At 49.1% G+C, this 438,421-nt stretch overlaps 8 protein-coding genes and 8 long non-coding RNA genes across 17 annotated transcripts; 15 read left to right on the forward strand and 1 right to left on the reverse strand.

Annotated features, from left to right (window-relative positions):
• Window positions 1–91,530: 91,530 nt before the first annotated feature.
• LOC112544823 (uncharacterized) lies at window positions 91,531–286,945 on the reverse strand. 2 transcript variants are annotated; one of them, XM_075918070.1, is made up of 6 exons: window positions 286,811–286,945; window positions 250,975–251,094; window positions 212,933–213,142; window positions 203,175–203,309; window positions 98,691–98,831; window positions 91,531–92,574 (listed from the first exon to the last, which is right to left on the reverse strand). In XM_075918070.1, the coding sequence occupies exons 1-6, from the start codon at window positions 286,817–286,819 to the stop codon at window positions 92,509–92,511; spliced, it is 681 nt and encodes a 226-aa protein (XP_075774185.1). In that variant the 5' UTR covers window positions 286,820–286,945; the 3' UTR covers window positions 91,531–92,508. The 2 variants fall into 2 exon arrangements, with proteins under 2 accessions (XP_075774185.1, XP_075774186.1); XM_075918071.1 differs by lacking the exon at window positions 286,811–286,945 and adding an exon at window positions 286,468–286,562.
• On the forward strand, window positions 198,736–203,176 carry LOC112544824 (uncharacterized). Its single transcript, XR_003088151.2, has 4 exons — window positions 198,736–198,821; window positions 199,133–199,197; window positions 199,778–199,934; window positions 202,977–203,176. It is a non-coding gene; the product is annotated as an uncharacterized LOC112544824 (long non-coding RNA).
• Window positions 212,142–310,055, forward strand: LOC142825909 (uncharacterized). Its single transcript, XR_012900234.1, has 3 exons — window positions 212,142–212,219; window positions 298,621–298,721; window positions 308,014–310,055. It is a non-coding gene; the product is annotated as an uncharacterized LOC142825909 (long non-coding RNA).
• A 4,610-nt stretch (window positions 310,056–314,665) lies between these two features.
• LOC142825910 (uncharacterized) lies at window positions 314,666–338,928 on the forward strand. The gene is made up of 18 exons (XM_075918072.1): window positions 314,666–315,368; window positions 319,119–319,453; window positions 320,006–320,074; window positions 320,478–320,951; window positions 321,117–321,221; window positions 321,605–321,740; window positions 321,970–322,064; window positions 333,200–333,327; window positions 333,542–333,969; window positions 334,262–334,365; window positions 334,678–334,800; window positions 335,353–335,420; window positions 335,824–335,929; window positions 336,202–336,297; window positions 336,470–336,574; window positions 336,958–337,093; window positions 337,323–337,417; window positions 338,920–338,928. The coding sequence occupies exons 1-18, from the start codon at window positions 315,287–315,289 to the stop codon at window positions 338,926–338,928; spliced, it is 2,694 nt and encodes an 897-aa protein (XP_075774187.1). The 5' UTR covers window positions 314,666–315,286.
• A 9,793-nt stretch (window positions 338,929–348,721) lies between these two features.
• Window positions 348,722–351,645, forward strand: LOC142825914 (uncharacterized). The gene is made up of 5 exons (XM_075918076.1): window positions 348,722–349,321; window positions 349,613–349,716; window positions 350,029–350,151; window positions 350,704–350,771; window positions 351,178–351,645. Exons 1-5 carry the CDS (start codon window positions 348,895–348,897, stop codon window positions 351,641–351,643), a joined length of 1,188 nt encoding a protein of 395 aa, XP_075774191.1. The 5' UTR covers window positions 348,722–348,894; the 3' UTR covers window positions 351,644–351,645.
• A 144-nt stretch (window positions 351,646–351,789) lies between these two features.
• LOC142825904 (uncharacterized) lies at window positions 351,790–352,764 on the forward strand. Its single transcript, XR_012900229.1, has 3 exons — window positions 351,790–351,919; window positions 352,303–352,438; window positions 352,668–352,764. It is a non-coding gene; the product is annotated as an uncharacterized LOC142825904 (long non-coding RNA).
• Window positions 352,765–363,921: 11,157 nt separating this feature from the next.
• On the forward strand, window positions 363,922–366,985 carry LOC142825911 (uncharacterized). Its single transcript, XM_075918073.1, has 6 exons — window positions 363,922–364,025; window positions 364,240–364,667; window positions 364,959–365,062; window positions 365,375–365,497; window positions 366,051–366,118; window positions 366,520–366,985. Exons 2-6 carry the CDS (start codon window positions 364,241–364,243, stop codon window positions 366,983–366,985), a joined length of 1,188 nt encoding a protein of 395 aa, XP_075774188.1. The 5' UTR covers window positions 363,922–364,025; window position 364,240.
• A 114-nt stretch (window positions 366,986–367,099) lies between these two features.
• LOC142825905 (uncharacterized) lies at window positions 367,100–368,110 on the forward strand. Its single transcript, XR_012900230.1, has 3 exons — window positions 367,100–367,265; window positions 367,649–367,784; window positions 368,014–368,110. It is a non-coding gene; the product is annotated as an uncharacterized LOC142825905 (long non-coding RNA).
• Window positions 368,111–379,260: 11,150 nt separating this feature from the next.
• Window positions 379,261–382,335, forward strand: LOC142825915 (uncharacterized). Its single transcript, XM_075918077.1, has 6 exons — window positions 379,261–379,364; window positions 379,579–380,006; window positions 380,298–380,401; window positions 380,714–380,836; window positions 381,395–381,462; window positions 381,868–382,335. The coding sequence occupies exons 2-6, from the start codon at window positions 379,580–379,582 to the stop codon at window positions 382,331–382,333; spliced, it is 1,188 nt and encodes a 395-aa protein (XP_075774192.1). The 5' UTR covers window positions 379,261–379,364; window position 379,579; the 3' UTR covers window positions 382,334–382,335.
• A 144-nt stretch (window positions 382,336–382,479) lies between these two features.
• Window positions 382,480–383,454, forward strand: LOC142825906 (uncharacterized). Its single transcript, XR_012900231.1, has 3 exons — window positions 382,480–382,609; window positions 382,993–383,128; window positions 383,358–383,454. It is a non-coding gene; the product is annotated as an uncharacterized LOC142825906 (long non-coding RNA).
• Window positions 383,455–394,607: 11,153 nt separating this feature from the next.
• Window positions 394,608–397,671, forward strand: LOC142825912 (uncharacterized). Its single transcript, XM_075918074.1, has 6 exons — window positions 394,608–394,711; window positions 394,926–395,353; window positions 395,645–395,748; window positions 396,061–396,183; window positions 396,736–396,803; window positions 397,206–397,671. The coding sequence occupies exons 2-6, from the start codon at window positions 394,927–394,929 to the stop codon at window positions 397,669–397,671; spliced, it is 1,188 nt and encodes a 395-aa protein (XP_075774189.1). The 5' UTR covers window positions 394,608–394,711; window position 394,926.
• Window positions 397,672–397,817: 146 nt separating this feature from the next.
• On the forward strand, window positions 397,818–398,797 carry LOC142825908 (uncharacterized). Its single transcript, XR_012900233.1, has 3 exons — window positions 397,818–397,947; window positions 398,336–398,471; window positions 398,701–398,797. It is a non-coding gene; the product is annotated as an uncharacterized LOC142825908 (long non-coding RNA).
• An 11,151-nt stretch (window positions 398,798–409,948) lies between these two features.
• Window positions 409,949–413,017, forward strand: LOC142825913 (uncharacterized). Its single transcript, XM_075918075.1, has 6 exons — window positions 409,949–410,052; window positions 410,267–410,694; window positions 410,986–411,089; window positions 411,402–411,524; window positions 412,077–412,144; window positions 412,550–413,017. Exons 2-6 carry the CDS (start codon window positions 410,268–410,270, stop codon window positions 413,013–413,015), a joined length of 1,188 nt encoding a protein of 395 aa, XP_075774190.1. The 5' UTR covers window positions 409,949–410,052; window position 410,267; the 3' UTR covers window positions 413,016–413,017.
• Window positions 413,018–413,161: 144 nt separating this feature from the next.
• Window positions 413,162–414,117, forward strand: LOC142825903 (uncharacterized). The gene is made up of 3 exons (XR_012900228.1): window positions 413,162–413,291; window positions 413,670–413,805; window positions 414,035–414,117. It is a non-coding gene; the product is annotated as an uncharacterized LOC142825903 (long non-coding RNA).
• A 13,030-nt stretch (window positions 414,118–427,147) lies between these two features.
• Window positions 427,148–430,216, forward strand: LOC142825916 (uncharacterized). The gene is made up of 6 exons (XM_075918078.1): window positions 427,148–427,251; window positions 427,466–427,893; window positions 428,186–428,289; window positions 428,602–428,724; window positions 429,277–429,344; window positions 429,749–430,216. The coding sequence occupies exons 2-6, from the start codon at window positions 427,467–427,469 to the stop codon at window positions 430,212–430,214; spliced, it is 1,188 nt and encodes a 395-aa protein (XP_075774193.1). The 5' UTR covers window positions 427,148–427,251; window position 427,466; the 3' UTR covers window positions 430,215–430,216.
• Window positions 430,217–430,366: 150 nt separating this feature from the next.
• Window positions 430,367–431,341, forward strand: LOC142825907 (uncharacterized). Its single transcript, XR_012900232.1, has 3 exons — window positions 430,367–430,496; window positions 430,880–431,015; window positions 431,245–431,341. It is a non-coding gene; the product is annotated as an uncharacterized LOC142825907 (long non-coding RNA).
• The last annotated feature ends 7,080 nt before the right edge of the window (window positions 431,342–438,421 follow it).

The following is a 438,421-nucleotide window of genomic DNA, read 5'->3' on the forward strand; positions in this document are numbered from 1 at the left end:
AGAATCATGATCACAAGAGATAGTTAACAATCTCAATAAAGCTATCTTCAGAGCAATCAGGGATGTAAGTAAAATTCTGTTGATGTTCCATCTGAAATGCCAGTTTTAAGAAACTATTACACCAGAGTAATGTTTGTTTGTTTTCAAGAATTGTACTAATGCACAAGGATTATGTTGGACCAAGCAGATTTTTCTGTTATGCACTTTCAGTGATAGGATTCCCTGCCAGTGGGCAGCAAGAGCACTTGGAAAAAAATGATAAAACTAACAAAATAAATTAATTGCACAGTATATTTAACATGCAAGGGCCTGGTCCTGCTGTGGGTGAAGAACCATGAACTGGGGATCTGTGAATGGTACAAGGTCAATACTAATAAAAATGACTACAGGTTGAAACACTCTGGTCTGGGAGTTTTTGGTCTGGCAACATCCATCATCCAGTAGGATCATGGACATTGCCGGACAAGAGTGTCCCGGATTGCACAGTCCCAGTGACTGCTGGCTCGGAGACCATGGGCGCAAGCAGCAGAGCCTAACTGGCAGCCACTAGGGGCTGAGAGTGCAGCCCAGTAACTTCTGGGAACGAGGAGCACATCCCAACCAGCCCAACAGCCACTGGGGATCAGGAGCAGGTCAGTGGTCAGGAGGGGAGCTCCCAGGAGGGCCCTGACTTTCCTCAGTCTGGCAAACTCCCCTGTCCAGGACCAATCAGGTCCTGAGGTGCTGGACCAGTGAGGTACAGCCTGTATCACAAATCCTGAATATCAGCAAGATGCACTAGCCCTGGGATTTAGCCAAGAATAGAAATTCAGCTGCTGGTATTTTTAAAATAGGCAGTGAAGAAGTCACTGAAAAGAAAAAGGCCAAGATCTTCAAAAGTGATTCATGATTTTAGGGTGCTCAGTTTTAGGGTGCTGACACCTTAAAGAAGCCTAGTTTAGGATTAATTGACCCTCTGAAAAATAGGTGCGTTCAATGTTTCTCAAACTGGGCAATCAAAATGACCTTTGAAAATCTTGACCAGTGATCTCAATATTATTTGCTATTACCTTATTTGTTAGTTTGAGTTTGTGAAGAAAATACCTGGAAAGTTCTTCTTCCTTCCCTCCCCACCCATGAGCTAAAGAATTAGAGCTTCAAAAATTAATGTCAGTATGTCTGGTCATTTTTCATGTAAATTCACTGACTAAGAATTCCTTGCTGAATTTCTATCACAGTTAAACTCAAACCCACATGCAACAGAAACACTCTCTTCATTCAAATAACCAATTCAAAAAGAGAAACCTGAACTTCTGAGTTCAAGTCCTATGCTTCTAGAACCACATTTCTCTTTTAGGTTTTTCAATCTAGCTGCTAATGTGATTGCCGAAAAGAACCATTTGGGCATCTTATAATCAATCAGTTTTTGAAAGTTGGATTGACAGTATCTCTGCAGCACACACCTGAATTTCCATTTAGAGTCTTTGACAATTAATTAAGGAGGAAATCACAACCATTCTTTTTCTCTTGTCTTTATTTCACCACGAGGAAAACCAACAAAATATGTCAATCCAGCATATGCAGAAAAAAAATCATTCAGATGACCACCAAGAGGTTGACAAGAACAAGCATGGAAATCAAAGTGATTATAAGATTATCTACTGTAGCATTAAGGATTCTTCTTTTCTTTCAACAGAATAGTCAGAAGATTGGTGGATTCCAGTGTGACCTTGGAGTTCTCTTAACAGAATAGTTTACAAGATCGTCTCATGAGAATCTGACTAGCTGTGAATATAGTCATATAGGGCTACATTATTGCCAGCTCCTATTAACCTGGGTTAAATAAGCAATTTCAAAAACATCTACTCTTTATTCTGACTAACTAAATGAAACTATGTAAATCAGGTTCCATAAATATTTCTCAACAAGCTTGCCTTATTGTAATGCATAAGGAGGACAGAATAGCACACAGGAAAAATCAGTGGTTGTCATGGTAACTACATGGCCCAGCAGGTGAAAAAAAAAAATCAATCCTGTGGCACTCATAAGGACAGGATGAAATACAATGAATTCATATGCAATGTCAAGTTTAGCTTACAAGCTAAACAGGTTTTTTTCCACATTTTGATATTTTACAGAATATATTTAGAACAGCAAAATGTTAGAAAAAAGTGTGAACTTCAGTACCACATGAGTAATTAGTGAATTGTCCCTAGTGGGTACTTTACTGAACAGAGGCTGTCATTGAAATACTGCACAATAATCCAAACTTCTATATTAAGTTCACACCAAAAATACATTGCAACCAACCTTTCAAAAACAGAAAGATGATTTTTCACTTTAGACAGAAAAGAGAAAAGATATAGATGGACAAAGCCTGAATAATTTTCAGGTTTTACATGCAGAGAGTGAAGTTCTAAACAATTCAGCTAGCATCAAAGATTTTCATTTTTTCAGAACAAGTAAATCTGTACATGTTTAACTTCTGAATCTGACCTTCCAATAAGTGTTTAATCTTTCTTTAAAGAAAATACAACATGTAAAATTTGAAATTAAGCTGATAATTAACCAAACTAAAATATGATGAGCACCATATTTGAGATTTCTTTTCAAACCATTTGTACATTTTTCTGAGTCTGATAGACCTTCTTTAATTAAGATTAGCTAGAGACAAATGGTCTCCAAAATACTAAATATTAATTTATTGCTACCAATACAAACACAGCCTCTCTACCCCTTTGCCATTTAGTGCATGCATGAAATTAAATCATGCAGCTTGCTCTTTACTTAAATAGCTCTTAATGATAAAAAATTACCATGTCTAATATTTTATTAATCAAAGTCTTAAAAACATTGTAAATATTAAAAACGTAACTTCAGAATATGAAAATCTGTAAGGAATTTCTAATAAAAGTTATTTAAACAATAAAATAATCCTTAAATCCTGGAAGTTTAATTTTGCTTTCATTATCATTTGGCAAAATGCAATCATTTAAATCATGTACTATTGCTGATTGTGTGTTTGCATGTCTGCAGTGTAAAATGTACAAATATAAGTGTGCTTGCTATATATGGACTGATAAAAGGAACATGGGAATGATGTGGTATATACAAAAGTTTATTAATTTGGAAGGAAAACCTTACTCTTGAGTAGGGCTCTACTAATTTGACTATCATGAAAAATGTTTCATGAATCATGAAATCAGGTCTCCCCCTCCCCATCCCATTAAATCTGGTCTTTTGTGTGCTTTTATTTTATACTATACAGATTTAATGGGGAGGAGACCGGCACTTCTCATATTGGGGTTTCTGACCCAAATCGATGCTGCAAGGTGTGTAAGATTATTTTAAAGGGATTGCAGTACTGCCATCCTTGCTTCTGTGCCAACTTAAGAGCTAGATGTCCAGAGAGAGGCAGCACCACACCAGCAGCAGTACAGAAAGGTGGCAATACCATATCATGTCACCCTTACTTCTGCATTGCTGCCTTCGAGCTGGGCAGACAGACAGGGCAGTTGCTGATTGAGGGCCTAGCTGTGCAGATGGTAGTACAGAAATAAGGGTGGCAATACCATGCTATGTTTTCCTTACTTCTGCACTGCTGCTAATCGCAGCTGTGCCTTCAGAGCTGGTATCCTGGCCGGCAGCCACCACTCACCAGCTGCTCAGTTCTGAAAGCAGTGCAACTACACCTGACAATCCTCTACCCAATTTCTTTGAGTCAGGACCCCAATATTTATAGCATTGTGCAATTTAAACAGCTGCAATCATGAAATATACAATTTTTAAAATCCTATCACCACGAAATTGACCAAAATGGGCCATGAATTTAGTAAGTCTCTACTCACAAGTTATGGTAAAGCAGTGAGTGAGTTATACATTACCCCAAGGAAATGCCAACAAAGACTTCATATGACACATGCAATATATGTGATGTGATACATTTTACAGAAGACTTACTGATGTTTTATGTTTTTTAACATTGTATTAGCATCTTTTTATAATCTCCCACTTACCCTGAGTCCAACTGTACAGACAACAGAGAAAAAGAAAAATTATATTTAAATAAATGCTAGAAACCACTAAAAGTGACCTATAATAGCTTTTTCAAATACAATTTTATCCTTTCATTAGTTTGTACTATGATAGCAACTAGAAACTTCAGTCACGGACTAAAACCCCTTGGTGCTAAGCACTATACAAACAGAACAAAAAGATAGTCCCTGCCTAAGAGTTGATATTCTAAATATAAGGCACAGACAAATGGTGGACACATTTGGAAGTACAAGGAAACAATAAAGCAATTTTACAGGTTCAATATCTTTGAATATTCCTAGATAAGAAGAACTACCAGGGTAATTTTTGGGATGGGTGGTTGGGAGGATGAGGTGAAGAAGAACTACCAGGGTAATTTTTGGGGTGGGTGGGAGGATGAGGTGAAGGGATAGAGTTCCACATTTGAGGAAAAGAAGAAAATACGTATCTTGCTCTTTGGCTTTGTTATTTATGGTGTCTCTTCCAAGCTGCCCATGGGTTTGGAATGTCAAAAGTAACACTTTGTTGGAAGGATTAGTGGAAGAGTGAGACTGATAAATGCAATTTATCATATAGTTATCACCTCCACATATAAGTCATTCAGACATACACACATATGTAGGCTATATAAAAGTGTGAAACAGATTTGTTATTATATAACACTTTTCAGCTGTGAAGCTTTATGTGCCATCTATGAGGTATACAGGATATCTACTTTACAAAAGGAGAAATTGAGGCACACTGCTGTTATTGGATTTCCAGAAACAGAATTTTTTTTGGCATCTCAAATTACACCTCTGAAAACAAAGGGGAATGAGAAAAAATGAATGCTTTCAGAAACTTGGACTTACAACATATATCTAATATTGTGAATCAAGTTAATGACATTAGCAGAGCCAGAAATCAAACGGAGAGTCCTGACTTCTGCAAACAACATTTCAATTCACAAAATAATAACATTTTGAAGACTTTTCATCTTTAATTCTGCACTTTGATATCCATTCTAAGCCATCTGTGCTCTTTGAAGAAAACTTTCCATGTATTTGGAGAATAGCACAACACAAGAAACTGTTTAATTTTATCTCACAGAAAAGATAACAGGTATCTAAACAAGACGTTCAGGATATTCTTGGTGCATGTGGAAAATTTTATATAATTAAGTCTGCAAAGCAATCGTCTGCATACAATCTGCTTACAAATAAAAAGTAAAACATTATGGCCACAATCCTGCATGTTTGAGTCCATGTAGGGAACTAACTGTAGAGCACTGGAACAGTTTGTTCTAAATCCACAAGTTTTTTCCTCCTTTACCAATCCCTGGACACTAATCCCAATATATCCCTGTTTCCTATCAACAAGTTAAGAAGTCACTAGCTACTGTTTTGTATTATGAAGTTTCAGTCAAAATTGTCTCTTCGCTGTTTCCCTTACAATCCCAACTAGTTTCCAGATCTCTAACAAACATGTTACTTGGCTGCTTCAATTTATTGCACATTCGCTTCCACAAGACTAAATAGGTGTATTTTCCCCTCACTCATAAACTGCTAATTATTTCATTCGATCACACACATGCAGTAACAACAACATGTATTTTATTTCAACTTACTCAGAAAGCAGTGCTACAGAGATACTGTTGCATCCACCTGCCCTCCTCAGGCAACCAAGAGGAGTGAGTGTTTCATTCTGCTCACCAGTGCTGTATTGCAGCATGCCGATCAATTAAAATTAATCTTCCTTACAAGCTGGTGCTGACCTTCTTGTGACTGTCAGGAAACAGAACATCACACCCTTGGGGGTTGTGCAATAGGAGGTCCTTAGCATGTCCCCACAACTTCCTAGTCACTGTGCTGAGATGAAGCAAAAGCCCGTCATCAAAAAAAAAGTAATTCTGCAAAGCACCATTAACTTTATTCACACAAGGATGGCTGTCAGGCCATACACAACTTCTTGCTTCTCTGCAGGCCATCCAGTGAAGTCTTTAATGATCTGGAACTTGAGTAAATAGTTACATTTTTGTTTGTTCTTTAAAAGTTGCTTGTTAAGGACCATGAGGAAACTAAGCCCTAATTCAGACACTGTTGTCAGTGTTGGTGGTAACTTGATTGGTATTAACCCCTGAATGGACAGTGGTTTGCATTGATTGAGCTAATCAAAGTTTATCCCTTAGACGAAAATAACTATTTGTTCTTGTAAGCACTAATGTTACACCAATTGGAGAACTGGGGTTAATCCTAAGTGTGACCATGCACACATACAAACATGGGTCTTGGTGTAAATGCATGGAGCTGTGGTTGTGATCATAATTTAGTCCAGTATTTCTCACCCAATTCTTGACTTTGGATAAGGGGATTACCAACCTGACAAGGCTAATTGAGAAACAGAGTCTAGTTTGACCTCCTGCACAATGCATGCATAAGACTTTCACTCAGTAATTTCTGCACTAAGCTCATAACTTCGTTGTGCTAGAGAATTTTTTTTTAAATAGCCTGACTTTAAAAAACGTGATTGATGGAGAACCCACCAAGTTAGCCTTACATTCTCCCATACTGTTTTAAAATAGGGGTGGGAAAAAGCAGGCTGAATCTAGCCTGCCTTGGGCTTTGATCTGGCCCGTGAGAAAATTCCCGCCCCCTAATTCCAGGGGAGGAAAGGAGCTCAGCCCTGACCCTCCCCCCACCCCCTCTGCCACATGGCTGCACTAGCAGCATCTCTGGGGCCAGCCTGGCCATGGTAGCACCACCTTTGGGGCCAGCCCCAGGTCACAGTAGCAGTGCCTCCAGGGCTAGCCCCAGGCTTCAGCATCTCCAGGAGAGTGCCATGGGGCCACATGGCTGCGGTGCCTCCAGGGCCAGTCCCAAGGGATGGTGCCACAGTAGCAGCCTCAGCTCTGCTTCTCACCCCCCCTTCCTCCCGGCCATCCTTGCGGCCCCCGATCTCCTGCAGCTCTGCTTCCTGCCCCGCCTTACTCCCAGCCAGCCCCGCCCTCTCCCAGCCGGTGCTCCCTCCCCCGATATCCTGTGGCCAGCCCTATTCCGCCCAATACCCCCCCCATAACCAGTCCTGCTTCCCGTTAACCCTCCCCCATATCCCCCGGCCAGCCCCATCCCCCCCCCCGTTAGCTGTTTCCAGTCCCCCCCCTTCCCGACAAGCACTGGTCCCTTCTTGGCCAGTCCTTCCCCTCCCCCCTCGCCCCCATGAAGCGTGTCAGGGTTTTGGGTTTTTTTAAATGACTCCCTGGTAACCCCCACCAGGGATCCAGGTTCTTGGAGTCTTTTTTTTCTCCTCCTCTCAACAACTTTGGTCTCCCCCCTTTTTTTTTCTTCAAGAAAATTTTTTCCCGGTGTTTTGTGGGGGGGGGGGGGGGTTGGAGGGGGGTTCGGTATTTGTTTCAGCCATTTGACAACCCAGGTTGCCAGGTGTCCAGTACTGACCCAGACAATCCAGTATTTTTGCCTCCTGTCCAGTAAAAAAAATTCAGAAAATACCGGACACCTCAAATGTCCAATATTTTCTGATTTTTTTCCGGCCAGGAGGCAAAACTCCCGGGTGCTTCTCTGGTTCCGCAGGGGAGCTGTCTGGCCCGGAGCAGGAAGACAAGATGGCGGACGGCTGACGACAGCCTGTTAGTGACAAAAAGCCTCTAAAGCATTTTTAAAGGGGCCTTGCTGGGTTTTTAAAAAAATTTTTTTGCTCAACAACTTTGGCTTCCCCCCTTTTTTTCCTCCTCAGATTTTTTCCCTTGGTGTGTTTTTTTTGGGGGGGGAGAGGGGGGTTGTTCAGTATTTTTGGTTAAACCATCTGGCAACCCTAGTGAGCAGTGCTACTGCTAGGTAGGCAAGGAGGCGCCCACAGCAGCACTGAACTGAGTGGCCTGAGTCCCCTTTGCCTGGCACCATCGGGCGCATGCACAGGTGCATGGGTGCTTGGTTCACGCTCTGGGCCAGAGGAGACATGCACATAGTGGCCACCACTGGCCCCTGTGCCCTACTTCTCATCCTGAGTAGTCCTGCTGGCACTGGCTGCCTGAGTCCCAGCTCCAGCACAACTGTCCCGAGTAAGAATTGCACTACCAACTCCACCACAACTTGCTCCAGGGCATCTCTACTGTTCTTAGCACTCAGACTGCTGGGCCAGCAGGCTCAGGAGCAGCACCAGGTGCAGGGTGATGTACCCTGTGTCTCCAGCCACCCGCTGCCCCATCCTCTGCTGCACCCCAAGTGGCCGCGTCATGAGCTCAGCGCCAAACTGCCCTGGTGGAGCTCACCGCTACAGCCCAGCAAGCCCCAAGGCATCACAAAGGGGAGGCCCAGTAGCATCCGGAGCAGTTGCCAACCTGACCAATCAGGGGTGATGTAGCCAGGGCGGGGGCGCCTGCCTCTATACAGTGGCGATCGGAAACCTCATCACTGTGTGGCTCCCTCCCCTCTTTCCATCCTTCATGTCCTCAGCCCCTCTCCTGCCCCCTTACAGGCTCCCATTCCCCCTTCTCAAACTGACATCCCAAAGTACCCCCACTCTCTGCCCCTCCCTCCAACCTCCTTCTCTGCCTCTTTTCCTTTTCTTCTGCCCACAGACATACCCCTTTTTGGCTAACAGCATCCCAGCAACTCCACCTTTGTTGCCCCTTATCTCCAGGCAGATGCCCAGATCCTGCTCTCACAGCACCCCGAGCAGCCCTCGTTCTCAGTCCCACCCTCATATGTAGGGGCCAGGGTCTGCTTGAGTTATAAATTCAGACTAACTTCCTTTGATGTCACCACTCAAATTTTCATTCACCTCTCTTATGCACACTCACTGCATGACTATTTTGAACTCCTAGTAGCCTAGATTATCCCAGTGGGCTCTTTTCCTGCACAACCCAAATCAGGTTCTCAGTAGGGCATGGGTGCATTAAGCTGGGGGCACCTCTATGGTTCCATGTCACTCCATTGCACCCTCTGCACAGAACACGTCCCAGCCCTGTGGGGGAACCTTGCTTGCCAGCTCGAATGGCACATCTGCTGTAAGGATGTAAAGGACTAGTTGACTATCCAATAGGCAAATGCTTATCGGATAGTTGACAGGATAGTCGACAAGTCACTCCACACCCTGCTGCCTCTATTTGATAGAGGCAGCAAGCGATGGGAGAAGAGGAAGGTACTTAAAAGCAGCAACGCCACACAGAGCCCAAGGTTAGCTGCTCTGTGCAGCGCTGCCACTTTGAATGCCATGGAGAACCCGGTGTTACGCTCCTCTCAGCATTTCAAAGCAGCAGCATGGCATGGACCCTGGGTTCAACTGGGGACTCCCCAGCTGACCCTGGGCTCTGTGCTGACCCTGGGATCTATGTGGGGCTGATGCTTTGAAATGCCAGGTGGAGCCTGGGATCAGATGGGGACTCCGCAGTTAATCCCGGGTTCTGCGCAGAGCTGCTATTTTGAAATTCTGGGTGGAGCCCACCCTAGACTCTTCACAGCATTTCAAAGTGGCAGTGCCTCGTTGAGCCCGGGATCAGCTGGACTGAGCCCAGGCTCCAGACAGCTTGCAAGCTATGAAACGTACAAGAGTCCACAGCGGGGGCTCTTGTGCATTTCAAAGAGGAAGCACAGCATGAAGCTCGGGGTTAGCGGGTGACTCCCCACAGTCTCCAGGCTCCATTTGGTGTACTAGCTTTAAAATGTGCAAGAGTCACCAATGGGGGCTCATGTCCATTTCAAAGTGAAAGCATCCATGTGGAACCCAGAAGTGCTTATCAACTAGCTGAGTAGTCAAAATTTCATTGACTACTCGACTAGCAAATTAATCGCTACTTAACATCCTTAATCTGGAGTGCTGCCACCCTGCAAAGATGAGCAGTAACCAGATGTGGTGAGCAGGGAATTCTTTCCCTACCTGGCCACTTGCATGTAACCCAGCCCCTGCCCCTCACTAGCAAATTGGGTGCCCAGGAGCACCTGGAATGAAGGGGATTCATTTGGAGTTGGGCCCTGTTTGATGAGTGTGTTTGGTTTTCATTTATACATGAGGTTCACAAGCCTGCAGAGCACAGCGCTTCCTGACAGGTCACTTCTCTGTAGCCCTGAGCTAGCTGCCAGGAGAGGCTCTGAACTCTGCACAGGAACAAACTATTTTATAAGCCGGTGGGAGAGGAATGGCTTGAAGGGCATGAGCAGGCAGGATGGGCCAAATGCATTTGGATAGAGAGGCCTGTTCAGGGGTGTGATGGGGCAGGAACAGAAAGTGACTTGGGCCATGGAGAGTGCAGCTCCATTCAGTGCAAGACTAACAGGCTTTCTGGTCATGAAAGTGGCCAGTGAGAGGGGGACTAGAAAGTGTCATGAGCAGGGGGCATAGCCCCCTAGTAATTATTAAATCATAAAGTAACTTGCGTGATGGGATGTTTTAGGGGAGACTGAGCCTGTTCCCCTTAGCACACCAATTCTATCTGTCACAGACTGTCTGGTTCTCAGGGGACAGTAAAATTACACCACAAAACCCAACACAAAACACACCACACATTTAGGCCATGTTTACATTATGAAGAAGATCGACACTGCTGTGGTCAATCTTCCAGGGTTTAATTTAGAGGGTCTAGTGAAGACCTGTTAATTTGAATTACCCACCTTAGCGTAGGTAATCCTACTCCTCACAAGGAGTAAGGGAAGCCAATGGGAGCTCCTGTCCACCTCCGGCTGTGTGGATGGTGATTTAAGATGTGTCAACTTCAACTGCATAATTAACATAGCTGGAGTTGTATATCTTATGTCAACCTTCTCCTTTAGTGTAGACCAGGCCTTAGTGCCAGTATTAATAGAAAAGTATTGACTACACACGGAGATTGAACTACCTTTTTTCACTTCTCCATGGGGTCCTTCAGGGCTTTGCAGAAAGGCAGGATACTGGGTAGGAGCTTCCTTTGCTACCCTTCATATACTTGGTCTATTTAAATATAGGAGTCTATCTCCAGGTTTGTCAATCTAGCATCATTCACAAGGAATTTAACACCTCCTGCTGCCGTAGATTGACAGGGGGATATTAAATTCCCAGTCCTTATTCAAACTATTGCAATTACATTAACTAAAGATAACTAAAGATAGTAGTCCAATGTCTGTGAGTCTGTAACTCTGAAATGCTGGCTGTTCCCTCTGGGCGGCCCGTGCTGCATGGGAAGTGCGGGGCCCAAATGTCCACTTGAGCCGCTTGCTCCCCCGCGGCAGCCCGGCTAAGCAGCACAGAAGTCAGCCGAGCACCACAGTAGGAGGCAAAGGGGGGGATGGGGCGGTGACGTGCAGCATGACAGCAGCTCCAGACCCTGCCCCCTAGCCGTGAACGTTACCGCTCCACACCCCTTTGCCTCCCACCGTGGTGCTCAGCTGACTTCTGCGCTGCTCAGCCAGGCTGCTGCATAAGAGCAAGTGGCGCAAACGACCGTTTGGGCTCCATACCCCTCATGCAGCCCGGGGAGTGCGGCGCCCAAATGGCCATTTGGGCTCCGCGGTCCCCCGAGTGAGAGGCAGGAGGGAGAGGAGAAGAGAAAGAGAGAGACAGGGTATGTCTACACTACCCTCCTAGTTCGAGCTAGGAGGGTAATGTAGGCATACCGCACTTGCAAATGAAGCCCGGGATTTGAATTTCCCGGGCTTCATTTGCATAAGCCGGGCGCCGCCATTTTTAAATCCTGGCTCATTCGAACCCCGTGCCGCACGGTTACACGCGGCACGGACTAGGTAGCTCAGACTAGGCTTCCTAGTCCAAACTACCGTTACTCCTCATTCCACTAGGAAGCCTAGTCCGAACTACCTAGTTCGTGCCGCGTGTAGCCGCGCTACACGGGGTTCAAACGAGCCGGGATTTAAAAATGGCGGCGCCCGGCTTATGCAAATGAAGCCCGGGAAATTCAAATCCCGGGCTTCATTTGCAAGTGCGGTATGCCTACATTACCCTCCTAGTTCGAACTAGAAGGGTAGCGTAGACATACCCACAGAGAGAGAGAGGCAGGAGGCGGAAGAGAGCGGAGAGAGGGGGGGGAAGCAGTAGGAGGAAAAGAGAGAGAGAGAGGCGGAGCGAGAGACCGGAGGCTCAGAAGAGAAGACCGACGTGGAGGAGAGACCCGAAAATCCCATCTTATGATGGGCTAATTGGCTGGTTAACTAAAGATTTGGCCAGAATTTTTTTCTTTTTTTAATCCATTTTTAATTTAGCATTTTCTCCTTATTTTCTTAAATATCTACTGTGCCTCTCTGTAGATATAAATCTGTAGTTTGAATTGGCTGAAGACAAATCTCAGCTCAAGTGGAACTTTGGACAGAGCATTTGTCCCTCTGAAGGAAATTCTAGAATTTGATGGGTAGATGTACAGGATGGCTATTACTGGAATGTACTAGCGGCGAGGAGTCCTGTGGCACCTTATAGACTAACCGAAGTGTTGGAGCATAAGCTTTCGTGGGCAAAGACCCACTTCCTTCATGAAGCCCACTTCTAGTAGCACCTGCAGATCAGCTACTAGAAGTAGACTTCATCCTCCCTGATTGGATCCACCTCGTCATCTGCAGCCTGACTCTGGCCTGCATATTTATACCTGCCTCTGGAAATTTCCACTACATGCATCTGATGAAGTGGGTCTTTGCCCATGAAAGCTTATGCTCCAACACTTCAATTAGTCTATAAGGTGCCACAGGACTTCTCACCGCTTTTGCAGATTCAGACTAACACGGCTACCCCTCTGATACTGGAATGTACTACTTTCTTTTACCAAAATGAAGCTCTGAAAGTTTCTCATGCTGAATTAAAGATTAAAAGAAAATAGTTGAGAGAGACTGAGCTAATTCTGGATATAGGGAGACAAAACGTTACCTGACAAATTACTGTTGGCCCAATAAAGTCATTGGAGTTGCACCATTTAACTCAAATTGAGAATGTGGGCCAATAGTTCAACTTACATTACCAATATAATTAAGTAATTTTTCTGCAATAATATTATATATTTACTTTTCTTTGTATAAAAATATAATAGGTTTCCTATTAACAATGCGATTGCATAAATATAGATAGATAGATAGATAAGATAGATAAAGATTAGATGCATATATATGAATGGAAAGATTATTCTGGGAACTAGATGTAGCAGTTAACTACAGTAAAACTGTGAATACCTCTCCAACTAATACCTCCAGGTCATATGATGAAACCTCCAAAAATATGTCGAACCCTATGCCCACATGTACACTTTTGCAATATTATTAAACAATTTCCAATCCTATTGCTATTATTTAAGGAAAAGATGATGAAACAGGAGGAAAAAAGAAGAGTGTGTGTGTGTGTGTGTGTGTGTGTGTAAATGAAAACTGCCAAATACCAGTGGAACTGATTCAGTTCAATGAGAAATAATGGTAAGGCTGATATTTTAGCTAACAGATCTGCTAAAGGCCCAAGTTACATAACAGACTTAAATGTTTCCCTTTAAACATGCCTCTTTGAATCATGCACAAAAACAGAGTTTCTGGGAAGTAATTTACAGTACCACACCAATGGCTTGCTTTCTCTCTCTCCTCCCCCCCCCCCCCCCCCATTTTTCACTTCTAATTTGGGGTTTTGGGTATACAATTCAAAAGTCATATCTGAACTATAACCTTATGAGGTATACTTTATTTTAACTATACCATGCATGTGAAATGTATCTACCAGTACCTTCATGGACAAGTACACAATGAGAAGAGCATCTGTACAATATGATTTATGAAAATATACCATCAAACTCAAAAATGATTTTGTTTCTATCAGCCAAACAAAGCAGCCTTAGAAAGCCAACTCAAAGTTTAGTTCATAGATTTGTGTCACCATGCAAATGATAGGTATACTCAGCAAATCAGCCTTCCAGATCCTTGCTCTATGGTAAATCACGCAAACATTGTAGATTTGGATGAAATCTCTCCTGACACAAAAACTAGAGTTAAAATGTACAAAGTAATACTCAATTAACTGATAGTGCTACATAGCAGGAAGGCAAAAAGAAGGGTGTTTCCTAAACATTAAATAAAGGCTGAGAAGATTGTGGATTTTCTAGCATACATCAAAGTGAACTTGATTTCCCTGACCACTTTCTCCAACCAGTCTCTAATGAGAGTTGACACCTAACCGAGAAAACAAAATCTCCCCCTCCCTTTTGCAACAAATTAGAAGTATGACAAATCCCATGGCCCCTGCCACAATCAAAATATTGGTCAGCCTAAAAGCACATTTTACACATACAGTAGGAGTAGGACTCCAAACTTACCTAATGCAGAAGGTATGGCTCCAGAGTATAAAGTATTTCCAGGCCTTGTAACACAGAACCAGCTTTCACAATTGACATAAATGTTTTGACAAGAATGTACTTTTATAAGAGTGATTTCTTAGGACCTCATTGTAAATTATATTTGTGTGCATGAATACTGCTTTTCTGTGAGCTGTGGTTTCTAGGTGAACAACATTTTAAAATGGAAGATGCACAGCCCTGGCAAAGCAAATGTAAATATTTGAAATGTGCTGGGGTTATTGGAGGTGTTAAAGTAAAGGGAATATCAGTATGGCAAGTTTTCTATCCAATTTTGGTTTTCCAAATTAAGTCCTACACTTTGCAACTGACCCATGTAGAAGGCAGAATTGGAGCCTTAACCTTTGAATAGCAACAAATAAGGAACATGGGTTTATCTTGTTTAACTCGCAAAGAGGGATAGCTCAATAGTTTGAGCATTGGCCTCCTAAACCCAGGGTTGTGAGCTCAATCCTTGAGGGGGCCATTTAGGGATCTGGGGCAAATCTGTCAGGGATGGTACTTGGTCCTGCTGTGAGGGCAGTGGACTAGACTCAATGACCTCTGAAGGTCCCTTCCAGCTCTATGAGATGGTATATCTCCATATATTATTATAGGCAGCATGTTTCCCATGAAACAAAGCCAGTCCAGCTGACATAGGACTCTCCAAATTGTGGGTAAGCATTCTGAAAGCAGATAAAGCAATTTATTTCTGCAGAAGCTAGACGCAAAATGAAGAATTGCCCATAAAACTATATTTTCCTGATTTTCTTCAGGGCAATAAAAGGAATATACCAATGGATAGGCTTTATACCTTCCTGACAAAGTAGCAGTGACATAGACGACACAGCAGATATTTGAGGGGGGAGAAGCGGAGTAAGAAAGAAAAAAGCAATGTAATGTGCAGAATAATTTAAAGAAGCAAAAATAGGACTTCTATTAGAAAATGCCTATTTTCAGTTTATTTGTTGGGAACTAATTAAAATCATTGTTGTAATACAGATAATAGACAAGGTCCAATAGCCTGATCTTACAAGCATAGCAAGTTACATACTTCAAAAGTGTGCACATCAGCACTTACCTTCTCCATTTTTCCCTATCTTAGTGGTAGTCTACTGTGGTACTATTTTCTACATAATCTCAGCTCCTAGCAAACCAGTATAAAAGTACATTACATAGAAAATTTACAATAGGCCCTCTTTTTCCCCCCTCTTGCATTATATTGCTTTTTTATCCTCCAATTTGTGCTATATTTATAGGAGAAATTATTTTTTTATTTGAATAATTTCAGTTGCAGCTGCTGACTAATGTAGGGGATTTTTCTTCTTGGTTGTCTTTCACTAACTCAGACAGGAGCTGTAGTTATGGAACTGTCTGGAGGTGGTGGAAGAAGTGAAGAGAGAGAGTGAGTATTTAAGCTAAAAGCAATTTCCCATTCTCCATTTTCCTTGCTATTTAGGTTATTGATTAGTAGAGGATTTTAAAAAAACCCATTATGCCACTATCAATTTAATAACTTTTTTTTTCAGAGTACCATTTTACTTAAAATATATGGTGAAAGGTTAACAGTCAAAGTTTCCTTACTGCATGTTGGAAATGTTAAGAGTCAAATTTTGATTCTGTTCTTCTATACTTGAAATGTAAATGAATGCATAAGTTTCATAATTTTTAACATGTATATCAAATTGCAGTCAGGAGTGGTTTTTCATGTCAAACCTATATATGATTTACAACAGATCAAATTTCTACAGACTTTGAGAAGCCTTCTGCACACGGCTCTTTGATAAAGGGAACTTTGTTTGTGATTGTGAACTGTCAGTAGAAAGTGGTGCAATGGCATTAAAACAACCTGCATTCACACCTTCCTTCTGCAGACTCCCCACCCTAATTAGTTTCTTGCCTTTCTTCCTCTTAATATGTCCATCTTCCTCTTAATATGTCCATCCAACAAGTTTGAATTGCTTTTTAGCTGGGTTGCAGCACTGTAAATATAAACGTTTGTGCTTTCGGCCCTTGAAAATATGATGTGAACAGTGGGACTTATTAAAGAGACAATTACAGTTTGAACCTCTCTAGTCCAGCATCCTCAGGACCTGACCAGTGCAGAACCAGATAATCTTCCGGACCACAAGAGGTCAACATTGTCTAGCAGCATTACTAGCACTTCCACTGCTTACTGAGCTCTTAGAAGACATTAAGGAGTAAATTAGAGCTAAACAACAGCACAGAACACTGAAAACCAGGACTGGTGGCTGTAAACAAACTTGTCCATGCCCATGATAAATTTCCCATGGGGAAATTGACAAAGTTCAAGGTTACACAGAGTGCACTGGGCTGATAAGCCAGTAATTCCTAGCTCCCAGTCCTGTTCTCAAACCAATAATACTTTCTGTCTCTCTTTTAATAGATAGGCAGATTACTTTTCTGTATGGATAGTTTAAAAGAAGTCAAAATTAATGGGGTCAGGAGAGCTAGAAGGGCATCAAGAAAAGATTTTTTTCACATTGTCAATGTCTTTCATTAGCTTAAAATAGGTGTAGATGGAACGCTTTGTTGACACTTTGTAATGAAAATAATGTCTCTCTATTTTAGTTTACCTTGTAAGTAGAACTAAAGCCATTTTCTGACTGTTGTAAAGCACTTTGAGATCCTTGTTTGCAACAAATTAAGAGTCAATACATTACTATTATTTTTAATGCAGGAGGAAGTTATGAACATCACCTTCTGCTTTGTTTGGAATTTCTCAGTATGAAGTTGGGCGTGTTTTAAAGGCCACACTTCAGATCTTTTGAAGTGTGACTGGAGATTATCTGCTTAATCCATTCCCCTCACATAGGAATTTGATGTCATATAGCTATGGAAAACTTTGTCTGCTTAACAGACCTGTGCAGTCTCTGCAGAACACAAGCAATAAATCGAGGGGGAGGAAGAATAATCATTCTTTTATATTAAAGCCAAGAGAAGAGGGAAATTCTGAAGTAAGACTCTTGATGCTTTTGTAACCCATTGATTAATGGATGTTATCTTTCTCCCTCAGTTGTCAATGCATAGCAGATGGGAGCTCTTTAACACAAAGGACTTGTGCATTTAGATTGGGAGACCCCGCCCCCTCAAATCCTTACCAAGAGTGGTGGTTGCCATGAAAGTAGGGGGTCTGATGATAGTAAAACAGTTGTGGGCTTCAGATATTCATGGCAAGCTTCTTCTATCCACAAGGAAATGTATAAGCCGTTACATATGTCCCCAATCTGTGGAGGATACAAGTGCAATACAGAGCCTGACCTTAAAATTATGCATTCAAGCTCTGGAGATCCCCAAATTCAATCTCTGGGGTAGGCTATAATGACAGCCATCACATTCCCTTAAAGCACCATTATCAATTAAAAAAAGAAAATAAATTACATTTCTGTATTTTTTGTTTTGTAAAACCGAAGTAATGCTGCTTGCAAAAAATTCAACGCATCCACTTTCTATTTCAGAATGCAGTTCCACTAAACGTGAACTATTTTGAAAAAATCTTACTGGTTTGCCCAATTTTTATTTTAGAGAAAAACAATAAAAAATATCCCAACAATATCATGTTTTGACATTATCAGAACAATTTTTTAAAAATATTCTTTATTTCAATTTTTTGGCTTTTTTTTTTAAAAACCACAAAACCTTTTAAAAAGGCAAAATTGAAATAAAGCAATTTTGTCTAAACAAAACATTTCAAATCAACCCAAAATAATGTGCAGCATTATCTTTCACTAACAATTAGAATGCAAAATGTATTTCCATCCTCAATGTAGCTCTACTCCTAAGATTAGTGAAAGAGAATAGGGGTGAAAAAAATCTGATTTTTTTCCAGTTTACTGTATATATTTGACAGCACATTATATAAACTCAGGTTAATTAATTCTCCTATTTATATGGGGCTTACACACTGCAGTAAGGGATAGAATTTTTTTCCCCTACAATATTAGGAAAATATGAATCTAAAACCACAAAAAGTTGGGGTGGAAAAGTCCTCACAAGGTCTGTATAGGAACTGAAATTACCTTTACACCTTTATTTAAACTGACTAGACTTGAGAAGATAATCTCTCTCTTTAATCCATTCTGCCAAATAATTAAAACAAGCCAAACTGCAGAACAGGAAAATCTATTTTTTCTAAGGCCTCTGACGTATCTGGAATGAAGACTGCTCAAAAATTATGCTTTCCTGCAGTTAGGACATGGGAAAGTGCCCAGCTACAGCAGTACCAGGGCACAGCAAGTTCTTATGCCTCTGGCTAGACAGGGTGCATCAAGACAGCAGCACTATTTTGAGATACTTCTAGTATCCCAAAATAGCACTTTCTGCTTCTTGAAAGTGAACACAGGCGCACTATTCCAATGTGCCTGTAAACCTCATTCCACAAGGATTAAAGAACATTTCGGAATAGCACTCTCTTTCAAAATTTGGCACTTTAAATTTTGAAATAAGCTATTTTGAAGTTAACTTGAAATAAGATATACAATTTGCCCAAGCACCTGAGCGAGGGGTGCAGTGTAGATGCATCCTTTGATAAACTTAAATAATTCTTTGGATTTTTTTCCTTTCACCAATCTGTCTCAAATGATGCTATTTCAACCATTGTATTTTGCACATAAAAAGGAAAGAACTCAACTAGCCCAGATGCCAAATACAAAAATCTGGTAGGAAATCATTTAGGAAGTAATTGCTCTGCAGCACCGTGAAATATGCACTGAGCAGTGTTTCCTCTAGTCAAGTCTTCCTCTTAACCAACCACTCCAAGTTATTCAAGACTTAAGTTTTCAGCCTTCAAAAATGAAGCTGTATCATAGAATGGGATTTTAGTGGATGTTTGGGTATTTGTTTAATATTATAATAAAATCAAAAGAATACTTGCACTTCTATTACATTTTTCAGCTCAGATGATCAGGTTTATCCTTACAATTCCAATGGAAGGCACATATCATTAGGTCTGTTTTACAAACAGAGAGACTGAGGCTTAGATGCTGACAGCATTTTGGACATGAAACATCTGCTTGTAAGCACAGCAAAGTAGTCCTACTGAACTCACCTTGCTCCATTGGAAGAAGAAATCACTGAGTATGTCGGGTGATGCTTACCAGATAACAGTTGACTGGTAATGAGGGAGCAGACCCAACCTATGGGCCACAGCCTACATGGGCTGGGAGCTGGCAGCCATATATGGGGCAAGAAGTAGCAGCCCCATTCCAAAGCAGCAGCAGCTCCTGGAAGCTGCTCCAAGGAGGCTGGAAGCTAATAGCCCCATGCTGGAGTGGAAGCAGCTGGGCTAGAGCAGCCCCAGCCTGTGATAGGAGGACCTCTTCAGCCAACTCACCCCTGTTTAATCAGTTAACTGGTTAAACTTATTGTAGGATTTTACATACCTACTACAAACAGCACCCCATACTTATTGCCTTCACAAGAAAGTAAGGGAAACCTCCAGCTCTACAGTGAAATCCAGCTGCTACTGATCTATAGAGTGAAAACAGTATAGATCAAGCCTATAATTATCTAAACATAGTCAGGCTAAATTAGAAGCACTCGCACTGTTGTTCTGTTAATGAATTGTCCTTACATTATGTTTTGAGTTTCAGAGAATACAACATAATGATTATGCAGGTATGCCGCTATATACATGCAAATTGAAATCAGATGCATAGGTTTAGGGAGCATGTTATATTATCTTCGGAGGAATGACAAACATATAAAAAATTGATACCTGCTTTTTTATTTTTAGATGGTTTTAATTTAAATATATTCCCATAAAGCTATTACAATCCCATGCAAAGAGGGCAAGCATTTAGTTTTCTTACAGAATTGCACAATTATTCATGGCCAATATAAACAGGGAAATGACTAAAATGAGAAAAATCTATACAACAGATTAAAATAAAACCCACTATAAACAGTATATTGTTTCTCATTAGCTAGCTTAGCAGATGTTATGAATAAATGCCAGAAGATACATTCCACAAAAACAAAGAAAGGATTAGGCTTTCCCCTTCAACCTGCTTGTGGAATGTTGCTTTCTTCATTAACATCACAGAAAAAAAATGCAGAATTGATTCCATATCATTTGACAATTTGTTCACTCTCAATTATTCAAGTTATCTGAGTGAGGGAAAAAGATCTCTCAGTCCAAAATACACTTTAAACATCATGCCTCTAAAATGACTGGCAACTGATAACAGTCTTTACCACAGCACTTGCTACCTTTCTCAGCTTGAAGTGCATGATATCTGTAGAATATAAAAAAACAGTTCCTTTCCTTCCCCCTCTATTTTTATTAATATCATTATACAGTTGTAGAGTCGGAGATCAGCATATTCCAATAATCCAGGGCAATTTAATCATACTGTGCCTACCAGATGATTACTATGGAAACTGTTCACTTGCAAAAGTCACGTCAGGACTGATATATGTGGCAGTTTGCTTTGGGATATGAAAAGCCTATGAATCAAGACATACCTGAACTGTCTATTTGTGGTGAATACAGTTTTCATCTGATTTTTCTGTTTATGCTACTCTGCAGTTATTCCATATTGGTACCAGCAAAGTACCACTCAGATGGAATTGCCTGCACTTAGGGATTTCCAAGGTTTGGGATTTTCTAGGAAGTTCATACCCTTATCTGACTCCTAACTAGATGGTGGGGGAACCTGTGTGTAACTAGAATAATTAATACAGATACACCCAAATGAAAGTTGAATTCTGATCTGATTCAAAATCCAGACTTTCCAAGTCAAATTAATTGTGGAGGGAGAAAACTGGAGGAGGAAAGAAAATATTAATAAAGCATTAAATACTGCCCCAGTTTTGTGTTCACAGACACCAAATCCCGCCCCTGCTGGCTAACAGTTTACTTCTAATAGCATGGAAAAGAGGAAGTTACTCACCTTTGTGCAGTAACGACTGTTCTTTGAGATGTGTGTCCCCGTGGATGTTCCACTGTAGTGGTCGGGTCATCCCAGCAACATAGATTGGAGTTTTTGTGAGCAGTGGTCAGCCAGACCACACATGCACGGCATGCACCTTGTGCCATTCACACCTTGTGCGGTCCAGCTCCCACCAGTTCGAGTCTTCCCCAGTGTCTGAAACATACAACAAGAGACTCGAAAGCGGAGAGGAGGGCAGGTAGTGGAGCACCCATGGGGACACACATCTCGAAGAACCGTCGTTACTGCACCACGGTGAGTAACTTCCTCTTTTTCTTTGAGTAGTGTTCCCATGGGTGCTCTACTGCATGTGACTGTGTAGCAGTACTCGAATATAAGGAAGGCAGGTAAGGGAGTCACTTCTTATCCACAGCTGAAAGCACTGCAGCCACCACAGCGGTGTCAGTGGATAGTTTATGACAGATTGCATAATGCTTCATGAAAGTATTGTTAGTGGACCATGTCACTGCTCTACAAATATCTTTTAGAGGAACCCCACAAAGGAAAGGTGTAGCATGGCTCTTTAGTGTGTCCAGTAACAGTTTGTTGCATATAGCATAGCACTTTTTAATGCAGATAACAATAAGGTTTGAAACTCATTGCAATGAGATAGAACATAGCAAAGGTCAACCTGCTAGTGAGATTAGTGGATGAACTGTCTTGCGGAAGTTCCGAGTTCTTTCCAAAATAGAATGCAAGCGATCTTCTCATATCTAGTGAATGAAGGATGGTCTCATGAGTGCTCTCATGTGGCTTGCAATAGAAAGATAGGTATATGACTGGCTCATTTATATGGAATCTGAGCAGGCCTTCAGAAGGAAGGATGGATGTGGATGTAGTGTGACTTTATTACTGCTCAAGATGGTGTACAGTGGAACTGCCATTAAGGCTGCTATCTCTCCAACTCTGCAAGCAGAAGTACGACTAGCAGAAATGTAACTTTAAGCATCAGGATAAGAATCTGTGCCACTTTTGAAGATAAGTGGATTGAATGGACTGTTTTCTACTATGTAATAAAACATTTCTCACTTTCTCCAAACATTGGAGTTCGTGTTCTTGGAACCAATTATAAGCCAGGCTGTCAACTGTAGCATATGGGGTTGAGGGTGAATTTGTGTCCCATTGCGCTGGGTTAGGAGAGCGAGATATATGGGAAGAATCCCCTGCCCTTGAACTCTTCTGGCACCTTCTTTACTGCTCCGATAGCTAAGAGGTGAAGGACCTCCGTTCTGAGTAGACCCTCGTGAGAAGGGTCCCTGAAGAGGCACGGGGATGGTAGGGAAGTGGGAGGTAGTGTTAGGAAGGGTATGGTATAGCCTGATGACAATCCGGCTAGGACCCAGTGATCTGATGTGATGGCAGCCCAGTGGTGATAATAAGGTCTCAAGTGGTGGTGGAAGATTGGAATAGAGTGAGCATGGTGGCCGAACAAGGGAAGGCATTGGAAGCCCTCGACCTGGTAGTCAAACCTGTTTTTTGCCCATATGCTGGCTGGGGTTACAATTATTTGGTTGAAGTCTCTGCTTCGGTGGGTGCTATCTTGCTCTGGATTCATCAAATCCCTGCTGCTGGTATCTGGGATATGAAAAATCTCGGTGGGAGTTGGTATGGTACATAATATCTGCGTACAGTGGGGTGTACATACCCAAGGTACAAAGGATGGTTCTTGAATCTTTACTAGAGTGTAAGACCTTGTCTATCTTCCCTGAGAATAATTTCTCTTTATCAAAGGGGAGATCTTCGACTTTTCTCTGCAGTTCCTGAGGAACTATAACAGCTTGGAGCCAGGAGGCTCTTTTCTCATGACCAGGGAAGTTGCCGTGGCACGTGCTGCTGAGTCAGCAATATTCAAGGCTATCTGGAGAGAGGTTCTTGATGAAGTATAATCCTCTTGTGCAATTGCTTTCAATATCGGTCTTTTTGAATCCGGTAAATGCTCTATGAAAGAAGTGAGTTTAGTATAACTGTCAAAATCATGGTTGGAGAGTAATGCAGCATAATTAGTTATTCTGAGAAGTAGGGTTGACGAGGAGTATAGTTAATGCCCAAAGATGTCAAGACATTTGTTCTCCTTATCTGCAGAATTACTCTTATATTGTAGAAGTTTTGATCTCTGCTGAGTTGCATCCACCACTAAAGAATTTGATTGCGGGTGGGAAAAGAAGAAGTCTGCACCTTTGGATGAAACAAAGTACTTTTTACCTGCCTGTTTGTTAGTTGGGGTTATTGACACAGCCTCCATAATAGCCTCATCTATAGGGATGGCTATTTTTGCGCACTGACAGGGCTGAAGATTTTTAAGGAGATGATGTTGTTTCTTCTGAACCTCAGTGAGCTGTATTTCTTGGTGGGCAGCCACCCTCTTAAAAAGCTTCTGGAATTATCTGAGGTCTTCCAGTGGTGATTGGTCCCCAAGGATAACTACCTCATCCAGAGATGAGGAGATTTGGTCTGTTGGCAAGACGTCTGACTGTTGTTCCTCCACATTGGAGATCTGTCTGCCCTCAGGCTCCGAAAGTTGGTGCATTGGTTGGGGTATGGAAGATGACGTTATACGTTCTGGACCGTGCGGTAGAGGAGAAGGTGAGTATCCTCATGTGAGCGGGTGTTCCTGACAGCAGGCTGTATGGAACCCTTGCCTTTGATGGTAATATTGTGGTGACCAATGAGAGGCATACCCGTAAGAGTGTGAATGGCTTTGGTGTCGGTATTCCCATATGTCGGGAGAATGGTAACATGGTAAACCAACACTCAACCTACGATCAAGATGGCAGGTGTGAGGAGAAAGAGCTAGAGAATGGAGTGATCTAAAAGAGCCTCTTGAGGACGGGAGAGGTGATAAGGAGGTATATCTCTGATATGGTTGTTGTAGTGATGGAGCAGGTAAAAAAGTGAGTGGTTCGGGACTCGGATCCTGTCCTCTGTGGGATTTATGAGTTGCCTTTCTCAGTGCCGAGGCAGTGTCATTCTCTTTTAGCACCGAACGTTCCAACTCATATCTCACTATTGCTGCTGAATGCTCCAGTGTCAGTGTCTGTACCACATGCACCAGTGCCGGTGTCTGTATTATAACTGGTGCCACTGCCTGCACTATACCTGGTGCCAATGTTTGCATCGTAGTCAGTGCCTGTAGCATATAGGTCAGTGTCAATGGCTGCATCGATTGTCCCGGTGCTGATTGGGTTGTTGAAGAGGAAGAGGGTGCTGCCACCCACGGTGCCAAGATTGGCGGTGCCAATCATCTTGCATGTGCTGTAGCTACCGGTGCCACAAATCTTGAGTGCCAAGTTTTTAGCTCTGAGGCCATTTTAAGGCACGGTTTAATGGCACCAGATGTTCCCGGCTTCTCGCCAGTACTTGTTCTGCCTGTGGAGGCTGGTGATAAAAAGCGTGCTGATGAAGCCCTTTTATGAGCGGGAGCAGCTGTCGGAGAAGAAGCTCTCCATTTTTCTTTCCTCAGTGAGTCAGAATCTGAGGGCTGCAGGGCCTTATCAAACAAGAACATCCTGAGCCTTATTTCCCTATCATGCCATGTTCTCATTGTCAGTTTTGCACAATATGTGCACTTTTGAGGCACATGAGATTCACCCAGTCATTTAATACAGTCTGAGTGACCGATGGAGGCCGGTACATGCTTTCGGTATGTGACACACTTTTTAACTCCTGTGTATCCAGAATGGTTGAGGAGCTGGTCACCGCTGCCTTGATAGTGGACAAGCAGATTGTAGCCTACTCTTCTTTTAATTTATGTAGTGCTGTTAGATCTTCCCTTTTTTCAAAAATGTTTAACACAGAAATAATTTTTTTAATGAAGTAACTAAAGCTGTATTATGATTAACAACAAGAATCTAACTGAACTATTCACAGAAATTAATGTAAAACAAAATTTTCTTCTCTGACTAGAGTCATTGAGGAAAGAGATCTTGCTCCGTCTGCGACCTGGGGTGGCAAAGAAGGAACTTGCATGAGCCGGACCACATGAGAGATCAAAAGGCACAAACGGTGCAAGGTGCCTGCTGCTCATGACTACTGCTCATGAAAACTCCGATCTGTGACACCAGGACAACCTGACATCTATAGTGGAGCACCCATGGAGACACTACTTGAAAAAGAATACAGGCTTTCCAAAATGTTGCAGCATCATGCCAATGCATGAGAGCCCATAAAGTGAAAGTAACTGAAAACTGGCTAAAAACAAAAGTGAAACTGATTAGTCTTTTCTTCTGGAATTTGTTTTGAATTTCACCACACTGGGATGATCATAATTAACAGTAAAAATATGTCTGATTTTTAAAATCCCTTCTGTTTTAAAAAGTTAAAGTGATGTTAGTGTAAGAGCTAAGGAGATTATTCAAATGATAAGTAAAATATTTAGATGCTATTGGCATGCCTCTAAATTGCAAATGAAATCACAAGTTAACTAATTTTATTTTCCAAAAGTAAACAGAGATACAGAAAGTTACTTCTTTACTGGAAGCATCTCGTTCACACTATATCAGTCTGATAAAGCTGAGGAATCCAGCTACAAAACATTCATTCATGTGGCACATTCTCACTATTTCCTATTTTGAAGTAATAATCTTTGGTGCTAGTTTTTGTTTCTTCTGTTAAGTATCCAGTGATCTGTCACTAACACCTGTATGTGCTAACAGACTTTCACTTCGACATGCACTAGACCATTATTGAGGGAAAGAGGTAAGTATTTCGCTTAATCTACATAGTCCAAGAACAGCCATTTGTGTCTGTCAAAGGATACATGGATGTCTGAGCCAGTGTGCCAAGCATAAACTCAGGACCTTTGGCTGAAATCAAGCCTGCAACTGGCTGCTTTGGGATGGTCTGGAGGGTTTTTGGGGTGTTGGTAAGAACACACCAACTGGGAGAGATCAAAATCACATCACCTCAGGGGGACTTAATATGCAAGACCCAGCAGACACAATTGAACAGAAGGAGTCCTGGGTGAGTGGCAAGCAGTTAAAAAGCACACATAAGCAGGAGAACGAGGGATGCAAACAAAGTCCTTGTTGGTGACTTTCCACTATCCCTAAACCAGTCTATAAGCTGTGCACAAAGATGTACTTGATTGCTAGCCCAGACTAGAGCAAATTAGCAGTACTTCAAAAGGCTCAGCAACAATTTAGTCATGGCAGTGAACATCCAGTAAGGTTTATGAATACTTGAGACAGGTCAGCCAAGGAATCAAGGTTTTAAATCCAAATATTAAAATGGGATGTGGATTCCCCAGAAGCTGACCAACATACATCTCTTAGGGTCCGTCTACACTAGACCCCTAGTTTGAACTAGGGAGACTAATGAAAGCAACCAAAATTGCTAATGAAGCACGGGATTTAAATATCCCACGCTTGATTAGCATATTTCCAGCCGGTCGCCATTTTGGAAACTAACTAGCCCAAAGTAACTGCCCGCGTCTACACACGGCAGAGAAGCGGGATTCCAAGATAAACTCCTTAGTTCGAATTAATTGTCATTAGCAATTTTGGTCGCCCTCATTAGCCTCCCTAGTTCGAATTAGGGGGCTAGTGTAGATGTACCCTTAGAAAGATAAAGCAACCCCAGGAAATGTATTTTGTGTGTCTGCAATTCTCAGTTCCACTAACATGCCTCCTTCCAGGAAGAAACCCCAACACACATTTCCTTCATCCGGCCCTGCTTATTGTTTCTAAACATCCACAATTATTCCCTCTACAGCAGTGGTCATCAGCCAATAGATCGGGATCTACCGGGATCCTGGAGCCTCTGACAGGTGATCCTGACTGATTTGGCCAAGAGGCTATCAAGTGCTGGCACTTCAGCTGCCCCTCTCCCCATTGTCATGCTACTCCTGCCCTCTGCCTTGGAACTGCCCCCCTCCCCCCCCCCCGGTAGCCTCCTGCTTGCTATACAGGGTGTGGGAAGGAGAAGAGGGGGGTGCAGCTGTCAGGGTGTCCCTCCTCCCCGTACTTCTATACCTTGTCTCCACACAGAGAAAAGGGGATGGAGGGAGCTTGGCAAGGCAAATCTCTGTCACTCTCACACACTGTCCTTCCTTCTCATCTCCTGACCCAACAGGTACATGGGGGGTTGTTAGTATTTTTACTGCTTGCAAAGTGGGTTAGCTTTGGTTTTTGACTGGTCTGTGATTTCAGAACTTTCATTTCTCTCATGCTTAAATTTAATTCTTTGAATAATGAGTTCTAAAATGCTGAACCTGTCATGTCTGGAGAAATTATTCCTGTGGTTAATTGTGCTCTTGGAAGTGGCTGGCATGTTTTTGCAGCCCCTGAGAAAGTCAGAGCAGGGGGTCTCCACATGCTGTCCTTGCCAGTGGCCACCACTCCTGCAGCTCCCATTGATCAATTGCCTATAGGTGAGGGGCAGCTCATGGAGTCCTTGCTGTACATGTCAGCTGCTTTCAGGAGTGGTGCAGGGCCAGGGCAGGAGTAAGCTTACCTTAGCTCTACTGCTCCATACCTGGGGTGGCTGTCCAGCTGCTCCTAGAGTGGGTGGGACTTCAACCTACTACCCTGCACTCCCTGGGCAAATGTCCTAGCCCTTAGTCCACTCCAAAAGCCACTCCACCAGCCTTTCTTCGGAGAGTTCCTTATCCTGCCTTCCTAATACGGGAGCCAGGTACATCCTTGGAGCACCTGGTGTTGGCTGCCCAGCTGCTGCCTGGGTGGACCAAGGGGGGGCACAGGGACTCAGGCCCCCAACCCTGTGCTCCCCTGGCAAACTCCATATCCCCTAGTCCACTCAAGAACCCACCACACCTCCCTACCTTCAGAGGGTCCTTTATCCTGTGTCTGGTTGCTCCCGGGGTGGGGGTGGGAGCTTGAAGGTAGGGAAGTGGAAGGGGATCTCCAGTGAACTTGGGGATAGGCCATCTGCCTCTGGAGCACAGGATAGTGGAATCATTCCCACCCCCTTCCACCCACTCAGGCAATGGCTGAGCAACCAACACTGGCTGCCCCAAGGATGGACGTATTAGGAAAGCAGGGGTAGGGTGGGTTAGGGCATTCACCGGGGGAGCTCACAGTAGTGGGTTCAAGTCCTGCCCATCCTGAGAGTGGCTAGATAGCCAACACAGGTTGGACCAGGCTCCTGCATTAGTAAGGCAGGATAAGGAACCCTCTGAAGATAAGGGACTGGCGTGGGGGAGAGGGCATTTGCCACAGTCCTTGACCAAAGACCAGGGCCTGATTCACTACCCCAGCTCAATGAAAGTGAATAAGATCCAGGGGAGTGGAGTGAGCAGGGCAGGGCCTCAGAGAAGTGGGGGAAGGAAGCCAAGCAAGGGTATTTGGGTTTGTGGTAGATCTTACATTGCACTTAAATTGAAAAAGTGATCTTGTGCTTAAAAAGATTGAAGAACAGTATCCTATAGGAGTCCCACCATTTCAGTCAAGCCAGGCCCTTGCCACTTGCTCTATAAATCATGTACAGCAGACTGCAATCACACAAGGATACCACTGTCAATTTCTCCACTGTCCAGTCTGAAGACCAAAGCTTAGATTTTTTTACAGAGACCTGATGGCTATAGGAATTATCCCTTCTCCGGCTCCCTGCTCTTGTCTACTTCTCACTCAGTACTGCCTTCTGCTGGTTCCAGCTGCAGATATAGCACAGCTAGTGAGTTGTGAGGCTTTGCACAAGGAGAAGGTGGGACATAGCAGCCATTCAAGCCTGATGAACCTTGGTTTCTTCCACCAAGCTACTCCCACACCACTTTGTTTTATCATTTGCAATGTCTGGGAGAACAAAAGAGCTGTTATGTGAAGCTGCCAATGCTCAAGAGAAAAAGGTTTTAATACAAACTGCCTGACTAGAGAAGGAAGCATGCCCTTCCTTGTAAATACCAGTGAAGAAATCCTGCCAAGGGCTTCTAAATAAAGTCACCCAAGAGATCTCACTTATTTGCCATCCCTGCATTATCAATACTTTGTGGCTGTGTCTACATTGGCGGGATCTTCCGCCAAAGCGGCCACTTTTGCGTAAAAACATGCTGCCTGTTTACACTGGCGGGTAGTTCTTGTGCAAGTACACTGACGTTCTAATGTGTGAAATCAGTGCTTCTTGAGCAAGAACTATGATGCTCCCGCTCAGGATTAAGCCCTCATGCACAACTGTTCTTGCGCAAGAGGCCAGAGTAGACAGGCAACATGAATTTCTTGCGCAAGAAAGCCCGATGGCTAAAATGGCCATCGGAGCTTTTTTGCACAAGAGAGCGTTTACACTGGCACGGATGCTCTTGTGCAAAAGCACATCTCTTGTGCAAAGGCACATGCCAGTATAGATGCTCTCTTGCGCAAATACTTTAACACAAGAAGAGTATTAAATACTCTTTTCATTAAATGCATTAAATACTCTTTGCATTAAAGAATATTTGCGCATAATCATGCCAAAAGAGACATGCAGTAGCTCAACTAAAGGAAGTGAAAATAATTATGATGTAAGCAGGGGCTGAACTACTGCTTGTTATCAGCCAGCTAAAAGGAGAGAGCTGACCTGGGCATGGGTATACTCACTCCAATTGTTTAGCTCTGCAAGACAATTAACTGTTAACTGTTGATATGTAAATACAGCTCATGCCAGGAGGGTGAAGGAATCTGAGGTGTGGCTATGTCAATCCAATTCAGCCAGGGCTGATGGAAAAATCAATGTTGGAATGGAATGTGGTGTACTGTAAATAATTTGGGGCTGTTGTGGGGGTCACAAATCATGCCACCCCTAAATGTGGGAACTGTAAAACATGACACCAGTGCTTGCAGGAAAGACACCATCATTGTAAGATGTCTCCAAGGAACAAGTCTCCCCCCTTTCCAGAGTTGAGTGGACTGAGCTGGGGGGAAGAGCTAAAGGGCTTGAGTCAGCCTGCTTCACACCTGCCAGGTGTGAGCTGTAAGACTGGCCCAACTTGCCCCTTTCCCCCTTTGTTTTAAGGACATACCTAAAGCAGACTCCATGAGGAGTCTTTTTGCTAGTCCAGTGGAAACTGGAATATTTTGCCAGTCTACATGGTGAAATCACTAAGGCTGTGTCTACGTTGGCAAGATTTTGTGCAAAAAAGGCCGCTTTTGCACATTTCTTGCTGCCTGTCTACACTGACTGTGAGTATTTGCGCAAGAACACTGACGTTGTAATGTACAAAATGGCAGCATCTAAACTGGCATGATTTTCCACAAATGCTTTTAACGGAAAAGTTTTTCCGTTAAAAGCATTTGCGGAAAAGAGCATCTAGATTGGCATGTATGCTTTTCCGCAAAAGCACTTTTTGCGGAAAAGCATCCGTGCCAATCTAGATGCAGTTTTACGCAAGAAAGCCCCAAACGCCATTTTTGCCATCAGGGCTTTTTTGCGCAAAACAATACCGCATTGTCTACACTGGCCCTCTTGCGCAAAAGCATTTGTGCAAGAGGGCTTTTGCCTGAACGGGAGCAGCATAGTATTTCCGCAAGAACACTGACAATCTTACAGGAGATCGTCAGTGTTCTTGCGGAAATTCAAGCGGCCAGTGTAGACAGCTGGCAAATTTTTCCGCAAAAGCAGCTGCCACAGCCTATCAGTCTAGACGCAGCCAATCAGTGCTTCTTGTGCAAATACTCTGACGCTCTCGCTCAGGGATAAGTATTCTTGCGCAAGAGGCCAGTGTAGACAGCAGCGTTAATTTCTTGCACAAGAAAGCCCGATGGCTAAAATGACATGGATGCTTTTGCGCAAAAGCAAATCTTTTGCGCAAAGGCACATGCCAGTATAGACGCTCTCTTGCGGAAATACTTTTAATGGGAAAACTCTTCCGTTGAAAGTATTTGCACAAAATCATGCCTAAGGCTGTCTACCCTCGTGGCTTCTTGCGCAAGAACTTCTTGCACAAGGGTTCTTGTGCAAGGAGTCCTGCTCAAGAACACATCCACACTGCCATGCGTGAGATGTGCTTTTGCAGAAGAGCGCCCATGGCAGTGTGGATGCATGGCAGGAATACTTGCACAATAAAACTCTATAGCTAAATTAGCTTTCTTGCGCAAGAGAGCATCCACACTAGTGTTTCTTGCGCAAGAGCTACGCTCTTTTCTTACAAGTGGAAGCTGTCTTCGCAAGAGCTCTTGCACAAAAGAGCTTATACTTGTAAGAAAAGAGCGTAGCTCTTGTGCAAGAAGCTGTCTCTTACCATGCCATACTATACATCTGCTTGCGCAGGAGCAGGTGGGTAGTGTGGATGCACTGTGGATTATTGCACAAGAACTTGAGCAAGAGGCTGCAAGTGTAGACATAGACTAAGAGATGAAATCACTGGTTTGGCTGGGAGCCAGACCTGCTGCAGCCAGCGAAGTGGCTGGCAAGAATAACCAGCAGGCGGCCTGTAGGGGCAGTAGCAGCCAGCGGAGTGGCTGGTGGGAATGACTGGCAGGCAGCCAATAGGAATGGCGGCAGGTGACCAGCGGCATGGCATGGCCGGTAGGAGCGGCAGCAGGTGACCCGTGGAGCGGCCGATGGGAACGAGCGGCTGGTAGGAGCGGCAGCAGGTGAACTTTTGGACTCTGGGCAGCACTGACCAGGGACAGAGACTTTTGGGGTGTCGGACTTTGGAACTTTGGGTGATTCTTGGCGGTGGGGGGGGGGGGGGTAGGGAAGGGCCTCAGCTTGTGGTTTGGGCTATGAACTCTGTTTGTGGTATTTTCCCAAGTTAATGCCATATGATTTCTCTCTCTGTTTCATTAACTGTTTCTTTCCCACACTGAGAGGCTACATCTACATTGGCATGATCTTGCGCAAGAACTCTTTTGTGGAACTGAGAATGGGCAACAAGGAATGGATCATTTAACAATTGCCTGTTCTATTCATTCCCTCTGAAGTACCTGGCATTGGCTATGGTTGGAAGACGTTGGCCCTTAGACCTGATCCAGTATGGCCATTCTTAAGGCCTTATGAGCTTAAAAAGTGATGGTCACAGAAAAAAAGCTTACAGAACATTTCAGAAATTTTATGATATATTGGTTGACTTATTAAAACTGTTATATTAGAGATCAATTGGCCCAGGAGTTTGTAAGTGAGATGTGGAGCCTTTTAACTCTAGGTGGTTTGAAACCATCCATGCTGGGTAGTGACTACAACATCACTAAAATAAGATGGTAGTTTCATGGACAGTGTAAAATTACATCGATTGCCTCTGTCTTGCTCCTTTGTCCCAATACACACACACACACACACACACGAAATTGCTGGCAATTTCCACAGAGACCAAAGACTGGGCATGTAGACCCAAACTAACCTGGTCTCTTCTAGAGTCAGTCTCTACAGGTTACACCTGAGGCACATAGGTAGGACAGAAGAAGGACTCTTTCTGCTATTCTTTATGATACCTCTCTCTTGTAAAATTCCTGGCGCTCAGTCTAGCACTGTTGCCAAGTTTTATACTTCCTGAAAATATGGTGATGTCGTTTTCTGAAAAAATTCAAAGGTAAATACAATGGCCACACTATCAGGAATGAAAAAAATTTACCCTGTAAAAGGCATGAAGTGTAGGTGCAACTGACTTTTTTAGCATAGGGTATGTGGAATACAGCATGGCCAGGTAATATTGCCATCTAGTGGCTCTCTCAAAGGGAACATAAGTGCCTTATACAACCACCCGCATGTAAATGACATCAGCCTGTGCTTTTAGAATTGAAGGAATAGGGTTCTAGTTCTAGCATCCAAGGCAGAGCTATACTATGAGTTATAGTATCCAATGTTTACAGCACATGGTTTATGTATTGTAGGAATTTCCCTCTATTCACTCGCAGAAAGTAGATGGATGTTTAATAAGTGAAGCTCAGCTTCTCCCTTAAGCCATGAACTTCTAGAAATATCAACTGCCAACAGCATACAGACAGCAAGCTGATGGTCCTAATGGGACTGACAATGACATAAAATAAGAAGAGGCTGCATTTGTAATGACAGTATTGTCACTTGTCGCATATAAAATGGAATGAAATCTGTGACGTGTGAATGGGAAATAGCTGAAAATGTGTTAGACACTGATTATTGCTGACTATCATTCTGAAAGTGTGACTAAAGCTAGGGATACAGACAATACCATTGTGGAAAAAGCATTTTTTACTCAAGTCAACCAAAGTTTGAACTCTGACAGAGGGTGGACCCTATCCATCACTAAAAGGTAACAGTGATAGAAATGTAGCCATGTTAGTCAGGTGTAGCTGAAACAAAAAACAGGATTATGTAGCACTTTAAAGACTAACAAGATGGTTTATTAGGCGATGAGCTTCCGTGGGTCAGACCCACATCCTCAGATCAAATAGTGGAAGAAAATTGTCACAACCATATATACCAAAGGATACAATTAAAAAAAATGAACACATATGAAAAGGACAAATCAAATTTCAGAACAGAAGGAGGGTGGGGGGGACGTAAATGTCTGTGAGCTAATGATATTAGAGGTGATAATTGGGGAAGCTATCTTTGTAATGGGTAAGATAATTAAAGTCTTTGTTCAAACTTAGGCGTAAAGTGTCGAATTTAAGCATGAATAACAGTTCAGAGGATTCTCTTTCAAGTGTAGTCTTAAAAGGTCTTTGAAGCAGGATGCAGGTAATCAAGTCATTGAGACAATGTCCTTTCTGGTTGAAATAGCAAGAAACTGTTTTTTCTTTGTGATCCTGTCTAATATCTGTTTTGTGGGCATTGATCCTTTGGTGAAGTGTCTGAGACGTTTGTCCAATATACATAGCAGATGGACAATTTCGGCACATAATAGCATAAATTATATTTCTGGATGAGCTGGAATATGTGTACTTGATCTTATAACTCACTTGGTTAGGTCCAATAACGGTATCAGCAGAGTGAATATGTGGACAAAGCTGGCAACAGGGTTTGTTGCAAGGGAAGGTACCAGGGTTGGTATTAGTGTGGTATGTTCTGTAATTGTTGGTAAGAATCATCTTGTGGTTAGGTGGTTGTCTATAGGAGACTATGGGTCTGTCTCCCAGAACCTCTTAGGCTGTTTCTAGACTGGCGAGTTTTCCACAAAAGCAGGTGCTTTTTTATTTCTCCGGGTGGGTAGTTGAGCTTTATAAATGCTTGGTAGAGATCCTGAAGTTTCTGGTCTCTGTTAGTGGGATTAGAGCAGATGCGGTTGTATCGAAGGGCTTGGCTATAGATGATGGATCGCATGGTGTGTTCTGGATGGGAGCTGGAAGCATGTAGGTAACTGTATGAGTCAGTGGGTTTTCTGTAGAGAGTGGTGTCTAATTTTCCATTGGTGATTTGTACTGTGGTGATTTGTACTGTGATTTGTACTTTGTAGAATGGTCCAGGCTGAGATTGATGGGGGGAGGGGGAGGTTGTTAAAATTTCTGTGGAATGTCTCCAGTGTTTCTTGGCCATGCATCCAGATCATAAAGATGTCATTGATGTAGCGTAAGTAGAGAAGGGGTAAAAGGGGACGGGAGTTGAGGAAACGTTGTTCTAGGTCAGCCATAAAGATATTAGCATACTGTGGGGCCATGCGTGTACCCATGGCTGTGCCGCTGATCTGGAGGTATAAGTTATCATCAAACTGGAAATAATTGTGGGTGAGAACAAAGTTACATAGGTCTGCTATCAGATTGGCAGTGGTGTCCTCTGGGATAGTGTTTCTAATTGCTTGTAATCCGTCTTCATATGGGATGTTGGTGTATAGAGCTTCTACATCCATGGTGGCAAGGATGGTGTTATTGGGGAGGTTATCAATGTTTTGTAGTTTCCTTAGGAAGTCAGTAGTATCTCGGAGATAGCTGGGGGTGTTGGTTACGTAGGGTTTGAGAAGAGAGGTGACACAGAAACACCTTCTGACCCCCGACCAGGATTGTTCTATCTGCTTCCCAAAATCCATAAAGTTGGACACCCCGGACGTCCCATCATCTCAGGTATCGGCACGCTCACTACTGGTTTATCCAGCTATGTAGACTCTCTTCTCAACCAACACCCCCAGCTATCTCCGAGATACTACTGACTTCCTAAGGAAACTACAAAACATCGATAACCTTCCACTATTTGATCTGAGGATGTGGGTCTGACCCACGAAAGCTCATCATCTATTAGCTCATCACCTAATAAACCATCTTGTTAGTCTTTAAAGTGGTACATAGTCCTGTTTTTTGTAAAAGGTAACAGGTTTCTGCAGAGCCATACTGTAGGTATGGTGCACCTCAAGACATATGTCTTTCTCTGATCACTGCTAATAAAGGTGAAGAGATGCTAGATGGAGGAAAAACAAGGCATTTCTGATACAATAAGAGTACTCTGCATTTTGTGGCAGAAATGAGTGAAAGGAGGATTGAATGGGGAGACACAACTGAAAGGTGATCACAGATTATCAGTGCAAAGAAGGATAGATATGAAAAGACTGTGTGCACAATGACTTGACAACAGAGAGGGAGAGAAAGCAAGAGAGAAAATTAACATGCATGCATTATATTCTTCATCTCCAATTCAGAGGCCTCCCTCCATCATTCCCTCTCCCCCAGCCTCGCTCACTCACTCATTTTCACCAAACTGCAGCAAGGAGGTGAGGTGCAGTAAAGAGTGAGGGCTCTGGCTGCGGATGTGGGCTCACAGGAAGGGCCAAGGATGAGGAGTTAGAGTGCAGGAGGAAGCTCCAGGCTGAGGCCAAGGGGTTCAAAGTGGGAGGTGGCAAGCTCCAGGCTGGGGAATAAGTGCTGGGATGGGGGGAAGTGAGGGCTCCAGCTGAGGGGTATGGACTCTGGTGTGAGGCTGGAATGAAGGGTTTGGGGTACATAAGGGGATGCCAGGCTGTTGCTGAGGGGTTCCAAGTATGGGTGGGGTACAGGCTCTGAGATGGATTTTGATGAGGGAGTGGGCTCAGGGCTGAGGCAGAGGGTTTGGATGTAGGAGGAGGTTTGCAGTACAGGATCTGGGCAGTGCTTATCTTAGGCCTGGTTCCTCACCAATGGGAGCTGCAGGGCCAGTCGCCAGGATGGGGCAGCACACGTAGCCTTCCTAGCCATTTCTGAAATGGGGATATAAAATCCCATTTAATCAGTTAATCAATTAAATATTATGCTTAACCAGTTAATTGCTTAACCGGGGGCAGGCAGGCTACTCTGACCAGGCTGGGCCCACCATAGGTGGGAACTGCTCCAGTCAGACTGGAGAGCCCCTCTTGCATGGCGTAGATGACATGGCTAGGCTGAAGCACCCTCAACCCACAGAAAGGGGCTGATTTATCGGGGCTGGCATGCCCCCACCTGTGGTGCAGCAGGTCCAGTTGGGCTGCTGATTAATCGTAAGGGTGATGCTGACTAATTAACCATTCACATCTCTGCTCACCATGTCAGGACTGCCAGCCACTTCTGGGAGTCACACGGTGCCAGAGAAGACAGGGAGTCTGTCTTAGCCTCACCATGCCTCCAACCAGCAGTGCTGACTGGAGCTGCCAGGATTTGAGTGGAATGCCTTTTTGACTGGGCATTCCACTCAAATCCTGGATGCCTGGGAATCCTAAGTTAAGGGTGCCATATGAAGAGAAATTAAAAAGACTGGGACTTTTCATCTTAGAAAAGAGGAGACAAGGGGGGATATGATAGAGGTCTGTAATATCATGACTGGTGTGGAGAAAGTGAACAAGCAAAAATTATTTACTTGTTCCCATAATAACATAAGAACTAGGGGTCATCAAATGAAACTAATAAGTATCAGGTTTAAAACAAACAAAAGGAAATTTTTCTTCACTCAGTGCACAGTCAACCTGTGGAACTCCTTGTTATGAAAGCCATGACTTCAAAAAAGAACTAAATAAATTCATGGAGGTTACATCCATAAATGGCTGTTCACCAGGATGGTAGGAATGGTGTCCCTAGTCTTTGTGTGTCACAGGCTGGAAATGGATGACAGGAGAGAGGATCATTTGATGATTCCCTGTTCTGTTCACTCCCTCTGGGATATCTGGCATTGGTCACTGTTGGAAGGTAGGATACTGGGTTATATGGACCTTTGGTCTGACCCAGTTTTAGTAGGTTGAGGGTCGGTAACATAAAATCAGCAGGTCTGAATAAAGGCCTATAACAAAAACAGTAAGCCTGAAATCTAGGCTTTGGCTCAGTGAATCTGCAGGCAGGAAAGAGACTTGGCTAAAGAGAAATAGTATAAGCCAGCTCAAGTGTAAAGAACAGCAAAAGGTACAGTGCACAGGTAGAGCACATTCCAGAGGAGCTATAACAGAAAGCCTCAATAAGAACTGTTTTGATACCAACTGCCTCACCATAAGTAATGTACATACCAACCCACTTTCAGGACCAGTTCAAAGTTGACATCATGATAGATAGTAAGTTGACAGCATGAAGAATAGTAAGCAAGCCCCACTTCTGCTAAATAAAGGGTGGTAACCAGGTGACAGAGGGTGGCAACCTGATACATCAGTGATGTGTGACTTGTTTGTACATGTGTATAAAAGTGCACATCAAAGGGTGATTGCCAGCTGACTGTAGGTGGAAGGAGGTCTATGGCGCTTAATGGGTGTTAGACCATTGTCCTGGCTTACACCAGGTACACTGACAACTATTAGTGTATGCCGTTTTGAGCAATATTCTGTTCGGAATTTTCTGTTTTTTTTTTTTGTTTGTTTTTTTTTACACCAGACAGAGGCCGCAAATACCAGACTCTCTGAGCCAATACCAAACCTGGAAGCCCTATGCATGCAGCCAAAAGCTTATCTGAGTGAGGAGAGTGGCACCATGGGTTAGACCAGTTGGGAACCCACTTCGAGGTTTTTTATCCTAACTCTAAAATTACAGTAGCTCTACATGCAATTGTGCATGGTTAATGAGTTAGATAGGGGAGAAAATGCATGTATGCATGAAGCAAAAAGTTTATCATCATTGACGGAGTAGAGGACCTGTCAGGAACTCATCGGGGCAAACCCTGAAACCTGACTAACAACCCTGTCTCTTCGACACCCGGATGGCCATACGCATATTATTAATCTATGGAGTTGCTGGATTTTATTAAATTTAGCCTTTAATTAGCCTTCATTGCTATGAGGAGCAGAATCTAATGGACAGAGCATAAAAGGACCAAGAGTCATAAATAGGGTTAGGAACCATAAACTCATGAGTTCTAACCCACAATCTGACATTCTTTTGCTGTAACTCCTTTTCTATCATTGTAAGGCAGGTACTAAAATTTTTGTTGTATTCTTCCCAAGTATCACTATGGGAGTGTTAGTAATAATCAAGTGTAAAACGGGCAAACCTCCATTGCAAGATGGCATCTTCCACTGCAATATCAATACCAATTCTCAGCAAAGATGCTGGCACTTATTTTAAACAGATATGTTGAATATCTCAATCAGAGGACTGAGGTATCTGTCCTAAAACTAATAGTGAAATAGCATATTCCATTTCCTTTTTAATTTGGTACCAAAACAATGGCATTGAATGTCCTTGGGCAAGTAATTTCATATCTTATGTTTCTCTTCCCCTCTCCATCTGTCTTGCCTTATTTACACTGTGAGCTCTTTAATGCATCCGAGGATACTGAGGGAGTTGGCAAATGTTATTATAGAGCCTTCAGCCATTATCTTTGAAAACCCGTGGAGATCAGGAGAGGTCCCAGATGATTGGAAAAAGGCAAATGTAGTGCCCATCTTTAAAAAAGGGAAGAAGGACAATCCAGGGAACTACAGACCAGTCGGCTGTACCTCAGACCCCAGAAAAATCATGGTGGGGACCCTCAAGGAATCCATTTTGAAGCACTTGGAAGAGCAGCAAGTGATCAGGAATAGTCAACATGGATTCATCAAGGGCAAGTCTTGCCTAACCAACCTGATTAGCTGCTTTGGTGAGGTAACTGTCTCTGTGGACACGAGGAAGTCAATGGATGTGATATACCTTGACTTTAGCAAAGCTTTTGATACAGTCTCCCACAATATTCTTGTCAGCAAGTTAAGGAAGTGTGAATGGGATAAATGGACTGTAAGATGGATAGAAAGCTGGCTAGACTGTCAGGCCCAAACCACATCTTTATTAATAACATGGATGAGGGGCTGGATACCACAGCCCAGCAAGTTTGTGGATGACACAAAGCTAGGGAGAGAGGTAGATATATTGGAGAGCAGGGATAGGGTCCAGAGTGACCTAGACAAATTGGAGGATTGGGCCAAAAGAAATCTGATGAGGTTTGACAAGGACAAGTACAGAGTCCTGGACTTGAGACAGAAGAATCCTAAGCATTGCTACAGGCTGGGGTCCGAATGGCTAAGTAGCAGTTCAGCAGAAAAGGACCTGGGGATTACAGTGGACAGGAAGCTGGATATGAGTAAACAGTGTGCCCTTGTAGCCAAGAAGACTATTGGCATATTGGGGTGGATTAGGAGGAGCATTGCCAGCAGATCTAGAGAAGTGATTATTCCCCTTTATTTCACACTGCTGAGGCCACATCTGGAGTATTGTGTTCAGTTCTGGGCTCTCCACTACACGAAGGATGTGGTCGCATTAGAGAGAGTCCAGCGGAGGGCAACCAAAATGATAGGGGGATGGAGCACATAGCCCACAGATGGCCAGCCCGTTCCAGATGAAGAGACAGAACAGCAGTGAAGACAGCGTGAAGAGCCAGGGCAAAGTTGTTGAGAGAAAAAAAAAACACACTGTGCTGGGGGAAAATAGGTGCTGGAACATCCATCCCAGGGCACGGCTTTTTCCCCCCCAGGTTTTCGTGGCCCTGCCCTTTTTGTGCGGGGTGTGGTGGCTCAGATATTTTGCCCTGGCACTTCATGCTATCTCTACTGCTATTGTGGCTCACAAAAAAAGCACTGGAAAGGGGTGAGAGGTGTAAGTTCTGGGAGGGAATTCCAGTGCAGGAGGAAGTAGAGAAGAGGATGCTGGCTCAGGGAGGGGGCTCCAGGCTGGAGAGTGTTGGGGTCAGGTGGAGGCTGAGCAAGCTGCAGGCTTGTGGCTGTGAGGGTGCAGGAGTTGGGGCTGGAGTGCATGAGGGGCTCAGAGCAGGGAGGCAGGGAGTATGATGGGCTCAGGACACAGATTTGCAGTGTGTGGTTGGTGCAGGAGTGTTGTGGCAGAAGACTGGGGACGTGGGAATGCAGGAGTTTGGGGATGTGAGAGGCTTGGGCAGGGGGTTCCAGTGTATGATATGTTCAGCTTTGGTGTCGGGGGGTGGTGCAGGAGTGTTATGATGCTGGTGCCAGATGTGGGCTTGACCCCAATTGGGGGCTTGTTGTCCAGCATTCATTATAAATAAAATATTATGTCAAACACAAAAAGTTTCAGCTTTGACTTTATTTATGAGAGAGGCGGGGAACCTGTTTTGAGTCAGGGGTCATTGGCCTACAGAAAAATCAGTCGGAGCCACACAAGTGAGATGCAAAAAAAACAACCATTCCAAAAAACCCCAAGCCTCACTAATGTGGCCCCAACTGTGCTAGTGGGGGCAGGGGACAGGATGCCTGGGCAGGGTGCTGATGGGTGTTGGAGCAGGGTATTTGTGGGGGGGGGGTCTGGCCAGGAGGGGACAGAGACAGCTGGGGCCAGTACCTGGGAATCCTGGATCTTAGGAAGCACGCTAGCTGCTCTTCCCCAGAGCCAGGCACACCCCCGCAACACAATCCCCACCCTTTCCCCAGAGCCAGGCATACACACCCCTAACCCAATCTCCCTCCCCTTCCCCAGAGCCAGGCTCATCCCTTCAACCCAATTCCCCTCTCTTCCCCAGAGCCAGGCTCATCCCCCCAACCCAATTCCCTTCCTCTTCCCCAGAGTCATTTATACAGATTCACAAACATTGACACCTGTATCCCTCATGGATTAGTAGAGTCACAAAGTGCTGCTTTGTCCAAAAAAAGCTTTGTTTTCATGCCCTCTGTCATGCATCAGCACCCCAGATCAACTAGTGACTATTCTATGACATTTTCTCACCATGTGCGAGAGCTTCTGAAAACCACGAATGACCTCATCAGTTTTGTCTGAAAACAGCTGCTACAAAATTAGATTACATGTCATTGTTTTCTACAGCAATGGCAACTACTTTCTCTGTTCCATAAAGCAACTGCAATCCCTGTGTCTTTAGGAGGAATGCTATAGTGCAGAATCAACAGCTTCTCAGTCCTTTTAGAGAACAATGATCTTCCCTTCCTATGTTCCACACTCTTTAATCATCAATTAGGACAAGTTTAGAAAAGTGGGGATGCATGAAGGCTGTAAAAGGGTTTTCCTATTTTCAGATGATCATTACATAAATGTATAGTTGTGTCTACCATATGCAATAGGCAGCACAGTGAGGCACAGAATGGCTTCTCTTTTCAACTGGGAATCCTTCCAATGTGAACTAAACAGGAAAAAAAGATTTCTAAAAATAAACCAGTTTAATTTTGTGACAGTTTTTATTCCCACTGGTTTTCTTTTGCCATCCTTGCAATCTGTAAAGAAGGATAATTTCTCATCACAAATCCCGCATGTGTTCCAGCTGCTCTACCCGGGCAGTGATTTTTCATCCTGCTTTGGAGCCAGTAGAGGGATTTTCAGTGGAGGATACATTAATGTCTTTTAAATCAATCTCACAGGAACTTATAGTGCTGTGGTCTAAAGAAAAGACCCAGAAATAGGACAGTGTGGGAGAAAAATTGTAAGGGTAAATCATATAGTGGAAATACCCTGCTGCCTATTTCTTCTGCACAGACTCTACCACTAATAATTGAAAAATCAATACTCTCATTTCCTCCCATAGTGTCAACAGTAACATTAACATTCAGTCTGGTTACCCACTGTAATCACAACCAAACACAATTATCCATTTCAAGCAGAAACAGAACAGAAGCCCCAACAAAATGCAATTAAATTCCAGTGTTTCTACTTATGTGCTTCAGCAACCAAAACAGTCAGATACAAAACATTATTTTTTCATAATTGAAATCAAGCCTGTTTTTCATCACAACTCAAATAAGATCTGGAAAATCACTATCAGATCAGACAGCATTCCACATCTGCATCTAAAGCAAATGGTATTCATAGAATCGTGGAATACTAGAACTGGAAGGGATCATCCTCAAGAGATCATCAAATCCAGACCCCTGCCCTCACAGCAGGACCAAGGATGTGTACTGGTGGTACACATTATGTTTCCATTCTGTTTTATACTAGACGATTTACCCAGTGTTGTTTGGATCCTTAACTGAACTCATTTTTGGTTTTCTTCATGTAAATCACAGATCTGGGTTGGGGATGAGGGGTTCAATATGAAGGATGCCTCATGGAGACAGTACAGTCCTACTCCTTTGTCACTATAGCAGCGTGGGGACAGATGAGAAGCACCTGTTCATGGCTGCTGCAGATGAAGCGGGCACAGCCAGGGGATGGGTGCAGGTCTCCTGGCTGAGGGACAGATAGCTACACAAATAGACAAACTCTCTGAAATACGTAGTGCATAGCTGTCCCCTTCTTCAGCCCTATACCGGCTACTCCAATGGGGATAGAGCTGTTGTGGTCCCCATCTCTGTCCCTTTGCTGCTAGTCATTATACAGTATAACTCTCCTTGCTAGCAGACCTCTCCTTTTCTACTTTATGAAAAACAATCACTTTCTAGTCACATTCCATTGCCCTGGCACAACCCATTTTTTTTTCCTTGCTTAAAGTTATGATAAGAGGAAGATGCCTAACAAATTTGGTGGCCTAGCTCTTACCGATTAGGAGGAATTCTTGAACAAACAGATTCATAGACAGATGGACTGATAGACAGACATGAACAAATTTTCTCAAATATATAGTAGGTAAGTGCTTATCACTCTAGTATCTGATTACCTTTCTGTAGTGCATTAAGCCACATGATTAACACCTGTCGTGTTTATTCTTTCATCTCCTTCCCAGAAAAAAAATGTGCACTGGAGTGTCTTATTTTGATAGGGTGGGGGGTTATATTTATGGAGGAGGAGTTGTGAATGCTTAAGTTTGTGGGGGTTATTAACATAAATGTTGTTTTGTATAGAGATAAGGAGGGTGAGGCAGTATGTGTTATTATACCAACTTCTGTTGGTGAAAAACAAACTTTTGAGCTTACATAGAGCTTTTCTTCAGGTTCTGCTATGTAAGCATGAAAATTTGTCTCTTTCACCAACAAAAGCTGGCCCCATTGAAAATATTACTTCACCCACCTTGTGTGTCTAATATCCTGGGCCTAAAATGATTACAGCAATATGACAACACTTTGTATTTATTTGTGTTAGGGAAGACAAGGACTAGGAAATGCATATTGCACTTAGAATGGAAGATGTTGACGTCTGTGATGGTTCGTAGTTCATGGAAAAGTTGACTCTATAGTCTTGAGCTCATCTCCAAGAAAGCTGTTTCCCAAATATATATGACCTTCATCCCAATTGTAGGATCTTTACCTTTGCTAGACAAGCAAATCTGTCAACTACATTGTGTGAAAATGTCAACGATGGTCTTTACCTGAAATTGCCTGTTGTTCTTTTAGATATGCTGGCCCCAGGACATGGAACACCTTGAAGATAAGAACTGACACCTTAAACATGATTTGATAGTGTACGGTGTTAAGGAAAGAGGATGCAACTTTTTTTTTTTTTTTTTTTTTTTAACTACAGGTTGAACCTCTCTAGTCTGTCACTTTTGGAAGCTGATGAATGTCGAACTAGAAAATTTGTGGAACCACAGGACATCAGGATAGTATTACCAACACTTCCTCTGTATACTGAGCTCTTAGAAAACATTTAGGGGTAAATTAGAGCCATATAACAGCACAGGACACTGAGAGCCAGGATAGGTGGCTGTAAACAAACTTTATGGGGCCACAGAAAACTTGGCCAGACCCACGATATGTGGACATATGGCTAACTAAAATCATGCTGGACCATAAATGTTGCTGGATCAGAGAGTGCCAGACTAGAGAGGTTCAGTCTGTAATTAGTTTCCTAAGTTCTGATGTCTTCATGCCAGATATATTATGAGTCCTTATATCATATTGATGTATTTTATTATAGATCACACATATACTCCAGAAGCAGTATTGGCTTCTTTGTCATGTTTGTGTGACACTCAAGATATTGGTTTTGATTTGGAAACACATTCTGGTTTGGAGACCTAAGAGACTGAAGCTGTTTGTACCATGGCTCCCATTTTTACACATGGGTGGAAGGAAGGCACTTGAGTCTGAAACTGGATTTCTTCCTTAAGTTTTAGAGTCCAATTTTGCTGGCCTTCAGATACTGCCAGGTTAATTTCTTTATCAAGGTTTTTTTTTTTCTGTGTGTGTGTGTTTGTGTATGTATGTATGATGAGATAGAGTGTTAAAAAATTGATTATGGTTTTTGTGCCATATTTGTATTTTCAATTTTGTAGGTGTTTAGAGGAGAGGTAGTTACACTTTTGCATTGGCCAAACTGCATATTGACCAAGACATCATTTTATGAACTTCTGTTTCATCCCTTTGCAGCTATCTGGAATGGCATTAACTTGGTTCAAAAAACTTTGTTTACCTCTGAATTCAGGAAGCTTAACTATATGCTAATAATAATGCTCTTCTATTATGTCGACGATTGGTTTTATACAAAAGCTGACACATTACTAGTCAATCATCAATATCTCAAAGGATTTAGAATTAGAGTTACTAATCCTATGTTTCTTGTGACACAGAATCCAATTTTTAGCTAATGAAAGTGGGATGTAAACAACCTGCCACAAAGAGTAAATTACTGAATGAAATGCCAAAGAAGCTCATTACAGCTTGGACCTCCCTGGTCCGGCATCCTCGGGACTTGACTGGTCCTGGATCAGGGATTTTTTGAGACCAGGGGAGGTCATTTCAAACTGCCTGCTGCCCTCCCCTGCACTGGGATTCCAGGTTCCCCCACAGCCCAGCAGAGCCGTACGCCAGCTCCTAGCCCTTCTAAACCATGCGCCAGCTCCTGGCACACATACTCCAGCCCAGCTGAGCTGCACACCATCTCCCTGCCTCGCCTATCACAGCCCAGATGAGCTGTGTGTCAGCTCTCTGCTCTGTGTCTCTCAGCCCGGATGAGCTGTGCACCAGCTTCTGTCCCCACAGCCCAGCGGAGCCAGGCGCTGGCTCCCAAGCCCCCACCCACCTGCAGCATGCCAGGACTCTGTAAGCACGTCTAAACTACATTCCTCTGTCGAAAGAGGAATGTAAATGAAGCAAATCAAAAGGCAAATGAAGCGTAGATTTAAATATCCCTCACTTCATTTGCATATTCACATCTGAGTGCTTTTTCAAAAAATGTTTTTTCTAAAGTGAAAGAGTAGTCTAGACAGAGTTCTTTAGGGGAAAAAAAACCCTTTTTGAAAAGAACCCAGGCTCCTCATTTTTTCAGGAGTATGGATTCTTTTGAAAAAGGGATTTTTTTCGAAAGAACCCTATCTAGACTGTGCTTTCACTTTCAAAAAACCCTTTTTGGAAAAAGCGCTTAGATATGAATATACAAATGAAGAATGGGATATTTAAATCTGCACTTCATTTGCACTTTTGATTTGCTTCAATTACATTCCTCTTTTGACAGAGGAATGTAGTCTAGACATAGCGTTAGACCCTGCAACATCCATGGTCATGCTGGATCACGGATGTTGCCAGACCAGAGAATCATGGATTTTAAAGGTGCAACCTATGTTATTTATAGAAGAATATTAGACAGGGAAAATATATACCGTATATTCCGGCGTACAAGACAACCTCTGATGTTAAAAAACATCCCCCAAAAATCAGGGGTCATCTTGTAGGCCAGGTATACATCCCAGGCGCGCCTGGGATGCCCCGCCGCCGGCTTCCCCCGAGGCTTTGCAAAGCTGCACACCATCTCCCTGCCTCGCCTCTCACAGCCCAGATGAGCTGTGTGACCAGAGAATCATGGATTTTAAAGGTGCAACCTATGTTATTTATAGAAGAATATTAGACAGGGAAAATATATACCGTATATTCCGGCGTACAAGACGACCTCTGATGTTAAAAAACATCCCCCAAAAATCGGGGGTCGTCTTGTACGCCAGGTATACATCCCAGGCACGCCTGGGCTGCTCCGCTGCCGGCTTCCCCCGAGGCTTTGAAAGCCGTGGAGGGTCTCCGGCGGGGGGGCAGCCCAGGTGCGCCTGGGATGCCCCGCCGCCGGCTTCCCCCGAGGCTTTGCAAAGCTGCTGCGGCTTTGCTCCCGGTGCCTCTGGTCTGCTGGGGACTGTCTCCAGCAGACCAGGGACACCGGGAGCAAAGGAGGAGGAGGGGCGCTGGGGTATAAGATGAAACCCTATCTTTTAATTAAAAAATTAGGGGGTCGTCTTATACGCCCAGTCGCCCTATACGCCGGAAAATACGGTATATAAAAAAAGGCCTATGGTTGAACTATCAGATCTTTTGTCTAGGCCAGGGGTAGGGAACCTTTTTTGGGTCAGGGGCCGCTGACCCGCAGAAGAATCTGTCAGCGGCCACACAAGTAAGAAGCAAACAATAATAAAAAACCCTCACTGACATGGTACCCCAACTGAGAAGGAGAAAGACACTCCCCACATTCCCTTCGCACACCAGAGCCTAGGGGGGCCCCAACCTACTAGATTTTGTGTGCTCCAGTTCCATGCTGGAGCAGCAGTGGGGCTGGAGTGCCAGCACAGGCTTCCCAATGCAGGGGTAGGGTCCTGAGCCTTCAAGGCTGGATTCAGGCAACCTGGGGGCCTGAGGTTCCCCATCTCTGGTCTAGAATATCCACTAGTAAATAATCAAATACAAAAGTTTATCTTTAACAATAATAATGCTTTTTTCTGCCCTTTAGGCTTTCCTGCACCAATTTGCTTTTTGTGTATCTGATTTTCTTTGTTGCAGTTACTGCATCAATAGAATGTAGAAAATATCATTCTTTCTTCCCTTTAATGTAACAGCCTTATTTACAGTGTTTTAATAATGTTAGTTCAGCTAAGATACACTTTAGAGAATATCAAGTGAGCAATGTCTAGAAGATACTATTGGAGTCTGAAAGGAAATAAGCAGAGAGCAGAAGAGAAGTTCCAATAAAAGAAGAATATTAGAATTACCACATAAATCACCTTATTCAGCATAATACATTAATAACAAAAATACCTGAACTCTTGGTCTCTAAGAAAATTTGTTTTAAAGATAACATGCATAAAAAAGAAATTCACATAAATTTGTAAAATACAGTAAAACTCCAATTGTCCTGCATCCAGTGGTCCAGCACTCCTGATAGTCTGGCACCAACTGGAACCCAGAAGTGTTCCAGTCAGCTGGACAACTGGAGCTCCTGTGAGCCCCGTGCACACTCACCGGCAGGAAAAGGAAAGGGGAGGAGAGGGGAAGAGGATTATACCCCTGTGACGGGTCTGCCCGGACCTGCACTGTGGCCAGCCAGGGGGTGGGGCGAGGGACAAACCCTCCACCATTTTGCAGGGAGGCGGGGGAAAGCCCCACACAGCTGCCTGCTACAGGCCAGCTGGGGCTGCAAGCGGCGGCGGAGGAGAGGGGTAGAGGCGAGGGGTGGTGCTGGAGGACCAACCCGGCAAGCTTCCCCAAGTCTGCCGCTCATCAGTTTCAGCAGTGGCAGACTTGGGGAAGCAGTGGGGCAGAGCAGCTGAGTGGCACTGAGGGACGAACCCGGCAGCACCCCAGCTGCTCTGCCCCACCGCTTCCCCAAGTCTGCCGCTGCCGCTTGCAGCCCCAGCTGGCCTCCCTGCAAAATGGCAGAGTGTTTGCCCCTTGCTGTGTCGTTCCCCAACGATCCCCCACCCCGGCAGACCTGTCACAGCCCCCCCACCGGAGTACCTCCTGATACTCTGGAATATCCAATAATCCGGCACTCTCTGGGTTCCAAAGGTGCCGGATTATCGGAAGTCTATTGTAGTATTAAATGTCATAAGAGAATCTGTCAATCTTAAATGTGGCATATCAAAGTAAAAAAGTCTTAAAAGGATTTTGCTTTGGGGAGGGTAGATTATAGATTTGATTTTTCTTTCTCTCATAGGTTTCTTAAATTAGCAGGTCCAGAATGCACCCCAATTCCCTACCCAGAACTCCCTCCTGTACCCAACCTCCATCCAAGACTTTACACCTCCTCCATTAATATTACAGAAGAGTGTGACCTTTGACCACTTAACCCCCCATAAAAAATTATTGCTCACCCCTGAATTAAAGAAGGTCAGAGCAAGGACATTAAACAGCCTTCCAATGAAACTAGAGCAGAACAGGAATCTAATTTGGGAAGCCACTGTGATTAAAAAAAAATTATATATCCACAAGACCATTGTTATCCAGCACAAACTGAGGAATACATAAGGGAAGAGGCCCTAACTTTCAAAGGTGCTATAGAACTACAGCTCCCTGGCACTTTGTTTGGCAGCATAATGTTCAGCACCTCTAAAATCAAGCCCTACAAGGTCAGTGTACCCACAATACAGATAGTGGTGAAAAAGGTAATAATTCTATGTTGTAGCTGCAAAAATATGAGTACTTTCTTTTTATTTTGCCTCTGCTAATCATAAACTCAGTATAATTTTGACCAGCCAACCATGATCTGCAAAGAGAGCAACTTTACCAACTTCTCCTGGATGTTCCTTGTGGTAATTTCCCTTGATAGAATTGCCATTTGACTTCTTTGTGTATATTTTGCACAATCTGCAAGTATAGGTTGAACCTCTCTATTCCAGCACCCTCAGGACATGTCTGGTGCTGAATCACAGAATTTGCCAAACCACAAGCAAATATTGTCTAGCAGCATTACCAACACTTCCATTGTTTACTGGGCTCTTAGAAAACATTCAGGGCTTATTTGGAGCTAAATAACAGCAGAGAACACTTAGGCCGTGTCCAGACTCAGGGGTTTTTTCGGGAAAAGTAGCCTTTTCCTGAAAAAACTTCCCCTGCGTCCAGACTCAAGCCGCGTTCTTTCAAAATTATTTCGAAAGAACGCGGCTTTTCTTTCGATGGCGGTAAACCTCGTTTCACGAGGAAGAACGCCTTCCTTCGAAAGTTCCTCTTTCGAAGGAAGGCGTTCTTCAATGTAAAGAGGCCATCTTCGAAAGAAAGCATCCAGACTCGCTGGGTGCTCTCTTTCGAAAAAGCGGATTTCTCTTTCGAAAGATCCGCCTGCAGTCTAGACGCAATCTTTCGAAAGAGGCTCTTTCGAAAGATGCTTTCAAAAGAGCCTCTTTCGAAAGAAGCCTGCAGTCTAGACATAGCCCTAGAGCCAGGACTGGTGGCTGTAAACAAACTTTATGGAACCACAGGAAACTTGGCCACACACATGATAAGTGGACATCCAGCTAACTAAAATCATGCTGCACCATGGATGTTGTTGGACCAGTGTGCTGGACTAGAAAGGTACAATCTGTAACTAAATTCCACTAAATTTTTGCTAGTGCTCCTTACTATGCATTTAAGTACTTTGAACAGCATTTTTTAGCATCAAATTTCTCAGCTACATCTCAGTAACACATCCCTGTTTAATGTGGCAATATCAGAATTTTCAAATACAGGAACCACATTTTTAAAAAAACAGTTTCTCGACTAAGCACCCAGACACCAAAAATGTACACGTAACCTAGCTTAGATATCCAAGTTCAAAAGTTGGGCCCTAATTCTGCATCTCTTCAAACCACACAAGTAATGCAGCCATGCAACTATGGGAAATAAGTCTAGATTGTAACTATGCTACTTAGGAACAGAAGGGGCAATGAAAAGAGAGTGGTCCCCTTCTCTATGTTCAAAGTTCAGGGGCTAATCAAAAGTCCCATCTTTCTGCTTTAAGAGCCTGAAGCTGGGAGGGAGGGGACGGAGGAATAGTAGCTCTCCGCTGGACCCTCTCCAATGCGTCCACATCCTTTCTGTAGTGGGGGGGGGGGGGGGGGCCCAGAACTGGATGCAATACTCCAGATGTGGCTTCACTAGTGCCAAATGAAGGGGAATAATCACTTCTCTAGGTCTGCTGGAAATGCTCCTAATATACCCCAGTATGCCATTAGCCTTCTTGGTTACACTGTTGACTCAGATCCAGCTTCTCATCCACTATAATTCCCAGGTCCTTTTCTGCTGAACTGCTACTTAGTCAGTCGGTCTCCAGCCTGTAACCATGCTTGGAGTTCTTCCGTCCCAAGTGCAGGACCCTGCACTTGTCCTTGTTGAACCTCATCAGATTTCTTTTGGCCTAATCCTCTAATCTCTCTAGGTCACTCTAGACTGTATTCCTACCCTTCAATTTATCTACCTCTCCCCCTAGTTTAGTGTCATCCACAAACTTGCTGAGGGTGCAATCCATCCCTACATCCAGATCATTAATAAAGATGTTGAACAAAACTGATCCTAGAACTGATCTTTGGGGGACTCCACTTGAAACCAACTACCAACCAGACACTGAGCTGTTGATCACTATCCGTTGGGCCCAAGAAACTAGCCAGTTTTCTATCCACCTTACAATCCGTTTATCCAATCTATACTTCCTTAAGATGCTGGCAAGAATACTGTGGAGACCATATCAAATGCTTTGCTAAAATCACCGATTTCCCCATGTCCACAGAGCCAGTTACCTCACCAAAGCAGCTAATCAGGTTGGTCAGTCATGACTTGCCCTTGGTGAATTGATGTTGACTATTCCTGATCACCTTCCCTCTTTCAAGTGCTTCAAAATGGATTCCTTAAGGATCCCCACCGCGATTTTTCCAGGGTCTGAGGTAAGGCTGACTGGTCTGTAGTTCCCTGAATTGTCTTTCTTCCCTTTTTTAAAGATGGTCACTACATTTGCCTTTTTCCAATCATCTAGGATCTCTCCCGATCTCCACGAGTTTTCAAAGATAATGGTCAAAGGTGCTGCAATGACGTTTGCCAACTCCCTCAGTATCTTCAGATGCATTAAATCTAGACCCATGGATTTGTGTATATCTAGCTTTTCTAAATAGTTCTTAACCTGTTCTTTCTCCAACAAGGGCTGCCCATCTCCTTCCCATACTGTGTTGCTTAGTGCAGTAGTCTGGGAGCTGATCTTGTTCTTGAAGACAGACAGAGACAAAAAAAAGCACTGACTACTTCAGCTTTTCCCACGTCATCTGTCCCTGGATTACCTCCCTCATCCAGTAAGGGCCCCACACCCTCCCTGACCACCCTCTGGTTGTTAACATGCCTATAGAAACCTTTTTGTTACTGTTCACATTCCTTGCTAGCTGCAATTTCAATTGTGCTTTCGCCTTCCTTGATGCTCCCCTGCATTCTTGAGCAATATATTTATATTCCTCCCTAGTCATCTGTCCAAGTTTCCACTTCTTATAAGCTTACTTTTTGTGTTTAAGCGCACCAATGATTTCCCTGATATGCCAATATGGTCTCCTACCATATTTGCTTTTCTTACTTCCTTTTTAAAATACAGCCAGCTCTCCTGGACTCCTTTTCCCTTCATGTTAGCATCTCAGGAGATCCTGCCCATCAGTTCTCTGAGGTCAAAGCCTGCTTTTCTGAAGTCTAGGGTGTGTATTTTGCTACTCTTCTTTCTTTGGTCAAGTTCCTGAAATCTACCATCTCATGATCACTGCTTCCCAGACTGCCACCCACCTCTACTTCCCCTACTAGTTCCTCCCTGTTTGTGAGCAGCAGGTCAAGCTGTGCATGGCCCCTGGTCGATTCCTTCAGCACTTGTACCAGTAAGTTATCCCCAACATTCTCCAAAAACTTCCTGGATTGTCTCTGTACTGCTGCATTGGTCTCCCAACAGACGTCAGGGTGATTGAAGTCCCCCATGAGAACCAGGGCCTGTGATCTGGAAACTTCTCTTTGTTGTCTGAAGAAAGCCTCATGTAGCTCATCCACCTGATCTAGTGGTCTATAGCAGACACCAAGCACAACATTACCCGTGTTGCTTCCCCCTCTAAACTTAACCCATATACTCTCAACAGGCTTTTCTCCCTCTATATACTGGAGCTCTGAGCAATCATACTGCTTTCTTACATACAATGCAACTCCTCCTCCTTTTCTCCCCCACCTGTTCTTCCTGAACTGTTTATACCCTTCCATGTCAGTGCTCCAGTCCTGTGAGTCATCCCACCAAGTCTCTGTTTTTCCAATCAAATCATAGTATTTTGACTGGGCCACGGCTTCCAATTCTTCCTGTTTGTTTCCCAGGCTTCTTGCATTCATGTACAAACACCTTAGATAACCAGTTGATTGCCCTACCTTTTCCATTCAAATCAGGGGCCCTCCTTTGTTGCTCATTCCTCCTTGTGTTTCTTCCTGGATTTCCCCACTTACCTCAGAGCTTTGGTCACCGTCCCCCAATGAATCTCGTTTAAAGCCCTCCTCACTAGGTTTGCAAGCCTGCCTGCTCTTTCCTCTCTTGGTTAGGTGGATCCCATCTCTTCCTAGCAATCTTTGTGCCCCGAGTCCCATGGTTGAAGAAACCAAAGCCCTTTCTCTGACACCACCTGTTCAACCATGCATTTATTTCTATGATTCGACAATACTTACCTGGACCTTTTTCTTCAACAGGGAGGATGGTCAAGAACACCACTTGCACTTCAGATTCCTTGATCCTTCTTCCCAGTGCTACATAATCTGCAGTGACCTCCTCCAGGTCATTCTTGGCCATATTGTTAGTTCCCACATGGAGAAGCAGGAAGGGGTAGCGATCTGAAGGTTTGATTAGTTTTGAAAGAGTCTTGGTCACATCCTGAATTCAAGCTCCTGGTAAGCAGCACACTTCTTGAGATTCCAGGTCTGGACGGCAGATGGATGACTCCATCCCTCTTAGGAGGGAGTCCCCGACCACCACCACCACCACTACCACCTGCCTTCTTCTTTTGGGGGTGGTGGTTGTGGAACCCCCATCTCTAGGACTACACATCTCATGCCTTCCTGTAGATGGTGTCTCCTTCTGATTTCTTCCCTGAGAAATCCCTACCAAAGTATTCTCCACCATAATGCCTGTGCAGAGAGCCTGAAAGCAGTTACTCACCTCTAGTGGAATTGGGGATACATAAGTTGGCTTTCTTCTCCTGGAGGTTACGTTCTGCCAGTTTTCTTCCTTGTTCTGTACTGCCCTCACTGGCTCTTCAGCCCGCTGTGCCTGGAGGATTAAATGCTGCCTTCTATCGAGGAACTCTTTATCTTCTCTGATGGAACATAGGGTTGATACATAAGATTCTTAGTGTTTTCCCCACGTACAGTTTTCTAGAATACTAAGTGTTGTTCTATTTTTCCACATGCTGGATATTTTCCAGTCACACTTGAGTTGTCTTGTTCTTAGCATAATTTTATGGTAATGTGGTCCACATTTGTTTGTTGTTGTTTTTGTTACTTGGGAGGCTAAGATTTGCATTTTACAGACCACGATGCAGTCCTGTTTCAATGACATGATTTCTGGAGTGTGAAACATTGAGATATTTTGCGGTAGTTGAGTATATGCATGTCCCCTCTTGCCCGTCAGTCCCATTCACCTGGTGTGACAGAGGGATTCACTCACAAAACTATGTGCAAAGAAGCCAACACTAAAGTAAAAAATATTCTGATAAAGCAACAGAAAGTAAAAAAAACCCAAAATCTACAATAATTTTCTGTAACAGCAGTGTTTCGCAAAGGAGGTTTTTCCCTATTATCTGTAAACCTGATACACAGTTCAGAGGAGAAACTGCAGTGTACAGGAAAAAAACTACACCAAAAGTCATCTATTTGATTCAGTTAGGTATTGTATTCTATTCTCCCAAGTCATTATGTTCTGCTGCCAGCAACTGTTTCATCCTGGACATAAAAATAGACAGTCTTTACCAGCAGGCAGACATTCTGAGGGTAGGAAGTAAGGAGAAACCAGTTCTGATCAGATCTCTACCACTTGCATGTGTAAGGCTTAAACCTGAAAAAGACCTTTCTCTTTCTCTCACACTCTCTTTTTTAAAGCCTAAATTGTTTTGATATTACAAAATAATAACTATAATGCTAAATATATGCGACTGGCTTTGGAAGGACTCTAGGAAAAAAGCAGACTGAAATAGTTTGAAAAGGATGGTACCTATCTTACAATAACTCTGGTTCTTCAAGATGTGTCATCCATATGGATTCCACTGTTAGTGCACAAGCATCCTATACATGTAAGATCAGATTCTTTTTGGCCAGCAGCGCTCCCTGGACCAAGCCTGTGCCCTAGATGCTGTCAAGCTCTAGCCCAGCCAAAAGGCATAAAGAACAGCCTATCACAATCATACTCACTTCTTTCATCAATATAAAAATCCGGAGAAGGAGGTTTATTCAATAATAGAAGAGAAGGATGGATCATGAAATCCATATGAATGATACTTCTTGAAGACCTTACTTTCAGTAACTGTAGTTAAGTAACCCTTGTTTCTTCAAGTGATTGTCCACATGGATTCCATTCTCGGTGGTAACAAGCAGTTGCCTGTCTGCTGTGAGAAGGGTAATAAGTGTGCTACCTAGACAATGAGTGTAGGAACAGGCATCCGATCTGGAAGTCTTTACCACAGACCAGTGCCTTACGTATGTGTGGACCAAGCTCTAGGTGGCAGCCTTACAGATTTCCATAACAGGGACATTCTTCAAGCAAGCTGCAAAGTTGCCTGAACTGTAGTGGAATGAACGCTGACATGGCTATGTAGACCCAGCTGGTCTAGTTCATCATGTGTTTTTATACAGTGAGAGACCCACTTAGATAATCTTGGTGAAGACATTGCTTGGCCCCATAACTTTCTCTGCAAAGGCCACAATCCACACAGATATCTCAATGGTTTTGTCATGTTAATGTAAAATGACAATGCCCTTACTACATCACGTGTGTGAAATTTAGCTTCTCCCAAGATGAAATGAGGCTCAGGAAAGAATACCAAGATATAAATGAATTGGTTCACATGTAATTCTGGCAAAAACTTTGGGTAAGAATTTCAGGTAACTTCTGAGAAACACACACTCCTTATAAAATACTGTATTGGAGGACTTGGCATGAACAGCTGAATCTCCCTATCTTTGAAGCTGTTGTGAAGACTGCTAAAAAGGCAGTCTTTACAGGTAAGTGTTACTGAGAATAGAATGCTAAGGGTTCAAAAGAAAGACCCATCAACCCTGCAAACAGGGCTGCTGACAGGGGCCCCAGCGCCCACAATCTTAAAGGGCCCCAACTTCCCAACCACCACTGCTGTTACAGTGGCAGAGCGGCAGCCAGAATCCCAGGACTCTTTGCATTGCCACTGGGAGGCACCTTGCCCCTGGGCATGCGGTGGCTGTTAGCCCCGCTGCTTGCAGATATTATACTGAAGGCCCAAAGGAAAGGGGTCCCCCAATATGAAGGAGTCCTGAATAGGAGCTGATATATAGATATTGTTGCTGGAAATTCTCGATTGTTTCAGGGCTAGCCGATGTCCAATCTTTCTGACAAAGATGACAGCTGATGCTGAGATGCCTAAAGAGAAAATTTCTTCCATTTGGTTTTATAAATCAATATAGTTGAAGTTTTTCCACTTTGGAGAAGAATGCTCCAAACTTCAGCTGAACAGTTTCTTTCAGTGAAAGTCATCTCCCTGGCATCCAGGCTGTCAAATGTAACAAAGCTCGTTGTGAGTGCAGGATATTACTGTTGTTTTGTAAGATAATGTCAAGAAAAGCAGGTGAGGTGACCAGAGGCTGTGTGATGAGATTCATCAGATCTTATATGAGAACAGCCTGGCCCATGTTGGTCCTGTCATAAGAACCATGCTTGCAACTTGTCTGTTTCCTCTGATTCATGGAGATCAGTGTAAAGGTGCATATCAATCCTAGGGAATGAGACAAATACCTGTCTGGGAAGCTGGGTTCACACTCCTTCTCAATCAAAATGTCTAACACTTCTTGCTCTGAAGTGCCTGATCTGTTCACCAATATTGCCATTTAATGGAGTTCCTTGGAAAATTCCAACAAAAGTTATTGCTCCATAGCTGATAAAAGTGACAAAATTCCTTCTTGAAAGTCTATCTAGAAAGAGGCTAGTCCAGAGCTACATGAAGACACACAAGAGAGAAACACCTAACCCATGCATCAGATCAACTATATTTCCTTCTCAAGAGATCCAGTTTATTTTGTCCTGCAGAAGCCTAACTTTGTCTCATTATAATAGACATTAGGAATCTGAAAGAACAGAAAATATCATTAGTTTAAAGAATATAAAATTCAAACTTTTTACAGAGTTTTTTTTAAACTCTTGACCAAAATTTCAATACTGATAAGTTGTGAGGTGTGGTCAAAACTCAAGTAAAAGTGTCTAGGGCAAACATGGGATTCAAGTGCTGGTAAAAGATCAGTGGATGTTAGTCTAGTCTGACATCCTGCTCAGCTCCTCTGAATCAAATACCATTAGGAGACAGGCAGCAATATGAGAGAAAGAGCACACTGCAATCAAACTGCTGAGAATATATCTGGAGGACTCATTTGGAGAATGTGGCTTACTTCCAGGGTTCTCAGCCCAGACTCCTTCTATTTACACACCACTTCTGTGCCGCATAGGTGTAAAGAGACTCATCCACTTACTAGGACATCAGTGCTGCAAAAATAGTGCTGCAAAAATCAACACCTGAGGATTCAGTCTGGCAGATCTAGTAAGGACCCACTAAACTGACCTCTGATGGCAACCCCATTGACTCCAGTACTCCACCAGGTCACAGAGAGTAAGGGAAGTCAGCAGGAGAGTTTATTCTATCAACCTCCCACAGTGGAAATACTGTGGAAATTCAACTTAAGGTACATTGATTCCAGCTATGCTACTCATGTAGCTGGAGTTGCATATTTTAGTTTGACTTTCTCCCCTAGCATAGATCTGCCTTAGTATTCAAAGAAAGACTCACAAAAGCATTATGAAGAGTATAAAGTTAAAAATTTTCCTAGTGTCTCTTGGTTTTCTATAAAGGAGTAATCTGTCTTGGAAAGAATGTTAATAGGTAACATACAATACAGGGAAATAATTAAATATAATGCATAGTAAACTCCATGTTCTATTAATGTCTCTACAGGATAATAGTTTCTGTGTATTATCACAATCATACAATGGAAGATGATTTAAAATCCCCATGTGATACAAAAAAAGAGACGGGTTACAGTTATTGTGACACAAGAGAAGAATTTCTTAAATGATTTTGCTCATATGTTGGCAAATGTCATTGCAGAGCTTTTGGTCATTATCTTAGAAAATGCATGGAGGTTGGGTAGAGGTCCTGGATGACTGGAAAAATGCAAATATGGTGCCCATCTTTTAAAAAGGGAATACAGACAATCCAGGGAACCACAGACCAGGCAGCTTCACCTCAGTCCCTAGAAAATCATGGAGGGAATCCACAAGTACTCCATTTTAAGGCACTTGTAAGAGGGGAAGTGATCAAGAATAATCAACATGGATTCACCAAGGACAAGCCATGCCTGACCAACCTGATTAGCTTCTTTGATGAGGTAACTGGTTCTGTGGTCAAGGGGAAGTCAGTGGATATGATTTACCTTGACTTTAGCAAAGCTTTTGATATGGTCTCCCACAATATTCTAGCCAGCAAGTTAAGGAAGCATGGACTGGATAAATGAACTGTAAGATGGATTGAAAGCTGGCTACATTGTCAAGCCCAACGGGTGGTGATCAACGGCTCTATGTCTGGTTGGCCATCAGTTTCAAGTGGAGTGCCCCAAAGACAATTCTAGGGCTAGTTTTGTTCAACATCTTTATTAATGACCTAGATGAGGGGACCCTCAGAAAGTTTTCATATAACAGTAAGCTATAATATAGGGAGATATACAATCTCATCGAACTGGAAGGGACCTTGAGAGGTCATTAAGTTCAGTCCCCTGCCCTCACAGCAGGACCAAGTACTATCCCTGACAGATTTGCCCCAGATACTTAAATGGTCCCCTCACGGACTGAGCTCGCAACTCTGGGTTTAGCAGGCCAATGCAAAAACCACTGAGCTATACCTCGCCCTCATGTGGAGAGGTAGAAATGTTGGCAGGCAGGGATAGGGTACAGAATGACATAGACAAATTTGAGTATTGGGACAAAAAAAATCTGATGAGGTTTAGCAAGGAAAAGTACAGAGTCCTGCACTTTGAGTGGAAGAATCCCAAGCATTGTTACAGGCTGGGGAACCAACTGGCTAAGTAGCAGTTCAACAGAAAAAGACCTGAGGATTACAGTGGATGAGAAGCTGGATATGAGTCAACAGTGTGCCCTTGTAGTCAAAAAGGGTAATAGCATATTGGGGTGCATTAGGAGAAGCATTGCCTGTAGATCTAGAGAAGTGATTATTCCCCTTTATTCGGCACTGCTGAAGCCACATCTGGAGTATTGCGTCCAGTTCTGCCTCCACACCCACTATAGAAAGGATTGGAGAGGGTCCAGCAGAGGGCAACCAAAATGTTTCCATTTAAGTTCCTAATTACAAATGAGCTAAAAGATATAGTTTTGAAGTAATATATAGATACATGTTAAAATGTCAAAGGCATCTTAGTGATTAGAAGTGTAAATACCATTTTAAAAAAGCGATTAAGCATAGAGGAATATTTACTTTCAATGAGATTTGGGCTCCCAATCAGTGTTCCTTGTAATCTGTACATTTTTGAAGCTGGTCAGAAGAGATTCAGATCCCGCAGCTGATTAGCAGATTGCCCACAGTTAGGGTTTTTTTTTCTACTGGGGGTGCACATTGGCACATGCTTGGTGCACATAAAAAATTATTCTGTGCATGGATGGAAAAAATCCACACACATGGAAAAAATCCACTTTTGCTAATGGGAGTTAGGATATTCAATCAAGTAGGTGCTTTAAAATTTGTATCCACTCTTTTCCTCACACCATTAATAAACCTTTTGCTCCTGAGTTGCATTCATCTTACCCCCGCTGTCCTCTAAGGGCTCACTCTTACAATGTGTTGAGCACCTTCAACACCTTTTGAAGACAACGGTTGGTGATTTTGCTTAGCACGTAGCAGGACAGAGGTCTAAGGTCTTATTTCAGAAGAGTATGTAAGAAAGTGAACAATCCTTTTAACTTCAAGGGGACTACTCATACTTAGGAAGAAATTTAGTAGGACCCCCTACTAAAGACAATGGGGAATTTTGCCATTGACTTCAGTGGAGCCAAGATTCACACTTAGTCCTATGCAATATAAAAGTGACTTGCTGAACTAGGCCCATAGGCTAATACAGTATCCAAGGTAGATGATCCATTTGTCCAGCCCAGTACATCCATTATTAATTTTCCTATGTTCTATTGGAGGACACTTTTTTGGGAACCTATGGTTCTATAGATCATATGTGATCTGCTCCTAGTATGCTTCTCAAAATCTTGTTATCCTGTGGTGACTGGAATCTCACTCCAGCACTGTTTAGAACGTATTCATTGAAAGTGTTGTCATAATCAGTGTTTATTATAGCCAGATTGTTATGATTCTGTAACCCAAATGTTAGAACATATTATAGGTCCTCAATTTGATCCTGATTGGCAGACAATATGAGTTTGTTACACCCCCACGTAGGCACATTGTCTCTTTTGTTCATTCTTTTACCTCTGGAGGTCCCCACGTTGGCACTTAATGTGCCAGTCAGGACAGCAGCTATCACCATTGCGTTCAGTCTGTGCTTGGAATATTCAATAAAATGTGAGAATTTTATGAATTGAGAAATGCTCTCTCCATACAGGACCCAGACACTACCAACTCAAATGAAGCCTAGCATTCAGATTTTTAAATAGAGGCTTTATATCACATCTAAGAATTAAAACAAATACTCTCATAAATTAAAAGAAATCCAAAGGAACCAGTTATTTCAAATACAATTATTTCCCTCCAGAATTGTTACTCCAAATAAAACAGAAATTACATCTGCAAAGGGAAAAGACCTATAAACAAATCTCAAATTAACTTAATTGATTTTCCATTGTCCAAAAATAGAAAAGCACAAGAATAAACAAGTATACTCTAAAAATCAACAAAAATATTAATAAATTTGTATTGTGCTAATGTCTAAGAGTTGTTCATGAATCAGGACTCCATCATATTAGGTGATGAACAAACAGAGCAAAAAGTGTTATTATTGTTTTAATATACTAATTCTAATAACTTATATGAGAAATAAATCTGATTTTTTGAATTTTGTTTTAATAATCTAATCTGGTTTTAGTAACATAGGAAAAGGCATTTATTTACAAGGTTTGTTTCTATATTATTATTATTCTAATTATTATATTAAAGAAGTCACACTATTCCTTTTACCTATCACTTTTACCTATCCACCACATCAGTGGAAGACTATGATTTTAGAAATTTCCAATTCAGTCTCTCATGAGGTATGACTTTTAGAACAGCTGCTGCTTTGTAACTTTATCTGGCCCCAAAAATGTTATCCTATAATTAGGTTGGGCTCCTAACTGACATGTGGAAATGGAATTACCTGCAGATCCTCTAGGCTTGCAGAAAGCTTTATTTAGAATAACCTTCTTAAGTGCCAAAAGGCAGACTGGGAAGCAACTATTATTCAGGCAACCAGTCTATAAAAATTACATGACTTTTAACACACTTTTTAAATTGCCTTTAATTATTAACATTACAATTCCTCTCAAAATGACAAAGTGCTTTGGCTGGAAATATACTTAAATTTTTAATAACATTGGAGACAGCAAGAAGCAAATTTCAGACTGTGTTTTTTTAACCACATACAATAATCCTAGAGTTGGCAAAATTTATTTTTTAAATAGTTTTAATTGATAACATTAACATTTATTTGTAAGCATTTTTAGATTTAGAAATTATGCATTTTAAGCATTTTTCAGTATTTGTCAATTTACCTTTTCACAGTTGTATGAGGGGAGGGGAGAGTCCAGACAATTATGAAATAACAGGAATCACTGAGATTCAAAAAGTTAAAAGCATTATTAAGGTTAAAACAGAAACAGGCAAAAATGACATGGGAAGATATACAAAGCAAATATCCTTAAAATCACATTAATTCTCAATCAACACTTTTCTTATTTTGCATGTCTGCAGATGGAAATAGTATGTGCAGTGAAATCCAAGTTTATTGACATTTACTGGTAAAAAATGCACTAAAGATCATCTGATATGATATCTCTTATGGTTCAGCTGTGACCTGTACCTATGATTCCTCTGTCAGTGGGCACTTCTTTCAAGTTTCTTCCTTCAATTCCCGAAAGTGGAGCCCCGCAATTTACCCTACTTCATTTATCAAAGTTATTTACTTTAGAAGGCCTTGTTGGGTTTGGGTTCATCTATTGAATTGTCTGGGAGCTTGTGAGAGAGGCACAAGAACTAGGGATTTGGGGGTGCTGCAACACACCCAGGTTTTTAGGTGGTGCTCCACTGCTGGCCCTGCACCCAGGGCTCTGGATACTGGCCCTGTACCAGGGGTCCCAGCTACTGGGCCTGCTCCTGACTCCACACTCATTTCCATCTGTGGCCTCAGCCTCAATCGCCTTTCTGTCTGGGCCATGCTAACAGCCCTGTTGTGTGGGGTGCATCAGCAGAAGTAAGGGGCAGACTTTCAGCATCCCTTGCTTGTGACCAGTATATATCTACAGGAACTCTGAACAGCTTTCTTCAAAAGGCACATATGATTTACTGGTTCATAGAAATTTAATAACCAGAGAGCATTAAGGTTAAAACAAAAGCCTATCCATGCATATCTCATCTTACTTACTCTTATCTTTTCCTTGAAAGTACAGATAAGTTTCACTTAATAAATGCCTCCACCTCTAGGATGGGAATGAGAGACAGATTATTCTACTGCAGCCTTTTAATCTATTAGTGTTTCTCCATCAATCCTTCCCCAAAGGCAATTCTGATAATTTACCCCCCTCCTTCTCCAAGGAATTATTTTAATTGAGTACTATCCTTTTGTTCTCTTGACTCTCAGCCTTGACATAAGAGCTGTGTAGCTCGGGTTAGAGCCTTGGAAGTCACTCATAGTTAACAGGTTGGTTATTGTCTTCTACGTGTTTGCTGAGCTTTTTCTTATATAGGCTATTGTACTGCCTTCCTGTCTGCTTCCTCTCCTTTGCTCACTAATAAACTGAACCAATATATTCAGAATTGCAATAAGCAGTAGCTGTGGACACACTTAATAGTTAGGTTGCATATTCAAAAAATAGTATTGCTCCCTCTATGTTCTTCACAATGTCCTAATGCTTTCCCATTTTGTCTGGGCCCTGATTCTGAGAAGCACTTCTATTTAGGAAATACACAAAAGCACTTCCTGATATCAGGGCCACAGCATGGTGTAACTCCTGATTTTAACCTAGATACAGTTATAGCTGTTTTCTCAGGATGATTTTTTCAAGTATGATGAAATTACCCATTGTTGTTGCCATTGGATTTCTCCCCAGATGGGCTGATAAAGTTATCAGAAGCAAACAAGCACACTCTGTGGCAAATTTCCCAAACACCCACGCTCAAACTCTGCAGTATCTGGAATGTTAACCAAAGTAAACTTAATGAGCCAGAATGTTGATGATAACTTCTTGGCTGCTAAGCCTTGTGCCACCAGGCAAATGTCAAAGAAAATAGTACCATGATGCTGGAGAAATATCACCATTGACTCACTGCCCAGGTCTAGCTTATAGGGTTGCCAGATGGTTTCAACAAAATATCGGACACACTTGACATTACATCACAGTCTACATTACATCTTATTTAGAAAATACCGATATTTATGTTTTCTTATTTATATTTTCTCAATTTGTTTCCCAAACAGAAAGCTCAAATACTGGACTGTCCGGTTCAAAACTGGACACCTGGCAACCCAACTAGCTTATTGCTTCAAAAAAAATCATAAAATTGTTAATTCAATAAACAAAAACTTAAGAAGTCCCAGAGCTGAAATTATACAAGAAAGGGATAAGACAGTTTTAGGAAAAATACCAGCCAGCCCCCAAACTGAAATCTTCCATTCTAAACTTGGAATTTGGATTTGGAAAGATCTCTTCATCCAATTCTACCCCTGCCTTTAGGCCTGCAGCCCATACCCTTTTGATTATATTTTCATGCTTGATCTTATTATTCACTTTCAACATGGGGCTTGCCACATTTTTGTCCCTCCTGTAGCACTTGATATGTCAACTGCTATTGCATGTGTTCCAAACAACACCCTGCTCGTACAATGGAACTCCACAGACTGTTCAGTATATAACTGAGAAATGTATTGGAGGAGGAAATCTTAAATGTTTTGTGTTGAGAGTTTTGTGTTGGAAGCAACCTGTTTACTATTAGGGCACAAGAAACTGGAGTAATCTAGAGGAAGATTGTTTGAGGAAGAGGAGACATTTGTGACTTGATAGGGAGGAAGTTCAGATAAGCACTGAAACTTCAGGATAATTTTGTGAATTGAAACATATCTCCAGACTCTCAAGTTTTTCTACTGCTACCTAAAAAGAGAGGAACTGCACTAGAAAGTCTGTGAGAAGGGAAGGTTACTCACTCTATGCAGTAACTGGAGTTTTCTGAGATGGTTGTCCCTGTAGGTGATCCACCTTAGATGCATGAGCACCACTGAGCCTCTAATCAGAGATTTTAGGTAGTAGTGCCCGTGGTTGACTGTTCATGTGGGGAGCTGGTACATAATATTTGAAACAGCTATCCCAAGTGTGCAGCCAGCCATCTCCTCAGTTCTTTCTCTGACCCAGACATAGAGGAATCTGAAGCAGAGGGGAAAAAGGGCGAGTGGTGGAACACCCACAGGGCCGACCATCTCGAAGAACTCCAGTTACTGCACAGGGTGACTAACCTTTCCATCTTCTTTGAGGAATGTCCCCATGAGTGCTCCACCTTAGGTGATTACAAAGCTATAGTTGTGTTCAGCAGTGGGAGCTTTGAAGGATGTGAGTCAGTGACCAAAAGTATTGTTCGGTCAAAATGTGTATCAGAATCTGGGAAAGTCTGCATGGCATAATCCTGCCTGAATATGTGCAACAAGGCCTATGTGGCAGCCTTGCAGATTTGTTCCATTGGTATGCTCCCATTGGAATGCCCTTGATGCTACCCTAGCTCTTGTAGAGTGAACTCATATGTTGGGCCAGGGCTCCTTTTGAGATATAGCATAAGCAAGGTGTATACAGTCCAATACCCATTTGTATAGTCTTTGTTTTGGTATGGTAACCCTTGTGATCTCTCTGTAGATGAAATGAAGTTCTGCAGAAGGTTTTTGTGCATTGTAAGTAGAAGGTGAGTGCCCCATGGATGTCTAAGATATGAAGCACTGCTTCCCTGCAGTCATTGTGGGGTTTCAGGAAGAAGATGGGTAGGTATATAGGTTAATTGCAGTGGAATGAGGTAATATCTGCAGGAGGAATTTGGGATGTATATGTGAGATCACTTTACCCTTATGGAATATTGTGTATGGAGGGCCCACTATAAGAACTTCCAGCTTCCCTATTCTTCATGCAGAAGTGATTGCAACAAGGAAGGCAACCTTCTTTAATAAACATAACAAGGAGCAGGTGGCTAAAGGCTCAAAGGGCTTGCCCATAAGAACCCTGAGTACGACGTTCAGGTCCCATGCAGGCTTGTGGGCGATGGGTCTTTTAGTGGCAGAAACATATTGTGTAAGCCCCAAGGGAATCATTTGATCGATAGGCAAGAGTGACGGAGCTGCCAAGCTCCGCACTTTCCCGGCAGGTGCCATGTCGGAGGAAGTGGGGGGCGACACAGCAGTGGCCGGCTGGTAGCACAGATGCCACTAAGCACGGAGGCCGCAGGGCCGAAGCAGCGAGGTTCATCGCCCCCGCGGCACGTGCCATGCCGGCAAGGTAGGGGTGACAGCGCGTCAGGCAGGAAGTTGCACAGACACCACCAGGCAAGATGGCAGTCAAGGGCTGGTGCCGGCCCCACATCAGGGGCATGGTGACATATGGCACGCCAGCGTAGACATCAGGTCGATGACCCGACGCTGCAGCGCCATCTTTGAAAAGGGCCCGCCCTAGACCAGTGGGGGGAGGGAAGGAAGGAGAGGTGTGGAGGAAATGGGAAGCAGGGAGGGAGAACTAGGGGACAGCAAATGTTGGAGTGGTCGGGATGTAACAGGCTGGGACTCCGGGGGCGTGTGTAAGGGTGAGAGCGGGGAAGGACAAGGGAGGCAGAGTAGTGGCCCAGAGAAGTGGCCCAGGGCAGGGCATACAGCCCATGTGTCAGCATGTTTTGGGCAGTATCCCCGTACACCAGGAGAAGGGAGCACGAGAGAGGGATCTCACCCTCCTAGGCCCTGGGCCAGGACCCGGAGTAGAGGGCGGGCCCTGGGTGCTCCTACCCATCGCTCAAGGGTGCGAAAGGGAGGGATTGCTGCACTCACCTGTAAATGAGTGACTGCATTAAAGACAGTGCTGTTGTCCCGAAGGGGCTGTTCGAATGATTGGTGGGGAATGGCGGGCTGAGGGAGGGGCCTGAGGACACGGGTTGTAGTTCCAGGTGTCACGCCCCCACTTGAGTGTGGGGGGCATGCTGATACAGCAAATAAAAGCAGAGTAGCCATGTAGTGGAGGATGGACAGCTGCAATGACGGCCAGGTGAAGTTCAAGGATAGGCCAGTGTGGTGCAGATCAAGGAAGTAGTGTAATATTTGTAACCCCTCCCTCCCACACACATCTGCCAGAGTTTAGTAATGATCCGAGCACCAAACTGAACCGTTGCTATTTTTGTTTGTATGTTTTTCTGGTTGTAGGTCTGCGACAGTTCATGAGGACCTGTTGCACTGGTTCTGGGAAAGCCCTCTCCATGGAAGACAACCAGCCAGCATCCACATATGAAGATGTAGTGTCTACAGGGTGGAATGGTGAATCTGCCCATTGCATTGTGTAAGCAGGGATAGAAAATGATGAAGCAGTAGTATGGTCATCTGTAAGAGGCATGGGTACCAAGTTTCTCTGCATGACCTCTGCTTGGAGTGGCCACATGTGGAGGCGGGCATGTGGCACCGCAAACATGACTGCAGCCACATGTCCTTAAAATTGTAGGCAGCATCTGGCTATTATGCATGGCCTATGCTAGTGACATGAGGTCTTTTATTGCTGAGAATCTCTGTTCTGGCAATAAGACTCTCACCATCCTGCAGTCTGGGTGCACTCCTATAAACTCTAAACATCTGGATAGGAGCTAGTGTGCACTTTGGTAGGTTTATCTAGAGCCCCAGGCTGTCAAATAGGGTTCTGGTTGTTTTTACCACTTGTTCTGTATTGAGTGCTGTGCGGCCTTTTAGAAGGCAGTCATCTAAGTATGGGGATATTGTAATCTCCATTCTGCGCTAGTATACGGCTACCACTACCAGGACTTTTGAGAAGACTTGTGGGGCTGTTGAGAGTTCAAATGCTATCACTTTGAACTGGAAGTGTAGGTCCCTTATTGTAAACTGTAGAAAGCATCTGTGCACACGGTGTATTGAAATATGAAAATAAGCATCTTGGAGGTCAAGGATAGAGAGCCAGGCTCCCTTTTACAAGGTAGGAATGATAGTGGTGAGGGTTACCATCTTGAATCACTGGAATCTGACAAAGCAGTTGAGTTTGCGGAGGTCCAATATTGGTCTCCATCCCCCCGTCTTCTTGATAGTGAGGAAGCAGTGGCACATCTTCTATGGCACCTATCTGGAGAAGATGTTCTGCCTCTTGTACATGCATATATTTGTGAGAAGCATCCCTGAAGAGGGACAGGCAAGGTGGGTGGGAAGGAGGGATAACTAAAAATGGGATGCAGTAACCAGTTTTGATAATTTCCAGCGCCCACCTGTCCATGGTGATGGTGCACCAAGCTGGATAGAATGCAGCTAGTCTGCTGCAAAATGTTGGAGGGTTTGGATTGTTGCCATGGAAAAACTGGGGCTGTCAGACCCTCAACCCTCAGACCTCAACATTGTCAGGATGTTGATAGTTGCTGAGCTCTTGTGTGCTCTGAGGTCTGCCTGTACCTGCTTTGGCATGGCCAATACCTGTTGTCGTAGTACCGCAGCTACTGATTGAAAGGTGTGGGTCTGTACCTCAGTGTGAATGATCTTTCCTGTTTTCTTTTGCTTACAGATATGTGCATGCCAAGTGTCTTTAGTGTGGCCTATGAATCTAGGCTAGTGTGAAGTGAGGCTTTTGTGGATTCAGCAAAGAGCTTGGTGCCTTCAAAAGGCAAGTCTTCAACTGTGGCCTGGACTTCTCTCGGGAACCATGAGAGCTGAAACCATGATACTTGCCTCATGATGACAGCAGAGGCAAGGGATCTTGCTACAGTGTCTGCCAAATCTAGTGTGGCCTGTAAAGCTGTCCTAGGGTGTATCCACACAACAGGGCTTAACACAAAATAAACTACACAAAATTGAACTACGTCAATTGCATAGCTTATTTCAAAATTGGGAGCGTCTACACAGCACTTATTTCAAAATAGAGCACTTTTCCTCTGACTTCCCTTACTCCTCATACAAAGAGGGTTACAGGAGCCAGAGTAAGAAGTACTCCCGCTTGACAGTATTTCAACATTATTTTGAAATAACTGCCTGCTGTATAGATGCAGACTAAGCTTTTTTGAAATAGCACGTTATTTAGAAATAATGTTGCTGTGTAGACATACCCCTAGAGATTAGTGTCCCCTCATTGATGTTTGATTTAAACTGTTCTCTTTTGTTGTCAGAGAGGGACTCAATAAAAGATGGCAACTGATCAAATATATTCTAAGCTGGAAACTTGCTGATGAGTATGCTTTCCTAATCATCAGGTCCAGTCTCTTCCAGTTCCTGTCATAAGCAACTATTCAGGTAGCTTATTGCTTCCCTCTGTGATATACAGCATCCACCACCAGGGAGTCTGGGGTGGGATGGGAAATCAGAAAGTCTGCTACTTTAGGGGCAACATAGTATTTTTGATCTGACCTTTTGTAGGTCAGAGATATTGTGACAGGTGTCTGCCAGATAGTTTTTTGCAGGATCCATGAGAGCTTTATTCATGGGGATGGCCATTTTGGCATGTAGTATATTCATCAGCTCATGCTGGGTTTCTGGCATAGCTAACAGGGAGATCTCCAGAATATCTGCAACTCTTTTAAAGAGTTCTTAAAATTATTTAAAATCATCCCCCAAGGTTGGAGGTGGGGGCATGATTGTATTGTCTAGAGATGACGAAGATGTGTGTGCATGGTAGCGAATCAGATATCTGTTCTTTGCACTTTATGTCTACATTCTCTTCATCAGTACCTAAACTGGAGCAGTTTGATGACTGGGCTGTAGGGGCCATGAGATCTGGGAGCTGGTGATGGTTGCTGTGCCTGCTGTGTTCTGAAGGCTACCCAGGGGTCACAGTGGTCTAGTTGGATGGATAGGTGGTGGGAGCCACTGTGATGCTTGCCACTACTTTATCTGCTGGGTGGGCTTAGTTGAGGAGCAACTAGGTTCATGTGTCTGAACTGGCTCGTCATCATCATCGTCACTAGATATGGGTGGCCCTGAGGTGGCTGGGGTGGATGTGAAACTGAATCTGGACGTGTTCAGGGAACCCAAACAAGGGTGTTCCCAGCATTGAGGACTCCATGAGTTTCACTGCCATGGTGAATTATGGTACCGGCAGAGGAGGAAGCAGTATAGGTACCTATGGGGCTTGCAGTGCCGATGCAGCAACTTGGCTTGAGGCAGTGCTGGCTGTTGTGTGCACCATTGGTGTGGAGTGTTTGGCTTGTGCTGAGGTTAGCATCAGAGGCAGCATGGTGGAGCTCGATGCCGAGGCTGAACGTAGTCTGGTCAGTGCCATGATTGGTATTGACAGCGATTTGATTGGTGACAAAACAGAGATTTTCTGCTTTGCCTCCATTGGTACCTTTGAGAAGGAATGAGCCTTCTCTTTGGGATGTCAGCTCTTGTCAGTGCTGGCCTCCTTGCCTGCTTGTTTTTCTGGCACCTTGGATGCTGTGGGTGCCAAGGCGGGCTTTTTATGGAGAGAGTGGGACCTCTTTTTGGGTGCTAGAGCCTTTTCATGGTCCTTTGAGCTCTACCTTGTAGGAGCCCCTCTCTCAGATGCTGCTTCAGGGGATGGCTGCCTGGGCAGGGTGGTCTGAGGCAGGACAAGCAGTCTTCTGCACATGTATCATTTGTAGGTGGAGTTCTCTAGCTTTCCTGTCCTGGAAGTGAGTTTTTTTGTACTAGGAGGGCACTGATCAGTGGAGTGCTCCTCACTCAAACACTGGCCACACTGGGAGTGTCAGTCTGATATGGAAATGGACAGCCTGCAATCCACACACCTCTTAAAACCAGGCAAGCCAGGCATGACCCAGTGGAAAAAGAGAAAGTAAAGCCGTTACTGTCAGATGGCACCACGGAGTAAGCTATCTATACTATGATTTTTTTAAATTATCAATATAGAACAAATAACAAGAATAGCTAACTATTAAACAGGATTCTATTAACATTATCTATCTAGTTTCTAAGTCAGATACAAGGCCCACTGCTAAGCTGCAACCGAAACCGGTGACAATAGAGAAGGAACTGAGAAGACAGTTGGCTGCACACATGGGACAGCAGTTTCAAATGTCACATGCCGGTTCCCTACATGTACAGCTGACTATGGTCACTGCTACCTACAGTCTCTGAGTAGAGGCACAGCTGTGCTCAAGCACCTTAGGTGGAGTACCCATGAGGACAGTCCTTGAAGAAAAACCTGATAGAATTTCAGAGTTTGAGACACAGGATGAACATACTTTTGTGTTAGTACACAAGACCTATGGCACTTCTGATACTTCTTTTGGACAATATCTGAACACAACCCTCAAATCTCTCAAATACAAACTACGTGATGGATGTGCCTAATCTGAATGTACACTATAAGGGTGTGTCTAGACTACAGGGTTTTGTCGACAAAAGTGGACTTTTGTCGACAAAACTATACCTGCATCCACACTGCCTTTGAATTATGTTGACATAACGTCGACAAAACTCAGCAGTTTTGTCGACATATGTAAACCTCATTCTACGAGGAATAATGCCTTTTGTTGACAGAGATCTGTCAATAGAAGGCATTATTGCATCTACATTGTCCTTTGCGTCCACACTGTTATGTCGACAAAGCGGCTTGCTTTGTCAACAGAACTGGATGTAGTCTAGACGCTCTTTGTCGACAGAAGCTTTGTTGACAGTATCTGTTGACAAAACTTCTGTCGACAAAACCCTGTAGTCTAAACGTACCCTATCTGACTAAAGTACCAAATACACTACATAGTAGCTGTAGTAATAAAGGTGGGCTATGAAACAATTACATTGTTGGAGAAAAAAAGAATTAAAAAACCCACACATAAGAAACATTTTTTCTTCTTTCCACTGCACTCCTATAATTTACTTCCTGGATTCTTCTTACTGATCTTTATTTTTGTTTTTGTTTTGTTTTGCTATCATTAGTTTCCTCATTAACCTCCTGGTGTGAAGAAGAGACGGGGGGGGGGGGGGGGGGGAGGGGAGGAGGACCTCTTATCAATATATTTAGCCATCTTCAGTTGCCTTTCATCTATGGATATAAATGGTTAACCAGAATGGGCAAGCATCACCTTAATGGGTAATGCTTACCAATCATGGTTAACCAGTGGGGGCTGGAGCAGCCCCTTGTCCATGGTGGGCTAGCCTGACTACCCCTGTTTAATTGATTAAACAGTTAAAGTTAAGGTTGAGCCATTTAACTAATTAAATAGGATTTTACATCCCTACTTTCATCTACTCCTTACTTTATCGCCTTAGTTTACATTTAAAGGTATCCAACAGGAGGAAGGAATATTAAATCAAACCAAATCACATGTATTAATTAATGGCAGTCAGTTGTCTGTGGTTTCCTGCAAGTAGCTGACAGAGAAAAACATATTTAAATTAACCATTTTAGTGACCCAAAAAGTCCCAAAATACATTAGGTTGAGTACTCAGATTAAGAATTAGTTTATTGGAAGTGATGGGCTGCAATTTGATAACTTAATCAAGTTTGTTATGAAATTGGTACAGCACTCTGGAGAATAATTCTGTCTCTCAGCCTAGAGCATTTTAAGATAGGTTTCAGAGAGTCATAATATAATTATCTTCCAGCCAATCCAGAATCTCCCTCCCTCAAAACATGCAGTCAGCAATCACCTCCAGCAAGCTCCCATTCATGTTACAAAGTTACAGCTTTGAACTGGTATATATACACAATGTAATATACACATTATTTTGTTTCTTTCCTTTTTGTCTGTTAAGTAAAGACATTACACAGAACCTACATTTTAAGGCACATAAAATTAATAGGGAAATACAGGCCAGGAGGTGACAACATCTTCACCTGGCTCCTTTTCAAATCATCCTAGGAACACAGAAGAGACAATGGGCAAACATCTACAAATAGTAGATGCCACTCTTGGCTATGTCTACACTACACACTTATTTAAAAATAATAGATGCTGTGCACTTATACACAGCAAGCCCATTATTTCAAATAATTTTGAAATAACAGGCTTCTTACTCTGACTTCAGTAACTCTCACAAGAAGTAAGGAAAGTAGATGGAAGAGCGTTCTTCCTTTAACTTCCTGCTGTGTAGGCAGTGCCAAAATCCAAGTTAATTTATTTTGACTTCAGCTACACAATTAACATAGCTGAAGTTGCATATCTTTACTCGACTTTAGCCTGCAGTGTAGACATAACCCATGAGAGCATCTTCCAACTTCCATTTGTCGACTATGAGTTCATTCAATGCAATGAACACAACTGAAAATGCAAGGAAGAGATTGGGGATGGGAGAATTAGTTCATGAGGATGACATTTTCTTCAAACTCGACAGAACTTTGAGGTTCAAAAGAGCTGGGTATCTCTGGAATAAAACAAAACTCCAGGTAAACTGTGATTTCTGTTATAATGAAAGTCTGTCTTCCGAAAACAGAAAGTAGGTATACTGTATAGAAATCTTGTAAGTAAGTTATTCCTGTGTGTTTTCAGGATCCCACTTTTGAAGATCTCAAACTCTCTAAAAGTGCAGATCACTAGTCAAAATATCCCAGGAAAAACTCCCAACAGTGCTGGAACATACTCCCTAAGCTATGCTACTTCCTTTTCTCTTCTGTGTCTCATCAGTTATCCTAGTGCTCTCTCCCATAATCTTCCTAATCACTGTTTAAAAGATCTTTCAGTGGCTGTCTTGTCACAAACCAATTCTACTAGCCAGATACTCAGAGAAGCATTGGAATTAGAGTTCATCTGAAAATTCAATTCACATGCTAATGGACTCAATCGTGATGAAGGATGTTTGGGATACTATCAACCTAACAGTCAATGAAGAGGCAAACAGCTCTTTGTGTAGATTCCTATGTCAGGAAGGATACTATCAATTGACTTTGATTCTTATCTGCTTTGTTGTAACTACCCAATCTTCAGATACTTAGTGATTCCCTCTACCTTTCTGATTTTCTATACCCTCTGCTCCCTGTCCCCCCCCCCCCCCCCGTCCTCCCTCCCCCCTTCTCTCCTATTTATTTTGGGTCTGCACATCCTAAATTCAAAACTCCGGTCATCTGAAGAAGTGGGCTGTGCCAATGAAAGCTCATGATATCATCTACATGTTTTGTTAATCTATAAAGTGCTACCAGACCATTTGCTGTTTTTCTTCCAAGTCTACAGAATCTCTCAATGAACTGCTACAGTCATAGTAAAACGCCCCCAGTTGCCTGGTTGGGGACTTCATTTTTCATTCACAATCTCTCCTTCCCCAAGCTAGTCTTAAATGAAAGAGTTCCTAATCAAAATGTGTGTTTTTATTCTGGAGTGCCACACTACATTGGAGAAAACTTTTCATCAATATACCAGATAATGCTTTCTATGGTTACTTGAAAAACTTGGACACAGTGGTGTCTGTCTTTTTACTTTGTTGACGTAAGGGAAAGTCACTCCAGAAAATGAATTTTCCCTTGATTCATATACTGTGTCATAACCCTCCTACAATTGCATAAAACATCCAATGAACCCTTGGACTTTAACTCTTAAACCAAGAATGCTGCTGGCATTTGTTTCCTTTCCTTGTTAAGATGGTCTTTAAGTTAGAAGCATAGGGTTAGGGGACAGGATTCAATTAATGCTAGAGCTGTCACATAGCTCCTGATGGCCTTTAAATCAGTCACTTAACCCCCTTTGGAGAGAAAACACTACGCAAATGCAAATAATTTATTATTCTTATATTACTAAGCAAAAGAGGGAAAAGCTGATTAATTTCATTGATGTATTAGAGCACTTGTAACAATGAATGAAATCCACCTCTGTGCAGACACTTATGCTCTGTGTTGCATATTTACACGTCATAGACCTTGTACTAGATCTTAACACAGGTAAATTTCACCCACTGTTATCATATGAGTTTCAAACAACAGCAATTCTTAGAAATGTGCAGCTGTCTTGAATGTGCTCTCTGAGCAGAACTGAAGCATGCATTAATGCTGAATACTTGGGACCGCATTGTGCTCTGCTCTTGCACATTTCTTTCTATTCAGTTCTGTCCATTTTTTGGACAAGTTCTGTTGCATTCAGTAAAATAGGTAGTTTTCCCCATTCTGCAGCAGAGTATCCTCAAAAAAAGAGTGAAGTCACATTACATTGGGCAGATCATGCAGAGACTATTTAAGTAATGAATCATGGGCTATGTGGAGAAGCACAATCATTTTATGTTCTGGTTGAACTACAGGATTACATTCTAACATCACCTAAAGCTCTGGAACCACTGACCTACAGTGTTGCCACACACTCGGGTTGAGTTATGCACTGTGTGTGTGTGCGTGCACGTGTGCGCTGTTTAAGATAAAATATCACATGAACAGTTTCCTCGCAATGTTTTGGCACTTCCTGAGCAGAAGTTGGAAGAAGAAATGAAACAGGCAGACATGAAAAATAATTTTAATACAAAGGTAACTGGAGATTTTCAAACCTCTAAAGAAAAAAAATTGATACGATGTTAAAGAACTGAATCAGTTCTTAAATTATTGAAATCACTTCCCACACCCCTAAAGCACCCAGATCAACTATTTAAATGCAATATATGTTCTCTTACATAAAGTCACATTTTGCTTGATTGCCTGTCTATACAAAGGAGTGATGAGCATGACATTTTGCTTTGCTTTATAATTCAGGAAAATATTCTCTCTTCTCAGTAATCATACCTTGGCTTTTATTTTTAAAGCAACTGTTTCTGCAGACAGCTTATCATTCACCCATCTCGAATGGGATGTTAGGCTGAAAATTGTCAAGATGTCAAATGCACAAAATGGCACGTTTGCCCCAGTTTATTCATGTTATTTTGAAATACATTTTAAAAAACTATAATCTTTTAGTATTGTACTATCTCCCTTCTCAAAAACTGTCAGAATTTTGTAACATTGCAGCCAAAGCTCTCACAAATTTATTTTTAGTGCTCGTTACCCAGAAAAGATCATGAGGTGTTTAATCTTTTCATTAATGCAAATTTATTTAAAGCAGTCAGAATGGAAAACTTTAAAATATGTTCATTACCATTTGTTTGGACTCAGCAATCCCTGATGTACTCACTGATATAAACATGTCACAGACAAGATCAGAGATGGCAACAATCTCACTGAAAGAAGCAATAGGTTTTCACAGCTCATAAAACAGCCACAAAGGTCTCTTTCACACTCACTATCCACCACTATTTAAGATGCAATATTCTTAGCACCTACTGATCTGAGATGGATTGCCAGAATGGATTATAAATGGTGATGCTTTTAATAATCACATGCATGGTTTTTCTCTTCCAAGTGATATCAGTCCTGATGAGAAATGCCCTATTGACACCCTTTGATATCAGAGACCCCTATTAAGCCACAAAAAAGGTAGCAGGGTCAGCTTCCTTAATGTATTTCCATCCTAACCTGGAGAGAAAACCATGTTGAGAAGTGAAGGAGGAGATCAGTTGACATGCTCATTCAAATCCTTGACTAGGGTTGTAAAATCTCATTGAATATGTTAACTGGTTAAACATTACGCTTAACTGACTGAACAGGAGAGAGCAGGAAGAAGGGCTGCTCCAGCCCACCTCCTGCCCCCTATCTGCCAAAGCCTGGTTGGAGCACTTCCCCTCTCCATGGGCAGTGGTGGTTCCATTTCAGCTGCTTGCTGTTTCCCAGTCTGTGTGCAGTCATCAGAGACTGCAGTCCCGTGTGGGGCTGGAAGCAGCTCCTGAATGTGGCAGCTGAGGGACTGCTGCTTGTGGGATCTGCTTCTGGGAGACCTACTCAGGGGCCCAGAAGAGCTGGAGCAGCCCTCTGCCCTTGGCAGGCTGGGGGGGGGGGGGAAATTCCCCAGGTAACAGTTAACTGTTACCCTGTAAACAACATCCATTAAGGCTGATGCTTAGCAAGTAACCAATTAACTGGTTACCCATTAATATCCCTATTCTTGACCTCACTCCTTAAGCTGTTGTCAAGTGAAATTCCCAGTAATGCCAAAGGTGACAAAAGGTTGCCAATGGCAAAGGTGCCAAAGGTTTCAGGGATCTGTACAACGGCCATCAGGAAGTGATGAATGTGATAAGCAAGTGACCGAGAGTGGATCTCATCTGTTCTGGTAATTTTGTCTCTTTTCTGAACGATTTTATGAGGAAAAAAAATTAATGGAGATTGCCTATCTCCTAGAACTGGAAGGGACCTTGAAAGGTCATCGAGTCCAGTCCCCTGCCTTCACAGCAGGACCAAGTACCATCCCCGACAAATATTTGCCCCAAATCCCTAAATGGCCTCTGCAAGGATTGAACTCGCAATGAAGCACTTTATTCCAGGAACATCCCATTTCCCTGGCACAAGCAAACCCTTACTTCACTTTAAGAGTTTAAGTTATGATACGAGGAAGCTGTATACCAAATTTGGTGGTTCTAAAACTTACCATCAGAAAGAGTTCTTGAACAGACAGACATGCAAACAATCCCACCCAGCTGTAGAGCAGAAACAGCAGGGGAGGGAGTCCCTGGAGGAGCCTGGGCTCCCTACCCCAGAAACCAGCTGCAAGTCCCAACTGCTGGGGAAAGGAGTGAGGGGGAGTCAAGAGGCCAGTCCAAGCAGTGGCCTGGACAAGAGGGGCCCTTGCCACAGTTACTGGTTGTTGATTAAAGCTGACAGTTCAAGAAAGTCCAGCAGCTCATCCATCTTTAGATATGGTTTGCTGAAGTTAGTTGATTAAGCGCACTATGTCCAAAAAACAGAGATAAAGTCAATGACCAATATTTTGGTTGCTATGCTCATTTTCAGGAAACAGGAGTCCCCATTTACTAGATATATCTCTATCATATTTACTAAAATAATTGAAATACTATATTTACTGAATACTTTCTGCTGAATATTTCTGTGATTAGGACAGACTTGCCCAACCTGCATGCATCCTTCAAGCCGACTGATTTTTTAATTTTCTACTATTTATGAAAACCAATGCAGAATGTATGCATCTTGCTTCAAAACACTACAACATATTTTTGCAGCAGAATTATTTTCATATCTATTGTATATTAGCTGTAGAAATAGGCAAATGTCCAAGCGAGAGATTGGGTGCAGGTCACAAAAGCAGTCAAAAGTTAAGTTTCATATATGAACTATATGTAACTTGTTGGTCTGCAAAACTCAATTGAAAGTTTTAAGAGAAGATGCCCTTTTATGGTAAACAGGCTCTTCTGCCTCTAATCTAAGCTAGAACCTTCTAACACTGAAATCTGAAAAAATATAATGGAGAGGGGTTAAAACATCAAAAATGGGTCAGCCAAATTTTTAACACATAAACACCAAGGACAATTCTTAATAAAGATGCAATCCTTTGATCTATTCCAAATTAACAGTTAATCATTTGGTGAATTAATTAAAACATGTCAATAATTATAAAAATATTAGGATGGGATTTTTAAAGAATCTTACGGGAGTTCAGAGCCCAAGTTCCACAGGAATTAGTCCTTCAGGCTCCCTTTAAAACCTTAGATTTTGTCTACAATTGTGTTTACTTTAGTCAGCTAAAACAGTATAGCTAATAGAATTTGTTTCACATTTTTATGTCAGTCTTCTTTCCCTTGAAAACGCTGTTGTCATTTTTGCTTCTTGGTAGGAATAATTGTAGGAATAAATTGCAGATATTACTACTAACTGCGTCTTTGTATAGTACTCCAATGTTGAATGTATTGCTAAAGTTGGCAACAATGAAAGGTATAAAGGTTATTACTTTCTTGATACAATGGGTCTTTTTTCTGGCAATGTTATTTTCCTTTTATGACTACATTCCATACCGTATTTATCATGTTACAGAAAGACACTCCCAGAAAGATTCAAATCCTGCTTGCCATATTGAAACAAGTTGCTGTTCTAAAGATTTTGGGATTATGCAGGGTTTTGACCTACATAAGCAGAAGGTTTTTGAAATGTGTTGCTAATTATTTATATGCCTCATTAAATCCTTGCTGAGCTGAGCACGACTCACTTCACTTGTCCACCCACTGCCTACCAGGTAAAAGTAAATTAGATTCCTCAAATATTTCTCATGTTATGTGTTTTAAAAAACCCATAATATTAAAATGTAACCAGTTTGGGGTGAATGTATCACAAGGGACAGGGCCTCACAAACTAATCTTTAAAGACCATTTCCATAGAAAGCAAATTGTTCACAAAAGCCCAGAAGATCCCAACAAGAATACACATTAAATAAAACTGAAATGATTTTTTTTATTTTATTTAAATCAAGCAAAGAGATTTTTAAAAGCAGATATTTTATGAAGCATTCTGTGTGACTGTGAGATCTGATCCCCACTCTGGCACTTTGAGTGCAGAAGGTGGGGGCCCAGAAGAGATCTTAAAAATAACTTGCATCTACAGGCTCTGCTTACAAAAGTTCCCCAGAGTCACAGACTCACTGACTATGGGGTTAGCTGCCACCATCAAGTGATTTACCCTAAAACAGGACAGGAGAAACGAATCCCCCTCAGAGGTACCCCAAGCTCTTTTACCACAAGAGAGCTTGAAAGCCAAGAGAAGAGAAAACTAAACTGCAGTCTCTGGTAGCTCACTGCTCAGTCTGGGCAGGCACACACACACACACACACACACACACACACACACGACAACAACACACACACACACACACACACACACGACACAACAATCAAATCCCAAGATATGAATTAAATCATCGCTTTATTCTTTTTTGAGGCATAAGGGATCTTGCACAAAAGGGGGTTTTGCATAAAATGGACCCATCTACACTACTTGTTTTTGTGCAGAAACCTCTTCCACAAAAAGCATTGGCAGAGATATGCAAATGACAGTGTTACAAATGCTAATGAGCGCTTCATTTGCATTGTCTCTGCTGAGAAAAGGCTGTAGTGTAGATGTAGCCTTAGTCACTGAGTACTGGCCAGTACTCCTCCTATCCATCACACTGACACAAAGAGAAAGTAAGAAATGATTAATTGACTGGTCATTTGACATTCTAGGGACAGATCTTTTTGCTCTAGAACACAAGGAAAACATTATTTGGCAACAGGTCTCATAAATAGATAAATAAGAAAGGATGAAACAAAACTACCATCTCTCACTTTTGTCTAAGTATGTGTCTATTGTTCTGTTTCATTGCCTTTAACTAGCTTACTCATTTTTGTGTAGTTCCCCTTTCTGAAGTTAAATGGTACTGTGGTGGACTTCTCTGGTCCCCATCTAAGTATGTTTTGATTTAATTATATCATGGTTGCCGTTAGTGAGTGGTTCAACTATATTCACTTCTTTGGAACAGATTCTGTGCTCCAGGGCTGCTAAATCAAGAACTGCCTCTCCCCTTTCTAATTTCCACAACTAGTTACTCCAAGAAGCAGTCATTAATGGTGCCTATAAACTTTCTCTCTGAATCCTGCCCTGATAAAACATGTAACCAGTCAACATGGGAATAGCTGAAATTCTCCAACTATCCTCCTGATTTCTTATATTTTTATAACCTCTCCAATCTCCTTGAGCATTTGAAATTCAATGGGACTTGGACACCTATCTTTCTTAGGCTCTTTAGAAATTCTTAATATACTTGAAGAATGTACTTCGTGCTAAGAGAAGTTGCATCATGGATTCACAGCACTTCAAGGCAAGTTTTATCCCTTCATGTCATAACATAATACATTCAGGTCACATCATTCTCTTTTAATCATAGAAGAAAAACTGAGTAAAATCTTGATCCTATAGTTACATTCCTTCTGCACCTCAAACTATATGAGGAATGCAGAACTATACCTAAAATAGGAAAATATGGGTTTTCCTAGAATAGAACTGAGTGAATGTGAAAAACCCCTTGTCAGGAACAACATTGTTTATATTAGAACAATTACACACATGCAAATTCCAGTCTGAAGATTAGTAATAATCTGCACGTTGAAAAGGTCTATTTATGGGTATCCATGCCAAATATAACTAACTATGAGAGTAAAGTCAGAAGGCATAAGGCACAATGACACTGGTAATGAATTTCAGCTGACTTAACCAGTTTAAGCATACCCTCTTTCTTCAGTGTCATGAAATGTACCCGATAAGTGTCATACAAGATATCAATTAAAAGTTCATAATTCACTGGTTATTAATATTATGTAATGTAGATAGGTGGTTCTCAAACTGTAGTCCGCGGACCACACAGGTAGTCCGTGGCTTGAGCTCAACCACCCCCTTCAATTCTCTCTCCCTCTTCCCATAGCATGGAGCCTGCACTGGCACTCCAGCCTCACACCCCCCACAGTGAGCTTGGAGCACCAGCGCTGGCTTCCATGCTCGCCAGCCAGGAAGTCATCATAACCCTGGAGCTGGTCTCCCTATCCCAGGATATCGCCCAGGGTTTGGACAAAGCAGGAGAAGGCAGTTCATGTGAGTTCCATCACTTTCCCTACCTACACATGAGAGATGGTGGGGGGCTGCACACTCCACGCTTGGTCTTCTCGCTCTGGGACTCACACAACAACCTGTGCACATGGAGCTCCAGTCCAGAGCACCCAGACCCACAGGGACCTATTGCTCCTTTTCACAAGGCTCCTGCATACACCTGCCTTACTTCGGACTCGGTGGTGGGATACCTTCTCACCTTCCCACTCAAGGTCATACCCCCACTCTCAGACAGCATCTGCTCCCAGTCAAACATGGAGAGGCAGAGGACACTGATCACCTGCATGGGAACCTGCCAGGGGGAGGAAGGGAAGGAGAACCCAGTACAACCCTCTATGGCAAGCAGCGTCAGCTGCTCAATACACCTCCCCAAACACACCCCTTCCAGTGGGCAGGGATAGAAGTTATCTCTGAGGGACTTTGCTACTTGCAGATAAGATATATGCATGGTATGGTGGGAAGGGAGGGGAGGGGAAGAGAGGAATGGAGCAGGAAAGACACAGGGGCAATGCAGAGGTCCCTTGTGGGCAGGCCACAGGAAAAGTCTCACCGCTGGCTTGGCTGAAACTTTCCCTCAGAGCCTTCCTGATTAGTACAACCCCCGATGGGTTTCTTGAATGACAGCAGTCCCCAGCTGCTCAAAAATCCTAGCGAGCTGCTCAGCCTCTGCCCCCTCTCCTGGTAGGAAAGTCTCCCCCTTATTTTCACAGAGTTTGTGGAGCATACAGCAGGCTGCTACCATCTAGGGTTTGCAGTTCCAGTTGCCAAGGTTCAGACAATGAGGAGGATCCGGAACCTCCCCTTGAGGCAACCAGAGGCACCCTATATGACGAAGTGACATGCATCCTCTGGAAGATGCTGCAGTTCCTGAATACAAGGGTGTTGTGGGTCTTCCCTGACCATCTGATGTAAATGTCCATGAAACTGCTCCCGTGTTCCACGAGGGCCAGAAGCATCACTGAAAAGTACCCCTTCCTATTGATGAAGTCTTAGGCAGAGTGGTCAGAGGCCAGGATGGGGATGGGGATGAGGATGTGGGTGCCATCAATGCCCCCCCGCCACAGTTGGGGAATCCCATGGCAGCAAGTCAGTGACAATAGGGTCAATATTGCCCAGGGTGATGATCCTCCAAAGAAGGATGATGTTGATTGCCTTGACCACCTATACAAACATAAAATCATAGGGTTGCAAGAGACCTTGCAAGCTCATTCCCAAAGCAGAACCAACCCCAACTAAACCATGAAGCTGGGATTGAAAAACTGGCAGAGATGGAGATTCCACCCCCCATCCCTATGGAATCCATTCCAGTACTTCACCACCCTCCTAGTAACATAATAAAAGAGTCAAACCAGCATGAGCATGGTTCCAACAGTCGATCTCCCACGCCGAACTGGTTCTTAATGTAGCAGTAGCTGTCTAGCATGGCAAACTTCCAAAGGGAGATGGCAACGCACTTCTGGAGGGGGATGGTGAGTCACATGTGGGTGTCTGTCACTAGAGGGCAGAGGCAAGCCACTCGCAGAGCTCCAGGAAGGTGTTCTTCCACATGCAGAAGTTCTGGAGCCACTGCTGGCTATCCCACTGCTCCATAACAATGTGGTCCCATCAGTCAGAACTGGTGTCCCAGCACCAGAAGCAGTGGTGCATGGTGTGCAGGGGAGGGTGGATGGGTATGTGGTGCAGGAAGAGCGCATGGGCAAGGAGGTGCTCATCATCCTCCTCCAGCACTATGAGGGCAGCCTGCATGAACTGCACCAGGAGTCACAGCAGGAGGTCAAAGAGCCTGACACTGCTTTGCAGCAGCTCCAGTTCCATGTTGGAAGTGCTGTGGCATCTACAAGGGCAACCAGACCATGTGGTGGGAGTTTGCTGTCCTTCAAGGACATAGGCAATGGACAAGAGTATGAGACATGGCTGTAGAGAGGAGCCACTTTAAGCACAAGCCTCAGATAGCCTCAGGCTACAGGACGTGATTGCTGTCCTGATGCCTTACCCAGAGTGCTTCTGGGGGGCTTTAAATGCGATTCAGCCTCCAATCAGCGTGGACATGTTATTTTGATTTAGATCTGTGCTATTTCAATAGGGACTTGTAGTATGTACGTGCTACTTTGAAATAGTTATTTTAGGGACTTATTTTGAAATAAGCGCGTAGTGTAGGCATAGCCTCTCTCAGCTTGCAAGGTTGTTTCCTCTGTTCCCTTGGGTCTGTCCAGCAATGGATACCAAAGATGGCTTCTGTCTTCACTTAGATCTTTCAAAGTTCAATGTCTGATACAAGAGGCAAAATGAACTCCTTCTGTTCTTTTCTCCCTGTGAAGTTCCCAGCACCATGTTGATTTCTATATAAACTGGGCTTCTCGTTTTTTTGGTCAAATCTTGTTTAATGATACTGAAAACAAGCAGAAATCTGCCTTCTTTCTGGGAAAGAATCTATTTGATCACACACTTTACAGTATATTGTTCCCTATCCATATTTCCTCATATAATGTTAATGCACAATGATATTGGTCACTGGTTTGTCACTAGCTTTCAGAAAAGACTTCACTATATGCACTTTTGTAACACAGTAATACTATTTATAGATCATTGATTTAATTGCTCATCACTTGGAACTCTGAATCCCTGTCTTTGTAAATCAATAAACTCAGGAAATGGAATCTTCTGTGGGTTACCACACAGAATAAGTTTCATTCAAGCTGTGGGGAAAACTAGATGGAGTCTGGTGATGAAGGGAGATCCTTGCTTTCTTCCCAGGCTGGTGCTAGCCCAAAACAGAACAATTTGCATTTTAGCAGTCTCCCCTTCTCCTTGTCAGTTTGATAGTCCTGTTTACTGCTTATATGCAAATACACTTTCAGGGTGTGTCTAGACTACATGCCTCCGTCGACGGAGGCATGTAGATTAGCCAGATCGGCAGAGGGAAATGAAGCCGCGATTAAAATAATCGCAGCTTCATTTAAATTTAAATGGCTGCCCCGCTCTGCCGATCAGCTGTTTGTCGGCAGATCGGGGCAGTCTGGACGTGACGCGCTGACAAAGAAGCCTTTCTTGATCGGCACAGGTATGCCTCGTGAAACCAGGTTTACCTGTGCCAATTAAGAAAGGCTTCTTTGTCGGCGCGTCGCGTCCAGACTGCCCCGATCTGCCGACAAACAGCTGATCGGCAGAGCGGGGCAGCCATTTAAATTTAAATGAAGCCGCGATTATTTTAATCGCGGCTTCATTTCCCTCTGCCGATCTGGCTAATCTACATGCCTCCGTCGACGGAGGCATGTAGTCTAGACGTACCCTCATTGTCTTTCCTTGAGGAGCCGGCTGGTCAGAGAAGCAAAGAAGCAAATGCATTCCTTTGTCTAGGAAAAACCTGTTTATAGAATCTCCCTGATGCCTGGTTTAAACTCACATTAGTCATAATTCCAGTACATATCAGTAACTTTTAATACACACCACATACATATAACACAAAAAACATTAATGATCAGCAAATAGTTTTCAGATGATACTTCACACAGCAAATTTTGTACAAAGATTGTTACACTAGAGTATGGACTCTAAAAAGAGTGATATTAGGGTCACACCTGGAAACGCTTATTACTATTGAAGTGTTTACTACCAGAGCAGTTAACTGACACCCCAACAGGACCATCCTAACAATAAGCACCACACCCAGTGATAAGTATTTAAGGCAGTGAAGCTCTATATAGATGCAACAGTCTACACATACACACTCCTCAATGCACAATTGGAGCCACAGATGATTATAAATCTTTCAAAGCACAAATCATAGATTTGTATCTGTAAAACAAATAAAGCACTGTAAAGCACTTTGCCTATTGGGCTCTATATTAACTACAGGCAGTCCCCGGGTTACGTACAAGATAGGGACTGTAGGTTTGTTCTTAAGTTGAATTTGTATGTAAGTCGGAACCGGTACATATTGTAGGGGAAACTCTAGCCAAACATTTTTTTTAGTTTTGGATAGCATAGGGAAAGGTTAACTCCCCTCTAATGTTTGTTTTGCTGTCTGTTCCCCTGTTCAGAAGATTTCACATCTATTTCTGTCCCTGTGACAAACTCAGGACTAAAGGAGTAACTCATCAAATACCAAACAGCTCTGCACCATGCTTTGAGCTAATAGCTTTATTTCCACACACCACCCAGGGTTCTAGGAGGAGGGTCCTTTTTTTGCTAACACAATGAGGCCAGCGCTTTGTTTGTTTTGGTGGAGTCTTTGTTTGCCCAGGGAGCCCAGCATGTATAGGGGGAGGAGGGGCGGAGAGGCTGCTTTTGTCTGCTGTTCGGCAGCCTGTTGCTCAGGGGAGGGGGCAGCCTGTTGCTGGCAGGGGGGGAGGGGGGAGGCGTGCAGGATGCGAGGCCGCGGGGGGCGGGGGCAGCGGGCGTGGGGAGGCACTTTTCCTCTGCCCGGCAGCTCTGCGGGATCCCTGTCCCTGTGGCCAGCTGCTGCAGGCAGAGGCCAGTTGGAGCCGGCCGAAGAGGAGGAGGAGGAGGTGGATTCTAGGACCCAGGTGAGCGAGCCCCGGGGACGCTGCTGGGCTCCAGGAGCCCGGCATGTATAGAGGGGAGGAGGGGCGGAGAGGCTGCTTTTGTCTGTTTGGCAGCCTGTTGCTCAGGGGAGGGGGCAGCCTGTTGCTGGCAGGGGGATGGGGGGGCAGCGGGCGTGGGGAGGCACTTTTCCTCTGCCCTGCAGCTCTGCGGGACCCCAGTCGGAGCCGGCCCGAGGAGGAGGAGGATCCTAGGACCCAGGTGAGCGAGCCCCGGGAATGCTGCTGCGCATGTGCGGGAGTTGCCTCACCCCGTTCGTATCTAGGGATCCGAAGTAAGTCGGATCCACGTAAGTCGGGGACTGCCTGTACAATATTGTAATGTGCAAGTGTAGATGTTGACACAGATACACACACAGAGATCATTTGAATCTATGGTTAAACAAAGAATAGAAATTCATAAATTCAAAAATAAATTAATACCATAGTCTCCTGTTCCCCATCTGTTTTTCTGGCACTTTTTCATTAAAAAAAGGATCTTAAAATATAGACTTGTCATTTTTTGGTGCTCAGTCAATTTGCCCCTTTCTATCTTGGTTTTATGACGCATACTACTTGGCCTCTGGCTTACCTTATAAGTTCTAACATCCATATTCAAGCAGGCATTTCATTGTGAACATCTTTCATCCAGTCCTGCTGGCTTTTGTGCTAAGAGCAGTTTACATCACCCTTCTTGAATTGAGGGCCTATATTTCTGGCTTTGTTTTGACTGATAAAAAGCAAAATCTGGTAGCTTTGATGGGCTTCCATGCTGCTGCTCTTATCATTAGCGCTTCACATCTCCAAAAGAGACAGGAAAAAGCTTGTTCTGACTTTACATTTATTTATTTTCAGAGGGCAATTCAATTCTTTGTACAGGGAAAGCTCCATCTTGTTTGTACTTCTCCAGCTGGTTCAAGCAAAGCAGCTAGTCCAGAGGTAGGCAAATTGAAGCCCATGGGCCGGATAAAGTCCACAGGATTAGTCCCTGGAAGGCCCCCTCTGCCTCCCAGAGCTTGAACAGCCACATAGAGTTGAGTCACAGCATTCTAGCTCTGGGAGGGAGTGGAGCAGGAATGGAGGGTTCCAGTGTCCCAGCACATAAGATGCACATGGCAGTGGGGACAGATGGAGTCCATGGGTCACAAGTGGAACCCCAGTAGCCCACAGGCCACAGGCTGCCCATGACTACCATTGTGTCTGTTCTTTGTAAAGAAGAGGATTTCAGCTATCTCCGAAGGCCATCATAAAAAATGATCAAATGATGGCACAAATGAAAACTCAAATAATCATCCCAAAGGATGACCAGAGCCCTAAATTTACTGGTAAATTCATTAAGAAATTAAGACTGACTCAAACCAAAAGCTCGGGTTTATCAATTTATTGCCTCCCAATCTCAAAGCTACCTTGACTTCAATGATACCAAGATAGAGTCACATGGGTTTAGACAGGAAAGAGACATCAACAAACATTACAAATACTTAATTTGTGCCATCTCTTCTTTGCAGAAGTCACTGGACATGTAGTCTTGCAAATAAAACTACTTAAACATCCACAATCTGTTCTACTTCTCTAGAACCAAGGATAATTCAATTCTACAAAAATGTAACCTGATTCCCTTGCTTGGCTGGTTGAATTTGAGTTTTAACTTGATTATGCAAGAAGTAAAAGTAATTATGTCGAGAGGAATAAGTGTTGCTTACATAAGCACAATGAATTGTTCTTTTAAGCAAAATTTTTAGGCTTATGTATTATAGGAAAATATGATGTCAATTCTTACTCTGAAATGTGTTCAGACATCTGCTTTCTCATTGTCAGTCAAGTGACTGCAAGCTTTTAAAGAAAATCTCTGATTTGAAAAATACTACATCAAGGTAGGTGAGATAATATCCTTTATTAGACCAGTTTTTGTTAGTGAGTCAGACAAGCTTTTGAGCTTACAGAGCTCTCAGCAATAACTCTGTTTATTGCTTCTAATGAGGTAGCATCCAAGGATCCAAAGCTGAGGCTGGGGTCTTTCTTACAAGGCACTATACATATAAACTCCACCAAGAAACTCCTTGTCCTGGAGAGCTCACAAGCCAGGATTTAGACAATATACAAGGTCCTGATCCAACACCCATCAAAGTCAATGAGAGTAGAGTGTCTTTTGATGGATTTCTGTCAGTGTTGGGAGCAGGGCCGGCATTAGACTGATTCAACCTATTCCCCCAAATCGGGCCCTGTGCCTAAGAGGGCCCCGCGCCCCCGCAACCTGTCGATCGCAATTGACTGGTTGATCGCGAGGCCTCGACCAGCCGATCGTGAGCATTTGAAGCCCCCCACCTCCCATTCCCCATTTTCCCCCCACCCCTAAGAAGCCCCACTACCTACCAGCGTAGTGCCGACTTCCCATGAAGTGGTTGGAAGTCCTTCCTGAAGCAGCTTTGCGCCACTTTTGGGGATTCCGGAAGTGCGCTGGCTGCTCCCCTTCCACAGCTCTGTAGCATGCTGGGAGCACTGTGGGAGGGGGTGTTGGCCCTGGAGGAGGAGTGTGGCTCAGCGGGTTCCCTGCACTGTGACCGCAGGACTCAAGAGGGGTGAGTCGAGTCCAGGGATTTTGGCTGCGCCGCGAGAGGGGGTTTTGGCCCCAGGGCCGGGGCAGGCGTGAGCGGGGGTTTGTCCCCGCCTCAGGAGGGAGGTTTGTTCCCGCCGTGGGAGGGGGGTTTGTCCCCGGCCCCCAGAGCAGGCGCAGTGGAGGGAGGGGTTTTGGCTGCGCCGCAGGAGGGGTGTTTGGCCCCGCGGTAGGCACGGGAGGGGTTTTAGTTGGCTTCCCTCTGGGTGAGGGGGGGGAGAATCCTGGGAGGAGGCAGGTGCAGGGGAGTCTCTGCCCCACTCCCCTCCTGTTCCCTCTCCCCACTCCCCAGCCTCAGAAACCTGTCCCTACTGACACCCTATCCCCTGCCCTCTCATCCCCCTGTTCCCTCTCCCCTGCCAGCCCCTTATGTCCTCTGCTCCCACCAACACAGTTGGGGCCACATTAGTGAAGCTTTGGGGCAGGGGGAGAGGGGTTGAAGGAGGGTTTTTTGCAGCTCACTTGTGTGGCCCCAACTGACTTTTCTGTGGGTCAGTGACCCCTGACTCAACACAGGTTCCCTGCCCTTCTCAGAAATAAAGACAATGCAGAAACTTTTTGTGTTTGACATAGTATTTTATTTAAAAATGAAGCCTGGCCAACAAATCCCCTTTTGGGGCCAAGCCCCTATCTGGCCACAGCACCATAACACTCCTGCACTCCCCTTTTCCCCAGACCCTACATCTGAGCCTATCATACACTGGAACCCTGAGCCCCTCCGGGGCTTTGCTCCACGTCTTCCTGGTCTGCAGACCAGGGAGACGCGGAGCAGCTTTTTTCGCCCGGAGTACACGGGTGGCGGGACCGCGAAGTAGGAATAAGAGCCTCCGGAAAAGGGCACTTTTTCCGGAGGATCGGGGCCAGTCTAGACGCTCTTTTCCGGCTTTTTTAAAAGCCGGAAAAAAGCGGCGGACATTTTTATTTAAATGCCGTGGGGGATATTTAAATCCCCCGCGGATTTCCCTACGACGACTAGTGAAATTTACATGCCCCTTCCGGAAAAGGGGCCAGTGTAGACGTAGCCCATTAGTATTGTTCCTACAGTGTTTGAATTTTTCCTCATGAGTGATTATTATAATGTTATAAGCTTGACAACTGAAGTGAATAACCCTTCAGCCACGAGGGCCCCCCACTCTAAAAGAAAAATAGTAAACAAGGGCCTAATCCTTTATTCCCACTGGTATCACATGAACAAAGCTAACAGAATTTGGTCATTAATCCTATAGCACGTAATATTCTTGGTTTAAATAAATAGTTTCCAAAGGCCACAGGTAGCTAACTTCTTAAAATCGGGTTCTGTTAATATAGATTTCTTTTTCCTTGTTTACATCACATGGAACATCGCATGTTGCTCTGAATTCATTCCAATTTTTAAAATCAGAAATGTATTAACCAGACCATCAAATGCATAAGAAAGAAGGAAGTCTAATTATTCTGTAAAGTTGATGGACGATGGTCGTCAGCAGGTGGGACTGAACCTGGGATCTTAGGGGCTAAAGACTTCAGACTTTACTGCATGAGCTAAAAACCAACTGTTTCTTAGCTAAGGCTGTATAGCAGATGTCATTCTCCCTTTCTTGGTGCCTCTAGGTTTCAATTCTATGACAGTAAAAAGGGAAAGAGAGAAAGAGGATAGGAATTTTTTTTATTAGACAAAAAGTGTTTCTAGGTCAACTATCTTTTTAAAACATCCAAAGACAGAAATAACTATGTTTTAGTGAGAAAAGGTCAGCCTGCTTTCATGCCAATTAGCTCAATACAGTTAATCTATTTTCAATACAGTTAATTATATTAAATCTGAAAGGCTCAAGATTTTAAATACCTTTTACAGTCATTGCTCAGACACATCCAAGAATGTAACAAGGTCCTTGAATTTTGGGAGAGGGGAACAAGCTCTTCCCACACCCTTCCCCTGAAATTAGATACAGTTCTACTTTTACAGGAACTGTCTCTTGGACTTGTAGATAGGAAAGTTCTTAATCTTACCAGTGCTATGTTAATCTTGTCAGGTGAAATTACTATATTTGCAAAGAGAATAATTATTTCCAGGGCAACATCACCAGAAATCATAGAATCATAGAACACTAGAACTGGAAGGGACCTCAAGAGAAGACTAAGGGGAGATATGATAGAGGTCTATAAAATCATGATTGGTATGGAAAAAATGAATAAGGAAAATTTATTTACTTATTCCTTCAATATAAGAACTAGGGGTCACCAAATGAAATTAATAGGCAGCAGGTTTAAAACAAACAAAAGGAAAGTTTTCTTCACTCAGTGCACAGTCAACCTCTGGAACTCCTTGCCAGAGGATACGGTTAAGGCTAGAACTTTAACAGGGTTCAAAAAAGAGCTAGATAGATTCACAAAGGGGTATATTAGAGCTAAATAACAGCGCAGACATTGAGAGCCAGGACTGGTAGTTATAAACAAACTTTATGGGATGGCGGGAAACAGTCAAACCCATGATAAGTGGACATTCCTGCTAACTAAAATCATTCTGGACTATGGATGTTGCTGGATCAGAGAAGTTCCACGTGTATTCAGGGAGAAACATAAAAATGACAAAAAGTTGAATGCCTATAGGTCAAGCCATTATGTTACACAAGTATGAACCAAAAGCTGTTCTAATTCATAGACACTATGGTTATCTTTCTTGAAAGTAATGTATATGTACTGCATGGGGAAAAGAGTAGAAAACTCATCTTAAGTTTTTTTAAGGCAGTACTTTATATCCAAAATATTAAATGCCATTTCTGAAGCCTTCCTTCTTTGCATTAACATATTAATGTTGGGGTCACTGGGCATGATCCTAGATAACTCGGGGGGAGTGGAAGATCACAAGGATCGATGAAGCCCCCCCCCCAGGCCCAAGCACCCTAAAAGCACCTTCCCCTCCCCCCCAGACATAACTTTTCTCTAGCTCGCTAACAGCTGGGAACAGCAAGACAGCAAGACCTTGAAAGTTGCTTAGTTACTATCAGTGGTATAGAAGAAGAATTCAGATGTGTTTCTGTAGAGGGGGAGGGGGAGGGGGAGGAGGAGGAACATGTCCCAGCGTGGGAAACTTGCTACAGTTCACTATGTTCTTGCAAGTAAACAACCTGGGTCTATAAGGAAGGAAAACTACTTACGTTGTGTGCTTGATTTGAGATGTCTCCTGGCACCTATTTGAACGTTCAAATAAACTTTTTTTGCTTCTCCACACCGGTGTGTTTATTGGAGTGCGCACACCGGGCAACGAACCCAGCTGTTGTCACCCTCGGGCACTGTGTGCCGGCAACATTAACATTCAGTCCTACAATTGGCAGTTCTAAATATGAAATGTCTCTGAATAGCAAGCCAAACTCAAAATTAATTTTTTTAATTATGTTTAATTTTTTCTTTCAGTTCAAATTTGGCCTAATATGCTGAACATCAAACCTTACCATCCTTGCAAAAAAAACAAAACAAAGTAAATGCTTTGAATGCATAATATTTTTTTCCCTTTTTACATAGAGACAGAAGCACTTAAAGAACACTAGATTTGGAAAGACGAATATGATTATAATTTTTTGATATACAACCATAACCTGGGAAAATGATGTTGCTTAAGTAGTTTTTCTGATAAATTGTTGCTATGGTTGAAAATGGCATTATGCCTGCATTATTGTCCTTAGAATAGCCTCAATACCAAAATCAGATCACTTTAACAATCACAGCGCTGTAAGTCATTTACTAGCAGCTTTTGCCAGTGGCAAATGCTACTGTTGCTTAATGACTAACAGGTAACGAGTTCAAGCCCCAGTTTTATTGATGTACACAGCAAGCTAATGATAGATGATGAAAGGCGGTGTATATTTGTGGAAATAGATTCAGTCTAGTTGTTTATTAAAATACCATGGGATTTTTCTTGCAATGAAACAGTTGTCCAAATAAAATGCACCAGGAAGAATTTAGCTAATGTCTTCTGACCTACAATACACATAACTGAATGTATCATTGAGAAGTAGCTTTCTCAGTTTGTTAAAAACTAGGGGGCTGTGCCTCCTGCTTGCTATGCTCACCCCCTGCCTTCTGGGGGTAAGCAGCCCTACCTTCCCCCAGGCCACTGAAGAGGGCCAGGCCCACATGTGGCAGACCTGGCTTCCCGCCGCTCTCCCCTTCCCAGCCACCGAGGGGTTGGACTGGGCTGAGGCCACAGCAGACTGGGCTCTCTCCCTTTGGTTGCTGGGGGGTTGGGCTGGGACAAGGCTGCAGCTGACCCAGCTCTCTCCCTCCTTCTGCTGCAGGCGGGGGGGGGGGGGGAGGGGAAGAAAGGGAGAGGGAGGGAGGCCGCGGTATGGTAGCCAAGCACTGGGGAAAGAAGGAGAGCAGGAAGGGAGGTGCTGCCATAAACCCAAGGGATGAATATATATGACAGGGGAGCAACTGAACAACATGTGTGTGAGGGAACCTGGCTCTGCACTCCACAGAAGGAGTGAGGACTCAGGTGAAAAGGGCCGGGGTTGGGACAGCTAGCCCTCTGTGCTGCCTGGAGTGTGCTGCAAGGGGTTCCAGCAGCAATGTAAAGGGCCTGTGGCTCCTGGCTGCAGCACTATTACCAGCAGTGATAGCTGGGAGTCCTGCACCCTTTTGAATCACTGAGCCCCAGGGCAACTAGCCCCTTTATGCCCCCTCTCATTAATAGACCTGCTATATGAAGACTGAATGATACATTTTATTACTAAAGGTGGTCGGCTTAGGACAGCGGTTAGGGATGCTTGTTGGGAGAGTGAAGAAAACTTAAACTTCTCTTGGCTGCGGGGCCGCAGTCCTATGAATAAACAGTGAACTTTTGTTACCAGGGTTGTCAGTCTGGCCTCTGACAGTATGAAATTCTGGGAATGGGCAACAGTGGAGGGATCACTTGATGGTTTCCTGTTCTGTTCATTCCATCAGGGGCACCTGGCATTAGCCACTGTTACAAGGAAGGATGCTGGGCTAGATGGACCTTTGGTCTGACCTGCTATGGCTGTTCTTATGTGACATCAGTTCCTTGGGATAACATAATTTTCACATGCATTCTTTTCTCTATATATATATACAAAAAAGTTGTTAACAGGTATGCACCACCCCTACAGAACTGCTCCCTTACAATTCCACAGAAAATAACTTCTGTTGAGTACATATTATCTATCTGCCTATCGAGTTTGAGAGTCTTTCACAAAATTTTAAATGAAAACCTGTACATTTATACTGTTCATTAACAAATTATAAAGGAGTTTAAAGTAATTTAAAGCCCTATTTAATTCCTATAGGACATTACCTCCTGAGTGTCCCTTAAGTTGTACAGAACAGGAACAGATGAATCCTATAGACAATTTAAACAAATGGGGAAAATAGTTGGAAAGGACTGTGGGACTAATACTCAGACTTGTAAAAAATATTATGGATTGTTAAAAGCAAAGAACGCTTAGGAGCTACATTATACCTCATTCAAAAGACAATACTTACTACAGTGACCAGTATACAATGTTGCTATTTTTCTCAACAAACAGAATCTCTAATCATAGAATCATAGAATAATAGGACTGGAAGGGACCTCGAGAAGTCATCGAGTCCTGCCCCCCACCCTCAAGGCAGGACCAAGCTCCGTCTACACCATCCCTGACAGATGTCTATCTAACCTGTTCTTAAATATCTCCAGAGAGGGAGATGCTTGAATGTGTGTTTATCATGCTACTTGAAGGTCTGATGTTAACTTATGGAAGTGCGAATAAGAAAAATAAAGTATTTAAATATCTTCAGGCATAATGATAAACATGACATATGAGCAATAAACTACACATCTGATTAGGAGACAGACAGACAGAGCCACTATATGCCCCACTGTAAGATACTTAAAGAAGCATCACTTCAGTCCACTTTTGCAAGCCTATCAATAGTATACCAAAAGAGAACCTAATACAGGACTAATAAAATGATCTTTATCAGTAGCAAAAAGGAGAGTTCCAAATGATGGATGCCAAAGTTAGACTTTATGAGATGAAGTGAGCATATACAGTTCTCAAATTTTGATTTGCAAATTCAACTAACACTATGCAATTGATTTAATACTGGACAGTAATGACATCACAATTCACTTGAACTTAGTATTAGGGATGTTAAAAAGTAGTTAATTATGTAACCATGAAAAAATCATAGTGGTTACAAGATTGCACACAGTGGGCTCTGCAGTATAAAATTTATATTTCAGAGCCTGCAGCACAGCCAGCTCCCTGGAAGCAGAGCAGGCAGCCAGTGCACGCTGGGCGTTGTGAGCCAGCTCCTGGCTGCCGGCCCCACTCCTGGGGAACTGGCTACCGTCCCACACCGCTCTGAAATAGAGTCGCCAGTGCAGGGTGGCAGCTAGCTTCCCAGGTGCAAGACTGCAAGCAAGCATGTAACCATTACAGTAACTGATAAGTTTATGCTTATTGGTTAACTGTTTAAATGGTTACACTATTACATCCTTTACCAGTATGTCCCCATAAAATAGCATTAAGCTGAGGTACAGATCTAAATTAAGGATCAGGAACCTGCTTTACCAAGTTTTAGATTACTTTGAATATTGACAATGTAACTAGCCTAAATTACTACATGCTTAAACAAGTACAAGTACATCTGAATACAAATACTTTTGAGACTTTGCACTATACGAAGACTTGCCCAGGGATAGAACTCAAGTCCAAGACAAGCCCAAATTAGTATATGGACCCAAACCTGCAAGATACTAAGAGCCTCTAGAGAAGTGCTGAGCATCAGCAACGTCCCTTTGAATAGTTTCAATATCTTTCATCAAGGAGCAATCCTCCTATGGTAACTTTTAAATAGATACATATTCCAGCATTGTTCAGTGTGTGCAGCAGAGGTCCGAGCACTACAGCACATTTCCATTCACTGGCATTTTAACATGCATGTTCTTTAAAGTGTCTTGTGAAGTTTATAGTACAAATTGGCTCAGCTTTTAGGCTATATCTAGACTATGTTCTGTTTTCGAAAGAGGATTTTTCGAAAGTGAAAGTAGTTTGCACACTTTTTTCAGGAAAAAAACCCCTTTTTGGAAAAAAAAAGTTCTTCCTTAAAAAATTAGGTTTACGTGTTTTTTTCCTGAAAAAATCACGTCCAGACTACTTTCACTTTCGAAAAATCCTCTTTCAAAAGTGAGATTGGAAGAAGATATTGAAATTCCCATGGAATTTGCATATCCTCCTTCAAAAAAAAAAAAACTTAGTTTAGAAGTACCCTTCATGAAAGAAACTTCCACTTGACAATAGATTTTTGCAGGCACTTTGGGTGCTCAGTTAAAGTTTCACTGTTCTTTTACATTAATTTTGTCCTTTTCTAAATAAAATAAAGGCAGAATCAAGAGAAAAGACAGACACCAAAACAGATCCAAACATAAACAGTTTTTGTTACAGTATATGTCACTATTGAATCTGCTTACTACTTATTTTCTGAATAACAGAAAAATCTTATTAAACTCATCCATGCATCTTCCATTCCTACACTTGCAATGAGAGTAAATTAATAAACACAACATGCATTCACAGTCATTTTATTAGTAGGCATTTCTTAACACCAATCAGATAATATACACCAGACTCAGAACAGACAAACCTAAATTTAAAATAATAGCTGTTGCTGGTAGGGAAAGGTACACATTTTAGAACAATGGGCAGGAAAACAGGTGCATAATCACAATTATACTCTAAGATATTACATTGGTGGCTCTCAGAAGCTTATCTTGAGTAAACCTGAAAAAAAATAAGGTTAATTCTGGATATTCAGAGCCAGCTTCTATTTCCCTATACACATGCCTATTGGAGATACCATAAATACATCTGAAAGCAAGGTTATTTAACTGAAAATACTTATTTAAGCTCGCAACCTACTATCTGATTCATGCCAAAGGAAGAGTCCGCCCACTCTCATCCGATTGTAGGATCATGGGCCTTAATTATCTGAGGCAATTGGCAAGTTTTAAAAGGCTACCACAATGCATAAGTCCCTATGCACAGCTGCATTCTTTACTGAAAACTGATCCCAAATTATTTATAAGGCAACTAGTTAAATTTGACTTTATGCTGCAATATGATATCGCTACTTAATGGTAGCTAAGCCAAAAAACGTGTTTACCACTTTTGACAGCACAAGCAGAACTAACCTCTCCTGCGCAGAGAAGCAAAAATTGATACACAGATATTACTGTACTTATATACATCAAATTTGAATGCTGAATTTGCAGATCTGAATAGAAGTCAGCAAATTCTGAAAGAGTAATTTGTTGAATTAACCATTTATTTGTTTTCAAACTAATTTGAAAACCTTTCATTCAAACTGCTTCTGAAATATTCAGAGTATCGCTTACTCCAGCAGACCTTCTAGAAACAACAAGCTACCAATCCTCAGACCTTTTTTTGAAAAAGTCTTTGACAACTATTTTCTTTTCCTATAGCTACTATTTTCTGAAAACAACCTCTCCTAAAAGATTCTACAGACTGAATCTCTCTAGTCCAGCACTTTTTGATATGGCAACATCTGTGGCCTGGCATGATTTTAGTTAGCAGGATGTCCACTTATCATTGGTGTAGGCATTTCCCATAGTCCCATAAAGTTTGTTTACAGCCATCAGTCCTGGCTTTCAGTATTCTGTGCTGTTATTAAGCTCTGTTTTACCCCTAAATATCTTCTAAGAGCTGAGAAAAGTAGTGGAAGTATAGGCAATGCTGCTAGACCAGTGGTCTCCAACTTTTTTTCATTCAAGATCACTTTTTAAATCTCAGAACAAACGAAGATCTACTGCCCAACCCCTCCCCCCAAGATCCCACCCCTTCCTTGAAGCCCCGCCCTCTCTATTCTCCTCCTCTCCATCATTTGCTATCCCAGCCCTGATGCTCTCTACACTGCCACTTTTCTTTCCGACTCTTCTATGGGAAGAGATTTTTCCAAAATTTGGGCCTGTCTAGACTGGACCACATGTCAGAAAACCCCCTAATTTTGGCATCCCCCTATTCCAAATGAGGAATATAGGGGTTACTGAAAGAGCATGTTTGCTCTTCCACTAAAAAAAATGGAAGAACAAACACATCCCTGGATGCAGAAGAGATTTTCCAAGATATCTCTGGGATCCTGGAAAAACTCCTGCAGTCTAGCCGTACCCTAGCTGGGTTGAGACAGGATGTGTAGGCTCTGGGGTGGGAATGAGGGATTTGGGGGTGGGAAGGGGTGAGAGGTGCAAGCTCTGGGTGGAAATTTGGATGCAGGAGGAGGTGGAGAAAGGGATGCCAGCTCCGGAAGGGAGCTCCAGGCTGGGGACTGTTGGGGTCAGATGGAGTGTTGGGGTACTAAGCAATCCACATGCTTATGGATGTGAGGGTGCAGGAATTTGGGTTGGAGTATGTGAGGGGCTCAGGGCAGGGGGATCCAGGGTATGACAGGCTCAGATCTACGGTCTGGGGGGAGTGCAGGAGTGTTATGATGCTGTGGCCAGATGGGGGCTTGGCCCCATTTGGGGGTTTGTTGACCAGGCTTCATTTTTAAATAAAATATTATGTCAAACACAAAAAGCTTCTGCATTGTCTTTATTTATGAGAGGGGCAGGGATCACTGACCCACAGAAAAGAAGTCAGTTGGGGCCACACAAGGGAGATGCAAAAAAACCCAAAACACCCCTCCTTCAAAAACCCCCACGCCTCACTAATGTGGCCATAACTCTACTGGTGGGAACCCGGGACGTGGTACTGGGAAAGGGTATTAATGGGTGCTGAGGCAGGGGACAGGGTGGCAGTGGGGGCAAGGTTCAGGGTTCTGGGGTGGGGGCAGGAGGCAGGGTTCTGCAGCAGAGGGCATGGTGCCAATGGTGGAGAGGGGACAGGGTTCGGCAGCAGGGTGCCAGTGGGAGATGGGAGTCCCCTGCATCCGCCTCCTCCCAGGACTTCTCCCCCTCTGGAGCAGGGAAGCCCCAGTAGTCGCTTCCTCTGGGGCCGACTCCCCCCCTCCTGCAGTGAAGGGTGCACTTGGGCTGAACACCATGACCAGCTGGCCAGGCAGACCTCCTCTTTGCTCCAGCCCAACTGCCCTGCACTCATCCCGAGGAGGCTGTGCCACGCCCTGCTGATCTGGAAGCCCTTCCTCTTTGCTCCAAGCCAGCTGAAGTGAGGTGCAGCCTCCCAGGGCTGAGCGCGGTGCAGCTAGGCTGGAGCAGAGGAGAAGCTGCCCTGATCAGCTGGCTGAAGTGTTCAGCAGAGGCTGTGCCGTGCTTCAGCTGATCGGGCAGCTTCTCCTCTGCTCCAGCCCAGGTAAAGTGTGGTGCACCTGGGCTGGAAACCATAGCCAGCTGATCGGGCAGCCGCTCCTCTTTGCTCCTGCCCAGCTGCACGGCACTCAGCCTGGGAAGGCTGCACCGCTCTCCTGCTGGCCAGGAAGCCTTTCCTCTTTGCTCCAGCCCAGCTGGAGCAAGGCAAAGCCTCCCCAGGCTGAGCGCGGTGCAGCTGGGCTGGAGCAAAGAGGAGCAGCTGCCTGGTCAACTGGCAGTGGTGTTCAGCCCAGGTGCACCACACTCCATGGGGGCTAGAGCAGAGGAGAAGCCACCCAATCAGCTGGAGCACGGTGCAGCCTCTGCTTCTGCTGAACACCATGGCCAACTGACCAGGCAGCTTCCCCTGTGCTCCAGCCTACGTGGACTGTGGTGCACCTGGGCTGAACACCATGTCCAGCTGGCCATGCAGCCACTCCTCTTTGCTCCAGCTCAGCTGCACCCCGCTCAGCCCAAAAGGAGCTAAAGATCGACTCACAGAGCCCCTGCAATCGACTGGTAGATCGCGATCTACCGGTTGATGACCACGGTGCTAGACAATTTCAATCTCCCATGACTTGGCAAAATTTCTGATTCGGGACTAGTCAAGCCTCCAGGGTACTGGACTAGAGTGGTTCAACCTGTACTGACAGAACATTTTGTAATCTGTATATTTATGCCAAACACAAAATTTATAAATCCTTTACTTCTCCTCTGAATTATAACCAGATAATCTCATTGTCATCTGTGGGCTAGATGGATCCTCAGCTGGTAATAAATTGGCAGAACTATGCTGAGTTATACACCAACTAAGGTTCTGGTCCTATGATTTTCTGCCCAACACAACGCATCACAACTTGGTTTATCAACAATACATTCACCTTCCATATTTATGAATGTGGTTCATATGTTTCTTGCTATTATTTTTTCTGATGTCACTATTGTATTGCAGTATTGTAATACTCTTTTTTGAAACTTGAGATATGCAAAATCAAAGTATCTATACACTCAAAAGAGTAACAGTAGTAATGAAGTAGGCCAAATTTAGTAACATAGCCTTTGGTATGAAGTTCTGGACTACAAAACAAAACTTGTCTCTAAATTCACCATTCAGCTAAAGTAATACAACAGAACAACCAAAGAGAACTTACTAAAAATCTCCACTGATGATTTTCTGGACTTAGTGTGGTGACATTAGATTGAAAAATCTGGGTTTTCTCCTCTAAAAACTGGATCTGATCTAATGTTTTCTGTGGCACTGCAGCTTGCAAATATGGTAGATCATTTCTTAACTGTAGGGAAACAAAAAACAAAAACAGGTAAATCCTTACATTTGTTTATACCACACTAGTAATTCACACAATTTAATGTAATATACATCAGCAGTTCTCAACCCTTCCAGATTACTGTACTCCTTTCAAGAGTCAGATTTCACTTCACTTTAAAACTACTTGCTTACAAAATCAGACATGAAAATACAAGGGCCACGGCATTTATTACTGACAAATTGCTTACTTTCTCATCCTGTCCATATAAAATTTTGTTTGTACTGATTTGCAAGTTCTTTTTATGTAGCCTGTTGTAAAACTAGGCAGATACTGTATCTAGATGAGTTTATGTATTCCCTGTGGGCTCCAGGGATAAACATACCCCTGGATGGAAGCCATTAAGAACATAAGAATGACCATAGTGGGTCAGATCAAAGGTCCATCTAGCCCATTATCCAGTCTTCTGACAGTGGCCACTGATGCACACAATGTTTTTAACAGAATGTCTCTCCATAAGTGGTTTACAAGTGGTTAATAAAAATACCATACACATTAAATGCTAAAGTAATCTAATAGGTCTTCAACAATCCTCTGGAATTTATCTCATCTACAATATATTTGTGCATGTCTGTCTGTGAGTCTGTTTTTTCAAGAAATACTTGTAAATGGTAGGAGCTAGGACCACCACATTTGATATGCAGCTTCCTCTTATCATAACTTAAAGCTAGATCAGGGTTTCGTTGGGGCAGTACAATGGAATGTGCATGGAACACAATTGCTTCTCATCAAACTGAAAGGAAGGGCTGTCATAGCGTGGACAATTATACTGCAGAATGACCAGAGGGGGCAGCAAGCAAGCACACTCACCCATCCTGGCCTGGCCCAGGGAAGCAGCCAGTGATCTGGAAGTACTGACCCTGCCTGCCCTCATCCCCTGCCCTGAATATCCCCTCCCATCTGTCCTGACTCCTATATCCCCCCATCCCCAGCCAGGAGCCACACAAAAGCTCCCAGCTCCCAGCCCTGACCCCCTAACTTCCTGCCCTGACTCCTTTATACCTCAACACTCTCAGCCTCCTATCCTGAGCCTCCTACATCCTCAAGTCCCTGCCCTGACTCCTTCACTCCCCATACTGCCGGACGCCTTCCTGAAGGACCTAAGCAATGCCAGATGAATCTTCTAATAATTTATATCAGTGGGTATGCAAAAATAAAACGTGCATTGGTTTTATGCACCACTTCAACTCATTTTCCACCATCCCAGTAGAAACTAATTTAGCAAAGGCTCTTTAGTTCTTACATCACATACTGCTACTCACAACTGGAATCCTAGGCCTGAGAGAGTGCCTATCTGAACAAATACTCAGGCACCACAGTCTGTAAGAGGGCCAAACTTTAGCCATTAGAATAAGATATGAGGGGTGAATTTCTCTGCGTGCTCAGTTTGCGGATTTGATTAGATACAAACTTTAGTCAGAATGCTTGCCTCTTTTCTGAGCATCTTCCTTTCTTGCGAACAATCAAAATATCTTTTACAGGCAGTCCCTGGGTTACATACAATATAGGGACTGTAGGTTTGTTCTTAAGTTAAATTTGTATGTAAGTCGGAACTGGTACATATTGTACCCCAGGTGTCCCCGATTCAGCCGCTGCTGAAACTGACCAGCGGCTGACTACAGGAAGCCCAAGGCAGAGCTGCTTTGCCCCGGGCTTCCTGGAATCAGCTGCTGATCAGTTTCAGCAGCAGCTGACTTGGGAACACCTGGGGTAGAGCAGCTCGGGTGCTGCCAGGTTGGTTCCTGTAGCGCCGACATGCGGCGCTGCGGGGACCACCCCGACAGCGCCCCAGCTGCTCTGTCCCAGGTGTCCAGATTCAGTCGCTGTTGAAACTGACCAGCAGCGGCTGAATCGGACACACCTGGGGCAGAGCAGCTGGGGTGCTGTTGGATTGGTCAAGTAGCGCCGCACCTGTGGGACCAACCTGGCAGCCCCCAGCTGCTCTACCCCAGGCATCCTGATTCAGCCGCTGCTGAAACTGACCAGCGGCGAGAAAAGCCTGGTCTGCTGGGGGAGGGGGCATACTAGCTGCGCCCCCCCCCCCCCCCAGCAGACCAGGCTTTTCTCGCCACGGAGGACGGGGGCGGCGGGACCGCAGCGCGTCTCGGCAGTCCCGCCGCCCGCATCCTCTGCGGCGAGAAAAGCCTGGTCTGCTGGGGGGGGGGGTGCGCTAGTTGCGCCCCCCCCCCCAGCAGACCAGGGAGACGCGGGCGGCAGGACCACCGAGACACGCCGCGGTCCCGCTGCCCGCGTTGTCCGCGGCTTTGCTCCGCATCTCCCTGGTCTGCTGGGGGGGCCCCCCCAGCAGACCAGGGAGACGCGGAGCGGCTTTTCTCGCCGCGGAGGATGCGGGCAGCGGGACCGCAGCGCGTCTCGGCGGTCCTGCCACCCGCGTCCTCCGCAGCGAGAAAAGCCTGGTCTGCTGGGCGGGAGGCGCACTAGCTGCTGGGGGGGCGCACTGCTGGGGGGGCGGCGAGACCGCCGCGGTGCATCTGCTGGGGGGGGCGGCGCAGCTAGTGTGGGGTGAGTCACCCCGTTCGTAAGTAGGGATCCGACATAAGTCGGATCCACGTAACCCGGGGACTGCCTGTATAAGCATAAAAATGCTAATCAGAAATTCAATGCTTTGGTGGTCAATCCAAAGATGCAATCAAAGGAAAGACTCCCATTGGCTTCAGACTGAAGGGCTAAGCGCACAACTTTTATCTTTAGTAGGCACAACCTTGAAACAATTCGGAACTTGGTCTGACTAAAGCCAGTAGGGGTCAAGTCAAGGAATTTTAATGACAACTAAAGACATATTTCCTATGACTTCATCAGAAAGGAAAGTGAAAGGAAACAGAGGGAAAAAATAATTTATAATGCTGCATCATGGGCACTATCATATTTTAAATGAATCACTGTTTGTTATAAACTTCACTATGGAAGTTTAGTCCACAAGTTCATTTAGCCTTATCATTTCCAATAGACACACCTTGCATTGGCAAAACTTTTATCAGTCAAGGGGTGTTTTTCACATCCCTGATCAACTTAGTTTCACCAACAAAAGTACTTGTGTGGGCTAGGGATGCTAATGGTTAACAAGTGGAGGCTGAAGCAGCTCCCTACTCACTGCTTGGGGTCTGCTCCAAGCCCATACTCCAGTTCAGCCTGAGTAGCCCTTGTCCTCAGTGGGCCTGACTCTAGTGTGCCATGGGTTAGGCTTAATGTTTAACGGGTGAACTAATAAAATGGGATTTTATATCTCTAGTGTGGGCAGCACCATGTCAGTGGGAGAGTGTTTCTTTCTTACATAGCTACTGCTGTTCTTTGGGGATGATTTTATTATGCCAGTGGGAGAGCTCTCTCCTGCCCAGCATAGTGTGGCTACACAGGAGATGCTGCTGCAGCTGCATCTCTGTAACAGAACTGTGCCACTGTAAGGCCCATAGGGTATGTCTGCACTTGCACCCTCTTTTGAGAGAGGGATGCAAATGAAGACATTTGAAACTGCAAATGAAGCTGGGATTTAAATATCCTATGCTTCATTTGCATATTCACATTATGGTGCTATTTTGAAATAGCGCTATTTCAAAATAACAGATGCTGTTAAGACGCAGCTATTTCGAGAGAAAACCCTTCTCTCAAAATAACCCTTATTCCTCATATGAGATCTTAACGGCATCTGTTATTTTGAAATAGCGCTATTTTGAAATAGTGCCATAATGTGAATATGCAAATGAAGCATGGGATATTTATATATTTGGTAACATACATATATGGAGAGTATACTCTTAATGGCACATCAATGACTATATAGGCCTGAACTAACTGCCACTGAAGTCAGTGACAGTTATTCCACTGACTTCAACTAGAGCTGATCAGACCCTAAGTTAGGTTAAGAGGGAAGGGAGAAGGAAGAAAAACCTATAATTACAAAAGCTACAGAGAATCCTTAAGCCAGGTGAAAGAGTCAAAGAAATTTCCATACAAGGGCAGGATAGCAACATAAGCTTAATTTGTGTGGGGGGAAAAACCCAAATATCAGGAAGGCTAATTCCTCTCAAAGGCCTCCATTTGGCAAGGTGCTTAAACATATGTGCAACTTTAAGACTGGCAGTAGTCCCACTGGCTAAATCTGCCCCTCAGCCAGTAGATTCATGCTTATTCACAAGTCTGTCCTAATGAATTAAAACAAGTGTCACACATTACCACTCATGTATGGTAATATACCAGTGGAAGTGTCTATGGGAGAGTACTACTAGGTACATATTTTAACTAACAGGTTGCAACTGTAGAAATAATACAGTTTAGTGAGTTTTATTTTCTCATTGCTATGAATTAAACACAACATATGCAAAAGTGCACAGTCATTCATGTTTCACTATAGCTGAGTGTTCTTCCAATTTTCTGGGAGTTTTCCTACTACATTTATACAGAGCTTAGTCAAAGAGGGCCCTGATCCTGGATTGAGGTCCCTAACAAGTATGGTAATAGAAATAATAATAAGTTTTAAAATAAATATAATGTATACATATACATTTAAAAATCAATGTCAATATTAAATTAATCGCCATTTATCTTGAATAAGCACTACTTTTGTAATATTAAACTAATTATCTTCCATTCAGGGAAGTTACAGTTGTAAATAATTTAAATATTTCAGATCTCCATTTACTGAATCCTTTGTTGTTACATGAATCTTGCCTCAGCTAAATAAAAAGCCTCACTAATCTGAAGACCTGAGCAGGTTGGCTGACCTTTTTATCTCTGGCATTTCAGTAAACTTTATGTTGCTGCACGTCGTCAACTGGAAACATATCAAAGGTTGATTTAAATTACTTTTTCATCAGTTATAAGGCTTTGTAAGCTCAGACTAATATTAGATCATGATCTGATCCTCCTGAAGTCACTAGGTATTTTGAAATTGATAGGAATAAAAATTTGTAGGAATAAGAGCACACCCTATGTCTTATTAGTTTTTCATAAACTGAAGATCTGAACTGCTAACTTGTCCCTGGTTCCTCTACTGGCATTTTCCAGACCAATTTAACTATGAATGTGAATTTTAAAGCACTTTAAAATAAATCAGTGTTTCATCCTCACCTATGATGTGTCTGACCAACACCCCATAGTATTAAACAGCATAGAATACAGGTTGGACATCTCTGGTCTGGCACCCTTGGGACCTTACCAGTCCTGAATCAGGGAATTTTCCGGTCCAAGGGAAGGTCCCCTGCAACAGCCCCTCAGCTCTTTGCCCTTGGTGCTGCCAGCTTTGGGGACCCCCTCACTTCTTCTAGCCCCAGTCAGCCCTACTGCAGCTGCTCTGGCCCTCTCTATCACAGGTTGCCGCAGGCTTTGGCTCCGGCCCCACACCGTGCTGCTGCAAGACCTACCACAGCCCATCCCCATGGGCTGCCAGGGACTGCTGCCAGCTCAGGCCCTGATCCTGCTGCCATGGGCTGGCTCTGGTCCTAGTCCCACTGCCATGGACTCCCAAGGGCTGTCAAGGACTCTGATTCCAGCTCTGGCTCAGCCTGTGGGTTCTGGTCCTGGCCCCGACCCATGCTTCCATAGACTGCTGGGAGTCAATGAGCAGCCAAGAGTTTGAACTCCTGTCCTGTGGCAGCCCACAAGTTCTGATCCTGGGGCTCTGGCTCCAGCCCCTGCACTCCTACAGGCTGGCACCTACCCAGTCCTGCACTGTGGGTACTGCTCTGGACTCAGTCTCAGTGTCACTGGCTACAGGCGCTGCTGCTAGCTCCTGCCCCACTGCTGCAGGTTGCTTAGGGTTGCCTCCAGCCCTAACATGTCCTGTTGTTTCATCCCGGCCCTGCTTTTGTATAGCCCTCCTGCCACTAGACTACTGGACTCTCTGATCCAGGAACATCCACGGCTGGACCACAAATATTGCCGGACTACAGACTGTCAGTTTTGGGAGGTGAAATCTGTAGTTGATATCTAGAAGACAGCATTATTTGTTTCAGTGTCTGGCAAGTACAAGTGAATAGTTCTATCAAAGCTTTTAAGGCATCTTTTTCAACAAAGCTGAATTTTCTAGGTATCTTTTAACTGGGGTCTCTTTTGTCACATAGTATATGAACAATTAGGATTAGGGAGGGAGGGAGGGAGCGATAGCGATTGTAAATTCAATCCTTGCAGAGGCCATTTGGGGCAAAAATTTGTCAGGTATGGTACTTAGTCCTGCTGTGAAGGCAGGGGGCTGGACTTGATGACCTTTCAGGGTCCCTTCCAGTTCTAGGAGATAGGCAATCTCCATTATTAAAAAAAAAAACCAAGCTGTTACCTGCAAAGGGGTCAGCATAGCAGGATATTATATACCTGATCATTACAAGACAACAACAGGAATTCTTCACACCCCACAATATACCTCTAATAAGGAACCAACCAACCAAAAGAAACATGTAAGGTAACCAGTGGCACAAAAGCAATTCTAATACATATAAAAATGTGAGGCTATATGGTGGTTTATAATTGCACAGACTAGTATATATTGCTGATCCATGTACATATAACCAAATCATTAGCAATGGACATTCTCTTTCCTGGTGCCTTTAAATGTCTGTACTCACACAACATGGGATTCCCTCTTTAGTGCCATCCCAATTATAATGACATCAACAATGCTGGATTTCTGGGACACATGCTGGAAAGTGGCCCCACACAGCCTTCCATTTCTATGTTAGACCTGGCCTAGAAGTGTAATGTTGTTTATTTATTGATGGGTTTCCTAAGCTGTGCTTTGTGTCAGCTGAATAGGACAGTAACTCAACCTCCATATGGGATGTGTTTAGCATAAAGCAGGCACCTTAATGTATTCGGAGAAAGAACACAGTCTTCCTAACAGTAACACAGCCTTTAAACAAGGATATTCTTTGGGACAAGTAACCCTGTGTGGAGATATAAAGTTTCACTAATGTTCCTTTTTAAAGGCACTAGTAGTCTCTTTTTACAATATATTTTATATGATACCTGTCCTTTGCAGTCTCAGAGGCAGACATTGAACGTATTATCTGCAAATACTCAGGGTGTCAACAAATATGTCATGTGAGTATCCTAATGACTTCAGTTTGGACTACTCACTGGTATCAAGTTAATTGCATAATTACTAAGTGTCTGCTGTCCTGAGGGCAAGGTTTATACAGTACCCTAGTGCCAGCTCATGCCAAAGGCTCTAGGCCTCGCAAAACTGACAAATACATAACTGGAAATCAGTCTGGCTTTTCTGTGTGTGAGCATTGTTAAAACAGATGTTAAGTTGATAAGACTGTGTTTAGTATTTTGACTTTATGAAATGATTTTAGAATGCTGCATGCATTGATCTCATAACATCTGTAGCACATGGTATAAAGTTATTATGAGTGTATGCATTGTCAACCTCAGCAACCATGTAACTAAAACAAGAAAGAAGCATTAATTAATATAAATTCTCTTTGTGCATACAGGAAGGCCCACTGAAATCAAATGAGTCATTGTGAAACACCAACAGAAAAACACCCTATTACAGGGATGTGCAAAAGCCTCTCAGCGGGCTGAATCCAGCCTGTGAGACAGTTCCAGACCCTGCACACTAATGGGCATACCCAATCTCTGGCATGTGTGCTGCAGGGAAAGCAGCTCAGCCCCGCCTCTCTTCCTCTCATGCAGCTGCTGGAGAGGAGGCAGCGCTGGAGCTGAGGCTCCTCAACAGTGCCTCAGCCATGTGGTCCAGAGTTGGCCCGGGAGGCACCGCTACCATGGCCATGCAACCTGGAGCTGGCCTTAGAGGCATGGCGATCTCGTATCCACAGGCCACTCTGGAAGCCAGAGGCGCTGCGGCCCAGAACTGGTCCTGGAGGTACCACTGCCACAGCACCTCCGGCCTCCGGAGCAAGTCCCAGGCCATGTGGCCATGGCAGCGGCACCTCTGGCTTCCAGAGCTGGCCCTGGGCCACTGTACCTGTGGGGTCAGCCCCAGGCCACATGGCCATGGGATCTCTAGCCTCAGGGGCCGGACCAGAGCCACGTGGCCAAGGCAGTTGCACCTCTGGCCTCCAAGACTGACTCACGGCCACATGGCTTTATTAGCGGTGCCTCTGGCCTCTGTGGTCACGGTGCCTCCGGCGTCTGGGGCCAACCCTGGACTGCATGGCCACCATGGCAATGGGGCCTCCCTCCAGGGCAACTTGGACAGTATGGCTACAGCAAAATGCAGGACAATGTAGCACTTTAAAGACTAACAAGATGGTTTATTAGACGATGAGCTTTCGTGGGCCAGACCCACTTCCTCAGATCAAATAGTGGAAGAAAATAGTCACAACCATATATACCAAAGGATACAATTAAAAAAATGAACACATATGAAAAGGACAAATCACATTGCAGAACAGGAGGGGAATGCGGGGGGGGGGGGGGAAAGGAAGGAAGGTAAGTGTCTGTGAATTGATGATATTAGAGGTGGGGCGAGTGGGATGTTTGTGAGCTAATGGTATTAGAGGTGATAATTGGGGAAGCTATCTTGGTAATGGGTAAGACAGTTTGAGTGTTTGTTCATTCCTTCTCGGAGAGTGTCGAATTTTAACATGAATGACAGTTCAGAGGATTCCCCTCCCCCCCCCCCCCGCATCTCCCTCCTGTTCTGAAATGTGATTTGTCCTTTTCATATGTGTTCATTTTTTTAATTGTATCCTTTGGTATATATGGTTGTGACAATTTTCTTCCACTATTTGATCTGAGGAAGTGGGTCTGGCCCACGAAAGCTCATCACCTATTAAACCATCTTGTTAGTCTTTAAAGTGCTACATTGTCCTGCATTTTGCTTCAGCTACCCCAGACTAACACGGCTACATTTCTATCAGTATGGCTACAGCCATTGTTGCAAGGGGCAAATGAAGCCAGGTAAAGTTCCCCCTCATGCCCACGCACTTCTCTGCCCCCCCCACGAAGAATCGGCACCCCCAGCTTGCTCCAACACCCTCCCTTGTCCTTGCACCCTCTCTCCTGGCCCCACACTGCACCCTCCCTTATTCTTGCTCCCTCCACCTGGCCAGACACCATACTCACAGCCTGCTTATACACTGCAGTTCCCTCCCAGAAGCTGTACCCCATCCCTATCTTACTTGCTGGCAGCTTTGTCTCGCACACTGTACCCCTCATTTTTATCCTTTCCCCAGAGCCTAAGGAGGTCCATAAAATCCACTAACTCCAGAACCCTAGGAAATAGGGTTACCAGATGGCTTCAAAAAAATACTGGACACACTTGATCTCAGATTGGGGGGAACCAGTTGGGAGGGAAGCGGTGCTGGCTGGAAGGAGGTCGGGAAGAGCAGGGCTGGCTGGGGCAGATCCAGGGTCAGGAGGGGGAGGGGGGAGAACTAACCGGTGGGAAGCAGGGCTGGTCAGGAAGGGATGGGGAGGAGCAGAGCTGGCCAGGGGAGAACCGGCCAGCGGGGAGCAGGGCTGACCCAGGTGCACGCAGATCCCGGGGTGCTGCCCGTCCTGCATACGGTCCCGGTAGAATACACGGGCGAGTCTGGCCCCAGAGATTCCATCTCACCCTGGCCCTACCCCCCTCCTCTATTGCATTGTTGCATACGCCTGACTGATAGACACGCTCACGCAGTGTGAGCATGTCTGCCAGCCAGGCAGTATGCAACTACATGCTGCTACTCAGCATAATAAAACTAACTTAATCATAAAATACCAGACATTTATATGTCCAGTATTTCCTCAATTGGTTTCCTAGACAGAAAGCTCAAATACAGGACTGTCCGGTCCAAAACCAGACACCTGGAAATCCAACTAGGAAAAGTAAATCTGGTCTATGGGAAGCCCTGAACCTCAGACCTCAGGGGCACCAGAGGAGTGAGGTGTCTCAGTTGGGTCCACATCAGTGAGCATTGTGGGGTTTGGAGGAATTTTTTTGATTCGCGCTTGTGTGGCCCCAACTGATTTTTTGTGGGTCAGTGACCCCTGACCCAAAAAGGGTTCCCCTCCCCTGCCATAAATAAAGAAAACATTCAAACCTTTTGTGTTGGACATAATATTACTTTATTTAAAATGAAGTTTGATAAATTTACATGAGAAAGTTAAAGCACTAAATCTGTTTCATAATTTAAATTAAACTATTCTCACTAGCTGCAGCTAGTTCAGAAAATAAGGTCTCCATACCCAGCAGAGTAGTTCTCAATCCTGCCCCTTCCGCCTGAGGCCCTGCCACTTCTGGGTCAGCCCACAGCCACTTCCAAAATTTCTGAAGTGGCCTGCTTCCAAAATTATTGCCCACCCCTGCCCTATTGATTCTCTCCACCCCATCATGAAGAGGAGATAGGCACCAACACTTTACCCAGAGTTTCAGTTGATGGGACAAGGAAATAAAAATCCTTGACCACAAGGTATTTGTAATGCAGAGAGAGTAATATTTCTAGGCATAAGCAAGAGATCCCCAAATGCTTAATTTAAGTAAAGGACATAGAGACACAGTATATAGCTACTATTACTTTTTGGAGTCTAAGGCAACTCATTTATATGGGTGTATCTAGACTACGCTGCATGGTTGAAAAAGGATATGCAAAGTTCACGGGAATTTGCATATCTTCTCCCAATCGCACTTTCAAAAGCAGAACTTTCTAAAGTGAAAGTAATTAAGGCTGTTTTTTTCAGCGAGCCCCCCGCCCTTTGTCGAAAAGCCGTGTAAACCTCCTTTTTTAAGAAAGAGTGGCTTTTTGACAAAGGGGGTGGCTCACCGAAAAAAACCCACATCTTAATTACTTTCACTTTCAAAAGCTTTGCTTTCGAAAGTGCAATTGGAAGAAAATATGCAAATTTCCATGAAATTTGCATATCCTCTTTCGACTGTTTGGCGTAGTCTATATACACCCTATGTATGTTATCTGCTCTAACCTTTTCTTTTTCTTAGTTAATAAATTTTTAGTTAGTATTACAGGTCTTAAGTTGGAAATCTTAGTTGTCGTGGATTGAGTGACTGGTCCTTGGGACTGACAGTAATCTAAATAATGCTGTGATTTTTGATGTGTCACAAAAACAAGCTTGCAGAGGTAGCAGGATAGAACAGAGTATCCAAAGGGGTGGTCTGTGACTCCATGTTAAGGCTGTTGTAATGCTTGTAGAGTTCACAATTGATACATGGCTGCTGAAACCTAAGAGCCACTCTACACTAAAATGCTGCATTGACACAACAGTACTGATGCAACTGTGCTGCTCTAGTGCTTAAGTGAAGATGTTCCTACACCAATGGCTGAGAGCTCTCCTACTGGTATAATTAATCCATCATCCCAAGAGCACGAAGCTATGTCCTGTTGATAGGAGAGCTTCAATCTCATCAACACAGAATAGTCCACACAGGCATATAACTATCTCACAGATGTTGATTCCTCACACCCCAGTGTGGCATAGTTTTACCAACATAAGATTGTAATGTTGACCTGACCTCACACAAAATACACACCCAATATGCTTCTTTAGGTTGATATTCATGGTCATGAGCCTGAGGCTTTTCAGGCTGGGGACCAAATGGCTAAGTAGCAGTTTTGCAGAAAAGGACGAGGGTATTACAATCAATGAGAAGCTGGATATGAATCAACGTTGTGCCCTTGTAGCCAAGAAGGCTAATGGCATATTAGGGTGTATTAGGAGCAGCATTGCCAGCAGATCTAGAGAAGTGATTATTTTCCTTTATTTGGCTCTGGTGAGGCCACACCTGGGCTATGTCTATATTGCATCCCTTTTTCATAAAAGGGATGCAAATTAGACATATCGCAATTGCTAATGAAGTGGGGATTTAAATCTCCCCCACTTCATTAGCATAAAAATTGCTGCCGCTTTTTTTCGGCACAGAGCTTTGCCAGAAAAAAGCGCCAGTCTAGACGCGGATCTTTCGGAAAATAAAACCTTTTCTGAAATATCCCTTATCTCTCTTAAAATAAGGGATAAGCCATTTTTATGCTAATGAAGCGGGGGAGATTTAAATCCCCGCTTCATTAGCAATTGCGATACGTCTAATTTGCATCCCTTTTACGAAAAAGGCATGCAATATAGATGTAACCCTGGAGTATTGTGTCCAGTTCTGGGCCCCCCACTATAGAAAAGATGTGGACGCATTGGAGAGGGTAAGCAGAAGGCGACCAAAATGATTAGGGGGCTGGAGCACATGACCTATGAGGAGAGACTGAGGGATTGGATTTGTTTAGGGGGGATTTGATAGTAGTCTTCAATTTTCTGAAGGGAGGTTCCAAGAGGATGGAGAGAAGCTACTCACAGTAGTGATAGGTGGCAGAACAAGGAGCAATGGTCTCAAGTTACAGTGGGAGAGGTCTAGGTTGGACATTAGCAAAAAGTATTTCACTAGGAGGGTGGTGAAATACTGGAATGGGTTACCTAGGTAGGTGATGGAATCTCTATCCCTAGATGTTTTTAAGTATCAGCTTGACAATGCCCTGGCTAGGTTGATGTAGTTGGGATTGGTCCTGCTTTGGGCAGGGGGCTGGAGCTGATGATCTCCTGAGGTCTCTTCCAGCTCTATGATTATACTATAATAGTATTTCATAGAATTAGTCAATCATACTACTTATGACTAGGATGATAAGCTTCCTGACCACCTGATCAGGACAGCAATACTGACTACGATATGCTAAGGGACATCAGAGAGGCTATCAAAATAAAAATTTCAATAATAGCGGGGGATTTCAACTATCCCCATATTCACTGGGTACACATCACCTCAGGACGGGAGGTAGAGATAAAATTTCATGATACCTTAAATGACTGCTTCTTGGAGCAGCTGTTTCTGGAACCCACAAGGAGAAAGGCAATTCTCGATTTAGTCCTAAGTGGAGCAAAGGATCTAGTCCAAGAAGTAAATATATCTAGACCACTGGAAATAATGACCATAATGTACTAAAATTTAACATGCCTGTGGTGGGAAAAACACCTCAGCAGCCCAACACTGTGAAATTTAATTTCAGAAAGGGGAACTACGCAAAAATGAACTTAGCTAAACAGAAATTAAAAGGTACAGTGACAAAAGTAAAATCCCTGCAAACTGCATAAAAACTTTTTAAAGACACCATAATAGAGACCAAACTTAAACGTATACCCCAAATTAAAAAACACAGTGAGAGACCCAAAAAGTGTTGCCATGGCTTAACAACCAAGTAAAAGAAACAGTGGAAGTCAAATCTACTGAGGAAAACAAAAAGGAGCATAAACTAAGTGTAAAACTATCAAAAAGGAGTTTGAAGAACAGCTAGCCAAAAATTCAAAAAGTAATACCAACATGTTTTTTTAAATACATCAGAAACAGAAACCAGCTAAACAACTAATAGGGCCTCTAGATGATTGAGATGCTAAAGGAACACTCAAAGGGGTACATCTAAACTATGTTCTATTTTCGAAAGAGGATCTGATTTTTGAAAGCAGATCTTTCAAAAGTGAAAGTAGTCTGGACGTGTTTGAAAAGACACCTTTTCAAAAACACCTTTTCAAAAAAAGAAAAAAAAAACTATGTAAACCTCATTTTTTAAAGAAGAACAGGTTTTTTTCGAAAAAGGGTTTTTTTCCTGAAAAAAACCCTCATCCAGACTACTTTCACTTTCAAAAGATCTGCTTTCAAAAGTGAGATCAGAAGAGGATATGCGAATTTTGAAAATAGAACATAGTCTAGACATAGGCAAAGAAGATCAAGTCATTGTGGAGAAGCTTAATGAATTCTTTGCTTCAGTCTTCATGGCTGAGCCATTCTTTTTAGGTGACAAATCTGAGGAATTGTCCCAGATTGAGGTGTCATTAGAGGACGTTTTGCAACAAATTGATAAGCTTAACAGTAACAAGTCACCGGGACCAGATGCAGTCATCCAAGAGTTATGAAAGAGCTCAAATGTGAAATCATGGAATTATCCTTTAAATCAGCTTCTGTACCTAATGATTGGAAGATAGCTAATAGGACGCCAATATTTAAAAAGGGCTCTAGAGGTGATCCTGGCAATTACAGATTGGTAAGTCTAACATCAGTACTGGGCAATAGCTGAGACTATATTAAAGAATAAAATTGTCAGTCACATAAATGAACATGATTTATTGGGGGGAGTCAACATGGCATCAAAGAGGGGGAAGGAGTACTTCAAAGAGGCAGTGCTGCATAGCTGTGAAACTCTGCTGCTTTGAAACCCCAAGGAAGCATTTCAAAGCAGCAGCTGCTGCATAACTGATTCAGGATCAGCTGTGCAGTGGTTATCCCTTTAAAATGCCACCTCCACCTTTCAAAGGGGCAGCTGTGGAGCCCAGGGTCAGCTGGGGCCTCCCCAGCTGATCCTGGGTTCCCCTCAGCATTTCCCTGGAACCTAGCTGGGAAGCCCCCAGCTGACCCCAGATTCTGGGGAAGTGCCACGTGGAACCTGGGATCAGCTGGGGAGTCCCCCACTGACTCCGGGGTCCTTGTGCCATGCAGCATAGCATGAAGCCTGGTGTCAGTAGGGCACGGAGTCCCTCGCTGACCCGGGCTCCGTGACTTTGAAATGCACAATAGCCCACGCTGGGTACTCTTGTGCATTTCAAAGAAGGCTTGCCATGTGCAGCCCAGAGTAAAGAGGACTGCCCACTGGCCCAGGCTGTACACGGAGTTCCACATTCCTCCTTTGAAATGTACAAGAGCCCTGGCATATACTGGACACACTCTTGAAATGGGACTCATTGGTGAAATACATTTATCATTGCCCACAGCCCCATGGGGGTTAATGACAGACAAAAGTCTCACAAAGCAGGTGGCTCTTTAAAAGTGTTTGGGCCTAATTTCACTTGTGATGGATGAGTTACAGTCTCTTTGAAACAGCTGAGATAGGCACCAGCTGACTATAAAAACCAGCAAATGACTCAGATTGGAAGAGAACTGTCTGAAGCAGGCAGAATTTGGCAGAAAGCCTGTGGATCAAGTGGAGAAAACTACAGAAATCAGGTTAGCTCCTGCATGATGCTCTAGAACAAAATGACTACAGGCCACTTGCCTGGGAGAATAAAAATCTGTAGGGATTAGATAAACCCATGCAGACCCCAATTTAGGAGGAAGGGACAAATGAGGTCCAGTATTAGTTCTATGAGGAAACAGTAAAGCTGAGTCCTTGAGAAAAGGGCCCAAGCCACAGTTCGAAGGGATAGGCCAGCTGTGTACAATTGAAATATAAATGTCTTTAAAACTAAACACGAATAATAACTTCTGCCTCTCATGGAGGTGAAGTTATCAAAGGAAGAGCATCTTCTGCCAACCAAGTACCTATGTGAACAACACAGGGTCACTGTAACTTGCTTCAGTGAGGGGGGAGGGAGGTATCTTGCAAGTTAGAGCAATGTAAGCCATCATGTACAGACCTCCCTAGCATGCCTATGCTGGTGGAGTGTTGAGATCTACATATGCTGAACTCCTTTAGGGCCGTTGCCATTGTATTTTGTTTTTGATGATGCCTGATTATAGCCATCCTTCTCTTTATGGAGAAGAGTATATTCTGAGCTGAAACTGGCCCAGATTTACACCTAGATTCCCTTCTTTGACCAAAAAATGAAGGAATGACTCAGTGAATATGTGAATACGTACACACAAGCATGACAGTCCTACTGCAGACCTAGAATGCTCAGTACTACAACAATGGACTAAGGTGTTGGAGAATTCTAGAACACTGGCTAATTTTAAAACCAATATAAGATTTTTTTCATAAAATATGTTCTCGTTCAGACAGGAATTAATTCAAGGAGAAGCCTGGTGGCTCTTTTTACACGGGATGTCAGACTAGATCAGGATGGGGAACCTTTTTTGGGTTGGGGGCTGCTGACCATAGAGAAGGAGGCCACACACAGGTGAGAAGCAACCAAATCTTCATTAATGTGCTCCTTGGGGTGGGGAGCCCTGAGCCTCAGGGGCTAGATCCAGGCAAGCTGGGGGCAATATCCAGCCCCCGGGCCTTTTGGTTTCCCACCCCTGTACTAGATGATCATAATAATCCCATCTGGCCTTGGAACCCCCAAATCTATTTATCTAGACTAAAGTTAGAATTTGTTCTTTTGTGGTTGATCTCAAATATTCACTGCTAGGTTATGATGATGTGGCAGGCAGGTGTGGCCTCAAAAAGCCTTTGGGACACTTGGGTAAGAGCCCCACCACCCTGATCGATGGTTAGAATTATTGCACAGGCTCAAGAATGTTTTCTTTGATTGATGAAGATGGGGAACACATGGGCTTTGAATAGTGTTATAGTTATTCCCAACAGACTAGAGACTAGCTGTGACACAGAGCTTCCAGGGCAGAGAAGTACCTCAAAGTGGGGGAAATGGATACTGACAGGACAGCAGAGACTCTTCAAGAGAAAATAAAAGTTAAGTTCACAGTTAGGTACAACAGACTATTTATGCCATATCTGTTCTCTAGCTTCAATCACTTATGAAACTAATTGGTTTCTTCTAACATCATTGCTCTCTTTAAAAGATGTCAAGCATGTTAACTTGGGACACTGAATAGAACTGACAAAATAGAAGGACTGCCGGCTTGTAGTAGTACATAAGTGAGAGATGTGGTGTGTGTTCACAGAGATACTGTAGTAACCAAAGAACAATAGTATCCAATCTAGTATCCAATCTGTGCAGAAGAATGTCTGAGGTAAACAGCAGGAGTAAACAACAATGCACATGGCCCGCAGCAGGGAGTGCACATTCCCCAAGAGGCCCAGACTCAGAGGCTGCATGTGGCTGATCCTTAAAAGGAGAGAGGGACAGAGACACAGTGGTTTTTGACCATCAAGTGGAGCCTCCCAGAACGCCCTCTGCTCAGATCGCCTGGCCAGCGGACCAGCTTAGGAGTCAACTTGGGAAGATCAAACAATATGAATTGCCTTCTGCTCGCCTTATCACCCTGCCTGGCACTGTAACTGTGGTTGAGTGTATGAGTGAGATTCCCCTCCCTTCCCAGTTTTAATTGAATGAACAAACCCTTTACACTCCTATGTGGTGATCCCCCCTCCTTAGTGTTTAAAGCAGTTGCAATCCACATCCCCTTGCAACAGGTATAGGGTCCAGAGTGACCTAGACAGATTAGAGCAGGCATGTCCAAAGTCCGGCCCGCGGGCCAATTGCGGCCCGTGTTCCGGTTTAATATGGCCCCACAGGTAATTTGGCAATATCTATCTTTTAAGGCCCCCAACAAATCCACATGTATTGAGATGAATACATTGTAAAATCTCAGTTAATGTCAGTTGGTCTAAATCAGTTATAAATATATTTGGACACAACATGTATACTTGGTGTTATGTTCCTGTTCATATTTTTTGAACTTAAAAGTTGACAGACAACCTTTATTACCAATAATATGTAATGTACTTTACAATGTTCCTGACATATATTTCAGCTTCCTGGATTTTTTTTTCATCTGGCCTTCAGATATGAAAGGCAGAGTGATTTAACACCTGTTTAGATTTGTCACCCATGTGACGAAATGAAAAGTATGCTGTTTGCAATAAACTTTGCATAAAATAGTTAATTTGCATTTAATTTTAATGGTTCAAAGAATGTCAGGCAAAATGGTCGGCCCTCACGCATGTTCACTTCATCAAATCTGGCCCTCTTTGAAAAAAGTTTGGACTCCCCTGGATTACAGGATTGGACCAAAAGAAAGCTGATGAGGTTCAACAAGGACAAGTGCAGAATCCTACACTTGGGACGGAAGAATCCCAAGCATTGTTACAGGCTAGAGACGGACTGCCTAATTAGCAGCTCAGCAGAAAAGGGCCTGGGGATTATAGCGGATGAGAAACTGGATATGAGTCAACAGTGTGCCCTTGCAGCCAAGAAGAATGGCATATTGGGATGCATTAGGAGGAGCATTGCCAGCAGATCTAGAAAAGTGATTACTCCCCTTTATTTGGCTCTGGTAAGGCCACATTTGGAGTATTGTGTCCAGTTCTGGCCCTCTCCCCCCCCCCCCCCCCCCCACTGTAGAAAGGATGTGGACACATTGGAAAAGGACCAGTGGGGTGTAACCAAAATGATTAGGGGGCTGGAGCACACGACCTATGAGGCGAGGCTGAAGGATTTGGGCTTATTTAGTCTGCGAAGAGAAGAATGAGAGGGGATTTGATAGCGGCCTTGAACTTCCTGAAGGGGGGTTCCAAAGAGGATGGAGAGAGGTTGTTCACAGTAGTGACAGATGGCAGAACAAGGAGCAATGGTCTCAAGTTACAGCGGGAGAGGTCTAGGTCGGATATGAGGAAAAATTATTTCACGAGGAGGGTGGTGAAGCACTGGAATGGGTTACCTAGGGAGCTGGTAGAATCTCTGTCCCTAGAGGTTTTTAAGTCTTGGCTTGACAAAGCCCTGGATGGGATGATTTAATTGAGGTTGGTCCTGCTTTGGGCAGGGGGCTGGACTCGGTGACCTCCTGAGATCTCTTCCAATCCTAGGATTCTATTACTATAAATAGCCAGGACTGGGTTACTATACCTTTGCCAAGATATGTGAGCATCAGCAGCACAGTGCCCCCCACATGTGCACTCACATGGAGGGAAGTATGCCATTTTCTGATGCATTGAGACCACTCCCTGTGGCTCCTAGGTGTTTCTCCGATGTTTTCTATTCCGTCACTGACCCAAGCCTGACCTTGTTTAGTTTATCAGATCTGAAAGGGTTACAGCGTAGGGTGGTTTGGTTGCAAGCAATCACCCTTAAGTAACACAAAAATGGTACTCTTATCCTTCACATGTTGTTGCAGAAGAGAAGCCATTTGTATTATGGAATAACCTCCCTTTTCATTTTGTTTATCCTGCAAGAATCACTATGATGTTATTTACAACTTGGTAGAGCAATAAAATCTTGGCAGCTATACTGGAAGATCTCCAGAAGCACTGACGCAGGAGAATCGCTGAGGTCAGACTGTAGAATTTGCATAGCAAAGAGAACAATCTGTCTGCAACTGTGAACCTAAGGAAGGCTATAGGGTTCAGTAAAACTCCATTAGTCCGGCATCCAATGCTCTGGGACTCCTGATGGTCCGGCACCATTAGGAACCTGGAAGTGCTGGGGCAGCCGGACAGGCTTCCCCCATTCAGCTGCTGCTGAAACTGACCAGCAGCTGACTCGGGGAAGCTGGGAGCAGAGTAGCTGGGGTGCTGCTGGGTTGGTCTCGTAGCGCTGCCCCTCGGGGCTGTGGGACCAACCTGGCAGCACCCCAGCTGCTCTTGGGGATGCCTGGGGCACAGCAGCTGGAGTGCTGCTGGGCTGGTCCCACAGCGCCAAAGGACGGCGCTGCGGGACCAACCCGGCAGGACCCCAGCTGCTCTGCCCCAGGGGTCCCCAAGTCAGCCGCTGCTGAAACAGATCAGCGGCTGATTCCAGGAAACCCGGGGGTAGGTTTAGAAAAAATACCGGACACACTTGATGGAGGGGGACCAGCTGGTTGTGGGGACAGAGCTGGCTGGGAGGGGGGCGGGCAGCACGGCTGGCCGGAGAGTGGGGGGGGGGGGTCAGAGCAGCGCAGCTGGCCGGAGGACATGGGGGGGCCAAGTAGCGGGGCTGGTGGGCGGGGGTTCAGGGCAGCGCGGCTGGCCGGAGGAGATGCGGGGGGAGGGGGCAGCGCGGCTGGCCGGAGGAGATGCAGGGGGAGGAAAGGGGAGGTCAGGGACAGTGTAGCTGGCCAGGGGAGATCAGGAGGAGAACAACTGGCTGGCAGGAAACAGGTGAGGCTGGGAGGTGGTCGGGGGCAGCGGAGCTGTTCGGGAAAGGTCGTGGGGGCAGCGGGACTGACCCGGACACATACAGATCCCGCGGCTCTGTCAGTCCCGCACACGGTCTGGAGAAGCGCAAGTGAGTCCAGCTGTGGCTCCACCATACGCTCAGGAGCAGGGACAGGGCTTCTCCTCCTCCCCAAGGCATTAGATGCAGCCAGGGCTCCCAGCACTGATCGTGCCCCGCTTCCATCTGGGGCCCAGCCAGAAATCCAGGAAATACCAGACATTGCGCATGACCAGTATTTTCTGGATTTTTTTATCGGACAGAAGGCCCCAAAACCGGACTGTCTGGTAGAATACTAGACACCTGGCAGCCCTTGCAGGGCTCACAGATGGATCAACAGACAGACATTTCTAAAGCAGATATAGCTATAGATACAGGTATATATGGAGAGATGAAAAAGTAGGGGCAAAGTTAGGTGCAGTAGGCATACCCTAGATCGGGGGTGGGCAAGAGGGCCTCTGCAGGCTGGATTCAGCCTGCCAAGCAGGTTAATCTGGCCCTCAGAGGCCCTGCCACTCCCCCGCCTCCAGGCCAATTAGTTTCCTCCTCCCTACCAGGAGCACGCAGCACTTTGAAGCTCTGCACGCTTATGGCAGATCAAGGAGTCTTTCCATGCCCCTTTACCCCCAGGCCCTGATTGGCCTGGAGGGGGCGGAGAATGGGAAGTCTCTTCCCACTGTCAGGGGCAGGGGTGCTTAGTGGGTCTGGACATGATGGCCACTTCCAGGAGCAGCATGGGGTCAGGGCAGGCAGGCAGGGAGCCTTAGTCCCTCTGTGCTACCAATTAGAAACCATCTGAGGTAAACATCCAGAGGAACTTGCACCCTCTACCCTGTCCCACACCCCAACTCCTTTAGCCCCAGCCCAGAGTCCCCTCTCATTCCCTGAACCCCTCATTCCTAGCCCCATTGCAGGCCCTTGGGGAAGCTCAGAGCTTCTGCATTCCCCCCAGCCCAAGGCTGTGTGTGGCTTCCAACTGATTTCTTTGGTGGGTCAATGACCCCTATAGAAAAAGAAAGAATCCCCAGCCCTCCCCTAAAGGAATAAAACAAAATAAGACAACAGGTAAATCAGACACACTAGGTCAAATTCATCCCTGGTGAAATTTCACTGAATACAATAGAATAAGTTAATCCATGGTGTACTACTATTCATACATCAGCTACAAATTTTGGAGGAGCTTTTTCATAATACAAACACTCATTAGGTGCTTGACTTTCATTTATGGAAGTTAGGTGCCCATCCCCCCTATTAAGCCAGCTTCCACCACCCTTATTCCCACTGTGTGATACTTATTCCAGAATTTGACCCACTGATATTAATGGGGCTACTCTCAGAATACAGAATTACTCTGAATGTGTAATCTCCCTTCACTGGCAACCCAGTTTTTGCCAACTCAATTGCTTTCCCTACTGTAAGCCATATGTAAAAATGTATGGTATGGACAATACATGGAACATTTGGTTCATCTGTAAGATAGGGAAAATCCAATGCAAGATTCCAGGAAATGAAGATGTTTGTGAATGAATGATGACTAGAGGAACATGAATGTACAGAATAAAGATGGAGGAAGGGGGGGAGGAGCCACTTTACAACAGCTGCTTAAAAAACAATGCCAGCTCTTATTTTACCCAAAGCAAAATAAACTCTCACACACAAAAATGAAGTCTTGGTACTCCTTTGGGGAAGCAGCCTGTGTAGTGCCTTGCCACAAATATTACTGCAGATAAAAGGTACATAAGAAGCATTCCTATGGAATAACAGAGAGAAGGGAAGCATGACCAAAGTTCAGCCATGCAAGACTTGCTCCCATGGTACTGAGTATTAAGAGGTGAGCTTCTATAATCCATGCCTGCTTGGTGTGATACTCTCCCCCCTGTAGCTAGAATGTGACAAGACTGTGATAGCCTTGACTAAGAGACATTTGTCTTTTAGCTCACGCATTATGATCCAGCCATCTCTCGTTTGAGACTAATGGCTCTCAAGTGGGGTTTGTCATCCACATTACATTTACAAATAGTTCCACTTACTCAACAGCTCTGTTTCATTGTGAAGGGGAGGTTTCATGTTAAATACATGGTCCATTTCCAAAGTGCTTGCGGTTACCAGTTGACATTGGAAAATCTTTTGGTATTTTCATAATTTAGTATTTGTTAAGGACGCACAGTATGCTTGGTAGCATGTAAAATACAGGATGAAAATAGCTCATGTAATTGCCTCTCCCCTCATACCATAGACCATCAACAGGGTTTGAACTCCAAACTTGAGCACCACAGCACAGGCCTCTACCACATGAGCTAATGTAACAACTCCAGTAGACAGTAATAGTAGTTACTATGGTTTTGTATCACACCAGTCATTAGAAGAGTATGTGACACCTTCTGCCAATGCCCCCATTTGAGGCGAATGGGGGGCAAGGAGGCTAAAGCCCCTCAAACCAGGATGCTTGCTCTCCCTTCCCATCAGGAGGTGAGAGGAAAGTACACAGCTTGCATCACTTACTCCTCTGTCCCTGCCATTCCCAGCCAGCAGTGAGAGCAATGCACACAAACTCTGTACTTCCCTCTGACTCTCTGATAGTTTGGAGAAGGGAAAGAAGATCAAGCAGCATCCTGGTATGAGGGGCTAGCCTACCACATTACAGAAATTAGAAGGATGGAATACACTGGAAAGCAAAGAAGTTGGACTGTGTTTGCTTTAAGTGGGCATTCTACAAAAAGCGAAGCGATGGTGAACTGGTGAGTCAGGATTGATTGGAAGGATATGGCTTACCTAAGGAAGGCATTGTTAAAAGTGAGTTGCAATATTTCCAAAGATTTTCCTGAGTGAAAAACTGGCAGTTTGTGAGTTTGGGAAGTGGTGGCATCAGTAATTGGACTCAATATGAAAACTGGCAGGGACGATGCAATCTACCATAGTGAGAGCTTTGATGGGGGTGGGGAGAAGATGGGGGAAGTATCTCTCACTAATAATTTTAATGTCAGTGTTGTTAAAAGGGTTAACTTTCCACAGAAAAGGATGAAATCATCTATATTTTCCCCATGCCTAAATTCTTCCCAGCAGTTTTTATGCAGCGTGGACTAGAAACTCAGTTGGAAGTTAGACTTGTTTTAAAGGGAAAATACAGGCAGTCCCCGGGTTACGTACAAGATAGGGACTGTAGGTTTGTTCTTAAGTTGAATCTGTATGTAAGTCGGAACTGGCATCCAGATTCAGCCACTGCTGAAACTCATCAGTTTCAACAGCAGCTGAATCTGGACACCAGTTCTGACTTACATACAGATTCAACTTAAGAACCCCAGGCATCCCCAAGTCAGCTGCTGCTGAAACTGATCAGCAGCTGATTCCAGGAAGCCCGGGGCAGAGCAACTCTGCCTCGGGCTTCCTGTAGTCAGCCGCTGGTCAGTTTCAGTACCGGCTAACTTGGGGATGCCTGGGGCAGAGCAGCTCGGGTGCTGCTGGGTTGGTCCAGTAGCGCGGCCGCTCCTCAGCGCTACTGGACTAACCCAGCAGCACCCCAGCTGCTCTGCCCCAGGCGTCCTGATTCAGCCACTGCTGAAACAGATCATCAGCAGCTGAATCAGGACTCCTGGGGCAGAGCAGCTGGGGTGCTGCTGGGTTGGTCCAGTAGTGCCAAGGACCGGTGCTGCGGGACCAACCAGCAGCGCCCCACCTGCTCTACCACTAGCTGCGTCCCCCCCCCCCAGCAGACCAGGGAGATGCTGAGCAAAGCCACAGAGGACCCGGGCTGGACCTGCGGCGCTTCCAGATCAGCTGGAAGCGCCGCGGGTCCAACCCGGGTCCTCCGCCGCTTTGCTCCCCGTCTTCCTGGTCTGCTGGCTCTCCCAGCAGACCAGGGAGACGGGGAGCAGCTTTTCTCGCCCCGGAGGAGGCGGGCGGCGGGACCAGGCGTCCCGCCGCTCCAGTCCTCCGGGGCGAGAAAATCCCCGTTCGTAACTGCGGACCGCGTAACTCGGAAACTGTCTATAGTTACTTATGAAAGGTGCCAAATAGATAGTCTTAGAAACCACGTGCAAAACAGACAGCACAGGTACTGGCAATGCAAGCTCCCGCCATTTTATCTCTACCTTGACCTGCAGAGTCAATGGGTAAGGGTGCAACAAAAGTTTACTTTCCTGGCTCATTCAGTCTGCTGAGTTGACCTACTTTGCTGTGAATTGGTTTCAGCTGAGTTTGTGGTTTTGTGGTGTGGATTCTTGTCCACTAGAAATTCATGTCAGACAACCAAACTCATTTCAAATAGCCCCCTGAACAGCCACTGGTGGTAATTTTTGGTCACTACTGACAGCCTGGGTTCAACCAGCAATCTCGAGGTAAAACTGGAATCTCTCAATACCAGCATCCTAAGTTAGTGAATGTTTTACCTGTTTAATTTTATGTAGGATTTCTAGTAGAATTTAGCATGCCGCATTCACTAGATAAATCTGCTAGTGTACTGTAAACTCAAAGGGTTACTTCAACACATTTCTGGGGCCCTGATTCTGTAGAGACTTACAAACATACTTAACTTCATGTACTAGTAGGTTCACTGACTCCAAAGATTTTAAATCACATGAGTAAAATTAAGAAAGTGCATTAGTTTGCTGGATTAGGGCCTAACTTTGTTTTCCTTTATCTGTACAATCAGGCATATTAAGCCAGTTAAATGGTATATGGCATGCAATCCAAGAATTTTAAGTATTAAGTGATCCGGAATTTTATTCTATAATTTGCTCTTTGAAAGTCATAAAACAAAATAATTAGCTAGATTATGCCATCTGATCCTTATCTCGCGGGAAAAGCCATTTAGTGGCTGGAGAATTAATTATTTCTTACAGATGATTTACTATACACCATTAAGACTTACATTGGAACTGATATTTGGAAAAAAAAAGAGTTTGTGTGATGTAACTTCCTCGCTCAGTTTAATGGTAACGCTTAATTAATTCTCTTCTTTAATAAATACTATAGGCTATTTCAACACTAAGAACAATCATTTTAAATTATGTATGTACATTTTCCTTAAGGACTCGAGCAACATCAGGTGTATTGGCTATAAGCTCTATATTTTCTTGTTTTAGATTCCCACTGTTTATTTACTGAAACAAATGAATGGAATCCTAGAATCATAGAATCCTACAGCTGGAAGAGACCTCAGGAGGTCATCGAGTCCAGCTCTCTGCCCAAACCAGGACCAATCCTAACTAAATCAGCTCTGTGTTTCTACGATTCCATTCATTTGCTTGAGTAAATAAACAGTGAAATCTAAAAGAAGAAAATATAGAGCTACTAGCCGATTTACCTGGTATTGCTTGAGTCCTTAAGGAAAATGTACATGCTTTATTTAAAATGATTGTACTTTTCAAAAATAGTGCTATTTTATTAAGTTAATTTTTATTTTGGATTTCTTAAAAAGGGGTTAACATTTTTCCATTTAATCTTTTCTTAGTAATTTTTAAAAAATGGGAATTCTATCAAGTGTGTTTTTTCTTCATCTCTATAAACTCCTCTCATTCACTATGTTTTAACAAAATAAAAAGTTATAGTCATTTTGATTTTCAATAATATTTTCTTCTAATTTTCAAACCTTAAGCATTGATTTAGCTGTGCCAGAATGAGCACTACTCCAAATTCCTTTGTTTTCTCTCTTTTCTGTAAGGTTTATTAAGAAGCAATCCTGTTCCACGTTCATCCTATTTTTCTGGGTCATCTTGGTTCAGTCTCCTTCAGCATTCACTTAGTTATGTTAATTTTGAGGACTGTGCTTGCTTTGGTTATTGTCTCCTTTCTGTTTGGTTTTATGAGAAGCAATCCTATTCCAAGCATGCTATTTTCCTGACACAACCAAATTGCTTTCATTTATAAGAGGAAACTATTTACTGAATTTGGTGATCCTACTTCTTACCATTTAGGAAGAGTTCTTGATCAAACAGACAAACACTCTAAAATATATAATAGACTAGAAGATTTACCTGGTGCTGCTTGGGTCCTTAGCTCCTTCCCTTATCTGGACTTCCAACACTCCTATCAACTGAAGAAGTGGGTTGTGCCCATGAAAGGTCATGGATACTATCTACATGTTTCGTTAGTCTTTAAGGTGCTACTAGACTTGGTTGTTTTTTAAATTTTTCCTGTAACAGACTAGCTCAGCTACCCCTCTGAAGCTATCAAATAAGTAGTTTTTCTTCGTTTAAATCATTGATGTGGCTCTAACATTTTCTATCCCTGGATGGGATGAATTTTCTTTTGAATGGGTCAACATTTCTTATATGCAATACAAATAATGACGCAGTGTGTGGATATGCACCACCAATAAACCAAAATACCTATATATTTTTAAACAGTCCATAGGTGTAGAAGAAAATATTTTAAAACAAGGAACAATGCTTATGATTGTTAAAAAAAATTAAATAAAAAGAAAACTAACTCTACCTTTGGAGTGCATGTATCATCATCTTTTCTAACAACTCAAGCTAGTAAACTCACCAAAATGCATATTATCCACACATAGCTCAGCTTTAAGATGTTAAATGAATCTATGAGTCAACTAGAAATAGTCATGCTCTCCTTGGAAATAGTAATACAATATTCACTAACATTGGAAAGGAGAGTAAAAGACATTCACTCAGACTTATATCCTTTCGCTGCGGAATGTTAAGGATACATGCTATATAAGAACAAGTGAAAGAGACCTGTAAAATCAGATAAAAGTTCTCCTGGTTTGAAACTTTCACCTTGAGTGTGTCTCCAACTCAAAAAGTAGAAACCCCAGGGCAAATAAACTTATGGCTTCAGGGTTGCAGACAAATACATGTTTCAAAGAGGTTGCAAATAAGGTTTCGCCCTACAAAACAAATTTCATCATATCTATGACTTGCTACTTCTTACTCATAAAAGTTAGACCTTTACCACATAGCAAAGATCTGGCCTTAATTCAATACAATTTATCATGTATTTAGGAGTAACACAGGATTTTAAAGAACTTATTAAGATCAGAATTTTACAAATCTGCAACACTCCAAAAAATCTGTTAAAAGAATCTTTTTCTTTCTTACCGTAAGCCATTAATACCTCTGTAAACTTAGTTTGAAATGCAATTATGCAAATGTCCTGACATATACCCACACCCCATGCAGCCTACTTTCCCATCCTCTTTCCAAACCTGCCAGGGAGGGCTGCAATCTGGATTGCAGCTAGTGAGTCAGGAGATACCCCAAACAACCCCCCTACCTCTAACTCACTGCACATATGCCAGCACACACTCCTTTTCCCCCCACCTACCCTTGTGCCATCTGCTCCCCCTAGCCTCCCCAACATACCAGTGAGCTGGGATAAAATCTTGCTCCTCATATTTGTAGGCAGCAGAAATCTAGCTGGGATTTAGGACAGGACACACAGCACAAACAAACTCTCCATCCCTTCTTGCCTCAAAAACTCCCCGCTACCACCACCTCACCCCAATGCCACCCCCAACCCCATCTCCTACCTACTCTATGCAGTCAACTTCCCTACCACCACCACCTTCCCAGCATAGGCAGCTTGAGGAGAGTGCGGGGTTTCTGACTCTACCCCCTCTCCTGGTGCAAACTGGACTCTCCAAATTCCTCTCCCCTCCAATACCTCCCATCCAATTACTACCTTCTTCTTCTCTCCCCAATAGCCATACACTACAACTCTCTCCCCAGCCACTTATTCCCTCCTTATCTCCCTTCCTACCTGCTTTCAGAGCTCCTCTGTTTGAAGGAGGCACCTCGGAAGCTTCTCAGATGGTTCCTCTCCCAGCCAGTCAGCTGAGCTCCCTGTCTGTGTAGGACCTTTGAACCTCTGAATGGATCTCAATAAACAGCTGTGACCATGCAGCCACGCAATTTACAGGGAACTTAGGTTTGACTAGAGATGAGGTGTTCAATATACTGGATCTCCTGAGTAAAGAGGACAACCCCAGTCAACTTTCATCACAGCAGTTTGGCCAGGGGAGAAGCATCTGTCCATTGCCACTACAACTTCAGTGGGCACAACCGGGGGATGGGTGTACCACCCAGCTGAGGGACAAATAGACACACACATGTGAACGAACTCTCTGAAATGTATAGTAAATAGCATAGTTAGTTAGCCATGTTGGCTCAGTGAGGTTATAGTTGTCTTGGTACTCATCTCTGGCCCTTGCTGCCCTCTATGGTCATTTTACAGTATAAATGTACCTCCTACCAGACCCCTCCTTTTCCATTTAATGAGAACATTGAATTCTAGGCACATCCCATTGTCTTGGCACAACCAAACTCTGATCTTGCATTAAGTTATGATAAAAGGAAGCTGAATGCCAAATTTGGTGGTCCTAGCTCTTACCATGGCAAAATTTGCAGATGATACTAAACTGCTCAAGATAGTTAAGACCAAAACAGACTGCGAAGAGCTTCAAAAAACTCATGAAACTAAGTGATTGGGCAAGAAAATGGCAAATTAAATGTAATGTTGATATATGTAAAGTACAGGCAGTCCCCGGGTTACGTACAAGATAGGGACTGTAGGTTTGTTCTTAAGTTGAATTTGTATGTAAGTCGGAACTGGTACATATTGTAGGGGAAACTCTAGCCAAACATTTCTCCAGAGCTCAGTTTTATTCTCCCACACCTCACTTCCCTCAGTCCTTTATTCTCAAGCTGAGGTGTCCGCTGAGAAAAGCCGCTCCGTGTCTCCCTGGTCTGCAAGGGGGGGCGCTAGCTTCGCATCTCCCTAGTCTGCTGGGGGGAAGCAGCTAGTGCGGGGTTGCCTCACCCCGTTTGTAAGTAGGGATCCGATGTAAGTCGGATCCATGTAACCCGGGGACTGCCTGTAATGCACATTGGAAAAAAATAATCCCAACTATGCATACGATATGTTGGGGACTAATTTAGCTATAACCATTCAAGAGAGATCTTGGAGTTATTGTGAATAATTATCTGAAAAGATCCATTCAACATGCAGCAGCAGTCAAAAAAGAAAACAATGTTAGAAATCATTTAAAAAGGGATAGAGAATAAAACAGAGAATATCTTATTGCCTCTATAGAAAACCATGGTAAGCCCACGTCTTGAATATGCAAACAGATGGGATCATCTCATCTCAAAAAAGATATATTTGCATTGGAAAAGGTTCAGAAAAGAGCAATAAAAATGATTAGGGGTTTGGAATGGGTTCTATACGAAGAAAGATTAAAAGGACCTGGACTTTTCATCTTAGAAAATAGGCAACTAAGGGGGGGATTTCATAAATCATGACTGGTGTGGAAAAAATGAATAAAGAAAAGTTATTTACTTGTTCCCATAATAAAAGAACCAGGGGTCACCAAATGAAATTCACAGGCAGCAAATTTAAAACAAACAAAAGGAAATTTTCTTCACACCGTGCACTTTTGGAACTCCTTGCCAGAGGATGTAGTGAAGACTAGGACTTTAACAGGCTCCAAGAAAAAGCAAGATAAATTAATGGAGGTTAAGTCCATCAGTGACTATTAGTGAGGATGTGTAGGAATGGTATCTCTAGCCTCTGTCAAAAGCTGGAAATGGGTGACAGGAGAGGAATCACGTGATGATTACCTTTTCTGTTCACTCTCTCTGAGGCATCTGGCATTGGCCACTGTTGGAAGACAGATACTCAGGTAGATGGACCTTTTTTCTGACCTAGTATGGCCGTTCTTATGTTCTTACGTACCATTCAGGAAATGTTAATGAAGAAATGGACTCACAGATGGACACACACGGATGCACAAACACTTAAATATGTACTAGATGAACAATACTGCTAGGTCTGGATGAGAACTTGTGTGATAACAGCAAAAATCTAACTTTAAACTCCAACAGCTGCAAGTGTTCTTTACTTTCAATTGTTCCAAATGCCCTCACAAGACAAATGGAGAAAACCCAGGGTAGGTTGTGTATTTTTGAGGAATGAGGGATGCATAATCAACGTCAATTTCATTTGACAAATTCTAAATTTCAGAGTTTGAATAAATGGTTCCAGGTGGTTTAAAAAAAATCTTCCCCTCTGTCTCCATGAGTCAGAAACAAATTTCTAGTTACAGTGACAACTAAAAGAAAATCACAGTCTCTTCTGCCATGCACTTTTTACCTACGTAGTAGATAATTGTAATTTGTCTAAACATCCTGCCCTGAGACACACTGTGTTTAAGCTAAACAACTGAATATTGATGTTTGCAGTGCTGTAGCCATTTTACTTGTAGGAAACTAGAGACAAGGCAGGTGAAGTGATATCTAATAGCCCACTTGAATGGTCTCTGTTTATAATAAATCATTAACTTATATTCCATTTGTTCCACCTGGCACTTACCTGTCATACTATGGACCTTTCCCAGACCTCAACAAGAGCTCTGTGTAGGTCAAAAACTTCTCTCTCTCACTAACAGAAGTTGGTTCAATAAAATTTACTCTCGCCCCCATCTTTTCTCTCTAACTGAATATTGAGTCAGTGTCAATGGCTTCAGGCATAATCCATTTCAAGAAGCGTAACTATTTAAGGCAAATTATGTCTTTGGGACAGAAAGAAGGGGAAGAGGAAGGAGAGAAGGACAGTGCTAGCAGATAAAATAAAATGCACAAATAATGTATTGTATATATCTATATCTACACCTCTAATATCTCACCCATTTTATTATGTATAATTTTCTTCAATGTGTGTCACTGGAAGCAAAAGATATCTCTAATATTTCCATCAAAAGTTGACATTTTTAACTTTGATCCTGCAGAGTTTGAAAACCTATGTTTTCAGAATGGTTCCGAAAACAGAATGTCTGCACTTAAAATTCCAGTGATTATGAATCTCCAACTTCGTGATTTATCACAATTAAAACTTTTTTTTTTACTTTTTCTAAACAACAAACTGCTTTTCAATTGATGGCATGTCAGTCATGAAATTAAGGTGTTTATTTGAAGGCTGACCGGGTCAGCATCCTTCAAATTGATTTCAACCCATCCACCCACAAGCAGAGCTGATCATAAAGATAAATATACATTTTACTGTTACAAAGACAAACACATATATTTAGCACAGAGAAACACAGCTAAAGAGGGGAAGCTAAATTGTATTTGCAAGTGAATCACTTGTTTTTCAATTTGCATAATTAAATGTAGTACTTTGCAGCCTAATCTCCAAGAATCATCTAAAATTTTGTGTGTATGCCACAAAAAAAATCAATAGTGGTCTCCAGCAAAGTTTTAATATTTATGCACATCGTTTTTAACCTGAATAAGGGAGGATTACAGATCTAATGGAGGAAAGTGCAAGAGAAAGCATTTTAGAGCAATGTGTGTCTAATAGCTATAATCTTGGGGTAATTCTGTCACATGCCAAGTGTCTTCTGGGGCAACTGGAACTTGTGGATTGTCCAAAGATTCACAAGAGAAGCTCAGCTCCTTGTGGAATTGGGCCCACCACCGTGAAAAACCCTCCCACAGAATTATATATTCTTCAATTCTAGAGATTATGTTTAATATGAAATCTCCAGCAACACAAGTATTAAAAACTGTTGCCTAAATAAATCCTCCCCTCACAGAGCACCACATACCTAAGTCTTCTGTAAGTACAAGATTTTGCTTTGTGCTGTGTCAGAACTGGGAGCATTACAGATTCCAAACCCTTCTATGTATTAATACTCAACCAATGTGAAACTCCCACTGAATGCCAATAAAGAGCCTGAGAGATCTACCTTTTCCCCACCTGACAATCTTTTTCAAAAGTGGGTGGAGGGAAAAATCTAAATGTATTTGCCAAAAGAGTCTTTTAAAACAAAAAAGCAAAATACCCATTAGTGCCATTGTGTTGGGGTAACAGAACGCATAGACTAAATAAGTATATCACATATTAACAGTGTGTTTTCTTTCTAGACATTATTTTCTTTCTTTCATTATTTTCCTTTGATGCATTTAAGATAGGCAGTGCACATGCAAAAACAAACAAAAGACTAATAGTCTGGTAGCACTTTAAAGACTAACAAAACATGTAGATCAGACATGTCAAACTCAAAGCCTACTGAGGCCCACACAAATGAAAACGGATAGCTTTCAGGGCCACCAAGGTTGTCAAGCAAAAAAAAAAAAAAAGAACAAGGCACCAATACGGCAATACCATAAGGCAACTCTAGGGCCACCAAAGAAAATGTACTCTGTCGGAAAGTTGTAATTATTTATCATTGTAGATTATGTTTTATTTATATTTTATAATATTACAACAATTTGATGTGTAAAATTGTTATTTACTCATATTAAATAATTTTTAAACTAATTTTACATAATTTTTTATTTAAATATAAATTTAAGATACTTTTAAATTTTGTATATGATACATAACTTGTTTTGTTGAAATAAAAACAAGTATAGATCATGGTTAATCAAACAGAACAGGCTTCTGTGAACATTTCAGATAATTTGTAAGTTTGAGATTTTGCATAAAGATATAATTATTCATGCAATTGAAAAAAATTGACATTTTTATTGATGTAAAATGAATATACATTTTGTGATTTTATTTGGGAATAAATCAATAAATAAACAAAATATTAACTAAATAACCCCTTCCTCTCCCCCATAGCCAAGCACTCCCATATCCCCATTCTAACTCAATCCCCTTCCACTCCCCCAGAGCCAGGCACACCCAGCCTTTCTCCCCTCCCCAACCTAATGCCTCTTCCCTCCCCCATAGCTAGTTGCATTTCCAGTTTATCAAGGGAAGTTAGTATGAATAGGTTCTCTGTTATACTGAAATGTTACATCATTCACAGAGATGGACCTGAACTAGAACCTCAATTCTTAAAATCCCTTCAGATTTGCATCTGAATATTGTGGGCCAAAGTCATCTCTAGTTTGAAGGCAAAGCATGTAGAAAGCTATTTCTACTCAACAAGAGATGTGGGTAACTGTCAAAGCTTCCCAGATGTAGCAAGGAAAGAAGCAACTCCAAGTGCCGATGCCCGTGTCCATATGCCTATGTATTTGTTAGGGGTTTGATCACAGACGTTCCCTTGGTGTGCTAATCATGCCATTGATGCCCACCTTCCTGCCCTCTGGGGCTCCCCACCATCCTGTCCTGCTAGATCAGAGTTCTGGTCTCCCCCTAGCCATGGCACAGAGTTGGGGTCAGCACCTCTCCGGTGTAGCAATACAGACACTGAACCAGTTCTGCCCTGGGAGGGCTCTGCAATAAGGACTCAGCACCCAGAAAAGCAACCACCTGTATAATAGTTTTACACACACAGTTCATAAGGATGTTCATCCCCTTTATCAAAAAAGAGCTAGGCAGAGTGATTGCTCCTCTGCAGGTAGCAATTATTGACACTGGGCTTAATAATAAACGAAAAAGCGTTTTTATTAAATACAAAAGATAGGAGTTAAGTGGCTGCAAGTGAAAACAAAGTAAATTACAAAATTTAAAACACCAACTAATCCTAATCCACTAAAATTTATTACATGCAAATTCTTACCCTAACCCTAAATAGTTTTTGCAAACATCTCTTTCACAAGCTAAACAGTTTGGGCCTGATCCTTCCACCTGGTCAGACTTAGATGTTTCCAGCAGGTTTCTAGGAGGTAAAGGCTGTCTCCTGGTACCTGACAACTCATCTATTATTTGTGTTCCTCCTTCCTACATTCCCTTTTGCCCAAAGGAATTCTTTGTGCTCAGTTCAAACTTCTCAGCTTGAGAGGAAAAGTATCAGATAAAAAATGGGTTTCAGCATCTGGAGGCTTGGACACATATCCTTGTAGGACCAACCACAGTTTGGGCTTACAGGACAAACAAGACTATTCACAGATGTCAGAGCTGTTCTCCACTCTGGCACTCCAAGTCCAGAAAGTGGGAGCCCACAAAAGACTTTAACTACCTTGCCTCTATAGGCTCTGCTTACAAAATCTTCCCAGAGTCACAGATGCACTGGCTCTGAAAGATAGGTTGCCACCATCAAGGGATTTTAAGGAACCCTGAAAAAAATAAGAAGGAACATTTAAATACCTTCCCCAGAGGTACCCCAAGTTCTTCTGCCACAAGACAGCTTGAAAAAAAGAAACAAAAAACACAGAAAATAAACTACCTTTGATAGCTGACCTTTCAGGCTAGGCAGGCACACACACAGACCTGATACATTCCAGGCCCTCATTAGCACATTTGGATTTATAAACAGATCCACACTTCATATTTATAACTTCACATACAAGAACTGAACATGCACAAAAAACAGAATATACCAATTCAGCAGTTTGCAACCATTAAAATAACGTCACATGGTCTGTTGCATAACTCAAATGCAATTTTCATACTCATAAGCCAATTTTCATAAAGCATGGGGACATGATCATATTTATCTAAAAAGAAGTGTATTTTCTGGTTAGTTTTATTTTCCCTCTTCCATATTCTCTCACCTTACAATATGTAGTTCCTTTGCAGCAGTATATTTCCACTATCTGCGGCTACTGCTAAATTCTCAATTTCAGAGGAGAGGAGCTAGATAATATCCGATGCGGTGCTACTGCACTTCCTGTGAACTGAAATAAATGGAAGTTTTGCCATCAACAGGGATGGAATCAGATTCTTGGTGAAGTCTCACAAGCCTTTTGAGCTTAAGCCAATAATGAAACGTGTATTTTGCATTCTTCATGTTTTTGGCATTTCAAACCTATGATGAGGGCATTCTGAAAGTCATGGTTTTGTGTATAAATCCTGACCTCAATCCTTTGACCAGAAAATCCTTAATTTAATCTAATCTTTTATAGACTCTGCTATAACCATCTATTTCAAGGCATTTTCTAATAGATCACTGTTTTCAATACAGAGAAATATGGGATGAAGGAGAAATTGTCGTCGTCATCCCCCCTGATTTAAAAAAAAAAAGTAGTTGCAAAGTAACTTTCACATTAGACCTATTTTGGTTAAAAAAGAATCCTCTGATTATAGATGCAAGTCTAGTTTGGACACCAGACATAATCTTACTTCTCTTGAAGGGATTACACAGAAGAGGACCCTGAGCTCCAATTTCTCCACATCTTTCTTGAAATGCAGTGCCCAGAACTGGACACAATACTCTAACTGAGGCCTAACCAGCACAGAGTAGAGTGGAAGAATGACTTCTCGTGTCTTGCTCACAACATACCTGTTAATATATCCCAGAATCATGTTTGCTTTTTTTGCAACAGCATCACACTGCTGACTCATTCAGCTTGTGGTCCACTATAACCCCTAGATCCCTTTCTGTCATACTCCTTCCTACACAGTCGCTTCCCATTCTGTATATGTGAAACTGATTGTTCCTTCCTCAGTGAAGCACTTTGCATTTGTCTTTATTACACTTCATCCTGTTTATCTCAGACCATTTCTCCAATTTGTCCAGATCATTTTGAATTATGACCCTATCCTCCAGAGCAGTCGCAACCCCTCCTAGCTTGGTATCATCTGCAAACTTAATAAGCGTACTTTCTATGCCAATAATCTAAATCATTGCTGAAGATATTGAACAGAGCCAGTCCCAAAACAGACCCCTGCAGATCCCCACCTGTTATACCTTTCCAGCAGGACTGTGAACCATTAATAACTTTTCTCTGAGTACGGTTATCCAAATAGTTATGCACCTACCTTATAGTAGCCACATCTAAGTTGTATTTGCCTAGTTTATTGATAAGAATATCATGCGAGACCTTATCAAATGCCTTACTAAAGTCTAGATATACCACATCTACCACTTTTGCCTCTTTCACAAGACTCATTATCCTATCAAAGAAAGCTATGCGATTGGTTTGACATGATTTGTTCTTTACAAATCCATGCTGGCTGTTCCCTATCACCTTGCCACCTTCCAAGAGTTTACAGATGATTTCCTTAATTATTTGCTCCATTATCTTCCCTGGCACAGAAGTTAAACTAACTGGTCTGTAGTTTCCTGGGCTGTTCTTATTTCCGCTTTTATAAATGGGCACTATATTTGCCCTTTTCCAGTCTTCTGAAATCTCTCGTCTCCCATGATTTTCCAAAGATGATAGCTAGAGGCTCAGATACCTCCTCTATCAGCTCCTTGAGTATTCTAGGATGCATTTCATCAGGCCCTGGTGACTTGCAGGCATCTAACTTTTCTAGGTGATTTTTAACTTGTTCTTTTTTTTATTTTATCTTTTAAACCTACCCCCTTCCCTCTAGCATTCACTATGATGGGAACCTTTGATGAGATTTGACTAATGAAGTTGCAGACTGGTTTGCATGACTTTGCCTTCCTCTGCCTAGTGAGCACACCAACATTTCAGAGAACATTTTCTTGAACAACAATATTCCCTTTGAATAAACCTGCAAATGGTTTCAGAAATATCAGAGGTATTATGCTAACTAAACACACAGCCAGGAAATCTACTAAAATCCTAATTTTCTTTGGTGAGAGAAGGTGTTCTGGAGACTGAAGATGAAAGTACATAATTTACTAAATTACCTTTCAGCACCCCATAGTTACAATCAAGGTATAAGATTTTCCTTTTCATGAGACGAACACAAAAAAGTTCCCTAGCAACACACTTGATAGCAGTGAAATGCTGCTGATCTTTTAATGTAGGGTCCAACCCATTAATCTGTCATAAATTTTATGTACCAGGTGTACATGTGGTTACAGCCAGCAAGAGAAAGAGAACAGTGAATCAATTTTGAACTTAAATGCTCTGTGGTGGAACCAGAGCCAAAAGAAGGACATTTCAGCACCTGGCATGATATCATACATTAAATGGATTTTCCTGGAACTACTTTGAATCCTAAAAACACACCAGTCTAGGACTGGCCCAGTATAATTCAATGTACTGCCACTGTTATCTGTGGAGCTGTACCAATTACTGAGCTAGCCTTTCGTGCATTTATAGGGCAGTATCATGAAAGTGCAATTGCAGTTCTATTGTTAAGGCTGAGCAGAGCATTGCATTTAAAGCAGGGATTCAGACAATTTATGTGAAAAGTAGACAGAGCAACATTCCTCAAAGTGGCCACAGACCCACTTTGGGAAAGCCACTAGCAGGCCTGCATTGCTTTGTTTATTTAAAGGGTCCATAGCCAAAAAGCTTCCAGGCTCCCATTAGTGCCACACCACTTCCCATGACTCCCCTTGGCTAGAAATGGGCAAACTGAAAATTTTGACAATTTTTTAATTTTTCATTGGCAAAATGCAATGAAACTTTTCATTTCAGGTTGGTTTGACTTCCACTGGAACATTTCAGTTTGTTGAGCCAAACTGCAAAGTTCAGTTTCAGGTCAGTACAACTCTGACGTGTGTTGGTTTGACCTGCTATGATACCTTATGAGAGCTCTCAGCTGGATTTCTCATGACCCACATTTCTCACCACAGTTTGACTTCCTAGTTGTACTACTTTTCCATCATGCACTACATCTCCTCTGGTTGAACTGGCACAGTACATCATGGGAAGCAATCTAGCTGTGGAGCCTAGGGATATGAAGCATTCTGACTGCAACTGCCAAGAGGCCCCATGGCAGCTCAGAGGGAACAAAAGTGAAGGTCAAACCAAGCTAAAGCTAAATATTTAAATTCAAGAATATTGTAATGTTTCAATTTGATCATAAAAACTGAAGCAAATCTAAAATGTTACTGAAGTTTCTGTTTAGCAAAAAAAATTCAATATTTCAAATTTGTCCAAAATTTAGGACAAAAACAAATTTTGAAATATTACAATTTTCTACTGGATATTTCAATTTTCAACCAGCAGTTGATTACAGACAGGAGATTCCATCTATCTATATAAAACGCACAAAATTGAAGCTAATAGTTCTGTGCTTAAAATGGCCCTGCACCTTTTTTGGATTGCTTTCTGGAAACAGTCGACGTTCATGAGAAATTCAGGGCATGAGCTCTGAACAAGAATGCTAAAGAAAAATATATGAAAGGGATAAAACAATGCTATCTTCTGCTTTTAAAATTATAGGAACAAATTGTCAAGCTCATAAGAAATTACTTTTAGACCTATATTTTCCATGGTGAAGTCATGGGACAGACTTACCTATACCATAAATCTGTATCAAAAACTCCCTAATGAGAGTTTTTAAAATTTAATATTTTAAAATTTTTAATATTTTCAAGCAGTTTGAATAAACTGTCTTTGTTCAATCACTAGGCTATGGCTTCTGTATAACAAAACACTTTGTGTTTTACCAGGTAATTGGTTCCTCAGGGAAGTTTACTTTTATGAAACAACAAAAGTGTTAACAATTAGGAATAGTTAAGTCATAGGTACACCAAACCTGTTCTGACTGAGAGTAAGGCACTTTCTGAGGGATGTCTGCCCAATAAAGGGTACAAGGGTTGTTATTCTGTGCTGTTATAGAGTTGTGATATCAACTAGGGAGAAATTCTGGGTTCTCATTACAGAATCCTTAAACTCCTGGTCTACAGTAGGGGGGTAAGATTAAATTAAGATCATGCAACTTCAGCTATGTTCACTGCATATCTTAAGTCAAAGTATCTTAACTCGAATTTTGTAGCTGTCCACACAGCGGAAAGTCGAAGGGAGCACACTCTCCCCTTCGACTTCCCTTATTCCTCATGACAGCAGCACTTCTGGCATCAATGGGAATGCCCTCTCAGTTCGAATTAGCATGTCTTCAGTAGACCTGCTAATTGGAACCCTGGAAGATTGATGATGGCTGCTTTCAAATGATCTGTAGTGCAGACATGGCCCAAGAGAATTTTGTGCTGAGGAAGAGAACCTGATTAACAGTGCTGGATGAAAGTTGTCAATGTATCTAGGCACTCAAGCTCACCTTTGTCATTCCAATATGTTCTGATATATTTTGGACCCTGGTATTACTGTGTTCCATTAATTATCCTCATTACTACAAGTTGACGAGCTTTTAAAGTGCTCATATACAAATGGTAGAAGTCTAAATAATAAGGAGGCAAAATCTGCAGATGATACTAAACTTCTCAAGATATTAAGTAGACTGTGAAGAGCTGCAAAAGGATCTCACCAAACTAGATGACTGGGCAACAAAAAGACAGATTAATTTTAATGCTGATAAAAGTATAATAATGCATATTAGACAACATAATCCCAACTATACGTATCAGATGATGGGGACTAAATTAGCTATTACCACTCAAGAGAGAGATCTTGAAGTCATTATGAATAGTTCTCCTGAAAACATCCACTCAATGTGCAGCAGCAGTCAAAAAAGAAAACATTGTTAGGAATCATTAAGAAAGGGATAGTGAATAAGACAGAGAATATGTTGTTGCCTTTATATAAATCCATGATAAGACCACATCTTGAATATTGCATCAAGTGATGGTTCCCTATTCTGTTCAATCCCAATGGGGTATCTGGCATTGACCACTGTCAGAATGCAAGATACTGGATTAGATGGACCTTTGGCCCGACCCAGTATAATACCCCCACTCAATGTGATATCTAGGAGCTAATAGCAGTAATCAGTGCTCAGCACCAATACATTAAACTTTAAACTAATTAACTAAGCCTGGAGCACACAGGTTGCCCTCATCCTCTTTCTTGCTGATACCCTCCACTAAAATCAGTAGGCATTTAACACTAATGAAGTATCATGCTGTGGCTCTTGTTGTGCAGAGGATTCATCAAATCCTCAGCAAGTTAATTAAGAGTAACTTAACTGAGAACCCATCCCCATCAATATATATATATATTGGAATGCCTGCTAATGGGGACAGAGGGTATGGGAAGCGATTCAAAGGGACCCAGCGATTCAAAGGGACCCAAGGCTCCCGGCTACTACTGCAGCAGCAGCCGGAGCCCCAAGCAGTGCACTCCGGACAGTGCTGAGTGCTGCTGGGGGAGGTGGAGCAAGGCATGGTTCTCATGGTGTAGAGGACAGGATGCCCCAGCCCCGACCCTTGTGCGTGAGGACCAGTCACTTTGGAAGCACTCTCCACCTTGCCTATGAGCCCAGCAAGTCATTGGCTCCCCTATCTGCTGGAGATAAAATTTGGTCTGAACATGGGACTATGACATAGGAAAACATGTTTCTGAATCGATCTCTCTGTGGCTTTTGGTAAGTCACTTAGGGTACATCTATGCTACAAATAAAACCCTGTAGCAATGAGTCCCAGAGTCCAGGACCAAGTGACTTGGGCTCATGTGGCTCACACAGTGGGGCTACAGGTAAGTGTGGACTTTCCTGCTTGGGCCCTCTCTGAGACCCATCCCACTTCAATAGGTTTCAGAGCCCAGATCCCAGCATGAGAATGAATGTATATACTGCTGTATTTAGCACTATAGTGTGAGCCCTCTGTGCTCCAGTCACTTGACCCACACTCAGACTTGCTGCCATAGGTCAGTTTTTTTGGTTTTCTTGGAAGTGCAGACCTACAAATCATAAAATGACATCCATATAGGCAGACTAGTGAGGGACAACTCTAGGCTAGTGAATCAGTCGCCTGAGTGAAAAAAAAAAAAAGAGAGAAAGAGATATACCATTTCATAGAACTGGAAGGGACCTTGAGTGCAGTCCCCTGCCTTCACACTCAGGACCAAGTACAATCCCTGATAGATTTGCCCTAAATGGCCCCTTCAAGGGGTTTAGCAGGCCAGTGCTCAAACCACTAAGCTATCCCTCCCTCAGATCAGTAGGCTACAAGGTTTTTGCAACCAAAACTGTCTCCTAGGCTACAGTAGTTTTGCTAACTGCTCCTGTGTTTATAGAATTTGTGGGGTGTGCAGACTGAACGCTTTGACTTGACACAGGAGTGCATGGCTCTAACAATGTTGTGTGCAATCAGCATGCACCTCGCTTTAAATGTATGTCACTTTTGTAATACAAGTAAAAAAAAATGATGCAGATGAAAACCAGCAAAATCTGGCAACCCTGTGCATGGTTAATAGAAAACAAAATGTCTTGTAGAACTCCAGTGGGCCGCATGTGGTCCTCAGGCCACAGGATGCCTGCCACTGAGGTAGACACCTCAATATGCTCCATTGAAGTCAATGTGCTAGTTCAGACACAGGCCTTTTTGTCCATGTGATTCAATTGTTGGATCAGCCTCAAACTCCATTTCCTTATCCATGAAACAACAACATAGTGGCACTAGTTGTGCCACCTTCAGTTAATCTTGCCTAACAGTTTCCATTATAAAACCCTCTTTTCCGTTGCTGAGAGCTCTACCAAACTTAACTATTCAGGCTGAAATTTTCCATGGCAGATGTCTGCCTCAGACTGAATGTTTCAGGAAATTTTTAGCTAAAAAGAGTGTAACTGCTTCTGAGAATGAGTTTCAGGAAAATGCACTGTTTTAACTATGTCAAAGGGTCCTTAAAAATGTTTAATTGAGATTCTCTAGTGACTCCTTGCTCTGCAGCAAGGACTTGAAATATAAGCAGGGTTGTGCTAGTAACAAGAATGTTCCTTTTTCTGTCCGTATAAAAATCCATTCAAGTTTGGCCAAGTTATGAGACATAGAAAAACTGCAATTTGCATATTCTCAGGTTTATTAGAGGCTAGCAACATTGTTCCCCAATTGTTCCTGCACTGAGCCTGAAGGAGTCATTTGGAAAATTACTACCTCTACCATAACTCATGGATACAAAAGCGGCGAGGAGTTCTGTGGCACCTTATAGACTAACCGAAGTGTTGGATTATAAGCTTTCGTGGGCAAAGACCCACTTCATCAGATGCATGTAGTGGAAATTTCCGGAGGCAGGTATAAATATGCAGGCCAGAATCAGGCTAGAGATGACCTCGATGATCCTGGCCTGCATATTTATACCTGCCTCTGGAAATTTCCACTACATGCATCTGATGAAGTGGGTCTTTTCCCACGAAAGCTTATGCTCCAACACTTCCGTTAGTCTATAAGGTGCCACAGGACTCCTCGCTGCTTTTGCAGATTCAGACTAACATGGCTATCCCTCTGATCATGGATACAAGAAGGTCAAATGAACATTACATATGCATACTAAATCCTAGCATTTTCTAATTTTTGAGTGTTCAATTTTACAACCTTAACATTCTTTTAATGTAGGTTTTTCATCTAATCCTGTTTACACATTACATGACACTACATGGGCTATTGCTTTTAAAGCAATGTGTCACTATGGGTACGTCTACACTAGCCCCCTAGATCGATCTAGGGAGGCTAATGAGGACGACCGGAATTGCAAATCAAGCCCGGGATTTAAATATTCCGTGCTTGATTTGCATGTTCCCAGCCAGCCACCATTTTAGAAATTGACTAGCCCGAAGTAACTGCCTGCGTCTACACGCAGCAGTGAAACGGGATTCCGATTTAAAGCCCCTAATTCTAATTAGCTGGTAAACCGCATTGCAGGAGGAATACCAGCTAATTCGAGTTAGGGCTTTAAATCGGAATCCCGTTTCACTGCCGCGTGTAGATGCAGGCAATTACTTCAGGCTAGTCAATTTCTAAAATGGCGACCGGCTGGGAACATGCAAATCAAGCGTGGGATATTTAAATCCCGGGCTTGATTTGCAATGCCGGTCACCCTCATTAGCCTCCCTAGACCAATCTAGCGGGCTAGTGTAGACGTACCCTATGATATTTATTGTGGAAAACCAGTTTACATTATTTCTTGTTGGGACACACAAATGTACTTGTAAATCAATATCAACAAAAACACCTTGAAAATCCCAAAGAGTTATGACAAAAAGTCAACTAAATAAATAAATCTATGAAGGTCTTGAATCTTCAAAGTTATTGTTCTATACCATTTTATAGCACTGCCACACAAGTAACAAGAGGCTCCATAAGGAAACTGATGGAAACTGCTCCACCTGGGCCACACTACTAAAGGTCCATACTGTGTGGCCAATTAAACTTGTAAAATCAAGTTTTACAGACAGTCATCAATTATCATCAATTCTATGAAGCCAGCTCCCAGCATGACGACAATTTAGATCCCAATTCAGCAAACTTCTTAAGCACAGGCTGACCTTTAAGAACATGCTCAAGTTCTGTTGACTTGAGAGGGACAGGCTAATGTGTTTTATAAAATAGGGAGGGAATGAAGCATATGCTTGAATACTTCACTGAATATGGGTTGCAGTCTCCCTGGAGCCCTACCAAAAGTCAATGAGAGACTGTGAAAGCAGAGCAATTGGCATAATGGAGTGGGACCTTAAATGCATCACTTTTTCCAAGAGCTTAAAATTGTGACCATTTCAAATCAAATCAAATGTGGTTAAAGCATAGTTAGACTAAGCTCCTTGGAAGCAGGTCTTTGTTTTGGGAGACACCCAAAACAACAAGAAAAAATACAAAATAATAATAGTGCTTTAAATAAAGTTAAGAATGTTGGTTGTTCCTTATTTATATACTGAAAATCAACTCAGATTCTGATCATCACTAAACCCTCTGCTTCTTATCCATAGGTTGATAGACAGTAAGAGGCCAAAGGTAGCTTGCCAAAGGTCAGACTGTGGATCATTGGCTCAGCTGGAGTTAAATATGTCTCATTTACAGAGCACACGAGTACTACAGGGCTTATTTTAGAGCCTGCTGGCCTGATTTCCAGACATGCTGAGCAGTACCCACTGACGTCAAGGGGAGCTGCAGGTGCTCAGCATCTCAGAAAAAAAAATCAGGCCATGTTCACTGAAACACAGAAGGAGTTGTTCACATACAGCTATTCAATTAAGAGTCACGCTCCCATCTGACTTCAGCAGGAGACTGATTGCCATGTGCCTGCTGCTAGAAATTATCACAACAAAGTATTTTGCTTTATTTCATATATTTAAACACACACACACACACACACACACACACACACACACACCTGAAAAAGCAAAAATGTACCTCCCTCAAATATTTCCAGATCTGCTCTCATACAGTCTAATGATTATTTTTATTTTTACATAAGAAAAAGTAGCTCATGCTCTCTTATAGAATCATAGAATCCTAGAGCTGGAAGAAACTTCAGGAGGTCATTGAGTCCAGCCCCCTACCCAAAGCAGGACCAATCCCAACTAAATCATCCCAGCCAGGGCTTTGTCAAACTGAGACTTGAAAACCTCTAGGGATGTAGATTCTATCACCTCCCTAGGTAACCCATTTGAGTGCTTCACCACCCTTGTAGTGAAATAGTTTTTCCTAATATCCAACCTAAACCTCACCCACTGTAATTTGAGACCATTGCTCCTTGTTCTACCATCTGTCACTACTGAGAACAGCCTCTCTCCATCCTCTTTGGAACCTCCCTTCAGGAAGTTGAAGGCTGCTATCAAATTCCCTCCCCCCCCCCCCACTCTTCTCTTCTACAGACTAAATAAGCCCAAATCCATCAGACTCTTCTTGTAGGTCACGTGCTCCAGCCCCCTAATCATTTTGGTTGCCCTCCACTGGACCCTCTCCAATGCGTCCACATCTTTTCTGTATTGGGGGGGTCCAGAACTGGATGCAATACTCCAGAGGTGGCCTCACCAGAGCTGAATAAAGGGGAATAATCACTTCTCTAGATCTACTGGCAATGCTCCTTCTAATGCACGCTAATATTCCATTGGCCTTCTACAAGGTCACACTGTTGACTCATATCTAGCTTCTCATGCACTGTAATCCCCAGGTCCTCTCTCTCCCTTACACACATACAGGCACAAGGTTTGCTGGGAAAACTGTGTTGACAGAAGCAGGTAAAATTAATAAGAAATTTTAGTGATCATGAACCGTAAAGACAGTGCTAGGTAAAGGAAGGCACAAAGTCACCAGTGCACCTCGATCTAGGCCTTAAATATTCGTGGCATTCCTGTTCTTGAGCTCTTCTAAAGGAGAGTCCCCCACAAGTTTGGAGTATGTGTAATTGTGGAATAGGGCTGCAAGGAGAATAAACGGTCAGAATATAAATGATGACAGCCACCAACCCTCTGCCTCCAGAGAGGTTTAGTTGTTACATTACACTGACAGACCTAGGTTTCTAAGATGGATGAATGAAGTCTTCTACACCTGCACCATTATCACAGAGCATCTGAAGGCTCAATCCGGGTTTAGCCTGGCCAAGCCTACTGCCTAAATTAAGAATGCATTAAGGAGAATCCAGCAGAAGCAGCAATATACTGGGCTGCAGCAGGGATACTGCAGAGGCACAGTATCTCCTGAATCTCTCATGGGCACAGAGCTGCACCTTCAGTCAGGATTATGCACTGTGCACCAGTGTTCTCTGTAAGCAGAGTGCTTGGGCAGCCACCCAGGAGAGATTCAAATGCCACCCAACTGATTAGTAGAATACCTTCAGCCGCCCATAGCTGAGAGGATATGCATTTACTGGAAGTGCACATCTGTACATGCTTTGATGCACGTAACAAAATTTATTCTGCACGTGGATGGAAAAAATTAGAGGGAAAATTACTTTGCTAGCCAGACATAGAAAAGGGTGCAGAGATGAGGTGGCAAAGGGGTATACAAAGCCCCATCTCTTTTCCTTTTTACTCCATGGGATACTAGGGAGGATCTGATCCTGTAATCAATGAAGAACAGAGAGTGTTGTTGAACTGGGCCAATCCCTATTGGGTGCAATGAGAGAATGCTTCTTGTGCACATGCCAAAAGACCAAATACCACCACCAAGCCCTAACAAAAGATTGACATGCAAACCATGTCCAGATTGGCGTGCTGCTTAGTTTCACACTGCCAACAGCACTACCCCACTGATAGTACCAGGCATCAATCCTATATGCAGACATTTTTCCACCAGCCTTCTTTTTGCATTGCTGTGAGCACAGATACATGACAGCAGGGCAGGACAAGTATCTGCAGCCAGTCTGTTTACTGAGCCCATCCCTGCTAGCAGTGGCAGAGCTGCATTAGCAAAAGTACAACTGAGGAAAAATACAAAAACAAATGCCAGGACAGATACTGAGAGAAAGCAAAGCATGTAACAAATCACTTGTGAGAGTCACATCAGTAACTTTAAAGGCTCAAGTGGTCCCACTGACTTCAGTGGCATGACCATTGTGCTTCAAGTAACACATGTTTTAGTGCTTTTCAGACTCAGGGAATAAGAGTTTGGTTATGCATTACATTGTCCCTCAGGTTATCAATTATATCTGTGCAAAGTGGGCTTAATACATTAGTATTTTGATTTGGTATCACTGAACATCAGTGAGACATAAGCATGTTCTTTCAGGCTTTCCAGACTCAGGGCCTTATGATGGTAAGGGCCATAATGCAGAACTTAATACTCTAAACTGAGTACCCATGATGGTAGAAAATGGACAATACACCACTGCAGGAAGTGCTGAGAGAACTTCAAATAAAACTTTAAAACTACTGCTCTTTATCTTCCAGTTATTTTCAAAGAAGCCCTTACAATGTCAATGAAAGTGTCTCCGTTACTTATAACATTTTAATGAGGCTGAAGACAGCATGCCTACTGTCCCATTCATGTGTTCATTTCTCATGTTTTTTTTCTTATTACAAGTTACATACTTTGCTATCTGAAAACTCTAATGAATGTGAATGTAACAACGAAACACTATAGAGGAAGGAAGAATTGCCATTTTGACAACCACTGAAGAACTGGATTTTCTTTAGTTTGTGTTAATTTGCTTCACAAATGATATAACTATTAGCAAATAAATTATGTGAATTAAACATGAAAAAACAGAGTGTTAAATAAAGCAAAAGATCTAACGCAAGCCCATCAAATAAATTGAATTGAAATTAACTAATGCATTCAAGATGATCATACAAGCACTCCTGTTTGCTCTTATCCATGTCTTACAAGTATACAAGAGTACCTAACTGAAATAACAGATACACTTAAAATGTAGAGGAGGAAATGTTATTCTTATGTCTAAACACAGAACATATGGTTAAACTAAGGAATTATCTGAACTAGGATATTATTATGGTAACAGCTCAAATGGGAGTCATTATCTGACTAAGAATAGCATCTGTACTTGCCCAAGAGCTTGGAAGATAATTTATAAGACTATCAATTCTATACATTAGGACACTGTGGATTATGGGACTGGAGCCAGGCACATGTTTTCCTTTGGAGGTATAGTATACAGTTGCATAATTAAAGGATGTTATGTTTATTAGGATTTATCATTTGTATTATAGAAAAACTTAGAAAGTAGGGCCCCATTATACTGGTCATTGTACAAACTGTGACAGACCTAGGGCAGCTGGCTACAACAGTTTGGTGGAAAGCAGATACACTAGGAGCTGGGTGCATAGTTTCCTGAATAAACTGCCAGAGACTCCTGCCACAATTAAGGCAGACTGGCAGGCACCTGAGGTTAGTTAGAGCTTGCCTGAAGCAGCAGACTAATCAGGCACTGAAGCCAATTAAGGCCTGCAGGGCTACTTTAAAAGGTTTATCCCCAGGTAAAGGAGGGGGAAGGAGAAGTCTGCTCCTGGAAGTCTATTCACCCCAATTTTGACTGCCAATGATGAGGATGGTTCAGTAAGCTGTAACCATGGGCTGCGTCTAGACTGGCATGATTTTGCGCAAATGCTTTTAACGGAAAAGTTCTTCTGTTAAGAGCATTTGCAGAAAAGAGCGTCTAGATTGGCACTTTTTTGCGGAAAAGCATCTGTGCCAATCTAGACGCGGTTTTGTGCAAGAAAGCCCCGATCGCCATTTTCACCTTCGGGGCTTTTTTGCGCAAAACAGTTTTTAGCTGTCTACACTGGCCCTCTTGCGCAAAAACATTTCTGGAAAAGGGCTTTTGCCTGAACGGGAACGTCAAAGCATTTGCATAAAAAGCGCTGATTTCAGACAGTAGACCGTCAGTGCTTTTGCGCAAAATCAAGCGGCCAGTGTAGACAGCTGCCAAGTTTTTGTGCAAAAGCAAGTGCTTTTGCGGAAAAACTTGACAGTCTAGACCTGCCCAGGTGTCTAGAAAAGTAAGAGGCAGTGTGAAGGGCCACTGCAAGCCTCTGAGGCATACAATAATTGCCTAGAAGCACAAAGCCCATGGGGCATGGCTCGAGCTTTGCCCCAAACATATAGTCAGACAGTGCCCATGCTGGAGGTTTTATAAGGACAACTTGTGGATAAAACAAATGGAGAGCATAAAGAGACAAGACTAGAAAAGCAGTGATCATAGTACATTTGTCTAGTCATTGCTGAGTGTTTTGTTAGCAGCAGAGCAGCCAAAAGTTTTAGGGAGGGATTTAAAGGAAAAAAAGTGAGGCAAGATGCTAGATGACCAGTCATCTTTTTTGGTCTCAACATTCCTATAAGTAAAAACAATGAGTACTTATCTCATTCACATTGGGTGAGTCTAGACTGGCAAGATTATGTGCAAAAGCAACTGCTTTTGCGTAAAAGCTTGCCAGCTGTCTACATTGGCTGCTTGAATTTGCGCAAGAGCACTTACTTTGTAATGTACAAAATCAGTGCTTCTTGCGCAAATACTTTCATGCTCCTGCTCAGGAAAAAGCCCTCTAGTGCAAGAATACTTGCGCAAGAGGGCCAGTGTAGACAGGGAAGAATTGTTTTGTGCAAAAAAGCCCCGATGGCTAAAATGGCGATCGGGGCTTTCTTGTGCAAAATCGCGTCTAGACTGGCCATTGATGCTTTTGTGCAAAAGCACTTTTTGACAAACTGACGTGTAGGAGCATAAGCTTTCATGGGCAAAGACCCACTCTACATGTTTGGTTAGTCTATAAAGTGCTACCAGAGTATTTGTTGTTTTTTAAGTTTATTCTATCTCTTGTTCTCTTCAAGTATAAATGATTAATAAATGTTACAGTTATAAACATCCAAATCTTCTCAACCAACATGTCCTTTACAAATAATTGAGAAAAATACCAGTAAAACAACACTACCCACCCCTCTAATCAAAACAGATGCATGATCTCCTCTTACAAACAAAAAAGTGAGAGACCAAGAGAATAATATATGGGTACGTCTAGACTACATGCCTCTGGCGACAGAGGCATGTAGATTAGGCTACCCGACAGAGTAAAATGAAGCGGCGATTTAAATAATCGCCGCTTCATTTAAATTTACATGGCTGCCGCGTTGAGCCGTCAAACAGCTGATCAGCTGTTTGTCGGCTCAGCACGATAGTCTGGACGCATACCTGGGTTGTCGACAGCTCCCTTTGATGTCGGCAGGGGAGCGTCCAGACTATCGCGCTGAGCCGACAAACAGCTGATCAGCTGTTTGTCGGCTCAACGCGGCAGCCATGTAAATTTAAATGAAGCAGCGATTATTTAAATCGCCGCTTCATTTTACTCTGTCAGGTAGCCTAATCTACATGCCTCTGTCGCCAGAGGCATGTAGTCTAGACGTACCCTATCACTGAGCAAATTAACAAAAGGCCAAAAAGCTTGATCTTTCCTACTGGTGTACTCTTCTGAAAAGTGAACTGCCATTTAAATATACATAGGGAATGCTGTAACTGCAGGTTGAAAGTAGGGATGTAATAGTGTAGTCGATTGATCGATAAGTAAAAGCTTATCAAGTTAATGCTATAGACTACACGCATTTCCCCTCCTCTCTGCCCAGCCAGTAAATTTTTCAGCAGACTGGCCAGCAGCCTGACTAAGTCTTGGTTCATGCAGTGTCTGGGGACTACCCATGCTGCAGCTCTGCCTTCAAAGTGTATCAGGAGCTAGGCCAGGCAGGAAGCCTGGCTCACTTCCAGCACACACTGGGTCCAGGAGCTCAGCCCTTCCTTCAGACACGGGCTGCTCCCACCCCACGCTGCTGCCTCCGTATCAGTTTTTAAACTGGCTCCCCTCGCAGACCAGCTCCAATCTGAAGTGCAGAGTGGCAGGGAGCTCCTCAGGCATGGGGCCAGAGCACAGTGGTTGCTATCCCTGCCCCCAGGGACTACAGAATAGTTGAGTAACCAATAAGAATTCATGACATTACTCGACTATTAAATTAACTGATATTTAACATCCCTAGTTGAAAGCTGTGATGCACAATAAAGCAAGCTTGAAAATCATTTATAAAATGTTAGCCATTGCACCCATTAAAGATTTGGACATGGGAGGAAAGACATTAGTTTGGCATTGCTGGCTCTTTCCAAGGCAGAAAACATAGCAAGGAGACCCCAAGCATCTAATAGGCAGTGTATGTCACATGTTGGTATTCAGGTTGAGCAGTTTCACACAAGTATGTGTATGTCTAAACTTCATCCCTCTGTTGAAAGAGGGATGTAAATTAGGTAAATCAAAAGTGCAAATGAAGCGGGAGTTTAAATATCCCGTGCTTCATTTGCAAAATGGCATCCGAGCGCTTTTTCGAAAAAGGGTTTTTCGAAAGTGAAAGCGCCGTCTAGACGCGTTTCTTTAAAAAAACAAAAAACAAAAAAACCACTCCTTTTGGAAAGATCCCATACTCCTCAAAAAGGGTATATCTAGACTATAGAAGGTTTTTTAATTTTTTTAAAGTGGCCTTTTTTCTAAACCTTCACCTGCATCTAGATTGCCGTCACATTCTTTTGAAATTAAATTGAAAGAATGTAGCAGTTTTTTTGACAGTGGTAAACCTCATTTTATGAGGAAGAACACTTTTTTTCGAAAGAGCTCTTTCGAAAAAAGGTGTTCTTGAACGCCAACAGGACTTTTTCAAAAGAGAGCGTCCAGATTATCTGGGTGCTCTCTTTCAAAAAAGTGATCAGCTTTCTCAAAAGTGTTGTTGCTGTCTGGACAATCTCTTTCGAAATAGGCTGGGAGTCTAGATGTACCCAAAATGAGGAGTACAGGATCTTTCAAAAAAGGCCTTTTTTTGAAAGGGCCGTGTCTAGACATTGCTTTCACTTTCAAAAACCCTTTTCAAAAAAGCGCTCTGATACTATTATGCAAATGAAGCATGGAATATTTAAATCCCCACTGCATTTGCAATTTTGATTTGACTAATTTACATCCCTCTTTTTACAGAGGGATGTAGTTTAGACATACTGTATAGCATGACCAGGAGAGCAAAGACAGCCATCTGCAAGGCTGCAACTCAATGAGGTGCCCAACACAGTTCTTTCTCCTAAGGTGTGTCAGACAAAAAAGTAACATCTCACACATCCTGCTAGGACAGTCACATACTATACCACAGTAATGCCACTGGGAGTCCCCTGCTGGCCTAGGTTGCACGCAGCGTTTCAAAGAGGCAGCACTGAGTGGAGCCCAGGTTCAGCAGGGTCCAGGGTCCATGCAGCATTGCCACTTTGAAACACTGTAAGGAGCCTGACACTGGGCCCCCCACGGCATTTCAATGCGGCAGCACTGCAGGGAGCACAGGGTTCAGCAGAGTCCCCAGCTGACCCCCGGCTTCCTGAGGCGCTGCCACTTTGAAATGCCGCAGGGAGCATGGGGACAGTGGAGGACTGCTTGAGTTCCCTAGTGGCCGTGTGCTCTCCCCAGCAGTTTCTCCTTTGAAGTATAGCAACAGTTCTGGAGCTATTGCTGCACTTCAAAGGTGGAGGCACACCCTTATTGACTAATCGAATAGTCAATGCAAATGGCACTGACTATTCGATCAGCCAGGCAATCGAAATTTTACATTCCTAGTCTGGAAGTATGGAGGTTGAGCAAATGGGGAAGCAGCTCTCTGTATAGGGGTCCCTCCCATTGGAGCTGAGAAGCGATGGGTGCAGGACATAGGGCCAGGTAGAGGTTGGGAGTTTGCAGTGTTTTCTGCAGCAGGCAGAGAAATCTAGGGGTGGGTCTGACCAGCCCCAAATGCCATGAACAGAAAAAGAATGTCCAGTCCTCCCCAGCCTAGCTGAGACTAACAGCTGAGCCAGGTTCAGAGTAGGAGCCACCACCCAGGTCTTTCCCAGTCCCACCCCATGCCCCACTGATTTACCTCATAGCTAGCTGCCCTGGGCACCAGAAATACATTGGCGGAGAGGGTCACATGACTACTTGGAGGCTTCCCTTTTCTCCCCATCAGAAAGTCATTTTTTTCTGCAGGGAAACTGTAACCGGGTCCATTGTTCAGGGGTCCTGGGGCGCCCCCAGTTCACAAGGCCAGGCCGCGCTGGGTCCTGGGCTGCCCCTGCTCCTGGCCTCTATCTCACCGCTCCCACGGTCCTCTCCTTTTGGTTGGCTCACACTGAGCTCGCGGCTCCTGCCGTCCCTAGGATCACCGGCCTCCCGGCCTCCGACCATCTGCCCGGCGCCTGCTGCCGTCCCGGGCCCGCGCCGTCCCGTCCCGCTGCTCCCCGGTCCGGCCGCCCGCCTTGGGTGTTGGGATCTGGGCTCCGTGCGCCGTGCTGCCTCCTGCCGAGTCTCCAACGGGCCCTGCGGAGGAGGCTGAGAGCGGGACCTCTCCTGCTCTCTCCAGTCCTCCCCCTCCCTGCTCTTCCCAGCCCCCTTTTGAATCCCCCGCTCGGTGTCCGGTCCGCCCCTCTGCCAGCCGCCCTGCCGCCCCGGGGTCCTAGCGCCGGCTGGCTATCGCCCCAGCCGCCCTGCGCATGCATGTTGGGCATGCCGGTTTCCCCCGGGCCTTCTGCTGCCGCGCCGGACTCCCGGCGCCAGCTGATCGTCCGCGCGGGGTGTGGGGCCTCGGCTCCGGGGGCCGAGAGTGCGGGGGTGAGTCCCCCCGTCACACCAACAAAGAAATCTGAAGGGGAACCTAAATTCTGTGCACATCCAGTGGTGCAGAATCCCTCAGGAGCAAAATGATCAGCAGTTTTTAATATTTTGCATTACATCTTTTTCAGAAAGGTATAGACTCCATCCCATCCTCTGCTTGTCTAGGACTAAAGAGACTGGGAGTTAATTATAGTAATTTCTCTATAACTAAAGGCAACAAGTTAAATTAGCATCACTCTCCATAGAAAGGTGACAATTTTAATATCATACAATGCTTTTACTGGATTATCCTAATATTGAAACCTGACAGTAGATGGTGCCATATTTTTCTCCCTAATGCTATGTCTACACTGCGCTAGTTTGTGGAAGAAATATGCAAATGCTCTTCTAGAGCAAATTAAACACTCTGTTCTCGAGTGCAAAATACAGTTTGATGGATGCTTGCATGTTTTTTTCTGGCAGATTATGCTATTCCACACTTTGTATACCCAAGAGAGAATTCCTAGAAGAATTTAACATCCCCACTGTTTGGCTTAAGTGAATCACATTGTTTTTGACATAGATGCTAAGAAACAATTTTACAACAGTTCAGATGCTGATGGGGATAAGAGTGCATGTGGAAGGGAACCACGTAAGCCATTTTTGTCAATACACACGCGAGACAATTCAAATCAGCATGATGGTATGATCACTCCAGACTCACAAATATGCTACAAGTGTCCTTTAGCCTGCAGTTCAAAAAAGAAACAAAAAATGCTCATTTCCTCTGTCCCCTTCACCCCCTTTGGCATAAAACATTCATACGGGCAGCATATTAATGCACTGTTACAACTGTTTCTGTCCATGATACCTCAGGGAGAATGCTGCTATGGCAAATTTTAAAAGAACCCATCCAAGTTAATGCTTGCATAATTCCTTGGTTTTTTACAAGTAAATTACTGACTACACAAAAACATGTTTATTGGCTACATTAGGAGACATTTCAAAATATTCCACTGATGACACCTTGTGGAGCTGCAGAGAGATTTCTACCAGTGTTCAGTATACACTTCAGACCATAGACTCCAGGGATGGCACCAACAGGATGCTCACTTAAGAGCCACATTCAGTTTGTCAGTAAAACAGTGTTGTAGTATTCGGTGTTGTGTAACAGGCTGTTTAAAAGAAAAGGTGTATGTATGGAACTTACAAAGCCATTTGCTTCAAACATTGCTTAAACAAGTTAAATTTGGAACATTTTAAAGAGCTGTAAGACCCCATCAGCAATTCAAAGTTTTGATTCAACAAAAAGACCCTTAGACAAGTTAACCACCTGCAAGCTCACCAGCCAAGACAAAAATGACCCCACTAAAGCACAAACATGTTGCTCCTCAGCGAAGGCTGGAGCTCAGGGAAATAAATGAAACAAACTATTTTTTCAACAAATTCAGACAGTTTTACTTGTAAATTAAACTGTGAACAAACTTTATTTAACACATTTATTTGCTAGTCAAAGTTACATAGTGAATGGTTATGCAGATATGTTTAGGACTGTTGATCAATCGTGTATAATTTACCATGACTACTGCTTTGAGTATTCATTTATCCATCTTGTGCAACTGATCATTCAAATCACCTTGCAGTTTTTCTGCACCCTGATTTTGGACTCAAAAAGCATGCAAAAATATCAAGATGGCAACTGTACCACTTCTAGCTTAAACAGTCACGCAACAACATTCACAGAAGTATTTCCAGAACCTTCTCTTTCCACAAGTATTCCTAGTAATAAAACTGTGCTTATTGAATTCCTGTATGTCCTAATGTAAAGGGTCATGGACATTGTCTACGCAAAGTCAGTTTCTTCAAATTTAGAATTGTAAACATTATTTTGGGGACAAAGGTAGCAGAGGAAGAATTAGTATTTTGCCTAGGTCTACCTAGAACAATACCACAAATGGACTGTGATTTACTGGGCCTGATCCATCTCCCAATGGGAACTTTGACATTGTTTTCAGTAGAGTAGGAATTGGTCTTAACATGGAGAGCAATCCCATACTACAGTACTTGATGGAGAAAACCCATCCTCTCTGGATTACACTGTATGGCACTCTGCCCATCTCTGAAGCGACCACACTTGCAAATGTTAAGCTTAGCATCATCCAGCTCAGGGGTTGATTTCAAATGCAACTATTCAGCCCATTAACATACTTTGCCATAGCGCTGTCCATGCCTGGCAAAGCTCTTATTATGTTATGTGGGTTGGCACAATAGAATGGGACACGTTTCCCTGTCTGGGACCTAATGAATTGAGAAATTAATAAATGAAGTCAAGGCAAAATGCCAGGCAGAAAGGCACCCACAGAAAACCAGGCACTGCTATTTCAAAACTACTTCTTAAAGCTCTGCTTCTAGGATAGACAGCAATAAAAATCTCAAACCTACGTTGTGTATTCAAATGCTAGCACAACTGTTAAAGTATAAAGATGAGACAGTATCAGAGGAAAGCACCACCAGCCAGAAAGCAGCTTGCTGAAAAACAGAGTTTATAGCATAAAACTGAAACATAGTTATAAGGAAAATGTCATAACAATACCTATCCTGACAAAGCTGTTCCATATGAAGTTATACTTCAGAAAACTTCCCCACTCAACTGTGTTATAATTAAACTTCTGAAATGGTTTGCCCTTCCAGTATTTTCATGGAACAGAATGGCAGCGCAACATAAGCAGCACAGCCACTTCAGCGTTCATGGGAATTTAAAGAACAGGAAGAACCAGTAGCCAGTTTTAAAGAAAAGTTGGAGGCTAAATTTCAATCCAGATCAATCTCTAAGCTCTCCCACAGTGCATAAGGAGAAGTTGGAAACAGGTTTGCAGTTTAGGTCCAAATCTCATTTTAATACAAAAGACGGCTTTTAACACTTTTATACATGTCGACCCCAAGTCATTGCCAGTAATATGTACTGACTATAATGAGCTTTTGGCAGCAACTAAACACACTGGTACTGCCACTACTTCAACCCTAGAAGTGGCTTTTAAATGCAGAATGACTAGAAAGCATGTAATTTAGCAAAGTATGTGGACACACACACACACACTTTCTGTTATGGCCTAGACCTCCATATTTTTCAAGACTATGAATTACACCATCTGTCTTTGAGGATTTAAGTAGCAAGTGACCTCTTTAAAATATGTCACCTGTTTCTGTAAGAGTGCTCATACATTAAACAAACTGACATCCCCTTGGGTATCTTAGTCCTCAGTAATTATTTCTGCACAATTCTTAGCATGCTCTTTGATGACGTCTCCCGTCAGCAGGATTAGCATCTCTTAAATCAGTGATCTTCAACCTTTACACACCCAAGATCACTTTTTGAATGTCAGGACAACCCAAGATCTACCCATCTCTTCCCCAAAACACCACCCCTTCCTTGAGGCCCCACTCTCTCTGTTCCCCTTCTCTCCATCAGTTGCTATCCCTGGCCTTTATACACTCTCAGGGTACTGCTACACTGCCGCTTTTTTTCAGCAGTGAAAAAAAGAAAGAAGAAATTTTTCCAACATTTGGCCTGTCTAGACTGGGCCAAATGTCGGGAAACCCCCTTCTTTTGGAACAAGGAATACAGGGGCTGCCAAAAGAGCGAGTTTGCTGAAAAAAAATCCTGCAGTCTAGCCAAACCCTCACTGCGTTGAGACAGGAGGTGCGGGCACTGGGTGTGATGGCGCGTTGGGGTTTTCCTGTTTCCTGCACCCCTGTAAGGGCACGAACAGACTCCACGAGCCAGTAGAATACAGGGTGTTTATTGCTTCTCCAGGATACAGCACAGCACAGATGTAATCTGGTTACAGGGCAGGCCTAGGATGCCTCAGCCCCCCTTGAGATGGGTTAGCCTGGTCCCCTAAATCCCAGCCTGTTGCCTAGGCTGCTTCCTCCATGATACCAGACAGAAAACTAACTCCTTCACTTCCAGCCCTGCCCCCAGCCAGGGCTCCACTCCCCTTCTTCCCATTGTTCCGCCCCTGGGAGATACCTGTCTGACGAGTTTCGAAGCCCCCTTGCATAATGACTCATCCCCTGCCCTGCTGGGCCGTGCTGCAGCCAGCAGCCAGTGGAAGTCACTCTCAACCCACTGCCCAGCATAGCAACCAGCAAGGTACCCCCCACTACGTCACACTGGGGTATGAATGAGGGATTTAGGTGTGGGAAAGAGTGAGAGGTGCAAGCTCTGGGACGGAATTTGGATGCAGGAAGATGTGGAGAAGGGGGTGTTGGCTCAGGGAGGGGGTTCCAGGCTGGGGAGTGCTGAGCTCAAGTGGAGGGTTGGGGTGCTAAGCAAGCCACAGGCTTGTGGATGTGAGGGTGCAGGAGTGTGAGGGGCTCATGGCAGAGAGGATGGGATTATGATGGGCTCAGGACACAGATTTGCAGTGTGAATGGTGAAAGAGTGTTGTGGCAGAAGATTGAGGATGTGGGGGTGCAGGAATTTGGGGATGAGAGAGGCTCAGGACAGGGGGTTCCAGTGTATGATAGCCTCAGATTTGGAGTAGGAGTGCGGGGGTACAGCAGTGTTATGATGCTGTGGCCAGATGAGGACTTGTTGGCCAGGCTTCATTTTTAAATAAAATATGTCAAACACAAAAGGTTTCAGCATCATCTTTATTTATAAGAAGGGCAGGTAATCTGTTTTGAGTCAGGGGTCACTGGCCCAGAGAAAAGTCAGTTAAGGCCACACAAGTGAGATATAAAAGTACAAGCCCTCCAAACCCTTCAACCCTCACTCATGTGGCCCTAGCTGTGCTTGTGGGTGCTGAGACAGGATTCTAGGACAGAATGCCAAAGGGTGCTGGGACAGGGGAAAAGGTGCTTGTGGGTGCTGGGACAAGGTTCTGAGGAAGGGTGCCAATGGGTGCTGGGGCAGAGGAGAAGGTGCCTGTGGGTGCTGGGGCAGAGTACTTGTGGGGGTCTGGGTGACGGGGGGGGGAGACAGAGACCAATACCTGGGGATCCTGCAACTGTACACCAAGGCCCAGGAAGTATGCGGACTGCTCCCCCATCTCCCAAACAGCAGCACGATACCTGAAGTGCTGGTCCATCACATGACTGATGCCTTCCCATGAGGGGGGAGGAGTGTCCCAGACTGCACCAGCCCCAACCACTGGGGCAATGCGCACCTTGCTTCTCCGCTCCTCGCTGCGACGCGCGCTGCCCAAGCAGCTGCAGCCAGCACAGTCCCTGATCCCCACCCCTTCCCCCATACAGAGGAAGGCAGCAGGGGAACAAAGTCCCCAGCACGTGATGGACTGGCATTTTAGGTACCACGCTGGCTGTTAGGGCAGGGAGAAGAGCAGCCTGTGCACTTCCGGGACCTGGCACACAGCTGCAGAACTGCCCCCGACCCTGACCCCGCAGGAACTGCCCCCCCATCCCTGGAGGTAGCATTAGTGCAGCCTGCATTTTGGGGGTGGAGGACAGCGAGGGGGGACCTCAAAGCCTCGCAAACAACTGATCAAGCCTCCAGAATCGATCAGTCGATCGCGATCGATGGGTTGGTGACCACAGTCTTAAATAAATCACTGTCAGCTAATGCTTGGTCTTTGTGTTAAAAAGTGAAGGCTGCAATGTGTTTGTCAGTTAGATATCTCTCAGCCTTCTGAACTAGGGTTGCCAGATGGTTTCAACAAAAGTACCGGACACACTTGACTTTACATCGCAATCTACATTCCATCTTATTTAGAAAGAGTTTAGAGCCAGGAGAGAGAGGCAGAAACTCAGCACACACAAGCCTCCTGGGAAGGGGGAGATAAGGAGCTGACTGCATGGGGTAGGTGAGAGAAAGAGAGGTTGGGTGGGTGCTGGCATCTGTGCAGTGAGGTGGAGGCAGGGGCAGTTTCTCTGGGGTATCTGTCTGACTGAGTAGAGGGTCAGGCTGCAAGGGAAGTGTGTGCTCCAGGACATTTGCATGATTGCATTTCAAACAAAGTTTGCACAGATGTTAATGGCTTAAGATACGAAAGAAAAACATGCTTTTAACAATGTTTTTGGAGTGTTGCAGTTATCTAAAACTCTCAACTTAATGGTTTTGGTTTTTTTAAATCTATGTAACTAATTAATGCATGGTATATTGTATTGCATTAAGGCCAGATCTTTGCTATTTGATAGAGTTCTGGTTCTTATGAGCCAGAAGTAGCAAGTACTACCTTGAGCTGTTAGAAAGGTTGATAACATTACCCTTGGAGTAATGTAACTTTATTTAATTTCATTTTAAATATAATATACATTGTTCTGTGTTAAATATCTTGTTTTAATATATTTTTTTCCTCACATATGGACTGCTTAAAATTATGTGTGTGTGTTTTGTTCGTATATCCACACACATATGCTACCTCAATATTGGTTTTGCACAGAAATTTGAACCTACCCAAAAGAAAATTTAACCTACACAAGGATAGAAAATTTTAGAGGGAACATTGCTAGGGATGTCAATGGGTAACCCATTACGCAGTAAGCCTTACCCTTAACGGGTGATGTTTACCAATGGGTGATGCTTACTGAGTAGGAGGGGGCCAGGAGCAGAAGCCAGCTACCCTATGCATGAGGGTCCAGGAGCAGAAAGCAATTGCCCTTTGCTTGACCCTGCCAGATCCTGCTACCGCCACCACCCCCATACCTGGGAGCCCACTTAACCAGTTAAACCTTAGATTTAACCGATTAACTGAGATTTTACATCCCTACTGAACACTGACAACTGGATTCCTCCACTTAACCTAGTGGTGGGCAACCTTCGCATGCAACCAATTGGGGTTCTATGTGGGGCCCCATGAGACATTTTGCTTAACATTGCCCATGCACGGGGTTCCCATATGTGACGACGCGTTGGGGGTCCCCCGTCTCCTGCACCCCCAGAATGGCACGAACAGACTCCACCAGCCAGTAGAATAGAGGGAGTTTATTGCCTCTCCAGAATACAGCACAGCACAGATGTCACCAGGTTACAGGGCAGGCCTAGGATGCCTCAGCCCCCCTTGATATGGGGTGGGGGAGGTCCGGCTTCTAAACCCCCCAGCCTGTTGCTGAGGCTGCTTCCTCCAAGCTCCCAGACAGAAACTAATTAACTCTCCTCCAGCCCTGCCCCCCAGCCAGGGGTGGCATTCTACCTTCCTTTGTTTCTCTCCTTGGGGGGTAGCTGGTCAGACAGGTTTGGAGACCCCTTTGCATAATGACTCGTGTTACAGACAGCAGAGGTCGCCACAGCCCTAGCAAGGTACCCCCCACTATGTCACAGTTCTCCCCCCTCCGAGAGGGAACTGAGCAGGGTCACTCCGCTCGTGACCTAGGGAAGTTCGGGTCCTCTGTGTGGGAACCCGTCCTGGGGACATGGGTGCTCCCCTTGACTCAGGCCAGCCACGTCGAGGCCCCACATGAATTGGCTTCCCTCTGTCCACTCACTGCACTGCTCCGGGGGGACTGGCACAGGCCTGTCCTCGGGGGTCACACTCACCCTTCCGCTGGCAAGGGTCTCTCGGGCCGGGGCCATGAGCCCAGCGAGCCTTCTCTGGACAGCCAGGGTGGCTTCCACACCCGACGCTCCATCCAGGGAGGCCTTCCCCTCCCATAACTCTCTCAGCAAGCCCAGAGGCTCCTCCATACGGGGTAGGGGCCCCCAAGCCGCTTTCCTCCTGTCTTGGGCCTTCCCTCCCCTCTGGCAGGAGTCGCAGGACTGGCAGTACCGCTGCAAATATCCCCGGCCAGTAGAAGTGTTGGAGCAGCCTCAGCCGGGTGCTCCGGATCCCCCGGTGGCCCGCAACAGGGACGTCGTGGGCCAAATACAGTAGCTTGAGGTGATGCTTTTGGGGGACGACCAGCTGCCGCTGGACCCCGCATGCCCTCACCTTCCTGGGGGGAAGCCATTCACGGAACAGGGACCCCCGCTCCCACAGGAATCTCTCCTGGCCACCTCCTCCCAGGGGCTGAGCTGCATGGAGGCCAGCCTGGTCCCTCAGCCTCTGCAAGGAGGGGTCTGCCTGCACCTCAGCCTGGAATTCAGCTGCTGAGGCAGGGATCGGGACCTGTCCCCCACCTCTGCCTAGGTCCGGGATCCCAGCCTGGCTGGACCCCGTGTCCACCATGATGGTACCTTGAGGACCCTGTTAGGAGGCCTCCCCTGGATCCAGGTTGCCAGCCTCTCGCTGGCTCTGGCTCCGGGTGGTGACTAGAGCCCGCTGGGATTCATGGGGCCACTCCTCTAGGTCATTCCCCATCAGCACCTCGGTGGACAACTGCGGGTGCACCCCCACTTCCTTGAGACCTTCCTTGGCCCCCCATTTCAGATGCACCCGGGCTACTGGCACCTTAAACGGGGACCCGTCTATGCCCTTCAGGGTCAGCTGGGTGTGGAGTAGTATCCGGTTTGGGGCCACTATGTCGGATCGGGCCAGCGTCACCTCCACCCCCATGTCCCAGAAGCCCATCACCTTCCTACCATCCACCTCCAGGGGTATGAGGCACTCGCTCCGCAGGGACCGTCCTGCCCCCACCCGGTACACGGAGAAATCCACCTCCCGAGGGTTAGGCCTCCCAGGGGAGGGGCACTGAGCATCCTTCCCCTCTCTCTGAGCTGAGGTTTGCCTGCCAGCCCCTGCCTCTGGGGCAGCCTGCCCTTCCTCCCGCCCCAGCCAGTTAATCCTGGAAAGTCCCCGGTCATGGGACCTGGTGCACTGAGCCCTCTTGTGGCCTTTTTGCCCACAGCGATGGCAAGTTAGGCTTTGGGCTGTCTCTGTCCAGGCCCTGGCTGGTTCTCTGGGGCACAGATGACCTGTTCCTTGGGCTCGCCTCGTAGTTGACTCCCTCCGTCACTCAGCCGAGATCCGGTCTCTGCGCGATTCCCTTTCTCACCGGGACTCCCGTTCACACCCAGACCGGCTCTCCGTGAACTCATCTGCCAGCCTCCCGCCCTCCTGGGGGATCTCTGGTCTTTGGTCCTTGAGCCACAGCCTCAGTTTGGGTGGGCACGCTTCATAGAACTGCTCCATCATGAACAGCCTGAGCAGCTCCTTTGTGGCCTGGGCTCCGACTCCAGACACCCACTTGTGGCAGTATTGCGCCAGGCGGGAGGCCAGGTCCACATAGGTCTCCTGTGGCTCCTTCTGCACCCCCGGAACTTCTTCCTGTACATCTCGGGGGTCAGCCCGAACTTGTGCAGCAGGGCCTTCTTGACTCAGCTGTAATCCCCTGGCTGTAGGTCCTCCAGCTGACTGAGCACTCCGGCTGCCTCCTGGTTCAGCGCGGGAATGAGCTCCTGCAGCCAGTCAGCTGGGGGGACCCGTTGCAGTCCACAGGCCCTCTCAAAGGAGCTGAGGAACCCGTCTATGTCGCCCATGTCCTTCAGTTGGGCCACCACAAGCCTCTCCAAGCATCTGGCAGTCCCGGGACCCTGGAGCCCATCCACTCTTGGCATAGCCCGTGCCCCGCTGGTTCTCCGCTCTGCCATGGCCAACTCATGCTGTCGCTGCTTCTCTCGAACCTCTACTTCCAATTCCTTCATCCGCAGCTGGATCTCCAGCTGCCGCAGCTCTGCTGGGCTGGCTCCTGCCCTAGACAGCCTACGGCTTGCAGGCCTCCCGGGGGAAGCTGTCCCGTCTCTCCTGCAGGCTCCAGTGCTCTGCCTCCTCTCAGAGCCTGACACACTCCCAGGGGAGGTCTGACTGCTTCCCCTGAGGACAGATTCCTGGCCCTGTGGCTGTTCATTCTCTTCCAGCTGGGCAATCAGCTAGGCCTTGGTTGCTTTCCTCACAGGCAAGCCCCTCTCTCTGCACAGCTTCACCAGCTCTGCCTTCAAGAGTCGGGCGTAGGCCATCTGCCCGCTGGTCTCCTCGGTGCTGACTCACCAGTCTAATGCTGCAGTGCCCCACGATTCCCAGGAACCGCTTTGCTCTGTCTCCAGCATGCCTGGCTCCAGGGCTCTTGCTTCTACTGCGCCTTGTCGCTCGCCGCTGGAAGCTCCATCCATGGGGTGCAGTGCATCCCACTTCGACACCAGTGTGACGACGTGTTGGGGGTTCCCCCCATCTCCTGCACCCCCAGAATGACATGAACAGACTCCACCAGCCAGTAGAATAGAGGGAGTTTATTGCCTCTCCAGAATACAGCACAGCACAGAAGTCACCAGGTTACAGGGCAGGCCTAGGATGCCTCAGCCCCCCTTGAAATGGGGTGGGGGAGGTCCGGCTTCTAAACCCTCCAGCCTGTTGCTGAGGCTGCTTCCTCCAAGCTCCCAGACAGAAACTGACTAACTCTCCTCCAGCCCTGCCCCCCAGCCAGGGGCGGCATTCTGCCTTCCTTTGTTTCTCTCCTTGGGGGGTAGCTGGTCAGACAGGTTTGGAGCCCCCTTTGCATAATGACTCGTGTTACAGACAGCAGAGGTCGCCACAGCCCTAGCAAGGTACCCCCCACTACATCACACCATAGTTTGTTGGTTTCCATCAGGATAGTTTTTTTTCTTATAGGCATTACTAAAGTGAAACACTCAAAGAAAGAACACATGAAGTCAAGTGTGTGATGATTGCACATCACATTGACTGAGACCCTCTGCAGCCAATCAAAGCACTACTACAGTTCAGTTGTTACACCCCGCAAATTCTAAGTATGCAAGTGCAATTAGGAAAACTACCCCATTCTGAGAGACTGTCTTCATTATGTCAATCTTGTGGCCCACCATGATAAAGGAAGGCCACTCATGTGGCCCTGTCACTAGCCTAGGTTGCCCATCACTGATCTAACAAATAGCTCTTTGCAAAGGTGCCAGCAACTGCAGATACAGTGAGCAAGGACAAACCATGTACACAAATGCCTCTCTCGCCACCTGTGTCCTCTTCCTTTATTCTACACTCCACTAGGGATTGCGTGTTCATTGTATTAAACTGGAAGGCTATTTGCAGTATTGTTGATGCTGCTGTAGATGTTCAACCAACTGACTCCAATAAAGAACATCACAGATTATTAAATTGTCTTACCATCACAGCTTAAAATATTCACAGTCACCCTTGTTTTTTTAATCGGTCTTGCCCAAGCTGGTACTATGTGGAGCATAAAGTAGTAATTTTTCAGAAAGGCTTGTGGGTTGTAATGTTTCACGCTATTTGCTTGATTTAAAACCTGAAATATGATGACTTAAGTTAAAGCATTTAGCCTTCAATAGAAAAATCATAAGAAAAGCTCTAAGAAGCTGTTTCGAAAACTTTCATGATAGACCCAAATCTCACTGTTACCTTGCCATGGAGACATGAAGACTTGACAGAGACAAAGTGCTACATCATAAAAGTGTTTCTGACTACATGCCTCAAGGAGTAGAATATGACAAAACAGATCAATAGAACACTGTGGCTAGAGAAGGAAATGTGATTCTTGGGGGAAAAAATGCTTTTCTGAAGTGAGGTCGAGTCTTACCATCTTCAGGAAATAATGTTTAAAATAAAAGTGTGAATGAGAAACAGAGATAAATGTAATCTCTGTTATGACAGATTACATTTCTTTCAGGAGGACTGAACTATAAAATAATTGATCTAATTCATCCAATCAAGAAATGGCAATTTATTACCAGGATAGCCTAGTGCTCTATCTGTTTGTCACACAAGCACAGTCATCCTTTTCACATGGAGAAAGCTAGTATAAGATTGCTCTTGGAATAAATGGACCTCTTAAAACATATGGAATCACCGCACTTTACTCTCATTAACTCTTGTCTGAGTAAATCTCCTTTTGCATAAAAAAATGCATTCAGTTACATGGAAACATCACATAGAAGCTTTAACACTACTCCATCATTACGTATCTTCACAGAAGATGTTGCTTCAACATGAAAATTCACCAAGTCTTTCTGGAATTATATATTTCTCAATCTTCTAATCACAAAGGATCCAAGAGGCCTTCACAGACTTTACAAATTACAGTCCTGATCCTGCCATGAACTACATGTGAGAAGAGAGCTACATGGATCTCGGATTTAAATATAGGATCAGGGCAGACATATTTAGACTACGATTCAGCAAAGCACTTACACGTTGATTTAGCAAGGTGCTTAAGCAGATGCCCAACTTCCAGTGACTTTCTTGCTACACTAGAAATCCACTGTGGCTCAAATATTACTTATGCTTCCAACTCAATGTTAATTTTTATATGGCTGTTTAGAAGATAGGCATATAATTTCAGTGTGAAACTAGAAGGAGAATTAGACTGTCAGTGCTAAGTATTATCAACATGAAATATGAATCTTAAAAATGGATTTAGGTTTAAAATCAAAATCAAGAAAGTGTTATGTTACTGATGCCAAATGAAATTGGATAAGAGACTAGCAGGCTGAAAGACTTATCTCAAAAAAGAATTCCGAATGCCATATACTAATTGGTAACATCTGGCACTCTGTCAATCAATAAATCATCTGCATTTGACCATTTCATTTTGGCAATAACAAATTATTTTTCCATCACTGAAGTCAGAAAAACAAGTTCATTTGTAACAGAACACATGGAAGATGTGCCATAAAATCCAGGATTTGTCTTCTTCTCTCCTTCCCCCCACATTCAGTAACTCCTAAAAGGTTACAGAGTCAGCTGAAAAGTACAAGGGCTCCATTATTTAATTCTGTTTGAAAACCTGGCATTGGGTTCATTCTTTTGCTGAGATTGAATACAAAAGTCTGCCAAAAAGAAGGCTAAACCTGCAGAGAAAAAGAGTAGAGGGGTTTTTTTTTTTATTAAAATGTAAATCTTGGCATAGGCATTATTGGATGCATGCCTGTACAGGGAGCCAAAAAGTTTGACAGACTTGTGCTACAGAATGCCCAATTGAGCACTGTGGGCTTCCCCCTGCATTCCAACAACACTGCGGTACGCTGCTTTAACCCTACTGGTAAATAATCTGTCCTTTTGGCTTGCTGCTAATGGACTGTTCAAAATGGATTTCAAGTCTGTGGAGCAAAATGTGGGAATACTTCACTCCATAGCATCAGGGGTGGATATAGGGCAGGACAAGTGGGGCGGCCACCCCAGGTCCCACGCTTCAAGAAGCCCCGCGCATGCGCCGTGGCACCACGGTGCATGCAGCATGGCAAAGGGGGGCCCCACGAAATTGTGTTGCCCTGGGCCCTGCAAAATGGTCATCTGCCCCTGCATAGCATCACCTAGAGATGTTGCTGCTACCCCATTCAGATTTCTGCTAGTCCTGCAAAAGGCAAGCAGCATCTGGCACTTTAGACCGCAAGCATCTTGCAACAGAGATGTGGAAATCATACATGTGAAATTGCAAATGCTTGACATAATCAAAGATTAAAACAGAACTGTATCCAAGAGGGAAAGGAAAGAGGAAGGACAGCACTTAAACATTAGAGTAGTGATGCGGTTTTTAGGGATGACAATAAAAAGCTTCTGACGCCTACGAAAAAGATAAATTACCTAGGTGCCCATATTAATTGGATCTGGGGGAAGTCTGCATCAGGAGGTCCTATAGTTATGGCTGCTATTGTCCATAAAGTTTAAAATGTGGGTCATATGACTAAAAGAATCTCCTCTCTTTGCTATTAGGGACTTGGACTCCTGACTCAACAAACCACTTGCAGAAATAAGCTATAGTCCGATGACTGTTGAACTGAAACTTTATTTTACTCAGCTATCTTGTGGTAATAAGTGAGAATCATCATTGTTATTACTAGTGCCAAGGGCATTAGTCATGGAACAGGGTCCCTTTGTGCTGGGTGCTTTACTATTGTATTGCTAGATCTAAAAATGCACATTTATACTTGATGGCTCACTTGTTTTATTTTTTGATTCATAGAGAGTGACATTCACACCACAGGAATCAAGCCCTTCCAAGTTTTGTGTTTATTATTTTGGTTTCCCTATTAATTGATGAGGATTAGTTGAAGGGCCTTTTCTCCAAGCTCACATTTCCAGTCTTTATCTTTAAAAGGCAGAAAACTATATTGTGTGGTGAATTCCCATCTTCTTCTTTCATCTTGTTAATGAAAATGAGCTGTTTTCTGACCTTGTTGAAGTTTTCTGCTCCTAATACTTTTAGTTGCTTGGAAGATTCCTTGCAATTTATAGACTCTTTCACTTAAACTCTGGTTCTCTTTGCTGTTCCCATTTTTTCATTGCTGCCAATTAATACAAGATTCTCTGCATATGATATTCCGATTTAATCACTTCCCTCCTATCATCCTGAATTGTTCCATAATTTCTTACATACTGGTCATACATGTATCACATATGGCTTTCTAAACAATCAATATAAATGATTGCCAATTTAAGTTTAAGTACCAGGTTGGAATCAGAAGCATTTCACAACTGCTAATAAAGACTAAACAAAAATTTCTCGGTTATATTCCCCAGCTGGTAAGGGCAGTGTACAGATATCTGGCCATACCCTTGTATGACAGGCCAGAGAAGCTAGTTCCAGCATTTATGTTTACACTGTAATTAGGGATGTGAAAGTGTAACCCTGCACATAGTTAACCAATGAGCCCAGGTTCATTGGTTAACGTACATGGTTACATGCAGCCCCCTCCCCCATCTTGCTGCCTCTATCAGGCTTGTAGGAGCTGGTGCGTGTGGCTGGGTTACATGCTTACTTTAACACACACATTTTAACACTCCTATTTGTAATATAAACCTGTTCACTCTCAAATTGCACTAACCCTGGGCCTCCCAAGAATCCACAGGGGTGGAATCAAGTCAGGACCCGGTGTACAAGCCCTATTGATTCAGAGTGGGCACACCCTCTCTGTATTCATGCTCTGGGGAATTTATCCCACAACTCCATGGGCTAGCTTTCTTTGTCCTTTGGAAAATGACACTGCACCATGAACAAAGAGCTAAAACAGCCATATTTTGAGGTGCTAACAGGTCTGGGATGCAGGTATTTGGACTTAAGCACACTCAATGCAATGTAGATGCTGGAGCCTTAAGATAGAACCCAGTGTTCAATAATACCAATCCTAGTACTACAAATTAGTGCACATGCTCAAGCCCTAGTTAAACCAAATCCAGGATCTGCTAATTCAAGTTCTACTAACCCAGGGGCTTACATTGCAATGTAGGCAAACCCTTTGGGACTTAAAATCTAATTGTCAGATGCTCAAAACAAAAACAAATGTTACACCATTACTGTAGACTATGCCCCAGGTCATCTCTAGTACTGTGAGGTTATAAACAGTTTGTACTTTGTTATGTACAGAGACAACTGTTACAAAATATGGTTTTGTAATAAAGACCTTGTTTGGACAGGACTCTGGTGTAGTTAAAGGCGCTATCCCACCCTTCTATTTGTGAACCATAAGGGGTACAGCTAAACCATCCCATACATATGCTGATGCTATACACAAGATGTGAGGCAATGGGATAATTCAACCTCTAGCACATGCTAGATTGGACTCCACAAAGCTCAGCCCAATTCAGCGTTTTGAAGGAGGGTGGGAGGGAATTAATTTCCCACTACTCTCCTAGTCCTCCTACCTTGATACTCTCTATTACTGAGGCATGCTGCTATTTGGCTTGCTTTCACATCTCCCTGTGAGGCCATATACTAGGTGAGAAATAAACAAATATTCTGGTCAAAGTTCAGCCTCATCTCACTTCTTGTTACTGAAGTGTACTGAGAGTGGTACCTATAGGTAATATTAAATATCAAGCAATATTTAGAATAATCCTGAAGTATATTCAGATTGTAACTTCCTGATCCAGCATCCTCAAGACCACTAACCCAGAAAAGGTCAATGCCAGTCCCTCTCATTGACTGAGTGGGAACTGGGGATGTGGGGTGTTCAGGGGAAGAGGCAAGGTGGATGCAGAACCCCAGGAGTTCCCTCTTCCCCCCAATTAGCCCCATCCTAATACCTACCCCTCTCTGAGCTGGAGAGCTACAAATTACATATTTGCAGCATTGCAGAAGCTCTGGGAGTTGTTGAACACAGGGCTCAGCTTTTCTCCCCAAGGGTATGTCAACACTGCCATCCTAGTTCGAACTAGGGTGGCTAATGTAGGCATTCGAACTTGCAAATGAAGCCTGGGATTTAAATATCCCGGGATTTATTTGTATGTTCCCGGACGCCGCCATTTTTAAATGCCCCGTAGTTCAAACTCCCTGCCTGCGGCTACACGCGGCATGGACTAGGTAGTTCGAATTAAAGCTCCTAATTCGAACTACCGTTAAACCTTCTTGCAGGAGGAATAACAGTAGTTTGAACTAGGAGCTTTAATTCGAACTACCTAGTCCGTGCCGCGTGTAGCTGCGGGCAGGGAGTTCGAACTACTCGGCATTTAAAAATGGCGACGCCAGGGAACATGCAAATAAAGCCCGGGATATTTAAATCCCGGACTTCATTTGCAAGTTCGAATGCCTACATTAGTCACCTTAGTTCGAACTAGGGTGGCAGTGTAGACATACCCTGAGTGTTTCAGTCCAAGAGCACCCATAGGGTGGCTGGACCACAGACGCTGCTGGACTATGGAAGTCTGCAGAGGTGGATGAGAGTTTTGCGGGGCTCAGAGCAGCACAATTTCGCAAGGTCCCCCTTTGGAGAAAAAATAGAAAAAAGGCGTCCCCCCTGTGCCCACTCTTCCAGTAGCCCCACTCTGATCATGTGAGTTACCTCTCCTCATTCCCTCTCCTAACACCTCCCTCTACACACCTGCCCTGCCTCTCTCCTCTGGTGCTGGTCCCTCCCCTGCAGGTGTCTACCCTTCTACTTCACCACCAGAATCTCCTGGTACCTGCACCTTCCCTTACCCCTGCATCCTCCTAGTGCCTCCCCCTTCCCTCACTGCCCCTGCTCCCTTTGCTCTCTTTTTTCCTGATGCCCACCCGCTCATCACCCTCATGCCCGTGTCCTCACACATGCCTTGCTCCATCCCTATCTTCTTCCCTCCTTTCAAGACTTCTCCCAGCACTTCCCCCTCCCCGTTTTAGCCCCCAATGTCCTTACACTCTCCTCTCCCAGCATCACCCTGTCCCCCCTCCCACTGACACCTCCCCTCCTGCCCTTTTCCTCACTGTCTCCACTTGGCCCCTTGGCATTTGTCACTCCTCCACGCTGTCCCTTGGTGCCTTCCCCTTTCTTCTTCTGACCTGCTCCCCTCCCCTCAGCACAAGCCTCTTTCTCTGCCATCCACCTTCTGCCTTCCAGTTTGCAGGGCAGCCGTGACCCCAGCCCAGGCTCCAGACAACATGCCAAACTGAGTGGTGCAACGCTGGGCCATATGGATTTAAAGTCCTGGGCCATCACGTCACGCCACACCACACCCGGGCGTCTCCCCTCTCAGCTGTTGCGTGGCATTTCAGCACACTGTGCATGCACTCCCATGGAGAACATACAGAATGACTGCCATATCAGAGCTTGTCAGCAGGGATAAAATACAGGACCTTCAACACTACAAGTTTTACTGTTGTGTTAAAGGAAGAAATGCCATCTGGACCAGCCACTAGAGAAGGACATAATATACAGCTACTGAAACACGTGACAGCTGCATGCATATAGAACCTCATGCAGACCCCAGGTAGCAATAACTCATCACCACTGATCCTAGGAACCAGAATCTTCAGCACTCACTTCTCATGCCCCTAGCACACAAGCTAAGGGAATTATTGTTCCTTGGCTATGAGATAGTACTAGGGTACACAAATCAGTGAGACTGGGCAAGATCCCTGAATGACCTAAATTAGTTCCTGATGCCTTGACCTCCAGACAAAAAGACAAGCATTACTAAATTCACAGCAGCTGCAGAATTCTGTAGACAATCAGATTGGGTATTTTACGTGGTGGGCAATTACTGAATAAAGCTGGAAAGGAATAGAAGACTCCTATGTAATACATAGGGAACTAAAAATACCACACCATGTGAACAAAAGACAATAGAATTTGCTAACAGTAGCACATAAGGATGATTGTAAGCATGCTATTTATTCCACTGACTCTAAAATGCATTCTCAGTCATCTGTGTAACAAAGGCAGTGAAAACTAATGATTGGAAACCAGCAACAGCAAATATACGCTAAGTGGTTTGTTTTCCTACAAAGTCCATTCTATTCTAGGTTACAGTTTAGTTCTGACTATCTCAAGAGCCACACCCAGCTCTTCTTATATCAAAAGAGGAGTTACCAAGTCACACTTCCCACAGTGAGTTAGCAACCAGCAATTCGTATCACCCAGAAGGTAGCCATGATCACTTGCTAAAAGAGTGGGTCAACAAAATAACCCTGCTTTTCTCACACTGATAGAGAAGTCTACCTCCCATCACCCTTGCAATTGACAATATACATTATTCTTTTGTTGTCTGTATTTACTTCTCATAAACACAATGAGTAGAAAATTGCAAGCTGGAAAATGGTTCTTGGACATAAATGACTGTCAGTCTAGTGAATGGAGAAAGGGAGTGGATGTCAGGACTGTTGGGTTCTATTATTAATTCCACAATTGATTCACTGTGTGACCTTGGGTAAGTCACTTTGCTTCCTTTTGTTAACAGAGGATAACAGTCTTACTATACAGGAGCAGAGGGATTTATTAACATTTGTAAACTGCATTGAAATCCCAGGATGAAAGACTATAAGAGCAGAGTACTATCACGTTATACCAGGTTTTATGAATCCAGGCTAACATATTTAACATTTCTTAGCCCTTATGAAGCCCTTCCTGGTACAAGTCACACTTTGGTTATCCTACTGAACTGGCTTCATGAACAAACAGAAAACAAAACTCACAGAAGGTAGCCAGGAACACAATGCACAGCTATGAACCCTATCATCTCCAAGACACCTCACTGAGGTATTAGCTTCAACTCCATGCTGGAATCATTAAAATGATAACATGATCAAGTGAGGCTGCCTAGGAAACGAATGTGCAGCTGCAATCAAAACGTTACAAGCAGGGGGGGAAATAACCATCAGGCATGTTCATTCTGATTATCTGCAGGTTGGGCTCTCCCCTGCTTCACCCAGTCCTACCCAAGCAGAGCAATCCTGCCACATTGGAAGATTAAGACAGCAATATTCAGGGTTGAATAAGACAGGTAATAAAGATGAGCCCAAAGAGAATGCAAAGTGGTGGCAAAGAAGGCCTGTTTCATTCCTTGCTAACTTGAAAAGCCTCCCCTATTATGTGCTAGAGATGCAAGAGTGTAGCCATTTAAATAGGTAATTAATAACTTATCAGTTACTTACTTAAATGATTACACACTAGCTCCCAGGTTGGCTTCTGGGGATCCAACTGCCACTCCATGCTGCTGTGTCTGTATCAGAGGCAAAAGCAATGGGGGCAGATATGCATGAGGAACCAACTTTAAAGTGTGCACTGGCTCTGAGAAAGCTAGCTGCTGCCCTGCGCTGCTGGCTTTGTATAAGAGTCTGCAGCGCAAGGCAGTAGCCAGCTCCCCAGCAGTAGGGCCAGCAGCAAGGAGCATGCTGGCTGCCTGCCCCACTTCCAGGAAGCCAGCATGTAACTGCGTAACCACTCAAAATTTTAGCAACTGCCCAATTACAATAATAACCATTTAACATCCCTGTAATATGTTTCACTTTCTAATTAGCATCCCCTTACCTTCCCATCTTTACAGAAACATATGAGTATCTACAGATAATCTGATCCATTCAGAGTAAATACAGGTGTCCTGTCCCTTTCAGGCTGATTGCTTTCAACTCTATGCTGGCTTCCCCTCCTATATGACTAGCTATCCTTGTGGGGATTTGTCCTGAGCCCCTTTTCAGAAGCGCTGTAAGACTGAGATACTTTCTCATGACACTTTAGCTAAATAGCATAGTTACAGGGAGGACAGGGAGGAAAACAGCAGTCAGTTGAGTATGTTCTTTTTAAAAGGGCTATGTCTACACTCGCGGCTTATTGCGTGAGAAATATGCAAATGAGGCTAAGCGTAGACCATCGCCAGCCTCATTTGCATACCTAATGAGACACCATTTTTGCAGAAGAGGCTCTTACGCCAGAAGGAGCTGTCTACACTGCCTCTTCTTGCACGAGAAAAATCCTCTTGCGAAATGCCGTTATTCCTGAAAATTAGCAGTGTAACGGCATTGCGCAAGAGCTGCTTCTGCAAAAATGGAGGCTCATTAGGTATGCAAATGAGGCTTGGCGATATTCCACGCTTATCCTCATTTGCATATTTCTCACATGAGAAGCTGCGAGTGTAGTCATAGCCCATGATAAGTGTGGAAGTGTGACTTCCATTTTCATTTTACAGTTGGATAGAGCAACGCTGGCATGATGCACTAGACTGGGATGGACAATAATTTAAATAGAGTTTTAATAAGATTTTGATAAGTGGTCAAGGGCCACACTTTTCTATGGAAAGAGTGCAGAAACTGGGACAGAGATTGGGTGCTGATGAGTGCTTGGAGTAGTGGACTGGGTTGTAGGAAAGGATGTAGGGTCTAAGAGGAAGTTTGAGTAAAGGAGGGGGCTGTGATCGGGGGGAGGGAAATGGGGTACAGGGTCAGGGAGAATCTATGGATGCAGGAGAGGATTCCGGCCTAGGGGAGGAGTGTAAGAGGGGGTGCTGGGTCTGGGAGGGAGTTGTGACCTAGGACAGGGGGTGCAAAGGGTTTGAGTGGTGGCCTGAGGCAGAAAGTTGGGGGCCCTGAGGCAGGGTCTAGGATGCCAAAGACAGGTTCTGGCCAGGAGGCACTTACCTACATGGCTCCCAGCCAGCAGCCCTGCTGGACCCTGAGGCAGGTTCCCTGCCTGTTGCAGTCCCAGGCTGCTTAAAATGGCTGGCTGATCCCTGTGGCTCTGCTCCAAGCAGAGGGGAAGGCTTTGCATATTGCCCCCACCCCAACCCAGAAAAATCTCTTAGCTCCTATTGGCTAGAAACCAGCCAAATGGGAGCCAAGAGATTTTGCTGGGAATGCATGCCAAGCGTCCCCTTTCCCTTGAGCCACAAGGAGCAGCTAGTCACTAAAAGCTGCGCGGAGCTGCTTCTATGCCTGAGGGTCTTGGCTTTCTGTGCTACACCTTCAATCTCTTCTCTGATGTTGGTAAAGAGCAGTGTTCCTTGTAAGCTGTACACTTGTGAGACTTCTCAGAAGAAGTTTAAATGCCACCAGTTGCTTAGAAAAGTATCCAGGCCTAGGTTCTTTGTTTCTACTGTTGCTGCATATTTGCACATGCCTCGGTGCACCTAATAATGTTTTCTGCACCTGGTAGGGAAAAATTTGCACATGGATGAAAAAAAAAGTAACGGGAACACTGGTAAAGAGCTGTTTATGCTTTCACCTATGTTATAGAGCAAATGGAGTCTGTGTTCTAGACCAGTGGTTCCCAACTGCCAGTCCGTGTCGGTCTGTGAACCGTTAGCTGCTGGAGCTCAAGCTGCAGCGGCTTAGCTCTGGCAGCTGTGGTGGCTGAGGCAGTAGCAGGAGAGGCTTCTTCCTCCCTTCTTCCCCCTCTGTGCTAGGGGAGACACACTTGGGAAGGGTGCAAAGGAAAAGAGAGCATACGTGCTACCAACGGCTGCTCCCCCTGCCCGCAAAGTTAATTTTGCTGGCAGCAGTGCTGGGGCTGAGTCAGCGACAGAAGGAAGCAGAGCAGATGGCGCCTCCCTCCTACCTCAGTAATGGCGGCTGGCTGGGGCTCTGCATTCCCCCCTTCTACTCGTGGGGGTGCAAGATGTGCCTGAGGAGGGAGGAGCACAAAGGAGGAGGAAGCACCAGTACTGCCAACAGTTGCTCCACCTGCCTGCATGGCAGTAATGGTCATGCTTCCTGTGGGGCAGCCTTACTCTGGGAAATGTGGAGGTGGAGGAAAGGGGTGAGGGCTGGTGGGGTCTTGAGGCAAGAGGGTGTTGGCATGGCCTGTAGGGATCAGGGAGTTGAAGGGCATGGGGCACAGGTTGGGGGTAAATGGGTGTTAGGCACTGGGAAGCAAGGGACTGGGTTGGGGCTAGGGTAGACAGGCAACCTTTTATTTATTTGCATAATGAATATGCAAATAAAAATGTTATTTGCCTGCCAAAAGTTTATGAATGGGTTTGCCAGGCCACATCATAAAAAAAGAGATTGGGAACCACTGTTCTAGACCAGTTTCAGACTAGTTCCAGAAAGCTGTCAAATGACCAGATGCCCATTTATTCAGACTCCCACTCTGCCTAAATAGACCCAAAATAGAGGCTATTCCTATTAACATCTGTCTGGCTCCCTATAGCAGTCCTTCTTTCAAAGAACATCCTTGGCATATTTTTAAGTTGTTTCAATTAGATGAAAGCTGAAGTTCCATATTTCTTACCTCCCTCCCCTCAACCTACATGACAAGTTGGCCACCATGTGTTCAGGATTTTTTTAGTATCACTTGAAACCATTAAAAATAAAAAGAGATTGTACTCATCAAGTCATAACAAAATTCTACCCCCTCGTTAGTAAGAAGTTGCTTGCATATAAATCACAGTACGTATGTGGGTGAAGTCACTCATTGTTAGGGGCACCAGCTCCTTCTTTCCATGCAGAGACCAAGGCTGTGTGAGATGAAGGGATGCAAGCACACAAACTGCTCTTGGGAGTCTTATTAGTAAGTTAGTGTTCACTGCCTTTGGCACAGAGATTGCTGATGTGGTGTGTTCATGATGCACTGGATCACACATCTTGCTTAAACTTGTCCTCATGTGCTGCTAGCTAGTTCTAGTGTCCATTATGTGTCTGTTTCTTCATGGAGCTGTTCCATTTGCTTGCTTTATTGCTCATTTCAATAAAGGGATGCTCCCCTCTGGGTTTGAATTAAGGCAGTATGTTCCCCCTTGGCTTCTTTCCCCATCTCCATGATTGATTTTCATTTAGCAAAGAGTTTAAACAGTTTATAGAAGGTATTCTGGGGACAACATGAATAACAACCATCTCACACTTTGTCCCTTAAGAGCAGCATCCTAAAATAAGAACTTGGTTTTTCAAAGGAATACCTTCAGGAGAACCACAATAATGGATCAGCAGAACTGCCCACTAATCTGTATAGTTTATGCTGGTGACAATTAGGGGAAATCCAGTGTTTCTAGAAGTGGGAGATCAATTAACTTTTAGTTGACAATGTCCTCTGTATTTTAAGTGACTTAATGAGCTGCACAGAATGAACAACAGAAAGGGTATGTGGATGAAAAGGCTGTGAGAACAAGGATTCCTAGCAGTCAGGGAACTAACTTGAGACTTCAGAGAGCTGGGAATAATTCCCTGCTCCTCCACAGATTTCCTATGTGACTTTGGGCAAATGCCTTAGTTTCTCTGTGCTTTAATCTCCATTTTATAGGTAGGAGACAATGTCACTTCCCAGGAGTACTGTGAGGATACATTCAGTATTTTGAAGTGCTCAGATACTGTAGTAATTGGAGTCATGAAAGATTTGTCTACACATATGTTAACAACAAATCATAAGAAATATACATACATTGGGGATACATCAGTCTGAGAATCTTTTGTGATTTAAGGTCAGATTCAGCTTTATTAGATCTGAACCTAAATCCAGGCCAGACCTGAAGGGACTATAAGTTATTGGACACTTGTGAGCTGACTGGTGAACAGAGCGATGTCCAAATCACAAAACCATCACCACAATTTGGAGACCTTTTGGGAACCCTCAGCAAGAGGCCAAGTTTGGTTTGGCCTGAATAATGGATTCACCCCTTTGAAGGGGTTTCCTTCACAGTCAGTCAGTGTCCATTTGCCTGCCGGAAGAGAAAGGAAGCTCACACTGCAGCAGCCTGTATAGTGTCTGTTCTGCTGGTATAGACAGGATTCTGGTCTCCAGAACTCTCCATTTCATTGTGAACTAAATACATACAACAACCATTGAGCAGGAGTGGACAAATATTGGCCCACAGGATGGATCCAGTCTGCCAGGGTTAGCCCCTGGTGGGCCCGCACACCTCCATGTTTACCTGTGCCTCTGCAGGTATGGGGGAAATCAGTTCCCGTTGGCCACGGATCACTGTTCCCAGTCAATGGGAGTTACATTTGCCCGAACCTATGGAGACACAGGTAATGCAGCAGACCACCAGAGGCTAACCCTAAAAACTGCTGACATTTTATTACCCACCCCCTGCCACAGAGCTTTAAAACATTTGTCCTTCAAATTTGTAAAAGTACAAATAGATTTTATTTCAATTATTAACAATGGTAATGCTCTGAACTCCTGTCTACCATTTCCCCCCCTTGTGGCGGGGCCCCCAGCCCCTCCTCCTTCAACCTCCATGGCCTGGTCCTTTAACTGCAGGCCCAGCGGCCTAGTCCTTTGTACACAGGCCCAGCAGCCTAGTCCTTTATAGGATCCCCTCTTCATCCGGGAAGGAAAGGGTAGGGGGACCAGGGACCTCCCTCTCCACCGGGTCCCAACCCAGGGCCCTATCAGTGGTGGGTGCTTCCCACCACTGGCTCAGCAGGGAGTTCTCCTTGAAACTCGTCGAGCCTGCTGAGTCCTTTTCTGGTTCTTGCCCTGGGTTGTTTCCTACCCCCTTGCCCTGGCCAACAGCAATCCCACAAAACCTCACTGAGCCATTGGGCTTGGGGACCAGCACAATGGGGCTCCTCCATTCACTTCTGGATTCCTTTACTACCTCAGGGCCAGCATTTCTTTTAGCACTCTGTGTCCCACATTTTCCGGGGTAGGGGTCTATGATTATCCTGTACTTCCTGCCCTGGTATTGTGGCAATGTGATGACTGATCAACAGGGTTCTTACAGGCTTATCTGACAATACATGTGGGAACTGTGCAATGAAGTCTTGAAGCTGTTTCCATTGTCCCTCCTTTAGGTCTTGCCTGAGATCCACCTGGGGGCATTCTGGAGAGGCCCCAATGCGTGGCCCCAACTCTTCCTCAGGTGAGAATGAGGTGATCATCATCATCGCCCCCCTCTCCTTCCAGGCCTTTAGGAGAGTTACATGGTATATTCATAAGTCCTTCCGCCATCCTGGCAACCTCACCTCATAGTCCATCGGGCCCATCCTGCACACAACCTCAAACAGTCCTTGCCATTTTGCTAGTAAGTTGGACTCAGAGGAGGGCAACAAGAGCAACACCCGGTCCCTGGATTGAAAGGTCCATACCTTTGCCTTCTGGTTGTAGTGTCGCACCTGGGCTTCCTGCGCCTTCTGTAAGTTCTCCCAGGCTAACCGGCCCAATTCTTCTAGTAGCTCTCGCAGTTGTAGTATATAGTGAATGGACCCTTGGGCACATCTTTCTTGCCCTTCCCAAGACTCTCACTAGGTCCAGAATACCCCACGGCCAGTGACCATATAATTCAAAAGGAGAAAACCCAGTGGAGGCTTGGGGAACCTTCCGTACTGCGAAGAGAAGAGCTGGCAGCCACTTGTCCCACTGCCGCAGGTCATCCTCAACAAATTTGCACAGAATCGACTTCATCGTCCTGCTGAATCGTTCTACCAGTCCGTCTGTCTGGGAATGGTACACGGACGTTCTCAGAGATCGAATATTGAATAGTCAACACAGTTTTGTTATCAGCTTTGATGTTACATTAGTTCCCTGGTCTGTTAGGATCGTCTTAGGGATGCCCACTCTGGCAAATACTTTTACGAGTTTCTCGGCGATGACCCGGGTGGACGTGACCTGTAGAGGAATTGCTTCAGAATATCGGGTGGCATAGTCCACAATGACTAAAATGTGTTGGCACTTTATTCCTGTTGGCACTTCATTCCAGTGGCCCTACCAGATCCAGCCCTACCCGTTCAAAAGGCGTCCCCATGACCGGCAGTGGGATCAACGGGGCTCAGGGCACCCCACTTGGATTAGCATGCTGGCACTCAGGGCATGACTCACAATAGTCTCTCATGGCGTGGTGTATCCCTGGCCAAAAGAACCATTGACTAGTCTGCATAATGTCTTTTCCTGGCCCAGGTGTCCCCCCCAGGGCACATCGTGGGCCAACCACATCACAGCCATCCAAAACTGCTGAGGTACAAGCAGCTGATAGATCTTGGCCCGGGTTTGAGGGTCTTGGGTCAGTCAATATAACAGATCATTCCATATCTCGAACCGTGGGCCTTGTGGTCTTCCTTGGGGTGGCTGGTCCATCTTTTCCAGCCCTCCTTCCTGCTCCCAGGCTCGGCTGACTGTCGGGTCATTCCTTTGTTCTTCCAGAAAGTCTCCGTCCAGGTCGATGCCTGTCTGTTGGGGGTCTATAGGAGGAGGTTTGGTTCCTCATGGCCACAGGGCTTCCCTTTTGGGCTCCCCTGAAATCCCTTCCCTGGCGTCCTCTTCCATCTGCTGTCCTGCCAATGCCACTTGCAGTTTCTCAGGACCCCCATTGCTGAGGTCACTTCAACTGTTGCTCTGCAGTAGGGCAGAAAAATAGGGCCAATCCCACCCTAACACTACAGGATATGCCAGTCGGGGGGCTACCACTACGCTGCACTGCTCTTCATGATAGCTAGCTTTACCTTGGCTGTTGGATACGTCCTCACATCCCCATGAATACACTGCACTCACAGGTGGCCCCCACTGCTCAGGCTCACCAATAAGCCCTTCCTCTATCAGGGTCTGCTCACTGCCCGTGTCCACCAATGCTGTGGTCTCTTCTTGTACCTTAACAGTGATTATTATTTTCACCTCATCTTCCTTCTGTGTTTGTGCCCCCGCCACCAGTACCTGCCCATAGCTACAGCTCCTAGCTGTACCCTTACATTTACAAGGGCTCTCCTGTCTGCCCCCTGAGTGGCCAATATGGCTGGTCCCCTTCAGGGCTCTGCCGGCAGCCCAGTAACCTTCCAATAGGGATATGGCTTGCCCTAAGGTCTTGGAGCCATGCCTCTAGATCCACTCCTTTCCTTCCTTGGGCAAAACCCTCAAGAGCTGTCCTACAGCTGCCTTACCGCCTACTTGGGTGGACATCTTCCTCCAGGCTCTCTTCCAGGGTCAGGCCCTCCAGGGGTCTCCCTCCTGCCCCGGACACCCCCCCCCCCATCTGCTTGGGTCCCTGCTCTCACTCCCTCCAGTAGGGGTGGGCTGGCTCCCACTTCGGGGGGGGGCAGCTAAGGAGGTGCAACCCACCCAGCCAACCAGCCGCCACTGCAATAACACCAGCAGGAATAACCCACAGTCTAACTCGCTATAGGCATGAAAAAATTATTCACCCCCCCTCTTTTAGCCCCCCCTTTTAGCCAAGGAGTAGAGCAGATTACCCACATTCTCCACCAGTTATGGCAGGGCCCCCAGCCCTGCCTCCTTCAATCCCCAAGGCCTGGTCCTCTAACTGCAGGCCAAGGGGCCTAGTCCTTTATAGGATCCCCTCTTCGTCTGGGATCTGAGGAAGAAGGAGTAGGAGCCCAAGCCCTCCCTCTCCACCGGGCCCCAATCCAGGGCCCTATCAATGGTGGACGGTTCCCACCACTGGCTCAGCAGGGGAACTCTGAGTCTGCTGGGTCCTTTCCTGGTCCCCGCCCTGAGTTGCTTACTACTCCTCACCCTGGCTGACAGCAGTCCCACCTGTGGATGCGGGTCGAGCTACAGCAGCCCCGTTGGCAGGCAGGGCTTGGGAGACAGCAGTGGCTGGGGCAGCGACAGCTTCTGGGGGGGGGGGGGGTGCATAGCGCAGTCGGCGTTGCCGTCTGGCTCATCCTGAAGATGGCAGGGGTAACTGGTCCGGCGCCTCTTGTTCCAGCTGCAACGGCTGTGGCTCCTGTGTCTGGAGAGGAGCTCCTTCCCCTCCAACAGCCCTGCAGCCTTTTATACCTGGGCTGTACTGCGAACATGCACAGCAGGGCTCCAGAGGAGGGGTGTATTCTACCCAATAGGTGGGCTCTCCACCCCCTTGTTCAGTGTTGGGCTGGCCAGCCCTGTCGCACCCCTATTGCAAGAGCACAGTAATTTTCAGATGATCCGTAATACAAAATGGAATTCTGTAATGATTCCTCTGAATTATTTATCTAATGCCTGTATAAACAAACAGCAGCCTTTTGTAAATTCAGTAATGATTGATAGGGATAGTTAAGTGTTCCTTTGAGACATTTCCTGATGCTTCAGTGAATAAAGATCCATGGGATTCTTGAAGAATCCCATGCTATTCTCTGTTCTCCCCATGTTAACTTGTAATAAGGTCCTCCTAGAAAGACAGCTAGTCAACCAATCAGAAGACTACAGGTCCAAAGCACTGGAAGAGTTCTATCATTGAACTAAAAAAAGATACATTCAGATGAGCCATTATACAGGAAAATGGACTCTATGAACCTCTTTAGACCTGGTCTAGCCCAAAAGGCTATTATGATAAATTAAGGCTATAAACAGTTTCTGGTAATATGAAAACCAGGATTTTGTTTATGGTATTGCTGCCTTCGGCATACTTTATACCTCTTATTTAATTCATACTATTAACTAGAATTGTGATAAATATTGCAGATAATGAAAATAAATGATATTTCAGCAGGGGCAGCCCGTGAGCCTAGGTAAACTAGGCAGTCGCCTAGGGCGCCACCAGCCCGGGGTGCCCGATGATGACGTCATGGGGTGCCTGGGCACCCAATGATTGCATCACAGCCATGCAGGCAAGGGCACCAATCGCACCTTCCGCCTGGGGCGCGAGCTGCTGCAGCCGGTCTCAGGCCGCTCCTGCATTTCAGATCACTTGCATCTCTATTTTCCTTAAAGCCATGAAGGATATAGAAACTCTGCCCCCACCAGACTGTCAGAATCATCAGACTTCTTTATCTTCAAGAGAGGCTCCACTGAAGCCAGTGACAATCTTGTAGAATGCAGAGAAATTCTTACTTCTGAATTTTAAATGTGTTGGTGGCAGAAGAGGGAAACAGTTCAGAAAGGAACAAACACACAGATAAAAATCAAATTCTAGCATGTGGCAGAGCATGAAAGGAGGACCAATGCCAAAGAACTCAGGATGATACCATCTCTTGCCAGCTGTTTGACTGACAGTATTTTCACATTCAGTATTAAATTGACTGATTTAATATAGATGTGTTATACTTGTTTAAAACAAGATAGTTCAAAGTCCAGATAAACAGCACAAAAATTTCCTCATATAGATTGGGAAAGATGCTGCCTTTTATGTATTTATTTTTTGGATTTCACTCTTTTCTGAACAGTGTTTGGTTTTCATTTTGCCTACGCTCTCAAACATACATTTTATTCTTTTGAACCCCTCTTGGCTTCTCCACCACCTCCAACCTCCACTACATAGAGAGCAAATCCAACTTTTTCAGCCCAACATGTGAAGGGGTTTAAACAGGAGCACCATTTCAGATTTTTGAGGAGGCAACTTGTGCATGCTGTGATGGGGGAAGAGGGAGAGGAGACTGAGAGAATAGGGGGAAGATTGAACACAATGGCTTCAGCAAAATTACTAAGCATGCTCAGGACACATCAAGCAGCTGATTCCATTCACATCACCTCTTTCAGGAGCTACTAAGGCACTGGAAAATTCTAGTTTTTAAGCAAGTAATGAAGACAGGAGCACTGCATCTAATTCTTATATAAAAGAAAGAAAAATAAATATTAGGGGACTACACCCCCTACTCTCTATGCTCACCAACTCCCCTCTCTCGGGGTAGGTTCTGACTGGGGGTAGGATGCAGAAATGGGCTGGGAATATGGAATCTCAGCAGAGGGGGTGCAGGGGTCTTGGCCAAGTGGGTTGTGAGCAGATTGGGAGTGCAGAGAGGCCACACGGTACATGGCTCCCGCCTCCCTGGAGCACCAGAGAGGAGGCAGGAGACTGCATGGTTCCCACATCCTGCCTCCTCAGAGCACCAAGGAGTGGTGAGGTTGCAGGGCTCCCATGTCCCACCTCCCCAGAGCACTGGGGCAGGGCACAGATGAGGGGCAGGGTTCTGCAGGGCAGAGGGGGGCACTGGCCCTGCCACAGCCCAGTTACTCATGCCCCCCCCCCCCCAAGGGCTCTTGCACATCCAGCCAGGTTAGGGGGTGAGTCAGGACCCCAGTGCTGATCTGCAAGCATATGGCTATCAACGTGTGCTAGGCCCTATCTGCCAGATCTCAGACCATTCCCTTTGCCGCAGCCCTGCAAGGACCACTGCCACCTGCCCTACCCCCACAGGTCCTGCCCGGGAAGGACCCCACCAAACAGGCCCAGGACACTGACAGCTGTGACTCCAGTGACACCAGTAAGTGGCTGGGAAGGGGAGGAGGCCCAGGCATCCGGGATGACTCCTTTAGGGGAGCCAGCAGCACCTCCAGAGAGCAGACTGAGCACTGGGACCCAGGCATCCAGGATGGCTGGTATCAGGTCTGTCCCCACATCACAGCCCAGATGTGGGTCAGTTGCCAAGTCTGTGCCCTGGAGCACCGGGAAACGGGAGGGACCACTTGAGGCTGAGGGTGGAGGTGTGTGGCAGGATGCAGAGGGACATCATGACATTGACTCTTTTGTCTCTCAGGAAATTTTTTTGTATGTATAGAGAAAGATTAGATCCAGCCAGCCTCAATACCAACGTATTTCAACATCTTGTGGCAAGTCACTTAAGAGACACTAGTTAACCTTTACATTTTATTGTATATAGTCTTGGTTACTAACTTGAGAGAGAGAGAGAGAGAGAGAGAGAGACTGACTGACTATCAGGTCACGACTCCTGGGTTCTCTCTCCGCTCTGGGAAGGGAATGTGGTCCATTGGTTACAGCAGGAGGCAGATACATTTGGGCTTTATATAAGAACATTAGAATGGCCAAATGGCAATCTTGGGTCAGACCAAAGGTCCATCTAGCCCACTATTCTGTCTTCCAACAGTGACCAATGCCAGATGCCACAGAAGGAATGATCCTGTTGCCCATTTCCAGCTTCAGGCCAACAGAAGCTAGGGACACCATCTCTGCCCATTCTGGCTAGTTATCAGTGATGGACCTATCCTTCCTGAACTTATTTTGTTCTTATTGGAACATTATAGGTATATCTCCATATATTCTCTCTCATAGAACTGGAAGGGACATTGAGAGGTCATCAAAAGTCCAATCCCCTACCCTCACGGCAGGACCAAGTACCATTCCTGACAGATTTGCCCCAGATCCCTAAATGGCCCCCTCAAGGATTGAACTTATAACCATGGATTCAGCAGGCCAATGTTCAAACCACTGCACTATCCCTCCCTGATAGTTATAGTTTGGGCCTTTCCACCATCTCCTAGCAAAGAGATCCACAGGATGACCATGAAGAAATAATTTCTTTTGTTTTAAATCAGCTGCCTACACATTTCATTGGGTTAGCTTCTCATGTTAGAATAAGGAAATGTTGTTTACTACTTCACTAACCTATTTTTCCCCTCAGCATTTACTCTTATTCATTTCTCTTCTAAAGATGAAACGTGTCAGTCTTGTTAATCTCGCTTCATATGGAAACTATCCCTGACCCCTTATGTGCATTTTTCTGTACCTTTTCCAAATCTCTCTTTTTAGATGGAGCAACCAATATTCAAGATATGTGCATATCAGGACTATATATGGAGGAAAGATTATATTTTCTGTCTTATTGTCTATTTCTTCCCTAATTATTCCCAGTATTCTATTGGCTTTTAGATTGCCACTTCATAGTGAGCTGAAGTTTTCAGGGAACTATCCACAAGGATTCTAATCTTTTTTTTTTTTTTAAGTGGTAAGAGCTATTTTATTTATTTGTTTAAATATTTTTACCCTGCCCCTCTATTTAAAATATTTGAGGTGGCTTACAAAAATTTTAAACACAATACAAATATATAAAAATTTAATACACGAGACCCCAAAGGGACATAAACCTGCTAAAAACATATTCAGAAGATGAATACACATACATTATTTGTCGAGCCTTGTGTAATCTACTTGCTTGTGGTGAGTAGATTACAACCCAGAAGAGCTGGCGCAGAGCCATCTGCGCGTGCGCAGAACGATGTGCACATGTGCAGAGTGCAGAACCACGTGGCTGGCAAGCGGGGCTGGTGAGAGGGACTCGCCGCCGCTTGTCGAGCCCTGCACATACAGACTCAAATATTAATAGAAGTACGAGTAAAAGTAGTGGCTTTAGCCTGACACCGAAACAATACTAGTGTTGATGGCATGCAAATATCCTGAGGAAGAGAATTCCACAACCTGGGAGCAAAAGCTGAGAAGACCCTGTTCCGAAACACGAAGCAAAGCTTTCCCAGCTGACCTCAATCCCTAGGCAGGCTCATATGGGAGAAGACGGTCCTTCAAATACCCCGGACCCAGCCCATTTAAGGCTTTATAGGTCATAACTAAAACCTTAAATTGTGCCCAGAAACATACCGGAAGCCAGTGCAGCTGCTGAAGCACTGGCATAATGTGCTACATATGAGTATTAGTTAAGATTTGAGTATCCACATTCTGGACCAGTTGAAGTTTCCGAAAGCTCTTTAGAGGCAGCTCCACATAAAGTGCACTACAGTAATCCAGTCTAGATATAACAAGAGCATGGTTCACTATGGCCAAGTCATGCTTGTTCAGGAGTGGTCACAGCTGGTGGATCAGACAAAGCTGCCCAAAAGCATTCCTGGCCACTGAAAAAAAAAATCTGGTTTTCAAATGTTAAAAAAGGGTTCAGGAGGACTCCCAAGCTGCGTATCTGTTCTTACAGGGGGAGAGTAACCCCGTCTAGAATAGGTGCCATGCCACATTCCCAAACAGATGGCCTCCTGATCCACATTTTGAATATATAGTTGGGATTATATTTTTCCATGTTCATTACTTTACATTTATCAACAATTAATTTAATCTGCCCTTGTGATGACCAATCACCCAGTTTTGTGAGATCTCTTTGTAACTCTTTGCAGTCAGCTTTGGACTTAAATATGTTGAGTAATTTTATATCATCTGCAAACCTTGCCATCTCACTGTTGATCCCCTTTTCCAGGATCATTTATGAGTAAATTGAACAGCAGTGCTCCAAATTCAGACTCCTGGAGCATAGCACTATTTATTCCTACTCTTCTCCCTCCCCTCCCCATCTCTTAGTGGAGTACTGGGCAATGCTTTCCTGATCTAACAATCCTTCAATTACTTGAATGGAAGGTATTTTGTTATCTTAATTGCCTGCCTGCCTCCCCTTTATAAACAAACTCTCTGCCCCAAAGGCAAAGCAAGCTCTGTTGCAGTTAAGAACTGCCTCTGGAGCTAGGGCATAGGTTTTAAGCAGACCTCAAGTATGAAGTCCAGGGATTCAAACTGGGGTTCCATCACCCCCTAAAAACAGGTTCAAAATTAGGGAAAATAAGCTTTCCCATTCCCAGAAGGAACAGAGCTGCAGAACGTGGTTTGATCTATTTCTCCAAGAGGTCTTTCACAAGAGATCTTTCTCCTTTCATAATGAAATGTATGTAACATGAATATGCTTCCAACCAAATGCTGTGGGGGCACTTAACTGCTCAGGAACCATGGCTACTCTTGGTACAGGAAGGGAAATTTGTCAGACTCTGTCAATCCTCCAAAGAAACCACTGTCAATGCCTCATTGCCCTAAGTTTGCACCAATACAACTTGTAATACTGACCTTCCATTCTTATCTTTGGATATAAGTAGCTTGAGAAATTAGTCTGATTTTTGTTTGACAATACTGAAAACCTTACTGCCTTTAAAAAATAAAATCAAGCAATATGCCTCACTCAAGGCAATGATGACCAAATTCTGATATCATCTAACATCTGCACAGTGGAGTAATAATGAAATGAGTCACAGGAACTGCCATGCTGGATCAGACCCAAGGTCCAGCTAGTCCAGTATCTAATCCCTGATCAGGTGCTTAAGAACCTGATAATATGCAGATGCACCATAATCTGCACCCCAGTATAGAGACATGGGTGAGATCCAATAAAGACTGGCTGAGATCTTGAAGTACATGGTTTAATATCCCTTCCAAATCAGTCAGTTGTTTTAGGTTTGTTTCGTGTGGACATATCCCAATGCCTGGCACAGTTTTGTTAGGATCAACTAAAGCTGATGTGAGCCTTCCACATTGAAAGCATCTTTATGCCAGAGGTGAATCTGACTCAAGGTCTGTTTAATTGAGGGGTATTAAAAAGCTACCTAAATTGGAGAGGAGAGAGAGCAGAGGGGAGGACAGGGAATCAGAAGACTCGGGTGTTTGCTAACTTGATGTCTTTCCATGAGGTTATTTATAAATAACTGGAAAGAATGAGAGTGGGATTCAAGAGAAAAAATGGCTGTGTTTGTGTGGATTGTTTTTATTTTAGAGAGAGAAATAAAACCCCTAAAAACACTGAAGGAAAGTGTTACGAACCACATAGACAAAAGGCAACCTAAAGAAGAAAGTCAAAAGCTTATAATTAATGAATGAATGTACCAGCAATTATATGGTGAATTATTCTTCTTGGTTTAGACATCACAGCACTGAGATACAGATGGGCAGCGACTCACCAAGGCTCACAGAAAGTCTGTGGAAGAATTGGGAAGAAACCAAGATTTCCTGTGTCTTAGACTGGAGCCTTCTCTCTTTCCGTAGCAGGATTTTTCAGGAGAAATTCTTCCCTCTCCCTTAACTCTTAAACAACTGACCCAAGGCATCAAACACACCAGTGAGTGTAGACCGGCTGTCTACAGTGCAAATAAAGTTCAGCACCAAGGCAGCGCTGTCAACTCTTGTTATTCTATCATAAGTGTCACAATATATGGTGTTGCTATTAAAACTCCAGCTTCTGGAGTCATGTGAGTAAGTGAGAATGTCACTTTTGATAAGCTGCTAGCTCTAATAGTTATGGAGAAAAGCTTGAAACCCTGACCTCTAAAGGCTCAAAAACTAGAAGGTAAGCAAGATTCCCAATATTACTTTTAAAAAAAAAAATCTCAGGATGTAAAGGGGTCTTGCTTTTGATTTTTGAACACCTGGAGTAGATGATAATGAAGAAACAGGACATCAAGGGGACATCAAGGGAACATATAAGACCATGATTTAGTCAGGTATAGGAAAGAACCCTGCTAAAGCAGATGATATACATAGCCACTGCCTATCAGTATCTACTTATTTATTATTTTGTACTTCCCCATCTGTTGTATACACCTGTTATTTCATACACTGAATAAAGAGTTCAAGGCAAACAACATTAGTACATTGCCTATTACAGTGTACAATGAGGTACACAGCTCTTAATCATAAGAGTAAGTTCACCTTGTACTCAGTATTTATTTAGAATCTTAGCTGGAAAGATCAAAACAGTAAATGTTTCAATGGTTTTGCATTATTTTTAGAAGCACACACTTGTTTATTACATCAAAGTTTGCAGTCATATAGGGATTTTTTACCATATATAAATACGCTGTTTGCTCTTCAATGCTCTGCTCAGAGCAGTTTTTCATAATGTAGCAGTAAACACACCTGAGACCTGTCTACTCTAGTTGCTTATGCTATTGGTGGCAACAGTACAGACACAGGATTCTGAAAAATTAGGATCTAATATTCTTAGGGCATATCTACACTGCAGCTAGGACATGTAATTCCCAGCTCAGGCAGATAGACACTACATTTGCTCAAGGTAGCACACTAAAAATACCCCTGAAGCTATGGGCAGCAGTTTGGGCTAGTCACATAGGTATATATCTAGGATGTGGTTGAACTTGGACTGCTGGTCTTAGCTGCTGACCATGTTACTGCAGCCATACTGCTATTTTTAGCACACTAGGGCTATATCTACAGTGGCACGATCTCGTGCAAAAGCAGCCACTCTTGTGCAAAAACTTGCTGCCTGTCTACACTGGCTGTGTGTTCTTGAGCTAGTAAACTGATGTTCTAATGTATGAAATCAGGGCTTCTTGCGCCAGAACTCTGACGCTCCCACTCAGGAATAAGTCCTTTTGTGCAACTGTTCTTGCGCAAGAGGCCAGTGTAGACAGGCAACATGAATTTCTTGAGCAAGAAAGCTCTATGGTTAAAATGGCCATCAGAGCTTTCTTGAACAAGAGAGCATCTGCACTGGCATGGATGCTCTTGCGCAAAAGCACGTGCCAGTGTAGATGCTCTCTTGTGCATCTGCTTGTGTCAGAACTGGTGTCCAGCTGCCAGAAGCAGTGGCGCACAGTGGGGTACAGCTGAAGAAGTACGCTCCCAGACAGATGGTGAGGGTCTCTTCAAAGAGCTGGAGGTTGGATTCCTGTAAGGCCAGGAGGGCAGCCTGCAGAAATTGCTGCATGAGAGTCAAGGGCTGTTGCGTGCCCAGAGGCAGCTCGGCCTCCATAGCTGAGAGTGCAGTGGCATACAACAGAGCAACCAAAGTACGCAGTGAATATGCTTTGTTTCCCCTCAGAGGTAAGCAAGCAGGAGAGGAACCTGAGAAGAGTTTTAAAGAGACCCCTCTGTATAGCCTGAGTCTCAGCCTCAGGCAGTAGCTCCAGGAAGTAACTACTGACCTGATGCCCTGCCTGAAGAGGTTCTGGATGGCCTTAAATGTGATTCACCATCTTATCAGTGTGGATCTATTTTGAAATAAGTTGTCTACACATAAGAAGAGCGTTGAAATAGCACTGAGCTTAGCTATTTAGAAATAAGCTATTTCTGAAAATAAAATTCCGAAGTAGCTTATTTCAAATTAAGCATGCAGTATAGACACTCTTCATCCACAGAGCTCAGAGAACTTATAGGTGGCTAAGCACTGGATAGGTGTGCTGTAACGTAAATAATAAACAGATTCACACCTGGACTAACCTCAGTGAAATCAATGACATTAAAATCACAGGGAAGTTTGCCACAATAGATCTGTAAATATTCTAAATTATCTAGAAACAGACACTCACTATTAGAACATGGACATAGTATAAATGGACACACACAGAGAAGTCTTATACCTACACAGATATACAATGGCAATTATACGTTTAAAATAAACTAGTAATCCTGGGTTTGGAAATTATGTTGAAAGCAAAAGGCAAGAAGTGATCTTTTTTTTTTAAAAAAAAGCAATAGTAAAACAAAAGAAAAATCCTAATTGTTTTCACTCACATTTTATTTTTTCCTACTTCCATCGTGTGTATGTTGCATAATTCAAAAGAACTATTAGATTAATAAATTCATAAATTTTAAGGCTAGAAGAACCACATACAAGAGCTAATCTAGCTTCTTCTACAACACAGACCATTGAATTTTATCCATCTATTTCTATAGTGAAGCTTTTATCTCAAGGTTTACAAGACTAAGTATCATTAAATCCATTTTGCAGATGAGGACTCACGCAGAGGTATGATAGGACTTGCCCAAGGTCTTAAAGTAAGTCTGAGGCAGAGCTAAGAATGGGAGTCAGGTCTCTGAGCCCCACTCAAATGCCCTATTCGCTAAACCACGCACATTCTGAAGTCCTCTGAGGCATTGACATGACTTGTGTATCTACGAAATGCTTAGCATAAATAACATTAACAGTAACAAAAACAATCATTGCATGCATACACAGTCACAGGACAAAAAGTGCTGGTTTATGGAAGGAGGAACTATTACTTTTAATGGGTTTGACAACACATCATTTTTAAAAACCTACTTCTTTTGTGAAACAGCAGCGTAATGAATTACCATGCATTAAAAATGTTCTCTACCTTAAGCAATTTTTAAAGTCTTTGATTCATGCTTTAATTTTGCATTATGCATAAAACTGCCCAATTAGAAACTGTTTTCTGAGGTTATTTTAGATCAAAGAGGTTAATTTAAATCCATAGTGAGCAATGCTATTAGGAATTTAACAAATACTTGGGGAGGGGGAAGAGTTTTCGATGTGTTATTTCATCTGGATTGTTACCTGACATATCAGGGCATCTAAAAATAGGTATATCTGTAAGGTAAATCTGCCCCCATTCCCATATGAACATACCCTACAGGGGAAAGGGAAAAAAAACCCACAAGAGACAGATGCTGCAGACAGTAAGACACTTCAGGGAAATAAGAAAATTGGTCTGACAACTGAGGGCACAAGTTTTTTTTGGGTAAGAAACTGTCCAAGCTTCCTACAGTCATTCTACATAAAAACTGATCAGACTATTAAGCTTCACATGGAATCTTAAGACATGCCCAGTATGACAAGCACATTTTTCCAAACTACTTATGTGTTATGTAATAGAGATCTGCAGAGTATTAGCAGTCACATGACATGGCCCACTAAGATTTCAAACTGCCACCTACAAAATTTAATTAGCAGGCAGTAAACAAGGGACAGGAGGAGAAAAATACTCCTAGGCCTGAGAGAACATTCTGAACAATATACACTGTTCTCTTTTGGGAGAGAGGAGAGGAAAGGTGGGGTATTTTTATTGTAATTTTATCTAAATATCACAAACAAAACTACAACTGCCACAGAAATAGGGAAATGCAGTAAACAATGCATTGGCTCAAACACCTAATGCTTGTTACTGGTTTGGTAAATCAAACTGTAGAATAAACCACTAGCTTTGGGGATAAGGTTGCCAATTTTGGTGGAAATATTACTGGAGATTTAATCAAATGACATGATCTTTAATTTCTGGTGATTCAAGGACAATACTGAAGGATTAGCAACCTAACTGGGGACTGTCTGCCCTGACTGTGACCCATCCAGCCATTGGTCACACTGTCTACAAAAAGCGGCACACACCCTCCCACAAATCAATCAATCAGGGCCTGATCTTGAGAGAGATGCCATACCGATCAGCCCACTGTGCTCAGTGCCTTATTTGAACACTATGGAGATTACAAAAAGTCTGCAATCAGCTCTTTACCATAAAGGCCAAAAGGAAGATAGTGTCAAACTGTGTTTGGATGAAATAAAGGAAAGAAGATTATGCCAGCTATTATGCTTGAAGACCCTTTCTTTGGTATGTTCAGAGACAGGTGTACATGGCTGCTGATTCATAACAAGCACCAATATTCCTATATTCTCAGTCTAGCATGTGACTATTTTCTACCAAATCTTCATCTCCACAATAATCAGAGGAACAACACACCATTACCCACTGAATGTACCATGCTCAAAATGGAGGGAACAAAAAACATGTAAAGTCACTTCTGGTATTCCAGAAGCTCACATGAATTCAAGAAGTTCTGGCACTTAAGAGAAGTATTTGTTTAAGGATTAATAACCTGAAGCCAAATACTAAATGGTACTGGGTATTGCTAAATCCTTAGTTTGTAAGTAGCTTCGAAATGTCTCAATTGGAAATTGGATTCCTTATAAAAAGGCACAATCTTATTCAGTCATATGAGAAGTGAAGAGTTTACTGTCTAGACTAGTGATTCTCAAAGTGTGGTCTATGGACCACGAGGGTCTATGACCATCTTGCAGGTGGACCGCAGACTTAGAGCTCACCCCTCCTGCTGCAGGGAGCCTGTGCTGGTGCTCCAGCCCCACAGACCCCTCCCTGTGCGGTTAGAGCGCCAGCTTCCCACTGTGCAGGATGGGAGGGGGAGTCTCACAGGCTGGATTCAGATAGTGATGGAAGGAAGTGGTTCTGTGAGCTGCCACTCCTGCTCCCCCTGGCTGGAGGAACTGCAGTGCAGGAAATTACTCACCGGAGGCTCTCCTTTCTACTCCCATTAGCCAGAACAGCTGCCAATGGGAGCGGGGGGGGGGGGGGGGGGAGGGAGAATACCTGAGAGTTGCAGGAGGCACAAAGCCAGGTAATCCCCAGATGCCCCTCCCACCGAACCCGCTACCCCTATCCCTTTCCTGCACCCTCCCTCTCACCTAGATCCCCCACCCCCGTTCTGCTCACACATACTCCCAAACCAGCTCTCAGCCTGCTCCTGTTCCCTGCCTCCCACCCAGATCCTTAACCTCCAGCTCACATCTGCACCCAGTCCATTTTTTGTGACTGTACTGCCCAATACATAGTACTGGCACCTCCAGATGCAGTACCGGCACCTCCAGACAGAGCTCAACAACTTTTCCCTTGGAGTACTGGCACCTTTTATTATTATTAATTATTATTATTATTAACAAAAAAAAAAAAAAAGTACTGCCTGCACCCAACCTGCTGGCTAGACCCCACCCTCCCGCACCCATTTTGTCATCATGGCTGGTAGTCTGCAAAGAGGTCTACAATGAAAGGGGGGCCCAATGGCCAAAAAGTTTGAGAAACACTGGTCTAGACAAGCAAGATATAGGACAAAGGAAGTATTATTAACTTCATTTTACACTTGGGCAAGCAGTCACAGAGGAGTTACACAACTTGCCCGGAGCCAGAGAGTTTGTCTAGGAAGAGGTGCAAATTGATCCCAGATTTCCTGACTACTCATCCAATGCTACAGCCACACACCCACCTTTCCCTCTAGGAGTGGAGTTGCAGATGCTCACCACCTCTCATGAGTTAGCCTGCTTTGAATTAAGCAAATTGCTCATTCTTGTTTCCTTAGAAGTCAACATTTGTTATCTTCAGACTAGCACTTCATAGCACATACTTAAATGCAGCACAATATTCAATAAAGGTTGGTTTTTGATAGTTATTTAAAGAGAAATTGAACCTGGGGGTTATTTACGCTGACCATATTCAAAATTCAAATCACTAGTTGTGATCCCATGGGATACATAACTTTTCTAACAAGGCAATTACAGCATTTCCCAAGTCTTCCTATATATGAATGAGCCCAATAGAACAAGCCCCAGCTTATCAGTGGTGAATGAATGGTGGTTTCACGGTGTAGTACTTCCAAAGGGCACCATTTTTCAGCATTGTGGCTTCATTCCAATTTTCTACTTTGTGTTCTGTGCATATTCATTTTGTTAAAAAATATTTATGATTGAAATAAAAGCAAATGAGTTTTGCTTATGCCAGTGAGGATCTCAGGGATCCTGGCATCTGGGACAATTAATAACCAATCAGATAACAACCTCAAGCATCTTAAGAAATGGCAGCAGAAGCTGTGCTATACTCTCTCCAGTTTCTTAAAGCCACCTCAATACAGCCCAAGAGATCTCAGAACCCTTGGTTGCTTCTTGTATGATTTTACTGCATAACTCTATTTCCCTTGTAGTGCTGTATTGAAAAAAATGACTTAGCTATCAAAGTACACTGTGTAATAATTTAATTTATGGGGTGGGTAGGACAGCTCTGTGCAGGCCAGTTTGCTACTTGCTGTGGAGGAAAAGTTAAGTGTGTGGGTTTTTAAATTATGTAATTTTCTAATGACAACCAGGTGATAAGCACTTATTAATTCCTTGTGATAGAAGCATACTTGTGAAGTGGTATAATATAGCCTATACTCATTAAAATACAAAGAGATTTACCACACCAGAACAAGCTGATGATTGCTCCAGAGCAGGATCCTGACTTTGACATGTCCAATACTGAAATGTTATCACTTCCCATAGTGGGCATGTGATGTAGTGGGGGTGCTGTCTGCCCAGTGTCTCCCTGTGCTGTGATGTGTGATTCCCATTGACTCACTCGTGTGTATTAGCCCAGACACTAGGACCAGCCTGACCAGATAACAAGGCTCTTTCCCCAGGGGAGAGAAAAAGGAAGGGAGGCAGAGATGAACACCTGGTTTGGGGGCAGGGTCTGGGAGCGAGGCAGTCTTAGCCTGGAACCATGAAGGAAACAGACTAAGGAGGGGGTTGGAATCTAGGGCCCCAGGGATCCCATCTCAAGGGGGCTGAGGCATCCTGGCCCAGACTCCTGTAGACACATCACGAATATGTTGTGCTGTATCCTAGAGAAGCAATAAACCCTCTCTATTCTACTGTCTGAGTCTGTTCTTGCTGCTGCAGGGCTGCAGGATTGGAGGAACCCCAACTCGCCGTCACAGGGCAATTGTAAGAATGTAAATCCACTGTTACAAAGACATATCACTATTTTATATTCATACATAAATCAATGTGTAAATAGATACTTGTGTACAATACACACACATTATAAAATATCGTTCTGAGTATGTATTCATCTAATACTATTTAAAATTCTTATATATGTACACATTTATGTACCATCACCTATCAAGTGAGCTCAACCATAGATATGCAAGTATAAAAAGTGTTGCTATATATCCTATAATTTTCTGCTCATCAGTTAATCAAATATCAGGTGCTCTTTTCAAATCAGGGTTAAAATTCTGGGTTCTCTATTGACCCATATTGTTACAGCTCATCTTTTCAGGTTTTTAACAACCAAGTGCTACCCTAAAAGCTGAAATTTGCAAATATTAGTCTTTAAAAAACAGAGGCACCACATTTATAACAGATGGTCCATGTACATACTTGTATGAATTCATTGGGGTGCAGTTAACCTGCACTTCTATGCATGTAGTCTTTACCTGTTTACATGGCACTATGCTATGTTCCAAGCAAAGCCACCTAATACCGATATAGTTTTCCAGCAAGCAGCAAGTGAGGGTGCCCTCTAGTCTGCACAGAGTATAGCCACTTCACTAGCTCTATTTGATGTAGGGTTTGTTTTAATATCATGCCACGTCAAATACATTGGTTGGGGTACGTGGATCTCTTCATTCAGAAGAGGAGACAGCAATAATTTATAAACAACCCCCAACTCTCTCAAAAATGCAGAGTTTATTGAATAATAGGTCTTTAAATAGAAAAACTACAGTTGACACTGGCATGAGTTGTTTCAAATTGCTTTCCTCTCTCAAATTGTGTATACAGTAATTACGCATTTAACACGTGCCCACTTAAAATATTTTCGCAATAGCACGATTTTTTTATTAGGGAACACAACCATCCCCGAAATAACACAAAAATAATCAAGTGGCAGACTACTTTGTGCAACAATATAAGTTGGTGAAAACAATGGTAATATGCATGAGCAGATGAATACACGTGGTCACAGCGCTCCTCCGCTCACTCACATGTTTATCTTTGTGTTTTAACAAACCATGGCAACTTGTGTTGCTAGTTATCTTGTGTGGCTAGATATCTAATGTTGATGATCCAACACCAACAAAAAATTGACTTTGCCACCAGCACCTGAAATGTAACCCCCACCTTTTCCATTATTTTTAATGGGAAAAATTGACCCCTCATAGCATGTTTTCGCTTACCACAAACATTTTCAGAAATGCATCTATAGTGTTAAATGAGGAATTACTGTACCAAAAAGACTCACTCTAATAATGAAATACCTTCCAGTCATACAAACTGAAATACAAAGTGACTACAGTACTTCTCACAGCACACAGTTCCCTTCCACATTTATTTTTTTCCTCAGTTTTAAGCAGTGCCCCTTTTTTCCATTTTATGGCTGCTCTATGTCTCAAAATTTCACGTTCTCTTAATGTAGTTCTTAGCTGGCTCTGAATTACTCTTTATATTTTGATGGTGACAGCCTTTATTTTCCCTCCATCTATGTATCCACTTGGTACAGTTATTAAAACATCAACATGAATGGATGCATTTTTACACAGTGTTTATTTTAGGGCACTTTAGAGTCCTGTCCCTATTATTGCCAGATGCAATATCAATCCGCATTGATAAAATTATTCTGTGAAACTACTGATATATAAATTTCTTTTCATGGCCTTCTGCATTGGACAAATCTTGGACAATGCTTATCATTAATGGGCGACAAAAGGCAGTTGCTTTAAAAATTTAAGTGCACTTAAACCTACCATAATTAAAATATTATTCGCACAGAGGAATAAATTGCTTCTGGAAAGGAATAGCCTTTTGCCCTACACTTGACATTATAAACAATACCATAACTTTACAGAGAGGTCAATAATAGAAAAACTGCTGGTATAATATACAGGGGATAATTCCCACCTATTCACAAGTATCATGCATTTGCTACCTACTGTCAATATCTATACATGCAAAATATAGTAAAATTTCATGTATATTATGCATACATATTCATAGTACCTACCAGACACTAATATTGTATGGAACACATGCACATACATGTCTAATATAGATATAGATATATATCTTACACACCCATACTGGAAATGGAGGGTTTTTTTAAAAAAATAAAGCCACTAGCACAATTTGGAACCCTAGATTTGTAAATTACAAATCAAAGAGAGACGCTTTTTCATCGATTGCTGTCCTGCCCACTTTGATGCCGGCGAAACGCCGCAGATAATTTCATTCATAACCTCCCCGAGGGGCGAACAGTCACTTGGAGGACTTCGCTAGGACACTCTAGCGTCCATCTGAGAAGCACTGGGCGCCTGCCCAGAGCTCCACCGAGTGGGAGGAGGGTAAAACCCGTTAGCCAGCAGGCTGGCTAACTTTGCCCCCAGCATCTTACGCCGGGAACAAGCAGGGCCCCATGAAACCTATGCCCCTCCGGATCTTATTTTACAGGAAAACCAATACACGGACTAAGGGAAAATGACAGAAGATTAAACATCAACGCGAGGCGGGCTGGGAAAAGGTTTAATCCCGCTGCCGCCTGTTCATGCACCAGGTCACCCCCTTTTCGCATTCCCAAGCAGCGCCGGAAAGGGAATAAAAGCAGGGAAGGGTAGCGTCCAATGACAGCCGAATATTAAAGTTTGTGAACCTGTGCTCAGAGTCCCTGCGGCCGTAGGGGAGGAGCCCCCCCCCCTTTTAGGCTCACGAAGGCGCTACAGAGGACGAGCTATTTTTAGGGGGGGGGGGGGTAGATCCGAGCATACCTAGCAATCAAGCGCTTCCCATGGTCAGCAGCGAGCTGCAGTCTGCTGGGTCAGATTACAGCCGGGGGAGGCAGCAGTATCGGTGTCTTCGCGCTGCCTGCCGGCGTTCCCAGCTAAAAATGTTCCATTCGCTGTCTGCAGGGAGGCAGGCGAGCGAGCGCCCGCATCATCGGCCGTGCAGCACCTGCCGGAGCCTATGAAACGGCGGGGTGGGCCGCTCCACGCACACAAAGATGGCTTTCCCCGATTTGCCAGCTTCCCTTTCGCACGGTACTAAGCCCGGCGCTAGAGAAGGTGGGCGCTGACCCAAAAAGCCCAGGCGCTCTGTACCTGGCTCGTTTGCAGTGCGGAGGGCGGAGATTTTATTTTACCTCCAAGTAACACACTCACAGGGTGGTCTCGGGAAGTCAGCTGTGTGGCGGGCCAATGAACTGTAATTGGCAGCTTGAAATCCTCCCCCCCCCCTCGCCGCACTCCACCTGCCCAATGGAAGGCGTAGACACTCGGATGCAGACAGGTTTTAAATCACAGTCCCTGGACCACCCCAGTTTTTCCATCATTTAAAAAAAACCCTGTAGTCTACCAGTTACAGGCATGCAAACCTTCAACTAGGCATCCAGCAGCTGCCTATCCAATGGGAAATACTGGAAAGGCCCACGGGCAAAGGAAGGATCAAATAAACAAACAAACAAAAAAGCCTTCCTCAAGAGGGAAGCAAAACCATTCTGTAAAAGCTCCAGCCTCCTACTGATTTGCATGATCTGAGAGTCTGGGAAATGCCTGCCTCCTATAACACATTTTAATTATAGCAAGATGTGTCATTTCAAGTTAATTGCCTATATAACTCATGAAGGACCGCTGAATGGAGCTTTCTGTATTTCAGTATTCCCCACAAGCTGAGTGCTTCTGCGGCCACCCAAGAGAGATTCAGATGCTGCCCAGCTGATTAATAGAGTGCCCAGAGCTGGCAGCATGTGTTTCTACTGGCGGTGCACATCCATACCTACCTGGGTGTACAAAAAATATATTCCCCACATATATGGGAAAAAATAGAGGGTACATTGTTCACAGTGCAAGGACATATTCTATTTCTAGGGTGCTTAACATAATTTTGTTTATCCCTTTGAATGCAGTAACAGAAATCTTTCTCCTTTTAACAAATCTTACCCCATTATTTCAAAAATGAAATATGCATGTGATTGAAAGAGGCAGTGTACATGTAGTGCCTTTCAAATATGTTTCTTCCACCTGGCCCCTATTTTACCAATGAGTAAACAGAGGCAGAATTTTCAGAAGGGCTCCACATTTTCCAAAAATGCTCAGCTCCTCTTTAGGAACCTGAATAAGTGTCCGAATTGTCAAGAGAACACATTTTGCAGTGTCCATGATGGATGCTCAGCTCTGTGATTGGATTTGTCACACTGGAGCAGGGTTCATCTAGTCCAATATTCTGTCTTCAACAATATCCATTACCAGATGCATACGGTTTAAAATCACTTCCAACATTTTTGTTAGTATTAACTATTATAATTTTGGATATTTTTCCTAGGCACATAAATGTCAAAACTTTTTTAAAGCTTGATACATTTTTAGCCTCACTGGTTTCCAGTGGCAATAAGTTCCACAATAACAGAATGTTGGGTGCAAAAAGAATTTCCTTTTATCAGTTTTGAATTGAATAGAAATTCTGGTACAGAGTGTCACAGTGGGAGTGTTTGGTTCCTGCGCACTTTTGAAAATCCCTGCCGTGGGCTTCAAGATTCAAGCCAAAATTTTCCAGAGCACCTAATTTTGTAGGTGTCCATCTTGACACATTCTAAAGAGGCCTGTTTTTCAGTGCCATTGTTTTTCAGTGTTTTTAAGTTTTTATCTGCCCTCTGAAAATTAGGCCAATCTAAGTCATGTAAAGTTAGCCTCCCAGAATCCCTAGTCACTTTTTAAAGTCTTGGCCTCACTGATTTACCCAAAGTTCACTCAGCAGGAGACAAATCAGATCAAGAAAAAAGCCAAGTATGTTCCTATCTATAACCACCAGACCCATGAACAGGGGGCAGGAGGAGAGGCAACTGCTCTGGGGACTGGTTATTCAAAAGGGTGGAGGCTTCCAGCCACCACTACTGTAGCTGGAGCCCCAGTTCCTTTAAATCACCACCAAGTGCCATACAGTGCTCCAGGTTGTTCTAGGTACGGGGGGCAGGGGAGCAATGTGGCATGCTCTGGGTGGTGCTGAGGCTGGCTGCTGCAGTCCCATCCCTTCTAGAAGCATGGAGCAGCCCCTTCCTTTGCCCAGGGCCCCAATTGGGCTGTCAGTTCCCTGGAAACCACATACACATTCCCTACAGGCAAGGCAAATTGTTCTGAGTTCAGGTACAACCATGCTTTTGTAACCTATGAACTTCTTCTGATCTGGTAACAATAACAACAATAAAAGAGGTCTGTTGAGTTGTGTCCACATAGCATATTTTCTTTACTAAATGATTGAGTCTCTACACTTTCCAGGACACCCAACTGTAGTTGTATCAATGTTTGGCAGGGACCAGGGAAGGTGGCAGAATGTAGACAGCAATCCTGTAGTGCCTCACTACCAGAGAAAGAGCCTGAAAAGCAGCTAACAAAGCAGCACCACCAGCAGCATGTTCAGCAATGCACCCTAGGAGGTCCTATCACACAGAATACTGAGAAGAAGGAGGACTGGACAACCCAATTACACTAGCAGAGTTGGTGAATCCAATCAATATTATTGTTAAAAAAAATAAAGCATGCTGAGCCAGTTATAGCAAGACAACCAAGGTCACTGACATAATAGTTGCCATGGTTACTTCCAGATTACTAATCATGGTGTATATAGACCAAAATCACATAGAGAGCCAACCATATTATAAAATCAGTAGTAGTGAGGCCAGAGCCTACGGGGTGGTCTTTGTTCTTTACCTGAGCCTGGGATTTGTCAGGGAATTGGCTCTAGCTTCCCACTTTTAAAGACCAGACACACACACTATGCAATTTAGAGATGCAGCCAGTCAGCAGCATTAAAATTACTGAGAATTCTGAGTGGAACCTATGGAAAAGAAGGACTGTTACATCATAGTGGAGACAAGTTCACCAGACCTTTTCCCTGCTCCACATTGGGGGGAGGGCAGGAGAGGCACAAAGACTGACTGTAGCACAGACACACGAGCAGGGACTCGCCCTATGCTGGGTGAATTATCTGATGGACATTTGCCATTTATGACATTAGATTATGGCCCCTTTATGCCCCACCTGAATGGTGCAAAGAGGCCTTAAGTAGGCTTCAAAATCAGTCATGGGGGTCTTTCTCTTGTTCGCTGTTTCTTCCCTCTCCCCCCCCCCCCCCCCCGTAAAAAAATGTCAGAAGGGCTTGGGTTTTGTTCTGTATCAAAATGCAAACTTTTTTTGAAACCTCAACATTTTTCACAAAGCTACATTCTTGTTCTCTGGCCAGCCCTAGTAATCATGTGTCATTCTCTTTGTTCCTATCTCCCATTTCAGTTTAGAGATGAGCTCAACCAAGTTCAGATTTGGGTGCTAAGTTAAAGTTGAAGGGCATCTGAGAGGTAAGAGAGAGACCAGCCTCATGTGAAGTTTTAATCTACATCAGAATATCAATGTTTGAAGGTGTCTGAATCTTAAATTTTGGATTGAATTCATCTCTCATTCTTAGTTGCATGAGAGACTTTGATTTTTAACCCACCTAACAACATGAACAAAGTTACCTTGTGGTGCTGTGACGTTATTGGATTTTGAGGGGAGCAGCCAGGTCACTGCTGCACCCATGGGGAGGTGTTCATCCCAAAAGTGGTACAAAGGGGGCCATGTGAGGTGTCAAACAAAAGCTTACTTTCTACTGATTCTGTTTATGCCCTTCATATATCTGTACAATGTCTGGGTGTGGAGTTATGAATATGTATTCTGTATGGAGACTAGAAGTTTCTCTGTATGTGGTTGAGCAATGGGCTCGGCCTATGGCCATGCTAATTAGCAAGACTCCAGGGACAATAGGTCTCTTAAGTACACGGGACCCAACTATGAAGGAATCTAGGCGCCTGGTCAGAGACCATGTGACTGTCTCCAGCTTGGAAGAAGCAGGAAGGAGGTATAAATAGGCCATGTGGCGAACTCTTTCTTGGTCTTCAGATCTGCTCCTGACCCCAGATGCGGCCTCGCAGGGATTCATGAGCTGGGAAGAACTGTGGACCCATCCTGGCATAGGATGTGCACCAAGGACTTTTAAGCCAGCAGTTATAACATCTATGCTGCAAGCCTGCATCGAGAACAGGGAGATTCGATGCATGTATGTATGATACTTTAACAACCTTACTCTCATGCTTTTCTTTCTTGTAAAATAAACCTTTAGATTGTATATTCTAAACAATTGGCTTTGTGGGTAAGGATTTGTGGGTAGGATCCAGAGTGTAAATTGACCTGGGAACTGTGGCTGGTTTCTTGGAACCGGACAGAACTTGTTTGGGGTAGGTGAGATTGGGTTCTAAGACCCCTCACCTGTGTATGAGGCCCGGAGGTGTCGGGGGAGTTTTGCTCGTGAGGCTTCAGGGAGGTAGCTGAGGCGCTCTGTGGGACTGGTCTGTGGTTTGCGCAAAAGCAGAAGCCCAGAACCATTTTGAAGAGGGCAAAAGGGCACCAGCCCTTTCTGGGGGCGAGGGCTGGAGCTCCTTTGAGACACATGCTTAAAGGGCTCTCCCTGGACAGCTGTTTCTCTCCTGCTGCGTGCTATAGGATTTCTTGCAGGGACTGTCAGCCGTAGCAGTTTTGGTGGTTGCCCTCTGCCTTTTTGGTCACCACTGCCTTTTGTCACTTAGTGCCTTTGCTTGCTTTTTTTTCATCTCCCTTGTTTTTTCTGCCATGGAGCCAGGGGTAGCCATGTGCCTGCTCTGGCCCCTGCCGGCCATTTTGAAGTGCCTGCAGCTGGTGCTCCAGGCTGCTGCCCTCCTGTTCCAGGACCTGGAGGCACAGATTGCTTTGGACTCCCTCACCACGGAGGCCATGGCATTCCTGTGGTATCCCCACCCCAGCGTGGAGAGGCTACTGTGGAGACTGGACACCAGTACGGACTGGTGGGACCGGCTGGTCCTGGGGCAATGGGACGACCAGCAATGGCTCTGGAACTTTCGCATGCAAAAGCGGACGTTCCTGGAGCTGTGTGCCTGGCTCGCCCCTGTGCTCCAGAGAGCCACCACCCGGCTGCGGGCACCCATCCCAGTCGACAAGAGGGTCGACATCGCACTATGGAAACTGTCCACTCCGGACAGCTACCGATTGGTGGCACACCAGTTTGGGGTGGGCAGATCCACCATCGGTGTCATCGTGATGGAGGTAAGTCCCAGGGGAAGTGGGGAGTGGGATGGGGGGAAGATGTTGCACTCCATGCCCAGGGGCAGGAAGTCCGGGAGCTGATTGCGGCTACGGAGCCTTCAAGCATCCACTAGGACTTTTTTCCGTTTAGCCTGCTTTTGCGCAAAACGTCTTATTTGCCTGTCTACACTGGCCCTTTTGCGCAATAACATTTCCGCAAGAGGGCTTTTTCCCGAACCAGAGCGTCAAGGCATTTGTTCAAGAAGCGCTGATTTCGGACAGTAGAACGTCAGTGCTGTTGCGCAAAATCAAGTGGACAGAGTAGACAGCTGGCAAAATCTCGCCAGTCTAGATGCACCCCAGGGCTGTGTTTAGATTGGCCAATTTTTCCAGAAAATCAGCCGCTTTTCCGGAAAAACTTGCTAGCTGTCTACACTGGCTGCTTGAATTTCCGCAAAAGCACTGACTTCCTACTGTGAGAAATCAGTGCTTTTTGCGGAAATACTATGCTGCTCCCGTTCAGGCAGAAATCCCTTTTGTGCAAAACTTTTGCACAAAAGGGTCAGTGTAGACAGCTAAGATTTGTTTTCCGCAAAAAAGTCCCGATCACGAAAATGGCGATCAGGGCTTTTTTGCGGAAAAGCGCATCTAGATTGGCCACGGATGCTTTTCCGCAAAAAGTGCTTTTGCAGAAAAGCATCCTTACCAATCTAGACGCTCTGTTCCGAAAATGCTTTTAACGGAAAACTTTTCCATTAAAAGCATTTCCGGAAAAACATGCCAATCTAGACATAACCCCAGCAGTATAGCTTGAGGCTCCTCACAGTACACAGTGATTTCTGCTCATAGTAGGTTTCAGCTCTTCAGCAATTTCAACAGTATAGCTGCAGGCTCCCCACAGCACACAGTGATTTCAGCTCTTCAGCTCATAGTAGAGGACCCTCAGTGCTAGTGCTAGTCAGCTCAGCAGCTTGCAACCAGACTCCTAATGGAATCCAAATTAGCTCTGATATTCCACAGTAGAGAGGAGGGGGTTCAATTGATGTTGTTTTTAGGCCCTCAGACAGGGCCCCATAACTAGGTACAAATATCTGCCCCCAGCCTCTCTCAGCTTGACTGGGTTTAGAACCCATGCCCCTTGTCTAGCGAGTGCTACTTAGTTTATGGTGTCATAAAACAGTTCCACTATTCCACTGTCCTTGATTCACATAATCAAGGTAACAATACTTTATCCCCCCCCCCCCCCGCCTCAATAACAGAGACACTGGGGATCCCACAGTGGCCAAAGTGACCATTTGAGCTGCTGTGAGCACATAGTAGGCGGGGTGGGTGTGCCTATGCAAACGAGATCAGCCCCTAAAGTCTTGTTGCACCACTCACCACAATTCACCACCAGATGTCAGGGTAGAGCTTATCCTGTCATATAGGCTACATCTACACTGGCAGCTTCTTGCGCAATAATTCTTTTGAGGAAGATTTCTTGTGCAAAAACTCTTCCAGAAGAGAGCGTCTACACTGGCATGTGCTTTTGTGCAAGAGATGTGCTTTTGTACAGGAGCATCCATGCCAATGTAGATGCTCTCTTGTGCAAGAAAGCTCTGATGGCCATTTTAACCATAGGACTTCCTTGCACAAGAAATTCATGTTGCCTGTCTACACTGGCCTCTTGTGCAAGAACAGTTGTGCAAGAGGGCTTATTCCTGAGCGGGAGTATCATAGTTGTTGCGCAAGAAGCCCTGATTTTATACAGTAGAAAGTCAGTTTACTTGCACAAAAACACACGGCCAGTGTAGACAGGCAGCAAGTTTGCGCAAGAGCGGCCACTTTGGCGCAAGATCGTGCCAGTGTAGACACAGCCATACATGGTGAGGTAAGCCAGATGTCATGTGATGCTAAGTATCTCCATTGCCATTTAAAATATTAATTCAAGTAATCTCTTATGCAGTATAACAGCAAAATGCTTAACTTTCCTTCATCTTCACAGCCATTTCTAAAGAAATTGTATGTTTTTTCTATCCTCCAGGCAATTGCATGCAACTGTTTTGAAAAATGCATACAAAAATGACTCTCCTCTCCTCCCTGCTTAAATCAGAAGCAACACCACTGAAGTCAAAGAGCTACAATGATGTGCAGGGAGAATAAGCTGCTCCCATTTTGATTCCTCTTTGCACAGCAAAATAAGTCTGGAAAAGAAAAATGCAACAATAATGAAGGAACTTACTTTACTAGCTGACAAAGTGCATGTAGACCCTCCTGGAGAGATGAAGGACAGCTGCCTCTGAAGCCACAATAGTTCCTTCTGAGACTGTTTTAATAACTCCTCCATATCACTTGGCTTCTGACCCATCAGTCCTTCCTGAGTGACAAAAATATACTTCAATAGCTGTTTTTTAAATGTACAGTGATAGCAACATACAAAAGTCATCACTGGATTCCTAGGTAAACAATAACGTCTGCCAGAATGAAGTGCTTATATTTATGAAATATCAAAGATCAGTAAACCAAGAGGTAACATTTTCTATTGCATCACACTTGTATAGATTTTGATATTGTAGGCAGTCTTGTACCTGGATAGCACCCACATAAGTATAAAGATCGTGCAATAGAAATAATTCAGAAAGAACAGAAGATTGGAATTTCTTTGTCCTTAATTTAGAATTGACCATACAACAGACTTCTGCCATCTAAACACTGGATACATTGTTTAGGGCATAAGAAACTCCAAATCCTAGGCTATGTCTACACTTGCGGCTTCTTGCACAACTACGGCCATTCTTATGCAAGAATCCGCAGAGCATCCACACTGCCTGCCTGCTCATGCGCAAGGAAATTTACAGTAGTGCGTGGTAAGAGAGGGTGTCTTGCACAAGAGCTACGCTCTTTTTTAACAGGTGTAAGCCCTCTTGCGCAGGAGCTCTTGCACAAGAGGGCACTGTGGACACTTGTCAGGGATTTCTTGTGCAAGAAAGCCCTATGGCTAAAATGGCCATCAGAGCTTTCTTGCACAAAAGAGCGTCCACACTGCCATGGGCAAGAAGCTGCCAGTGTAGACATAGCCCTAATGTTCTTCTAATGCATTCTACTTCAAAGATAGTGCAATTGTTAGGGCTACTAATTCCTAAGGTTAGGAATTGTAGTTCCTGTACACAGAAAGAAATCATTCAAGAGCTAGTTATTAGGTTAGGGTATGTCTACACTACCACCCTAGTTCTAACTAGGGTGGTAATGTAGTCAACCAGAGTTGCAAATGAAGCCCGGGATTTGAATTTCCCAGGCTTCATTTGCATGTTGCCGGGCGCCGCCATTTTTAAAGGTCCGCTAGTTCGGACTCCATGCCCCGCGGCTACACGCGGCACGAACTAGGTAGTTCGGACTAGGCTTCCTATTCCGAACTACTATTACTTCTCATTCCACGTGGAACGAGGAGTAACGGTAGTTCGGAATAGGAAGCCTAGTCCGAACTACCTAGTTCGTGCCGCATGTAGCCGCGGGGCACGGAGTCCGAACTAGCGGACCTTTAAAAATGGCGGCGCCTGGCAACATGCAAATGAAGCCCGGGAAATTCAAATCCTGGGCTTCATTTGCAACTCCGGTTGACTACATTACCACCCTAGTTCGAACTAGGGTGGTAGTGTAGACATACCCTTAGAGTGCAAAGCTTTAATAAAGGTGTGGTCCAGTATAATAATGCAAAATGAGATAGAAGGCTGTGATAAAAAATTCAGACAGAAAACAAGATGGCTGCCACAGCTTCTGAACCTATTGTGAAGGATAGCTCATTACTCAGTGCATTGTGGGTATAAAGACATGAATGATTTTACAAGAGATTAAAAATCCTGGCAAAGCAGGATAAAAAACAATGTTGAATATGTATTAGCTGCAGGTTTTTCTGCCCCAATGTTTGATATGAGAGCCAGGATTTAAAATTACAGAAATACCAATCAGGCTATTAATCTAGAGTACATCCATTAGCATAAATCTGAACTCAGGGTCAATCCAGATCATTGTGAATTCAAGCTCAAATTGGTATCCAACTTTGATTTATCTTGTAAATATTTATTGTGCGTGGGCTCCTGTCTTTTGCTGCACTTCCTTAAGTTAACCATAGAATTGCAGACAATATTATAACTCACTCTCTATTTAATGACAAAATAGTATCTGGACTACCTCAAAGTTTTGATACATGCTTAGACTGTCATCTCCAACAAATGAGGGCTCTTAGCTGGCAGATGTGAGGATTAGATTTCCAAAATCAGAGCATACTAAAAAAAAACAGTGGACAAAATATAGACATTTCTCCCTCTCTAAAATTGTGGCAGTGCATTTGCTTTAGTTCTGCTAAAGAGATTCCAGCTCAAGGCTGCCAACAGGGAAAGCAAAGGGGGCAGTTGCCCTAGGGACTGGTGATTCAAAGGAGCCTAGTGCTCCCAGCCACTACTGCTGCTACCGTGGCAGCATCTGGAGCCCTGGGCCCTTTAAATCGCTACCAGAGCGCAGTCCCACGCACTCCATAAGGTTCTGAGGCTTGGGAGGGGGCTCCAGATGGCACTAAGAACTGGCTGCCCCAGCCCTGCTCCTTTCACCTGAGGCCCTGTCACTTCTAGGAGTGTGGAGTCACTTTCCCCTCATACAGACCTTCTGCAGGGGCCCACAGAGGCTGTCAACTACCCTATTCCAGCTTGTAGAATCAGAAACAGTCAAAGCATGGACGGCTACATTAGGGAGGGAGTAAAATTATGGCACCCCTCAGGCTACCTCTTCCTTGCACCTCTCTGAACCTAAAAATATGTATGGAAGCCCCTCCTTACAGGGCACAAAGACTCTTGTAGTGCCTCCTCTTCTTCTTTACCATATGGCTTTGGGAAATAAAGAGAAACCAATCAGAGACTTCAGGCAGTAGGAATAGGAGTAGCTGAAGCAGGGACATTTGGACATTCCAGCACAACCACAGAATTCTCTGCCCTGTGCTGATTGTGTGCTCCAATCCCCACCCCCTCACCCTCAGTTGCTTCACCCCAGCTTCATTCCACTTGTCCCACCCTGGTGAACTCCTTTCCCTTCACTGATTCCACCCCAAGTCAATCCATCCACTCATCAAAAATACTGCAGAGCAAACATCATCATCATCTTGTTCACCCCCTAGTGTGTTAGACACACACATACCCCTCATTCCCATACTGTGTGTGTCTTGTCTATTTAGATGGCATTTCCTTGTACTCTCCCGTATGCCAGTATCCACAGAATCACAGAATTGGAAGGGATCTTGAGAGGTCATCGAGTCCAGTCTCCTTCCCTCACAACACGACCAACCACTGTCTAGATCAGTGGTGTGCAACCTTTTTACATCTGTGACCCCCATGGCTGGGCCCAGCCCTTGGCAATTTTGTGGCACTTAGATCTGGGTGGCTGGGCCTGGGCCTGGCCGTTGGTGGCCATGTGGTGCAGAGACCCCCAGAAAGACATCCACGACCCCCTTGGGGGTCGCAATCCAGGGATTGTGCACCCCTGGTCTAGATCATCCCTGACAGATGTCTATCCAACCTGCACTTAAATATCTCCATTGATGGAGATTCTACAACCTCCCTCGGCAATTTATTCCAGTGTTTAACAAGCCTGACAGGAAGTTTTTCCTAATGTCCAACCTAAACCTTCCTTGCAGCTATTTAAGCCCGTTGCTTCTTATCCTACCATCAGAGGCCAAGGAGAACAATTTTTCTCCCTCATCCTTGGAACATCCTTTTAGATACTTGAAAAATGCAATCATGTCCCCCCTTAGATTTCTCTTTTCTAAAATAAATAAGCCCAATTCTTTCAGTCTTCCCTCATAGGTCAGGCTTTCTGTGCCTTTAATCATCCTCATTGCTCTTCTCTGGACCCTCTCCAATTTCTCCACATCTTTCTTGAAATGCGGTGCCCAGAACTGGACACAATACCCGAACTGGGAACTACAAGGTGCAGAGTAGAGTAGAAGAATGACTTCTTGTGTCTTGCTCACAACACTTCTATTAATGTATCCCAAAATTACGTTTGCTTTTTTTGCAACAGTGTCACACTGTTGACTCATGTTTAACTTGGGGTCCACTATGACCCCTAAATCTCTTTCAGCAACACTCCTTCCTAGATAGTCGCTTCCCCTTCAGTATGTGTGAGACTGATTGTTCCTTCCTAAATAGGGGTATGTCTACACTACAAAGTTAATTCGAACTAATAGCCGTTAGTTCGAATTAACTTTAATAGGCGCTACACATACAAACTGCTAGTTTGAACTTAATTCAAACTAGCGGAGCACTTAATTCGAACTAGGTAAACCTCATTCTACGGGGACTAACGCCTGGTTCGAATTAAGTAGTTCAAATTAAGGGCTGTGTAGCCACTTAATTCGAACTAGTGGGAGGCTACCCCTTCCCAGCTTGCTCTGGTGGCCACTCTGGGCACAACCAGGGAAACTCTTCTGCTCCCCTCCCGGCCCCGGAGCCCTTAAAGGGGCACGGTTTGGCTACAGTGCCCGTGCCAGGTGCAAGCCTGCCAGCACCCAGCCAGCAGACCCTGCACCTGGCATGGCACAAGCCAGCCACCCACTGCCACCCAGCCCTCCGCCTCTTCCCGGGACCAGGCTGGCAGCTCCCAGGAGCCTGCCCGGGGCCGCAAGAGGTGGGCGCCTGCTTGGTCTAGTGCGGAAATCGTTGACCTCATCCAGGTTTGGGGGGAGGCCTCCAACGTCCACGACCTCCGCACTAGGCATAGGAAAGTGGCTGTCTAGGGCAGGATAGCTGCCAGCCTGGCCACCAAAGGCCACATGCAAACCCAGGAGCAGGCTTGCATGGAAATCAAGGTGGTCCAGTGAGACCCCGACCCTGAGCCCTGAGCTTAGAATGGCCATACTGGGTCAGACCAAAGGTCCATCTAGCCCAGTAGCCTGTCTGCTGACAGCGGCCAACACTAGGAACCCTGGAGGGGATGGACCGAAGACAATGACCAAGCCATTTGTCTCGTGCCATCCTTCTCCAGCCTTCCACAAACAGAGGCCAGGGACACCATTTCTACCCCCTGGCTAATACCACTCCATGGACCCAACCTCCATGACTTTATCTAACTTCTCTTTAAACTCTGTTCTAGTTCTAGCCTTCACAGCCTCCTGTGGCAAGGAGTTCTACAGGTTGACTATTTGCTTTGTGAAGAACAACTTTCTGTTATTAATTTGAAGCCTGCTACCAATTAATTTCATTTGGTGTCCTCTAGTCATTCTATTATGGGAACTAATGAAGAACTTTTCTTTATACACCCTCTCCAAACCACTCATGATTTTATAGACCTCTATCATATCCCCCCTCAGTCTCCTCTTTTCTAAGCTGAAAAGTCCCAGTCTCTTTAGCCTCTCTTCATATGGGGCCTGTTCCAAACCCCTGATCATTTTAGTTGCCCTTTTCGGAACCCTTTCCAAGGCCAAAACATCTTTTCTGGGGTGAGGAGATCACATCTGTACACAGTACTGAAGATATGGCCTACCATAGTTTGATTCTTCCCTTCCTCCTTCTTCCCCTGGCTTCCCCCTTCCAGCTCCCTCCTCCCAGGTTTCCCCCTCCCCTCTCCCACCCTCTCTCTTCCCCACTCCCACCTCCTTTTCCCAGTCTCCCCAGAGGTTAATCCCCCCCCTCCCAGTTTTGTTAAATAAAGATAGTTTCTATTTTTGAACACACGTGTCCTTTATTTTTTACATCAGGAAGAGGTGCTAGGGAGGGGTAAATGGAAGGAGGTGAGGGAGGAATGGGGTACGAACCCCTGATGGGGAGGACTGGGGTGGCTCTGCGGGCTCCTCGGGTTGGAAGCTCTCCTGCAGGGCCTGGGGCAGAGAAGCTCTCCTGCAGGGCCTGAGGCAGAGGAGCGGCACTACTGGAGCAACCCAGCAGCACCCAAGCTGCTCTGCCCCAGGCGTCCCCAAGTCAGCTGCTGCTGAAACTGACCAGCGCTGACTACAGGAAGCCCAAGGCAGAGTTGCTCTGCCCCGGACTTCCTGGAATCAGCCGCTGATCAGTTTCAGCTGCAGATGACTTGGGGACGCCTGGGGTTCTTAAGTTGAATCTGTATGTAAGAACTGGCGTCCAGATTCAGCCTGTTGAGGCCAGTTCTGACTTACATACAGATTCAACTTAAGAACAAACCTACAGTCCCTATCTTGTACGTAACCTGGGGACTGCCTGTACTTTGCATTTGTCCTTATTAAACTTCATCCTGTTTACCTCAGACCATTTCTCCAGTTTGCCCAGATTATTTTGAATGTTGACCCTATCCTCAAAAGCACTTGCAACCCCTCCCAGCTTGGTATCATCTGCAAACTTAATAAGTGTACTCTCTATGCCATCCTCTAAATCAGGGGTCTCCAAACTTTTCAGCCCGAGGGCCGCATTAACTATCAAACAGCAGTTCGGGGGCCGCTTTCACGATGGGGAATTTCAGTTGCCTATTGCGCCCTCTGTCGCAGCGCGGCCGGTACTCTGACCATGCACTCCCTCCAGTGCTGAAGGGGAGGGAAAGGGGGGCCCGGGCCCACCCTCACTCACGGGCCCCAGCCCAGGGCCCTAAGGACACGGAACCAGCTGGCTCCGGTCCGGCTGACGGGGCTCCTGCCGTAACTCGTCAGCCCGCCAACTCTAACGAGTTCTGCCCTGGGCTGCTTCCTTTCCCTCCTCGTGTGACCCTCTACCTCCCCCCACCGTGGGGCGGTCACCTTTGATTCGTCCGTCAGGCTGACGGTCGTATATCCAGACGCCCACCCCTCCCGCCGGGGCTGGTCCTGCCGTCTGGGTGGCCGTCGGGTCTGGACTCCTGAGAAGGGGGGGGGCTTTTCCCCCTGCTCTCCCCTTCCTCTGCACGCTGTCCTCCCCTCCTGCTTGCCACCGCTCACTCCTTCCCCCCCCCGGGCGGAAGGGGTCACCTTTTTAAAGTTCCCGCCGGGGTTCACGTTCCCCCGCACGTCGCCGGGCGGGCGTTACCACCACCGCCCATCCTGCCCCCTGATTGGCCGGCTGCCCTGTCAGTCTGGGCGGGGGAATGCCGCCCGTGCTAACCCCCGCCCCCTGCGCCGTTTGCCGCCGCGCGGCCGCTTGTCAGCGGAGCGGCCCGCTTCTCCTGCCCCGGCGCGGCGTGAGTACACGCCGCACACCCCTGACAGGGCCCCCCCCGCGGCAAGAAGGGCCTGTTCGGCGGCGCCCCAGGGACGGGCGGGGATCGCCTCGTCACACCGGCACGCGGAAGGCGAGGCCAGACAAAAAGGTCTCCACGGGCCGGATGAGAGGGCCTCGCGGGCCGCATCCGGCCCGCGGGCCGTAGTTTGGAGACCCCTGCTCTAAATCATTGATGAAGATATTGAAGAGAAACAGTCCCAAAACAGACAATTGCAGAACCCCACTTGTTATGCCCTTCTAGCATGATTGTGAACCATTGATAACTACTCTGTGAGAATGGTTATCCAGCCAGTTATGCGCCTACCTTACACTAGCCCCATTCTGGTTGCATTTCCCTAGTTTATTGATAAGAATGTCATGCGAGACTGTGTCAAATGCCTTACTAAAATCTAGGTATACAACTCTCCACTACTTCTCCTTTATCCACAAGACTTGTTATTCTATCAAACAAAGCTATCAGATTAGTTTGATGTGATTTGTTTTTTACAAATCCATATTGGCTACTACCTATCACCTTATTATCTTCCAGATGTTTGCAAATGGATTTCTTAAATACTTCCTCCATTATCTTCGCTAGCATAGAAGTTAAACTGACTACTAGTCTGTAGTTTCCTGGGTTTCAGTAGATGTGATGTCTGTGACCAGCTCTGTCAGAGACCTGCTTTGAGGAGAAGTCACTTCACTTTTCTATGGCTTCATTTTTCCTCCTACTAATCTGCCTGTTTATTTATATTGTAAGCTCTTTGGGCAGAGACTGTCTCTTACTATGCATTTGAATAGCTGCTAGCACAATGAGGACCACACACACTACTGTGTTATAAAAAAAACTAGCAGAGATACCCAGTGTTGCTTATTCTTTTAGTGAAGTAATGTTTTTCTGGAGAAGGACGGCAGGAGACAAATCGCTTGATCATTTATTTTCGGTCCACCCTCTCTGGGGCACCTGGTGCTGGCCACTGTCGGCAGACAGGATACTGGGCTAGATGGACCTTTGGTCTGACCCAGTATGTCCATTCTTATGTTCTTATGTTTTTATGTGGAAATACAAAAGGAAAATGTACATGCTTTAGTTAAATTATTTTGTTTTTCAAAAATGAAGGAAAAAAGACATTTGTATTAATAGCTAGAGCTTGTTGCTAGACAATATTTGCAGTTTATCTGTCCTTTGCTAGAATAAAAAGGGGATGGGAGTTCAGGAGTGAGGGCAGGAAACTGGGAGGGTTGGGGGCTAATGGCTGGGGGTGGAGGGTCCCAGAGTGAGGGTAGAGGGTGAGGGCTCAGCGTAGGGGATGGGGTTGCCGAAGTCAGGACCGGGGCTGGAAGAGCTCAAAGAAAGCATGAACAGTGCTTGAGTGATGACGAGGTAGGAGCTGAGGGCACAGTGTTCAGTGTGGAGGGGGCTCAGAAAAGGAAGACAGAAGGTGAGGGGCTCATGGTAGGGGGTGGAGGTGCAAGAGTGAGATCAGGGATTGAAGGGTGCTGGAGTGAGGACAAGAAGCGGGAGGCTGAAGGCACTGGGTTCAGTGGGGGGTTCAGGGCAGGAGATGGGGGACTTAGGGAATGTGGCTGGGAGGCTGGTGAGAAAAGATTACCAAGGCTACATAGGTTGCAAGGATGGTGCTGCTTCAGTGGTGACTCCTCCCAGGGAGCCCAGGCTCATTCCCTTGAGGTGACTCCTCCCATGGTACTGGCGCTCTGGGAGCTGCTTGTGACCTGCAGCTGCCCTGCCACAGCCTACAGGCTGTCCAAGTGGGGACCAGACACAAGCAAAGAAGTAACTCCCTTCCTATGATTAGTAAAATGAGTACTGTGCACTCTCATATAACTTTGCATGTTTAAATATCAAAATAAAACAAAATATATTTCACTCTGTCATAACCATGAGGGCTGACCAGCAGTCTGGTGGCTAAGGGGTTAACCTAGCCAGATATTTGATCAGCCAATAACAATGCAGGTAGGGATTTCAAACTGGGACAAAGGAATTTTTATCTTTTCCCTCCTTTGTCTGAGTCAGAGCAGTTTCTTCCAAGTAACAGGGAGATGGGAAGGCCTGTCTTTCTCCAAGAAAAGTCTCCTCAAAATGTGTAAGTAGGGCAAAGTTAGATAATCCATCAGGCTTTACTGTTTTTCTGGTTTGGGAATGTGGAACTGATGTCTGAGTTGTTCACAGTATGTTTTTTTCTCTCTCTCTCTTTAAAACTGTTTTTCTTTTTATAACTAAGTCCTGAGCCCAGGGTATTCCCCCTGATTATTTAGATTAATTGATGGCTCTTTTTCATCTAGCCACTTTATTACGCTTGCAACTATGGTTTTGTTTTGGTAATAAACATTTGTTTTCATTTTTCTAATTAACCGGTATTGGTTCATTTTTGTGTCCTGGAAAATCTGTCTGTGGGTATCTGCCGGCCTCTGACTAGGGGACAGCTCCCACAGACTGCAGCTTGTATTTTTCTCTTTTCATTTCAAGCTCTTTGGGGAAAAGGGCTTGAGATACCCCTGAGGTTCTAGGGAGGAGGTTTCCCAAGTGATCTCTTTCCTGGTTTCTTTGGAATACTTGGGTGGTGGCAGCGGTTTTTATTCTCCAGAGTCCAGGTATTAGGATTTGGGGGGGAGGCTTTTTTGTACCAAAGCCTGTATAGATCAGGTTTTGGGGTGCTTTTCTGGAGCCCCACTTCTGCATTTATCGTGCCAGAATGGGGAACAGCCTTGACAAACTCAGAGCAAAAATTAACAGATTACATTCTTCACTGTGAACAAGACACTTTTCCATTCACAACAGACATGATTTTATATTTACCCTCAAGCATGCTAGTCGGTTTTTGAGCTCTTCACATTCCACCTGCAGCAGTCGAATCTCCAGATCTTTGATACCATGAAATTGCTGTTTAGTGTTTGGAGATTGCAGGGACTTCACATTTATTGAGCGTGTTTTGTGCTTTAATGGAAACTTTTTGGTAGAAGTTCTTGAGGTGGTGGAGGATGAAGAAGAAGCTGATGGACTTCTGTCCTGGTAAAAAGGAAGACACAATTTCATGTTATGATTTTGGCAGTTTTCACTCTTTTGCGGTAACTGTGCCTGGGAAAAGAATGTGGCTTGATTTCATTAACAATAGAAAAATCATATTTTATTCCTTTCCCATAATGGAAAAATGGGTCAGTCTTTCTTTAAAATGTTGAGCTATAGACAAGAACAAAGCATGGAAAATTTCAGCCTAGAAGATCAGTTCTGTAGAAATGTATAAGCATGTAACAATAGAGAAATTAAATAGAAACGATATTGCAATTTTAACTGCAGTAGGTGGATGGGTTCTGTTAATTTGATCTAAAGCTCAATGATGTCAAAAGGAGTCTTTCCATGAACTTCAGGGGCCCTTGAACCAATCAAAACCATATTCAGATCTCAGCAATAAACTAAACCATATAAAATTAGGACATACAATAATAAAAGTTAAAAAAGATTTTAAAAGTCAAGTGCCCTCAAAAATGGCCAGAAATAATGTTGCCTATGGAACCTTGAGTCAGCCTTCTTTGTGTTTGCATTATGATACAGACTTTTGCATGCAGAAGTGATTACAAGTGAAAAGTATAGTACACATTATTTGTTTAGCATTGCATAGGAATTTGGTAGCAGAGTGGCATTCAGCTCTCCTCAGACCATATTTCTCTTCCTACTATCACTCACACCTTCCAACTTCTCAGTAAATAAAACATGGGTCCTGCAGATAACAGACTCTTTTACTACACAACACTGATTAATCCCCATAGCAGATTTATCTCATGTATTGAATGAAGCAAGGATCTTGTGGGGAAAAAACAACAATAAATATTGGATTGTGTAATAACGGCTGTATCATAATGCATATACACAAGTGATCCCACAGCCTTTTAACCCTTAACTTTGCATTTTCTAATTTTTCATGGTTTCATTTATTGATGAGAACAAGCTTAAGTAATCTTTAATGAAGTTTGTGAATTTCCTGAGTATTTTAATAGAAAGTAAACCTTTGATATAAGTGCTATTTAGATAATAAAGCATTTCCACATTTATTATCTTTATTATATATTTTATTGCCATTATCTTTGTAAAGTTTCTTATTCTGCTGCTAAGTGCCTTGTAAATACAGGCAGTCCCCGGGTTACATGGATCCGACTTACATTGGATCCCTACTTACAAACGGGGTGAGGCAACCCCGCACTAGCTGCTTCCCCCCGCAGACCAGGAAGATGCGAAGCTAGTGCCCCCCCCCAGCAGACCAGGGAGACGTGGAGCAGCTTTTCTCAGCAGACACCTCAGCTTGAGAATAAAGGACTGAGGGAAGTGAGGTACGGGAGAATAAAACTGAGCTCTGGAGAAATGTTTGGCTAGAGTTTTCCCTACAATATGTACCAGTTCCGACTTACATACAAATTCAACTTAAGAACAAACCTACAGTCCCTATCTTGTACGTAACCCAGGGACTTCCTGTATATATTGAAACAAATTAAACTGTATTCAATAAATGGATGTTTTAATGCATCAATTTTACTGCAAATAACATTTTTACTTTTAAATGATATTTTCTAAAAACTGCAATAGAAAACTGAGTAGGGATTCATATCTATAATGTCACTCCTCATTTCTGGTTCCTCTGCAACTGGCCCCCACCCACCAGTCTTCCCAGCTCTCCCAGGCAGCACAGATGGGCCATGCACCACATTTCCAGGCACCTGCTCCCCTCTCCCAGGCAGCCCAGCTGGGCTATATGCCAGGGTCTTGCCACCCTCTCCAGGCATCCCAGCTGCATTGCACTGGGCTCCCACCCTCCTCCCTCTGCAGCACACCGGGATGCCTGCCCCACACCTGCAGCACTCCGGGACTCTCTGAGCCTGGAACAACTGTGTTCTTGCTGCACCACAGGTGTTACCAGACCAGAGAGTCTTGGTATAGAGAGGTACAACCTGGATTACAGAAATATCAGAATATTCTATTTTGACAGTTTTGAAGCTTTTTCCTCCCAGAAATATTTCAAAATATTAAATTCATTGAAACCAATTCCTTCTTGCTAAAAACTTGTGGTTTTGACAAATTGGTATTCTCCAAAAAATGTTTCTCCTGCAACTTCCTTCCCCGCATTGTTGTGTAGACAGCTCTTTGAAGTTATGGCTCTGGCTGAAACTCTTGCTTTGAATCCTAGCCCCCTCCCATTATGCAGTTGCTTGTACCATTGCTCAAGTTTTACTATTTGGACAGAAATTTTTATTATGAAGTTTTTGGCTCATGTGGAATTCTTCAAGAAAATGTTTGTCAGAATGGTTCAGCTGATTCTAAAACGGCAGCTAGTCAATATGTTGTTTTGTCCATGTTTTTTTTAAAAAACCTGATCTCTTTTCCTTACATGGCCCATTGCTTTGGAACAGGTACTCAAAATTTTGTAGTTAAGTGGGCATTGGGAGTTTGTGTCTTTTGCCATTCCTGGCCAAGTGATAGCTTTTGAAAAATCACAATTCAAATGTTCTCAGGACATGCTTGCTAGATGCTCCCGGCTAACCTCCCCTAAGATTCCATCTACCCACAGCATGTTCTAGAGCTGTAGCTGGACTTCCCTGAAGCTGCTGCAGGAGAGGCCCGAATCAAGGCCATAGAATCAGGGACATAGGAATATTTTGTATTGTGGGGGTGCTGAAAGAGTGACCTTTGTATTCAGTTTGTATTGCTATTTCAAGCCAGGAGGTGCAGCCACACCCCCAGTAACTCCAGTTCTTACACCCCCACTTGGAACTGAGAGCTTGTCTCTCCTGCACTCAGTGTTGCTTTGCTGGGCACATAGTATGAAGGAGGGAACTGCCTAAATTGAATGCAGAAAGGACAAGTGTCTGATCAGGGGGAATAGGCGGAAGATTAGGACAAGAAGCCTGTAGGTGGAGAAGACTGGGACTGGAGGCTGACAGGGAGATGGAAACTAGGCCTAAGAATTGGAAGAAGAGGTGGAACTATCAGGGGAGCTGGGACAGTTTTTATAGTGGGGAAGCTCAGAACCATTGAATCAAACTGTAACCCCTGCATCTGATGGAAACCGCTATTTTGAAAAAGTTCCCACTATTTCTGGAATATAGATGTTCCTTGTGTTTTACGCCCAACTAATTTCAACAGTTGCATTATTTGTTAGTATCTATAGTCTTTTTACAGGAATTTATTACTTTTAACCTTCCCTGTGAATAAACTCATTGTGTCTGGGTCTCCCTGACAGCAGGGTGGCCTAATGGTTAGGTCCTAGATTTAGCTGGCAGGAAAGGGGTGCAGGTCCCTGCCACTGGTGCCTCAGGCCTAGGAATTCTGGCCTACTATCTGAGTACAATCCTTAAGTTTGGGGAATGGTCCCAAGAGTCTAAATTTCCCTCTCCTTAGTGAGGGTTTTGAGTAGGCTCCCCCCTTTTGTCCCAGAGAGTGGGATTGCAGGTTTACTTCCTCCTGTGGCAGGCCAACTGGATGGGCTTTGGCTAAGGCCCTGAAGACTGTAGAACCCTGCTCCTATCTCCTTGCTGGTCAGGCCCTAACCGAGTCCTTTTATCCTCCCTCCAGGCCTAGCATTGGCTACAGGTAAAGCAGGATGGGGCTAGCTGAGCCAAAAGACTTTGTTTAATCTGTGCACTGCCAGGCCCTCCTCTCTTCATTCCCTCACACATCCCCCTCCTCATGACTCCTATTGGGATTGCCCACTCCCCTCCAGCTGTGCTCCACCCTCCCTAGAGAAAAACTCTTCATTTACATGGGCCCAGTATTGGATCCAGAAGGAGAAAGGCTGGAGGGAGAGATACCACCACGTGATTCTGGTGTTTGTGTCCTTCATTTCATGTAGCCTGTGAAGAGAGGCGTGGTCTGTGATGAGGGTAGTGTCTGCCCATTAGCTAATAGAGTGAGTCCATTGCCCATTTCACTGCTAGCACCTCCTTTTCAATTACAGAGTAGGCTTTCTCTCTCAGAAACAACTAATGTAGAGGATCAGGTGTTTGTCACTTCGCATGATGTGGGACAGCTCCTAGGCCCACGTCGGAGGCATCCGTTTGTAACAAGAACTCCTTTGAGAAGTCTGCCACTTCCCTGTGGACCCTGGGCCAAAAGAAGCAGGCCAAGATCCAGGCCAGTTTCTTTTCCATCCCCAGGTGTCCTACAGTGGGTATGGCATGGACAAGTCACATGATTTCCCTCTGGTAAGGCTGAGGAACCAAAAGCCATTGGTGTACCTCTTCTGTTTTTCAGGCAACAGGGCTGGCTCCTTCTCTGGCCAGCTGGGGCCCTGCTCCATCTGGGTGGTGCTGGGCATTGGGAAGTCCCCTCCCCCGGATCTGCAACTTCCCCCACACCTGCAAGAGGCGGGCACCCGCCTGGTCTAGTGCGGACATCGTGGACCTCGTCCACGATCTCCGCACTAGGCACAGGAAAGTGGCTGTCTAGGGCAGGAGAGCTGCCAGCCTGGCCACCCAGGAGCAGGTGTGCATGAAAATCAAGGTGGTCCACTGAGACCCCCGACCCTGAGCCCTGAGCTTACAATGGCCGTCCTGGGTCAGACCAAAGGTCCATCTAGCCCAGTAGCCTGTCTGCCGACAGCGGCCAACCCTAGGGACCCTGGAGGGGATGGACCGAAGACAGTGACCAAGCCATTTGTCTCGTGCCATCCCTCTCCAGCCTTCCACAAACTTTGGGCAGGGACACCACTCCTACCCTCTGGCTAATACCACTCCATGGACCCAACCTCCATCACTTTATCTCACTTCTCTTTAAACGCCGTTCTAGTTCTAGCCTTCACAGCCTCCTGCAGCAAGGAGTTCCACAGGTTGACTCTTTGCTTTGTGAAGAACAACTTTCTGTTACTAGTTTGAAGCCTGCTACCCATTCCTTTCCTTTGGTGTCCTCTAGTCCTTCTATTATGGGAACTAATGAAGAGCTTTTCTTTATGCACCCTCTCCACCCGACTCATGCTTTTATAGACCTCTATCCTATCCCCCCTCAGTCTCCTCTTTTCTAAACTGAAAAGTCCCAGTCTCTTTAGCCTCTCTTCATATGGGACCTGTTCCCAACCCCTGATCATTTTAGTTGCCCTGCCCTCTCCCACCCTCTCTCTTCCCCTCTCCCACCTCCTTTTCCCAGTCTCCCCCAGTTTTGTTCAATAAAGAGAGATTCTATTTTTGAACACAATTGTCCTTTGTTTAGTACATCAGGAAGGGGGGCTAAGGAAGGGTAAGTGGAAGGTGGTGAGGGAGGAATGGGGTACGAGCCCCCAATGGGGAGGACTGGGATGGCTCTGCGGGCTTCTGGGGGTGGAAGCTCTCCTGCAGCCCCCCAATTGCCCCCTCTCCCCAGATGGCAGCCTGCGGCAAGTGCAGCCGGTCTGATGGCCGAGTGCTGTGATGTGCCCAGTGTGGGTACTCCGGGCAATCCAAGCCAGGACTGCTTTGCAAGCGAGGCACCCCTGAGAACTGTCTGTCTGGGGTGGGGGTCGGGACCCTTTTAGCACAGCCCACGGCTAGCCTGAGGCAGCAGCTCCACGCTCTAAGTCCTCATCTGATGCCCTGCCGGCACTGGTTCCGGCCATCCTTAACCCCGGTTCAGGGTCCACGTAATGTGGACATTCTAGTTCGTATTATCAAAATGCTAATTCGAACTGTTTTTTAGTCTGGATCTGTTAGTTCGAATTAGCTTAGTTCGAATTAACTAATTCGAACTAAGTTAGTTTGAATTAACTAATTTGAACTAAGTTAGTTTGAATTAGCGCTGTAGTGTAGACATACCCTGAGATTTCTAGGGAACCAAGGATCACTGCTTGGACCTGGCATTGAACTGAGCTGCAACGGGGGTTAGTGCGTGGTATGCAGTTTGTGCTACTCCAGTCAGATATGGGGCCAGCACGGCCACCAGCTGGCCTCGGGCCCACCAGGCTACCACAAGCCACCTACTCAAATGTTTTCAGAAACGTCTCTGAATCATCCTCCAGCCCCATCTTGGCAAGTATGACAGATGCCAGTGCCAGTGCAGGCAGGTTGGATGGGGTCATGGGTGGCAGAAGGGAAGTTACCTGTTGCATTAGCTGCTGTTGTTGGGCTGCTAATTCCCTAGTTAGCTGTTACTGCTGCTGGGTCATCTGTTATAAGAGCTGCTGTTGCTGCTGGTTGGAGTTTTGCTATGCCATCCACTCTATCTCTGTTTAAGAGCTGGGCTTACATTCACTCACTTGTCTCTTTCACAAGGTCCTTCAACGGGGCTTGGGTATGCTCACTGTCTTCACCACTTGTGGCTGGGTTGTCCTGGCAACGGGATGGTCTAGTGGTTAGGTCATGGATTTAGTGGGTGGAAAAGGCATGCAGGCCCCTGCTGCTGGTGCCCCACACCTAGGAATTCTGGCCTACTTCTGAGTAGAGTCCTTAAGTTTGGGGCATGGCCCCAAGCAGGGCCGGCCTTAAGCCGATTCAGCCGAATTGGGTCCCGCGTGTAAGGGGGCCCTGCGCCCCTGCACCCGGAAGTTGGCTCCCTCGGCTTGGCTCCCCCCCGCCTTTACCTGTGCACGCTGCCGGCTGCTCCTGCCGTGCATGCCATTCGCAGGTGGGCGGGGAGACGCCTAGGTCTGACATGACATCACGCCCGGGATTTTAAAACTGAAAAGTGCCATGCCACCGCCACCGCCACTGCCGTGCACGCGGTTTGCAGACTGGCCCCACAGAAGGCAGGGGAGCGGTGGCAGGGGCAGAGGCAGGGACAGGGGCTTGGATGGGATGGGAGAGGAAGAGGCTTGTGCGGAGAGGGAGGGAGAAGAAAGGGGAAGGTACCAAGAGGCAGAGTGGAGGTGAGACACATGCCAGGGGGCCAAGTACAGACAATGAGGAAAAGGACAGGAGGGGAGCTGTCAGTGGGAGGGGGACAGGGTGATGTGGGGAGAGGAGAGAGGAAGGGCATTGGGGCTAGAGGGGGAGGTGCTGGGAGAAGGCTTGAAAGAAGGGGTGGGCATGAGAAAGGTGGGGATGGAGCAAGATGGAGGACAGAGAGGGTCATGAGGGGAATGGGGGCAGAGGGTTGCGAGGGGGTGGGCATCAGGGAAAAAGAGGGCAAAGGGGGCAGAGGCTGTGAGGGAAGGCGGAGAACCAGGAGGGTGCAGGGCTAAGGGAAGGTGCAGGTGCCAGGGGATTCTGGGTATGAAACAGAAGGGCAGACACCTGCAGGGGAGAGACCAGCACCAGAGGAGAGAGGCAGGGCAGGTGTGTAGAGGGTGATGTTAGAAGAGGGGATGAGGAGGGGTAACTCACCTGATCAGAGCGGGGCTACTGGAGGAGTGGGGAGAGAAGGGCTGGTGGAGGACGGCAGGTTGCTGGAGGGCTGAGAGCAGTTAGAAGGGCAGGAGTCAAGACAGCAGAGGAGGGTGAGGCGTTGGGGGGCAGCAGGCACCAGAGGAGACGATGAAGCAAGAAGAGGAGACATGGCAGCAGAGAGAAAAGGTAAAGGTTTATAAAATATTTATTAATAATATGGTATGCTGCCACGGCCAGTTTGTTTGCTCCCCACGTTGCAGTTTGGGTTTATGTGGGGATCAACACCTGGGTGGGGCTGATTAATCACCTGTGAAGCTGTGCTGCTGTGCAGCTTAGAGGGAACACTGGTGCAGGAGTGGGGTGAGGGTAAGGGATCTGGGTTGGAGGTTGGGCTCAGGAGTGGGATGGGATTGGGGGGAGTCTGAGTGAAAGAGACGGTGAAGGAATGGGCTGAGGGTGGAAGGTATGGAAGGGAGGAAAGGTACGGATGCAAGCTGGGGTCTTGGTGGGAAGGTATGGGGGGGGCACATACCTGGCTCTGTTTCTCCCACACTCCCATCTCCCACTGCTCCCCTTGGCTATGATTCTGGCCAATGGGAGCTGAGGGGAAAGCCTCCAGGCAAGCAGCTTCCAGCTGGAGTTGGGATCGGGGGGAAGGAGAAGCAGCATGTTAAGCCACTTCCTTCCCCTGCAAACCGGATCTGCCCCACAAGGATCCCGCACCTTTCCCCTTCTCCCTCCCCTCCCCGCTGAATTGTGAAGCTAACACTGGTGTTCCAACCTTACCGAGGGCAGGGGGAGACTGCAGAGGGTTAGCCTGAAGCCCACAGCCCATCTGCAAGACAGTTATGAACCATTAGTGGTCTCAGACCACACTCTGAGAACCACTGCACTAATGAATTATCACTGTGTAACTCTTCTGCCAGTAGCAGTCCGTAGCCAGAAGGGCCGGATTCAGTATCTAGGGAGGTTCTCTCAACAACGTAATCAAACTGGCTTGAGCCCCCACTCAATAAACTGGGAAACTTCCAGTCTACCCACTGGGTACCTTTAGAGCAGGGTTTCCCAACCTATGGGTCGGGACCCAAATCTAGCTCCATTACATTTCAAAAGGGTCGCCTAGTGTCTCCCCAGGTGGTTTTGCCCCTTCTCCTCCCCTTATTTTTCAATTGCCTTAGGTCACCAAGTCTTCCTGAATTGTCAAAATGGGTTCCCATCTGGAAAAGGTTGGGAACCACTGCTTTAGAGGCAATTCTTCCCCTCTTGCAAGCACTGAGTTGGAGATAGAAACAGTATATTTAACTGCAATCAAGTACCGACCTATTGAAACACACATAAACAAAGAAAACCCATAACATAAACAAATACCCATAAGCAAGGTACCATCCCTGGAATCTGCAAGGCAGAGTCTTCTGCTTAAAGATCTTTAGTCCAACCCCCTACACATATAGTGTGGTTTCCACCATACTTCAAACACTCCACTCATAGCTCTGTCCAGACAGTGCAGACCCAGAGTTCATAGGTACATCATCATGACATCTCCCCTTGTTGAGCATGTGGCAATGACATCTATGGGCTACTCCTCCCGGCCCCCACTGGCCACACCTGCCAGCCACCTGCTGGCCACTTGCTGCTGATCCTACCGGCTGCCTCACTGGACGCTGCTGATGGGCTTGTGGTGTATTTGACTCTGGGCCAAACCTACTGATTTCTGCTCTTGGCCCACAGTTCAGCCAAAAGATTACAGCATTCAGTGGAATAAAATTTTAAAATAATAAAAAGACTCTATGGGCTCTGTTTAGTTCTATTATTAGAACGGGCTGTGTTGGGGGAAGAGAGGGAAGAAAACAAGTTGAATCAGCTGAAGCCTGGAGTACATGCAACCTGCTGGTTCAGAGCTCTGCCCTTCCACACAGTTGACTTCACAGAGTCTGGCAAAGGAAGCCTTGTCCATCCAAGATTCTTTACATTGGCAGATTCTCTCCTTTGAACTGAGTTAAACACAGTGTGACTTTTCTGCATTCCTAATAACTGCAAGCATTGCATTAACATCTTACAATTCCTGCATTTAGAGTTAATCCAATTTGTGGCCCCAATAGGTAAAACACCATTCTAACAATTGAATATCTAGCAGGCCTGAGCAACCTGCATGAAGGGTATTTACATAACCACACCAAGGATTTATTTACCATTTCTGCATGACCTGTATTAACATAATAACTGTTGAATACCTAGCAGGTCTAAACAAACTGCGTGAACATAACCGCACCCAGGATTCTTTTCTGATTACAGCTGGCTGCAATGGAAGCACTGATTCAGATCCTGTTTACATCTGGATAAATGATTAAAAGAGCAATAAGCTAAGCTTCCTCCATTTTGTCTTACAAGCAGTGTTCCCTATAACTTGTGCACTTGCCACTCAGGAGGAATTCAAATACTGTCCAGCTGATTAGCAGAGCACCCACAGCTAGGTTTTGTGTTTCCATTGGTGGTGCACATTCATGCATGCATTGGTGCACCAGAGGATTGTTTCTAGGCATGGTCCTTTCTGAAAACCACTGTCCTGGAAACCTGTGGAGAAACCCTTTGATATACCAAGTGAAGGATTGGTTTGATACTAATGATAAGGAGATCCAGGATCTAATTGATGTTAAACACAGAGCATTCCACGCCAGGAATAGCAACTCCTCATCTTAACAGAAGAAACCTGATTATATGCTTGCCAAGGCCGAAGTCCTACTGTAGTGGAGCGGAGTAGCTGCCGATTGACCTGGAGGTGGAGGAACCCCTCTGGGAGCCATTTTGGGCTGAGCCTGACTCTGCCCAGCCACCTGACAGGAAACCAGGAGGCAGGGCCAGAGATATTAAAGCCCAGCCTAAGGATTCAGTCTGGGCCCAGCCTCTGGAGGGACCAGGGGTCTGTTCAACACTCCCTGCCTGGGAGGCCGAGGACTGGCCTGAGCCACTGGGCAGGCTTGACCTGGAAGGTGGACCTGAACCCTGATGCTTCCCAGTGCTTAAGGACGGGCTGACACCTCCAGCCGTACCTGACCCAGATGATACGCCTGTACCCCTGCACCAGACCAGAGCCTGGCTGGAACCACCAGACCTGCAAGGGCCAAAGGACTGGCCTGAAACCTCCACTGTGCCTGACCCCAAGGACTGGTTGAATGCCTGAACCGGCTGGTAGCAAAGGACCAGCTAGGGCCGCTGGACCTGCAAGCAGCCGAGGACTGGCCTGGACCACCCAGACCGCAGCTGGATGTTAGCCACCCTCACTTCCCAAGTGACCAGTTGGAAGCCCAGGTATATGCAGAGGAAGTGGCCCAGGGAACAGTACTGACAGTTAAATGCCCGGGTCAGTGTGTTTCAGGCTGGAGCCCCCGCTGACCCAGCAGCAGGCTGCACTGCTGCTTCTAGAGCCCTGGGCTGGGATGCAGTGGAGTGGGTGGGCCTGCATCCCCCCGTCACCCACCTACTGGGTGACAGTCTTCCCCTCTCCACCACAGAAGGTGAGCAACCAGGACCGCTCCTGAGTAAGGAGACAAACTATGGGCTACCCAAACTGTTTGTTTGCTGCTCTGCCTGAACCAAGGCCAGGGTCTCTAACTGCTAACTGTTTGTTTGTTGCCCCACCCTGAACCAGGGCCAGAGCACTGTGAGCTATTTAAAACTGTTGGAGCGTTGCCCTGCCCTGAACCAGAACCAGGACTTTCTAGCTGTTACGTTACTGACTGTGTTTGCTGTTGTATATTGGGTTGTAGATATAGATCTTGTTGTTATGGTAACTGAGTAGGTCACTGGGGTCAGCCCAGCTAGTCTGGGCTTGTTCTGGTGAGTTCTGTGCTATGCAATAAAATGGACACTTGCACCTACTCCAGCTCTCTGCCTTTCCACTGATTTCTTTCTATATTCTGAAACTCCCCACGACATAACAAGTGGCGACGAGGATGGGATACCTGTGCTGCCTCCAGCAACAAAAGAAGTAGAAGTCAATGTAAGAAAACAAACTCCTTCTGGCTGTTCTGGTAGGTGGGGATAAGAACTGACTGCTACCCTGTGCAAACTGAAACTAAGATCAAGGAGTCCAGAGACTGGAAAAGAAAAAAAAGGGGGGGGGGGGAGTGCAGCAGGGCCACTGGGACCTTTTGAGGAGACTGTAGAGCAATGGCACGTATATACTGAGCGTTTTGAACTTTTTGTTATTGCAAATGACATTAAAGAAGAGAAGAAGGTGCCAATATTTTTAAGTGTTGTAGGGGCTAAGACCTATTCTCTGCTACGCAGTTTGCTGCTCCCTGTTAAGCCAGAGACCAAATCTTACAATGACATTGTGGAAATCCTGGGGTCACATTATGCTCCAAAACCACTGGTAATTGCAGAAAGGTACAGGTTCCATAGCAGAGACCAAAAAGAAAGTGAAACCATTGTACAATTTGTAGCCAATTTGAAAAAGCTTGCTGAACACTGTGAATTTAAGGAGATGTTAAATGATGCCATACCTGACAGGTTAGTGTGTGGCCTGCACAGTGAAGCTATACGGAGGCGTCTGTTAACAGAAGCTCAGCTCACCTTACAGAAGGCCATTGATATTGTGGTCTCCCTGGAACTGGCCACACAGGAGGCACAATACCTTAGTGCACCCCCTGGGTGCATAAAATGTCCCAAGAACTTACTCACAAAACAGTGGGGAGCCACGAATGTTACCGCTGTGGTAAGACAGGTCACCATGCCGCAGAATGCTGGTGTAAGAACCTAGGCTACGTCTACACTGGCCCCTTTTCCGGAAGGGGCATGTAAATTTCACGAGTCGTCGTAGGGAAATCCGCGGGGGATTTAAATATCCCCCGCGGCATTTAAATAAAAATGTCCGCCGCTTTTTTCCGGCTTTTAAAAAAGCCGGAAAAGAGCGTCTAGACTGGCCCCGATCCTCCGGAAAAAGCGCCCTTTTCCGGAGGCTCTTATTCCTACTTCAAAGTAGGAATAAGAGCCTCCGGAAAAGGGCGCTTTTTCCGGAGGATCGGGGCCAGTCTAGACGCTCTTTTCCGGCTTTTTTAAAAGCCGGAAAAAAGCGGCGGACATTTTTATTTAAATGCCGCGGGGGATATTTAAATCCCCCGCGGATTTCCCTACGACGACTCGTGAAATTTACATGCCCCTTCCGGAAAAGGGGCCAGTGTAGACGTAGCCCTAGTGTGTCGACAGTGTGGAAAAAAAGGACACATTGAGCGTGCCTGTAAACAAAAGAAAAAGAGGCCTGTGGCCTGGCGGACCAAAAAGGAAAATCTGCATACCATCGAGCAGATGCCTGATGATCAAAGCGACACCTTGTCTGAAGAAGAAGCACCATGCTGTGTTTTGTCTTTGAAAGGGGGCTCCCATGAATACTGGGTAACCCCACTGTTGGATGGCAAACCGGTACACATGGAAGTGGGCACTGGTGCAGCAATTTCATTGGTCTCAGACTCGGTGTATAAGGAAAAGTTGAAGCATCTTCCACTTAAGGCAACAAAGATCATTCTGAAGACATATACAGGAGAAGCAGTACCCCTATTGGGCACTACTGATGTTAAGGTGGAACTAAATGGACGGACTGCAGAATTACCACTGTTTGTGGTGAAAGGCCATTACCCAGCCTTAATGGGGAGATCATGGCTTAGGAAGATCCCACTGGACTGGGCAGAAGTGCACCGGATGACTAAAGAAGAAACAGGTCTGACTGATATATTAAGGAGACATGCTGCTGTTTTTGGAGAGGATCTGGGAAGTATGAGGGGAATCACCATGAAACTGAACATTAAACCTGGTAGCCAACCAAAATATCTGAAGGCCAGAACTGTGCCATATGCTATCAGACCAAAAGTTGAAGCAGACCTGGAGCGCCTAGTCAAAAATGGAGTCCTAATACCAGTTACCCATAGTCCATGGGCAACTCCAATAGTTCCAATATTGAAGAAAGATGGTTCTATTCGGATTTGTGGGGATTTTAAGGTCACTGTTAACCCTGTTTTATGTGCAGAGCAATCAATGACATCTTCCTCGCATCAATGACATCTTTGCGGGCCTGGCTGGGGGACAAAGGTTCAGCAAGATTGATCTGAGTCAAGCATATTTACAGATGCAAGTTGAGGAGGAATCCCAAGAGCTGTTGACTATTGTGACTCATAAAGGGCTTTATCGTTACTGTTGCTTACCCTTTGGAATAACTTCTGCTCCAGCCTTGTTCCAGAGAGCTATGGACCAGATCTTGTGTGGCTTGCCAGGAGTTCAGTGCTATCTTGACGACATCCTGGTCACGGGTGGGAATGAGGAGGATCACCTTAAGAACTTAGAGGCTACCCTACAAAGACTGGAAGAGTATGGCCTACGAGTCCGCAAAGATAAGTGTGCATTCTTTCAGCTCTCTGTTGAATATTTGGGACACATCATTGATGCTACTGGTCTTCATAAGTCCCCTTCAAAAGTTAAGGCTATTGTGGAAGCTCCACCCCCTCAAAATGTTAGTCAACTTCACTCATTTCTAGGACTATTGACCTATTATGGAAGGTTTATTTCATAGCTAGCCACACTATTAAAACCACTTCACGAGCTCCTTGGCCAGAACAAGGTCTGGAAGTGGACTGACGCCTGTGATGTTGCATTTAACAAGGCTAAACGTGCATTGCTAAATGCAGAGGTCCTGACGCATTTTGATCCATCCTTACCTTTACAGTTGGCTTGTGATGCCTCCCCATATGGAGTGGGCGCGGTCTTGTCACATATTATGCCCTCAGGAGAGGAGAAACCAATTGCTTTTGCTTCACGCACCTTAAGCACAGCTGAAACTAACTATGCACAAATTGAACGTGAAGCATTGGGAATCATTTTTGGAATTCAGAAATTTCACCAGTACCTGTTTGGACGGAAGTTTACACTTCTCACTGACCATCGACCTCTGATGGCAATTTTTGGTCCACACTCAGGTATTCCACCAATGGCTGCTAGTCGTATGCAACGATGGGCATTGTGGCTTTCAGGACACACATATGAGATCAGATATCGGAAAGCCACTCTACATGGCAATGCAGATGGTCTCTCTAGGCTGCCTTTGCCAGTCAAACATCAAGATAGTGGCCAGAAGGAAATCTTTTACTTTGAGCAGGTAGAGAACAGGCCCATCACTGCTGCACAAGTTAAGAGAGCAACTCGTGTTGACCCAGTACTCTCCCAAGTAATAGAACTAGTGATGCGTGGAACATCTCTACGGAACTCTCAGGTTTCATCTGACCTTGTCCCTTACATGTCCAGGAGAACGGAGTTATCAACCCATTCGGGGTGCTTGTTGTGGGGAATGCGTGTCATTATTCCAAAAATACTGAGACAACAGATGTTAGAGCAACTGCATTCAGGTCACTGTGGAATGGTGCGCATGAAAGAAATTGCACGAAGCTATTTTTGGTGGCCTGGTTTGGACAGTGACATTGAAAAGAAGGCAAGAGCTTGTATTTCTTGCCAGGGTGTGAGGAATGCACCTCAATTGGCACCTCTGCACCCATGGGACTGGCCTGAAAAACCATGGCAACGTATTCATGTTGATTTTTCTGGCCCATTTGAAGGTAACATGTTTTTGGTGGTGGTAGATGCTCATTCCAAATGGCCAGAAGTCTGTATAATGCCTTCCACTACTGCTGAGAGTACTATCCAAAAATTACGGGGAATCTTCTGTCATTTGGGTATTCCTGAACAACTTGTGAGTGACAAAGGTCCACAGTTTGTGTCTCAGGAGTTTGGAAATTTTATGAAAGCAAACGGGATCCATCACATCACTTCAGCACTGTATCACCCGTCCACAAATGGATTGGCTGAAAGGTTTGTCCAGACAATGAAACAAGCTTTGAAATTGTTTAGAGAACATGCACTCGTACAAAAGAGTCTGGACATCTTCTTACTATCCTACAGAAACACTCCTCACGCTACAACCAAAGTGTCCCCGGCTTTTCTAATGATGGGACGTCAGCTACGCATGTGCTTTGATTTGCTCAAACCTTCAGAGCCACGACAAATTGTGCAACGTCAGCAGGAAGGTCAAGTCATCAGGCGTGCATCCAGAGCAAAAGACCGAACCTTTAGTCCTAGACAGACAGTTTTGGCTTGGAACTATGTTCCTGGAGCTAAATGGGTCCCTGCCACTATTATTGCTCAAACAGGACCTGTTTCCTATACTGTCCGGACTACGAAAGATCTCATCTGGTGGCGGCATGTAGATCAATTATTGACAGGTTATTCCTGCCCCCAAGGCACATCTCCAGTTGAGTTGCCCGTCCTTCCCACTGCTGGTGAGCTACCGTGTCAAGAATCACCTGCTCCTGACTCTCCTCCTCCATCACCACCAGCGGCGAACAATAACCCCCTCCCTGAGCAGGCTGATCCAACAGCCTCACCTGTTCACACTTCAAGTTCCCAGCCCAGTGTCAGGCCTGCACCCATAACATCTTCGGGTGCGAGAACGCCGGATGTCCGCCGTAATCCACCTAGAGAAAGGAGGCCTCCTCAATGGCTGGACCTTTAGTTGAGATTAACTCACAGATGAGGCAAAATAATCCCCCCGGTTAGCTGGGAACTTGAGGCGTTCTACCCTCATTTCATAGTTAGTTTTTATTTTCTTAAAGGGACGTTTTTATTAAGGGGGGAGGAATATGTTGTATATTGGGTTGTAGATATAGATCTTGTTGTTATGGTAACTGAGTAGGTCACTGGGGTCAGCCCAGCTAGTCTGGGCTTGTTCTGGTGAGTTCTGTGCTATGCAATAAAATGGACACTTGCACCTACTCCAGCTCTCTGCCTTTCCATTGATTTCTTCCTATACTCTGAAAATCCCCACGACATAACATTTGCTGCCTGCCATGAACCAGCGCCGGGCCCCTATACTATCTGTGTGTGTTTTCTTCCCCGCCCTGCACCAGAGCTGGGCTTCTATACTGTCCGTGTACACTTACAGGCGTGCCCTGACTGAGGCTCAGGTTCCTAAATTAACTGTGTTTGTTTGCTGCTCTGCCCTGACCTAGGGCCAGGACCCTGGAGCTGTGTTTGTTTACCTGTCACTCAACCTGAAGTAAGGCTGGGCTCCAAACTGTTTGTCTCTTGTCCCACCCTGAACCTGGGCTAGGATTACTGAACTGTCAATTGGCCTCTTTGTTGTTGTCGCCCAAAATCCGGGCTTGGACTATTAACTTGGGGATTTGTTTTAAGTGCCTGCAGCAGTGGGGCGGAGTGGCAGCATACTGACCCGGAGGTGGAGGAACCCCTCTGGGAGGCCTAACCAGCAATACCCTACAAAGAATTAGAGTCCTTAAAAACAATTGGTGGAGAGACACAGCAAAGGAAATACAGGCCTATGCCGACTCCAACAATAGTTGAGAATTCTTCAGTGCTGCTAGAGCAATTTATGGATTGTCAATACAAGATGTCACTTCTTTGCAATCAACAGACAGGATATCTCTTATTAAGACCAAAGATGTCATCAACAACCAATGACAGGAACATTTCAGCCACCTGTTCAACTGTGACACAGCATTTTCAATGTGATCACCAGTCTACCTGTCACTATCAATATGGATCATGAACCTTTCAAAAGCAGCCACAAAAAAAAAAAAAAAAAAAAAAAGACAGCAAGGCAACAGGCACTGACAGAATCCCCAATGAGATATTCAAGGAGGGAGGACCATCCTTGCTGTCCTCAGTGCATTCTGATGATCTGGAGACAGAAAACTGTAGCCAGTGAGCTCAGGGATGCCATCATAATGACCCATCTTTAAGAAGGGTGACAGGACAGACTGCGGAAACTACCAAGGGACATCCTTGCTCTCAACTGCAGGTACAATTCTTGCCCAAATCCTTCTGAACCATCTCCTTCTACTGGCTGAAGAAGTCCTTTCAGAGTTACAATGTAGTTCCAACCTGGGCTAGCAAAGATCAATATGATCTTTTCTGACCGCCTAATACAAGACACATGTCGGAAGCAATGTCAACCTCTGTATATGGCTTTTTTGTATTTGATGAAAGCATTTGACTCTGTGAACAATTAGGCCCTCTGGAAGATCCTGCGACATGTTAGTTGTCTACCAAAATTTATCAGTATTATACATCTCTTACATGACAACATGTAGACCATGATACTCAACAATGGCGATACAACCGAACCAATTGACGTAAGGACTGGAGTCAAACAAGGGTGTGTGATAGCCTCTATGTTATTTAATATCTTTTTGGCAGCCAGGCTCCAGATTATTAGAGATGACCTCCCAGGCGGAATTGAAATAACCAACAGGATGGATGGTAGCCTCTTCAATCTGGGCCATTCAGAGCCAAGATTAAGACTTTAATAATGTCAGTGGTAGAACTCCAATACGCTGACTATGCCCAGGTCGGTGCTATCTCAGAAGATGGGCTCCATGCAATCATCAACATTTTTACCATGGCCCACCACAGTTTGGGACTGACTTTCAATGCTTGAAAGACCAAAGTTCTCTTTAAGCCAAAACCTGCCATATTGTTGTCTGACCATCCATCATGGAGGACAACCACATGCTAGAGAATGTCAACAGCTTCCCCTATCTCGGAAGCTAGCTGTCCAGCAATGCTGACATCGATGATGAAATCCGCCATCAAATCTCCAGTGCTGGCGCAGTTTATGGATGTTTATAGAGGCAAGTCTTCGATGACCGTGACATCAAGATGCAGACCAAGATTGACATCTACAATGCCATAGCAATCCCAACATTTCTGTATGGAGCTGAAGTCTGGACTCCCTATAGATGACATATTAAAGATTTGGAGAAATTCCACCAAAGGTGCCTGAGGAGAATATTGGGCATCACATGGCAGAACAGACAGACCAATGTTAGTGTCCTCACAGAAGCCAATTCTCACAGCATTGAGGCAACAGTTGCCCATAGAGAGCTACAATTGTCTGGTCAGGATGACTGACACACAATTGCCTAAACAGATTTTCTACGTTGAGGACTGGGATGAGGTTTTATGGTGGGCTGAGGAAGTGCTACAGGGATGTTCTTAACGACACTTTGGTGTAGTGTGGCATTGATGTTGACACGTGGGAGAGGCAAGTGAAGGATTGGGTAACCTGAAGGACATCATCAAGAATGATGCCTAACACTTAGAGGTCAAGTGATGTCTCCATGAAGAAGGTCAGAAAGTTTGATGTAAGAAGCGTGCCCAGGCCTATATTGATATCGCTGATGTCAGCACCACTGCAGATATAGACCTCATATGCAGCCACTGCCAGAGCATGTTACTTGCCATAATTGACTTAATTTCTCATCTACTCACTCATCATTTACGGGATCCAAAAGGAAAGCTTACTCGATTCGAGGGATCCCAGAGAGACGGAGGTGCTCATACAAAAATTATTCTGCAGATATATGGAAAAATCCACACATGGATGGCAAAGATTAGAGGGAACATTGCTCACAAGTCCACTTTTGGGTCAGGGTGGGATGTCAAGAAGTGCTGCATTAGTCTTCCCTTCCCTTGTTGAATCCATTGACTTTAATGGCAGCAAAATTAGGCTAAAGCACTTCTGAAAATCTCAGCTTTGGAGTTTTACAAAAGAATGGAGACAAATTTGCAAATACGTGGGAACAAACTACTCCAATTTGATTGACCCCTTTTCTTGGAGTCAAGTTATCTGCTGTTCACTGAAACAACAATGCCTGTCCTTCACTTATAATTCCCAGGAATATCCCAAATTCACAAAAGAAATGCATTATTAATTATTCTCTTGTGTTTCACTCGTCCAATCAGGGAGCAGGAAACAATACCACATAGAATATTAGAATTGGAAGGGACCTTGACAGGTCATCAAGTGCAGTCTCCTGTCCTTAAAGCAGGACCAAGCACCATCTAGATCATCCCTGACAGGTGTCCAGCTAACCTGCTTTCGAATATCTCCACTGATGGAGATTCCACAACCTCCCTAGGCAACTTCTTCCAGTGTTTAACTCTGACAGTTAGGAAGTTTTTCCTAATGTCCAACCTAAACCTCTCTTGCTGTAGTTTGAGTCCATCGCTTCTTGTCCTATCAACAGAGGTTAAGGCGAATAATTTTTCTCCTGGCCTGGGGGTAGGGGAGGATGGGACAAGACTGGCCTACATAGATCTCCCTCCCCCTGTGCCCGAGCCCAGGGAGCACCACTGGGGATGACCTCCTCTCCCCCCACTCTTCCCCCAGGCCTGGGGAGCACTTGTGGGAGGCTTCTGCACCCCCTGGCCCTGGGCCAGACTCAGGAAACACTGGAAGGAGATCTCTGTGGCCCTCCTTTCCTTCTCTTTCTACCTCTCCCTCTCCCTCTCCCTCTCCCTGCATTGGACCTATATAACGCTGGGTACATCTTTTAGTTGTAGCATAACTTTTTGCATATTCCAGCAGAACAGAGCCTTGTACTATCAGTGTGATCCAAATATTGCATTCCATCAAGAGCCCTTCATTGAAAGCAAGAGCAGCAGTGTCCTCTAGTTCTCATTTCAACTGTATGCACTCAGCACCCATGTCTCCCAGTAAACCACACCATAGGTTCAAGGCAGCCAAGTTTGAAAACCATGAACCAAAGGAATAAATCAGAGATAGTGGAACACAGTACTTAAAAAGGAAAAGGCATTAAGTTCTTTTACTTTTATCAATTCAAGAGCTATCATTATAAGGAGATATACCTATCTCATAGAACTGGAAGGGATCTTAAGAGGTCATTGAGTCCAGTCCTCACAAAAGGACCAAGTACCATCCCTGACAGATTTGCTCCAGACTCCTAAATGGCCCCCCCATCAAGGATTGAACTTACAACCCTAAATTTAGCAGGCCAATACTTAAATCACTGAGCCATCTCTCCCTCCCAGTCAGGACTGAGATGATATGGACACTGAACTCTAATTTGTCCCTGGAGAAACCGGTCCTTTCAAGTCATGATTGGCATTAGGAGAGCTCACTCTTCTGGGATCATTTGTATTTGATTTCATATGTGAGCAAAATGTATTGCTTTTAATTTTACAGGTACCCTTGCTCCTGTTCTCACTTCACACTAAGGATGTTAAAAATTATGCTTATCGGATGGTCGAGTCAACTAGTTGCTTCCCCTCATCCTTTCTGGAGGCAGCAAAGGGGGAAATAGAGGCACTTCGAAGTGGCAGTGCTGCACACAGCCCGGGATATGGGCTCCACGTGACTTTGCTGCTTTGAAACACTGCAGCAGAGTTTCAAAGGGGCAGTGCTGCACAGCTGATCCCAGGCCGCACCACAGGAAGGAAGTCCACCGTGAGCAAGGGAATCCCACGGCTGCATGCCTGATCCAGCTTCTCAGGAAGCATACCCACTGTTCTGGGGAGGGGAGGAGCAGCATGTTTGCTTCCTGAGAAGCTGGATCTGGCGTGCAGCTGTGAGACTTCCCCCCCCCCCCCACACACATGCTGCAGGAAGTCAGAGCTAGCTCCATTTTCACAGGGGTTGTCACCACAGCGTGGGCTCTTTGTTGGAGGTGAGGGGAGCGAGGGTCCTGGAAACACTTCATGATTGACTGGCCATGCCCCCACAATTGACCAGTCAATCACGATCGAGTGATTGGTGACCATGGTCTTATATGAACATTAAATTCATCCTTAGAAATTTAACACCTATCTTGATCAGTACTAACATACAGATAAGCTGGTCTGATTTCCAGCTATGAATTTGTCAGTGCTCAGCTGACACCTATAGTTGTGGCAAGTGCTGGCATCTGGTCTACCAGCATCACAACAGTTCTTGCCTTACAAACGTGCTAGCTATGCAGCTGTTGCATTATGATGTTCCACACTGTTTTCCTAAGAACAAGTCTTCACTTTTGTTTTTCCCCATTCAGAAAAGTCTGGGGTTACAAAGGTGTTAAAGTGGTGGGCACAGAAAAGAGAGTTTACACACAAAACAGAATAATATTCATGTGGATTTAGAATATATCAACCAATGTCTTTGATAATGCTCTCCATTTGGGAATTTTTGTTAGAAAAGAAGATCAGAGAGATACATTTTCTGAGGTTTGTGGTGATGCTGTCAATTTCTCGTTGTGATTCCGGAAATAGAGTGGACCTTTCCTGATATTCTGGGTGCAAAACTCCTCCATCAAAGGAAGACATGTACCTGGATCTTGTATTATACTAACGACAACATTATCTTCCTTATCACTGCTATTCTATCCAATTTTGGTGTGGACAGATTGTAGGAAAAGTGGGTCATCTTTTTCATCATCACTTTTGTCCCGAATTTCAGGAATTTTTGCATTTTCTTCTGCACTCCCTTTAAAGGAAAAAGTCAATATCCATATCTTCACTTTAACATTTTCAAAGCAAGATGATTTGGAAGATGATTCTGAAGCAATACCAGCAGAAGAATAGTAAGTTAGGGTAATTGGCTTACAATTTTCTCTTTCTAACTGAGTTTTCCTTTTGGCTGCTTTGCTTGGAAACTGTAGACTGGGCATCCCATTGAAGCAAGTTTTAAACAATATTAAGGAAGCACAGTGCAGTTCTGGTATTAGTAGCCTTTACTCCTCCTTATATGCATGCCCATTCTCCCACTCCCATGCCCTGGTAGTTCACCATGAAGTCCCAATCTGATAAAAACTTTTACAATTCATCAGAGCAGAATTTTCTCTCTGGTGAACCATGGGAATTCATCATACATGGGGGATGCCTCAGCTCTGGAATTCAGAGCTAGAACTCTGCCTATAAGTTTCTCTCTCTCTCTGGTGCAAGAGCCTATCTGCAAACACAGCATAGGAATATTTTCAAACTGGCACTTAAAGATCCAAAATGAACACCGCACATTGGGAAGAATGCTACTCACAATACTACAGGGAAGCATTTAGAGTAAGACAAAATCCTTATTTCCAAAATTGCTGTAAAGATGAGAAGATACATCCCCTCATGAGACCTGTTACACAAGCAAAAGACTGACCTATGGAACAAATAAGAGACTGGATACCATGTATAAATAAGCCACACACTGCTCAACTGTCCTTTATTAAGGAATAGTTTACTACTCAAGGATGTAAAGGGGCTCTCAAAAGTTGGTTGTCATTTTTTAATGTACATGAATCAGATGGCTTGCATGTAAGAATTCCAGTGCTCACCAATGCACACTGCACATGACAGGAAGTATGCCCCAGACAACTGCTTCTTCTGTTAAAGTTTCTATCTGGTATGAATCAGGATCAGACTAGTTTTCAAGGAGGTCTCAGAGGACAAGAGGTAATTTACAATTAAGACAAGACAGAATCATAGCAGGATTCATATTAGACTTACACAATAAAATTGTTACACCATCTAAAATATTACACACACAGGGGATTAATTTTGCCTTCAGTTAATCCTGAAAAACCCCCCTTGGCTTCAAAAGGTTTTATCCATTGTGCTTTTATCTAGAGAGAACAATCAAGAATGTCACTGATATAACACTATTATATTAAAAGCACAAACTCTTGTATTGTAAGAGTGAATACTGAGAAATCAAACGCTTATAAAAATCATGAAATCCCAGGAGTTACAGAATGGTGGTAGAAAGCATACTCTATTTTACAGATTAAAGTAAAATAGAAAACAAATATTCCATGTCATAAGGAAAAGCCAAATAAAATACAACAGGTAGAGTTAATGTAGTAGTAGATAATTTAACTTTTAGAATTTCCTAACTGGAGTGCTTTATTCACAAAGTTTAACATTGTGTAAAACAATTTACCTTTGGAAAATTTCAGCCTTAAAGGATTTTTTTTTCAGGAGTAATAAACAACTTTTTTGGCTTGTGTGGTTTGTTTGGTAGAATCATTTTACAGAAGTGCATTCAGGGTCCCATCCTTTGTTCAATGCAGCTGCAGTTTGGCTGGGTTAGAGACACAACCAGACCTGCCCTGGACGCTAGCTCAACACCTTCATGGCTTGGCATAACCTTCCAGAGTGTATGTTCCACTTTGTTTCACTGTCAAGTCCTGTTCATCCCCATACCAGTGCTAAGGAAGAGGCAGGATTTGCCTCTGTGGATGGGTAAGCCAGAAAAAATGATAATAAACAACTGAAAACTAGAGACTAGAAACAAACTACTTAGAGCCCCCACTATAGGAAGTACAGGTAACCAAACATATTATACAAACCTCCAAATAGCTCCCATTTTTAAAGGAGCTATTTCAGGCCAGGCATCTCAAGGGTTTCGACTTTCTTGCAAGATTTTGTGTATTCTGGAAATCACTGGGCCAGAAATGCCCCCCCCCCCCCCCCAAAAAAAGTTGTTTCTATTGCTATATTGGTCCTGCTCCCTTGGTCCCTCTCCAGAACCAGAGGTATGAAAATGAGTTTAGGGCCACTGAACTTGTGCCTCAATTTGCAAACTGAATCAAAATCCCAGAACTTTGCAGTTTTTGAAATCCACATCAGAATGTGGTGACTTGACACAGATTTCCAATACTTAAATACCACCAACAGCTCCTCTAAGGGAAAGAGAAGACAAGCAAGAATTCTAGAAGTGATAGAGACTGTCTAGGAAGGAATACTGCAGAAAGGGATCTAGGAGTCATAGTGGATCACAAGCTAAATATGAGTCAACAGTGTGACACTGTGGCAAAAAAAGCAAACATGATTCTGTGATGCATTAACAAGAGTGTTGTGAGCAAGACATGAGAAGTCATTTTTCTGCCCTACTTTGCACTGATTAGGCATCAGTTGAAGTATTATATCTGGTTCTGGGCATCACATTTCAAGAAAGATGTGACAAAATTGGAGAAAGTCCAGAGAAGAGCAACAAAAATGAGTAAAGATCTAGAAAACATGAACCATGAGGGAAGACTAAAATAATTGGGCTTATTTAGTTTAGAAAAGATAAGATGGAGAGGAGACATGATAGCAGTTCTCAAGTATTCCAAGGAGGAGGGAGAAAAATTGTTCTCCTTGGCCTCTGAGGATAGGACAAGAAGCAATAGACTTAAATTGCAGCAAGGGAGGCTTAAGTTGGACATGAGGAAAAAGTTCCTAACTGTCAGGCTTGTTAAACACTGGAATAAATTGCCTAGGGAGTGTGTGGAATCTCCATCAATAGAACTATTTAAGAGCAGGTTACAAAGACACCTATTGGGAGACATTGCTTGATCCTGCCATGGGGGCAGGGGACTGGACTTGATGACCTCTAGAGGTCCCTTCCAGTTCTACTGTTCTGTGATTCTATAGTTCTACGAATAGGATATCATTTATGAAAAGCTAATTTCCTTTAAATGAACTAACTTATAAACTAACTACATCAAAAGTGCCAAGCAAGCGAGTGCTGTGAAACTGTGCAGGTCTGTTGACAGAAATCTACAATTAGGAAAAAACAGAATTGTGTTTTGTAAAATAAACAAATTAATGAAAACCTAGGTTTGGACATTTATCATTCCGTATTGGGATGAAACAGAGACATTTAAAAAAATGTTCAAGGTACCTCTGTCTTCATTTTCCCCTGTTTGAGCTGTTCCACTTTATATAAATTATTAATTATTGGATCCAAAAGTGGAAGAGTCACTCTGTCCACAGCCCACTGTTTATAGCACTCATTGGGACATGGGCGCACACTCAGCTGAAAGGCAGAAGAGCAAAGTTCAAGTTCATAGTCTAAATCAGGCAGAGCAGGGACTTGCGTGTAGTTTTGCAGCTGAGTGCCGTAGCCGCTGGGGAACTGGCTAATCAGGGATAGGCCTCTCTTGCTTCCTCTCTTTCTCTCTCAAATTCCATCTTGGACTTGAGAAACTTTCCAGTCTGCAAAAGTTTGGTTCTGACAAAGTGGTATTTTCTAGCCAAAATATTTTATTTTTTTAAAAAGGTTCTGCTTATCCTTAACCTGCAATACTATTACTGCAGTCTCATGCTAAATTGCCGAGTTGAGTTATTCAGACATATTTACCATATCAGCTCTTTCCATCCCCGTTAGAAGCTTTTCTAGCAATCTAACTGCCACAGAATGCATGACTACTCTCCTGAAATTCACATCCTTCATTCTCTTCCATTTAAACAGTGAAATGAGAAACTTGGCACAGCCACCTCTTCCCTCAGTGACAGACTGCAAGCAGTAATCCAGTGAGATAGATAAGAGCACTGTAAACTGAATATGCTTGAGTTGACACAGTAGTAGAAGGGCCTTTTTCAGAAGCCAAAAAGGTCTCCCATTTAAATGCTGATGGCTCCATCACTTGATGTTGGAATATTAGCTGATTCTTACAAATAGTCCCTCACATTGACCTTGAATGAGTAATTCAGTTGTTACTGTCTGGCAAATGTAATTTTAATTCTCTGAAACAGTTCATTCTGTCATGAATGAAGCGAGTTAGGAAAATTGAATCAAACTGTGATGTGTTACATCTGCTAAATCTGTACATGAATATTTAACAGGCGAGTTCTTATGTAGTATTAAAACACTCAGTAAATGGTAGTAAAAAAAGGGTAAGTGTTGCCAAAATACTTGTGTATGTATTGATTTTTAAGTGAATGTTTAGCGTTTGTGAAAGATGCTAGATTGAGAGCCTTGGACAATGAAAACCTTTGTCCACAGAAGAGATACAGCCTTAGTAGTAATGTGATAAACTTCTCAATTGATTGCCTTGGCAATGTATCTCACTGTTATTTTAGAAGAACCATATCTCAAAATTTAAAAGTTCCAGGCTGGTACCCCTCAGTCATTTCAGTTTCCCCACCTTCATACCAATCCCAGCCAAATTCCATGATTAGAGAAGAGGACTGCAACTCCTTTTTGCCCTTGCCTGTGTGTCCAAGCCAACATTCTAATCTTAATTCAGCCTCTTAGAAAATCAGAGTTCAGATTCCTTTTCTGAAGAGTCTAATACCTGGCAACCCCCGTTTCACTCTCTGGTTCGTATACTATAATGCCAAAAGGGACTGCTCTGGTCCTCCAGCTGACTGCAAGATGCTGGCCTGACTCCCCAGCCCTGGAGGGACAGACATTGCACCCAGTCTTTCAAGCCTTTCCTTTAGGGCACAGTCAAAGAGATTGCATGGCCCCATGGCTTATTCCCTTCATATCACTTCCCCTGTGCCAGAGTCTGCCACAGGAGCTAGCCTCTTTCCTTCAGTGTGCTCCCCAGTTGAGCTCACCCAGTACTTTCTAGGGACCACTCCAGCTAGGTCTGATAATGAAACAGATTGCCTGTCCCTAGACCTTCTTACCTTTGAAGGGCTAGCTGCCCCCCCTTCCTGCCTACAGCACTAGCCTCCCATCTAGTTCCCACAATATAAAATGCATTTCACAGGTTTATTTGGCAAATAGAGGGAAAGTATCACCAAGAATCAGTATGGGTATGTCTACACTACAACGCTAATTCAAACTAACTTAATTTGAATTAGTTAATTCAAAATAAGATAATTCGAATTAGTGCATCTAGACCTAAAAACTAATTTGAATTAGCATTTTGCTAATTCAAAATAGCACATCCACATTGAGTGGACCCTGAATTGAAGGTAAGGCTGGCCGGAACCAGTGCTGGCTGGGCATCAGGGTCGAACTTAGTGGCCTCTGCTTAAAGGGACTCGACCCTCCCCCCCCATCTCGGACAGACAGTTCTCAGGTTTCTCTGCTTGCTGGTCTACCTTGCTGAGGGACAGCAAAGATTTTTGTGGCTCTCCCATCTCACAGCACTGCGGGTGCGGGGGCATCGGGGGGGAATGGGTGTGGAGGGTGGGGAAGGAGGGACGGAGGGTGCAGAGGAAGCGGGAGGGGGAGAAGAGGTGGGAGGAGGAGCAAGAGCTGGAGCGGCCTCAGGGGCTGGAGCAGGAGGAGGCAGGAACCTGTCCACCAGGGTCTGGAGGTGACCTCGGAGGGCACGGCCCTGATCCTCCAGTGCCAGCAAGCTCCGCTGCCGCAGCCACAGGTCCTTGTGAACCCAGTGCTTCTGGATGTGGAGCTGCTGCTCCAGTAGCCGCAGGTGCTCCTGCTTGTGCATGTGGCCTCTGGTGGCCAGGCTGGCAGCCATGCAGCTGTAGACGGCCGCGTTCCTGTGCCTAGTGTGGAGATCATGGGCATTGGAGGCCTCCCCCCAAACCTCGATGAGGTCCACAATCTCTGCATTAGACCAAGCGGGTGACCACCTCTTGTGACCCCGGGCAGACTCCTGGGAGCTGCCAGCCTGGTCATGGGGCATGGTGGAGGGCTGGGTGGCAACGGATTGATGGCTTATCCTGTGCCAGGTGCATGGTCTGCTGGCTCTGTGCTGGTAGGCTGGCAACTGGCACAGGTACTGTGGCCAGAATTTGCCCCTTTAAGGGCTCTGGGGCTGGGAAAAGAGCAGATGAGTTTTCCTGGTTGTGCTCAGAGTGGCCACTAGGGCTCCCTGGGAAGGGCTGGAGGCCCCCTAATTCAAAATAAGTGTCTACACAGCACTTATTTTGAATTAGCTATTTCGAATTAGGTGTTATTCCTCGTAGAATGAGGTTTACCTAATTCGAAATAAGGGCTCTACTATTTCGATTTTATTTCGAAATAGCAGTTTGTATGTGTAGACACTGTTAAAGTTAATTCAAAATAACGGCTGTTATTTCGAATTAACTTTGTAGTGTAGACATACCCTAAAGTGCTACAGAACTATTCACCAAGGGCAAGTCGTGCCTAACCTACCTGATTAGCTTCTATGATGAGGTAACTGGCTCTATGTTCATGGGGAAGTCGGTGGAAGTGATATACCTTGACTTTAGCAAAGCTTTTGATACGGTCTCCTGCAATATTTTTGCCAGCAAGTTAAGGAAGTATGGATTGGATAAATGGACTGTCAGGTGGATAGAAAACTGGCTCAATTGTTGAGCCCAATGGGTAGTGATCAATGGCTCGATGTCAGGTAGGCGGCCGGTTTCAAGGATCGGTTTTAAGGCCGGTTTTGTTCAGCATCTTTATTAATGACCTGGATTAGGGGATAGATTGCACCCTCAGCAAGTTTGCGGATGACACTAAGCAATGAGGAGAGGTAGATATGTTGAAGGGCAGAGTTAGGGTCCAGACTGACCTAGACAAAAGAGGATTGGGCCAAAAGAAATCTGATAAGGTTCAACAAGGACAAGTCAAGAGTCCTGCACTTGGGATGGAAGAATCCCAAGAATTGTTACAGGCTGGGGACTGACTGGTTAAGCAGCAGTTCAGCAGAAAAGGACCTGGGGGTTACAGTGCATAAGAAGCTACATATGAGTCAACAATGTGCCCTGGTAGCCTAGAAGGGTAATGGCATAGGGTGCATTTGGAGGAGCATTTCCAGCAGAAAAAGAGAAGTGATTATTCCCCTTTATTCAGCACTGGTGAGGCCACATCTGGACTATTGCATCCAGTTCTGGGTTCCCCCATTATAGAAAGGATGTGGGGGATCCCAGATACATTGGAGAAGGTCCAGCAGAGGGCAAACAAAATAATTAGGGGGCTGGAGCACATGACCTACAAGGAAAGGCTGAGGGATTTGGGCTTATTTAGTCTGCAGAAGAGAAGAGTAAGGGGGTTGATAGCAGCCTTCAGCTTCCTGAAGGGAGGTTCCAAAGAGGGTGAAGAAAGGCTGTTCTCAGTAGTGATGGATGGCAGAACAATTATCTTAAATTACAGTGGGTGAGGTCTCAGTTGGATACTAGGAAAAATTATTTCACTAGGAGGATGGTGAAGTGCTGGAATGGGTCACCTAGGGAGGTGGTAGAATCTCCATCCATAGAGGTTTTTCAGTCTCAGCTTGACAAAGCCCTGGCAGGGTTGATTTAGTTGGGATTGGTCCTGCCTTGGGAAAGGGGATGGACTTGATGACCCGCTGAGGTCTCTTCTAGCCCTAAGATTCTATGATTCTATGATTCTATTCACTGTTTTTTAAGTTTTTGTCGGTTACAAACTAACATGGCTACCCCCTCTAAAACTCTAAAACTGTAAAGTCAGCTGTGAAGGAATTTACAAGGTTTTTTTAAGCTCTCTCCGAAGGAAGGATTAAAGAGTTTGAGGGTACCTCACAGGAAGAAGTTCCCAAGTGTATCTTCCTGGGTTCTCAAAAGCATTTTTGCATTTGTGTGGTGGCAGCATACCACCTAAAGGCAAAGAATCTGTGACCTTGAGGAGGTTTTAAATAGAAGCCTTTGGCGCTTGCCTGGATCCAGCCCCTGCACTGGCCCTTCAACCCCTCCTGCCACCTCTCTGTGGGGCTGGAGAATACAAAAGCTACTAGCCTGGGCTCCCCTAGATTCTGGTGGATGAGGAGAATGTAGGGGGTGACTTCCTCCTTCTCAGTCAGGGGCCATGTCAGTGAGGGTTCATTTTTTTTTTGTTTTGCTTTGCTTCTCACTTGTGTGCAGTTCCTGACTGATTTTTCCATGAGTCAGTGTCCTCTAACCCAAAAAAGGTTCCCTGCCCTTGCTTTAGAAGCAAGGTATTTTAAAGTCTCTTGTGGGCCCCACTTCCTGTACTCAAAGTTCCAGAGTGGGGAACAGCCCTGACAATGCCTCCCACCCCTAAGGAATTGTCTACCTGCCCTGCATTTACTGCACTGCAAGCTGGGTATAAATTTACCCCATACGAACCAACTGCCATGGACTAACAGTTCCCTAATGTTCTTTGATCTACTCTCTTTCAAAATGGGATAGATGAAAGCAAGCTAGGGATATACTAGTGCATATCCACTGAGTTTTTAAGTTCCAGCTTGACAAAGCCCTGGCTGGGATGATTTAGTTGGGGTTGGTCCTGCTTTGGGCAGAGAACTGAACTCAATGACTTCCTGAGATCTCTTCCAACCCTAGGATTCTACAATTCTATCAGTACAGTAAGTTGAGAGAGGCAGATTTATACCCCAACCTATTGTGAACTAAATGTTCATCTGGAAAAATCCTGAGCAGACAAATCTACACAGACACTACAGTTTCAGCCACATGATTTACACTTCAATAGCTTCTTTCCCTCAAATCTCACAAAGTACATCACAAACAAGAAAGGTAGCCCCAGGATGCAGAATCATAGAAAGGCTAGAAGTAGCACAAGGTCACACATAAGACTTTGCCTGGGTGGACTCGAACAGGGAAACCCGGCTTGCAGGCTTAGACACCTGGTGTTACTAACATTGGGAGGTGGAGGAACCCTTGTTTCTGGCAAGACGGCCGAATCCCAAATCACTTGACTAAGGCCTGGAAGGGCAGCCTGGCGGAGGGAGACACTTGTGCTAGGTCGACGGCCTTAAAGGACCCCGTTGTGAGACTGATCACCCCGAGCCGGGGAAATCGAGGCAGTGGTACCTCATTTCTGAGTTGTATTTTTTTGTTCAATTAAAAGCAGCCACAACCTCATGCCAAGCACGGCTGTCACAGCTTATTTTATTTTTTAGGTTAAACACAGCACTGGATTGGTTTAGACTGAACTGTTTGTTAGCTCCAGTTAAAGTAGCAAACTACTGGATATCGACTCTTTAAAAGTCAATAATATACATGCTTTCCACAGCTCCCATTGACAGGGAAAAGTGATCTGTGGCCTATCGGAGCTGCAAGCAGCGGTACCTGTGGACATGCAGGTAAATAAGGCATCTGACAGCTTGCCAGGGGCTGACCCTATTGCTCCTCCCTGATTTATATGCCTTTCAGCAAGAGCTCACACCTACCTACTTCTGTTGATATCTAATTTTATTATCTAGATGCAATGACGTGATATCAAATAATGGATTTTCATGCTTAGAGCAAGATACACCATACCCTCACCATTTGCAGTAGATGCATTCCTGAATCAGTTGCACAAGATATAGAGAGAGGTGCATTTCCCACTCCTGTCCCCTAGTTTAAACTGATGAAAAGCCAGTGGAACTCTCCAAAGCATCCTGAATTGGACCGCCGGTTGAATTTCCTTGGTCTAGCGCTCTTGGGACCTGACCACTCCCAAATTAAGGATTTAACTGGACCAGGTAGATGACTTTTAGCTCCACTGCCACCAGACCCATAGCCTGGCTCCACTTCTAACCTAGTCACTGGCCTCCCAGCTGTCTCCACCCCTTCCACTGGCCCAGCTGGGCTCATGGCCACAGAAGGGCTACCGGCTGCCCTGCTGTCAATCCCACTGGGCTTCCTGGCCCCAATGGTCACCCATTGCTCTGCCAAGGCCCTCTGGTGCTTCAGCAGCCCTGCTGTAGGCACACTCATATGCCTGTGGCAGAGCTCCTAGCCTCTAGCCCTCCCGCAGACAGCCTTGCTGGGCTCCCAGCTCCTGCAGGGCTCCTGCTCCAGCTCTCCATCAGGACTCTTTGGTCCAGAAACAGAATGTTGCAAGACTAGAGAGTCCCAGTTTAGAGAGTTTCAACCTGTACAACTAGCAGGAAGCACCACTGCTGGAAGACTAATAGCTGGTCTTTGTAGCAGAAGCAACTTCAAGGATCACAAGTGCTACACAGATAAGAACTGAAGAAAATGTGCTTAGATAGGTTTTATTCAAATTCTTAATTAATGCAAACAAGCTCACTCCCCCTCCTATTGTCTCCTTTCAGTTCCAGTTTGCTTTGCTCCTTTTATCCCTGCTGCAATCATATGAGTTATTCCTGTTGTTATGAGGGTGAGCTAAAGGTAGAATAGCCTATAGAATCCCTCTTTTGAAAGGGTCTTCTCATTTGCTGTTGCTGCGTTCAGAGAACAAAGGTCATTTCATCTGCAATATTCAGTCAACATCTTATTGTATCAAGTACCAGCTCATGGCGAGCAAACAGCTCAGCCTGTGTCACTGAACTACCTGACTAGAACAAGGATCATGGGGGTGGTGAGGCGTGGCTGTCAATCAATTCTGTTTACTTTCCCACGGCCTTTTTCATTTGCCAAGATTAAGTGTTTATGTATAGAAAATGACCAGCTGTTTGCTGGGAGTGTCAGGTAGCATGCAAAGGAGGGAAAACTAGAAACTCCCTTCTACAAGATGCCTATTTAAACTTGTTTTAAAAGGGATAAGCAAACACCAGCTTCCCTTTCATTCTGGATATATCTAGCCTTTTTCGACAGATTCTGTAAACCTCCTTGCAGGAGGCATAAGGGATCTGTTGAAAAAGGCTTTCTTTCTCGACAGATGCCCCTCAAGACTGCCACTTTTTTCCAACAAAGTGGTGAGTTGGCAAAACGCGGTGGCCATTTTATGCAAATTAGATTGAGGATATTTAAATCCCTGCTTCATTTGCAATGTTGACCTGCCTAATCTGCATCCCTCTGCCGACAGATGCAGTCTAGACATAACCTCTGAGAAAAGCTCAGCATGGCAAGAGCATGAAGGACCTAGTGAGGGCATGAAGACCCTGAGGCCGCAGATCTGTTAAGAATCCCTAGGCTGCACATGCTTTTAGACCTGAGCAAGCTGCTTTCACTTCCTGGGGAAAGGTGCTTATCCATTTCATGGCCTCTATGTTATTTCATACATTGTTGTCCTTTGGGCTGGAGGTTTCTGCTTGCCTTCCTCTACACAAGGATAAAAGGGGGAAAACATTTGGCAGACAGAGAACTGAGCTACAGTGACTGAAGTGATTTGCCCAAGGTCACATTGCACGTCTTTGGCAGAGCCAGAAATTGCATCCAGATGGCCTGAATCCCAACCCAGAGCTTAGGGACAAGAACAACCTTCCGCAAATTTGAATTTTCTGTGGAATTCCTTATGGACGGTGTCATGCTTTGGGAGGCAATCCAGAGCAATAAGGGGCTGTCACCACCTGACCCACAATGCTTTGCTGTTGTAGCTCCTAACTAGGACTGCTCACAAACAGGTTAATAGCATGCAGGTAACACCCTGGTCTATCTGAGTATAGCTCTGGTCTGGCAGAAGGTCAGCAACACTCCAATCACATTCTGGCTTCCACTCACCTTGCTTACTATTTGTAGGGGTGACCCCAACACATTTCCCATTCTGATTTTTCCTAAAGATGCATATTCTGCTCTGTCCAGTCCACTCCTGGGTGTTTCAGCAGGATCCTATCCCTATCCTACTTCTTCACACCTTCTTTCCTTCCTTTCCTTCTTGCTCCATTCATCTGAAGAAGTGGATTCTGCTCATGAAAGCTCATGATCCTATCCATTTTCTTTTGTTAGTCTCAAAGGTGCTACAGGAACACTCATTGTTTTTTAGTCTCTCTCTCTCTCTCTCTCTCTCTCTCTCTCTCTCTCTCTCTCTCTCTCTCTCTCTCTCGCATTCTCTCAAAATGGATGCTATTATCTGCCCACTGTCACACTACTCTAACTAGAAATTGGTAGGAGGTATTTTTTAATTAATTTTTCATAACATTTTCAGTAGAAGAAATCTCAGTAATTTATTCCTAGCCAAAAAAAAAAATTCAAAGTACTGAGTCTATTTTGTTTAGTAGTAAATATTATTAGTATATGTTAAACACCCACATAGAATGAACTATATACATTTGTAATTAACTATATAAGCAAAAAAGATGTATTGCTATATTTTACTGTCAAGGTTTAGATTAATCTAAGCCATCTGATCTAAAAATCTTTGAACTTTATAAAAAAAAGATTAGTTGCAGATTCAAATTTATAATTTGGACCCAGCTGTACTTGCCACAAACATTTTAAACAATTTTAAAAATATATCTTTAATAATCAATGCTTTCCAAAATCTAATCAGTGGTGTTTACACAGATTATCATTTAAGGCACTGAAAATGAGCCTAATTTCAGCATTTAATGTGTACCTTTTAAAAGGAAATATCTGCTTTGCTGATAAAGGCTCAGTGCATGCATATTTCCAGAAGTAGCTAACATACTCTCCCACATCTCTTTGACCCTATCAATTTGAAGAGTCTTCTGAGTATTGAACTACAGAACAAATTAATGTGATCTAGTGCAATGTTTTGCAAATTGTTCTGTGGACCCGCATTAGGAAAGCCACTATTAGACTTCTCACTGCTTTGTTTACCTAAAGCAGGGGTGGCCAAACAGTGGCAGAAAAAATGCGAAGAGCCGCACCATTTTTTTTTTTTTTTTTTTTTTTTTTTTGGGAGCAACAATTTTTGTTGAGAAAAATAAAAAGATGCAGAACCTTTTAAAAGACAAGGTTTTTTGGCCAGATCAAGTTCCCGTCAGCCACTGCCATCTTGGCAACACCATTTTGAATCGCTGCACTGGATGGCTTCCCTGTTCTGGTGAGCACAGGGACCTGGGGGCCATTTCTAGGGGCGCAGGGGCAGCTTCCCGAGCCACGGTGGAGGCTTCGGGAGCCGCACTTTAAGGGAGGAAGAGATGCATGCGGCTTGCAAGCCACGGGTTGGCCACCCCTGACCTAAAAGGTCTTTAGTCATGGAGCTTCACAGCTCCCATTGGATTTCTGTGGTGCCCCTTGAGTGGAAATGGTGAACCAGAGCCAATGGGAGCTGCGAGGCTCTGTGGCTATGGGCCCTTTAGGTGAACAAAGTGGTTCAGGCCCACTAGCATCATTCCAGCCTGCAGAACTCTTTGAGAAACACTGATCTAGTGGAGAGAACATGCAGTTGAAAATCAGAATATCTGACTCCTATTCCTAGCTCTTCCACTTCTTGATGAATAGCTTGAACAACTCATGATTTAATCTCTCTCTGCCTGCATTTCCCAGTCTGCAAAGGGAGCGGGAGGGGAAATTGTTACATTCTCCTTGATAAAGATCCCCAGATAAAAAGCATTGTAAGTATTTTGAGTTACTTAAACTCAGAACTTTTGTCCAACTTCCAAAATGTTCATACCCCTTATTTATGTTGATTTTAGTAAAGACAAAAATGAAAATGTAATCTAATGTGCATGTGTATTAACTTTGACAATTGCAATTCTACAATGCCTCAGCTCAGCTTTTTGTTTACATTGCCCATAAAGGTTAATGTGTTCAATTGAACTGTGTTGTAACTCTATGAAAATCAATACACAGAACAGTAATTGCAGTTTAAATATGACAGACAGTAACTGACTGGTTCTTCTTTCATCCCTTAAAGATCATTTTTATAAATGTAATTAGCCATTTCATGTTTTTTCCTTTCCCTAGAGCAAAAGGCTAGAGTTTTGAGAGAGCACTCATTTGTGTCTGTGGAGGAAAGAACGCATGCTAAGACCTCTAACGGAAAAACCCACAGATGCACTCTAGTTAACAAGGCTTGATGAGTCATTCTGAATGGCAACCGCTTGCCTGAAGCTTAGCAACCAACTTCATTTACCTGGCTGCGGAACAAATGCAGAAAGTAAATAAGTAATATAAAATCAGCTCTTCTGTATGTGGATCTGCATTATCACCATTTGATCGCCAGGAAAAGCTAAACAACCACTCAGCTGATGCTGTTCTGGGCCCAAAACTTGTTTGTGATTACAGTAATTTCCATTATTACTAAGAAAGAAAAAAAAGTAATTAAATATGAATTTCCAGCCTTGAAGCTCAGTCAGTGTTTTTATCTATTTCCTTTTCATCTATTTCCTTGAAGATAGGCTGTCCAATTTACATTTAATGGATGTACTTGCGTCAAAGCACTAGGGAAATAATCTCTGAAGACATTCTGTAGCACCTGACAAGTAGCATCAGAGTGAAATGAATAACTGTGATCACCAGCTATCAGACTTAGATCCTGTTCAGACCTGTAGAACTATTCCAGTGCCTCACCCTAGATACAGGTGAATCTCCAATTTAGGAGTAAATCAGGACCTCTGGCTGAAACCAAGATTTTCAAACCTGGGTGACTAAGCTCCCAGTAAAGTTTCAGGAGCATTGGCCACAAAGAATTGTGGTCTGATTATTTTCAGAGCATTTGTTAAAATCAGCCCACTCACTTTAGTACACAGATATGGTCTAGGGAACCTAATCTTAGGGTCTCATTTTTTAAAATCTTGGCCTAAGAACTCATAAGCAAGGGAGAGCTATAGGAAGGGGCAAAAAGCCAAACTGAGGATAAAAGCCTTTGTGTTTTTAAGTAGAATCCTGATTTATGACACTTAAAGACAAACCCCAGGAAGGCATGAGTGTTCAGACAACACCATAGGCAGTTCATATTTTATTAGTGTAGGATGCATGGCCTGCAGCATCCATTAACAGTATTGCAGATGCAGCAGTATTACCCTCACAACATCCACTAGCCAGGGACTATATCCACAGACCACATCTGCAGCTAACAGGGGGCAGTCAGTACTTAAGTGGTTATATAAGATCTCCCAAAGGCTAGAACATGTTAACTGCAAAGCCCTCTTTGTATATCCAAAACCAAAGGAGATATGAAAATATTTACAGGCAGTCCCCGACTTACGCGGATCCGACTTATGTTGGATCCGCACTTACGAACGGGGCTTTTCTCTGGGGAGAGAAAATCTGCTCCGGGTCTCCCTGGTGTGCTGGGGGGGACTCCCGAGCACAGCAGGGAGACCCGAGGAAAGCCGCACAGGCGGCGGGACCCCGCTGCCCGTGCGGCTTTGCTCCTTTGCCCCGGACTCCCCCAGCACAGCAGGGAGACAGGAGCAAAGCCGCAGAGGCGGCGGGACCTCTGCGCCTCTGCGGCTTTGCTTGGGTCTCCCTGGTCTGCTGGGGGGGAGGAAGGGGGCGCAGCTAGTGTGCCCTCCCCCCCAGCAGACCAGGCTTTTGTTGCAGGACGCCTGGGGTAGAGCAGCTGGGGTGCTGCTGGGTTGGTCCTGCGGGACCTACCCGGCAGTGCCCCAGCTGTTCTGTCCCAGGAGTCCAGATTCAGCCGCTGTTGAAACTGATCAGCGGCTGATTCCAGGAAGTCGGGGACAGAGCAACTCTGCCTAGGGCTTCCTGTAGTCAGCCACTGATCAGTTTCAGCAGCAGCTGAATCTGGAGCCAGTTCCGACTTACATACAAATTCAACTTAAGAACAAACCTATAGTCCCTATCTTGTACGTAACCCGGGGACTGCCTGTATTTATTTAAGAGGTCACATGAATAGTTCCTGGTTGCATTCAATGTGTCTTCAGCTGCTAGGATTGCCAGGTGTCCAGTTTTGAACCAGACAGTACGATATTTGAACTTTCTGTCTGGAAAACAAATTGAGAAAATACCGGACATATAAACGTTCGGCACTTTCTAATTAAGTACCTTTTATTATTATCTTGAGTATCAGTACGTAGTTGCGTACTGCCTATCTGGTAGACATGCATATACTACGTAAGCATGTCTACCAGCCAGACAGTACACAACTATGCAGTAGAGAGGAATGGGGCAGAGCCAGGGCAGGATGGAATCCCCGTGTGCTCCACCAGGACCGTTCATGGGACAGGCAGCACCCCAGGATCTGCATGTGCCCGGGCCAGCCCTGCTCCCCGACAGCCGGTTCCTCCCCGCTCTTCCCCCTCCCCGCCAGCCCCACTCCTCTCGGCTAGCCCTGCTCCCTACCAGCTGGTTCACCCCCCCTTTCCCAGCCAGGCCCACTCCCCTTCCGGCCGGTACCGATCCTCATCTGAGATCAAGTGTGTCTGGTATTTTTGTGAAATCGTCTGGTAACTCTATCAACTGGCCCTCCCGCAATCTACTCATAGTTACTAGGCAGACATTGTAGTGGATTAAGCTATTCACTGGACTGAAAACAGAACATTGCACACTTACTGGTTTCATCTCTCCCTGCTGTTTACTTGAGGATTTTTCCATTTTGGAGACTGACTGAGAGACTGTGGGGGATTCAAGGACAGCATTGCCATGATCCAGTTCAGGGCTGATACTCTTGTCCTGTAATAGAAAGACACAGTACTGATATCACCACTAGAACATTTAAATGTCTATTGAAAGAAGCTAAAATTCTATCTTGCAGAACTTCCAAGTGGATAGTCTTCCTTGTGGGAAGGAAGTAAAGGTAAGAAGCAGGGGTGGATGAGAGTGCCGCGGGGCCCAGGGCAGAGTCGTGGGGCCCCGGGCAGAGAAATTAATCGGGGCCCCTCCTTTGATGTGGTGCATGCGCCTTGGCGCCACGGCAAATGCGCAGGGCCTCGGGAAGCATGGGGCCCGGGGCAGCCGCCCCGCTCGCCCTGCCCTAAATCCTCCGCTGGTAAGAAGGAGGGCTTGACTGCACTATTGCTTAAGTCTGGTGTGTCCATATGGCTATTTGTCCAGTTGAGCAGAGCTAGTTGGCTTGAACAATGTGGCTCAAGTTCGCTATAGCACAACTATATATGGCTAGTTCGCTATAGCACACTTTACCTATTGTGGCTACTGCTTTAGAACTGGTTGGACACCATCACCTTAAGACAATGTAAGTTACGTTGTTCAGGGCTGCAAAAGAAACACTCCTTTTGAGAGGTGTAACTTCCTCTGATTTGAAGCAGTATCTATCCCATGCTACATCCTCAGGTGATGCTCTCCCACCAAGAAAGCGTCTGCATCTCACTGAGGTGGAGTGATCCTGTTGATGGGAAAGTGTTCTGCTTTTGACATAACATTTCCAGGGGTGGCCCATGAGCCTAGGGTGCCGCCAGCCTGGGGCACCGAATGCCCAGACACCCGATGATTACGTCACAGTCATTGACGGCTGTGCAGGCGGAGGTGCTGATCACACCTTCCGCCTGCGGCGCCAGCTGCTGCAGCCAGCCTCAGACTGCTCCTGACCATTTCTTCACCTGATTGGCCTGGGGGAAGAGGGAACACATGAGGTCTCCTCCCACTGCAATGCCTAGAGGGAACCGCCAACTGTTTTAAAACTTGTGGCAATTCTCTCTGGTGTGGGGGAAGACTTCATGTGCTCCCTCACCCCCAGCCAACCAGTGTCTGTGGGTGGGGGAGCAGAGAAGTCTCCCGACCCTACCCCTTCTGTCCAAAGCCTCGTCCTTTCCAGGGCAGCTTTTAAAAATTATAGCCCGCCCCTGGTCTAGATTATCCCTGATAAATGTCTATCCAACCTGCTCTTAAATATCTCCAGTTATGGAGATTCACAACTTCCCTCAGCAATTTATTCCAGTGTTTAACCACCCTGACAGTTAGGAAGTTTTTCCCCATGTCCAACTTAAACAACCCTTGCTGCAGTTTAAGCCCATTGCTCCTTGTACTATCCTCAGAGGCCAAGAAGAACAATTTGTCTTTCTCCTCCTTATGACAGCCTTTTAGATACTTGAAAACTGCTATCATGTCCCCACTCAGTCTTCTCCTTTCCAAACCAAACAAGCCCAGTTCTTTCAGTCTTCCCTCATAACTCATGTTTTCGGGAACTTTAATCTTTTTTGTTGCTCTTCTCTGGACCTTCTCCAATTTTTTCACATCTTTCGTGAAGTGTGGTGCCCAGAACTAGACACAATACATCTACGTCTACACTGGCATGATTTTCCGGAAATGCTTTTAACGGAAAACTTTTCTGTTAAAAGCATTTTCGGAAAAGCGCGTCTAGATTGGCAGGACGCTCTTCCGCAAAAGCACTTTTTGAGGAAAAGCGTCCGTGGCCAATCTAGACGCGGTTTTCCACAAAAAAGCCCCAATCACCATTTTCGCGATCGGGCCTTTTTTGCGGAAAACAGTACTATGCTGGCTACACTGGCCCTTTTGGGCAAAAGTCTTTCGGAAAAAGACTTTTGCCCGAACGGGAGCAGCATAGTTTTTCCGGAAAAGCACTGATGATTTTACATGAGATTGTCAGTGCTTTTCCAGAAATTCAAGTGGCCAGTGTAGACAGCTGGCAAGTTTTTCCGGAAAAGCAGATGATTTTCCGGAAAAACTTGCCAGTTTAGACACAGCCTTCTAGTATTGATGCCTAATCAACACAGAGTTGATCAGAAGAATGATTTCTCATGTCTTGCTCACAACACTCCTGTTAATGTATCCCAGAATCATGTTTGCTTTTTTTGCAACAGTGTCACACTGTTGACTCATATTTAGCTTGTGGTCCACTATGATCCCTAAATCCTTTTTATCAGTACTCCTTCCAAGACAGTCACTTCACATTCTGTATGTGTGAAACTGATTGTTCCTTCCTAAGTGGAGTACTTTGCATTTTTCCTTATTAAACTTCATCCTGTTTATATCAAACCATTTCTCCAGATTGTCCAGATCATTTTGAATTAGGACCTTATCTTCCCAAGCAGTAGCAACCCTTCCCAGCTTCGTATCATCTGCAAACTTATTAAGCATACTCTCTATGCCATCATCTAAATTGTTGATGAAGATATTGAACAGAACAGACCCCTGCGGAACCCCACTTGTTATGCCCTTCTAGCATGATTGTGAACTGTTTATAACTGCTCTCTGCGAATGTTATCCAGCCAGTTATGCACCCACCTTATAGTAGCCCCAAAAAATCTAGGTTGTATTGCACTAGTTTATTGATAAGAAGATCATGCGAGACTGTGTCAAATGCTTTACTAAGATCTAGGTATACCATGTCCACCACTTCTCCCTTATCCATAAAGCTTGATATCCTATCAAAGAAAGCTATTAGATTGGTTTTATGTGATTTGCCCTTTACAAATACATGCTAGCTGTTACCTATCATCTTATTATCTTCCAGATGTTTGCAGATGAATTCCTGAATTACTTCCTCCATTATCTTCCCTGGCACAGAAGTTAAACTGACTAATCTGTAGTTATGTGGGTTGATCTTATTTCCCTTTTAATAGATGAATTTGCCATTTTACAGTCTTCTTGAATCTCTCCCAACTTCCATGATTTTCCGAAGATGATAGCTAGAGTCTCAGATACTTCCTCTATCAACTCTTTAAGTATTCTAGGAGGTAGTTCATCAGGGCCTGGTGACTTGAAAACATCTATTTTTTTCTAGGTAATTTTTAACTTGTCCTTTTTTCATTTTAACTTCTAAACCTGGCAAATGTAGTGCCCATCTTTGCAAATATAGTCCCCATCTTCAAAAAAGGGAAGCAGGACGATCAAGGGAACTATAGGACGGTCAGTCTTACCTCAGTTCCTGGAAAAATCATGGAAGGGATCCTTAAGGAATCCATTTTGAGGCACTTGGAAAAGGGAAAAGTGATCAGGAATAGTCAGTATTAATTCACGAAGGGCAAGTCATGCCTGACCAATCTGATCAACTTCTATGATGAGGTAACTGGCTCTGTGGACGTGGGAAAGTCAGTGGATGTGATATACCTCGACTATAGCAAGGCTTTTGATACCGTCTCCCACAATATTCTTGCCAGCAAGTTAAGGGAATGTGGATTGGATAAATGGATGGTAAGATGGATAGAAAGCTGGCTAGAAGGCCGGGCTCAGCGGATAATAATCAATGGCTTGATATCAGGTTGGCGGTCGGTTTCTAGCAGAGTGCCCTAAAGTTCGGTTCTAGGACCAGTTTTGTTCAAAATCTTTATTAATGACCTGGATGAGGGGATGAATTGCACCATCAGCAAGTTTGCAGATGACACTAAGCTAGCCGGAGAGGTAGATACGCTTGAGGGCAGAGATAGGGTCCAGAGTGACTTAGACAAATTGGAGGATTGGGCTACAAGAAATCTGATGAGGTTCAACAAGGAGAAATGCAGAGTCCTGAACTTGGGACAGAAGCATTGTTACAGGATGGGGACCAATCACCTAAGAAGTAGTTCTGCAGAAAAGGACCTGGGGGTTACAGTGGATGAGAAGCTGAATATGAGTCAACAGTGTGCCCTTGTAGTCAAGAAGGCTAATGGCATATTAGGTTGTATTAAGAGGAGCATTGCCAGCAGATCCAGAGATGTCATTATTCCCCTTTATTCGTCTTTGGTGAGGCCACATCTGGGGTATTCTGTCAAGTTTTGGCCCCCCACTACAAAAAGGATGCGGACGCATTGGAGAGGGTCCAGAAGAGGGAAACCAAAATGATTAGGGGGCTGGAGCGCATGACCTACTAGGAGAGGCTGAGGGAGTTGGGTCTGTTTAGTCTTCAGAAGAGAAGAGTGAGGGGGGATTTGATAGCAGCCTTCAGCTTCCTGAAGGGAGGTTCCAAAGAGGATGGAGAGAGGCTGTTCTCAGTATTGACAGATGGCAGAACAAGGAGCAATGGTCTGAAGTTGTGGTGGGAGAGGTCCAGGTTGGATATTAGGAAAAACTATTTTACTAGGAGGGTGGTGAAGCACTGGAATGGGTTACCTAGGGAAGTAGTGGAGTCTCCATCCCACAAGATTTTTAAGTCTCGGCTTGACAAAGCTCTGGCAGGGTTGATTTAGTTGGGATTGATCTTGCCTAGAGCAGGGGGCTAGGCTCGATGAGCTTCTCAGGTCTCTTCCAGCTCTATGGTTCTATGAACCTACTGCTTTCCCACTAGTATTCACTATGTTAGGTATCTCATCAGCATCAATCTTCTTGGTGAAAACCAAAACAAAGAAGCACCTCTGTCATCATGAAGCACCTCTGCCATCTCCAAGTTTCCTGTTATTGTTTCTCCCTCTTTCCTGAGCAATGGGCCTATCCTTTCCTTGGTCTTCCTCTTGCTTCTAATATATTTCTAAAATGTCTTCTTGCTTCCATTTATGTCTCTAGCTAGACTGAGATCATTTTGTGCCTTTGCCTTTCTAATCTTGTCCTTGCATACTTACGTTGTTTGCTTATATTCATCCTTTCTAATTTGATCTAGTTTCTACTTTATATATAATTCCTTTTTTATTTTTAGATCATGTAAGATCTCCTGGTTAAACCAAGGTGGTCTCCTGCCATACTTTTTATTTTTCCTGTGAAGTGGAATAGTTAGCATTTTGTCCCTTAATAATGTTCCTTTGAAAAACTGCCAACTGTCTTCAGTTCTTTTTTCTCTTAGTCCTGCTCCCCATGGGACCTTAACTACCAGCTCTCTGAGTTTACTAAAATCTGCTTTCCTGAAAACCATTGTCTCTGTTTTGTTGTTCTCCCTTCTCCCATTCTTTAGAATCATGAACTCTATGGTTTCACCATCACTTTCCTCCAAGCTGCCTTTCACTTTTAAATTTTCAGCCAGTTCCTCCCTATTTGTTAAAATCAGATAAGCACACCTTCCCCCTTACTAGCTTTCTCAGCTTTCTGAAATAAAAAATTGTCTCCAATGCAGTCCAAGAACTTGTTGAATAATCTGTGTCCTTCTGTGTTAGTTTCCCAACAGTAGTCTGGAGAGTTGAAGTCTCTTGTCACGACCAAATCTGAGCTTTGGATTATTTTGCTAGTTGTTTACAAAAAGCCTCATCTACCTCTTCTGCCTGGGTAGGTGGCCTGTAGTAGACCCCTAGCATGACATCACCCTTGTTTTTTACCCCTTTTAACCTGACCTAAAGACTCTCAACAAGTCTGTCTCCTACATCCGTCTCCAAGAGCATACATTTTTATATATAAGGCAATACCTCCTCCCTTATTCTCTCCCTCCAATAAGTGGCATTGTTTGCCTTTCCTCTAAGGTAGGGTCTTTGCCCTGGGGAAGGCAACTGGATCTCACCAGCATCCCCTTGAAGTAAGTTGTACTTCTCCATATAATAGAAATGGGCAGGGTTTGCAATAGAAGGATGTACTTCGTATTGAGTCACAGGAGTCGTAAACAATCATACAGGCTCTGTGTTACCCTTTCTCTTTGAGCAAGTCTACTGTGTATGAAGGTGTATGGAAAGAGAAATGCAGCCTACCTAGTGCAGATCAGCCTCACAGACCACAGGAAGAGTAGATCAAGAAGTCTTCAAAACACATCACATTTAAACAGATAGCCTCAATACTTTGATAAGTATTGGCAGGTGTGACAGGTAACAGTGGCATAGCAGTCTAACAGTCAGACTAAATCCCTGGGGAACAGCAATGTGCCTCCCTCCCTCTTTAGAGAGCAGAGAGCATATTGTCAGTGCTCATCAGACTCTCTAGCTAGTAGAGCAATCCAAGCTTCTATGGCAGTATCTTTCCCTGCTCCTGAGAATAGATTGATTGTGCTTCAATTTTTATAACAATTGTGCATTGACCCCATATAGAAAAAGAGGGCAAAATCAGAACTGCACTAAGTTTTTTCTACAGTTTCCTAGGCCAGAGGTTGGCAATAGAGCTGAGTGGGAAAAAAAAGGTTTTTCCCATCCTATGAGAATTAGAGATTTTGAAAGCTATTCTCATTACAAAAGTTGAGACAACTTGTCATTAAGACAAAGTTGAAATTTCAAAAAATTGTTACTTGTCTTAACAGTAGCATCTAGAAGCCCCATTGTGCACATCAATAGCAAGAGACACACTCTGCTGCAAAGCATTCACACTAAATAGATGAGGGGAAACAGAGTCACAGAGAAGAGAAATGACTTGCCCAAGGCCATACTGCAGTCTAGTGTCAGAAGCAGGAATAGCACACAGATCTCTCATGCTCCAGTCCAATTCCCCAACTGCTGACCCACACCAACTCCCAATTTAACTGTGAGGTAGGGCACTGCTGTTATTCACATTTTGCAGATCAGGAGCAGAGGCATGGAGAAACTAAATGACTTGCCCAGTGTCATACACAGCTAGATCTCCTGAGTTGCAGGCTCATGTTTGAACCATTGGTGCATACTTCCTCCCTGGAAGGGCCTTGTTAAACAAGGCCCATTGCTGGTCAGAATAGGTTTCATGCCTTCTGTGCTGCAGGACGTGCTCTGTTAGGTTAGCTGATTTCAATGGATTTCCAGGTTGATCAGTCTCACACAATGTGTTGGCTCATTGCACACAGACGGGATGCTGACTTCATTCTGGCACCAAAGAACATTGAAAACAACTTGACCGTCAGAGTGACAGCCTCTCGGGTGGTACTGGCACCCCTGATGCTGGCTTCCCAAGCCAGTTTTGACACCACAACTTCACATAGAAGGAAGAGAGAGAAGTATATGTCAGTCAATCCTCCCCAAACACTCAGGTCTCAAACTGTCAGCTAGCAAAAGAGAAAAATCACTCTAGAAAGAGTTACTTCAAGGAGGAGGAGATAGGGGCAAGGATAGCTTGATAGCTTGCACTAACTTACAAATTGCCACTTTAAGGGTGCGTCTAGACTACATTCCACTTTCAAAAGAGGAATGCAAGTGAGGGAAATTGAAAATGCAAATGAAGTGCAGATTTACAAATCTCATGCGTCATTTGCATAATTGCGTCCAGTCGCTTTTTTGAAAAAGTTTTTTTTTTTTTTTAAACCACCCTTTTTTTGAAAGAACCCTTATTCCTGAAAAAAAATTGTTTTACAGGGTTCTTTCGAAAAAGGGTTTTTTTTTCCAAAAGAGTCCCTTCTAGACTGCTTTTTTTTCCTAAAAAACCTTTGCAATTATGCAAATGAAGCACGAGATTTGTAAATCTGCGCTTCATTTGCATTTTTGATTTCCCTAATTTGCACTCCTCTTTTGAAAGAGGAATGTAGTCTAGACACATCCTAGCACTGTAGCTTTCAGAGGTCAGCTTTCCATAGAAGGATAAAATACCACAGTTTAAATAGTTCGGTCTCCTTGAGTCAGGAGCCCCCAGCTCTCCTTTCTGGAGTTAGGTCATAATCCAAATAATTACTCAGGCCAGCTGCAGCCTCCCAAGGCCTTAGTTCCATTCAAGCAAGTTACTCTCCCTCAGGCCTGGCCTGAGATAGATAGACCCGTGACTCTCTTCTCACATGAAGAAATGTTTTCCCTATCTGGGAGGGGAGCTAATCCCATCACAGGTGGTGCTGAGTTCCATCTCCCATTAAGGTGGTACTGGATCAGCCACCTAGAGACAGATCCAGATAGACCCCAACCAGCAGTCCTTTGGTTCCTGTGACGTGGGGCAGGTATCAGACCTTCCTCTCAGGGCTGCATTGTTTTGCTCAGATTGTTTCTCCTGTCATTTTCAGGGTACTAGACTACTCTTTTAATCCTCGCATGTGATGGTTTCCAACCAGACCCTGAGATTTACTAATTTTAATTCAGATAAAAATTGCTTGATTGTCAATGAAGAATGAGAATGAAGTCATTATTTATCTACAGAAACTGTACATCTGTGGCAGTGGCAACAGAATCCCATGTGTGCACTGTGGGTCTGGGAAGAATGAAGATAATTTAGCCTCAATGCCCAGTCAGTCCTTGTACTCTTTTCCAAGACTGTGAACTTGGATTCCACAGCAATACCATTGATAGATGTAGGTAACTTATTTATAATTACCAGACTGACACCAGCTCAATTCATTTCATTTCAGGCACCAAATGATTTATCACATGGCAAGAACAATTTTCATTACTCCTGGACTGCTTGAAATAGTGACTTAAAGGGAAAGGTTCTGTCTCCCCTTTCAAATTCCTTCTTTCCATGATGCTTCAGGTGCTGTAACAAAGGGGGAAAGTACATAATGTTTTCTCTGAATACTATGTGCACCTCAATGTTCCCTATGTATTAATAAAGTATCTAGGTAGTAGGATAAAAGTGTGTGATGATTGAAGAGATCCCCCCCTCCAAGTGGCCAGGTGCAATTACTGACAGGACACAGAAAACAGCTGATGCTTTGTACCCTGGCAACTGATGACTGGAGTCCAATCCCTGCAAAGGTGTTGGAGAAGAAAAAAAAGTGACCTGTTTGCCCAAGAAAGAGACAAAGGAGAAAGGAAGGGCAACTGTAGAGTCTGAGGCTAGGCTGCAGAAAACAAGTCAGATGCAGAGGAGAGGACCTAGGGCCATGGATCCATCCCAAGATGGACTTTATTGAATGTTCCTGATTTCTGTGCTAACTAGATCTGTTCTCTGCAGTGTTCCTGATGACTAATAAACCCTTGTTTTACAATGCTGGATGAGAGTCACTGCTGACTGTGAAACTGGGGTGCAAGGCCCTTTGGGAGTACACAAGGCTTCCCCAGGTGTTCCACCCAGATAGCCCAGGAGCTCCTTGCAGTGAGGTTATGTCTACACTATGGCATTTTTGTGGAATAGGAAATGCAAATAAAGCACTCATTTGCAAATCTCACACTCTCATTTGCATATTCTCTTCCAATCCTTTTTGCAGAAGAGGTTTTTCCAAAAAAAAAAAAAAAAAAAAAAAAGTCCCGCAGTGTAGACGAGGCCATTTTTTGGCAAAAAAAACCCCCTTTTGGGCAAGATTCCTTATTCCTCAAAAAAGTATCTTGCACAAAAGAGGGGTTTTTTAATGAAAAATGGCCCCATCTACACTGCGGGTTTTTTCTCAAAAACTTCTTCCTCAAAAAGGATTGGAAGAGAATATGCAAATGAGAGCATGAGACTTGCAAATGAGCACTTTATTTGCATTTCCTCTACTACAAAAATGTCATAGTGTAGATAGACATAGCCATGGTATGAATAGGGACGCTGAATACTTCTAAATATGCAAGCCAACAGTCTCTCTGGGGCCCTGAAAAAGGTCGGAGGGCCCTCTGAAGGGGCAGGCCTCGGGTAGAAGAGACAGGGAAGAGAACCTTTGGTGACACTGAAACCACGGTCCCCCAAGCACCATCTAGAGTGTGCTATCTGGAGCTCTATAGTGTTGCACATGGAGCTCTGGAGGTAGTTTAAAGGGACAGGGTCTCCACTGCTACTGTGGCAGTGGACAAAAGCTCAAGGCTCTTTTGAATTGCTGGTCCACAAGGCAGTTTCCCCCTTTGCCCCTTCCCTCCCTTCCTCCATTAGCAGGCCTGTTGCTAAGTCAAAACCAAGAAACACTGAAGCCTCATGTGAGTGTGCCCTGAGGGGAGACACCTAGGATACGTCTACACAGCAGCGTTATTTTGGAATAACTAATATTATTCCAAAATAACAGGGCACACATCTACTCGGCAAGGATTTACTTTGATGTAATGTTGAAATAACATCAAGCTGGAGGACTTTTTACTTTGACTCCTGTAACCCTCATTTCATGAGGAGAAAGGGAAGTTGAAGGAAGAGTGTTCTTCCTTAGACTTCCTGCTGTGTAGACAGTGCCAAAAGTCGAAATAAGCTATAATGACTTAGCTGAAGTTGCATAGCTTATTTTGCTTTTAGCCCTGCTGTGTAGGTGTGTCCATACTGAACTAGAGTCCTGTTTGAACATCGTTTAGAGCTCCCAGGCTGTGATTCCATGACAAGTGCATAAATAGCTGCAGAAGGAGAGCGCAAAACAAAAAGCAACCTTCTCTTCCATGGCAATAGCAAGCAGCAAAAATGGTTACATATACTTTTTATTTTACATACTGTCTAAAGAAGGCAGCTTTAAGCTGCATCACAATCTCATATGTGTTTTTCTGCTTGGGCAATATAAGTTGCTTATCTGTATAATAGACAGAGTCACTAACTGCATATGCAGTCTCACTTTTGCTTTGCTATTCATTTTGATGTTTTCTGTCTGCCATGTCTTTTTAGACTATAAAAAGTTATGATCGTATGGGCAAGGACTGTGTTTGTACAGTCCCTAATACAGAAGGTCCTGATCCTGGCTTCAAATCACTAGTGTGATACACATAAAATACTGAAAGATCTTAGCAAGCAGAAATTTTTCACACTAACAGATAAGGCAAGTAACTGACACTAGCCCTTCGTATGTAGAAACCAAACAGAATTTGGATTAGAAAGTGGTCTAACTTTCAAATCAGATCTCAAACTGCAGCAAAGATGTGAGCCAGAGATTTGGGCTTGCTCTATGTTGGATTTATACTTTTAATTAAAGATGTTTATGAAACATTGTAAGTACAACTCTCCAAATGCTTACTATAATTATTAGCGTTCAGTTTTAAAATACCTAAGCATTTTCATGGAAGTTCTTTTTTTCTCCTCAGTTGAAAGCTATGGTATCTCTGATTTGTCTCTGTTTAAGTATTCTAGCTGCATTTTATTATGAGCTTCTCGACATGTCAACTGGGTTTAGATAAACGGTGCCCCATCACCTACCTTTCTGATCTGTCCTGAGCTGTAGGCACACTGTCCCATTTAGAGACCAAAAAAGCCAAGAGCAGGTTCCACAGGAAATCCCCATATGCATGCAGTTCATGATGAAGTTTCACCTCTTTTCAGGGAAGGTTCAAAAATCACAACTGCAACAGGCAGTTCTTCAACCATTAAAACACTTCCCTTTAATAAGCTGGCATACGGCTTTCACTTCAGCAGCACTCAGTACGATAAAATAAGACTTTGCTTCACTGTACAAAAAGCCTTTTTTTATAATTCTGATTGATTTGAAATCAATAAAAAATGACTGAGAATAGAAATATGTATTATCCCACCAAGAGAGCGTTGACTCTGTAATGTCGGGGGGAGGGGAAGCAATTTGCAGAGTTAATACAGATTTGAAAAAAAGATGTACAAAAGTCCCAGTGTTTTTCTCAGCAAAACTGTTTCCATAAACTCTTGCAGTGCTTACTCTTACTGTAGCATCAGTACTTCACTGCTTTTAGTGTAGCATCCTCTTTCTAAAAAGAGCATTAAGCAAACTGTTCTGTCACCAAGCCATCATCTCGCACATGCACAATTCTGATATTTGTGCTTAACCAAAACAGTGAAAATCCAGTGAGGAAAATTATCCATGCAACCTTTGTTCACAGAAGAGGGAGAGGGGTTCCAGTTAAGTTTCCTGCATCAGGTGAAAAGAGAAATAAAATAACAAATGTGACTGCTTGTATCAAGCAAACAAAGAGCTTTTTACCTAATGCATTCTTAGTCGTCCCTGTGGGATTAAAAGCTGATGTCGGTGGGATACAAATTAAAGACTCACTCTGAAGATATAAGCTTGCTAATGTCCAAAGCGATGTGTCATTTAATGTGGGTGTAAACACATTTACTGACATCCCATTTCAGTCAATATCCATTATATCATGCATTTTGTCTGAAAGGCAGAAGATGCATTGTTTCTGGTTAGCAAATCAAAAGCATTCCTTGTACATTTGCAGAGATGAAAGACGCTGTTACTGTTGTTGAATGAATTGTGCTCAGTGGAACAATAGATTAATGCAAATGTCTTGCACTTCAGGAGATCTGGGCGTACATCTTGTTTGCATTCAGAGCCTGATCCAAGTGCCTTGGTAGCCAATTGGAATATTTCTATTGACTTCATTGAAAGCTGAACCGGACCCTTAATGCTCACTTCAGATATCTGACCGGTATATTACTTCCCTCACCAGCCAAGGAGGAGCAGCCACCTGGAGGAAACAGTGTCCCAAGCTAAGAAGCGTGACAGGAGGGCCTTGCCTCTGCTTTTTTCAGAGGGAGCTGCACCTCAAAAGTTCTTTCTTACTTCAGCCTCTTTTAGCATGTATAATATCTCAACTAGATCATTTGTGCATGCCACATTTTTCCAGACACATGTCCCATTCTCAATAGCTATTTGTGCTATTACTTTTTAAATAGGACATTTAGAAATTGGTTAAGGAATTCAGTAACTCTCATTCATTTCAACATCAGTCTTTTGTGGGAAGAGAAAGTGTTCAGAACTATTCTGTACTCACTGTCTTTCTCTATTTTTATAGGGCTATAAACTAGAAACCATAGGAAATAGTTTTTGACGGCCTCAGAGGTCTTGTATGCTTCTAAATTCTACCACCTCCTATGACTCTTCTACTCTATCATTCCAATTCCCATTTATAGCTCTTTTCCATTACAGATTCATACTTGCTTTAAAGCCATAGACTGTAAACAAGAAATCAGTGGTTCAGTTTTCCGTTAAAAGCATTTTCGGAAAAGCACTTTTTGCGGAAAAGCATCCGTGGCCAATCTAGACGCGGTTTTCCGCAAAAAAAAGCCCTGATCGCCTTTTTCACGATCGGGACTTTTTTGCAGAAAACAGTACTATGCTGTCTACACTGGCCCTTTTGCGCAAAAGTCTTTCGGAAAAAGACTTTTGCCTGAACGGGAGCAGCATAGTTTTTCCGGAAAAGCACTGATGATTTTACATGAGATCGTCAGTGCTTTTCCGGAAATTCAAGCAGCCAGTGTAGACAGCTGGCAAGTTTTTCCGGAAAAGCAGATGATTTTCTGGAAAAACTTGCCAGTCTAGACACAGCCCTATAGTATACTGGCTTTGTTCTACTTCACCTGTAATATACTAGCTCCAAATATGGAGTATCGTAAGCAAGATATGAGAAGTAATTCTTCCACTCTATTCTGTTGATTAGGCCTCAAATAGAGTATTGTGGCTAGTTCTAGAAGAGAAGACTGAAAATATTTGGGGTTTTACTATTGAATAGAGAAGACTGAGAGGGGACATAGCTGTCAAGTATGTAAAGGGCTTAAATTGCAGCAAGGGAGGTTTAGTATTGATGGACCTAACCTCCATGAATTTATCTAGTTCTTTTTTGAATCCTGTTAAAGTTCTGCTCTTCATAACATCCCCTGGCAAGGAGTTCCAAAGGCTGACAGTGTGCTACATGAAGAAAAATTTACTTCTGTTTGTTTTAAACCAGCTATCTATTAATTTTCATTTGGTGATCCCTAGTTCTTACATTATGGGAACAAGTAAATAACTTTTCCTTATTCACTTTCTCCAAGCTATCATACATCTTCTAAATTGCCTAGGGAGCTTGTGGAATCTCCATCATTGGAGATTTTTAAGAGCAGGTTAGACAAAAACCTGTCAGGGATGTCTAGGTAATAGTTAGCACTGCCATGAGAGCAGAGGATTAGACTAGATGACTTCTCCTATCCCCTAGTCCCTTCCAGACCAACAGTTTTATGATTGAAGATAGCTAAAAAAAACCCTATCTGCATTGTAAATAAAAGATCTCAGTCTGCAGAGCCCTTGCCTCTAATGGACTACTTAAATGAGTAAGACTGTGCTGGCTCAAGCTTTAGGTTTGTATCATGAGATCTCCAGTATATTTTTTTCTAATACAAAACAAATTGTATAGCAACTATATTGACAGGCTGGCTATTCCAAATAACCATGATTAGAGAGCCTAATTATCTCTTTGTAAACAATGCTTCTGATAATTACTTCATTGGTTTTCAAAACAGTGACCTTTATTTTCCTCTAAGATTCCAACCTCTGTGTCTAATATGAATGAATTGCAAAAAGGAAAAGTCAGAAGCACAATATAAATACATGCAAAAAATGCAATTCATCTGTCTTTTTGAAACTTAAATTTGAAATAACATTATGTGAAATGTTTTGTGCCATATTTTGGAAGGATTAAAAATTATTTTGCTATGAGGGGGTTCTCTGAATGTTTAGTTTTATTTGCAAACAGCATTTGGACATATATTTGGTTAGTCTTGTGTGGAATTTTTGGAAATTTGGAATTTTTAAAAGAAGGAATGGCCCAATACCAGGGCATGGGTTTGTCTTGATCTTATCCTAACTGCACTCAAACATCTGTAAAGTGACAGATAAAACCAGTTACTCAGCACTATTGCAGGAAGAGGGATCCAAAAATCACTGGATACTGGGATCCAGTGGAAAATAGGAATCCCCTGGTGTTATCAAAAAAATATCATTTAAGACCGCTAATGAAAACCAGTGTGATATGGGACATCATAATTTTTGCAGAACTTGCGTACTCACGTAGTGTAAGGAATTATGAATATACACTGAAAATAGTGGTGTTAAGGTTTGGTCACCAGAAAGATGAAAAACAGGTACTCTCTCAGGCAAGGAATGCTTATCTGTCTATTTATATCTAAATTAAGCCTAAGTCTACATTTAAAACATTAAGATGCTTTCATAGCACTGCTTTAATGTAAAAGTGTAGTCACAGCACCAGTGCTGGAGAGAGCTCTCCCCATACTCTATGGAAGTCTATACTTACGGACAGATTAATGCTCCAGAGATCAATTTTCTGGCATTCGATTTAGTGGGTCTAGTATAGACCCCTAACTGAGGGCAGCTCCCACCAGCTTTTGTGAGGCATAAGGTAAGCTGATGGGAGAGTTTGCTCCCGTCGACCTCCTGCATTATGGACTCCATCAAGGCTCAACTTAAGGTAAGCCAACTCCAACTATGCATTTTGCATAGCTGGCACCGCATACCTTAACCCAGTGGTCTCCAACCTTTTTACACCCAAGATCACTTTTTAAATGACAGAACAAGCCAAGATCTACAGCCCTGCCCTTCCTTGAAGCTCTGCCCCTTCCTTGAGGTCCTGCCCTCTCTATTCTCCTCCTTTCCATCACTTGCTATCCCCAACTCTTATACTGCTGCTTTTTGCCCCATTCTTCTGTAGGAAGAGGTTTTTCCAACATTTGGCCTGTCTAGACTGGACCAAATGTCAGAAAACCCCCTTCTTTTGGAAGCCCCCTTATTCCTCTTGGAAAGAGGAATATAGGGGTTACCAAAAGATCATGTTTGCTCTTCCACTAAAAGAAGCTGAAGAACAAATGCATCCCTGGATGCAGAAGCGTTTTTCTGGGATATCTCCAGAATCCTGAAAAACTCCTGCAGTCTAGCCATAACCTTGCTGGGTTGAGACAGGATGTGTAGGCTCTGGGGTGGGAATGAGGGATTTGGGTGTGGGAAGGGTGAGAGGTGCAAGCTCTGGGAGGAAATCTGGATGCAGGAGAAGGCGGATAAGGGGACACTGGCTCAGGGAGGGGGTGCCAGGCCGGGCAGTGTTGGTGTCAGATGTAGGGTTAAGGTACTATGCAAGCCACAGACTTCTGGATGTGAGGGTTCAGGAATTTGGGTTGGGGTATGTGAGGGGCTCAGGGCAGAGGTTCCAGTGTATGATAGGCTCAGATCTTAGGTCTGGGGGAAAGGGGAGTTCAGGAGTGCTATGGTGCTGTGGGCCAGATGTGGGGCTTGGCCCCAATTTGGGGTCTATTGGCCAGGCTTCCTTTTTAAATAAAATATTTTGTCGAGCACAACAAGTTTCAGCATTGTCTTTATTTCTGAGAAGGGCAGGGAACCTGTTTTGCATCAGGGTCACACACCCAAGAAAAGTCAGTTGTGGTCACACAAGTGAGATGCAAAAAAAACCCTCCTCCAACCCCCATCCCCAAGCTTCACTGATGTGGCCCCAAACCTTGTTGGTAGGAACAGGGGACATAGTACTGGGGAAGGGTGCTAGTGGGCGCTTTGGAGGGGACAGGGTGCCAGCGGGGACAGAGTTCAGTGGCTGGGGGCAGAGGAGAGGGAACAGAGTGCTGGGAGGGCAGAGTTCTGCAGCAGGGGACAGAGTGCCAGTGGGGACAGGTTTCTGCAGCTGGGGACAGGGTGCCAGAGGGGACATAGTTCTGTGGCTTGGGAAAGGGGAGTGGGGACAGAGTTCTGGGAGTGGGGACAGGACAGTGGGGACAGAGTTCTGTGGCTGGGAACAGGGGAGTGGGGACAGAGCTTTGTGGCTGGGAACAGGGAAGTGGGGACAGAGTTCTGTGGCTGGGAACAGGGGAGTAGGGACAGAGTTCTGTGCCTGGGAACAGGGAACTGGGGAGTGGGGAGTGGGAACAGGGGAGTAGGGACAGGGGGCAGGGTGCCAATGGAGGCAGAGAGTCCCATGCATCTGCCTCCTCCCAGGATTCCATCTCCCCCCCCCCCGAGGGAAGCCAGCGCATGCCTCCTCCAGGCCCGACTCCTCCCCCCGGCGGTGCAGGGAAACCCTGCTTGTTCCTGCCCCGGGGTTGAAACCTCCATGCACCTCTGCTCCCTGCCCCCCCCCCCACCCCCGGGGTGCAGGGAAATCCCGTGTGTGCCTGCCCTGGGACCGACTCACCCCTCCTGCGCTGGTGCCAGGAAGTCGCTATGCTCCTCCTCCAAGGCCAATGCCTCCTCCCTCAGTGCACCCGGTAGAGCAGCCAGCACACTTCTGGAACCCCCGGAAGTGGTGCTAAGCTGTGGGACTTCTGTCCACCCGCAGGAAGCCAGCACTACCTCCATTTTTGCTGGAGGTAGGTAGTGGGATTTCTCGGGGGTGGAAGAAAAATGGGTGGGGGCCCTGGATGCCTCGTGATCAATTGATCGAGGCCTCATGATCGACCCATCGATTGTGATCAACCTGTTGGTGACCACAGCCTTAACCCAACCTTCCTGATCTAATATAGACCAGACCTACATAAACCACCTAAATGAGGCAAGTAGAGGCTCTCAGTGCTGGGAACCCATTTCCATTGGTGCTTTACAGCACTAACTTGCTGCACTTGTGATGCTGTGGGGAGTGGGTTTGCACCCCTGAGCAACAAAATTGCAACACAGTAGGGTAGCAGTAAACACTTGGTCTAAATATAGGCTGACTCTCTCTAGTCCACACCCTTGGGACCTGACTGGTGCTGAACCAGAGAATTTGCCAAACCACAGGAAGTCAACATTGTCTAGCTGCATTACCAACACATCTACTACTTACTGCGCTCTTAGAAGACATTTAGGGGTAAATTGGACCTAAATGACAGAACAGAACACTGAGATCCAGGACTGGGACCACGGGAAACTTGGCCACACCCATGATAAGTGGATATCTGTGTACCTGAAACCATGCTGGCTCATGGATGTTCTCAGACCGGAGAGTGCCAGATTAGAGAGGTTCATCTAATATTGTACAGTTCCCAGATGGCCTCCATTTACAGTATGAGCCTACATTTACAGTATGCAGGATCATGACATTTTCACAAAGGAAATGTATAGGCACAGGAGAAACATCAGAGGTCACTCTTGTTTACAAGCAAGGACAATGGATTTTTGAGTAAGTAAGGGATTTAAAGACTCACCCTCATTCTCTTAGTCTCTGAGGACAAGCTGACAGCTGGCTTGATTTTATGATAAGGGTTTGAGGCAGTAGCCTAACTAGAAGTGGAAATCTGTGTGAGCCCCACTTTTCAGGTGGACTTGCAATGACAGGTTGTGCTACCTCAGCTTCTCCCCTGACTACACTCTCTTCTTAGCCCATGTACTCCCAGACACAGGACTTCTCCTGCCAAGCTGGGCACACCCATGGGTCATCTTGGGCAAATACCACCAATAGGTCCTTCTCCACTGGATTCAACTCATCTCTTCTCAGAGGACTGGGGGGAGAACCATGGTGCCTCTTCTTTGTGTCATGCTTGCAGGGGCCCAACAGAGCACTGCATGATGTTGAACCCAGCAGGGGCTCGGGATAGCACCCCCATATGCCTGACACCCTCTTCCTGTCAGAGCAGTTGCAGTTGGCAGCTGCCCCTTTCCAAGCACTGAGTTGATCGGCCAGTGCAAATGGACCATACTGCAAATTCTGGGAGGGCGAGGAGGAGAGGGCCTAAGTTCCATGCAGTGGGTGGTGATTCCCATTGCTGACTTTCAGTTCCAGTCCCCATCCCTATATTAGTGGCCTGATGGTACAGCCAGGCAGAGGAGGGGCGGGATATGTGTCTGCATGCTATCCTTTGCCACTTCATTGCACACGACTGCTGTGTACCAGCTTGGACTCCTACAGCTGGGTGGCCCTGAGAGGTAAGAGATGTGGGAGCACTCTGGGCTGGTGCTCAATACACAGCAAGGCAGAGCTGCCAGAGTATAGCTTTCTGCAGGGTGGGCTAATAGCTCCTTCCTGGATTTCAGAGGCTTGAGTTATGCTCCAGGCCATTGTGGCAGCAGTACACTTCTGCTTAGATTGGGGTAGGCCTGCTACATTGGGGGCCCACAGCCCACCCAGGCCTACCCAAGCCTATGCTCCTGGTTCTTAACCATACTGGTGGAAAATACTGGCAAAAGAACATGGCAAGCTGTCTTGTGGTGACAGAATAAAGTCTTGCTGGTTAAGTTTTGTCTTTAGAAAGCATGTTTTTTTTGTTTAATATGTAACTATTAGGGTTGCCAGATGATTTAACAAAAAATACCACACGCCCCTTCCCCCCCAAAAAAAAACACTAGGAAAAAATTCTGTTGAGGAAAAAAAGCAGAACAGAATTGTAGCACAAAAACAAACAAAAAAAATTGTTTTTTAAAAAAGGAGGCTGCCCCTTTAAGATGGCTGCCATCTTGGGTGCCAGTTTTTTAAAACCTCGCAGCTCCCAGCTCAAACCCAGTAAACACAGGAAAGCCAGGTGCTGGGGGGGGGGGGAGGTAGGAGACGTTGGGGGGAGCAAAGGAGCGGCTTCATGAGCTGTGGGCTGGCCATAGCTGGTGTTGAGGGAGGCATCACGTGGCCAGGTCTTGGGTCTCTGCTGGTCACATGGGTCAGAGCGGCGTGCACACCGTTCCCACCCCAGCCCGGTGCCCCCCTAGCATGGCACCTGGCAAATGCCCCTTCTTGCCCCCCTTCACTAAGTATCTGCTGTGCTCCTCACTCTCCCACCCCTGCCAGACTTGGCAGAGAAAATTATCCCCTCTGAGCTTCTGTCTGATGGAAACAGGAAATGCTGGACATTTCACATGTCCAGTATTTCCTGTGTTTTTTTTACTGGACGGAACCCACAAATACTGGACTGTCTAGGTGAATACTGGATACCTGGCAACCCTAGTAACTATTAGTTTCTAGTACTCTTGCTCTGCCATTTGAATCTTTGCTTTTTATAATAAATGTATTCCTGTTTTCACTCTCTTTTTCCAAGTGCTGTGTGTTCAGTTGAGTTGTATTGTACAAGTTTACATGTACTATTCCTTTGGGACTAGCAGCTCCAAAAGCAACATAAGCATTCAATAGAACTGGGACTTTATAAGAGACTCCTTTTTAAGAATGGATAAAAAAGGAAACAATATAAAGGCCTATGAGTCTCATTTATAGGAACATTTTGACAGTGGAAATAAATATCAATGTATATTAGCCAAACTGAGCATCACAGTAAACATCCACTGGCTACATTTCTTAGAGCACTGAGAAGATGGTGACAAAACAATTTATCTTGGAAACTGTCTGTTGTTTATTGGATTGTAGTAGATATGGATCTTGTGTTATAGTAACTGAGTTAGGTCATCAGGGGTCAGGCAAGCCGGTTCTGGCTGGTTCTAGATAGTTCTGTGTTATGCAGTAAATGGAAAAACTGCAACTGCTGCAGGTCTCGGAGTTCAAGTGATTTTTTCCTAAATTCTGTAACTACAAATAATATAACACTATCCACATGCAAATTTTAAAAGCCACCAGAAGAGGAATCCATAGTCTAACATGATCGTGTCCTTTTATCAGATTGGAATGTCTTAAAAAATATACTCAAGCCAAAATTAAATTCTGCTCCTGGATTTCCCATGATCTTTAGCAAAAAGATTTCACTGAGATCCATAGCAAAATTTAGTTCTAAATATTTTGGGCTTAACCATCTAGGTGATTTTTAACAAACTGCGATCACCAAGGAACACCTTTCATGCCTTGGGAAAGGTGTAGAGTAGTACAGGGCAGAGCAGGAAGAGGAAGGGATTTAGGGTTATTTAGTTTGCAGAAGAGAAGAGTGAGGGGGGATTTGATAGCAGCCTTCAACTTCCTGAAGGGAGGTTCCAAAGAGGATGGAGAGAGGCTGTTCTCAGTAGTGACGGATGGCAGAACAAGTCTCAAATTACAGTGGGGGAGATCTAGGTTGGATATTTGGAAAAACTATTTTACCAGGAGGGTGGTGAAGCACTGGAATGGGTTACCTAGGGAGGTGGTGGAATCTCCATTCCTAGAGGTTTTTAAGTCCTGGCTTGACAAAGCCCTCGTTGGGATGATTTAGTTGGGGTGGGTCCTGCTTTGGGCAGGGGGGCTGGACTAGGTGACCTCCTGAGAGCTCTTCCAGCCCTAGGATTCTGTGATTCTATGATTTTATGAAGGGCAGAGTGGGGCCAAGGGTGAGGTGGCTGCTCTACGCTCTGTAAGGATAGTCCTGCACATAGTCCATCCTGCCTAAACAAAGGTCAGCTACAAAGACCTCTGATGCCCTTCAGAATTACCATTACTTTCTGTACATACACAGTAAGATAGGAACAGCTTAAGAGAGCCCTGAATACATTGGCCCAATCAGACCAAACAGAGAGAATAACTCTGGCCACAACCATCATGTGTTGAAACAAAGTGTTAAACTCAGAAAAAGCCTTGTCCACACAAGGAAAAATTAGTAAATGTTTTTCTGCAACAGTGCATTTCCATCTGTGCTGCCAACAGCTGCTAAAAGGAGCTCATCCACTTGCACATCTACTAGCATGATATCTGTCATCATGTGTCAGCAATGCCCCCCTACCATGGATATTATCCAAACCGGACAGTTTCTATGCCAAAAGATAAACAGACACAAATCAGACACCAAGAAAGGTAACATACATAAACTAGTAGGAGAACACATTAATCTCCCTGGACATGCAGTAATGGATTTAAAAATAGCCATCCTGATATAGATAGATAGATAGATATGAAATTTAACAGAATCAAATTAAGACTGAACAAGGATTTAGAGGCAATTTTCCCTCCCTTGGTATTCATACCTCCACATCAACTTCTTGGATTGAGCAATATCCACCCTACTGGATTGCCCTAATTAATACTGATCCTATGCCTGATAATTGACTCATAGACTTTAAGGTCAGAAGGGACCATTATGATCATCTAGTCTGACCCCCTGTCATTTAGTCTGACCTCCTGAACTCCCTTCTTTTGATATATGTTTCCCTTCCTCTGTAATTTCCACTCCAATGTATCTGATGTAGCAGGGTTTTACTCATAAAAACTTATGCACAAATAAATCTGTTGGTTTTAAGGTGCCACTGATCTTTGCATTGTTTCTTTAGTGGAAACAAGTGGCAAGTATTTCTATCACTTTGTCAAAATTTCCTTTCATGAGTAATCAAATTCTCATCCACTAGGATGGGAAAAAGATAATTTGATGATTCAGAAATTAATAGGTTTCATTAACCAGAAAAACATACAGCATCTCACTTCTTTTTTGGTCTTATGTTTTCATGATAAATATGCTATTAGAAAAACAAAACCATGGTAAAGTCCCTCCAATATTTCTCAAATGCTGTCAAGAAACTGACCAAAAAATTGATCTGTGGGGAGGGAAAAAGAGGAAGAGAGAGAGCAAGTAAGAGCAAGAGGGATAGCTTAGTGGTTTGAGGGTTGGCCTGCTACATTGAGGGTTGTGAGGTCAATCCTTAAGGGGGTCATTCAGGGATCTGGGCAAATTTGTCAGGGATGGTACTTGGTCCTGCCTTGAAGGCAGGGGACTGGACTCAATGTCCTCTCAAGGTCTCTTTCAGTTCTATGAGATGGTATATCTCCAGATGAGAGAAAGGAATGCAAGTATAGTCACAGAAATATAAAAAGAGACTCACCACTTCTCAGGTCCTGGTTTTAAACACAAAAGAAAATGTCCAATCTGTCTGCAATCAGAATCAGACCAATTTATGCTACGGTACTGTAGCTAGGACCACTTTACCATTCAACAGTTACTACTGCAGCAAGTAATATGTTTGACAAATTGCCCCACTGGAATGGACTTTGCAAAGTTATTTTTAAATGTACCATTACTGCAACATATATCTCAAAACATTTTTTTCTCAAAGTGTTATGCCATTGTGATTTTCATTTGAGAGATTACTTAAACCTGTGGTCTCCAACCTTATTAACCACGAGATCATTTTTTGAATTTAAGTCCAATCCAACACCTACCTCAAATATAAATACCCTTGTCCCACCTCCTTCCTGCCCCTTCTCTGAGGTCCTGCCCCTACTCACTCCATCCTCCCTCTCTTGCCTATCCTCACTCACTTCCATCAGTCTGTGGCAGAGAGTTGGGGTGCAGGCTCTCGTCTTGGATTAAGGGATTTGGAGTGTGAGAAGGGCTCTAAGCTGCTCTTGGGGCAGGCAGTTGAGGTGCCAGAGGGGATTCTAGGTGCAGGCTCAGGGATGGCATTTGGATGCAGGGGTGCTTGGGGCTGGGGTAGGTGCTTGGGATGCAGGAGGTAGGACTGGGGTAGGAGTTTGGGATGTGTACTCTAGCTGGGCACTATTTACCTCAGATGGCTCCTGGGTGAAGGTTCAGTGGGGTGAAGGCGGGCTCACCTCCATCCTGGCCCTGCACCACTCCCAAAATCTGCCAACAAACTCCATCCCAAGTCCTGTTGTGTTCCCTTTTTGCTCTATGGAAACAGGATACAAAGTGGGAGGGGGCACCTTGACATCAGCACCTTTCCTCTCCCTCCCCTGCCTTGTACATGCAGCAGGAAGCTCCCTGGGGGAGGGCCAGCTCCAAGGCAAAGGGCAGGAGATGCACAGCAGTGGGGGAACGGGCAGTTGAAGTGCCAGCACTTGATAGATTCTTGGCCAGACCAGTCAAGATCACCTGTCAGAGGCGCCAAGATTTACTGGTATATCACAATTTACTATTGGGCTACGTCTACACTGGCATGATTTTCAGGAAATGCTTTTAACGGAAAAGTTTTCCGTTAAAAGCATTTTCGGAAAAGCGTGTCTAAATTGGCAGGATGCTTTTCCAGAAAAGCACTTTTTGCGGAAAAGTGTCTGTGGTCAATCTAGAAGCGCTTTTCCGCAAAAAAGTCCCAATCGCCATTTTCGCGATCGGGGCTTTTTGCGAAGACATCTGCGGTCTACACTGACCCTTTTGTGCAAAAGTCTTTCGGAAAAAGACTTTTGCCCGAACGGGAGCAGCATAGTTTTTCCGGAAAAGCACTGACAATCTTACATGAGATCATCAGCGCTTTTCCGGAAATTCAAGCGGCCAGTGTAGACAGCTGGCAAATTTTTCCGGAAAAGCAGATGATTTTCCGGAAAAACTTGCCAGTCTAGACACAGTCTTGGTGACCACTAACTTAAACCTTCTGCTCAACACACCTATGACCAATTACAGTATTCACAAAACATTTCCAGATTGACATTCCTGAAACCTGACATTCTTCTTTTATCCACGGAACAAAATAAAACTTCCCCATGCTACCCTGGCAATGTGTAGTGCTCCTCAAAACATACAGTTACCATTGCTTTCTTTCCTGCTAAAATGGGAATGGGGGAGGGGTGAAGCAATTTTGCTGGCATCTCTTTTGGTGATGTTGAAATCTTTTCATTAGGCACTGAGGCACTACCCTTTTTTAAGGGCACACAATAAATAGCACTTATTGGCTATGTCTATGCAAAACCCAGCAGAGTGTCCACATCTCACACACAGAGGGCTTTTGCTGGTAGAGTTATTCCTCTCCCCACAAGGAATAATTTCTTGTTGCGCTACAGCTCTTGTGCAAAAAGGCAGGTGTGGATGCTCCGGAGGTGGTTTTGCGCAAGTAACCCCTATCAGAAAAAGCACAGGTGCTCTGATGGCCATTCTGTAAATGTCAATCAGAGCTTTCGTGCACAAGAGTGTCCATGCATCATGGACGCTGTCTTGAGCAAAAGCATATCGCTTTTGTGATGCGCTTTAATGTCTGGATGAGCTTTTGAACAAGAAGTTTTTGCACAAGAACTCTTCCGCAAAAGGCTTCTGCACAAAAACCCTGCAGTATAGACAAAGACCTATAGTAACAATATTTGGCCACTACCAACATCAGTTGAATTTCATCTACAAATGATGAAGCTTTATAGTTTTGTAAGGCTTCTGAATAGCTCAGGAAACCGCTAGGTACATTTTTTTAAGGGGAATGACAGATGATGAGTTGCCACCTGATAAGAGCTGTTTAAACCAATTGCATCCATCTATGTATTATATAGGCCATCTAATAAACTTGCACACTTCTGATTTAACAGAGTAAAACACAGGTCTGCTATTCTTGACTTCTGTAGAATCCTTCATTGCAGTTCGTAGTTTTTTAGAAACACGTGCCACTTACTTTATAAAGGATGGAAAAACATAATGAAACCACATCTCTTCTTACTCAGAATGAAGACATCAATGACCTTTCATGCTACTTCATGAAGCAACTGTCCTGGTCAAGACAGTGATAAATCTGAAATATTTTAGTGAGCTGATGCTTTTTGTCCTTGCAAAAGGCTTTGATAAATTTTTTCACAAGTGGCCATTAAGAAAGCTAAGTAGCCACGGAGCGAATGCTAAGTAGCCATGGAGCAAAAGATAAGGCTACATCATAGAATAGACACATCCAATCCAGAGACAGAAAAAACAACCTATTGACTACCCAGTAAACAGTAAACTGTGAGAGCCATAACATTTGTGTTGGAAGTGTTGTTTACATCAATGAAAAGTTGAAAGAGGAGAGCAAAGAAGGAATAATATCTGCTGCTGACAAAATTACTTATGTTGCTCAACACTGCATGGACAAGGCTGTGAGGACAGGAATCTAATAAAACTAGCTGAATGGGCAGCAGAATGATAGATGAAATACATTGCTGATAAAAGGCATTGCAGAGTGGAAGGAATAATTTTAACATATATATTGTTGGACACTATATTAACTGGCACCACTACAGAAAAGATCTGGACATCATTGTGGATGGATTTACATGCCATGGTAAGTCAAAAAAACCTCAAACATAATGTCAGTGTGCATTAAAGAATAAGATAGAACAAATTGAAATATGCTATGCCACGATTGTGAGCATACTGAAATATGCTATTCCACTTTCTCTAATGAGCTTGAGTGGAGGGGGAAAAAGGGGGAAAACCCTCACAATTTAGAACAGAAAAAGAAGGGATGGGTGGGAAGTACCTGTCAATTGTAGTACTGGAGCTACTGAGACTAATTGAGTGGGCTGGAAATATCCCATACTTAGCTTTCAGTGTCAATTGTGTGTTGAATGTAGGGAAAGCAGGTTTTTAAATGGGCCATCCAATTCAAGTCTTTGTTCAAACCACAGGAAAAAGTGTCAAATTTGCATACGAAGGCCAGTTCCACAGACTTTCTGTACCTGATTCCTTAAATTGCTTTGTAAAAGAATAGTTATCTTTAAACCCATTAATGAGTGCCCAGGAAAGTTAAAATGTTCCCCTACAGGTTTCTCTGTGTTACTTTTTCTAATATTTGATTTGTGTCCATTAATCCTTTGTCACAGAGATTGTCCAGTTAGGCCACATTGCTGGCACTGGAGAGCAGAAATCAGATTAGAGAATGTGCAGTTTATGAGCCCCTTATGTTGGTGGCTTATGTGGATAGGTCCTGTGATGGTGTTGCTTGTACAGATATGTGAACAGATTTAGCAACAGGGTTGTTCCAGAGGTAGGTTCCTTGGGTGAATGTATTTGATATGTGATATGTAGCTGCTAGAAAGGATTTGCTTCAGTTTGGCAGGTTGTTTTTAGGCAAGGATCGGCCTATCTCCGAAGGCCCATGAGAATGAGGGATTTTTTTCCTGGATAGATTGTAGATAGTCAATGATGCACTGAAAGGATTTAAGCTGAGGGATGTAGATGATGACTAGTGGTGTTCTGTTATTTTCTTTGTTGTTCCTGTCTTGAAGAAGCAGATTCCTGGTGTTAAGGGGTCCACAGGCCCACCCCGCCTTGGGCAGTCACACGACCACGGTTGCCGCCCTGGAAGGTCTCAGTCTCCGCGATGCGGCGCCGGGTCGGCCCTCCCGGCTGTTGCCCCAGAGGTCCCACGAGCGAGGATGTGAGGGGGGTCCGGGCCCTCCCTCTCTCCAGACCCCAGCCCAGGGCCCTAAGGCGGGGGAGATGTTCTTCTCTCCCCCCAACCTGGCTGATGGGGCACAGTGCTGCAACGCATCAACCCCCGGGCTCCAGTACACCCGCCCTGGGCTGCTTCCTCACGCCCTCGCTCGTCCGCTCACCAGCCGGCTGGTCTCGCTGTCTCCTCGTGTCTCTCAGTCTTTTCCTCCAGCGTCCTCCTCCTCCTGCTTCCCCTTTCTGCTTCTGCTTCTACTGCCTTTATACCTGAGGAAGGTGCCGCCCCCGCCCCTCCAGAGCACTCACACCTGTGCTCGCCCACGGCTCCAGCTCCTCCTTCCCAGCTGTTTCCCCTCACCCCCAGCGTCCTCCCTGTCTCCCACAGCTGTGGGGCATAGGGCTGGTTGGGGCGTCCGCGGGGCTGCCCACCCCACGGCTGGTGGGGTGCCGTTCCTGTGCCCTGTTGTCTCCACTAACCCTGCCGCGGGGGGGGGGGGGGTCTAACCCTGCCGCGGGGGGGGGGGTCCTTCCCCCGCGATGCCCCGGGCTGCGTCCCTGGAGCCGCCAGCCAGGCAGTGTGTCCTGGCTGTCCTGCTGCCTGCGTCTCCGGCGGCGGCGAGTCCAGCCGCGGCGTTTCTTTCTGCCCCGCTGGGGGGGGGCACCTTCGGTGCAGGGTTGCCTCACCCCGTCACCGCCCTCCCCCGTGTTGTTCGGGGTCCCGCCAGCTCGACCGCCTGCCGAGCGGCGCGTCCCCGTTACCCCACCGGACGCGTCCTCGGCGGCGGCGAGACAAGCCATGCCGCTTTCCCCTGCTTCGCTGAGGGGGGTCCCTCTAGTGCGGGGTTGCCTCACCCCGTCACACCTGGGTACTCGTCTGGCTCTGACAATCTGTTTCCTCACTTCTCTAGGCAGGTATTTAAGTTTTAAGACTGCCCGATGAAGATCTTGTAAGTGTTTGTCTCTGTCTGAGGGATTGGAGCAAATCAGATTATATTTTAGGGCCTGGCTGGAAACAATTGATTGTGTGGTATGTCCTGGATGGAAGTTAGAGGCATGTTGGTAAAAATAATGGTCAATAGGTTTCCAATACAAGTGGATGGTACTGCTGCCATCATTTAGCTGTACTGTAGCATCAAGGAAGTGGAGCTTTTTTGTGCTTTGGTTCAGGCTAAGGTTGATGGTACAGAGGAATTTGTTGAAATCCCTATGGTATTCTTCAAGGGTCTCCTTCTTGTGGGCCCATATGATGAAGATGTAATCAATGAAGCATAAGTAAATGAAGGGATGAGAGCTGAGGAAACATTGTTCAAGGTCAGCCATATAAATGTTGGCACACTGCAGGGCCATGTGGATAGCCCATAGTAGTGCTGCTGACTTTAAGGTATAAATTGTCCCCAAATTGGAAATAGTTGTGGGTTAGGAAAAAGTCACATAGATCAGCCACCAGATGTGCTATGGCATCATTGGGGTTAGTGTTCCTGATAGCTAATAATCCATCATTATGTGGAATGTTGGTGTAAAGAGTTTCTACGTCCATGGTGGCCAGGATGGTGTTTTCAGGAAGTTTACTGATGCTCTATAGTTCCCTAAAGAAGTGAGTAGCATCTTGAATATAGCTAGGAGTGCTAGTAGCATAAGATTTGAGGAGAGAGTCAGCATAACTGGATAATCCTGCTGTAAGTGTGCCAATGCCTGAGATGATGGGACACCCAGGATTTCCAGGTTTATGGATTTTGGACAGGAGATAGAATGCTCCTAGTCAGGGAGTTTTTAAAGTTACAGGCTCTCTGAGACTTTTAAACATGTTATGCCATGTATCAATCAGTGGTTTATGTTCAGGATATAAAAACTCTCGTGCTTCTGGCCAGAAGCCCATTTCCAAAATCCAGGATTACCAGATTATGCAGATTTTCTAGTCTTTGTGGTTCTTAGTTTTCTCTATGATGATTTTGGGACTGGCCACTGGTGGAAACAGGATTCTAGTCTAGAGAGACCTGGTCTAATCTAGCATGGCACCATTTTGCACTACGGTGGATTACTGTGGAAAAAAGCTTCAATCTATTTTATATCTGTAACCTACATAGGCCCGGGTCAGCAGGTGAGATTGAACTTGGGACGTAAGGAACTAAATTAGCTCTTTGCTAAGGATGTTGAGTAGACTTCATTCTCCCGCTCCGTAGTCTCAGTGCCTTTGGGTTACACTTAGATGTAGCTGAGATTCTACACTAAATTTCCTTAGCATGAACCATGAGGCAAGTGTTGGGGGAAACATGTGCCCCCTATGTAATTTCCAGTTCCCTTCCTCCACTACAGGTTGGGCCTCCCTGATCTGGTGCAGTTGGGACAAGAGCAATCTTGAATAAGGGAGTTTGCTAGACCAGGGAAGGTCAGGAGTTGGGCATTTCTAGGGATTCCCTCTTGGCCACTGGCCCAGCCAGGGCGCTGCCCCCTGACTGCTGGTGCCCTTAAATCTAGGCTGCTGGCTCTGTTCCAGCTGGCAGGGCTCCCTGCCTCTTGCAGTCAGCCCATTCTGGCTGGCACAGCTCTGCTCCCAGCCAGCAGGACTCTCTGCCCCAGCTGGTGGGGCTGCCTACCTCCAGCTACCAGCTTGCTCCAGTTGGTGGGACACTCTGCCCTTGACAGTCAGCCCCACTCTGGCTGCCCACCTGCTGGTCAGGCTGCCTGTCCCCAGGCCACTAGCCTTGCAGACCAACTGCTGCCAGACTGGCTGACCTCCCAGCAGCCAGCAGCCTCTAAGACCCTGGATGCTGAGAAACCAGAGAGCCCGCACCAGAGAGATTCCACTTGTAGTTTATTATTATTATTATTGACCACCTAATATGTTACTGTGGTACTTCAATATAAATTCTGAGTCATTATTGTTAAACAATATTCTAATTATTATTGTTTAAAACTATATTTCCAATGATATTTCAGTTTTCCCAAGACATTTAATTCATTCTTAACTTTCCATTGGCTTCCTGGTTTGTAAAATAAAATTACTTCTACACAAACCATACCTGTTCAGTTGCATCTTCATGCGACACTTGCAGCTATCACTAATTGACAAACACGACTAACCGAATTGAGACAGTTAATAATTCTGGGCTTATTTCTTTTGCTTTGAGCTAATCACAGTGAAGACTTGAATGTTCTATGTCAATTGTTAGGGCTTAATTTAGACTTGCAGCAACAAAAACTAATTCTTTGGCTGATCCTTACTGCCAGTTCAACAAAGAAGAGTGAGTGACAGTTTGACATCGAATCAGCAATTTATATGCTACTTGAATTCTTATGCCAAGTCTAAACTAGACTCAGCAGCTTGACTTGAGGTATGCATCTCCAGCTATGTGGAATACATAGCTGGAGTCAAATGGCTTCCCTTAAGATGAATTTGGTGGCATCCCAACAATGGGAGGCAAACAGGAGCAAACATGCCCACCAGCTTCCCTTACTCCTCGCAAAAGGACACTGGTGGGGACACCTTCTAAGTTCTCTCTAGCAAGTCTTAACTATACTGTACTCGCTAAATTGAACTCTGAAAGATCAATCATGGCAGTGGCGATCTTCCTTTCAGTTTATACAAGGCATCAACACGAATCTGCCCTTCATTTTAGTGTGTGAGACCCACAATTACTTGGACTAGCATCAGCAAGCAGTGTAAATATCATATCTTAAGCTATAAGAGCTAACATTATATGGAATAAACCCATAAATCCTGACAAACTCCAAATACAAACTCTGAGAGGGGTATCAGGGCTGGAGCTTGAGGTGCAGAAGTTTTGTGGTGCTGGCTCCAACTGGGGTCTTAGGTTGAAGCTCAGCCTCCCACCAGATGGCACTTACTGTGAGCAGTTCACAGTTGGTGACACATTAAGGTGATGGCAGGCTTTCTGTCTGCCTGGGCCCTACAACGCTCCCAGAAGGAGCCAACACACCCCTGTGGCTTCCGGTGGTGGAGGGTATGGGACACGTGACTCCACATGCTGCCCCTCTCTGCCGGCACTGCCTCCCCAACTCCCATTGGCCACAGTTCCCCATTCCTAGTCAATGAGAGCTGCAGGGCCAGCATTTGCAGGCAAGATCAGCATGCCAAGACCCCTTACTCTCTGGCAGGGCTGGGGGCCAAGCTGACTGCTTCTGAGGGTGGCACGGGGCCAAAGCATGCAGATAGATCATGATCGACTGGGAAAGTCCCCAAGAGCTGCAGGTTGCTGACTAGAGATGTTAAGAGATGTTAAATATTGGTTAATTGAATAGTCGAGTAACCTCATGAATTCTTATTGGTTAGTCGAGTATTCTATAGTCCCTGGGGGTCAGACCAGCAGCAGTGCAGGGTGCCAAGTGGGAGCTAGTCCATGAGGGGAACCAGTTTAAAAACCAGCTCCTTTTGTTGACCAGCTGCTTGTTGCCCTGTGCTGCTACCTCTGATAAAGAGGCAGCAGTGTGTGGTGGCAGCAGCCCCTGTTTGTGGGGGTGCGGGGGGGAACACAGGGTCTGAGCTCCTAGACCCAGCACAATCTGGAACTGAGCTGGACTGCCTAGTACCCTTTAAATGTAGAGTCATGGTAGGGATAGGTCCCACACCCGGCGTGAGCTGGAACTCAGCCAGCATGCTAAAAAATTTAGTGGTTGGAGACAGGAAGGAAAATGCATGTCGTTTATAGCATTAACCTATAAGCTTTTGCTTATCAGTTAATCCAGGGGTTCTCAAACTTTGTGATATCGCAACCCCCCTCTAAGTTGCTGCAATCCCCCTCTAAGTTGTTCACGACCCCCCGGGGGATCAGGACCCACAGTTTGAGAAACGTGGGGTGAATTACTTGGCTACACAATTACATCCCTAGTCAATAGCATTAACCTATAAGCTTTTACTTATCAGTTAATTAGTTAGCTGCACTATTACATCCCTATTGCTGACCTCAGACTTCACTACACCTACCTTAGTCACGCAGAACTACGCAGCATAGGTAGGCCAATCTACATTTTAAATATCAATCAGGCCCCAGTTACACTCATGTAACTGAGTGATGGCTGGGAAGAGATGCATGGTCCAGTGATTTAACCATGAGAACACTGCCCCAACATTCACACTAATCCCCTCTGTGGCCCTCAGCAGGTCTCTGTATGTCTCTACCTCAGCTCTACTCTCTATCAAATGTGGATAATGTTTTAATCACAATGATGTTGAGGAAATCACTTTTTATAAGCAATATTCTCTTTCAAGAGCTTCCTAAGTAATTTTGACTCTCTAGTTCTCAGTAATTAACAATGTTCAATGGGGTTGCAAGGTTCTAGCTGTTCGCAGAATTAGGCCCTTGGTTTTCTGCATGTATTACATGTTTGCTTCCTCTAGCTGAAATACAAGTAACATGGAAGTACTTACTTTTAAAAATATTTAAGAAACACTGTTACATGACAAAGTTCTACCACTAGTTGAGCTGGCAAAATAAGAATCCCATACTTAGAAGTTCTTTATTCCTTGATGATACCTGTTGAGATTCAGTATGAACATTAGTTACTTTATTAAGATTGCCCTTTATAAAAATCACATCATTTCTTTCTTGCAGTCCAAACTTAAAAGAAAGCCCTCATTTTTTGCCTAAATGGGGTGTGTGTAGAGGGAAGGGGTGGACGATTCAGTGCTTAGAGCAAAAGGCTGAGCCTTGGAAGAACTGGATTCAGTTCTCTGCTCTTCCAGGCTGCGTCTAGACTGGCATGATTTTCCAGAAATGCTTTTAACGGAAAAGTTTTCCGTTAAAAGCATTTTCGGAACAGAGCATCTAGATTGGCATGGACGCTTTTCTGCAAAAGCACTTTTTGCGGAAAAGCGTCCGTGCCAATCTAGATGCGCTTTTCCGCAAAAAAGCCCCGATCGCCATTTTCGCGATCGGGGTTTTTTTGTGGAAAATAAATCTGAGCTGTCTGCACTGGCACTTTTGCGCAAAAGGGACTTTTGACTGAACGGGAGCAGAATAGTATTTCCACAAGAAGCAACTGATTTCTTACAGTAGGAAGTCAGTGCTTTTGCGGAAATTCAAGTGGCCAGGGTAGATAGCTGGCAAGTTTTTCTGGAAAAGCGGCTGATTTTCCGGAAAAACTGGCCAGTCTAGACACAGCCCCAGTGTTCCCGTGTGACCACAGCCTTATCACTTAGCCCTTTTGTGCCTCAGTTTCTCATCTGTAAAATAGGAATAATAGTACAGTACCATGGAGAGAATTACAAGGAAAGTGGAATGATACCTGTGAAACTGTGCTAATCAGGGACTGCTGAGCAGCCCTCTGTCCAATTAAGGGAGGTGATTGGAGTTGATCAGAGGAACCTGAGCCTGATTGGCAGAGGTGGAACAGCTGCCAGCCTGATTGGCCTGTGGCTATATATTCACTGAGAGGAAGGAAATGGGAGTGGAGAAAGAAGCCTCAGACTTGAAGCTCCAGCTCCTCTATTGTTCTGGTGGCTGCAAGAGAATCTGTAAGTCTGGACTACCCCTAGTAGTATGTGGGGTTTTGCACTGTGTAAATAAACTGCACCAATAAACTGCTGAGCCTGTAGGGTTTTTTTTTAAAGCGGAACAGAGGCAGGCCCAAAGGGAGGCCTGCTATATCTCATTACAGTGTCCTTGACTTCCAGATTTGAAATATCATTACTCAGACCGTCTAATAACTTATTTCACAAGCCCCATTGACTTCGTGGGATAAGGTATTATTCAACATGAGTAAGGATATCCCAATCTAGCCTGCACAAACTGAGCTAGATCTTAAAAATGGGTTTTCTTTTTCTAATACTCTGCAGAATTACTCTTCTCATCTTATTAAACATCAACATTTAGATTTTAAAAGCTATTGGTAGGTTCATTTTTCATAGCAGCTTAAATGTTTAAGCATTTGCCCAACAGAATAACCATTCTAATTTTTAGTGAACAAAACCTGGCCATTGATCAGACAAGGCAACAGGTTCTCCTTAGGACCAGATTATGATTCTCAGAGATTTTAGATAAGTGTCACATCAAAGGACATTCTGAATTCACTGATCTTATGCCAGTGTAATTCTGTTGATATAATATAATAAATAGAATATAATAATACAATGTCAAATAACATAAAACCTGAGAGAGATCAGAAGAAGGCCTTTAATCTAATCAACTTTACACTTACTTTTGAGAGTTATAGAAAAATTAAAGACTTCATGTTTCAGTGCATAACATATCCCCTCAGTGGATTACATAATTTAATCATTGAAGGTTTTAATTCATGCATTGATATTTACAATGGCTCATGTTAAACAAATCAGAAAAATACAAAAACAGAAGTCAGATACATACGTTGATGTTTTTGTATGCATATCAGGTCTTCTTACTCCATCAGTATGTTACTCAAAGGCTGTGTCTACACTGGCATGATCTTGTGCAAAAGTGGCCACTCTTGTGCAAAAACTTGCTGCTTGTCTGCACTGGCCGCGTGTTCTTGCGCAAGTAAACTGATGTTTTAATGTATGAAATCAGGGCTTCTTGCACCAGAACTCTGACACTCCCGCTCAGGAATAAGTCCTTTTGCGCAACTGTTCTTGTGCAAGAGCTCCAATGTAGACGGGCAACATGAATTTCTTGTGCAAGAAAGCCCTATGGTTAAAATGGCCATCATAGCTTTCTTGTGCAAGAGAGCGTCTACACTGGCATGGATGCTCTTGTGCAAAAGCACATGCCAGTGTAGACGCTCTCTTCTGGAAGAGTTGTTGCAGAAGAACTCTTCCGCAAAAGAGTTTTTGCATGAGTATGCACCAGTGTAGACGTAGCCAAAGACTTTATTCCCATAATAGAATACTACAGATTTGCAAACACTGTTGCATCAGATTCCAAACAAGCCCAAGAGAACACTTTCCCTTTAAACTGGAAATTGATTTTATAACAGCGTACCAAATACTGAGTGAGGAATTTTGTAATTTTCCTTAAAAGTACAAAAAGCCATCAGTTTGTATACACTCTACTAGAAGATTTACCTGGCACTGCCCAGGTCATTAGCTCATTATTTCTTCATTTGAATCATTGTGGGGTGGAGGTGGGGATGAGAGGTTCAGTATGCAGGCTTCCCCTGATAGAGAGGATTCCCCCAGCTCTCTCTCACTGCAGCAGCTTGGAACCATGTCAGAAGCACCTCTCCCTGGTTGCTGCAGCATGCATGCATGCCCCTTGGCTGAATCAGGTCCAGGTTTGTCTGCCTGGTGTGCTCCCCAGCCAGAATGAGAATTGAAGCAAATTGTGCACTTTCCCCTTGTTCCCTGACAAAGGAGGCCAGCAATGTTTGCGTACAAATGGAGAGAAGGCTGCAGCCCCTCTGCTTGAGGAGGGTGGGAAGCTTGGGGTTGGGATGGTCCTGGATGGGGGTGGGTGGGAGTAGGCAATTCCCCCCCCCCCCACCCCAGTCAGCTCCTTTCAGCCTGGTGATTGTCTCTTTTCTATATGGTTTTATGTGTTCCTATATACATGGTGGGAAGCTTTAGCCCCCTCACCCCCACACACATACACAGCAAGCCCTTACTTTGCTTTAAGTTATGATAAGAGGAGTCTGTATAGCAAATTTGGTGGTCCTAGATCTTACCATTTAGGAGGAGTTCTTGAACGGACGGACAGACAGACTCGCTCATTCACAGACAAACCAAACTCTCAAATATATAGTAGGCAGAGGTACACCACACATATAGCTGAACTAGCCTTGAAAAGAGTCTGTTTAAACTGACTACACATTTATTGTATGGTTGCATAAAAGGACTGCACCTGTGCTGTTACATAAGGTCATGCATCTGTTGCGTCAATATTCAGACTTATGGATATTCTAACTCATTAACTAGCCTGCACTCACTGTATTGGTTTGAAGTCAGGCAGCTCTCTGTTTAGATTTGTTTTTCTCAAGAGACAGCAGATCCCAGATGGTGACTAACAAACATTTTCTTGTCCTTCATTTATGACTGAAATGGTACAGAAAAAAAATCAACTCTACAGTTTGTAAGTGATGAAAGGATTTCTTCCTAACCTACAATGAAAATAGTCTGAAATACACTTAGCTATTTATAACGGGCAATAATTGTTACCCATTCAGCAGATACTTTATTATTGCAGACTTTCCCTTTATTCTCAGTCAATTAAAATTAAATTCTGAAATACAGTGAATACAGTAAGCACCCATCTAGATTGACAATACTTACGATTTCCATGCTTTATTCTTTTGGGAACAGTGTCTATCCAAAAAGCGCTTTTGTTCTTGTACACCTTGTATATTCCTTAGATTAGCTGGTCTTCACCCCACGTTGCTGTTTGCAGATTCAGACACTGCATGTTTGATAGTGTTAACCAAAATAGTCTGTGACTGATCCTATGTAACTGAAGAGCCAATCACTGTACGTGACAAAAAAGCTTGAGTTGCTTCACAGGTGCAAAGACTGACCCACTGACCCGTGTATGTGGAAGAGTGCCACGATTATTTTTAGAAAAGCATATGAATCACAGGAACACATCAGAGAACATTAAATATTAGTTAATTGTAGTCTGAAGAACTTCCAAAGTTAATGTGCTTCAATTCCCAGTTTGTGCCTGTTCATCAAAGGAACAGTATTAGTGATGGCAGTTTAAGAAAGATAAATCTCAGGCAGAAAAGAGGAAGTCACTCACCTTTAGTAGTAACTAACGTTCTTTGAGATCAGTGTCTCTGTGGTTGCTCCACAGCAGGTATTGGTGAGTCCCAGTGCCACAGCCCAGATTCTTCACGGCAGTGCCTGTGGGGCCAGGGTGAGCAGGGTGCGCGTGCACTGTGCAGCATGACCGCACAGGCTCAGCAACCCTCCCCTCAGTTCCTTCTCTACCTGAAAACCCAGCCTGATAAAAAGTCTCTGGAGTAGTGGTGAAGAAGGGAAGGTGAGTAACCTCCTCTTCTTCAAGAGACGTCCCTGTGGGTGTTCCACAGCAGGTGACTGCAAAGCAATATGTTCTAAGAAGGTAGGAACTTCAGGTAAGTAGAGGACAGCATGTCCTTGGCCAGCCTGGTGGAAGAGAGAGGTTCCTATGAAAGTTCATAGTGCTTGGCAAAAGTTTGGTCTGAAGTCCATGTGGCAGCAGCACATATATCCTTTATAGGGACCTTGTGGATGTAGGTGACTGATGTGGCAACTGCCTTGGTAGAATGGGTATGAATTGAGGTAGGTGGTGGCAACAGGCTATAGTGGTAACACATTTTGATGCAGTCTGAGATCCAGTGAGATAACCTTTGAAATGATATCTACTCTCCCTTATTGCAATCTGCAATAGAGATAAAAAGTTTCAGCAAAGCTCTGAAAAGCCTTGTTCTATGGAGGTAAAAGGAAAGAGCCCTGTGTACATTGAGGATATGCATTTGTGCTTTGAAGGTATTGGCCTGAACTTTAGGAAAAAATACAGGTTGATGAATAATAGTCTAGTTGATATGAAAGGATGAATGGACCTTGGGGAGGAAATTGGGGTGGGGTGCAGAGACAACGTATCTTTGACGATGATCATATTTGGGGAGTCTGTGATTACAGCAGCCACCTCCCCTATTTGGCGGTCTGATGTTATAGCCACCAGGAATGCAGTTTTTAGAGCTAGGTGGAGAAGTGACCCTGTGGCTATCGGTTCAAATGGTGATTCTGTAAGGGTGTTCAGCACCAAGTGAAAGTCCCATGGTTGATGGGGAATGGTTACGTTAGGGTATAGTGCTTGTAATCCATTCAGGAACCATTTAATCATTGGATGTGCAAAGATTGTAGCATTGACAATTTTTGTGTGGAATGTTATGTGACAGGTTGCTGGTTCAGCCAGAGCTCTGACTGGCTGAAAAGGGCAACTGAGGCTAGCTGAGCAAGCCTATGCCTTAGGGGCTAATGAGAAACAGCTGTGGGCCTCACTAGCCAGATGACTAGATAAGGCTGTCAGGGGGACAGTGGAAGGGGTGGAGCCAGAGAGTGGCTGAGTGTGCTCTCCAGCCAGAAGGAGAGGCTAGCTGAGTTTCCTGCAAACAAAAAGCTCTGTAAATAAATGGTGGTGGGAAATTGGTATGGACAATAAAAGACATGGGTGATTGCACAAAAGAAGGTCTCCAGTTCATTTGTGGCTGAAGAAGGGGTCCCAGACCGAGAAGCCTGAGCAAGGACATTGCCACACATGGCGTCAGAAATGAGAGTCAGAGCCAGCAAATGTCATCGGTGGTCCAGAGATGTAGGAGATCCTGCAGTAGCTCGTCAAGCAGCAACAACAGGTGCAGCAGGCCCTACAAAGTTTCCAGCAGTCCCACCAGGCAGAGTGCCAGGCCTTGCTAACCTGACAAGGCAGAACAGCAGCAAAGCCTGCAAGACTTTATTAAGGAGCAGAGCAAGGTGCAGCAGCAACTCCTGCAGCAAGGGTCAGTCTAGACTACATTGTTTTTTCGAAAAAACTTCACTTGCGTCCACACTGCAATCACATTCTTTCGAAATTAAATTGAAAGAATGCAGGGGGTAAACCTCAAATTATGAGGAAGAATGCTTTTTTTTGAAAGAGCTCTTTCGAAAAAAGGCATGTGTGGACACAGAACAGGGACATTTTTTGAAAGAAGAGGCAATCGAAAAAAGCACAGGTGCCCTGATGGCCATTCTGTGAATAGCAATCAAGGCTTTATTTCAAGAGAGCTTCCATGCAATCTGGACACTCTCTTTCAAAAAAGCAGATTGCTTTTTTGATCCGGTTTTGAGGTGTGGATGCTCTCTTTCAAAAGAAACTTGCAATCTAGATGTACCCCCATATGTTGAGTACCAGGGGAGAAGATGGCACCTGGCCACCAGGCTTTGACATGGCTTTTTGTGCCTGGGTCAGAAGGATGTTATGCCTTTTCCAATTTCAACATTTTAAGGTGAAGGTCCCTGTTTCTGCACATTCATGCCTTAAGTTTTGCACAGGGTTAGCTGTCTTGTTGGCTGTAAGACTCGCTCAGGCATTTTACATACTTGGAATGTTGGTTGGAGATGGGCATGCATTGTTACAGGCTGAATAGCATTTGAAGGTTGGTGATCCTGGGATTGTTGGCAAGGAACAGCAACAACAGTAACGAGAGAAAAACAGCTTAGAGAAAAAAGGTATTTTTTTTTTAATTTAGGAAGATGAACTTGGGTGAGGCATAAAATAAACAAAGAAGAAATAACCAAAATTCAACTACTTATCTAAAGGAATAACAACGAATGAAGAGCAAAGCTGAGCTCCATCGTAAACTGGGGATGGTAAGAAGGAACTAAGAGGACGGTGACCATGCCTGCACCTGAGTGCCCTGCTCTCTGTGCACGTGTCCCCCAGGCAATGCTGTAAAGCAGGGGTGGGCAAAAGCCTCTCAGTGGGCTGGATCTAGCATGCCTAGGGCTTTGATCCGTCCCACGAGGAAGTTTCAGGCTGCGCCCCCTAGCTCATTGTGAGCCTTTCAAACTGCTTCTATTTAAAGGGCTAAGGGCATCTTCCCTGGACCTTGGCTAGAAGCTGCAGGGAAGGCCTAGCAGTCCTGGGGAAAGGAACTATCCCTTTAATAAAAACAGCCTCTACTGTGTTGTTGGACTTCCATCCCTTTCAGCTGTTTCTGTTTAAAGGGCTTGTGCCTTCTCCAGGCACATTGCCTAGCAGCCCAGTGGAATAGGAGAGCCCTTTCAATAGAAACAGCTCAAAAGGATCCTGCCTCTCCATCAATGCATTAGAAGTGTGGGGAGCTGCAAGCCTTTTCAGTTGTGTCTATTTAAAGGGCTCTTGTGTTCCCTGGCTGCTAGGCAATGGGTTGCCGCTCTGTGGGTCAGACACTGCCCACCACTGATGGAACTAAAAGTTTAGTCTGTACAGTTTCTGAAGGGAGATGAAGTGTTCTTTATAGGTGGTTTGTTGAATTGCAGTAAAGTCTGAAAAAGATGAAGTGTGTGTGGATGCTTGAGTTTTGATGATAGTTTCTAATTTCTCCTTGATTTTTTTTCTGTTTGTTGTATAGAGTGCTGATCAGGTGATTGGTGAGGTTTTTTGCAAGTGTGTGTGTGACAGACCGGGCCGTATCTGGGCACAGCTTAGGGCGTCCGCTCAGGGCGAATTGCTCAAATCCGGGGCTTCTTACAGCCCCCTTGCCTGGTGACCTCTCCAAACAGGCCACAAACCAGTCCCACAGAGCGCTTCGGCAACCTGCCTGAAGCCTCCCGAGCAAAACCCCTCCGACACCCCAGCAATATCCGTGCCCCAGATGGCCCCGGGCCTATACACAGGTGGGGGGTCCTAGCACCCAATCCTACCTACCCCGAACAAGTTCTGTCCGGTTCCAAGAAACCAGCCACAGATCCCTGGTCAATTTACCCTCTGGACCTTACCCACAAATCACGCTGGGCCAATCCTTTAGAATCTATATCTAAAGGTTTATTATTACAGGAAAGAAAAGCATGAGAGTAAGGTTATTAAAGTACAGTACGTACATGCACCGAATCTCCCAGTCCTCGATGCAGGCTCTAGCAGAGATGTTGCAGCTGCTGGTTTAAAAGTTCTTATTGCACATCCTACGATCAGGATGGGTTCACAGGTCTTCCGGGCTTTTCAATCCCTGCAATGCTGCCTCTGGGATGAAGTGCTGAGCTGAGAACAAAATGGCATCGACCACATGGCCTCTTTATACCCTTCCTGGCCTCTTCTAGTATGCAGCAGGTCACCTGGTCCTCAGCCTCTCTCTTGGGTCTCCGCCCTCCTGCTTTAGGTGTGTCTTTGGGCCATCAAGGGCCATTGTTCCACAGGGCTTCACTACTCAGCCTGTCCATAGCAATGCTCAACCATATTCACAGAAATATTCAGCTTCCACACAGATTACAGATTCCTACCTACACACATGGACATTATACACTCACATAAATAGCGTACATAAGATCAACAAACAATAATCTCCCATTCAATACCCCACATGGCTCCCCCTACACCAATTTCTGGGGCCAACACCCCCACTTAGGGGTGCAGCAGTGATCTGGCTGCTTCCCTCCAATTCAGCAACGTGACAGTGTGGCATAATCCCTAGCTGTAGTCCAGGGGATATGTAGATTGTAGTGGGTTTTTCACCCTTAGACCCTTAGGTATGATGTTCATCTGTTTGCACTTGGAAAGGAAGATGATGTCTGTTTGGATCTGTGCAAGTTTCTTTGTGTAGTTGATGGATTTCCACTCCATACCGCTGAAAGCAGTGCCTTGCATGCTCAAAAGTTTCAGAGGGATAGCTAACTCGGATCCCTCTGAAGCTTTTAAAAGTTTAGTGTTAGTATTGTTATTATTACAAAGGTTACAAGTATTGCTGTCTATGATAATCTTTGGATAATGTATGCAGTTAATTTTTATAAAAAATGTAATCACTTCTTTGTGTAAAAAACATATTGGCGTTTTTACACAGCACGTGGACTACCCCTTCCTCCCAAGGCCCTGCCCCTTCTGGGTTAGCCTGCGGACATTTCTGAAATTTGTGAAGTGGCCCCCCTTCAAAAATTATTGCCCACCTCTGCTGCAAAGAATCTGGTCTATAGTGCTGTTGAGTACCCACAGGGATGTCCCTCAAAGAAGAGATTTGCTTCCGGTACACATCACCAGCCAGCCATTATATCTTTGACACTTTCTGGATTTCCCTTTTGTTTTGGTTACATCCCTGAAAACACTGCAGTGCAGTATTACTGCATTAGAGAAGGTGTTGCTCTTAAACAAAATATGGAATGGTTGTGGATATCCATCCAGAGAAAAAAATTTAGTCCACCCCAAATGTATGTGTTAGAGAGTAATACACAGGGCTCGACAAATACACTAGCCCGCGACGAGTAGATTTTGCCAGCTGGTGAATGCAGGGGCAGACTGGCCCAGTGGGCCATTGTAATGGGCTGGCCGAAGCCCGCCCTACGGGCGGCGCGGCCCCATCCAATCCGCCAGCCCCATCCAATCTTAGTGATTCTCAGCACAGGGCTGCCTGCGTGCAGCTGCAGTGCAAGGAGGCGGAGCACCAGCAGACACCAGGACGCTGGCGTGACGTGGCCTCACTGATTCTAAAGGGCCGCGGCAGCTCAGCTCTGGCTGTGTGTCCACAGCAGCTGGCTGCGGGGCGGAGCCAGGCCCCACCCTGCCAGCTCCAGTCCTGCCACGACCCCAGCCCCTCACCGGCAAGAGAGCGCTCACTGCCGACCGCCTGGCTCGCCGCGGCCACCCCACGTCCCATCTAGCTCCTGCCACCCATTCACCACACTGCCGCTACACCCTTGATCCCCTGCTTTCCCTCTGGCTTTGTGCCGCCCTTGCACCCTGCACCCTGCTCTCCCCCTCCAGCTCTGTGCTGCCCATTCCCTGCACTGCCCCAGACCCCGATCCCTCTGCCCCTCCCGTTCCCCGTGTCCCATTCCCCGTGCCTCCACTGTACCCCGCACACTGCTCCCCCAGATCTCTGCGCCCCTCTGGCTGTATGCCTCCTGTTACCTGCACCACCCTTGGCCTCCCCTTCCACTGTTCCCTGCACTCCTCTGGCTCTGTGCTGTCCCTGCAGCCTGTTTCCCCTGTGGGTTGGGAGTGATGAGGTTCTTGTCCATAGGGAGGGACTGGACAGGGCAGGGAAAAGGCTGCTGTAATCCAGCAGCGAGTGAAAGGGGAAGTTCACTTGAAGCACCTTTGCCTTTATGGAAAACAATGAATGAAAATGCAGTTTGTTATTTATAGGGCTAAAATGCTGGGACAAAAATGAAACAGAAAAAAAAACATTGCAAAATACAAACGTGTAAAAGACAACAAAAAAGGGGGGGGAATGTTTTGCTTCAGGCAGCAAAAAACCTAGAGCTGGCCCTGGGGGCGGGGAAATGGCTGGGCTGGGCTGTGGAGAGGGGAGGGGAAAAATATGGGGAAGGGGCTTGTGCTGTGGGGAGGGGAGGGGAGGAGGTCAGGAGAAGAAGAAGAAGAAGAAAGGGGAAGGGAACAATGGACAGGGGTGCAGGAGAGAGAAATGCCAGGGGGCCAAGTGCAGACAATGAGGAAAAGGGCAGGAGGGGAGGTGTCAGTGGGAGGGGGGGTAGGGTGATGCTGGGAGAGGAGAGGGTAAGGGCACTGGGGGCTAGATGGAGGAGGAGGAGGTGCTGGGAGAAGGCTTGAAAGAAGGGGTGGGCATGAGGAAGGTGAGGATGGAGCAAGGCATGTGTGAGGGGAATGGGGGCAGAGGGTGCTGAGGGGGTGGGTATCAGGGAAAAAGAGGGCAAAGGGGGCAGGGGCAGTGAAGGAAGGGGGAAGAACCAGGAGGGTGCAGGTGCCAAGGGATTCTGGGGGTGAAGCAGAAGGGCAGACACCTGCAGGGGAGGGACCAGCACCAGAGGAGAGAGGTAGGGCAGGTGTGTAGAGGGAGGTGTTAGGAGATGGGATGAGGAGGGGTAGCTCACTTGATCAGAGTGGGGCTATTGGAGGAGTGGGCATGGGGGAGAGAAGGGCTGGTGGAGGGGGGCAGGTCTCAGGAAGGCTGAGGGCCGTGAGAAGGGCAGGAGTCAGGAAACAGAGGAGGGTGAGGGGTTGGGGAGCAGCAGGCACCAGGGGAAATGATGGAGCAAGAGGAGACATGGCAGCAGAGAGAAAAGGTAAAGGTTTATACGATATTTATTAATAACTTGGGTGATTTTAATTAGTAATTACTGTTCTTATTCTTATTAGGAATTTATGCAATTAAAAAAACACTTTTTGGGGGGGAGGGCGGCGAATCCCTTTTTTGTTTAGCGAGTAGGGTTTTCCAGAATTTGTCGAGTCCTGGTAATACACTATGTTTATATACCAGATAAAAACTACATAAAGCATAAAACTTGTCCTAATCCAGCATTCTCAAGCACTGGTCAGTGGACCAGTGGCAGGCCACAAACCCCTCCCTGATGAGCCATGGCATTCTGCCAGGTCACTCCCCCAGCTGCTAATGAACCCTGCCCACTGAGGAGATCTGTACCCTATAAGGTGTGCATCTCCACCCACACTAAAAATTCTTCTCTCACCCTCCTATGGTGAGTGGCACTGTGGGCTGCCCTATGTCCTGCAGCTGTAGCCGGGCCCTACTGGGACAGCCTCACTAGTTACAGCTCTGGAAGAAGCCATGTGGCCTGGCGAGCGGGACTGTGTGGCAGATGGCTGCTGCATGTCCTTTCTGTTGTGAGCAGCATGTTCGGGATCAGGGAGTGGAGCCTTTGTGGCCTTGACCATCCCGACCTTTATCAATATTGATGAGGATCAGGTTAGGGGCTCTGGGAAGCTGCACTGAGTGTCCAGAATTTTCCGCCTCTCCTCCGACTAGACCCAGGTTCCCCTACGGGTCTCCCCTGCCAGCTCTGGCCTACACTGCATGTCTGGCCACTTCCCAATGTCCCAGGGTGCTGCAGTTGGCAACGTGGGTCACTTGTGCAGGGAGCCAGGCTCCCTGACTTAAACCAGTGGATATCAGGGGAGCTAGTACTGCCCAGCTGTCACGTGACTCTGTGCCTCTAGGTTCTGACTGTGAATTACCTGGAGAGGAATTCTCAAGCCACCAGAAACATATGCCCACCCCTGTTGGTTGTGAAGTGACATCACCAGTCCCAGGCATGTGTCAGGACATGAAAAAGCACTTTGCTGTGTGGCAGAGCCCAGCCCGGCAGCTTTAGAGCAGCCATGACCCATGCAGCAGCACTCAGCTGGTGACTGGGAGGCAGTGAAGAGCTTGGTAAGGAAGACGGGGCAGGCATTTGGAGCTACGGGGATGGAGCTAGTGCCGGGGAGCTCTGGGGGCTCTAAGAGGTGAGGGGCTAGTACTGGGGGGCTCCAAGAGTGGGGCTAATGTTGGAGACTGGAGGCTGGTATTCAGGAGGAAAATCTGGGGGGTGGGTGCAGGGGACTCTCGGGTCAGTGGCTGGTGTCAGGGGGTAGTGGGGGTGGGGTGGGCTCTAGGGGTTAGGGCTAGCACTGGGGGACTCTGGAGGCCAGGGCTTTTGGTGGACCAGTAACATTTATTTGCATATTCATTATTTGCATAATCAATTTGCAAAATGCAGATAAAATGTTACCGGCCTGCCAAAAGTTTGTGACTGGGTTTTGCCAGTCCCTGGTATCGAAAAGGTTGGGAACCACTGTCCTAGTTAATGTTTCCTCTTACAAATTAGCCAGATTCAAACATCCCATGATGTGAACATACTGAATTCACAGCTTTAGCCAAAAGGCTTATGAAATTCAATCCTAAAGGCACACTGGGATAATGGTAATGTCTCAGACAATTACCTGATTGCAGTCCCTACAAAAGAACTTTCAAGCTTCAACCCACTGTGGTCTGCATTGAACCATTTTAGAACATTGCATTATAGGTGCTATCATCTCTTTCATCTTCCAAAATGCAAGATAATGGATGCCAATTGCAAACATTTACCAGTGGCATTTGAGATTTATATCACGTCATGCCCCAACCTACTATTGGCTCACTGATATAGACATGTTGCTGGTCTCCTCTCTTGCCATATGAAAGTACAGATGTTCCAAGAACTAGGAATCAAATACAACCTTATACTTATAAATATATACTTCCCTGAATGACCTGATGGATTATGCTATTGATTTTCTTGGAATTATACACCTGAGAGAAGTTCCTCCAGTGTGTGTTTGAAGGAATGTGCATTTAAATATCTTGAATATGAATGTGGCTATGTATTCATTATTCCCAGAGTGAATATGGAAAAATAAAGTTGCTTACTAAAAATTTAACATGAATGCCTAAAGAGCTGTCTGTTCAAATTTTGTAATATAGGACACAAAGTGAAGCAAAAAAGACTATTCCTGTTGATTTTTTAAAAGCACTTAGTTCGAGTAATTTTTAATTACTCAATCTTCCACAGATGTACGGCAACGAGCAGCACCAGAAATGGTTGTCCAAGCAACAATATTTGTTAGTGCAGACATTTTGAAGAAAACCAAACATTGTTTCCAAGCATTGCCATTTCTGCCAATTATTCAACCTTTTTTGATGGGGAAACAGTTCAGCTTAATTGAATGCTAACTTGAAAACCACTACTTTGACATACTTTCTGACACCAAAGAGAAATAGCTTTAATTTAAAAAAAACGACGAGGAGTCCTGTGGCACCTTATAGACTAACTGAAGTGTAGGAGCATAAGCTTTTGTGGGCAAAGACCCACTTCGTCAGATGCATGTAGTGGAAATTTCCAGAGGCAGGAATAAATATGCAGGCCAGGATCAGGCTGGGGATGATGAGGTGGATCCAATCAAGGAGGATGAGGCCCACTTCTAGCAGCTGATCTGGAGGTGTGAATTCCAAGAGAGCAGAAGCTGCTTTTGTAGTTAGCAAGCCATTCACAGTCTTTGTTTAATCCAGAGTTGATTGTGTCAAACTTAAAGATGAACTGTAGCTCAGCAGTTTCTCTTTGAAGTCTGGTCCTGAAGTTTTTTTGCTGCAGGATGGCTACTTTTAGATCTGCAATTGTGTGTCCAGGAAGATTGAAGTGTTCCCCTACAGGTTTTTGTATGTTGCCATTCCTAATATCAGACTTGTGTCCATTGATTCTTTTACGTAGGGACTGTCCTGTTTGGCCGATGTATATAGCAGTGGGGCATTGTTGGCACATGATGGCATATATTACGTCGGTGGATGTGCAGGAGAATGTACCAGTGACAGTATGGCTGATCTGGTTAGGTCCTGTGATGGTGTTGCTGGTGTATATATGTGGGCAGAGTTGGCACCGAGGTTTGTTGCAAGGATTGGTTCCTGAGTTCGAGTTATTATGGTGCGGTGTGTAGTTGCTGGTGAGAATATGCTTCAGGTTGGCGGGTTGTCTGTGGGCAAGGACCGGCCTACCTCCCAAGGCCTGTGAAAGCGAGGGATCATTGTCCAGGATGGGTTGAAGATCACTAATGATGCGTTGGAGAGGTTTTAGCTGGGGACTGTAGGTAATGGCCAATGGTGTTCTGTTGGTTTCTTTCTTGGGCTTGTCCCGTAGCAGGAGGCTTCTGGGTACATGTCTGGCTCTGTCAATCTGTCTCCTCACTTCCTTGTGTGGGTATCGCAGTTTACAGAATGCTTGTTGAAGATCTTGTAGGTATAGGTCTCTGTCTGAGGGGTTGGAGCATATGCGGTTGTACCTCAGTGCTTGGCTGTAAACAATGGATCGTGTGGTGTGTCCGGGATGGAAACTGGAGGCATGCAGGTAAGTATAATTAAAGTAAAATAGTGTAAAATTAAAGTATAATATAAGTAAAATAGTGTAATTTAATTTAGACACTAGAGCACACTACTATCTTGTATTTTCGTTTTGAGAGTGATTTCATGGAAAAATATATTTCAATGAATATTAGAACCACAAAATGCCAATAAAAGCAGCACCCCCTTTGTAGGACTCAAGCTAATAGAGAGGATTACATTGGAGCTCAAGTTAGTTTAAAAGTGAGTTGTCTGTGCAACCTTAATTCATCCTTCTTATACATATGCATGATTATTCAGTGTCTTTAATTACTTTTTCCATAGGGCCCTGCCTCATTCAGGACAGTTAGTGTTCACTTAATGAGAAGTGATTGAATATTGTTTTATCTTTGTTGTGCAATGTGGGGCCCTAGACTCATTTACTGTACACTAATCAAATTGTACCCTCAAGATAATTTATTCATTTTCTCGTGGGCTTCTGTATAGCACTCTTTATATTTGTGAAACACTCAGATACTTATCTTTTCAATTCCCTGCAAGATGAGGGTACCAAAAATTAGAGCACTTTTTGACCTTAATCTCTGTGCCCTAGTCCTTGTTTGTAAGCATGATGAAATTGTTCCTCTGAAGAACTTCATGTAAGTAGTATTCAAGCCAGAGTTTATACTTTTTAAAACAAGGGAATTCAGTGCCTATAACATCTCTCAGCTTAAAGGCCCTGAAAGAGTGATTTAGGGTCATAATGAAATATGTTTTCTGCTGGACATCCCACAGGACTCAATATGATATTCTTGTACACTAAATATTTTTCAGAATAAGTGCATCAGAATCTGACCCTTAGCGATCTGAAAAGAAAAGGGCTAACTGGAAGCCAATCTACAAATCCCAGCAAGATTGAAAATCATTCATCTAAGGTATACCAGGTACCTAACCCAGCATTGGGGGTCCTACGTGCTGTAATACAAATAAACTATATGCAATTAGCTGGGGTCTTTCATCTAAGAGCAGAAGGCCGTGTCTGCTGTGCACACACATTAAAAATATTACAGCTCTACAAAAAGTCAGAAGGAATTTTCATACTGTGGTGCTTAGCCAAAATTCCCAACAGGCTACTCTGAGCTGCCCAAAAGGAAGTTACCTACCTCTACAGTAACTGATGTTCTTCGAGATGAACGTTCCCATGGATCAATAGGTTGGTGCGTCACTGCTGAGACCATTGATGGAGATTTCTGACAGCTCTATCCTTGGGCCGCACATGTGCCAGCCAAGGCAGACACACGATGCTGAACTGCCCATACTGCACATGCGCAAACCTCACCCCCCCCCCCCGCCTCAGTTCCTTCTTTACCTCAGAGTCTGCAGTCAGACGAGCATTACCCCAAAGTAGAGGGGAACAAAGGAGGGTAGTAGAGACCCACGGGGACACTCATCTTGAAGAACATCAGATATTGTGGAAGTGGATAACCTTTTCTTTTTTGACAGATGTCCCCATGGGTGCTCCACATTAGGTGACTACAAAGTCATATCTCCTTAAGAAGGTAGGGACTTTGAGTCAGGAATGAAAGGAGTGGATAAGACAGATTTTGAGAATCTGAGGCTTGACAGAGGGCCCTGCAAGAGTACATACTGTTTTGCAAACGTGTGGTCTGAGGACCATGTAGCAGCTAGTGGGACTTTTCTGAGGAAGGCAACAGCCGTGGAAACAGCCCTGGTGGAATGGGTTCTTATTCTGTCTGGCGGGGCCACTCTGGTTTGCTCATAGCAGAGTTTGATATAGTCCGCAATACAGAGTGAGAGTCTATATGAGAATATTGTGCCATCCTTGTTGTGGTTCGCTATGGATACAAAGAGTCTAGGAGAAGATCGGAAGGGCTTGGTGCACTGTAGGTAGAAGAAAAGAACACTGCGGAGATCAAAGGTATGCATCTTTGATTCAAAATCATTCACATGAGGCTTTGTAAAAAAGGTAAGTAATTGAATAGCCTGGTTGAAGTGGATTGAGGAATGTATCTTTGGGAGGAATTTGGGCTGGGTGCATAACATGACCTTGTCCTTGCACAAGATGATATAGGAAGGATCAGCCATGAGGGCTGCGATTTCTTTCACTCTTCTAGCCAAGGTAATGACAACAAGGAATGCAGTTTTCATGAACAAGTGTCGTAAGAAACATGTAACCATGGCTTCAAAGGGAGCTCTAGTATGCACATTTAGCACCAGCTGGAGGTCCCATGGTTGTCTGGATAAAGGGTTTGGAGTCCCTTTAAAAACTTGTGTGTGAGTGAATGAGCAAATACTGAAGCGTCATTGATATTGCCATGGATGGTGGTAATAGCAGCGAGATGGACCCTAATGGAAGTTAATGCCAGACCAGTCTGTCTGAGGTAGAGGAAGTAGTCAGGAATAGTTGTTGGTGCTGTGGATGGTGAAAAATTCTTTTGAGTGCACCATACCACAAATCTCTACCACTTGTGAGCATAAGTCTTGCATGTACTAGGGGCTCTGCTGTAGAGGAGAACTGTTTGTACTTTGTGGGAACACAAAAGCTCTATGCCCAAGAGCCATTGAGGAGCCAAGCTGTGAGGCAAAGAGAGGTTCGGTTCAGGGGCTTGGTCTGACATGATGGGAGGAGAACGAGATCTTGGAAGAGAGGTGAGTGGAGGAGATGATCGAGGGACATTCTGGTCAAGAATAGGAACCACAGTTGTTGGGGCCATGCAGATGCTATGAGGATGAGGAGAGCTTCGCCTCTTCCAATTTTGTGTATCACTCTGTTTAAGAGTGGTATCAGTGGAAAGGCAGAGAAGTGCTGTGTCCAGGTCACTAGGAAGGCATCACCCAAGGAACCCTAGCCAATGCTTGCTTTGGAACAGTAATGTTGGCATTGTTTGTTTGTGGTAGTTGCAAATAGGTCTATTATTGATCAGCCCCAGTGACGGAATTTGTCAGACAAGACCTTGGAATATAGTTAGTATTTGTGTTCCGGAGGAAGCTCTATGCTTAGGGCATCAGTTGTAGTATTGAGCATGCCTGAGAGGTGTGCTGCGTTAATGGTAATATTGTGTCTTATGCATCAGGTCCATAATGTAACTGCCTCTGAGCGAAGTGCACGAGACCATGTGCCTCCTTGTTGATTGATGTAGAACAGTGGTTCCCAAAATTTTCAGCATCATGCCACCTTTTTAATTTTTGAGACACTCTTATGCCTCCTCACCTCTTCTTTACCATCATCCAACCCCCCTTTTAACAAAAAATTCAATTAATAATTTAAAATTTAAAATAAAACACAAAAACTTGGTATAAAAAGTTTACTTACAATTAAAAATATGAACAAATAGTTTTCCTTGGCACAAAAATTTAATAAAAATGTAATTTAACATAAAAAAATAGCAGAACCAAAACAAATTTAATGTGAAGGATAATGCTGCATTTTCTTCAAGAGTTGGGAAATCCTAGGTTTGAAAGATGAAAGTGCGCAATGCAAATAGTTTTCAACATCCATTCCATTTTTGTTTCAATTTTAACACTTTCTAGCTGGGAGACTCCCCTCCCTGAGCCAGTAGCCCCTTCTCCTCCTCCTCCTTCACCCAAATTCCCTCCCTGAGCTTGAAAAGCTTAGGTGCAAGCTCTGGGAGGGAATTTGGGTGCAGGAGCAGATGGAGGAGGAGTTGCTGTCTCAGGGAGGGTCTCCAGACTGGAGAGTGTTGGGGTCAGGTAGAGGGTTGGGGTGCTGAGCAAACCATAGGCTTATTATGGATGTGAGGGTGCAGAAGTCCAGATTGGGATATATGAGGGGCTCAGGGCAGAGGGATTGGGAGTATGATGGGCTCAGGACACAGATTTGCAGTGTATGGATTGTGCAGTAGTGTTGTGGCAGAAGACTGGGGATGTGAGAGGCTCAGGACAGGGGCTTCCAGTGTATGATAGGAGCAGGGTTGGGATGCGTGCGGGAATGCAGAGGTGTTATGATGCTGCAGCCATATGGGGGCTTGGCAGCAAGGCTTCATTTTTAAATAAAATATGTCCAACACAAACTTTTCAGCTTTGTCTATTTCTGGGAGAGGCGAGGAACCTGCTGTGGGTCAGGGATCACTGACACACAGAAAAATCAGTCAGGGACCACACAAGTGAGATGCAAAAATAACCCCCCTCCAAGCCTCACTGATGTGGCTCCAACTGAGACACCTCCCTTCCCTGGCATCCCAGCCCCATGGGGGGAGGGTAGGTAGGACTGAGGTTGAAGGCCTCCGGCCAGATTAACTCTTCTGGTGTTTCAGGGTTAGTGGAATGTGTGGGCCCCTCTATACTCTGAGGTAGGGACAAAAATGAGGGGTCCAGCGTACGAGACAAGGAATCCAGTATGCCACTGAGTGGGATAGGGATGAGGTGCAGAATCTGGGTAAAATATAGGGTACAGGAATAAGCTGGGGATAGGTTTCTGGCCAGGAGAGAGGGGGCAGGCGCAGAGTGCTGGTGGTGTCTAGTCAGGGTGCTGGATGGGATCTGGCTAGGGGGCAGGAGCAGGGTGCTGGTAAGACCTTGGGCAGGGTGCTGGTGGGGTCCTGGGCAGGATGCAGATGGAAGTCTGGCCGGGGGCGGGGTGTAAGTGGGGCCTGGAGCAAGTTGCTGATGGGCTCCTGGGCAGAGTACTCGTGGGAGTCTGGGCAGGGTACTCATGGATGTCTAGGAAGGGGCTATAGGGGGACAAGGTACTCATAGGCGTCTGGGAAGGGGACAGGGACAGCTTGGCTGGTACCTGGGAGTCCCACAGCTACATGCTAGGTCTGGGTTACCCTTGAATGGGGGGGCTCTTATGATAAGTGTTCCCCTGTAGTTCTTTTTCTGTTTGTTTACTCTCTTATGTCTCTACTTTTTTTTTTCTCTTTTTCTGTTTTGTCCAGGAGTGTAAAGCCTGGTTTGTGATGCAATCTAGTAGTCTTGATGTTTAAATTGTTCAAAATCTTCAATTTTTGATATTAAATCGCTGCCAATTGCAGTCTTTTTTTTTTTTTTTTTTTTTTTTTGAATAGTGGTAGAAATGTAGCCGTGTTAGTCTGGTGCAGCTGAAACAAAAAACAGGACTGTGTAGCACTTTAAACACTAACAAGATGGTTTAATAGGTGATGAGTTTTCGTGGGCCAGACCCACTTCCTCAGATCAAATAGTAGAAGAAAATTGTCACAACCATATATACCAAATTATACAAATAAAAAAAATGAACACATATGAAAAGGACAAATCAAATTTCAGAACAGAAGGGGAATGGTAGGGGGGAAGGGACGGAGGTAAATGTCTGTGAGCTAATTCATCCTTGCCACCATGGATGTAAAAGCTCTATACACCAACATCTCACATGAAGACGGATTACAAGCAATTAGAAACACTATCCCAGAGGACACCACTGCCAATCTGATAGCAGACCTATGTAACTTTGTTCTCACCCACAATTATTTCCAGTTTGAGAACAACTTATACCTCCAGTTCAGCGGCACAGCCATGGGTACACGCATGACCCCACAGTATGCTAATACCTTTATGGTTGACCTAGAACAATGTTTCCTCAACTCCCATCCCCTTTTACTCTTCTCTACTTATGCTACATCGATGACATCTTTATGATCTGGACACATGGCCAAGAAACACTGGAGACATTCCATAGAGATTTTCACAATCTACACTCTACCATCAATCTCTGCCTGGACCATTCTACATGAGAGATCCATTTCCTGGACTCCACAGTACAAATCAGCAATGGAAAATTAGACACCACCCTCTACAGAAAACCCACTGACTTATACAGTTACTTACATGCTTCCAGCTCCCATCCAGAACACACCATACAATCCATCATCTATAGCCAAGCCCTTTGATACAACCGCATCTGCTCTAATCCCACTGACAGAGACCAGAAACTTCAGGATCTCTACCAAGCATTTATAAACCTCAACTATCCACCCAGAGAAATAAAAAAGCAAATTGAAAGAGCCAGATGAATATCTAGAAACCAACTACTTCAAGACAGATCCAAGAAAACCAACAATAGAACACCACTTGTCATCACCTACAGCCCCCAACTTAAACCTGTCCAATACGTTATCAATAAAATACAGCCTATACTGGAATAGGATACTAAACTCCGAGAGGCTCTGGGAGACAGACCCATAATCTCCTATAGACAACCACCAAACCTGAAGATGATTCTTACCAACAACCACAGGACATACCACACTAATACCAACCTTTGTACCTTCCCTTGCAACAAACCCCGTTGCCAGCTTTGTCCACATTTTCACTCTGCTGATACCATTATTGGACCCAACCAAGTGAGTTATAAGATCAAGAACACATATTCCTGCACATCCAGAAATATAATTTATGCAATCATGTGCTGAAATTGTCCGTCCGCTATGTACGTTGGACAAACGTCTCAGACACCTCGCCAAAGGATCAATGCCCACAAAACAGTTATCAGACAGGATCACAAAGAAAAAACAGTTTCTTGCCATTTCAACCAGAAAGGACATTGTCTCAATGACTTGATTACCTGCATCCTGCTTCAAAGGCCTTTTAAGACTGCACTTGAAAAAGAATCCTCTGAACTGTCATTCATGCTTAAATTCGACACTTTACACACCAATTTGAATAAAGACGCTAATTATCTTACCCATTACAAAGACAGCTTCCCCAATTATCACCTCTAATATCATTAGCTCACAGACATTTACCTCCCTCCCTTCCCCCCATCCCCCTCCCATTCTCCTTCCGTTCTGAAATTTGATTTGTCCTTTTCATATGTTTTCATTTTTTTTATTTGCATCCTTTGGTATATATGGTTGTGACAATTGTCTTCCACTATTTGATCTGAGGAAGTGGGTCTGGCCCATGAAAGCTCATCACATATTAAACCATCTTGTTAGTCTTTAAAGTGCTACGAGAGAGCATTGCCACGGTTTGAAGCACAGTATCCGAAAGGAGGAAAAAAACTATTCACATAAGAACAGGAGAATCATAGAGCTGGAAGAGACCTCAGTAAGTCATCAAGTCCAGCCCCCTGCCAAGGCAGGACCAATCCCAAATAAACCAACCCATCCAGGGCTTAGTAAAGCTAAGATTTAAACACCTCTTGGGATGGAGATTCCACCACCTCCCTAGGTAACTCATTCCAGTGCTTCACCACCCTTCTAGTGCAATAGTTTTTCCTAATTTCCAACCTAGACCTCTCCCTCTGTAACTTGAGACCATTGCTCGTTTTGCCATCCATCACTACTGTGAACATCCTTTCTCCATCCTCTTTGTAACCCCCCCCTTCAGGAAGTTGAAGGCTGCTATCAAATCCCCCCTCACTCTTCTCTTCTGCAGACTAAACAAACCCAAATCCCTCAGTCTCTTCTCATAGGTCATGCACTCCAGCCCCCTTACCGTTTTGGTCGCCCTCCTCTGGATCCTCTTCAATGCGTCCACATCCTTTCAATAGTGGAGGCCCTAGAACAGAACACAGTACTCCAGATGTGGTCTCACCAGAGCCAAATAAAGGGGAATAATCTCTTCTCTGGATCTCCTGGCAATGCTCCCCCTAATGCATCCTAATATATCACTAGCCCTCTTGGCTACAAGGGCACATTGTTGACTCATATCCAGCTTCTCATCCACTATAATCCCCAGGTCCTTTTCTGCAGAACTGCTACTTAGCAAGTCAGTCCCAATCCTGTAATAATGCTTGGAATTCTTGAATGCTTGGGGTCCTTGTTGAAACTCATCAGATTTCTTGTGGCCCAATCCTTTAATCTGTCCAGGTCACTCTGGACCGTATCTCTGCCCTCCAATGTATCTACCTCTCCCCCTAGCTTAGTGTCATCTGCAAACTTACTGAGGGTGCAATCCATCCCCTCATCCAGGCCATTAATAAAGATGTTTAACAAAACTGGTCCTAGAACAGATCCTTCTGACACTCTGCTAGAAACCGACCACCAGCCTGACATCAAGCCGTTGATCACTATCTGTTGGGCCCGACAGTCTAGCCAGCTTTCTATTCATCTTACAGTCCATTTATCCAATCCATATGCCCTTAACTTACTGGCAAGAATATTGTGGGAGACCGTATCAAAAGCTTTGCTACAGTCAAGGTATATCACATCCACTGACTTTCCTATATCCACAGAACCAGTTATCTCATCATAGAAGCTAATCAGATTGGTCAGGCATGACCTGCCCTTTGTGAATCCATGTTGACTATTCCTGATCACTTATCCCTCTTCCAAGTGCTTCAGAATGGATTCCTGGAAGATGCCCGCCATGATTTTTCCAGGGACTGAGGTAAAGCTGACTGGTCTGTAGTTCCCTGGACTGTCCGTCTTCCTTTTTTAAAGAAGAGCACTCCATTTGTCTTTTTCCAATCATCCATGTTTGTGTTTAAGCTCACCAAGGATGTCCCCAGTTAGCCAATCTGGTTGCCTACCATATTTGCTTTCTTGCTGCGCATCGGGATGGTTTCTTCCTGTGCCTTTAATAAGTCTTCTTTAAAATACTGCCAGCGCTCCTGGACTCCTTTCCCCTTCATGTTAGCATCCCAGGGAATCCTGCCCATCAGTTCTCTGAGGGAGTCAAAGTCTGCTTTTCTGAAGTCTAGGGTGTGTATTTTGTTACTCTCTTTTGTTCCGTTAGTCAGGATCCTGAAATCTACCATCTCGAATACTAAACAACTGTAATGAAGAAACAAACTAACTATAAGGGAGAGGTCTAATTCTAGTAGGAAAAAACTGGGAGAAATGGTGTCAGGAGAGATGAAGGTTCTGTTTTAAGTCAGAGGCGGTAGTAAAGGAACTGAGGAGCAGAGGGTCTCATGCATGTGCATTCTAGGCAGATAGGGAGCCGGAACTATGGGTATGTCTACACTACAAAGTTAATTCGAACTAACAGCCGTTAGTTCGAATTAACTTTCATAGGTGCTACACATACAAACCGCTAGTTTGGACTTAATTCGAACTAGGTAAACCTCATTCTACCAGGAGTAACGCCAAATTCGAATTCAGTAGTTGGAATTAAGGGCTGTGTAGCCACTTAATTCAAAGTAGCTGGAGCCCAGCCCTCCCCAGGTTCCCCTGGTGGCTGCTCTGGGCCAAACCAGGAAAACTCCTCTCCTCTCCCCAGCCAGACGCCACTTGCCAGAGCCAGCCCTGCCAGCAGTCTCTGCCCCGAACCAGGGGCTGCAGGATGAGCCAGGCAGCCAGTGCCAGCGAGCCGTCCCCCCGCCCAGTCCCCCAGCACCCAGGGGCCAGCCAGGGGCCGTAGATGGCGCGCACCCTCCTGGTCTAGTGTGGAGGTCATGGACCTCATTGAGGTTTGGGGGCAGGCCCCCAGCGTCCATGATCTCTGTACTAGGAGGAGGAACGTGGCCGTCTACGGGCGCATAGCGGCCGCCATGGCCCGAAAGGGACACAGGCCACCCAGGAGCAGGTGCACCTGAAAGTAAAACAGCTACGGCAGGCGTATGCCAGGGCCACCAGGGGCGGCGCCGCAGCAGGGGCTGCCACCTGCCCCTACTTCCCCGCCCTCGACCGACTCTTGGGGGGCGGGGCGGTCCGTGCCAGCCCGGGAGGCAGCGAGCCGGGACTGGAGGGCCCTGACCTGGGCACACCGGAGGGGCCACCACAAGGAGTTCCAGCACTGGAGTCGGCAGGGTCATCCAGGGAGACCGTACCGGGGAAGTAGTTCGAATTAAGTATTTCGGGGGAGGAGGCGGGAGGGAGACCAGGGACCGCGCACGTGGGCCATGCCTCCCACGGATCACACAGACACCTGTGCACGTGCAAGCACATGCCATGCCACGCTCCAGCTGCGTGACACCCAGGGGCCGTGGCCCAATAGGCACATGCATGTCTGAAGAGACCTGACATGCTCCTGACCCTGGGGCGGGACCCAGCAGGATGCTTTCCCTCCACACGTCTCCTCTACATGGAGGCAGGGGACATCTCCCCCCCCCCGCCCGCCCACCGCCCCGGCCACACTATACATGGCACAGGGACATGGGTGCGGTCTTGGGGCAGCTCCCCGTCCCGGGGAGAGCCAGACATCCTGACCATGGCCTCTGTACAAGCACAGCGGCTCTGACTGTGCAGGGCATGGTCGCCCTCACGTTGCGGGGCGGGGGGATGGGGCTGGGCATCATCTTCTGTGTCCCCAGGGAGAAGTGACCACTCTCTTTCTCTACAGCTGCACCAGCTGCTTGTGCAGGGTGCACCACCCCACCCGGGACATGCTCCCGCACCCATGGCCTGCTCCGGTCCGCCACCACAGAGCAGGAGTACTGGGACCAGCACCTGGGGTCCTTGCGAGCCCTGCACCACACCGTCGAGGCCTGGATGTGGGAAGACCTGCAGCTCCACCAGGAGCAGCTGGCTGAGGACCGAGCCAGAAATGCAAATCTGCAGGCCCTGCTGCAGAGCATGGTGCCCTGTGCTGATCCTGCGCCTGCTGTCCCCCCAACAACTGTCCCTCCTCCCACTCCTACCCCCCTCCCACCTCTTCCTCCTCAAGCCCCACACCCTCCTCCTCCTCAATGTCCACACCCCTCACCTCAACCTCTGCACCCTCCACCCCATCCCCGCGGGGATGCCGAGGCCCCCTTCCTTGCCGTGCTGGGAGGCGGTTGGCCCGGCGACACCTCCACCCCGATCCCTGAGTTTCCCCTCCCCCTCTTTCCCCTTGCTTTCCCCTTCCAGCTCCCTCCTCCCAGTTTTCCCCCTCCTCTCTCCCACACTCTCTCCTGCCCTTTCCTGCCTCCTTTCCCCCGTCTCCCCACAGTTTTATTTCCCCTCCCCAGTTTTGTTAAATAAAGAGAGTTTGTATTTTATTTTTTTACATCAGGAAGGGGGGCTAGGGAGGGGTAAGTGGAAGAAGGTGAGGGAGGAATGGGGCATGAGCCCCCGATGGGGAGGACTAGGGTAGCTCTGCGGGCTCCTTGGGGTGGAAGCTCTCCTGCAGGGCCTCCTGGATCCTGACAGTCCCCCGATTGAATTCAAATTAGCTTTTAGGTCTAGATACACTAGTTCAAATTAGCTTAGTTCGAATTAACTAATTCGAATTAAGTTAGTTCGAATTAGTGCTGTCGTGTAGACATACCCATTAATGACACACTCTTGCAGTTCTGATGCCATGCAACAGAGGGCAACAGACTGCACCGAAAACATTGCGTATGAAAAAAAAAGCTTATTGAAGTTTTTCTACAATATTTTACCAACTTTTTTAAAGCACAAATCGTTTAATTTCAGTTAAATCTTTGCCCTCAAACACTTCACGTGCAATGATCTTGGGCATTCCACACAATAATTTAGCATTGAAAGGCGATCTTTTCCTGTGCTTTGCGGTGACAATTTGGATTTGGGCATCCAAATCCAAACTGGCAGGAAAATGTCTATTTGAAACTAAACCTCACACAAGCCATTTGTGCTTCTAACTGACCGTTCTGTCTCCTTTCATTTGCAAAAAACTCAAAACAAAGGAAAATGTCAAATAGAAGCCCAGGTGGGATGATACGTCTGGTGCCTCCTGCCACAGCAACCCCCCACCCAGTGAGTGCAGAGGAGGCAATAACTCACTGGCTGCCGGGTTATGACAGGGGCAGGGAATTCCAGAAGAAACTCGCCCAGCAGAAGGGTTTGGGATTCCCCCTTGGAAAGAGCCACTTTCCTGCCCTGAAAAGACATTTCCAGGCTCAGTCATGCTGGGCGAAGCCCAGGAAAGGGGCATGGAGACAAAGCATCTCATTGGACGAGCCCGCCCCCCCCCGTTGTGTCATCATATTTCCTTTGGCATCCATTGCCATGTGTGACGGACCGGACCGGGCCGTGTCTGGGCACAGCTGAGGGCATCCGCTCAGGGCGAATTGCTCAAATTCGGGGCACCTTACAGCCCCCAGACTGGTGACCTTTCCAAACAGGCCACAAACCAGTCCCACGGAGCGCTTCAGCAGCCTGCCTGAAGCCTCCCGAGCAAAACCCCTCCGACACCCCAGCAATATCCGTGCCCCAGATGGCCCCGGGCCTCATACACCAGTGAGGTCACTCGTCAGGTCGGGCCGGTGAACTACGAGATCTATCAACCGGATCGGAAGAAGAAAACCCAAATATTTCATGTAAATTTCCTGAAGCACTGGCGAGAACGGGAGGCCCTGATGATTACCCCCTAGCCAGCGGAGCCCACTCTAGGGCCGGAAATACCTGATCTGGGGGAGGAAAGAGAGCCACAGCTGGGAAACACCCTCTCTGCAACCCAGGTGAAACAAGCACATTGTCTCATAGGGTATGTCGACACTACCCCGCTAGTTCGAACTAGCGGGGTAATGTAGGCATACCGCACTTGCAAATGAAGCCCGGGATTTGAATTTCCCGGGCTTCATTTGCATAAGCGGGGCGCCGCCATTTTTAAAACCCCGCTGGTTCGAACCCCGTGCAGCGCGGCTACACGGGGCACGAACTAGGTAGTTCGAACTAGGCTTCCTAGTTCAAACTACCGTTACTCCTCATGGAATGGGGTAGGCGTCAAATTTTGAAATTGCATTTACTCGTCTGAAATCGATGCAGAAGCGGACACTGCCATCTGGCTTCAGCACCAAGACGATTGGGCTACGCCACTCGCTCTGGGAGCGCTCTATCACTCCCAGTTGCAGCATCGACTGGACTTCCTCCTCGACTACCTTCACCTGGGGAGAGCCGACTTTATAACCACCCTGGATCTTACAAAGGGATATTGGCAGATCCCCCTGGACCCCGAATCGAGAGAAAAAACTGCCTTTTCAACTCCCTCGGGATTGTTCCATTTTATAAGGATGCCATTTGAACTCCATGGGGCCCCTGCAACATTTCAGCGAATGATGGACCGCTTGCTATCCCCGCATACGGCGTATGCCGCCGCGTACCTAGATGATGTGGTAATTTACAGCCAAGATTGGGAGGAACATCTCGAGCGGGTAGCGGCCGTAATGCGGACATTGCGGGATGCCGGCCTGACCACCAATCCCACGAAATGTAAACTTGGCTGGCAGGAAACCACCTACCTCGGGTACCAGCTGGGGTGGGGCCTAGTCCGGCCTCTAGTAGGGAAGGTGGAGGCGGTCCAAAACTACCCGGCACCCAACTCCAAGAAGAAAGTAAGACGGTTTTTAGGGTTGGCAGGCTACTATCGCCGTTTTGTGCCACACTTTGCAACTCGAGCCGCGCCTCTCACGGCGCTCCTCAAGAAAGACAGTCCTCAAAGGATCAGGTGGTCGCCGGAATGCAAGACAGCTTTTCAGGACCTAAAAGCCGCTGTGTGCAGCGAGCCAGTTCTGTTCAGCCCCGATTTCTCCCGGCCCTTCATTGTCCAGACGGACGTGTCAGACTGCGGACTGGGGGCAGTACTGTCCCAGGAAATTGAGGGAGAAGAACACCCAGTGCTGTATATCAGCCGAAAACTATTTCCTCGAGAGCGCCGCTACACCGCAATTGAGAAGGAGGCCCTAGCGATAAAGTGGGCCATCGAGGCGCTGCGGTATTACCTCCTTGGAGACTCTTTTATTCTTTTTACAGACCATGCACCCCTACAATGGCTCCATCAGATGCGGGATACCAACAGTCGCATCATGAGATGGTACCTGTCCCTCCAACCGTATGTATTCACAGTGAAACACCGAGCAGGGAGGGACAATGTCGATGCCCTGTCCCGCAGGGAGGAAGAGCAGAAGCCCAGTCCCGGAGATTGGGAGCTGGACTTAAGGGGGGGAGGAGTGTAGGGGGGTGGAATGGCCACCCACTGAGCCGGAGGCGGAGGAACCCCTCTGGGAGCCATTTTGGCCCAGCCTAGCCCCGCCCCCCTCACCTGACCGGAAGTCAAAGGGCGGGACTAGGACTATAAGAAGGCTGCCTGGGAGCTCAGTCAGGGCCCAGCCTCCGAGGGAGCCGGAGGCCGGTCCAGAGCTCCTGCCTGGGGAGACTAAGACCTGGGCTAGGCCGTCCTCAGCCACCTCCCTGGAGGCCGCCAAGGCTTCCCTGCCGGGACTACTGAGGCCTTGCCATGCCAGCCAGCAGAACAACCCGAGGACCCAGAGGACTGGCCCGAACCACTAAACCGGCTGGACCCCCGGTGGGTACTGGAACGCCGGGGCCGGACGAGCCCGCAGGACGCTACAGAGCTCCGACCCCTCGGCCCCTGGATTGGGCTGCCTGGACCCTGCTGGGACAACACCGACCTCAACTCCACGACGGACCTGCCGGAACTACAGCTACCGGGGAAGGGGGGGGACGAGAAGTGGCCCAGGGGGTAGCCGGGCGGGGAGCCGCCCGCGGCCAGCAAGATACGGGCCGGAGCCCTGCTGAGCCAGTCTCAGCTGCCCGGCTGCATTCAGGGCCCCTGGGCCGGGGCGCAGTAGGTGGGTGGGCCTGCGCCCCCCCCCCCGGCCACCCCGAACCGGGTGGCAGTCTCCCCCCCTCACTGCGGCTGCCGATGCCCTACCGGGCCCGCTCCTGTATGAGGAGCTCCTACGAATGTGGGGTTGGCTGGGCCACCCGGCTTGAGGGCCTGGCCTAATGGACTATGTTTATGGCCCGCCCTGCCTGAGGGCGCGGGTTTACCTACGGTACGTCTGAGACTGACCGTGTGTTGGGCGGGACCCCTTAAAGGGGCCGGACTAGACTGGGTGCCAGGCCCTGACCTGTGCAATAATAGACTGACTATGGCCCGGACCTGAAGGAAGGCCGGGAGAGACTCGCCTATTAAATTAAGGCGCAGTAACGCAGGGAGGCAGGCGTGTCTCCCGCTGCGCTGGGGGCTGAGGAGCCGCCTCCTGAGGGCCTACCGGCCTATCACAAACCCGTCAGTCCCCCAGAAGGGGAAAGCTTAGAGGCTACGGTTGTCACTGCCGGAGGGCAGTGACCTAAAAGGCGACGTGACGACGAGAGCCACCCACTACAGCTCCGCTAGTTCAAATTAAGTTTGCTAGTGTAGTGCCTGTCAAAGTTAATTCGAACTAACGTCCGTTAGTTCGAATTAACTTTGTAGTGTAGACATACCCTGAGTCCTTTTAGTTAAATGTATATCCCTTTGTCCTAACGCTTAGTAAGTTTAGCAAAAGGCCTAAGCAGGGAAAGATAAAGTACTAGAAGAATGTTGAAGGCTGAGATCTTAATTGCTTGATTTACAATGACTTTTTCTCTGAGGGTACGTCTACACTACAGCACTAGTTCGAACTAACGCATCTAGAACTAAAAACTAGTTCGAACTAGCGTTTTGCTAGTTCGAACTAGCAAGTCCACATTGAGTGGACTCTGAACAGGGCTTAAGGATGGCTGGAAGCAGTGCCGGCAGGGCATAAAAGGAGGACTTAGAGCATGGAGATGCTGTCTCAGGCTAGCCGAGGGCTGCGCTTAAAGGGTCCCGACCCCCACCCCGGACACACAGTTCTAAGGGGTGCCCCGCTTGCAAAGAAGTTCTGGCTTGGAGTGCCCTGAGTGCCCACATTGGGCACATCACACCACTCGTCCATCAGCCCGGCTGCACTTGCTGCAGGCTGCCATCTGGGGAGAGGGAGTAATTGGGGGGCTGCAGGAGAGCTTCCACCCCCAGAAGCCCGCAGAGCCAGCCCAGTCCTCCCCATCGGGGGCTCGTACCCCATTCCTCCCTCACCTCCTTCCACTTACCCTTCCTTAGCCCCCCTTCTTATTGATGTACAAAATAAAGATAACGTTTCTTCCAACATTGACTCTGTCTTTATTGAAAAAAAACTGGGGGAGACTGGGAAAAGGAGGTGGGAGAGGGGAAGAGAAAGGCTGGGAGAGGGGAGGGCAACTAACATGATCAGGGGTTGGGAACAGGTCCCAGATGAAGAAAGGCTACAGAGACTGGGACTGTTCAGCTTAGAAAAGAGGAGACGGAGGGGGGACAGGATAGAGGTCTCTAAAAGAAGGGGTTGGGTGGAGAGGGTGCATTCAGAAAAGTTCTTCCTGAGTTCCCATAAAGAAGGACTAGAGGACACCAAAGGAAAGGAATGGGTAGCAGGCTTGAAACTAGTAAGAGAAAGTTGTTGTTCTTGACAAAGCAAATAGTTAACCTGTGGAACTCCTTGCTGCAGGAGGCTGTGAAGGCTACAACTAGAACAGAGTTTAAAGGGAAGTGAGATAAAGTGATGGAGGTTGGGTCCATGGAGTCCTATTAGCCAGAGGGTAGGAGTGGTGTCCCTGCCCAAAGTTTGTGGAAGGCTGGAGAGGGATGGCACGAGACAAATGGCTTGGTCATTGTCTTCGGTCCATCCCCTCCAGGGTCCCTAGGGTTGGCCGCTGTTGGCAGACAGGCTACTGGGCTAGATGGACCTTTGGTCTGACCCAGTACGGCCATTGTAAGCTCAGGGCTCAGTGTCGGGGGTCTCACTGGACCCCCTTGATTTTCATGTACACCTGGTCCTGGGTGGCCAGGCTGGCAGCTCTCCTGCCCTAGACGGCCACTTTCCTGTGCCTAGTGCGGAGATCGTGGACGAGGTCCACGATGTCCGCACTAGCCCAGGAAGGTGCCCGCCTCTTGCGGTCCAGGGCAAGCTCCCGGGAGCCGCCAGCCTGGTCCCGGCAAGAGGGGGTGGGCTGGGGGGCATCGGGTGGGTGGCTCTGTGCCGTGCCACGTGCAGGGTCTGCTAGCTGGGTGCTGGCAGGCTTGCACCTGGCACGGGCACCATAGCCAGCCCGTGCCCCTTTAAAGGGTCCGGGGCCGGGAGGGGGGCATAGAGTTTCCCTGGTGTTGGCCAGAGTGGCCACCAGGGAAACCTGGGGAGGGCTAGCCTCCCACTAGTTCGAACTAAAGGGCTACACAGCCCTTAGTTCGAACTAGCTAGTTCGAACTAGGCGTTAGTCCTCGTAAAATGAGGTTTACCTAGTTCGAACTAAGCGCTCCGCTAGTTCGATTCAAATTCGAACTAGCGGAGCGCTAGTGTAGCACCTATTAAAGTTAGTTCGAACTAACGTCCGTTAGTTCGAACTAACTTTGTAGTGTAGACATACCCTGAGAGTTTAAGCATAAGACTCCCCCTTTCCCGGGATGTAATTCAGTGGGTGCTATGGGAACCAGTGGGAGTGAGGGGTGGGCTGCCTCCGCGCCTATCCCACTGACGTCTGTGTTTCAGATCAGACACCATCCAGGTAGAGAAATTGTCCTCTTCACCCTAGCCAGGCCTGCCAGGCCCTGCTCTGTTGTGGTCCCCGTCTGCCCAGGCGGCATGGGGGGCTCTGCCAGACCCTGCCCCAGTTACTGTCCTCGTCTCTCTGAGCAGCGTCGGAGGCTCTGAGGCCCTGCCCTGGTTACTGTCCCTGCCCCCATTTACCCAGGCAGCGTGGGGGGCTCTGGTTTCTGAGGGCGTTATTTCCTCCAGGACCTGCGGGGCAGTGTGCAGCGACTCTGCCAGTTCCTGGGGCAGGCACTGGATGAGGGAGCCCTCACGGCAGTGGTGGAGAACGCCTCCTTCAGGGCCATGCGGGAGAACCAGATGTGCAACTCGACACTGCTCCCTGCGGACATCATGGATCAGGAGAAGGGCACCTTCCTGAGGAAGGGTGAGGAGATGGGCACCCTGGGGCAATGCCCAACAAGGCTTCTGGGAGCATGGATCTGCCCCCCCTCCACTCCCAAAGTTATAGTGAGGAGGCTGCTGTCTGCCAGCCCCATCATTGGGGAGCTTCACAGATTCCATCGAGCCCTTGTGGGGGATGAGCCGGGGGCAGAGCCAGGATTGTGCACTGGGAGCAGGGTGGGCTCAACCCCCCCTTGCAGCAGCAAGCGCCCCGCAATCTGCAGGGTGGGAGGCGAGTCCCAGTCCCCTCGATGGCCATGGTGCGAATCCTGAGCAGCGCCACTCGCCTTCCACAGGCATCTGTGGGGACTGGAAGAACCATTTCACAGCAGCGCAGAGCAAGGCCTTCGACGGGATCTACCGGGACCGCATGGGAGGCCTCCTGGGGGCGTTCCCCTGGGATGCGCCCTGGGATTGAACAGTGGGAATAAAGCATCCAGGAGACCACGTGGAGCCAGGGCTGAGTTGCTGGGAGTGGCTGGCTGCCGTGGTTCACACAGCCTATGGGAGGGAATGGCTCCGGCCTGGCAGGATGGACCAGGCTGAGGAGCGTTGCCTGGCTTGGGCATTTCATGCCAGTGCTACCTGCCATGCCCTTGCCCTCCCTCCCACCAGGTTCCATAATCAGCCTGGCCTCTTATTGCCACAGGGAGCACCTCCAGGGTCAGCCTCCAGCCACTGCAGCTCGCTCCCTCGGCCTGTGACACCTCCCTGAACCTTACCGGCACCGCTCTACAGACTGAGGTGCATGTTCTGGGAGTGAGGTGTTGTGTCATCGTCTGCCCTGGAACTCTGGGTGCCTTAAATGCTCTGCTGCTGGGCTCACAGCCTGACACCCATAGCCTCCGACAAGCCCACAGAGCCCTGTGTGCGCCAGCCTGTGGCTTCCTTCTTCCCTCCAGAGCTGAGTTTCCCCCAGGCAGGCTTTTCGCAGGAGTACGAGGTGCAGGCTTCCTGTCTCCTCCTTGCTGGCAGGGCCCATCCCACTTAGCTCTGACTCCTGCACTCCCCACACCGCCAGCCCCCTGCCCTGAAGGACCCGAGCAAGGCCAAGTAAGTCTTCTAGTAAAATATTACAGCTTAAAAAGAGAAGCAATGTTTTGGTAAGAGAGTGAAGGAGAGAGGTACAGATTGGCCTTTCTCACCCTCGTTGTCTGAAGAAACAGTTCAGCATTCAGTAACTAAAGGGTTCACCCTGGAAAGTGGGTGACCAGGAAGTGTTGGCAGGTAGCCAGGAGAACCAATGGGAAGAACGTGTTAGAGTTGGCTTGAAAGGGAATCTGCCTGCTGCTTTTCCTTTGGGCATTCAAACCAAGAACTGGGGGGAAGGGAGATGAATACCCATGCCTAGAAATGGACTAGACTTTGGAAGTACAAACATGTGAGTAGATAGGGAATGTTTATAGTTATACACAATTTTCTTTGTTTTGGTGTTTAGTTAACCCCCCCTTACGCTGTAACTAAAACTGAATCCCAGGGAAGCAATTCTCTGTGTTTTAATCTATTCTTTTCTCAGCTGCTCTATAACACCTAGCAATGAAGTATCCTTTATCAAGAATATCTTTTTGTTTTGTTAATAAGAACACCCTTTTAAATACTAGGATCTGATTCTTGTGTCCTGGAAAGTAATAGGAGGTGGGTGAGTGCATGACTAAGACTGAGAGGTCAGCTATCAGAGATTATTGGGTTTTTTTCAAGCTTGCTAGTGGTAGCAGAGCTTGGGATACCCCTCTGAAGAAGTTCCCAGGAGCCAGCATCCCACACCGGCAGCTCCTCATAGTTGTGCCATCCTCAGCTGTGGCATCTCCTGTCTGGGATCGGATCTCTCTGCTTGGGAAGAGGGAGGACGTGGCTTTGGAGGTCACTGGGGGGCCTGGTGCTGTGCAGAGGCAGCAGTCGGGCCCCACACACACTCCCCACATCAGTAGGAGCCATGGGGAAGCAGAGCACAACAGAGCAAGTGCATTTGTCCAGTGCTGTCTGACTCCGCCATGGCTCCTGCCACACAGAGAATAGAGGGGGCATGACTGCTGCCTCCATGTGGTGCCAGCCCCTCAGTGATCCCCAAAGCTGCATCCTAGGGTACAAGATGCCACGCAGGGAGAGGGCGGGGTGATGGTGGGAAAGAGCAGGGCATGGGGCAGTAATGGACAGGAAGTCCCAGGCCAGATTGTGCAATTGCTCCAGCTGAGGATGGCCCATGGGCTGGGGACAGTGCTGCTGAACACGATCTGGGGGTTATCCAAGATCACAAATGGGCATATGAGTCAACAAGGTAATACAGCTGCAAGAAAGAGTTTGTCTAAACAGGGCTCTGGCTTGTCAGACCTGGGCGGTGCCTGTCCTCCTCCACCAGTCTCAGCTGACGGACTCTGTTGGCTTCTGGCTGCCACACTGTAAGGAAGATGTGGGCCAGGTGGAGCGAGTCCAGGGGAGAGTCACAAAAATGATAAAAGGTGTAAAATACCTGACCCATGAGAACGCCATAGACAGTCTTGAGAAAAGAAAAGGTAGGGAGGGCCGATAACAGGCCTTCCCGTGTGTTACGGGCTCTTCTAAAGGGGCTGATGATCACTTGTCTCTATGTCCACTGAAGTTGGACAATGTGTGAGGGACTTTACCTGCACCGAGGGAGATTTAGGGGAACTTTCTGTCCCTAAGGGCAGTTAAGCTCTGGAAGAGGCTCCCAAAGGAGGCTGTGGAATCGCTGTCGCTGGAGGCGTTTAAAAAGAGGCTGGGCAGACACCTGTGAGGAATGGTCCAGGGTGACGTGCTCCCCTCACAGCTCAGACTTGAAGATTTCAGGGGGTTTCTTGACGCCCTGCCCCTCCAGGGCTCTGTGCTTTCTGCCTCGCTGCTCTGAACGAACTCCCCGAAAACATCCATTGAGCTGCCTCATCATCCCTTCCCTCCGTAGCACTCCCCGTCTCCATGACGCCTGCAAAGCCAGGAGAACCCTGGGGCTGATGGTGTGATGAGACCACTGCCTCTCCTGGAGACGATGACTCCTTGTGCTGCCCTCCCAGGCAGTCTGGGCGCTGAACTTCTCTTCACTGATCAGGTGCCCAGCACAGGGCGGTTCTCCTCACGGCGCAGCAAACGGCTTGGCTGGGGCTGTGACAGACCGGACTGTGTCTGGGCACAGCTGAGCGCTTCCGCTCAGGGCGAATTGCTCAACTTCGGGGCTCCTTACAGTCCCCAGACTGGTTACCTCTCCAAACAGGCCACAAACCAGTCTCACAGAGCGCTTCAGCTGCCTGCCTGAAGCCTCACGAGCAAAACCCCTCCGAAACCCCAGCAATATCCATGCCCCCGATGGCCCCGGGCCTCATACACTGGTGGGGGGGGTCTTAGCACCCAATCCCACCTACCCCGAACAAGTACTGTCCGGTTCCAAGAAACCAGCCACAGATCCCTGGTCAATTTACCCTCTGGACTTTACCCACAAATCATGCTGAGCCAATCCTTTAGTATCTAACATCTAAAGGTTTATTATTACAATAAAGAAAAGCATGAGAGTAAGGTTGTTAAAGGATAGTACATTACATGCATCAAATTTCCTGGTTCTCGATGCAGCCTCTAGCAGAGATGTTACAGCTGCTGGCTTACAAGACCTTGTTGCACATCCTAGGGTCAGGATGGGCACACAGTTCTTCCTGGCTCCTCGATCCCTGCACTGCTAGCTCTGGGATGAAGTGCTGAGCTGAGTGAAAGCAACTTAAAATTCTTACAGGTACTGTGGTACCACAACTCCCTTTGTGGAGGTCAAGGCAAGAGCTTGAATCACAGAATCATAGAATAATAGGACTGGAAGGGACCTCAAGAGGTCATCGAGTCCAGCCTCCAGCCCTCAAGGCAGGACCAAGCTCCGTCTACACCATCCCTGACAGATGTCTATCTAACCTGTTCTTAAATATCTCCAGAGAGGGAGATTCCACCACCTCCCTTGGCAATTTATTCCAATATTTGACCACCCTGACAGTTAGGAATTTTTTCCTAATGTCCAACCTCAATGTTGACACCCTGGCGCCGCGCTGCTGCAAGGACACCATGATGGCCAGGATCGTGGTGAGCGAGTGGCGGTGGCCGGGAGGAGGGGAGGGGATACGTGGGGTGGACAGGGGTCTGCCTGGGCCATGGCGGCGAGTGGGGGTGCTGGAAATGGGATGGGTGGGGCCAGGAGTGCTGGAGGGGAAGGGGGAGGTGGACATGGGGAGGGTGGGCGGGGATGCTGGAGGAGGGAGGGACACAGAAATGGGGCAGGTCTGGGGTGCTGGACAGGGAGGGGCGTTCGGAACAGGGAGGGGTCTCCCCGGGCCATGGGGGGGGAGCTGGAAGGTTAGCAGAGCGGGCTGCTGAGGATGCGCCTGGGGAGCAGGGATGAGGAGGTTCAGAGGCTGGTCACCAGGGCAGTGAGGGGCAGGAGACGGCCTGGGGACAAGGATTGAGCTGGTCCCGGTTTGGGAGGGGGGTGCTGGGAGAGGCCCTGTGCCGGGCAGGGGGGCTACAGGCCAGCAGGAGGCAGTGGGGTTGGATCCTGCTGGGTGGGGGCGCTGGCCGTGTGAGCGTCTCTTGGGGGCCCCAGCCTCACAAGCCCCTTTGTCTCCTTGGGTCTCACAGGAGATCATGGAGGACTCCCCCCCCCCCACTGGTCTTGGCCGACTGCCTCAACGCCGCCTGCAGCCTCAGGTACCGACCCCCCCCCCCCCGCCGACTCCCCCCCAGAGCAGATCCCCTGACCAGGGAGTGGGAAAGTCTCTGTCTCCTGGGCTATGTCTAGACTGCAAGCCTCTTTCGAAAGAGAGCACCCAGTGAGTCTGGATGCTCTCTTTCGAAGAAGCCCTAGTTACATTCAAGAACGCCTTCGTTCGAAAGAAGCACTTTCCAAAGCAGGCGTTCTTCCTCGTGAAATGAGGTTTACCGCCGTGGAAAGAAAAGCCGCGTTCTTTCGATTTAATTTCGAAAGAACGCGACTGCAGTCTAGACGCAGGTGAAGTTTTTTCGGAAAAAGGCTACTTTTCCCGAAAAAACCCCTGAGTCTGGACACAGCCCTGCTGCTGAATTAACAGTCTCTGCCCCTCTCTCCTGCCAGCACCTTGCAGCCTCCCCTACAGGCCCAGCTCCTGAACCCCCTGCTGAGGGCGGCCGTGGGACAGACTGTGTCTGGGGACTGGCAGCAGGAGCCCATCCACACGCAGGTACGTCCCTCCGGGCCCTGCTCCCGGGCTGGGCTGGAGCTCCAGAGAGGAGTGGGGGTGGGGGCAGAGGGAGAGAAGAAGCTGCAGGTTTGGATCCTTCCCTCCAGGTTTCCCGTTGCTCTCCCTGGGGGCCCGTCCCTTCCATGCCCAGCCTGGGCTCCTCCCTGCTCTGCGAGGCGGCTCAGACCCTGCTCAAGGCTGCACCCCGGGGCCAGCGGGTGGCCTGGATTCCCCAACCCCCCTCTGACCCAGGGCTCCCCCTTGTCTTGCAGCAGTTCATCCGGGCCCTTCCCGTCGACCTCCAGGCCCTACTGGCAAGCCTCCTCGCCGAGTCCCCAGACACCGCCAGGCTGCAGCTGATCATGGAGGTGAGCCCCGTGGGGGGGACGGGGCCATTGTCCCTGCTTCCTCGGGGGGCCGAGAGAGGAGCTGTGTCAGTGGCTGGGGGGGGGGGCACAGTCTGAGAGGAGCCCCAGGCTCTGCCCAGAACCGGCGCCTCCCTACGGGTCCTGACCTGCCTCTTTCCCCCCCAGCACCTGAGCCCGTGGCTGGAGTCCCGCCTGCCCCAGGAGCGAGCCAGGGCCCTTGGCAGCACCACGGCCCTGCTGGGAGTCGCCACCACCCTCCCGGGGTTTGAGGTAAGTGACCTCGGAGCCGGGGGGTCTGGGGCTGCAGGGCGCGGGGCTGGGAGCGTCCCCGGGAGGCAGAGCTGGGAATGGGCCGGGAATGGGCCGCGTTCTCCTTTCCCCGGGGAGGGGCGACCCTGGGCCTTTCCGGGGGGCACCTGGGCCCCAGACTGGGGAGTGGCCGTCAGTGGATCCCCTTGTTCCACCCCCGGAGTGACCCTTCAGTCGGGGCCATTGCTCAGGGCTGTCTCCTCGCAAGGCCGGCCCCGCCCCGCCCCGCCCCGCCCCGGGAGGTGTCTCTGTCCGTCCCCGAGCTCAGAACCGCCTCGGCGGCCGTTAGCATGGGACGTGCAGCCCCAGGATGCTGAGGGACCCCCCCTCTTCTCTCCCCTCAGAACTCCGCCGACTGGCCGAGGATGGGTCACCACGTGGCCCAGCTGGGCCTTTTTATTTCGGACCCATCCGAAGACGTCAGCCGGCTGGCCCGGAAGGGGGTGCACAGCCTGTACCGCCTCCTCCTGCACCACAGGGGTAAGGAAGCCAGCCGGGACCTGGGCCCCAGGGACACCCTGAGGGTGCCGGCGGCGGGGGGAGGGGACCCAGCCCTTTTCCCCCAGACTGGCCCAAGGGGGGATGCGTCCCTCTGTGTTCCCCTTCTGCCCCCTGTGCCCCTCCATTTGCCCAGGGATGCCTGCAGGGACCCGTGGGAGGGGAAGGGCTCAGACCTGCCAGCAGAATCACCCTGGTTTGTCTCTTGCAGGCCTCAACATCCACCAGGCAGAGGACCTGTGGTGCAGGCACTACTATAAGGAGAGATGGGTCCTGGCGCATAGCAACACCGTCAGGGTGGGAGAGGTAAGGACGCGCTGCCAGGGCAGGGCAGGGCTCGGGGGTGGGGCTGGCTGGGGCCCTCGTGCGGGTAGGACGCGGGGTGGGAAGCGGGGAGTCGCTGATCGAATGGTCGATGCATTTTCCCTCGACTATTCGAGCCGTGGACAGGGCGGCGCTGCCCCTTTGTGACGCTGTCCCGGCGTTTCAAAGGGGCGGCGCTTCCGAGGGGCAGCGCCGCACCTTGCCCCGGATCTCCCATAGAAGGGGAAGCAGGGCGGGGGGGGGGCAACACTTTTTGATGGAGGTCGCTCCAAGATGTTGGCCAGTGGCCTAGGGCTGCTCTGTTGTGCGGAGGGGGGTGAGGTCTGGGAGGGTCTTGGGGGCAGGAGGAAGGTGTGACCTGGGTCAGGGGTTAGGGTGCAGGGTGAGGAGAGCGTCTGGGTGCAGGGTCTGGAAGGGAGTTTGCAGAAGGAGGAAGCTGTTTTAGCCCCAGGAGTTGGGGCCGGGCTCTGGGCCGTCAGCTGAAACCTCCCGTGCTCTTGATTTCAGGTCTTTGGGCAGCTCTTCACGCCAGAGCAGGAGAACTGCTTTTTAGACAAGGCTCTGCTCGCTGCCCGCTCCCCCCTGAGGCGCCCCAGCCAGGCCGGGCTGGTCCTGGCCCACGCCCTGCATGGGCAGGCCCATCAGCTCCTGGGATACATGGTGAGCAGCCGGAGCAGATGCAGGAGAGTGGGGCAGGGCCAGGGTCTCCTTCCCATCCCCTCAGGGAGTCCCCCGCCCCTTTCCTCATGCTGCCCCCACCCCACGTCCCTGCTGGGTGGGTCAGAAGCTCACCCTGCGGGCCTGACGGGGGGTGACCAGAGAGCAGAACAAGTCTCAGCGCAGGGGGGAGGAGGGTGGAAATGCTGGGGGGGCCCAGTACCCCTGAGTCCCCAGGGATGAATGTGACGGATTCTGCTTCCCTTGCAGCAGGAAGACAGCCAGTGAGAGCACAAGGAGCTGAGGAGCCAGCAGCTGCGTCCCCCTCCCCCCAACCCTCCCAATTGTATAGAATGTATTTAAATTCTGATTAAATAACGTTTCAAAAAACATTTGGATCAGGCTTTGTCAATAATTTTTAATGGGGGGGGGGGCGCATTTTGGCAAGTGGTCAAGGGCCACATTTCTACCGAGGAGTTTGGGGTCTGGGACGGGGCGGTTGGGTGCAGAAGAGAGCGGAGGGTAGGAGCCTGGGTGCGCACCGTCCATTGCATCATCACGCGGCGCCATTGTGCTAGTGCTGGAGCTTGGGTGACTGGTTTAATTCGAATGTTTACACAGATTAGGTGTTTTAACTTTAGGAAACTTCATTTTTAATAAGGTAAAATGTTAATTTCTGTCTACCACAAAGGGTTTCAAAGTTTTCTTTATTAAAGGCAGGGATGAGGAACCTTTTTTGTCTCCAGGGCCACTGACCCCCAGAAAAACCAGTTGGGGACCACACACGAGAAAAGCAAAATACAAAAACCCTTCTTCCAAAACCCACAAGCCTCACTGAGATGGCCCCCAACTGGGACACCTCACTGCTCTGGCGCTTCAGCCCCACTGGGGTGAGGGGAAGGGACAGGGAGGACTGAGGTTCGGGGATCCCTCATTTTTGGCCCCCCCTCAGATTGAGAGGGACCCGCAAATGCCACTCTCCCTGGAACCCAGGAGAGTTAATCTGTGCTGGGGCTGGAGTGCCAGGGGAGTGAGATGTCTCAGTCGGGGCCACATTCGTGAGGCTTGGGGGGGTGGAGGCGCCAGGGACGCATTCAGATAGAGCAGGGGAGCCGGCAGGGACCCTGAGAGGAGAAGTGGGAGTGAGAGCCCAGCCGGGGAGACACAAGGAAACCAGAGTCAGTCTAGTATCTCTCAGGCAGCTGGGGTAGACACCCCCCACCCCACACCCCAGCCTCCTGTTGGATCCTCCTCCCACAGTTAACTGCCTCTGAGTCTGCACCCAAACTCCCATCGCTGCCCTGAACCTGTCCCAGAGCCTGCAACCCGCAGCCTCTCCCGCGCCCCACTCCCCAGCCATCCTGCACCGTAACCCCAGCCTCAGGCCAGCGAACCTGAGTGAGGGTGGGGGAGCCCAAGCAGCAGAGGGAGGGGGGAGTGGAATGAGTGGGGGCGTGGCCTCAGAACAGGGGCAGGGGTAGGTGCGGGGAAGGGGCCGGGGCAATGGTAGTGGCCTCTAATGCCCACACCCCTCCCTTCGGCATCGCTTATGTCCCATGTCCGCCCCCTCCTGAGCCCACAGCCGGTGCCAAGGCCTCGTGCCCAGGGCGGGGTCGCCCCTGTGAGCTGCCAGCCATACTGGGGAGAGGCGAGAGGGTCTGGGCTGCTGTGTCCGTTGCTGGCTCCTGTCAGGCCTTTGCACCGAGTCCTGGTGCAGCCTGAGCAAACCTGGGTCCTTCCCTGCTCCTCCAACACCACCTGGGCAAAGGGAGGAGAGTCCCCAACAGCCTCTGTCACTTCGGCCTCCTGTCGGGGGAACATGCCCCCTGCAGCATGATCCCCTGTAGATCTAGCCCTCTGGGCACTCACACAAGGTCTCTACACGGCAGCTGCTCTGTGCCTAGTGCTGGCACTGCAGAGCCATTTGCCACTTTGCACCCGACTGTCACCAGGTCCTTTCCATTTGCAGGGCCGGCCACATCTCCTGCCTCCTAGGCCATTGGCTGCACCCTCGTCTCGCTCCTCCTGGTGTCTGTATCCGTCATCACCTTGGTGCTGGAGAGATGGGGCCTGCCCCAGCCTGCCGGGCTGCAAGGGACTCCTGTTGGGAGCAGCTGCATGGGAACCAGAGGCCCAAGAATGGGAGAACCCTATTGACCCGCTGTGAGCAGGAGACGGGGGTGGGGAGGGGGCTGGGGAGGTACCTGCACTCAGCTCTGAATGGGGGCTGGGGAGACACAGACACTGCTGATGATTGCTGCACTGTGGGCCCCTGGGTTACAGTCTATGCCCAGGCAGCTCCTCCAGTCACTGCCTGTCACATTACTGGATCTTGAGGGGAGCAGCCAGATCACTGCTGCACCCATAGGTGGGGGTGTTGGCCCCAGAAAATGGTAGAAAAGGGGGCCATGTGGGGTGCTGAATAGAAGCTTATTATCTGATAGTCCTATGTAAGCTATTTATGTGGTTATATAACGTCTGTGTGTGTAGTTAGGAATCTGTAGTCTGTGTGGATCCTGAATATTTCTCTGCATGTGCTTGAGCATTGGGCAGAGCCCGGCCTGTGGACATGCTAATTAGCGAGGCCCTGTGGGACAATGGCACTGAATGGGCCAAGGACACACCTAAAGCATGAGGGCGGACACCTAAGAGCGGCCAGCAGAGAGAGGCTGAGGACCAGGTGATCTCCTGCAGCCAAGAAGAGGCCAGGAAGGAGGGATAAATAGGCCATGTGGTCGATGCCATCTTGGTTCTCAGCTCAGCACTTCATCCCAGAGGCAGCATTGCAGGGATCGAAGAGCCTGGAAGACCTGTGAACCCATCCTGACCCTAGGATGTGCAACAAGAACTCTTAAACCAGCAGCTGTAACATCTCTGCTAGAGGCTGCATCGAGAACTGGGAGATTCGGTGCATGTAACATACTATTCCTTTAACAACCTTACTCTCATGCTTTTCTTTATTGTAATAATAAACCTTTAGGTGTTAGATGCTAAAGGATTGGCTCAGCATGATTTGTGGGTAAGATCCAGAGGGTAAATTGACCAGGGATCTGTGGCTGGTTTCTTGGGACCAGACAGAACTTGTTCGGGGTAGGTGGGATTGGGTGCTAGGACCCCCACCGGTGTATGAGGCCCGGGGCCATCGGGGGCATGGCTATTGCTGGGGTGCCGGAGGGGTTTTGCTCATGAGGCTTCAGGCAGGCAGCTGAAGCGCTCTGTGGGACTGGTTTGTGGCCTGTGTGGAGAGGTCACCAGTCTGGGGGCTGTAAGGAGCCCCGGATTTGAGCAATTCGCCCTGAGCAGACGCCCTCAGCTGTGCCCAGACACGGCCCGGTCCGTCACACTGCCCCTCAGCCTGCAGGCCTCTCCTCGCTCTCAGCCAGGCCAAGGGCTGAGCCCTGCTGTGGCCTGCCCCAGCCAGCCAGCCAGCCCAGCTCCTCCTCCTGCACAAACAGTCCCGCCTGCTCCTTTAGCAAAGCAGAGCGGGCTGGTTGTGGAACTTCTGGGAGACTGAGGTTCAAGTCCCAGGTCTGCTGCAGAGCCCTTGGCCCTGCCACTCCCCTGAGTGGGCCTCAGCTCCCGTCTGTGAAACGGGGACACTGATTCTAACTCATCTAAGGGGAGCATTTTCAAAGCCCTAAGGGAGTTGGGAGCACAAGTGTGTGACTGTGCTTTGTGCCCACTGCTTGGTGCTCCTAAATCCCCCAGGTGCTTAGCTTGGGAGCTTTTCCGGGCAGGGGCTGCGGCTAGGGTTGCCAGGTGTCCCGTTTGAACCGGACAGTCCAGTATTTGAGCTTTCTGTCCAGGAGATAAATTGAGAAAATCTCTCAATTTTCTAAATAAGATGTACTCTAGGTTGTGATGCAATGGCAAGTATGACTGGTATTTTTATTGACCATCTGGCAACCCTGGCTGCGGCTGCCTCTCACTACTCTGGTGTGGACAAAGCACTGCAGTCATCCCGGGACAACGCCCCCAGAGATGCTCTCCCTCTGGGGCAGGGTCCTTTAATGCTTTTCACACTGACATAGGCTACGGGACAGCCCCTTGGACACGGGCATGAGTGTCCCCGCGGGGCGGTATCCCCCGGACGCTGCGCAATGCAGAGAAGAGGGGTGAGTCCTGGGGGATTGGTGGGACAAGAGACGTTCCGTTATTTTAACCCCACCCGCTATAAAGCAGCAAAACCCTGGGTCCAGGTACTCAAAAGTGCAGGGCTCTGCTTCTGCGGGATTAGCCGCCCCTTCTCGGCTGGGAACACGCAGGCGAAGCATCAAAGGGCTCCCACCCCACTGAGATGGTGACTGCATGTCTCGGGAAGGGAAGAATCCAGCCATGGGGGGGGAGGGATCCCCTCTGGCACTGACAGAGAGGCCCAGAGACATGCAGAAGGAAAGTTCGGGAGGGAGGGGGCAGAGATACCAGGTAGGGAGGAGGACGGAGGTGCAGCTAACTCTGGTACTCGTGACACCCAGACCCCATCTCTCCCCACCTCCTTGGACCCAGGCAGCACCTGCTCCTTATTGTCTCCTCTCCCATTGACTGCCGCCCTCCTCACCACCAGGTCTCCCAAAGGTTCCTCTCCCCAAATGTTTCCCACTCCCCTCCCACTGTTCCTCGCTCCCAAATCCCTGGGGTCCTGTCAAACAAACGTCTCTTCCTCCCTCCTGTCCCTGGCACCTCCATGTCCTGTAGCCTGGCCCCCCTCCCTTTACTCCATCCTTCACCAACCCTTCCAGCTCCTTGAGTTCCATTTCTTCCAGCCTCCACCCCAACTCCCTACATCTGCATCTCCACCCCAGCCCTGCCTCCCAGCCCCGCCTCTTAGCCCCCGGCCCCAAACCTTCCCTTCCCTGGTTCTTCCCTCCCCAAACTGCCTGTTCTGGTTATTTCTAGGCCAGGGGTGAAGCAGGAGCCATTCTGCTGGGCACTCTGCAAACACAGAACAAGGACAGTCCCAGCCCCACACATCTGGCCCTTGAAGAACAAACCCAGAGGCAGAGGGACCTGGACAGACGGGATGGTGGGGGGCAATTTCCCTCAGCAGCTTGGGCTGTCCTGGCAGAATGGTGTCTCAGTCTCCTAGGAGATCACGGTAGTGGGAACCAACTGTCCATGATGTGCTAGACAAGGGCGATAGGAAGCCGCTCTGGGGTGCCCCACTAAGCCTGGCGGGCTGGGGGCGGGGCTTTGGGTGCTGTCAGCACGCTGGGCTGCACAGCCACAGTGTACTCCAGGGATCTGGTGGCCAAGTAGTGTAGTGGCTGCACTCCCAGTCCCCTGCCCTGAGCCTCCAAACACCCCCCCCCCCACCTACCCCTGACTCCTGCACCACAATCCCTGCACTGCGCCCCCCCTCACTCCTGGACTCCCTGCCCTGAGCTCCCCACACCCATACACTCCCCAGCCCCTGTCCCGAGCTCCACCATACCCCTGCCCTGAGCTCCCCATCCTCCCACACTCCCCACCCCCTGCCCTGAGCTCCCCCACATCCTCACACTCCTCATCCCCCGCCCTGAGCTCCCCATACTCCCACATTCCCCATCCCACTGGTCACCAGGTCCTGATGAAATGCATCCCAGGATACTCAAGGAGCTGATAGAGGAGCTATCTGAGCCTTTAGCTATGATTTTTGAAAAATCATGGCAGACAGGGGAGATTCCAGAAGACTGGAAAAGGGCAAATATTGTGCCCATCTATAAAAAGGGGAATAAGAACAACCCAGGAAACTACAGACCGGTCAGTTTAACGTCTGTCCCAGGGAAGATAATGGAGCAGGTAATTAAGGAAATCATATGCAAACACTTGGAAGGTAATAAAGTGATAGGGAATAGCCAGCATGGGTTTGTGAAGAACAAGTCATGCCAAACTAATCTGATAGCTTTCTTTGATAGGATAACGAGCCTTGTGGATAAGGGAGAAGCGGTGGATGTCATATACCTAGACTTTAGTAAGGCATTTGATACGGTCTCGCATGATATTCTTATTGATAAACTAGGCAAATATAACTTAGATAGGGCCACGATAAGGTGGGTGCATAATTGGTTGGATAACCGTAGTCAGAGAGTTGTTGTTAACGGTTCTAAATCCTGCTGGAAAGGGATAACAAGTGGAGTTCCTCAAGGGTCTGTTTTGGGACCCGTACTGTTCAATATCTTCATCAATGATGTAGATATTGGGATAGAGAGTACGCTTATTAAGTTTGCAGATGATACCAAACTGGGTGGGGTTGCAACTTCTTTGGAGGAGAGGGACATAATTCAAAATGACCTTAGCAAGTTAGGGAAATGGTCAGAGGTAAACAGGATGAGGTTTAATAAAGAGAAATGCAAAGTGCTCCACTTAGGAAGGAACAATCAGTTCCATACATACAAGATGGGAAGCGACTGTCTAGGAAGGAGCATGGTGGAAAGAGATCTAGGGGTCATAGTGGACCACGAGTTGAATATGAGTCAACAGTGTGATGCTGTTGCAAAAAAAGCAAATATGATTCTAGGTTGTATCAACAGGTGTGTTGTAAGCAAAACTCGTGAAGTTGTGGTACCGCCCCAGGGTCAGGAGCATGTCAGGTCTCTTCAGACATGCATGTGCCTATTGGGCCACGGCCCCTGGGTGTCACGCAGCTGGAGCGTGGCATGGCATGTGCTTGCACGTGCACAGGTGTCTGTGTGATCCGTGGGAGGCATGGCCCACGTGCGCGCTCCCTGGTCTCCCTCCCGCCTCCTCCCCTGAACTACTTAATTCGAACTACTTCCCCGGTACGGTCTCCCTGGATGACCCTGCCGACTCCAGTGCTGGAACTCCTTGTGGTGGCCCCTCCGGTGTGCCCAGGTCAGGGCCCTCCAGTCCCGGCTCGCTGCCTCCCGGGCTGGCACGGACCGCCCCGCCCCCCAAGAGTCGGTCGAGGGCAGGGAAGTAGGGGCAGGTGGCAGCCCCTGCTGCGGCGCCGCCCCTGGTGGCCCTGGCGTACGCCTGCCGCAGCTGTTTTACTTTCAGGTGCACCAGCTCCTGGGTGGCCTGTGTCCCTTTCGGGCCATGGCGGCCGCTATGCGCCCGTAGACGGCCACGTTCCTCCTCCTAGTACAGAGATCATGGACGCTGGGGGCCTGCCCCCAAACCTCAATGAGGTCCATGACCTCCACACTAGACCAGGAGGGTGCGCGCCATCTACGGCCCCTGGCTGGCCCCTGGGTGCTGGGGGACTGGGCGGGGGGACGGCTCGCTGGCACTGGCTGCCTGGCTCATCCTGCAGCCCCTGGTTCGGGGCAGAGACTGCTGGCAGGGCTGGCTCTGGCAAGTGCCGTCTGGCCAGGGTCTACCCCTTTAAGGGCCCCAGGGCTGGGGAGAGGAGAGGAGTTTTCCTGGTTTGGCCCAGAGCAGCCACCAGGGGAACCTGGGGAGGGCTGGCCTCCAGCTACTTCGAATTAAGTGGCTACACAGCCCTTAATTCCAACTACTGAATTCGAATTTGGCGTTACTCCTGGTAGAATGAGGTTTACCTAGTTCGAATTAAGTCCAAACTAGCGGTTTGTATGTGTAGCACCTATGAAAGTTACTTCCAACTAACGGCTGTTAGTTCGAATTAACTTTGTAGGGTAGACATACCCATAGTTCCTATACAACTAACAGCTAATGGGTAGTCTCCAGTAGTTTAAATCTTGGGGCATTTGGAAAAGGAGGGGGAGCTCCATGTGTGCGGGGTGTATTGTTGCCCTCTGCTGGATGGACTGTAAATGCTTTCTGTATGTATCATATGCCCTATAGTGCTAACAGTTAATGGAGATTCTCCTCTAGCTCACACCTGGCATTTTCTAAAGTAATATATGTGTGTGTATGTGCGAGAAAGAGCAAGAGCCTGGGGGCTCCCTCATGTCTCCTCCCCATCCTGATCTGCTTGGCTTAAGTGCAGGAAAGAAGAAGTAGTGAGCTTTGTGTATTTGACATCAGGTGGAAGCAGGGGAATGGAGGAGTAGTGGGAACAAGAGCACTTGGCTTCTTTTCCTGCAGACCGAGAGGGGTGGGGACTGGGTTGAGCTATATAAATCAGATGCCGCTCCATGCCTCAGTTTCCCCCTTCATACAATGCCGATGACACAGAGAATGTTTGTAAAGTGCCCTGTTGTTAGCTCATGGGGCAGAGGGGGAAACTCGGTCTCAGAAGCAGACTGGGGGGAGGTAAAACCCTACCTAGGCAGCGCTGGTTCCACTACGTCACGCTGCCAGACCGGTCTGAGTGGGTCCCTCTCTTGGCTGCTCCTCCCCCCAGGAGGAGTGGGTTCCTCTCCATCGGCTGCAGGAACCAGCATTTCAAGGTCTTTGCCAATGGGCAGCCGTTCTGCAATTCAGCTCTGCCGCGGCTTCCAGCAGATCGATACACTGGAGATCGATGGTGCCGTGGTCGGGTCCTGTGCCCAGTTCTGAGCCCGACCGGTGCCGCTGCCCAGACGGAGATGAGTGGCACACACACGACACCCCCCTACGGCCGCCCTCGCAGACCCAATAAACCTCTCCCTTTCGCAGAACGACTCTGCTCCTGCGTGGTTCTGGGGCTACTTGGGTGTGTGTCCTAGACCCCCTTTCTGCTCACCGCAGATAGAGACTCCTCTGCAGGTAGAGCTGAGTGCGACGCCTGCACTGGGATGGCGTATTGGGATAATGTACTGACAGCTCCTCTGCGCCACCCCCCCTTTTCCTGCCGCTGCAACATCAAATTAACCTTCCTGGTCTGCCCCCGTCCTCCCTCCGGTACCAGGAGACCCCACGCATGATGGGAGGGGCTGCAAACTGAGGAGCAGGCTACTGCAGGGCTGAGGGCAGCAAACCAGCCCCCAGAGCCCTGCAGGGCCTGGCCACGGGGAAGGGGAACTGATGTGAGCAGCATTTAGAGCCGGGGGGGGCTGCGGGGAGGAGGACAACGGAGCCACGAGCAGGACAGGGGGTGAGCCAGCACCAGTGAGTCTCAGGGGGTATGTCTACACTACCCCGCTAGTTCGAACTAGGGGGGTAATGTATGCATACCGAACTTGCTAATGAAGCCCGGGATTTGAATTTCCCGGGCTTCATTAGCATAAAGCCGGCGCCGCCATTTTTAAAAGCCGGCTAGTGCGAACCCCGAGCCGTGGAACGAGGAGTACAGATAGTTCGGAATGGCTACGTAGTTCGAACTATCTAGCCCGTGCCGCGTGTAGCCGCGCGGCACGGGGTTCGCACTAGCCGGCTTTTAAAAATGGCGGCGCCGGCTTTATGCTAATGAAGCCCGGGAAATTCAAATCCCGGGCTTCATTAGCAAGTTCGGTATGCATACATTACCCCCCTAGTTCGAACTAGCGGGGTAGTGTAGAAATACATACCCAGGGGGACTAGAGCCTGGCCCCCGTTGAGAGAGAAGCTCAGAGATTGGAGCTGGGGCAGCCAGGAGCCCCCCACTGCTTTGTGGGGTGCAGAACAATGACTGCTCCCGAGGGGGGAAAGGAAGGTGCCTGCACTGCAGGGCCTCCCTGGAGAGACAGTATCGGTCCCTGGCAGACAAAGGTGGAACCAGTTCCAGGGCCTGGCCAGGAAAGAGCCCAAGTCCTGGGAGAAATCAGGCTCCATGCTCAGCTGTGAGTCCGAGTCCCATAGACAAAAGCGCCCCAGGGCAGTGGTGGATTCTCCACATGTCAATGGGTCTAGTGCAGGCCAGAGGCCTTGCTGGGATGCGCTAGGGCCAAGCCCAGGGCTGGGGCCGGACGGGAGCCCGTGAGAGGCAGCGGGGCGAGTGGGAGGCTCTAACTCTTGCTCCTGGCCAGGAAGTCCAGTGCTGGGTGACACCAAGGCCACGTCTGCACTGCAGGCATTTTGCTCAAGAACAACTGTTCTTGTGCAAAAACTTGTGGCGCGTCTACACTGCACGTGAATTCTTGTGCAAGTAAATTTGCAGTAAAGCATCAGAAAAGAGGGCTTCTTGCACAGGAGTTATTCCTCTCCCCACGAGGAATAAGCCCCTTTTGTGCAAGAGCTGTTGTGCAAGAAGGCAGCGTGGACGGGCACCAGGGGCTTCTTGAGCAAGACACTTGTATGGCTAAAATGGTCATCAGAGCTTTCTTGCACAAGAAAGCGTTCACAATGCCATGGACACTCTTGTGCAAAAGCACATGGCAGGGTGGAGGTGCTCTTGCACGAGACCTTTTGCGCAAGAACTCCGGTGTGAAACAGTTCTTGTGCAAGAAGCCTGCAGTGTAGGGCAGGGAGCAGCCTATGGGGCTACTGGAGCTGCTGGCTGCAGGATGCCCAGTCAGGGAGTGGGGGGGACCCCTAGGAATGGCTCCAACTTCCCAGAGGGGTGGCCAGAGGCAGGACATTTGCCTGGCAGGGTGAGGTGGGGGGGGCAGTGACCTCACAGGGGCTTTGGGCAGCCCTCAGCAGATCAGGCAAAGGGCAGGTGGGGAGGTGGTGACCTCACAGAGGAACCCACATCTCAGGCTGAGAAAAGGGGGGGGCGGGCCCAGGGGACTTTGGAGACCCCCGGTTGCTTTAGCTCTGGTGCGTCTCCTGCTCACAGTTGCTTTGTCCTCTGTGAGTTCCACATCCGGACAGCGTTTTGCAGAAGGTAAGAGCCCCCAGGGGTTTGGATCCCGCCCGGGGCCGGCTGGGTTCCAGGCAGGCCCAGCCCTCGGTCAAGGGCCAGAAGTGCCTGTGCAAGACCGAGCCGATAAGCAAGGGGCCATTTGGGGGCTGGGGGCAGTCGCTCTGGGGCGCTGGAACCCCTGGATTTCGCTCAGCAGGCTGCGCCCCAAGCTCCCCTTTGCTCCCCTCATTTGCAGCATGGCCAAACACATCAGGCTGTGGTTCCGGAAAGCCCTGAAGATGGCCCCAGGGCCGGTGGGAAGCAGCTCCTCCGTCCCCGCGGGCGGGGAAGCTGAATCCCACCAGCTCGGGGCGACTCGCCCACCGGCCAGGCCCCTCCGGACCTGGCTCCAGAGGCGGCTGGGAAGGCGGGACCCAGCCCAGCGGGGAAGCCGGGTAGGGTGGCTCTGGGGCCTCCTCTGTGGAGAGAAACACCTGCCCCAGGAGCCCAGCCCCCATTACCACCAGGGGGCATCGCCCTGCCCGGCCCCCGGGGACCTGCCAGTCTCCGGGAGCCCCCAGCCTCTCCGCACCAGCCCCTGCAGCTGTGGGTCCAGCTCAGTGAGCAGCAGCGCCTGGGCCTCCAGCTGCAGCCGGGCCACCTCCTGCAGCCGCTCAGACCCAGGTGAGGGGCCGTGAACATGCTGGGCCCAGGGGCTCACCCAGTACACGGGGGGGGGAGGGGCAGCCCCAGTGTCTGCCCCGCAGCCAGGGCAATGGATGGGGGCGGGAGCTGCTGCTTGGCTCTCTTGTTCCTGGTGGGGGCTCTGCTGAGGGCGTTGGCAGATGTGAGGGTGGAAGGGGGATGGGTCCCTGCGAGGGGCGTGTGGGGCCCAACCTGCCCTGGGTCCCTGACATGGGGGCGCGTGACCCCTGCTGGCCGCTGGAGTCACCCTGGTCCCTTCCCTCCCGCACAGAGCCCCCCTGCGCCTCGGCGGAGCTCTGCCAGGAGCGGATGGACTCCCGGGTGGAGGAAGGGGCCATCTATGATATTGAAGAGCAGCTCCACACCCGGGACACGGTAGGAACCTTCTCCACACGGGGGGGACCCGAGATTGTCCGGCCCCTTCCCAGCACGTCCCCCCCTCCGGGAGGGGCTTGTCCCTGGGGATCCCCCTGGGGCCCCTTCTCCTGCATGACCTGGGCCCCCCAAACTGAGGTCTCTTGTCATGCACCAGCTGGGCCCCCACAAGCCTGAGGCAGCAGTTGGGGGGGGAGTGTGGGTGCTTGGACAACCGGCAGCTCCCACCTCCACTCCTGGGAGGCCTGAGCCCTGCAGCTGTCCGTGGGGGGCAGGCAGGCCCCAGGCTCACAGACTCTCTCTGGGGTGCAGAGCCCAGCCGCCCTGCAGCGGTTCCTCCTGGCCGTCCCCCCCGCCTGCCTCGCCGCCCTCCAAAGGGGCGAGGACACCCTGGCGCCGCGCTGCTGCAAGGACACCATGATGGCCAGGATCGTGGTGAGCGAGTGGCGGCGGCCGGGAGGAGGGGAGGGGATACGTGGGGTGGACAGGGGTCTGCCTGGGCCATGGCGGCGGGTGGGGGTGCTGGAAATGGGATGGGTGGGGCCAGGAGTGCTGGAGGGGGAGGGGGAGGTGGACATGGGGAGGGTGGGTGGGGATGCTGGAGGAGGGAGGGACACAGAAATGGGGCAGGTCTGGGGTGCTGGACAGGGAGGGGGATTCGGAACAGGGAGGGGTCTCCCCGGGCCATGGGGGGGGAGCTGGAAGGTTAGCAGAGCGGGCTGCTGAGGATGCGCCTGGGGAGCAGGGATGAGGAGGTTCAGAGGCTGGTCACCAGGGCAGTGAGGGGCAGGAGACGGCCTGGGGACAAGGATTGAGCTGGTCCCGGTTTGGGAGGGGGGTGCTGGGAGAGGCCCTGTGCCGGGCAGGGGGGCTACAGGCCAGCAGGAGGCAGTGGGGTTGGATCCTGCTGGGTGGGGGCGCTGGCCGTGTGAGCGTCTCTTGGGGGCCCCAGCCTCACAAGCCCCTTTGTCTCCTTGGGTCTCACAGGAGATCATGGAGGACTCCCCCCCCCCACTGGTCTTGGCCGACTGCCTCAACGCCGCCTGCAGCCTCAGGTACCGACCCCCCCCCCCCCGCCGACTCCCCCCCAGAGCAGATCCCCTGACCAGGGAGTGGGAAAGTCTCTGTCTCCTGGGCTATGTCTAGACTGCAAGCCTCTTTCGAAAGAGAGCACCCAGTGAGTCTGGATGCTCTCTTTCGAAGAAGCCCTAGTTACATTCAAGAACGCCTTCGTTCGAAAGAAGCACTTTCCAAAGCAGGCGTTCTTCCTCGTGAAATGAGGTTTACCGCCGTGGAAAGAAAAGCCGCGTTCTTTCGATTTAATTTCGAAAGAACGCGACTGCAGTCTAGACGCAGGTGAAGTTTTTTCGGAAAAAGGCTACTTTTCCCGAAAAACCCCCTGAGTCTGGACACAGCCCTGCTGCTGAATTAACAGTCTCTGCCCCTCTCTCCTGCCAGCACCTTGCAGCCTCCCCTACAGGCCCAGCTCCTGAACCCCTTGCTGAGGGCGGCCGTGGGACAGACTGTGTCTGGGGACTGGCAGCAGGAGCCCATCCACACGCAGGTACGTCCCTCCGGGCCCTGCTCCCGGGCTGGGCTGGAGCTCCAGAGAGGAGTGGGAGTGGGGGCAGAGGGAGAGAAGAAGCTGCAGGTTTGGATCCTTCCCTCCAGGTTTCCCGTTGCTCTCCCTGGGGGCCCGTCCCTTCCATGCCCAGCCTGGGCTCCTCCCTGCTCTGCGAGGCGGCTCAGACCCTGCTCAAGGCTGCACCCCGGGGCCAGCGGGTGGCCTGGATTCCCCAACCCCCCTCTGACCCAGGGCTCCCCCTTGTCTTGCAGCAGTTCATCCGGGCCCTTCCCGTCGACCTCCAGGCCCTACTGGCAAGCCTCCTCGCCGAGTCCCCAGACACCGCCAGGCTGCAGCTGATCATGGAGGTGAGCCCCGTGGGGGGGACGGGGCCATTGTCCCTGCTTCCTCGGGGGGCCGAGAGAGGAGCTGTGTCAGTGGCTGGGGGGGGGGGGGGGGGGCACAGTCTGAGAGGAGCCCCAGGCTCTGCCCAGAACCGGCGCCTCCCTACGGGTCCTGACCTGCCTCTTTCCCCCCCAGCACCTGAGCCCGTGGCTGGAGTCCCGCCTGCCCCAGGAGCGAGCCAGGGCCCTTGGCAGCACCACGGCCCTGCTGGGAGTCGCCACCACCCTCCCGGGGTTTGAGGTAAGTGACCTCGGAGCCGGGGGGTCTGGGGCTGCAGGGCGCAGGGCTGGGAGCGTCCCCGGGAGGCAGAGCTGGGAATGGGCCGGGAATGGGCCGCGTTCTCCTTTCCCCGGGGAGGGGCGACCCTGGGCCTTTCCGGGGGGCACCTGGGCCCCAGACTGGGGAGTGGCCGTCAGTGGATCCCCTTGTTCCACCCCCGGAGTGACCCTTCAGTCGGGGCCATTGCTCAGGGCTGTCTCCTCGCAAGGCCGGCCCCGCCCCGCCCCGCCCCGCCCCGGGAGGTGTCTCTGTCCGTCCCCGAGCTCAGAACCGCCTCGGCGGCCGTTAGCATGGGACGTGCAGCCCCAGGATGCTGAGGGACCCCCCCTCTTCTCTCCCCTCAGAACTCCGCCGACTGGCCGAGGATGGGTCACCACGTGGCCCAGCTGGGCCTTTTTATTTCGGACCCATCCGAAGACGTCAGCCGGCTGGCCCGGAAGGGGGTGCACAGCCTGTACCGCCTCCTCCTGCACCACAGGGGTAAGGAAGCCAGCCGGGACCTGGGCCCCAGGGACACCCTGAGGGTGCCGGCGGCGGGGGGAGGGGACCCAGCCCTTTTCCCCCAGACTGGCCCAAGGGGGGATGCGTCCCTCTGTGTTCCCCTTCTGCCCCCTGTGCCCCTCCATTTGCCCAGGGATGCCTGCAGGGACCCGTGGGAGGGGAAGGGCTCAGACCTGCCAGCAGAATCACCCTGGTTTGTCTCTTGCAGGCCTCAACATCCACCAGGCAGAGGACCTGTGGTGCAGGCACTACTATAAGGAGAGATGGGTCCTGGCGCATAGCAACACCGTCAGGGTGGGAGAGGTAAGGACGCGCTGCCAGGGCAGGGCAGGGCTCGGGGGTGGGGCTGGCTGGGGCCCTCGTGCGGGTAGGACGCGGGGTGGAAGCGGGGAGTCGCTGATCGAATGGTCGATGCATTTTCCCTCGACTATTCGAGCCGTGGACAGGGCGGCGCTGCCCCTTTGTGACGCTGTCCCGGCGTTTCAAAGGGGCGGCGCTTCCGAGGGGCAGCGCCGCACCTTGCCCCGGATCTCCCATAGAAGGGGAAGCAGGGCGGGGGGGGGGCAACACTTTTTTAAGGAGGTCGCTCCAAGATGTTGGCCAGTGGCCTAGGGCTGCTCTGTTGTGCGGAGGGGGGTGAGGTCTGGGAGGGTCTTGGGGGCAGGAGGAAGGTGTGACCTGGGGCAGGGGTTAGGGTGCAGGGTGAGGAGAGCGTCTGGGTGCAGGGTCTGGAAGGGAGTTTGCAGAAGGAGGAAGCTGTTTTAGCCCCAGGAGTTGGGGCCGGGCTCTGGGCCGTCAGCTGAAACCTCCCGTGCTCTTGATTTCAGGTCTTTGGGCAGCTCTTCACGCCAGAGCAGGAGAACTGCTTTTTAGACAAGGCTCTGCTCGCTGCCCGCTCCCCCCTGAGGCGCCCCAGCCAGGCCGGGCTGGTCCTGGCCCACGCCCTGCATGGGCAGGCCCATCAGCTCCTGGGATACATGGTGAGCAGCCGGAGCAGATGCAGGAGAGTGGGGCAGGGCCAGGGTCTCCTTCCCATCCCCTCAGGGAGTCCCCCGCCCCTTTCCTCATGCTGCCCCCACCCCACGTCCCTGCTGGGTGGGTCAGAAGTTCACCCTGCGGGCCTGACGGGGGGTGACCAGAGAGCAGAACAAGTCTCAGCGCAGGGGGGAGGAGGGTGGAAATGCTGGGGGGGCCCAGTACCCCTGAGTCCCCAGGGATGAATGTGACGGATTCTGCTTCCCTTGCAGCAGGAAGACAGCCAGTGAGAGCACAAGGAGCTGAGGAGCCAGCAGCTGCGTCCCCCTCCCCCCAACCCTCCCAATTGTATAGAATGTATTTAAATTCTGATTAAATAACGTTTCAAAAAACATTTGGATCAGGCTTTGTCAATAATTTTTAATGGGGGGGGGGGGCATTTTGGCAAGTGGTCAAGGGCCACATTTCTACCGAGGAGTTTGGGGTCTGGGACGGGGCGGTTGGGTGCAGAAGAGAGCGGAGGGTAGGAGCCTGGGTGCGCACCGTCCATTGCATCATCACGCGGCGCCATTGTGCTAGTGCTGGAGCTTGGGTGACTGGTTTAATTCGAATGTTTACACAGATTAGGTGTTTTAACTTTAGGAAACTTCATTTTAAATAAGGTAAAATGTTAATTTCTGTCTACCACAAAGGGTTTCAAAGTTTTCTTTATTAAAGGCAGGGATGAGGAACCTTTTTTGTCTCCAGGGCCACTGACCCCCAGAAAAACCAGTTGGGGACCACACACGAGAAAAGCAAAATACAAAAACCCTTCTTCCAAAACCCACAAGCCTCACTGAGATGGCCCCCAACTGGGACACCTCACTGCTCTGGCGCTTCAGCCCCACTGGGGTGAGGGGAAGGGACAGGGAGGACTGAGGTTCGGGGATCCCTCATTTTTGGCCCCCCCTCAGATTGAGAGGGACCCGCAAATGCCACTCTCCCTGGAACCCAGGAGAGTTAATCTGTGCTGGGGCTGGAGTGCCAGGGGAGTGAGATGTCTCAGTCGGGGCCACATTCGTGAGGCTTGGGGGGGTGGAGGCGCCAGGGACGCATTCAGATAGAGCAGGGGAGCCGGCAGGGACCCTGAGAGGAGAAGTGGGAGTGAGAGCCCAGCCGGGGAGACACAAGGAAACCAGAGTCAGTCTAGTATCTCTCAGGCAGCTGGGGTAGACACCCCTCCACCCCAAACCCCAGCCTCCTGTTGGATCCTCCTCCCACAGTTAACTGCCTCTGAGTCTGCACCCAAACTCCCATCGCTGCCCTGAACCTGTCCCAGAGCCTGCAACCCGCAGCCTCTCCCGCGCCCCACTCCCCAGCCATCCTGCACCGTAACCCCAGCCTCAGGCCAGCGAACCTGAGTGAGGGTGGGGGAGCCCAAGCAGCAGAGGGAGGGGGGAGTGGAATGAGTGGGGGCGTGGCCTCAGAACAGGGGCAGGGGTAGGTGCGGGGAAGGGGCCGGGGCAATGGTAGTGGCCTCTAATGCCCACACCCCTCCCTTCGGCATCGCTTATGTCCCATGTCCGCCCCCTCCTGAGCCCACAGCCGGTGCCAAGGCCTCGTGCCCAGGGCGGGGTCGCCCCTGTGAGCTGCCAGCCATACTGGGGAGAGGCGAGAGGGTCTGGGCTGCTGTGTCCGTTGCTGGCTCCTGTCAGGCCTTTGCACCGAGTCCTGGTGCAGCCTGAGCAAACCTGGGTCCTTCCCTGCTCCTCCAACACCACCTGGGCAAAGGGAGGAGAGTCCCCAACAGCCTCTGTCACTTCGGCCTCCTGTCGGGGGAACATGCCCCCTGCAGCATGATCCCCTGTAGATCTAGCCCTCTGGGCACTCACACAAGGTCTCTACACGGCAGCTGCTCTGTGCCTAGTGCTGGCACTGCAGAGCCATTTGCCACTTTGCACCCGACTGTCACCAGGTCCTTTCCATTTGCAGGGCCGGCCACATCTCCTGCCCCCTAGGCCATTGGCTGCACCCTCGTCTCGCTCCTCCTGGTGTCTGTATCCGTCATCACCTTGGTGCTGGAGAGATGGGGCCTGCCCCAGCCTGCCGGGCTGCAAGGGACTCCTGTTGGGAGCAGCTGCATGGGAACCAGAGGCCCAAGAATGGGAGAACCCTATTGACCCGCTGTGAGCAGGAGACGGGGGTGGGGAGGGGGCTGGGGAGGTACCTGCACTCAGCTCTGAATGGGGGCTGGGGAGACACAGACACTGCTGATGATTGCTGCACTGTGGGCCCCTGGGTTACAGTCTATGCCCAGGCAGCTCCTCCAGTCACTGCCTGTCACATTACTGGATCTTGAGGGGAGCAGCCAGATCACTGCTGCACCCATAGGTGGGGGTGTTGGCCCCAGAAAATGGTAGAAAAGGGGGCCATGTGGGGTGCTGAATAGAAGCTTATTATCTGATAGTCCTATGTAAGCTATTTATGTGGTTGTATAACGTCTGTGTGTGTAGTTAGGAATCTGTAGTCTGTGTGCATCCTGAATATTTCTCTGCATGTGCTTGAGCATTGGGCAGAGCCCGGCCTGTGGACATGCTAATTAGCGAGGCCCTGTGGGACAATGGCACTGAATGGGCCAAGGACACACCTAAAGCATGAGGGCGGACACCTAAGAGCGGCCAGCAGAGAGAGGCTGAGGACCAGGTGATCTCCTGCAGCCAAGAAGAGGCCAGGAAGGAGGGATAAATAGGCCATGTGGTCGATGCCATCTTGGTTCTCAGCTCAGCACTTCATCCCAGAGGCAGCATTGCAGGGATCGAAGAGCCTGGAAGACCTGTGAACCCATCCTGACCCTAGGATGTGCAACAAGAACTCTTAAACCAGCAGCTGTAACATCTCTGCTAGAGGCTGCATCGAGAACTGGGAGATTCGGTGCATGTAACATACTATTCCTTTAACAACCTTACTCTCATGCTTTTCTTTATTGTAATAATAAACCTTTAGGTGTTAGATGCTAAAGGATTGGCTCAGCATGATTTGTGGGTAAGATCCAGAGGGTAAATTGACCAGGGATCTGTGGCTGGTTTCTTGGGACCAGACAGAACTTGTTCGGGGTAGGTGGGATTGGGTGCTAGGACCCCCACCGGTGTATGAGGCCCGGGGCCATCGGGGGCATGGCTATTGCTGGGGTGCCGGAGGGGTTTTGCTCGTGAGGCTTCAGGCAGGCAGCTGAAGCGCTCTGTGGGACTGGTTTGTGGCCTGTGTGGAGAGGTCACCAGTCTGGGGGCTGTAAGGAGCCCCGGATTTGAGCAATTCGCCCTGAGCAGACGCCCTCAGCTGTGCCCAGACACGGCCCGGTCCGTCACACTGCCCCTCAGCCTGCAGGCCTCTCCTCGCTCTCAGCCAGGCCAAGGGCTGAGCCCTGCTGTGGCCTGCCCCAGCCAGCCAGCCAGCCCAGCTCCTCCTCCTGCACAAACAGTCCCGCCTGCTCCTTTAGCAAAGCAGAGCGGGCTGGTTGTGGAACTTCTGGGAGACTGAGGTTCAAGTCCCAGGTCTGCTGCAGAGCCCTTGGCCCTGCCACTCCCCTGAGTGGGCCTCAGCTCCCGTCTGTGAAACGGGGACACTGATTCTAACTCATCTAAGGGGAGAATTTTCAAAGCCCTAAGGGAGTTGGGAGCACAAGTGTGTGATTGTGCTTTGTGCCCACTGCTTGGTGCTCCTAAATCCCCCAGGTGCTTAGCTTGGGAGCTTTTCCGGGCAGGGGCTGCGGCTAGGGTTGCCAGGTGTCCCGTTTGAACCGGACAGTCCAGTATTTGAGCTTTCTGTCCAGGAGATAAATTGAGAAAATCTCTCAATTTTCTAAATAAGATGTACTCTAGGTTGTGATGCAATGGCAAGTATGACTGGTATTTTTATTGACCATCTGGCAACCCTGGCTGCGGCTGCCTCTCACTACTCTGGTGTGGACAAAGCACTGCAGTCATCCCGGGACAACGCCCCCAGAGATGCTCTCCCTCTGGGGCAGGGTCCTTTAATGCTTTTCACACTGACATAGGCTACGGGACAGCCCCTTGGACACGGGCATGAGTGTCCCCGCGGGGCGGTATCCCCCGGACGCTGCGCAATGCAGAGAAGAGGGGTGAGTCCTGGGGGATTGGTGGGACAAGAGACGTTCCGTTATTTTAACCCCACCCGCTATAAAGCAGCAAAACCCTGGGTCCAGGTACTCAAAAGTGCAGGGCTCTGCTTCTGCGGGATTAGCCGCCCCTTCTCGGCTGGGAACACGCAGGCGAAGCATCAAAGGGCTCCCACCCCACTGAGATGGTGACTGCATGTCTCGGGAAGGGAAGAATCCAGCCATGGGGGGGGAGGGATCCCCTCTGGCACTGACAGAGAGGCCCAGAGACATGCAGAAGGAAAGTTCGGGAGGGAGGGGGCAGAGATACCAGGTAGGGAGGAGGACGGAGGTGCAGCTAACTCTGGTACTCGTGACACCCAGACCCCATCTCTCCCCACCTCCTTGGACCCAGGCAGCACCTGCTCCTTATTGTCTCCTCTCCCATTGACTGCCGCCCTCCTCACCACCAGGTCTCCCAAAGGTTCCTCTCCCCAAATGTTTCCCACTCCCCTCCCACTGTTCCTCCCTCCCAAATCCCTGGGGTCCTGTCAAACAAACGTCTCTTCCTCCCTCCTGTCCCTGGCACCTCCATGTCCTGTAGCCTGGCCCCCCTCCCTTTACTCCATCCTTCACCAACCCTTCCAGCTCCTTGAGTTCCATTTCTTCCAGCCTCCACCCCAACTCCCTACATCTGCATCTCCACCCCAGCCCTGCCTCCCAGCCCCGCCTCTTAGCCCCCGGCCCCAAACCTTCCCTTCCCTGGTTCTTCCCTCCCCAAACTGCCTGTTCTGGTTATTTCTAGGCCAGGGGTGAAGCAGGAGCCATTCTGCTGGGCACTCTGCAAACACAGAACAAGGACAGTCCCAGCCCCACACATCTGGCCCTTGAAGAACAAACCCAGAGGCAGAGGGACCTGGACAGACGGGATGGTGGGGGGCAATTTCCCTCAGCAGCTTGGGCTGTCCTGGCAGAATGGTGTCTCAGTCTCCTAGGAGATCACGGTAGTGGGAACCAACTGTCCATGATGTGCTAGACAAGGGCGATAGGAAGCCGCTCTGGGGTGCCCCACTAAGCCTGGCGGGCTGGGGGCGGGGCTTTGGGTGCTGTCAGCACGCTGGGCTGCACAGCCACAGTGTACTCCAGGGATCTGGTGGCCAAGTAGTGTAGTGGCTGCACTCCCAGTCCCCTGCCCTGAGCCTCCAAACACCCCCCCCCCCACCTACCCCTGACTCCTGCACCACAATCCCTGCACTGCGCCCCCCCTCACTCCTGGACTCCCTGCCCTGAGCTCCCCACACCCATACACTCCCCAGCCCCTGTCCCGAGCTCCACCATACCCCTGCCCTGAGCTCCCCATCCTCCCACACTCCCCACCCCCTGCCCTGAGCTCCCCCACATCCTCACACTCCTCATCCCCCGCCCTGAGCTCCCCATACTCCCACATTCCCCATCCCACTGGTCACCAGGTCCTGATGAAATGCATCCCAGGATACTCAAGGAGCTGATAGAGGAGCTATCTGAGCCTTTAGCTATGATTTTTGAAAAATCATGGCAGACAGGGGAGATTCCAGAAGACTGGAAAAGGGCAAATATTGTGCCCATCTATAAAAAGGGGAATAAGAACAACCCAGGAAACTACAGACCGGTCAGTTTAACGTCTGTCCCAGGGAAGATAATGGAGCAGGTAATTAAGGAAATCATATGCAAACACTTGGAAGGTAATAAAGTGATAGGGAATAGCCAGCATGGGTTTGTGAAGAACAAGTCATGCCAAACTAATCTGATAGCTTTCTTTGATAGGATAACGAGCCTTGTGGATAAGGGAGAAGCGGTGGATGTCATATACCTAGACTTTAGTAAGGCATTTGATACGGTCTCGCATGATATTCTTATTGATAAACTAGGCAAATATAACTTAGATAGGGCCACGATAAGGTGGGTGCATAATTGGTTGGATAACCGTAGTCAGAGAGTTGTTGTTAACGGTTCTAAATCCTGCTGGAAAGGGATAACAAGTGGAGTTCCTCAAGGGTCTGTTTTGGGACCCGTACTGTTCAATATCTTCATCAATGATGTAGATATTGGGATAGAGAGTACGCTTATTAAGTTTGCAGATGATACCAAACTGGGTGGGGTTGCAACTTCTTTGGAGGAGAGGGACATAATTCAAAATGACCTTAGCAAGTTAGGGAAATGGTCAGAGGTAAACAGGATGAGGTTTAATAAAGAGAAATGCAAAGTGCTCCACTTAGGAAGGAACAATCAGTTCCATACATACAAGATGGGAAGCGACTGTCTAGGAAGGAGCATGGTGGAAAGAGATCTAGGGGTCATAGTGGACCACGAGTTGAATATGAGTCAACAGTGTGATGCTGTTGCAAAAAAAGCAAATATGATTCTAGGTTGTATCAACAGGTGTGTTGTAAGCAAAACTCGTGAAGTTGTGGTACCGCCCCAGGGTCAGGAGCATGTCAGGTCTCTTCAGACATGCATGTGCCTATTGGGCCACGGCCCCTGGGTGTCACGCAGCTGGAGCGTGGCATGGCATGTGCTTGCACGTGCACAGGTGGCTGTGTGATCCGTGGGAGGCATGGCCCACGTGCGCGGTCCCTGGTCTCCCTCCCGCCTCCTCCCCCGAACTACTTAATTCGAACTACTTCCCCGGTACGGTCTCCCTGGATGACCCTGCCGACTCCAGTGCTGGAACTCCTTGTGGTGGCCCCTCCGGTGTGCCCAGGTCAGGGCCCTCCAGTCCCGGCTCGCTGCCTCCCGGGCTGGCACGGACCGCCCCGCCCCCCAAGAGTCGGTCGAGGGCAGGGAAGTAGGGGCAGGTGGCAGCCCCTGCTGCGGCGCCGCCCCTGGTGGCCCTGGCGTACGCCTGCCGCAGCTGTTTTACTTTCAGGTGCACCAGCTCCTGGGTGGCCTGTGTCCCTTTCGGGCCATGGCGGCCGCTATGCGCCCGTAGACGGCCACGTTCCTCCTCCTAGTACAGAGATCATGGACGCTGGGGGCCTGCCCCCAAACCTCAATGAGGTCCATGACCTCCACACTAGACCAGGAGGGTGCGCGCCATCTACGGCCCCTGGCTGGCCCCTGGGTGCTGGGGGACTGGGCGGGGGGACGGCTCGCTGGCACTGGCTGCCTGGCTCATCCTGCAGCCCCTGGTTCGGGGCAGAGACTGCTGGCAGGGCTGGCTCTGGCAAGTGCCGTCTGGCCAGAGTCTACCCCTTTAAGGGCCCCAGGGCTGGGGAGAGGAGAGGAGTTTTCCTGGTTTGGCCCAGAGCAGCCACCAGGGGAACCTGGGGAGGGCTGGCCTCCAGCTACTTCGAATTAAGTGGCTACACAGCCCTTAATTCCAACTACTGAATTCGAATTTGGCGTTACTCCTGGTAGAATGAGGTTTACCTAGTTCGAATTAAGTCCAAACTAGCGGTTTGTATGTGTAGCACCTATGAAAGTTACTTCCAACTAACGGCTGTTAGTTCGAATTAACTTTGTAGGGTAGACATACCCATAGTTCCTATACAACTAACAGCTAATGGGTAGTCTCCAGTAGTTTAAATCTTGGGGCATTTGGAAAAGGAGGGGGAGCTCCATGTGTGCGGGGTGTATTGTTGCCCTCTGCTGGATGGACTGTAAATGCTTTCTGTATGTATCATATGCCCTATAGTGCTAACAGTTAATGGAGAGTCTCCTCTAGCTCACACCTGGCATTTTCTAAAGTAATATATGTGTGTGTATGTGCAAGAAAGAGCAAGAGCCTGGGGGCTCCCTCATGTCTCCTCCCCATCCTGATCTGCTTGGCTTAAGTGCAGGAAAGAAGAAGTAGTGAGCTTTGTGTATTTGACATCAGGTGGAAGCAGGGGAATGGAGGAGTAGTGGGAACAAGAGCACTTGGCTTCTTTTCCTGCAGACCGAGAGGGGTGGGGACTGGGTTGAGCTATATAAATCAGATGCCGCTCCATGCCTCAGTTTCCCCCTTCATACAATGCCGATGACACAGAGAATGTTTGTAAAGTGCCCTGTTGTTAGCTCATGGGGCAGAGGGGGAAACTCGGTCTCAGAAGCAGACTGGGGGGAGGTAAAACCCTACCTAGGCAGCGCTGGTTCCACTACGTCACGCTGCCAGACCGGTCTGAGTGGGTCCCTCTCTTGGCTGCTCCTCCCCCCAGGAGGAGTGGGTTCCTCTCCATCGGCTGCAGGAACCAGCATTTCAAGGTCTTTGCCAATGGGCAGCCGTTCTGCAATTCAGCTCTGCCGCGGCTTCCAGCAGATCGATACACTGGAGATCGATGGTGCCGTGGTCGGGTCCTGTGCCCAGTTCTGAGCCCGACCGGTGCCGCTGCCCAGACGGAGATGAGTGGCACACACACGACACCCCCCTACGGCCGCCCTCGCAGACCCAATAAACCTCTCCCTTTCGCAGAACGACTCTGCTCCTGCGTGGTTCTGGGGCTACTTGGGTGTGTGTCCTAGACCCCCTTTCTGCTCACCGCAGATAGAGACTCCTCTGCAGGTAGAGCTGAGTGCGACGCCTGCACTGGGATGGCGTATTGGGATAATGTACTGACAGCTCCTCTGCGCCACCCCCCCTTTTCCTGCCGCTGCAACATCAAATTAACCTTCCTGGTCTGCCCCCGTCCTCCCTCCGGTACCAGGAGACCCCACGCATGATGGGAGGGGCTGCAAACTGAGGAGCAGGCTACTGCAGGGCTGAGGGCAGCAAACCAGCCCCCAGAGCCCTGCAGGGCCTGGCCACGGGGAAGGGGAACTGATGTGAGCAGCATTTAGATTGGGGGGGGGCTGCGGGGAGGAGGACAACGGAGCCACGAGCAGGACAGGGGGTGAGCCAGCACCAGTGAGTCTCAGGGGGTATGTCTACACTACCCCGCTAGTTCGAGCTAGGGGGGTAATGTATGCATACCGAACTTGCTAATGAAGCCCGGGATTTGAATTTCCCGGGCTTCATTAGCATAAAGCCGGCGCCGCCATTTTTAAAAGCCGGCTAGTGCGAACCCCGAGCCGTGGAACGAGGAGTACAGATAGTTCGGAATGGCTACGTAGTTCGAACTATCTAGCCCGTGCCGCGTGTAGCCGCGCGGCACGGGGTTCGCACTAGCCGGCTTTTAAAAATGGCGGCGCCGGCTTTATGCTAATGAAGCCCGGGAAATTCAAATCCCGGGCTTCATTAGCAAGTTCGGTATGCATACATTACCCCCCTAGTTCGAACTAGCGGGGTAGTGTAGAAATACATACCCAGGGGGACTAGAGCCTGGCCCCCGTTGAGAGAGAAGCTCAGAGATTGGAGCTGGGGCAGCCAGGAGCCCCCCACTGCTTTGTGGGGTGCAGAACAATGACTGCTCCCGAGGGGGGAAAGGAAGGTGCCTGCACTGCAGGGCCTCCCTGGAGAGACAGTATCGGTCCCTGGCAGACAAAGGTGGAACCAGTTCCAGGGCCTGGCCAGGAAAGAGCCCAAGTCCTGGGAGAAATCAGGCTCCATGCTCAGCTGTGAGTCCGAGTCCCATAGACAAAAGCGCCCCAGGGCAGTGGTGGATTCTCCACATGTCAATGGGTCTAGTGCAGGCCAGAGGCCTTGCTGGGATGCGCTAGGGCAAAGCCCAGGGCTGGGGCCGGACGGGAGCCCATGAGAGGCAGCGGGGCGAGTGGGAGGCTCTAACTCTTGCTCCTGGCCAGGAAGTCCAGTGCTGGGTGACACCAAGGCCACGTCTGCACTGCAGGCATTTTGCTCAAGAACAACTGTTCTTGTGCAAAAACTTGTGGCGCGTCTACACTGCACGTGAATTCTTGTGCAAGTAAATTTGCAGTAAAGCATCAGAAAAGAGGGCTTCTTGCACAGGAGTTATTCCTCTCCCCACGAGGAATAAGCCCCTTTTGTGCAAGAGCTGTTGTGCAAGAAGGCAGCGTGGACGGGCACCAGGGGCTTCTTGAGCAAGACACTTGTATGGCTAAAATGGTCATCAGAGCTTTCTTGCACAAGAAAGCGTTCACAATGCCATGGACACTCTTGTGCAAAAGCACATGGCAGGGTGGAGGTGCTCTTGCACGAGACCTTTTGCGCAAGAACTCCGGTGTGAAACAGTTCTTGTGCAAGAAGCCTGCAGTGTAGGGCAGGGAGCAGCCTATGGGGCTACTGGAGCTGCTGGCTGCAGGATGCCCAGTCAGGGAGTGGGGGGGACCCCTAGGAATGGCTCCAACTTCCCAGAGGGGTGGCCAGAGGCAGGACATTTGCCTGGCAGGGTGAGGTGGGGGGGGCAGTGACCTCACAGGGGCTTTGGGCAGCCCTCAGCAGATCAGGCAAAGGGCAGGTGGGGAGGTGGTGACCTCACAGAGGAACCCACATCTCAGGCTGAGAAAAGGGGGGGGCGGGCCCAGGGGACTTTGGAGACCCCCGGTTGCTTTAGCTCTGGTGCGTCTCCTGCTCACAGTTGCTTTGTCCTCTGTGAGTTCCACATCCGGACAGCGCTTTGCAGAAGGTAAGAGCCCCCAGGGGTTTGGATCCTGCCCGGGGCCGGCTGGGTTCCAGGCAGGCCCAGCCCTCGGTCAAGGGCCAGAAGTGCCTGTGCAAGACCGAGCCGATAAGCAAGGGGCCATTTGGGGGCTGGGGGCAGTCGCTCTGGGGCGCTGGAACCCCTGGATTTCGCTCTGCAGGCTGCGCCCCAAGCTCCCCTTTGCTCCCCTCATTTGCAGCATGGCCAAACACATCAGGCTGTGGTTCCGGAAAGCCCTGAAGATGGCCCCAGGGCCGGTGGGAAGCAGCTCCTCCGTCCCCGCGGGCGGGGATGCTGAATCCCACCAGCTCGGGGCGACTCGCCCACCGGCCAGGCCCCTCCGGACCTGGCTCCAGAGGCGGCTGGGAAGGCGGGACCCAGCCCAGCGGGGAAGCCGGGTAGGGTGGCTCTGGGGCCTCCTCTGTGGAGAGAAACACCTGCCCCAGGAGCCCAGCCCCCATTACCACCAGGGGGCATCGCCCTGCCCGGCCCCCGGGGACCTGCCAGTCTCCGGGAGCCCCCAGCCTCTCCGCACCAGCCCCTGCAGCTGTGGGTCCAGCTCAGTGAGCAGCAGCGCCTGGGCCTCCAGCTGCAGCCGGGCCACCTCCTGCAGCCGCTCAGACCCAGGTGAGGGGCCGTGAACATGCTGGGCCCAGGGGCTCACCCAGTACACGGGGGGGGAGGGGCAGCCCCAGTGTCTGCCCCGCAGCCAGGGCAATGGATGGGGGCGGGAGCTGCTGCTTGGCTCTCTTGTTCCTGGTGGGGGCTCTGCTGAGGGCGTTGGCAGATGTGAGGGTGGAAGGGGGATGGGTCCCTGCGAGGGGCGTGTGGGGCCCAACCTGCCCTGGGTCCCTGACATGGGGGCGCGTGACCCCTGCTGGCCGCTGGAGTCACCCTGGTCCCTTCCCTCCCGCACAGAGCCCCCCTGCGCCTCGGCGGAGCTCTGCCAGGAGCGGATGGACTCCCGGGTGGAGGAAGGGGCCATCTATGATATTGAAGAGCAGCTCCACACCCGGGACACGGTAGGAACCTTCTCCACACGGGGGGGACCCGAGATTGTCCGGCCCCTTCCCAGCACGTCCCCCCCTCCGGGAGGGGCTTGTCCCTGGGGATCCCCCTGGGGCCCCTTCTCCTGCATGACCTGGGCCCCCCAAACTGAGGTCTCTTGTCATGCACCAGCTGGGCCCCCACAAGCCTGAGGCAGCAGTTGGGGGGGGAGTGTGGGTGCTTGGACAACCGGCAGCTCCCACCTCCACTCCTGGGAGGCCTGAGCCCTGCAGCTGTCCGTGGGGGGCAGGCAGGCCCCAGGCTCACAGACTCTCTCTGGGGTGCAGAGCCCAGCCGCCCTGCAGCGGTTCCTCCTGGCCGTCCCCCCCGCCTGCCTCGCCGCCCTCCAAAGGGGCGAGGACACCCTGGCGCCGCGCTGCTGCAAGGACACCATGATGGCCAGGATCGTGGTGAGCGAGTGGCGGCGGCCGGGAGGAGGGGAGGGGATACGTGGGGTGGACAGGGGTCTGCCTGGGCCATGGCGGCGGGTGGGGGTGCTGGAAATGGGATGGGTGGGGCCAGGAGTGCTGGAGGGGGAGGGGGAGGTGGACATGGGGAGGGTGGGTGGGGATGCTGGAGGAGGGAGGGACACAGAAATGGGGCAGGTCTGGGGTGCTGGACAGGGAGGGGGATTCGGAACAGGGAGGGGTCTCCCCGGGCCATGGGGGGGGAGCTGGAAGGTTAGCAGAGCGGGCTGCTGAGGATGCGCCTGGGGAGCAGGGATGAGGAGGTTCAGAGGCTGGTCACCAGGGCAGTGAGGGGCAGGAGACGGCCTGGGGACAAGGATTGAGCTGGTCCCGGTTTGGGAGGGGGGTGCTGGGAGAGGCCCTGTGCCAGGCAGGGGGGCTACAGGCCAGCAGGAGGCAGTGGGATTGGATCCTGCTGGGTGGGGGCGCTGGCCGTGTGAGCGTCTCTTGGGGGCCCCAGCCTCACAAGCCCCTTTGTCTCCTTGGGTCTCACAGGAGATCATGGAGGACTCCCCCCCCCCACTGGTCTTGGCCGACTGCCTCAACGCCGCCTGCAGCCTCAGGTACCGACCCCCCCCCCCCCCCCGCCGACTCCCCCCCAGAGCAGATCCCCTGACCAGGGAGTGGGAAAGTCTCTGTCTCCTGGGCTATGTCTAGACTGCAAGCCTCTTTCGAAAGAGAGCACCCAGTGAGTCTGGATGCTCTCTTTCGAAGAAGCCCTAGTTACATTCAAGAACGCCTTCGTTCGAAAGAAGCACTTTCCAAAGCAGGCGTTCTTCCTCGTGAAATGAGGTTTACCGCCGTGGAAAGAAAAGCCGCGTTCTTTCGATTTAATTTCGAAAGAACGCGACTGCAGTCTAGACGCAGGTGAAGTTTTTTCGGAAAAAGGCTACTTTTCCCGAAAAAACCCCTGAGTCTGGACACAGCCCTGCTGCTGAATTAACAGTCTCTGCCCCTCTCTCCTGCCAGCACCTTGCAGCCTCCCCTACAGGCCCAGCTCCTGAACCCCCTGCTGAGGGCGGCCGTGGGACAGACTGTGTCTGGGGACTGGCAGCAGGAGCCCATCCACACGCAGGTACGTCCCTCCGGGCCCTGCTCCCGGGCTGGGCTGGAGCTCCAGAGAGGAGTGGGGGTGGGGGCAGAGGGAGAGAAGAAGCTGCAGGTTTGGATCCTTCCCTCCAGGTTTCCCGTTGCTCTCCCTGGGGGCCCGTCCCTTCCATGCCCAGCCTGGGCTCCTCCCTGCTCTGCGAGGCGGCTCAGACCCTGCTCAAGGCTGCACCCCGGGGCCAGCGGGTGGCCTGGATTCCCCAACCCCCCTCTGACCCAGGGCTCCCCCTTGTCTTGCAGCAGTTCATCCGGGCCCTTCCCGTCGACCTCCAGGCCCTACTGGCAAGCCTCCTCGCCGAGTCCCCAGACACCGCCAGGCTGCAGCTGATCATGGAGGTGAGCCCCGTGGGGGGGACGGGGCCATTGTCCCTGCTTCCTCGGGGGGCCGAGAGAGGAGCTGTGTCAGTGGCTGGGGGGGGGCACAGTCTGAGAGGAGCCCCAGGCTCTGCCCAGAACCGGCGCCTCCCTACGGGTCCTGACCTGCCTCTTTCCCCCCCAGCACCTGAGCCCGTGGCTGGAGTCCCGCCTGCCCCAGGAGCGAGCCAGGGCCCTTGGCAGCACCACGGCCCTGCTGGGAGTCGCCACCACCCTCCCGGGGTTTGAGGTAAGTGACCTCGGAGCCGGGGGGTCTGGGGCTGCAGGGCGCGGGGCTGGGAGCGTCCCCGGGAGGCAGAGCTGGGAATGGGCCGGGAATGGGCCGCGTTCTCCTTTCCCCGGGGAGGGGCGACCCTGGGCCTTTCCGGGGGGCACCTGGGCCCCAGACTGGGAAGTGGCCGTCAGTGGATCCCCTTGTTCCACCCCCGGAGTGACCCTTCAGTCGGGGCCATTGCTCAGGGCTGTCTCCTCGCAAGGCCGGCCCCGCCCCGCCCCGCCCCGCCCCGGGAGGTGTCTCTGTCCGTCCCCGAGCTCAGAACCGCCTCGGCGGCCGTTAGCATGGGACGTGCAGCCCCAGGATGCTGAGGGACCCCCCCTCTTCTCTCCCCTCAGAACTCCGCCGACTGGCCGAGGATGGGTCACCACGTGGCCCAGCTGGGCCTTTTTATTTCGGACCCATCCGAAGACGTCAGCCGGCTGGCCCGGAAGGGGGTGCACAGCCTGTACCGCCTCCTCCTGCACCACAGGGGTAAGGAAGCCAGCCGGGACCTGGGCCCCAGGGACACCCTGAGGGTGCCGGCGGCGGGGGGAGGGGACCCAGCCCTTTTCCCCCAGACTGGCCCAAGGGGGGATGCGTCCCTCTGTGTTCCCCTTCTGCCCCCTGTGCCCCTCCATTTGCCCAGGGATGCCTGCAGGGACCCGTGGGAGGGGAAGGGCTCAGACCTGCCAGCAGAATCACCCTGGTTTGTCTCTTGCAGGCCTCAACATCCACCAGGCAGAGGACCTGTGGTGCAGGCACTACTATAAGGAGAGATGGGTCCTGGCGCATAGCAACACCGTCAGGGTGGGAGAGGTAAGGACGCGCTGCCAGGGCAGGGCAGGGCTCGGGGGTGGGGCTGGCTGGGGCCCTCGTGCGGGTAGGACGCGGGGTGGAAGCGGGGAGTCGCTGATCGAATGGTCGATGCATTTTCCCTCGACTATTCGAGCCGTGGACAGGGCGGCGCTGCCCCTTTGTGACGCTGTCCCGGCGTTTCAAAGGGGCGGCGCTTCCGAGGGGCAGCGCCGCACCTTGCCCCGGATCTCCCATAGAAGGGGAAGCAGGGCGGGGGGGGGCAACACTTTTTTAAGGAGGTCGCTCCAAGATGTTGGCCAGTGGCCTAGGGCTGCTCTGTTGTGCGGAGGGGGGTGAGGTCTGGGAGGGTCTTGGGGGCAGGAGGAAGGTGTGACCTGGGGCAGGGGTTAGGGTGCAGGGTGAGGAGAGCGTCTGGGTGCAGGGTCTGGAAGGGAGTTTGCAGAAGGAGGAAGCTGTTTTAGCCCCAGGAGTTGGGGCCGGGCTCTGGGCCGTCAGCTGAAACCTCCCGTGCTCTTGATTTCAGGTCTTTGGGCAGCTCTTCACGCCAGAGCAGGAGAACTGCTTTTTAGACAAGGCTCTGCTCGCTGCCCGCTCCCCCCTGAGGCGCCCCAGCCAGGCCGGGCTGGTCCTGGCCCACGCCCTGCATGGGCAGGCCCATCAGCTCCTGGGATACATGGTGAGCAGCCGGAGCAGATGCAGGAGAGTGGGGCAGGGCCAGGGTCTCCTTCCCATCCCCTCAGGGAGTCCCCCGCCCCTTTCCTCATGCTGCCCCCACCCCACGTCCCTGCTGGGTGGGTCAGAAGTTCACCCTGCGGGCCTGACGGGGGGTGACCAGAGAGCAGAACAAGTCTCAGCGCAGGGGGGAGGAGGGTGGAAATGCTGGGGGGGCCCAGTACCCCTGAGTCCCCAGGGATGAATGTGACGGATTCTGCTTCCCTTGCAGCAGGAAGACAGCCAGTGAGAGCACAAGGAGCTGAGGAGCCAGCAGCTGCGTCCCCCTCCCCCCAACCCTCCCAATTGTATAGAATGTATTTAAATTCTGATTAAATAACGTTTCAAAAAACATTTGGATCAGGCTTTGTCAATAATTTTTAATGGGGGGGGGGGCATTTTGGCAAGTGGTCAAGGGCCACATTTCTACCGAGGAGTTTGGGGTCTGGGACGGGGCGGTTGGGTGCAGAAGAGAGCGGAGGGTAGGAGCCTGGGTGCGCACCGTCCATTGCATCATCACGCGGCGCCATTGTGCTAGTGCTGGAGCTTGGGTGACTGGTTTAATTCGAATGTTTACACAGATTAGGTGTTTTAACTTTAGGAAACTTCATTTTAAATAAGGTAAAATGTTAATTTCTGTCTACCACAAAGGGTTTCAAAGTTTTCTTTATTAAAGGCAGGGATGAGGAACCTTTTTTGTCTCCAGGGCCACTGACCCCCAGAAAAACCAGTTGGGGACCACACACGAGAAAAGCAAAATACAAAAACCCTTCTTCCAAAACCCACAAGCCTCACTGAGATGGCCCCCAACTGGGACACCTCACTGCTCTGGCGCTTCAGCCCCACTGGGGTGAGGGGAAGGGACAGGGAGGACTGAGGTTCGGGGATCCCTCATTTTTGGCCCCCCCTCAGATTGAGAGGGACCCGCAAATGCCACTCTCCCTGGAACCCAGGAGAGTTAATCTGTGCTGGGGCTGGAGTGCCAGGGGAGTGAGATGTCTCAGTCGGGGCCACATTCGTGAGGCTTGGGGGGGTGGAGGCGCCAGGGACGCATTCAGATAGAGCAGAGGAGCCGGCAGGGACCCTGAGAGGAGAAGTGGGAGTGAGAGCCCAGCCGGGGAGACACAAGGAAACCAGAGTCAGTCTAGTATCTCTCAGGCAGCTGGGGTAGACACCCCTCCACCCCAAACCCCAGCCTCCTGTTGGATCCTCCTCCCACAGTTAACTGCCTCTGAGTCTGCACCCAAACTCCCATCGCTGCCCTGAACCTGTCCCAGAGCCTGCAACCCGCAGCCTCTCCCGCGCCCCACTCCCCAGCCATCCTGCACCGTAACCCCAGCCTCAGGCCAGCGAACCTGAGTGAGGGTGGGGGAGCCCAAGCAGCAGAGGGAGGGGGGAGTGGAATGAGTGGGGGCGTGGCCTCAGAACAGGGGCAGGGGTAGGTGCGGGGAAGGGGCCGGGGCAATGGTAGTGGCCTCTAATGCCCACACCCCTCCCTTCGGCATCGCTTATGTCCCATGTCCGCCCCCTCCTGAGCCCACAGCCGGTGCCAAGGCCTCGTGCCCAGGGCGGGGTCGCCCCTGTGAGCTGCCAGCCATACTGGGGAGAGGCGAGAGGGTCTGGGCTGCTGTGTCCGTTGCTGGCTCCTGTCAGGCCTTTGCACCGAGTCCTGGTGCAGCCTGAGCAAACCTGGGTCCTTCCCTGCTCCTCCAACACCACCTGGGCAAAGGGAGGAGAGTCCCCAACAGCCTCTGTCACTTCGGCCTCCTGTCGGGGGAACATGCCCCCTGCAGCATGATCCCCTGTAGATCTAGCCCTCTGGGCACTCACACAAGGTCTCTACACGGCAGCTGCTCTGTGCCTAGTGCTGGCACTGCAGAGCCATTTGCCACTTTGCACCCGACTGTCACCAGGTCCTTTCCATTTGCAGGGCCGGCCACATCTCCTGCCTCCTAGGCCATTCGCTGCACCCTCGTCTCGCTCCTCCTGGTGTCTGTATCCGTCATCACCTTGGTGCTGGAGAGATGGGGCCTGCCCCAGCCTGCCGGGCTGCAAGGGACTCCTGTTGGGAGCAGCTGCATGGGAACCAGAGGCCCAAGAATGGGAGAACCCTATTGACCTGCTGTGAGCAGGAGACGGGGGTGGGGAGGGGGCTGGGGAGGTACCTGTACTCAGCTCTGAATGGGGGCTGGGGAGACACAGACACTGCTGATGATTGCTGCACTGTGGGCCCCTGGGTTACAGTCTATGCCCAGGCAGCTCCTCCAGTCACTGCCTGTCACATTACTGGATCTTGAGGGGAGCAGCCAGATCACTGCTGCACCCATAGGTGGGGGTGTTGGCCCCAGAAAATGGTAGAAAAGGGGGCCATGTGGGGTGCTGAATAGAAGCTTATTATCTGATAGTCCTATGTAAGCTATTTATGTGGTTGTATAACGTCTGTGTGTGTAGTTAGGAATCTGTAGTCTGTGTGGATCCTGAATATTTCTCTGCATGTGCTTGAGCATTGGGCAGAGCCCGGCCTGTGGACATGCTAATTAGCGAGGCCCTGTGGGACAATGGCACTGAATGGGCCAAGGACACACCTAAAGCATGAGGGCGGACAACTAAGAGCGGCCAGCAGAGAGAGGCTGAGGACCAGGTGATCTCCTGCAGCCAAGAAGAGGCCAGGAAGGAGGGATAAATAGGCCATGTGGTCGATGCCATCTTGGTTCTCAGCTCAGCACTTCATCCCAGAGGCAGCATTGCAGGGATCGAAGAGCCCGAGAGACCTGTGAAGCCATCCTGACCCTAGGTTGTGCAACAAGAACTCTTAAACCAGCAGCTGTAACATCTCTGCTAGAGGCTGCATCGAGAACTGGGAGATTCGGTGCATGTAACATACTATTCCTTTAACAACCTTACTCTCATGCTTTTCTTTATTGTAATAATAAACCTTTAGGTGTTAGATGCTAAAGGATTGGCTCAGCGTTATTTGTGGGTAAGATCCAGAGGGTAAATTGACCAGGGATCTGTGGCTGGTTTCTTGGGACCAGACAGAACTTGTTCGGGGTAGGTGGGATTGGGTGCTAGGACCCCCACCGGTGTATGAGGCCCGGGGCCATCGGGGGCATGGCTATTGCTGGGGTGCCGGAGGGGTTTTGCTCGTGAGGCTTCAGGCAGGCAGCTGAAGCGCTCTGTGGGACTGGTTTGTGGCCTGTGTGGAGAGGTCACCAGTCTGGGGGCTGTAAGGAGCCCCGGATTTGAGCAATTCGCCCTGAGCAGACGCCCTCAGCTGTGCCCAGACACGGCCCGGTCCGTCACACTGCCCCTCAGCCTGCAGGCCTCTCCTCGCTCTCAGCCAGGCCAAGGGCTGAGCCCTGCTGTGGCCTGCCCCAGCCAGCCAGCCAGCCCAGCTCCTCCTCCTGCACAAACAGTCCCGCCTGCTCCTTTAGCAAAGCAGAGCGGGCTGGTTGTGGAACTTCTGGGAGACTGAGGTTCAAGTCCCAGGTCTGCTGCAGAGCCCTTGGCCCTGCCACTCCCCTGAGTGGGCCTCAGCTCCCGTCTGTGAAACGGGGACACTGATTCTAACTCATCTAAGGGGAGCATTTTCAAAGCCCTAAGGGAGTTGGGAGCACAAGTGTGTGACTGTGCTTTGTGCCCACTGCTTGGTGCTCCTAAATCCCCCAGGTGCTTAGCTTGGGAGCTTTTCCGGGCAGGGGCTGCGGCTAGGGTTGCCAGGTGTCCCGTTTGAACCGGACAGTCCAGTATTTGAGCTTTCTGTCCAGGAGATAAATTGAGAAAATCTCTCAATTTTCTAAATAAGATGTACTCTAGGTTGTGATGCAATGGCAAGTATGTCTGGTATTTTTATTGACCATCTGGCAACCCTGGCTGCGGCTGCCTCTCACTACTCTGGTGTGGACAAAGCACTGCAGTCATCCCGGGACAACGCCCCCAGAGACGCTCTCCCTCTGGGGCAGGGTCCTTTAATGCTTTTCACACTGACATAGGCTACGGGACAGCCCCTTGGACACGGGCATGAGTGTCCCCGCGGGGCGGTATCCCCCGGACGCTGCGCAATGCAGAGAAGAGGGGTGAGTCCTGGGGGATTGGTGGGACAAGAGACGTTCCGTTATTTTAACCCCACCCGCTATAAAGCAGCAAAACCCTGGGTCCAGGTACTCAAAAGTGCAGGGCTCTGCTTCTGCGGGATTAGCCGCCCCTTCTCGGCTGGGAACACGCAGGCGAAGCATCAAAGGGCTCTCACCCCACTGAGATGGTGACTGCATGTCTCGGGAAGGGAAGAATCCAGCCATGGGGGGGGAGAGATCCCCTCTGGCACTGACAGAGAGGCCCAGAGACATGCAGAAGGAAAGTTCGGGAGGGAGGGGGCAGAGATACCAGGTAGGGAGGAGGACGGAGGTGCAGCTAACTCTGGTACTCGTGACACCCAGAACCCATCTCTCCCCACCTCCTTGGACCCAGGCAGCACCTGCTCCTTATTGTCTCCTCTCCCATTGACTGCCGCCCTCCTCACCACCAGGTCTCCCAAAGGTTCCTCTCCCCAAATGTTTCCCACTCCCCTCCCACTGTTCCTCGCTCCCAAATCCCTGGGGTCCTGTCAAACAAACGTCTCTTCCTCCGTCCTGTCCCTGGCACCTCCATGTCCTGTAGCCTGGCCCCCCTCCCTTTACTCCATCCTTCACCAACCCTTCCAGCTCCTTGAGTTCCATTTCTTCCAGCCTCCACCCCAACTCCCTACATCTGCATCTCCACCCCAGCCCTGCCTCCCAGCCCCGCCTCTTAGCCCCCGGCCCCAAACCTTCCCTTCCCTGGTTCTTCCCTCCCCAAACTGCCTGTTCTGGTTATTTCTAGGCCAGGGGTGAAGCAGGAGCCATTCTGCTGGGCACTCTGCAAACACAGAACAAGGACAGTCCCAGCCCCACACATCTGGCCCTTGAAGAACAAACCCAGAGGCAGAGGGACCTGGACAGACGGGATGGTGGGGGGCAATTTCCCTCAGCAGCTTGGGCTGTCCTGGCAGAATGGTGTCTCAGTCTCCTAGGAGATCACGGTAGTGGGAACCAACTGTCCATGATGTGCTAGACAAGGGCGATAGGAAGCCGCTCTGGGTTGCCCCACTAAGCCTGGCGGGCTGGGGGCGGGGCTTTGGGTGCTGTCAGCACGCTGGGCTGCACAGCCACAGTGTACTCCAGGGATCTGGTGGCCAAGTAGTGTAGTGGCTGCACTCCCAGTCCCCTGCCCTGAGCCTCCAAACACCCCCCCCCACCTACCCCTGACTCCTGCACCACAATCCCTGCACTGCGCCCCCCCTCACTCCTGGACTCCCTGCCCTGAGCTCCCCACACCCATACACTCCCCAGCCCCTGTCCTGAGCTCCACCATACCCCTGCCCTGAGCTCCCCATCCTCCCACACTCCCCACCCCCTGCCCTGAGCTCCCCCACATCCTCACACTCCTCATCCCCCGCCCTGAGCTCCCCATACTCCCACATTCCCCATCCCACTGGTCACCAGGTCCTGATGAAATGCATCCCAGGATACTCAAGGAGCTGATAGAGGAGCTATCTGAGCCTTTAGCTATGATTTTTGAAAAATCATGGCAGACAGGGGAGATTCCAGAAGACTGGAAAAGGGCAAATATTGTGCCCATCTATAAAAAGGGGAATAAGAACAACCCAGGAAACTACAGACCGGTCAGTTTAACGTCTGTCCCAGGGAAGATAATGGAGCAGGTAATTAAGGAAATCATATGCAAACACTTGGAAGGTAATAAAGTGATAGGGAATAGCCAGCATGGGTTTGTGAAGAACAAGTCATGCCAAACTAATCTGATAGCTTTCTTTGATAGGATAACGAGCCTTGTGGATAAGGGAGAAGCGGTGGATGTCATATACCTAGACTTTAGTAAGGCATTTGATACGGTCTCGCATGATATTCTTATTGATAAACTAGGCAAATATAACTTAGATAGGGCCACGATAAGGTGGGTGCATAATTGGTTGGATAACCGTAGTCAGAGAGTTGTTGTTAACGGTTCTAAATCCTGCTGGAAAGGGATAACAAGTGGAGTTCCTCAAGGGTCTGTTTTGGGACCCGTACTGTTCAATATCTTCATCAATGATGTAGATATTGGGATAGAGAGTACGCTTATTAAGTTTGCAGATGATACCAAACTGGGTGGGGTTGCAACTTCTTTGGAGGAGAGGGACATAATTCAAAATGACCTTAGCAAGTTAGAGAAATGGTCAGAGGTAAACAGGATGAGGTTTAATAAAGAGAAATGCAAAGTGCTCCACTTAGGAAGGAACAATCAGTTCCATACATACAAGATGGGAAGCGACTGTCTAGGAAGGAGCATGGTGGAAAGAGATCTAGGGGTCATAGTGGACCACGAGTTGAATATGAGTCAACAGTGTGATGCTGTTGCAAAAAAAGCAAATATGATTCTAGGTTGTATCAACAGGTGTGTTGTAAGCAAAACTCGTGAAGTTGTGGTACCGCCCCAGGGTCAGGAGCATGTCAGGTCTCTTCAGACATGCATGTGCCTATTGGGCCACGGCCCCTGGGTGTCACGCAGCTGGAGCGTGGCATGGCATGTGCTTGCACGTGCACAGGTGTCTGTGTGATCCGTGGGAGGCATGGCCCACGTGCGCGGTCCCTGGTCTCCCTCCCGCCTCCTCCCCCGAACTACTTAATTCGAACTACTTCCCCGGTACGGTCTCCCTGGATGACCCTGCCGACTCCAGTGCTGGAACTCCTTGTGGTGGCCCCTCCGGTGTGCCCAGGTCAGGGCCCTCCAGTCCCGGCTCGCTGCCTCCCGGGCTGGCACGGACCGCCCCGCCCCGCCCCCCAAGAGTCGGTCGAGGGCAGGGAAGTAGGGGCAGGTGGCAGCCCCTGCTGCGGCGCCGCCCCTGGTGGCCCTGGCGTACGCCTGCCACAGCTGTTTTACTTTCAGGTGCACCAGCTCCTGGGTGGCCTGTGTCCCTTTCGGGCCATGGCGGCCGCTATGCGCCCGTAGACGGCCACGTTCCTCCTCCTAGTACAGAGATCATGGACGCTGGGGGCCTGCCCCCAAACCTCAATGAGGTCCATGACCTCCACACTAGACCAGGAGGGTGCGCGCCATCTACGGCCCCTGGCTGGCCCCTGGGTGCTGGGGGACTGGGCGGGGGGACGGCTCGCTGGCACTGGCTGCCTGGCTCATCCTGCAGCCCCTGGTTCGGGGCAGAGACTGCTGGCAGGGCTGGCTCTGGCAAGTGCCGTCTGGCCAGAGTCTACCCCTTTAAGAGCCCCAGGGCTGGGGAGAGGAGAGGAGTTTTCCTGGTTTGGCCCAGAGCAGCCACCAGGGGAACCTGGGGAGGGCTGGCCTCCAGCTACTTCGAATTAAGTGGCTACACAGCCCTTAATTCCAACTACTGAATTCGAATTTGGCGTTACTCCTGGTAGAATGAGGTTTACCTAGTTCGAATTAAGTCCAAACTAGCGGTTTGTATGTGTAGCACCTATGAAAGTTACTTCCAACTAACGGCTGTTAGTTCGAATTAACTTTGTAGGGTAGACATACCCATAGTTCCTATACAACTAACAGCTAATGGGTAGTCTCCAGTAGTTTAAATCTTGGGGCATTTGGAAAAGGAGGGGGAGCTCCATGTGTGCGGGGTGTATTGTTGCCCTCTGCTGGATGGACTGTAAATGCTTTCTGTATGTATCATATGCCCTATAGTGCTAACAGTTAATGGAGAGTCTCCTCTAGCTCACACCTGGCATTTTCTAAAGTAATATATGTGTGTGTATGTGCGAGAAAGAGCAAGAGCCTGGGGGCTCCCTCATGTCTCCTCCCCATCCTGATCTGCTTGGCTTAAGTGCAGGAAAGAAGAAGTAGTGAGCTTTGTGTATTTGACATCAGGTGGAAGCAGGGGAATGGAGGAGTAGTGGGAACAAGAGCACTTGGCTTCTTTTCCTGCAGACCGAGAGGGGTGGGGACTGGGTTGAGCTATATAAATCAGATGCTGCTCCATGACTCAGTTTCCCCCTTCATACAATGCCGATGACACAGAGAATGTTTGTAAAGTGCCCTGTTGTTAGCTCATGGGGCAGAGGGGGAAACTCGGTCTCAGAAGCAGACTGGGGGGAGGTAAAACCCTACCTAGGCAGCGCTGGTTCCACTACGTCACGCTGCCAGACCGGTCTGAGTGGGTCCCTCTCTTGGCTGCTCCTCCCCCCAGGAGGAGTGGGTTCCTCTCCATCGGCTGCAGGAACCAGCATTTCAAGGTCTTTGCCAATGGGCAGCCGTTCTGCAATTCAGCTCTGCCGCGGCTTCCAGCAGATCGATACACTGGAGATCGATGGTGCCGTGGTCGGGTCCTGTGCCCAGTTCTGAGCCCGACCGGTGCCGCTGCCCAGACGGAGATGAGTGGCACACACACGACACCCCCCTACGGCCGCCCTCGCAGACCCAATAAACCTCTCCCTTTCGCAGAACGACTCTGCTCCTGCGTGGTTCTGGGGCTACTTGTGTGTGTGTCCTAGACCCCCTTTCTGCTCACCGCAGATAGAGATTCCTCTGCAGGTAGAGCTGAGTGCGACGCCTGCACTGGGATGGCGTATTGGGATAATGTACTGACAGCTCCTCTGCGCCACCCCCCCTTTTCCTGCCGCTGCAACATCAAATTAACCTTCCTGGTCTGCCCCCGTCCTCCCTCCGGTACCAGGAGACCCCACGCATGATGGGAGGGGCTGCAAACTGAGGAGCAGGCTACTGCAGGGCTGAGGGCAGCAAACCAGCCCCCAGAGCCCTGCAGGGCCTGGCCACGGGGAAGGGGAACTGATGTGAGCAGCATTTAGAGCTGGGGGGGGCTGCGGGGAGGAGGACAACGGAGCCACGAGCAGGACAGGGGGTGAGCCAGCACCAGTGAGTCTCAGGGGGTATGTCTACACTACCCCGCTAGTTCGAACTAGGGGGGTAATGTATGCATACCGAACTTGCTAATGAAGCCCGGGATTTGAATTTCCCGGGCTTCATTAGCATAAAGCCGGCGCCGCCATTTTTAAAAGCCGGCTAGTGCGAACCCCGTGCCGTGGAACGAGGAGTACAGATAGTTCGGAATGGCTACGTAGTTCGAACTATCTAGCCCGTGCCGCGTGTAGCCGCGCGGCACGGGGTTCGCACTAGCCGGCTTTTAAAAATGGCGGCGCCGGCTTTATGCTAATGAAGCCCGGGAAATTCAAATCCCGGGCTTCATTAGCAAGTTCGGTATGCATACATTACCCCCCTAGTTCGAACTAGCGGGGTAGTGTAGAAATACATACCCAGGGGGACTAGAGCCTGGCCCCCGTTGAGAGAGAAGCTCAGAGATTGGAGCTGGGGCAGCCAGGAGCCCCCCACTGCTTTGTGGGGTGCAGAACAATGACTGCTCCCGAGGGGGGAAAGGAAGGTGCCTGCACTGCAGGGCCTCCCTGGAGAGACAGTATCGGTCCCTGGCAGACAAAGGTGGAACCAGTTCCAGGGCCTGGCCAGGAAAGAGCCCAAGTCCTGGGAGAAATCAGGCTCCATGCTCAGCTGTGAGTCCGAGTCCCATAGACAAAAGCGCCCCAGGGCAGTGGTGGATTCTCCACATGTCAATGGGTCTAGTGCAGGCCAGAGGCCTTGCTGGGATGCGCTAGGGCAAAGCCCAGGGCTGGGGCCGGATGGGAGCCCGTGAGAGGCAGCGGGGCGAGTGGGAGGCTCTAACTCTTGCTCCTGGCCAGGAAGTCCAGTGCTGGGTGACACCAAGGCCACGTCTGCACTGCAGGCATTTTGCTCAAGAACAACTGTTCTTGTGCAAAAACTTGTGGCGCGTCTACACTGCACGTGAATTCTTGTGCAAGTAAATTTGCAGTAAAGCATCAGAAAAGAGGGCTTCTTGCACAGGAGTTATTCCTCTCCCCACGAGGAATAAGCCCCTTTTGTGCAAGAGCTGTTGTGCAAGAAGGCAGCGTGGACGGGCACCAGGGGCTTCTTGAGCAAGACACTTGTATGGCTAAAATGGTCATCAGAGCTTTCTTGCACAAGAAAGCGTTCACAATGCCATGGACACTCTTGTGCAAAAGCACATGGCAGGGTGGAGGTGCTCTTGCACGAGACCTTTTGCGCAAGAACTCCGGTGTGAAACAGTTCTTGTGCAAGAAGCCTGCAGTGTAGGGCAGGGAGCAGCCTATGGGGCTACTGGAGCTGCTGGCTGCAGGATGCCCAGTCAGGGAGTGGGGGGGACCCCTAGGAATGGCTCCAACTTCCCAGAGGGGTGGCCAGAGGCAGGACATTTGCCTGGCAGGGTGAGGTGGGGGGGGCAGTGACCTCACAGGGGCTTTGGGCAGCCCTCAGCAGATCAGGCAAAGGGCAGGTGGGGAGGTGGTGACCTCACAGAGGAACCCACATCTCAGGCTGAGAAAAGGGGGGGGCGGGCCCAGGGGACTTTGGAGACCCCCGGTTGCTTTAGCTCTGGTGCGTCTCCTGCTCACAGTTGCTTTGTCCTCTGTGAGTTCCACATCCGGACAGCGTTTTGCAGAAGGTAAGAGCCCCCAGGGGTTTGGATCCTGCCCGGGGCCGGCTGGGTTCCAGGCAGGCCCAGCCCTCGGTCAAGGGCCAGAAGTGCCTGTGCAAGACCGAGCCGATAAGCAAGGGGCCATTTGGGGGCTGGGGGCAGTCGCTCTGGGGCGCTGGAACCCCTGGATTTCGCTCTGCAGGCTGCGCCCCAAGCTCCCCTTTGCTCCCCTCATTTGCAGCATGGCCAAACACATCAGGCTGTGGTTCCGGAAAGCCCTGAAGATGGCCCCAGGGCCGGTGGGAAGCAGCTCCTCCGTCCCCGCGGGCGGGGAAGCTGAATCCCACCAGCTCGGGGCGACTCGCCCACCGGCCAGGCCCCTCCGGACCTGGCTCCAGAGGCGGCTGGGAAGGCGGGACCCAGCCCAGCGGGGAAGCCGGGTAGGGTGGCTCTGGGGCCTCCTCTGTGGAGAGAAACACCTGCCCCAGGAGCCCAGCCCCCATTACCACCAGGGGGCATCGCCCTGCCCGGCCCCCGGGGACCTGCCAGTCTCCGGGAGCCCCCAGCCTCTCCGCACCAGCCCCTGCAGCTGTGGGTCCAGCTCAGTGAGCAGCAGCGCCTGGGCCTCCAGCTGCAGCCGGGCCACCTCCTGCAGCCGCTCAGACCCAGGTGAGGGGCCGTGAACATGCTGGGCCCAGGGGCTCACCCAGTACACGGGGGGGGAGGGGCAGCCCCAGTGTCTGCCCCGCAGCCAGGGCAATGGATGGGGGCGGGAGCTGCTGCTTGGCTCTCTTGTTCCTGGTGGGGGCTCTGCTGAGGGCGTTGGCAGATGTGAGGGTGGAAGGGGGATGGGTCCCTGCGAGGGGCGTGTGGGGCCCAACCTGCCCTGGGTCCCTGACATGGGGGCGCGTGACCCCTGCTGGCCGCTGGAGTCACCCTGGTCCCTTCCCTCCCGCACAGAGCCCCCCTGCGCCTCGGCGGAGCTCTGCCAGGAGCGGATGGACTCCCGGGTGGAGGAAGGGGCCATCTATGATATTGAAGAGCAGCTCCACACCCGGGACACGGTAGGAACCTTCTCCACACGGGGGGGACCCGAGATTGTCCGGCCCCTTCCCAGCACGTCCCCCCCTCCGGGAGGGGCTTGTCCCTGGGGATCCCCCTGGGGCCCCTTCTCCTGCATGACCTGGGCCCCCCAAACTGAGGTCTCTTGTCATGCACCAGCTGGGCCCCCACAAGCCTGAGGCAGCAGTTGGGGGGGGAGTGTGGGTGCTTGGACAACCGGCAGCTCCCACCTCCACTCCTGGGAGGCCTGAGCCCTGCAGCTGTCCGTGGGGGGCAGGCAGGCCCCAGGCTCACAGACTCTCTCTGGGGTGCAGAGCCCAGCCGCCCTGCAGCGGTTCCTCCTGGCCGTCCCCCCCGCCTGCCTCGCCGCCCTCCAAAGGGGCGAGGACACCCTGGCGCCGCGCTGCTGCAAGGACACCATGATGGCCAGGATCGTGGTGAGCGAGTGGCGGCGGCCGGGAGGAGGGGAGGGGATACGTGGGGTGGACAGGGGTCTGCCTGGGCCATGGCGGCGGGTGGGGGTGCTGGAAATGGGATGGGTGGGGCCAGGAGTGCTGGAGGGGGAGGGGGAGGTGGACATGGGGAGGGTGGGCGGGGATGCTGGAGGAGGGAGGGACACAGAAATGGGGCAGGTCTGGGGTGCTGGACAGGGAGGGGGATTCGGAACAGGGAGGGGGTCTCCCCGGGCCATGGGGGGGGAGCTGGAAGGTTAGCAGAGCGGGCTGCTGAGGATGCGCCTGGGGAGCAGGGATGAGGAGGTTCAGAGGCTGGTCACCAGGGCAGTGAGGGGCAGGAGACGGCCTGGGGACAAGGATTGAGCTGGTCCCGGTTTGGGAGGGGGGTGCTGGGAGAGGCCCTGTGCCAGGCAGGGGGGCTACAGGCCAGCAGGAGGCAGTGGGGTTGGATCCTGCAGGGTGGGGGCGCTGGCCGTGTGAGCGTCTCTTGGGGGCCCCAGCCTCACATGCCCCTTTGTCTCCTTGGGTCTCACAGGAGATCATGGAGGACTCCCCCCCCCCACTGGTCTTGGCCGACTGCCTCAACGCCGCCTGCAGCCTCAGGTACCGACCCCCCCCCCCGCCGACTCCCCCCCAGAGCAGATCCCCTGACCAGGGAGTGGGAAAGTCTCTGTCTCCTGGGCTATGTCTAGACTGCAAGCCTCTTTCGAAAGAGAGCACCCAGTGAGTCTGGATGCTCTCTTTCGAAGAAGCCCTAGTTCCATTCAAGAACGCCTTCTTTCGAAAGAAGCACTTTCCAAAGCAGGCGTTCTTCCTCGTGAAATGAGGTTTACCGCCGTGGAAAGAAAAGCCGCGTTCTTTCGATTTAATTTCGAAAGAACGCGACTGCAGTCTAGACGCAGGTGATGTTTTTTCGGAAAAAGGCTACTTTTCCCGAAAAACCCCCTGAGTCTGGACACAGCCCTGCTGCTGAATTAACAGTCTCTGCCCCTCTCTCCTGCCAGCACCTTGCAGCCTCCCCTACAGGCCCAGCTCCTGAACCCCCTGCTGAGGGCGGCCGTGGGACAGACTGTGTCTGGGGACTGGCAGCAGGAGCCCATCCACACGCAGGTACGTCCCTCCGGGCCCTGCTCCCGGGCTGGGCTGGAGCTCCAGAGAGGAGTGGGGGTGGGGGCAGAGGGAGAGAAGAAGCTGCAGGTTTGGATCCTTCCCTCCAGGTTTCCCGTTGCTCTCCCTGGGGGCCCGTCCCTTCCATGCCCAGCCTGGGCTCCTCCCTGCTCTGCGAGGCGGCTCAGACCCTGCTCAAGGCTGCACCCCGGGGCCAGCGGGTGGCCTGGATTCCCCAACCCCCCTCTGACCCAGGGCTCCCCCTTGTCTTGCAGCAGTTCATCCGGGCCCTTCCCGTCGACCTCCAGGCCCTACTGGCAAGCCTCCTCGCCGAGTCCCCAGACACCGCCAGGCTGCAGCTGATCATGGAGGTGAGCCCCGTGGGGGGGACGGGGCCATTGTCCCTGCTTCCTCGGGGGGCCGAGAGAGGAGCTGTGTCAGTGGCTGGGGGGGGGGGGGCACAGTCTGAGAGGAGCCCCAGGCTCTGCCCAGAACCGGCGCCTCCCTACGGGTCCTGACCTGCCTCTTTCCCCCCCAGCACCTGAGCCCGTGGCTGGAGTCCCGCCTGCCCCAGGAGCGAGCCAGGGCCCTTGGCAGCACCACGGCCCTGCTGGGAGTCGCCACCACCCTCCCGGGGTTTGAGGTAAGTGACCTCGGAGCCGGGGGCTCTGGGGCTGCAGGGCGCGGGGCTGGGAGCGTCCCCGGGAGGCAGAGCTGGGAATGGGCCGGGAATGGGCCGCGTTCTCCTTTTCCCGGGGAGGGGCGACCCTGGGCCTTTCCGGGGGGCACCTGGGCCCCAGACTGGGGAGTGGCCGTCAGTGGATCCCCTTGTTCCACCCCCGGAGTGACCCTTCAGTCGGGGCCATTGCTCAGGGCTGTCTCCTCGCAAGGCCGGCCCCGCCCCGCCCCGCCCCGCCCCGGGAGGTGTCTCTGTCCGTCCCCGAGCTCAGAACCGCCTCGGCGGCCGTTAGCATGGGACGTGCAGCCCCAGGATGCTGAGGGACCCCCCCTCTTCTCTCCCCTCAGAACTCCGCCGACTGGCCGAGGATGGGTCACCACGTGGCCCAGCTGGGCCTTTTTATTTCGGACCCATCCGAAGACGTCAGCCGGCTGGCCCGGAAGGGGGTGCACAGCCTGTACCGCCTCCTCCTGCACCACAGGGGTAAGGAACCCAGCCGGGACCTGGGCCCCAGGGACACCCTGAGGGTGCCGGCGGCGGGGGGAGGGGACCCAGCCCTTTTCCCCCAGACTGGCCCAAGGGGGGATGCGTCCCTCTGTGTTCCCCTTCTGCCCCCTGTGCCCCTCCATTTGCCCAGGGATGCCTGCAGGGACCCGTGGGAGGGGAAGGGCTCAGACCTGCCAGCAGAATCACCCTGGTTTGTCTCTTGCAGGCCTCAACATCCACCAGGCAGAGGACCTGTGGTGCAGGCACTACTATAAGGAGAGATGGGTCCTGGCGCATAGCAACACCGTCAGGGTGGGAGAGGTAAGGACGCGCTGCCAGGGCAGGGCAGGGCTCGGGGGTGGGGCTGGCTGGGGCCCTCGTGCGGGTAGGACGCGGGGTGGGAAGCGGGGAGTCGCTGATCGAATGGTCGATGCATTTTCCCTCGACTATTCGAGCCGTGGACAGGGCGGCGCTGCCCCTTTGTGACGCTGTCCCGGCGTTTCAAAGGGGCGGCGCTTCCGAGGGGCAGCGCCGCACCTTGCCCCGGATCTCCCATAGAAGGGGAAGCAGGGCGGGGGGGGGGCAACACTTTTTGATGGAGGTCGCTCCAAGATGTTGGCCAGTGGCCTAGGGCTGCTCTGTTGTGCGGAGGGGGGTGAGGTCTGGGAGGGTCTTGGGGGCAGGAGGAAGGTGTGACCTGGGGCAGGGGTTAGGGTGCAGGGTGAGGAGAGCGTCTGGGTGCAGGGTCTGGAAGGGAGTTTGCAGAAGGAGGAAGCTGTTTTAGCCCCAGGAGTTGGGGCCGGGCTCTGGGCCGTCAGCTGAAACCTCCCGTGCTCTTGATTTCAGGTCTTTGGGCAGCTCTTCACGCCAGAGCAGGAGAACTGCTTTTTAGACAAGGCTCTGCTCGCTGCCCGCTCCCCCCTGAGGTGCCCCAGCCAGGCCGGGCTGGTCCTGGCCCACGCCCTGCATGGGCAGGCCCATCAGCTCCTGGGATACATGGTGAGCAGCCGGAGCAGATGCAGGAGAGTGGGGCAGGGCCAGGGTCTCCTTCCCATCCCCTCAGGGAGTCCCCCGCCCCTTTCCTCATGCTGCCCCCACCCCACGTCCCTGCTGGGTGGGTCAGAAGCTCACCCTGCGGGCCTGACGGGGGGCGACCAGAGAGCAGAACAAGTCTCAGCGCAGGGGGGAGGAGGGTGGAAATGCTGGGGGGGCCCAGTACCCCTGAGTCCCCAGGGATGAATGTGACGGATTCTGCTTCCCTTGCAGCAGGAAGACAGCCAGTGAGAGCACAAGGAGCTGAGGAGCCAGCAGCTGCGTCCCCCTCCCCCCAACCCTCCCAATTGTATAGAATGTATTTAAATTCTGATTAAATAACGTTTCAAAAAACATTTGGATCAGGCTTTGTCAATAATTTTTAATGGGGGGGGGCATTTTGGCAAGTGGTCAAGGGCCACATTTCTACCGAGGAGTTTGGGGTCTGGGACGGGGCGGTTGGGTGCAGAAGAGAGCTGAGGGTAGGAGCCTGGGTGCGCACCGTCCATTGCATCATCACGCGGCGCCATTGTGCTAGTGCTGGAGCTTGGGTGACTGGTTTAATTCGAATGTTTACACAGATTAGGTGTTTTAACTTTAGGAAACTTCATTTTAAATAAGGTAAAATGTTAATTTCTGTCTACCACAAAGGGTTTCAAAGTTTTCTTTATTAAAGGCAGGGATGAGGAACCTTTTTTGTCTCCAGGGCCACTGACCCCCAGAAAAACCAGTTGGGGACCACACACGAGAAAAGCAAAATACAAAAACCCTTCTTCCAAAACCCACAAGCCTCACTGAGATGGCCCCCAACTGGGACACCTCACTGCTCTGGCGCTTCAGCCCCACTGGGGTGAGGGGAAGGGACAGGGAGGACTGAGGTTCGGGGATCCCTCATTTTTGGCCCCCCCTCAGATTGAGAGGGACCCGCAAATGCCACTCTCCCTGGAACCCAGGAGAGTTAATCTGTGCTGGGGCTGGAGTGCCAGGGGAGTGAGATGTCTCAGTCGGGGCCACATTCGTGAGGCTTGGGGGGGTGGAGGCGCCAGGGACGCATTCAGATAGAGCAGGGGAGCCGGCAGGGACCCTGAGAGGAGAAGTGGGAGTGAGAGCCCAGCCGGGGAGACACAAGGAAACCAGAGTCAGTCTAGTATCTCTCAGGCAGCTGGGGTAGACACCCCCCACCCCACACCCCAGCCTCCTGTTGGATCCTCCTCCCACAGTTAACTGCCTCTGAGTCTGCACCCAAACTCCCATCGCTGCCCTGAACCTGTCCCAGAGCCTGCAACCCGCAGCCTCTCCCGCGCCCCACTCCCCAGCCATCCTGCACCGTAACCCCAGCCTCAGGCCAGCGAACCTGAGTGAGGGTGGGGGAGCCCAAGCAGCAGAGGGAGGGGGGAGTGGAATGAGTGGGGGCGTGGCCTCAGAACAGGGGCAGGGGTAGGTGCGGGGAAGGGGGCGGGGCAATGGTAGTGGCCTCTAATGCCACACCCCTCCCTTCGGCATCGCTTATGTCCCATGTCCGCCCCCTCCTGAGCCCACAGCCGGTGCCAAGGCCTCGTGCCCAGGGCGGGGTCGCCCCTGTGAGCTGCCAGCCATACTGGGGAGAGGCGAGAGGGTCTGGGCTGCTGTGTCCGTTGCTGGCTCCTGTCAGGCCTTTGCACCGAGTCCTGGTGCAGCCTGAGCAAACCTGGGTCCTTCCCTGCTCCTCCAACACCACCTGGGCAAAGGGAGGAGAGTCCCCAACAGCCTCTGTCACTTCGGCCTCCTGTCGGGGGAACATGCCCCCTGCAGCATGATCCCCTGTAGATCTAGCCCTCTGGGCACTCACACAAGGTCTCTACACGGCAGCTGCTCTGTGCCTAGTGCTGGCACTGCAGAGCCATTTGCCACTTTGCACCCGACTGTCACCAGGTCCTTTCCATTTGCAGGGCCGGCCACATCTCCTGCCTCCTAGGCCATTGGCTGCACCCTCGTCTCGCTCCTCCTGGTGTCTGTATCCGTCATCACCTTGGTGCTGGAGAGATGGGGCCTGCCCCAGCCTGCCGGGCTGCAAGGGACTCCTGTTGGGAGCAGCTGCATGGGAACCAGAGGCCCAAGAATGGGAGAACCCTATTGACCCGCTGTGAGCAGGAGACGGGGGTGGGGAGGGGGCTGGGGAGGTACCTGCACTCAGCTCTGAATGGGGGCTGGGGAGACACAGACACTGCTGATGATTGCTGCACTGTGGGCCCCTGGGTTACAGTCTATGCCCAGGCAGCTCCTCCAGTCACTGCCTGTCACATTACTGGATCTTGAGGGGAGCAGCCAGATCACTGCTGCACCCATAGGTGGGGGTGTTGGCCCCAGAAAATGGTAGAAAAGGGGGCCATGTGGGGTGCTGAATAGAAGCTTATTATCTGATAGTCCTATGTAAGCTATTTATGTGGTTGTATAACGTCTGTGTGTGTAGTTAGGAATCTGTAGTCTGTGTGCATCCTGAATATTTCTCTGCATGTGCTTGAGCATTGGGCAGAGCCCGGCCTGTGGACATGCTAATTAGCGAGGCCCTGTGGGACAATGGCACTGAATGGGCCAAGGACACACCTAAAGCATGAGGGCGGACAACTAAGAGCGGCCAGCAGAGAGAGGCTGAGGACCAGGTGATCTCCTGCAGCCAAGAAGAGGCCAGGAAGGAGGGATAAATAGGCCATGTGGTCGATGCCATCTTGGTTCTCAGCTCAGCACTTCATCCCAGAGGCAGCATTGCAGGGATCGAAGAGCCTGGAAGACCTGTGAACCCATCCTGACCCTAGGATGTGCAACAAGAACTCTTAAACCAGCAGCTGTAACATCTCTGCTAGAGGCTGCATCGAGAACTGGGAGATTCGGTGCATGTAACATACTATTCCTTTAACAACCTTCCTCTCATGCTTTTCTTCATTGTAATAATAAACCTTTAGGTGTTAGATGCTAAAGGATTGGCTCAGCATGATTGGTGGGTAAGATCCAGAGGGTAAATTGACCAGGGATCTGTGGCTGGTTTCTTGGGACCAGACAGAACTTGTTCGGGGTAGGTGGGATTGGGTGCTAGGACCCCCACCGGTGTATGAGGCCCGGGGCCATCGGGGGCATGGCTATTGCTGGGGTGCCGGAGGGGTTTTGCTCGTGAGGCTTCAGGCAGGCAGCTGAAGCGCTCTGTGGGACTGGTTTGTGGCCTGTGTGGAGAGGTCACCAGTCTGGGGGCTGTAAGGAGCCCCGGATTTGAGCAATTCGCCCTGAGCAGACGCCCTCAGCTGTGCCCAGACACGGCCCGGTCCGTCACACTGCCCCTCAGCCTGCAGGCCTCTCCTCGCTCTCAGCCAGGCCAAGGGCTGAGCCCTGCTGTGGCCTGCCCCAGCCAGCCAGCCAGCCCAGCTCCTCCTCCTGCACAAACAGTCCCGCCTGCTCCTTTAGCAAAGCAGAGCGGGCTGGTTGTGGAACTTCTGGGAGACTGAGGTTCAAGTCCCAGGTCTGCTGCAGAGCCCTTGGCCCTGCCACTCCCCTGAGTGGGCCTCAGCTCCCGTCTGTGAAACGGGGACACTGATTCTAACTCATCTAAGGGGAGAATTTTCAAAGCCCTAAGGGAGTTGGGAGCACAAGTGTGTGACTGTGCTTTGTGCCCACTGCTTGGTGCTCCTAAATCCCCCAGGTGCTTAGCTTGGGAGCTTTTCCGGGCAGGGGCTGCGGCTAGGGTTGCCAGGTGTCCCGTTTGAACCGGACAGTCCAGTATTTGAGCTTTCTGTCCAGGAGATAAATTGAGAAAATCTCTCAATTTTCTAAATAAGATGTACTCTAGGTTGTGATGCAATGGCAAGTATGACTGGTATTTTTATTGACCATCTGGCAACCCTGGCTGCGGCTGCCTCTCACTACTCTGGTGTGGACAAAGCACTGCAGTCATCCCGGGACAACGCCCCCAGAGACGCTCTCCCTCTGGGGCAGGGTCCTTTAATGCTTTTCACACTGACATAGGCTACGGGACAGCCCCTTGGACACGGGCATGAGTGTCCCCGCGGGGCGGTATCCCCCGGACGCTGCGCAATGCAGAGAAGAGGGGTGAGTCCTGGGGGATTGGTGGGACAAGAGACGTTCCGTTATTTTAACCCCACCCGCTATAAAGCAGCAAAACCCTGGGTCCAGGTACTCAAAAGTGCAGGGCTCTGCTTCTGCGGGATTAGCCGCCCCTTCTCGGCTGGGAACACGCAGGCGAAGCATCAAAGGGCTCCCACCCCACTGAGATGGTGACTGCATGTCTCGGGAAGGGAAGAATCCAGCCATGGGGGGGGAGGGATCCCCTCTGGCACTGACAGAGAGGCCCAGAGACATGCAGAAGGAAAGTTCGGGAGGGAGGGGGCAGAGATACCAGGTAGGGAGGAGGACGGAGGTGCAGCTAACTCTGGTACTCGTGACACCCAGACCCCATCTCTCCCCACCTCCTTGGACCCAGGCAGCACCTGCTCCTTATTGTCTCCTCTCCCATTGACTGCCGCCCTCCTCACCACCAGGTCTCCCAAAGGTTCCTCTCCCCAAATGTTTCCCACTCCCCTCCCACTGTTCCTCGCTCCCAAATCCCTGGGGTCCTGTCAAACAAACGTCTCTTCCTCCCTCCTGTCCCTGGCACCTCCATGTCCTGTAGCCTGGCCCCCCTCCCTTTACTCCATCCTTCACCAACCCTTCCAGCTCCTTGAGTTCCATTTCTTCCAGCCTCCACCCCAACTCCCTACATCTGCATCTCCACCCCAGCCCTGCCTCCCAGCCCCGCCTCTTAGCCCCCGGCCCCAAACCTTCCCTTCCCTGGTTCTTCCCTCCCCAAACTGCCTGTTCTGGTTATTTCTAGGCCAGGGGTGAAGCAGGAGCCATTCTGCTGGGCACTCTGCAAACACAGAACAAGGACAGTCCCAGCCCCACACATCTGGCCCTTGAAGAACAAACCCAGAGGCAGAGGGACCTGGACAGACGGGATGGTGGGGGGCAATTTCCCTCAGCAGCTTGGGCTGTCCTGGCAGAATGGTGTCTCAGTCTCCTAGGAGATCACGGTAGTGGGAACCAACTGTCCATGATGTGCTAGACAAGGGCGATAGGAAGCCGCTCTGGGGTGCCCCACTAAGCCTGGCGGGCTGGGGGCGGGGCTTTGGGTGCTGTCAGCACGCTGGGCTGCACAGCCACAGTGTACTCCAGGGATCTGGTGGCCAAGTAGTGTAGTGGCTGCACTCCCAGTCCCCTGCCCTGAGCCTCCAAACACCCCCCCCCACCTACCCCTGACTCCTGCACCACAATCCCTGCACTGCGCCCCCCCTCACTCCTGGACTCCCTGCCCTGAGCTCCCCACACCCATACACTCCCCAGCCCCTGTCCCGAGCTCCACCATACCCCTGCCCTGAGCTCCCCATCCTCCCACACTCCCCACCCCCTGCCCTGAGCTCCCCCACATCCTCACACTCCTCATCCCCAACCCTGAGCTCCCCATACTCCCACATTCCCCATCCCACTGGTCACCAGGTCCTGATGAAATGCATCCCAGGATACTCAAGGAGCTGATAGAGGAGCTATCTGAGCCTTTAGCTATGATTTTTGAAAAATCATGGCAGACAGGGGAGATTCCAGAAGACTGGAAAAGGGCAAATATTGTGCCCATCTATAAAAAGGGGAATAAGAGCAACCCAGGAAACTACAGACCGGTCAGTTTAACGTCTGTCCCAGGGAAGATAATGGAGCAGGTAATTAAGGAAATCATATGCAAACACTTGGAAGGTAATAAAGTGATAGGGAATAGCCAGCATGGGTTTGTGAAGAACAAGTCATGCCAAACTAATCTGATAGCTTTCTTTGATAGGATAACGAGCCTTGTGGATAAGGGAGAAGCGGTGGATGTCATATACCTAGACTTTAGTAAGGCATTTGATACGGTCTCGCATGATATTCTTATTGATAAACTAGGCAAATATAACTTAGATAGGGCCACGATAAGGTGGGTGCATAATTGGTTGGATAACCGTAGTCAGAGAGTTGTTGTTAACGGTTCTAAATCCTGCTGGAAAGGGATAACAAGTGGAGTTCCTCAAGGGTCTGTTTTGGGACCCGTACTGTTCAATATCTTCATCAATGATGTAGATATTGGGATAGAGAGTACGCTTATTAAGTTTGCAGATGATACCAAACTGGGTGGGGTTGCAACTTCTTTGGAGGAGAGGGACATAATTCAAAATGACCTTAGCAAGTTAGGGAAATGGTCAGAGGTAAACAGGATGAGGTTTAATAAAGAGAAATGCAAAGTGCTCCACTTAGGAAGGAACAATCAGTTCCATACATACAAGATGGGAAGCGACTGTCTAGGAAGGAGCATGGTGGAAAGAGATCTAGGGGTCATAGTGGACCACGAGTTGAATATGAGTCAACAGTGTGATGCTGTTGCAAAAAAAGCAAATATGATTCTAGGTTGTATCAACAGGTGTGTTGTAAGCAAAACTCGTGAAGTTGTGGTACCGCCCCAGGGTCAGGAGCATGTCAGGTCTCTTCAGACATGCATGTGCCTATTGGGCCACGGCCCCTGGGTGTCACGCAGCTGGAGCGTGGCATGGCATGTGCTTGCACGTGCACAGGTGTCTGTGTGATCCGTGGGAGGCATGGCCCACGTGCGCGGTCCCTGGTCTCCCTCCCGCCTCCTCCCCCGAACTACTTAATTCGAACTACTTCCCCGGTACGGTCTCCCTGGATGACCCTGCCGACTCCAGTGCTGGAACTCCTTGTGGTGGCCCCTCCGGTGTGCCCAGGTCAGGGCCCTCCAGTCCCGGCTCGCTGCCTCCCGGGCTGGCACGGACCGCCCCGCCCCCCAAGAGTCGGTCGAGGGCAGGGAAGTAGGGGCAGGTGGCAGCCCCTGCTGCGGCGCCGCCCCTGGTGGCCCTGGCGTACGCCTGCCGCAGCTGTTTTACTTTCAGGTGCACCAGCTCCTGGGTGGCCTGTGTCCCTTTCGGGCCATGGCGGCCGCTATGCGCCCGTAGACGGCCACGTTCCTCCTCCTAGTACAGAGATCATGGACGCTGGGGGCCTGACCCAAACCTCAATGAGGTCCATGACCTCCACACTAGACCAGGAGGGTGCGCGCCATCTACGGCCCCTGGCTGGCCCCTGGGTGCTGGGGGACTGGGCGGGGGGACGGCTCGCTGGCACTGGCTGCCTGGCTCATCCTGCAGCCCCTGGTTCGGGGCAGAGACTGCTGGCAGGGCTGGCTCTGGCAAGTGCCGTCTGGCCAGAGTCTACCCCTTTAAGGGCCCCAGGGCTGGGGAGAGGAGAGGAGTTTTCCTGGTTTGGCCCAGAGCAGCCACCAGGGGAACCTGGGGAGGGCTGGCCTCCAGCTACTTCGAATTAAGTGGCTACACAGCCCTTAATTCCAACTACTGAATTCGAATTTGGCGTTACTCCTGGTAGAATGAGGTTTACCTAGTTCGAATTAAGTCCAAACTAGCGGTTTGTATGTGTAGCACCTATGAAAGTTACTTCCAACTAACGGCTGTTAGTTCGAATTAACTTTGTAGGGTAGACATACCCATAGTTCCTATACAACTAACAGCTAATGGGTAGTCTCCAGTAGTTTAAATCTTGGGGCATTTGGAAAAGGAGGGGGAGCTCCATGTGTGCGGGGTGTATTGTTGCCCTCTGCTGGATGGACTGTAAATGCTTTCTGTATGTATCATATGCCCTATAGTGCTAACAGTTAATGGAGAGTCTCCTCTAGCTCACACCTGGCATTTTCTAAAGTAATATATGTGTGTGTATGTGCGAGAAAGAGCAAGAGCCTGGGGGCTCCCTCATGTCTCCTCCCCATCCTGATCTGCTTGGCTTAAGTGCAGGAAAGAAGAAGTAGTGAGCTTTGTGTTTTTGACATCAGGTGGAAGCAGGGGAATGGAGGAGTAGTGGGAACAAGAGCACTTGGCTTCTTTTCCTGCAGACCGAGAGGGGTGGGGACTGGGTTGAGCTATATAAATCAGATGCCGCTCCATGCCTCAGTTTCCCCCTTCATACAATGCCGATGACACAGAGAATGTTTGTAAAGTGCCCTGTTGTTAGCTCATGGGGCAGAGGGGGAAACTCGGTCTCAGAAGCAGACTGGGGGGAGGTAAAACCCTACCTAGGCAGCGCTGGTTCCACTACGTCACGCTGCCAGACCGGTCTGAGTGGGTCCCTCTCTTGGCTGCTCCTCCCCCCAGGAGGAGTGGGTTCCTCTCCATCGGCTGCAGGAACCAGCATTTCAAGGTCTTTGCCAATGGGCAGCCGTTCTGCAATTCAGCTCTGCCGCGGCTTCCAGCAGATCGATACACTGGAGATCGATGGTGCCGTGGTCGGGTCCTGTGCCCAGTTCTGAGCCCGACCGGTGCCGCTGCCCAGACGGAGATGAGTGGCACACACACGACACCCCCCTACGGCCGCCCTCGCAGACCCAATAAACCTCTCCCTTTCGCAGAACGACTCTGCTCCTGCGTGGTTCTGGGGCTACTTGGGTGTGTGTCCTAGACCCCCTTTCTGCTCACCGCAGATAGAGACTCCTCTGCAGGTAGAGCTGAGTGCGACGCCTGCACTGGGATGGCGTATTGGGATAATGTACTGACAGCTCCTCTGCGCCACCCCCCCTTTTCCTGCCGCTGCAACATCAAATTAACCTTCCTGGTCTGCCCCCGTCCTCCCTCCGGTACCAGGAGACCCCACGCATGATGGGAGGGGCTGCAAACTGAGGAGCAGGCTACTGCAGGGCTGAGGGCAGCAAACCAGCCCCCAGAGCCCTGCAGGGCCTGGCCACGGGGAAGGGGAACTGATGTGAGCAGCATTTAGAGCGGGGGGGGGGCTGCGGGGAGGAGGACAACGGAGCCACGAGCAGGACAGGGGGTGAGCCAGCACCAGTGAGTCTCAGGGGGTATGTCTACACTACCCCGCTAGTTCGAACTAGGGGGGTAATGTATGCATACCGAACTTGCTAATGAAGCCCGGGATTTGAATTTCCCAGGCTTCATTAGCATAAAGCCGGCGCCGCCATTTTTAAAAGCCGGCTAGTGCGAACCCCGAGCCGTGGAACGAGGAGTACAGATAGTTCGGAATGGCTACGTAGTTCGAACTATCTAGCCCGTGCCGCGTGTAGCCGCGCGGCACGGGGTTCGCACTAGCCGGCTTTTAAAAATGGCGGCGCCGGCTTTATGCTAATGAAGCCCGGGAAATTCAAATCCCGGGCTTCATTAGCAAGTTCGGTATGCATACATTACCCCCCTAGTTCGAACTAGCGGGGTAGTGTAGAAATACATACCCAGGGGGACTAGAGCCTGGCCCCCGTTGAGAGAGAAGCTCAGAGATTGGAGCTGGGGCAGCCAGGAGCCCCCCACTGCTTTGTGGGGTGCAGAACAATGACTGCTCCCGAGGGGGGAAAGGAAGGTGCCTGCACTGCAGGGCCTCCCTGGAGAGACAGTATCGGTCCCTGGCAGACAAAGGTGGAACCAGTTCCAGGGCCTGGCCAGGAAAGAGCCCAAGTCCTGGGAGAAATCAGGCTCCATGCTCAGCTGTGAGTCCGAGTCCCATAGACAAAAGCGCCCCAGGGCAGTGGTGGATTCTCCACATGTCAATGGGTCTAGTGCAGGCCAGAGGCCTTGCTGGGATGCGCTAGGGCCAAGCCCAGGGCTGGGGCCGGACGGGAGCCCGTGAGAGGCAGCGGGGCGAGTGGGAGGCTCTAACTCTTGCTCCTGGCCAGGAAGTCCAGTGCTGGGTGACACCAAGGCCACGTCTGCACTGCAGGCATTTTGCTCAAGAACAACTGTTCTTGTGCAAAAACTTGTGGCGCGTCTACACTGCACGTGAATTCTTGTGCAAGTAAATTTGCAGTAAAGCATCAGAAAAGAGGGCTTCTTGCACAGGAGTTATTCCTCTCCCCACGAGGAATAAGCCCCTTTTGTGCAAGAGCTGTTGTGCAAGAAGGCAGCGTGGACGGGCACCAGGGGCTTCTTGAGCAAGACACTTGTATGGCTAAAATGGTCATCAGAGCTTTCTTGCACAAGAAAGCGTTCACAATGCCATGGACACTCTTGTGCAAAAGCACATGGCAGGGTGGAGGTGCTCTTGCACGAGACCTTTTGCGCAAGAACTCCGGTGTGAAACAGTTCTTGTGCAAGAAGCCTGCAGTGTAGGGCAGGGAGCAGCCTATGGGGCTACTGGAGCTGCTGGCTGCAGGATGCCCAGTCAGGGAGTGGGGGGGACCCCTAGGAATGGCTCCAACTTCCCAGAGGGGTGGCCAGAGGCAGGACATTTGCCTGGCAGGGTGAGGTGGGGGGGGCAGTGACCTCACAGGGGCTTTGGGCAGCCCTCAGCAGATCAGGCAAAGGGCAGGTGGGGAGGTGGTGACCTCACAGAGGAACCCACATCTCAGGCTGAGAAAAGGGGGGGGCGGGCCCAGGGGACTTTGGAGACCCCCGGTTGCTTTAGCTCTGGTGCGTCTCCTGCTCACAGTTGCTTTGTCCTCTGTGAGTTCCACATCCGGACAGCGTTTTGCAGAAGGTAAGAGCCCCCAGGGGTTTGGATCCCGCCCGGGGCCGGCTGGGTTCCAGGCAGGCCCAGCCCTCGGTCAAGGGCCAGAAGTGCCTGTGCAAGACGGAGCCGATAAGCAAGGGGCCATTTGGGGGCTGGGGGCAGTCGCTCTGGGGCGCTGGAACCCCTGGATTTCGCTCTGCAGGCTGCGCCCCAAGCTCCCCTTTGCTCCCCTCATTTGCAGCATGGCCAAACACATCAGGCTGTGGTTCCGGAAAGCCCTGAAGATGGCCCCAGGGCCGGTGGGAAGCAGCTCCTCCGTCCCCGCGGGCGGGGATGCTGAATCCCACCAGCTCGGGGCGACTCGCCCACCGGCCAGGCCCCTCCGGACCTGGCTCCAGAGGCGGCTGGGAAGGCGGGACCCAGCCCAGCGGGGAAGCCGGGTAGGGTGGCTCTGGGGCCTCCTCTGTGGAGAGAAACACCTGCCCCAGGAGCCCAGCCCCCATTACCACCAGGGGGCATCGCCCTGCCCGGCCCCCGGGGACCTGCCAGTCTCCGGGAGCCCCCAGCCTCTCCGCACCAGCCCCTGCAGCTGTGGGTCCAGCTCAGTGAGCAGCAGCGCCTGGGCCTCCAGCTGCAGCCGGGCCACCTCCTGCAGCCGCTCAGACCCAGGTGAGGGGCCGTGAACATGCTGGGCCCAGGGGCTCACCCAGTACACGGGGGGGGAGGGGCAGCCCCAGTGTCTGCCCCGCAGCCAGGGCAATGGATGGGGGCGGGAGCTGCTGCTTGGCTCTCTTGTTCCTGGTGGGGGCTCTGCTGAGGGCGTTGGCAGATGTGAGGGTGGAAGGGGGATGGGTCCCTGCGAGGGGCGTGTGGGGCCCAACCTGCCCTGGGTCCCTGACATGGGGGCGCGTGACCCCTGCTGGCCGCTGGAGTCACCCTGGTCCCTTCCCTCCCGCACAGAGCCCCCCTGCGCCTCGGCGGAGCTCTGCCAGGAGCGGATGGACTCCCGGGTGGAGGAAGGGGCCATCTATGATATTGAAGAGCAGCTCCACACCCGGGACACGGTAGGAACCTTCTCCACACGGGGGGGACCCGAGATTGTCCGGCCCCTTCCCAGCACGTCCCCGCCTCCGGGAGGGGCTTGTCCCTGGGGATCCCCCTGGGGCCCCTTCTCCTGCATGACCTGGGCCCCCCAAACTGAGGTCTCTTGTCATGCACCAGCTGGGCCCCCACAAGCCTGAGGCAGCAGTTGGGGGGGGAGTGTGGGTGCTTGGACAACCGGCAGCTCCCACCCCCACTCCTGGGAGGCCTGAGCCCTGCAGCTGTCCGTGGGGGGCAGGCAGGCCCCAGGCTCACAGACTCTCTCTGGGGTGCAGAGCCCAGCCGCCCTGCAGCGGTTCCTCCTGGCCGTCCCCCCCGCCTGCCTCGCCGCCCTCCAAAGGGGCGAGGACACCCTGGCGCCGCGCTGCTGCAAGGACACCATGATGGCCAGGATCGTGGTGAGCGAGTGGCGGCGGCCGGGAGGAGGGGAGGGGATACGTGGGGTGGACAGGGGTCTGCCTGGGCCATGGCGGCGGGTGGGGGTGCTGGAAATGGGATGGGTGGGGCCAGGAGTGCTGGAGGGGGAGGGGGAGGGGGAGGTGGACATGGGGAGGGTGGGTGGGGATGCTGGAGGAGGGAGGGACACAGAAATGGGGCAGGTCTGGGGTGCTGGACAGGGAGGAAGATTCGGAACAGGGAGGGGTCTCCCCGGGCCATGGGGGGGGAGCTGGAAGGTTAGCAGAGCGGGCTGCTGAGGATGCGCCTGGGGAGCAGGGATGAGGAGGTTCAGAGGCTGGTCACCAGGGCAGTGAGGGGCAGGAGACGGCCTGGGGACAAGGATTGAGCTGGTCCCGGTTTGGGAGGGGGGTGCTGGGAGAGGCCCTGTGCCAGGCAGGGGGGCTACAGGCCAGCAGGAGGCAGTGGGGTTGGATCCTGCTGGGTGGGGGCGCTGGCCGTGTGAGCGTCTCTTGGGGGCCCCAGCCTCACAAGCCCCTTTGTCTCCTTGGGTCTCACAGGAGATCATGGAGGACTCCCCCCCCCCACTGGTCTTGGCCGACTGCCTCAACGCCGCCTGCAGCCTCAGGTACCGACCCCCCCCCCCCCCCGCCGACTCCCCCCCAGAGCAGATCCCCTGACCAGGGAGTGGGAAAGTCTCTGTCTCCTGGGCTATGTCTAGACTGCAAGCCTCTTTCGAAAGAGAGCACCCAGTGAGTCTGGATGCTCTCTTTCGAAGAAGCCCTAGTTCCATTCAAGAACGCCTTCTTTCGAAAGAAGCACTTTCCAAAGCAGGCGTTCTTCCTCGTGAAATGAGGTTTACCGCCGTGGAAAGAAAAGCCGCGTTCTTTCGATTTAATTTCGAAAGAACGCGACTGCAGTCTAGACGCAGGTGATGTTTTTTCGGAAAAAGGCTACTTTTCCCGAAAAACCCCCTGAGTCTGGACACAGCCCTGCTGCTGAATTAACAGTCTCTGCCCCTCTCTCCTGCCAGCACCTTGCAGCCTCCCCTACAGGCCCAGCTCCTGAACCCCCTGCTGAGGGCGGCCGTGGGACAGACTGTGTCTGGGGACTGGCAGCAGGAGCCCATCCACACGCAGGTACGTCCCTCCGGGCCCTGCTCCCGGGCTGGGCTGGAGCTCCAGAGAGGAGTGGGGGTGGGGGCAGAGGGAGAGAAGAAGCTGCAGGTTTGGATCCTTCCCTCCAGGTTTCCCGTTGCTCTCCCTGGGGGCCCGTCCCTTCCATGCCCAGCCTGGGCTCCTCCCTGCTCTGCGAGGCGGCTCAGACCCTGCTCAAGGCTGCACCCCGGGGCCAGCGGGTGGCCTGGATTCCCCAACCCCCCTCTGACCCAGGGCTCCCCCTTGTCTTGCAGCAGTTCATCCGGGCCCTTCCCGTCGACCTCCAGGCCCTACTGGCAAGCCTCCTCGCCGAGTCCCCAGACACCGCCAGGCTGCAGCTGATCATGGAGGTGAGCCCCGTGGGGGGGACGGGGCCATTGTCCCTGCTTCCTCGGGGGGCCGAGAGAGGAGCTGTGTCAGTGGCTGGGGGGGGGCACAGTCTGAGAGGAGCCCCAGGCTCTGCCCAGAACCGGCGCCTCCCTACGGGTCCTGACCTGCCTCTTTCCCCCCCAGCACCTGAGCCCGTGGCTGGAGTCCCGCCTGCCCCAGGAGCGAGCCAGGGCCCTTGGCAGCACCACGGCCCTGCTGGGAGTCGCCACCACCCTCCCGGGGTTTGAGGTAAGTGACCTCGGAGCCGGGGGGTCTGGGGCTGCAGGGCGCGGGGCTGGGAGCGTCCCCGGGAGGCAGAGCTGGGAATGGGCCGGGAATGGGCCGCGTTCTCCTTTCCCCGGGGAGGGGCGACCCTGGGCCTTTCCGGGGGGCACCTGGGCCCCAGACTGGGGAGTGGCCGTCAGTGGATCCCCTTGTTCCACCCCCGGAGTGACCCTTCAGTCGGGGCCATTGCTCAGGGCTGTCTCCTCGCAAGGCCGGCCCCGCCCCGCCCCGCCCCGCCCCGGGAGGTGTCTCTGTCCGTCCCCGAGCTCAGAACCGCCTCGGCGGCCGTTAGCATGGGACGTGCAGCCCCAGGATGCTGAGGGACCCCCCCTCTTCTCTCCCCTCAGAACTCCGCCGACTGGCCGAGGATGGGTCACCACGTGGCCCAGCTGGGCCTTTTTATTTCGGACCCATCCGAAGACGTCAGCCGGCTGGCCCGGAAGGGGGTGCACAGCCTGTACCGCCTCCTCCTGCACCACAGGGGTAAGGAAGCCAGCCGGGACCTGGGCCCCAGGGACACCCTGAGGGTGCCGGCGGCGGGGGGAGGGGACCCAGCCCTTTTCCCCCAGACTGGCCCAAGGGGGGATGCGTCCCTCTGTGTTCCCCTTCTGCCCCCTGTGCCCCTCCATTTGCCCAGGGATGCCTGCAGGGACCCGTGGGAGGGGAAGGGCTCAGACCTGCCAGCAGAATCACCCTGGTTTGTCTCTTGCAGGCCTCAACATCCACCAGGCAGAGGACCTGTGGTGCAGGCACTACTATAAGGAGAGATGGGTCCTGGCGCATAGCAACACCGTCAGGGTGGGAGAGGTAAGGACGCGCTGCCAGGGCAGGGCAGGGCTCGGGGGTGGGGCTGGCTGGGGCCCTCGTGCGGGTAGGACGCGGGGTGGGAAGCGGGGAGTCGCTGATCGAATGGTCGATGCATTTTCCCTCGACTATTCGAGCCGTGGACAGGGCGGCGCTGCCCCTTTGTGACGCTGTCCCGGCGTTTCAAAGGGGCGGCGCTTCCGAGGGGCAGCGCCGCACCTTGCCCCGGATCTCCCATAGAAGGGGAAGCAGGGCGGGGGGGGGGGCAACACTTTTTGATGGAGGTCGCTCCAAGATGTTGGCCAGTGGCCTAGGGCTGCTCTGTTGTGCGGAGGGGGGTGAGGTCTGGGAGGGTCTTGGGGGCAGGAGGAAGGTGTGACCTGGGGCAGGGGTTAGGGTGCAGGGTGAGGAGAGCGTCTGGGTGCAGGGTCTGGAAGGGAGTTTGCAGAAGGAGGAAGCTGTTTTAGCCCCAGGAGTTGGGGCCGGGCTCTGGGCCGTCAGCTGAAACCTCCCGTGCTCTTGATTTCAGGTCTTTGGGCAGCTCTTCACCCCAGAGCAGGAGAACTGCTTTTTAGACAAGGCTCTGCTCGCTGCCCGCTCCCCCCTGAGGCGCCCCAGCCAGGCCGGGCTGGTCCTGGCCCACGCCCTGCATGGGCAGGCCCATCAGCTCCTGGGATACATGGTGAGCAGCCGGAGCAGATGCAGGAGAGTGGGGCAGGGCCAGGGTCTCCTTCCCATCCCCTCAGGGAGTCCCCCGCCCCTTTCCTCATGCTGCCCCCACCCCACGTCCCTGCTGGGTGGGTCAGAAGCTCACCCTGCGGGCCTGACGGGGGGCGACCAGAGAGCAGAACAAGTCTCAGCGCAGGGGGGAGGAGGGTGGAAATGCTGGGGGGGCCCAGTACCCCTGAGTCCCCAGGGATGAATGTGACGGATTCTGCTTCCCTTGCAGCAGGAAGACAGCCAGTGAGAGCACAAGGAGCTGAGGAGCCAGCAGCTGCGTCCCCCTCCCCCCAACCCTCCCAATTGTATAGAATGTATTTAAATTCTGATTAAATAACGTTTCAAAAAACATTTGGATCAGGCTTTGTCAATAATTTTTAATGGGGGGGGGCATTTTGGCAAGTGGTCAAGGGCCACATTTCTACCGAGGAGTTTGGGGTCTGGGACGGGGCGGTTGGGTGCAGAAGAGAGCTGAGGGTAGGAGCCTGGGTGCGCACCGTCCATTGCATCATCACGCGGCGCCATTGTGCTAGTGCTGGAGCTTGGGTGACTGGTTTAATTCGAATGTTTACACAGATTAGGTGTTTTAACTTTAGGAAACTTCATTTTAAATAAGGTAAAATGTTAATTTCTGTCTACCACAAAGGGTTTCAAAGTTTTCTTTATTAAAGGCAGGGATGAGGAACCTTTTTTGTCTCCAGGGCCACTGACCCCCAGAAAAACCAGTTGGGGACCACACACGAGAAAAGCAAAATACAAAAACCCTTCTTCCAAAACCCACAAGCCTCACTGAGATGGCCCCCAACTGGGACACCTCACTGCTCTGGCGCTTCAGCCCCACTGGGGTGAGGGGAAGGGACAGGGAGGACTGAGGTTCGGGGATCCCTCATTTTTGGCCCCCCCTCAGATTGAGAGGGACCCGCAAATGCCACTCTCCCTGGAACCCAGGAGAGTTAATCTGTGCTGGGGCTGGAGTGCCAGGGGAGTGAGATGTCTCAGTCGGGGCCACATTCGTGAGGCTTGGGGGGGTGGAGGCGCCAGGGACGCATTCAGATAGAGCAGGGGAGCCGGCAGGGACCCTGAGAGGAGAAGTGGGAGTGAGAGCCCAGCCGGGGAGACACAAGGAAACCAGAGTCAGTCTAGTATCTCTCAGGCAGCTGGGGTAGACACCCCCCACCCCACACCCCAGCCTCCTGTTGGATCCTCCTCCCACAGTTAACTGCCTCTGAGTCTGCACCCAAACTCCCATCGCTGCCCTGAACCTGTCCCAGAGCCTGCAACCCGCAGCCTCTCCCGCGCCCCACTCCCCAGCCATCCTGCACCGTAACCCCAGCCTCAGGCCAGCGAACCTGAGTGAGGGTGGGGGAGCCCAAGCAGCAGAGGGAGGGGGGAGTGGAATGAGTGGGGGCGTGGCCTCAGAACAGGGGCAGGGGTAGGTGCGGGGAAGGGGCCGGGGCAATGGTAGTGGCCTCTAATGCCCACACCCCTCCCTTCGGCATCGCTTATGTCCCATGTCCGCCCCCTCCTGAGCCCACAGCCGGTGCCAAGGCCTCGTGCCCAGGGCGGGGTCGCCCCTGTGAGCTGCCAGCCATACTGGGGAGAGGCGAGAGGGTCTGGGCTGCTGTGTCCGTTGCTGGCTCCTGTCAGGCCTTTGCACCGAGTCCTGGTGCAGCCTGAGCAAACCTGGGTCCTTCCCTGCTCCTCCAACACCACCTGGGCAAAGGGAGGAGAGTCCCCAACAGCCTCTGTCACTTCGGCCTCCTGTCGGGGGAACATGCCCCCTGCAGCATGATCCCCTGTAGATCTAGCCCTCTGGGCACTCACACAAGGTCTCTACACGGCAGCTGCTCTGTGCCTAGTGCTGGCACTGCAGAGCCATTTGCCACTTTGCACCCGACTGTCACCAGGTCCTTTCCATTTGCAGGGCCGGCCACATCTCCTGCCCCCTAGGCCATTGGCTGCACCCTCGTCTCGCTCCTCCTGGTGTCTGTATCCGTCATCACCTTGGTGCTGGAGAGATGGGGCCTGCCCCAGCCTGCCGGGCTGCAAGGGACTCCTGTTGGGAGCAGCTGCATGGGAACCAGAGGCCCAAGAATGGGAGAACCCTATTGACCCGCTGTGAGCAGGAGACGGGGGTGGGGAGGGGGCTGGGGAGGTACCTGCACTCAGCTCTGAATGGGGGCTGGGGAGACACAGACACTGCTGATGATTGCTGCACTGTGGGCCCCTGGGTTACAGTCTATGCCCAGGCAGCTCCTCCAGTCACTGCCTGTCACATTACTGGATCTTGAGGGGAGCAGCCAGATCACTGCTGCACCCATAGGTGGGGGTGTTGGCCCCAGAAAATGGTAGAAAAGGGGGCCATGTGGGGTGCTGAATAGAAGCTTATTATCTGATAGTCCTATGTAAGCTATTTATGTGGTTGTATAACGTCTGTGTGTGTAGTTAGGAATCTGTAGTCTGTGTGGATCCTGAATATTTCTCTGCATGTGCTTGAGCATTGGGCAGAGCCCGGCCTGTGGACATGCTAATTAGCGAGGCCCTGTGGGACAATGGCACTGAATGGGCCAAGGACACACCTAAAGCATGAGGGCGGACACCTAAGAGCGGCCAGCAGAGAGAGGCTGAGGACCAGGTGATCTCCTGCAGCCAAGAAGAGGCCAGGAAGGAGGGATAAATAGGCCATGTGGTCGATGCCATCTTGGTTCTCAGCTCAGCACTTCATCCCAGAGGCAGCATTGCAGGGATCGAAGAGCCTGGAAGACCTGTGAACCCATCCTGACCCTAGGATGTGCAACAAGAACTCTTAAACCAGCAGCTGTAACATCTCTGCTAGAGGCTGCATCGAGAACTGGGAGATTCGGTGCATGTAACATACTATTCCTTTAACAACCTTACTCTCATGCTTTTCTTTATTGTAATAATAAACCTTTAGGTGTTAGATGCTAAAGGATTGGCTCAGCATGATTTGTGGGTAAGATCCAGAGGGTAAATTGACCAGGGATCTGTGGCTGGTTTCTTGGGACCAGACAGAACTTGTTCGGGGTAGGTGGGATTGGGTGCTAGGACCCCCACCGGTGTATGAGGCCCGGGGCCATCGGGGGCATGGATATTGCTGGGGTGCCGGAGGGGTTTTGCTCGTGAGGCTTCAGGCAGGCAGCTGAAGCGCTCTGTGGGACTGGTTTGTGGCCTGTGTGGAGAGGTCACCAGTCTGGGGGCTGTAAGGAGCCCCGGATTTGAGCAATTCGCCCTGAGCAGACGCCCTCAGCTGTGCCCAGACACGGCCCGGTCCGTCACACTGCCCCTCAGCCTGCAGGCCTCTCCTCGCTCTCAGCCAGGCCAAGGGCTGAGCCCTGCTGTGGCCTGCCCCAGCCAGCCAGCCAGCCCAGCTCCTCCTCCTGCACAAACAGTCCCGCCTGCTCCTTTAGCAAAGCAGAGCGGGCTGGTTGTGGAACTTCTGGGAGACTGAGGTTCAAGTCCCAGGTCTGCTGCAGAGCCCTTGGCCCTGCCACTCCCCTGAGTGGGCCTCAGCTCCCGTCTGTGAAACGGGGACACTGATTCTAACTCATCTAAGGGGAGAATTTTCAAAGCCCTAAGGGAGTTGGGAGCACAAGTGTGTGACTGTGCTTTGTGCCCACTGCTTGGTGCTCCTAAATCCCCCAGGTGCTTAGCTTGGGAGCTTTTCCGGGCAGGGGCTGCGGCTAGGGTTGCCAGGTGTCCCGTTTGAACCGGACAGTCCAGTATTTGAGCTTTCTGTCCAGGAGATAAATTGAGAAAATCTCTCAATTTTCTAAATAAGATGTACTCTAGGTTGTGATGCAATGGCAAGTATGACTGGTATTTTTATTGACCATCTGGCAACCCTGGCTGCGGCTGTCTCTCACTACTCTGGTGTGGACAAAGCACTGCAGTCATCCCGGGACAACGCCCCCAGAGACGCTCTCCCTCTGGGGCAGGGTCCTTTAATGCTTTTCACACTGACATAGGCTACGGGACAGCCCCTTGGACACGGGCATGAGTGTCCCCGCGGGGCGGTATCCCCCGGACGCTGCGCAATGCAGAGAAGAGGGGTGAGTCCTGGGGGATTGGTGGGACAAGAGACGTTCCGTTATTTTAACCCCACCCGCTATAAAGCAGCAAAACCCTGGGTCCAGGTACTCAAAAGTGCAGGGCTCTGCTTCTGCGGGATTAGCCGCCCCTTCTCGGCTGGGAACACGCAGGCGAAGCATCAAAGGGCTCCCACCCCACTGAGATGGTGACTGCATGTCTCGGGAAGGGAAGAATCCAGCCATGGGGAGGGGAGGGATCCCCTCTGGCACTGACAGAGAGGCCCAGAGACATGCAGAAGGAAAGTTCGGGAGGGAGGGGGCAGAGATACCAGGTAGGGAGGAGGACGGAGGTGCAGCTAACTCTGGTACTCGTGACACCCAGACCCCATCTCTCCCCACCTCCTTGGACCCAGGCAGCACCTGCTCCTTATTGTCTCCTCTCCCATTGACTGCCGCCCTCCTCACCACCAGGTCTCCCAAAGGTTCCTCTCCCCAAATGTTTCCCACTCCCCTCCCACTGTTCCTCCCTCCCAAATCCCTGGGGTCCTGTCAAACAAACGTCTCTTCCTCCCTCCTGTCCCTGGCACCTCCATGTCCTGTAGCCTGGCCCCCCTCCCTTTACTCCATCCTTCACCAACCCTTCCAGCTCCTTGAGTTCCATTTCTTCCAGCCTCCACCCCAACTCCCTACATCTGCATCTCCACCCCAGCCCTGCCTCCCAGCCCCGCCTCTTAGCCCCCGGCCCCAAACCTTCCCTTCCCTGGTTCTTCCCTCCCCAAATTGCCTGTTCTGGTTATTTCTAGGCCAGGGGTGAAGCAGGAGCCATTCTGCTGGGCACTCTGCAAACACAGAACAAGGACAGTCCCAGCCCCACACATCTGGCCCTTGAAGAACAAACCCAGAGGCAGAGGGACCTGGACAGACGGGATGGTGGGGGGCAATTTCCCTCAGCAGCTTGGGCTGTCCTGGCAGAATGGTGTCTCAGTCTCCTAGGAGATCACGGTAGTGGGAACCAACTGTCCATGATGTGCTAGACAAGGGCGATAGGAAGCCGCTCTGGGGTGCCCCACTAAGCCTGGCGGGCTGGGGGCGGGGCTTTGGGTGCTGTCAGCACGCTGGGCTGCACAGCCACAGTGTACTCCAGGGATCTGGTGGCCAAGTAGTGTAGTGGCTGCACTCCCAGTCCCCTGCCCTGAGCCTCCAAACACCCCCCCCCCACCTACCCCTGACTCCTGCACCACAATCCCTGCACTGCGCCCCCCCTCACTCCTGGACTCCCTGCCCTGAGCTCCCCACACCCATACACTCCCCAGCCCCTGTCCCGAGCTCCACCATACCCCTGCCCTGAGCTCCCCATCCTCCCACACTCCCCACCCCCTGCCCTGAGCTCCCCCACATCCTCACACTCCTCATCCCCAACCCTGAGCTCCCCATACTCCCACATTCCCCATCCCACTGGTCACCAGGTCCTGATGAAATGCATCCCAGGATACTCAAGGAGCTGATAGAGGAGCTATCTGAGCCTTTAGCTATGATTTTTGAAAAATCATGGCAGACAGGGGAGATTCCAGAAGACTGGAAAAGGGCAAATATTGTGCCCATCTATAAAAAGGGGAATAAGAGCAACCCAGGAAACTACAGACCGGTCAGTTTAACGTCTGTCCCAGGGAAGATAATGGAGCAGGTAATTAAGGAAATCATATGCAAACACTTGGAAGGTAATAAAGTGATAGGGAATAGCCAGCATGGGTTTGTGAAGAACAAGTCATGCCAAACTAATCTGATAGCTTTCTTTGATAGGATAACGAGCCCTGTGGATAAGGGAGAAGCGGTGGATGTCATATACCTAGACTTTAGTAAGGCATTTGATACGGTCTCGCATGATATTCTTATTGATAAACTAGGCAAATATAACTTAGATAGGGCCACGATAAGGTGGGTGCATAATTGGTTGGATAACCGTAGTCAGAGAGTTGTTGTTAACGGTTCTAAATCCTGCTGGAAAGGGATAACAAGTGGAGTTCCTCAAGGGTCTGTTTTGGGACCCGTACTGTTCAATATCTTCATCAATGATGTAGATATTGGGATAGAGAGTACGCTTATTAAGTTTGCAGATGATACCAAACTGGGTGGGGTTGCAACTTCTTTGGAGGAGAGGGACATAATTCAAAATGACCTTAGCAAGTTAGGGAAATGGTCAGAGGTAAACAGGATGAGGTTTAATAAAGAGAAATGCAAAGTGCTCCACTTAGGAAGGAACAATCAGTTCCATACATACAAGATGGGAAGCGACTGTCTAGGAAGGAGCATGGTGGAAAGAGATCTAGGGGTCATAGTGGACCACGAGTTGAATATGAGTCAACAGTGTGATGCTGTTGCAAAAAAAGCAAATATGATTCTAGGTTGTATCAACAGGTGTGTTGTAAGCAAAACTCGTGAAGTTGTGGTACCGCCCCAGGGTCAGGAGCATGTCAGGTCTCTTCAGACATGCATGTGCCTATTGGGCCACGGCCCCTGGGTGTCACGCAGCTGGAGCGTGGCATGGCATGTGCTTGCACGTGCACAGGTGTCTGTGTGATCCGTGGGAGGCATGGCCCACGTGCGCGGTCCCTGGTCTCCCTCCCGCCTCCTCCCCCGAACTACTTAATTCGAACTACTTCCCCGGTACGGTCTCCCTGGATGACCCTGCCGACTCCAGTGCTGGAACTCCTTGTGGTGGCCCCTCCGGTGTGCCCAGGTCAGGGCCCTCCAGTCCCGGCTCGCTGCCTCCCGGGCTGGCACGGACCGCCCCGCCCCCCAAGAGTCGGTCGAGGGCAGGGAAGTAGGGGCAGGTGGCAGCCCCTGCTGCGGCGCCGCCCCTGGTGGCCCTGGCGTACGCCTGCCGCAGCTGTTTTACTTTCAGGTGCACCAGCTCCTGGGTGGCCTGTGTCCCTTTCGGGCCATGGCGGCCGCTATGCGCCCGTAGACGGCCACGTTCCTCCTCCTAGTACAGAGATCATGGACGCTGGGGGCCTGACCCAAACCTCAATGAGGTCCATGACCTCCACACTAGACCAGGAGGGTGCGCGCCATCTACGGCCCCTGGCTGGCCCCTGGGTGCTGGGGGACTGGGCGGGGGGACGGCTCGCTGGCACTGGCTGCCTGGCTCATCCTGCAGCCCCTGGTTCGGGGCAGAGACTGCTGGCAGGGCTGGCTCTGGCAAGTGCCGTCTGGCCAGAGTCTACCCCTTTAAGGGCCCCAGGGCTGGGGAGAGGAGAGGAGTTTTCCTGGTTTGGCCCAGAGCAGCCACCAGGGGAACCTGGGGAGGGCTGGCCTCCAGCTACTTCGAATTAAGTGGCTACACAGCCCTTAATTCCAACTACTGAATTCGAATTTGGCGTTACTCCTGGTAGAATGAGGTTTACCTAGTTCGAATTAAGTCCAAACTAGCGGTTTGTATGTGTAGCACCTATGAAAGTTACTTCCAACTAACGGCTGTTAGTTCGAATTAACTTTGTAGGGTAGACATACCCATAGTTCCTATACAACTAACAGCTAATGGGTAGTCTCCAGTAGTTTAAATCTTGGGGCATTTGGAAAAGGAGGGGGAGCTCCATGTGTGCGGGGTGTATTGTTGCCCTCTGCTGGATGGACTGTAAATGCTTTCTGTATGTATCATATGCCCTATAGTGCTAACAGTTAATGGAGAGTCTCCTCTAGCTCACACCTGGCATTTTCTAAAGTAATATATGTGTGTGTATGTGCGAGAAAGAGCAAGAGCCTGGGGGCTCCCTCATGTCTCCTCCCCATCCTGATCTGCTTGGCTTAAGTGCAGGAAAGAAGAAGTAGTGAGCTTTGTGTATTTGACATCAGGTGGAAGCAGGGGAATGGAGGAGTAGTGGGAACAAGAGCACTTGGCTTCTTTTCCTGCAGACCGAGAGGGGTGGGGACTGGGTTGAGCTATATAAATCAGATGCCGCTCCATGACTCAGTTTCCCCCTTCATACAATGCCGATGACACAGAGAATGTTTGTAAAGTGCCCTGTTGTTAGCTCATGGGGCAGAGGGGGAAACTCGGTCTCAGAAGCAGACTGGGGGGAGGTAAAACCCTACCTAGGCAGCGCTGGTTCCACTACGTCACGCTGCCAGACCGGTCTGAGTGGGTCCCTCTCTTGGCTGCTCCTCCCCCCAGGAGGAGTGGGTTCCTCTCCATCGGCTGCAGGAACCAGCATTTCAAGGTCTTTGCCAATGGGCAGCCGTTCTGCAATTCAGCTCTGCCGCGGCTTCCAGCAGATCGATACACTGGAGATCGATGGTGCCGTGGTCGGGTCCTGTGCCCAGTTCTGAGCCCGACCGGTGCCGCTGCCCAGACGGAGATGAGTGGCACACACACGACACCCCCCTACGGCCGCCCTCGCAGACCCAATAAACCTCTCCCTTTCGCAGAACGACTCTGCTCCTGCGTGGTTCTGGGGCTACTTGTGTGTGTGTCCTAGACCCCCTTTCTGCTCACCGCAGATAGAGATTCCTCTGCAGGTAGAGCTGAGTGCGACGCCTGCACTGGGATGGCGTATTGGGATAATGTACTGACAGCTCCTCTGCGCCACCCCCCCTTTTCCTGCCGCTGCAACATCAAATTAACCTTCCTGGTCTGCCCCCGTCCTCCCTCCGGTACCAGGAGACCCCACGCATGATGGGAGGGGCTGCAAACTGAGGAGCAGGCTACTGCAGGGCTGAGGGCAGCAAACCAGCCCCCAGAGCCCTGCAGGGCCTGGCCACGGGGAAGGGGAACTGATGTGAGCAGCATTTAGAGCTGGGGGGGGCTGCGGGGAGGAGGACAACGGAGCCACGAGCAGGACAGGGGGTGAGCCAGCACCAGTGAGTCTCAGGGGGTATGTCTACACTACCCCGCTAGTTCGAACTAGGGGGGTAATGTATGCATACCGAACTTGCTAATGAAGCCCGGGATTTGAATTTCCCGGGCTTCATTAGCATAAAGCCGGCGCCGCCATTTTTAAAAGCCGGCTAGTGCGAACCCCGTGCCGTGGAACGAGGAGTACAGATAGTTCGGAATGGCTACGTAGTTCGAACTATCTAGCCCGTGCCGCGTGTAGCCGCGCGGCACGGGGTTCGCACTAGCCGGCTTTTAAAAATGGCGGCGCCGGCTTTATGCTAATGAAGCCCGGGAAATTCAAATCCCGGGCTTCATTAGCAAGTTCGGTATGCATACATTACCCCCCTAGTTCGAACTAGCGGGGTAGTGTAGAAATACATACCCAGGGGGACTAGAGCCTGGCCCCCGTTGAGAGAGAAGCTCAGAGATTGGAGCTGGGGCAGCCAGGAGCCCCCCACTGCTTTGTGGGGTGCAGAACAATGACTGCTCCCGAGGGGGGAAAGGAAGGTGCCTGCACTGCAGGGCCTCCCTGGAGAGACAGTATCGGTCCCTGGCAGACAAAGGTGGAACCAGTTCCAGGGCCTGGCCAGGAAAGAGCCCAAGTCCTGGGAGAAATCAGGCTCCATGCTCAGCTGTGAGTCCGAGTCCCATAGACAAAAGCGCCCCAGGGCAGTGGTGGATTCTCCACATGTCAATGGGTCTAGTGCAGGCCAGAGGCCTTGCTGGGATGCGCTAGGGCCAAGCCCAGGGCTGGGGCCGGACGGGAGCCCGTGAGAGGCAGCGGGGCGAGTGGGAGGCTCTAACTCTTGCTCCTGGCCAGGAAGTCCAGTGCTGGGTGACACCAAGGCCACGTCTGCACTGCAGGCATTTTGCTCAAGAACAACTGTTCTTGTGCAAAAACTTGTGGCGCGTCTACACTGCACGTGAATTCTTGTGCAAGTAAATTTGCAGTAAAGCATCAGAAAAGAGGGCTTCTTGCACAGGAGTTATTCCTCTCCCCACGAGGAATAAGCCCCTTTTGTGCAAGAGCTGTTGTGCAAGAAGGCAGCGTGGACGGGCACCAGGGGCTTCTTGAGCAAGACACTTGTATGGCTAAAATGGTCATCAGAGCTTTCTTGCACAAGAAAGCGTTCACAATGCCATGGACACTCTTGTGCAAAAGCACATGGCAGGGTGGAGGTGCTCTTGCACGAGACCTTTTGCGCAAGAACTCCGGTGTGAAACAGTTCTTGTGCAAGAAGCCTGCAGTGTAGGGCAGGGAGCAGCCTATGGGGCTACTGGAGCTGCTGGCTGCAGGATGCCCAGTCAGGGAGTGGGGGGGACCCCTAGGAATGGCTCCAACTTCCCAGAGGGGTGGCCAGAGGCAGGACATTTGCCTGGCAGGGTGAGGTGGGGGGGGCAGTGACCTCACAGGGGCTTTGGGCAGCCCTCAGCAGATCAGGCAAAGGGCAGGTGGGGAGGTGGTGACCTCACAGAGGAACCCACATCTCAGGCTGAGAAAAGGGGGGGGCGGGCCCAGGGGACTTTGGAGACCCCCGGTTGCTTTAGCTCTGGTGCGTCTCCTGCTCACAGTTGCTTTGTCCTCTGTGAGTTCCACATCCGGACAGCGTTTTGCAGAAGGTAAGAGCCCCCAGGGGTTTGGATCCTGCCCGGGGCCGGCTGGGTTCCAGGCAGGCCCAGCCCTCGGTCAAGGGCCAGAAGTGCCTGTGCAAGACCGAGCCGATAAGCAAGGGGCCATTTGGGGGCTGGGGGCAGTCGCTCTGGGGCGCTGGAACCCCTGGATTTCGCTCTGCAGGCTGCGCCCCAAGCTCCCCTTTGCTCCCCTCATTTGCAGCATGGCCAAACACATCAGGCTGTGGTTCCGGAAAGCCCTGAAGATGGCCCCAGGGCCGGTGGGAAGCAGCTCCTCCGTCCCCGCGGGCGGGGAAGCTGAATCCCACCAGCTCGGGGCGACTCGCCCACCGGCCAGGCCCCTCCGGACCTGGCTCCAGAGGCGGCTGGGAAGGCGGGACCCAGCCCAGCGGGGAAGCCGGGTAGGGTGGCTCTGGGGCCTCCTCTGTGGAGAGAAACACCTGCCCCAGGAGCCCAGCCCCCATTACCACCAGGGGGCATCGCCCTGCCCGGCCCCCGGGGACCTGCCAGTCTCCGGGAGCCCCCAGCCTCTCCGCACCAGCCCCTGCAGCTGTGGGTCCAGCTCAGTGAGCAGCAGCGCCTGGGCCTCCAGCTGCAGCCGGGCCACCTCCTGCAGCCGCTCAGACCCAGGTGAGGGGCCGTGAACATGCTGGGCCCAGGGGTTCACCCAGTACACGGGGGGGGAGGGGCAGCCCCAGTGTCTGCCCCGCAGCCAGGGCAATGGATGGGGGCGGGAGCTGCTGCTTGGCTCTCTTGTTCCTGGTGGGGGCTCTGCTGAGGGCGTTGGCAGATGTGAGGGTGGAAGGGGGATGGGTCCCTGCGAGGGGCGTGTGGGGCCCAACCTGCCCTGGGTCCCTGACATGGGGGCGCGTGACCCCTGCTGGCCGCTGGAGTCACCCTGGTCCCTTCCCTCCCGCACAGAGCCCCCCTGCGCCTCGGCGGAGCTCTGCCAGGAGCGGATGGACTCCCGGGTGGAGGAAGGGGCCATCTATGATATTGAAGAGCAGCTCCACACCCGGGACACGGTAGGAACCTTCTCCACACGGGGGGGACCCGAGATTGTCCGGCCCCTTCCCAGCACGTCCCCCCCTCCGGGAGGGGCTTGTCCCTGGGGATCCCCCTGGGGCCCCTTCTCCTGCATGACCTGGGCCCCCCAAACTGAGGTCTCTTGTCATGCACCAGCTGGGCCCCCACAAGCCTGAGGCAGCAGTTGGGGGGGGAGTGTGGGTGCTTGGACAACCGGCAGCTCCCACCTCCACTCCTGGGAGGCCTGAGCCCTGCAGCTGTCCGTGGGGGGCAGGCAGGCCCCAGGCTCACAGACTCTCTCTGGGGTGCAGAGCCCAGCCGCCCTGCAGCGGTTCCTCCTGGCCGTCCCCCCCGCCTGCCTCGCCGCCCTCCAAAGGGGCGAGGACACCCTGGCGCCGCGCTGCTGCAAGGACACCATGATGGCCAGGATCGTGGTGAGCGAGTGGCGGCGGCCGGGAGGAGGGGAGGGGATACGTGGGGTGGACAGGGGTCTGCCTGGGCCATGGCGGCGGGTGGGGGTGCTGGAAATGGGATGGGTGGGGCCAGGAGTGCTGGAGGGGGAGGGGGAGGTGGACATGGGGAGGGTGGGCGGGGATGCTGGAGGAGGGAGGGACACAGAAATGGGGCAGGTCTGGGGTGCTGGACAGGGAGGGGGATTCGGAACAGGGAGGGGTCTCCCCGGGCCATGGGGGGGGAGCTGGAAGGTTAGCAGAGCGGGCTGCTGAGGATGCGCCTGGGGAGCAGGGATGAGGAGGTTCAGAGGCTGGTCACCAGGGCAGTGAGGGGCAGGAGACGGCCTGGGGACAAGGATTGAGCTGGTCCCGGTTTGGGAGGGGGGTGCTGGGAGAGGCCCTGTGCCAGGCAGGGGGGCTACAGGCCAGCAGGAGGCAGTGGGGTTGGATCCTGCAGGGTGGGGGCGCTGGCCGTGTGAGCGTCTCTTGGGGGCCCCAGCCTCACATGCCCCTTTGTCTCCTTGGGTCTCACAGGAGATCATGGAGGACTCCCCCCCCCCACTGGTCTTGGCCGACTGCCTCAACGCCGCCTGCAGCCTCAGGTACCGACCCCCCCCCCCCGCCGACTCCCCCCCAGAGCAGATCCCCTGACCAGGGAGTGGGAAAGTCTCTGTCTCCTGGGCTATGTCTAGACTGCAAGCCTCTTTCGAAAGAGAGCACCCAGTGAGTCTGGATGCTCTCTTTCGAAGAAGCCCTAGTTCCATTCAAGAACGCCTTCTTTCGAAAGAAGCACTTTCCAAAGCAGGCGTTCTTCCTCGTGAAATGAGGTTTACCGCCGTGGAAAGAAAAGCCGCGTTCTTTCGATTTAATTTCGAAAGAACGCGACTGCAGTCTAGACGCAGGTGATGTTTTTTCGGAAAAAGGCTACTTTTCCCGAAAAACCCCCTGAGTCTGGACACAGCCCTGCTGCTGAATTAACAGTCTCTGCCCCTCTCTCCTGCCAGCACCTTGCAGCCTCCCCTACAGGCCCAGCTCCTGAACCCCCTGCTGAGGGCGGCCGTGGGACAGACTGTGTCTGGGGACTGGCAGCAGGAGCCCATCCACACGCAGGTACGTCCCTCCGGGCCCTGCTCCCGGGCTGGGCTGGAGCTCCAGAGAGGAGTGGGGGTGGGGGCAGAGGGAGAGAAGAAGCTGCAGGTTTGGATCCTTCCCTCCAGGTTTCCCGTTGCTCTCCCTGGGGGCCCGTCCCTTCCATGCCCAGCCTGGGCTCCTCCCTGCTCTGCGAGGCGGCTCAGACCCTGCTCAAGGCTGCACCCCGGGGCCAGCGGGTGGCCTGGATTCCCCAACCCCCCTCTGACCCAGGGCTCCCCCTTGTCTTGCAGCAGTTCATCCGGGCCCTTCCCGTCGACCTCCAGGCCCTACTGGCAAGCCTCCTCGCCGAGTCCCCAGACACCGCCAGGCTGCAGCTGATCATGGAGGTGAGCCCCGTGGGGGGGACGGGGCCATTGTCCCTGCTTCCTCGGGGGGCCGAGAGAGGAGCTGTGTCAGTGGCTGGGGGGGGGCACAGTCTGAGAGGAGCCCCAGGCTCTGCCCAGAACCGGCGCCTCCCTACGGGTCCTGACCTGCCTCTTTCCCCCCCAGCACCTGAGCCCGTGGCTGGAGTCCCGCCTGCCCCAGGAGCGAGCCAGGGCCCTTGGCAGCACCACGGCCCTGCTGGGAGTCGCCACCACCCTCCCGGGGTTTGAGGTAAGTGACCTCGGAGCCGGGGGCTCTGGGGCTGCAGGGCGCAGGGCTGGGAGCGTCCCCGGGAGGCGGAGCTGGGAATGGGCCGGGAATGGGCCGCGTTCTCCTTTCCCCGGGGAGGGGCGACCCTGGGCCTTTCCGGGGGGCACCTGGGCCCCAGACTGGGGAGTGGCCGTCAGTGGATCCCCTTGTTCCACCCCCGGAGTGACCCTTCAGTCGGGGCCATTGCTCAGGGCTGTCTCCTCGCAAGGCCGGCCCCGCCCCGCCCCGCCCCGCCCCGCCCCGGGAGGTGTCTCTGTCCGTCCCCGAGCTCAGAACCGCCTCGGCGGCCGTTAGCATGGGACGTGCAGCCCCAGGATGCTGAGGGACCCCCCCTCTTCTCTCCCCTCAGAACTCCGCCGACTGGCCGAGGATGGGTCACCACGTGGCCCAGCTGGGCCTTTTTATTTCGGACCCATCCGAAGACGTCAGCCGGCTGGCCCGGAAGGGGGTGCACAGCCTGTACCGCCTCCTCCTGCACCACAGGGGTAAGGAAGCCAGCCGGGACCTGGGCCCCAGGGACACCCTGAGGGTGCCGGCGGCGGGGGGAGGGGACCCAGCCCTTTTCCCCCAGACTGGCCCAAGGGGGGATGCGTCCCTCTGTGTTCCCCTTCTGCCCCCTGTGCCCCTCCATTTGCCCAGGGATGCCTGCAGGGACCCGTGGGAGGGGAAGGGCTCAGACCTGCCAGCAGAATCACCCTGGTTTGTCTCTTGCAGGCCTCAACATCCACCAGGCAGAGGACCTGTGGTGCAGGCACTACTATAAGGAGAGATGGGTCCTGGCGCATAGCAACACCGTCAGGGTGGGAGAGGTAAGGACGCGCTGCCAGGGCAGGGCAGGGCTCGGGGGTGGGGCTGGCTGGGGCCCTCGTGCGGGTAGGACGCGGGGTGGGAAGCGGGGAGTCGCTGATCGAATGGTCGATGCATTTTCCCTCGACTATTCGAGCCGTGGACAGGGCGGCGCTGCCCCTTTGTGACGCTGTCCCGGCGTTTCAAAGGGGCGGCGCTTCCGAGGGGCAGCGCCGCACCTTGCCCCGGATCTCCCATAGAAGGGGAAGCAGGGCGGGGGGGGGGCAACACTTTTTGATGGAGGTCGCTCCAAGATGTTGGCCAGTGGCCTAGGGCTGCTCTGTTGTGCGGAGGGGGGTGAGGTCTGGGAGGGTCTTGGGGGCAGGAGGAAGGTGTGACCTGGGGCAGGGGTTGGGGTGCAGGGTGAGGAGAGCGTCTGGGTGCAGGGTCTGGAAGGGAGTTTGCAGAAGGAGGAAGCTGTTTTAGCCCCAGGAGTTGGGGCCGGGCTCTGGGCCGTCAGCTGAAACCTCCCGTGCTCTTGATTTCAGGTCTTTGGGCAGCTCTTCACGCCAGAGCAGGAGAACTGCTTTTTAGACAAGGCTCTGCTCGCTGCCCGCTCCCCCCTGAGGTGCCCCAGCCAGGCCGGGCTGGTCCTGGCCCACGCCCTGCATGGGCAGGCCCATCAGCTCCTGGGATACATGGTGAGCAGCCGGAGCAGATGCAGGAGAGTGGGGCAGGGCCAGGGTCTCCTTCCCATCCCCTCAGGGAGTCCCCCGCCCCTTTCCTCATGCTGCCCCCACCCCACGTCCCTGCTGGGTGGGTCAGAAGCTCACCCTGCGGGCCTGACGGGGGGCGACCAGAGAGCAGAACAAGTCTCAGCGCAGGGGGGAGGAGGGTGGAAATGCTGGGGGGGCCCAGTACCCCTGAGTCCCCAGGGATGAATGTGACGGATTCTGCTTCCCTTGCAGCAGGAAGACAGCCAGTGAGAGCACAAGGAGCTGAGGAGCCAGCAGCTGCGTCCCCCTCCCCCCAACCCTCCCAATTGTATAGAATGTATTTAAATTCTGATTAAATAACGTTTCAAAAAACATTTGGATCAGGCTTTGTCAATAATTTTTAATGGGGGGGGGCATTTTGGCAAGTGGTCAAGGGCCACATTTCTACCGAGGAGTTTGGGGTCTGGGACGGGGCGGTTGGGTGCAGAAGAGAGCGGAGGGTAGGAGCCTGGGTGCGCACCGTCCATTGCATCATCACGCGGCGCCATTGTGCTAGTGCTGGAGCTTGGGTGACTGGTTTAATTCGAATGTTTACACAGATTAGGTGTTTTAACTTTAGGAAACTTCATTTTAAATAAGGTAAAATGTTAATTTCTGTCTACCACAAAGGGTTTCAAAGTTTTCTTTATTAAAGGCAGGGATGAGGAACCTTTTTTGTCTCCAGGGCCACTGACCCCCAGAAAAACCAGTTGGGGACCACACACGAGAAAAGCAAAATACAAAAACCCTTCTTCCAAAACCCACAAGCCTCACTGAGATGGCCCCCAACTGGGACACCTCACTGCTCTGGCGCTTCAGCCCCACTGGGGTGAGGGGAAGGGACAGGGAGGACTGAGGTTCGGGGATCCCTCATTTTTGGCCCCCCCTCAGATTGAGAGGGACCCGCAAATGCCACTCTCCCTGGAACCCAGGAGAGTTAATCTGTGCTGGGGCTGGAGTGCCAGGGGAGTGAGATGTCTCAGTCGGGGCCACATTCGTGAGGCTTGGGGGGGTGGAGGCGCCAGGGACGCATTCAGATAGAGCAGGGGAGCCGGCAGGGACCCTGAGAGGAGAAGTGGGAGTGAGAGCCCAGCCGGGGAGACACAAGGAAACCAGAGTCAGTCTAGTATCTCTCAGGCAGCTGGGGTAGACACCCCCCACCCCACACCCCAGCCTCCTGTTGGATCCTCCTCCCACAGTTAACTGCCTCTGAGTCTGCACCCAAACTCCCATCGCTGCCCTGAACCTGTCCCAGAGCCTGCAACCCGCAGCCTCTCCCGCGCCCCACTCCCCAGCCATCCTGCACCGTAACCCCAGCCTCAGGCCAGCGAACCTGAGTGAGGGTGGGGGAGCCCAAGCAGCAGAGGGAGGGGGGAGTGGAATGAGTGGGGGCGTGGCCTCAGAACAGGGGCAGGGGTAGGTGCGGGGAAGGGGGCGGGGCAATGGTAGTGGCCTCTAATGCCACACCCCTCCCTTCGGCATCGCTTATGTCCCATGTCCGCCCCCTCCTGAGCCCACAGCCGGTGCCAAGGCCTCGTGCCCAGGGCGGGGTCGCCCCTGTGAGCTGCCAGCCATACTGGGGAGAGGCGAGAGGGTCTGGGCTGCTGTGTCCGTTGCTGGCTCCTGTCAGGCCTTTGCACCGAGTCCTGGTGCAGCCTGAGCAAACCTGGGTCCTTCCCTGCTCCTCCAACACCACCTGGGCAAAGGGAGGAGAGTCCCCAACAGCCTCTGTCACTTCGGCCTCCTGTCGGGGGAACATGCCCCCTGCAGCATGATCCCCTGTAGATCTAGCCCTCTGGGCACTCACACAAGGTCTCTACCCGGCAGCTGCTCTGTGCCTAGTGCTGGCACTGCAGAGCCATTTGCCACTTTGCACCCGACTGTCACCAGGTCCTTTCCATTTGCAGGGCCGGCCACATCTCCTGCCTCCTAGGCCATTGGCTGCACCCTCGTCTCGCTCCTCCTGGTGTCTGTATCCGTCATCACCTTGGTGCTGGAGAGATGGGGCCTGCCCCAGCCTGCCGGGCTGCAAGGGACTCCTGTTGGGAGCAGCTGCATGGGAACCAGAGGCCCAAGAATGGGAGAACCCTATTGACCTGCTGTGAGCAGGAGACGGGGGTGGGGAGGGGGCTGGGGAGGTACCTGCACTCAGCTCTGAATGGGGGCTGGGGAGACACAGACACTGCTGATGATTGCTGCACTGTGGGCCCCTGGGTTACAGTCTATGCCCAGGCAGCTCCTCCAGTCACTGCCTGTCACATTACTGGATCTTGAGGGGAGCAGCCAGATCACTGCTGCACCCATAGGTGGGGGTGTTGGCCCCAGAAAATGGTAGAAAAGGGGGCCATGTGGGGTGCTGAATAGAAGCTTATTATCTGATAGTCCTATGTAAGCTATTTATGTGGTTGTATAACGTCTGTGTGTGTAGTTAGGAATCTGTAGTCTGTGTGCATCCTGAATATTTCTCTGCATGTGCTTGAGCATTGGGCAGAGCCCGGCCTGTGGACATGCTAATTAGCGAGGCCCTGTGGGACAATGGCACTGAATGGGCCAAGGACACACCTAAAGCATGAGGGCGGACAACTAAGAGCGGCCAGCAGAGAGAGGCTGAGGACCAGGTGATCTCCTGCAGCCAAGAAGAGGCCAGGAAGGAGGGATAAATAGGCCATGTGGTCGATGCCATCTTGGTTCTCAGCTCAGCACTTCATCCCAGAGGCAGCATTGCAGGGATCGAAGAGCCTGGAAGACCTGTGAACCCATCCTGACCCTAGGATGTGCAACAAGAACTCTTAAACCAGCAGCTGTAACATCTCTGCTAGAGGCTGCATCGAGAACTGGGAGATTCGGTGCATGTAACATACTATTCCTTTAACAACCTTACTCTCATGCTTTTCTTCATTGTAATAATAAACCTTTAGGTGTTAGATGCTAAAGGATTGGCTCAGCATGATTGGTGGGTAAGATCCAGAGGGTAAATTGACCAGGGATCTGTGGCTGGTTTCTTGGGACCAGACAGAACTTGTTCGGGGTAGGTGGGATTGGGTGCTAGGACCCCCACCGGTGTATGAGGCCCGGGGCCATCGGGGGCATGGCTATTGCTGGGGTGCCGGAGGGGTTTTGCTCGTGAGGCTTCAGGCAGGCAGCTGAAGCGCTCTGTGGGACTGGTTTGTGGCCTGTGTGGAGAGGTCACCAGTCTGGGGGCTGTAAGGAGCCCCGGATTTGAGCAATTCGCCCTGAGCAGACGCCCTCAGCTGTGCCCAGACACGGCCCGGTCCGTCACACTGCCCCTCAGCCTGCAGGCCTCTCCTCGCTCTCAGCCAGGCCAAGGGCTGAGCCCTGCTGTGGCCTGCCCCAGCCAGCCAGCCAGCCCAGCTCCTCCTCCTGCACAAACAGTCCCGCCTGCTCCTTTAGCAAAGCAGAGCGGGCTGGTTGTGGAACTTCTGGGAGACTGAGGTTCAAGTCCCAGGTCTGCTGCAGAGCCCTTGGCCCTGCCACTCCCCTGAGTGGGCCTCAGCTCCCGTCTGTGAAACGGGGACACTGATTCTAACTCATCTAAGGGGAGCATTTTCAAAGCCCTAAGGGAGTTGGGAGCACAAGTGTGTGACTGTGCTTTGTGCCCACTGCTTGGTGCTCCTAAATCCCCCAGGTGCTTAGCTTGGGAGCTTTTCCGGGCAGGGGCTGCGGCTAGGGTTGCCAGGTGTCCCGTTTGAACCGGACAGTCCAGTATTTGAGCTTTCTGTCCAGGAGATAAATTGAGAAAATCTCTCAATTTTCTAAATAAGATGTACTCTAGGTTGTGATGCAATGGCAAGTATGACTGGTATTTTTATTGACCATCTGGCAACCCTGGCTGCGGCTGCCTCTCACTACTCTGGTGTGGACAAAGCACTGCAGTCATCCCGGGACAACGCCCCCAGAGACGCTCTCCCTCTGGGGCAGGGTCCTTTAATGCTTTTCACACTGACATAGGCTACGGGACAGCCCCTTGGACACGGGCATGAGTGTCCCCGCGGGGCGGTATCCCCCGGACGCTGCGCAATGCAGAGAAGAGGGGTGAGTCCTGGGGGATTGGTGGGACAAGAGACGTTCCGTTATTTTAACCCCACCCGCTATAAAGCAGCAAAACCCTGGGTCCAGGTACTCAAAAGTGCAGGGCTCTGCTTCTGCGGGATTAGCCGCCCCTTCTCGGCTGGGAACACGCAGGCGAAGCATCAAAGGGCTCCCACCCCACTGAGATGGTGACTGCATGTCTCGGGAAGGGAAGAATCCAGCCATGGGGGGGGAGGGATCCCCTCTGGCACTGACAGAGAGGCCCAGAGACATGCAGAAGGAAAGTTCGGGAGGGAGGGGGCAGAGATACCAGGTAGGGAGGAGGACGGAGGTGCAGCTAACTCTGGTACTCGTGACACCCAGACCCCATCTCTCCCCACCTCCTTGGACCCAGGCAGCACCTGCTCCTTATTGTCTCCTCTCCCATTGACTGCCGCCCTCCTCACCACCAGGTCTCCCAAAGGTTCCTCTCCCCAAATGTTTCCCACTCCCCTCCCACTGTTCCTCGCTCCCAAATCCCTGGGGTCCTGTCAAACAAACGTCTCTTCCTCCCTCCTGTCCCTGGCACCTCCATGTCCTGTAGCCTGGCCCCCCTCCCTTTACTCCATCCTTCACCAACCCTTCCAGCTCCTTGAGTTCCATTTCTTCCAGCCTCCACCCCAACTCCCTACATCTGCATCTCCACCCCAGCCCTGCCTCCCAGCCCCGCCTCTTAGCCCCCGGCCCCAAACCTTCCCTTCCCTGGTTCTTCCCTCCCCAAACTGCCTGTTCTGGTTATTTCTAGGCCAGGGGTGAAGCAGGAGCCATTCTGCTGGGCACTCTGCAAACACAGAACAAGGACAGTCCCAGCCCCACACATCTGGCCCTTGAAGAACAAACCCAGAGGCAGAGGGACCTGGACAGACGGGATGGTGGGGGGCAATTTCCCTCAGCAGCTTGGGCTGTCCTGGCAGAATGGTGTCTCAGTCTCCTAGGAGATCACGGTAGTGGGAACCAACTGTCCATGATGTGCTAGACAAGGGCGATAGGAAGCCGCTCTGGGGTGCCCCACTAAGCCTGGCGGGCTGGGGGCGGGGCTTTGGGTGCTGTCAGCACGCTGGGCTGCACAGCCACAGTGTACTCCAGGGATCTGGTGGCCAAGTAGTGTAGTGGCTGCACTCCCAGTCCCCTGCCCTGAGCCTCCAAACACCCCCCCCCCACCTACCCCTGACTCCTGCACCACAATCCCTGCACTGCGCCCCCCCTCACTCCTGGACTCCCTGCCCTGAGCTCCCCACACCCATACACTCCCCAGCCCCTGTCCCGAGCTCCACCATACCCCTGCCCTGAGCTCCCCATCCTCCCACACTCCCCACCCCCTGCCCTGAGCTCCCCCACATCCTCACACTCCTCATCCCCAACCCTGAGCTCCCCATACTCCCACATTCCCCATCCCACTGGTCACCAGGTCCTGATGAAATGCATCCCAGGATACTCAAGGAGCTGATAGAGGAGCTATCTGAGCCTTTAGCTATGATTTTTGAAAAATCATGGCAGACAGGGGAGATTCCAGAAGACTGGAAAAGGGCAAATATTGTGCCCATCTATAAAAAGGGGAATAAGAGCAACCCAGGAAACTACAGACCGGTCAGTTTAACGTCTGTCCCAGGGAAGATAATGGAGCAGGTAATTAAGGAAATCATATGCAAACACTTGGAAGGTAATAAAGTGATAGGGAATAGCCAGCATGGGTTTGTGAAGAACAAGTCATGCCAAACTAATCTGATAGCTTTCTTTGATAGGATAACGAGCCTTGTGGATAAGGGAGAAGCGGTGGATGTCATATACCTAGACTTTAGTAAGGCATTTGATACGGTCTCGCATGATATTCTTATTGATAAACTAGGCAAATATAACTTAGATAGGGCCACGATAAGGTGGGTGCATAATTGGTTGGATAACCGTAGTCAGAGAGTTGTTGTTAACGGTTCTAAATCCTGCTGGAAAGGGATAACAAGTGGAGTTCCTCAAGGGTCTGTTTTGGGACCCGTACTGTTCAATATCTTCATCAATGATGTAGATATTGGGATAGAGAGTACGCTTATTAAGTTTGCAGATGATACCAAACTGGGTGGGGTTGCAACTTCTTTGGAGGAGAGGGACATAATTCAAAATGACCTTAGCAAGTTAGGGAAATGGTCAGAGGTAAACAGGATGAGGTTTAATAAAGAGAAATGCAAAGTGCTCCACTTAGGAAGGAACAATCAGTTCCATACATACAAGATGGGAAGCGACTGTCTAGGAAGGAGCATGGTGGAAAGAGATCTAGGGGTCATAGTGGACCACGAGTTGAATATGAGTCAACAGTGTGATGCTGTTGCAAAAAAAGCAAATATGATTCTAGGTTGTATCAACAGGTGTGTTGTAAGCAAAACTCGTGAAGTTGTGGTACCGCCCCAGGGTCAGGAGCATGTCAGGTCTCTTCAGACATGCATGTGCCTATTGGGCCACGGCCCCTGGGTGTCACGCAGCTGGAGCGTGGCATGGCATGTGCTTGCACGTGCACAGGTGTCTGTGTGATCCGTGGGAGGCATGGCCCACGTGCGCGGTCCCTGGTCTCCCTCCCGCCTCCTCCCCCGAACTACTTAATTCGAACTACTTCCCCGGTACGGTCTCCCTGGATGACCCTGCCGACTCCAGTGCTGGAACTCCTTGTGGTGGCCCCTCCGGTGTGCCCAGGTCAGGGCCCTCCAGTCCCGGCTCGCTGCCTCCCGGGCTGGCACGGACCGCCCCGCCCCCCAAGAGTCGGTCGAGGGCAGGGAAGTAGGGGCAGGTGGCAGCCCCTGCTGCGGCGCCGCCCCTGGTGGCCCTGGCGTACGCCTGCCGCAGCTGTTTTACTTTCAGGTGCACCAGCTCCTGGGTGGCCTGTGTCCCTTTCGGGCCATGGCGGCCGCTATGCGCCCGTAGACGGCCACGTTCCTCCTCCTAGTACAGAGATCATGGACGCTGGGGGCCTGACCCAAACCTCAATGAGGTCCATGACCTCCACACTAGACCAGGAGGGTGCGCGCCATCTACGGCCCCTGGCTGGCCCCTGGGTGCTGGGGGACTGGGCGGGGGGACGGCTCGCTGGCACTGGCTGCCTGGCTCATCCTGCAGCCCCTGGTTCGGGGCAGAGACTGCTGGCAGGGCTGGCTCTGGCAAGTGCCGTCTGGCCAGAGTCTACCCCTTTAAGGGCCCCAGGGCTGGGGAGAGGAGAGGAGTTTTCCTGGTTTGGCCCAGAGCAGCCACCAGGGGAACCTGGGGAGGGCTGGCCTCCAGCTACTTCGAATTAAGTGGCTACACAGCCCTTAATTCCAACTACTGAATTCGAATTTGGCGTTACTCCTGGTAGAATGAGGTTTACCTAGTTCGAATTAAGTCCAAACTAGCGGTTTGTATGTGTAGCACCTATGAAAGTTACTTCCAACTAACGGCTGTTAGTTCGAATTAACTTTGTAGGGTAGACATACCCATAGTTCCTATACAACTAACAGCTAATGGGTAGTCTCCAGTAGTTTAAATCTTGGGGCATTTGGAAAAGGAGGGGGAGCTCCATGTGTGCGGGGTGTATTGTTGCCCTCTGCTGGATGGACTGTAAATGCTTTCTGTATGTATCATATGCCCTATAGTGCTAACAGTTAATGGAGAGTCTCCTCTAGCTCACACCTGGCATTTTCTAAAGTAATATATGTGTGTGTATGTGCGAGAAAGAGCAAGAGCCTGGGGGCTCCCTCATGTCTCCTCCCCATCCTGATCTGCTTGGCTTAAGTGCAGGAAAGAAGAAGTAGTGAGCTTTGTGTTTTTGACATCAGGTGGAAGCAGGGGAATGGAGGAGTAGTGGGAACAAGAGCACTTGGCTTCTTTTCCTGCAGACCGAGAGGGGTGGGGACTGGGTTGAGCTATATAAATCAGATGCCGCTCCATGCCTCAGTTTCCCCCTTCATACAATGCCGATGACACAGAGAATGTTTGTAAAGTGCCCTGTTGTTAGCTCATGGGGCAGAGGGGGAAACTCGGTCTCAGAAGCAGACTGGGGGGAGGTAAAACCCTACCTAGGCAGCGCTGGTTCCACTACGTCACGCTGCCAGACCGGTCTGAGTGGGTCCCTCTCTTGGCTGCTCCTCCCCCCAGGAGGAGTGGGTTCCTCTCCATCGGCTGCAGGAACCAGCATTTCAAGGTCTTTGCCAATGGGCAGCCGTTCTGCAATTCAGCTCTGCCGCGGCTTCCAGCAGATCGATACACTGGAGATCGATGGTGCCGTGGTCGGGTCCTGTGCCCAGTTCTGAGCCCGACCGGTGCCGCTGCCCAGACGGAGATGAGTGGCACACACACGACACCCCCCTACGGCCGCCCTCGCAGACCCAATAAACCTCTCCCTTTCGCAGAACGACTCTGCTCCTGCGTGGTTCTGGGGCTACTTGGGTGTGTGTCCTAGACCCCCTTTCTGCTCACCGCAGATAGAGACTCCTCTGCAGGTAGAGCTGAGTGCGACGCCTGCACTGGGATGGCGTATTGGGATAATGTACTGACAGCTCCTCTGCGCCACCCCCCCTTTTCCTGCCGCTGCAACATCAAATTAACCTTCCTGGTCTGCCCCCGTCCTCCCTCCGGTACCAGGAGACCCCACGCATGATGGGAGGGGCTGCAAACTGAGGAGCAGGCTACTGCAGGGCTGAGGGCAGCAAACCAGCCCCCAGAGCCCTGCAGGGCCTGGCCACGGGGAAGGGGAACTGATGTGAGCAGCATTTAGAGCGGGGGGGGGGCTGCGGGGAGGAGGACAACGGAGCCACGAGCAGGACAGGGGGTGAGCCAGCACCAGTGAGTCTCAGGGGGTATGTCTACACTACCCCGCTAGTTCGAACTAGGGGGGTAATGTATGCATACCGAACTTGCTAATGAAGCCCGGGATTTGAATTTCCCAGGCTTCATTAGCATAAAGCCGGCGCCGCCATTTTTAAAAGCCGGCTAGTGCGAACCCCGAGCCGTGGAACGAGGAGTACAGATAGTTCGGAATGGCTACGTAGTTCGAACTATCTAGCCCGTGCCGCGTGTAGCCGCGCGGCACGGGGTTCGCACTAGCCGGCTTTTAAAAATGGCGGCGCCGGCTTTATGCTAATGAAGCCCGGGAAATTCAAATCCCGGGCTTCATTAGCAAGTTCGGTATGCATACATTACCCCCCTAGTTCGAACTAGCGGGGTAGTGTAGAAATACATACCCAGGGGGACTAGAGCCTGGCCCCCGTTGAGAGAGAAGCTCAGAGATTGGAGCTGGGGCAGCCAGGAGCCCCCCACTGCTTTGTGGGGTGCAGAACAATGACTGCTCCCGAGGGGGGAAAGGAAGGTGCCTGCACTGCAGGGCCTCCCTGGAGAGACAGTATCGGTCCCTGGCAGACAAAGGTGGAACCAGTTCCAGGGCCTGGCCAGGAAAGAGCCCAAGTCCTGGGAGAAATCAGGCTCCATGCTCAGCTGTGAGTCCGAGTCCCATAGACAAAAGCGCCCCAGGGCAGTGGTGGATTCTCCACATGTCAATGGGTCTAGTGCAGGCCAGAGGCCTTGCTGGGATGCGCTAGGGCCAAGCCCAGGGCTGGGGCCGGACGGGAGCCCGTGAGAGGCAGCGGGGCGAGTGGGAGGCTCTAACTCTTGCTCCTGGCCAGGAAGTCCAGTGCTGGGTGACACCAAGGCCACGTCTGCACTGCAGGCATTTTGCTCAAGAACAACTGTTCTTGTGCAAAAACTTGTGGCGCGTCTACACTGCACGTGAATTCTTGTGCAAGTAAATTTGCAGTAAAGCATCAGAAAAGAGGGCTTCTTGCACAGGAGTTATTCCTCTCCCCACGAGGAATAAGCCCCTTTTGTGCAAGAGCTGTTGTGCAAGAAGGCAGCGTGGACGGGCACCAGGGGCTTCTTGAGCAAGACACTTGTATGGCTAAAATGGTCATCAGAGCTTTCTTGCACAAGAAAGCGTTCACAATGCCATGGACACTCTTGTGCAAAAGCACATGGCAGGGTGGAGGTGCTCTTGCACGAGACCTTTTGCGCAAGAACTCCGGTGTGAAACAGTTCTTGTGCAAGAAGCCTGCAGTGTAGGGCAGGGAGCAGCCTATGGGGCTACTGGAGCTGCTGGCTGCAGGATGCCCAGTCAGGGAGTGGGGGGGACCCCTAGGAATGGCTCCAACTTCCCAGAGGGGTGGCCAGAGGCAGGACATTTGCCTGGCAGGGTGAGGTGGGGGGGGCAGTGACCTCACAGGGGCTTTGGGCAGCCCTCAGCAGATCAGGCAAAGGGCAGGTGGGGAGGTGGTGACCTCACAGAGGAACCCACATCTCAGGCTGAGAAAAGGGGGGGGCGGGCCCAGGGGACTTTGGAGACCCCCGGTTGCTTTAGCTCTGGTGCGTCTCCTGCTCACAGTTGCTTTGTCCTCTGTGAGTTCCACATCCGGACAGCGTTTTGCAGAAGGTAAGAGCCCCCAGGGGTTTGGATCCTGCCCGGGGCCGGCTGGGTTCCAGGCAGGCCCAGCCCTCGGTCAAGGGCCAGAAGTGCCTGTGCAAGACGGAGCCGATAAGCAAGGGGCCATTTGGGGGCTGGGGGCAGTCGCTCTGGGGCGCTGGAACCCCTGGATTTCGCTCTGCAGGCTGCGCCCCAAGCTCCCCTTTGCTCCCCTCATTTGCAGCATGGCCAAACACATCAGGCTGTGGTTCCGGAAAGCCCTGAAGATGGCCCCAGGGCCGGTGGGAAGCAGCTCCTCCGTCCCCGCGGGCGGGGATGCTGAATCCCACCAGCTCGGGGCGACTCGCCCACCGGCCAGGCCCCTCCGGACCTGGCTCCAGAGGCGGCTGGGAAGGCGGGACCCAGCCCAGCGGGGAAGCCGGGTAGGGTGGCTCTGGGGCCTCCTCTGTGGAGAGAAACACCTGCCCCAGGAGCCCAGCCCCCATTACCACCAGGGGGCATCGCCCTGCCCGGCCCCCGGGGACCTGCCAGTCTCCGGGAGCCCCCAGCCTCTCCGCACCAGCCCCTGCAGCTGTGGGTCCAGCTCAGTGAGCAGCAGCGCCTGGGCCTCCAGCTGCAGCCGGGCCACCTCCTGCAGCCGCTCAGACCCAGGTGAGGGGCCGTGAACATGCTGGGCCCAGGGGCTCACCCAGTACACGGGGGGGGAGGGGCAGCCCCAGTGTCTGCCCCGCAGCCAGGGCAATGGATGGGGGCGGGAGCTGCTGCTTGGCTCTCTTGTTCCTGGTGGGGGCTCTGCTGAGGGCGTTGGCAGATGTGAGGGTGGAAGGGGGATGGGTCCCTGCGAGGGGCGTGTGGGGCCCAACCTGCCCTGGGTCCCTGACATGGGGGCGCGTGACCCCTGCTGGCCGCTGGAGTCACCCTGGTCCCTTCCCTCCCGCACAGAGCCCCCCTGCGCCTCGGCGGAGCTCTGCCAGGAGCGGATGGACTCCCGGGTGGAGGAAGGGGCCATCTATGATATTGAAGAGCAGCTCCACACCCGGGACACGGTAGGAACCTTCTCCACACGGGGGGGACCCGAGATTGTCCGGCCCCTTCCCAGCACATCCCCCCCTCCGGGAGGGGCTTGTCCCTGGGGATCCCCCTGGGGCCCCTTCTCCTGCATGACCTGGGCCCCCCAAACTGAGGTCTCTTGTCATGCACCAGCTGGGCCCCCACAAGCCTGAGGCAGCAGTTGGGGGGGGAGTGTGGGTGCTTGGACAACCGGCAGCTCCCACCTCCACTCCTGGGAGGCCTGAGCCCTGCAGCTGTCCGTGGGGGGCAGGCAGGCCCCAGGCTCACAGACTCTCTCTGGGGTGCAGAGCCCAGCCGCCCTGCAGCGGTTCCTCCTGGCCGTCCCCCCCGCCTGCCTCGCCGCCCTCCAAAGGGGCGAGGACACCCTGGCGCCGCGCTGCTGCAAGGACACCATGATGGCCAGGATCGTGGTGAGCGAGTGGCGGCGGCCGGGAGGAGGGGAGGGGATACGTGGGGTGGACAGGGGTCTGCCTGGGCCATGGCGGCGGGTGGGGGTGCTGGAAATGGGATGGGTGGGGCCAGGAGTGCTGGAGGGGGAGGGGGAGGTGGACATGGGGAGGGTGGGTGGGGATGCTGGAGGAGGGAGGGACACAGAAATGGGGCAGGTCTGGGGTGCTGGACAGGGAGGGGGATTCGGAACAGGGAGGGGTCTCCCCGGGCCATGGGGGGGGAGCTGGAAGGTTAGCAGAGCGGGCTGCTGAGGATGCGCCTGGGGAGCAGGGATGAGGAGGTTCAGAGGCTGGTCACCAGGGCAGTGAGGGGCAGGAGACGGCCTGGGGACAAGGATTGAGCTGGTCCCGGTTTGGGAGGGGGGTGCTGGGAGAGGCCCTGTGCCAGGCAGGGGGGCTACAGGCCAGCAGGAGGCAGTGGGGTTGGATCCTGCTGGGTGGGGGCGCTGGCCGTGTGAGCGTCTCTTGGGGGCCCCAGCCTCACAAGCCCCTTTGTCTCCTTGGGTCTCACAGGAGATCATGGAGGACTCCCCCCCCCCACTGGTCTTGGCCGACTGCCTCAACGCCGCCTGCAGCCTCAGGTACCGACCCCCCCCCCCCCCCGCCGACTCCCCCCCAGAGCAGATCCCCTGACCAGGGAGTGGGAAAGTCTCTGTCTCCTGGGCTATGTCTAGACTGCAAGCCTCTTTCGAAAGAGAGCACCCAGTGAGTCTGGATGCTCTCTTTCGAAGAAGCCCTAGTTACATTCAAGAACGCCTTCGTTCGAAAGAAGCACTTTCCAAAGCAGGCGTTCTTCCTCGTGAAATGAGGTTTACCGCCGTGGAAAGAAAAGCCGCGTTCTTTCGATTTAATTTCGAAAGAACGCGACTGCAGTCTAGACGCAGGTGATGTTTTTTCGGAAAAAGGCTACTTTTCCCGAAAAACCCCCTGAGTCTGGACACAGCCCTGCTGCTGAATTAACAGTCTCTGCCCCTCTCTCCTGCCAGCACCTTGCAGCCTCCCCTACAGGCCCAGCTCCTGAACCCCCTGCTGAGGGCGGCCGTGGGACAGACTGTGTCTGGGGACTGGCAGCAGGAGCCCATCCACACGCAGGTACGTCCCTCCGGGCCCTGCTCCCGGGCTGGGCTGGAGCTCCAGAGAGGAGTGGGGGTGGGGGCAGAGGGAGAGAAGAAGCTGCAGGTTTGGATCCTTCCCTCCAGGTTTCCCGTTGCTCTCCCTGGGGGCCCGTCCCTTCCATGCCCAGCCTGGGCTCCTCCCTGCTCTGCGAGGCGGCTCAGACCCTGCTCAAGGCTGCACCCCGGGGCCAGCGGGTGGCCTGGATTCCCCAACCCCCCTCTGACCCAGGGCTCCCCCTTGTCTTGCAGCAGTTCATCCGGGCCCTTCCCGTCGACCTCCAGGCCCTACTGGCAAGCCTCCTCGCCGAGTCCCCAGACACCGCCAGGCTGCAGCTGATCATGGAGGTGAGCCCCGTGGGGGGGACGGGGCCATTGTCCCTGCTTCCTCGGGGGGCCGAGAGAGGAGCTGTGTCAGTGGCTGGGGGGGGGCACAGTCTGAGAGGAGCCCCAGGCTCTGCCCAGAACCGGCGCCTCCCTACGGGTCCTGACCTGCCTCTTTCCCCCCCAGCACCTGAGCCCGTGGCTGGAGTCCCGCCTGCCCCAGGAGCGAGCCAGGGCCCTTGGCAGCACCACGGCCCTGCTGGGAGTCGCCACCACCCTCCCGGGGTTTGAGGTAAGTGACCTCGGAGCCGGGGGGTCTGGGGCTGCAGGGCGCGGGGCTGGGAGCGTCCCCGGGAGGCAGAGCTGGGAATGGGCCGGGAATGGGCCGCGTTCTCCTTTCCCCGGGGAGGGGCGACCCTGGGCCTTTCCGGGGGGCACCTGGGCCCCAGACTGGGGAGTGGCCGTCAGTGGATCCCCTTGTTCCACCCCCGGAGTGACCCTTCAGTCGGGGCCATTGCTCAGGGTTGTCTCCTCGCAAGGCCGGCCCCGCCCCGCCCCGCCCCGGGAGGTGTCTCTGTCCGTCCCCGAGCTCAGAACCGCCTCGGCGGCCGTTAGCATGGGACGTGCAGCCCCAGGATGCTGAGGGACCCCCCCTCTTCTCTCCCCTCAGAACTCCGCCGACTGGCCGAGGATGGGTCACCACGTGGCCCAGCTGGGCCTTTTTATTTCGGACCCATCCGAAGACGTCAGCCGGCTGGCCCGGAAGGGGGTGCACAGCCTGTACCGCCTCCTCCTGCACCACAGGGGTAAGGAAGCCAGCCGGGACCTGGGCCCCAGGGACACCCTGAGGGTGCCGGCGGCGGGGGGAGGGGACCCAGCCCTTTTCCCCCAGACTGGCCCAAGGGGGGATGCGTCCCTCTGTGTTCCCCTTCTGCCCCCTGTGCCCCTCCATTTGCCCAGGGATGCCTGCAGGGACCCGTGGGAGGGGAAGGGCTCAGACCTGCCAGCAGAATCACCCTGGTTTGTCTCTTGCAGGCCTCAACATCCACCAGGCAGAGGACCTGTGGTGCAGGCACTACTATAAGGAGAGATGGGTCCTGGCGCATAGCAACACTGTCAGGGTGGGAGAGGTAAGGACGCGCTGCCAGGGCAGGGCAGGGCTCGGGGGTGGGGCTGGCTGGGGCCCTCGTGCGGGTAGGACGCGGGGTGGGAAGCGGGGAGTCGCTGATCGAATGGTCGATGCATTTTCCCTCGACTATTCGAGCCGTGGACAGGGCGGCGCTGCCCCTTTGTGACGCTGTCCCGGCGTTTCAAAGGGGCGGCGCTTCCGAGGGGCAGCGCCGCACCTTGCCCCGGATCTCCCATAGAAGGGGAAGCAGGGCGGGGGGGGGGCAACACTTTTTGATGGAGGTCGCTCCAAGATGTTGGCCAGTGGCCTAGGGCTGCTCTGTTGTGCGGAGGGGGGTGAGGTCTGGGAGGGTCTTGGGGGCAGGAGGAAGGTGTGACCTGGGGCAGGGGTTAGGGTGCAGGGTGAGGAGAGCGTCTGGGTGCAGGGTCTGGAAGGGAGTTTGCAGAAGGAGGAAGCTGTTTTAGCCCCAGGAGTTGGGGCCGGGCTCTGGGCCGTCAGCTGAAACCTCCCGTGCTCTTGATTTCAGGTCTTTGGGCAGCTCTTCACCCCAGAGCAGGAGAACTGCTTTTTAGACAAGGCTCTGCTCGCTGCCCGCTCCCCCCTGAGGCGCCCCAGCCAGGCCGGGCTGGTCCTGGCCCACGCCCTGCATGGGCAGGCCCATCAGCTCCTGGGATACATGGTGAGCAGCCGGAGCAGATGCAGGAGAGTGGGGCAGGGCCAGGGTCTCCTTCCCATCCCCTCAGGGAGTCCCCCGCCCCTTTCCTCATGCTGCCCCCACCCCACGTCCCTGCTGGGTGGGTCAGAAGCTCACCCTGCGGGCCTGACGGGGGGCGACCAGAGAGCAGAACAAGTCTCAGCGCAGGGGGGAGGAGGGTGGAAATGCTGGGGGGGCCCAGTACCCCTGAGTCCCCAGGGATGAATGTGACGGATTCTGCTTCCCTTGCAGCAGGAAGACAGCCAGTGAGAGCACAAGGAGCTGAGGAGCCAGCAGCTGCGTCCCCCTCCCCCCAACCCTCCCAATTGTATAGAATGTATTTAAATTCTGATTAAATAACGTTTCAAAAAACATTTGGATCAGGCTTTGTCAATAATTTTTAATGGGGGGGGGCATTTTGGCAAGTGGTCAAGGGCCACATTTCTACCGAGGAGTTTGGGGTCTGGGACGGGGCGGTTGGGTGCAGAAGAGAGCTGAGGGTAGGAGCCTGGGTGCGCACCGTCCATTGCATCATCACGCGGCGCCATTGTGCTAGTGCTGGAGCTTGGGTGACTGGTTTAATTCGAATGTTTACACAGATTAGGTGTTTTAACTTTAGGAAACTTCATTTTAAATAAGGTAAAATGTTAATTTCTGTCTACCACAAAGGGTTTCAAAGTTTTCTTTATTAAAGGCAGGGATGAGGAACCTTTTTTGTCTCCAGGGCCACTGACCCCCAGAAAAACCAGTTGGGGACCACACACGAGAAAAGCAAAATACAAAAACCCTTCTTCCAAAACCCACAAGCCTCACTGAGATGGCCCCCAACTGGGACACCTCACTGCTCTGGCGCTTCAGCCCCACTGGGGTGAGGGGAAGGGACAGGGAGGACTGAGGTTCGGGGATCCCTCATTTTTGGCCCCCCCTCAGATTGAGAGGGACCCGCAAATGCCACTCTCCCTGGAACCCAGGAGAGTTAATCTGTGCTGGGGCTGGAGTGCCAGGGGAGTGAGATGTCTCAGTCGGGGCCACATTCGTGAGGCTTGGGGGGGTGGAGGCGCCAGGGACGCATTCAGATAGAGCAGGGGAGCCGGCAGGGACCCTGAGAGGAGAAGTGGGAGTGAGAGCCCAGCCGGGGAGACACAAGGAAACCAGAGTCAGTCTAGTATCTCTCAGGCAGCTGGGGTAGACACCCCCCACCCCACACCCCAGCCTCCTGTTGGATCCTCCTCCCACAGTTAACTGCCTCTGAGTCTGCACCCAAACTCCCATCGCTGCCCTGAACCTGTCCCAGAGCCTGCAACCCGCAGCCTCTCCCGCGCCCCACTCCCCAGCCATCCTGCACCGTAACCCCAGCCTCAGGCCAGCGAACCTGAGTGAGGGTGGGGGAGCCCAAGCAGCAGAGGGAGGGGGGAGTGGAATGAGTGGGGGCGTGGCCTCAGAACAGGGGCAGGGGTAGGTGCGGGGAAGGGGGCGGGGCAATGGTAGTGGCCTCTAATGCCCACACCCCTCCCTTCGGCATCGCTTATGTCCCATGTCCGCCCCCTCCTGAGCCCACAGCCGGTGCCAAGGCCTCGTGCCCAGGGCGGGGTCGCCCCTGTGAGCTGCCAGCCATACTGGGGAGAGGCGAGAGGGTCTGGGCTGCTGTGTCCGTTGCTGGCTCCTGTCAGGCCTTTGCACCGAGTCCTGGTGCAGCCTGAGCAAACCTGGGTCCTTCCCTGCTCCTCCAACACCACCTGGGCAAAGGGAGGAGAGTCCCCAACAGCCTCTGTCACTTCGGCCTCCTGTCGGGGGAACATGCCCCCTGCAGCATGATCCCCTGTAGATCTAGCCCTCTGGGCACTCACACAAGGTCTCTACCCGGCAGCTGCTCTGTGCCTAGTGCTGGCACTGCAGAGCCATTTGCCACTTTGCACCCGACTGTCACCAGGTCCTTTCCATTTGCAGGGCCGGCCACATCTCCTGCCTCCTAGGCCATTGGCTGCACCCTCGTCTCGCTCCTCCTGGTGTCTGTATCCGTCATCACCTTGGTGCTGGAGAGATGGGGCCTGCCCCAGCCTGCCGGGCTGCAAGGGACTCCTGTTGGGAGCAGCTGCATGGGAACCAGAGGCCCAAGAATGGGAGAACCCTATTGACCCGCTGTGAGCAGGAGACGGGGGTGGGGAGGGGGCTGGGGAGGTACCTGCACTCAGCTCTGAATGGGGGCTGGGGAGACACAGACACTGCTGATGATTGCTGCACTGTGGGCCCCTGGGTTACAGTCTATGCCCAGGCAGCTCCTCCAGTCACTGCCTGTCACATTACTGGATCTTGAGGGGAGCAGCCAGATCACTGCTGCACCCATAGGTGGGGGTGTTGGCCCCAGAAAATGGTAGAAAAGGGGGCCATGTGGGGTGCTGAATAGAAGCTTATTATCTGATAGTCCTATGTAAGCTATTTATGTGGTTGTATAACGTCTGTGTGTGTAGTTAGGAATCTGTAGTCTGTGTGGATCCTGAATATTTCTCTGCATGTGCTTGAGCATTGGGCAGAGCCCGGCCTGTGGACATGCTAATTAGCGAGGCCCTGTGGGACAATGGCACTGAATGGGCCAAGGACACACCTAAAGCATGAGGGCGGACACCTAAGAGCGGCCAGCAGAGAGAGGCTGAGGACCAGGTGATCTCCTGCAGCCAAGAAGAGGCCAGGAAGGAGGGATAAATAGGCCATGTGGTCGATGCCATCTTGGTTCTCAGCTCAGCACTTCATCCCAGAGGCAGCATTGCAGGGATCGAAGAGCCTGGAAGACCTGTGAACCCATCCTGACCCTAGGATGTGCAACAAGAACTCTTAAACCAGCAGCTGTAACATCTCTGCTAGAGGCTGCATCGAGAACTGGGAGATTCGGTGCATGTAACATACTATTCCTTTAACAACCTTACTCTCATGCTTTTCTTTATTGTAATAATAAACCTTTAGGTGTTAGATGCTAAAGGATTGGCTCAGCATGATTTGTGGGTAAGATCCAGAGGGTAAATTGACCAGGGATCTGTGGCTGGTTTCTTGGGACCAGACAGAACTTGTTCGGGGTAGGTGGGATTGGGTGCTAGGACCCCCACCGGTGTATGAGGCCCGGGGCCATCGGGGGCATGGCTATTGCTGGGGTGCCGGAGGGGTTTTGCTCGTGAGGCTTCAGGCAGGCAGCTGAAGCGCTCTGTGGGACTGGTTTGTGGCCTGTGTGGAGAGGTCACCAGTCTGGGGGCTGTAAGGAGCCCCGGATTTGAGCAATTCGCCCTGAGCAGACGCCCTCAGCTGTGCCCAGACACGGCCCGGTCCGTCACACTGCCCCTCAGCCTGCAGGCCTCTCCTCGCTCTCAGCCAGGCCAAGGGCTGAGCCCTGCTGTGGCCTGCCCCAGCCAGCCAGCCAGCCCAGCTCCTCCTCCTGCACAAACAGTCCCGCCTGCTCCTTTAGCAAAGCAGAGCGGGCTGGTTGTGGAACTTCTGGGAGACTGAGGTTCAAGTCCCAGGTCTGCTGCAGAGCCCTTGGCCCTGCCACTCCCCTGAGTGGGCCTCAGCTCCCGTCTGTGAATCGGGGACACTGATTCTAACTCATCTAAGGGGAGAATTTTCAAAGCCCTAAGGGAGTTGGGAGCACAAGTGTGTGACTGTGCTTTGTGCCCACTGCTTGGTGCTCCTAAATCCCCCAGGTGCTTAGCTTGGGAGCTTTTCCGGGCAGGGGCTGCGGCTAGGGTTGCCAGGTGTCCCGTTTGAACCGGACAGTCCAGTATTTGAGCTTTCTGTCCAGGAGATAAATTGAGAAAATCTCTCAATTTTCTAAATAAGATGTACTCTAGGTTGTGATGCAATGGCAAGTATGACTGGTATTTTTATTGACCATCTGGCAACCCTGGCTGCGGCTGTCTCTCACTACTCTGGTGTGGACAAAGCACTGCAGTCATCCCGGGACAACGCCCCCAGAGACGCTCTCCCTCTGGGGCAGGGTCCTTTAATGCTTTTCACACTGACATAGGCTACGGGACAGCCCCTTGGACACGGGCATGAGTGTCCCCGCGGGGCGGTATCCCCCGGACGCTGCGCAATGCAGAGAAGAGGGGTGAGTCCTGGGGGATTGGTGGGACAAGAGACGTTCCGTTATTTTAACCCCACCCGCTATAAAGCAGCAAAACCCTGGGTCCAGGTACTCAAAAGTGCAGGGCTCTGCTTCTGCGGGATTAGCCGCCCCTTCTCGGCTGGGAACACGCAGGCGAAGCATCAAAGGGCTCCCACCCCACTGAGATGGTGACTGCATGTCTCGGGAAGGGAAGAATCCAGCCATGGGGAGGGGAGGGATCCCCTCTGGCACTGACAGAGAGGCCCAGAGACATGCAGAAGGAAAGTTCGGGAGGGAGGGGGCAGAGATACCAGGTAGGGAGGAGGACGGAGGTGCAGCTAACTCTGGTACTCGTGACACCCAGACCCCATCTCTCCCCACCTCCTTGGACCCAGGCAGCACCTGCTCCTTATTGTCTCCTCTCCCATTGACTGCCGCCCTCCTCACCACCAGGTCTCCCAAAGGTTCCTCTCCCCAAATGTTTCCCACTCCCCTCCCACTGTTCCTCCCTCCCAAATCCCTGGGGTCCTGTCAAACAAACGTCTCTTCCTCCCTCCTGTCCCTGGCACCTCCATGTCCTGTAGCCTGGCCCCCCTCCCTTTACTCCATCCTTCACCAACCCTTCCAGCTCCTTGAGTTCCATTTCTTCCAGCCTCCACCCCAACTCCCTACATCTGCATCTCCACCCCAGCCCTGCCTCCCAGCCCCGCCTCTTAGCCCCCGGCCCCAAACCTTCCCTTCCCTGGTTCTTCCCTCCCCAAATTGCCTGTTCTGGTTATTTCTAGGCCAGGGGTGAAGCAGGAGCCATTCTGCTGGGCACTCTGCAAACACAGAACAAGGACAGTCCCAGCCCCACACATCTGGCCCTTGAAGAACAAACCCAGAGGCAGAGGGACCTGGACAGACGGGATGGTGGGGGGCAATTTCCCTCAGCAGCTTGGGCTGTCCTGGCAGAATGGTGTCTCAGTCTCCTAGGAGATCACGGTAGTGGGAACCAACTGTCCATGATGTGCTAGACAAGGGCGATAGGAAGCCGCTCTGGGGTGCCCCACTAAGCCTGGCGGGCTGGGGGCGGGGCTTTGGGTGCTGTCAGCACGCTGGGCTGCACAGCCACAGTGTACTCCAGGGATCTGGTGGCCAAGTAGTGTAGTGGCTGCACTCCCAGTCCCCTGCCCTGAGCCTCCAAACACCCCCCCCCACCTACCCCTGACTCCTGCACCACAATCCCTGCACTGCGCCCCCCCTCACTCCTGGACTCCCTGCCCTGAGCTCCCCACACCCATACACTCCCCAGCCCCTGTCCCGAGCTCCACCATACCCCTGCCCTGAGCTCCCCATCCTCCCACACTCCCCACCCCCTGCCCTGAGCTCCCCCACATCCTCACACTCCTCATCCCCAACCCTGAGCTCCCCATACTCCCACATTCCCCATCCCACTGGTCACCAGGTCCTGATGAAATGCATCCCAGGATACTCAAGGAGCTGATAGAGGAGCTATCTGAGCCTTTAGCTATGATTTTTGAAAAATCATGGCAGACAGGGGAGATTCCAGAAGACTGGAAAAGGGCAAATATTGTGCCCATCTATAAAAAGGGGAATAAGAGCAACCCAGGAAACTACAGACCGGTCAGTTTAACGTCTGTCCCAGGGAAGATAATGGAGCAGGTAATTAAGGAAATCATATGCAAACACTTGGAAGGTAATAAAGTGATAGGGAATAGCCAGCATGGGTTTGTGAAGAACAAGTCATGCCAAACTAATCTGATAGCTTTCTTTGATAGGATAACGAGCCTTGTGGATAAGGGAGAAGCGGTGGATGTCATATACCTAGACTTTAGTAAGGCATTTGATACGGTCTCGCATGATATTCTTATTGATAAACTAGGCAAATATAACTTAGGGTATGTCTACACTAGAAAGTTAGTTCGAACTAACGGACGTTAGTTCGAACTAACTTTCCTATGCGCTACACTAGCGCTCCGCTAGTTCGAATTTGAATCGAACTAGCGGAGCGCTTAGTTCGAACTAGGTAAACCTCATTTTACGAGGACTAACGCCTAGTTCGAACTAGCTAGTTCGAACTAAGGGCTGTGTAGCCCTTTAGTTCGAACTAGTGGGAGGCTAGCCCTCCCCAGGTTTCCCTGGTGGCCACTCTGGCCAACACCAGGGAAACTCTATGCCCCCCTCCCGGCCCCGGACCCCTTAAAGGGGCACGGGCTGGCTACGGTGCCCGTGCCAGGTGCAAGCCTGCCAGCACCCAGCTAGCAGACCCTGCACCTGGCACGGCACAGAGCCACCCACCCGATGCCCCCCAGCCCACCCCCTCTTGCCGGGACCAGGCTGGCGGCTCCCGGGAGCTTGCCCTGGACCGCAAGAGGCGGGCACCTTCCTGGGCTAGTGCGGACATCGTGGACCTCGTCCACGATCTCCGCACTAGGCACAGGAAAGTGGCCGTCTAGGGCAGGAGAGCTGCCAGCCTGGCCACCCAGGACCAGGTGTGCATGAAAATCAAGGGGGTCCACTGAGACCCCCGACACTGAGCCCTGAGCTTACAATGGCCGTACTGGGTCAGACCAAAGGTCCATCTAGCCCAGTAGCCTGTCTGCCAACAGCGGCCAACCCTAGGGACCCTGGAGGGGATGGACCGAAGACAATGACCAAGCCATTTGTCTCGTGCCATCCCTCTCCAGCCTTCCACAAACTTTGGGCAGGGACACCACTCCTACCCTCTGGCTAATAGGACTCCATGGACCCAACCTCCATCACTTTATCTCACTTCCCTTTCAACTCTGTTCTAGTTCTAGCCTTCACAGCCTCCTGCAGCAAGGAGTTCCACAGGTTAACTCTTTGCTTTGTCAAGAACAACAACTTTCTCTTACTAGTTTCAAGCCTGCTACCCATTCCTTTCCTTTGGTGTCCTCTAGTCCTTCTTTATGGGAACTCAGGAAGAACTTTTCTGAATGCACCCTCTCCACCCAAATCCTGCTTTTAGAGACCTCTATCCTGTCCCCGCTCCATCTCCTCTTTTCTCTGTAGCCTCTCTTCATCTGGGACCTGTTCCCAACCCCTGATCATGTTAGTTGCCCTCCCCTCTCCCAGCCTTTCTCTTCCCCTCTCCCACCTCCTTTTCCCAGTCTCCCCCAGTTTTGTTCAATAAAGACAGAGTCAATGTTGGAAGAAACGTTATCTTTATTTTGTACATCAATAAGAAGGGGGGCTAGGGAAGGGCAAGTGGAAGGAGGTGAGGGAGGAATGGGGTACGAGCCCCCGATGGGGAGGACTGGGCTGGCTCTGCGGGCTTCTGGGGGTGGAAGCTCTCCTGCAGCCCCCCAATTACTCCCTCTCCCCAGATGGCAGCCTGCGGCAAGTGCAGCCGGGCTGATGGCCGAGTGGTGTGATGTGCCCAGTGTGGGCACTCAGGGCACTCCAAGCCAGAACTTCTTTGCAAGCGGGGCACCCCTTAGAACTGTGTGTCCGGGGTGGGGGTCGGGACCCTTTAAGCGCAGCCCTCGGCTAGCCTGAGACAGCATCTCCATGCTCTAAGTCCTCCTTTTATGCCCTGCCGGCACTGCTTCCGGCCATCATTAAGCCCTGTTCAGAGTCCACTCAATGTGGACTTACTAGTTCGAACTAGCAAAACGCTAGTTCGAACTAGTTTTTAGTTCTAGATGCGTTAGTTCGAACTAGCTTAGTTCGAATTAACTAATTCGAACTAAGTTAGTTCGAACTAGCGCTGTAGTGTAGACGTACCCTTAGATAGGGCCACGATAAGGTGGGTGCATAATTGGTTGGATAACCGTAGTCAGAGAGTTGTTGTTAACGGTTCTAAATCCTGCTGGAAAGGGATAACAAGTGGAGTTCCTCAAGGGTCTGTTTTGGGACCCGTACTGTTCAATATCTTCATCAATGATGTAGATATTGGGATAGAGAGTACGCTTATTAAGTTTGCAGATGATACCAAACTGGGTGGGGTTGCAACTTCTTTGGAGGAGAGGGACATAATTCAAAATGACCTTAGCAAGTTAGGGAAATGGTCAGAGGTAAACAGGATGAGGTTTAATAAAGAGAAATGCAAAGTGCTCCACTTAGGAAGGAACAATCAGTTCCATACATACAAGATGGGAAGCGACTGTCTAGGAAGGAGCATGGTGGAAAGAGATCTAGGGGTCATAGTGGACCACGAGTTGAATATGAGTCAACAGTGTGATGCTGTTGCAAAAAAAGCAAATATGATTCTAGGTTGTATCAACAGGTGTGTTGTAAGCAAAACTCGTGAAGTTGTGGTACCGCCCCAGGGTCAGGAGCATGTCAGGTCTCTTCAGACATGCATGTGCCTATTGGGCCACGGCCCCTGGGTGTCACGCAGCTGGAGCGTGGCATGGCATGTGCTTGCACGTGCACAGGTGTCTGTGTGATCCGTGGGAGGCATGGCCCACGTGCGCGGTCCCTGGTCTCCCTCCCGCCTCCTCCCCCGAACTACTTAATTCGAACTACTTCCCCGGTACGGTCTCCCTGGATGACCCTGCCGACTCCAGTGCTGGAACTCCTTGTGGTGGCCCCTCCGGTGTGCCCAGGTCAGGGCCCTCCAGTCCCGGCTCGCTGCCTCCCGGGCTGGCACGGACCGCCCCGCCCCCCAAGAGTCGGTCGAGGGCAGGGAAGTAGGGGCAGGTGGCAGCCCCTGCTGCGGCGCCGCCCCTGGTGGCCCTGGCGTACGCCTGCCGCAGCTGTTTTACTTTCAGGTGCACCAGCTCCTGGGTGGCCTGTGTCCCTTTCGGGCCATGGCGGCCGCTATGCGCCCGTAGACGGCCACGTTCCTCCTCCTAGTACAGAGATCATGGACGCTGGGGGCCTGCCCCCAAACCTCAATGAGGTCCATGACCTCCACACTAGACCAGGAGGGTGCGCGCCATCTACGGCCCCTGGCTGGCCCCTGGGTGCTGGGGGACTGGGCGGGGGGACGGCTCGCTGGCACTGGCTGCCTGGCTCATCCTGCAGCCCCTGGTTCGGGGCAGAGACTGCTGGCAGGGCTGGCTCTGGCAAGTGCCGTCTGGCCAGAGTCTACCCCTTTAAGGGCCCCAGGGCTGGGGAGAGGAGAGGAGTTTTCCTGGTTTGGCCCAGAGCAGCCACCAGGGGAACCTGGGGAGGGCTGGCCTCCAGCTACTTCGAATTAAGTGGCTACACAGCCCTTAATTCCAACTACTGAATTCGAATTTGGCGTTACTCCTGGTAGAATGAGGTTTACCTAGTTCGAATTAAGTCCAAACTAGCGGTTTGTATGTGTAGCACCTATGAAAGTTACTTCCAACTAACGGCTGTTAGTTCGAATTAACTTTGTAGGGTAGACATACCCATAGTTCCTATACAACTAACAGCTAATGGGTAGTCTCCAGTAGTTTAAATCTTGGGGCATTTGGAAAAGGAGGGGGAGCTCCATGTGTGCGGGGTGTATTGTTGCCCTCTGCTGGATGGACTGTAAATGCTTTCTGTATGTATCATATGCCCTATAGTGCTAACAGTTAATGGAGAGTCTCCTCTAGCTCACACCTGGCATTTTCTAAAGTAATATATGTGTGTGTATGTGCGAGAAAGAGCAAGAGCCTGGGGGCTCCCTCATGTCTCCTCCCCATCCTGATCTGCTTGGCTTAAGTGCAGGAAAGAAGAAGTAGTGAGCTTTGTGTTTTTGACATCAGGTGGAAGCAGGGGAATGGAGGAGTAGTGGGAACAAGAGCACTTGGCTTCTTTTCCTGCAGACCGAGAGGGGTGGGGACTGGGTTGAGCTATATAAATCAGATGCCGCTCCATGCCTCAGTTTCCCCCTTCATACAATGCCGATGACACAGAGAATGTTTGTAAAGTGCCCTGTTGTTAGCTCATGGGGCAGAGGGGGAAACTCGGTCTCAGAAGCAGACTGGGGGGAGGTAAAACCCTACCTAGGCAGCGCTGGTTCCACTACGTCACGCTGCCAGACCGGTCTGAGTGGGTCCCTCTCTTGGCTGCTCCTCCCCCCAGGAGGAGTGGGTTCCTCTCCATCGGCTGCAGGAACCAGCATTTCAAGGTCTTTGCCAATGGGCAGCCGTTCTGCAATTCAGCTCTGCCGCGGCTTCCAGCAGATCGATACACTGGAGATCGATGGTGCCGTGGTCGGGTCCTGTGCCCAGTTCTGAGCCCGACCGGTGCCGCTGCCCAGACGGAGATGAGTGGCACACACACGACACCCCCCTACGGCCGCCCTCGCAGACCCAATAAACCTCTCCCTTTCGCAGAACGACTCTGCTCCTGCGTGGTTCTGGGGCTACTTGGGTGTGTGTCCTAGACCCCCTTTCTGCTCACCGCAGATAGAGACTCCTCTGCAGGTAGAGCTGAGTGCGACGCCTGCACTGGGATGGCGTATTGGGATAATGTACTGACAGCTCCTCTGCGCCACCCCCCCTTTTCCTGCCGCTGCAACATCAAATTAACCTTCCTGGTCTGCCCCCGTCCTCCCTCCGGTACCAGGAGACCCCACGCATGATGGGAGGGGCTGCAAACTGAGGAGCAGGCTACTGCAGGGCTGAGGGCAGCAAACCAGCCCCCAGAGCCCTGCAGGGCCTGGCCACGGGGAAGGGGAACTGATGTGAGCAGCATTTAGAGCGGGGGGGGGCTGCGGGGAGGAGGACAACGGAGCCACGAGCAGGACAGGGGGTGAGCCAGCACCAGTGAGTCTCAGGGGGTATGTCTACACTACCCCGCTAGTTCGAACTAGGGGGGTAATGTATGCATACCGAACTTGCTAATGAAGCCCGGGATTTGAATTTCCCAGGCTTCATTAGCATAAAGCCGGCGCCGCCATTTTTAAAAGCCGGCTAGTGCGAACCCCGAGCCGTGGAACGAGGAGTACAGATAGTTCAGAATGGCTACGTAGTCCGAACTATCTAGCCCGTGCCGCGTGTAGCCGCGCGGCACGGGGTTTGCACTAGCCGGCTTTTAAAAATGGCGGCGCCGGCTTTATGCTAATGAAGCCCGGGAAATTCAAATCCCGGGCTTCATTAGCAAGTTCGGTATGCATACATTACCCCCCTAGTTCGAACTAGCGGGGTAGTGTAGAAATACATACCCAGGGGGACTAGAGCCTCCAGGCCTGGCCCCCGTTGAGAGAGAAGCTCAGAGATTGGAGCTGGGGCAGCCAGGAGCCCCCCACTGCTTTGTGGGGTGCAGAACAATGACTGCTCCCGAGGGGGGAAAGGAAGGTGCCTGCACTGCAGGGCCTCCCTGGAGAGACAGTATCGGTCCCTGGCAGACAAAGGTGGAACCAGTTCCAGGGCCTGGCCAGGAAAGAGCCCAAGTCCTGGGAGAAATCAGGCTCCATGCTCAGCTGTGAGTCCGAGTCCCATAGACAAAAGCGCCCCAGGGCCGTGGTGGATTCTCCACATGTCAATGGGTCTAGTGCAGGCCAGAGGCCTTGCTGGGATGCGCTAGGGCAAAGCCCAGGGCTGGGGCCGGACGGGAGCCCGTGAGAGGCAGCGGGGCGAGTGGGAGGCTCTAACTCTTGCTCCTGGCCAGGAAGTCCAGTGCTGGGTGACACCAAGGCCACGTCTGCACTGCAGGCATTTTGCTCAAGAACAACTGTTCTTGTGCAAAAACTTGTGGCGCGTCTACACTGCACGTGAATTCTTGTGCAAGTAAATTTGCAGTAAAGCATCAGAAAAGAGGGCTTCTTGCACAGGAGTTATTCCTCTCCCCACGAGGAATAAGCCCCTTTTGTGCAAGAGCTGTTGTGCAAGAAGGCAGCGTGGACGGGCACCAGGGGCTTCTTGAGCAAGACACTTGTATGGCTAAAATGGTCATCAGAGCTTTCTTGCACAAGAAAGCGTTCACAATGCCATGGACACTCTTGTGCAAAAGCACATGGCAGGGTGGAGGTGCTCTTGCACGAGACCTTTTGCGCAAGAACTCCGGTGTGAAACAGTTCTTGTGCAAGAAGCCTGCAGTGTAGGGCAGGGAGCAGCCTATGGGGCTACTGGAGCTGCTGGCTGCAGGATGCCCAGTCAGGGAGTGGGGGGGACCCCTAGGAATGGCTCCAACTTCCCAGAGGGGTGGCCAGAGGCAGGACATTTGCCTGGCAGGGTGAGGTGGGGGGGGCAGTGACCTCACAGGGGCTTTGGGCAGCCCTCAGCAGATCAGGCAAAGGGCAGGTGGGGAGGTGGTGACCTCACAGAGGAACCCACATCTCAGGCTGAGAAAAGGGGGGGGCGGGCCCAGGGGACTTTGGAGACCCCCGGTTGCTTTAGCTCTGGTGCGTCTCCTGCTCACAGTTGCTTTGTCCTCTGTGAGTTCCACATCCGGACAGCGTTTTGCAGAAGGTAAGAGCCCCCAGGGGTTTGGATCCCGCCCGGGGCCGGCTGGGTTCCAGGCAGGCCCAGCCCTCGGTCAAGGGCCAGAAGTGCCTGTGCAAGACGGAGCCGATAAGCAAGGGGCCATTTGGGGGCTGGGGGCAGTCGCTCTGGGGCGCTGGAACCCCTGGATTTCGCTCTGCAGGCTGCGCCCCAAGCTCCCCTTTGCTCCCCTCATTTGCAGCATGGCCAAACACATCAGGCTGTGGTTCCGGAAAGCCCTGAAGATGGCCCCAGGGCCGGTGGGAAGCAGCTCCTCCGTCCCCGCGGGCGGGGATGCTGAATCCCACCAGCTCGGGGCGACTCGCCCACCGGCCAGGCCCCTCCGGACCTGGCTCCAGAGGCGGCTGGGAAGGCGGGACCCAGCCCAGCGGGGAAGCCGGGTAGGGTGGCTCTGGGGCCTCCTCTGTGGAGAGAAACACCTGCCCCAGGAGCCCAGCCCCCATTACCACCAGGGGGCATCGCCCTGCCCGGCCCCCGGGGACCTGCCAGTCTCCGGGAGCCCCCAGCCTCTCCGCACCAGCCCCTGCAGCTGTGGGTCCAGCTCAGTGAGCAGCAGCGCCTGGGCCTCCAGCTGCAGCCGGGCCACCTCCTGCAGCCGCTCAGACCCAGGTGAGGGGCCGTGAACATGCTGGGCCCAGGGGCTCACCCAGTACACGGGGGGGGGAGGGGCAGCCCCAGTGTCTGCCCCGCAGCCAGGGCAATGGATGGGGGCGGGAGCTGCTGCTTGGCTCTCTTGTTCCTGGTGGGGGCTCTGCTGAGGGCGTTGGCAGATGTGAGGGTGGAAGGGGGATGGGTCCCTGCGAGGGGCGTGTGGGGCCCAACCTGCCCTGGGTCCCTGACATGGGGGCGCGTGACCCCTGCTGGCCGCTGGAGTCACCCTGGTCCCTTCCCTCCCGCACAGAGCCCCCCTGCGCCTCGGCGGAGCTCTGCCAGGAGCGGATGGACTCCCGGGTGGAGGAAGGGGCCATCTATGATATTGAAGAGCAGCTCCACACCCGGGACACGGTAGGAACCTTCTCCACACGGGGGGGACCCGAGATTGTCCGGCCCCTTCCCAGCACGTCCCCCCCTCCGGGAGGGGCTTGTCCCTGGGGATCCCCCTGGGGCCCCTTCTCCTGCATGACCTGGGCCCCCCAAACTGAGGTCTCTTGTCATGCACCAGCTGGGCCCCCACAAGCCTGAGGCAGCAGTTGGGGGGCGAGTGTGGGTGCTTGGACAACCGGCAGCTCCCACCTCCACTCCTGGGAGGCCTGAGCCCTGCAGCTGTCCGTGGGGGGCAGGCAGGCCCCAGGCTCACAGACTCTCTCTGGGGTGCAGAGCCCAGCCGCCCTGCAGCGGTTCCTCCTGGCCGTCCCCCCCGCCTGCCTCGCCGCCCTCCAAAGGGGCGAGGACACCCTGGCGCCGCGCTGCTGCAAGGACACCATGATGGCCAGGATCGTGGTGAGCGAGTGGCGGCGGCTGGGAGGAGGGGAGGGGATATGTGGGGTGGACAGGGGTCTGCCTGGGCCATGGCGGCGGGTGGGGGTGCTGGAAATGGGATGGGTGGGGCCAGGAGTGCTGGAGGGGGAGGGGGAGGGGGACATGGGGAGGGTGGGCGGGGATGCTGGAGGAGGGAGGGACACAGAAATGGGGCAGGTCTGGGGTGCTGGACAGGGAGGGGGATTCGGAACAGGGAGGGGTCTCCCCGGGCCATGGGGGGGGAGCTGGAAGGTTAGCAGAGCGGGCTGCTGAGGATGCGCCTGGGGAGCAGGGATGAGGAGGTTCAGAGGCTGGTCACCAGGGCAGTGAGGGGCAGGAGACGGCCTGGGGACAAGGATTGAGCTGGTCCCGGTTTGGGAGGGGGGTGCTGGGAGAGGCCCTGTGCCAGGCAGGGGGGCTACAGGCCAGCAGGAGGCAGTGGGGTTGGATCCTGCAGGGTGGGGGCGCTGGCCGTGTGAGCGTCTCTTGGGGGCCCCAGCCTCACAAGCCCCTTTGTCTCCTTGGGTCTCACAGGAGATCATGGAGGACTCCCCCCCCCCACTGGTCTTGGCCGACTGCCTCAACGCCGCCTGCAGCCTCAGGTACCGACCCCCCCCCCCCCCGCCGACTCCCCCCCAGAGCAGATCCCCTGACCAGGGAGTGGGAAAGTCTCTGTCTCCTGGGCTATGTCTAGACTGCAAGCCTCTTTCGAAAGAGAGCACCCAGTGAGTCTGGATGCTCTCTTTCGAAGAAGCCCTAGTTCCATTCAAGAACGCCTTCGTTCGAAAGAAGCACTTTCCAAAGCAGGCGTTCTTCCTCGTGAAATGAGGTTTACCGCCGTGGAAAGAAAAGCCGCGTTCTTTCGATTTAATTTCGAAAGAACGCGACTGCAGTCTAGACGCAGGTGATGTTTTTTCGGAAAAAGGCTACTTTTCCCGAAAAACCCCCTGAGTCTGGACACAGCCCTGCTGCTGAATTAACAGTCTCTGCCCCTCTCTCCTGCCAGCACCTTGCAGCCTCCCCTACAGGCCCAGCTCCTGAACCCCCTGCTGAGGGCGGCCGTGGGACAGACTGTGTCTGGGGACTGGCAGCAGGAGCCCATCCACACGCAGGTACGTCCCTCCGGGCCCTGCTCCCGGGCTGGGCTGGAGCTCCAGAGAGGAGTGGGGGTGGGGGCAGAGGGAGAGAAGAAGCTGCAGGTTTGGATCCTTCCCTCCAGGTTTCCCGTTGCTCTCCCTGGGGGCCCGTCCCTTCCATGCCCAGCCTGGGCTCCTCCCTGCTCTGCGAGGCGGCTCAGACCCTGCTCAAGGCTGCACCCCGGGGCCAGCGGGTGGCCTGGATTCCCCAACCCCCCTCTGACCCAGGGCTCCCCCTTGTCTTGCAGCAGTTCATCCGGGCCCTTCCCGTCGACCTCCAGGCCCTACTGGCAAGCCTCCTCGCCGAGTCCCCAGACACCGCCAGGCTGCAGCTGATCATGGAGGTGAGCCCCGTGGGGGGGACGGGGCCATTGTCCCTGCTTCCTCGGGGGGCCGAGAGAGGAGCTGTGTCAGTGGCTGGGGGGGGGGGGGGGCACAGTCTGAGAGGAGCCCCAGGCTCTGCCCAGAACCGGCGCCTCCCTACGGGTCCTGACCTGCCTCTTTCCCCCCCAGCACCTGAGCCCGTGGCTGGAGTCCCGCCTGCCCCAGGAGCGAGCCAGGGCCCTTGGCAGCACCACGGCCCTGCTGGGAGTCGCCACCACCCTCCCGGGGTTTGAGGTAAGTGACCTCGGAGCCGGGGGGTCTGGGGCTGCAGGGAGCGGGGCTGGGAGCGTCCCCGGGAGGCAGAGCTGGGAATGGGCCGGGAATGGGCCGCGTTCTCCTTTCCCCGGGGAGGGGCGACCCTGGGCCTTTCCGGGGGGCACCTGGGCCCCAGACTGGGGAGTGGCCGTCAGTGGATCCCCTTGTTCCACCCCCGGAGTGACCCTTCAGTCGGGGCCATTGCTCAGGGCTGTCTCCTCGCAAGGCCGGCCCCGCCCCGCCCCGCCCCGCCCCGGGAGGTGTCTCTGTCCGTCCCCGAGCTCAGAACCGCCTCGGCGGCCGTTAGCATGGGACGTGCAGCCCCAGGATGCTGAGGGACCCCCCCTCTTCTCTCCCCTCAGAACTCCGCCGACTGGCCGAGGATGGGTCACCACGTGGCCCAGCTGGGCCTTTTTATTTCGGACCCATCCGAAGACGTCAGCCGGCTGGCCCGGAAGGGGGTGCACAGCCTGTACCGCCTCCTCCTGCACCACAGGGGTAAGGAAGCCAGCCGGGACCTGGGCCCCAGGGACACCCTGAGGGTGCCGGCGGCGGGGGGAGGGGACCCAGCCCTTTTCCCCCAGACTGGCCCAAGGGGGGATGCGTCCCTCTGTGTTCCCCTTCTGCCCCCTGTGCCCCTCCATTTGCCCAGGGATGCCTGCAGGGACCCGTGGGAGGGGAAGGGCTCAGACCTGCCAGCAGAATCACCCTGGTTTGTCTCTTGCAGGCCTCAACATCCACCAGGCAGAGGACCTGTGGTGCAGGCACTACTATAAGGAGAGATGGGTCCTGGCGCATAGCAACACCGTCAGGGTGGGAGAGGTAAGGACGCGCTGCCAGGGCAGGGCAGGGCTCGGGGGTGGGGCTGGCTGGGGCCCTCGTGCGGGTAGGACGCGGGGTGGGAAGCGGGGAGTCGCTGATCGAATGGTCGATGCATTTTCCCTCGACTATTCGAGCCGTGGACAGGGCGGCGCTGCCCCTTTGTGACGCTGTCCCGGCGTTTCAAAGGGGCGGCGCTTCCGAGGGGCAGCGCCGCACCTTGCCCCGGATCTCCCATAGAAGGGGAAGCAGGGCGGGGGGGGGGCAACACTTTTTGATGGAGGTCGCTCCAAGATGTTGGCCAGTGGCCTAGGGCTGCTCTGTTGTGCGGAGGGGGGTGAGGTCTGGGAGGGTCTTGGGGGCAGGAGGAAGGTGTGACCTGGGGCAGGGGTTAGGGTGCAGGGTGAGGAGAGCGTCTGGGTGCAGGGTCTGGAAGGGAGTTTGCAGAAGGAGGAAGCTGTTTTAGCCCCAGGAGTTGGGGCCGGGCTCTGGGCCGTCAGCTGAAACCTCCCGTGCTCTTGATTTCAGGTCTTTGGGCAGCTCTTCACGCCAGAGCAGGAGAACTGCTTTTTAGACAAGGCTCTGCTCGCTGCCCGCTCCCCCCTGAGGCGCCCCAGCCAGGCCGGGCTGGTCCTGGCCCACGCCCTGCATGGGCAGGCCCATCAGCTCCTGGGATACATGGTGAGCAGCCGGAGCAGATGCAGGAGAGTGGGGCAGGGCCAGGGTCTCCTTCCCATCCCCTCAGGGAGTCCCCCGCCCCTTTCCTCATGCTGCCCCCACCCCACGTCCCTGCTGGGTGGGTCAGAAGCTCACCCTGCGGGCCTGACGGGGGGCGACCAGAGAGCAGAACAAGTCTCAGCGCAGGGGGGAGGAGGGTGGAAATGCTGGGGGGGCCCAGTACCCCTGAGTCCCCAGGGATGAATGTGACGGATTCTGCTTCCCTTGCAGCAGGAAGACAGCCAGTGAGAGCACAAGGAGCTGAGGAGCCAGCAGCTGCGTCCCCCTCCCCCCAACCCTCCCAATTGTATAGAATGTATTTAAATTCTGATTAAATAACGTTTCAAAAAACATTTGGATCAGGCTTTGTCAATAATTTTTAATGGGGGGGGGCATTTTGGCAAGTGGTCAAGGGCCACATTTCTACCGAGGAGTTTGGGGTCTGGGACGGGGCGGTTGGGTGCAGAAGAGAGCTGAGGGTAGGAGCCTGGGTGCGCACCGTCCATTGCATCATCACGCGGCGCCATTGTGCTAGTGCTGGAGCTTGGGTGACTGGTTTAATTCGAATGTTTACACAGATTAGGTGTTTTAACTTTAGGAAACTTCATTTTAAATAAGGTAAAATGTTAATTTCTGTCTACCACAAAGGGTTTCAAAGTTTTCTTTATTAAAGGCAGGGATGAGGAACCTTTTTTGTCTCCAGGGCCACTGACCCCCAGAAAAACCAGTTGGGGACCACACACGAGAAAAGCAAAATACAAAAACCCTTCTTCCAAAACCCACAAGCCTCACTGAGATGGCCCCCAACTGGGACACCTCACTGCTCTGGCGCTTCAGCCCCACTGGGGTGAGGGGAAGGGACAGGGAGGACTGAGGTTCGGGGATCCCTCATTTTTGGCCCCCCCTCAGATTGAGAGGGACCCGCAAATGCCACTCTCCCTGGAACCCAGGAGAGTTAATCTGTGCTGGGGCTGGAGTGCCAGGGGAGTGAGATGTCTCAGTCGGGGCCACATTCGTGAGGCTTGGGGGGGTGGAGGCGCCAGGGACGCATTCAGATAGAGCAGGGGAGCCGGCAGGGACCCTGAGAGGAGAAGTGGGAGTGAGAGCCCAGCCGGGGAGACACAAGGAAACCAGAGTCAGTCTAGTATCTCTCAGGCAGCTGGGGTAGACACCCCCCACCCCACACCCCAGCCTCCTGTTGGATCCTCCTCCCACAGTTAACTGCCTCTGAGTCTGCACCCAAACTCCCATCGCTGCCCTGAACCTGTCCCAGAGCCTGCAACCCGCAGCCTCTCCCGCGCCCCACTCCCCAGCCATCCTGCACCGTAACCCCAGCCTCAGGCCAGCGAACCTGAGTGAGGGTGGGGGAGCCCAAGCAGCAGAGGGAGGGGGGAGTGGAATGAGTGGGGGCGTGGCCTCAGAACAGGGGCAGGGGTAGGTGCGGGGAAGGGGCCGGGGCAATGGTAGTGGCCTCTAATGCCCACACCCCTCCCTTCGGCATCGCTTATGTCCCATGTCCGCCCCCTCCTGAGCCCACAGCCGGTGCCAAGGCCTCGTGCCCAGGGCGGGGTCGCCCCTGTGAGCTGCCAGCCATACTGGGGAGAGGCGAGAGGGTCTGGGCTGCTGTGTCCGTTGCTGGCTCCTGTCAGGCCTTTGCACCGAGTCCTGGTGCAGCCTGAGCAAACCTGGGTCCTTCCCTGCTCCTCCAACACCACCTGGGCAAAGGGAGGAGAGTCCCCAACAGCCTCTGTCACTTCGGCCTCCTGTCGGGGGAACATGCCCCCTGCAGCTGATCCCCTGTAGATCTAGCCCTCTGGGCACTCACACAAGGTCTCTACACGGCAGCTGCTCTGTGCCTAGTGCTGGCACTGCAGAGCCATTTGCCACTTTGCACCCGACTGTCACCAGGTCCTTTCCATTTGCAGGGCCGGCCACATCTCCTGCCTCCTAGGCCATTCGCTGCACCCTCGTCTCGCTCCTCCTGGTGTCTGTATCCGTCATCACCTTGGTGCTGGAGAGATGGGGCCTGCCCCAGCCTGCCGGGCTGCAAGGGACTCCTGTTGGGAGCAGCTGCATGGGAACCAGAGGCCCAAGAATGGGAGAACCCTATTGACCCGCTGTGAGCAGGAGACGGGGGTGGGGAGGGGGCTGGGGAGGTACCTGCACTCAGCTCTGAATGGGGGCTGGGGAGACACAGACACTGCTGATGATTGCTGCACTGTGGGCCCCTGGGTTACAGTCTATGCCCAGGCAGCTCCTCCAGTCACTGCCTGTCACATTACTGGATCTTGAGGGGAGCAGCCAGATCACTGCTGCACCCATAGGTGGGGGTGTTGGCCCCAGAAAATGGTAGAAAAGGGGGCCATGTGGGGTGCTGAATAGAAGCTTATTATCTGATAGTCCTATGTAAGCTATTTATGTGGTTGTATAACGTCTGTGTGTGTAGTTAGGAATCTGTAGTCTGTGTGGATCCTGAATATTTCTCTGCATGTGCTTGAGCATTGGGCAGAGCCCGGCCTGTGGACATGCTAATTAGCGAGGCCCTGTGGGACAATGGCACTGAATGGGCCAAGGACACACCTAAAGCATGAGGGCGGACACCTAAGAGCGGCCAGCAGAGAGAGGCTGAGGACCAGGTGATCTCCTGCAGCCAAGAAGAGGCCAGGAAGGAGGGATAAATAGGCCATGTGGTCGATGCCATCTTGGTTCTCAGCTCAGCACTTCATCCCAGAGGCAGCATTGCAGGGATCGAAGAGCCTGGAAGACCTGTGAACCCATCCTGACCCTAGGTTGTGCAACAAGAACTCTTAAACCAGCAGCTGTAACATCTCTGCTAGAGGCTGCATCGAGAACTGGGAGATTCGGTGCATGTAACATACTATTCCTTTAACAACCTTACTCTCATGCTTTTCTTTATTGTAATAATAAACCTTTAGGTGTTAGATGCTAAAGGATTGGCTCAGCATGATTTGTGGGTAAGATCCAGAGGGTAAATTGACCAGGGATCTGTGGCTGGTTTCTTGGGACCAGACAGAACTTGTTCGGGGTAGGTGGGATTGGGTGCTAGGACCCCCACCGGTGTATGAGGCCCGGGGCCATCGGGGGCATGGATATTGCTGGGGTGCCGGAGGGGTTTTGCTCGTGAGGCTTCAGGCAGGCAGCTGAAGCGCTCTGTGGGACTGGTTTGTGGCCTGTGTGGAGAGGTCACCAGTCTGGGGGCTGTAAGGAGCCCCGGATTTGAGCAATTCGCCCTGAGCAGACGCCCTCAGCTGTGCCCAGACACGGCCCGGTCCGTCACACTGCCCCTCAGCCTGCAGGCCTCTCCTCGCTCTCAGCCAGGCCAAGGGCTGAGCCCTGCTGTGGCCTGCCCCAGCCAGCCAGCCAGCCCAGCTCCTCCTCCTGCACAAACAGTCCCGCCTGCTCCTTTAGCAAAGCAGAGCGGGCTGGTTGTGGAACTTCTGGGAGACTGAGGTTCAAGTCCCAGGTCTGCTGCAGAGCCCTTGGCCCTGCCACTCCCCTGAGTGGGCCTCAGCTCCCGTCTGTGAATCGGGGACACTGATTCTAACTCATCTAAGGGGAGCATTTTCAAAGCCCTAAGGGAGTTGGGAGCACAAGTGTGTGACTGTGCTTTGTGCCCACTGCTTGGTGCTCCTAAATCCCCCAGGTGCTTAGCTTGGGAGCTTTTCCGGGCAGGGGCTGCGGCTAGGGTTGCCAGGTGTCCCGTTTGAACCGGACAGTCCAGTATTTGAGCTTTCTGTCCAGGAGATAAATTGAGAAAATCTCTCAATTTTCTAAATAAGATGTACTCTAGGTTGTGATGCAATGGCAAGTATGACTGGTATTTTTATTGACCATCTGGCAACCCTGGCTGCGGCTGTCTCTCACTACTCTGGTGTGGACAAAGCACTGCAGTCATCCCGGGACAACGCCCCCAGAGACGCTCTCCCTCTGGGGCAGGGTCCTTTAATGCTTTTCACACTGACATAGGCTACGGGACAGCCCCTTGGACACGGGCATGAGTGTCCCCGCGGGGCGGTATCCCCCGGACGCTGCGCAATGCAGAGAAGAGGGGTGAGTCCTGGGGGATTGGTGGGACAAGAGACGTTCCGTTATTTTAACCCCACCCGCTATAAAGCAGCAAAACCCTGGGTCCAGGTACTCAAAAGTGCAGGGCTCTGCTTCTGCGGGATTAGCCGCCCCTTCTCGGCTGGGAACACGCAGGCGAAGCATCAAAGGGCTCCCACCCCACTGAGATGGTGACTGCATGTCTCGGGAAGGGAAGAATCCAGCCATGGGGAGGGGAGGGATCCCCTCTGGCACTGACAGAGAGGCCCAGAGACATGCAGAAGGAAAGTTCGGGAGGGAGGGGGCAGAGATACCAGGTAGGGAGGAGGACGGAGGTGCAGCTAACTCTGGTACTCGTGACACCCAGACCCCATCTCTCCCCACCTCCTTGGACCCAGGCAGCACCTGCTCCTTATTGTCTCCTCTCCCATTGACTGCCGCCCTCCTCACCACCAGGTCTCCCAAAGGTTCCTCTCCCCAAATGTTTCCCACTCCCCTCCCACTGTTCCTCCCTCCCAAATCCCTGGGGTCCTGTCAAACAAACGTCTCTTCCTCCCTCCTGTCCCTGGCACCTCCATGTCCTGTAGCCTGGCCCCCCTCCCTTTACTCCATCCTTCACCAACCCTTCCAGCTCCTTGAGTTCCATTTCTTCCAGCCTCCACCCCAACTCCCTACATCTGCATCTCCACCCCAGCCCTGCCTCCCAGCCCCGCCTCTTAGCCCCCGGCCCCAAACCTTCCCTTCCCTGGTTCTTCCCTCCCCAAATTGCCTGTTCTGGTTATTTCTAGGCCAGGGGTGAAGCAGGAGCCATTCTGCTGGGCACTCTGCAAACACAGAACAAGGACAGTCCCAGCCCCACACATCTGGCCCTTGAAGAACAAACCCAGAGGCAGAGGGATCTGGACAGACGGGATGGTGGGGGGCAATTTCCCTCAGCAGCTTGGGCTGTCCTGGCAGAATGGTGTCTCAGTCTCCTAGGAGATCACGGTAGTGGGAACCAACTGTCCATGATGTGCTAGACAAGGGCCATGATGTGCTAGACACCCCCCCCCCCACCTACCCCTGACTCCTGCACCACAATCCCTGCACTGCGCCCCCCCTCACTCCTGGACTCCCTGCCCTGAGCTCCCCACACCCATACACTCCCCAGCCCCCTGTCCTGAGCTCCACCATACCCCTGCCCTGAGCTCCCCATCCTCCCACACTCCCCACCCCCTGCCGTGAGCTCCTCCACATCCTCACACTCCTCATCCCCCGCCCTGAGCTCCCCATACTCCCACATTCCCCATCCCACTGCTCTGAGCTCCCTCACATCTACAGACTTCCCACCCCCCTGCCCTGAGCTCCCCCACATCCTCACACTCCATCCCCCTAACCTGAGCTCCCCACACCCACACACCCCAGCCCTGAGCTCCCTGGATTCCACACATTCAAATTTCTCACAGGTAATTTCCTGTCATTCAGTTTGGACACAGACTGGCTAACCTTGTGAGGAGGGCTTTAAACTAGGTTCGACGGGGACAGGTGAGCAAAGCCCACAGGTAAGTGCTGAATGTGCGGGACTGGGAGATGGGTTCGAAATGGGGGGGACTACGGCCTATAATGGGAAGGAGCAAGGAGGGTCAGGGCACAACAGGGAGGCAAGATCAAATCAGTATCTTAGATGCCTATATACAAATGCAAGGAGTATGGGTAATAAGCAGGAAGAACTGGAATTGCTAACCAATAAATACAACTTTGATATCATTGGTATTACAGAAACCTGGTGGGATGGGACGCACGATTGGAATGTTGGTATGGAAGGGTACGGCTTGCTCAGGAAGGACAGACAGGGAAAAAAGGGAGGAGGGGTTGCCTAAAAGTCAACATGTATGAATAATGTTTGTCATCAATTTTTTCAACAAAATACTACTAGCCTCTAAAAGTGGCTTTTGCTTTATGAGCAGGAGAGCACTCCTGCTGACAGTGTTCACACTACCTACAACAAAACTTCTCTTGTTCAGGGGGGAAGAAGGTTAAGCGCCCATAAATGACAAAAGTATTGTTGATCAATTGCAAGTATAGACATAGCCTTAAAATGAGTTCCTAACTTCAGTTTACAGTAAACATTGAGGAATTTGGAAAAACAAAACAAAACCAAAAACCCTAACCCTGCTAACACAGAAATATCATTCCAAAAATGAGTAGCCTGACTAACTTCCAGATTTTGTTTGATAAAAATAATTTTAAAAATGATAATGAGTATGCATATAGGAATATGCAGTTTTACTTTAGGACATTATCAGGGAATTTTTGAAAGGAAA

Source organism: Pelodiscus sinensis, unplaced genomic scaffold (assembly GCF_049634645.1).
Source record: "Pelodiscus sinensis isolate JC-2024 unplaced genomic scaffold, ASM4963464v1 ctg93, whole genome shotgun sequence".
Taxonomy (NCBI): domain Eukaryota; kingdom Metazoa; phylum Chordata; order Testudines; family Trionychidae; genus Pelodiscus; species Pelodiscus sinensis.

Bases quoted from the DNA above. Each gene is read 5' to 3' on its own strand.
- LOC142825915 (XM_075918077.1), top strand. From the start codon at position 379,580: ATGGCCAAACACATCAGGCTGTGGTTCCGGAAAGCCCTGAAGATGGCC. The intron at 380,402-380,713 runs GTAGGAACCTTC...TCTGGGGTGCAG, and splicing joins AGCTCCACACCCGGGACACG to AGCCCAGCCGCCCTGCAGCG. The intron at 380,837-381,394 runs GTGAGCGAGTGG...TGGGTCTCACAG, and splicing joins CCATGATGGCCAGGATCGTG to GAGATCATGGAGGACTCCCC.
- LOC142825913 (XM_075918075.1), top strand. From the start codon at position 410,268: ATGGCCAAACACATCAGGCTGTGGTTCCGGAAAGCCCTGAAGATGGCC. The intron at 411,090-411,401 runs GTAGGAACCTTC...TCTGGGGTGCAG, and splicing joins AGCTCCACACCCGGGACACG to AGCCCAGCCGCCCTGCAGCG. The intron at 411,525-412,076 runs GTGAGCGAGTGG...TGGGTCTCACAG, and splicing joins CCATGATGGCCAGGATCGTG to GAGATCATGGAGGACTCCCC.
- LOC112544823 (XM_075918070.1), bottom strand. The intron at 213,143-250,974 runs GTAAGTGTGCAA...CCTTTTTACCAG, and splicing joins AGCAGGGAGAGATGAAACCA to GACAGAAGTCCATCAGCTTC. The intron at 203,310-212,932 runs GTAAATATAAAA...TTTGTCACTCAG, and splicing joins ACCGACTAGCATGCTTGAGG to GAAGGACTGATGGGTCAGAA.
- LOC142825910 (XM_075918072.1), top strand. From the start codon at position 315,287: ATGCGGGAGAACCAGATGTGCAACTCGACACTGCTCCCTGCGGACATC. The intron at 333,970-334,261 runs GTGAGGGGCCGT...CCTCCCGCACAG, and splicing joins CTGCAGCCGCTCAGACCCAG to AGCCCCCCTGCGCCTCGGCG. The intron at 335,421-335,823 runs GTACCGACCCCC...CTCTCCTGCCAG, and splicing joins AACGCCGCCTGCAGCCTCAG to CACCTTGCAGCCTCCCCTAC.
- LOC142825916 (XM_075918078.1), top strand. From the start codon at position 427,467: ATGGCCAAACACATCAGGCTGTGGTTCCGGAAAGCCCTGAAGATGGCC. The intron at 427,894-428,185 runs GTGAGGGGCCGT...CCTCCCGCACAG, and splicing joins CTGCAGCCGCTCAGACCCAG to AGCCCCCCTGCGCCTCGGCG. The intron at 429,345-429,748 runs GTACCGACCCCC...CTCTCCTGCCAG, and splicing joins AACGCCGCCTGCAGCCTCAG to CACCTTGCAGCCTCCCCTAC.
- LOC142825911 (XM_075918073.1), top strand. From the start codon at position 364,241: ATGGCCAAACACATCAGGCTGTGGTTCCGGAAAGCCCTGAAGATGGCC. The intron at 365,063-365,374 runs GTAGGAACCTTC...TCTGGGGTGCAG, and splicing joins AGCTCCACACCCGGGACACG to AGCCCAGCCGCCCTGCAGCG. The intron at 366,119-366,519 runs GTACCGACCCCC...CTCTCCTGCCAG, and splicing joins AACGCCGCCTGCAGCCTCAG to CACCTTGCAGCCTCCCCTAC.
- LOC142825912 (XM_075918074.1), top strand. From the start codon at position 394,927: ATGGCCAAACACATCAGGCTGTGGTTCCGGAAAGCCCTGAAGATGGCC. The intron at 396,184-396,735 runs GTGAGCGAGTGG...TGGGTCTCACAG, and splicing joins CCATGATGGCCAGGATCGTG to GAGATCATGGAGGACTCCCC. The intron at 396,804-397,205 runs GTACCGACCCCC...CTCTCCTGCCAG, and splicing joins AACGCCGCCTGCAGCCTCAG to CACCTTGCAGCCTCCCCTAC.
- LOC142825914 (XM_075918076.1), top strand. From the start codon at position 348,895: ATGGCCAAACACATCAGGCTGTGGTTCCGGAAAGCCCTGAAGATGGCC. The intron at 349,322-349,612 runs GTGAGGGGCCGT...CCTCCCGCACAG, and splicing joins CTGCAGCCGCTCAGACCCAG to AGCCCCCCTGCGCCTCGGCG. The intron at 350,772-351,177 runs GTACCGACCCCC...CTCTCCTGCCAG, and splicing joins AACGCCGCCTGCAGCCTCAG to CACCTTGCAGCCTCCCCTAC.